The sequence below is a fragment of the Delphinapterus leucas genome, chromosome 4 (assembly GCF_059928025.1).
Source record: "Delphinapterus leucas isolate spDelLeu-1000000601 "Yukka" chromosome 4, BTC_Dleu_Yukka2, whole genome shotgun sequence".
Lineage (NCBI taxonomy): Eukaryota > Metazoa > Chordata > Mammalia > Artiodactyla > Monodontidae > Delphinapterus > Delphinapterus leucas.
In genome coordinates, this window is record NC_143132.1 from 108,580,126 (window position 1) to 109,156,841 (window position 576,716).

General features: G+C 39.6%; 3 protein-coding genes and 1 pseudogene across 4 annotated transcripts; 3 read left to right on the plus strand and 1 right to left on the minus strand.

Moving 5' to 3' along the window:
- The first annotated feature begins 13,299 nt into the window (after positions 1–13,299).
- SLC33A1 (solute carrier family 33 member 1) lies at positions 13,300–53,476 on the plus strand. 2 transcript variants are annotated; one of them, XM_022573819.2, is made up of 7 exons: positions 13,300–14,582; positions 26,749–26,939; positions 30,872–31,056; positions 31,331–31,448; positions 33,953–34,168; positions 34,858–35,053; positions 53,399–53,476. In XM_022573819.2, the coding sequence occupies exons 1-6, from the start codon at positions 13,811–13,813 to the stop codon at positions 35,023–35,025; spliced, it is 1,650 nt and encodes a 549-aa protein (XP_022429527.1). In that variant the 5' UTR covers positions 13,300–13,810; the 3' UTR covers positions 35,026–35,053; positions 53,399–53,476. The 2 variants fall into 2 exon arrangements, with proteins under 2 accessions (XP_022429527.1, XP_022429525.1); XM_022573817.2 differs by lacking the exon at positions 53,399–53,476 and having other exon boundaries at positions 13,301–14,582; positions 34,858–35,899.
- Positions 46,834–65,252, plus strand: MISO1 (mitochondrial inner membrane subdomain organizer 1). The gene is made up of 5 exons (XM_022573839.2): positions 46,834–47,009; positions 48,845–48,904; positions 56,359–56,506; positions 61,586–61,746; positions 64,026–65,252. The coding sequence occupies exons 1-5, from the start codon at positions 46,896–46,898 to the stop codon at positions 64,425–64,427; spliced, it is 885 nt and encodes a 294-aa protein (XP_022429547.1). The 5' UTR covers positions 46,834–46,895; the 3' UTR covers positions 64,428–65,252.
- PLCH1 (phospholipase C eta 1) lies at positions 61,657–330,778 on the plus strand. Its single transcript, XM_089910967.1, has 23 exons — positions 61,657–61,746; positions 103,993–104,111; positions 210,004–210,150; positions 212,141–212,383; positions 220,157–220,287; positions 223,564–223,734; positions 239,540–239,633; positions 241,755–241,958; positions 249,829–249,949; positions 254,180–254,351; positions 259,704–259,811; positions 280,951–281,112; positions 287,031–287,102; positions 290,532–290,623; positions 293,377–293,474; positions 304,384–304,563; positions 304,655–304,762; positions 305,788–305,912; positions 310,204–310,288; positions 312,222–312,368; positions 312,608–312,687; positions 314,692–315,046; positions 317,484–330,778. The coding sequence occupies exons 2-23, from the start codon at positions 104,033–104,035 to the stop codon at positions 319,565–319,567; spliced, it is 5,058 nt and encodes a 1,685-aa protein (XP_089767093.1). The 5' UTR covers positions 61,657–61,746; positions 103,993–104,032; the 3' UTR covers positions 319,568–330,778.
- A 3,216-nt stretch (positions 330,779–333,994) lies between these two features.
- Positions 333,995–335,167, minus strand: LOC111174776 (tropomyosin-2-like; annotated as a pseudogene).
- Positions 335,168–576,716: the final 241,549 nt, after the last annotated feature.

Here is a 576,716-nt window from a genome sequence, read left to right on the forward strand (position 1 = left end):
AACATTATTCATTTTACTACAATTTGGACAGGTTCAGCAGGAGCAGCTCTTCTTTGCCCTAATGTGTCAGCTAATACAGTGCAGAGCACAGCTCCACTAGACGTCAGCTAGAGTGGCTCGAAGGCTGGGAGCTAGAATCATGTGAAGGCTTTCCCACTCACATCTCTTAACACCTGAACAGGGAGACTCAACAACTGAGAGCTGGAACAGCTGCAGCCCACCTGGCATCTCTGTCTCTATGTGGTCTCTCCATTACCACAGCTTCACAGTAACTGGATTTCCTATGGGTCAGCTCAGGACTCCCAGGGAGTGTGAGTGTGTGAGAGAGACACACACACAAGAGCAAGACAGAGAAAGAACTAGTGAGAACCAGGTAGAAGCTGTGCAGCCTTTTCTATCTAGCCTTGAAGTCACCGTTTACTTCTCTACATTCTATTCATGGAATAAGTCACAAGGCCTGTCCAGATTCAAGGAGAGGGTTCTGGAAGAGCATGTGGAACTGCAAATGTGGTGCAATGCTTGGAAAATACAATCAGCTACAGTAATCTTAAAAAAATGAAGGTCAGTATATGGAACTGTTCTAGATTGAAGCTGAGAGAAATACATGCACCTAGATTGAAATTTTTGCTATAAAGGGAACTATTGGGTCAGTTGGCAAACCTTGAATGCTCTAAGAGAAGGGTTTATGGGAGCTCTTTATTGCAACTTCGTTATAAGTTTGAAATAATAAATAAAAATAAGACACACCATAAAAGCTTATTGTTTAAAAATCATATGATTAATCCTTTCATAAAGCAACAGATGATTGTGTAATGAAATAACCACCCAGATATGATCCAATCATATTTTTGAATGTCACATTTTATTAAAGCAGATCATTGAATGTTATTATCATAATTATATTTTTATTGATTACCTCTGCTATGCCCTCTGTCTCAACTGTTCTTTCAAATTTTGGTCACCTTCTCTTAGAGCCAAACTGACATCCTCCTGGTGAGAACTGATTCAGCCAAATCCTGTCCCTTCATCATCTCTAGGAAAGGGAGGAATGCAATTTTTGGTGTCTTGCCTTTGACAAATTTCTAAAACTGGTGATGAAGAAAACCCTTAACAGTAGTAGTAGTAGTAAATCTTACATAGCACTTTATATGCCAAGGCCCTATTCTAAATTCCTTACATATGTCAACTCATTTAATCCTCATAACAGTCCTATGAGATGGGTACATTATCTTCTCATTGCCCTTTTATGATTGAGAAGACAGAGAGAGAGACTAACTTAAGGTTATATAGACAGTAAACCACAGAACTGAGATTCAAACCAGGCCAACTGGCTCTAGCCTTTTATTGTTTATTAAATATTCAAAATATACATTGCCAAACAATCTTTAAAGCCACATGTATTACTGGGCACATTTTAAAGCAGAGTAATGGCCCTGTTAACCACTGTTTCTTTCATCTGTTTGCAGTGCCATGATTTTGATGAATTTTTTTGAATTGGTTATCCTTAACAAAATTCATGGCACAAATTCACTGGGTGTTTATATATTTAATTGTGGTAAAAAAATACACAACATAAAATTTACCATCTTAACCACTTGTAAGTGTACAGTTCAATAGTGCTAAGTATATTAACATTGTTGTGCAACAAACCTCCATAACTTTTTCATTCTGCAAAAAACACATCCCATTTCCTCCTCCACTCAGCCTCTGATAACCACCATTCCATTTTCTGTTTCTATGAATGTCACTACTTTAAATACCTCAAATCATACAGTATTTGTCTTTTTGTGACTGGTTTATTTCACTTAGCATAATGTCCTCAAGTTTCAACCAGGTTGTAGCATGTGAAAGGATTGCCTTCCTTTTTAATACTGAATAAAATTCTATTTTATATAAAATATATATACATACGTTTATCCGTTTAACTGTCTATGGGCATTTGGATTGCTTCCACATCTTGGCTATTGTGAATAATGCTGCTATTGGCATGTTCATATATTAAAAACTGAAAATATAAGCATGAAACATGGTAACTCATAAAATAGCTCACAGTGAGGGTGAAGAAAATGAAGCTCTTCAGGTTTTGAAATGTAGTATGTTTTCTGTTCTTGTATAAGTAATTATAACACTTTACATGGAATTTTAAAATATTTATTTATTTATTTTGGCTGCGCTGGGTCTTAGTTGCAGCACGCAGGATCTTTGTTGCAGCATGCAGACTTCTTAGTTGTGGTGTGCGGACTCCTTAGTTGTGGCATGAGGACTTTTAGTTGTGGCATGCATGCGGGATCTAGTTCCCTGACCAGGGATTGAATCTGTACCCCCTGCATTGGGAGCACAGAGTCCTACCCACTGGACAACCAGGGAAGTCCCTACATGGAATTTTTAAATTTAGGACTTTAAGCTGTTTTCATATGTCAAAATCACTTTTTACATAATGTCCATGAATTTAGTATTCTGGCAATAGGAATCATAATACTTATACAAGTACATATGTTACTGAACTGAACTTGGGTCCACTCACCTGCCGCACAGTAAGGGCAATTTACTGACACCAGGTTGTAGTGAAGGAAAGTACAGTGTTTATTGTAGGTGCCATGTGAGGAAAACGGGCAACTCATGCTCAAAAACCCTGAACTTCCCTATGGCTTTCAGGATAGGGTTATTAAAGGCAACATTTGGGATGAGGACTGCAGGGTACCTGCCTTTCCTCTGATTGGTTGGTGGTGAAGTAACAGGGTGGTGTTTCAGGAATCTCAGTCACCAACCTTCTGGTTCCAACCAGTCTGGGGCCTAGTGCTTGTGCTCAGAAGGTAACCACCATCCTTCGCCTGGGTGGTGGTCTTAGTTCCTGCAGAACAACTCAAAATATATGTCAGGGCTTCCCTGGTGGCGCAGTGGTTGAGAGTCCGCCTGCCGATGCAGGGGACACGGGTTCGTGCCCCGGTCCGGGAAGATCCCACATGCCACGGAGCGGCTGGGCCCGTGAGCCATGGCCGCTGAGCCTGCGTGTCCAGAGCCTGTGCTCCGCAACGGAAGAGGCCACAGCAGTGAGAGGCCCGCAATGTGTCAGATTGTTATGTATAGCCCTTGAGAAGGAACTGGGACTCTGTTTTATCACTAAACTATTGTTTCTTAACTGCTTTTCCTTTGTTTCCTTCACTTCCTTAATTAATTGCTTGAGTCTGCTCTTTGGAACTCAGGGAAGGCCTAGGAGGCCAAAGCCTTTTCTTTTTTTCAACAAAAAAGAACTGGGGACAGGAGGGGCCTTTGTACTTGCGAGGGCCCTGCATGGTCCTGCTCAGTTTCAATCCCCCCTTTTCTTTGATACTTCTCAATCCTGAGAGGGACAGGAGTGGGACAAGAAAGGGAATCAAGTTTTGGGTAGAGAGGTTAATCATAAATTTGGCAGGGGAGCTCAGTTTTAAGGGGACTCAGTTTCGCATATATTTTGGGCTCAATTTGTAACCAATAGCTTGATGTGTTTAAACTTCTGCATCTTCCTGGTAATAAGCTCTACATTCAGAGCCTCAATTCAACCAAGACACCACAAACCTGAGGCTTAAAAAAAAGCGGCGTGGCCCAAATTTACTTAGGGACTGTTTCAAGAGTAGATGCTTTTCCTGAAAGGAGAAACCTCACAAAGTCTGCCTTTTCAAACCTACCCGCATTTTACCTAAGATTTCTTTCCCTAGTGGCGGTGTTAGTTGCCCAAAGTAAAATTCCTTCTCTGGGAAAAACTTGTTGGAAAAGATAGGTAAGCAGCATTTCAAAAGACTATTTAAAAATGTGAAAGTATATTGTAAAGATACCCAAGGGAATGTTTACCCAAAACTCTTTGAATGGCCTTCCTTTCTCCACTTGCCAGCCTCCCACTCACACATTTGTTACCTCATTCTCCAACTTTCTTCATTCCTTAGCCAATTCAACACATCATTTTGACATTTCTCTGTACCCTTTAATTGTCCACAATATATACATGAAAAGAATGTTTGGTTGTGGGTGATTGTGAAATCGTACAACTCAAACGGGACTCGAACCCAGCCAAAACCCAGATTGGGACTTGAACCCACTGTCTTTTAATTGAGATCGCACACCTGGTCTCTCAGGACTTCATGAAGCTCAGGTTCTTTATGTCTCAGCACAGAAGGAATTCGGCGAGAGACAAAGTAATGAGTAAGAAGGGATTTATTTAGAGAGATACGCATTCCATAGACAGAATGCTCTCATCTCAAAAAGCAACAGCGGCCCTGGAAGTAAAACACTCCAGAGACAGAATGTGGGCCACCTCAGAAGGCAAGAGGCCCTGAAACATGGGGTGGTTAGTTTTTACCCGAAATACGGGTTGGTTAGTTTTTATGGGCTGGGTAATTTCATAGGCTAATGAGTGGCAGGATTATTACAACTATTTTGGAGTAGGGGCAGGGGTTTCCTGGATTTGGGCCACCGCCTGCCTTTTAGCCTTTTATGGTCAGCCTCAGAACTGTCATGGCGCTGGTGGGTGTGTCATTTAGCATGTGCTAATGCATTACAATGAGCATATAATGAGGCTCAAGGTCCACTGGAAGGCGAATCTTCTGCCATCTTGGACCTAGTTGGTTCTAACCAATTTATATTGTATCCTCAATGGCTATGTCATTCTTTTAAATGTTGTACCCTGCCCCCTTCCCTCCTGTTTCAATTGTGTTTCTTCTCTTTTAATTTTCTTATATAGCATTAAATAATATATATGAAAGCACTCTGTAAATGATAAAACACTGTACAAAATGTTAGTTATTTTCAGACTATATTCCACTGCCTAGCACATTGTGGGTACCCAATGATTTAGTAAAGCATTATATACTCTGTCCTAATTTTTAAAACCATGTACATTGGAACATGACAAGAGATAGGGAAACTTTAACAGCAGAAGAACAGGTATGTTAATCTCTAAAGTATATGTAGCACATTATAATAAATAAAAACAAAAATTACCAAGACCCCAATTGAGAAAGGTAGAGACAAAATTCACAAATTAGGCAGTACAAATAGTTAATAAACATGATATGCTATTTTAAATATTTTGGTATCATTTTCCCAGCCTTCTGAAATCCCATAAAATGAGAGAAGAAAAAAATTTTAAGTAAAATGTGGCAATATTGGAAAAACAGGTAGAAGGTCATAAGCAGAGAAAAATGTTTCTGTCAGGAGTGCAAAATGGCAGAACTACTTTAGAAAATACTTTGGCAGTTTCTTATAAAGTTAAATATACACATACCATACAACTCAGCAATCCTATCCTAGGTAAGCGCGCAAGAGAAATGAAACTTATTTACACAAAAACCTATATGCAAGTGTTTATAGTGACTTTATTCATAATCTCCAAAAACTGAAAATAGTCCAAATGTTCTTGAACTGGTGAATGGATAAACACACGTTGGTACATCCATACAATGAAAGGCTACTCAGCCAAAAACAATGGGGGGTAGGGGGGTACTCAGGGAGGAACTATCAATACAGGCGGCAACATGGATGAATCCCAATGCATTATGTGGACTGAAGGAGGCCAGACTCAAAGGCTACATATTGTACGATTCCATTTATTTGACATTTTGGAAAAGATAAAACTATAGGGAGAAAAAACGTATCAGGGGTTTCCAGGGGCTGTGGGCTGGATGGAGAGGCTGGCTTCAAATGAGCACAGAAGAATTTTTTGCAGTGATGAAACTATTCCATATCTTGATTGTGGTGGTGGTTACACAACTATGTGTGAAAATGGTTTATATTTATCCAAACTCATAGAACTGTACACTAAAGTTTTACTGTACATAAATTATACCTCAGTAAACCTGATCCCCTTTACCCCCCAAGAAAAAAGCAATTTAAAAATTCTGAGGAATATATAGAAGATTCCAGTCCACTAGCATATGAATGATAGTGAACTGGAAAAGCAGTCAAGAAATCTGCAACTACACACAGGTTTAGGAAGAGGCCACTAGATGGTGGTATTAATTTTTGTAATAGAGCCCAGGAAACGCTGGAAGCTCAGAGATCACAGGCCTGGAGCAGTTTTTTTCAAAATTTTCCTATAAATCCATAGCTATAACTCCTGCTGTCAAGCCTTAAGCTGCATTGGTTTCTGTGTTTTTGCTAAGCTAGGTCTCCCAGCCTTCCACTGATTCTGGGAAGCCATCAATATCCTTCCGGTTAAATTCTCTCTCTCTCTCTGCTTTTGTTTTTGTTTTCTGAAACAGACCAAATAGCAGAACTACTAAGGCTGTTAACCAACTTTTGTTTTGTTTTGTTTTTCTTCTTACTTTTCATTACATAGAATTTTGAACATGTATGAAATAAACAGAATGGTATAATGAACTCCAATATCACCAAACGTCAATAGTTGTTGATAATCTGCCATTCTTAATTCATCAAACCTTCATCACTTCCAACCCTCATGCAAATAGTTTTTTACAGTCATTTTTCTCATGAGATAAATTTACATTATTTTGAAATGCACAGGTTTTTAAAAAAATAGGCTTATTTTATCTCAGCAAAATTGAGCAGAACGTACAGAGATTTCCCATATGCCCCTTGTCCCCACACATGCACAGCCTCCCCCATCATCAACATCACAGAGTGGTACATTTGTGATACCTGATGAACTTACACTGACACATCATTATCACCCAAAGTTCATAGTTTACATTGATGTCATACATTCTGTGGGTTTGGACAAATACATAATGACATATAACTATCACTACGGTGTCATACAGAGTATTTTCACTTCGCTAAACATTATCTGTGCTCCCCTTACTCATTCCTCCCTCTCCCTAACCCCTGGCAAAATGCACAAATTTTAACTATACAATTCCAATTTGTTTTGGACAGACCTAGTTTGGAAGTTTATAATAACATAAAGCAAAACAGAAAAGGGAAAGTTGTAAGAGAAGACTAAAGAGATAAGTCCAGTAAACAAACTAAAAGTTTACTAGGATTTCCAGGAGGAGTTAATGAAGAGGAAAGAAAAAAAGGAAAAATCAAATATATTATAAAAGAAAATTTCCCTTAATTCATGAAAGGTTTGGAACTTTCTTCAAAAAGGCCTAATAAATGTTGAATAAGATTAACAGAAAAACATACATGCACATACCTTCACACATTCTGGTGAAAATTCTGAACTCTGAAAAAAAAAGAAAACTCCACAAGCTTCCAAATGGAAATACAGGATACCAGCAAAGGAACAAAAATGGATTGATGGTGTCAACTGAAAGGGAAAAAAAAAGCACAATGTGAGAGCTCTGAGTTCAGTTATATTTGGGGAGTTACTGAAGACTATAGACTATAGCCCGGGAGACAGCCCTTCAGAGAGTTCTGAGGAAGCACTCAGAAGAGTTAAGGTGGGGAGGTCAGTACATGTGTGATTTTGGCAAAGAGGTATATGCAATCAAGCACACATCTCAGTAGAAGATTGCTGCTAGTCACAAGGAGCAGATGTCTCCGTTAATGATTTTAGTGCTTTTTTAGGTAAGAGAAGGTGCAAGAAATTTGGTTCATAAAATTTTCTCCTGAAAATATTTCACTATGAGAAGGCCTGTTCTGCCAGTTTTCCCAGAGCATAGAGTGCCTCATTTCTGATCTTCACCCTGAATTCCTTTCAGGGTGTGTTAAAGGTTAGTGACTACAGTGGCTAGTGAACTTCATTCTTGTAGAACCAGATGGTGAGTGACATTTTTTTTGTTGGCAATAGTGAACAACAGTCATATAATAATATGTTATAAGTAACTTTTTTTGGTGTAATTCATATCTTGTTTTTGAGAGCTTCAGCCTCAAGTCACAGGAAAGAAGAACTAAAATTTTTAAAAATTGATATCATAAACATGCACATATGCTTTTATCATTAATAGATTACAATTAAAATAACATCACATTTTTGTGCTTTCATACTGGTGTAGACTGACAAGTTTGAAATACGAAGGGTAGATGAGGGGCAAGCAAATCCAATTAATCATAGCTAAACAGTATATATTAGTACAAAACTTTTTGGAGGACTATTTGGTAATATATTACATTTTAAATATATATTTCGACCCAGAAATTTCACTTCTAAAATATATATGTGTTTTATTTTTATACACATTTATAATATTGATATAAATTTTACATTTTATGTATGTATTTGGGAGAGTATTGGGAAAACAAACCATCAATCCAGAAAGAACCTAAATGGTCATCAGTATCATAAGTATGGGCATGGAACTCAGTTCTAAGAGTGATTATCTCAAGAGACAGGAAGTGAAAACTACCAGTTTCTTAAGACTTGAGCCTGGAAATTATTCCAGCATCACCTAAGCTGTATTCTATTGGCCACAGAGCCTAGATTCAAGGAAAGGGACATAGACTCTACCTCTCAAAGGGAGAAGTGGCAAAGAATTTGGAAGCTATGTTTTTAAAACTGCCGTATCAAGTTCAGGGAAGAAAATATGTTTTTAGGGTTAGGGTTGGATCCTCTAAGAAACCTCAAGAGTTTAGATACTCAATGTGAAGTATACATTATGTATGACCAGCTGGCTTACTATGTGTAGTATCTGGCATTGTATTACATTGCTACCTACACCTTAATTACACCAAGATTGCCCCATATCCTACATCAGAATTTCTTGACTATCCTCACCTTCAAAGTGCTTTTGGTCAAAATTCTGCTTTTAAATGAGAGGAATTGACCAAGAGGGGTTTGGCTCTTTTTGATGCAGCATTATTAGTTGAATGTCAGCTCTGGATAGCCACGTAGTAACATTTAAACCTCTGGCAGATTGTGGAGAATGGCATAATGAGGACAATTATAAATATCATGAGACATTTGGAAACTATTTTGTATTTAATTTTTTAGGTAGCCTGTACCTAATCAGGAGACTAAATATCAAGGATCAGTTTGATCAACCTTAGTTAACCAAACAGCCTTTTAAAAAAATGACTAATCATTTCATCTCTTTTTTTTTTTTTTGATGGGTACAAAATATATTAGCTATTGTATGGCTCTCTTGGCTAGCCTGAAAATAGTCAAGGGCAATTGTATTATTCTGGATGATTTTAGACATCAGGTTTATATTAGTAGTTGAATTTCTTGTTTTTTTGGGTTTTTTTGGTATCATGGTCAGTATGGTCACTTCTTTTAGATTAGAAACTTGTAGTCAGTGTAGACACCTATGTCCTGAACTCCTCCTGATAAGTTAACTGGGCTTTAAAAAACAATGTTACTAAGAGGTTTGTTTTGAATACTTGGAAATGCAGGATTACCTGTCCAAACTACAGGTCACAGTTGATAGAGTAAGTACATGAAGACCATCTGAATACACAAGAATAGTCCTGAGGGTTTACACTAAGGAGATACAATTTTTTTTTATTTATAGTAATCCACAAGTACCAATTACTATATAAATTTACTTGGTCTGATGGACTTCAACATATTTTGTTGTAGCATCTGAATATCTAAGAAAATAATTGGACTATAGCATATTTCAGTAGTCTATATGTTTGTTTTTTTTTTTATCCTTGACATCCCTGGAGTTTCTTTGAGGCTCTAGGAAACATCAGTAACAGTAGTAATATCAGTATCAGAGATACAGAGTAGGTGTGTTGGGGTTAGTAATATTAACAATAATAATATAACTATAGTTATAAATTGATATATAACTATATTTATAACTATAGCTAGTATTAACTCTAATAGTAACCTATGGATTTAGGGGTTAGATGACAAATACAATAGCAGATTGTAATTCAAATGATTTATAATATAGCAAAGTCCTTCCATTGGCACCTACATCTGAGTTAAGCCAAAATTGCACCTTTCCTTCCTGAAAATGTCTCAATTTTAAAAACCCTTAAAAATCTACAAGTAAATTATTACATGTAATTTTTTTTAATAATAGAAGAAAACTTTGCTGAACTGGAAGAAGATTTTTATCTTCAGATTGAAATGATTCACTGATACCCAGTGTGATAGTATTAAACTATGTTTACAAATCCTTTGATGCTCCTCCCTTCAAGAGGTGGAGCTTTATTCTCCTTCCCTTGAGTGTAGGCTGGACTTAGTGACTTGCTTCTGATGAAAGGAATATGGTGGAGATTTTTAAGAAATAAATAAAGTGACAGTATGTGACTTTTGAGACTGTGTCATAAAAGCATTGTAACTTCTTCCTTGCTCTTTCTCTTAGATCACCTGCTCTGGAGGAAGCCAACTGCCATGTTGGAAAACTACCTAATCAGCTCTACAGGGAGACTCACATGGCAAGGAACTGAGGCCTCCTTCCAACAGCCATGTGAGTGTGCCATCTTGGAAGTGGATTCTCCGGCCCCAGTCAAGCGTTCAGATGACTGAAGCCTCAGCTGATATCTCACTGCAACCTCATGAGAGATACCAAGGCAGAACCACTCAGCTAAGCCATTTCTGAATTCTAACCAACAACTGTAAGATAAAATGTTTGCTCTTTTAAAGTGCTAAGTTTTGAAGTAATATGTTACTCAGCAATACATAATGAATATAACCAGGAAGGATTAAGATTTATTTTTTAAAAGACACATATAGAAATTAAGAAAAAAATCTTAAAGCATCAGACAGAAAGAACAAGCTATTTACAAAAGAAACAAAATAAGATGAATATTTCTTTCTTATCAGTAATAGAAGTTGGAAGTCAACAACTACAATTTTTGAACAAGCAAAGATTCAATTTACCTATACACCCTATCTTAAAAAATAATTGAAGAAATTCTCTAACCATATAAAAATTGAATAGAATTTAATCATGACTATACCAAGATCTTACAGGCAAGATAAAAAAGCACACACACACAAAAGGCTATTTTGCAATATTTAAATCTAAATGGATGCTGACAATATGAATGGGAATTAGTAATATGTTATAAAATTAGTCTTGAAATACAAATAATTTTCACTTACATAGCTTAGTATTAAACTTTCTATTACATAATTCATCATTCAGCAAGTATTTACTTGTCACTTACTATGCATATGTATTTAAAAAAATTCTCAGCAAGTGAACAGACCTTTGATGCCCACAAATGGAACTTAAGAACTACCATCCCTGCAAAAACTTTCCTGAAACATTGCATAATGTTAGTTTTCAGAAATGTGCTATTTGTATAGTTTGGTTTCCTGTGTAAGCTCTAGGTTACATTTAATAAGTGTGTAATTTTTTGTATTCAAATTTTTTTTCCAAGTTCCATAATCTAATATAATTCATTATCATTTCTCCAGCACTTCATTTTTGTTTTAAATGACTCTTTGTTAATCATTCGACATCTCTTTGCTGAAGATAAATAATACAGCACATTCCCAATTGATAGACATGGAAACTGAAAATAAACATGAAGTAATTTATACTTGGTCATACTGCCAATTTCTGAAAGGGCCATATTATTAATTCAGCCTCTGATACCTTATGACACAATTCACTTGACAAATATTTACTGGATACCTACCATGTGTCAGCACTGTATTGGCCACTATAAAATCAAACATGAAGACAACATAGGCCCTGACATAAATGAGTTTAGAGAAAGAAGTCAGGAAAAAAAATTATAAATGCAAGCTTTAAAGCAAAGTGATAACAAAGAGTTCAGAATAACCACATTTTCCTAGAGATTAGGAATAGCCAGGAAACTCTTCATAAAATGGGTCATGAGGATATATTTCAAGAAGTTTGACAGGTGACCAATTAATTGGCTATGGGAGTTCAAGAAAATAGAAGCCTAAAATGATCTTGCTTTCCCTTCCTACTTCTTTTCTTTCTTTCTTATTGAACTAACAATGTAGGTGGTATCCTTAACCAGTATGGGTAATTCATGACTGAATGTGAGGCTTGATGGCACTTTCATGTATAAAATGCAAGAACTCTCTATTCAAGTTCTGGAGTTATTGATCAAGATACAATATTGTATTCAAATTTTAAGGTCCATCTTCAGGAAGCTAATCTTTTTTTCTGAATAATTTTGAGATGAACAGTTATTTCAACATTTGCATTTATATTTGTAAGAGGCCAGCTATAACATGTTTTACCTTTTAAATGGTGTGACGTTTAACTTTAATTACAGTTTTTGTTTGGGGGGGTTTTTTTTTGGCCGCACTGCGGGGGTTGAACCTGGGCCACCGCAGTGAAAGGGCCCTACCCTAACCACTGGACCGCCAGGGAACGCCCTAACTTTAATTATAGTTGGTTTTTTGGTGTTTTTTTTTTTTGTGTGGTACGCGGGCCTCTCACTGCTGTGGTCTCTCCCATTGCGGAGCACGGGCTCCAGACGCACAGGCTCAGCGGCCATGGCTCACGGGCCCAGCCGCTCCGCGGCATGTGGGATCTTCCCAGACCGGGGCACGAACCCACCTCCCCTGCATTAGCAGGCAGACTCTCAATCACTGCGACACCAGGGAAGCCCTAATTATAGTTTTTAAGTTTTTGTTTTTAGTATTTAATTACCCAATGGAAAGCACCATATATACAGATATATGTATATATGTAACTTGTATAGGTAACGTATTTTCTATACATTACAAACTACGATACTAGTTACTCAAGGTTAAGTTCTCTGTAGGATCATTTCAATAACTCACACCTGTTAACATGAAACAAAATTTTAATATTTGGCTCTTACAAGATCTTTTACAATAGCTCAAAGATAGAGGGATGTAACGAGTCTTATCATTCCAATCTACCCAATGTAACTAGCTTGTTACCCAGACACCAGTTCCCCTACACTTTTTCCACCACTTTGGAAAAACGGACTACAACGAAACCTAGCGCCTCTTGAGCAGTTTCATTCATTCCATGAATAAGTAGGCACTGTAAGGGACGCGCTTCACCTTTTAGCCAGGCCTTTTTTACCCTTTTGGGGGCACAAAGCGCCCCTGCCGGCTGATAAGGAAATTCCGTAAACTTCAATCCCCCTCCTCTCTGTTTCTGCCCGGCCCACGAAAGCAGGAGCATCACAAAATTCCCAGCCTGGAGCTTGGGTATTACCCACCCAAGCCTAGTGACGAGCCCTCACAGAATCGCCCGGGCTTCAAAGGTTGAACCGTGTTAACCTTAGGCGGTGGGGTCCGACCTAGCTGAATCCATCACGTGGCCGCAGGAGCCCAATAACCGAGACCCACGCTTTCCAGGCCGCCGCAAGTGCTCACAGAGCCGGAGCTTGCGCGAAGCCCCGCCCCGGCCGCACGGTGCGCCCGCGTTAATCCTCCCATGAGGTCCCAGCCGCTGGGGCTGCGCGTTCCTACCGAGCATTGTTTCCGAACTTGGCCAGGAGAGCGTTTCCAGATTGGCTTGCTCTGGAGGCGGGCTGAGGACTCATTTGAGACTTGGACCACTTCCTGAAGCGCGAGACAGGAAGTTATCTGGTATCTCTGTAGTCCCGTGGGGAAAGTAACGGCTTCCGCTTTGGTGACGGCTAGAGCGGGCGGTGGGTCGGCGGACTGGCTGTTTGGTCTCGCCGCAGCTAGGGGCCCGTTTCCATCGCAGCACCACGGCCCTCTCCTCCAGCCCAGACCCCGGTGAGGCTGCCCGGGGGGCTCCTTCAGGCTCCTTGACGCCGCTCCAAGGGGCATCTACCTGGGCATCGCCTGGCCTCCCGCCGGGAGACTGACTCCCGGCTTCAGCACTCAGGGCCACAATAAGAGGTGCCCTTATCAACCCGCGCCCTGCTCCCCCTCCCTGAGCCATCGAGACCCTGGTCCAGAGGGACAGCCTAGGACCTGGGACTAGACGGATCCAAGACGCTAAGCCCTGGCCTCCTACAGACGGGGCTCTGCATCGTCTCTGATATGTCACCCACCATCTCCCACAAGGATAGTCGGCAACGACGGCCAGGGACTTTTAACCACTCTCTAGATATGAAGAGCGGTCCTCTGCCGCCGGGCGCCTGGGATGATAATTATCCGGAGTTGGTTGACGGGGAAGGGGACCAAGAAGCTTTTTTGCGGGATATCGGCGCTAGTGACTTCTCAAAACCCCCACGGAGCTGCCGGGCGGAATTAAGCAGCATTTTGCTGTTGCTCTTTCTTTACGTGCTTCAGGGCATTCCACTGGGCCTGGCGGGAAGCGTCCCACTCATTTTACAAAGCAAAAACGTTAGCTATACAGATCAGGCTTTCTTCAGTTTTGTCTTTTGGCCCTTCAGTCTCAAATTGCTCTGGGCCCCGTTGGTTGATGCGGTTTACTTTAGGAACTTCGGTCGTCGCAAATCTTGGCTTGTCCCTACACAGTATATACTGGGACTCTTCATGATATATCTCTCCACTCAAGTGGACCATTTGCTCGGAAATACAGATGGCAGAACCCCCGATGTGGTTGCTCTCACTGTGACATTCTTTTTGTTTGAATTCCTGGCAGCTACTCAGGACATCGCTGTGGATGGTTGGGCGTTAACCATGTTATCCCGGGAAAACGTGGGTTATGCTTCTACTTGCAATTCAGTGGGCCAAACAGCCGGTTACTTTTTGGGCAATGTTTTGTTTTTGGCCCTTGAATCTGCCGACTTTTGTAACAAGTATTTGCGGTTTCAACCTCAACCCAGGGGAATCGTTACTCTTTCAGGTAGTGTATTTAATTTATTATGCTGTTAGGTTTATTGTACGTTTATGAATCCTTTCGACAGTGTGTGTGGTGTTAGAAGGAACCATTATTTAATGTACTGGAAATCATTTTATGGGAGATAATCCGAGGTAGGTTTTCTGTTCTACTAAAATGAGCTTCAGCCAGAATGATTACATTAGAGCAATCATAATTGATCAGTATTCTGAACTGAGCAGGGGAAGGCAACCCAGTAAACATTGTTGTGTCATAGCAAACAAAACTCTGAGTCTAGGGATACCTTGGCACTTGCCTAATAATACTCAGATGCACATTTTTTAGAAGACTGGCTAGTGTGAAGACATGAGCCCGGCCTTATTTCAGAATTTTCCTTTCGTCTTTTGTTAGACTGAGGTTTCTAGCTCCATGTTTTCTGGTCCATTTCTACCCCTACCCTTATACCAAGAGCCGTCGTCTAGCCTTCTGGTGAATAGAACAGGGTTAATTCATTTAAACATTAATGAGCAGGCTAAGTGACTGGGTTCAAAGGGCCTCCTATGATTAAAGCCAAGTCCCGCCCACAAGAAGAACTTGCCAGTCAGGCTTGGCATTTGCTGTTGTTGAATTACAAGATTTCATGAAATGGGTAAGTAGAGTTCCAGAATGCACAAAACACCAGGTGAAAATGCACTGAAGCAGCAAAGTACAGAAAGATACAAGACAGTACATGCAGTGTTCAAAGTGCCTGAAGCAGTCATTGTGGGGCCTGATTTTGGACAATGATGCTGAAAGAAAGGTTGTGACCAAATTAAAGGTTGTTGACCAAATTCTTTAGTTGCTGTAAGAGTTTAAAGTTTATCCCGTAGGAAATTGGGTGTAAATTCTACAGATTTCCCCCTCTTTCTGCATGAGCACAATACAAGCCCCGGTAAGGTTTTTTGTTTTGTTTTGTTTTGTTTTTTAACTTTCCTAACAACTGAGAAACAGTAAAATTACCAGTATCAGGAATGACCAACACTGGGAATATAGTAGAATTCTTCATTCTGGTAGTGATGATCAATTTAGGTGACTGTCTCTTGAAGTTTAAACAGCTAAACTTTCTCTCATTTTCCTAGTACTAGGGGATTCCCAATAGGGTAAATGTCAGGGCAAGGTGTGTGGTGAGGGAAGTTTAAGGGCTATATCATAATATTCAGGGAAGGGAGGAAGGGATTCTCAACTGTATTACTGAAATCGTATACAGCCCCTCCACACCCCTACACCCTATAAGTGATCCCCTTTCTACCTCCTCAAACTGCCAGTGAGCCACTACTACTGATGAAATAATAGTTATACTTTTCCTCAGTTGGTTTACGGCCAAAAATGGTTGAGAGATATTGCTGTGCACCTAGACAGGTTTGTCTCTGAGTGTTCTGGGGTCCCATTCCTGCTATATGGATAATTCTCTGCTTACAAATACTTCATGAATGCATCGTTGCTTTTTTATGTGTCTTGCTTTTCCTTTTTTACTGGGACTATTCATATCACCAAAAAGGGCTAATAGGATGATGTGTTACTTAACATGGGAAACTCTCAATAAATAAATCAAGATTGAAGAGACTATGGAAACTAAATTACTAAGTAAATTAGAGCTTTCTCACAAGTGTGATAAAAGAGTGATTAATAAAATATCATTCCAGAGAATGCCATTAACTGTTCCCCTATGGGAAGATCAGAATTGTGCCACTGGATTTTTATTTACACTGATTTATTATTTTGAATAGCTCTTTGTTCTGGAATTTGAACTTTGTTCTCCAGGAAATTGTAAAAATAGTTTACTTTTTAATAAGTTAAAGTTGAAGAGTCCTGTTTTCATTTTCCTTTGTATGACTGTACATATCACATTTATAGGTTTTTTTTGGAACTTAGTATAACTAAGAGTAACCAGTGGCTTTGAGGAATTTAGAGAGCACAGAAAGAATCATGAAGGAAATACAGTTGCTTAGGTAATAAAAGAAGAGGCAAACACTGAGGCAGATGTTTACAAAATGAGGAAATTAAAAAGAGGCATAATTATTTTTTAAAATTCTGAAATACGTTCTGTTATTAGCACTTGGTTTTGAGTTACAGATACACAGAGATAGAATATATTGAGAAAGAACAGTTTTTGCCATCTAGAAAGCAGTAATCTAAATAGTAAATTTAGAACAGGAAGGAGAGGATGAAAACACAGTCCCTTAGAAAGAAAACCTTGATTATGCTGAGATTGGCTTTTTGGTACCTTCAGGGATACAGAACAGTCCTTAACTCAGAGGTAGCCTTTTTTTGCTCCTGCCCCCTTGGTTTTCAAGGATCTTTAGTAGCAAAAAGAGATAACCTTTTAAGCTTCAAGCAATGTGAGAGTAACCCAGTAGGACACAGAGATTAGAACATAAAGTTTTATGCCTTGAAAAGATCATATATTTCAGTTCCTCATTTTTACTGATGAGGAAACTGATCAGGAAATTCTAACTGGCTAGTTAGAGGTAGAGATAGATATACCTACAGCTTAGGTTTCCTGACTCCTTATTTGGTGTTTTTCCTCCATTTGGTAGGAAACTAGGAAAAACTTCAAAAAAAAAAAAGCCTCAAAACCTGAATATAATATGTGCTGATTGGGCTTTTCTATAAGAGAAATCAGCACTCTGACTGCTGATGTCCAAAACACATCAGCATGCTCCCAGAATGCCAGATGCCCAGAAGTGACAGACTAAGGGTTTCTTGTTGTTGTGTTGTTATTTTGATTTTAAAGTGACCCGTGTCATTCATTTACTCAGCATTGAATGCCTGTTTGGTACTGGTCATGTGATAGATGTACAATTTGATGAATAAAACCTGGACATTCTCTGCTTGCAAGGAATTTATAGTCTATAGTGCAGGTTTGCAAACCAAAATGATGAGCTGGTGCAGGACTGTAGGTATTGGAGGGGATAGTGATGACCTGAAAAACTCATTCCCTTTTAAAGGCGGGTAGCTTCAACTCCAATAAATTGTTCTCTTGTGGCAGTAGGATCCCAGGATTGCTAGATATTATGAGTATTCAGGAGAAGCTGGAAATTCCCTTTTTATTTCCTCATTTTAAAAACATTTGCTAGAATCATAAAATATGTCCTTAGGCCAGATCCAGCCTGAGAACTGGTAGTCGAGGCCTGCTCCTCTAGAAGTAGTGGTAGGGACTTCCCTGGTGGTTCAGGGGTTAAGACTCAGTGCTTCCACTGCAGGAGCGCAGGTTCGATCCCTGGTCAGGGAACTAAGATCCCATATAACACGCATGGCATGGCCAAAAAACGGGGAAAAAAAATTAGAAGCAGTGGTAACAATAATGAATAGAAGTGATTGGCATGGGAGCAGTATATTTGGGTTTTGAGACAGGGAGCAGGATAGTCTGATAGTGGAGAAAAGGGCCAAACATATTAGAGCTATGAATCTGTTTATCTCTAGATAGGCCTGCACATATAGGAGTAAATCAGAGAAAAATGAAATGATGCTTTGAAAAAACAGATGCTCTAAGTATGAAGGTAATCAAACTGATGATAATAATAATAAAAACATTATTTTTAAGACATTTATGCTTTGAGAGAGAGAGTGCTGAATTCTGACCACTAGACCACCAGGGAGACTCATGCTATTCATGCTTTCAGTTAGGAAGAAAGCAGGACCATTAATTCTGACTTAGTGACAAATTTCTTTGTCTTGCTTTCTGAAGCAGTACTCATTAATATATTTTACGTGACTAGAAATGCTATTTAGAATTTGGGCAGAACTAACTGACCCATTTCTAGATCAGTTATTCTTATATAGGCTGTAATACATTCTTTAGCATCTAAATCTAGGCTTGAAACATTCCCTTACATTCTCAAAAGATAAAACTATAGAGATAGAAAACAGATCAGTAGTTGCTAGGGGTTGTGGATGAGAAGGTTACTATAAATAAATAGCATGAAGGAGTTTTGGGGGTGTTGAAACTGTTCTGTAATGATTTGAATTTATGCATGTGTTAAAATTCATAGAACTGTACACCAAAAAATTGTTTTACTGTATAATTACTTTAAATTTCTAAAAATTTTTTAAAGGAATCCATTACCTTACAAGTTAATCCCTGGGTAAATATCATACACAGTATGATATACAGTCCTTGAGTTTCACTCTATTTTTGCCTTGAATGGAACAAATTCATAAATCTGGTGGATCTCACATCTCAGTATAGACAAAGGAAGAAGTGAACTTCTTTTCAAATGTTAGGGCCCTAGTAGTAAAGTGAGATAGCTGGGAATACTGGGGCTACTAGATTCAGGAGAGATTACATATTAAAAACTGGAGACCATACCCCAGAAAGAAGGTTTAAAGCCTTTTTCCTTTTTAAAACAAAGCAGAGGAGAAATGGTACTGTATGCTTTCCTTGTCCAGTAAAGAACTGTAGAATAGCTTTTGTGGATGGGGTGCATAAAAGCCAATTTACAAAATACACTGTAAACCAAAAAAGTATTTGATTTTATTTGGCATATGTCTTACTCTGAATTTCACTTCTAACTTTATTGAAATTTATTTGGAGGCCAATTGAACTAGCCTTTACTATGTAAATTTATCAACAAAACAGTCAGAACCTCACTAATTACAAGCAGTCTCCTACTTTCATTTATAGTGTTCCTGAAAACTATAATTTAATTGGAGAAAGCAAAATAGACTTACCTAATACAAGATGTTTTCCTAGGAAATTAAAAATGAAATATAAGGACTTTACTGGTGGCACAGCAGTTAAGAATCCGCCAGCCAACGCAAGGACACGGGGTCAAGCCCTGGTCCGGGAAGATCCCGCACGCCGCGGAGCAATTAAGCCCATGCGCCACAACTACTGAGCCGCGCACCTAGAGTCCATGCTCCGAAACAAGAGAAGCCACCGCAATGAGAAGCCCGTGCACCGCAACGAAGAGTAGCCCCCACTCACCGCAATTAGAGAAAGCCCTCACGCAGCAACGAAGATGCAACGCAGACAAAAATAAATAAATAAATTTATTTTTTTTAAAAATGAAAAATATAAAACCCCTGATTCCACCTGTTCTTTTAAATACAATTTTGGATAAATGTTGCATTTTATACATGTCCTTTTCATTCTTTTTATTTCATATTTTTTAATGTGGGGTTTTTATCTTACTATATATATATAATCTTAGTATAGGAGGTCACAAATACATATTTTTGTTTTTAATTTTTATTGGGGTATAGTCGATTTACAATGTTGTGTTAGTTTTAGGTGTACAGCAAAGTGAATCTGTTATACATATACATATATCCACTCTTTTTTAGATTCTTTTCCCACATAGGCCATGACAGTATTGAGTAGAATTCCCTGTGCTATACAGTAGGTTCTTATTAGTTATCTATTTTATATATAGAATTGTGTATGTGTCAATACAAGTATGTATTTTATATGTGAGTATGCATGCTGAAACATTTATTAAGGATGGGGTGCATATTCAAAAAGCAAGATGTTTGTTCCGTTACAGAATTTCTATTTCTTGGTTTGGTGTTATCTAAGAAAAATATTTTTAATTTAATTTCTTCCCTTTACTTTTATTTATTTATTTATTTATGGCTGCATTGGGTCTTCATTGCTGCATGTGGGGGCTACTCGTTGCGGTGTGCGGGCTTCTCATTGCGATGGCTTCTCTTGTTGCGGAGCACGGGCTCTAGGCACGCTGGCTTCAGCAGTCGTGGCATGTGGGCTCAGTAGTTGTGGCTCGCGGTCTCTAGAGCGCAGCTTTAGTAGTTGTGGTACACGGGCTTAGTTGCTCCGCGGCATGTGGGAATCTTCCCAGACCAGGGATTGAACCCGTGTCCCCTGCATTGGCAGGCTGATTCTTAACCACTGTGCCACCAGAGAAGTCCCTTCCCTTTACTTTTGAACACGTGATAGCTGAAGTCCAATCATCATCAGTTAAGGCTACAGAATACATGATTTAAAACACCTACAGATTTCTTTCTTTTTAGATATTTTATATTGTCTTGTATTTGAGACCTACATTTCTTATTCCTAGTACAGTCGTAGAACTTTTGCATTCTTAAATTTCCCATTAGTTTTTAAAAACTTTATTTAAAAGTAATTATGGATTCACGGGATGTTGCAGAGAAATGTTTAGAGAAGTCCATGCACCCTTCCCCTAGCATCCATTGTTAAAATCTTATTACATAACCATAGTACAATATCAAATCCAAGAAATTGACATTGGTACAATCCATAGAGCTTATTTAGATTTCACTAGTTATACATATATTCATTTATGTGTGCGCGTGTGTAGCTCTATGTAATTTTATCACATGTGTAGCTTTATATAACCTCCACCACTACTATCAAAATACTCAACTGTACCATCACCACAAAACTCTTGTGTTGCCTCTTTACAGCTATACCCATTTCCTCTTCTCCATCCCTAATCCCTGGCAGCCACTCATCTGTTTTCCATCTTTATAATTATATTATTTCAGAGATGTTACATAAATGAAATCATGCAGTATGTATCCTTTGGAGGTTGACTCTTTTCACTCTGAATAATTTCTTTGAGGTTCATCCAAGTTGTTGCATGGATCAGTGATTTGTTCAGTCTTATTGCTGAGAAATATTCCATTTGTTAGAAATACCACAGTATATTTTACCACTCATCCATTGAAGGCAATTTGAGTAGTTTCCAGTTTTTGGCTATTGCTATGTGAAAATAAGTCTTCATTTCTTTCAGATAAATGCCCAAGAGTACAAATGCTTGTTCACGTTAAGTGCATTTTTACCTTTGAAAGCGACTGCCCAATTTTTTTCTGGAGTGGCTATGTCATTTTATCTTCCCACCAGCAATACGTGAGTGATCCAGTTTCTCTGCATCCTTACCAGCATTTCATGTTACCATTATTTTTCATTTTAGCTATTCTGATGAACCCCGCCTCTTCGTGTGATAGTTTGGAATGCTCACTGTCAGCTGTTTTATAAAAGTCTGAATTCAGCTTTCAGCTTACAAAAAGTGATTTAGGGGTGTCAGGATGTAGGTTGTACAAAAGCTGAATGCAAGAACCTCCTATCATAGCATCAGAGTAGAGATAATGTCATACATGTTTAATTAAAATGGATTTTGTGCTTGGCTTGAACATATTTTTAAAAATGAAAAGAGTGATTCATTTCCATCTATTCAGTGATACAAGCCCCAGATTTAGCATGAGGTGGGAGCATTGAATCTATTGGCCTCTCAGCTTCAGTCTTGCGTCCTGGGCTGAGTTTAAGTCTAGTGTTTTGGGACAACAGGGATCTTGCTAGTCAGACAGCTGCTTAATCTAGTGCTTGATTGAAGAAACCATTTCTTCTACCCCAGAGGAGAGCCTGGCATTGTTGGAGTTAATGAAAAAGTATGTGATTTAAAGATGGCACCTTCCTAAGGGGTTAGGAAAACCAAACTCTTAGGAAGCTTTCAAAATTAGCTTTGTATTTAGTTAATTTTTGCATTGCATGTTGTGTTTCAAAAATCTAATCCCCAAATAAGACATGACTATATTGTATTATAATCAAAACAGAATTTTCTGGGAGTGTTCCTCAGTATAGATATTTCGAGCAAATGTTTAAAAGGGAGAGATTTGTGACATAGAAGAAAATTCTGTTTCTTGCTAAGACTTACCTGGAGACCCAGGGCCAGATACATGGTATATCTATTTCAGTTTCTTCCATTGTGAAAGAGCAGTGGACTGATGATAGGTGTCTAAATTCCCTTCATGCTCTAACTTGTGAAGTAGAGAAAGCTGTACTGAAAGCAAGATGAAAGGAAGGCATGAGGGTTATTTAGAACAGAAACTGAAAGTTTGTTTTCCTGCGACTTCTGAAGGACTAAAGTTCATTTCCATAGTGTGAGAGTTAGAGAGAGAACCTGTCCTGAGCTAAGGATGGTTGTATCAGACAGTGCTTCTTAATTTTTCTACCTCTTCTGATGGTGGAAGAGAATGAACCTGTACCACGAAGGGTCTGGGGGCTTGGTCCAAAGCCTTGAAAGCTTGAAATTTTTTTGAAATCTTGTTTTATCTTTAAAATTCATGGAAATTTTGCCTTCTCTATAATATATGTTTCTCATGAAAATGTTTCTTTCTAAGTTATTGAGTAAATGAACTGTTTAGGAAGATGGACCATGTTTGATTTGCATACCCTATGGCATACCACCGTATGGGGAGATGGAGGTGGGGAGGGGGGAATACAAGTAACCAGTTCAAAGAAGTATTCTTAAGTGTCTGTGTTCCAGACTTCTTGATTGGAGCTACAATAAGTACCTTTTTTCTCAGGTGTATCTGTTTAGTAGGAAGACAGCCTACTTGCAGTAGGTGTTTCTGAGCATCTGGGTAGTATAATGAAGAACATTCTTGTTTTAGAGTCAGATCTGAGTTTGAATCCCACCTCTGGCACTTCCTGGTTTGTGATTCTCTTTCACTGAGTATAAAACAGGAATAATAATGCTTGTCTTGGAGAGTGAGTTTGAAGGTTATTGCCCTGTCCTGTGTCTTGCTTTGGCGTAATAGGAGCTCAGGTGCTGGCTATTATATCCTTTTTATTACTGGTGCATTGTTACATGCTCTTAATTTTTGCACTCATTGGAGCATTAGGTAAGATCTAGTAGCCACTTCAGAATATTTAACTTGTCTTACAGGTCTTTGCACAAAATTGTGTATAAGAAACTTGAACATCAGCTCTGACATCTTGATCATACATATATATGTCACAATGCTTTTGCAGATAAAATACATAAATCAGAATCAACCAGAATGTTAATAATGAAATATTTAGATTATTCTTGCTAATAATATCTTTTTAGTGGTTGGTATATCAGACTATGGTTGTTCTGTAGGATCCAAGCAGTATTAATAAACAATAGCCAATAGTTTAATAATAGTATTTATGGTAATGGCATTCATAAATCTTAATACATTTTCTGGCAGTGGTTAAGCCTCTCTTTCTGAGCCATTACTTCATTCTTCAGTCTCTGTGAGCAATGGAAAGCCTTTGAATGAGGGCTGTGAATGACCTATTGTCACTACTTTCTTCTTTCTTTCATACTGTTATCTTACCCTCAAAGCACAAAGAAATTAGAAATAATCTTATCTGCAAACAATACTGAAACCTGTTTAACTTGTTCATAATCTTTTTTCCCTTGGTACTGGTATCACGGAGTTTAAATTCAGATGAAGATTTTGTTCATTAAAATGGGGAGAATAGGGGATTCCCTGGTGGCGCAGTGGCAGTGGTTGAGGGTCCGCCTGCCGATGCAGGGGACACGGATTCGTACCCTGGTCCGGGAGGATCCCACATGCCGCGGAGCGGCTGGGCCCGTGAGCCATGGCCGCTGAGCCTGCGCGTCCGGAGCCTGTGCTCCGCGACGGGAGAGGCCGCAGCAGTGAGAGGCCCGCGTACCGCAAAAAAAAAAAAAAAAAAGGGAGAATAGGGAATTCCCTGGCGGTCCAGTGGTTAGGACTCCGTGCTTCCACTGCAGGGGGCATGGGGTTTAATCTCTGGTCGGGGAGCTAAGATCCTGCAAGCCTTGTGGCAGAGCCAAAAAAAAAAAAAAATGGGAGTGTATACTAAGCAAATTAAAAAATTTCTTTGCTGAAAGTAGTATATAACTGAAAACTTTTAAGTTTCACTTAACGTTTTTTAAAAACTTATTATTCTTATTTATTTATTTATTTTTGGCTCAGTAGTTGTGGCATGTGGGCTTAGTTGCTCCACAGCACGTGGGATCTTCCTGGACCAGGGCTCAAACCCATGTCCCCTGCGTTAGCAGGCGGAGTCTTAACCACTGCGCCATCAGGGAAGCCTCTTGTGCTGGTGCTGCCAGCATCATGACAGAGGATCATACTGAGTATCGCTAGCCTGGGAAAAGATCAAAATTCAAAGCACAGTTTCTACTGAATGCATATCGCTTTCACACCATCATAAAGTTGAAAAATCTCAAGTGAGACCTTCATAAGTTGGGGACCATCTGTATAAATTTCACATTATGGAGAAAAGAATTCACCTCAGAATACAAATTTCTGTATGTGTTTGAAGCAGTTTAGCTTCTTTAATTTGCAAAATTTGAGTAGCAGAGCCTTGTTTTTGGTTAGGCTTGTGGAGACTACATAATTAGCCAATTCTAATAGATTCTTAATTCAACATTAATTTTAAAAAGTCTTTATATAGGCACTGTGAAATAATGGAAGGAGTATGAATCTCAGATTCAGAAGATTTGGGTTCAAGTTCTGCCTGTTAATAATTTGACCTTTGGCAAAGGTTTAAATATTCTGAGCTTTTCCTTGTCTCTGCATAGTATAATAATGCCTACTTTGCCTGTCTCATGTGTTTACTACAAAAATCAAATGAAATAACTTATAAGAAAGGAACATTTAAATACTAAGGTGAATTTGGTCTATGCATGAGGGAAGTTGATCTAAATGAATGATGCTGTCTGCCTCCATCGTAAGTGAGAGTTAAGCTGTAGTGACCCAGCACAGCAGCCGAGCAAGACTGAATACAGAGGAAACCCTGACTCAAGAATGGTAGACCTTTTTTTGGAAAAAGGTGACTAGGCTTCATGAACAGTCAGTTATGCTGCATGAGCAATAAAATAAAAAGCAAACACATTTAAAACTGAATATGATTTTAGAATGTTAGAGCTAGAAAACATCTGGGATTTTCTAGGGAACTCCTCTTATTTTACAGATGAAGAAACTGAGGGTTATCCACTAAGTTTTGTTTTTTTTAAAAATAAATTTTATTAGAATAATGAAAAATAATACATGCGGATAACCATAGGATACACACATAGGAATTTAAAGGTAAATTTTATACTTTTCAATATGAAACAAAGTACATATCTCATGGAGATATATTTCTAGAGATGCCATGAAACAATAGAGTAATCTTGAAAATGAAAAGTATCAGAACATAATATAGGAATTACTAAATAATAAAAAGGTTCAACTCCATTACATGTAGCATAAAATACAGGTATTGGGGCTTCCCTGGTGGCTCAGTGGTTGAGAGTCCGCCTGCCGATGCAGGGGACGCGGGTTCGTGTCCCGGTCCGGGAAGATCCCACATGCTGCAGAGCGGCTGGGCCCGTGAGCCATGGCCGCTGAGCCTGCACGTCCGGAGCCTGTGCTCCGCAACGGGAGAGGCCACAACAGTGAGAGGCCCGCGTATCGCAAAAAAAAAAAACACAAAAAAAACAGGTATTGGAGAAAGTTTTATAGAGACAAAATAAGATGCATTTCTTAGGGTGGTTAAGGAGACACAAGTTTTTGAAATCAGTTGTATGAGGCACTGACTTAAAATATAATATCAGGCAATGTAACCTCTCAGCCTGTTTCTTCATCTGAAGATTGGGGCTAGTAATAACTTCCCCTGTTGTACTATTGTAGTAAAGGAAATGATATGTGTAAGATGCTTAGCACATTTATGGCACATGGTATGCACTCAAGAAATGGTGCCTTTATTATTACTATTATTTTTAGCTGTTATGCAGAATCTTCCAGGACATTATTCACTCCCTCCGCTTAATTTGTTTGCAATATGGGCTAACGGCCCAGGCATCTTTCACTGAAACAACCCAAATAGTACTCTTCATGTGTCTTTTTTGTGCATCTACAAGGACAAGAAAATTACTTATGTATCATAGTATTGAAAGAGAAGGTTATTCTTAAACAGATTAAAAACGAAGTTTAAAAACAAAAGGCAGAAAATCTAATGTAAATGATCATCTGTTTGTTGTTTAAGTTGTCAAAATTTAATAAAGAACTGAAATGGTTTAAGTGCTTAAGAAGTATGACTTAAGATGGATCTTATGGGATATGAAAATCATCTTCTGCCCTTAAGCAGTTTCCTTGAATAAAGTGACACAGCAGGGTCACAGTTTGGTAACTTTTATTTCATTCAATCCACTAAACCCTTTCCTTGTTAAGTATCACTGTCTATGTAATGTATGTTTAACAGAGACAGGACTGTCTTATTCATCTGCTGTGCCTCATCTGGTGCCTTGAACATGACAAGCCCTATGTGTTCATTTTTTTTTTTTAACAGATTTTAGTTGAGGAAAAGTTGTGTACAGAATTATTTAGTATCAATGAAGACATGTTATTTCAAAGGTTAATTATAGATTTAAAACATTTTTAATTTCAGACTTCCTTTTCTTCTGGGGAACTGTATTTTTGATAACAACAACTTTAGTTGCCCTTCTGAAAAAAGAAAACAAAGAAGTATCCGTAGGAAAAGAAGAAACCCAAGGGATCACAGATACCTACAAGCTGCTTTTTGCAATTATAAAAATGCCTGCAGTTCTGACATTTTGCCTTCTGATTCTAACTGCAAAGGTAAGAGATTTATAAAGCAAATTCCCCATTCTGTTACAATTAACAATATCATGGAATACTTCTGTTGCCTTTTCGTAAGTCCCTTTCCAGTAATATTAGAATTTAACAATAAAAACTAATATACTTTGTTTACTAAATGTGTTTTAAAAGGTGTGATGATATCAAATCGAACATAACTTCAAAGTAAGCTAAATGTCTTAAGATCTTGAAAAAAATTATGCCAATTTGAAGTACTTCTAATAAATGTGAGTTTTTAAATGAATGATATTAATGCTTGGAATGGAAATGAATACCTTAAAAAAATAATAGCTCTCTACTGTTAGAATGAGTATATACCTAATGTCAAAGGTATTAAAATTATTTACTTAGGATGTAATTTACAAAGATATGGAAATGTATGATTATTAGAAGTCCATTTAAAAATCAGTTGGATTATTTTAAAATGTTAGAAGGAAATATACTATCAAATAAAGGGGGGTTTTGGTGACTTTTTAAGAATTCTGTATGTTTTCTGTATTAAGATGTCTTAATTTTATAGTTCTAAAACATTTTAAAGAGATTATGTTAGAAGAAAGGTAAGTATATTTTGTTATAGTGAACTATTGCTAGTATTGGAATTAATATCCTAAAATATAAAATCAGTTATAGGATTTTCATATTATATTTAAACCTATCAACATAAACACTTTCACAGCTATCTTTTGATACCCCTAAAGTAAAAATTACAGCCTCATTGTTTTGAAGTACTGAGTTTTTCCTCCTCTCTAAGGATAAGGAGGGTTACAATTTTAGGAAATGTTAGGAAGGTTTAAACTTAAGGTTCAACTTTAGAAATGCTAAAAGTTTCAAGGAAGAATAGTATTATCTAATTATATCATTTAGAGATAACCATTGATAACATTTTTGGTATATTTCCCTCCAGCCTCCTTTTTTCCCCTATGTATGTATGTGTGTGCATGCACATGTGTGTACATAAACTTGACATATATAATTAATACATTAATTATAATTAAGAATTAATATTAATATATTTATATACACACAAATACTTTAAAAGTGGAATTGGATCATACTGTGTATAATTTTTTATTTTGTTATTGTCTTATTCCATATTCCTGTATCATTAAATAATATTTTATAATATACTTTTTAATAGCTATAAATTGTCACAGTATATAAATTTGCCATAATGTGCTCATTTTTCTGTTGTTGTATATTTAATTTGCCATGTGTTTTAATTATAAAAATGCACTAGTGAATATTTTTGTGTGTAACTCTTTGGTGTTCTGAATATTTCCTTCCAATAGATTCTTAAGTGAGCAATTAACGGATCAGTGAATATGATTGTTAAATTGCTTTTTAAAAGATTTTAATAATAAATTATACTGTCACCAGCAATGTATAAGGAGTTGCTTCAAATACAGGTCTAGAATCCCATGTTCCCCCTGTAGAGTAAACCTCACCAAAAGTAACATCTCTCCTAACTTTTAACACCATAGATTAGTTTTCCCTGCTTTTGAGTTTTATATAAATGGAATATCCAGTATGTATTCTTATGTCTAGCTGTTGTGCTCTTTCACTCAACATCATATTTGTATAATTTATCCATATTGTTATTTATAGCAATAGTTTGTTCATCTCATTGCTTATAATATTCCATTGTATGAATATGCCACAATTTATCCATTCTATCAACAAATGTTTAGGTTATTTCTACTTTTGGACTATTATTAATAGTGCTTCTATGAACTTTCATGTAAATTACTTTTGGGGAACATAGGTGAACATTTCTGATGGGTAAATACCTGGGAGTAGAATTGCTGGTCATTAAGAAAAGCATAGTATATACTGCCAAACAGTTTTCCAAAGTCATTGTTCCAATTTTCTCTACCACCAGCACTGTAAGGGAGTTCTAATCACTACGCAGCCTTGAAACCACATGTATTGTCTTTTCAATTTTAGCCTTTCTGGTGGGTGTGTAGTAGCATCTCATTATAGTTATAATTTGCATTTCCCTGATGACTAAAGAAGTTGAGCATCTTCTCGTATGATTATTGGCCATTTGAATATCCAGAGTTACCCTTCTCTTTAAATTTGTAGAAGTTTTATTTTTTATATATCCTGGATATGAGTTTTTTTATTAGATATGCGTATTACAAATATCTCCTGTACCACTTTTAAGACAGAGTAAATGTTGAAGTCGGTTTGTATATCTAATGTTTACAAAGAGAATGTGTTAAGTATAAGTGAAATTCTTTTCTGGACTTAAATGAAATATCTCTGACCTTTAATTTTTTATGTGAAATTTGCTTTTTGGCTCCATTCCGAGAAGTTAAAGTATTTAAAAGTATTTAAAGTAATATTTATCATTAAAAAATTTTTTTTATTTGTATATTTTCACACTTACTGAAAATTTACTTGTATAGTTGAAAGAATGTCCATATATGTTTATCAAAATTCTGTGATTTTTAACATTTAGCTCCCCTTTCTTTATTCTGTAAATTGTGCTATTTTACATATTTCTTATGAAGTATTTGAGAGTAGTTTGTACATATCATGTCCCTTTATCTGTAAATACCTTAAGTATGTATCTCCTAAAAACAAGTACTTTCTCTTACAAAGCCACAACTTAATAAAAAATTAGGAAATTTCAATTGATATAGTACAATTTCCTAATCACAGTGCATATCCAGATTTCACCAGTTGTCCCCAGAGCAGCCTTTATAACTTTATTTGTCCCTGGTCAGGGATCCAGTTCAGAATCACACATTGCATTTAGTTAGTATGAGCCTTTCTTTGTCCTTCACGACCTGGACACTTTTTTTAAAAAATTTTATTATTTTATTTTATTGGCATATAGTTGATTTACAATGTTTTGTTTCAGGTGTACAGCAGAGTGATTCAGTTATACATATACAATATATTTATTCTTTTTTAGATTCTTTTCTCATATAGGTTATCACAGAATATTGAGTAGAGTTCCCTGTGCTATATAATAGGTCCTTGTTGGTTATCTACCTTATACATAGTAGTATGTGGTGACCTGGACACTTTTAAAGAAGACAGACCAGTTATTCTGTAGAATGGCCTTCCATTTATGTTTGTCTAATGTTTCTTCATGTTTAGGTTCGTGCTGTGTATTTTTGTCAGAAATATCATAGAAATAATACTGTGACATCTTCAGGGAATTATATCAGGAGCCATATCATGTCCCTTTATCCATTAAATATTGTTGTTAACCTTGATTACCTTGTTAATCCATTGCAAAGTTACTATTTTTCCTTTTGTAATTAAAAACTAATTCGTGGGGAAATACTTTGAGACTATCTAAATATCTTATTTCACCTCAAACTTTTACCCACTACTTTTAGCATCCTTATTTGTTTTTGTTGTTTTTAAGAATTAATTTAACTATACCTTTTCTTACCCCTCATTTAACTCAACCTCTTAGATATAATGTTTTCTCAGAATTATTTTTGAAAAGCTAGGTGACTTTTTGGAAATTTTGTTGTCAGTCAGAAATCATCAAAAATGTGTATGCTTTGTGGCAATGATGCTTCATTTTAACCAGATTTATTTGGAGTCAAAGGCTTTTCTTTTAAACTTAAAATATACAAATCAGTAGGTTTGGACTTGGACTCTGTTTATTGTAAGATATAGAACTTTTTGAAATGGAAATTTAGTTGTAATTAAAATTACAGTTCCTAAGAGTGCTGAATTTTCACTTGTTTTTACTTCATATTGTTAGTAGACCATAAGGGCAAAGTGTGCCTCCGTAACTTGATTGCTGTACCAGATATAATAATATGATACTTACTTGTAACTGGCATGGGTCAATAATGAGACTGAGGTTCTTAAATTACTTACATATGCTTGGAGGAAAATATTTCATAAGTCACAAATTAAAATATTTTTTTGTTTTTATATTGCAGATTGGTTTTTCAGCAGCAGATGCAGTAACAGGACTGAAATTGGTAGAAGAGGGAGTACCCAAAGAACATTTAGCCTTATTGGCAGTTCCAATGGTTCCTTTGCAAATAATATTGCCTCTGATTATCAGCAAATATACTGCAGGTCCCCAGCCACTAAACATATTTTACAAAGCCATGCCCTACAGGTAAAAATGAAATGAAACCTTACTAAATAAGAGAGGTTAAATAAGGAGCGGTTATCAGTATCACTAATATCTGTGTATAGAGTGTATATGGAAAAAGGCTTGAAAAACATCTTTAACTTCAGTATCATTTATATGCACTTTTATCTCTTTTTAACTTCCTAACAGGTTTTAGATACAGGCTTCTTTCATATGGTAGGCACACAGATTTCTGTTTTTGTTATTGTTTTTTAACCTAAAATGGAGGTCAGCTCCACCTTTCTTTCTTTTTCTATAGATTATTGCTTGGATTAGAATATGCTCTACTGGTCTGGTGGACTCCTAAAGTAGAACATCAAGGGGGATTCCCTATATATTACTATATTATAGTGCTGCTCAGTTATGCGTTACATCAGGTAAGCTTGCCATGGTTTTTCCCAGGAAGTAAACTCTCCTATGTAAAGTAAAGAAGAAGTTCTTCTACAATTGCCTTAAAATGATGATAATAAATTTTAAGATTTAAGCACGCATCTGTTTCTGAAGAAATTATTTGACAGTGAACTTTAAACCTTGTGGATTTTATTTTTTATATTTTTATTTTTTGGATTTTATTTTAATGAGTTTTATTCATAGGAAGAGAGTTTCTTCTTCATTCACTTCATTTTTTTTTCTTTTGTTCATTCAACAAATATTTGTTACATTTCAGAATTTATCCCAAAGTTAATTAAGAATTCTACCCTTGCTAAGTATCCCTCAGTTCATCCCTAGATTTGGGATTCTTTCCTTCTTCTAGTCCCGATATTTTCTTTTTTCTGAAAGTATTGAGAAATAATGACAGCTTCTAGATTATACGTCCCAGGTTTTTGGTTTAGATTCTGTATTAAATTTTTCTTTCTTTCTTTCCTTTCTTTCTTCCTTTCTTTCTTCCTTTCTTTCTTCTTTCCTTCCTTTCTTTCTTTCTTTCTCTCTCTTTCTTTCTTTCTTCCTTTTTCTTTTTTCTTTCTTCCTTTCTTTCTTCCTTCCTTCCTTCCTTTCTTTCTTTTTCTTCTCTCTCTTTCTTTTTCTTTCTCTCTTTCTTTCTCTTTCTTTCTTTCTCTCTCTTTCTTTCTTTCTTCCTTTTTCTTTTTTCCTTTCTTCCTTCCTTCCTTCCTTCCTTTCTTTTTCTCTCTCTCTGTCTCTCTCTTTCTTTCTTTCTCTTTCTCTCTTTCTTTCCTTCCTTTCCTTTCCTTTCTTTCTTCCCTCCCTGACCTGGGATTGAACCCAGGCCCTTGGCAGGAAAGCATGGAGTCTTAACCACTGGACCACCAGGGAATTCCCTGTATTAAAAATTATGACTTACTCTTTGTGGTTTTGGAAGCTGGGAGTTAATCTGCTTTTTTTTCTTTATTAAATGTTTGTAATCCCCAAAAGAACTGATCTCCACTTTTCCATAGTCTCACCCAAGCTGCTGTTGCAGAATGGGTTTTTCTTTCCCTGGGAATAAATGGTTCAAATAAATGGCAGATGCCCAGTAGTAACCTTTGGGACTCAGTTGCAGTTATTGCTAATGTGTGTTTCAGATTCACTTTGGATCTATAGTACCTAGTTTAAACTCTTTGAAAATTATATTTACCAACTCCTCACTGTTTTTAACTGAAACCTAAAAATATGACTACCAGTTAACCTCAGTAATTTTTTGCATACATTTATATCATTTAGGAGAATTCTGTAGTGGATCATGTCTGACTAGCTGTATGTAAAAACATTGAGGCTAAGGTGTCAAATATAATTTTTTTTCTGTTTTGCACATAGTTAATGCTAGGTGCCAAATTGAAGCTAAGAGAAGTAGTTTAGCTTAGTAATGCTTCACTTCTTGAGTAAGTAAAGAAAAATATGATGTAGTTGTCCAAAAATCATTTGTTTGGCTTTGGATTTCATTAGAGAATTTTCCAAAGTGTAGTCATCGAAACTCAGAAAACCAGATGCTTTGTGGTAAAAATATTACAAGGCCAAGTAAATTTGAGAAATGATACATGACATAACCCCTCTTTATGTAGCATCTTAATCATTCCTTCAGCAAATATTAAGTGAATACACCTATTCCATGCCAGGAACCATTGTAAGTACTAAAATAAAACAGTGAATAAATCATGCCAGAATCCCTGCCCTTAAGTTTATATTCTAAAGGCTTTCAGGAGGCCTACAGTCTAATTTTGTGTAACTTAGTGTTTCTCAGTCTTATTTGACTTTGGAACTCCTTTTTCTATGAACATCCCATGGAACAGTATTCAAAAGAATTCTATTTTAGAAACATGGGTTGTTTTCATGTTCCTAAATGAAGGGTTAATTCTTGCCCCTCAAGGAGATTTTTCTCTTTAGTTTGTCACATAAATTTTGAATTATATATAAGAAAATTATATACATATAATTATATATTCATATTCCCTTTGAATATTTGAGTGCTTATATGTATAATATATACTATACACACATATGATATATTTAGGTATAGTGTAAATATAGTGTTTTGCTTATTACTATATGGATCTTTCAATACTACCTCATCTGTCATTCTCAGTTGAGCCTTCCTTGACTACTTGTGATAAAATTAATCTCCCATATATTTAGGCTCTGATAGCACAATGTGTGTACTTCTTTTTTCAATACTTACCACATTTCATCATAATTATTTATTCCCTATTTTCCCAGCTTAGAATAAATTCTTCAAGGGCACAGAGGGACTGTGTCTTATTCATCTTTGTATTGCCATGACCAGACGTTAAAGCCTGGCTTGTAGTAGGTGCTCAATAAATGTTTGTTGATTGAGTTTAATAAGAGTCATGAAAATTAATTTTCTGGTTTATGCTTTCAATGTTATTAATTTAGACCATAGCTTTTTAAAGTCTAATTGTACTGAAGATGTTTTACATTTTCCCTGTAGGTTACATTGTATAGCATGTATGTTTCCATAATGGCTTTCAATGCGAAGGTTAGTGATCCACTTATTGGCGGAACATATATGACCCTTTTAAATACTGTGTCCAACCTGGGAGGAAACTGGCCTTCTACGGTAGCTCTTTGGCTGGTAGATCCCCTCACAGTGAAAGAGTGTGTAGGAGCATCAAACCAGAATTGCCGAACACATGATGCTGTTGAGGTAAGTATGTTGCAATTTTAGATAATGTTAAGGTAATATTAAGATATTAATTTCCTCGTTTTTGCCTCTAGCAGTACTACATCTTTTTAAAATCATATCTGCCCATAGTTTCTAATAGCTTTTTCTTTCCCATCATAACTGAGGGTATAAACACACTCACATCAGTAAGTGAAGCTCACTTGAAGTTGCTTCTCAGCAAGGGAGGAGCAGTCTCTCTCTCCTTCACCTTGTGTACCATTGTCCTTATACACTAGGCATTTAATAAATGCATGATTAATAGCTAAGGTATATAATGATATAAGAAGGAGGGTTCCATTGGCTATTCATATAACAAATGGTGGTAAAACTGAATGGTTAGTAGTTTGTTGATAAATTATTTCAAAGTAACAATAACCCACTTCTAGAGTAAATTCCTTGGAAATTTCCTCACATTTCCAAATATGAAAAGCTATATCTTGAAAATGAATATTGTTTACAGCAAGAGCTGAAAATTCTTTTTAATACTGTTAGTAGCATTAGAGAGATTAAGATACATTAACTTGTTTTGTCACTTGGAGTGAATGAAATGTTTTAACAAAAGTATATTTTGATTAATCCTTTAAATAACAAAGTAGAAACATGTAAATTGCTGAATACTTCCATTTTGAAATTCTGGAGTATTTATTGATATTATAATTTTATTTTTACAGCTTTGCAAAAAACTCGGTGGCTCATGTGTTACAGCACTGGATGGTTATTATGTGGAGTCCATTATTTGTGTTTTTATTGGATTTGGTTGGTGGTTCTGTCTTGGTCCAAAACTTAAAAAGTTACAGGATGAAGGACCATCTTCATGGAAGTGCAAAAGAATCAAGTAATGCATTCACTACTGGACATTCTAGAAAGGTAACTCTAGTTTAGTTTTAACTCAGAGAGTTATGATAATCAGTGTACAGGAGTATAAAATATTATTTTAAACAGGAAATTACTAATATAAAATGTCAAATGGTTAAAAATATAGAGACCTCTCTGTATATTTAAATATACTTTTCCTTGCCTTGTCAATGTATTTAAAGTTTACTTAAGGTCAGGAAATTCGTATTAAAACAACTTTTCTGATCTTGTTATTTGATTTATGTCTTTTTAATTTACTGACCAAAGCATGTTTTAACCTGCAATGCAGTAGTCATGGGTGGTAACCATGCAGTCAAGTATTGTTATCAGTACCTATCATTGAGCTATATTAAAATGTTTGGTAAAATATATTAAATGGAACAGAGCTTGATATTCAGGTACTAACTACAACTAGTTTGGCCTTGTTGGCAGTTAAATCTTATTTTGAATTGTAAATTGGTTAAATTTGTTGTGGAATTTGTTGAGAAGAGAATATAAACTACTGAAAAACCATTTTAGTTTTAATTTTTCTGACCATAACCACATTATGCTAATGAATCTGTGTTAAAAAGACTATTTTAAATGTATTTCCTGCTTTTGTAAGCATTAAAGACTTATAGGAAGATTATTCAAACTATTTTTTATAAAATGAAAGCTATGACTTTTATTGGTTCCCCTCCCCCTTCCCCCTTTTGGAAGATATTTTGATTCCTTGTTAATTTTACCGTAAAGCTTACATATGGTTTTTTGTCATAAGTGCTTCATGGCACATGGACAGCTCACAAGTGGTTCAAATTTAATGTTGTATGTATGTTCATGGCAAAGTTTTGAAAATAAAAATTAAACATTTTTCTTAAAGTAGTCTTCTTTTTATTATTGAGAGAAAAACAGTAAAACTTACTGATTAAGAAAAATTTAAATGAATAATAGTGTAATTTTAGAAACTGTTTTGAAGACAGAGACAAAGACATTTTGTGCCTTTGACAAATAATGTGTTGGAAAAAGATTTCTTAATTAAGCACTGTACTAATGAGAAAAGCTCTCACAATTATACCGAATCAGGTACTATGTTTCCTCTTATTAAAACACAACCTTCTGTTTGTAAACTATAGTTTCTAGTGGGGAATTGCTATCCCAGGAGAATTAAGCTTTTGAGTACTTTAGCAATTTCCAACATATTATGTGTACCTGGTAATAAGGTTCTTTGCATATTTTGTGTTGTATGGTACTCGGACTCTTTAGAGATTACATAAAGCCTTCACAAGTTAGAGAAAAAGAGATATTAAGTTGACTCTTATTTTTTTTTTAACATCTTTATTGGAGTATAATTGCTTTACAATGGTGTATTAGTTTCTGCTTTATAACAAAAGTGAATCAGTTATACAGATGTCCCCATATCAGTTGACTCTTATTTAATAATTATTATCTTTGTGGGAAAATACATACTAATGTTTGATTTTGTTAATTTTATAACATAGGTTGAATTTTAGAGTGGGGTTTTTATAAGTAATGGAGGATAAAATGGGTGGGAGAAAATGGCACTCAGCATCTGAAGAAAGATAGAGGCAGTGGCTTCTAGAACTCATGCATTGCCATTGGAAAGCCTGTGTTGGGCATCACTGTCAGATCCTGAAGAATCACCTGGAAAATCGTCCTAGAGACATCCCAAACCATAGACTACAGTACTTTGTCACGTGTGTTGTCCTTTGTCATGTATTATAATCAAAATGTTTACATGAATAAAGAAAACCTACTAACTCTCATATGTGAAATGTATTTTAATTAATTAATTAATTAATTTTTTTGCGGTACGTGAGCCTCTCATCGCTGCGGCCTCTCCCGTTGCGGAGCACAGGCTCCGGACGTGCAGGCTCATGGGCCCAGCCGCTCCGCGGCACGTGGGATCTTCCCGGACCGGGGCACGAACCCGTCTCCCCTGTATCGGCAGGCGGACTCTCAACCACTGCGCCAGCAGGGCAGCCCTGTATTTTGATTTTTTACTTTTGGATTAAGAAGCTCACATTGCCATAATTACCTTTATCTTTTCCCCATATTATTACAAATTATACATACTTTCAAACGTACTTTAAGTTTCTAAATCATTGATGACTTGAAGTTTTAAAATGTATTTTAAGCCTTAACGGTAAGGTGAAAGCCATTCCATTAATTACACTTGCTCTAGAAATGAACACTTGCTTTGAATTGTAGTCATTTGGTTATTTGGATACATGCTTGTAAGGTTTGCCAAAAAAATGACTTGTTAATATCAATGTTGCATACACTGGTCACTGATGGCATCTTATAAATGATCTACCTGAATGTGAGGATCTGTTTGTTGTAAATCTGCTAGAAAACACTGCCTATTTTTGTGTGTGTTTTTCCTTACTAACAGATCCTGATAAACTCTACCCTCAGGTATGAACATTAACTCCTCCAGTTAATGAATTATATATTTACTGGCTAATATTGAATATAAATACATATATACGTTTATAAATACATATATATATATACATCTCTTTATAGCAGTATTTCCATTTGCACATTGGTTGCAACCCGTTTAAATCAAAAGATGAGTTTGAAAAGCTCTTATAAGATTAGCTAAGATTAGCTGAGACTAAAACTAAAAACTCCCTCCTTGGACTTCCCTGGTGGCCTAGTGGTTAGGATTCTGGGCTTTCACAGTGGTCGCCTGGGTTCAATCTCTGGTCGGGGAAGATCCCGCAAGCTGCGTGGTACTCCTTTGTAATTATTTTAATTTTGCCTGATCAATCATAAAAAATTTGTTCAACACCTGGAATAGATTTCTCTATTTTTTATTTTTATTAAAAAAAATTTTTTTTAATTTATTTTTTTGGCCATGCAGCACAGCATGTGGGATCTTAGTTACCTGACCAGGGACAGTGGGAACTATAGTGGGAGCTGTAGGGAGCTCCCCTACAGTGGGAGCTCAAAGTCTTAACCACTGGACCGGCAGGGAAGTCCCTAATTCTCTATTTTTAAAAATATTAAACCTTTGAGAGAATTCCCTGGTGGTCCAGTGGTTAGGAGTCTGCGCTTTCACTGCGGAGGGCCTGGGTTCAATCCCTGGTTGGGGAACTAGTATCCTGTAAGCCCCAAAGCACGGCCCCCCCCCAAAAAAAATTAAACCTTTGAAATCTAAACCTATTGTTTGATTTCATCCTTTTATGACAAGGGTTTTTATACTAAACGGTTGTCAGTGGAGCCTTGAAACCCCTGTACTACTTGCAGAACTCTGGATATGTAATTTTTAATTTTTCTGGAGAGAGTTCTTATTAAAATATTAAATGGTCTTTGATCCAAAAAGATGTAAAAGCTATGGCCTTATTGAATATGGGCTGTACTGTGAATTTTAAACATATATTTGAGATAATAGTTGTAAAACTAATTGTTTAAAGCATTCTGAAAACAATGTTAAAAGAAAAATCTATGCTGAAAACTAGAAAATCTCTGCATTTGTAGTACTGAACTTGGTCTTGAAGGGATTAGAGCAGATAAGACATTACTGGTGAAAGAGGGACATAAGGGTGAATGGTATTCCACAAAAGACATATCTTAGTCATTAAATCCTTTTCCTCCTTATAAACAACTTGTATTTTGCCTTGTTAACATACACCCCCAAAAAGTATGTTGTTTTATATTAAATGGTTGAAATCATTATTTAATATAACACAAGACCAGATTTGTTTTTGTATTTTGGGGGATGATGTCTTTTCATGTATTTGAAATAATGAGTAAAACTATATAACTCAGACCCTGCAAAAAATAAAGAACCAACCTGTTGGGAACATTCCATGCAGATTTCCAAAATGTATTTTACTTTAATATTAAAGAAAGAAAATAAATTTAAAAAATAATTTCATAATAAATAGGATTAATATATTTGACAGCCATTTTAGTTACAGAAGGGAAGGTAATATAGGCGCCTTGTAACTATGTTTTTTTTTTAACCAATGTCTTTGGTAGGTAGTAAGGCATAATTATTTGATTCTCTCTTAGAAGATTTAAAGTATCTATAATAGGTACTTTTCCACTTCAGTTTAATCTCTGCCTGATTTGACAGTGCCAATTTTTTTTTTTTTTTTTTTTTTTTTTGCGGTACGCGGGCCTCTCACTGTTGTGGCCTCTCCCTTAGCAGAGCACAGGCTCCAGACGTGCAGGCTCAGCGGCCATGGCTCACGGGCCCAGCCGCTCCACGGCATGTGGGATCTTCCCAGACCGGGGCACGAACCCGTGTCCCCTGCATCGGCAGGTGGACTCTCAACCACTGCGCCACCAGGGAAGCCCTGACAGTGCCAATTTTTTAATGTATCACTATCTAGTTTGGGATGGAGCGCCTTTACATTTCCTACCTATCAAAACTACTATTAGAGTCTTCATTTTAGTCCTCTAAATTGTTAGCAAGGTAAAATGGCCATAGAGAGCTAATATTACTTCCTGGAATTCTGTTTTGGTAGAAGCAAGTCCTGTATCAGGGCAGAATAGTTAATGTACAGGACTCATGTCCTCTCCCTTAAGCTAAGAGAAACTTTGACTGTTGGATTATAAAGACTGCTTTTAAGGAGGTCTGTTTGTTTCTTTGTTGTTTTGTTTTTTTACCTTGGGGGGGCAGACATTTTGTTGGAGAAAATAGTTTTATATAGCAGGATGAAAATTGTATGATTAATCACTTCCTTTTTTTAAAAAATGTTGCAGGGTATAGTTTAAAAGATCATCTTAACATATCAGCAATATTAATTTGCATAGTTTATAAGAAGTCTTGAAGCATAGAGAAAAATGTTGCTACATTTTAATAGTTTTTTGTCAATATACACATAACTTTTTATAACAATTTTGTGTTCAGAATAATGAGTAAATAGTGTGATTGAAATGAACAAGGTTTTGGTATAATTCTTAGGGAGTTATCCTAAGTATTTAAAATTTAGCACCTTAGTTACAATTAAATCAGTCAATATTATAAAATATGAGTATTAAAGACTCTTCTTATTTTCATCAAAATGACTTTATCTTTTTTTTTTTTTTTTTTTTTGGCCGTGCTGTGTGGCATGCAGTAATTCTTAATTCCATGACCAGGGATCAAACCCGTAACCCCCTGCATTGGGAGTGTGGAGTCTTAACCAATGGACTGCCAGGGAGGTCCCCAAAATGACTTTAAATGTTGGGAAAAGTTTACTTTTTATAGCCTTATAGTTAATGAAATTGAAATTTTTTTATCACATGCAACTATACAATTAGGAAAATATAAAATTGGGAAATTTGATTAATTTAAAAAGTTAGTTTGGCATATCTGATAAATTGATAGATTACCACTGTCAAGTTTTATTGGTGAGTCTATATCTATTGTTGTCCTCAGATAGAGCCTTTGCAAGGATTAGTGTAAAACTGAAAAAAATACTCAATGTTGAAAGCTGTCATTGTTGAGGTTTTTATGTAATCATTGTACCTGTGTCCAGTTTTGAATTAAAAATGCACAGTCCAAAATCATTTCTGTTATCATTTTTGGAAGATCTAGCATTAGCTTTGATAGTTTAGCATTAGTATATGTGAAATGTTTACTTGGCTAATTTATTAAAAGATGTGTGTTAAAGCTTGATATTTATGCAGTATTTAAATATATAGAGTATATTTGAAATAAATTCTCCAGATTTTTATATAAAGGATTATTTAAATGCTCAAAATGATTACTTAACTATTAATCTCTAAAAAAATAAAACATTAATGAAATATTCTTATTTTCATTTTTATTACATAATAACCAAGTTTACCTTCAAATCATTCATATCAAAATTATACTAGCTTGGCATTATATAATTAAAAAGAAATACAGTAATTTCAAGAGATGTACGCTTTCCACCAAATCTTTTGTCTGTTTTTATGAATTATTGAATTATTGGTTGTACTATTAGTAACCTGGGCAAAATGGAGAATAGGTGGAGGCACGACATTTCTCCTTCAAGAGGAAATGATGTATGGATAGTTTGGGATTATAAAGAATTTCCCTTGAAACATTTGTGTTTGGATATGGCTTCTTCAGTAGTTACAGTTTTGAAAATTTCTTTAAAGGACAATTTGGGACTGTAGATAAAATATTTTGTTTCTGCAGAGTTAGAGCTTTCTGAGCAAATTTTACTCAGACTTGGAACCTGGGCTCAAAGAGAAGCCTTCAAAGTTAAATTGTGACTGAATAGATAGTGAAAAACCATCCTGAGTATATATTAGTTTGCTAGGGCTGCCATAACAAAATACTACAGACTACAGGCTTAAACAACGGAAATGATTTTCTCACAGTTATGGAGGCTGGAAGTCCAAGATCAAGGTGGCAGTGGGTTTGGTTTCTCTTGAGGTCTCTCCTTGTTTTGGAAACTGCCACCTTCTTGCTGTCTTCACATGACCTTTCCTCTGTGCGTGCACATCCGAGGTGTCTCTTCCTCTTATAAGGACACCAGTTCTATTGAATAAGGCACCCACCCTTATGACTTCACTTAACCTTATTTACCTCTGTAAAGGTCCTATCTCTAAATGCAGTCATATTGGAAGTTAGGGCTTCAACATAAGAATTTTGGAAAGACACAATTCAGTGCATAACACAGATGTTCACATCTCTGTTATGCACAATTCAAGAGGGTATGAGACTGGAGACCATGGAGACATCTCTGGGCTGTAAATCTGGAGACACAAGTCTTGTCTTGCCCCTAAAGACATATGTTTACATTCCAAAGGGTAAGAGTACAGGATCCTTTCCAAAGAGAATTTATTTAAATTAAGGAGGTAAGGTTTATCTTTCCTTCTCTGGAAGAGAGGAGGGCTTCCATATAGGACTGATAACAGCTGTCCTATATAGGGCCCCAGATTCATATTTTGAGGTTCCTCATCGATAGTACTAAACCTAGTATATGTAGGCTGTTATCAGTCTGATAAGCTGTTACCAGTCTGGCTCTTATTAGTCACTGCACAGGTAAGAATTGAGAATTAGAGTATGGGAAACCAGTGTGGTTATTAAAAGTAATAATTAAATCTGTCGCTGCTCCAGAAACTGTGTGTACTTTCAGTACAATGTGGATAAATATAACTTAACAGACATGTATTAGCTGATGTTTCTTGAAACTGAATTCTGTTTAGTTCACATTTTTTGGTTATATTATGGTCAGAGGCCTGGGGTTATGAAAACCTGTGTCTTAGAAGCCAGAGTTCAGTCTCAAGTGGTTAGATGTTTCCTTTTATATTTTCTCCTAGCCTAAATGGGGCAAATTATCTAAGTAATTCAACTTAAGGTGATAATAAAAAAGTCCACTCCTGTGGGTAGAGGAAATTGTAAATATAGTAGTTCAGTAGTGAGGTATGAGCTGAGGCAAAAATTGGAAGTTATATGTGAAGAAACCAGACCCTGTAAGTCAGGAAATGAAAATTATTACAAAAGCAGAAACAACTAACTCTGGGTTAAAAAGAAAAAAAAATGGTGGAGCCATTTCAAAATTGAACTTTTACAGTTTTTTGAACTTTTTTGTTTGCTAGGTTAATAACTTCTGATAAAAGAAAAAGTAGAGTTTTTAAAAGTTTTTATTTTATGTTGGCGTATAGTTGATTTACAATGTTGTGTTAGTTTCAGGTGTACAGTAAAGTGATTTAGTTATACATATATCTATTATTTTTCAGATTCTTTTCCCATATAGGTTATTACAGAGTATTGAGTAGAGTTCCGTGTGCTATATAGTAGGTCCTTGTTGATTATCTATTTTGTGTATAGTAGTGTGTATATGTTAATCCCAACCTCCTAATTTATCCCTCCCTCCAAGCCACCTTTCCCCTTTGGTAACCATAAGTTTATTTTCTAAGTCTGTGAGTCTGTTTCTGTTTTGTAACTAAGTTCATTTGTATAACTTTTTTAGATTCCACATATAAGTGATATGTGATATTTGTCTTTCTCTGTCTGACTTCCTTCACTTAGTATGATTATTTCTAGGTCCATCCATGTTACTACAAGTGACATTATTTCATTCTTTTTTATGGCTGAGTAGTATTCCATTGTATATATATGAACCACAACTTCTTTATCCATTCATCTGTCGATGGACATTTAGGTTGTTTCCATGCCTTCGCTATTGTAAATAGTGCTGCAGTGAACATTGGGGTGCATGTATCTTTTCCAAGTGTGGTTTTCTCTGGATATATGCCCAGGAGTGGGATTGCTTGATCGTATGGTAGCTCTATTTTTAGTTTTTTAAGGAACCTGCATACTGTTCGCCATAGTGGCTGCACCAATTTGCATTCCTACCAACAGTGTAGGAGGGTCCCCTTTTCTCCTCACCAAAAGTAGAGTGTTTTTTAAAAATTCATTTCTTTTCAGTCCTCAAATTTTTTTTAAATTGCTAATCAGATACTGTCCACACTGAGATTGATGTATATATACATGGACCATAAGGTATATATATAGTCGGAGAATGCAAAAGCTAAGACTTTGCAGGCTATAAGCATTGGTTTATTCGTGATGTTTTTCTTTTTTGCCAATTTCTAATAAAATGAAATTGGAGGGGAGATCAGTTAAAGGCCTTCAGAATAGACAGAGACCAAACTAAAATAGTAATATTAAAGAGGAAATGGATTCCAGTGATTGTGAAGGTGAATTGCAAGGACAGTTGGATACTATAGGAAGCAAGGACATGAACTTTTGAGTGTAGATGATGTAGGAAATGTGGATGGGGGAGCAACTTTGAAAGAGAAGACAGTTTTAATCAAAAGATGGTAGTATGAGTGTAAATAGGGACTTGTTTCGAACATTTTTTTCCAAAGGAATTGAGACTTGAGCATTCTCTTGAGTTCAGTGAGTGAGCCAGGGAAATGAACCCATTAAGGATGCAAAGGAGAAAGGGGGAAATTTGCAGGACAAAGTTCTGGAGAAGGCAGGATGAAGATCATAGTTTTCTTTTTAAAAATTAACATTTATTACTGTAAAAATATCTAATGGTACACCCTCTTCATTATTCCAGTCCTGATAAAAATAAGAAAAAAAATTATGAGTTGGAATTTTGTTATCAAAACTTATACTCCTCATGGTGAATATCATAGTATTTTTTGAGGTGCTTATCAGTCTAGGATTGTGCAATAGCCTTCTGATGGTTCTTTTTACTCTCAGTTCTACTATGTGTATATTCCTCACTACAGATATTATAGTGTTCTTCCAAAGTGCAATCAGAAATTATGAACTCTTCTTTAGAGTAAATTGCTTCCCCTAAGTGATAAAATCCGTATTATCTTCATGATCTTGTCACATTTTCCAACAGTCTTTGTTCACTGCATAATCTACATACCAACCGCAGTAAGAGAATTCCTGATTTCTTTTATTTGAGGTAGACAAAGTAAATCTCTGTTCTTGGCCAACAAAAGAGCTCAATAAAATAAAAATGGTTCTACCGCAAAGACTAAAATTAGGAATATATATTAATATATTAAAGATTTTGTCTGTATATAATTTGCAATGATCTGCCAGAAATTCCTTACATAGACTTAATTGCCAGATTAATGCCCTGAAGTGAAAGTAAACAGTGCATGTACATATAATAAGAGCTAAGGACTGTAGTGATAACCCCAGGAGGCAAACATTTCAGAGTTTTACTACCTCATTTCCTGATTTCAGAAGCCAAGGATAGAAACTGGGGGGTTTTTGTAAGTGGTCCCACTCAGTTTTTTTCCCCTTTTTCTTTGGATTCTAGGAACATTCACTTTAATATCTAGTTGATTTTTTAAAAATCTAATTCTACCTGGTTAATATCAAACTTTCCTCAATAAGTCATTATAGACACAGTCTTTGTGTCCATGGTATTGTGGGCAATTAAGGGATGGGCAGAGAATCTAAGTGTGCCTTTTTCTGCCTACCTCTCTACTCGCCTAAGCAACATATCCAGTGAGTTCTCAGAGGTCACCAGCAGTAAAAGGAGCAGGGTTCCTTGGTGGAGCTACCCCAGGAGAATGTTAAATTGCTGGTTAATCTGCAGAAATCCTGGGGCAGGCACTGTACTTCTCACATCAATGGTTAGTGGGATGATGCTGAAATATTATTGAGAAGGACCTTTTGAGAAGTCTTAGAGACACCCAGGTGGCTGATATCTGGGGTACAGAAAAAAAGACTGGATGGAAAGTAGGGAGAACAGACTAGTTATCTTCAACTAGGACAGTGAGAGTGGGAGCAGAAAGGAGTTAAGAGATACAGGACATTGGAAAAGCAAAGGAAGCAGAATTAGGCACATAATTGCCCATAATCTTATTTTTTCATTTATTAACTAAAGCTATTCAAAATCTATTAATATACAGAACTTTTGTTTTTACTTGAAATAGTGATTAAAGATTTTGGTTGTAGTGTATCTTTTTTATGGATTTTCCCCAATATCATTTGGGTTGTACCATCACTGGAAATTTATAAGGATTTATGTGATTTAGCTGATTGCCTTTGTGGGAGTCCGTGTTGTTAAGTGCACAGACTGAGCCAATTGGCTGAGTTGAATCCCAGCACTACGTCCCAGCTCACCACTTTTTGGCTGGGTGACCTTGGCTACTGGCTTAATCACTCTGTAAATACTTCCTCTTTAAAACTGAGATTAATAATAGTGTCTACTTCATAAAGTTGCTATGAGGATCAAAGGTGTTAATATATGAAAAGTATTTAGGACAGCGCCTGGCACATAGTAAGAAAGATCTAAGTGTTAGCTATTGTATTTACTTTGCATTGACTATAGTACTCAGACAACACATTCCTTGAAGCAATCCTTATAATATGTGTTATTAGGAATACAGCATACTCTATTTTGACTTTTAAAGGGAATATATGCTTACGGTAAAACAGAACTGTCCAATATGGTAGCCACTAGCCAGTTGTGATGATGTAAATTAATCAAAATTAATAAAATTAAAAATTCAATTCCTTAGTTGCACTAGCTACATCTCAAGCACACAATAGCCACATGTGGCTATTACCTATGAAACTGGACAGTGCAGATACAGAACATTTCTGTCTTTGCAAAATGTTCTGTTAGAGCCGGCAGATAGTGAAACCTCCCTCCCATTCCTACCCCCAGATCCTTCCTCCCAGGGGTAATCCCTGTTACAGGTTTCTTGCACAGCTTTTCATGGTTCAGACACACAATTGTTTTTACATAAATATTATATAATTTGCACTGTACTGTGACTTATTTTTGTTTGTTTTAAAATACACTAACTGTATTGATTTTTTATTGATATATAATTGACATAACACTTCCTAGTTTTAGGTGTACACCATAATGATTTGATATAAGCATATACTGCAAAATGATTACCGCAATAAGTTAATATCCATGTATTGATTTTTGGAATATGTCAGCTCCCTACATTTAATCAATTAACAGTTCAAAGATTTAGAGCATATTTGGCTTAGGAAGCAACAATTCAACTATAAGAAATACGCATCTTGTTATATTTGGGAGCAGGTGTAAGGAATGATCTACTTCAGTCTTCTTTCTTGTGTGGCACATGCTACCCACAGATGTGAGTTAAGCAAGTTGAAAGTGATCATCTCCCATCAGCATGGCCAGGAATTCTGCAGCTCCTGTTCCCATATCACAGAGAGCTCCTGCGCTGTGGGAAAACCCTGCATAAATGCTGGGGTCACTGTGAAGATATCTCATTATGGGTTGGGAGGCCTGCCCCCGGCCACTCCTAGGCTGCGGAGAAGGGGACCCGGCGGTCCGCTTGGACGGCTTCCCCTCCAGCCGGAGGAACGCGAACACGTCCGCCCTCTTGCGGAGAGAGGCGCCCCCTGTCGCCCGGTCAAAGAGGCGGCGCGGGCTCGCGGGAGGCTGGGAACATGGCGGGGAGGCCCGCGGCCGCCGGCACCCCGCCGCGGGACCGGGACCGAGCGGCGCCCAATGTGGTGGCGTGGATCTCGCAATGGGCAGACGACCACCTGCGTCTCGTCCGGGTACCGCAGACCCGCCGGCCGGGCAGGTGGTGGGCGCGGGCGGCGCGGCGCGAGCCTGAGGGAGACGCGTCCTGGGGAGGCCCGGGCAGCGGACCCGCCGGGCCGGGGAGGCATGGAAGGCCGCGGGGGAGCAGCTCGAGGGCCGCCCGGTCAGGGCAGCGTGTGCGGGGCCGCGGGGGCGGTTGGGAAGGGCCGGGCAGACACCAAAGCTGGGCACGTAACTCCATAGGCCTGCGGAGAATGGAGGAGTTCGTTTCTTTAATGCAGTGAGAGGCCATTGGAGTTCCAACAAAGGGCAGGGGCGGGGGGGGAGGGAGGCTGCATTTTCGGCGACTAGACAAGAGAGGATTGTGGTGATTCCTTTCTTTCTAACAAAGAGGAATAAAGGGGGCTGCCTGCTTCGTGAATGGTGTTGGAAATTGCTGATATAGAGGAGTTGGGATAAATGAATTGTTAGGGAAATCTAGGGAGCTTTTTGCACGTGTGAACTTGAGGATGCCTATGAGACCTCTAGATGGAGATGAGTGAACTTGAAGATGGTCATTAGACTTCTAAACGTAGCTGTAGATGTTCTAGGCAACTGGAGACAGGAGTCATGTATTGAAGGGAAATCAGAACTGGGCATATAACTTTGGGAATGGGCTGCATAAACCTTGAGTAGTATTTAAAGCTTGGATGACGTCTTGGAGCCAGTCAGAAAAGCTCCTGAAGAAGCCCTAGAACTGAGACCTGGGGGCCTCTCTAACATTTAGAATTTGGGGCCTGAAAAGGAGGTCAGCAAAGACTAGGAAGGAACAGACAGGGAGGAGGAGGAATATCAGGAAAACCAGGTGTCCTGGAAGCCAAGTGAAGAGTATGCGTTCAGATGGAGTGATTAACTTTGTTGAATTCTGCTGGGAAATTGAGTAGGATCATCAGCTTTGCAAATACTTTGCAGCCAAGCAGCACAAGAGCCAGGACCATGTCTGTTTTCACTCACCAGTGCAGCTCAGTCCTTAGAGTAGTAAATACCACTTAGTAAGTGCTAGATAAATATTTGTAGCATTAATGCAATATATATATGTGAATATGCACACACATATATGTTAATTGACAAGGCCTTGGTTCTTCCAGTTAAGCAGGAAGAGATGCATTGGTTATTACAAATTAAAAAATAACCTCATCAGCACTGGGGAGGAAACAGTGTTAAGTTAGCAAGCACATGGATAGTTCATTCCAAATAATCCAATCACAGAATACCCTTGTGTATATTTTCAACTTCATCTCTTATATGCTTAGTTGTATTTATTGAAGGAAAGCATGTTAGATTACCACTGTTGAGGGAATTACAGTATCCTTATTAAATTAATTAAACTCCTTTAGGTCTGTTTCAGTTTAAACGAAGCACTTCAAAGGTATCGCTAAGTTTTTCCCAACTGTTTGCAACATGTATTTCCCAAGTGCTATATTTTAAGGTTTTGGTGATAAAGTTTTCTACCAGATACTTAAATTCTGCCTGCAGACTCAGGGTTATGGAGTTCCTGTGGGTCTTGCAGAAGAAGTAAGTATTAGACTAGTTCATGCATTCAGGGAACTCATGGTTAAAGCAATACAGTCAATAGAGAGCAGTACCATATTACGTATATAATTACTGTGTGTGCCAGTTTGGTTGGAGAAAAAGGGGAAGATTAATGGGCGGGTGGGCAGTTAGTTTTTTTGGAAGAAGTGGACCTTTAGTTGAAGGATATGCCTTATTTGGGCAGTTAGGTACAGAGAGGATTTTTTTCTGCCTTCTAATTAGTACTTTCACTATTGTGAGTAATAATTAGGATTAATCATTAAATCTCTTTTTGAAGAACATCAGCACCGTAATGGCCATAGCTGGAGTAATGTTACTTCTAAGAAGTGTTCGACTGGTAAGTTAAAAAAATGAAGAAGACATTATGATAAGCACCAGACAGTTAATTTTTCTCACTTCAAACGAGAAAGATGATATCTCAAGCGGTGTATCATTTTGTTATTCATATTAGAAGCTTTTAAATAGTATTTTAGAACAATGAACATATTTTAAGATGTTGGTTTAAAAGTAACACATCCACAGGATTTTATGGAAAGTAATTGCACAGCCTGTATTTCCATAATCATTTTTCTTCCTGCTTAAAAAGGAATCTGAAAAGGATTTAATTTGCTAGAATGGTGTAACCACTAAATTTGCATTTCAGATGTTGAAAACAGTCAAAAGTGTTTCCTATGGTGGTATTAAATTTAAATCGCCGTTGAATTATGTCCCTTAGAACTAAATAATTTATGCTTTCATTTAGTGTATTTTTTTGCCTTTTCAATAATGTATTAATAATAGACATTGTGGAAATCCATTTGATAATTCAAGATTTACAAGTATTTTTTAATACACTTTATTGTTATCATAGGATGTAATTTCAGTGTCACGTTCAGTGTCAGTGTCATGTGTCATCCAACTGCGATGGATATATTGCTTCTATATATATTTATTTCCTACACTTATCTCTATATTGTTTTGTATTATCATTGACTACACCCCATTACTTTATCATACTATATCTTTTCCAACTGTTGCCTTTTCACCCAGACACCAATTTCAAAACTTTTGTCTCTCTTTTCCCTTCTTTTTGTTTTAGTGCCTTGCACTCATCTTTTTAAACTGAGAGGTAATTGACATACAGTGAAAGTATAAGTTTAAGATGTACAGCATAATGATTTGACTTACATACCTCATGAAATGATCACCACAGTAAATTTAGTGAACATCCATCATCTCATATAGATATGAAATTAAATAAATAGAAAAAAAATTTTTTTCCTTGTGATGAGAAGTCTTAGAATTTCCTCTCTCAACCACTTTCATAGATAACTTACAGCAGTGTTCATTATATTAATCATGTTGAACATTACATCCCTAGTACTTGTTTATCTTATAACTAGAAGTTTGTACCTTCCAAGTTCCCCCTTCCCCTACCCCCACCTCTCCTAACCACAAATCTGATCTTTTTCTATGAGTTTGTTTTTGAAGTAAAATTGACCTACAACACTGTGTTACTTCCTGTTACACAACGTAGTGATTTGATATTTCAATACATTTCAAAATGATCACCACGAGTCTAGTTACCATGTCACTATACAAAGATATTGCATAATTACTGACTAAATTCCCCATGCTGTACACGTCATACCCGTGACTCATTTATTTTGTAACTAGAAGTTTATCTCCTAGTCCTATCTCCCTTACCTATTTCTTTCCTTCCCTCACTCCCCTCCCCTCTGGCAACCAACTGTTTGTTCTCTGTATGTATGACTGTGTTTCTGTTTTGTTGCATTTGTTCATTTATGTTTCAGAGTCCACGTATAAGTGAAATCATACAGTATTTGTCTTTCTCTGTCTGACTTATTCATTTAGCATAATACCCTCTAGGTCCATCCATGTTGTTGCAAGTGGCAAGATTCCATTCTTTTTTATGGCTGAGTAATATTCCATTGTATATATACATACCACATCTTCTTTATCCATTCATCTATCGATAGGCATTTAGGTTGCTTCCATATCTTGGCCACTGTAAATGATGCTGCAGTGAACATGTGAGTACATATATCTTTTCAAATTAGTGTTTTCGTTGTCTTTGGACAAATACCCAGGAGTGGAATTGCTCAATTATATGGTAGTTGTATTTTTAATTTTTTGAGGAACCTCCATACTGTTATGCATAGTGGCAAAACCAATTTATATTCCCACCAACAGTTCACAAGGGTTCCCTTTTCTCCACATCCTCACCAACACTTGTTATTTGTTGTCTTTATGATAATAGCCATTCGGACAAGTGTGAGGTGATATCTCATTGTGGTTTTGATTTGCATTTCCCTGATGATTAGTGATGTCGAGCATCTTTTCGTGTGCCTGTTGACCATCTGTATACCTTCTTTGGAAAAATATATCTTTAGGTCTTCTGCCCATATTTTAATTGGGTTGTTTGTTTTTTTGATGCTGAATTGTATAACTTCTGTGTATATTTTGGAAATTAAGCTCTTATTCGGTATATCACTTGTAAATAAATATCTTCTCGAATTCAGTAGGCTGCCTATTTGTTTTGTTGACAGTTTCCTTCACTGTGCAAAAGCTTTTAAGTTTGATGTCCCATTTGTTTATTTTCACTTTTGTTTCCTTTGCCTGAGGAGGCATATCCAAAAAAGTACTGATAAGACTGATGGCAAAGAGCATACTGCCTGTGTTTTATTCTAGAAGGTTTATGGTTTCAGGCCTTACGTTTAAGTCTTTAATCCATTTTGAATTTATTTTTGTGCATGGAGTGTAGTCCAGTTTCACTCTTTGACATGTAGCTGTCCGGTTTTCCCAGCACTATTTATTGAAGTGGCTGTCTTTTTTGGGGTGGGGGGGCTTGAACTCATTTTTAACCTTATATTTAATAGGCTCTTTCTTATAACAGCTCCATGGTTTTGTAAGTCATTCATTTTTAGCCTATGTATATTCTTCTAGAATGGAGCTTTTGAAACTTTAGTTCTTTTCATTCTACTTTTTTCATTTTCTTATATCTCTACATTCCATGACATATCTGTATTTTGAAGTTTCCAAAATTGCCAAAATATTAAATTATCTGATTAAGAGTTAAGGGGAAAATAGTGCTGAGGGATCATTTCTCTTATTAGCCCTTAAAAAAACACATGAATCAATTAGAGATCATTGTAAGTTTTTCGTTATTTTTAGTATATAGTTCAGACTTCACTTTGGTAATATTAAAAGCAGCGTGTGACGGACTTCCCTGGTGGCGCAGTGGTTGAGAGTCCGCCTGCGGATGCAGGGGACATGGGTTCGTGCCCCGGTCCGGGAAGATCCCACATGCCGCGGAGCGGCTAGGCCCGTGAGCCGTGGACCCTGAGCCTGCGCGTCCGGAGCCTGTGCTTCGCAACGGGAGAGGCCACAACAGTGAGAGGCCCGCGTACCGCAAAAAAAAAAAAATCAGAGTGTGTTACTGTTTATTATGTTCACTTTTATTCTCACTGACTTTAATTCTTCTTTTTTTTTCTCATTGACTTTCATGTCCTAATCCTGCTTATGTTAGGTACGTCATTGACTTATGCAAATTATTCAATGATATATATATATATATATATATATATATATAGTTATGACGTTATTTATTTTAGACCTAAGTTTGGTGTCTTTTTCTTAGATTTTATGGTTTTTGATAATAGTGATGAGAAGAGCAGACTAAGGAAGAGAAAAAGAACATTGGAACACTAGGGGATAAAAAACTCTGTTATAGAACAGTTGGAGATGTTTAGCTAGAAATAAGAGAAACCCCAATCAACAGTGGCTTAACCAATTAAAAAGTTGATTTTTCTCATGTCACAAGAAGTTTGGAGGTTAGAGGCTGCTAGCATTGCTTCCCCGACTCAGTAACATAGAATTTAGGTCTGTCTGATTTTCCTTGCCTTTCCTCATGGCACAGATGGCTGCTATAGCAGGCTGCTCAAGGCAGGAGGAGAGGAAAAAGGAAGGAAGGTGCCAGCCGCATCTTTTCCTTTTATGCAAAAAGCAAAAATGTTCCCGGAAGCCCTCTGTAGACCTTTGCTCACATCCTTTTGTCACATGGCCACCTCTAGCTGGGGAAAGTAGGCTGGGCAAGTGGCCGTTCGGCTTTTCCACCCCATACAGAGCATGTTGGCAAGGGAGAATGGGTTTGGGAATGGATGTTGCATTGATATCTTGCCACAAGGAGCCTTGATAATTCCTCTCCAGCTTTCTTTTTGGATTGCTGGTTTTCTCTCCTTCTTCTTCCCTTTGAGAGTTTATCAGTTTCTCATATTCTTTCAGTTACAGATTGACAATTCCAAATTTCGTATTTAAAAAATAAAAAAGATTATTAAGTTTGGTACTGTGCTGAGCCCTTTATATATATAATTTCATTTAATAGGTAAAATAATTCTGTGATAGAGGTATTCTTATGCCTAACTTTTATAGATGAGGAGCTGGATGGTCAGAGAAATAACTCTGACAAGATCATCCAGCTAGTACATGGCAGAACTGGATTTCATATGACATCTTCCTGAATTTAAAACCCTTATTATTTTCTCTTCACTGCGATGCTTCCAGCTTTTGTCTGTTTGCCTTTAGGACATGCCCTTCACCCTCTGAAGCTTGGGCATAGCACCCTTGTTAGTGGGATCATCTTTCTGCCTGCTCCGGAGAGCAGGCTGTGTTTATCACAAACTCAGGATTTTTTTGTTGAAAGATGTCTTCCTCAGGTGTTCCTATCCTTTCCATTTTGACCCTTTAGCACTTACACTTTATATTAAACCTATTCATGTGTTGCTCTATAGTTGTATTCTGGTTTTATGCATATTGTCTTTTCCTCTTCCAGATGATGCCTTCTGTGTCACAGAAATGCTGCACTGAACTTTTGGCTGTTGAGGGATTATTGGATTCCTCCCATCATGAGGTAGATGCAGTGGGATCTGCCTTTAGAGGTTCTTCACATAGACTGTGAGCTTCGTGAAAGTAGAACATTGGGTTCTACGTTTTTCCATTTCCTCCCCTAGCTCCTTAATAACTTCCAAAACTCCAAACATCAAGGCACACTTTTGCCCTTTTATGTGTATCCTTTAATGAAAACACCTCAGAATTTAAAGGACGGACCTGTAGTAGTTGAAGACATCTTTAATGTCTCTCTCTACTCCTTCTAAGTCTTGCTTCCCTGGGCAAAATACTCTTGGTTTTCTCAGGTGATGTAGTTTCCAGGCTCTTTACCATCTTTTTTCTCCTCTTCTGGCTTTGTTCCAGTTCAATGAAGCCTTTTATGAAATATGACACCCAGAACAGCCAGATAGATTCCACTTAGAGCCTGATTTAGAGTATTCTCTCCCTCACCTCTCTTGTTCTGGATCCTGCTTCTAATAATGTTGCTTTGGGTGGAACTTTGCAGAGGGGAGTTGTGGGGGGGGGGTGCTGGGCAAAGAGGAGAGGGAGTTTGCACTTTTTGTTTTTGGCAGCCTTGTCACATTTTCACTCATTTTGAGTTCACAATTAACTAAAACCTGTAAATCTTTTCCATATATACTGCTTTATTCTCTTCTATCCTTTAGTTTGGGAGGATACAGGGGCAGACTTTTATGTTGTAGCTATTCATTCTAATTGTCAGGATCTTTTTTTTTTTTTGCGGTACGCGGGCCTCTCACTGTTGTGGCCTCTCCTGTTGCGGAGCACAGGCTCCAGATGCACAGGCTCAGCGGCCACGGCTCACGGGCCCAGCCGCTCTGCAGCATGCGGGATCTTCCCGGACCAGGGCACGAACCCATGTCCCCTGCATCAGCAGGCGGACTCTCAACCACTGCGCCACCAGGGAAGCCCTGTCAGGATCTTTTAAAATACTAACTCCGACTTAGTATTCATACCCTTCCAAGCATCAGACCTGCTGATGTTCGATCCTTATGCTCTCATTCAAGTCACTGGAGAGGATCCAGGTCAGAGCCCTGTGGCTTACTCCTAGAGCGCCCCTCCCATTGACATTAACTCATCAGTGCTACCCTAGGGATGCCACAGAACCATATTGGGAGCCATCTATGTGGATGTTTAGCCCACATTTCTGTGTCTTTCCCATAAACTTTTCATAGACAACTTCTGTCAGGTGACTCACTCAAACTTTTCTTGTGTGTTTGATTTAGGATTTCTCTTCCCTTTTGTTTATGTTCTGCATATTCCACATTCTTGAATGAATGCTGACAATACATATCTTCAGAATCTTTTTCCTCACAGTGTTTTCTCTAGAAAAAGCAGTCACCTCCTTTTTATCTAGATTCACCAGTTGTTAACATTTTGCCATGGTTGTGCTTTCTCTCTCCCTCAGTGAAACCATTTGAAAGCAAGTTGCAGACATGATGGAACTTGTCCCATAAGGACTTCATAGTGTACTTCCTAAGAGCAGGGATATTTTCCTACATAGTCACATTAATATCACAGCTAATAAATTTAATATTTTTACAGTAATATCTAAAATCCAGTTCATATTCATATTTATCTTCTGAAAATATCCTTTGTAGCTGTTTTTTCCCCAGTCGAAGGTTCAGCCCAGGATCACACACTGTATTTAGTTGTCATGTCTCTTTAGTCTCCTTTAACCTAGACTTTTATCCCACTTTATGTTTAATTTTTGTCTGTCATGACACTGCCATTTTTGAAGAGCCCAAGCCACTTGTCTTAGAGAATGTCCCACAGTCTAGATTTGTGTTTCCTTGGTAGATTTAGTGTGAACAAGAAGGTGACGGTGTATACTGCTTCCTGTTGTGCCGCATCAGGAGACTCACAGTGTCCGTCTGTCCTAGAACATTATCACATCTAAGATAATTAATAACCCCTTAGCATCATCTAATACCCAGACCATATTAAGAGTTCCTTGATTGTCTCAGTGGTGTCTTTTTTCAATAGATGATCTGTTCGAATCAGGATTCAAATGGTTCATATATTGCGTTTGTTTGTTATATCTCTTATGACTCATTTATTTTATAACAGTCTAGAACCCCACCCCCATTTTTTCCCCTTTACTCCATTGATTTGTTAGAGTAACCAAATCATTTATCCCATTTTTAACATTCCACATTCTGGATTTGTCTGCTACAATATTTTTCTTGTTTGAAAAAAATTTTTTTAATGTTTAGACCAACTTTACTATCTTAGGAAGTTGGGTACTCATTTATCCTTCTGCCTGTATGAGGTTCTCACCCAGCCATGATTATGAATTAAGGTTATCTCTATAGTACTGTTAATATGGAAGACACAGGTATAAAATGTTGACTAACTCCAAGGTGTTAGGTATTTAAATAAATTCCTAATGTTGGCCTTTTGGGAGGGGCCTTTTTCTCCTATAAGATAAAAAATAAGGGAAAAAACCTTGTTGATTAGTAGTCAAATTTAACTTGCCTCAGTTTTGGTTAGGTTCTCCCAGCAGTACCTGCATGAATAGATGGTACATCTATAGTATAGGATAGTGACTATTTAGCCAGATTTGTGTGGTGCCATGTTTAGACTCACTGCTTTTTGATGGATTGTGTCATATTTCGAGGATGTAGGCTTTTAGAAATTAGGAGTCTGTTTAATGTTCTCTATATAGTAGCTTGAAATAGTAAAATAATGACTAAATATTTCTAAATAATGTTCCCATAAACACTTTGTGTTAAATCTTATTAAAATTTTAATATAAAATTAAGAACCAAATAAAAAATTTCCAGTGGTTATATCTTCTTTAAAATGTTTAGAGAATTTGACATGCTTAATTTTAATATGAAAATGGTAATAAAATGTTATATTTTTCTCCTTGTAAATCAACAGACATCAAAATTCACAAGTCCTTCAGATATTCCAGTAGAATTTATAAGAAGGAATGTTAAACTACGAGGACGACTACGCCGAATAACCGAGAATGGTTTAGAGATTGAACATATTCCCATTACTTTACCTATTATATCTTCATGGAGAAGTAAGTAAGGTGCAAAAATAATAACACTAAATAACTATTTTAATGTTCCTTTATTAGAAGTTATTTTAAAAATAGCAAAAAAAAGTCATTTTAATTTTTAGTAACTTTCCATTGTCTATGAGGGAAAGTCCAAATTCTTGACTTACATACAAGAACTATTTAATTTGGCTCTAGATTTCTTTTCTTCCTTCCCTCCTTTTCTTATTCAACCACTCAGTCGTTCATTCAGGCATTCAAGCATTTATTCCACAAATATTGAGCACATGTTATGTTCTAGGTCCTATGCTAGCCATACGTGCGGAGTGAAATAAACAAGACCACTCTACCCCTTGGAGCTTATAGTACAGGTGGAAGATGGGCAACAGACAAATGAAAAATTGTCCTAAGAGCTATGAAGAAGAGGGTCAGGGTATAGGATGAGAATTATTGGAGGTTGTATGAAGGGCGAACCTACATATATAGTAGTCAGAGAAGGCCTCACTGAGGAGTTGCTATTTAATCAGATACCCGAAGAATGGGAGGGGGCTGGCTAGGAAGAATATGTGTGGGGATGAGTTGGCTCTTTTGGTAAGCACGTGAAGGCTCGTCTGGCCAGGGCATAGGGAAAAAGGGGACAAGAGACACCAAAGGAGGCTGGAGAGCTGGGCAGAGTCCATAGCTTTGCTGCTGCAATTCCCATTTCTCCCTGCTTCATGGCAAAGCCCCCAGCCACACAGACATGCCTGCTGCTTCCATGTGTTCTCATGCCCTGGGCATAGTTCTTTGCCCAGAGTGACTTGGCTCCTGTGGATTCTTTAGGATCTAGCTCAAATGTCAGCTCTTCTGTGAAGCTCTCCTTAACTCCCAAGCAGAATTAGCCTCTTTCTTTCCTGTCCCCCAAGCAATTTATACACACTGCAATTAAAGTACTGAAACACATTTTCCTGTAATTATATATCTAGGTTTATATCCTTCTATTAAACTGTGAGCCCCTGGTGGGCAGGGAACTTTTCTTATCTATCTCATTATTCACAGTCCCTAGAAAAATAATTGTTAGCTAGCAGAGACTTGGCAAAATTTGTCAAATGAATTAACTGAGTTACATTTAAAGATCTTCTTAATATTATTTTACTGTTTTGAAGAAAGGGATTCTTATTTCTTTAGCCTCAGATGAATGAATATCACTCTGTTCAATTAGATAGGGCTGCAAAGGAATAAGATTAATTTTTTTTCCCCAGACATACCTGAAATGATTGACTTCTTTAACAAATCAAACAGTATTTTTCCCTAAAGAAAGATACCTGAGATGTTTATTTGGCCATTTAATGGCCATTTCAGCTCTAAGCATGGTTTATACTTCATAAGTCCTCTACCTTCTTAGTTGTTGTAATAATGCTACAATAATTTAAATCTCTCCTGTCTGAAATAGTGATGATTCTTTAGTGCTTAGACAGCAAGGTCATCACTTGTGATTGTCCAGGCTGTACATCGCACAACTTCAGGGATGGTATTCAGTGGGAATCTGCCCCAGAAGTCGAGCAATGCCACAGCACTCTAATTGCCATAAACACATATTGTTATTAATGGGTTTCACATCAAATAAAAATGTTTATCAAGTTGGTACGAACAATCAAAATTTTAGAGCTGAAAGGAAACTTACTTTTCTCCCCCACTTATTTAAATATTTTCTATAGAAGTTAAAGGCCATGTATGAAGCCATCTACCTAACAGTTGATGAAATCAAAGGTAGAAAACAGATTTTCTGCTACCCAGTCCACAACTTTATGTATACAGATGCAAAAGTTAAAGAAACAGACATGTCTTATTCGTCCCAACAGATGATAACCAGTACAAATGTAACGGTAGTGTTAATACTTTTTGTAACTGACATAAATTGTTGATGTTAAAGAGATCATTTTGCATTTTCATTTGTTAAACCTGTTTACTTATAAAATGGTTATAGAACTAGAAGGTTGCTTTCCAAGCACTATTTTGACTGATATAATAAGATGTTACAGCATAATCTTTTTCATTTAAAAATAGCTGTTAATTGAAAGCTCCTTATGTTCCTTTCACTATTTTTACTACCTGGCCTGTAAGATAGAGATGGACTTTTATTTTTTTTTATTTTTTATTTTTTAAATTAATTTATTTTTTTGGCTGCGTTGGTCTTTGTTGCTGCACACAGGCTTTCTTTAGTTGTGGTGAGCAGGGGCTACTCTTCATTGCGGTACGCGGGCTTCTCATTGCGGTGGCTTCTCTTGTTGCGGAGCACAGGCTCGAGGTGCGCAGGCTCAGAAGTTGTGGCACGTTGGCCCTAGAGCATGTGGGCTTCAGTAGCTGTGGTGCGTGGGCTCAATAGTTGCAGCACGTGGGCTCTGGGGAGTGCGGACTTCAGTAGTTGTGGCGCGCAGGCTCAGTAGTTGTGGCGCATGGGCTTAGTTGCTCTGCGGCATGTGGGATCTTCCTGGGCCAGGGATCGAACCCGTGTCCCCTGCATTGGCAGGAGGATTCTTAACCACTGCGCCACCAGGGAAGTCCCAGGGATGGACTTTTGATTTTATTGTAAGGAAGGCTAGGATTCAGGCTCCCCAAGTTAAGGCCATTCTAACCAAAAAGATTTAGCTCAGAAAACTACATCAGAGTAGAGTCTGTGTGGTGTAGTAGAATGTGTATTGGCGTGGAGAGCTTGTGTTCTATTTCTAGTTTTGGCTTATGGTTTCCACCACCATCAAAGAAGAGAATTATAATATTTCCAAGACTCCTTCCCCATGACTATTCTGTGATATCCCTTCCTTCCATGCTCTTATCTTTGGTGTGTATGATGAGGAGGCAAACACACACAGAGCTGAAAATTTTTATGAAGCGGAACTCTTAGGACACTTCATTTCTTCAATAAATGTTTACTGAATGCCTGCTGTTTTGTCACAGTCTCAGTATATAGTGGCAAACAATGGATGTGATCCTACAGTAGTCACAAAACCTGCAATCTAGTGAGGATATTACTCAAAGCTTCTTCTATCCGGGGATGGTAAAAAATAATCTTTTTGACGTATGTGATACTCCTGTCTCGTGAAATTGTCCATTGTCATGAATTCACTTATAATGTTTTCTAAATTGAGGGTATAAATCAGTTGTTTTTCTATCATGTACTATCTTTATAAAAACCTTAAGAATATTTAGTTATGAAGTTTCCGACCCATCTGATGGAACAGAAATATAGCAAACTCCTTAGTGGTGATTTGCTTCCATATTCATCTTATGTCTGCCGTTTTTTCCAGGTGCCCATGGTCTTTCCCTTACTTGACATACTCACTGCCTCTTCCTCCTCCTGCCTCTCTGTTCATTCTGCAAAACCCAAGTCCTGCGCTTGGGCTCTTCCACTGGAGCCCATGTTGCTGTCCCCTTATAACCTTTGGCATCATCTGTGTCATCCAATACAGTATGAATTAGGCTTTTTTAAAATATGTGCATAAAAGATTTGTTGAAGAGCTGGTAAGATAGAGGGATTCACACAAAGCTAAAATTAGACATCATAAGCATTAAAAGTTGCATCTCCTTTTTCAAAAAAACCTCAACTGTTTGGGCAAAAATATATGATGTATATAACTAACCTTATTCAGTAGATTAGTTCTTGGAAGATTTATTTTTAAATTTTTATTGGCCGCATCATATTTTAAATGCTTAATGGGGAATTGCTAATTTTAAAGGAATCCCAATGACCTTTTGTGAAGTGAAGAATTAGGACATTAATACTTCAGGTTGATAGTGTTGACTTAAATTCATGTTTTTGATCCCAAAAATTTTGGTCTTAAAGACTAGAGGATGTTTTATTGGAAGACAGCTGGTGTTGATGGCAGCATTAAAGGATTGAAGAGAGACCTCAGAATCTTCAAGCTTCCCTTAACTCATTATGTACCAATGATTTAAATTCATCTAGTCTTTATTATATGTTCTGCCTTAATCTAATTTGTGTATTTACTGTGTCACAGATTTTTCTAAGGAAATAATCCTACTTACACCTTTTGATACTTATCGAACTGAAACTCTAGGACAGGTTTCAAGAACCCATGCCCTAAAGAAAATGTTTTTCTATCATCAAATAATATTGTGGCAAGCTTCTAGGATATCTTCCTGAACTCAAGTATTACTTTTTCCCTAGTAATTAAATGAACTTAACTTTATACTTTCAGCTACTTGTATAAGAGTTTAACATATGTTAAATGTATAATTTCTTTCAAAAAAAGTCATTAAGATTTTTTTTTGTCAGCCATTATCCTTTATGGAAAGTTATAAACTTTTTCTGCAATAAAATCCTGTTATTAAAGTTTAATTGGTTAAAATTTTATCAAGAGTTTGCCCAGACTTTCTTATCACTATGTTACTTGGGTAATAAATTGATAAAATCCTGTCTGGAAGTCAGTTTTGTAAGATGTATATTAAAAAAATAATATTGATATTAATCAATATTTATTGAGATGGGAAAATATCCTTAGTATATTAAGTGAAAATGCAGTTTATACAGTCCTATTGGTCGTAGGAGCTTATATTATTGAACGACATATCTTGTAGCATTACGTGTATGTGTGCAGAGAAATAAATCTGGCAGTTTTTTTTTTTTTTTTTTTTGCGGTACGCGGGCCTCTCACTGCTGTGGCCTCTCCCGCCGCGGAGCACAGGCTCCGGACGCGCAGGCCCAGCGGCCACGTCCCACGGGCCCAGCCGCTCCGCGGCACGTGGGATCTTCCCAGACCGGGGCACAAGCCCGCGTCCCCTGCGTCGGCAGGCGGACTCCCAACCACTGCGCCACCAGGGAAGCCCAAATCTGGCAGGTTTTTTTTAAAAAGGTAAATTGGTTAAACCCTACATCCTGTTCTGGATCTTACTGAAATGAGTTTTTGAAATTTCCATCTGTTACATACTTGTATTGTTTTAAAAGACAGGTTGACTATAGAAATGAATGGATCTATATCTAGATAGTCTGGGTATTTATAAATAAACGTAATATATCCAGTTGTTTTTTGGAGCCCAAATGACTTTGGAATTTGCTTTTGCAACGTGGTATTAAAGCTAAAACTCTCTTCTCCCTAACCCTTTTAGAAGAGCCGTGTGGTGCTTTGCTGGTTAAGTTGGCTGGAGTAGAACTCACTGAAACTGGGAAGGTGTGGTTACAAAAAGAGCTAAAACCTTCCCAAGTAGTATGGTTCCAACTTCTTGGAAAGGAGAATTCAGCACTCTTTTGCTACCTTTTAGTGAATAAGGTAAGTAGTGTGAAGAAATAACTAGCAATATTTTATTCTTATTATTTAATACATAAACTCGTCATTAATCAGAGCCTTGAATATATAATGAGACTGAATTTTTTGTCTTTTTAAAGTATGACTCACAGTGATTATGTATAGAGAACTAGATGTTTCATATATAAATTTTGCTATAAAATTTGTTTATTATAGAAAAAATTATGTTTATATGTTTATTATAGAAAAAATAGAAAAGTTAAAAACCTTCGAATTATTATTGACTCTGGACATTGCCAGTTTAAGGAGTATCTTATACATTTATTTATGGACATTATATCACACTTGTTATTATAAACCACTTGTTGAGTGCGACTTGTCAACTGAAAATTGCAAAGAGCAAGGGTGTTTTCTGAAGGTAAATATTGCTCATTCTGTTCCAATACCTTGTAGATAGGTATGCCTTAACATATAAGTCTTTGAACTCTAAAAACATTGAGCATATTTAATACTACTGGGCATATTTAAATTGAGCCTATTTAAATACTATTCATGATCAGTAGTCAGTCATCTGAAGACATTGCCTCAGAGTTTCCTTACCTTTATGACTGGCCATTAGCCATTCTGTAACTGCGGATGCCTGAGAGCTTCATTACTGTTGCCCTGTCACTGTCTTGAGTCCTTTGATGTGCCTTCTTCCAAATTTCTTTTGGTGGACGATTACTGAAAAAAGAACATGGAAAAATAAAATAGTTGAAATGTTATTATAACAGGATTAAGGGTAATTTTTCTTATTTTTAAAGTTCCTTATTATGTAACAAACAAGAATAATCTGAAGAGAAAAATAACCTCACATTAAAGTGATTAGAATTGTAACTATTTTAATTATTAAAGCTTTGTGAATTATTAATAGAACACCTAGTGAAATCCATTAATTTTTGCATGTCCAGATCACATTCAGTTCTTTCAAAATAAGAATTATCCAATACTGATTGGTTGAAGCATCTTACACTTGACTAAGTTGATAATACAAAAGTATATAAAAGATCCCAAAGGCCTTACAAAAATATTAACTTCTCTTTTCAGTTGAGGAGTATATATTATTTATCCTCAAAACCCCCCTATGGAATCATTTTATTCCCATTTACAGGGGCGACTCTGGGTAACCAAGTAGAAGAACCGGTATTCAAGCCCAGCTCTTCCTGGCTTCTGAGCCCACACTTTACATTATCTGTCTTTACCTTATACTCTTTCCTAGAAGGTGACCAAATTATGCTTTATGCAATTTCGGTAATTTACTTCTGTTGAATTTTACTGTAGTGTGAGGTTGAATTTTAATTATTTTTATTTTGGTTCAGCTCATTAAATTTAAAACATTGAGACAAATATGATAATCCCTTTAAAACTGTATTTCTTAGCCGCTTATCATCATGTACCAAAAGTTACTGCATTTAAAGGAACAAAATGTTACTTTATTCCTTTATATAGTCTTAGAAAATGTTTCCTACTTTAAATTTTTAGTTTTCACATTAAAAAAATTTAACTGTGAATTACTTGTCTAATGAAGCTATAAAATTACTAATACTTTGTTAAAATTAACCTTGTTAAGTTAAAATCCCACAAGGACTATGGAAATAGCTAAGCAGGATCTCCTTTACACTGTAAATTAGCGAGAAAAAAAAAAAATCCCATTTATCTGGTTTCATTAGGCAGTGAGGTATGAATGAAATTTCCTGAAGGGTGAAGATTCAAGGGCCAGGACTATTTTTATGTTCGTTATTTTATGGGACATCTTTTAAAAATGTATTTACATGCCAGTGCCTTCCTTAAACACTGGACTTTTGAACCTAAATTAACAGTTCAGTGATGATTCATTTCATTTTGCATTTGTCTACGTTTTAGTTTCGTTACTTTTCTTTGGTTTCTTTTTTGCTATGGCCTCCTGTCATTTTACCTATCTGGTGTGTGCTCCATTTCCCCTCCAAACGACAACAATAAAACCAAAAAACCCTTTTCGTGCTTTATTGCTTCTGCACATTTTTGGGTAGGAGACCAGTGAGCCTGTGGAGAACTATATGTTATAAAAGAGTGAATTGTCTTTGAGCAATGGTCTCTTCTAGTAATGAAATTCTTGGATCTAGCATTAACTGTTTTAAGCTCTTAAGGACCCTTTTGCATTTATATTTTTGACTTTTATTTGGAGGACTCAAGTTGCAGAATGACTGATTTTAAAGTAAATAAAGTGTTACAGGTATGCTAGTAACTTTATTAAATAATTGGCTTGTGTTATTTTTTTATTCAAGGGTAGATATTTTAGTGTGAGTCTGAATGAAGAAATTTTGAGAAGAGGCCTTGGCAAAACTGTTCTCGTTAAAGGGCTAAATTATGATTCTAAAATCTATTGGAGAATTCACAGAAACTTACTTAAAGCTGAATTAATAGCCTTAAAAAAAGGAGAAGGAATATGGAAGGAAGAATCTGAAAAAGAAAGTTATTTGGAAAAATTCAAAGGCTCCTGGAGAGAAATATGGAAAAAAGACAGTTATTTAAAAAAAATTGGATCAGATTTCAACTTGAAAAAAGAAAGCTATTATGACAAATTTAGAAGGACTTATGAAACATGGAAAGAAAACATGAATAACTACTCCTTAATACTGAAGTTCAGAGAACTTCTGAGTCGCATACACTTTCGTAGAAAAGGATGAAATATTCCAAGAGACCTGGAGGTGACCTACTCCAAAAAGAATAAAATATAATGGATAAATATAATGAATATTTTTCATTGAGTTGAAATGGGAAATTTCCCCAAATGATCAAAGTTGCATTCTAATGTATTTAAATATTTAAGAGATGATTCTTATAAATGTAATATCAGAATAATTTAAATAAATTGTGATTAATGTAATATCCTTTTAGGAAAATGAAACGCTCTATAAAAAGTTATCAGGTTGAGGGCGATATACATGTAGTGATAATATATGAAGAGAGAGTTTAACTATTGGCCATTGTATTATTTTAGTCATTTTGGGCAGCCATATTTAACTTTTGTTTAAAGAGAGTATTTGTTTACTTTTGATTACTTATAATAAAGGGACTCTTTATGCATCATGTCTGAGGCTGCTCTTTTCTCTCCACTACTTTATAACTGCTTGTGAATTTGAGGCAGAGCTACAAGAGAAGGTCACTTAGACCATTTTCTACTAGTAAAGAGTGGCATGGGCTTCCCTGGTGGCTCAGTGGTTGAGAGTCTGCCTGCCGATGCAGGGGACATGGGTTCGTGCCCCGGTCCGGGAGGATCCCACATGCCGCGGAGCGGCTAGGCCCGTGAGCCATGGCCGCTGAGCCTGCGCGTTCGGAGCCTGTGCTCCGCAACGGGAGAGGCTACAGCAGTGAGAGGCCCGCGTACGGCAAAAAAAAAAAAAAAAAAGAGTGGCTTATTTCTACCTGTTGTTAAATGAGGGGGATAATCCTGAGGACAAAATCATGAACGAGACGAGGATGGCAGCACACAGGATAAAAAGAATAGGGATGCCTTCTGACATTGTCGAGCTCCTAAGGGCTTGAACTCTCTTGCTTCCCAATTTCTTATTACGCAAGATAGTAAATTTCTTTATTTTTAAAGCCAGTTTTAGTTGGTTTGAGGATGTGATATACACACATACTTGCTGCTAAAATCCTCCTGACAGTATAAGCTTTTTTCACAACACCAGCAATAATCCACCCACAATGTCTCCAGAAGTTTTTCTTTTTTTATAATTATTTTATTTATTTATTTATTTATGGCTGCGTCGGGTCTTGGTTGCAGCACACGGGCTCTTTCTTGCAGTGTGCAGGCTTCTCTCTAGTTGAGGTGCGTGGGGTCAGTAGTTGTGGTGTGTGAGCTTAGTTCCCCTGCAGCATTTGGGATCTTAGTTTCCTGACCAGGGATCGAACCTGTGTCCCCTGCATTGGAAGGCAGATTCTTTACCACTGGACCATCAGGGAAGACCCTCCAGAAGTTTTTCTTAATGATTTGTGATACTGACCAAAGTCAGAGGTATCATCTGGTCTAAATAGTTGACTCCTGTCAGAATCAGTAATATAGAATGAAAAGTTTACTGCTGCTACCTGATTAAAACAGGAAACTGCTGCTTTCCTGTTTAAAACATTGCAAAGTAGATTTCTCAACATTTTCTAATTAAGCAACATTAATTTTTAGTGAGGTCTCAAATCTTCCAAAGATACTTTTTGTGTGTGTGACTTTATTTCATCAACTTTGGGGTAGGATAGGAAGTTATGTGGTAGTTTTTATTCCCTGGGTCTAGTGCCTCAATAGCTTTTTGTTTCAAGAGAATGTTTTATTTTTATTTAGAGATTTTAACAAGAGTTTTATTTAAGGATGTTAAACTAGTTTTGTGGCAAGCTCTTGAGCCTTTTTTTTTTTTCTCAGTTTGCCTCCCAATGATGTCAGATCTCATCACAGTTATCACTGATGGCCTCTACCAGCTCAGCCAGTGCATTTTTGTCTTTCCAGTTAAGCTGTGTGAATGTGGGGCTGGTGCAGGTCTTTCTGGGGACTAGGTGACCTGGTCTAATCTTTCCCTTGAAGATATAGTAGGGAACCCTGATTAGACCAGCTTGTTTGATGGTCCAAGGGCAAGGTGAACTAGATAATTGCAGAGAGGCTAGATCTTTGTCACGGGAGCTGGTTATAAGAGGGCCATCTGAAAAAAGTGGAAAAGTCCTTTTAGGCTGAATTTTTGACTAAAGCCCAGGTTCTTTACCTTTTTCAAATAGAGGATTTACTACTTCTTAGTCTCTTATCTTCAAAGCAACAGGGTCTATGACCACCGTTTTCTCCTTGACCTTTTTTCCTTTTGGTATCTTGGGTATTTAGAACCCTTTACTTTTTAAATATATTTCTATCAAATGAGTTTAGTTCTTACTGTATTTCTAAAAGGTTGAATTTTTATGGCCCTTTCAAATCTATTTTGTCTTAGAGCCACATTTCCTTTTTGGGGTTTTATTTGTTTTTCATTTTTCAATCATGCTTCTTATATATGCCATGTTGACAGCAATACCAGCTTTATCATAATTAATGGTGAACAAAACTTGGGAGAAGAGTGAAAACTATGCCCATACGTATATCATTCAGCACTGTCATTACTGGCAGCTAAAAGCATATTCCAGCAACATCCAAAGGAAGAAAACAGACAACTAAGGGCTCCTTACATGTTGCTTTCTGTTTGTTGTGTTGGTGTTTCTGTTAGTTCCATCCATGAGACAGATGGACAAATACTGGCTCTTCTCTAGCACATGGGACAATTACTGTTCAGTGAGGGCTCCATAGGCTCGCTATCATACTCCTCAGGCTTGGGAGATTCTTAACTCTTCTTTCCCCACCTGCTTGACTCCCAAGGCAGTCTAGTCCACAGCCCTTGACTGCTGGATTCTCACCATCTGGGATGGGAAGGACACTTGAGTTTGCTTGTGGTAGGTGACTGGGCTTAGTTACTCCACTCACTGTGTATGTTGGGGAGTGTACTAGCAAGCCTGATCATTCCTGCCACTTTCTATGATGTCAGCCCGACTTATAGGAAACTCCTGTAGTCACAAACTGACCACCAGGCATTTCCTCTTTTGCTTCCCTCTTTTTATCATGCTTCTTTCTCCTTAGGAAAATGAGGTCCAGTGGCTTAGTAAATGTCAGGAAAGAGATAATCACTATTTCCAAACTTAGTGGAAACAGGATACTTGGCACCTTCAGTCTTGTAGAAAGGAGAGTGCAGTGCTAATGTCAAGTCTTTCTCCCCTATGTAAATAGGAGAGGGCAGGGATGGTTGCTGCCTAACAAACTAACTGCCCAACTCCTCCTTGCTCCAAGACCTCTTATATCTCCTGGTCATGGAACCTTCTAAATTGGCTTGACCTTTCCCACCTCTGGGAAAGCCTGGGGAATCTGCTGCCTGAAATGCCATCTTTTAAAAACTGGAGTCAAAGAAAAATTAGGGCCACTGATCGCAACAGTTTTGCTGTCTGTCATATCTGGCAACTCCGAGCATGGTAAAGATCCCAGTCAGTACCTCATACCAAGCTGGTACACTTGCAAAACCTGCTTTAGGAGAGTGAACTGCGTCTGAAGCAGGCAGGCAGTGGTGTGCCAAGAGCTGTATCCTCTTCTGGATTTCTTTAGCATCATTTGTATGTTTTTTTTTCTTCTTCAGATTCTACATATAAGTGATACCATATGATATTTGTCTTTCTCTGTCTGACTTACTTCATTTAGTGTGATAATCTCTAGGTCCACCCATGTTGCTGCATGTGGCATTATTTCATTCTTTTTTATGGCTGAGTAGTATTCCATTGTATTTATATGTACCACATCTTATTTATCCATTCATCTGTTGATGGACATTTAGGTTGTTTCCATGTCTTGGCTTTTGCAAATAGTGCTGCAGTGAACATTGGGGTGCATGTATCTTTTCGATTTGTAATAGTTTTGTCTGGGTATATGCCATGGAGTGGGATTGCAGTATCATATGGTAGTTCTATTTTTAGCTTTTTAGGAGCCTCCATACTGTTCTCCATAGTGGCTGTACCAATTTACATTCCCTCTAACAGTGTGGAAGGGTCTCCAGCATCATTTGATTCCTCACCAAGGTGAAGTTTACATCTTTGAGATATGAGTCTCTCCCTGGAGAAATGTAATTCCATGTACTGTCAAGGGGCATGTTGTTGACCGTCTGTCCTAAAATTCAGTGGTTGCATATGGCATTGGTTTGAAGACAGTGACTTTTCATAAAGAGACAGCATATTTCTAAAAGCCAAGAAACAGCAGCATTTCAGAAGTTCAAGGCACCGATAGAGTCATTATTGCTTAAGTCACCATTAAAAGAGATGGCAGACATACTAAGGAGAAGCAACTGCTGCTGGGTAGCTGGGGTGGAGATGATTTTCTGGCTCTTTTTTGTGGTGTGAGGAGGGAAAAGTTTTCCTTGACCTTCTGAGGGTCCCTGGCTGGGTTTGAAAATTAAAGTGACAAAGATTAACAGGAGAAAAGCACACATATTTATTTAATACAAGTTTTATATGACACAAGAGCCTTCATAAGGAAATAAAGACCCAAAGAAATAGTTAGACCTCAGTACTTTATGGTAGGCTTGATGAGCAGAACACAGTCATGGAGGAATATGATAGGGAAAGGAGTCTGAGGTAATTGTAAACTGGGGGAAATTTAGCAAGCCCTGTTTGTTAGGATTCCTCTCAGCATCCCTTTGTCTTTGGAGATAAGGATGCTCCTTTCCTCCAGCACTTCTCATGTGAGGATTTTATGGCCTGTTTCAGGGAAGAAGGGTGAGGGAAGGGGGAGGTCAGAGTGAACTTCCTCCTTCTGCTGTTTTCTCAGACTCCTTCAGCTTAAAATATTCAGTATACTAAAGTGCCATATTTGGGGGTAGCATGTTCCAAACCCCACCATTGGTTTGGAACTTTTCTAATGCCATTACCAAAGTAGCGATTTCATTGAAGGCAAATCGCAGGAAGAAAGTAATGCAAATTTATGAAAAGAGTGAAGAAAATAAAGAAACCCAGGATTAAAAATTAAAATGTTAACAGAAATTTAAAACTAAAATAGTAAAAAAAAGCTTAAAAATGAACTGTATTTCTATTTCAAGATGGCTGTTGAGCTCACTCATTTCACTTCTATTCAAATTATGTCAAAATATCAAACAAATATTAGAATGGAAAAAAATGGTATCAGAGTTGGAAAACAGTGTATCAATAATGCCATTAATTAGCTAGATATTTTGAAGTTTTGCAAACTGTGATGAAAAGAATTTGATTAAGATACTGATGATTCTAGGGTTCAGTATTCCTCAGGAAAGAAGGTGAGTTCATTTAGGAAGTAAGTCCATACCCTAGTTTGGAATCTCTGAGTGGTACGAATTCCTTTTGCTTAGGTCCCAAGGTAGTTCCTCATGATCTGGAAGCCTAAGGCCAAATGTCAGTGCATCCAATCTACAACGTGGAGGGAAAATAGAATGTCAGTAGTTTATAGCATATGTCTCACCCTGCTGGACAGTGATAAAGATGACTCCCAGTCCTGGCAGTGTGTGAATTTCTCAGTCATTCTGGGTGCCCAGTTCTGCTATCCGGAAGATTGCCCTTATCTTCCATAGCCTCTTCATAAGTAGGCATTGGGGAGGACCCACCCTTTGAGGGCTGGACAACTTTAGAAGCCCCTTTCTGTTGATGTGGGTTCATGACCAAAGGGTTGAGCAATCACATGCCTTTTTTTTTTTCTCCCAGAGATTTAATTCTGTATGGCTTTGATATCTATCAGTGTACTGAACACTACTGCTTTGCCTCCTTTTCACTTTTAAAGGACATGTTGGAACCGTGTTTTTCAGCTGTAGGCCATGAACTATAATTAGTGAGATGGGGAATCAATTTATTGGGTTGCCACTAGCAATTGAAAAAGATAAAAGAACAGAAGATAATATATAAGAGTGCATTGCACATAGCAAAGATAAGTGTTGGTTTGTTACATTTTTTTGTTACAAATATATTTGAATGTGTGTACTGGCTTGGGATGCAAAAATATTTGGGTTACTGAAAGTCACGACAGAAGCTCTCATTCTCCACACACTCTTTTGAAGAAGCCTAATCAACAGATTTATGTAACTGAAGTTAGGACCACAGTTAATTCAGACAGAAATGAGGTTTTACAAAAATTGAGTTCACTGGGGTCGTTTGTTTTGGTTATCAAAACACATCTTGTAGAGACTTTAACCATCGATGAAATTGAGTAATTAGCGCCCTCTTCTGTTCTTCAACAACACTACACATATCTATTTTAGCCCTTGACACATTATGTGCAGATCTGCCTGTCTTCTTTCACATCCAAGGTATAGTGGGTCCTGTTACTCAAACGATACCTTATAAATTTTGGATCATTTCCGCTCCCTCCACAGCATTTAGCTCAGTTTCTTGCTCACTGGGGAACTCTATAAATATTTGTTAAATAAAGGAATCAAATAAGGAATGAAGTGGACCATTACAGCATTGCCTTCTCATTTTGACCAAAACCTATTTTCCCAGTCTAATTTTCCCCTATACATCTCATGATCCTACACCAAGAAGATTAATTTGCCTTAAATAGTCTGAAATAACATTTTTTAAACTTGTCAAATTTGAACATGATATTTATTTTGGACAAATCAAGCCCCCTAAGTATATATTTAGTTTAAATATGCAAATAAAACAAAAACTAACATATGGTTTTTAAAATGCAGTTTTCCCTTTCACTGTGTTTGTATGGGAAAACCTAACCACTTGTTGTCTGGTTTAAATAAACAAGTGTTAGTGATAGAGAGTGCGTGCCTCATTAGGGTTCCAAATAGAATGTTCCTCATGGTGTAAATTGCCTCGTCCAGCCCCCAGCTTTCAAAGTTTTAGAATTTATATTGTCTTACCAGTTTCTTTCTACATTTTCTCTCTGCAATACAGTTTGCTCATTTGTCTAAACTTTTGTTCAATGTCTATAAAAATGATTGCTGTATTAGATGACTGTACTGCAATTAGTTTAAGAAGATTCATTTTTCTTTTGATTATATTATGGGATTCTGCAGGAATTTCTAATGGTATGGTACAGGAGGGAGAAACCCAGTATATTCCGTAATGGAAACATGTAATCTCAAAGTTTTAATATTATTTCCTGTGCTGTAGGAAGCTGTAGGAAACTTCAGTTATATGCCTGTCCTGACCCTCAGGCTCTGGCCATCTTGAAAGTTGTAGATATTGGCTCTGTGGGAGGTCTTCTTGGAAACAAAACACACAGAGCTGAGTTGTGAAGCTTTCAGGAGGAAGGAAAAGGGGCTCTGTCCTTCTCTGACACTATTGTTTCCTATAAAATACTTCATTCCCTCCCCCAACCCCCAAGAGAAAAAATCAACGAAATAAGTTGGGGAAAAACAACGAAATGAGTTGGGACAAAATAGAAAATGGGAAAAGTTCACTTTAATTAGCATACTTTCTGCCTTTTAAAGTATTCATTCTATGCTGGGAACTGAAACTCTCTTGAGATGTATAACTGGTGTATAAGAAAATCTTAGCTGAATTGAAGAACTTAGGCAGCCACAACTCTGCTATTTTACCTTCATCCAGCATTCACAGGATGAATTTCTTTCCCAAGGTATTAAAGTGGGGAACCTAGAGTTTAGAATTTGGATATCTATTCCAAACTCATTCCTGATCTCGACAAACAATTTAACCTATATTTTCTCCTTATTTGTAAGGTGAAAATTGCATTTGCTTGTAGTATTTTTGACATTTCCATATAAAAGGGTAAAGACTTTAGAAAAAAGCATATGAATAGCCTATTTAAAAATGGATCATTTAAAAATGTTATTTATTGTCTATTGGTAAAGAGCTTAGCCTTAAAATTTTTTTTCTTTTGTAGGCCAAGTACATTTCAATGTATAGACTTTGTTAGCATTTAAAAGCTTGAAACAGGTTGCCAATAATAGCAGTAAAGGTAACTGACATTTGTGAGAGCTCATTTTGTACCAGACACTTTGCTAAGAAGCTTCACATGTACTGGTCTTATTCAGTTTAGTTATTTTGGAGGCATGCATTTCTTCCATTATGAATTTAAGTATTCCAGTGGATTTCCCACATTCCTGAATAGATAAAAGATTGGCAAAGTATTTATAATTGTTGAAACTGAGTAATACATAGAGCTTCATTATACTATTCTACTTTTGTGTATGTGTGAAAATTTCCATGATAAAAAGTAAAAATCATAAACCCAAGCAACTCTTCCCAAGATCATCCATTTTGCTTATGTTCCTTTCTCTCCATTTCCATCTCAGCATGACGGTTGGCCACATGTGTGGACACATGACTCTCCAGCGGGGGAGGGAAAGATTGGTGGCACTTACACTGGTCTACTCCCCTACCCCCCCATCCTTCCTGATGGACTCAGGGAGTTTCTCTCCTCATTTTTCTCTCTGTCATACACATATGAATCTGTACAAAAGGTGTTCCTGTCTTTCTTTAGTGGCACATTCAGGAGAGGGCACTGCAGGGAACACCTGCTTTTTTCATCTGCCAGATTCCCTTCCTATCCTTTGGGAAGAGCAACCCCCTTACTATGGTGAGCAAATCCTCCCTGACTCCACCAAGTTCTGGTGGGGCTGCTACTCATAGTATCCCACCTTCCTGCCTATAGGGGTGGGTGTATAATCAGGAACTGGTCACATACATACTCTATTTGTTGCTGACCACATTAATTGACCTAGGGATGGACACGTGACTTGAACCAGGTCAATTAGAATCCCTTTCAATCTTTTTTCTTTTATAAATTTATTTATTTATCTATTTATTTTTGGCTGCATTGGGTCTTCGATGCAGCATGCAGGCTTTTCTCTAGTTGTGAGCAGGGGCTACTCTTTGTTGTAGTGCTCGGGCTTCTCATTGCAGTGGATTCTTTTGTTGGGAGCACGGGCTCTAGGCGGGCAGGCTTCAGTAGTCGTGGCACACGGGCTCAGTAGTTGTGGCACACAGGCTCGGTAGTTGTGGTGCACGGGCTTAGTTGCTCGGCGTCATGTGGGATCTTCCCGGACCAGGGCTCAAACCTGTGTCTCCTGCGTTGGCAGGTGGATTCTTAACCATTGCGCCACCAGGGAAGCCCCCCTTTCAATCTTATTTACAGATGGTAAAAGCAAGAAGGCCTCTCTTCCCCTGTGCTCATTAGCTGAGACCATTGAAGTCTGGAGCTGTCCCTGGTCATGCTCCATCCCCACCAGCCTGTAGAGGACGCTAGTGTGTAGTAAGAGAGAATACGATCAAAATACTGAAAAAAGGCAGAGAGAAAAAGAGTAGGAGCAAAAGTGAGAATGAGTGTGATGATGACTCTGAACGCCTGGATCCAGTCATTACTGAAGCCCTTATCCTTTCTCTTGTCTTAAGGTAGGAGTCAGCACGTTGCCTTTTTCCCTCAAGCTAGTTTGATTTGGGATTTTTATCTAAATAAGCCACAAGGACAGCTACTGCTCTGTATTTCAGGAGTACTATCTATATTCCAGCTAAGACTTAAGCAGTGCCTGGTACATGGCAAGTGCTTAAGACATATGTGTTGAAAGAGCAGTAACTCCTCCTTGACAGTTGTTAAGCTCTTTGGTCATTCTCTTGATTTCTTGGTGCATTGATTAAAACAGGGATAACATTCATCTCCTTCACTCTCGTTTCACGCATATTACTGCTGGCTAAATTTGAGTGTCTCAAATATAGCTATTTTTGCAACTGAAAGCATGATTTTTGTACAGCTAGAAAAAGCTATTTCCAACACAGATTTCTAGTGCAGTTTTCTAAGAACTCCTTACGACATGCAGCACAGCGGGCCCACCACGAGGCACATCAGTCATCTGCCGTGTATCAGGCACCTTTTACAGGATTTTCTGTGATCTTGGTGTCAGTGCACGTTCTGTATCAAGGCAGAGGTGATATGTAGGAATCTGGCAGCTATTTAGAAGGGAGGCCAGGCAGTGCTGTGCCAGTATAATTAATGAGAGTCATCGCTCTGGAAGCAAGAGGAGAGGGGGGTTGGGAAGGATGTCTTTCACCAGTCAATGGCATTTAAGAAAAATTGGTGCTTTCATAGCCCTTTTACTGCTGGGAGGAGGTTAAGTCAAAGGAGTGCTATAAAGGGCTTTCTGTAACTCACTGCATGGATGGAGGTCCCTGTGTATGGGGAAGCTGAGAGAATTAAACCCCAGATTTTTCAGCAGGGCTGATTTCAACCTTGAATTGAGCTAGCAGCAGGAGTTCCTTACACTTGGAAATCCTTACTAAAAGATTATAGCTTACGTGACCAAGAGACCAGTCAAAAAAGTACTTTATTACCATATAGGGCTTTTGTTTTACCTGCCTAAAGAAGTGTTAACCTAGGTCCCATTTTCTCCAATTCCCTTGTAACCAGTGAATGCAGAAGGGGGTATTATTTGTTTTGTTTTCCTATTGACTGTTCAGTAACCATGGAAGGGTTTGTGTAACCTAGAGAGGCTGTTTACTATCCACTGTCCTACCCAGTGTCTAATCCCTTTGTTATTGTTCCCTCTGATTGTCACAAGCAGGGAAAAACGGGTCTGTCCTGCTTCTAAAAACTTAGCAATGAAACAACAACATTTTCTTGGTTTTAGTTAGTAATTTTTCTGTGATTAATGGTGAAAAAAGGACTCAGAGGGAAAAGGTACATTAAAAGATTTATGGAAATATATGTTAGGACCATGATGAAGTATGATTCACACCAACTTCAGAATGGTTGCCTTTGAGGAGAAAGGGAGGGAGAAGGGCCAAGGAGATGGGGTTTTACCTGTATCTGTAACACTTTATTTAAAAAAGAAGGGGTGGGGGAGGGAGAGTATGATATGCATGTTTGCCTTGTTTTTGGTAGGTTTGAAATATTGCATAATTTAAAAAAAATTTAAGTTCTCAAAATTATGGAAATCGATTAAAACTATCAAAATAAAGAATGCACAGCAAACAAGTGCTCTTGTTATGAACTTTGTATGAGTTTATTTCACCATTTGCATCTACAGTTTTTGATATGAGAAAGACAAACACAGGAGGTTGGGGGGTGGATAACTTCCGTGGTTGTGTGAGGGGGTGTCTTGGTATCTTTCTCTTTTTTTTTTTTTGGCGGGGGTGGGGGGACTTCCTACTCACCATGGAGATTACCAGTCAAACAAATCTCCAAAAAGCAATCTAGGGGTAGAAGGGATATCTGTTTAATTTCTTATAAACTGGGAATTTGCAGCTGGGCAAGAAAATTTGGGAAGGTTTCTTTCTTTGGAGCCAAAGGACCTTATACATCTTTTCCCAGACTCATTTCTTCCTGGTACCCTGGCAGGAAGAAATCCAAGTGACTATTCTGGTGGCTTTTTCCTTTTTTCTGAAAGTCCAGGATTGCTTTCGGGATAAAGTTTCTTCTTGCCCATGGTGCTTTGCTGTGACATTGTAATTGCCTCTGTTGAATTGAATAATACAAATGGGTTGTTTCTATGGTATCGGCTAAGTGGGATGAAAAGGTGAAACCTTAGATCTTGCGCTGAGAGGTCACGGTGCTACCACCCCTCACACTAACTGTCCGTCAAAGCTGACGGGCAGCCAAGCTCTCCGGGCTCCGGCACTCATTTGTAACTTCCTGGGCAAATTCACGCTTGAAAAAGAAAATGACTTTAGTTTATGTTGTCACTAAGCCCAGAAAATCCCTGCCAACCCCAAGCTGCCAGCTTTTCTAGGACCTTCTTATTGGTGGAGAATTTTAAACTGAAGGTGAGTGAGGAGCAGCGTCTCCCAGTCCCTCCCAGCCAGGCTTTGAACTAACAATAGGGCAGGTTGAATGAAGGCTGATAAATGCAAATCCTGGAATCCCGAAGCCGGATCACACTGCTGCTGCCTGGGCCAGCGGTGGTCAGCGTTCCAACAGCTGCAGCCACCTGGTCACTCACCACGTCAGGATGCTCACTAGACTTCATCGTTTCAGCACCATTTGAGTGCCTACTGTGTGCAAGCTTTCCTCCGCCAGGGCCGTGCTCTTATTCACTGCTTGAGTCCACCTGCCATCAATTTGATCTGATTGAATAATTGGCCTGTTAGCGCTTAGGAGAACCACCTGGAAGAAGAGATGGGGCCGGAGGGGTGGGGGCGGGAGGGAATAAAAGCAGTGTTAACTACCCTCTCTCTCTCCCTCAGTCTTGGCTGGACTTGACTCACAAGAGATCTCGTTGGTTATATAGTAGCATAATAGATGCTATTTTTCTTAGAATGGTACAAAACGCGAGGGGAGAGAAAATGGGCAGTTCGGAATTTAAGATGTGCTTCTGACACTTTTTACTTTGGTACAACCTGCACACAGTCCCTGCGCCCTTCCTCTCCAACTTCATTTCGCCAAACTCCTGTACTTTCCCACCACCGCTCTCCGCAGCACAGCCCCAAAATGAGTATCAAGGGGGTTGTTCTGGGTTTGGGAACCTTTGAAACTTGAGGAAGAAGAAGAAAAAGACTTCATTCCCAGTGCTTCTGGCCCTTGCCTGCCGGCGAGACCCGCAAGGAGGTGTAGCCCCAGGGGTCCAGGTCCGGCGCTCGGCCCTCTCCACCCAGCCGGCTGGGCCCAGTGGTGGCGGCGGGAGCTCCAGTCCGCTCTCCCGAGCTCCAGTTCCTGATTTCCGCGGGAGCTGCGGGGCTGGGAGGGTGGGGGCGCCGGAGTGAGCGTGAGCATTTGAATGAGAAAGCAGGTTGTGGCAGCGGCGCCCCACTCTGCCCAGCCCGTCTCGGGGGTTCTGCAGGCCGGTGTGGAGAAGGGCCCTTCTTGGGGGCTCTTCTGCTCCTCGACAGGGTTTTGAAGTTGGAGTCACAGGGGCCAGTAACTCATCACGCCAGCACTTTGGAGGCTGCTGCTCGGCGACTCCGAGAAGTCCTTCATCTCCCGAACAGTCAGAAGTTGAGCAGGTCAGTGCTTTGGGGGGGAATGGGGGGGGGACAAGAAAGAAAAAGAGGACTGTTACAGCAGTCCCCGTGTGCAAGTGAGTAGGTGGCTCGAGTTCCTCTCGTGGCAGTTCCAGCCGGGACACGCTTTTTAGGACAGTGTGAGTGGTGGTGTGAGTGGGGATCCCCCAAACCCTGTGCAGAGAACTGGACCTCGGCTGGTCTTGGGGTTCCGTAATTCGGCAGAATGGGTGTGTGAGCCCGCGCCAGAATTTTATTCTCGGGTCTCTTGTGGTGAGTGGGGTTTACGCCCCGTGGACGGTAAAGCATCGCTCGTTGCAGGATGCTTCACCCCTACGCGGGACCCCCGGGACCTGTCTCTGACCGCCAGACGCCGCAAAGAGAGCAGGTCCGCTTTCCCAGCAAGGGGAGTGCGGTGTCCATTACACTTGGAGTCTCACGGTTCTTCCTGCGCCCGGTGACCCCACTCAGGGCGTTTTCGGAGAAGACCTGGTGCTCTCAGCGCGAGGAGGATTTACTCCATTGCCCCTTCCTGGAATAAACCAGGGGCACCGGAGCGGCGCAGCGCTGAGCGGTAGAGGCAAGTCCGGGCCACACAGCAGCGCGCTCTGCGCCTGCGCGGGGTTCCTATGGCGACCGCGCCGCGAGTCCGAGACGCCAGCCCGCGTGCCCCCAAGCCCTGTTCCCTGTTGGGCGTCTGCGGCGCCCTCTTTCGCGCTCCCTCAGACTTATTCTTTGTTGTTTGTAACTCGGAATAAGTTTATGATCTCATTTTGACGGTAGGAGTTCAGCATTCAAACAATAACCAGTTAAAATTTAAAAGAGGACTCCCACCTCCCACGGCAATACCACTTTGATGTTAGACTGAAGAGGTGAGGAATTGCTTATTAGGGCAGTATTTGAGATCCCCCCCCCCCTCCTTCTAGCCCATGAAAGTGGAGACCAATAAAATATTTTTACTTGTTAAGCAGTTTAAAAAAAAAAATTGGTCAGGTGTTTGCTCTTGAGCATTAAGGGGACAGACCTGTGCCGGCTTTCCGCAGGTGGAGAGCCGGGCGCGTACAAACTGGCAGCACCTGTGTCTTCCTTTTGGCTTGTTGACGAGAACGAGATGCGTTCCAAAATGGACCAAAGTAAAATGCCAAAGAAAAGAAACAAGGGCTTTCCCAGAAGAAGTGATTGTTTTTCCAGTTGCTCCGGCGTTTTGGTCACTTCTGGGTTTAATCTTCAGGGAATGTTCAAGAAGCCTTAATAGGAACCAGTCAGATTCCTCAAGCTTTCTGCTAAGAGATTGAGAGTCATTTTCCTTAAAATTGTAAGTCTTGACAGCTCCATCCGCTTTTAAAAGTTTCATTTGTTTACACACAGGTTAGCATTTGGCAAGGGTACACATCTTAAGGGGCATGTAGAATGAGCTGTAGCTTCCTGTGGCTCACTGTTTCTTAGGTTGCATCAATATTTGGCAGCGTGTTTGGTATACCTAGTTGTTGTTAACTAAACATTGGTTAGAATTAACTGTTAATAAAAGTTTTAAAATGAAGTTACTCTTCCTGGGATAAAGTGTGGCATAAAACTACCTTAGATGAAGTAACACATGAGTACTGTCTTGCAGTATCCTATTTTTAAATAATCTGCCTTCAAGAATAGCAAATGTTTATTAGTGGTAGAAGTTTTCAGACAATGTCCTTCCACCATCAGCAAATGAAGTCAACGGTAATATTTTTCAGATGATTAGCAAATAACGTGCTGTTAAAATTCTCCCATCGCAGTCATTATAAATGCCGAGACATTATGCAGTCCATCTAGCTCAAATGTTTAAAAATGTCCAATTAAATTTTTCTTTTTTTTTCATAATTAAAAAAATAGAAAACCTCTTAATTTCCAGGTTCAGATACTTTGTGACCCTATTTGGTGGCTCGTAACTGCCTCCAGTTCCCTAATTCTCAGTGACATGTGTGTCTGCTGGTTCCAGGAGGTATAAACTGCAGTTTAGCAGATCATGGGATAATGAGATTGGGAGTGCTTGGGGGAAGGCTGGGGGGTGGCGATGGGATGAGACAAAGGGAGGGAAGGTTGATGGGCAGAGCCAGGATTTATCGCTGCACCAGATTCTTCATAAAAGCTGTTACAGTCATTGCTTCTGTTTGATAACATTTTCCCACATCAACATCAGTTAAACTTATTTTTAGAATCAGTCTTCTAAATATAAGGATAGAATTATAGAAATAGAATATGATAAAGGTGCTTTATGTTAGGGTGCTTTGATGTAATATACTAGGAAAACTGTTACATGCTTTCTACTTAATTTATTCATTTAGTCAACAGATATTTATTGAAAGCTAGTTATATATGATATAGACAAATAAACCTAGATTTCTGTCCTCAATGAACTGAGACTCGTGACTTCTGCAATAATTCTAATCCTGTTTCAGGTTTTCAGGGTACAGATACTATCTGGTATTCTTAAGGGGGGAGCACTTAATTAAGTGCCAAGTAATCAGATGTCTAGATTCAGAAACAAATGCTTAAATTCTGATTAAAAAAAACCCTGAACATTGTTTTTGAGCATTTTAAATAAGAATCTTATATATATGGTAAGCATGGTGTGCACCTATCTTTTTACATTTTTGTAATGTAGTCTCGGCCCTAAAACCTTCTTTCTTGGCAAGTGCAGCTCTGAGTTTGGGAGCAACAGAGGAATCCTGTAATTCTCAGGTTTCTTAGATGAAGATAAGGTGAGTGATTCAGTAGTCCTTTGTTCTGGCTCCGTGTTTCACGACATAATAAACCTCCTGCAGCTCCCTTCTAAGAATAGTGTTGGCCTGCATGCTTGAAGGATCATGACTATCATTTCTCTGAGCAGAAAAAAAAAAAAAGGATACAAAATTATGGTAGACGGATAAAAGGAATACAGTAGGGCATTTGAACGTTTTAACTTTTGAACTGGAATAATTTCTAGGCATTCTTCATGAGTTCAGACTCTATTGAAATCCATTACAGCAGTGACAAACCTCTGGCATAATATTGACCAAGGTTGACCAACATTTCCTATTGTCACTCCTAGGACACAGAAGATTAGGGAGACTGTAGCCTCCTTTCCTTCACCACCTCATGAGTCTTTTATTATCAGCTCAGAGAAGCTTGCTGAAGATCATCCCCATTTGGTTATTGCTCTCTGTCTTGGAAAATCAGACTCAGCTGTGAATTGTGGCCCAAGTGGTGCAGAACTCATTACTTTGAACAATGCCTCCTCGGCCTGGGAAGCATGTTCTCTTACTGGTAGGGGCTTATTCCAGGCCAGCTTTGCTCACAAGGAAAATCATTTAGACACAGTTCAGTGGACACTCACTCACATCTCTTTGACACCCGTGACGATTTTTGTTTAAGGAGAAATCCAGGACTGCTGTGGTAGGGTGTGCCAAATTAGAAGTGCATTTTAAGAAGCCCATGAAGAAGTTTACACAGCTTTGTGTTATTATCCTCAGTGTCTCTGTCTTCCATGCTTCAAAGTAAAAGAGGACAGGATGAACACAGAGGGACAACTAAGAAAACTTTTATAGCAAAGTTAAAAAAAATTCTCATCAAGTCTGCATTTTAGATGCACTAAACTAAATGCTTGTACCTCATGATCATCATGAAATTACAGAGCAGAAAAATACGTCTACTATTATGTGAATCAGGACACCAGGGCCTAAGGTTGCCACAGGATTTTCTTAAAGTCATACAGCTAATAAATGAAAGAACCCAGGTGAAAATGTTCTGATTTCTAATGATCCTGCTGTTTCTAGGAAATCTAGGGAGGACAGATATGAAATCCTTGCTCTAGACTTTAGGTATTTGTAACCGTATGAACTTGCTATAGTTGTAGTTATAAAATGTTCAAACACCAGCAATGTTTTATGACTTAATCTAATTTCGCTGAGTGGAATTGACAGTGGGCACCTTCTGATATTTGGTTATAACCACGTGTATGTCATGAGAATGTATATGGTTCACATGCATAAACGCAAAAGATATTTTTCAGTATGTATTTTGGCCTGAGGAATTCTGCCATGATTAGGATTTAATACATGGTAGAGCAGCTTTTCTCGTTATTGTCCAGTAAATATCTTAAACGAGGGACTCTGGAAGTAAAGGAGGAAATAAACATTGATTTATTCCAACCATGTGCCTGGGCATTTATTTTAGGTCACTTTAAAATTCATAAAAAGACGCAGGAATTATTATCCCATGTTACTAGTGAGACCTGGAGATTTGTTTCTTGCCCAAGATCTAAGTGAGTATGGAATAGTCTTGGAATTTGAACCCAGGTCTGTCTGCCTACGTGCTCTATTACATCATGTTGCCACTCAGAAAGGCAAGGCTTAATTTATGAAAAATATTGAGTTTTCATTTCAAACTCACCATGCCAATCAAAATAGACATTTAGAGGTTTTTCTGTTCAGCTTTTTGGTGAGTGGAGAAGCTGCATTCCCTCTATGGAGTTTAGGAGGTTATAAATTCAGGCCTGGTTCCAGAAACACATTCAAGACTTTGTTTATAAACTGTGTTGGCTATTTGTTTAGAAGTGAGTGGTGTTTAGATTCTCTTCTGCAGATGCTTTTTCACATCAAAGTGGCCCACTTATCGCTTTGAGATTGTGTTGTCAAATTGTGCTGGGTCTAAGAGGACCCCTCATGATTTTAATGTGTATTTTCTGGCATCCCAAGACTTAGATGTTGATTTTTATCTTGCATAAACTTTACTGCTGGATAGAATCAGATGGTGTCTTTCTGTAATGCTTTTCAAATTGGAGACCTGAATCAACTTGCACAGTTGCTGAAAATTTCTAAATTTAGGCTAGAATCTGGAGTTTTGGTGCTTCTAAAACCACGCTGGCTGTGGTGTTGAGACTGTACTAAGCTGGTTTCAGATCTGCAGTATTTTTGAGTGGGTTTACCCATGAATAAACTGGGGCTCAGGAATGTCCACACTCACAGAGCTGAAATGGGACTTGAACCTTGACATTGCCAGCAGACACCTGGTCTACTGACCTTATTAGTACACCACACCTTAAAAGCACACCTCTATCCTGGGCCGCCTTTTCTCCCTATGTCTGACTGCAGGGGAGAAGAAAAGGTGGAGGGTTTCAGAAGACTGGATGCCAGCCTCGCTTGAGGCAACGCATAGGGCCCTGGAGCGCTCTGAGTTTCCTTCTTCATGAGTTTTTCTGTGTCTTATCCTACTAGCAGCCTCTTTTCTCTGTGGCTCGGTCTTCTGAATTTAGCAAGGGACTTAAGAACCTGTCCAACCATTCAGGTGCCCATGCCTTAGCTTTAAATTGCCACGGAAGGCAGAAAGATCTAGTTTGGTGCTATCGCATGTGAGTTACTGATTAACTGATCTAAGGCAATCATGGTTTCTCTTAGATCTGCCTTCACTTCCTTGTTGCTAGTCCGCCAGAACCAAACATTTGAATTCAGCTTCCCACTTCCTCTTCTCTCCCTCTTCAATTTAACTGAAGGAGCCTCTGGATCTTGGAACAGGTCTCCGTGGAGTGCTAGCGGAACCTCGGGTGGGAACTTTGAAGACCTGTATGTTTTTTTTCAGGGGTCAGAATCCTGGACCAGAAGTTAAGTGAGTTGATTTGCTGTGTAATTGTATGTTATTTAGTTCTCTAGACCTCCTATTTCTTTTTGCCAAGCAACCGTTTCTTGACTTTGAGTGATATGGGATTGAAAAGAAATTTTTTTTAAAAAAGATTTCTTTATAGAAAAAGGAGTTAGTATTATGAAAAGATCCTTTGATTTTTATTTCAATGTAAAGACTGTTGGTTCCATACAACCATTTGTGTAAAACAGAAAGGGAGGGTTGAGAAAAGAAGGGAGGATTTTCTTCCATGCATATAGAATATTTCTTGAAGGGTACACTAGAAACTAATGTTAGTTGTGAGACAGATACCAGAGGTAAACTCTTCATTGTATACCTTTATTATGCCTTTAGATTTTGAAACTTAATAAGTAAAATTAAAGTAAGAAAGACAATACTTGGGTTTCAATAATAAAGAAATAAGTAACCACCTCCTGGGTCCTAAGTGGTAGAAGTAGGAAACTGGGAAGTGATTTCAAAGAAGAGAAATTCTCTTTTTCACTATCTTAAGTCTCAGATTTCACGTTTAGTAATTTTTTTTTTTAGTCATTTTTAAATGTTTTTTTAACACTGGATTTCAATAACAGGGCTTGGGGAGGTCTGTTTTGAATTTTCATGGTTTTCTTCCCTCTCATAGAGCATCAGGTATTGGCTGCCCCCAGACTCAGTGGGCCAATGGGAATCAGACCTGTCCCACTCCTGAGTCACTAAACCTGTCTTATGCTGGCAGTGTGTTTATGGAGTGAAGCCCAGAAAGCCCCCCACACCCCGCCCCATTTTTTTTACCCATAGAGAAATCCCTATAATGTGATGATTTTATTTTGCTGAGCAATGTCTGAATGTGAATGTCGGAGGAATCTTTTCTTCTCAAATTGAACAAGGAAAAAAAAAACTTGTGTACAAATGTTTTATTGTGAACCACAGCTTTTCTTGTTTGAAATAGGTTGTGAATTGGAAGTAGTGTTCTGTTTACTGGGTAAATCATTAAAATACAGTCTTGGAAGAGAGTGAACACAAACTGTGTACCAACTTTTTTACTTGTCAAAAGAGAAATGTGAAATCTATTTAGTGTCCAGTTTCAATCAAAAGCAAAAACTCAAGTCAGGGTCAGCTCTCAGCAGTTTCTTGAAAAATTTCTCATCTCAAATTTGGTGAAGTAAATAAAACATTCTTTCCTCACAAAATTCTTCTTATTACTCTGTAACTTTTTCTAGAAAAGAATAACTGAATAGATCATACATTCTCATGTGTAAATTTTTTTTTAAAGCTAAAAGGGCATTTAGTGAAAATTCTCTTACCTCTGTTCTTCAGCCATCCAGTTCTTTAATAGACCAATAGTGTTATTAGTTTCTTATGTATTTTTTCAAAAAGATATATATATATACAAGCAAATACATATGGATGCTTTCTTCCTTTTAAGAATCAAATGGTAATGCACCATCCATATGATTCTGCATTTTTTCTTGTAACAATATATTTTTATATCATTCCATATTAGCACATAGAGCTTCTTAATTCTTTTTTCTTTTTACTTTATTTGAAAAAAGCAGTTGTAGGTACACAGCAAAATTGAAGGGAAGGTGCAGACTTTCCCATGTGCTCCCTGCCCCACCTGTTCATAGACACCCCATTACCAACAACCCCCAGCAGAATGGTGCATTTGTTACAATTGATGACCCACTTTGACACACGATAATCACCTAGATTACATGGTTTACATTACAGTTAACTCTTGGTGTTGTGCATTCTGTGGGTTTGGACAAATGTGTAATGACCTGTATCCATCATTGTGATATCATACACTGTGTTTTCACTGCCCTAAACATCCTGTGTTCTGCCTTCACCTACTGCAGGATATCTCGATTACTTCCAAGTTTTGGCCATTATGAATCAAGTTGCTATAAACATTCATGTGGAGGTTTCTGTGTGGTCATATGTTGTCAACTCCTTTGTGTAAATACCAAGGAGCGCAACTGCCGGATCCTGTGGTAAGAATATGTTTAGTTTTGTAAGAAACTGCCAAACTGTCTTCCAAAGAGGCTGTGCCATTTTACATCCCCACCAGCACGGAAGGAGCACTCCTGTTGCTCTACACCCTCACCGACATTTTGTGGTGTGAGTGTTCTGGATTTTGGCTATTCTAATAGGTGTGTAATCGTATCTCGTTTTAATTTGCATTTCCTGATGATTTATCACGTAGAGCATCTTTTCGTATGCTTCTTTGCCGTCTCTGTATCTTTGGTGAGGTGTCTGTTAAGGTTTCTGGCCCATTTTTAAATCAGGTGGTTTTTTTGTGTTTTAAGAATTCTGTGTGTACTTTGAATAATAGTCTTTTATCAGATGTGTCTTTTGCAAATATTCTGTGCCAGTCTGTGGCTTGTCTTTTCATTCTCTTGACATTGTTTTTCCACAGAGCAGAAGGTTTAAGGTGTAATGAAGTTTAGCTTACCAATTCTTTGTTTCATGGATCATCCCTTTGGTGTTGTATCTAAAAAGTCACCACCATGCCCAAGGTCATCTAGATATTTTTCCTATGTTATCTTCTAGGAGTTTTATAGTTTCGTGTTTTAAATTTAGGTTTGTGATTCATTTTGAGTTAATTTTTGTGAAGGGTATAAGGACTATGTTTAGATTCGTTTCTTTGCATGTGGATGTCCAGTTGTTCCAGCACCATTTTTTGGAAAAGAACTGTCTTTGTTCCATAGTATTGCCTTTGCTTGTTTGTAAAATATCAGTGATTCCATTTATGTGGGTCTATTTCTGGGCTATGTATTCTGTTCCATTGACCTATTTATCTACTCTTTCTTCAATACCACACTGTCTTGATTACTGTAGCTTTAGAGTAAGTCTTGAGTAGGATAGTTTCAGTCTCCCAACTTTGTTCAATATTATGTTGGCTATTCTGGATTTCTTTTTAAGGGCCACCTATTTTCCAATGTATGGATATACTAAAATTTAATCAGATTAATGGACAATTAGGTAGCTTCTGATCTTTTGAAAAAATGGTACAGTAAATAACTCTATATATACACTGTTTGCATGTTCAAGTATGGCTATAGAATATATTTTTGGAAGTGGGATTGCTAAGTCAAAGCTATGTACGTTTGTAATTTTGATAAATATCGTCAAATTGACTTCAGTAGAATTTGTACAATTTTTACCCTTATCGGAAATGTATTACATGACGATTTCTCCACACCCTCACCAACACAGTTTGTCATTAAACTTCTTGATTTTTGCTAACCTGATGGGTAAAAAATTACCATCTTGATACAGATAAAACTTGCTTTTCTCATATTGACTTACGGGTAACTTTACAAATTTCCATTTTGAGCAGAGCCTCAGAGTAGAAGGTGTCACTTCATTCTTTCTATTATAGATTAAAAAATCAGTTTTGAAGAGACAAATGAATAGGTTTCAGGTCACTGCCTGATAGAGGATCAGAGTCAGCACACTTACTTTTCTTATATGGTAAGCATTTAGTTGCTTTTCACACTTTCTTTCAAGTCTCAAATATTTCACTCATCTCCCCACGTCTGGGAGAGTTGGTGTCTTTGGAATCCAAAAGTATCTCCAGTCCTGGCAGGATGGTGTCAACACTGGGCTTGGCTGTAGCACTGCTTGGTTCCACTGCCTGGGATAGAAGCTAACTTGAATTCCTTATTGTCTCTTGTGGCTGCATAGGTTCTTGTGTCCTAGCATTACTGAAGGAAAGAAGAAATGTTGAGCGTTCAGACTTAGGTGGGTTCTGATTCTGTTTGTTTGGACACTCAGGAGAACCCTGCTCTTCCTTGAATGTGGACGAGATTCTTTTGGAATAATGGAGGATTCTGAGGGTGGCCATGAACCAAGACCTGGCCACTAGAATAGTGTCTCAGTCTGGTTCTCATGATTTTAGTAGGAACATATTAGATATTCAATGGAAGGAAACTATGCAAGAGAATATAATAGAAAACATATAGGCCAGTGACAAATAACCAGGAGTTAGTTTCTGTGTCTATAATCTATTTTGTTCTAGTTTAAGAAGAAAACATCAAATTCATACTATAAATTTCATTTGAGGAATTTGTAATACTGCTTGGGTTTTATTTCCCTATTTTTTCTCATTAATGCTTTCTATGACACCTTTCGTCAGATGGCAACTTCAAACAGGCTGTTTATTACCTAGACTTAAAGAATCAAGAACTTATAAGCTTGAAAAGAGTAAGTTAACATGAAATGTGTTTGATGCATTTAACTTGGGCTACCTCTATCAGCTTCGGATTTTTTTCCCCAGAGCTTCTTAAAAATTAAGGATACGGCACGTGAAAAACAAAGCTGAGTTTCCACAATTCAAAATATTTGACTAGATTTTTTTGCTGTTCTTTTGAACTTAAGAATTTATATGAGCAAATTAGGTTTAATATTCCATCTCCTTCTGTATTGCTTTTAGGACCTTTTACTTTTCCTTTTTATAATTTCTGATATTCTTATATTTGCATTGATATAAGTTCTCTGTTGAACAGTTAGCAAGTTAACATCTCTGCTGGTTTAGAGAAACTAAACTTTAATTCTTAATTTTACCACCATTGTCTTAGGCTGAAATGTTTGCAAAATTGTCTTTGATCCCTACCATCCTTTTAAAGAGAGGCCTATTGCGGGATTTATATTCTGAATAAGTTATGTTTAGGCATTCTTGGTGAAATGTTATTTTTGCCAATTTCCTTATATATACTTTGTTATATCACAATGTATTTTTTTATTTTTTTGGCTGTACCATGCAGCTTGTGGGATCTTAGTTCTCTGGCCAGGGAATCGAACCTGTGCTCTCAGCAGTGAAAGGGGAGAGTCTTAACCACTGGACAGCCAGGGAATTCCCTATCACAATGTATTTAAACATCATATTAACAATGTAAATTAGTAATTTTTACCTTGATAACTGAGCAGTATTTTGATCATTCACAGTGCCTTCCTACTAAACTGCCTTTCCTGTTCCCCTGCATCTCATCTTCCCTCTTTTAAACCTACTGATCTTTTGAGATCTAGCTCTATGCTCCCACCGTCCAGGAACTCTTTCCTGACAGCCTTGGTTTCTTTTCTTTGAACCTTTACAGTATGCTTCATTTGCCACCAATCATACATTCTGCCTTTTCCTGTGCAAGTTTTATATAAATCTTTTGTTTCTATCTATGCACTATTCTCCCATCTAGATCGTTGGCTTCTTGATGACTGGGACAGTGTTTAGGCATCTCTCCATCCCCTCAGTATGTATAGTAGAGCCCAGAGCATACTTGTGGGTTATTTGATTCATAAATTGATTTGATTATAGCTTTTTGCACATTAAGGGGTCCTGAGATCCTATTTTTGAACACAAAAAGGGGGACACTTCCCCTACTCACCCTGCTGTGGTTGGGAAGGAGAGAAGGTATTGCCTGGAGGTTTAGTTGCCCAGCTCAAGGCAGATCTCCTGTTGGAGCCGCGCATATTGCTTGGTGGAAGGGTTAGGGAAAGCAGGCAAAGTTGGGAATCCAACACATTCCTTGTGATAAGCTCCCTTCTCTCACTGGTGGGTAGGCAAGTGGACAGGAGAGAGGGTAAGATGAACTTGGGAAAGCTGGGGGATCTGCCCTTCTCTGGGGGTTGCCATTTCTGAGACTGAATTTTGGGCATCCTTATGTATGAGGGAATTGTGGGTGGAGCTATTCTGAAGTCCATTTCTAATATTCAAAAAGTATGGAAGTCACTGGTTTAGAGACAACTAGTATAAATCAAGGATTTTTTGGATGTCAGTGTGTCATCAGGAATAGTCTTCATATATGATCAAAGGTATTAATATTGGGCTGGATTTCAAGACTGATGGCCACTGAGAGTTGAAATCTAATTACCAAACAGTCATTCCTTTGAGTGTTTTTTTCTCAATGTAGTTTTAATTTCCAGTCTGCACTTCATGCCCACTTTTAAAGTGAAGGAATATATTTTTAGAAAGATGAAAAATATCTCAACCCTTACATGAACATAGGGAATTGGAAAAGATTGTACATTGAAAAGTCTGGATCTCATTACTGAGTTTGCCATACCTAGGAGTGCGTTCGCTCCCTTTCTCTTTCTTTTATTGTCTTTTTTCTCTTTCCCTGTCTTATATTCATTATTTATTAGGGAGCAAAATTACATAGATCTTAAGAGTGTAATCACTGAAGTTAATTTTTATTTAGTTCAAGTACCAGTGCTGTCACTTGATAGCTGTGGACCTTAGGTAATTAGTTAACCTCTCTGTGCTTAAGTTTCTCTATCTGTAAAATGGGAATAATAATTATACCTAGCCCTTAGGATCACTGTAAAGATGAAAAAAATATTGTTTCATAAAATATTTACCACAATACTTGGCACATAGGAAGTGCTAAAAAGTATCAGCCGTTATTACAAATTAGCAGGCACTGAGCCTAATAAGCTTTTGGGTTAGATCAGGTCCTGATTTGACTGTCAGATTGCAAGGTTCTGTGGCTTTGAATGTGAATTCCCAGGCTTGAATTCTGTTTGTAGCAATATAGTTCACTGATACTCCCGATGAAACAATTTGAATAAGTTGCGTACAGAAGAAAGATTATTTTCTTAAGTGCAGTAACCTGTAAGAAAGTAATGAATATTCAGGCTTTAAATGCTAAGTGAAGAGGGGTCTACTGAGCAATGAAGCTGGCTTTCTGCCTTGAGGACATTTGCCAAACCAGGTTAACTTGAACTTCTGCTTTCATGGCCTGAGGGCACAAGGGACAAGAGATAAAGTTAAAACATCTGAGAAGGGACCATTTGGTCATAAAGCTAGGACTTCAAAGGGCTTCTCCCTCATTGTAAGGGTGAATTAGAATAAAAACAAAAATAAAAATAATTATCTACCTTCTTTCTAACCCTATAATATTGTAAGGAAAATCACCTTTCAAAAATCTTGGTTCTGAGCAGACCCTGATTATTTGGTCCTGAGAATTTGTGATCCTGAGCCAGCTTTAATACAGATTTGCATCTGGAATCATAATAACTAGGTGGTCAGAAAAACCTCAAGATGAAAATTTGATTTAATGAGTTCCCACATTGCAAGTGTCCCTGGTACTGAGCGAACACCAATTTTCCCCCTTCTTTTGGAAGAATCTATTTTTATCCTAGACTTCAAAGAATCCCCACCAATGAAATTACTGGGTGGGCCAAAATGTGCCTTCTGTTTTTTAAGTAAAAATAAGACACATTTTTCATTTTCACCAAGAACTTTATTAAACAGTGTATTCACCCTTTTGTTCCACTACCTTCTACCATTTTTCATGAAACTTCATAATTCCTTCTTCCCAAAACTTTTAATCTTTTTGATCAAAGAACTATTCCAGGTGCCTTTTACAGTCTTCCAGGGAACTGAAATTTTTTCCATGAAGAGAATTTTTAAAGACCGAAATAAATTGAAATCTGAAGGTGCAACGTCTGGTGAATATGGCAGATGAATCAGAACTTCCCAGCCAAGCTGTAACGGTTTTTGCCTGGTCATCAAAGAAACATGCGGTCTTGCATTATCCTGATGGAAGATTATGCGTTTTCTGTTGACTAATTCTGGGCGATTTTCATTGAGTGCTGCTTTCAGTCGGTCTAACTGGGAGCAGTACTTGTTGGAATTAATCGCTTGGTTTTCCAGAAGGAGCTCATAATAGAGGACTCCCTTCCAATCCCACCATATACACAACATTACCTTCTTTGTATGAAGACTGGCCCTTGTTGTGGTTGGTGGTGGTTCATTTCACTTGCCCCATGATCTCTTCCATTCCACATTGTTGTATAGTATCCACTTTTCATCGCCCATCAATTTGTTTTAAAAGTGGAACGTTTTCATTACGTTTCAGTAGAGAATCGCATGAGGAAATACGGTCAAGAAGGTTTTTTTCGCTTAACTTATGTGGAACCCAAACATCAAAGCGATGAACATAACCAAGCTGGTGCAAATGATTTTCAGTTCTTGATTTGGATAGTTTGAGTATGTTGGTTATCTCCCTCGTGGTATAACGTTGATTGTTCTCAATTAATGTCTCAATTTGATCGCTATCAACTTCAACTGGTCTACCCGACCATGGAGCATCGTTCAGCGAGAAATCTCCAGCACGAAACTTCACAAACCACTTTTGACATATTTGATCAGTCACAGCACCTTTTCCATACACTGCACAAATCTTTTTGTGCGTTTCAGTTGCATTTTTACCTTTCTTGAAATAATAAAGCATAATATATGGAAAATGTTGCTTTTTTCTGCCATCTTCAATATTAAAATGGCTATAAAAATTCACCAATTTTGATGCCTTTTAAATTTTTTATTTTTTAATAGATCTTTATTGGAGTATAATTGCTTCACAATATTGCGTTAGTTTCTGTCGTACACCAGAGTGAATCAGCCATATGCATACATATGTCCCCATATCCCCTCCTTGAGCCTCCATCCCGCCCTTCCTATCCCACCCCTCTAGGTCATCGCAAAGCACCGAGCTGACCTCCCTGTGCTATGCTGCTGCTTCCCACTAGCTAACTATTTTACATTCAGTAGTGTTTATATGTCGATGCTAAGCTCACTTTGCCCCAGCTTCCCCCTCCCACCCCATGTCCTCAAGTCCATTCTCTGTCTACATCTTTATTCCTACCCTGCAACTAGGTTCATTAGTACCATTTTTTTTTTAGGTTCCATATATATGTGTTAGCATACGGTATTTGTTTTTCTCCTTTTGACTTACTTCACTCTGTGTGACAGACTAGGTCCATCCACCTCACTACAAATAACTCAATTTCATTTCTTTTTATGGCTGTGTAATATTCCATTGTATATATGTGCCACATCTTCTTTATCCAGTCATCTGTTGATGGACATTTAGGTTGGTTCTGTGTCCTGGCTATTGTAAATAATGCTGCAATGAACATTGTGGTACATGTCTCTTTTTGAATTATGGTTTTCTCAGGGTATATGCCCAGTAGTGGGATTGCTGGTTCATATGGTAGTTCTATTTTTAGTTTTTTAAGGAACCTCCATACTGTTTTCCATAGTGGTTGTATCAATTTACATTCCCACATATGGTGCAGGAGGGTTCCCTTTTCACCACACCCTTTCCAGCATTTATTGTTTCTAGACTTTTTGATGATGGCCATTCTGACTGGTGTGAGTTGATACCTCATTGTAGTTTTGATTTGCATTTCTCTCTTTTTTGACCCACCTCCTAGAGTAATGGAAATAAAAACAAAAATAAACAAATGAGACTTAATTAAACTTAAAAGCTTTTGCACAGCAAAGGAAACCATAAACAAGATGAAAAGACAGCCCTCAGAATGGGAGAAAATATTTGCAAATGAAACAACAGACAAAGGATTTATCACCAAAATATACACCCAGCTCATGGAGCTCAATATCAAAAAAACAATCCAATTAAAAAATGGGCAGGGGCTTCCCTGGTGGCACAGTGGTTGAGAGTCTGCCTGCCGATGCAGGGGACACGGGTTCGTGCCCCAGTCTGGGAAAATCCCACATGCCGCAGAGCGGCTGGGCCCGTGAGCCATGGCCGTTGAGCCTGCGTGTCCAGAGCCTGTGCTCCGCAACGGGAGAGGCCACGACAGTGAGAGGCCTGCATACGGCAAAAAAAAAATAATAAATGGGCAGAAGACCTAAATAGACATTTCACCAAGGAAGACATACAGATGGCCAAGAGGCACATGAAAAGATGCTCAACATCACTAATTATTAGATAAGTCTTTTTTTAAATGCACACTGATATGACAGCTATCGCATACAATTTAACAAAATTGTTTCAAATGAAGTTAAAGGCATCTAAGTGCTACTAGAGCCATCTTACGGAAAAAAACTGAATGAACCTTTTGTCCTACCCAATAGAAGGAAAATTAGCATCTCATAGTTTGAAAAAAATCACTAAACACAAGATTTAAGCTGAGAACCAGAAACTCTGAAGACTAACCAAGCTGATTTGAGAAAGAACCAAATATTATAGAACTTGGGGGGAAAAAAAAGAACTCAGTGAACAGATTAACCCAAGCTGAACAGGGAAATTGTCAATTGAATGATAGATCTGAAGAAAATTTTCAGATAGCAACAGAGAGGCAAGACAATGAAAACCCCAAAATAAAGGTTAATCAATGTGGAAGACAGAGAATTCAGACTCAATATAAGTTTAATTATAATTTCAGAAGAAGAGAGAAAATGGGAAGAGGCAACATTTAAAGAGATAATGACTGACAGTTCTCGAGGACTGATAAAAAGTATCACTTTCCATATTCATGAAGTCATCTGAATTCCATTCGGGATAAGGAAAAATCCACACAGACAAAATATAATTAAATTGCAGAACACAAAATATAAAGAGAAGATCTTAAGGTCAGAGAGAAGAGGCAGCTTATTTTCAAAGACATGACAAATTATCCTGACGGTGTGACAATAGAAGCCAGAAGACAGTAGAATATTAAATTTCATGCCCTGATAGAAATTAACTATCAGCTTAGGATTCAGTTTTCATGAAGAATATCTTTAAAAAGTAAAGACAAAGACTCTCAGACTTAAAACCAACCAACCAACAAACAAAAAAACCGCAACAAACCCTAGAATTCTAGCAGATCCTCACAAAAAGGATACATTTCAGGCAGAAGAAAATTATTACCAGATGGAATGTCTCAGAAACAAGAAATGAACAAAGGAAAATTTGTAAGTAAAACACACATTGACTGTATAAAGTAGTAATCATGTCTTCAGTGGGAACTAGGTAAAATAAGTGACCATAAATAAATTGGAGAAGCAGAAGGAGTCAATATCTTCTAAAGTTCCTGTATAGTTTGGGAGGAAGTTAAAGATACAGATTAAATTTATACTTTGATAAGTAAAGTGTACCTGTTAAAATTTCTAGGGCAACCACTAAAATTTAGTAAAAGAATGAATGAATAACTTTCCAACGGGGAAAATTGAAATGAGAAAACTATTAAATCTGAAGTCAAGAAAGTTGAGAAAAGAAATATAGAATAGGCGACTAGTAGCAAACACAAAATAAGATGTAGAAATAAAATCCAATGTATTACCAACTATAAAGAAACCAAAGATTGTTAGCCTAGATGAAAAATGAAAATTCGGCTGTTTGCTGTTTATAAAAGACATGTCTAAAACACAAGGGTACAGAAAGGTGAAGGTAAAATAATAGAAAAAGATAAATGAGTGATTACAAACTAAAAGCTGTCACTATTAACATCAAAAACTAAAAGCTGGCGATATTGATATCAGATGAAATAGACTTTAAATGTCAAAAGCATTTTTAGAGATAAAAGAAGGTCATATTGGTTCAAAAGTTTGAACTCATCAGAGAAAAACCTTCTGTGGTTTGTAAACATGGTCTCAATATAACGCAAAACGTGGTCTCTAATACGTGGTCTCAACATATATTACACAAAAATTGAGAGAACTACAATGGGAAACATATAGTCCCAGTGATTTTTTTTTTTTTTCCATGCTGCGTGGCTTGTGGGATCTTAGTTCCCCAACCAGGGATTGAACCTAGGCCCTCGGCAGTGACAGCATGGAATCCTAATCACTGGATCACCAGGGAATTCCCTTCCTAGTGATATTTTAATATACTTCATCAGTACTTGATAAAGAGGGGAAAAGGTCAGCTACCACACACAAGATTTGAGCAATACAGTTAGTAAGTTTGAGCTGATAGACATGTGAAGGTCATTGCATCTCAAAACTGCAGAATACACATTATTTTCAAACACACATAGAACATTACAAAAAGTGACCTCAAACTATGTCATCATAGTTGTCTTAACAGCAAACAATGATTGGTATCAGCCAGACCAGATCTGTGATCACAGTGCAGTTAAGCTAGAAACTGATAACAAAAGATGACTATGAATAATTATAGAAATATATTTCAAAATGACCCTTGGATCAAAGAAGTTGCAGTGGAAATCAGAACATATTTTTAACTGAATGATAACAAAAATATTTTGGGTCAAGACTTGGGGTGGGGATAAGCAGCTAAAGCATGTATAAATGCTTATATTAGAAAAGAAGAAAGCCTGAAAATTAGCTAGATGTTGAAGTTGAAGAGTTAGAAAAAGATGCAAAGTAGACCCAGAGAAAATAGATGGAAGGAAATAATAATAATTCCATATTATTCAATGGAGAGGATCAAAAATGATACAGTTTGGCTCTTGGTAAAAGCTAGTAATGTTGATGAACACCTGGTGAGGCCGATTTCAAAAGAAGAGAGAGGCACAATATTCCTAAACAATATTAGGAGTGGAAAGCAGATGTAGATAGTAAAAAAGTTATGAAATACATTATGCTAAAACATTTGAAAGCTTAGAGGAAGTGAATACCTTTCTAGACAAGTATAACTTATTAAAACTCAATTAGAAAAAATAGGCTGAATAATTCTATAATTTTTAAATTAAATAAACTAGTAGTCAAATATTTCTCCATAAAGGAAGGTCTAGGTTTAGATGGGTTTATGAGCAAGTTCTACCAAGCACTCAAGGAAAAAATAATTTCAAACTTGCATAAATCATTCTAGGGGATAGAAATACATTTTTTGAAGCTGTGATAACCTCAGTATAAAAACTTGTCAAGAACAATATGAGAAATGGAAATTATAGGCCAGACTTACTTAGAAATATACATGTAACAATCGTAAAACCTGAGAAGGCCAAATCTAGCAATGTGTCAAAAAGATAAATCCAATTTGTTCACAATGTATTATCTTGGGATTGCAGGGTTGATTTAAAAAATTCATATTAACAGATTAATGGAGACATATCTTATGATCTAAGTAGATGCGGAGAAAATGTCTTATAATGTTTAATATCAAATTATGCAAAAAGCTGTTCAGAAAATCAGAATAGAGCCAGTTTTCTTAACATAAAGAATATTTACAAATAACCTATGGCAAACATTACACTTAGTGGTAAAATATTAAAAGCACTTTGTTTCTTAAGATGAAGATCCATTATTCTGTGCAATACTGCTTTTGATGGTTGATACATACTGTATCCGGTTTTTTCACATAGCATCATATCATGAGCATTTTCCATGTTCACTTACAAAGTTTTTACAGAACACAATTGTTAATATCTAGCCTACAGTCAGTGCTACCCCAGTAGCTATTTAGTGCTCTAATTCTTCTGCATCATAAAAAATGATGCAGTGAATATTTTTTGTGTATACATTTTCGTATCTTTAAAGATTTCTTTTTGATATATTTCCGGCAGCTGAATTACTGAACCAAAAGGTATGAACTCTTTCAAGCACTGGATACCTATTATTATATACTTGAAACCAGCCCTTTCAAATGAAGCATCCATGTGTCTTTGGAGGGTGATTGTATCTCACTGCTCAACTTAGCTCAGAACATTTTCAGCTCCTGATGGCTTAAAGAAAACACACCGGGAACTTGGGGTTTAGTGGTGTCCCCTGTGAGCCTTAAAAAATGAACAAAGTACCCTTTTATTTCTTTCCCTGTGTGTACATAGCTGGGAGGGGGCTAGCTATGGAATTAAGCTGTTTGCAGAGCCCTTTAACAACCAGTTTGGCAGTGCTTGGAAACCTGTGGGAAGTGGGGGAGGGAGTTTATGAAGGGGGAGGGGAGGATAGTGACCTGCCATCTGCGGAGTGGAGTGGGGCCCCTCTGACCAGGGCCTTCTGACCCAGGTGTCTGAGCTGCTTTAGAACCTGTTAGTCTAGGCCTGGTCCAGGGACAGGAGCCATGGGCCCTCCCATCCCATCCCTGCGCTGTGTAAGTCTCTTGATTTGTTTGTCTTAAAATTAGTGGAGAAATGAGAGGAGAGCAGCTGTCTTTGAAATCTTAGCTTTTAACTGGACTGAGTTTGAATTCTCAACCATTAGAGAGAACTTGGTGCAGAAATTCCCAAACGTGTTGTGTCAGAGGCTGTGAGGTGCAGGACACAGTTTGCGGACTTTTCCCCTCTGCCTTCCTCTTTCTAAGCACTTCCTGTTGTATGAATATTGCTGTCAGAGCATATTAGTTATGTCTTTTGTCTCTCAGCGAGGCTTAAGGAGAAGGAAATCACTTCTCCATATGAGTTAAAGGGTATACTAATGGGAATTAACTCTGTGGTTTCTCAGGGCTATTTTAATTTATAATTACAGCTGAATGATGGGGATATTAGTCGGGGGTACGGGTTGCCCATAGTCCTTATTAATGTAGAATATTAAGTTTGGAAGCTCTGAGAGAGCATCTCATTCACCACCACTCGTCTTTTGTTCCAAAGATGAGGCAGCCCGAGCAAAGGGGAGTGAAGAGATTTACCTGACACTGTTTAGTCAGAGGGCGGACTGGGCTGCAACTCTGGCCTCTTGACATCCAGTCAGACATTTTCCCATTGTCCTTTGATGCCTTACTGCATCCCATGAAGCAGTTACTCCTTTTCCAACAGCAGGGTGAGTTTATGCATTGTTTTAATTTCTGGCTATAGCCTTCCTCCCTGTTGTTAGCAATTTGGAAAGCACATGAACCCCTCAGATAGTTTTCACAATGATTTCTGGCTCGAAAATTTGGCCTTGGTGTTTCTGAGCTTGGTCCAAATAGCTCACTCAAATTTCATTGCAAAGAAACCTCCCACCATTTGATTCTCAAAGAACTGACACTTTGCTTGGATCCCCTCCAGTCTGTATACTCCAAAGTCTCCTGGCTGGAGGGACAAGGTAGGTATATTTTGAATAAGTAATGTTTCATTTAGTCATCTCTTCTCCTTCTTCTGACTCTTCCCCTTCATTGACCCATAGTGGAGTTGGATTGAGTGGTGGATATGAGAAGAATTATACCTTGTATATTATGAGTAATACAACTCTAGGTTCTTTCCATAGGGAAGGAGTGTCAGGGAGGAAACACGGCTGGACAGAGTGTAGCCCTGGGACTGGGATAGTGGATTTGGAGTCAGAAGACATGAATTTGCAACCTACTATTTCCTATTAGCCTCTTTGAACTCATGCTTAATGATGCATGACTTACAGGGCTATTGTAAGGATCATTTTTTAAAAAATACAAGATAGAAATGGAAATATTGTATGAAACATAAAATGATTTACAAATAATAATATATTATTATTTTTTTTTTTTTGCGGTACGCGGGCCTCTCACTGTTGTGGCCTCTCCCATTGGGGAACACAGGCTCCGGACGCGCAGGCTCAGTGGCCATGGCTCACGGGCCCAGCCGCTCCGTGGCATGTGGGATCCTCCCGGACCGGGGCACGAACCCGTGTCCCCTGCATCGGCAGGCGGACTCTCAACCACTGCGCCACCAGGGAAGCCCAAATAATATATTATTTTTAAGAAAGAAAGAATATAAAAGAGTGGGAGTGGGAGTGTTGGTTTTTATGGAAGAGGGGTGCCAGAGAAGAATTGGCTGTGGTAGTAGCAGTCACAGTAGGTGAAGAGGTGGAGATAGCATGTAGTAACAAATCCCTGTACTTAAAAAAAAAAAGTGTGTTTGTGTGTGTATATACACATACATACACATATATGAATATATTCCCCCTTCCCCAAAGTTGTCTTTTAAGATTCTCCTATTCTTCCTTTTCCTTTGTTAGAACTCTGATTTCCATATATGAACTTGAATAGTTTGTCTTTTATTAAGCCATTCAAGTGGCTTGAGCAGATTTGTAGTGTTCCATAAAACTCATGTTAAAGCAGTGATATAGATTTGCCTCACATGTAAAAACAATTAAGAGAATTCTAAAGAAGAAAAGATTTCAGGGTTTGCTCTGCTTAAATACACCTTCAAGGGGTGTGAGGGAATCCTTTACTACCAAAACAAAGGACTTGAATGCGGCATATCCCTAGGGAAAGCCCAAGTAAATATGGAGTCATATTTTGAAACTCAGAGGACCAGCTAAAAAACCTGGCCCAAGGTCCCCCAGTGAGTCAACTGTTAGAGATGAAACCAAAAAAGAGAGCTCATGACTGCCCTGTGGGCTCTCTTTACTCTGATTTGCTGACACATTTCATCAGTCAGAACTCTTTGATTGCAAGTGACAGTAAACCCAACTCAATATGGGTTAAACAAAACTAAACAAAGCAAGGAAGGGAATGTACTGGCTCATTTAACTAAAAAGTACAGGCAGAGATCTGGCTTCAGGTGTGCCTTTAAATGATATCAGTAGGACCAAGTTTATCTTCATTCCTCTGGGTTGAATCCAGTCTCACATAGATTTTTTCTTCTCTTGTAGTAACAAGATGGCTGCCAGGAGTTCTAGGTTTCTAGGCTTCACAACTTCACAGCCTCACAACCTTGAGTCCAACAGAAAAGAAAGTTTCTTTTCTCCAACAGTTCAGACAGACATCCACGCCTGACTCTCAGTGGTCCGAATTAGGTGGGCTATGTGCACCATCTGTACTAGTATGGCCTGGGGGAGGCAGTGCTCAGCTTTATCAGACCTAAACCACATCCTCACCTGAATAGGGATGGAGCTGACACCAGCTAAGTCTCATGGAAAGAAATTGGGAGAAGATGTTTCCTAGAGGAAAACCAGAGGAAGCAGGGGGACAACCAGTAGGTGGCTGCCATTGTGTGTTTTTTCTTAGGGGGCTTTAGTTAAAATGAGTGGGTGTTGCTGTGAAGGGTTTCTCTTTCCTTTGTGGAGTTTTAAACGCATTGACAAATGCTTATTAATCAAAATTGTTCCTGCTTTTCTTCGTGAAAAGTGTCCTCGAATTTCTAATATTTTCTTTCTTCATGGTGTCCTGCCGCCACAGGTTTATGTCTGGTCTGTGGTTTGACACTGGCAACTTTGGTCATGTATCTCTAGAAAAAAATGGCAAAAATAAAGAAATGTGGAATGTTATAAAAGTTACTAATCGCTTATAAAATGGGCTTAGGGGGGCTTCCCTGGTGGCGCAGTGGTTGGGAGTTCGCCTGCCAATGCAGGGGACAAGGGTTCAGGCCCTGGTCCAGGAAGATCCCACGTGCTGTGGAGCGGCTAGGCCCGTGCACCACAGCTGCTGAGCCTGTGCTCTGGAGCCTGGGAGCCGCAGTTGCTGAGCCCGCGTGCCACGGCTGCTGGGGCCCACGCGCCTGGAGCCCGTGCTCCATGGTGGGAGAGGCCACCATAGTGAGCAACCCGGGCACCGCGGCAAGGAGTGGACCCTGCTCTCCGCAAGTAGGAGAAAGCCCATGCGCAGCAATGAGGACCCAACACAGTCAAAAATAAATAAATAAAATTTTTAAAAAATGGGCTTAGGAACATTTCAACTTTTTAGATATTTTTAGTTCATCTGATGAATCCTCTGCATACTTGCTTGTCTTCTTTTATTTCTTGTTGCTGCTTTAGAGTTTTTGGAGTTTGGAGGTTTTGAGTAGAGCTTATTACACTTTTTCAAATCACATATGTATTCTGTAGAAGTATGTTTATTGATATGGCTAGAATGTCACAATATATTAGTTGTGTGAAAAGAAAAAAGGCTTCAAATTAATAGGATCTAGTTTGTTTAAAAAAAAGACCACAGTATCCATGGTAGTTGTCTTTGGGTGGTGATATCACTATATAAGTTTGTTTTTTTTTTTAGCTTTTCTGCATGTTTCAAGTTCTAAAAATGGATAAAAAGAAATTGTTAAAGATAAGTAAAATACATACATATAACATTTCCTATAACTTTACCATCCACGAAAAAAGTTCATATTAACCTTGTTCTGAAGGCAGAATTTGAAACTAGTCTTAATAATGAGTTGTTTCTCTGCCCGATGTTCCTTAGTCACTGTCAGTTATTAATTTACAAGGATTGGGGATCTGTATGTTCTATAAAGAGTTCCAAATGTAACATATATTAAATAGCAAATATTAAATCAATGAAAGTATATTTTAGTGGTATTTTCACCCATTATGTTCACACAAATGGGATCATGAAACGCTCAAAAGATCCCTGCTTTGGTACTGCTGAGCCTGGGGTTCCTGCCAGCTTTCTCGAACAGCTACCGAGCAGTGCTATCTTGCAAGTTACACCTACTTTCTGGGCCTCAGTTTCCTTCTGGCTACACCATGTGGGGTTTGTCTGAGCTCGTTTCTAAGGTCCCTTTAAGTTGCTTCCCCTTAGTGAGTGCTGGGCCGCTGGTTCATCTAAATCTGGTTGTGGCTGAGATTGACTTTATTGCACAGCTGTCTCTTCCCCTGCCTCAGCCCTACTGACTCCATTCATTACCTCCACCTCCAGTATCTCTCAATTTTGAAATCATTTGCTGTGATTCTGGAGGCCAGAGTGGGTACTTCCTTCCTTCAGTCTCATACTGGAGGGAATCCAGGAAATGCGGCATAGAAGGAGGACATCACTGACGTCTACCGAGGGCCTGTAGTGTGTGCACAGCTCAGGTCTGGCACTCGGGTGGCTTACTGTCTGCCCTTCAGCAGCAAACAGATGCCAGGGGAAGTAAGACATGCCCGTGATTAACCAAAATAGGGGGCACACAGCCTGCAGACCATAGGGTTCAATTACTTATACCTTTGTGTTCTAGTTCAACCATTTAAACTGAGTCCCCTCTTCTTAAAAACACCTACCCAGAAGAGTTTGTAGTCCAAAGGTACGATTTCAAGTCCCACTGCTGCTTTTTCCTAGCAGCATGGGTGAGTCACAGACTCTAACATCCTCTTCTCTCCGTTCATCTGGTTAAAAGGAAGGGCCAAATGAGAGTCAGGTATGTGCTTGTGTTTTGTTGACTATACACAAAAGCACCTTATTCTTTCATCTTCTGATTCCGCTAACCTTCCTTGTATTGAGAATGAACAGAGAGGGCAAAATAAAGAATGACACATGAGAAGCAACCTAAGTGCCCATCGACAGATGAATGGATAAAGAAGATGTGGCACATATATACAATGGAATATTACTCAGCCATAAAAAGAAACGAAATTGAGTTATTTGTAGTAAGGTGGATGGACCTAGAGTCTGTCATACAGAGTGAAGTAAGTCAGAAAGAGGAAAACAAATACCATATGCTAACATATATATATATATATATATATATATATATATGTATGGAATCTTAAAAAAAAATGGTTCTGATGAACCTAGGGGCAGGACAGGAATAAAGACGCAGACGTAGAGAATGGACTTGAGGACACAGGGAGGGGGAAGGGTAAGCTGGGACAAAGTGAGAGAGTAACAATGACATATACACTACCAAATGTAAAATAGCTAGTGGGAAGCACCTGCATAGCACAGGGAGATCAGCTGGTGCTTTGTGACCACCTAGAGGGGTGAGATAGGGAGGCTGGGAGGGAGACACAAGAGGGAGGGGATATGGGGATATATGTATACATATAGCTGATTCACTTTGTTGTACAGCAGAAACTAACCTAACATTGTAAAACAATTATACTCCAATAAAGATGTTAAAAAAAAGAAGAATGACACATGAAACCATAAGATCAAGTTACTAAGGAAAAGTTAGCATGAATACAGACAGTTCTCCTTAATTCTGTGTAACCTAAAATATTTCTTTTTTTGTAAAATATTTCTAATATAAATCATGAATATACTTTTGTAGGAAATAGTTACTACTGATATTACTGAAAATTATTTCCAATTCTTGAAAAAAGGTATTCTTATTAAAAACATGTCTTCAAAATCGAATACATGAATATATGTATAAATAAATGCATAAAAAAGACTGGAATGATTCACACGAAGCAGAAGTGGTCATTCCAGGAGAGAGACATGAAATGAGGGAAGAGGGGATTTTCAAGGAAAAAATTTTTTTCGAGTTTCAATATTGAGTTTTTTTAAAACTGAGCATATCTAACTGTATACCTAAAATACTTTTTGAGAGAAATCCTTGTAGTATGGAATACTGGGTGGGGAGGGGGCAGGGAGGGTTGTCTCCATAATCACCTGTTTTCTATCTTATTTTACAGTTGGTTCTGTGAGTGATTGTATCTTGGCGTGATGGGACTCACCCTCAGCCCCAGGGAGTGGGAGAAGCAGCCAGATTTAGCCAGGTGGGGGTGGGGTAAGAAGAAGGGGGGGGTCAGGTCTCCTGGGGCCTGAGAAAAGGTAGGATAGGTTACAGGTAGGGGAGGGTGGAAGAATGAGGCTTAGGGAGCCAAGGAGAAGCTCTGGCAGAAGCTTTAGGAACCTACACCAATTGTGGTTCCATTAATGAATAGGCACAGCTCTGATCATTTGTTTTTTTCAGTACTGACTCCATCCTGGAGTGCCTTTACAAAAGTCTAGATTGCTTTAATAGGACAGATGACAAATTGTTTCCCACCTGTGGATTTTCCTTCATGCCAGCCTTGCTTGGTTTTGCCTGGCTTTATTCTGTGACCAGAGAAGAAGATGGAATTCTGAAAAGTTGCTTTAGCCAGATCCTGTGAACAAAGGGAGCCTTGTTTGGGGTTATGCACACCAGCTTTTGGAGGAGTCTAATTCATCAGCTGGCATCTCTGCTTTTCAAGTCCTTGCTCTGGTTAGCACTGTGTTTCTCTGTCCGTGGAGGAGCAAACCTTCTGGAGGAGCAGGCCCACTGCTTGTTCACCTGGCTCTGGTTACAGGGGGCAGAGGCAGGCCCTAGGGGCTCTAAATGGGCACCCATAGTGAGTCCAAGAGAGGGAGGCAGCCTTTGTTACTGTGTTTGCCTGGCCCATGGCTACATGGATGCCATTATAATTTCCAAGATTTCCCTGGATTGGTCAGGTATGCAGTCCACCAGACTGGTGCTGACACAAAAGTCGGAAACTGGGAATGTCAGTCACCCTCCTGTTAGTCCCCTCCCCGCCTGCAACTGAGATTTCCTGAAAAGCTACCAGCATTGACTGGTTTGAGTCCTGGCGGAGTGCGGGCGAAGCCTGGAGCACATAAACCAGTTCTGAAACTTGTTCTCCATTGGTGGATTGATTTTTTTCCCCCCCAGGACAACGGTAACTTTGAGCCCCTTCAGGTGCTATTAGAAAAAGCTCCTGTTGTGGTATGTTAAGTGACCTTCTATCTAGTAGGAAGACTTGTGGGGAATTTCTTGGGGCCTGGGGCATTCCAGCTCCCCACGTGGGGAAGGTGTGAGGCCTGCGTGCTCCCCGCTAAGGCCCGGGGACTAACGGCGTTAGGCGGCCAGCGTGAGCGTGTGGCTTCCGCCTTCTTCATTTTTGTCTCCTTCCTTTTCCCTTGACAGAGCAATTTTGTTTTGATGCTGTGCCAGAAATCTTCTGACAATGAGTTACTGGAACTTGGAGAAAAGGAACTGTGTGCAGTACCGCAGGCATTTTCTGGTGGACAACAGTCTGTTTCACGGTGAGTTGCCTTTTCTACTCCTGTAGGCGGATCTTTTGTTTCTGAGAGCACTTTTATTCCAGCACTCTGGATGCAAATGTGGTATGATTGTTGGGTTGAACCAAGAGCCTGAGTTAACTTGTTGATGAAAAATTACCCAAGAATCCCCACTGGACTCATTCCGCAGAGTAGCAAGCTGTGTGCCGCCCCTCAGCAACCATAACAGCATCGTTACTTTCTACCTCTCAGGTTAGTTTATGTCAGTGCCTTTCCTCTTCTACTACACTGTCAACTCCAGTAATATCCCTTTCCGATGGTTGAAATTGGGGGAGCTAGACCCATAGGTAGTGCTCGGTTAATATCGGTGGATCATCAATCAGGGCTTATAACCAGCATGGTGTGTGCCTTCTATCAGGCTCCATATAAAAACAGAGCAGATGAGGGCACTTAACCATAACTATCAGGGTGGATGACTGCAGCTGTAAATCAGAGAATAATCAACATTAGTCATTTTCATGGCAAACTAAGATGAATTGCCTTTACCCTGCTGACATATTTGTTTTGTTTTATACAGCCAGGGATAAGCTCTGTCAATCCTGATATCAGGGTGCCCTTGAGTGAAATTTACTTAAGAGTCAGAGATGCATGTGTTGGCAGAATTTTTGGAGCAATCCCCATTAAGAGCTGGTGGAATTGTAGAGGGAAGAGAGAGATTTCATGAGAAGTGGAGCGCTGCTGAACAGAATCCTTCATCTAAGCTGCCTTCAACTTTCTAAGTTTGGTTTTTCTTCCCCAATTTAGTGCAGACTTACTGTTTTTTAATTGCTTTAGATTAAGTTTAAGATAACAAACTTAACCCTACTTACTTTGTTAAAGCACATCTTACAATGTTTTTTCTCGTTCATTATGCCACCTCACTATCGGACTTTACTCCGTAGAGGATGCCTTCATTTACAGGTCAAGAAAGGGAAGCAGAGATGAAATGACCAGCCCAAGTTGGCATAGCCAGTTATTAGCAAGGTCAGATCTAAAATTCTAGCCTCTACACTTCCAGGCTGGCTCTCTTGGCATTGCAGCGGCGACAGCCTCTTAGCAAAGGAGACTAAGACATGGTGACTTCACACGCTGGCACTGAGTTCTGCTTTGTTTTCCTGTGAACCTCATCTAAGGACCCTGTTCGTTGCTTCATCTCTCACACAGTGTTTGCTGTGTGGTGCTTTCTGTTACAAATTTACTTGTATTAAAAAAAAAAAAAGAATAAATATGATAAAGAAACACAGGAGTTAGAAAAATTAGCTTTATTTTTTCCAAGTTTTGTGCCAATTTTGAAAAAGTTCAGATTTTATTTATTCATTATTTTAGAATACCTTTGTCCAGAGATCTCAAAGACTATAACAACTTAAAAACAATTTCCTATGTATTGTTACAGCTGTGTTACCACTTAGTGAATTACTGTATTGCTGATAGTTTTCCTGAGGGCTTGAGGAACATGATCCTATTGAATCCTTTCAGCACCTTTGCGATAGTTATTATTCATCCCATTTTATGGATGGGGAAACAGAGGTTTGGGGAGGTTGTTGAAGTGGTGATCTAAAATCAAACTCGTGTCTGCTTAACTCCAAAACCCCACTATTTTTTTTCCAGGCTGCACCTCCATTTTAATAGAAAAATTAACACTCTGAGAGGTTTAAGTTCTTTTCAACAGTATTCGCTCTGCTATTAACTAGCCATGTCTGATCTTGACTACGTTATATAATCCTTCAGGATCTCAGTTTTCTCGTCTGTGAAATGAGTGTGCTGGTCTCGATGATTTTTTAGGTTCTTCCTAGTTCTAGTCTCTGAGATTCCATTGAAGTATTTCTGAGAATTACAGTTGCTGTATGTATTTTGTGAGCTATCTTGTCTCTGAACATGAGATTCACAAGAGGGCAGTAGAATACTTAAAATATGACTTGGTTACTTACGTTGAAGAATTACTCATTTGAGAAGATTTAGAGATATCAAATCTTCCCAAGATTAAAAGGACTAAAGCCAGTTAGAATTATGATTCTGTTCATTTATAATAAAGCAGTAGCTTTAAGTATTTCTGATAGTTAAAATATCATTTTGGATCTCTATGCCAAAGGATATGTAATTCAGGAAAGAACGATGCCTCTGCTCTTCCACTGTATTTACTTCTGCAGAAAAGTAATGTCTGTGAAGACAGGAATTTATTTAACTTTATGGAGGATTGTGAGGAGTCTTGGTATATTTTAAGCCAAGGGAGCACTAGTGATAACATCTTTGTAGATGATTTCTAAACATTTATGAGAAAAGACAGGACATGTTGAGTTAGAAAGGTCAGATTTCTTTTAGAGGGGATTCTCCTGGTCTGCTGGTAACTCTCCTTACATAACCAAATCAAGCCAAACAAAAAGAAACAAAACCCCTCCATTATAAACAGAAAAGAACCATTTCCTCTGCAAGATAATAGACTTTTAGAATATGCAGACTCAGATGTGCAAATTGTGCTAGCCAGACTTAAGCAGTATTCCCAGGAGAAAGGAACCACCTTAAAAAGAGGACTAGGTGGGCAGTAGGGGGTCAATAAAAGTAAAAATAAAAATGTAGTATTTGTATACTGTTTCACAGTTCATAAAGCACATTCATAGCCTCCCTTTCTGAGTATAGAGGAGGTAGGTTCTCATTGGAAACAATGTAGAAAATTACCCACAATCTCCCAACCCAAATTGGAGTAACAGAATAACACTAATTGTCTGTTTCTACCCGGTCTTTTATCTCCTCTCATCTTCGCAACAGTCCTGCTGTAGGAATGGAATACCTGGAAAAGGTAGGAAACGGTGGGTACTAGGCAACAGAAATGAGCTGATTGAATTGACAATTCTGTGTCAGTCAGGAGAGGACCCCTGGTAGGCATTATGATGAGCTGTTTTTGTATTTCCCACTTGTGCTGGCCTTTGCCCTGATTTTTAGGGAATCTTGAATCCAAAGGGATTTTGAGCCTATCAAAGAAGCCAATTGCCAGAGGTTTTCTCTAGTTGGCTTTTGTTTTAACATGTTTGATATAGAGAAAAAACTTGGGCAAAGAATAATTTGTGTAGTATGAACCTTGCTTTAATGGCTTATATTTTCATGAATTATTTTTATTTGAAAATTACCTGTACCCTCAGCTCTTTCTCTTGGCTGTCGTGAATTGCAGCATTTTTTTCTGACCTGGGATACATATTCTTAAACCTGTTATCAGTGTATTTACAGTTTATATATATCCAATTTCTAATGCACATAAGCTTTTTTCAAACATTTGAGTTCCTACTTGGAGGTGACTTAATTTTTGTTTTCATGCATTGCTAGTTATAACTGTGATGTTGAAAAAATTGTGATGTTGCTTTCCTGTAAGTTATATGGTATCACCCCTACTTACTATATTGAAATTTATTTCTGTTGCTCTCATGTTGTTATATGAATGTTTCTGAATGATCAAGGCAAATCTAGACTAGAAACGTTTTGAATTGAATTACGAGTGTCTCTTACTATCTAGGGATAAAATTAAGGATAGTTCTGGTATTAAATATTTATGTAGTATGTCTTTTTAAAAAGTGCTTTATATGTACTTTGACTTTGCCTCACAAAAAACTTCTAATCAAACTAATTAGCTTATTAACTAATTAGTTTTTAGCCAGCCTCCCCTTCCTGGCCAGAGGCCTAATTGGTGATGTAGGACAGAAACTGGACTGCCAGTTTGTAAAGGAAAGTAGGTTTGAATTGGATCCCAGAGACTAGTTCTAGCTCCATTTTTATGACTCACTTGTGTAGCCTTTGTCACCTAGGTGACCCTCAGTTTCCCTCTTTCTAAAATGAGGGTTTTCCAGATTCCAAAGTTCCCTTCTAGCAGCAACGTTGTGGTCTCTGTGTAGTCAAACAGGATGTGCAGTGAACAGGAGTGTCCTACAGGCCAGAACATGGGAAGAGAGGGCTGACAAGATGGCAATGAAGAGGAGGAAGATTCTTGTTTGATTGTAAACTTTGTAGTTACCTTGGCACTGGCAAAAAGCTGCATTTCCCTTTAGGGGTGTGTGTGTGCGTGTGTGTGTGTGTGTATGTGTGTATGTGTAGGGTTGTTCTTGAGTCCCTCGTGTGTGTGTGTGTATGTGTGTGTGTGTAGGGTTGTTCTTGAGTCCCTCATGTGTGTGTGTGTGTGTGTGTGTGTGTGTAGGGTTGTTCTTGAGTCCCTCGTGTGTGTGTGTGTGTGTGTGTGTGTAGGTTGTTGAGTCCCGTGTGTGTGTGTGTGTGTGTGTGTGTGTGTGTGTGTGTAGGGTTGTTCTTGAGTCCCTCCCAAACATGGAGAGACCAGTAGCTAGGACTGACAAGCTTTCAGGACAAACGTCATTATACTCAAAGAAGAGTGGAGAAGTTCTCACTGGAATTCCATCCTCGTTGTAAAAAAGAAGAATGCCAGATCCGGCCTGGTAAATATGAAAGGAGAATGAAATTATGCAGGCATGAATTTCGGTTCTCATTCATTTAGGCCAGTTTATTAGCAAGGTATGACTTTGGCAGCCTGTCTGCTTTAGCGGTTTGGGGCATTACTGGATTTTTTTATCAGAGTGTCATTTCTTAACTGAGTCAAACCCTAGCTTTTCCAGCCAATGACTGTATATACATCCTCTTCTAGGTCCAGAAAAACACCAGCACACAGAGAATTCCTGCTAATGCAATGATAGTCAAGATATTGTGAACATCATTAAGATCAAAAGTATTATCTCTTAGAGGAGCACTGCATGGAAAAAATTTCAAAGACAGTTGAGAGAAAGTATAAAAAAAAAAAAAGATAGGCCTTAAAGGGAGAGAATATACTTGAGTCATTTAAATGATGTAATAGAACTAATTCTGGAAGCAGCCTTGCCCAGAAGATTCCTCTTTAGCCCCACACTCAAGTCTCCCCCTCCCCCTTCCATGGCCACCAGGCAGAAAGCACGAAGGGCAGGTATACTTTCAGGTCTGTGATGTTCAGGGGCATCTCGTGAACATGCCAGAGGCAGTGAAGGCTCAGCAAATGGAGCAAGGCCTGTCCCAGGTGTGGCATCTTGCAGGGGCCACCCTCCCTCTGGGCTGCTTTGGATGAGTTGTTCCTTTGGGACTAAGTTTCCATGTCAGCAAAATGCTTCAATTTAGGACAAATGACCTCTAAACTTCTTCCTAAGTGGTAAAATTTCGAGAAATGCTTGTTTCTCCACTTCCCCACCTCAGGCCACTTTTAAACAGAGGCCAGCTGGGGAATTTGCAGTGAATTAACTGACCATATTGATTTATGTACTTCTCCCCTTGCCTGAGACAAATTAGAGCCAGCCATTCAGGCCTTGCAGAAGTAGATACTTATATCTAGTTAGAACACAAACTTTAACGTGAGCTAGTATGAAACAATATTATTCTATAACTTTTTGGTAACGTGTGTTCTTCCTTCATCCCTTGGAGACAGAAAATTGTCAAGGAAAGTCTCAGTGAAATGCTATTTATATCAAAATCCAAAGTTCATTTCCTTTTTTTTTTCTTTTTTTGGTCTTTCTCCATGATGACCAAACTGGTTTATTGAACATTCTCAACTTAGTGTAGCATATAAACAAAATTGTTTTATCTTTCACCAATTACTACTTTAAAAAATACTCTTTGCAACATCTTGGGCAGATTCTATTACTTTCTGGCTACTTTTGGTTACTGAGGGTCTAATCCAGTTTAAAAGGTTAATCTCAAACTCATCTAAATCCCACCTTCTCCCTTACCTGCAGCGTGGGCCTGACCTGTCTGTCAGGGGTTGAGGGGGGGCGTTGATTTGGCTCTGCTATAGTTCTCCTTGAAGAGGAATTCAAGGCCTAGATCCTCAGATTTTGGTACAAGGAAGAGAGATGGGGGAAAGCAAAGGTCTTTGAGCTGCACCCCGGCCAGTTTGTATGTTAGTGGCAGTGAGATGACCAAGACTCTCTCTCCTGTTCTCTCTTCTGTGGATGTTTGGTTTCACCCTGACCCCTCTGTCATCAAGGACTCTGCAGAGAGGACCCGCTGTCTCCCTTCAGCCCCACCCACTGTCCATTTCTTATTCCCTCTGGCTGAAGCCTGGCTGCCCTTGCCCTTAGAGCTCTTGGGCAGCTGCCTGGTCCCTGCCTTTTCTCTTATCTCCATGTTTCTGCACGTGGAGTTTTGCAGGCTGCCGCAGGCTGTGGAGGATGGGCTGGTTATGAAGTTGTTCCTGTCCTCCTCCCAGACCTACTGATCTCAATCTCTCTGTTTCTTCTCACGCTGTTATGGGGGCTACTCCCCCAAGCCTTAGGAAGCCTCTGAATTATTCTTTTGTAGTCCTTCCCCTGCTTGTCTCTGGGAATGAGGGGTGCTCCGATTTTAATCCTCAGAGTACTGTTTGTGCCACTCCAGGTGCCTAGGCTGTGCACATAACAGGGGCTCAGGTCATGTGATTTTGAATGGATGGAATCCCACCCTCTTCACCCCTGACAGTTCTCCTTGGACCTCTCTAGAGGCACTCCAGGCTGGTCCTTGTCCATGAACATTTTGGATTAGAGAGACTTCCTTTCCCCAAAGGTACCAGTGTTCTTTGTTGTGCTTGCTTCTTGCAAGGTTGTGTAGCTGGATCGATCAGAGCCAAGCAACGATCTAGATTTATAAAAATCCATGGTGAGATGTCTCGGCCTCTTTTCCCCATCGGGAATCTAATTTGATGGGATTTTGTTGACAAAAGAGAACCCACTGTGTTCTCTTTTTGTCATGCTTTCCGTGTTGAGGTCATTCACATTCTGTAACGATGGAGGGCATAAAAAGATCCCGGTGGAATGCGTAGCAAAATGGCAAATTGAAGATCTGGATACCTGGGAAGCCCAGATGGATGAGAAGTTAACAGTGGTCAGTCTCTGAAGCTTTAGCTTTAGTCGTTGTTTGAAACAAGCCTGTTGTGTTAAGTGATAATCTTGGCTGGCCTTTCCAGATAGACTCTCAAATTCTCTCAAACCTGTGGCCATTGGGAGTCCAGTCAAGCAGAAGGGCCCTTGATTATTTTATTCCTTATGCTTGGGAATACCAATTTTCTGGTTACTAAGTTAGAAGAAATATATCCAATAAAGAGTCAACTTTTCCTTCAGATTTGCAGACTTCTCACGTTTTAAGTGGTTACATAAGAGCATTATGTCCCCTTAGACCTGTGTTACAAATTTAAGCCTTTGTTCTTTAAGCTGCATTTCCATAATTATAATTAATTTTCCTCTGCTCTCTCATTTTCCCAGTTGTCTTTTCTACTCTGTGCCTAATATATGCACAGAGATTGATGCGAGGATGAAATGTCTTTCCATGGGTAGATTCAGGGTTCTTCCAGAGCAGCATAATTATTTAATTTAGTTATACAAAAGATCCAGATTTTTTTCTTGGACCACAGTAATAATTATTAGTGATTGTATTTGTGATCACAAAACCCTCTTGTCTCCCATCTATCAAAACAAAGATTAAAAATTCCAGTTTGGTCCTTTACACTGTGTACATGAAAAGTCATCCCAGTGGACCTGTGATAGTTTATATATTTTTAGGGCTCATTCCTTTCAGCAGGTATGTTTGGGCTTGTTACAGATGCAAATTGTTGGTTTCAAAGGGATAGTCAGATTTTTAAAAAATTTAAAGCCCATAGCCTAGTGTGTTTTTCACCCATTCCAGCAGCTTCAACTCCCATCTATGTGCCGATAGCTCCCAACAGTGTATTCCTGGCTTAGCACCATACCCAGATGTCCATCCTCCTACCTGACAGCTCCACTGATGCCTGCAGGTCCTCAGACTCAGCATGTCTGGAGCAGAATTCCCTCTTCTGCACCGGTAGCCGGCTGCCTTGCCAGTCTTATCTCTTGCTTCCCCTCCCTCTTTGCACCACAGCTACACTGACCTTCCCGTTCCTTGCCCACAAAACTTACCCCTTCTTTGCTTAGCTGGCTGCTACCCCATCCTTCGGACACCAGAATAAGGGTCTCCTCTGCAGAGAAGCTTATACTGACTTCCCAGACTGGGTCAGTTCCCTTTTTATGCTCTCCTATCACCGTGCATTGCTGCCTCATTGTATTGTCACTGTTGTAATAAAACAATTAATTTTGTGACAACCAGTTTAATTTTTGTCCTCCTCGCACTTCTGGGCTCCACGGGAGTAGAGACTGTTCTCAGTCGTATCTCCAGTACATAGTAGAGTGCATTGCATATACTCAGTTACAGTGGAGATAAGAGCCACCTACTGTTTCATTATTTTTGCACTCTCAAGTTTGGCCTTCAATCTTTTTTTTTTAATTAATTTTTATTGGAGTGTAGTTGATTTACAATGTTGTGTTAGTTTCTGCTGTACAGCAAAGTGAATCAGTTATACATATACATATATCCACTCTTTTTCAGATTCTTTTCCTATATAGGTCATTACACAATATTGAGTAGAGTTCCCTGTGCTATACAGTAGGTCCTTGTTGATTTTCTATTTAATATATAGTAGTGTGTATATGTCAATCCCAATCTCCCAATTTATCCCTCCCCCTAACCTTGGTAACCATAAGTTTGTTTTCTACATCTGTGACTCTATTTCTGTTTTGTAAGTAGGTTCATTTGTACCAAGTTTTTAGATTCCACATATAAACTATATCATGATATTTGTCTTTCTCCGTCTGAATTCCTTCACTTAGTATGATAATCTCTAGGTCCATCCATTGCTGCAAATGACATTATTTCATTCTTTTTTATGGCTGAGTAATATTCCATTCTCTCTATATACCACATCTTCTTTATCCATTCCTCTATTGATAGACATTTAGGTTGCTTCCATGCCCTGGCTATTGTAAATAGTGCTGCAATGAATATTGGGGTGCGTGTATCTTTTCAAATTATGCTTTTCTCTGGATATTTGCCCAGGAGTGGGGTGGCTGGATCATATGGTAGCTCTATTTTTAGTTTTTTAAGGGACCTCCATACTGTTCTCCATAGTGGCTGTACCGATTTACATTCCCACCAACAGTGCAAGAGGTTTCCCTTTTCTCCACACCCTCTCCAGCATTTATTGTTTGTAGGTTTTTTGACTTTGGCCATTCTGACTGGTGTGAGGTGACACCTCATATTATTGCATTTCTCTGATAATCAGTGATGTTGAGCGTCTTTTCATGTGCCTCTTGGCCTTTCATCTTTGTGCTGTGGAATACATCAGTTCCTTGGCTGCAGACCCTCTTCTTCCCTTCACTCATGCTTTTGCCTTGGAGAACAAAAGAATGCACCTAAACCATTCCTTCCTGAGATTGAGAAGGGAAAGCCCACTTTGCCGAGAATCCTAGTGTGCTTTAGAAAAGATGATTACAAATGTATAATGCCTCAAAGTGGAAAAGGACAAACCCATTTCTTTAAAAGAATTTCTTAGACTTTTTGAATTCATTTAATAATACTTTCCAGAATTTCCATGTTCGTTATATATGGGTTTATTTTATTCAACTCTGAAAATGGAGGTTTTGCCTGTTAAAATAACCCTCTTAATAAAAGATGTTTAGTTGCAGTATTTTGCATACTATTAGAATTCTCTGCTGCTTGAGTCTGAAAATCTTCAGGCACAGAAGTGAGTTGTCATCTGTAGGGTAATTCTTACCCCAGAGAGCAGAATAGACCTGCACCAAAACAAAAGCACCAGCTTTCTCAGTAAGAGAGGTGGAAAGGAGGCCTAGGGGTGCATGAAGAGAATAATCAAACAGCTTCTTAAAAGTTAAGAAGATGCACTTTTATTTCAGATTTACAAACAAGAAAAATGGTGAGCACCTAGGCCTTTCATCTAAGAATCTCAAGCAATAGGAGAGTACATTTCTGACTTCTAGGTAGCAAAGTTACCCCAAGAATAATACCTACTTGGGTAGAATAAATGTAGAATCTGTGAAAACATTTTTTGTCCAATTTTGTCTTGTCAATATTCCTTTCTTGGTCAGCATATGTGACTGACATACAATAGTGATCTCAGAACTTCTTGTATTTAAATGTAGAAGGTGGTGACTTATTCCCAATTTAAAGGGAGAACAGTTCACACATTTATTGTTTAGTGTCCTATTTTATTCCTTGGCAACTTGAAATTGAATATCAATACGTATCCACAAATGACCATTTTTTGAAATTATATCAGTGTCAGAATTTTAATACCTTTCAGCAGAGGCTTATCTCTAGAGGCTTGTATTAATTAACTCTTTTAGCCAACGGTTCCCAGCCTTGGTTGCATGTTGGAATCACCTGGGGGTATTAAAAAAAACTGTTGTGCGTGTCCCAGCCCAGAGGGTCTGATTAATTGGTCTGGGTTATGGCTAGGGCCTGGGGGAATTTTTAGAACTCTGCAGGTAATTCCAGTGGGCAACCAATTAGATTCTGGTGTGTTGAATACTCCAGACTTAAGGTGGCAAATACATATTCTCTCAATGGAACAATAGAATTCATGAATTTGATAATGGTTATTTTTCTGTGATGATAGCCTATTTTATACTGAATCTTAAAGGTTTATGCTTGGCATTTTGTGGATGCTGGTTTCCTATAAAATTTTTTTTCACTTAATTTTTTTCTGATAGCAGTACAAGTTCACCATTGAAAAGTTGGAGAGTATAGAAAAGACTAAAGAAATAATCTATAATCTCAGTATGTGTTTTAAGTCTGTACTTTCTTAAAGTGATTTAAAAACCAAAGACTGGGCTTCCCTGGTGGCGCAGTGGTTGAGAGTCCGCCTGCCGATGCCGGGGACACGGGTTCATGCCCCGGTCCGGGAAGATCGCACATGCCGCTCCGCGGCTGGGCCCGTGAGCCATGGCCGCTGAGCCTGCGCGACCGGAGCCTGTGCTCCGCAACAGGAGAGGCCACAACAGTGAGAGGCCCGCGTACCACACACACACAAAAACAAACAAGAAACCAAACACTAAGTAGTGATCCTTTTTTTAAAAATAATTAATTTATTTAGGCTGCGTTGGGTCTTCATTGCTGCGCGTGGGTTTTCTTTAGTTGCTGTGAGCGGGGGCTACTCTTCATTGCGGTGCGCAGGCTTCTCATTGCGGTGACTTCTCTTGTTGCGGAGCTCGGGCTCTAGGCATGCCCGCTTCAGTAGTTGTGTCGCCCGGGCTCAGTAGTTGTGGTACACGGGTTTAGTTGCTCCGCGGCACGTGGGATCTTCCCAGACCAGGGATCGGACCCGTGTTCCCCGCACTGGCAGGAGGATTCTTAACCACTGCTCCACTAGGGAAGTCCTAAGTAGTGATTCTTAACTCTAGTTATACATTAGAATCTGCTGGGGTGCTTAAAAAATACTGGTGGTTGGGTTCTACCCGATCCTACTTAAATCATCTCTAGGCGGGTGGGAGTGGGTGGCCTGTGTGTTCATCCTTTTATTCCTTATATCTGTATCTTACTGTTTAACTTCAGGTGATTTTGATGCACTGTGAGGGGTGAGAATTACTGGGCTAAAATTGTTGACTTACTAAAATATTGATCTAATCAGTAAACTAAATCGAATTAATTTACTGATTTAGAACAGTATGTAATTATTTGCTAGTTTGAGCAAAATTGATGTATGAAACTTGATTTTATGCAGAGGAGTGGGAGGGGCAAGTGATATGCTCACCTTCATATGGTCATTTTCTTCCAACAGATTTATTTCATATTCCTTTTAATATCATGCTTTCTTAGTGCCCTTTAAGTATGACTTGTCTTAACATTACAGCTGATATATTTGTTGCATGATACAAATATATAACTTTTAGCCTTAACTGACCTCACAGGGTTATCCATAGCCTCCTGATGGTAAACAGAACTACTTTGGGAAGATTCTTAACAACAGGAAGCAGAATGTATTAAGTGTTTTATTTTTTGTTTTTTTGTTTTTTTTTTTGAGGTACGCGGGCCTCTCACTGTTGTGGTCTCTCCTGTTGCGGAGCACAGGCTCCAGACGCGCAGGCTCAGCGGCCATGGCTCACGGGCATGTGGGATCTTCCCGGACCGGGGCACAAACCCATGTTCCCTGCATCTGCAGGCGGACTCTCAACCACTGTGCCACCAGGGAAGCCCAAGTGTTTTGTTTTGATTAATCCATAATGAGGACTATACAGTTCACAACAGGATAAATTAAAGGATGGATGCAGAAATAAATATGAAACACAGGAAATGGGAGAACAGTACCATCATATGGAGTACATCAGTTTAATCTTGAGTATTATTAGAATTGTGTTTGTCTGTCTACCCTGGAAAACTATGGCAAACTTTGTCAGCCCCTGTAGACATATGTTCTGCCTTCATCACTTCACATGTGAGAAGACCGATTCTCAGTGTCCCTATGTTATTCCTAGAAGTTCACAGTTGTGAAGGAAAAATCTTGTCTTCTCAGATCGCTCTTGTTTTGCATGATAGTTCCTTCTTTGCACATTGGAGTCATATGGGGAACACAAAGAGGAATTTGGGGTCAATGTTAAGATAACTAAGTTTAGACCTTGTCAGGAGGCATCGGTGGATTCTGTATTCCAGTATTCTTGGGGCACCATCAGGAAATGTTAGGGCTGACGCTGAATCAAGGTTATCATTAGGACTGGAGATGCTGGTTGCTTTACTAACATTATCTCTTTTAAAAAAAATTTTATTGAAGATTTTAAATGTGTTAATTTCTGCTGTACAGCAAAGTGACTCAGTTATAAATATGTATATTCTTTTTCATATTCTTTTCCATTATGGTTTATCACAGGATATTGAATATAGTTCCCTGTGCTATACAATAGGACCTTGTTGTTTATCCATTCTATATATAATACTTTGCATCCAGCATTATCTCTTTTAAGTCTTTCATCAGGACAGTTTTAGGGATGAAACTCAGAGAGGTAAACATTTTGCCAAAAACCACATTGTTAGGTTATGGTGTTCAAACCCAGGTTTGTCATACTCTAAAATCCAGAGTTTTTCCACTATTGTGACACAATGATGTATTACACGAAGTTTTTTCTTTTAAAGCAGTTCAGGTTTGGGGATGGGTAGGATGGATTCGAATGTTTTAAAAGAACTTCAGACCTTTTAGAGGTCACTAGAGAACTCCACAGAAACACCATGGTGAGCTGCCCTCAGGCTGAGAAGGGAGCTTAGGGAACTGGGGTAGGGGCTGAGAGCTGGTATCTACTGGAGTGGTCCCTGGGAGCTTGTTAGAAATGCAGACTCACAGCCCCACCTGGGACCTGCTGAATTGGAATCTGCATTTTCCCCAGATCTCCAGGTGATTGAGTGTACAGTAAAGTGTGGGCAGTGCTGCTCTGAGAGACCCACTGGGCTTGGGTGTGAGTCCTCATGAGTGAGGGATTAGTCCTTATTCTTCAAGGAACTGGTGGAAGAGGAATGGGGTTAGAGGGAAGAGAATAACTCCCACAAACCAACACATTTAGAGGATGGAAACTTGTGTATATAGTTAAGGATGTAAGCAACACCCTGGTCTGCAGTGTGCATGGCATAGCAGAACTAGAAAGAACTTGAGAAGCCATCTGATTGGGGAATTCTGAACAGAACCTCTAGCTAGGCTTCAGGAAGCTGTGTAATCTCTGAAAATATCATTCCAAACACTCTGTGTATATATGCATATACATTTGTTCACCCCCCTCCTATGAACAAAGTCCTTAGCTTTCATCATATTTCAAAGCAATCTGTTACTTGCCCCTTTGGAACATTATAAACCTTTGACTAAAACCACTCTCCTTTTATAGATGAGAAAGCATATTCATATTCAACCAGCTAGCTGCAGGGTTAATTCTAAAAGCCAACATTCTGCCATTCCACCTCAGCTGGCCTTTATGATCTGAGCTAAATATTATGAAATGGTAAGTGGATTTCTGTGGGATCAATCTCACAAATCTCTGCATTTTCTGATTATTGGAAATGGTTACATCTTTATAGCATTGGACTATTGTGACATAAAAGCAATTTTACATGAAAGCATTTTAAAGCCTCTGTGTGTTGGCCAAGTGAGTGTGAAGTATTCATTGCAGAGCTGCTGGAGGAGGGGGCATACTGAGCATCGCCCTGGTTTCTCCATCGCTGAGGGCAGCAGGGCTCTGTGAGACAGGGCTCTCCTCACCTGGTGGCATCCAACTGACTTTTTTTGTCTTCATGGCTAATAAATGATTATTAACTCTCTGTGGGGAACCAGGTGCTGAACTTTACAAATAAAGTCATATAATCCATGTAGCATTTAGATCAAGTAATGATTTCACTATCTGGTAATTTACTATCTGGTAAAGTGTTGACTCCATGAATCCAAAGGACATTTAGAACATTTTTCATTTCTAGTAATAAAACATTGAAAGCTGCTGCTGTGCAAAACCACAGATGAGTAGCCTTTAGTTGTGGAAGTTAACTCTTTACTGGTCCCTCTTTGCATCTACCAAGAAATAGTAAGAGTGTCCAGATCTTTGTGAATTATGTTCGTGTCAGGAGAATGGTTGTTTTTCAAGGACAAATACCCAGTTTCAGTTGTCTCAACTTGCAGCCTGTGATTGCAACCATCTTTCATAGATGTGTACTCCTATTTTAGCTCCTGAGAACCCATCTGGGAAATAATATTCTCATATGCCTCTTATTGTGATCTCTTTAAATCTCATAATTATATTTTTTGACCCCCTACCCTTACCATTTCTCCTAAATTGTATAAAGCAGTGCAGATGTTTGAGATCTGGCAAGCGTAGGTACCATGTTTTCTGATACTGGTAATATAAAAATTTTTCTTGGCTAGATAACAAGTTCTGCATAAATCATAGTACTAAATTATTTCTAAATTAGATTCATTTATATAAAGTGATAAAATGTTATTGGTTTCCTATTTTATCATCTTTAATATTCATGAAGGAGCAATTCTTTCCTCTTTTCTCCAAAGTCTTTAACACAATTAGCCTTTGTAACCATTTTTGTGCTAGTTGACTGAATGAGGAGGACTGATGAAGCAGAAAATTAAAATACTTTCGATGCTGTAATTTTAATACTAATCATTAATCTACACTACAAAGTTGTTTTTCTCATTGATAAATTTATTGCTTTTAAAGATGTATTTCTATCTTTATAATGTTTTTCCTATCTACAGAGCTCTGTTAGATTTTTGAAATTCTTGCTATTTATATAACTTGTCAAGGAACGAGAATTTTGGCAACTAAAATCAACTTGATCATTTGCAGAAGGCTTAATTATATATGCTCTTAGGCATTTCCCTGCCTGTGTATACAGACTTCTTTTAAGTTATGAACATAGGGCATCTGAGTATATTTTCACCTTTGAGTATGCATTTATTATGAGTACTTTAGAGAGTGGTTAAACTATAATATTCATTCTCATTTTTGAAGTAAAAAGCCCCAGAATTTTTGCATAGAATTTTCAGGGTTGGAAGAGACATCAAGAAATTATTTAATGCAGTCAGTTGTGAGATCCCTTCTAGAATGAAAGCTCTAGAGATCAGGGAACATGACTTGAGGGCCTGGCCTATGGGAGACATCCGGTAAGTACTTGGTGAATGAGTTAGTAACCTTCCACATTTCATCAGTGAGGACCCTGAAGCCTGGGAAGGTTAAATGGTGGGCCCAAGCCGGGTCTAACCGAACTCTTAGTAAGCAGTGAGAACCAAGGCCCTGGTAGTGCAGTGTGCGGTATACACCATGTCACACCATGTGCCTCTGGTTGAGATTCCTTGGTCTCATTCTAAACAGAGGCAGTTCCTGATTTCCAAGTGCTGGTGTAACCATCAATCATTTGTCCTTGCCCTGAGCCCTTATTCCCCATGGGATATTGCCCTTTTCTCCTTCCTGCCTTAAATATTTATTGACCTGGGTTCTGTGCTGCGGATTTAGCAGTTAACAAAGAAGAAACGGCCCCTATCTAAACAGAGCTTTCAGTCTTGCCTCTCTTTGCTGTTACCCTTTTCTTCCCTCTTCTCCCCCAGAGCTCACACGGGACCTTTATGTTACATTAGCTTTTTCTTTGGAAACAATTTTATCTTCATAGAAAAGTTGCAAGAATATGCAACGAAGAACCCCCATATATCCTTTACCCAGATTTATTTACTGTTGAATTTTACCCCATTTGCTTTATCACTGTATGCTTGCACATCTTCTCTTTCCACACACACACACACACACACACACACTTATTTTTTCTGAATAATTTGAGAATAAGTTGCCTACCTCATAGCTCTTTGCTCCAAATACCTCATTGTGAATTTCCTAACAATAGGGATATTCTCTTACATAAGCAGGGTACAGTTATTAACCTAAGTAAATTCAACATCGATAAGTCTGTTTAATTTCTTTTTAAGGTCCTTTATTTATTTTTTTTGCGGTACGCCGGCCTCTCACTGTTGTGGCCTCTCCTGTTGCGGAGCACAGGCTCCAGCCACGCAGGCTCAGCAGCCATGGCTCATGGGCCCAGCCGCTCCGCGGCATGTGGGATCTTCCCGGACCGGGGCACGAACCCGTGTCCCCTGCATTGGCAGGCGGACTTTCAACCACTGTGCCACCAGGGAAGCCCTAAGGTCCTTTATTTTTGAAAGAACTTTTTTTCAACCGATATCTATCGGGAAACAGAGAAGGGAGAAGGAGAGTAACAGACATGGAGAAAATGTTACAGCATCACAAAACCTACCAAGTTCTTAGGGTGAAGGCAAACTTCACTTGTGTGTGATCTGTGCCTTAGAAGGACCCTGTGCTTAGTTTAATGCTCTGTTGTTGCTGTCTTAAAATTCTTTATTTTTTTGGGAAAGTCCCATATTTCCATTTCACACTGGACTTGCAGATTATGTAGCTGGTCCTGATTAGAGTCTTTCTGTACTGGGCTAGGAGCTTTTGCATGTGTTATCGTAGGTACTGTTGGAGATGAGGAAACTGAGGCTTCGAGGGACTTAAAATAACTTGGCTCAGATTGCTGAGCTACCTGGTGGAACCCAGATTTGACCTCAGGTCTTTTTGACCCCATATCCAATGGCTGTCACATTGCTTCCAATTATTATTCCATGCCTGCAACTCTCCCTGCACTGTGTTTAACTATTTCCGGATTTGGACTTGACCTGTCCTTTCTGTTTTTCTCCTTAGGAATTCTACCTTCTTTTCGGTATCACAGGCTGGCTCTCTTTCGTCCTAAATTCCTGGGGTAAAGTGTTAACTAGAAAGCCATTTGGGAAACTTTAATGAATCAGTAATTTTTGTCTCAAAGGAACTGCCTGTGAGTAGTTTCTATATTAATCTTCTCCTGTATTTGTAGAAAAAGGCTGCCTGTGGTCACTCCCTCTTTCGCCCTTACTGTATATCACAATTCCAGCAACTGGTTTCCTTCATGCTCCTAGCTTTTGGAGTCCCTCTGTCAGCAGTTGGGGTCCAGGTCCTGCTTTATTCCCAGTGTCTGTCTGAGAATTGGAGAACTGTTTGGAATCTGAGTTCCTGTGTTCGGTTGGGTCTTCCTGCTCAGACCTTCTTGGTGTCACTAAGGCCTGATCCATTCTAGGCCCAGGGATACATCAGTGAACAAGGTAGTCACCATTCCTGCTGTCATGGAGCTTACATTATGGTGCTCTGTTTGCTGTGTCCCATCTACCTGTTGGGATGGCTATTAGGCATAAAAAGAATAAATCAAGATCATTGTTGAGGAAAATAAGATAAGGAGAAAGGCTGAAGAAGTGAAGTTGTTTGACTTGGGGAAGAGAGACCACAAAATATTAATACATGTGAAAAATGCGCTGCTGAAGTTGGGAGAACATTCACTTTCTATTTCATCAAGAAGGAGACAAAGGAGTCGATTTTTCATTTCTGTAGAGTAATCTACATTAGGAATTTAGACTGTTGTGATAGTTCTGTGTGCTGTGACATATGAAAATTGTTATCAGAGGAGTCAGTACCATCTCTTACTTTGGTTTTCTTCCAGAAAGAGGGGTGATGTCTCTCTGCCGAGGTCATTTAAGGTCATCCCTTCCTTAAAGATCATGTTGTGTTATGAAAATGTCCTCCTCAGCCATTACAGGATTCGATTTTCAGAGGAGTGCATCTCTTTTTCTGTCCTTCAGGGGGGTTAATGTCCACCCAGCTCTCCTTCAGACCAGCTTCCTATTTTCTGGAGAGTCTCTGGTCAGCTGCGCAAAGGTCAACAGCCCTGAAGCCAGATTGCTATGTTGAAGGAGCCTTGGGGTCTGGCCCCTCCTTAGCCAGGCCTTGGCTTGGGCTGGCCTGTGAGAGACTTTACAGAAGTGTGGCTTCTGTCTCTTGAGCCTGAACTTTTGTGGCTACTGACTCTGTATTCTGGGCACCTGAGTTGTTCTCAACTGTTTGTACTCAGAAGAGCTTTGTATAGAAGGAGGTTGTTTCTTAATCTAGAATCTCCTTTTCCTCACTCCTCTATCCTCATAGTTATCTTTATGTTTGCATTCCTCATGGGATCAGTCTGTATATATAGTGTTCAGGGGTTCAGTATCACCAGATAAGGGGGTTGCGTTATGATGAGCGCATGTGCCTCCCATTTGAATGCACATATTGTAATCCTTCTTTAACTGGCTGTAAGCCAAGCAAGGCCTGGCACATAATATCATTTACCTTTTATTAGACCCAGGGATGTCAGGTTAAAGCATGGAAAAATCTCCTCTATTAAAATATCAGATATGGGGACTTCCCTGGTGGCGCAGTGGCTAAGAATCTTCCTGCCAATGCAGGCGACACAGGTTCCAGCCCTGGTCCGGGAAGATCCCACATGCCGCGGAGCAACTAAGCCCGTGCACCACAACTACTGAGCCTATGCTCTAGAGCCCGCAAGCCACAACTACTGAGCCCAAGTGCCACAACTACTGAAGCCCGCATGCCTAGAGCCCGTGCTCTGCAACAAGAGAAGCCACCGCCATGAAAAGCCCGCGTGCCGCAACAAATAACAGCCCCTGCTTGCCACAACTAGAGAAAGTCTGTGCACAGCAATGAAGACCCAACACAGCCAAAAATAAATAAGTAAAATAAATGTATTAAAAAAAATATCAGATACGCACAAGCATGGTTATTGTATAAGAAAACAGTCCTCCTTTAGCTGGAGAGTACAAGCACTTAGGGTTTCTTCCGGACTTTTACACTCAAGCTGTCCAGCTCCTCCTCCCAGGCGAGAAGTTTAAGGGGCTTCTCTGTTCAAGGTACAAGTGCCTCCTGAGTGCTATGGGGGAGGTTGAATATGTCACTACTTCAATCTTGAGAATTTAATTAAAGCGTTAGCCCTCAGGGTAGATACTTGTTTTAATATATGTCACTGTCAACAACCATTAGCGATTCCCATGTGCCTACCTATCTCTAGTTAATTCCCCTCTATTAATGTTATAATTAACACTGATCAGAACTGATGGTAGATAGCCAAACAGTTGATGCTGATTTATAAAGTCTGGCTACCTTTATTTATATCTGGGTATGAGTTCATGAAACCCAAGTGTCAATTGAATTTTCACATTTCTCAAGTCTCTACCAAAACCAGTTCAAGTGCTGTGTATGATCACTGGCTGTAAGCTCTTGGGTTTCTTTCAGGGCCTGTGAATAAGATCCTGCCCTTGGGGTCTCAGTTGTTTTCGTGGATAGCTGAAGCTGAAATCAAGCTCTGAGCCTACTAGGGATTTTATTTTGAATTATACTGACATCATCATCAAACTGATAGTGATGTGCGTATAAATTTTTATGCTAACCCATAATTTTTTTTTTTTTTTGCGGTACGCGGGCCTCTCACTGTTGTGGCCTCTCCCGTTGTGGAGCACAGGCTCCGTTCGCGCAGGCTCAGCGGCCATGGCTCACGGGCCCAGCCGCTCCGCGGCACGTGGGATCTTCCCGGACCAGGGCACAAACCCGTGTCCCCTGCATCGGCAGGTGGACTCTCAACCACTGCGCCACCAGGGAAGCCCTAACCCATAAAATTTAAAGTGACATGACCAACAAATAGTCAAGTCTTTCAAAAAAAATGAGAATTTTATTTTAAAGCCAAGAGTCTTGAAGGGGAGATCAATAAATCATCAAGGAGGCATCATTTCAAAGAACTGTCAGCCTAAAGTGTGGCTCCTCTCTGTCCCGTGGAACATAGCAAAATTAAATATGGGTAATACTCAGTTTGTCTTGGAATTCAGATGCTTAAAAATGTGTAGCAATTGCGGCCTACTGATGTGTGTCAGGTTTCTAACATAGGGGAAGTCCAAATTGGTTTACTTGACAAGCATGTGTGATCTATAGGACATGTTTTGTATCATTAGAATGTATAGTTATTCTCTCCGATGTTGAATAAACAGCCATGTCAATCCTGCTGTCTAAAAAAAACCCTTGTTTCTGCCATTCTCAATATTAGTTTAACAGGTGCTGGATGGAAACCTACAGTTCTACCTCTGCTCTCAGCTGAAATTTTTGTTGTATACTGGACTTGCAATTTAAGTTTTTTTTAATTTATTTATTAAAAAATTTTCTTTTGCGGTATGCGGGCATCTCACTGTTGTGGCCTCTCCCATTGCGGAGCACAGGCTCCGGACGCACAGGCTCAGCGGCCATGGCTCACGGGCCCAGCCGCTCCGCGGCATGTGGGATCTTCCCAGACTGGGGCACGAACCCATGTCCCTGTATCGTCAGGCGGACTCCCAACCACTGCGCCACCAGGGAAGCCCGCAATTTAAGTTTTTGGTTATACTCTGTTGTCTAGCAATTGCTGATTGCTGGCAATAATCTATTAAGCACATATGCATGGTATGCAGGAAGATCATGAGGTTATCATTATCATTGCTACTGAATATATTGGTACTTCGTGTACACCTGTGTCTCTGGAGCACCTTAACTCTTCCTTTGAAAATGAACTCATGGTAGCATTTCATTTTGTTCCATGGGACTGGATGGAAAAGTTCTAGCAGTTTTTCAGCATATTCCTGACAGGGCTTTCTGAGCTTTACGTAATGGCGATTCCCTCAAATGCACTGGTGATGAATAGGCCACAGGCATGCACTGTGCTGGTTTGTTTGAATTGATATATCATCTCTACTCTTTTTAATCCATTTAATTCCAAATTTGCAGTGACTGCCCAGCTTTAATCTAGTGAGTTGAGTCCATTGTAAATATAAACTGAGAGCAGATTTTCAGTGCCAACCCATAGATTAATAGACACTCACAGGCTAAAGTCTCTACCCTTCAGTTAGCTGCTTTTTTTTTTTTTGCAGTACGCGGGCCTCTCACTGTTGTGGCCTCTCCCGTTGTGGAGCACAGGCTCCGGACGCGCAGGCTCAGCGGCCATGGCTCACGGGCCCAGCCGCTCCGCGGCATGTGGGATCTTCCGGACCGGGGCACAAACCCGTGTCCCCTGCATCGGCAGGTGGACTCTCAACCACTGCGCCACCAGGGAAGCCCTAACCCATAAAATTTAAAGTGACATGACCAACAAATAGTCAAGTCTTTCAAAAAAAATGAGAATTTTATTTTAAAGCCAAGAGTCTTGAAGGGGAGATCAATAAATCATCAAGGAGGCATCATTTCAAAGAACTGTCAGCCTAAAGTGTGGCTCCTCTCTGTCCCATGGAACATAGCAAAATTAAATATGGGTAATACTCAGTTTGTTTTGGAATTCAGATGCTTAAAAATGTGTAGCAATTGCGGCCTACTGATGTGTGTCAGGTTTCTAACATAAGGGAAGTCCAAATTGGTTTACTTGACAAGCATGTGTGATCTATAGGACATGTTTTGTATCATTAGAATGTATAGTTATTCTCTCCGATGTTGAATAAACAGCCATGTCAATCCTGCTGTCTAAATAAAACCCTTGTTTCTGCCATTCTCAGTATTAGTTTAACAGGCGCTGGATGGAAACCTACAGTTCTACCTCTGCTCTCAGCTGAAATTTTTGTTGTATACTGGGCTTGAAAATTAAGTTGTTTTTTTTAAGTTATTTTTTATTTATTTATTTTTTTACGGTACGCTGGCCTCTCACTGTTGTGGCCTCTCCCGTTGCGGAGCACAGGCTCTGGACGCGCAGGCTCAGCAGCCATGGCTCACGGGCCCAGCCGCTCCGCGGCATGTGGAATTTTCCCGGACCGGGACATGAACCCGTGTCCCCTGCATCAACAGGCGGACTCTCAACCCCTGCGCCACCAGGGAAGCCCTGCTTTTTTTTTTTTTTTTTTTTTTTAAATTTCTGTGATTCACATAGGCCAAGTAACGGGATGGTGGTGCCTCTACTTAAAAGCCAGATATTGCTCAGGACAGCTAGTTGAGTACAGAAGGCCCTGAGTAGTCAGGGGATTTTGATGAAGGACTGGTGCCCAGAGTCCTCAGAATGACCTGGAACAGCTTGGGGCTAAGCAGGGGGGCTCACACAGGACAGTGCTGCAGTGGTAGGTACCCTCTGTTTTCTGGAAGCAAATGTGTTTGCTCATCCTGGGAATACCTCCCTGAAGCATCTATGTGGGTATTTCCCCACATCTAGCTCTTTTGGTTTGTATCTGTGTGTAGGATTCTTGTTTTGGGGTTTCATGTGTTTGTGTAGTTACACTGGTGATTTTGCTATATGACTTATTTTGAGGACTTTGGGTTTCCTGTGTAGTTGAGTGCAGTTAAATTTTCTGAAAGGATTTAAGCTCTAGTAGCTCTTTTTATTGTTCCACGGGGCTTTCAGATGAATAAAACAGTTAGCAGGATATATATGACATGCTCAAGATCTCCGTGTTACCTTATCTGGTGAAGAGTACTGGCCCTGGAGACAGACTGTGGGCATTCAAAGCCTATGTCTATCACTCATTTGCTGTGCCAGCTCAGGGAAGTTACTTATCTCTGCTTCAGTTTCCACATCTGAAGCTGAAGAAAGGATTATACCGAATTCACTCACAGGGACACTGTAAGGATTAAATAAGGTGTGTGCCATGCTAGGAGCAGTGTCTGAAACATAGTAAAGTGCTTCAGACATGTTAGTAATCCTCAAAATTCTCCATTGTTTCAACACAGCAGTGGGAAAGGATTATTTCCTCCCTAGTTGAGTGTTACTAAACTGGCTACACTGTAAAAAAAAATATATTTTTCTCCTGAATAAAAGAAAGAAATGCTGGTTCTAAAAAATTACAATATAGTTAAATTTCAGAAGAAAATAACACTTGGAGGTTCCGTTGTTAATCTTTTTCACCTGTTTTTTCTAGTCCTTTATTCTGTGTTTCTATACACATGTATTTTACATAATTAAACTCGTATATTTAGTTTGGATCCTTTTTTCACATAGCTTGTCAAACATTCTCTAGGTAGTTGCAGTGTCTTAAAAACATTGTTAATGGCTAGATAGTATTCCAAAGCATGAATATATATTTTATTTAATCATTCCCTTGTTGATAGGCATTTAGCTTTAGTTATTTACTATTATAACTAATACTAAGGAAATATCTTTGTACATAGATTTTTATATTGCTGGTGATTGCTTTATGATAGCTTTCTAGCTATAATGATTATTGACTAAAATAAGTACAAACATTTTTACGAAACTTGCTGCATCTTGCCTGATGACTGACTTCTTATTAAATTTGTTACGATTCATGATCTCAGTTTATAATACATTAGCAGTGTGTGAAAGTTCCTGTGAAATCCACCCCTCACCAAGTTACCTATGTGCTTTGAATGAAAGGCCAGAGGACAGGGTCTGTGGAAGGTCCAGGCTGGGCACCACCTGGAGGCTCTTACACTGTGAAGCTACTGCTGCTCTCCACTTACTTTTGTGCTACTTTGCATGTTGTAAACAAAATTGTGAATATACTTTAAAAAATTGAATGGGTAATTTGGGATTATTTTGGGTTTTACAGGCTACTTTTCTTCTTAAGCTCCTATGCCAGAGGCCCTAACAGCTCTGGCATTGTGTGGGAATATTCTCTAACTGGGAAAAGCAAGGAATTCTGAAATCAGGCCTGAAATCTTGCAGATGGTTCCCATGACCTGAAACGTGGAGCTGGTGGGAAGGGCCCGGATCTAGAGTTGGCCTGAGTTTGAATTTTTGTTCTAGCACATCTTGTCCACTTGAATATTTTTCTTGGATCTTAATATATCTCCCTGCAGAAGTTTCATGAAGATTTAGAGAAGGGCATGTTTGTGTAGTGGTCTTTGGTAAATGGTAGCTTTTATAATCATTGACTCATTAAGTGACGTGGCTGCCATGTTTGTGTCATCCAGTGCCCCTGCTGACTTCAGAATTGGTGTTTGTTTTATGATATTTTTTGAATGGGCTGCACAGAAGGTTATTTACTGCTGCTGAGACATTGGGTATTTAGTAAGAGGTAGATATTTCTGGGCTCTCAAAAAATCCATGAGTGTTCCTTGGTGGTTAAATGCATACTCATGGGCCATGCCTGCTTTTTAAGAGTCATCTACCTGCCCTGTGGAGCCACTGAGTGCTCACACTGGGTATCTGGCTTGGCCCTTGAGGGTGCCTCAGAGCCATTCAGGATAAACGCAAGGCACTGCCCATTGCTGTGGTGTTGGGCTCCATATCTAACATGTACACAAGCTTTTCCAGGGAGGAGCCTAGGGCGAGAGGGCTGGAGGACTTTTTGGGGAGGAAAAGACTCCCCTGTGTATGAGGAGGGTGAGGAACAGTTTGTTCCCTCCCCTCACACCCCCTTCTCTTGACATCACAAGATTGTGGTGGGGGATGTTTGTAAGGAAAAAAGAAGAGAGGTTTTCCAAGCCTTCCTTGGGGCCACTTTGGTTTCCATCTCTTTTCCGGATTGAGTGGGAAATTGACCCAAAGATGTCTTTTGCTTTTCAGGTAGCTTTGGTTCTGGGAAGCTAAAGGAACTAGAAATACATCACTTGACACCAATTTTGTGTTTCGGAAACCACTGTCTTTTTGTAAAAGATTATCTAGGAGTATTAATTATTTGAATTATTTAACAGGAGTATTTCTGAGATATCTCAAATTTTGGGGTGCTACTGTGTGTTCAAAGTCCTGGTTAGTTCAGATTAAACAATAAAATGCACTTCTTTTCTGGGCTTATGTAAAGGATTTCAAGACTAATAATAATAGCATAACAATGATAATATAAAATAATTGTGAGTCTAAGCACTTTATATGTATTAAAATTTTGCAGTAACACTTTGAAGTAGGAACTATTAATATGCCTATTGTACAAATAAGGAAACCAAGGAGCAAAGAATTTAAGTAACTTGCCCAAGGTCACACAGCTAGTTGGTGGCAGAGTCAGTATTTGAACCCAGGCAAACCTGGGGTCTTAAACTCCTTTTTTTTAAAAAAAAAAAAAAAAAAATTATTTATTTATTTGGTTGCGTTTGGTCTTAGTTGCAGCTGGGGGGCTCCTTAGTTGTGGCATGCAAACTCTTAGTTGAGGCATGCATGTGGGATCTAGTTCCTGGATCAGGGATCGAACCCAGGTGCCCTGCATTGGGAGCGTGAAGTCTTAACCACTGTGCCACGAGGGAAGTCCCCATAGGCTCTTAAACTCTTAACTGCTGTTTTGTATAGTTGTATATATATGTATGTCAGATAAAATCTGGCCAGAAGGATGTTTTAATTGTTTGTACCCACACACACACCTTTGAAATTCAAATTTCTCAGGAGTATTTAAGAGTAAATAGTGGGGTTTGCAAATTGGCTGAGAGGTAGGCCAATTGGGAAACAGGTGAATGGGAATCGGGGTAGAGCTATGCATCTTAGAGGAGAGGGGGGCGGTTAGGAGTCTGGACTGGGTGGTCCTGATGGGAACGGAGTAAAGGGGTTGACACTGGCATGGGAGGTGCTGGGAGTCTCAGGGGCCACGTCTGAAGCCGGGAAGAAGAAAATGTTAAGAGGGGTTGATACTAGATACAGAATTCTGGGAGTAAGGGAGTTAATGCTCAAGTTGAAGAGACCTAGTTACAACGCTTAAATACAAGACTATAGTAAATTGTTTTTGAAATATCTACCTGTCTGTCTACCTGTCTCTATGAAGAAGCGGATTAAAACATGCAAATAATGCTTTTGTATACTTGAGGGAAAATTGTCCTCTGGTAACATGCTGGTTCATTCACTAAAAACTGGCTGTTTCAGACCCATTCATGCTACTTACATTGCCCACAGGGATATGCTTTTTACCTGAGAAGTAACCCTCACTGCCTAAGTGTTTTGTTACTGTAACCTCATTCATTCTAAGTTGGAAACATGCCAGTCTTTTCTGTGATCGTTGCTATGTTTGTGTGTGGAATCAGAACAAAAATCAAGGAAAAGCTTCAACACTGTCCGTACATACGTGCTTAACCTGACTGGCACAAACGCAGTGTGCAGTATAGAGGACCACACGTAGCTTATTTTCAGTGGATTGTTTTTGCCTCAAATGGAGTGATGTTTGCTTCCGAGAGTGTGTGCGCGTCTGTGTGTGCTTCTGTGTGTCTCTGTGTGTGCATTCATTTTCTGCATTCAGCCTGCGTCACTACCATGGTAATCAGTGTTTCTCAATGGCCTCTGTAGGTGAGGAGGTTTCTTTGATGGTTAAAGACGTACACTTCCCAGACATTAAATGTGCATAATGCCTTGAGGGCTTTCAGCGCTGCACTAAGCATGCATGTCTCATACCCAAAGTAGCCACGGTGCCTGCATTCCCACAATAGCGGCAGCCCTGAGCAGATGCTTCTAGTGTTCTTATCTGGCTGTGCTTTTCACTTTGGGACAAAGTTCTGTAATCATATCTCATGGATTTATTTTTTCCACACTGTAAAGCCTGAATTGTGAAGACCTCATCATGCCATAAAGGGCAACATGAGTCAAGTTGTTGGGGCTGCTAAGGATTTCTTTGCCTTTTTTTTTTCGTTTTCCCTTTTGGAGATGTGTATCAGGAAAAGGCTTTGCCTTTAGAGAGAAATTTTACTGCTCTTGCCAATAATGTTTAACAATATTAAATTTAATGGCAGACCTTGAAGTGTATAAAAACTTAAGTCCAGAAAAAGGTAAGAGTCATACTACCAATTTTAAGGTAAGTGTAATAGTCCTAGTAAAAGATGCTATACATGTCATTTTATTTCATGTTGAGTTAAGTTAAAGATTTATTTGAACTCTTGACAACATATTTGAGGTATTGTATTTCAATATGAGATGAAAAGGTAACAAAGTATTTTTGATTAGTCTTTCTCCTTGCCAATGTGTGCTTTTATAATGGTAGAATTTGCATGCTGACAAATTGGAAGAGTATCATTATGGTAAAGTGGTCAGTGACAAAACCATTTGTATTCTTAGGATATAAGTCAAGGATACAGACGTGCTTAAAAATCTCATTTGTCTGATACTTATAAACAGTGCGTTTTAATTTAAACATTGTCTAGTCTTTCTCAGTTTGAATAATAATGGATAAAACTCTATTTTAACTTCCTACTTTGTCCAGTAATCTGGACAAAATCATTCCCAATTTGTATCAATTAAAGAAAGTCATGAAGAGTGAAAATAAGTAGCTTTTGAAAATGAAATGGCATAAGTATTCAGCATGGATAAAATGGAGGCAGAATCCACGTACCATGTTCTCAGAGCCTATCTGTCAGCTCCCCTGCATGAAAGAAACATTTTAAAGTATGAGTTAGGAGATCGGAAATTTGAAATATATGGAGATTGTTTTTGAATTATAAGAAATGTTCCTGCCTGGTCAGACAGAATAAATGATATGTCAAGAAATGTCTTCTGAACTTATCTTCAAACTGAAATTTGTCAGCCATTTATTTATGTGCGTCTACTCAAATGTAACTTTATCATGTGAATGCTCCCTCTGAGAGACTGTCTCGAGGTTGTTGCTAGTTGATATCAACTTCAATGTGCCATGTTTGCAGTACCAGCAGGGATGTTTGCTTTTTATTCAAAATATAAATTAAACCATGGTTGAGGTTTTTTTCTAAGACTTAGGAAGGAGCTTTTATACAGAAATGGGGTAGGATTTGGTTTACTCAGTATGCAGTTTGTCAGAAGGGTTTTCCATTAGAGTTTTATCTTTTAATATGTTTGGAAACTGTTTTGTATGCTGAATGTGGGAGTCAATTGAATGGCATAGCATAGCATCAGAATTGTCTTGCTTTACACATCATGGAAGTAATGATGAAAATGACTTCTATTGCTTTTACCACATAAAGTTATCTTTAGGATTAAAGTTAAAATTAAGCTTTGATTCTTAAACCTAATGGAAATTTGAATGAATTTTTCTAGTCAGATAAGCTCTTAAAGTTGACAAATGTAAGGTGTCTTGTTTGAAGGTAGATGTAGTCACAAAGAGATGGTCTTACTAGAGACTTTTTAAATGGGCATATACTTCATATTTTACTTAATAGATTTTCATTTATTCATTTTAATGATTTATTTTGCTGAGTGAAAAATTTTCTTTATGGACTGTCCATCTTGGTATTAAAATCATCTTAGTGGGTAGCAAGACTTTTTAAGAATAAATCTTTCTTCTGAATTCCAAATCACTGTTGAGTGGAACCTTTTAAATTATACAGATCAACTCCATTTCCAAGTGTGTGAAATTAATAGATTCTGAATTCTCTTGAAATCTGAGTTGCATTATTTACCAGTAATGTCAGTGGAAGTGATTTCAATATATGGGAGTACGAAGTTCAAAAATGTTCATTCAGAGGCAGGAAGACCAGAAAGAAGAAACCTGAGTTTTGATGGTATATCCTTAGTCTTAAAACATCTATTAAGTGTAAAACTCATGTTTGCTCCTACATTTTGTATTTGTGCATATCCTTAGGGAATTATTCTTATTGTCATCATTTGCCTTATAATTTAATGCAATATACTATAAACCTCCAAATTAGAAGGCATCTTTATTGATTCTTAAAACAACACTGAATATGTAAGGGACTTGATTTGCAGCATAAAAACAGAAGTCAGAGCAAGCTTGGGGCCTGTAAGGCAAGTGTTTTATAATCTCATCATGTCTAGGAACCCCAGTTTCCTTTTTAGTAACAAGAGAGAACACTGCTTTCTTGCTTTACTTCACAAGGTTGTTATAAGAATTACTGGTATAATGTCTCTGAAAGCATTTGGAAGATGGAAAAGGATGACAGAAATGGAAAATGATACAGTCATGAAAATAAGGATAATGCATATTCTGTCTACTTTAGTTGAAAAGAATTTGCATTTGTTCTGGAGTGCAAATCAAAAGCACTTTGACCTAGAACCTCGGTACCATCTGCTACTAATTTTCCCCTTGGCTTAGTATAACCTACGTGCCAGCAGTGTGCGTGCTGTGTATGAATGCCTTATGGAAGGGCTGATGTCAATGTAGGAGTGAGTCCTAGATTCCTGGAGCAGGAAGAAACCACATTAATCCTTCTCTTTTTCAAGGAGAAAAAAACATAGGCTGTGCAATTTTCTCTTAAGACATGGAGCAGATCTGTGACTGGAATGAGGCCCTCTAATTCCCAGGTCATGATGGCTGGACCCACTCCCTTCAAATACAGATTTTTGCTTTTAGCAGATGCTAAACATTTAGATATTTGTGATCTCTCTCATCTTGTGTCATTTGAATTCCTTGTTCAAGGCCATTTTTAAGGACGAGAAAACAGAGTTTCTTGTGGAATTCTTAACTGCTGAAAACGAATAACCAAATATATCCAATATATACTTTATTTACAAGGTGCCAATTGGGGGTATGAAAGTGAATAAAAGTATTAACCTCTTTTCCAGTAACTCATGACCTAGTGCAAAGACATGCTCATATCATTGTAACTATGGTAGCACTGTAGCAGAGGAGAATTCCAGTGGTAGCTTGAGCATGGAGAAGTCAACAAAGGATTTCTGGAGGTGACATTTGAACTGAGCCTTGAAGGATAAGAATGATTATATCAGGTGGATAGGCAAAGATTGAAGATGAAGTAGGCAAGGGCCAATGAAAGGCCTCATAATCCAGGTTAATAAATGTAGGCATTATCCAAGAAAAAAAAGCAGATGGTTTTAAACTGGGGAGAGAGTGACCTGATTTGAATTTCAGATCTCTCTGACAACAGCTTAGGGAATGATGGGAGGGATGAGGCTTGAGCAAGGGAGACCAGAAGTCTGTTGAAGTAAACAGGTGAGAATACAGTGGCCTCAACTTGGGTTTCTTAGCTTAGATGTTCTTTCAGGAGAAAACACTAGGCTCTCAAGTCCACATTGGTGTCCTTTGCCCTGGTCACAGCTGCCCTAGAACTCACACTGCTTCTTCCTCTGCATACGCTTTGTATCCAGTCACTGTCTTGTAGTTGAACTAAATTAACTACAAGTAGGTATTTGCCTTATATGAAATTTAACATTTCTGTTCTTACTAAGTTTGCAACCTCTTGCCCATTAGACAGAATTGTGCCTAATAATGAGTATCTCTGCTCTTCTTTTACAGAGGACAGAAACCTATTTCCCCAAGAAGCTCAGAGAACCCCAACTCCACCTTTTGTAGGTTGTAGGACATTGGTTTCAGTGTTGTCATGTTGCTTGCATAATCACTCCAACTAAAACGTTAGAGTTGGGAGGTCGGTGGCCATTTCTTGGTACTTAATTTTGTTTTTGTTGAAAATGGCTATTTCCTTATTTAATGAAGATGATGATGCTCATGATGCTGTGTACTTTATTCTGATCCACAGATCTGTCAGTCAGTTTTTTTTTTTTTTAGTTTTTATATTTTTTATTAGCAGTTATGCATATCTTGTCATACTTGCCTCTCTCCTTCAGGATAAACTCCAAGAAATGGAACTGCAGCGTCAACTGGGGCAAACATTTTTTTTTTAACTTTTTATTTTATATTGGAGTATAGCCAATTAACAATGTTGTGATAGTTTCAGGTGCACAGCAAAGCAACTCAGCCGTACATATACATGTATCCATTCTCCTCCAAACTCCCCTCCCATCCCGGCTGCCACATAACATTGAGCAGAGGTCCCTGTGCTATACAGTAGGTCCTTGTTGGTTATCCATTTAAAATATAACAGTGTGTACATGTTGATCCCAAACTCCCTGACTATCCCTTCCCCGCATCCTTCCACCCTGGTAACCACAAGTTCATTCTCTGAGTCTGTTTCTTGAACTATCTGTTAGGGCAAGTTCTCCAACATTGTCCTTATTCAAAAAATTTTGGCTCTTTTCATGTATTTTCTATTCCAGATGAATTTTAGAAATAGCCTCTCTAGTCCCAAGAGTAATTTTGTTGGGACTTTTTATTGGAATTGCATTACATTTATAAATTAACTGCGGAGAACCATCAACATTAAGATATTGAGTCCTCCTTTTCAGGAACACAGTAGAAGGCACCATATTTAGGTCTTCTTTTATGTCAGTGAAGATTTAGAGTTTTCTTCTCATGCAGGTTGTCTACGTTTCTTTTTAGGTTTATTCTTGTGGTTTTAGTTGGTATTGTGAATAGATTTTTTTCAGTTACATTTTCTTATTTTTGAAAATAGTTAAAATTTAAACATAGTAGTATAGAAGAATTGGCACAAAAAGTATAGTTCCCTCTCTTAGCCCTCTTCACCTCTTTCCTAAATAAACTACTTTTACTATCCTTTTTTGTAGAGTTTTAGTGTTACTTTCATATCTCTAAATGATGTACTATACTATTTACTGATTTTCAATTTTTGATATTGTCTATTGATTTTATTCTATGGTAGATGAGGAATTAACTCACTTATAACCCATGTCTCTCAGTTACCCCATTGCTTACCTTTCTGACTTTAACAATTCTTTTATACTTTCGTGTTCCCTGCTCTGCCAAATAGAAATACTCTATTCAGGGGGCTTCCCTGGTGGCACAGTGGTTAAGAATCTACCTGCCAATGCAGGGGACACGGGTTCGAGCCCTGGTCTGGGAAGATCCCACATGCTGCAGAGCAACTAAGCCCGTGTGCCACAACTACTGAGCCCACGTGCCACAGCTACTGAAGCCCATGCGCCTAGGGCCTGTGCTCCACAACAAGAGAAGCCACTGTAATGAGAAGCCCGTGCACTGCAATGAAGAGTAGCCCCTGTTCGCGCAACTAGAGAAAGCCCGCACGCAGCAACAAAGACCCAAAGCAGCCATAGATAAATAAATAAGTAAATTTAAAAAAAAAAAGAAAGAAATACTCTATTCAGTGATCATAGCACTCCCTTTTACCAATCCTTTCTCTCGGTTATCCCTCCTAACTTTTCTCACGTATAATAATTTTTCCATTCTTTTTCTGTATTTATAAATACTCATTCCATGTTTCAATAATAGGTTGATTTTAAAAGTTTATTATTTTTGTTGGCTGCATTGGGTCTTCGTTGCTGCACGTGGGCTTTCTCTAGTTGTGGCGAGTGGGGGCTACTCTTCGTTGTGGTAGATTCTCTTGTTGCAGAGCACAGGCTTTTGGCGTGTGGGCTCAGTAGTTGTGGATCGCGGGCTCTAGAGCGCAGGCTCAGTAGTTGTGGCGCATGGGCTGAGTTGCTCTGCGGCATGTGGGATCTTCCCAGACCAGGGATCGAACCCATGTCCCCTGGATCGGCAGGTGGATTCTTAACCGCTGCGCCACCAGGGAAGTCCTAAAAAGTTTATTATCAGTAAGCAAAGTTTATATATACTCTGATTACATATGTTTACACAATTTTGACTATATGAATGCTCACCAGAGCAAGGTAATTGCCTAAGTTAACTTTATTTAAGGGTACTACTTCAGAAGTTGGTATATGAGGAAAAGGACAGATTGTGGAGATTTCTTTATCACATGACGGTATCAAATTCATTAGAGAAAATTGAGAACCTGATAGTTTGACAACTAGCAGTCTTGATCATAGCTCAATGAGGCAAGTATAGGTATCTCCATTATTGGGGTGAGGAATTTGAGGTGCAGAGAGAGAAAAATATTGTAACTTGCCCTAGGTCATAGTGTAACGGGTACAGCTGACATTTGAATCCTGTTGGCTGACTTTGGAGCTCGACTTGCAGTCGTGTTCCCTCTCTTAGTGATGATATTATTGTCCTGTAGGTGGTAAGATATGTAGGCAGGAAGCAATCGATTGCCTTCCCTGTACAGGGTTCTCTACTGTATCTCTACAGATATCTTGGTTTAACTTCTGCTTTCTGCAGATGTCTTTCCCCAGCCATCAGCCTGGCCTGACATTACCTTGAGTAAAGGGGCCTGCAAATGAGTACCTCCTGAGTAAGAAACAGAAAGAATAATGTGTGATAGATTACATGGGGGTTGGTATAGGGAAGCAGTGGGATAATAATGGTTAGCGTGGGACCAGATCACACAAGGGTTTTTATACGCCCATGAGGAGTTTGGGCTGGATCTAACAAAGAAGGGGAGAGGATGGTAAGCTTTGGAGTGAATGGATGATATAAAAGTGGTATTTTACAGAAAAAAATGGTATTTTAGGAAAAAATAGGATATTTAAGGAGAAAAGAAGTGCTGTGAAGGATTGATTCAACAGCCAAAGATAAAGAGTCCTTCAGTCTACTTGAGAAATTGGTTCAGGTATTTCAAGGCCATGAACACTTGTCACTGAGGTTTTGACGAATGATCTGTTACTGTCTCTAATTACTTGTCAGCAAAACAGAAGCTACCATGAGTGAGCTAGAGTTACTTCAGCTGTCTCTTTGAAGAAAGGTGAATGATTGTTTCTACTGATCTGTTTAAAGAATAAGCCACAGTGGTAGATGTGTGTAACATAAGGTTTCCGTCTAATCCAGTGACCTGTTGCTTCTCACTTTTCTTTAAAATTGATGTCAGTATTGTCTGTCTTTCCCGCCAGGGAGGGTACGAAAAAATAAAATTTGAGAAAATATACAAGCAGGGGTCTGAGGCACCCCCCCATTCAAATGTACAAAATCAGGAGAAGAGATAAGAAGGAATGATGTAAAAGCTGTGAAGAACAATTTTGTTACTTTCCCTTTCTCTTTGCACATTTTCCCCTCATGTCTAAGTTCTTCATTTGCCCTTTTCTTTTCTTTTTTTTTTTTTTTTTTTTTGCTGTACGCGGGCCTCTCACCGCTGTGGCTTCTCCCGTTGCGGAGCACAAGCTCCGGACACACAGGCTCAGCGGCCATGGCTCACGGGCCCAGCCGCTCTGCGGCATGTGGGATCTTCCCGGAGTGGGGCACGAACCCACGTCCCCTGCATCGGCAGGCGGACTCCCAACCACCGCGCCACCAGGGAAGCCCTGCACTTTTCTTTATTGTTTATTTTGAATGTCCAAAGTTATGTCCAAAGACTGTTTAAAAAAACAAGCAATATTGATTTTATATTAAGTGCTAAGTGAAATTTCCCCTTGCTTTTCTCAGTCCTCAGATATAATTGTGCTTGGTATTTTGGCCTGTGGGTTTGCATCCTTCCAGGAGTGTGTGTTATGTGTGTGCACACATATACAGAAAGGAGTTACATCAGTAGGGAAGGCTTCCTGGGGAATTAAATTTTTATGTAATCAGCAAGGAGGATGAAAAATATAAATTGTGTGGACCGTTCGTAACTTACCTTCCCATCTCTACTTGTTGAGCCCCAGTATGAACGTGAGGTAGGATCTCAGCTATTATTTAGCTAGAATTACTTAGTTACTAAGCTAGATTTAGTAACTAAATTCCTCTCATACAATGAGCATTCTCCTGATACTGGGGTTTTAAGGTTAATTTATATTATTTCATCCTTATTCTCTCATTTTTGTACTTTTTATTTACTCATTTCTTTTCTCGGGTTCTCACTGATATTTCGAAAAATGAAGCTCAGAAAATCAAGTAGGGGACTTCCCTGGTGGTGCAGTGGTTGAGAGTCCGCCTGCCGATGCAGGGGACACAGGTTCATGCCCCGGTCCGGGAAGATACCACATGCTGCGGAGCGGCTGGGCCCGTGAGCCATGGCCGCTGAGCCTGCGCATCCGGAGCCTGTGCTCCGCAACGGGAGAGGCCACAACAGTGAGAGGCCTGCGTACCGCAAAAAAAAAAGAAAAGAAAAGAAAAGAAAATCTAGTAGGAAAATGAAAGAAAGCAGGCATGGGGAGCGTAATAAATAGGAATATACAAATTTTGGTGGTGCAGTGGGGGGAAGGGGGGAATCATGTTTCATATTATTTACCACTTTATTTTCATCTTATTTAAAAAGTTTGGTTGACCAATGTTATTTAATCATGGTGTGTAGTCATTCTGAACTTTAGTTCATATTCTTTCACTATTTACTTTTTTTTTCTGTCTCAAATTTATGCCTATTTTCCCCTGAAGATGTGGCAGATGGAAGCAAGATAGGCAGAAAGGAACAAAGGAAGAATAAAATGAAGAATGAAGCCACCCCATTCTTCTTAGGCTTGCATTTCTTTCTTTTTCTACTCTGAGCACTCACTCTTGTTGCTTGTGACCTCTCTTCCACAAAGTCTTCGTTTTTGTTTTTAAACGTCCCTGCCCTAGTTTTCTAATTTCCTTTTCTTTTTTTTTCATAGAAATAAAATTTCAAATGTATTTGATTTATAAAGCCACATGCAAGTCCATGAAGATCAGAATCAGTGGTTGGTATTATTCTGGTTCAGACATGGTTAGCTGTAAGATCTTGGAGCAGTTACCTACCCGTTGTGTTGAGTTAGGGGATCTTTCTAAGATGCTTTCTGTGACTTTTCTCATTCTGAGCTCAGAAGTGTTGTTAAGAACAAAAACAAAGCAACAAAAACATTGGCAGGCTTGGCAGAAGCCATAAGGATCTTGGAGAGCAACAAACTGATGAAAGTTCTAAAGTTATCGGCCATTAGTACAAATAGTGTCAGCAGGCCATGGCTAATGTTCTCTTGGGATTTACTGGGTGGATGTGGCCCTTATTTGAAGAGCGAGTTCAATTTTGGTCACTGCATTTAAAAAGGGTGGAAATTGGTGTATGGTAATGGATAGTAACAGAATGGAAAATGGGTTCCTTTAGGAACAGGTCAAGATTAAGGGGCTGAACATACTGTTTCTTGGTTGAACAATTCAATTTTGTAATCCTGCGGTTACTAGCTATTTATTTACCTTTTTATACTTCTTAACTTCTTCATTTGACTAATGTGTGTTTTCTTCTATCTGTAATCTTATTTTATTAAATTTAAGTTTAATTTTTATTTTATATTGGAGTATAGTTGATTTAAAATGTGTTAGTTTCAGGTGTACAGCAAAGTGATTCAGTTATACATATACAATATATTTATTCTTTTTCAGATTCTTTTCCCATATAGGTCATCACAGAATATTGAGTAGAGTTCCCTGTGCTATACAGTAGGTCCTTGTTGATTATTTTATATATAGTAGTGTGCATATGTTAATGTGGGTTTTTTTATGTCATTGTTTTGTGCTACTCCTTTATTCTTCTGGACACAGTTCCACGTTTACACTCCTTTCTTCAATTTCTTTATTTTCTCATTTATTCAATGCATAATTTATTTTCCTTGTTCTTTTATTCGTATTGCTGGGACCTTCCACCATTCTCACATTTTTAACTTTACCATTTCTTTGTTTCTTTGTATGCTTTAATGAGACACAAGGGAAACTGGTGGCAGGGAGAGCACAGGATTTCTCCAGTGCAGTGGTACACTGGGGGAGAATGTGGGATCTGGAATAAAATAGTAGCAAAATGGGCTTCCCTGGTGGCGCAGTGGTTGAGAGTCCGCCTGCCGATGCAGGGGACACGGGTTCGTGCCCCGGTCCGGGAAGATCCCACATGCTGCAGAGCGGCTGGGCCCGTGAGCCATGGCCGCTGAACCTGCGCGTCCGGAGCCTGTGCTCCGCAACGGGAGAGGCCACAGCAATGAGAGGCCCGCGTACCACAAAAAAAAAGTAGCAAAAAACAACCAAAAGTTCTAATAACAGCTTAGCCTTTTAGGTAATCACCTGGGTCAATTTCTCTGGCACTTTTTTCCTCATTTAAGAAATACGGATTCCATGCATTTCAAAGAGTTGTGAGGATTAAATGAGAAGATGTGTGCAACTAGTCTTGCCCAGTGCTTGGTACCTAGGGCTTCAGTGAATGTTGCATCCCTCCCCTAATAATACACGCCTGCTCATTTCAGTACCTGTGTTCTACACACCCCTCATCTGTGTCCCCTCCTTCCTTTCTCTCAGTGTTGACAACCTTTATCAGTTTCTATTTGTATTTTTCCACTCATTCTTGGGTACTTACCCTTTTAGGTACCTACTATATAACCGAAACCAAAAATAAGTCAAGCATTGATAAAAGTATGAAAGAAAAAACCTAAGGAAGCAATAAGTTAAATAAAGTTGATTGTAATTAGCAAAACAGCTTTTTAATTTAGAAACAGATTACCCACTCAATTCTGATAGTCATAGCTCACCTACAGTATGCAGTATCACTTGGGAAGTATCCCCTGAGAAGAATTAATATTTGATTGTTCGTGCTGATTTCTTCATGTTAAGTCTTTCAAATCCAGAGGTTGCTCTGCTTCTAGCCACTAAGACCAATTGTATAAATTAAGCATACTGTCACCTTAAAGATAACTTCTAAATGTTATGCATTTAGGATCTTCCACAGATGAAACAGGATGTTTTTTAAAAAATACAAGGAAGAGAACTAAAAAATTGTTTAACTGTGTTTTCAAAAATTAAATGAGAGGTTTGCTTTTTGTTTTTGCCTAACCTGACTGGCGAAGGATAAAAAAAAAAAGATATCCAGTGTCAGTAGAGGTGTGGAAAAATGGACATTTTTATACATAGCTAGTGGGAATCTGAATTAGTATTTCTGGAGGGCAGTTTGACCCTTGGTAAAGAGTCTTTTTTTTTTTTAACTTTGTAAAAGTACTTGCACATTTTCACAGATATATCTATCAATAGGAATGTATTACAGTAATTTTTTTGTAATAGCAAGAAAAGGGGAACAACCTAAATGTGCACTAGGAAATAACTGATTTTTGAAAAATAACACATCTATATCGTGGGGCAGTGCAGCTACTCACAATGATGTGAAGATCTTTTGATGTGAGGAGATTTCCCATGGTTATATTCATTGGAAAATATTATATTCCTATTTTTCTTAATGCCTACATATATGTGCATAAAAAAGGCAAAATAAGTTCAGAAGTTTATGCCTCAAAGTTACAATACTAGTTACCTTTGACTATGGGATTATGTATGTTTTATTTTCTTCTCAGTTCTTCATACATTTATAATTAGCACATATTACATTTATAATCAGAAAAAAACCCTAAAAATCAAGTTATGAAAAGAACAATCTTCTGCTGGCTCACAGCTCTGCTCTGATTATGCCAGGACTATCCTGAGACTCTTGAGTTGGTCTCACTGCCTCGAGCCTATTCTTCCTCTGGTTGGGTGTACTAATGGCACGTCTCTTATTTTGGGCTGTCTCTTTTTCTCTCCAAGTCCTTCTTTAGGGTTGTAGACAAGTCCCGTCCCAGTGCTTATCTTTTTTTTTTTTTTTTTTGCGGTACGCGGGCCTCTCACTGTTGTGGCCCCTCCCGTTGCGGCGCACAGGCTCCGGACGTGCAGGCTCAGCGGCCATGGCTCACGGGCCTAGCCGCTCCGCGGCATGTGGGATCTTCCCGGACCGGGGCACGAACCCGCGTCCCCTGCATCGGCAGGCGGACTCTCAACCACTGCGCCACCAGGGAAGCCCCTCCAGTGCTTATCTTTGCTGGCTCTCCTTCCACTGCTTTGCTAATTTGCTATCTAACCATTTAGAACAATTTGTACTTTCTTAAAGGCACCCCTTGCTTATTCTGATATATCTCCTGTCTGAAATATGATCTCTTCTGCTTCATCAGCCTGATAAACACAGCATTTACATCTCTTCTATAGCTGAGTGCAAACAGCACTGGACCTGGGCACAGGCTGCGTTTGTTAAGGGAGTTCCTGTAACAGATAAAGCTCTGTATCTCAGTGGCTTAATGCAAATTTCCTGCAGCCTTCATAGTCTAATAATGCAGATGTTTCTGGTTGGGTGGCTCTCTTCCAGGTGGTGGTTCATGGACTCAGGCTCTTTCAATTTTGTGGTTCTGCTTTTGTCAACATGTGACTTACAAGGTTGCCTTAGGGGTGTCTCCTTCTCAGACAACTGAAAAGTGTAAAGGAAGTAGAGAATCGTGTACAGGAGATTTTTATGAGGAAGTTTTAAGGGGCAAGGTGGAAACTCTACTGGCCAGAACCCAAGCACATGGACATACCTAACTGCAGAGGAGCCTGGGAAATGTAATCTGGTGTGTGCCCTGGTGGAAGAGGAAATTACTTTTGGTGAACACATAGTAATCTCTGCCTATTATGCAGAAGCTCAGATCCTACCTCCACTCCTTGTTGTGGGATGACTTAAAGTTCTTTATTTGAGCTTCAGTTTTCTCACTTATAAAATGAGGATAATAAGACCTACCCACTGCAAAGAGTTGGTATGAGGATTAAACTTTGAGTCATTATATATGAAATAGCTTCATTATTTCTGAAATGTTACACAGATACAAGGGGGAAGCTTTCACCAACACAGATATCTCTGTTTTGCATTAAAGAATGTACCCGACCTGTGGATTAGACCACAAATTAGCAAATTACATCCTGTGGGCCAATCTGACCTGCTGCCTGTTTTTGTAAATAAAGCTTTATTGGAACACAGCCATGTTCAATAGTGTACATATTTTCCAAGGATGCATTTGTACTACAAGCAAAGTTGAGTGATTGCCACAGAGACTGTATGGCCCACAAAGCCTAAAACATTTACTATACGGCTCTTTACAGAAAATGTCTGCTGACCTTTGGACTAGACTGTGAGTGTCTGAGGTCTCACTCATTTGATATTCAGTGTGGTGTCTGAGATGTAGCAGATGCTCAGGGAATCTTTACCAAGCGTCTGAAATCTCTTTTTAGAGCCCTGCAGCTCAGAGATTATGCAGCCGGAAGGCAACTTTAGGAGGAAAGATGCCTGTCTGTCAGAGTGGATGAGCACTGTAGGTTCCTTTGCACTCTTTGAATAGCCAAAGAGCAAAAACAATCAGGCACCCTGAGTGCAGACCCAGCTGAATCCCCTCTACTATGCTGCCTTTGCCAGGCTCTTTTCTGCACAGAAGCAAATGCTCTTTCTCATCATTATAATTGCTCCAATCATCAAACTGTTTATGGTGCATCACTATTCAACTCATTATCGCTGGCAAACATTAAGTGAGTGATTATTGCAGGGAGTAAAAGGCAGAATAAGGGAGTTGACTGAGGAATGCTTTTATTTTACAAGTGCACTGTCTCATGAATGTTTGCTTTTGCTTGTTATGAAGCCTGACTTTTGCAAGTTTGAAGACATGACAGCCTGAACAATGGTAGTGCAAAGTTGATAATAACTCTTTTCTTCTAATGATTGGCAAATTAACAGTATATATAAGGGACTTCCCTGGTGGTCCAGTGGTTAAGACTGCACTCCTAATGCAGGGGGCCCGGCTTCAATCCCTGGTCAGGGAACTAGATCCCTCATGCCACAACTAAAAAGATCCCGCATGCCGCAACTAAGACCTGGAGCAGCCAAATAAATATTTTTATATATATATATATATCAGTCAGTCAGTACAAATTCAGCATTTAGCACATAGAGATATTATGCTAGGTAATGGAGAGGAAGTTCACTGAACTAACATTTATTAACTGCCGAGTAGCTGTTATGCACCATGCATTGGACTAGGTGCCAAGAATAGTAGGATAAATAAGCCAGAGTCTCTGCTTGAGGCACATACAGCTTAGTGGGTGAAGATACACAAAGAATTGGCAGATCTCCTTACCTTTGAGAGATAGGGAGAATTTTCCTGGGAGGTGATATTTTTATAGACATCAATATCTGGAGCAGCAGTCTGTGCAACTGGAATAATCAGGAGGTGGAAAACTTTGGCTAGGTTATGGAAAGTGGAGTAAAGGGGCAGAAGAGGAAAGAGAAAAAAAAGTATAAGATTTAATCAGTTAGTTAGTGATAGAACTGGGTCAAGATTTACTTCTCCATGCATATTCTTAGTTACCCAAACCTAACCAAAGGCACTTGTCTAACTTGATTAAATCACACGTTACAAAAGGGATGTTTTTACAGCTATGTATAGTACATATGTATTTGTAGCTTTTTCTCAGTTTTGTTTTGTGCAGTTGTATTTTATAGTATAATCTTTGTAAAACTTGGCCATTGAAAACACGAGGATAGGAGATTGGTTCAAGATGGCGGAGTAGAAGGACGTGCACTCACTCCCTCTTGCAAGAGGACCGGAATCACAACTAACTGCTGAACAATCATCGACAGTTCTGGAACTCACCAGACAATCATCGACACTGGAACTCACCAGAAAACATACCCCACATCCAAAGACTAAGGAGAAGCCACAGTGAGATGGTAGGAGGGGCACAATCACAATAAAAACAACCCCCCAAACTGGAGAACACTTATACCACAGAAGTCCACCCACTGGTGTGAAGGTTCTGAGCCCCACGTCAGGCTTCACAACCTGGCGGTCCGGCAATGGGAGGAGGAATTCGTAGAGAATCAGACTTTGAAGGCCAGCAGGATTTGATTGCAGGACTTCGACAGGGAAGGAGCACTGACCCCATAGGAGACTGAACCAGACCTACCTACTAGTGTTGGCGGGTCTCCTGCAGAGGTGGGGTGTGGCTGTATCTCACCATGAGGACAAGGACACTGGCAGCAGAAGTTCTGGGAAGTATTCCTTAGCGTGAGCACTCCTAGAGTCCACCATTAGCCCCACCAAAGAGCCCGGGTAGTCTCCAGTATTGGGTGGCCTCAGGCCAAGCAACAAACAGGGAGGGAACCCAGCCCCGCCCATCAGCAGGCAAGCAGATTAAAGTTTTACTGAGCTCTGCCCACCAGAGCAACAGCCAGCTCTACCCACCACCAGCTCCTCCCATCAGGAAACTTGAACAAGCCTCTTAGATAGCCTCATCCTCCAGAGGGCAGACAGCAGAAGCAAGAAAAACTACAATCCTGAAGCCTGTGGAACAAAAACCACACTCATAGAAAGATAGACAAGATAAAAAGGCAGAGAGCTATGTACCAGATGAAGGAACAAGACAAAACCCCAGAAAAACAATTAAATGAAGTGGAGATAGGCAACATTCCAGAAAAAGAATTCAGAATAATGATAGTGAAGATGATCCAGGACCTCTGAAAAAGAATACAGGCAAAGCTTGAGAAGATGAAAGAAATGTTTAACAAAGATCTAGAAGAATTAAAGAACAAACAAACAGAGATGAACAATACAATAGCTGAAATGAAAAATACACTAGGAGGAATCAATAGCAGAATAACTGAGGCAGAAGAACGGATAAGTGACCTGGAAGACAGAATGGTGGAATTCACTGCAGCGGAACAGAATAAAAAAAAAAGAATGAAAAGAAATGAAGACAGCCTGAGACCTCTGGGACAACATTAAATGTAACAATATTTGCATTATACAGGTCCCAGAAGGAGAAGAGAGAGATAAAGGACCTGAAAAAATATTTGAAGAGATTATAGTCGAAAATTTTCCTACCATAGGAAAGGAAATAGCCACCCAAGTCCAGGAAGCACAGAGGGTCCCAGGCAGCATAAACCCAAAGAGAAACACGACAAGACGCATAGTAATCGAATTGGTAAAAATTAAAGAAAAATTATTGAAAGCAGCAAGGGAAAAATGACAAAAAACATACAAGGGAACTCCCATAAGGTTAACAGCTGATTTCTCAGCAGAAACTCTACAAGCCAGAAGGGGAGTGGCATGACATATTTAAAGTGATGAAAGGGAAGTAACTACAACCAAGATTACTCTCCCCAGCAAGGATCTCATTCAGATTCGATGGAGAAATCAAAAGCTTTATAGACAAGCAAAAACTAAGAGAATTCAGCACCACCAAACCAGCTCTACAACAAATGCTAAAGGAAATTCTCTAAGTGGGAAACACAAGAGAAGAAAAGGACCTACAAAAACAAACCCAAAACAATTAAGAAAATGTTCACAGGAACATACATATCGATATTTACCTTAAACGTGACTGGATTAAATGCTCCAACCAAAAGACACAGGCTTGCTGAATGGATACAAAAGCAAGACCCATATATATGCTATCTACAACAGACCCACTTCAGACCTAGGGACACATACAGACTGAAAGTGAGGGAATGGAAAAAGATATTCCATGCAAATGGAAATCAAAAGAAAGCTGGCGTAGCAATACTCATATCAGATAAAATACACTTTAAAATAAAGAATGTTACAAGAGACAAGGAAGGGCACTACACAATGAACAAGGGACCAATCCAAGAAAAAGATATAACAATTATAAATATATATGCACCCAACATAGGATCACCTCAATACATAAGGCAACTACCAACAGCTATAAGAGAGGAAATTGACAGTGACACAATAAGAGTGGGGGACTTTAACAACTCACTTACACCAACGGGCAGATCATCCAAACCAAATTAATAAGGAAACACAAGCTTTAAATGACACAATAGACCAGATAGATTTAATTGATATTTCTAGGACATTCCATCCCAAAACAGCAGATTACACTTTCTTCTCAAGTGCGCACGGAACATTCTCCAGGATAGATCACATCTTGGGTCACAAATCAAGCCTCAGTAAATTTAAGAAAATTGAAATCATATCAAGCATCTTTTCTGACCATAATCCTATGAGATTAGAAATCAATTACAAGGAAAAAAACCATAAAAAACACAAACACATGGAGGCTAAACAATACATTACTAAATAACCAAGACATCACTGAAGAAATCAAAGAGGAAATCAGAAAATACCTAGAGACAAATGACAATGAAAACACGATGATCCAAAACCTATGGGATGCAGCAAACACAGTTCTAAGAGAGAAGTTTATAGCTATACAAGCCTACCTCAAGAAACAACAAACATCTCAAAAAAACAATCTAACCTTACACCTAAAGGAACTACAGAACGAAGAACAAGCAAAAACCACAGTTAGTGGAAGGAAAGAAATCATAAAGATCAGAGCAGAAATAAATGAAATAGAAAAAAAGAAAACAAAAGCAAAGATCAATAAAACTAAAAGCTGGTTCTTTGAGAAGATAAACAAAATTGATAAACCATTAGCCAGACTCATCAAGAAAAAGAGGAAGAGGACTCAAATCAATAAAATTAGAAATGAAAATGGAGAAGTTACAGCAGACACCACAGATATACAAAGCATCCAACAAGACTACTACAAGCAACTCTATGCCAATAAAATGGACAACCTGGAAGACATGGACAAGTTCTTAGAAAGGTATAACCATCCAAGACAGAAGCAGGAAGAAATAGAAAATGTGAACAAACCAATCACAAGTAACGAAATTGAAACTGTGATTAAAAATCTTCCAACAAACAAAAGTCCAGGTCCAGATGGCTTCACAGGTGAATTCTATCAAACATTTAGAGAAGAGCTAACACCCATCCTTCTCAAACTCTTCCAAAAATTTGCAGAGGAAGGAACACTCCCAAACACATTCTATGAGGCTACCATCACCCTGATACCAAAACCAGACAAAGATACTACAAAAAAAGAAAATTACAGACCAGTATCCCTGATGAATATAGATGCAAAAATCCTCAACAAAATACTAGCAAACAGAATTCAACAACATATTAAAAGGGTCATACACCATGATCAAGTGGGATTTATCCCTGGGATGCCAGAATTCTTCAATATATGTAAATCAGTCAATGTGATACCCCATATTAACAAATTGAAGAATAAAAACCATATGATCATCTCAATAGATGCAGAAAAAGCTTTTGACAAAATTCAACACTCATGACAAAAACTCTTCAGAAAGTGGGCATAGAGGGAACCTACCTCAACATAATAAAGGCCATATACGACAAACCCACAGCAAACATCATTCTTAATGGTGAAAAACTGAAAGCATTTCCTCTAAGATTAGAAAAAAGACAAGTATGTCTATTCTCACCACTGTTATTCAACATAGTGTTGGAAGTCCTAGCCATGGCAGTCAGAGAAGAAAAAGAAATAAAAGGAATACAGATTAGAAAAGAAGTAAAACTGTCACTGTTTGCAGATGACATGATACTATACATAGGGAATCCTAAAGATGCCACCAGAAAACTACTAGAGCTAATCAATGAATTTGGTAAAGTAGCAGGATACAAACTTAATGCACAGAAATCTCTTACATTCCTATACACTAATGATGAAAAATCTGAAAGAGAAATTAAGGAAACACTCCCATTTACCACTGCAACAAAAAGCATAAGATACCTAGGAATAAACCTGCCTAGGGAGACAAAAGACCTGTATGCAGAAAACGATAAGACACTGATGAAAGAAATTAGAGATGATACCAACAGATGGAGAGATATACCATGTTCTTGGATTGGAAGAATCAATATTGTGAAAATGACTATACTACCCAAAGCAATCTACAGATTCATTGCAATCCCTATCAAACTACCAATGGTGTTTTTCACAGAACTAGAACAAAAAAATCTTAAAATTTGTATGGAGACACAAAGGACCCGGCATAGCCAAAGCAGAGCTGTAGGAGTCAGTTTCCCTGACTTCAGACTATACTACAAAGCTACAGTAATCAAGACAATATGGTACTGGCACAAAAACAGAAATATAGATCAATGGAAACGGATAGAAAGCCCAGAGGCAAACACACGCACCTGTGGTTAACTAATCTATGACAAAGGAGGCAAGGATATACAGTGGAGAAAACACAGTCTCTTCAATAAGTGGTGCTGGGAAAAACTGGACAGCTAATGTAAAAGAATGAAATTAGACCACTCCTTAACATCGTACACAAAAATAAACTCAAAATGGATTAGAGATCTAAATGTAAGACTGGACACTATAAAACTCTTAGAGGAAAACATAGGAAGAACACCCTTTGACATAAATCACGGCAAGATCTTTTTTGATCCACCTCCTAGAGTAATGGAAGTAAAAACAAAAATAAACAAATGGGACCTAATGAGACTTCAAAGCTTTTGCACAGCAAAGGAAACTACAAACAAGACGAAAAGACAACCCTCAGAGCGGGAGAAAATATTTGCAAACGAAGCAACTGACAAAGGATTAATCTCCAAAATATATAAACAGCTCATGCAGCTCAATATTAAAAAAAAAAACCCAATCCAGAAATGGGCAGAAGACCTAAATAGACATTTCTCCAAAGAAGACATGCAGATGGCCAAGAAGCACATGAAAAGCTGCTCAACATCACTAAGTATTAGAGAAATGCAAATCACAACTACAATGAGGTATCACCTCGCGCCAGTTAGAATGGGCATCATCAGAAAATTTACAAACAACAAATGCTGGAGAGGGTGTGGAGAAAAGGGAACAGTCTTGCACTGTTGGTGGGAATGTAAATTGATACAGCCACTATGGAGAACAGTATGGAAGCTTCTTAAGGAACTAAAAATAGAATTACTATATGATCCAGCAATCCCACTACTGGGCATATACCCAGAGAAAACCATAATTCAAAAAGACAGATGCACCCCAATGTTCATTGCAGCACTATTTATAATAGCCAGGTCATGGAAGCAACCTAAATGCTCATCGACGAATGGATAAAGAAGATATGGTTATATATACAAAGGTACATTACTCACACATAAAAAGAAATGGAATTGGGTCATTTGTAGAGACGTGGATGGACCTAGAGACTGTCATACAGAGTGAAGTAAGTCAGAAAGAGAAAAACAAATATTGTGTATTAATGCATATATGTTGAACCTAGAAAAATGGTAGAGATGAACTGGTTTGCTGGGCAGAAATTGAGACACAGATGTAGAGAAGAAATGTATGGATACCAAGGGGGGAAAGCAGGGTGAGGCGGTGGTGGTGGGATGAAGTGGGAGATTGGGATTGACATATATACACTAATTTGTATAAAATAGATAACTACTAACCTGCTGTACAAAAACATAAATAAAATTCAAAAATTCAAAAAATAAAATGGGAAAAAAAAAGGAAACTACTCAGATATATTACTCCTAAGAAACTAGCAGAAAAAGGATAGAGTCTTATTTCACTTGGCCCCCTAGAATCTACAACAGTGGGAGTTGGTCCTTAATAATTGTTTACTGTTAAAATATTGGGAATTTTAATTTAATAATCCTTTTAATTATTGAAAAAGGAAATACATAGACACAGGAGGCAAAGATCAATCACTGAACAATTCAGAGTTCTCATTGGGACTGGGGATATTTGGTTGTAATGCATTCTCCGCTCTCTCTGGTCTCTTATTTTCTAGTCTCAGGCTTATGGTAAAAAATACATATATTGCTTTTAGATCATGGTAGTTCTTCTATATATTTATGAATGTCCCCATGATAAGCTTGTACAAAGTTGTACCTTCAAGGCCTTTTATTGAACTATGTGGGTGATGGGCCCCCAGCCAGGATATGGAGATGATAGCTCCATCTTGGGTCAGTTTTTGGGCTTTCTGTATTGATTCTGCTGACCTATCAAGGGGACAGTACTCCCCTGTTCCTCAATATGCCAGTTTTCCATGTGACATTATGTTTGAAAGCCTCAGGCAGGTGAGGATTTGGGCTATATGGAATGTTCTGCAGAGCCCAGCAGACCTTTGTTATTTGGTAAATTTCATATGAAATTCAATTACCTATGAAGTCACTCTAGGGGAGCTGCTCATCCTAAGGTACATAGGAAAAGGAAAATTGTCAATTCATTTTCCAACAAGGGATTTCTTTTTTTCTTTCTTACTTTTTTTTTTTTTAAAAACATCTTTATTGGAGTATAATTGCTTTACAATGGTGTGCTAGTTTCTGCTGTATAACAAAGTGGATCAGCTATACATATACATATATCCCCATATCCCCTCCGTCTTGCATCTCCGTCCCACCCTCCCTATCCCACTCCTCTAGGTGGTCACAAAGCACCGAGCTGATCTCCCTGTGCTATGTGGCTGCTTCCCATTAGCTATGTATTTTACATTTGGTAGTGTATATATGTCCATGCCACTCTCTCACGTCGTCCCAGCTTACCCTTCCCCCTCCCTGTGTCCTCAAGTCCATTCTCTATGTCTGTGTCTTTATTCCTGTCCTGCCCCTAGGTTCTTCAGAACCATTTTTTTTAAAGGGATTTCTTTTTAAAAGGAGCATGTTGATTTTCTTTTAATAATGTAAAATCCAAATGCACAAAAGATGAAGCAAAACTCATGAGACTGATATGGGTAAATGGGTAGGAGAATTATTTTATGTCCCCTTCTCCACCTTCCCATTCCTGCAGTAGTTGAAATAATTTAACGAAAGTTCAGGTGTAGCTGTAGTTAGATCACTTCTAATATTAAGATATTAGGAGGAGTATATGTTTCTAAGGGATGCTGTTTTCCTTGTAAATCCCTATGCTTTTTAGTATAGTGCTGTGCACATAGCAGGTTTTTAAGGGCTATTAACTGTTGAAACATCCTTATTGTGTATGACCTACTGTAGCTGGCTGGAAATAGCCTTGGAGTTGGTCTGCTGCTGCAATCTCAATTTCACATGCCTTCAGCTTCTGTAGCATTCTTAAGAATTTCAGAATTTGCTCTGAGAGCTAGCTTAGAGAGAGAAGAGGCTGGTAAAAGTGGCTGTTGACTTGTGCAAAGAATACAGTTCTCCTAAAGATGATGTGCACAGGTGGCCATGGGTTCTGCACTATTAGGAAAAGTGTTTAATTGTGTTCAGCCTGTTAGGCACTGAAGACTGCCACACAGAGGGGGCAGTGCCTTTATAATTCAGGTGTGGATGCCGTTTCAAAAGATCCTTCCATTCTAGAAGACATCTGGCTCCCCCTTTCATGGGTGTAGGTAATGAATTTAGAGATAGAAATGCTTTCCATGTTAAATAAGAGAAATCACATAGTTGGCACTTGATATACCAATGTCAAATGAAGCAGAAGGCCTCGTTCTCTCATGATCGACTGATGTTGGAAGAAGATTAAGGGTGAGTGAACATCTCACTGCTGTCAGGTTGTCAGGAACAATAAAGAAGTATTTTGCAATTTTGAGTTAGGGAAGTCTCCTTGGTTGTTGAGACATATCTCTTATCCTGATGACTAGGAACTTAACTGACCTGTGCCTAATGTCCTTCACCATCTTCAGCTCCATTGCTTCTTCATGCTTCAAAAAAGCTGAGGAGGCTTGGTTTCCAGTGACTGATGCATTGTAATGGGCTCTATCCAGCTCCAAACAGTGGTGATGGGATAGCTAGGGAGACAATTTGGGTTTGTCTTTGTGAGTGTGGTACTACTGCTTTGACAAGTAGATAGGTTAGTTCTATGGGCTGCTGGGTAATTATGTTTTCTAAGTAAGATTAACTTCTTAATTACTTCTGAAGGAGAAGCTGTAATATCAAACTGTGATTGTTTTTGGCAGGCAGCCAAGGGAAAAAGAATGCAGCTAAATGTGTGACTACTTCTTTCCAAGTATGAAAGGCATACTTCTCAGTAGGATTATTTAACCATTAGATAAAAACAGACTTAAGTTTGCATCAAAGATGAATAGAGATAAACTATGGAAACATACTTCTTTAAAAGCAAGTTTTATTTTTTAAGAAATATTCTTCACTAAATGACATTTAATACTCTAGTAATAAAGCTTAAGGAGTAAAAAATGGGAAATGATGGGGAATATCTTAGCTTTTTCTCAAAAGTATAGTTTCAGATTTGATAATTCAATAAATATTTTTGAAATAATATAGGTGAGGAAAAATTATATTTCCTACAACCCTCCTAGGTTCTCTGGCAGAGGGCCCTGTAAATTGGACTGCCAAAAATAGCATACAAATTAATAAAAGTTTTATATGACACAGGAGCCTTCATAAGGAAATGAAGACCTGAAGTACTGGTTTAGCCAGAGCGTTTTTATAGTAGGTTTGATGAAGAGTGGAAAAATGTGATAGGAAAAAAGGGTATGAGCTAAGGGTAGTAAACTGGGGAAATATAGCAAGGCCGTGTATTTGGATTCCTCTTGGCATCCCTCTGTCTAGCAATCCCCTTGTAACCACCACTCCACTCTGTTTCTGTGAGTTCAGCTTTTTTTTTTTTTTCTGACTTGAGCATCTTTTATTCTGCACTTTGGGACCTCCTTGCCCCCATGCTACTGGTGGTGGCCTTTGTCCAGAGTGGTTGATCGCTGTCCTGGCCACTGATATCTACGCCCATCTTTGCCTTGAGGACCTGGAGTTCAGCTTTTATAGATTCCACATATAAATGATATCATACTGTATTCGTTTTTCCTGGTTGATTTACTTCCCTTAGCATAACGCCTTCAAGGTTCATCCATGTTGTTGCAAATGGCAGAATTTCCTTCTTTCTCATGTCTGAATAATGTTCCATTGGATATGTATGCCATATCTTCTTTATCCATTCTTCCACTGATGCACACTTAGGTCGTTTCCATGTCTTGGCTATTGTGAATAATGCTGAAGTGAACATGGGAGTGCACATACTTCGAGATCCTATTTTCATTTCCTTTGGGTATATACCCAGAGGTGGGATCGATGGATCATATGGTAGTTCTGTTTTTAATTTCTTTTTTATTTTATTATTATTATTATTATTTTTCTGCATTGGGTCTTCGTTGCTGCGTGCAGGCTTTCTCTAGTTGCAGCCAGGGGGGGCTACTGTTCGTTGCGGTGGTTTCTCTTGTTGCAGAGCATGGGCTCTAGGCTCGCGGGCTTCAGTAGTTGTGGCATGCTGGCTCAGTAGCTGTGGCTCACGGGCTCTAGAGTGCAGGCTCAGTAGTTGTGGTGCACGGGCTTAGTTGCTCCTCAGCATGTGGGATCTTCCCGGACCAGGGCTCGAACCCGTGTCCCCTGCATTGGCAGGTGGATTCTTAACCACTGTGCCACCAGGGAAGCCCTATTTTTAATTTCTTATAGAAACTTCATACTGTTTTCCCTGGTGGCTGCACCAATTTCCATTCCCACCAATAGTACATAGGATCCTTTTTTCCCCCTACATTCTAGCCAATACTTGCTGTCTCTTGACTTTTTGATGATAGCATTTTAAATAGGTGTGAGGCAATATCTCACTGTGATTTTGATTTGCATTTCCCTGATGATTTCATGTACCTGTTGGTCATTTGTATGTGTTCCTTTGCCCTTTTTTTTTTTTTTTTTTTTTGCGGTACGTGGGCCTGTCACTGCCGTGGCCTCTCCTGTTGCGGAGCACAGGCTCCGGACGCGCAGGCTCAGCAGCCATGGCTCACGGGCCCAGCTGCTCCACGGCATGTGGGATCTTCCCGGACCGGGGCACGAACCCGTGTCCCCTGCATCGGCAGGCAGACTCTCAACCATTGTGCCACCAGGGAAGCCCCCTTTGCCCATTTTTTAATCAGAGTTTTTTGGTGGCTATTATGTTAAATGAGTTCTTTATATATTTTGGAGATTAACCCTGTATCAGATATATGATCTGAAAATATTTTATCCCCTTCCATGGTTTACCTTTTCATTGATATATATATTCTTTTCCTTTGGCTGTATTTTCTAGTCTGGTATAGTTCCACTTACTAATACTTGCTTTTGTTGCTTATTCTTTGGTGTTAAATTCAAAAAATCATTGCTTTTCCCCTTTGTTTTATCCTAGGAGTTTTACATTTTCAGTTATTATGTTTAAGTTTTTAATCCATTTTGAGTTAATTTTTGTGAGGGGGTATAAGATAGGGGTCCAATTTCTTTCTTCTGCATATGGTTATCCAGTTTTCCCGGTACCATTTATTGAAGAGGATACTTTCCCTGTTTAGTATTCTTTGCTCCCTGGTCAAATATTAGTTGATCATATATGTGAGGATTTATTTCTGGGCCCTCAATTATGTTCCATTGGTTTATATGTCTAGTTTTATGCCAGTACCATACTGTTTTGGTTACTATAGCTTTGTAATATATTTTGAAATCATGAAATGTGATGCCTCTAGCTTTGTTGTTGTTTCTCAAGATTGCTTTTGCTACTTTGGATCCTTTGTGGTTCTATACACATTTTAAGATTGTTTTTCTTATGTCTGTGAGAAAAAGTCATTGGACTTTTGTTAGAGATTGAATTGAATCTGTAGACTTTTTTGGGAAGCATGGGTATTTTAATAATACTAATTCTATCCATGAATATGGGATATCTTTCCATTTGTTTGTGTATTTTTCATCAATGTAATGTAGTTTTCAGTGTACAGATTTTTCGCTTCCTTGATTAAGTTATTCCTAAGTATTTTTATTGTTTTTGATGCTATGGCAAATGGAATTGGGTTTTTTTTTTGTTTTAATTTCTTTTCCAATTTTTTTTTTTTGTTGGTGTATAGAAACACGACTAATTTCTTCTTCTTTTCTTAAAGATCTTTTTTTGGATGTGGACCATTTTTAAAGTCTTCATTGAATTTATTACAGTATTGCTTCTGTTTTATGTTTCAGTTTTTTGGGCCATGAGTCATGTGGGATCTTAGCTCCCCGACTAGGGATCAAGCCAGTGCCCCCTGCACTGGAAGGGGGAGTCTTAACCACTGGGCTGCCAGCGAAGTCCCTAGAAACAACTAATTTCTCTATGTTGAATTTTTATCCTGAAACTTTACTAAATTCTTTGATTAGTGCTAGCCACTTTTTGGTGGCATCTTTAGGATTAAAAATATATATATTTCTTAAAAAAATTTTTTTTAATTAATTATTTTTGTCTGCGTTGGGTCTTTGTTGCTGTGTGTGGGCTTTCTCTAGTTGTGGTGAGTGGTGGCTACTCTTCGTGGTGGTGCACAGACTTCTCATTGTAGTGGCTTCTCTTGTTGTGGAGCATGGGCTCTAGGTGCATGGGCTTCAGTAGTTGTAGCACGCAAGCTCAGTAGTTGTGGCACATGGGCTTGGTTGCTCTGCAGCATATGGGATCTTCCTGGACCAGGGCTCGAACCCATGTCCCCTGCATTGGCAGGCGGATTCTTAACCACTGCGCCACCAGGAAAGTCCCTAGGATTTTTTATGTGTAAGATCATATCATCTGCAAACAGATAGTTTTACTTTTTCCTTTCTGATTTGGATGCCTTTTATTTCTTGTCTGATTGCTCTGGCTAGGACTTAACAATACTGTTTTAAATAGGAGTAGTGAGAGTGGGCACCCTCGTCTTGTTCCTGGTCTTAGAAGAAAAGCTTTCAGCATTTTGCCATTGAGTTATGATGTTGGCTGCAGATTTATCATATATGGATTTTATTGTGTTGAGGTTTGTTCCTTGTATACCCAATTTGTTGAGGATTTTTTTATCATGAACGGATCTTGTATTTTGTCAATTGCTTTTTCTCCATCTATTGAAGTGACCATATGATTTTTTTGTCTTTCATTGTATTAATGTGGTGTATCACATTTATTTGTGTATGTTGAACTAGCTGCATCCCAGGGATAAATCCCTCTTGATTGTGGTGTGTGATCCTTTTAATGTGCTGTTGAATTCGGTTTCCTAATATTTTGTTGAGAGTTTTTGCATCTATATTTATCAGGGATATTGGTCTATAGTTTTCTTTGCTTATAGTGTCCTTATCTAGTTTTAATATCAGGGTAATGCTAGTCTTTTAAAATGAGTTTGGGAGTGTTTTGTAAGAAGGACTTTCTGACCTTCCCCTGAAACAAGTCATGAAGTTTTTATGTAAGAGGTGCCCATATAACCAGAGGAAGAGTTTATCTCTGAAGACAAAGGGGTACAGAGAGGAATCTGAACAAACAGGCCTTGCTAGGTTTCCCCCCATTAAATGAACTTACTTCTTACTCTTTGTCCTATCATATTGCTGCATAACTTTCCACTCTTCACGAAACCTAGCATTAGAAACAATCAGTTTTAACTGATTTAATTTCTTTGGGTCTTCATTTCCTTATGAAGCCTCCTGTGTCATGTAAAACTTATATTAAATAAATTTGTATGTTTCTCTCTTGCTAATCTGCCTTTTGTTGAGTTCCCAGTTGAGAATTTACAAGGGTAGAGGAAAAATACCCTTGTAAATTCTCCCCTATACTGAAGTCTTGAAAGTTATTTTTTCATATATTTTGTTCAGTTTTTTTTTTTTTTTATGGTGGGTTACTCTGTCTTGGTCAGAAGCAGAAACCCCTTTTCTGAGCTTCTGCTTGTTTATTTTTCTTTGTACTAAGAATCAACTTCTTTACCTGCAGAAACACCAAAAAAAAAAAAAAAAAAGGTTTTTTGTTTCTGCTTATGGTGTTTTCTTTCCCATTATATCTTCGAACTGGTTACTGCATAATTATGTGACTGTATGACATATGACTATATGTATGTTAAGTTTATAACTCTCTGCTTTACTAAATTATTTAAAATTGTATCTTTAATTATCTTGGTATACTATTGCATAATCTACAAATAGAAAGGAAATGCAATTATATCTAATTTTCATGTCTTTAGTTGCTTTTTTCTTGTCTGATTACATTGGGTAATGCCTCTTCTAATACAATATTATATAATGATAACGAGCATCCTTGCCTTGTTTCAGACGTTAGTCAAGTGACTCTAGTGTTTCCCCATTAAATAAGATGCTGGCTTTAGGACTGAAGGACACACTTCCATTAATTTTTGAGTGGTTTTTTTTTTTCTTTTTTGACATCAGGAATGGTATTGAATTCTTTCAGAGGCCCTTTTAGTATTTCTAGAGAAAATCATATGGTTTTTCTCCTTAAATCAATTAAGATGGTAAATTACATTAATGAATGTGTAATGTCTAAAAGTGAATCATTCTTGCATTCCTGGAAAAAAATTGCACTTGTTAATGCAATATTTGTATTTTTTGTTACTCACTTTTTATATATGGTTTTACATCAGTATTCATAAGTGAGATTTGTAGGTTTTTTTTGGCAGTCTTTTTAAAAGTTAAGTTTAGGTATCAGTATTATATCTGCTTCATAAAATGAATTTGGCAATTTATGCTTCTTTTTGTTTTCTCTGGAGCAGTTTTATTACCATAGGGATTATCAATTCCTTGAAGGTTTGGTAGAATTTCCCCCATAAAACTACATGGGTCTGTGGTGCTTTATGGCAGTAGTTTATATGAGGGAATAATTTTCTCTATTTCTTCTATGAAAATTGATGTTTAAGTTTGTGTTGGAAATGCAGAAAATGCATTGTTTTAAGGAAAGTGTCCCTTTTATCTAGGTTTTCAGATTTATTTGCTTAGAGTTGGTGAAAGATTGTTTTTTGGTATTTTAAACATAACCTCTGTATCAATATTTTTTCCCTTTTGAAGTTTTTTATTTTGTTTTTATTTGAAGTTTTTTATTTTGCTTTCTTTTTTTTTTGTTGAGTAGGTTTGTTATTGGTTTTTGGTTGTTTTTTGGTCTGTTTTGTTGGTGTTTTCTACCAAGGAATCTACATTTTAAAATTTATTTAGTAATCTTACTCAAAAATTTTCTTCTTTCCTTTCTGTTTTCTTAGGGTTTACTAGCCTTTCAGATGGTTCCTTTTCTTTCTGAGAGAGATTTTTGTCTGTTTTCCACCATCTCCAGGTCCCTACTACTATCCTCTTCTCTTTTTCATGCAATAGCTATCTGATTCTGGGACTTGCTATGTTTGGTTATGCCATGTATTTGATTGCTTTTATGTAAATCAAACTCTGTAGTGTACTCTGACTCCTAGCTGTGCTCTGGGAATGGGTTATAGATGGTATCAATATCACTTGCTCTTCTTTTGTGGATGTATGGATAGATCTGGATTCAGGCAGTTTCTTTTATCTGCAAAGATTCTGAAAGTACAAGATCTATCCAAGTACCAGAGAGAAATAGCTACGAAACAGGAATATTTTAGATAGACGGTTCCAAGAAGACCTTTATAAGAGGTGACATTTGAGCAGAATCCCGAATAATGTGAGAAAGTGACCGTCGAGCTAAAAGAATATTAGGACATGGAGTCAGAGAAGTAGCCACAGGTCTGACCATGGTATGTATGTATGTATGTATTTTTTTTTTTTACTTTTTAAAAATATATTTATTGGCATATAATTGCTTTACAATGTTTTGTTAGTTTCTGTTGTACAACGAAGTGAATCAGCTATACATATACATATATCCCCATATTCCCTTCCTCTTGAGCCTCCCTCTCACCCTCCCTATTCCACCCCTCTAGGTGGTCACAAAGCCCCGAGCTGATCTCCCTGTGCCATACCGCTGCTTCCCACTAGATATCTATTTTACATTTGGTAGTGTATATATGTCAGTGCTACTCTCTCACTTCATCCCAGCTTCCCCTCCCTTCCCCCACCACCCCCATGTCCTCAAGTCCATTCTCTATGTCTTCGTCTTTATTCCTGCCCTGCCACTAGGTTCATCAGTACCGTTTTTTTTTTTTAGATTCCATATACATGCGTTAGCATACAGTAATTGTTTTTCTCTTTCTGAATTCACTCTGTATGACAGACTCTAGGTTCATCCACCTCATTACAAATAACTCAATTTCGTTCCTTTTTATGGCTGAGTAATATTCTATTGTATATATGTGCCACACCTTCTTTATCCATTCATCTGTTGATGGACATTTAGGTTGTTTCCATGTCCTGGCAATTGTAAATAGTGCTGCAATGAACACTGTGGTACATGTATCTTTTTGAGTTGTGGTTTTCTGAAGGTATATGCCCAGTAGTGGGATTGCTGGGTCATATGGTAGTTCTATTTTTAGTCTTTTAAGGAAGCTCCATACTGTTCTCCATAGTGGCTGTATCAATTTGCATTCCCACCAACAGTGCAGGAGGGTTCCCTTTTCTCCACACCCTCTCCAGCATTTATTGTTTGTAGATTTTTTGCTGATGGCCATTCTGACTGGTGTGCAGTCACACCTCATTGTGGTTTTGATTTGCATTTCTCTAATTATTAGTGATGTTGAGCATCTTTTCATGTGTTTGTTGGCATTCTGTGTGTCTTCTTTGGAGAAATGTCCATTTAGGTCTTCTGCCCATCTTTGGATTGGTTTGTTGTTTTGATATTGAGTTGCATGAGCTGCTTGTATATTTTTGATCCTTTGTCAGTGGCTTCATTTGCAAATATTTTCTCCTATTCTGAGGGTTGTCTTTTCATCTTGTTTGTAGTTTCCTTTGCTGTGCAAAAGCTTTTAAGTTTCATTAGGTCCCATTTGTTTATTTTTGTTTTTTATTTCCATTACTCTAGTAGGTGGGTCAAAAAAGATCTGCTGTGATTTATGTCAAAGAGTGTTCTGCCTGTGTTTTCCTCTAAGAGTTTTATAGTGTCTGGCCTTACATTTAGGTCTTTAATCCATTTTGAATTTTTTTGTGTGTATCCAACCATGGTATTTAGATTTTTTCCTAAGGGTAACTGGAAGCCATTGGAGGATGTTAAGGGGGAAGTGACAGAATTCTCTTTAGAGGGACCTCTTGGGCTGCACCACAGAAGATGGACTTGATGAGTTGAGAGAAACTGGGAGACTAATTACAATGTAATTGTATGAGATGATGATGTCTAAACTGGAGTGATAACTGGGCATATTATAAGAAGTGATCAGTCTCAAAATATGTTTGAAGGGTTTACTGGATGGGACTTCCTGATTGGCTGGATATGGGATGTGCCAGAGAACCATCCAGAATAAATGGGGTGATGGTGATGCCTTTTTCTGAGATGGAAAGGTTTGACTGAAGAGCAGGTCGTGGTGGTGGTGGTGGGTGTCCAGAATTTTTCTCTGGACGTGTTAGGATTGAGATGTTTATTAGACCTCTAGGTGGAGATGTTGATAGGTGAGAGAGTGTAGCTTTGTAGATATACTTTTTTGAAATTGTCAGCATATTTAAAGTCACAGTAACTTGCTTAGCTCTGTAAGGAATGAGTGAAAGAAGATGGATTTCTCCAGATTTGGAGCTCAAGGAAAGAAGGAACCAAACAAAAGAAACCAAGGAGGACTGGCCAGTATGATATGAGAAACATTAGGGGAATATGGTGTTGCAGGAACCATTGCGGGGCAGCCTTTCAAGGAGAAGGTGTGGTCATCTGGGTCAAATGCCACTGTGGAGTTGATTACAATGAATACTAAGAAATGGCCATTGGATTTGGTATCATGGAGGTTATGGGCATGCTTAATTAGCATGGTTTCAGTGGAGAGGTAGAGAGAAAGGGCTGGTTGGAATGGGTTAAAGAGAAAATGGGAGGGAAAGAAGTGGAGAGAGACAGATAACGATTTTTGAGGAGTTTTTTCACTAAAGATATATAGAGACATGGGGTGGTCACCAGAGAGGAGTGTGGCATCAAGGTGTGGAATATTTAAGGGACTTTCTATGGCACATTTGAAAACTATTATGTATCATCTAGTAGAGAGAAAACAAATTGATGATGCAGGAGAGAGAGGAAACAGTGCATGTGGACAGTAGATAAAGATGGCAGGTGGAACGGGTAATTTCTCTACCTATTTCTCATATTGGTGAAATGTTATACAGAAGTCATTTTGGAGTGTGAGGGAATGAACTGAGAAGGGAAATGAGGGCCCGTTTGAAAACCGACAGTATAACTTTAAAAATGAGACTTGTTCCTATGTTTTGTTCTTGCCAACCGAGTGCAGGCACGGAAGAAGTGGAGACAGGCGCTGACGTGGGTGAGGGAGAGTAGGGTGAAGGAATTTTGTGTGCGTGCAAGGCTGTCCAACTAACGCTGGGTGAAGAGGGCCATGAGGAAGGCGTATGGACAGTTTAAAAGCAAAAGCCAAAAACTAATGATGGGGTCAAGTAATTGGGATAACAGAGGAAGGGAGAAAACAAAACAAAACAGAACTGGTGGTGATAGTCTAGTGGAAAGTTTGAAGTGGAGATTTTAGGAATGAAACAATTAGTGGTAATTCTATAATTAGAGGTCTAGGGTGACACCACTGAAGTGGGGGGGGGCTAAGGTGTTTTGATGACAAGATTTTTGGAAGTGAGGAGATCCAGGAACAAAAATGTCAGAGCCTTGGGTGTGTCTTCCAGCTCTAAGTCAGTGTCAACAGGAATGAGGACAGGAGTAGAAGTGGAGCTGGGTGCAGAAACTGTCAGTGAATAGGGGGAGTGCCTGTGTCCGCAGCAAGGCGAGGGAGCGGGTGTCATAAGCGGAGGTATGTGCTTCAGTTTTAGGCGTGAGAGGGAGCGTGGTCTGAAAGCTGCAGTGAGGAGAAGTGAATGAGATCAAGCGCTTAAAGATCTTCCTGCGTGTAATAAGCAATCTGTGAAACGCAGATGGTATCTAGTCCTAAATGTTCGGTGAATGAATGATCTTGAAAATGTTGTACTGTGTTCAGAGTGCGCTCAGGAAATGTGAATGTGTTCAACAGAGTCCCAAACAAAAAACAAAACAGAACCCTCTCCCTTTGCTAACCTGAAGGGAAATTCTGGCCTCCCAGAACTGAGTGTGGATTTGTCCTACTGACTCTGCAGAGCTCTGGTGGATAATAGTCTGAGTCTAGCCATCTAGGCCATGCTGGCTTCTTTGTGTGCATTAGATAAATGATGCTGTGCAAATGTAGATTATTAGCAAGTTGTAAAGTGATCACGTGTAAGAAGTTTAATGTGGTTCTTTTTAAACGTTCTAGCCGTTTGAGGGATAGAGCAGCATGAGTGATTAAAGCTAACTGGCTCTCGTGGCCTAAATACTCCTGGAATGCTTGGAAAAGTGAGACCTAGGGTTAGATGTAAAGTCAAATAAACGCTAACATCCCACTTGGACTTTGCTCTGTCTTCCTGCTCATTTAGGATGATTTGATCATTATGTTCGCCAAGAAAGTCAAATTAATCAGCTTGTTCTGCATGGTTAACTGCATGGGTCTAAAGGCTCTGAGGCATAACTTACATATTTTTAGAGATTCCTGGAGGGAGGAAAGCCTAGGAAGTTGAGACTTGAAAGATGGAGGCCAAGAGGTAGATACTCAGGTTTCCTTTCAGTTTATCTTAGCTAAGAATTGATCATTTCCGAGGACTGATTTAGAAAGAGCGGCACTTCAGAGAAGATAATTGGAACATCTAATCTGCCTAACGATAAAAGTGGAAGAAGAAAACAGCTATTTCTTGTTTCATGTGAGATTGGCTGGTAAGTAATTTCATACTGAAACAAAGTGATCCAGAAGTAAAGGGAATAAGAAGAGAGTATCTTACTCAGTATTTTAGTTCACTTACTGAAGAACATTAAACTCCAGAGATTTTTTTTCATATTAAGATATTCTTATTAGTTTAAAAATTATTAATATATGCTTATCACTGGAAATTTTAATGATACAGAAGTATAGGAAATAAAATGTAAAAGTCCTTTTTTGAGCTATACTTCTCTGTTCCTCACGGGCTATTCCAACCTTTGTAGGTATTCACAATTGACAATTTTGTGTATCTTTCCCAATTTTACCTGTGCACATGCAAACATACATTATCTTAACAATAAAAATGTATGACCTTATACATTCTGTTTAATTGGTTTTGTTTTACTTCCTTCTCTAGACACACCCACACACACACACCCCCACACACACTCATGTCATTAAATACACATCGACCTCATTCTTTTCAACAACTGTATTGTTTTCAATAATGACGGCTGTACCATATTTTAAGAAACTAGTTTTCTATTGATGGTTGTTTAAGTTTTTTGTACTTACTAATAATGCTATGACAAACATTCACTTACATTTGCCTTTGTACCCTTGTGCAGTATGTAAACTCCAAGCTTTGAAGTTGCAGGTTTAAAGAATAGGACAATTTTTAGATGTGGCTAAATTTCCTCAGTCTATGGGAGTGCCTGCTTACCCACACTCTAGCCAACACTGGATGATACCAGCCAACAGTAGAATATTTTTGTTTTAATCTGCATTTCTGGAATCATTAGCATTGTTGAGCATCTTTCCATGTGTACTGGTAATTTCCTCTTCTATATATTGTCTGTCCTGTAACCATTTTTGTATTGGTTTATCTTTTTCTTATTGACTTGTAATAACTCATTGAGTGAGGCAAATGGAATATCTGTCGTATATATTGAAAACATATTTACCCATTTTCTTTTAAGTTCTGACTTTGGTGTGTTTTACCATTTCTTCTTTAGTTTAAAAGAAACGTTCTAGGGACTTCCCCGGTGGCGCAGTGCTTAAGAATCTGCCTGCCAATGCAGGGGACACGGTTTCTAGCCCTGGTCCAGGAAGATCCCACATGCCGCGGAGCAACTAAGCCCGTGCGCCACAACTACTGGGCCTGTGCTCTAGAGCCCGCGAGCCACAACGACTGAGCCCACGTGCCACAACTACTGAAGCTTGCATGCCTAGAGCCCGTGCTGCACAACAAGAGAAGCCACTGCAATAAGCCCAAGCACTGCAACAAAGAGTAGCCCCCGCTCGCCGCAACTAGAGAAAGCTCGCGCAGCAACAAATACCCAATGCAGCCAAAATTAAATTAAATTAAATTAATTAAAGAAAAAAAAAAAAGAAGAAATATTCCAGTTTGGTGACTTGAGGCTAATTCCAGGCTCCCAAGTAACATTAGACTGTGAAGCCTCCAGCCCCCTGGCCAGAGCAGTCCCCACCGAAGGCCTGCCAGCTTATCTCCTGTGGCAGCCTCTCCAAGATAACAGAAGCCCACCGAGTGCTTGTCTGTGGCACTGTTAGATTATTGTATCCCTTACAGGCAATGTGTTTTAGTAGCAAGAGTGTGTATTTGGATTCAGAAGTTCTTGGTTTGGGTTTTTTTTTCCTGCTGTACCTAATTGTGTGGTCTTCTGTGAGCTTCACTTTTGAAACAAGGATTATGCCTGTCACGTATCGCAGGACTGTTGTGGTAGTCACATGATATACCCAAAATAAATTAGTATAAGTTATAAAGGGCTCTATACAAGTTTTTATTAGTCATGTGACAGGTTTTTTTGGGGGGGGGACTAGTAAGGAACCGTTTGAGGAAGACCCCAGGAAGTTGTAAAAGTGTGACTCTTCCCTCTTCCATGCCTCCCTATGTCACACACTCACTGAGTCTTATTAATTCTACTTCTTTTGTAAAAATTATTTATTTATTTAGGCTGCACCAGGTCTTAGTTGTGGCACGGGAGATCTTCAGTTGTGGCACAGAGACTCTTAGTTGTGGCGTATGGACTTCGTAGTTGTGGCATGCGGACTCTTGGTTGCGGCATGCGTGTGGGATCTAATTCCCCGACCAGGGATCAAACCCAGGTCCCCTGCATGGGGAGCGCCCAGTCTTACCCACTGGACCACCAGGGAAGTCCCTAATTCTACTTTTATTTTTTTGCGGTACGCGGGCCTGTCACTGCTGTGGCCTCTCCTGTTGCGGAGCACAGTCTCCGGATGCGCAGGCTCAGCGGCCATGGCTCACGGGCCCAGCCGCTCCGCGGCATGTGGAATCTTCCCAGACCAGGGCACGAACCCGTGTCCCCTGCGTCGGCAGGCGGACTCTCAACCGCTGCGCCACCAGGGAAGCCCTCTAATTCTACTTCTTAATAGACTTTGGAATTGTTCTCTTTCCCTCCATTCCCGCTACAATCATCTGAGTCCAAATCAAAGCTGGATTAGAGATGGGTCAGCTGGGTAGCTCTGGGATAAGGGAGTGATGTAATCACTAGAAAGTTGAGATGGAGAAAACGGGCTGGAACTTGTTACAGGGTAGGAGGTGAGACCCCTGCCCCTCCACCCCCCCAGAGCAGGTTTGTTCTGTACTGTTGCATAGGATGTGTACTGTACTACTTGTGGTCTACACAGCCATCCCACCACATGTGCCGGCCCTGCCTGAAGGGTATGTGTTCATCAGATGGCCCCTGACCTCCCTGCAAGGAGGACAAGGCCTGCTGAGTGGTAGCGTTTGTTCTGTTAATCAAGGTATTATTTGGGGGCTCCAGAGGAGAGGCTTCTTTGCCTTACTTTCTTCGGGCAGTTGCAGACATGTCTTTAAATCAGTGATGAAGACCTCAAATTATGAGCCCACATAGCTCAGCTCTGCCCTGGTCTAAGTCACCCCTTATGTAGCTGTATTTCTCCGATTGTCCTCTCACCCTCACTGTTGTCCTCCCAGACTGTCCTGATCTTTAGAAAAGATGAACCTCATCATGTCACTTCCCTGCTTAAAAGCCTCCAGTGGATTTCTGTTGCTCTTATTATGAAAGCCGAGATCCTTAGTGTGGCCTAGGAGACCCTACAAGATCTGTCCTGCTTCCCCTCCCGCCACATCCTAGCGCCCCGCCCGTGTCCATCCCTGTAATGGGCTGCTCCCTCCTACCTGTTCCCTGTTAGCTGATGCTCAGTCTGAGCTCAGATGAAAAGCCACCTCCGCAGAGAAGCCTTCCCTTCCCTGGAAGCCCAGGCTCTGTCAGGTCCTCTGTCATTTGCTTTCTCTTTATATCCTGCTCTTTTCATAGCACTTATGACAAATATTATGAAATAGTTTGTTGTCTAATTTGTTGTGTGCTGTCAATCACGCTTGCTTAATTCTGTGTGTCATGTTCATTATTATATCCTTAGCACCTCGAAATACATCTTGTACACAGTAGACACTATTTATTTGTTGAAAGATAGAATGAATGACTACATAAATAATTTGGCACTTAGGGAAATTTAAATGTGACCAGGCCTTTCTCCCTGTTGGAAGCTGACATTTGCCAGAGAAGGAGGGGCCTTTGCAAAGGAGGATCCTCCTTTTTCGGGGCAGGATACCAAGACCAGAGACCTGTAACCGTACCTAGGCTATAAATGGTCCCACCTGCTCTTAAGCTGCCTTTTAGTGACTTCTTTTCCCTTTCGAGGCTATCAACATCTTATGGTGATGGTTCCTCTGCCTCTTTTTGTTTGTTTCTTGGTTTTTAATCTGACTTGATGAATGTAAGAGGGTTGAGGTTAGATATCAGGAAATCTCCAACAGCACCACCGTTGCCCCCTGGGGTTGAGGAAGAATTTAAATTCCTGAGCTGTGACCCTCTGGATACAATCTCCTGAGCCAGTATAGTACAGCTATACTCCTAAGGCTGGGGGATTTTTATATGACTATATCACTGATTGTTATGCTTTTTCTCTCATTTGATCCAAGAGTCAAATTTTCAAGCTTTCTGTTTGAAAACATGTACAAATTCCTCTTTTGCTGCCTGTGGGTAAACTTGGCAGATTGAAGGCACAAATTGCTCCTTCCAAAAACCCTGCCAGAATTCCTCTACTACATATAGTGAGGGCAGTCAATACTAAGGAGACGGAAGAGAACAGGTTACGTACCCAGGATTTAAGACAGTACCTCTGATTTAGGCTTAGAAATTCTTAGTACTGGATTAGATATTCCATAGATGCTTAAAACTACTTGTTGAGTGCATAAGAGAATTAATGTTTACTCTTCAGACAATCATCTCTTTTTCTCTTATCTCAGGAGTTTTAAATGTTAAATTTTTTCTTTATTTTTTAAAGGCGTTGGAAGTTCTCGTTAAATTTTAGAGGGCAGGCATGGGATTAATTTAAGTGTTTGCTAGTCATCAGTTAAAACCTTTTCCGTGTCAAAAATTGTGTGGGCATTGTTTTACCAGGAGCCTCTGGATTCTGTATTTTTTCCTAAAGCTCTGTGTACAACTTTTTTTCTCTCTGATCTCCTAAACTGGCTGCTTTGTTGATCTGCAAAGAAAATGCAATTTCCTGTTAATTGTGTCCTTTGATCTATCTAAAAGATTCTGCAAGTTTGAGAGAAAACGGTTTAGGAAATGTGCCTTGGCTGTTAGTGCTGTCCCAGGAACGTTGTTAGAGTACTTTTGAATGAAGCCTTCAAGCATCTTTCATCCTGGGACTGTTAAAGTGTGTGCAGGGAGTTATTTAAATTGTTAGGAGCCCAAATGCTTCTTGTTATGCTGGATAGGAGAGCACATTCATTTTCCTTATTGACTCTCAGGTTAAGAATACATGCATTAGCTAAGCTTTCGTATCTTCAGCCTACTGAATAGGAAAAGCAAATGGGTTTTGCCCTGCATTTATATAAAATTGTCTCACTCTCTGGGGAGAGCTGGAAATCAAGAATGAAGGTGGTGGTTAATTTTGCACAGCTGCAAGAAGTCTTGAGTCTATATTGGTATTTGTTCTGGTGTTGCGTTCTGATTGTCAGATGAGTCACTAAGGTGAAGCCATATCCAAGAGTTGGGGAATTGGACTTGATCTCTCACTGACAGGAGTGACAAAGAATTTGTGGAAATGTCTTAAATCACCACAGTTATGTATTGTAATGTCTACACTCTATTGCTTCACTGAACTCTTTTATCAAGAGCCAGCCCAGGGCTTCCCTGGTGGCGCAGTGGTTGAGAGTCCGCCTGCCGATGCAGGGGACACGGGTTCGTGCCCCGGTCTGGGAAGATCCCACATGCCGCGGAGCGGCTGGGCCCGTGAGCCATGGCCGCTGAGCCTGCGCGTCCGGAGCCTGTGCTCCGCCACGGGAGAGGCCACAACAGTGAGAGGCCCGCGTACTGCAAAAAAAAGAGAGCCCAGCAAAATCAGGTCAAAGACTATGAGAGGCATGATGTGTTCAGGGTTTACATTTTCAGAGTTAGTGGCGAGTCAAGGGCGTGAACTTGGGGCAGGAGGCAGGCTGTGTGGGAAATGAGGCTGGCTGGTTAGGAGGCTGCTCCAGAAAGACCTTGATTTAGGTTCTCTGCTTAGTCCTGTGTTCCCCAAATTGTGGTGACCTCACTCTCTGGGTCATTTAGGGGAGTGTCAGGACAAAAGGGCTAGTTTTACTCAAGGATTTTGGGGGATTCTTATTAAGGAGTTGAGGATACAATTTCACGTACTTTTTATAAAGATAAAAGTCTTCAAAGGATTTGAGTATGGGAGTTAAGTGATTAGAGCTGCACATTGAAAGGTCACTATTGTCAGTACTGAGGAGGGGGGTGGGTGAGCTAGGACATGACACTGGCTAGCTTTTCCAGGATAGCATTCCAAAGTTGTGGTGCGATAGCCAAGGTCAGAGATGAAGGACTGAGCAGGGTGGGGTCTGAGGGGAGATATCCAGGAGACAGAAGGGAAGATGTGTGGTGTAGGAGAGTGGAAGAGTCAGTAGTAACAAGGTGTCTGGCTTGGGCCCGTGGGAGGTTGGTGATGCCACCCATTCATGAGACTGAAACCGGATGGGGAACGATGTGTAGGTAGGTGTATTAACCGTTTCTTTTTTTATTTTCTGTACTCTGATGCTTCACATCTGGGATCTTACTGACCCTGGGCGACTGACCCTCCCGGGGTTAGCTAATTCCTGGAGCTAAAAACTCACCTGTGAGCATACTTTTTATATATTCAAACCAAGCAATCCAGAGTTGTCACCCCAACTGCCTCATTTATCAGTCTCTTATACCCAGGTCACTATTCACCTGCCCTAATCACCCAACACCCGGGTACCAGCTAACTAGAGATAGCCCCTAAGTCCCACAGCCTGCTAAAATTATTTAAACTAGTGAATCCTCAGCTCATTCACCTGGCCTCACCTGGTCCTTCCTGTGGAAGCCACAGGAAAGGCTCTTGCCCTCATTTCACCCTCGCCCCACCCCAACCCCACCTCTGCCTTGACTGACCCTGGTCTTCCCTCTGTGCCCCCTGCCCCGCACTGCAGTGCCTCCTGTTTGTAGGGAGCTGAGAGTGTACAAAACTTGTTCCTACATGACAGTCATTTCTGTATCTATGTGTCCTACCAAACATACTGGAATTTTAAAACAAACTCCAGATACCCTTAAAACAGTGGGGTAGATGGAGAGTTTGGTTTTATACTTGTTGAGTTTGAAGTGGTCTGGGGTACTGGGATATCTGGATGGAGAGGTCTAGGAGCATTTGGACATATGGGTTTTGGGCTTTAGGGAAGAAATCTCAATATTTGCTTCTCATTATGCCTCATAGTGTTGCTGTGGAAAATAGGTAAGATAATGTAGGAGGAGGCCTTTGAAAATTATGAAGTGCTATGTCAATAAAAAAATTCTTATTTTATCACTTTCCTTTAGAGTCTAGGGCTACATACTGTTGACATAGATGTACCTTGCTGAGAATAAGTGAAAAGGGAATTTTTGCCTTATCAAATTTGACAAAAATTATTTTGTCAATCTCTATTTAGACAGAAACTTTTATAGGAGTTCCCTGGCAGGATGTTGCTACCACTATACTGGCTTGGGTTTGATATTTAAAAGAGCAACCTGGGCTTCCCTGGTGGCGCAGTGGTTAAGAATCTGCCTGCCAGTACAGGGGACACGGGTTTGAGCCTTGGTCTGGGAAGATCCCACATGCCACGGAGGAACTAAGCTCACGTGCCACAACTACTGAGCCTGTGCTCTAGAGCCCGCGAGCCACAACTACTGAGCCTGTGTGCCTAGAGCCCGTGCTCCTCAACAAGAGAAGCCACCGCAATGAGAAGCCCATGCATTGCAATGAAGAGTAGCCCCCGCTTGCTGCAACAAGAGAAAGCCCACGTGCAGCAACGAAGACCCAATGCAGCCACAAATAAATAAATTAAATAAATTAATTAAAAATAAATAAATAAAAGAGTAACCTGTCCTAACAGCAGAAGAGGGGAGTATTAGGAAGTGAATACAGTTGACCCTTGAACAATATGGGTTTGAACTGTATGAGTTGACTTATATGCATATTTTTTTCAATAAATACTACAGTACTACATGTAGTTGGTTGATTGGTTGGTTGTTTCTGTGGATACAGAACCACGAATACAGAGAGCTGGCCAACTATGGGACTTGAGCAACTGCAGATTTTGGTATCCACTGAGAGATGACTGTATTTTCCTTTGTTCTGATCTAGAGATAGTAATTGGAGGACTAAAATAAGAATAAAAAAATATGATTTAGCATAAAATCAAGATTTGAATTTCCTTTCTTGGGAATTGTTTTCTTTCTCCTTCAAAAAATTATTTCTTTTATGGTATACTTTTTGGAGTTAGTTATACTTTTTGGAGTTATACTTTTTGGAGTAGTTTTAGACTTGTTGAATTCAACTCAAGTGCTTCTTAAATTGGGGATTAAATAGCTCTGGGTCCCAGAGATCACAGAGAGTGACTAGGGCTGTGACTCTGGAGAGTGGGACCATGTAACCCCACCCTTCACATCCCTTCATCTTCCCATAGCTTTGTGTTTGTCACCTTCTCTGCTACAAGGTGCTACCTCTGTGATTATACCTGTCTGTTAACATCACTGACCCTTCATCCCAGTCGCTCTGTTTTTTATTTGGAATTCAAAACAAAATGGAATGGAAACCAATTCAGGATGTGATCTCAAGTTAATTTTCTTTTCTGGGCCTGATAACAATCAAGGACTGGGCAGGCTCTTTCATGTATTGTACAACATGCCACTGGTCAGGCAGGACTAGCCAACAAAGAGAGAAGAAAATAAAAATCACACAACTAAATAACTTTATTACCTGACTGCCACTATTCCTTCATTCTTCAGCCATACATTTATTTGTTCATTTATTCAACAAATGCTTACTGAACATACCAAGTTCTGTTGCATATATTGGGGAAATAAAATGATGAGCAAAACCAGACATGATCCTTAATCTCATAGAGCTTATGTGCTACAGGGCATCATGTTGGCAGGTCTAATAAAATGATAATGCAGAATACACTCGGACCTCTGTACCAATGGAGTTTGATTCAGGGTTGGTTGAATCTGCATATGTGGAACCTGCAGGTGTGGAGAGCTGACTGTGCTACACCATTTTACATAAGGGACTTAAGCATCCATGGATTTGGTATCCACCAGGGGTCCTGCAACCAATCCCCTGTGAATACTGAGTATAACTAATGAAATAATTTTGAGCAGTTCAAGGTTAATTTCATGGGTGCTACATTATAATACCAGGGCGCTCTGGAGGATTAATGCCAACAGACACACATTTTATTATCCATCGCCAATAACAGATTACCCCCAAATGAATAATCACTTATTACCTTTCATAGTTTCTTTTAGTCTGGAATTCAGGAATGTCTGGTTCTGGCTTGGGGTGTCTTATGAGAATACAGTCAGATATCGGATGAGACTGCAGTCATCTGAAGGTTTGACTGGGGAGGGAGGATCCTCTTTCAAGATGGCTTCCTCGTGTGCTTCTCAAGTGGTTGCTGGTGGGAGACCTCAGTTTCTCTTCACGTGGGCATCTCCACAGGGCTGCTTGAATTTCCTTATGATTTGTGACATTAACCCCAGAGTGGAATGATCCATGAAACCAGCTTGGAAGCTGCAAGGCCCTTTATGACCTAGCTTTGGAAATCACAGGTCCCTTTTGCCATATGCTATAGGCTGCCTGATTCAATGTGGGAGGAGACTCTACAAAGATATTGGGTATAGTCAGATACCTTGACTCTCTGGCAGGGTGAGCTCTCTTGGAGGCTGGCTCCCACAGGTATTGTTTTGGGATTAAAGCCAGGTATATAACATGAAATCTAAATAACAGTGCCTTAAACAAGAATTCATTTTTCTACATGTAAAAATCTTGAGGATAGGCAGTGCAGGACTGTTGTGGCAACTCTGTGCCCGTCCAGGTTTCAGGTTTCTTCTGTCTTCCCTACATTGTTAGGACTTTTGTAATTATTATGCTGTGTGATACAAGGGAGAAGAAGGGGGAGAGAGAAGGGAAAAGGGAAAGCTCTTGGTTCCTTGTTCAAGGAAGCCTTGTAATTACAAGATGATTGCTGCAGTACCAGCCATCATAATCTACATTCAGATAGCAGGAAGGATCAATAACAAAAGGGCACCTGTTAACTGAATTAGTCCCCTTTTAGAATACTTTTCATAGAAATCCACTCATGAACTTGCACTTACATCACATTGGCCAGAAATTAGTAACATGACTTGGTATCCCATATGTGCAAAGGAGGCTGGGAAATATTTTTAAGCTAGGCACAAGGCCAAAGCATGCCTGAATAAGTAATGGGCAGCATCTGCCCGAGGTTAAATAAAAAAAAACAACTCATGCTCTTTTGCTTCTTGTGTACATTGATTGTGGACCATTAAACCCACTTGTTTTCAGTAACAAACAATTTGCAAATGTGTGTTTTTGATCACAAGGGTTATTATTTTTAGGAAAATACCTAACAAAATAAAGCTAAAATGTTTATTTTTATGAATGAGATGATTTCTAGGGCCCCAATGTTTGAGAACCATTTTACCAGGAGAATTTGTTTTCCTAATATGCCCACAGAAATTCAAATACTGTAGATAAAGTTCCTGTATATGAGCAGCTTTTCAGGCGAATTTTCTGCCGTTGTTCATTCAAGTGCTTGACGTCATCCAGAATGGACAGAGGGTACTTGTGTATTCTGTTCTATATTTGGTAATTGGGTTAGCTAATTATCATGGCTTTTTTCTTTTTTTTTTTTTTTGCTTGTTTGCCTAAAGCCTTATCTCCCTGAACCAGAAAATAGGAATGTTTGGTCTTAGTTCTACATTTAGTTCTAATTCCCTGCTTATTTAAAAAGCCCAAACATAAATTTAATGTCTAGAAGAGATGAGGGAAAAGGCAAAATTTTCTACTAGTTAGCATGGCAGACAGTTATTTAGAATAAATAGATTAATCACAAAGGATAAGAAGGGCTTTGGATCAGTGATTCTTAAACCATAGTCCCATAAAACAAAATTTGGTGAGCTAAATTCAACTTAGTTAGTTAAAATTTGGTCAGTGCAGGTTCCCCCAATCTCCACAAACTATAGAAAAATCTTAAGTTAGTGGAAGGGTATTCTCATGCATTAAAAAAAAATTTTTTTTTGGTATCTGTTTCCATGTGAATATAGACCATTGATAAAGGAACACTTGTTATTCTAAAGGGAACAATAATACTAATGGGGAAAATCCAAATAGCTGATCATACTTGGTTGATTTCTTTGACATTTTGGCTGTTTGCTGTGTGATTGTCACTGGTATGCATGATAGAGTTAAGTGTATGGGTACTCCTTGAAGAGCCTCGGTCATGTCCCCAAAAGAACTGTGACCTTCTATTGACCTCCTGGCTTTGGGAAGATCCTTACTTGGGAAATGCACTTCACCTCTGGGTGCCATAGGACTGTTCTACTAAATGTAATTTTAATATATAAAGTCTTGAGGATGCCACTTGTTTATACATTTGTCTTTTTAAAATTGGTTATTTAAAATTGGCTATAGAAACTACTGCAGAGTGGAGTCCCTTAGGCTTCTTTCAATGAAAGTGATGGTAGAAGCATCGTGGAAGAGTCTGCAATTTACCCTGAATATTTTTTCTTTCTGCTTTCATTATACTAAAGAATGCAGTGATTTTTTTTTTTTAACCCAAGGTAATATGTGGGTCTTGGAAAGTAGTTCAGTGTGGATGCTCGAATCCTATTCTACCACTTCTTGGTTGCGTGACCTTGGGGAAATTACTTAGTTTATTTATGCCCCGGTATCCTCTGCTGTAATATAGGGATAATGACAGTACTACTCATAGGGTTATTTTGATTATTAAATGATCGGAAACATGCCAAGCACTGTGAATAGTGCATTGTGGGTACATATTAAGTGCTTGATAAAGTTTAGCTCTTCTTTTTTATTATTGTATCAATGTTTTCACTATTCTTAGAACTGGAAAAAATTACACTTGACCCATTTTTTAATATGCCACCCTTCAGTAGCTGGTGAGTCTTTGAATTAGTGGTTTTATAATGATTTTTGGCTGATAGTGTTTCATAACGTCTCTGCCAGAATAAAACAGGTTTCTTTGGAAGGTTTAGTTAAATTTTCTACTAGCAGGATTCAGGTGCCCTAAACTTGAGTTTTGATGCCCCAAATTTTGACCGCAAAATGGATCAAGCATAGTTAGGGAAAATTTGGGCTTATTATACAGATAGAAATACAAGTCAGTATAACGTTCCTGACCATTTAACTCTTAAAAAAAAAAAAGAATCTATAAAGACAGCTTATAGAAAATATTGACTTAAATTCTCAACATTTTTAATTTAAAAAAAGATAAATGTCAGTGCCAGTGAAATAATCTTAAAAAGTATTTGTTTTTGTGGTTTATTTTTTAGAATGAAAATCAGTTTTTAAAATGTGTTCCAAGAGCTGCATCTGCTGTAGATCTTGAGTAGTTGTAGAATGTGAAGTTGGTCCCCATTTCAATACCCAACTTGTGCTCTCCCTCTCTTTAGCCAACTTAAAAATCAATTATGTTTAGAAAAGCACCCAATCTTAAGGGATTTAGAAAGATTCTGTGAAATTAGCAAAAGTATCTGCTACCAGTAATAATGTATGAATTCATGTGTTGAAATTTACTTTGAGAGGCTTAGGAAAGAAAGGAATGACAACATTGAGGAAAAAATGTTAGAGACCATATGCTAAAAGCAGTAGAGTGATATTCTCCCTGGGCAATTCCAAACTACAGTGTTATTAAATAATGGAAACTCTCTAGTGACTTAATCTCTAATGCTAATGATTTAATTACATACTCATGAAGGTTTAGACTAACAATCTAATAATTCATTGTGCTGGGGTGACAAAGAATGAGTTTTGTGTAATGTTTAGAGATCTTACATAAAACATGCTCCTTTGAAGAGAAATAGACCATCTGTTTAAATTATGCCAGCAGGCAGCATTAAACATTAGCAACAGATACTTCCCTGGGACCATAGGCTGTTAAATTACCACGAAACCTCCTCACTACAGTCTTGCTCCATTTGAGCCCATTCTCAGTCAGGGTGGTACTTGTAAAGATGATTCCCAAATATGGGTCACTCTGTTTAAAGCCCTTCAGTGGCTCCCAGAGCCCTCAAAGGAAGCCCAGACTATCATTGCATCCTTTCTCTTATTCTACCCCACCATTTTACTCTGCAGACATCTTGGATATCGAGTCAACTCAAGGAACCACACTGATGACCAGGCTTCACAGGAGACTGGAACTAGGAGCATAGGCAGTCCTGGATGCCCAACTCTGACCTCCATGGCTCTCCCTACTACCTGCCTCATTCTCTTTTTTTGTAGACTGCTTTTCTCTGCTTTGGCATGCTAGGAAATGGCCATCTCACAACTCCTGGTTTAGATCTTTCCTGCAAGTGATCAGCAGAAATGGAAACTAATTTCTCAGGCCCTACTACAAGTTCTTGGGGAAGTGAATCTAATGGATGAGAGTAAGATGGGCTCATTGGTGCACTGAGCCTGGGAGATGTTCACATGGATAGTAGTGGTTGTGAAAACAGGCTGCCATTTGCTGGGTGGGACTGTTCAAAAGGCTCCCAGGTGAAAACACACGGAACTCTTTTAGATATTCCACCTTTGAGTCCCCTCCCCCAGTTATCCTCAGACATCTTCAAATACACTTGGGCTTTTGTCTTTGGTATCAAGGACTGTGATTGCCTTATGTGTGGTTTATTTATGGGGGAGCCTAATGCCACCAAAAAGTTGCCTTTTCAACCAGGTGGTATATCTTGTGGTTTTTAAGATTTTAATAAATATTTATTCATTACCTAGATTATTTAAAGTGCTGTAATACAGAGATGCATGGAATATAAGCATGTCTAAAGTCTATTTTTTGAAGAAACTAATGGTATATATTTAAGCTGCATTTACTTGCATGTCCAAGTTTGTAATCCTTTATTCAGTAATATTTTCTCCCAGATCTTGTTCCAATATTGTGGCAGGCAGTCAAACTCTTTAATCATTTGCCTGTACAGATGCCTCTGATTTATTCAGAAATTTTACTCATTCTAGTTATGTGTAAGAGAATAGACATGTTGGAAAAACAGAAATTTTCCAATAGCAATGTTACAGGACATTATGAGTTTGAGATTAATTAAGTAACAAGAGATTTTGTATAATCTGGGAAGCTGGAGCCTTTATGATTATGAACATAGCAATTTGCACAAATCATTTCTAGATTTGCAGGTAGCTCAAAGTTCAAGACTTCACAAATAAACATTTACATGCAAAGAGAAAAATTATAGCCTAAAGCCCAAAATGAAGTCACAGCTGGCTACTTGGAGAAAAGCAGGATGGGCTTTGACGGCAAAGTCAGCTATTCATGTCCAAAGTGTAGGTCCCAGAGTCTAAGAGGAGTGGAGTTTTGTCTCTCCTATCAGGCTTAAATTTAGCTCTTTGTGGGAACTGGTACTTGTGGGAGGACTTGTGTGTGGTTGAAGGTATGGCATTGTAATTTTAAGGTTTAATATGGGAACTGTTGAAGGGATTATTTCATGGGAATATTTCTTAGAATGATAGTGGATGAAAAGTAGGGAACCCTTACAAAAAGACTGTTGGTAAACCTATTTGTTGAATATTTGAAATTACCTTCTCCTGCAGTAAGGGAGGGAGTGTACTTGAACTTGCATTCTTAAAATTGAATACCTTAAAAAAATCACTTGGAGAGCTGTGCCAGGGTAACCAATGGGAAATAAGTAAGGAGAAGAAAGTGTAACCCACTAATAAATGCTATCAGTAGATGTGCTAAAGCTCAGGATGATCCTTGCTCTCAAGTTTCTGTCTGAGAATCAGTGTAGAATTCTTAACTGTTGAGCACCTTGCTTCCTTTATGCCCTGGTTAGTGCTCTCAGGGATGTCAGAGAGCTTTTCATAAGAAGATGGTATGTTAATAATTTCGTAAAAGCACCATACAAGAGCCCAATTTGAATACATTTTGAAATGGAATGTTTTCTCTGCAGTTGGTGATTTGAACGTTTACTTTAAATCTACTGAATAAACATACTCAAGTAGGTGGAAAGGTTCTTTGGTTATGAAAATGTGCTCTTGATGTACACTAATTATGGCAAAGGTAATCTCCTAATCTTCAGTATTAACTACAGGTCTGTCCTGTCCTTTATGGAGAGGTGCAAGAATTAATTAATATGATTTCTGTCTGAGAAAATAAATATGATAAGATGTGGGACTGTTTACAAAACACATTTTCCATAGCAGACAAGCTCAAGTGCTAATTGAATGTAGGTGATTTTCTCATTTGAAGGAAAAAGGGATGTGAAATTTGAAACCAGTCCTTACCAACAATGGCATTTTGCTTATCCTAAGGACTTTTCTCATCTTGTGTTAGGAGGGAACCTAACAGGTTTTTCTAGTATTAGTGGCCTGCTCAAATGCATACACAGCTCTCTTCTACTCCCTTTTTACTTGATGTGTCCAGGGGCTGGCCAAAGTTAAAGGTCTAGTTTCTTCTGGAACTGACTAGCCAACCGAGTAATGGACCTCTGACCTAGAGCTCAATAGTCCTAGCCAGTTTTATTTTTTAATACAATTTTTACATTCAAATATATTTTACAGTGTTCAGACCACAAATTTAGGTCTCAAAGTCCTAGACCTTAATCAGGTTGGGAGGAAAAAGCTGAGATTTTTTTATGACAATTAAAGGTAAAATTTAAGTTGTTCTATGTATAGCATTTAAACTAAAGTTAGATGCATTGCATGGGGTAATCGATCTCTGTTGAATGACTATTTTGTTTTTTTGTGTTTTTTTTCACACACACAGACTGTATTTTATTTTTACAAGAGATAAATAAACTGACACCAACCATTGTAAATGGATGACCACAACAAATGCAGCAATGATTGCAATTACCAAACACGAAACACACTCATACTATGTCATAATATTGACATGGAGTCCAGGAATCCTCCACTGTAACAGCTCCTTTACTTTGCAGTGAAAATTGATTTGTATATTTTCTGCCTCTGAGTCCTTGTGGGATTTTTCTTTTTTTTAATTCAAACAGAAAGTCCCCAAAATTATAATCATCCTCATCAGTTCACTCAGTCCCATGTAATTAATTTTTTTTCATCTTGATCTTTTGTTAGCACTTTTATGAATTCATCAGTTTTCCATTAGAGTTCTGAAAATGCTTATTCATTCAGTTCAGCAGTATGGTCAGTTACCAGAAACCTGTACTTGTCAGAGTCTTTTCCACGAATTCCTTGAAGATGAAACCCTTTTTTTTTGCCGTATGCGGGCCTCTCACTGCTGTGACCTCTCCCGTTGCGGAGCACAGGCTCCGGACGCACAGCCTCAGCGGCCATGGCTCACGGGCCCAGCCGCTCCGCGGCATGTGGGATCTTCCCGGACCGGGGCACGAACCCGTGTCCCCTGAATCGGCAGGTGGACTCCCAATCGCTGAGCCACCAGGGAAGCCCAATGAAACCCTTTTATAGGAACGTATTTGCAAAAGCATCAGAGTACACCCAGAACTATCTGTAAATGACAAAAGACTTAACAATGACCACGGTTAAAGATCTGATGAAAGTTCATAATAATGCAATTGACAAGGAAATTTAGTTATTTCTGAGATATAAATTTTAAAGTAATAACTAGAATTATGACTTATAACATTATACCAGAACATATAAGATTTTTAGAAATTTCATGTAATATCTGAAATATTTATATTAACATATTTCCATACAAATAACCCAAAGAAAGTTTAGTATTAGTTGTTTTTGTTTGTTTTTTTATAGTGCAGGTTCTTATTAGTCATCAATTTTATACACATCAATGTATACATGTCAATCCCAATCACTCAATTCAGCACACCACCATCCCCACCCCACCGCAGTTTTCTCCCCTTGCTGTCCATACGTTTGTTCTCTACATCTGGTTCTCAACTTCTGCCCTACAAAGAGTTCATCTGTACCATTTTTCTAGGTTCCACATACATGCATTAATATACAATATTTGTTTTTCTCTTTCTGACTTACTCTGTATGACAGTCTCTACATCCATCCACGTCTCAACAAATGACTCAATTTCGTTCCTTTTTATGTCTGAGTAATATTCCATTGTATATATGTACCACAACCTATTTATGCATTCATCTGTCGATGGGCATTTAGGTTGCTTCCATGACCTGGCTATTGTAAATAGTGCTGCAATGAACATTGGGGTGCATATGTCTTTTTGAATTATGGTTTTCTCTGGGTATATGCCCAGTAGTGGGATTGCTGGATCATATGGTAATTCTATTTTTAGTTTTTTAAGGACCCTCCATACTGTTCTCCATAGTGGTATCAATTTACATTCCCACCAACAGTGCAAGAGGGTTCCCTTTTCTCCACACCCTCTCCAGCATTTGTTGTTTGTAGATTTTCTGGTGATGCCCATTCTAACTGGTGTGAGGTGATACCTCATTGTAGTTTTGATTTGCATTTCTCTAATAATTAGTGACGTTGAGCAGCTTTTCATGTGCTTCTTGGCCATCTGTATGTCTTCTTTGGAGAAATGTCCATTTAGGTCTTCTGCCCATTTTTGGATTGGGTTGTTTCTTTAATATTGAGCTGCATGAGCTGTTTATATATTTTGGAGATTAATCCTTTGTCCATTGATTCGTTTGCAAATATTTTCTCCCATTCTGAGGATTGTCTTTTCATATTGTTTATGGTTTCCTTTGCTGCGCAAAAGCTTTTAAGTTTCATTCAGTTCCATTTGTTTATTTTTGTTTTTATTTCCATTACTCTAGGAGGTGGATCAAAAAAGATCTTGCGGGCTTCCATGGTGGTGCAGTGGTTGAGAGTCTGCCTGCCAATGCAGGGGACACGGGTTCGTGCCCCGGTCTGGGTAGATCCCACATGCCGCGGAGCGGCTAGGCCTGTGAGCCACGGCCGTTGAGCCTGCGCGTCCGGAGCCTGTGCTCCACAACGGGAGAGGCCACACAGTGACAGGCCCACTTACTGCAAAAAAAAAAAAAGATGTTGCTTTTGTCTTTGCTTTTTTGTGATTTACGTCAAAGAGTGTTCTTTCTCTATTTTCCTCTAAGAGTTTTATAGTGTCTGGTCTTACATTTAGGTCTCTAATCCATTTTGAGTTTATTTTTGTGTATGGTGTTAGGGAGTGTTCTAATTTCATTCTTTTACATGTAGCTGTCCAGTTTTCCCAGCACCACTTATTGAAGAGGCTGTCTTTTCTCCATTGTATACCTTTGCCTCCTTTGTCATAGATTAGTTGACCATAGGTGCGTGGGTTTATCTCTGGGCTTTGTATCTTGTTCCATTGATCTATGTTTCTGTTTTTGTGCCAGTACCATATTGCCTTGATTACTGTAGCTTTGTAGTGTAGTCTGAAGTCAGGGAGCCTGATTCCTCCAGCTCCATTTTTTTCCCTCTAGACTGCTTTGGCTATTCGGGGTCTTTTGTGTCTCCATACAAATTTTACAATAATTTGTTCTAGTTCTGTAAAAAATGCCATTGGTAATTTGATAGGGATTGCAATGAACCTGTAGATTGCTTTGGGTAGTATAGTCACTTTCACAGTATTGATTCTTCCAATCCAAGAACATGGTGTATCTCTCCATCTGTTGGTATCATCTTTAATTTCTTTCATCAGTGTGTTATAGTTTTCTGCATACAGGTCTTTTGTTTCCCTAGGTAGGTTTATTCCTAGGTATTTTATTCTTTTTTTTTTTCTTTTTGGTATTTTATTCTTTTTGTTACAGTCATAAGTGGGAGTGTTTCCTTAATTTCTCCTTCAGATTTTTCATCATTAGTCTATAGGAATGCAAGAGATTTCTGTGCATTAATTTTGTATCCTGCAACTTTACCACATTCATTGTTTAGCTCTAGTAGTTTTCTGTTAGCATTTTTAGGATTCTCTATGTATAATATCATGTTATCTGCAAACAGTGACAGTTTTACTTCTTCTTTTCCGAATTTGTATTCCTTTTATTTCTTTTTCTTTTCTGATTGCCGTGGCTAGGACTTCCAAAACTATGTTGAATGATACTGGTGAGAGTGGACATCCTTGTCTCATTCCTGATCTTAGGGGAAATGGTTTCAGTTTTTCACCATTGAGAATGATGTTGGCTGTGGGTTTGTCATATGTGGCCTTTATTATGTTGAGGTAGGTTCTCTCTATGCCCACTTTCTATAGAGTTTTTATCATAAATGGGTGTTGCATTTTGTCAAAAGCATTTTCTGCATCTATTGAGATGATCATATGGTTTTTATTCTTCAATTTGTTAAGATGGTGTATCACATTGATTGATCTGCTTATATTGAAGAATCCTTGCATCCCTGCAATAAATCCCACTTCATCATGGTGTATCATCCTTTTAACGTGTTGTTGGATTCTGTTTGCTAGTATTTTGTTGAGGATTTTTGCATCTATATTCATGAGCGATATTCGTTTGTAATTTTCTTTTTTTGTAGTATCTTTGTCTGGTTTCGGTATCAGGGTGATGGTGGCCTCCTAGAATGAGTTTGGGAATGTTCCTTCCTCTGCAATTTTTTTGGAAGAGTTTGAGAAGGATGAGTGTTAGCTCTTCTCTAAATGTTTGATAGAATTCACCTGTGAAGCCATCTGGCCCTGGACTTTTGTTTGTTGGAATATTTTTAATCACAGTTTCAATTTCATAACTTGTGATTGGTTTGTTCATATTTTCTATTTCTTCCTGGTTCAGGCTTGGAAGGTTATACCTTTCTAAGAATTTGTCTATATCTTCCAGGTTGTCCATTTTATTGGCATAGAGTTGCTTTTAGTAGTCTCTTAGGATGCTTTATATTTCTGAGGTGTCTCTTGTAACTTCTCCTTTTCATTTCTTATTTTATTTAGTTGAGTCCTCTCCCTTGTTTCTTGATGAGTCTGGCTAATGGTTTATCAATTTTGTTTATCTTCTTAAAGAAGCAGCTTTTAGTTTTATTGATCTGTGCTTTTGTTTTCTTTGTTTCTATTTCATTTATTTCTGCTGTGATCTTTATGATTTCTTTCCTTCGGCTAACTTGGGATTTTGTTTGTTCCTCTTTCTCTATTCCTTTAGGTGTAAGGTTAGATTGTTTACTTGAGATTTTTCTTCTTTCTTGAGGTATAGCTATAAACTTCCCTCTTAGAACTGCTTTTGCTGCATCCCATAGGTTTTGGACCATCATGTTTTCATTGTCATTTGTCTGTAGGTATTTTTTGATTTCCTCTTTGATTTCTTAAGTGATCTCTTGGTTATTTAGTAACTTAGTGTTTAGCCTCCATGTGTTTCTGTTTTTTATGTTTTTTTTCCTGTTATTCATTTTTAATCTCATAGTGTTGTGGTCAGAAAAGATGCTTGATATGATTTCAATTTTGTTAAATTTACTGAGGCTTGATTTGTGACCCAAGATGTGATCTCTCCTGGAGAATGTTCCATGTGCACTTGAGAAGAAAGTGTAATCTGCTGGTTTTGGATGGAATGTCCTATAAATATCAATTAAATCTATCTGGTATATTGTGTCATTTAAAGCTTGTGTTTCCTTATTTATTTATTTTTGTGATACAGAGGCCTCACTGTTGTGACCTCTCCCTTTGTGGAGCACAGGCTCCAGATGCGCAGGCTCAGTGACCATGGCTCACGGGCCCAGCCGCTCCATGGCATGTGGGATCTTCCTGGACCGGGGCACGAACCCGTGTCCCCTGCATTGGCAGGTGGACTCTCAACCACTGCGCCACCAGGGAAGCCCTGTGCTTCTTTAATTTTCTGTTTGGATGCTCTGTCCATTGGTGTAAGTGAGGTGTTAAAGTCCCCCACTATTATTGTGTTCCTGTTGATTTCCTCTTTTATAACTGTTAGCAGTTGCCCTATGTATTGAGGTGCTCCTATGTTGGGTGCATATATATTTATAATTGTTATATCTTCTTCTTGGATTGATCCTTTGATCATTATGTAGTGTCCTTCCTTGTCTCTTGTAACATTCTTTATTTTAAAGTCTATTTTATCTCATATGAGTATAGCTACTCCAGCTTTCTTTTGATTTCCATTTGCATGGAATATCTTTTTCCTACCCTCACTTTCAGTCTGTATGTGTCGCTAGGTGTGAAGTGGGTCTCTTGTAGACAGCATATAGATGGGTCTTGTTTTTGTGTCCATTCAGCAAGCCTGTGTCTTTTGGTTGGAGCATTTAATCCATTCACGTTTAAGGTAATTATCGATATGTATGTTCCTATGACCATTTTCTTAATTGTTTTGGGTTTATTTTTGCTGGTCCTTTTCTTTCTTGTGTTTCCCACTTAGAGAAGTCCCTTTAGCATTTGTTGTAGAGCTGGTTTGGTGGTGCTGAATTCTCTTAGCTTTTCCTTGTCTGTAAAGTTTTTGATTTCTCCATCGAATCTGAATGAGATCCTTGCTGGGGAGAGTAATCTTGGTTGTGGGCTCTTCCCTTTCATCACTTTAAGTATATCATGCCACTCCCTTCTGGCTTGTAGAGTTTCTGCTGAGAAATCAGCTGTTAACCTTATGGGAGTTCCCTTGTATGTTTTTTGTCATTTTTCCCTTGCTGCTTTCAATAATTTTTCTTTAATTTTTGCCAATTTGATTACTATGCGTCTTCGCATGTTTCTCTTTGGGTTTATCCTGTATGGGACTCTCTGTGCTTCCTGGACTTGGGTGGCTATTTCCTTTCCCATGTTAGGGAAATTTTCGACTATAATCTCTTCATATATTTTCTCTGGTCCTTTATCTCTCTCTCCTCCTTCTGGGAACCCTATAATGCGAATGTTGTTGCATTTAATGTTGTCCCAGAGGTCTCTTAGGCTGTCTTTATTGCTTTTCATCTTTTTTCTTTATTCTGTTCTGCAACAGTGAATTCCACAGTTCTGTCTTCCAAGTCACTTATCCATTCTTCTGCCTCAGTTATTCTGCTATTGATTCCTTCTATTGTAGTTTTCATTTCAGTTATTGTGTTGTTCATCTCTGTTTCTTTAATTCTTCTAGGTCTTTGTTAAACATTTCTTACATCTTTTCAATCTTTGCCTCCATTCTTTTTCTGATGTCCTGGATCATCTTCACTATCATTATTCTGAATTCTTTTTCTGGAAGGTTGCCTTTCTCCACTTCATTTAGTTGTTTTTCTGTGGTTTTATCTTGTTCCTTCCTCTGGCACATAGCCCTCTGCCTTTTCATCTTGTCTGTCTTTCTGTGCATGTGGTTTTTGTTCCACAGGCTGCAGGATTGTAGTTCTTCTTGCTTCTGCTGTCTGCCCTCTGGTGGATGAGGCTATCTTTGAGGCTTCAATTTTTTTTTTTTTTTCAATTTTCAGGCCATCATGGATTGATAATTTTGTGGAATACTATAAAAATAAATTACCAAAAATAAAAACCAAGATATAAAAAAGACAAGCTCCAAATTTTTATTAGATTTAACATATAAAATTAATCTGTTCAGTGTTATAAAAGTACTATATTCTTTCAGTTTCTGCACTTACCTCATTTTGGACCCATCACATCCAGCATGGGTCCTGGGGTTAGTTTTGAGACATTGAATGTAATTATATAGCTGAAGTTGAAAAAGTTACATCATGCCTAGATGTTCCTATTTAAGAAATTTCTGAGAATTGTATCTTGACTTAAATTTGTTATATTAATATTGTTGCCTAAAACAGCTTCCTTTTTTCTGACAGAAGCTCAGTCAGGTTAATCAGTCCTATTCAAGGGAAATCTGAGCATCTGCCCAGTCTGGGTGAATGTTGATCAGATTGGTTATTCCAGTTTCCTCTGAATAATTGGTTGTAGGCAGGGACACATGACACAATTCCAGCCAATTAGATGTGAAGAAAATCAGGGCACTTTGGAGAAAGTTTTCTTTCCTATTAAAAATGACATAGTGTTATGGTAGGAAGACATGATGCCTGGAGATGCTATTATACATTTGGTGTAACCTATCAGTTTAGGAAGAAACTTGGATTTTATAATGAATTACTGACCTGCTAAATGAACTAACCATGTTATTACCTTTCAAACTTACTATGTGGGATTAAAAAAATCCTCTTTATTATTTAAGCAATTTGTAATAGTTGGTCTTTCTGTTGCTTGCAGCCCAAAGTATCTACACAGAGTAATTTAGGAGTAGTTGACTGCATATATATTTCTTTTCTATAAATTTTTTTGATCCTTTTATTTTTGAAATTAAGTACTAAATGCAATGTTAGCTGACATTTTTAAAACAACACTATGAGAAATTCCCATCCTTGCAAAAAAAAAGTAAGATTTTCACAAGGAGAATCCCAACTTCAATGAGTATATTTTAATAATGAGTTAACTTTTAAGGAAAAGCAAAAATTGATTGATGTTTAAAAATCAGTTTTCCAAGTAGTGCTCTACCCCTCGGCCTGTTTTTTCATCACGTGGAAGCTCCTAGAGTTGCAGGCAAAAAGCCTCCAACAGCTAAATAGATCTCTGTAGGATTTGCTCTGCAAGCCATACGTTTCAGCACTAGTATATGTCATAAAAACAAGATGCATCACAGCTGATGTTTTTGTTTTCAGATACAAGGCATTTCTAATCTTTGGAGTGGGATAGGTTAGAATCAAGTCTTCATCTTTTGTTCGGAGTGTGAAGGAAAGTGCACAGTGTACATGGTACTCTCAGAGCAGGCTATAGGATTTGGATTATCAACAACTGCTGGAAGCTCTGACTGAAGGGTTGCACATTCTCTCCCGGCACCGGGCACTCTGCTCTTATCCTTTAAAGTTTACTGAAATGCTCAGATGGAGGAATATAGAAGCTGCACAGCTTGAGAAACACCTTGTGGTGTAAAAAGCACCATTACCAGGCATTTTGGGAGTTGGAGTGTTTGAGGAGTGGCAATAGAGCCGGGAGATTTTAATTTTTAAAATTATGAAATAAATGGCATGTAAGAGTCTGACATTATGTGGCAGGTATTATTCTAGGCACTTATTCATTTAATCCTCACAACAAATCCGCAGAACAGATACCATTATCATGCGCTATTACAATGAACGAAGTGGTTCCAGGCAAGTTAGGTAATTTGCCCAAGGCCCACACATTCCACAGTCCGTGCTCTTTACCATTGAACTACACTCTCTCCACGTGGAATATTTCAGCTGCATGGACAAGTACACAGAAGAGTTTAAGACTCACCCGGATATCCAGTGCTCCACTCTGTCATTTAGAGAGATTCAATGTTACCGACATAGTTGGTCCTTGAGCACCTCTCCCTGCTCCTACCCCTCCCTCTCTTTTTTAAAAAATTTTATTTTAAAAAAAATATTTATTTATTTAGGCTGTGCTGGGTCTTAGTTGTGGCACACGGGATCTTTTCTTAGTTGCGGCATGTAGACTTCTTAGCTGTGGCATGCAGACTCTTAGTTGTGGCATGCACACTGGATCTTGTTCCCCAACCAGGGATCAAACCTGGGCCCCCTGCATTGGGAGCTCAGAGTCTTACCCATTGGACCACTAGGGAAGTCCCCCCCTCCCTCTCTTTCTGTGATCTTTCTTTCTCTGGCATGAAGTTTGGGTCAGTTTTTGCTAGAGGAGCTGGGTCTACTTTCTCATACCTCCTGGGCCCTTAATTAAGCAGCAGTTCTGAAGGCTACTGGAAGTCATTTTCTTGAGCCTTCTTTCTGTAGCCTAGAGCCACACCTCAGCTCTGCATCCTAGACAATGAGCCTAGCTCTGGACCACATAGGGTGGATCCTTTTAGCCTTCATTTAGTCCTCATTTCCTTGCCAGTGCTCAGTAACACCCCACTGCCCACTGTTCGTCCTGGTGACCAGCTGCCCCAACATTTCAGCCCCTCTCACCACTGCGAGCCTTATGGGAAAACAGAAAGGGCCTCGTGGTTTGGGAGAAAAGCTATCTTTTTCATTGCTACCCTGGACAGTGCTTATTCCTATTCGCCAGTCATCAGTAGGTGGTGCAAATGAGCACTGTTTTTCCTCTGCTTACAGCACAGTTGCACCATCCTAGCACAACACAGTGCGTGTTTTTTCGATGGAGGGGAGATGGCCAGCCTCCTTGCATCCCTCTTCTGGTCATGAATGTCCTGTTTCCTCTGAGCTGTTTTGATTCCAAGAAATTAGTTTGATCATTTCGGAAGGATTTGTGAGATTAGTTTAACAGTTAATTTTATATTGAAATGAAACTTTTCTTGCCATCCCAGGGTGATAAGCAGCAGAGTGTTATAGGTCTGCTTAAGGCTTAATTACTGACATGGTTAGACAACTCACAGGAATTTGGAGAAGTCACGGATTTCAGCCCATAACCCCCTAAATGTATGTTTACCTTAAGTTAAAAAATGGTTGAGTCAGGAATGCATCAGCATGGAGACTTTGCTATAATTTATCCTTTGATTTACTCATTAATTAGTTACAGAGTGTTTACTGACAGGTATGGGGTGGGGGATAAAGCACTAATAAAATAGATAAAAATTCTTTTTTTTTGACTTTTCATGTTTCTTTTTTAAAATTTTTATTGGAGTATAGTTGCTTTACAGTGTTGTGTTAGTTTCTGCTATGCAGCAAAGTGGATCAGCTATATGTATACATATATCCCCTCCTTTTTGGATTTCCTTCCCATTTAGGTCACCACAGAGCACTGAGTAGAGTTCCCTGTGGTCTACGGTAGGTTCTCATTAGTTATCTGTTTTATACATAGTAGTGTACATATGTCAATCCCAATGTCCCAATTCATCCCACACACCCCTTCCCCCCTTGGTATCCATATGTTTGTTCTCTACATCTGTGTCTGTATTTCTGCTTTGCATTTAAATTCATCTGTATCATTTTTCTAGATTCCACATATAAGTGATATTATATGATGTTTGTTTTTCTCTTTCTGACTTCACTCTGTATGGCAGTCTCTAGGTCTGTCCACATCTCTGCAAATGGCACAATTTCATTCCTTTTCATGGCCGAGTAATATTCCATTGCATATATGTACCACATCTTCTTTATCCATTCCTCTCCTGATGGACATTTAGGTTGCTTCTGTGTCCTGGCTATTGTAAATAGTGCTGCAGTGAACATCGGGGTGCATGTATGGTTTTGAATTATGGCTTTCTCCGAGTATATGCCCAGGAGTGGCAGTATATGCCCAGTTTTAGCTTTTAAAGGAACCTCCATACTGTTCTCCATAGTGGCTGTATCAATTTACATCCCTACCAACAGTGTAACAGGGTTCCCTTTTCTCCACTCCCTCTCCAGCATTTATTGTTTGTAGATTTTTTGATGATGACCATTCTGACCAGTGTGAAGTGATACCTCATTGTAGTTTTGATTTGCATTTCCAGATAAAAATTCTTAACCTCATGGAACTTATTTCTAGTGGGAGAGGCAGACATTATAAGTAAAACAGGAAGATTATAACATTTAAAATATGTAGCCTCTTAGGACATTTACATTTTTGGACTATGACACATTTGAGAAGGTGGGCATCTTGACAGTAGGAAACTCTTGATACCTCCACCAGGGGAGCTATAGACCCCTCTCAACTCTCAAGAGTGGCGTTCTTCACGTTCTACCACATCTTCTGCCCTTTCTCTCTTCTGGCCCTGTCAGTAAAACTGACCATCGTAAAAAGGGAGATATTGTACTTAGGAGTTCTTCACACTTAAGGGAGGGGAAACAGAGTCATAAAAAATATTTTATGGTAGCTTGTTGTCGTCATTGGCAATGTTAGCAGTAGAAGTGAAAGTGACTTTTTTTTTCCAGGAAAGAATTTTGATGTGTCGTCTAAGAGGGATAGGGCAAGGAGGTCAGCCTAGGAATCTGGCAAGTTAGAAACAAGTTTTTTATTAAGATCACAAACTCAAATCGGGGTTACTTCCCTAATGTGAATGCCATGAGCATTCATAATATTACTATTACAGGTCATGTGCAGGCTGTCCTCTTTCGTTTACTAGTAAGATTCCCATAAATCAGATGAAACTTTAAGAAATTCTTCCTTTCCCTCCTTGCTTCCTCTCTCTCTCTTTCTCCCTTTCTCCTTCCCTGTCTTTCTCATTTTAAATTAACTGCACCAGGGAATTTTTTTTTCCCCTTTTGTAAGATCTTCCTTTAAGCAGAGCCCTTAACAATTTTCTGTGATCAAGCATTTTAAAGTGCTTACGTGGGCATGGCTATATAGAGACAGTTAAATTGACTTAGGCCCAGTCATCTCAGAATACAGATGAGGAAGGCAGAAAATTGTATTATAAAAACTGCAGCTTGGGGCTTCCCTTGTGGCACAGTGGTTGAGAATCTGCCTGCTAATGCAGGGGACACGGGTTCAAGCCCTGGTCTAGGAAGATCCCACATGCTGCGGAGCAACTATGCCCGTGAGCCACAACTGCTGAGCCTGCACATCTGGAGACTGTGCTCCGCAGCAAGAGAGGCGGCGATAGTGAGAGGCCCGCGCGCCGCGATGAAGAGTGGCCCCCGCTTGCCACAACTAGAGAAAGCCCTCGCACAGAAACGAAGACCCAACACAACCCAAAATAAATAATTTAATTAATAAACTCCTACCCCCAACAACAACAACAACAAAAAACTGCAGCTTGGACTGGGATATATTTTGTCTCTAGTGATACACTGCTTTATAGCTGGTTTGTTCATGGATATGATGATGGCTCTGGAAGGTAATAGATACTTGATTCAGTTGTCCTGAATAATTCTAAATTCTGGACTAGAGCATGGTAATTGATTTAAAGGAGATCTGACTTTTTGGTTTTGATAGAGATACAGGGAGTAGTGAGTGCTTGCAATGCGTTGGAATAGGATACTTTATAACAACAAATCAGCTGGTTTTGTAGGGTTTCCACTTGTAGCTTTTTGGTAGCTGGGATACTTATGCCACTGAGAATAGCTCTTTTAACACAGTAATTATCATTTGCTGGTATGACCCTCTGAAGCCACATCCACCCTCTGACAGAGCTGATGGTCACTGTGAAACTACTGAAAGCTGCTTTAGATGAGTCAAGCTGGCTTGAACGGCTTAAACCTTGGATCCCCACATTTCAAGAACAGAAGGAAGGGTACATTGGTTGGAAATATGATTCCAGTTAAATGAACCTTGTTGATTATTTTTATGTTCCTGAATTGAATACTTAAAAACAAAGAAGAGTCCTTCCGGTTATTCGTTCACCTAGAATGGACTTGTTCAAATGGCCAGTAGTGGTGATTGTTTCCTAAATACTGACAGATGCTTTTGCATTATTCATCAAAAGTGTTTTCTATCATTAGAATCACACTGCTTTCACAGCGCTGCAAATGTTTTCTGAGATTTAAAGAAGATGTAGGCCTAGTTGGTGCTTTTTTCGCTTTCAGATCTGGATTGTGAGGATAAACTCCGATGTTTGAATTGCTCTTGTTCTGCTAGAGGAAAAGAATTTCTGATTACAGCACTTAATAGCAATTGTAGTGCTGAGTCAGTTGCAAAAATTTAAAAGAGCATGCAGACTGGGACGTAATTGTCCTGTGAATAGATCTTTAGGGACGCAGCCTAATGGGATGAGGGTCTATGGCTTGTTGAATCCCCTATGAATGTTGTGACCCAGGGCAGGGTGAGCAGACATCCTGGGAAGGCTTGTGCATCTCCTGGGTGTTGACTTATGCTGCTGCCTCACTGGTTTTTTTTGAACTGAAGTCCTATTGCTCCTGGTACATGCATTATGTTTAAACATAGCATAGCTTGAATTTGGCAATGATCCTAGCATTATACTGAGGCTTATACAATCACTTATGCGCAAGTACACCATCAAATTTTTTTTTTTTTTTTCGGTACGTGGGCCTCTCACTGTTGTGGCCTCTCCCGTTGCGGAACACAGGCTCCGGACGCTCAGGCTCAGCGGCCATGGCTCACGGGCCCAGCCGCTCTGCGGCATGTGGGATCTTCCCGGACCGGGGCACCAACCCGTGTCCCCTGCATCGCCAGGCGGACTCTCAACCACTGCGCCACCAGGGAAGCCTCATCCCATTTTTAAGGCTTGTGATTTGTTTGTTGGATCTACTACTATGCTTTTCTGAATTTACCAAAATTACCAGAATTGTTTTCTGTCTTATGCTTTGCTATGGCTCTAAGTCAGGCAAATGTGACTTAAATATGGATCAGTAAAATTTTTAATAATAAATTTGGATCAAATTTTAGGGTTAAGAGAAATGACTTTTAGGAATAAGGCAGATATTTTTCTCTTCAAAATTAAAGATTAGAAGTAGTTTTTGTGGTAACTGAAAAAGAATATTTTAAGTTCTAAAAACTTCCTCCATCATATTAAGGCATTTTAGTATTTGTCTTTTAATTTTCAAATCTTTTTCAGTTCTTATTCTATATGGGCAAATAGCATATTAGATATTTAAACAAAAACGTTATTTTTAAAATATTGCTTGTTAACTGTAAACAGTGGAAAACACAGAAGAAAATGAAGAAAATTATAAATCATCCATAACCCTGTAATCCAGAAATGACTACAGTTGGCATTTTGGTATAAAGTCTTCTAGTCCTTTTTCCTTTTCTTGTCATGTACAGTATACAGACGTAATGTTGGAGCCTTACTTTTGTGTGATTCACTAAAGTGCAGGAGTCAGAAAAAAGCAAATATAGATGGTAGATACCAAATGAGCGGATGAGTCACCAGAATAACTGAAAGGGCTTATAATAATGCTGCCTCATCTATAATACAGTGAAATCACATGGATAGCTCACGAACAGCTTTAGGAAGTTTACTTATACTTAACTTGGAGTTCTGGGAGAATAAAATATTTTGATTAGATGAGACCTGCGGCCAGCTAGGTGACTCCACTATACTCTGAAAGGTCTAATAAAAACACTGTCAGTCATATTATTCATTATTAGCAGAAATGACGATACATTGATTGCCACTAAGCTGATAATTACCATTTCTCATCATCCATATTGACTCTTACTCTAACCTTAGTTTTAAATGCTAAAGAAATCACTGTTCCTGGGATAAATACAAATCAATCCCCAGCTTTTATTCATAAATACATTTTTTTTATGGCGACAGATAACAGTCGGGGATCTCTTTTAGATCTGTTCATCAGGAACCACAAAATCTTTAATCCAATAAACAAAAACGTGTGGCATCACCACTGTGTGCCAGGCACCGTTCTAGGCACAGGGAATCATGAGTGAATAAAACATTTCTATTTTCGTGGAGCTAACATTTTAGTGGGAAATGACAGAAAATAAAGTAAATGGCTGTTAATAATAGACAACCAGGAGGCCTCTCCAGTTTGGGTGATCAGGACCTATTCCTCTGTGTTACTTAATTCTAACCTGAATTGCAAGAAGGAGTCAGTCTTGCAAAAATATGGAGGGAAAGCATTCGAGAGAGAAGGGACAGTGAGTCACAGTGAACTGGAGAACCATGTGGAGCCCAGTGATCATAGGAAGAGGAGTAAAAGAGACAGGCTGGAGGGAGATTGTGTAGGCCTGTAGTGAGGAGTTTGGGATTGATTATACTTATTGTGAGAGGCTGTTGGAGTTTTCTGAAAAGTCTACTTGACCTTTAAAAAATATCACATTAATAACAACAACAACAACAAAATAACCCAACCCAATCACAAAACGGGCAGAAGACCTAAATAGAGAAATGCAAATCAAAACTACGAGGTATCACCTCACATTGGTCAGAATGGCCATCATTAAAAAGCCTACAAATAATAAATGCTAGAGAGAGAGTGGAGAAAAGGGAACCCTCCTACACTGTTGGTGGGAATGTAAATTGGTGCAGACACTATGGAGAATGATATGGAGGTTCCTTAAAAAGCTAAAAATAGAAATATATGATCCTGCAGTCCCTCCCCTGGGCCTATATCTGGAGAAAACTCTAATTTGAAAAGATACATGCACCTCAATGTTCACAGCAGCACTATTCACAGTAGCCAAGACATGGAAGCAACCTAAATGTGTATCGACAGAGGAATGGATAAAGAAGGTGTGGTACATATATACAATGGAATACTACTCAGCCATAAAAAAGAATGAAATAATGCCACTTGCAGCAACGTGGATGGACATAGAGATTATCATACTAAGTGAAGAAAGTCAGACAAAGACAAATACCATATGATATCACTTATTTGTGGAATCTAAAATATGATACAGGGATTTCCCTGGTAGTGCAGTGGTTAAGAATCCGCCTGACAGTGCATGGGACACGGGTTCGATCCCTGGTCCAGGAAGATCCCACATGCCATGGAGCAACTAAGCCCGTGCGCCACAGCTACTGAGCCTGTGCTCTAGAGCCCGTGAGCCACAACTACTGAGCTGGCGTGCCACAGCTACTGAAGCCCGCGCGCCTAGAGCCCATGCTCTGCAACAAGAGAAGCCCCTGCAGTGAGAAGCCCGCGCACCTCAACAAAGAGTAGCCCCCGCTCGCCACAACTAGAGAAAGCCCTCACGCAGCAACAAAGACCCAATGCAGCTGAAAAGAAAAAAACATATACAAATGAACTTATGTAAAAAACAGAAACACACTCACAGACATAGAAAACAAACTTATGGTTACCAAAGGGAAAAGGGATTAGGGGAGGGATAAATTAGGAGTTTGTGATTAGCAGATACACACTACTGTACATAAAATGGATAAACAACAAGGACCTACAGAAAAAAAAAACAAGAAAAAGAAAAAAAATACCACAATAGTTATGACATGGAGAACTTTTATGAGGAGAGGACTTTGGAGAACTTTTGGCAGAGAGGTCATGACATGGAGAACTTTTAGCAGAGAGGTCAGCTGGAATGCTTAGACATCTAGGAGAGAGATGATGGTGGGGTCTGAATCACCAGGTTGCCATACTGACAGAGAGAAATGGTGAATTTGGGTTGTGCTTTCGATGAAGAGTCAAGACTTTGTGAAGGATGGAGAAAGGAAACAATGATGACTTCTTGGTTTGGGGCTTAAACAATTTAGGGGTTGGTGAAGCCATTTTCTGAGATGGGGAGGCTGGGGCAGGAGCAGGTTTAGGATTGATATGATGTTTAAGATACTTAGATATCCCAGCGCTGTCATCCGGCAGTTGTACGTAGACGCCTGAAACTGAAGGTGGAGACTGGTGCTGGAGATCTACACTTGGAGTCATCTGTGTGTGGACTGGAATCAATACCCCAGGATTAGGCCACATTGCATAGGGTGGTATAGAAACCAAATGTTCCTTCAGTATTTGGAAGCAGTTGTATTGTCCTGCCATAGAGTTTTCAGTGATTCAGTCTGCTGACAATACCCTGAGCTGCTAGTTTCTCTGAGCTCTGATGTCATTTAGGAAGGAGAGAAACTAGTGTTTGTTGAAGGTGCAATGTGTGCTGAGAATTGAGCATGACACTTATTATACTTCATCTCATTGAATCTTTACCATGATTATTGTGTTTAACATGTGAGGTGACTGGCTCAGAGTCAGCTAGGTAGGCCAGGTGACAATGTGACTGAGAAATGAACCCAGGATTTGAATGCAGGTCTTTGGACTTTTTTTTTTTTTTGCTTCATCATGTTTGCAGTTGGCAGAATTGCAAAGGAGTGGCAATATTTTATTTTGCTTGCTCTTGCAAACTACATGCAATTTTAAAGTAAATATAACACTTCCCATACGTTAAAAACATATTTTTTCAAAGCAGTACTGGCTTACGGCAAAGACAAGAAAATCCTGTAGCAGTACAGAAGGCTTTAAGGTAGGAATTGAAGTACCCTTTTCTCTTCCTCTTTAAGTACCATTCCTCTTCCACAAATTCCAGAAATTTTCCAAGACTATATAACATATATTTATGTATGTTACAAAACTCAAATAGAATTGTCATGCTCTAAATATTGCTTTGTAACTTTTTATTCACTTAATACTGTATCTTGGACAGCTTTCTCTTTTGGCAAATTTAGACCTATTGTATTATTTTAAATGACATCATAATATTTTATGATTAACTCATAATTTATTTAATCAGGCCTCATCGACATTTAGGTGGTTTCTAGTTTGTTTTTAGACAATTACGAACAAGGTGGTAGTGATCAGCCATATTACCTCTATTCCTTGCTTTATTATGCCAGTATTTGTACAGGATAAAGCCCTGGTACTATGATTGCAAGGTCAAAATGCATGTTTATTTTAAATGTAGGTAAATATTGCTAAATTGATTCAAATAATGTTACCTAATTTATAATCTTATTATTAGCCCTGCAACTTCATCCACAATAGCTTTCTTCACATTAAAATTTGTGCTTATCAAGTGAAATATCATTTCACCTTTTACTTTAAGCTTTTAACCATGAGTAAGGTTAAGCATTTTCTTCTATCTATTTATTGGTCATTTCTTCTGTGAATTGTCTCTTCTTATCCTTTTGCCTGTTGACTTGCAGGAACCCTTTAGATCATGGATATTAATCCTTTTTTCTGTTATGTCTCTTTGCAAATGTTTTCTCCTAATCTTTTGCTAATTTTGAATTATGTTTATGGTTTATATAGATATTTTTACATGTAGTTAAGCTTATCATCCTTTTCCATTAGGACTTCTATCGTTTGCCTATGTTATAGAAAGTGTAGAATCCTTACTCTGGAAAAGCTTCTATGAGGACAGACTGAGTCATATGGCGTTGCTTACGTGCTTAAAATTGTGTAGACGATAGTGGCTGAAATAGGTCCTGCATTCCATTGACTACTGATGTCATATATGACTCTCCCAGTGTCCTATGTTTCTGACATTAAGACAGCTGTCAGGTGTTCATCAACTTTCTGCCTACCTCCTACATTTTTCCTGGGCCACAGCTCTTTCTTATCTTTTGGTTCTTTCTCACTGACTCTCTTCTTCACCATTGAAAGTTTTGCTTCCAGTTGCTTCTTCTTGTCCCTGCCACCATTGTGTTTAATATTTCCTATTCTTTCTTGATCCATCCCTGACATTCTCCCGACCCTCTCTGATATTTTTTCTGTCCCTTGTCAATTCCTGTATGCTTCCCAAGATTTACCCCACCAGTCATAGGGTGATCATGGACACTTCTCAGCCCTGTTTGTTCTTGCTTGGTGGACATCCTTATACTGCTGAAGAAGTGTGAGAATGTTTGTGTTCACATGCACACGCATGTGTTAGTGTGTGTAATTATTTCTGAATGCAGAGAGACTCAAGGAGTCTTGTAACCAGTTAGTTTTGGTTTTAATGCTGGCCTTTTTGTGGGGCAGGGGGGACTGACTATTTAGAAAACTTTATAGCACATCTGCTCTGATTATACATGCAAATTTTGCTTAAAAAAGGTTTTCGGGTTTTTTCATCATTCTCCCATTTTTAGATTTTCCTACTTAAAAAAATGATTTTAAGATCTGTAGTCAGTGATTTGGGATAACGACTCTAATCAAAATGCCACAAATGAGCTATGGTGAATGCTCAGTTACTTAGTGATGTTTACGTGGTATTAAAAAAACAAAAAAGGAAAAGCTTATGATATTAGGACCAGGGTTGGGGTGAGGGGCAAACGATTTTTGAAAAATAAACCTGAAGGGATATGCTGAAGCATTTTCCTTACCACAGGGAGATCTTTTTTTTTTTTTTTATCATGGATTTCTTTTTTCTCCCCCCCAGCACAAAACCACCTGCCGCAGAAATAAGGTCCCTGCTTTAAATGCTGTACAACTTGGTTTCCGACTGGCTGTGGCTGGAAGGTGCCAGGCCTGCTTCAGCTCAGCAGGTGGTCTCTGACTCCTTCAGCCCTTGGGAGACCATTGGCCTGAAAGCAAAAAGACTTGGGGGTAGGGAAGCTCTTTGTTTTCTAGAGAAAATGTGATCTCTTTCTCCATTCTCTGTTCTTTGACTCACAGACAGAAAGCCTTACAGGCACACAGAAGTAGGACTCCTGTGGACAACATTAGGACAGTTTGCATGAAATCAGTTAAACTTTCTTGACTTTGTTGTTGTTGTTGTTGCTGTTTTTGGCAAAAAAGGATTGACTCCGCAAACCAGTGGTTGCTGAGGGATATAGAGGCTTAAGTGTAAGAACTGGGAACTGCTGGGGGTTTATGAATTTGTTAAGAGTACAAAATAGACATTCTTTTAAAATGCAATTAAAATAAAACAGGAGGTAAGTGGAAAGTGTGTATAGTGACTTTAAGAAATAAATGAGGGCTTCCCTGGTGGCGCAGTAGTTGAGAGTCCGCCTGCCGATGCAGGGGACACGCGTTCGTGCCCCAGTCCGGGAGGATCCCACATGCCGCGGAGCGGCTGGGCCCGTGAGCCATGGCCGCTGAGCCTGCGCGTCCGGGGCCTGTGCTCTGCAACGGGAGAGGCCACAACGGTGAGAGGCCCAAGTACTGCAAAAAAAAAAAAAAAAAAGAAAGAAAAGAAATAAATGAGACACTAAGTGTCAACAGACACTAAGTGTCAACAGACACTTATTCTGTGTTAGTGTGTGTAGCCCACTGTGTAAGTTTCCTGTCGAGGTATCTTGCTCTTCAAAGAAGTGTCTCTGGTTGGGGTGTAGGTGAGATCAGATAAAATGCGGACTGGTCATAAGGCTCCGAACTAAGAAAGCACCTCTGCCCTACTTAGCAGCTAATTACAAGTTAGAGTAGATCTGAAATTGTGAGGTGCTGAGCAGCTCCCAAGGGGACAAGAAGTTATAGAGACATAATCAATAACGATTATTTGAAAATCAGAATTTTCATATCTTTTAACACTTGCTTTAACTGGGATATTTCATATTTTTTCAGTAGGGGATGAGACTTTGTGCTAACATCCTAATATACAACCGAGCTAGTAAGCCTTTGCTTCTTTCATTTAAGTGACTCTGAATTAAGTGCTGTACCTGGGAAGCTGATTGGCTCCCAATAACCACATGCTAAACAGGTATGGTGAGCAGTAATGGTGCCTGGAACTGTTTTCCAAACTTAAATGGGCCTCAGAATTACCTGCAAGAGCTTTTAAAATACAGATTCTCAAGGAACAAGGATTTCTGGAGACATGGTCTGGGAGTCTGTTATCTCAAAGAAAGCCAAGCTTGGGGACCAGTTGCTGCCTTAAGAGAAGTTGGATTTGTCCAAGGATCACAGTTGACTTCCGTCTCCTAACAGCTGTGTACCCTTCCATTTTGACCTAACCATCAGTCAAACAACAAGCTAGCATTTTGAAATTAATACATGGTATAGTAAACTTTTTATTCTTCTTAATATGCGCAGTAGAGATGCTTTTGTGCTTTGACATGGCAGTTTTAGTAGAACGAAGGGAAAATATTTTACTGGTTTTAGGGAAGGTTAAGCCTCACTAAGTCCCCTTGTCCAGTGTCACCAAGGAAACAACTAAGTTGAGGAGTAAGCAATAAATGAAACTGGCTTTCTAGTTACTAAAAAGAAATGTCAAGGTCTAATTTTTACTGTGGTAAACAGAGTATTTATCATTCATTTAAAGTAATCACAGCTACTGTTTGCATACTCTAAGTGGGAAGAAAAAATGTGCACAGACCTAGAACAAGAACAAAGTAAAAAATGCACCAAGTGCTCTTATTATTTTCATCAGGGGTCAGGCTCAAACTCTGTCTTCTCTGGAGTTCACCTGATCCATGCCACATTCCCCACCCCCATTCCTTATTGTCCCTATTTTTTTTGCATCCCACTCCTATTTTATTGTTATTTTTACATACTACTTACTAGAGCTGTCATTCCCACGAAGTTGTAGTATCACTGTGATAAAGTTTACAAAAGCTAGACCTGGTATATTATAGATTTTTAGTATTTGCTAGAAAGGGTCTAAGGAACCAGCAAACAGATCCCTTGTTTTTATAGATGAGAAAATTGGAGGCAAAGCTGTTGGAAAGACTTATCAATGATGAGCCAGTTAGCAGCCTAGACAGGACTTGAAGGTAGGCAGTCCACATCATGGAAAAGAATGAGAGTTGCTCCAGGGCTCAGGGCACCTGATTTCAAACCTGGCTCTGCCATTTCCTAGCTTTATGACCTCAGACAGGTTCTTCATTTCTCTGACTCTATAATGAGAGGCAATTAATTATCTCTACCTACTACACAGAGATATTAAGAGGAATAAGTCACATAATATATGTCAGTAGTCTTCACTCTGGATATCAAGTAGAATCCCTGGGAGGACTAAACAAATCAGCAAACAAAATAGATGCCCAGTCCATTTGTACCCTGAGAGATGCTGATTTAATTGGTATGTGGTGGGTCTTTGTGATCAACACTTTTTTTTTTTTTTTTTTTTTGTGATCAACACTTTTAAGGAAGTGCCCAAGTGATTTTAATGTGCAGCCAGGGTGAAGAATCATGAAAGAGCCTTGCTGGATGGCAATGGTCTTTATAAATACAGTTCGGTATTTACTGTGGCTTGGGAATTTTGCTCCCAAGTATTCAGTACAATGTCATATCATTAAATAAATGACAGAACAGGATCTATAGTCTATGTATGTATATATATACCTACATACATATACATATATATATACAAACCATATTGTTGAATGGTGACAACATTGTCATTTCTTATGTTGACTTAGAAAACTCTTTACATAGTAGATGGAACTAAATTTAGAATTTTAAAATTAATTCATATAGCCCTTCCCCATGGGATAACATTAAAATAAAACCAACAAAATGATCTTGTTATGAATTCTTGTTTGTATTTCAATTGTTCCCCAGGGCTAACAATTATGGACCAGAAACAATTGTTGAATATAAAACAGGTCTTGTTAAAAAAGAAAGTATCATGTGAAAGGCTGTAATAAAATAGAAAAAAGGTTCTGACATTAAAAAAATTACTGATTAATTCATTTCACCCTTTCTTTGACCTAAATCCTCCCATATGTATTTATCAACTTTGCAAACATAGTGATTATGTGTATACAGAGTTTGCAAACAAGTTCTAGAATGTTACTGCTAATCAATTAATTTCTAAAAGCCTTTCAAATAATCTTATCTTCTACACAGGAGTGATTTAGGCAATGAAAAAAAAAATCAATGAACTTCACATTGTTTGCTCTTCACTGGGAAGAATCATGACTTAATAAGAGTGGAGCTCTCCACGGCTGTTTGTAAGCACACTTATAAGCTGATATTATTTGACTTGAAGGCCTTATTACTGGCATGAAAGAGCATTTCAAGTGGAAGCCATTCCCTGTGAGAGCAGTTATATTTTATATAAAGATCATTCTGAAAATTCATGTCTGTAGTAAGAGATCCAGACGTTAATCAGCTTTTTTTTTTCCTTTAAAGTTATTCTAATAGGCTTTTGGATTGAACTAGGCTTTCAGCTTGTTGAAAGGTAAAATAATATTTGTGAAAGCCAGATCAGCCGGATCACAGAACTTAGAGAAAAATATATTTTTAGGTTGAGGGAAGTAGGATAATCAGCAATACTCAGTGACCTTCTGAAGTCCACACAGCTAGTGACGGAACCCAAACCAGAGCTCTTTTTGCTACCCCTCCTTCTGTCCCTAAATCTGGACTGACTCTGTCATCCAGCCCATCAACAAGGTGTCTCAGGATTCACTATGTACCAGGTACCAAAATATGTTTTTGGTCTATGCTGAGACTTGAGCATACCCTTTACTTCTGCTCTGATGATTTTAGGAAATCTCCCTTTCCTTCCTTTGACAGAAACATTACCTGCATTGTTTGGTACCGTTTCCATATAGAAATGAAATTGTTTTCAGAAACTAATCCCTTTCAGCCACACAGATTTACTCTGATCTGTGGAAGCTGGCAAGAAATCAATTCACATTTTTCATGTACCTTTTGGCTGAAAAGATTCTCTTGCAGAGGATCTGGACTTTTTTTTTTGCCCGCTCCGCACAGTTTTTGTTGATCAGTGCCCCAGAATAGATGTGTTTACAAGAGAGTGCAAGTGATATTTTTGTATGGTCTCGGCACAGGCACGGCCATGAGGCTGTATGTGAGAAACTGTCTCAAGGTGACCTTTAGAGCAGAGAATGAGCAGGGCACCAGGTGTGCTCATTACTATTAGAGGGGATTTTGCTTCTTGGCCTTTTAGAGAAGAGATCTAGGAAATAGAAGATCTGTATGCTTGTGTATATGTACACACAAGCCTACAAATACATACACAAATACTCGTGTCTATGTGTATATGAATTTGTTTACTTTTTGTGTTTGTTTCCACTCCTCTCGTTCTCACTGATTCAATTTTAACTTTGAATATGTAAGATCCTACGGGCGGTATCAGTCCCTTCCTTACCCTCTTCACTCAATTCTCTCCCACCCTTATAGGTAACCAGCTTCACTGTTTTCTGGGCTATCCTTCTTATATTTCTTTTTGTAATGATAAACAATATTTGTATATTAAAAAATTCCCATCCTTTTTTATTACACAAGAAGTAGCATACTATAAATGTATATATGCTTACTTAACGCTTTGCATTTTTCACTTACTATTATCTCCTGGAAACCCTGTATCAGTTCATAGAGCTCTTATTATTTTTTATAGTTGCATAGTACTGCCTTGTGTTATGTGTATATTATTTTATTCAGCCAGTCTCCCATTCTGCATCATTTTTACCCTAAGTGACAGTGGAAGTGTTTCGTGTGATGTCAGGGAAGAAGGCAAAAGAGAAGACAAAGCAAATGAACACAATCATCATAGGAACTTCAGAAACATTATGCTGAGTGAAAGAAGCCAGACACAAAAGGCTGCATATTGTATGATTTTCATTTATATGAAATATCTGCAAAAGACCCATCTGTAGAGACAGAAAGTAGGTTGGTGGTTGTCTAGGACTGTGAGTGAAAATGGGAAGTGACTGCAAACGGGCATGAGGTTTCTTCTTGGGGTGATGGAAATTTTCTAAAATTAGATCATCAGGGACTTCCCTGGTGGCGCAGTGGTTAAGAATCTGCTTGCCAATTCAGGGGACATGAGTTCGATCCCTGGTCCGGGAAGATCCCACATTGCTGTGGAGCAACTAAGCCCGTGCGTCACAACTACTGAGCCTGTGCTCTAAAGCCACGAGCCACAACTACTGAGCACACATGCCGCAACTACTGAAGCCCATGTGTTCTAGGGCACCACGTGCTACTAAGCCCATGTGTTGCAACTACTGAAGCCTGCACGCCTAGAGCCCGTGCTCAGCAACAATAGAAGCTACCACAATGAGAAGCCTGCGCACCACAACCAGAGAAAGCCCACGTGCAGCAACAAAGACCCAACGCGCCCAAAAAAAATTTTTTTTAAAAAAGTAAAATAAAATTAGATCATCACACAACTCTAAATATGCCAAAGCCATGGAACTGTACATTTAAAACATTTGAATTTTAATGTATGTAAGTTATATCTCAAAGCTGTCATCAGGTGGCATGTATGGCATTCCTAACAGAATGTGATTTTCTCTGATTCGACCTTGGCTTAAAGACTTGAACCCACTTGGATGCCATATAGACTTAGTGGCAATGTTAGGCATCTCTCCCCCCAAATGATACTTTCTACTACAATGCTTCAAATAGGAAATGTATTTTTTAACAGCATTTTCTGCTTGAGGGACTTAGTGAACTGATAAACCCTAAGGAAATTTACTTATTTTAAACTAACTGTGGCAGAAATGATTGATTTAATCCCTTTAAAGAGATGAATTCTAAAGGACCTTATAGACCACTTGTTATGCCTTTTATTTTACAGATGAGACTCTGAGAGTTTTAAAACTAATTATGTAGTAAAGTTAGAAATGTAGTCCTCTACTCATCTGTTCTGCTCTTTAAATATTTATACTATTCTGTTATGCGACGATTAAAATAATAATTATTAAGAGTCTGTAAAAACATGGAAAGCTGTTTACAATACAAATGAAGAAAAAGCAGGGTGCCAAATGGCTGAAATATCATGATTGCAACAAATACGTCAGCTATGTATTCATATTGAGGCCTGGAGCACAAGAGACAAAAACAGTATGTGTGTTATGTAATGGGCTCATGGGTGTTTCTCCCTTAATATTCTTGAACATTGCTGCATTGTATCCAAATAAACTTCTTTTCTAAAAATATTAAGGCTACCACAGGGAGAATGTGATATCAGAGACATAGTTTGTAGCTGCCTGAATCTGTAACCTGCATTTGCAGACTTTCCCCAGATACCTTGCAGCAATGGAAATGTGTGTGATGAGGTTACATCACCCTAAGCCTCTGGCACTCTTCCTTTGTTTTCCTGCCCCTGGAATTTTGCCTTTTTCTCCTTGTTTCTCACCCTATTTTATGGAATCTACTGATCTGGCATGGCTGGTGAATGACTTTTATAGTGGGTACTGTTACCTATCTCAACTGAAGGTAGAACATGAAGAGATTATGCTGGCCCTTAAGTAGTTTAGCTGACACTGGAAGAATATTTTGTCTCTAACATGGGTGATTATTACCCAGTGGGAATGAGTTAGAAAGAAGGAGGTTTCTCCTTCTCTGGTTAGCTGTACAGCTCCAATGGACTGTCTCGTTTGAGGAAGGGAGAAATGGGTTTAGATGACTTTCAGGACTTCACTAGACTTGATTTTTTCAAGGTGACTGACTATGTAGCTTTTTTTGTGTGATAGGGAACATCATGGAGAAAGCATAAAGCGACTACATAAACACTTTAAGCAGCACATTGTTTCATACCCTAGCTCTGCCAAGTATATTTTGATCATATGTACTTGTTCATGGCAACGGATAATGCTGGAGTTTTAGCCCATGGATGAGTTGGTGGGATAAATGTGAAGCTAGCGAATATTTAATATATTATTCAAACACACTCCCTCTCTAAGGGGTTGGATTCCACTTTCTAAAATGTTTGGGTTTCTTTGGACGATGCTAAGTGATAGGCGATATTTATTAGCTCAAGTAAGTGATTAAACTTTTATATCACTGTGCTTTTCCTGTTAAAATGCTGAGAATATTGTAGCCATAGCAGTTCCATTTCAGGGAAAAGAAATGGGACTGTGAAAAGTAAAGGGAAAGAAGGGGCAGTGTGAATAAAGTAGAGGGCACCATGCCAGATATATAGAGGGTCCTTTCCATAGGTCTGTAGTCTTTGCTTTAGATCTCTGATGGTACAGTTAATTCAATTTTCTGTTCTGGTATAAACAGTTCATTTTATTCTCTCTTCCCAAACAGACATCTTCCTGAATTATGTTTTTTTATCCCACGACTCCTTTGCTCAGAAATACCGAGTGAGTCTCTCTCTTATTGCTCTTGGATTTCAATCTTAGGCCAGCATTCCTAACCCCTGACACCTAGTCTTATCCGGCCCAAAGAATCAAATATCCTGTTGATCCCCTTTTAGGTCACTGTAGACAGAGGACCATCTTTTCCTATCCTCTGATCATACCCCTGCTCTTTCCTGTCCCCAAGCCTCCATTGACACTGTTTTATTACTACACTCAACCCCATCCCAGCACACTGTATTCTCTTTTTACTATGGACCCTCATGTATTTTTGTCTTGGCATTTATTTTTTAAAATATCAGTAATAAAACTGTAATAATAGCTACCATTTATAGTGTTTATATTGTTCCAGGCACCATTTTCAGTACTTTACATGAATTAACTCATTCAGTCTTCAACAACATTTCAAGGGGTAACATTATTGCCATTTTATACACAAAGACATAGAGACACAGAGGGATTAAATAATGTGCCTAACCTCCTACAGCTAATAAGTGGCAGATATGGAGTTCTATCCCAGGCTGTCTAAATCCAAACACTGTTCTGAATCATAGCTCTAAACTACCATTTATAAGTTATCTTTTTAAAGGTTTCATGCTCTTGAAATTTTTTTTTAACATCTTTATTGGAGTATAATTGCTTTACAATGGTATGTTAGTTTCTGCTTTATAACAAAGTGAATCAGTTATACATATACATATGTTCCCATATCTCTTCCCTCTTGCGTCTCCCTCCCTCCCACCCTCCCTATCCCAACCCTCCAGGTGGTCACAAAGCACCGAGCTGATCTCCCTGTGCTATGCAGCTGCTTCCCACTAGCTATCTACCTTACGTTTGGTAGTGTATATATGTCCATGCCTCTCTCTCGCTTTGTCACAGCTCACCCTTCCCCCTCGCCATATCCTCAAGTCCATTCTCTAGTAGGTCTGTGTCTTTATTCCTGTCTTACCCCTAGGTTCTTCATGACATGTTTTTTCTTAAATTCCATATACATGTGTTAGCATACGGCATTTGTCTTTCTCTTTCTGACTTACTTCACTCTGTATGACAGACTCTAGGTCTATCCACCTCATTACAAATAGCACAATTTCGTTCTTTTATGGCTGAGTAATATTCCATTGTATATATGCGCCACATCTTCTTTATCCATTCATCCGAAGATGGGCACTTAGGTTGTTTCCATCTCCGGGCTATTGTAAATAGAGCTGCAATGAACATTTTGGTACATGACTCTTCTTGAATTATGGTTTTCTGAGGGTATATGCCCAATAGTGGGATTACTGGGTCATATGGTAGTTCTATTTGTAGTTTTTTAAGGAACCTCCATACTGTTCTCCATAGTGGCTGTATCAATATACATTCCCACCAACAGTGCAAGAGGGTTCCCTTTTCTCCACACCCTCTCCAGCATTTATTGTTTCTAGATTTTTTGATGATGGCCATTCTGACCGGTGTGAGATGATATCTCATTGTAGTTTTGATTTGCATTTCTCTAATGATTAATGATGTTGAGCATTCTTTCATGTGTTTGTTGGCAGTCTGTATATCTTCTTTGGAGAAATGTCTATTTAGGTCTTCTGCCCATTTTTGGATTGGGTTGTTTGTTTTTTTGTTATTGAGCTGCATGAGCTGCTTGTAAATTTTGGAGATTAATCCTTTGTCAGTTGCTTCATTTGCAAATATTTTCTCCCATTCTGAGGGTTGTCTTTTGGTCTTGTTTATGGTTTCCTTTGCTGTGCAAAGGCTTTGAAGTTTCATTAGGTCCCATTTGTTTATTTTTGTTTTTATTTCCCTTTCTCTAGGAGGTGGGTCAAAAAGGATCTTGCTGTGATTTATGTCACAGAGTGTTCTGCCTATGTTTTCCTCTACGAGTTTGATGGTTTCTGGCCTTACATTTAGGTCTTTAATCCATTTTGAGCTTATTTTTGTGTATGGTGTTAGGGAGTGATCTAATCTCATACTTTTACATGTAGCTGTCCAGTTTTCCCAGCACCACTTATTGAAGGGGCTGTCCTTTCTCTTTTGTACATTCCTGCCTCCTTTATCAAAGATAAGGTGACCATATGTGCGTGGGTTTATCTCTGGGCTTTCTATCCTGTTCCATTGATCTATCTTTCTGTTTTTGTCATGCTCTTGAAATTTAACCTCTTTAAGTCAAAGTCTCCTTGTTCTCTGCTTCACCTCATTATATAGCCATGTGCATGGTGCAGGGGGTGACTGTGAATATCTGCTTACTGATGTGACCTAAGGTCAGTGGCCAAAGAAGTTCTAATAGATTTTTCTGGGAGTTTTGGTTTGCGTGGTTAGACTTGATGGTTTTATCTTGATACACTGGCTGTCTTCTGGTCTCCCTCTAATTACTGGTGTGAGATGGTCAGGGTGACTGTCAAGAATTCAAATCTGTGGCTTTCATTACCTAAATGAATGGTGCTCAGTGGTAGGTAAATTTACGAATGTGCATGAAACCAAATCTCAAATTTTGCTCGGGTCTTCAAAGTAAACATTTTAAGTTTGCGTGTTTTTTTTCTTAAGCAGTATTTTATTACTTGTATATTTGGTATGTCATATGAAATGGGTAAGAGCAACCTACACTTCACCTTTCTTGCAGAATCAAATCCCAAAACCATGCTTGATTTTATGCAGTTCTTCCTTGATTTCTTTGGGAGAAGGAAAGGCTCTGCATGGAGGAAATAGTGGAAGTTGGTTATGTTGAAGTTATCTTGAGTACTCTGTGCATACAATGTTAAGCTTTGGGATCAGGTTTTTTCCTAGTAAAAACAAGTTAGCCAAAGAAGCCGAAGGCTAACATTGTTGGAGTTGACTTGCTGCGTTTCTTTTATCTAACGGTAGGCTGCTTGATCAGGTAGGTACTCAGAGCCAGTTGTTCCTAGTGCTTTAGTGGTTGCATCTGTGCCTATGTATATTAGTCGGTGAAACAGAAGCTGTTTCTGGCTGATGCAATGAGAAAAGGGCGTTTGGAAGAGTGTTGTATAACTTGGAGAACCAAGGGGAAAATGGAATAATTTGCCAGCTTCAGGAAGAGCAACTGTGACAACTGTAACATCTTGGGGAGGCCAACCAGGAGTGTCTCTTAAATCTTGTACTTTGAAATGACTCAGTTCTGTTTTCATTCAGTGCTCTACTCAGGGTGTATGTTCCTTGAAAGGGAGTCAGATTTGCTCTCAGCTTAAGTCAGGTGGCCATTTCTTGCTTGGGGTGATTGACAGGCCACCAAAGGCACATGGAATGGGAAAGAAGTATTTCCAAAGGAAAAGTGGGTGCAATTAACAAAGAAAGGGAAACAGACAACACCAATAGATACAAATGCTCACTTCCATCAGGGTTCATCTCAAAGAGGAGAATTTAAATGATAGCATTAACTTGGATAATAAGTGATTTGGATTTTATCTGAGTTCAATCACCAAGTTATTTCTCTACTTAGAAAATCCTAGCAGCTAAATTCATTAACAAATATTTTATGTTTAATTGTGAAAACTTGATTTTTTTCCTCATCACTTTTTTTTTTTTTTTTTGCGGTACACGGGCCTCTCACTGTTGTGGCCTCTCCCGTTGCGGAGCACAGGCTCCGGACGCGCAGGCTCAGCGGCCATGGCTCACGGGCCTAGCCACTCCGCGGCATGTGGGATCTTCCCAGACCGGGGCACGAACCCGTGTCCCCTGCATCGGCAGGCGGACTCTCAACCACTGCACCACCAGCGAGGCCCCTCATCACATTTTAAAACATTTATTTAGCTGTTTTCAAGCATACATAAAATTATAATGTGAACCCATATACAACTTCAACAATTGTTAAAACATTTTGCCAGTCGTGTTTTTGCTAATTGCATTTTGAAGCATTATCATAAGATGTTTTTACTGCTGGTTATATAAAAATTCACAAGTTTTCACATGAAGTCTGAGAACTTGCTTTATGAACATAAATTCAAGCACCAAATTATCATCGATCTTATACCAAAAGGCATGTTGCCAGATAGAGCAAAAGATGCTTTGTTCAACAGTAATGCATTGTTTATCTAGAAGTAGCATTTTATTTCTATCAGTAAGGCTTTTGAGTGGTTTAAGCCCGATGAATCAATTCTTTAACAGCTGTCTCTTCAGATTACCTCTTCTAAATTTGTCTTCTGGATCTTGAGCCTTTAGGGTGTGATCAGAAGTTTTATTTGACAATAAAGTTTCTGAACACCAGGACTCACCTGCATTGTGTGAGAGCTGAATGTACTCTAATCTTGTTTGCAGTTGAAAGATGCATGAGTGTCATGCAGTCCGGGACACAGATGATCAAACTGAAGCGTGGGACCAAAGGGCTCGTCCGGCTCTTTTACCTGGATGAGCACCGGACCCGCCTCCGATGGAGACCCTCTAGGAAGAGCGAGAAGGCAAAAAGTAAGACTAACTTTTGAATTCTCTGTTTGGCTTGACAGAGTAACACATGGGGTTCTATTGGGTGGGCTCTGAAACTTCAGATCTGTAGACTTTTCATAGTTCTGCAAGTTTTAGGGTCAGTTGTTAGAGAATGTGAAGAGACAGAATAAGTGATGACCATTTTTACTTTTGTTAATTCTTTGGAGGAATTTAAATCCATAGAAAGTTTTCTTATCCACGATGCTGTAAACGGTAATATTTCCCCTGTGTTGGAGACATATTTTTGTAGTTGGGATATGAGGTTTTATAACTTGACATCTTTTATTTTCCTATGAAAAGTAAAGGACATCATAAATCCAGTGGGATTTAAAGTGTTTTGACATATCCTGAGCACAGTTAACTGATGAATGAATTAACAAAATTGTTTCAGTGATATCAAGTAAAATAGCATTGATCTGTCTCCTCTGTAAAGCCTCTCTCCCACACCTTCTACACTCAGCACCCAGTCCTGGCTGAGTCCCCTGTAGTGTCTCTCTCATCTGCTCCCTCCCTCCTGTTTTCACAGGGGTCTTCTTTGTCTAGGGTCTCTTCACCTTTCCGGTGGCCTATTACAAAGTCTCCTAACCAAGCTCCATTTTGCTAGTTTCTTCTGCCCCTATCAGATAAGATGCTTTCCTCTTCAGCTCATAGACAACCTCGACTAATTAGGCTTTCGTGATACACAAATTTATTCTCTCACATAACAAGAAACTCAGATTGGCCGGCCTCAGGCATGGGACATTCAGTCTCTAGTTCTGTTTTCCCTGAGTGCCCTTGGCTCTGTCCCTTGCGTGTTGACATCCTGGCTTCACAACTGATAGGATGGTGAAGATGCAGAAAGGAACCTTCTCTTCAGTGCTTCCTTTTCAAGAGCGAAGAACCCCTTTCCACACCCTTCTCTCAAAGCAGGGTGCCCATGTCTCCTTGGTTAGAACTGGGTTATGTTCCCAAACCTAAAGCAATCATAGGACATAGAAGTGGGGCCACCCCATTGGCTTGGACCCACTAGAAATTGCCCGGGGGCTGGGCATAGGCTCATTTCCCTGTGAGTCATGTGGAGAACGAGTTAGAAAGACAAATTGGGAACGTGCCATTAAGGCAGAGCAGAGGCGTGGACGGTGTATATGGGCAATCGGTAAGATTGCAACCCTTCTCATTCATGCCCCCAAACAAGCAAGCAAAAAAACAAAAAATGCTGTCTTAGTCTAAAGTAATCCGCTCTGCAAGTGCTTCTGTGACACACACTGGCAGCATTGCTCCACTACCTAAATAATGCTAATCTCTGGTCTGTTACTTCAGCTCCTCATGATCTAGCCTCCAGCTCGATTTATCTCTTTCCAGCTTTATCTCCCATTACTCTCCTTCTTGAGCTTTTCAGTCCAGTGTAAATGGCCTGTTCAGCATCTGTGGAGCGGGCCTCATGTTTCTGAATCTTTGTGTCTCTTTCCCTTGGCTGCCACTGTGTTTTCCCCTCCGCCTCTCTAAGCCCCGCTCTGCCTTTACCCTCATAGCTTTCTCTCTATAAATCCCAATCACATTTAGCTATGCTATTTGGTTACCACCAAATTTTTTTTCCCTTCAATTTCTAATGGCTGTTTTATGCATATTGTAAAATGTCAAAGTTGGCTCTAGGTCTTTGTATGTTTTCCTGGCATAAACGTATAAACTATACATTTGACATATTCATAGCCCCCTTTTCTACCAACCTTCTTGTCCTGCTGGGCATATCTGTCTTCCTATCATAAATTTCAATACCCTGATGCAACACCCAGGACGGTGTTGTCTGGCTGTCCAGGAGAGTAAAGTGGTACATGGAGAAGGTTACTAGCAGGAAATGACAGAGCTTGTATTTCACATTCGGGCTTAATATCACCATTAACAGACAATGAATTTTATTTTTAAATTTTAAGATGATTTTGCTTTGCCTACATATCTTCACCTGCCACATAACTGTGGATCTCTTTCCTCACAGTACTTATTGACTCCATTTACAAAGTCACCGAGGGTCGGCAGTCTGAAATATTCCACAGACAGGCTGAGGGGAACTTTGATCCCAGCTGCTGCTTCACCATCTACCATGGCAACCACATGGAGTCCCTGGACCTCATCACCTCCAACCCTGAGGAGGCCCGCACCTGGATCACAGGCCTCAAGTACCTGATGGCCGGCATCAGTGATGAAGATTCCCTTGCCAAAAGGCAGAGGACCCACGACCAATATCCTCCCTAGAACTTTAATTCTAAACTGTGTGTGTGTGTGTGTGTGGATTAGACTATATTTTTTTCCCATAATTTTGAGGCTTAAATCCTTTCCTTGCTGTTTTTTAAATTTAATTTAATTTTTATTTATTTATTTTTGGTTGTGTTGTGTCTTTGTTGCTGCGTGCGGGCTTTCTCTAGTTGCAGCAAGTGGGGGCTATTCTTGGTTGTGGTGTGCGGGCTTCTCATTGCGGTGGCTTCTCTTGTTGCAGAGCACGGACTCTAGGCGTGTGGGCTTCAGTAGTTGTGGATCACAGGCTCTAGAGCGCAGGCTCAGTAGTTGTGACGCACAGGCTCAGTTGCTCCGCGGCATGTGGGATCTTCCTGGACCAGGGCTCAAACCCGTGTCCCCTGCATTGGCAGGCGTATTCTTAACCACTGTGCCACCAGGGAAGCCCCCCATTGCTGTTTTTTTTCTTTACCCTTAGTACCTTTCTGTCCCCTCCTCACTCCCACCCCAAGTAAATGAATGCATAGAACATGTAGAAACTTAAGCTTGCGTGAACTGAGGTGCAGACTTCTTCTGAGGGGACTGGATTTACTTTCACAATCTGTGACATGTATGACCTTTCTGAGCTCAGTTTCCTTATCTGTAAAGTGAGAGTGTTAGGTTCGTTGACCGTTTTGGTTCCCTTTCTCACATTTTGAATGGTCTTAAGAATACATGTTCCCCCTCTCCATGTAGGAAATAGTACCACTTCCTTCCTTGGGTGTCATTGGAATGTGCACCCTAATTTTTTCCCGGAGTGGTGGTAAATTTGTGCTGCTCTAGCTATAATCCCTCACCAAGGGCATTGTTGGAGCAGACTGGAAATATTCAGCCCCTGAAAGGATGTTGACAGTGTAAAGGTCTAAGCTGATGAGCCATGATGTTTTCATCCGTATTCACAGCATGCAGATAAATGCAACTGGGATTCATAAATGAACAAAACATAAACATAGGAATTAACTTTCTGTGCTTTTTCCTGCTAGTTTTGTTCCTAACTCCTTTACATTTGATAAAAAACAAATACTGAATCATTGAGGATGCTTTCCGGTGCAAGCCACAGAACCATACTAACAGTGCCTCAAACAATAAAGAATATTCATTTTCTCATGAACAAGAGATCTGAGATAGAGTGGTTTCAGGGTTAGTTAATTCAGTGGCTCATTAGAGACCTAGGTAATGTCATTAGAGACCTAGGCTCTGCCATTCTCAGCATGTTGGCTTGGTCCTTTAGCTAGCTGGCTACCCTTTGGTCAAAGAGAAGTGCAGCAGTTCTAAACACAGAGAAGTCCTGCCCAGAGGGAACAAAGTTTCTTCTCATAAACGTCCCCCCATTTTTTTTTAAGAGCAAAGAAAAACTTCCCAGGAGCTCCACAAAAGACTACCACTCATCAATGGCCAGAAATGCTATTACAGGCCCATTCCTAAACCAACCTCTGACAAGAGAAATTAACATAATTGGACTTTGATCTCAGGACCCTTTTTGCATTTTTAAAAACTGAAGACCCCAAAGAGTTTTTATGTGGGCTCAATCTATTGATATTTGTCATATAAGACATTAAATCTGAGAATTTCAAAAATATTTCACTAAAAATTATAATAAACTATTACATGTTAATGTATTTTTATGAAAAATAACTTTCTCAAAGTAAAAGAAATTAGTGAGAAGTGTGGTATTGCTCTACTCTTCTGCAAGTTTTTAAGGTTTTCTATGTGTAAGATCATATTATCTGCAAACAGATAATTATACTTCTTCCTTTCAGATTTGGATGCCTTTTATTTCTTTTTCTTGCCTAGTTGCTCTGGCTAGAACTTCTAGTACTATGCTGAGAAGAAGTGATGAAGGCAGGCATCCTTGTCTTGTTCCTGATCTTAGAGGAAAAGCTTTCAGTCTCTAACTATTGAATATAATATTTGCTGTGGTTTTTTCATATATTGCTTTTATTATATTGAGGTAGTTTTCTTCTATTTCTATTTTGTTGAGTGTTTTTATCGTGAAAGGGTGTTGAATTTTGTCAGATGCTTTTTCTGCATCAATTGAGATGATTGTGGTTTTTCTCTTCATTATGTTGATGCAGCATATTACTTTGATCAATTCTTATATGTTGAACCATCCTTGTATTCCAGGACTAAGTCTCACTTGGTCATGGTGTATAATCCTTTTAATATGCTGCTGAATTGTATTGCTAGTACAGCTGACCCTTGAACAATGCAGGAGTTGGGGTGCAGACCTCCTGAGCAGTTGAAAATCTGAGTATAACTTTATAGTTGGCCCTCTGTATCTGAGGTTCTGCATCTGTGGATTCAACCAGCTGCAGATTGTGTAGTACTGTAGTACTTATTTATTGAAAAAAATTCCCATATAAGTGGACCCACACAATTCAAACCCCTGGTGTTCAAGGATCAACTATATATTGTTGAGGATTTTTGCATCAGTGTAAATAAGAGATAATGGTCTGTAGTTATCTTGTAGTGTCTTTGTCTGCCTTTGGTGACCTCATAGAATGAGTTAGGAAGTGTTCCCTCCACTTTAATTTTTTTTGGAAAAATTTGAGGATTTTGGTATTTTTTCTTTAAATATTTGATAGAATTCACCAGTGAAACCATCAAGTCCAGGGATTTTCTTTGTTGAGAGATTTTTGATTACTGATTCAATCTTCTTATTAGTTATAGATCTATTCATATTTTCTATTTGTGATATAGTCTTGGTAGGTTTTATATTTCTAGGAATTTGTCCATTTCATCTAGGTTATTCAATTTTTTGGCGTATAATTTTTTATAGTAGTATCTTATAGTCCTTTATGTTTCTGTAGAATCAGTAGTAATGTCCCCACTTTCACTTCTGATTTTAGTACTTTGAGTCTTTTTTTCTCTTCGTCCATCTAACAAAAGTTTTGTCAGTTTTACTGATCTTTTTGATAAAACTACTTTTGGTTTCATTGACTTTTCTCCGTTGTTTTTCTACTTCATATCTGTTCTCATCTTTCTTATTTCCTTCTTTCTGCTATCTATCTTTTTAAATCTATTGAGACTTAATTGCTGCCCTCAAATGTGGTCTATTCTGAAAATGTCCCATGTGCACTTGAGAAGACTGTATATGCTGTTATTGTTGGGTAGAGTGTCTGTTAGATCTAGTTGGTTTATTGTGTTGTTTAAATTCTTTGTTTCCTTAGTTCTGTCTAGTTGTTCTATCCACTATTGTTAGTGAGGTACTGAAGTCTCCAAGTATTATTGTAGAATTATTTCTCTCTTCAGTTTTCACCATTTTTGCCTTATATATTTTGATGATCTGTCATTAGATGCATAAATGTCTATAACTGTTATATCTTCCTGCTGTATTGAGACTTCTATTAATACATAATATCCTTCTTTGTCTCTTACAGCCTTTTTTGATTTAAAGTCTATTGTTTGATGTTAATATAGCCACCCCAGCTCTCTTTTTGTTATGATTTGCATGGAATATCTTTTTCCATCCTTTCATTTTCAACCTGTTTGTGTTTTTGGATCTCAAGTGAGTCTCTTGTAGACAGCATATAGTAGGGTCATGAGTTTTTATCTATTCTGTCAATCTGTCTTTTGATTGGAGAGTTTAATTCATTTACATTAAAATAATTATTGATAAGGATTAATATCCATTATTGTGCTATTTGTTTTCTTTATGCCTTATAGCTTTCTTGGTCTCTTATTTCTTGCATTATGTCTTCTTTTTTTTGTATTAAAATATTTAAATCCCATTTATATAAATTCTATAGCTGTTTTCTTTGTGGTTACCTTGGGGATTACATTTAATGTCCTAAAGTTACAATACTCTAGTTGAATTTTTACCAGCTTAGGTGAATAGTTTTTTTAACATGATTTGTTTGTCCATGTTTACTGGCAGTAGAAAGTTTTCATATTTGAATTAATCAGATTGACAGTTGAGGATTTTCATATTCTGAAAATATGCTATCTGGAAACCGAGTGTACCCCAGAACCACACAGAGGAACAATTTTATAAGAAATATTAAAGAGTTGATGTTTATGTCAGTGAGGAAAGAAAAGGAAACAGGAAATTAATGAATAATGAAGAGGAAGCTGATGTCAAAAATAGGGAATGTTATTTTGAGTCAGAGAACCATTCTCATACAGATTTTTCAGAATTGGATAGGGGTTTAGATAATGTCTTAATATCAGAATGACATCCTTGATTGGATGTAAATTTAATAACATTAATTGAGGAGAACAGAGCTGATATGTTCATTATCATTACATTTCAATTAGGCCTGAAAATTTCAACTGTGAATGAATAATGAGAATAATGAATCTTAAATAGTTGTATGAAAAAAATCCATCCAGTGTAAAGTGAAATTCAAGTTATTTCTGCAGTGTGGCCATGTTGAATGGAGGTAGATGAAGTACTCGTGTCTATCAGAAGCAATACAGTATTGTGGTTAAGGAGCAAGACAGTGCTGCCCTGTCTGGGTCCAGCCCCAGCTCTGCCGTGTACTATGTAACTTTGGGGGACTTACTTAAACTCTTTTGCTTCAGATTCTTTATCTGTAACATGGTGATGATGATAATGATGGTGTCTGCCCTATGTCATTGTGTGACCATCAAATGAATTGATTATACACAAAGTGCTTTGAACACTGTCCAGCTCATATTAAGCATTTTATAAACAGTAGCTGCTGTTGTTATTGCTAAAGAGAGATAAGGATTGGCAAATCTTTTGCTTTTCCTGTTCAGATAGATTGATGTCTGAAAACTCAATGGTCCCAGCATGCAAAGATGATGATGCTGGCATATTCCTCCGTCAGATCATTCTCCTCCTTGGTGCCCCCACCTTACCTCTTAATGCCACTTGGGAAATTATTACCTGTAGAAGACTTTATGGGTGTTGTAAACTGAAGCCTTACACCTTCCCTATAAATCAGGGGTCCTGCAAACTGTAGCCTGTAGGTAAATCTGACCCACCACATTTTTATATGGGCTCCTAAGCTAACAATGGGTTTTCAATGGTTGAAAAAATCAAAAGAAGTATAAAGTTTTGTGACATGAAATTTTATGCCAATTAATTTATGTATTGTCTATGGTAGCTTCTGTGTAACAATGGCATAGTAGAATAGTTGCAATTGAGACCAAATGGCCTGTAAAACCTAATATATTTATTATCAGGCCCTCTTCAGAAAAAATTTGCCCACCCCTGCGCTAAATAATACCGTTCAATGCTTTACATTCTCCTAAAGTGTTTTTTTTTTTTTTTTTTTTTTTTGCGGTACATGGGCCTCTCACTGTTGTGGCCTCTCCCGTTGCGGAGCACAGGCTCCGGACGCGCAGGCTCAGCGGCCATGGCTCACGGGCCCAGCCACTCCACGGCACGTGGGATCTTCCTGGACCGGGGCACGAACCCGCGTCTCCTGCATCGGCAGGCGGACTCTCAACCACTGCGCCACCAGGGAAGCCCTCTTCTAAAGTTTTTTGATTAGACAATACTAGGCCGTAACTTTTCATTCAGTTTTTACTCTCCTAGTTTTTCTTTGCAGAAATACTATTTCTTTTCTTAAATTTATCATGTATTGGCTATGAATCATTAATTCAGGGTTTTCTTGGGCACTCATGTCTCAATTATGAACAACAACTTTGAGGTATCAGAATACTTTTGTCTGCAATTATATCTTATACCATGTGTACTGTTACTGAGAGAGAATGGTATTTCCTTTCATAGAATCTTACAGTTGGAAGGGGCTTCAGGGTCATCTAGTTGTGCTCACTGACATTGTACATGAAGAAATGGAAGCCCCAAGAGGTAATGTAAGTGACCCACTGTCACAGGGCCAGGTCAGCATGGAATCAGAAGTAGTGTATATTTCTTGGTCTGAGTCGGCCTCTGTTTCTGTCTTACCAATCCCAGATCCCCTAAACCAATTGTCAAGGCCAGCTTGTGTGTTGACACTGAAGGCCTTGCAGACACAGGCTCACCCAAAAGGGTTTGTTTCTGCAGAATATTCATGCTTAGTGTCTGCTTGTATCTGCTTCTTCTCTGGAGAAGTCTTTGAGATGCTTTGATAAAGAAGTATAAAATAAAAGGATGAAAATGCTGCCATCCTTGGACTCATTTATTCATTTCTTTGAACTCTGGCCAAATATTTTGTGGGACACAGAGCAGTGTTCACAGTCAAAAGAAATAGCGCTCATGCAATGGGTGCTGTATTCCCAGAAAACAAAAAAATGAGATTCAGGTACTTACTAGTAATTGGCCCAAATGTTTCACTCTTTTGATTCTTCAGTTATTTTTCCCCTGGTCCTGGGTCACCCTTTAATTCCCAGGTATCATATATAATGAGGTCCTTCCTGAACTCTATGAGGAACAATTGAATTTGAAAGAACTGGGCTGGTTATATTCAAATGTTATAAAGGGAACAAAATGTGAAACAGATATTTATGATTGAAAAATCACTTCTATTTAACTTTAGGAGAAATAAGATTAATTTTCCAGTTTTTACTTTCTAAGGTATAATCTCCTATAATCATAGTTTGAATCACCTAAGAAGTATAAGTGTTCTGAGTTACTACTGGGAGGTTAGTTAATATTTCGTCTTAAATGAAAATTTTTCAGTTTGATGTCACCTGTTTGATAAGCAAATGTTATTCTTTGACACTTTCCTTTGACCTACTCCCATTCTCCCATTTCTTAGATTTAAACCTAAGTCTTTCCCTTACTTTGATTCTGTTTTTCTCCCATCATCTTCATTATTTTCTTCTTCATTACCCTTTGAGTTTTGAAGCTCAATTTGTTTTTCTAAATGTACATACCATTCCTACTTTCTGTTATCTACCCCCTAACAACCGTGAATCATACATTTTAAAAAAGCCCTCTGCTAAAACTTAACTGGGAATTTTAAGCTCATCCATTTGTTACCAGTTATTCTGCTTCCTCACTATGTAAAACGACCCAAGACTCATCCTCCTGGGGGCCTGTTAAAATCTCAGTTCACATGATGTAAATCCTTTGTATCTAAACTCATATCCTCAGGCACCTAGTATCATACCTGAGCTTTGAAGCAACCTCTATCATATCAGGCTTGCAGTTCCTATTAATGCCCTTGATTTAGAAGTTGAGAATATTAGGTAAGAATTGTCAAAGCTAGTGATAGGAAGAGGAGCAGTGTAGAGACAGGCCTTCTGTGCAGGAGAAAACAGTGCTAGACCAAGTTGAAGGAGACCTGTGGTTGAGACCTGGTTCTCTTACTAATTCTTACCAAATTTCTCCCTCTCTTCTAGTTTTATATCCTCATCTGAACAATGAGGAGATTGAATGAGATGGTCTAAGCTTCTAACTGTAAGAGGGGGACTGAGAAAAGGGAATTGAAAAGATCATGTTGTGTAGGGGTATTGTGAAGGTAAAAAAAAAAAATACTGGATGAAAGGTCATAGATGGAGAAGATAAGGCCTAAATTTGGTATACATGGGGTCTCATCACATCATAGAGATGCTTTAACAGTTTGGATAAAATGTTAAAGAAGCTCCCAGAGTAATATGGTTTGACTCCATTTCCCAGTGAAGGGAAGCACCTATATGTGCTCTCCTTCCCCTAGTTCCTTTTGTTGTCACTGTTAGTAGCTCACTAAGAGCCTGTGGATTGCAGGTCCTCCTCAAAAGAATTTCTTCTCAAGTTTGGTGTTAATGATAAATGTTCTTGTGAGTATTCTGTGAAAGCAGATTTTATTTTGATGAAAACGCAAGTGTTTTTCTTGACCTTTCTGCAAGTGGGTGAAGCAGACCTTTGAGGAAGCTGATAAGAATGGTGATGGCTTATTGAACATTGAAGAGATACACCAATTGATGCACAAACTAAATGTCAATCTGCCCCGAAGAAAAGTCAGACAAATGTTTCAGGTATATTTTCACAATTGGATTGGCCTTATGTAAAATACACGTTGGAGGTTATCGATATACTGAGGTATTTCAAAAGGCTATTTTGCCTCGTTGGAAGCTAATATTACTACTCTGTATTGTTTTGTTTTTCTTTGAAGACAGAGGCATTTTATTTCATCAAGGAAAACTTCCTAAACTTAACATGCATCCACAGTTTCGCTTCCTAAAGTGCTTTGTTGTTGTTGTTGCCATTTTCAGAGAGTAATTCTAAGCATTTAACCTGATACTTAAATAATGGGGTAAATGGGATCAAGTCACTTGGAGAGGATGATAAGATCTCATCTACCAACCTCATGGTCTGTTGTGAGGATCAGAATAAAGACCGAGTAACATGACAAAATAGCACGTGTCGAAATCCTCAAGAGCCCTCTATTTTGTTACAGAGGAGTTTAAGATTTAGAATCCTTAAGGCTTAGAAGTGCTGTATCACTTCTACCATTTAGGGAGCCCTCCGGAAGTTCACTCCAACTGCTTGTTGGTGTTAGATGAGATGCTCTTTCCCTGTTGGTAAGTTCTGGAGGAAAATCCATGGGCCCAAACTTATTCTGTGGCCCCCAGCTGGGATTGTACTCAGTCTTCCACCTAAGGTGCAAAAGTGAGTTCTGTTAAGTTAAAGTTGGTGCAAAGACATGTTAGATTATTAGTAATTAGTAGACTACTAATTCAGGAAATGCTCTTATTTGGAGATAAGTCATATGTATAATCCATGTTTTGCAGTGATTTTCTAAGTGACTAGGTAGGTGATATTTTTAATATGTAAAAAAGTGTTATATTTTATGATGTTTAATGTTTTGTGCTTCCTTTGTTTTCTAACCTCGTGTTATCAGAGATGGTAAGGGCAGAAACAGCATGAGGGGTGAGTTGCAACAATGAATGGAAGATGGAGGATGGCTTCGATCTGTGACCTCTTACGGTCACAGGTCCTGTGGTCTTGTCCTTGGAAGCTGGAGATGGTTTGCACTGGGGGAACTGGGTCCCATTGCACTGAAGAGAATGGAAAGAAGAGGAAGGAATGAGATAGTCTATAAAAGGAACCAGAGATGGAATGAGGGACTTTGTAGGGGAAATGAGTTGTCACAGAGTGAATTGTTTTTAAGCTATATGGAAAGGTTTGCCATGTTCTTGGCATTCCCTGTGACACCTTACTTTTGTTCTATTTTGAGTCCCACCTCCCCATGCATTCCTTTCCATAGGAGATATTCATAGTACTGGAGAGATAGTTCTGATTAAATCAGAGAGGCCACGCTTAAATAGGAGGGCAAAATCTATACCTACAAAAATAATGATTTGGGGGGTAATTTTTGGAAATAAGATAGAGAAGTAACATAAGATATTAAACTATTTTTACTTCTATGTTTTTTCCTCCTTCAGACACATTTTATCTCTAATACACTGAGTATTTTAGAGGGTAAACCGGGAAATATTTATGTCAAAAGTCTTGTAAGTTCAAAGTTAATACTTTAGAGAAGTTTTAAGAAAACAGTAAGGTCTCTTTTTATGACCTTGGATTTAAAGACTGAAAGACTTCTCAAGCCGGCAGTGACTAGAGAAGCAGCTGGGCTTCTATTGTATGTAGAATATTTCTATCATAGGTCTTGCATGTAGCAGAGTTCTGTGAGTGCTCAGGGTGGAGTGATGGAAACAAAGATCTTAGTATTATTTTAAGGAACTTTTTTTTTTTACTGAATTGCTGGTAAAGACATTAAAGCCTTCCTGGAATTTTCTTTGCCTTTTTGTTACAGTGCAAGATTCAGCTGGTTTTTTTAAAAAATAGTCTTTTAAGGTATGGATAGCTTCTTTTGAAGTCTTTGATGCTATTGCTTAAACCTTACAGTTTTACTGTTCTTAATGGTTTAGGCATTTCCAAGGAAGTTTTGAAAAATGTATCATCGCTCTATCCAGGTCTAGATATTTTGAAACAAAGTTATGGCAGAAATATGAACATTAGACCTACTTTCTTTGGATGCAAAGACTCTACAACCAAGAGCCTCAAACACCAAAAATGTTGGTATTCTGTAGACCAATCTGTCTCTGCCTTTAAAATGACAGAAAGCAACAGCATCACAGAGAAACAGTGTATGATTTAAATATTGGTCTAAGTGTTTGCTCATAATTGACCGAAAGTTAGCAAAGTTTAAAAAAGTATATTTTTATACACATTTTGACTTTCAAAACTGTATTTAAAACCACATACCAGCTGACTATATGTCACAACATCTATGAATTTCAAAATGCCATTCAGTCCCTGTCAGTTTTTGCTCAGCTACAACTGTGTTCACTTAAAATAAAGGAGACCATGTAAATGGATGGGTTTTTCATTATATATCCCCAACAGTTTTATGGTTTTATGACAAATTCAGCCAATCCGAAGGCAGGTACGTGACGAAAGATCCTTCCTCAATAATTACTAGGAACAAATAATTTCAACTAGTGATCAGTCCAGATGGATTTTTCAGGCTTTTATGGAGGAAAAGGTACCAATGATGCTGATGGCTGTAAGAGCAATAAGCTACCTATGCAGAATTAAGAGAGATTCTATTATAGGTAAAAATTACATTTGATTGAATCGCAGTTCAGAAGCTGATGAGAGACTAGAATTTTCATCATGTATTAAATGTATTTTCTCTCTTTTGTTCTTGATTAGTCTTATCCAAAATTTCTTTTATTAGTTTTGTCAAAAGACCAGCTTTGGGTTTAATTGCTCACCTTTGATGTTATATCTACTTGTTTTCTATTTCATTGCTTTCTGCTTTTGCTTATAATTTATTTCCTTCTATTTTCTTTAGCTTAACTTTTTTCTAGCTTTTGGAGTTGAATTATTAGCTCCTCTGATTTTAATCTACATTGCTTATACATTGAAAACTTCAAGTTTCCTTCTAACTACTGCATCACACAAGTTGTAACACGTGGTACATGCATTTACTTCTGTACATTTCATTTCTTATTTAGAAATGTGTTTTTTCCATACACAGTTTTTTTTAAGCTTTGTTTGTTGCTTTATAAATTTACTGTGATCAGAGAAATTAGTTCTTATAAGGTTGATTCTTTATAATTTGAAACTTTTTTGTGGCCTAATATATAGTCAGTTTTTAAATTGATCCATGTGTGCTTGAAAAGAACTTATTTACCATTTGTGAAATGTGTATTAGCCTTTTTTATAGTAAATATTATTTCCGGCTACTGAATTTCCTATTTCAAACTCTCACACTGCCTTGTTATTTTCTATGCCTCTTTCAGGAAGCTGATACAGATGAGAATCAGGGAACTTTGACATTTGAAGAGTTCTGTGTTTTTTACAAAATGATGTCATTGAGACGGGACCTTTATTTGTTGCTTTTGAGCTACAGTGACAAGAAAGATCACCTAACTGTGGAAGAACTGGCTCAGTTTTTGAAGGTGGAGCAAAAGGTATCATTAGACTGTTTAACTGAATGTTTACTTAAAAATACTTGTGAAAGATATATGAGTTTTTCTTGAGGTTGGGTGTAGGTATACTTTAAATTTAGAATAGAGGGGTAAATATCACAGTTCCACAAAAATCTTATCTATGAGTTATTTAAAATGTGTTTCCAGCATCTTTAAAGAGGGTGTGACAAATTGAACACTTATACAATTTTTAACCTTAAATATGCATATTTTTCCACAGAGTAGTGACAGTTAACTCATGTGTTTCCTTTCAGATACCATGGTAATGTTTTCTTTATAGTAATAACATAGCTAGACATTTATTAACTATGACATAATTCTTAACTAGCAGTATAGTAATTCATTGGTAAATATCTTCCTTCATACCTTGCCCTGTGCATCTCTTCCATTTTGGCTGAGCTGTATACTTTATAATTAATGAGTAATAGTAAGTAAAGCACTTTTCTGAATTCTGTGAGTCATTCTAGCGAATCTTGGAAACTGAGTTGCGGGAATTGACAAAGACTTTCTCCTCAATGAAACAAACTCTAAGCAGGCTCTTTTGAGCCAGTTTTTCGAAGGTTCCATCCTTTGGCCTTGTCCTTAAGAGTCCAGCTATAGCAAGAATCCTAAGTCAGTTTAACCAGAATCTCCATCCTCGATAACTAATCGCCCTCAATATCTGATAAAATTCCTCGCCTATCACTATTCCCTGGGTGATATTTGATCAGCCTGGCCTGCATTTCAGGAAGAATCCTGTTAGGTTGGGTTAGCCAGAATCCCCTCTTATGCCTCCACTGACCCCTACCTTGCTCCTGGGCTATAAATCCCCACTTGTATTAGCAAATAAGCCAGTTCTATACTGAGCTCTCTTTTTCCGTTTTGCAACAGTTACTGATTAAAATCTATTTTTACTGTTTTAAGTAATGTCCAGAACTCCGAAATTTGTAGTAGGCCAGGCAGAAGTGGGGGTAGCCTGAGACCTCATCTGCGGCATCTGAAGCAGGGTTAGCCTGTGGGACTGAGCCCTGCAGGGTCTAATGCTGACTCCAGATGGTAAGCGTCATGACTGAATTGCATTGCTGGATACCCAGCTAGTGTCGGAGAGTCAGAGTTGGTGGTGTCAGAGAAAAGACACTAGACCTGGTAATATTTTACTTTATCCCGTTACCACAATCACATACATTTTAGGAATTACAGATCCAGATTTTATACATTTTGTTGTTGCTTTAAGGATTAAGCCAGATAGTGTTAGCAAAATGTTTTATCAAAATCAGTTATTTTAGTTTGATAATTTGGCAAAGGCAGAGATTCTCCACTAACAAAGTTAGCTGTTAAGGCAGGCAGAAAATGGGAATGGGGTAATAGAAGAATTATCTTCCCCAGAGAACATGCCCTTTCCAAATCATTATTCCCTGTTTCCTGCAATTATAACTACTCCTGCATTGTCATCAGAAGAACTCTTCACAGTATAGTGGAAAGAACCTTAGACCAGGAGTACAGAAAATCTGCATTTCATATCCTGCAAGCTTTATCAGTTGGAGAATCTTGGGCAGGCCAATCAGTATTGTTTCTGAGCCTTGGTTTCCTGATCTGTACAAAGGGGAGCTGATACCTACCTTTCTTATCTCACAATGTCAGATTGAAAATTGATTGGGATGATGAATGTGAAAGCCCTTTGACAGAGATATTCAGAAGCACAGCAGTGTGAGAAATTAAAATGTTCAAAGAAAGCGACTTCAAATTCATTTGTGCTAGTGGAATTTACCCAATCCATTTGAATAGCAATAGCGGATGTCATTTGCTAAGGGGCATATGTTTCTTCCCTCCTTTTGTTATATTGACATTCAACCAGTAAAGTTTAGTTGGGGAAAACAGAAGCCAGTGTTCTGTGACACCTGCTCCTGGCAAATGATTACGCGTTTCCAGTTTAATTTTCTAAACTAGCTTGAAGCTACATATGGGTATAACATGAAAGAAATTTTTTAAAATTATCATATATCAAGAGGCATAAACCAGAAAGGAAAATATTAATGTCCTGAAACTTTGTATGTGGTCCAATATATCAAACATCATAAAATGAATGTCAAGTGCAAACTTGGAAAATATTTATAATATACAAAAGAGAGAAATAGTGAATTTCCTTAATATGGAAAGTACTTCCACAGACAATTGAGGGAAAAGATGACTACCCAATAGGAGAATGTGTAAAACATTTGAAACATATAAAAAAAATTGCACAATGTCAATGATCTATTAAAAATGTTCATCCTTCACTAGTAATTTAAACATGTGAAATAAAACCAAGACTTCTTGAATTTTACTTTTTATTTTAATATGCTTCTGCATTATTTCCATTAAAAAATTTTTTTTAATTGGAGTATAGTTGATTTACAATGTTAAGAGACCATTTATCACCCATCAAATTAGTAAAGATTAAAAAAATATACTACCAAACATGGTGTCCATTTCTTATATTTCTGGTGAAGCTGTGGAATGGTACAATCTTTCTATGGGCAGTTTTATCATTAAATTGTATATAATATATAAAATTTTTACCAATCCATTTTGTATCTAGTAGTTCATCCTAAGGAAATAATTGTGTATAGAAAAAAAAGTTATAAAGTTGTGCATTTCAGCATTCTTTAAAACAGCGAAAAATTGGACATGATCTAAAAGTGCAGCAGGAGAGTCATTAGTCAAGAGTTTTGTGGGGTTTTGAGTTTCAAAATGGGATTTTCACAGTGGAACGAATCTGAGGCAATTTGATGATCCATATGGCAGTAATTCATTCGTTTCTGATGGTGTAAGATTGGTGTAGACATCAGAGTATTCAGATTTTACAGATTTACTGAGTTGTGAAATGAAATATCACTGCCGGCCACATATGCTGTCCGGGATTATGGGAGTTCAAATATTGGCCTGTGAGTCAGATTTTTATTCCACTGAAGCTCTTTGCAAAATGAATTTATGCCTTTGACAGGTCCAATTGCTGTTTGATTAGGACTTCCATCTTTAAAATATGATGTGCTAAGGTAAATTCTTACTGTCTTTTATATCTGTGAAGAAGTGCCAGTTAAGGAAGAAGCCAGTTGGCTGAGGTTTCTCTTCCGTTGCTTCCTTGCATCCACAGATCAAGATCACAGATGTCCACTAGTCTGTGATTCCAGAGTACGTGGGTTGGTTGAGGCTCTTTGTTTCATTTTTTTCCCCTGTTTGCCAAAAAGCAACCTTCATCTCTTCCAGAGTTCCTATCCATTTTTTGGCACTGGCGCTGAATGTGTTTTGAGTTCAATTCTTTTCAGAGTTTTGGTTCAGGAGTGAGAAATTGATTTCATTCCCCCCACTCTCCTTGACAACCTTTCTTAGAAAGCCTCTACCTCCTTTTTATCTTTTTGTTTCTCATGGATTGAAGAGTGAGGAAGAGAAGGCAGGAATATTGAAGAGCCCTTATAGTTTTCAAACCCTTCTAGCTGTTAACCAAGAGCAAAAGCTACTTCCATAGATAAGTCAAAAGCAGATTTCTATTTATGTAGTGTTTTTATCTGAAATATGCATGTGGATGGTTAATTCCAGGGCAGTTATCAGAACTTTTCTGATCCCATGCTAGAGCGCCCTCTTCTTGCTGAACTTTATGACATAGACCTATACATTATCCCTTTGTGGTGGTTCTAACAGTTGCTCATTTTGCTTTTTTATTCTTCCTGCTGAAATATTCCCTTGATTCTTCTGATCCAATTATAGGTGTCATTTGTTCCCTCTCCCTTCACTACCCTTTACTGAATCCAGACTGGTTTGGTGAGAGTCGTGGTCATTCTAATCTTACCTCTCTTGTGAGAAATAATTATAAATTCTTCTTTGCTATAACTACCCCTTTCTGGTGCTAGTGTACCTTTATCTTTTTTTGTTTTTTAAAGCATTCTCCTCATCATAAAAGCAGTTCTTTAAGACGCTTTCCTGAATTTGTTTCATTTTTCTTAATTATTCACAGTTAAAGCAGTGAGAGACTGTTCAGAGTAATTATGTCATGTAATATTTTTTCTCCCTTGAATATAGTTCACAAATGACATTTTTCTGTGAAATAGTCATGTACTTAAATGCTTTGAAATTTGTGGATTAATTTTTGGATGAGTGAGAGTAGCCATTTTGGGGAGATAAATAACTATCATGGTTGTCTTATTCAGCTGGAAACTGAATGACTATTCATTTAGAGATGTTTCTTTACTCCCTGCTGAAATTACCCAAAAATACAGTAAAAAGACCTCTCCCCCCTGTAAATCCACAAGGACAAAGAGAATGGGAGAGGAAACAGAAACAACAAAATCTTAAAACTTGTCTGATCCAAAGGAGACCCCAGAGCACTGAAACTCAAGCCCACGGAGCAGGAAACCACGAAGCATGTTCATTTGCACGGAAGAACCCAAGAAAGATCAAAAATGAAATTTACACGATACTCTGAAAACAGAAGAGCAGGGGTTGAAAACACAAGCACTGGTTGGAAGTCTGATCCAGATGTAGTTAGGGCTCCAGATTCTCTCCCCTACCTCTTGCAGCAGGACAGCTGTCCCTTCTCCACCCTGGCATAAAACTGAAAATAAGAGCTGGAGGGGGATGGACCAGAAGAATCTGGACTGAGGCATACCAGGCACACCTGAGTGTGGGCACTGAAATATGGGGAGCGTGGCAGATGGTTTATAAAGATGGCTACAGTAGCTCCCACATCCCTGTATGTGTGTGGCTTTGCAGCGTGACATTGCCTCTCCTCCCATCAAGAAGTTGAGTCTGTTTTTCTGTCCCTTGAATCTGGGCTGGCTTTGTGACCTGGTTTGACTAATGGATTGTAGCAGACTAGATGTACAAGGAACGTAGGCTTCAGGGAGCCTTGGCAGTTCCACTCTTGCCCTGTTGGGGCTGTGAGACTATCATGTGAGGAAGCCAGGTAGTTTCTCTGAGGAGGAGAGATGATGTGAAGAGGCCCAGCCAGCAGCCAGCACCAGCCACAGTCATGTTGGTGAGGCCATTTTGGACCATCTGACTGTAGTCACCTGACTAGATGCCTGCAGTCACATGAGTAACCCCTAGGTGAAAACACAATAACCATATGGCTGGACTCAGTCCCACTTACCATCCTACGCAATTGTGAACAAGTATTGATAAGTGCTGGTGGTTTTAAGTTTCTAAGTTTTGGGAGGTTTGTTTCACAAAAATAGATATGAATACAAAGATTAAGTGAACATTTATGCATTGAAGTGTGAGAGCCATAACCCTCTTCCAAGGTTCAGATCCCAGGTTTATCCCTTACAAGTAGGACATTGGAAAATTTTCCTTGGAGGCATATTACAGACTATAGTGGGTTGAATAGTAGCCTGAAAAGATATGTCCAAGTCCTAACTCCCAGTATCCGTAAATGTGACCTTATTTGGAAGCAGGGTCTTTGTAGATGTACTTAAGGATGTTAAGATGAAATTATCCTACATTTTGTGTGGACCCTAAATCCAATGATGCGTGTTCTTATAAGCAACAGAAAAGAGGACATAGACACACAGAGGGAAGGTGGCTGTGTGAAGATGGAAGCAGAGATTGTAGTTATGAAGCTCCAAGCCAAGGAATGCCAAGATTTGCCAGCAGCCATCAGAAGCAAGGGGAGAGGTATGGAATAGATTCTCCGTCCAAGTCTCCAGAGGGAATCATCCCTTTTAACAGCTTGATTTTGGACTTCTGTCCTCCAGGACTGAGAGAGAATAAGTTTCTGTTGTTTTCAGCCCTGAGTTTGTGGTACTTTATTATAGCAGCCCTAGGAAACTAACACACCAACCCAAGGAAGAAAAATCCCTAAAGATATTTACATCAGAAATTTCCTGAGTCCAGCCAGAGAATTCTACAGTGAAGCCCACTAGTCAGTAAGCTCTGCTCATGAATACAGAGCTTCCAGCCAATTTTTTCTTGCCTTAGTTTGAAATAGGTTTTTAAATAGTCAATTTAAAAAATGGGTTTTAAATAACCAAGGCTTACCACGTTTGAGGAAATTCTTTGCTATAAAAAAGAGACAAAGGCAAACAAATAGAATCAAGAAACTTGGAGGAAATAGAGGCAATGCAGGGATAAGGAAACTTTAAAAACTGACATTAATACAGCAGAGCGATTAAAAAAATTTCAGCCATGAAGCAAGAGAAAGATGCTATGAGAAAAGAAGATTCAGAGGAAGAAGAGAGCAGAGAACTAAATTCATTAGTTGGCTTAGAAGATAAAGTTGAGAAAATTGTCCCCAAAGGAGAACAAACAGGAAGGAAATGGAAAAAACATAATGACATTAGTAGATCGATCCTGAAGGTCCGCTATCTGAATAACAGGAGTTACAGAAAAAGATAAGAAAAAATAGAAGGGAGGATATTATCAAATAAGTAATACAAAAAATGATTAGAGCCCAAAGGAGGAATGTCTAAATTGGTAGGGTCCACTGAGTGCCAAACACAGTGAATGTAGAAAAGATCCACGCAGAGACAAATCAAAGTGAGATTTTGCAATGCCAAGGATAAAATGAAACCCTAAAGACTTGCAGAAAGGGGGGGGGGAAAGCCTTATCAAATTAATGAACAAAGATAGGTCCTGTAAAAAGGATTGGAATCAGAATGGCATCAGACTTCTCAACAGCAACTCTGGAAGCCAAAAAGCATGAAGCAATGATTTCCGACCTAGAACTTTCTACCTGGTCAATTTGTCAACCAAATGTGGGCACAGAATAAAAAACACACACAAAAATATGTGCAAGAAATAAATAATTTACCTCTCAAGTGCTCTTTGATAAGAGTGACAGAATGAAATTGGGACAAAAAACTGAGTGAAATTTTAGAACTTAACCAGCCTGGAAAAAGGAGGATTTTTATAGTGGAAGAAATGGAATTCATGGATTCCCTCTTGCCTTTGATGTGGAAAATTATACCAAGAGACCATTAGAGTCATTGGGAAGAATTTGTGATAGGGACATTACAAATTAAATGAATGGATGGGAATTCCAGCAGTTAAATCAGAAGAAAATTCTATAAGAATAGAAACACAATCAGATTATACAATAGACCTAATGTTAACATTTGCGTATTCAGGACAATTTACACACTGAATTGTAGTTTAATAAAAGTTAAGATATAACTGTATTGGGAGGATTGATAGAGGGCGAAAGTTAGTTTTGCTGGCCCAGAAGAGTTGTCTTTATTTAAAAACAATAAAAAGTTAAGAGATAATATTTAAAGTGTATGAAATATAAAATAACATCATTAACATAATAATTAGGAGTATAAAGACTCATTCCACAAGAAATATCTAGAGATGTTGGCATTATTACCTCTGGACAGTGGCTCTGCGTATAAAGGGGGAATTCTGCTTTTAGTCATAAGCGTCTCTGTTTTGACTGACTTAATTATGGATATGTTACTTCAGTAAAAATAAATGGAAAAGAGTTTAGGAACCTTAAAATTCTTTGCAAATTATATTATGATTTTGTGTTTCGTGTGTTTTGGGAGTCATTCCAATCTGGAATCATCAAAGAGGTCAAATTATGATAACTGATTTGAAAGTTGCAAAAATTTCAAAAGTTAAGATCCAGGAGTTTCAGCTATACTGAAAAAAAAAATCACTTTTAAAAGTAAGTATTTCAATTTCTTAGTAGAAATAAAGAAAACACCCAGACAGTAGATACAAGGTAAAAGAAAAAGCTTTGGAGTTGAATTGAGAAGGTTGAAATTTGAACTTTGGTGCTGCCTTTTAATGATTTTATGACTTTGGTTGTGATAACCACTCTCAGTGTCAGTTTTCCTACCTACAGGATGGGGATAAAGATACTAAGTTTACAAGAACTGTTTAAGATTATGGATGTAAAAACTTTTTATAAACTGCATAACATTGACTACATTATATAAACGTAATCAAGTTTTCCTCAAGTTCTTCTTTTAGCACAAATTGCTCTGTATAGAAAAAACAATCACTAGTATTAAGAGACAGTTAGTGGCTCAGATATTGATAGCAAACAAGACTTTCAAGTAAACTCCATGGGAAACAGGGAGAAAATGTTTCTATTTCATCTTATCAGCCATGTCAAATAGAAAGCAAAACAAGGGGAAAAAGAACAATAAAGAGCTAAACTAAACTATGTTAAACCTTCATTCATGCAGTAAAATCCCAATGTAACTTTCAAGGTGAGGTCCGAAAAAGTCAATTGTGTAAAATGCAAGATTTTGCTCTTGGGAAGTTAATTAAATGAAAGCAGGGATGGAGGAAGGATGAGAGCAGATTGACTTACATTTCAATTCTCATTGTTATGAGGTTTTAACGTATTTCACTGAGTTAATCCTTAATACTTGAATTTTGGATTAGCTCCCATTAATTCTTACATGGTGCCCAGGAAATTTTGGGCTTCCTAGAATGCCTACTGATATTTTCATCAATTTAATGAATACTTTTCAAATATGATGATTTTTGTTAACACATTCTGCTTTGTATTTTGAGCTAGTAACATGTTCTCATCGGCAATTAGCTCCATCCCAGGATGCCGGGGGTTTTTCTTGTTTGTTTGCTTGAATTTTTTTAGATCTCATTGTCTCCTGGTAGACTACCTGAGTCTAGTGCAAGTCCCCAACATCTCTGAACAAATGACCTCGTAAACCAAATAATTGCAATGTGAATTCAGTCTTCCAATGGCACATACAATTTTTATCAATTTGTTTCTATTTTGTGAGAAATTATTTATCTTTTAGACTGCACGTGATAAGCCTCTCTAGCTTATAGCAGACAAATTAATGAGCTGCTTAAAGCCAGACTTGGTCAGTTGACTTCCTCGCAGGTAGCATCGTTTCATTTATTTATGGTATTTTCGGGTGGTGTCTGGTAATGTAGGCCTCTGCATGGAGTAAAGGTTATAAAATTTACTCAAAGAATGTGTTAGCCATTATGCAGCTAGTTTTAGGGGGAAAAAAGCATTCTGTGCTCTTTCAAACATGCAAAAAATGGTTGCATAACAGAGCTTTTTTTCCCCCTGCAATAAGTTAAATGCTATTAAATAGACAGTTTGAATTAGATTTCACTAAAGCATAGGTATTGAACCTAAGAGATAATGGAATTTTTGAGAATATCATTGAAATATAAAACACTGGCTCCCAAGTTAGCTTCCTCTATCATTATTCATTAGTATATTTATTTATTGATTGACTGATCTTTTTTTATTAAAATTTTTTTTTAATACAGCAGGTTCTTACTGTCTATTTTATACACATCAGTGTGTACATGTCAATCCCAATCTCCCAATTCATCCCACCACCCCACTCCCACCCCCACTTTCCCCCCTTGGTGTCCATACATTTTTTCTACATCTGTGTCTCTATTTCTGCCTTTTCATCTGTACAATTTTTCTAGGTTCCACATATATGCATTAATATACGATATTTGTTTTTCTCTTTCTGACTTACTTCACTCTGTATGACAGTCTCTAGGTCCATCCACATCTCGACAAATGACCCAGTTTCATTCCTTTTTATGGCTGAGTAACATTCCATTGTACATATGTACCACATCTTCTTTATCCATCCGTCTGTCGATGGGCATTTAAGTTGCTTCCATGACCTGGCTATTGTAAATAGTGCTGCAATGAACATTTTGGTACATGACTCTTTTTGAATTATGGTTTTCTCAGGGTATATGCCCAGTAGTGGGATTGCTGGGTCATATGGTAGTTCTATTTTTAGTTTTTTAAGGAACCTCCATACTGTTCTCCACAGTGTCTGTATCAATTTACATTTCCACCAACAGTGCAAGAGTGTTCCCTTTTCTCCACACCCACTCCACACTTGTTGTTTGTAGATTTTCTGATGATGCCAATTCTATTGTTTTAAATTAATTTATTTAATTTTTATTTATTTATTATTTTTGGCTGGGTTGGGTCTTCGTTGCTGCATGCGGGCTTTCTCTAGTTGCAGGGAGCAGGGGCTACTCTTCGTTGCGATGTGTGGGCTTCTCATTGCAGTGGCTTCTCTTGTTGCAGAGCACGGGCTCTAGGTGCGTGGGCTTCAGTAGTTGTGGCTCGTGGGCTTCAGGAGTTGTGGCTTGTGGGCTCTAGAGCACAGGCTCAGTAGTTGTGGTGCACGGGCTTAGTTACTCCACGGCATGTGGGGTCTTCCCGGACCAGGGCTCAAACCCGTGTCCTCTGCATTGGCAGGCAGATTCTTAACCACTGCGCCACCAGGGAAGCCCGATGATGCCCATTCTGACTGGTGTGAGGTGATACCTCATTGTAGTTTTGATTTGCATTTCTCTAATAATTAGTGATGTTGAGCAGCTTTTCATGTGCCTCTTGGCCATCTATATGTCTTTGGAGAAATGTCTATTTAGGTCTTCTGCCCATTTTTGGATTGGATTGTTTGTTTTTTTAATATTGAACTGCATGAGCTGTTTATATATTTTGGAGATTAATCCTTTGTCCATTGATTAGTTTGCAAATGTTTTCTCCCATTCTGAGGGTTGTCTTTTCATCTTGTTTATAGTTTCCTTTGCTGTGCAAAAGCTTTTAAGTTTCACTCAGTCTCATTTGTTTATTTTTGTTTTTATTTCCATTTCTCTAGGAGGTGGATCAAAAAAATGTTGCTGTGATTTATGTCAAAGAGTGTTCTTCCTATGTTTTACTGTAAAAGTTTTATAGTGTCCAGTCTTACATTTAGGTCTTTAATCCATTTTGAGTTTATTTTTGTGTATGGTGTTAGGGTGTGTTGTAATTTCATACTTGTACATGTAGCTGTCCAGTTTTCCCAGCACCACTTATTGAAGAGACTGTCTTTTCTCCATTGTATATCCTTGCCTCCTTTGTCATAGATTAGTTGTCCATATGTGTGTGGGTTTATCTCTGGGCTTTCTATCCTGTTCCACTGATATATATTTCTGTTTTTGTGCCAGTACCACATTGTCTTGATTACTGTAGCTTTGTACCATATTGTAGTATAGTCTGAAGTCAGGGAGTCTCATTCCTCTAGCTCCGTTTTTTTCCCACAAGATTGCTTTGGCTATTTGGGGTCCTTTGTATCTTCATACAAATTTTAAGATTTTTTGTTCCAGTTCTGTAAAAAATGCCATTAGTAATTTGATAGGGATTGCATTGAATCTGTAGATTGCTTTGGGTAGTATAGTCATTTTCACAATATTGATTCTTCCAATCCAAGAACGTGGTATATCTCTCCATCTGTTTGTGTCATCTTTAATTTCTTTCATCAGTGTCTTATAGTTTTCTGCATATAGGTCTTTTACCTCCTTAGGTAGGTTTATTCCTAGGTATTTTATTCTTTTTGTTGCAGTGGTGAATGGGATTGTTTCCTTAATTTCTCTTTCTGATCTTTCGTTGTTAGTGTATAGGAATGCAAGAGACTTCTGTGCATTGATTTTGTATCCTGCAACTTACCAAATTCATTGATTAGCTCTAGTAGTTTTCTGCTGGCATCTTCAGGATTTTCTATGTATAGTATCATGTCATCTGCAAACAGTGACAATTTTACTTCTTCTTTTCCAATTTGTATTCCTTTTATTTCTTTTTCTTCTCTGACTGCTGTGGCTAGGACTTCCAAAACTATGTTGAATAAAAGTGGTAAGAGTGGACATCCTTGTCTTGTTCCTGATCTTAGAGGAAATGCTTTCATTTTTTCACCATTGAGATTGGTGTTTGCTGTGGGTTTGTTGGATATGGCCTTTATTATGTTGAGGTAGGTTCCCTCTCTGCCCACTTTCTGGAGAGTTTTTATCAGAAATCGGTGTTGAATATTGTCAGAAGATTTTCCTGTGTCTATTGAGATGATCATATGGTTTTTATTCTTCAACTTATTAATATAGTGTATCGCATTGGTTGATTTGCATATACTGAAGAATCCTTGCATTGCTGGGATAAATCCCACTTGATCATGGTATATGATCCTTTTAACATGTTGTTGGGCTCTGTTTGCTAGTATTTTGTTGAAGATTTTTGCATCTATTCATCAGTGATATTGGTTTATAATTTTCTTTATTTGTGGTATCTTTGTCTGGTTTTGGTATCTTTGTCTGGTTTTAGTGATGGTGGCCTCATAGAATGAGTTTGGGAGTGTTCCTTCCTCTGCAATTTTTTGGAAGAGTTTGAGAAGGATGGGTGTTAGCTCTTCTCTAAATGTTTGATAGAATTCCCCTGTGAAGCCGTCTGGTCCTGGGCCTTTGTTTGTTGGAAGATTTTTTTTTTTTTTTTTTTGCGGTATGTGGGCCTCTCAGTGTTGTGGCCTCTCCCGTTGTGGAGCATAGGCTCCGGATACGCTGGCTCAGCGGCCATGGCTCACGGGCCCAGCCACTCCGTGGCATGTGGGATCTTCCCGGACCGGAGCACAAACCCGTGGCCCCAGCATCAATAGGTGACTCTCAACCACTGCGCCACCAGGGAAGCCTTGTTGGAAGATTTTTAATCACAGTTCCAATTTCATTACTTGTGACTGGATTGTTCATATTTTCTGTTTCTTCCTGGTTCAGTCTTGGAAGGTTATATACCTTTCTAAGAATTTGTGCATTTCTTCCAGGTTGTCCATTTTATTGGCATAGAGCTGCTTGTAGTAGTCTCTTATGATGCTTTGTGTTTCTCTGGTGTCCACTGTAACTTCTCCTTTTCATTTCTAATTTTATTGATTTGAGTCCTCTCCCTCATTTTTTTGATGAGTCTGGCTAAAGGTTTATCAATTTTGTTTATCTTCTGAAAGAACCAGCTTTTAGTTTTATTGATCTTTGCAATGTTTTTCTTTTTTCTATTTCATTTATTTCTGCAATGATATTTATGATTTCTTCTACTAACTTTCGGTTTTGTTTGTTGTTTCTCTGGTTTCTTTAGGTGTAAGTTTAGATTGTTTATTTGAGATTTTTCTTGTTTCTTGAGGTAGGAATGTATTGCTATAAACTTCCCTCTTAGCACTGCTTTTTCTGCATCCCATAGGTTTTAGATCGTCATGTTCTCATTGTAATTTGTCTCTAGGTACTTTTTGATTTCCTCTGATTTCTTCAGTGATCTCTTGGTCATTTAGTAATGTATTGTTTATCCTCCATGTGTTTGTATTTTTTCCTTTTTATTTTTTTTCCTTGTAATTGATTTCTAATCTCATAGTGTTGTCGTCAAAAAGGATGCTTGGTGTGATTTCAGTTTTCTTAAATTTACTGAGGCTTGATTTATGATCCAAGATGTGATATATCCTGAAGAATGTTCCATGTGCACTTGAGAAGAAAGTGTAATCTGCTGTTTTCAGATGGAATGTGCTATAAATATCAATTAAATCTATCTGGTCTCTTGTGTCATTTAAAGCTTGTGTTTCCTTATTAATTTTCTGTCTGGATGATCTGTCCATTGGTGTAGGTGAGGTGTTAAAGCCCCCCACTATTATTCTGTTACTGTCGATTTCCTCTTTTATAGCTGTTAGCATTTGCATTATGTATTGAGGTGCTCCTATGTTGGGTGCATATATATTTATAATTGTTATACCTTCTTCTTGGACTGATCCCTTGATCATTATGTAGTGTCCTTCCTGTCTCTTGCAGCATTTTTTATTTTCAAGTCTATTTTATCTGTTATGAGTATTGCTACTCCAGCTTCCTTTTGATTTCCATTTGCATGGAATATCTTTTTCCATCCCCTCACTTTCAGTCTGTGTGTGTCCCTAGGTCTGAAGTGGGTCTCTTGTAGACAGCATATATATGGGTCTTGCTTTTGTATCCATTCAGCGAGCCTGTGTCTTTTGGTTGGAGCATTTAATCCATTCACATTTCAGGTAATTATTGATATGTATGTTCCTATTACCATTTTCTTAATTGTTTTGGGTTTCTTTTTGTAGGTTCTTTTCTTCTCTTGTGTTTCCCACTTAGAGAAGTTCCTTTAGCATTTGTTGTAGAGCTGGTTTGGTGGTGCTGAATTCTCTTAGCTTTTGCTTGTCTGTAAAACTTTTGATTTCTCCATCAAATCTGAATGAGATCCTTGCCGGGTAGAGTAATCTTGGTTGTAGTTTCTTCCTTTTCATCACTGTAAATATATTGTGCCACTCCCTTCTGGCTTGTAGTTTCTGCTGAGAAATCAGCTCTTAACCTTATGGGAGTTCCCTTTTATGTTATTTGTTGTTTTTTCCTTGTTGCTTTTAATAATTTTTCTTTGTCTTTAATTTTTGTCAGTTTGATTACTATGTGTCTCAGTGTGTTTCTCCTTGGGTTTATCCTGCCTGGGACTCTCTGTGCTTCCTGGACTTGGGTGGCTATTTCCTTTCCCATGCTAGGGAAGTTTTCAAGTATAATCATTTCAAATATTTTCTCTAGGTTCTTTCTCTCTCTCTTCTCCTTCTCAGACCCCTATAATATAAATGTTGGTGCATTTAATGTTGTCCCAGAGGCCTCTTAGGCTGTCTTCATTTCCTTTCGTTCATTTTTCTGTATTGTTTTCCGCGGCAGTGAATTCTTCCATTCTGTCTTCCAGGTCACTTATCCATTTTCTGCCTCAGTTATTCTGCTATTGATTCCTTCTAGAATAAAAAAAAAAAAGTAGAAATACCTTCTATTTTTCATTTCAGTTATTGTATTGTTCATCTCTGTTTGTTCTTTACTTCTTTTAGGTGTTCTTTAATTCTTCTAGGTCTTTGTTAAACATGTCTTGCATCTTTTCGATCTTTGCCTCCATTCTTTTTCCAGTATCCTGGATCATCTTCACTATCATTATTCTGAATTCTTTTTCTGGAAGATTACCTTTCTCCATTTCATTTAGTTGTTTTTCTGGGGTTTTATCTTGTTCCTTCATCTGGTACATAGTCCTCTGCCTTTTCATTTTGTCTGTCTTTTTGTGAATGTGGTTTTCGTTCCACAAGCTGCAAGATTTTAGTTCTTCTTGCTTCTGCTGTCTGCTCTCTGGTGCTTATTAGTATATTTAAATATCATTGTGAGATTTTGGGGCTGAATGAATTTTTGATAAAAATATTGTATCCTTTATTAGTATTAAAGAAATTATTCTCAAAGAGTTTGCTTTTCCCAGTGATACTAAGCAGGAAATGTACATGCAGCAAACTTGAGACTAACTCAGTAATGTTAGCATATACTGCTTTTTTGGTACCATACATTTTTCTTACAAATATTAATCCATTTAATCCCCACAACTACGTTATAAGGTAGCCACAGAGAAGGTGAGTGACTTATTTAAGACCACACTGTTAATAGTATGAGCCAGCTGATTTGAATACAAGAATTCTCACTCCAGAATTCTCACCTACCTTTTTATTTTCTTTTGCTAACCTTTGCGTTCTTGAGTCACCGTGGCCGACTGCTCTCATGAATCGGTTGAAGGATCTGTAGCTATAAACACACAGGTGGATTTACCTAGCATACGCTTCTTTGGTAGAGAGTCATTTTCTTTTTGCATACAATTTATGACTAGCAAACCTCAGTGTTTGTGTAGAAAGCATTACTTTTGCAGATAACTACTAGCTTAAAGTGAATGGATGCTTGGCAATGCATTTGCAGTGATTATTGACTTGGTTTTATTAATCTTGTTGCTTCATAGAAAATATTTGTCTAGTAGTTGAAGAACTGTTTTCACTGATTAAATCTGAAAGATACAAGGAATACTGAGATCATGATCATTTTCCAAAGGTTAAGTAGTTATGACACTAGTAACCTCAAATATGGCTCATTTAACCATTTTGCACTGTATCACGAATGCTTAAAAAAAAATCAGTATGCCCTTTTAGCATAGAGGAACATATCTCATGAAATTGCAGGTACTGTACTATTGTTCTGTTTTGTTTAGATGACGAATGTGACAACAGACTATTGTATTGACGTCATAAGAAAATTTGAAGTTTCTGAAGAAAATAAGGCAAAAAATGTCCTTGGCATAGAAGGTAAAATAACCAATATCCTTAATTTCTCATTTCTCAGTTTAGTTTGCTAAGTTACATTTTAGCAAAATTTTTGGGAAAAGAAATAGGGAGATAACCTTGGAATTACAGATGATTCAAATAAAACCCACGACACACATATTTTCCTACAAAACAGATGCCATGATTTTGCTGTTTCTTTTACTTTTGCAAGGACAGTAGCATTTTCCACTCAAGCAAGTCAACTTGATGCCACTGTGTATGATAGATGCCAAGAAATATTTTGACTTTTCTCAAATGGTTAATTTTTGGAAATAGTTTCAAGCAGATAATCTCATGATGGGAAATTTGGCCCTAAAATAAGTAAACATGTTTTTTTGTTTTCTTTTTTTAAATGTTGGCAACTAATTTGTTTTCCCTAGTTGCTAGCGGTAGAGAGGTTGTAGGGACCACAAATTTTGTTAATATGACTATCTCATTTTATAATTGAAGAAAGTGAGGCTTAAAGAAATTGAGTAATTTGGGACTTCCCTGCTGGTGCAGTGGTTGAGAGTCCGGCTGCCAATGCAGGGGTCATGGGTTGGAGCCCTGGTCTGGGGGATCCCACATGCACTGGAGTGGCTAGGCCCTTGCACCACGGCTACTGAGCCTGTGTGCCACAACTGCTGGGGCCCGTGCGCCTGGAGCCCGTGCTTCACAATGGGAGAGGCTGCCCGCGCACCACAATGAGGAGTGGCCCCCGCTCTCTGCAACTAGAGAGGGCCCGCACCCAGCGATGAGGACCCAATGCAGCCAAAAATAAATGAATGAATGAATAAATTTTTAAAAAAAAGAAAAAAGAAATAAGTAACTTGCCCACAGTTATATATATTAGATTCTGAATATATATTTAGAATCTAGCTCCTATGGTATTATGTATAAATCATATGACATGAATATAGCTACATGTATCTATAAGTCATATGTATTTAAAATATGTAGGGAAAGAAATTTGTAGGCTGCTCTCCAAAAGAGAACAGGTCCCAGGCAGAATAGATAATCTTAATAAAAAAACTACTGGGGCATCCCACTTCCTGCAAGAGCATATGATACCATGGCTTATCTTACCAATTTTGATTGTTGGCCTCCTATTCTCCCAAACAGGCTTAGTGTGGACAAGGGGGTATGATATTGTATGTTTACTTCCAGGGATAGAGGCTAATTAAAACGAAGAGAAATTATTTAATATTTATATAATTAAAAGCTATTTTAAAAACAACCAAAGAAGATAAACTAATTTGGACCTTTCTTTACCAATAAATGAATCTTTTCTTTGGTGGGGCCTTAAAAGATGGAGTTAAACCTGATTTCTAAGTTATGGCCATAAAGATGAGCATGAAGAAATTCTCCAGAGTTTCAGAGGATATTTACCAGTAGTTTTACCACAGGATTCTTGAAGACTTGAAATAATTTACCCTAATAGTCATTCCATGTAGGTACTTGTAGGACATTCACATATCTGTTAATATGTTAATGAATGCCTTTCCTACCCAGGCACTATGTTTTTGAAAAACTGATAGGGTTTTCTACATAATCTTGAAATACTTTTTCACATTTCTCAAATGTGCTAGCCATTAGTAGCATCTTGCCAAACCAGTTTCATAGTCAAATAATCATACCCTGATTTTAAGCTATGCCTAACTTCTGACCTGCTACCTCAGCTATGGCACTGACAATACTATTTTTCAAATCAACTTAATAACCTATCAGGTTGCTGTTGATCAGTATATCACTTAGGATAAATATGGCTTGAACACTGCATGAGCCACCCATTAGGTCACACTGAATAATCATAGCTTGAGTTCAGCAGTTACTGAAGAGCTTTGCAATACGCCCCCTCCCTCCCTCAATCAAAACTCTTAAAAAGTCTGTTTTTCTGTAGGTTATATTTAAACTGCTACTCCCCAAAGCCATATTTCAGTTTTTGACACTGTCTATTTGATCTGAAGCACATCTCTCATTGCCCCGGTATTCCCTGCAAAGGCTGTCCTGAAGGTAAATGAGGTAATCAGTATGAACAAACTTTGATCTCTTTTGCCCTTGTTAGAGTTGGTTAAGTATATATGCTTCAAAGCTATAGTACTTCACTCTCTCTCATTTCCAAAGGCTTCACGAACTTCATGCGTAGTCCTGCTTGTGACATATTTAACCCACTGCACCATGAAGTGTACCAGGACATGGACCAGCCCCTGTGCCACTACTACATCGCTTCCTCCCACAATACATACCTGACCGGGGACCAGCTCCTGTCTCAGTCCAAAGTGGACATGTATGCACGGGTGCTGCAGGAGGGCTGTCGCTGCGTGGAAGGTGCGTGCTTTGAGCGCGAGTGTGTGTGGGCGCACACGTGCTTTAGTCAGGCGCGTCTAGTGTAAATAATGGAGACCTAACAAAATGCACTCATGCTAATCAGAACTATTTTCCCACTCACTGTAAAGTTATTCTTAACTCATAATCCTCTCCGGTTCCTCCTGACACTTCAAACAGGGAGAGAGATGTGTACTAGCATTTGGGAGGCACACCTTCAGGTGCTGAAAAATTGTGATGAATGTGAAAGTTTTTCCTAGAAAGATTTTTTTTTTTTGATTAAACAGTGGTAAAGATGGTTCAGGATAAATATTTATTTTTAAGGTACTTCGTGGTCTATCAATCAGCCAACACTTATTAAATTCCTAGGAGGTTCCTGGGGGTTAGGACACAGATGTAAGACGTGGCTTCTGTCTTTCAGGCGCTCACAGTCATTGGAAGGGGTGGACGGTAAAAATCATAGTATGGTGTGAGAATTCCACCAGTTGAATCAAACGTGGTTGAGAGGTGATACAGAAAGTGAGGGGCGACGTAAAATATGATGAGAAATCAGCCTGGAAGGTAGACTTGGGTCAGCGATAAAGGGTTCTGAGTGCTGCGATAAGGAATTTCAGCTTTAGCTTCGGTAACGAGGGTCCGGTGGATTGTTTTAATACCTAGGGTGATACGGTCAGACTTGTAGTTTAGAGAGATTGCTTGGGCAGCAGTGTAGGAAGATAATTTTTCTTTAAGATGTATGTTTGTGGTGGGGGAAGGGAGGTGAAACTAGAGCAAGGAGAATGGTGGGAAGGCTATTGAAATGATTGAAAGGAAGGATCATAAAAACAGACTAGGTGAGAGAGATGCTTATACAGATATTAAAGAAGTAAACTTACAGGACCTGGTGAGCAAAGTAAAGGATGTAAGGCTTGAGGGGGAGAGCTGGAATGAATGATGCAGCCATCATCTACTGTGGGGACTGAGCATTAATGAGTTCAGCTTTCCATCGGTTGAGTTTATAGTGACTTTGTAATATATACGTGGACATTTTTATTAGTCAATTAAATAACAATATGTGAACTCAACAGAAGGATCCAGAAAAGATAAAGATTCCACAATTCCGAGTTTTCTGTGTGTTAGCGTACAAGATCACTTACAGAGACCTTCGTGTGTAAATGTACATCACAGTGGACAAGATCACTTAGAGGAGTGGCAAAGAGAACAAGGCCTGAGGACTTATGCATTCCAACCTTTCGAAGCAGAAAGAACAAGGGGAACTGACGAAGACAACTAACACAAAGCAGTCACTTGGACCTAAGGGATGAAATGGTCAAAAATGTCCCATGCAATAGAAAAGTAAAATACAGACTAAGTGTCCAGTCTGGTTGCATTTGACAGCTGGGAGGTTATTAGTGTCTTTTGCTATATAGTTTTGGTGGCCTTTCAGTGGGAAGGTCAGGTAGATAATCTGCTGTGAGCTAGTCACTTGGCATTTTTCTGCATTAGGGGAAGACTTGATACAGGGTTGGGGAGGTTTTGAGACTTGGAAGAGGGGGAAATGAGGATTCATTCATTTTGCTTTTAGATGGGGTAGGGGACAAAAAATTTTAAAATGGTTCATGCCTGTTACCCTCTCTTTTCTCAGGATAGTAGGAGAGAACACCATCCACTAAGTGTAGAGTGGGTGGAGGTTGGCTGGGGGATGGGAGGCTTAAAAAGATCAGCAAATAATGAGTAAGGAGTTGACAAGATAAATTGGGGAAGGCCTAGCTAATTTCAAAAACAGTCTTTAACAGAACAGTCTTTTTGTTATACAAAATCTGCATGCTCAGACTGCTCCCCACCCCATTCCCAACAGACTAGGTATAGGAGCAGTGAAGACAGATTCTAGAATTGATCCAAGCCTCTGGATTTCCAGGTCGTATAAAATATCTTCAAGATGTTGGTGAGAGCTCTTTTAAGTGAGTGACAGTAGGTCCATGAACTAGGAAAGGAAATGAAGGGGCCACAAAATGAGGTTAAGAAACTAGAAGACTCAAAGAAACAGGAATACTGAGAATGTCGGCATCACGCATACCGTAAACAAGAACAGAGAATTATTATCACAAGGTGGGATTTTGGATATAGTTGAGGTAATGACTATATGCAGGGCGTGTGGTGGGTGAGCATGATTAGAGTGAAGCAAGGAGCTGTTGTCATTGAGGTCAAGGTTAAGTGATTGGGTAGATTGCCCACATGGACTTTTAAGTCAAAGGATGCTGACAGGGAGATTCAAGGCTAAAAAATTAAAAGATCAAAAATTGGATATTAAAAACTGTAAACCACATACTTAGGTAGAAGAAGAATGCTACGGAAAAGGCACTTGGAAGATGCCAGGAAGGCAGAGATGGATAAAGTGAGGTTTAAAAGTGGAGGGATTTTTAAAAAATGAATGTAGAACAACAGTTGTTTAAAAGTAGCATCCTCATTTTGTGATTTATACAAAAAAAGCATCTGTGGAGAAAGGAAGTAGTATCCTCCCAGGTAAACTGGTTGTTAACCAAGATAAGGAGGTTGAGGAAGAATTCCAGAGAGTCTAATGATGAAATGGGGCTTGTTTACACTGGAATGGAGATTCCACGGAGCAAAGGGGAATTGCTTTTTGGTGGGAGCATACGGGAGTCAGCAGTAGGTAGCAAGTTGTTCTTGGGGTGGTGGAATAGTGTAGGGAGATGAATAAAGCAGTAGGGCAGTGAGATAATACTGGTGAGTAGAGGAACGCTTCTTTGTCAGAGAGTTTCTGGCTTGAAGGATTTCCTGCTACAAAAGTAGCAGACGCAATGTTACAGTCATAGTAGTAGTAATGTTATAAAGGCAAACTGACATATTTTGAAAATGGACAGGTATTAAAAACTGTCTGCATACAGAACCATTAGGACCACTACCAATTTAGCACTCTGGAAGTGCATGATTTAAGACATGGCATTTTTGCAGTAGACGCAGAGCACACCTACTGACAGTAGTGACTGAGAATTGAGCAGCTTAAGCAACTGGATAATGAAGATGCTTATAAAATATAAGCATAAAGGAAAACCTTTCGAGCAACAGAAGGTCTTGAGGTGACATTCTGTTCTCAGCCATTATTCAGCCATTTGCTCACTCAGCACTCAAGCAGTTTTACAAGTCTGTCATGCATAGAGATGCCAGGGCCCACACCCTTATTGGCTTCAGAGTGATGGTTGCCTATCATTTTAAATGGTGACATTTTCTTGGAGGCCAAATATGGAAAATGACTTCTGGTGACTCCATGAAGTGAAAGTCAACTCCAGGCAGTTCTGCAATTTTGTTACTTCTGTGTCCTGTACTGTTTCCTTTGCTTCTCAGGTCTTTCAGGTGCCCAATCATTTCTTTTTTGATTTCTCTGTCCAAAATCAGTGTCTTACCCAAGCTTAACCATGTTCTAATGATCAACTCCTTACTCAATCAGATCTCTAATTCTCTGGCATTCCTTGGGCTATTAAGAAGGAAAGTTATCTGATTAAGATAATTTATAGTAAGACACAAATAATTTTTAGTTTTAGCTTTTTCAGGGATCTTTTAATTTTAAAAGTAGCTTTTAGAAATTGTGTGCAGCAGATGGCATTGAACATGGGCCTTCCCTTGTACCTTCTTCCTTCCTCTTTGCCAGTCACCAAAGTGATAGAAGCTATTGATCTTTGCCCTCCTTGTGTAAAAGGTGTTGCTTGCTCCAGACATTCACACAAACTGAGAAGACGCACAGCTTGTATATAATTTCAAAGGACGTGCAATCTCTCAAATATCTCCCTCGCCAAGCCTGCATCGGCAAACTTCTCCTCTGTTGTTTGGCTTGAAGTTTTGCTATTGGAATAATCTGTGACTGGACAGTGAAAGCCAAGCTGCTATTTCTGGAAGGTTTTGTTGAGAAGAAGCATTATACTGTGTTTATCTAGGAGACTTGGTCAACTTTGTACTTGCTCTGTTTCCTGTCTGAAACTATGGTTGTCACCTTGGCTTTGAATATACTGGGAAGGAACAGGGAAACCACCATGATTTCATCCCCTTTTGTGGGCTAGGTTCTGGTTAAGTGCTTTCCATACATCCTTCTTTAATTCTTACAACACTAAGGAAGATGGAATAATCTCCTTAAGAAGGCACCCCAATTTGGGGTAGGGTTGGTGGCTCAAGGTCCCATAGCTAGGAAGCTTGGAAGCTGGTATTTGAACGCAAGTTGTCTGACTCCCCCACTTTGCTTCTCCAGGAAGCCTTTGGGGTTTTTGGAAGAACACGCATTGAATGACATGACCAACCCAAGCGAGGGATCAAATAAGGGCCATCTGGTCACATAAGGAAGACTAGGAAGAACAGTGCACAGCACAGAGAGGAGGTTGGCTTTAACAGGAGGCATTTGCTTGACTTGTGATTAGGCTTGGCATCTAAATATCTAGATGTTCCTGAAGACTTTAGAACTCGATAACGTGATTTTTCGTGCTCTCCTGACAATTTCTGTCAGCCCTGTAATTTGAAGATCTTAGTTTACACTTCAAGCTTGGACCTGGAGGCACCAATCTATATACACCCAGTGGTGCTTTATCTACCTTGCTTCTGGATGAAGTTGTTTTTATTCTTAAACAGCTGCAGCTAGGAGTTAAAGAACCTGATTTATAGAATGTAGCAGGTCATGGATTAAAAATTTCAGGTCCCACAGATAATTTTCTGAAGCAGCTTTTGCCAAGTATAGTTCTTAGAGATGGAGAGTAATGATTCTGGACAGTTCTTTCATGGTATTGTGACCTGAAAAATCTCTCCACTTTCAAGCTTCTATTTTGATAATACTGTGTTTTCCATCTCCATTAGTTCAGCTGCAACAATGTCCTCGGTCAGGATATATATGGTGTCTTGGGGAAGACGAGTAAGTCTTTTGTTGGTGAAGTGGGTTTGCCAGCAAATCAGATTGATGACATTTTTTACACGGCCTTTCCTTTCCCTTGATTATCAGCCCTAGTTGCTTTATAAATATGGATGTTCTGTCCAGGGGATTTTCACTTTCATTATGGAACTGACGTTGTATTGCTGTTGTAATCGGTTTACAACTTTTCCTGTTATCTCTGGGAGCACTATCAGGGTGAAACATTTTGAGTTCCACTATGAAAAGCTGTCATGTTAGTCTCTCAGCTGGCCTTCAGATCTGACCAGCTGTTTGTCAGGGTGCTTTTGGGGGCTTCTAACATGTGGTCTGATTGAAAAAATGGGCCTGGCTATTTTGTGGCTAGGAAATTGGTTAGAGGATTTCTACTTTGCCAACATTCTCATCATAGCACTAGCTCTTACAGGAGCTCTTCATGGCCATTTGAACTTGACTATGGATGCCACGCGCTCAGATGGCAGCACCATTTGGGGATGTTGCTATCCTCATTTAACAGACAAGTGATAAAATAGACCTAAAAAGTGAACATTAGGAGAACCATCCTCAACTATGCATATTCTGCCTGTGTTATAAATGTTAGCAAAAGGGCTCCTTCTTTCATTACCAAAGTAGTTTCTTATGAAGAGATATTTTTATGTGTACATGATCATCAAGTCAGCTGTGGCATTGCCTCGTCTACTTTGCATTCTTTTTGAAAATATATTAGCTCATTTATGAGAAACCCTCCTAAGCCCTTTTTCCTCCAAAATGGGGTATAAATTGGGGTATATTGTTTAAGTTACATACTTTTGAAACATCTGTTTATTCTTTTCACGCTTATATCCAAAGACAAATTAAAGAATGTCAAACACATGTCAAAAGAGGGATGGAGCCTCTTTCCCGAGAAGATGCCTTTATATGTTTGACCTCATTTACAGGCCCAAAGGAACAGTATAACACTGTATGATAGCATCCCAAAATATTTGTTCTTAAACTTTGTTTCCAGTATTCCTATGGTTTTAACCTTGAAAGTACTTTCTCCTTTTCCTTTTTCCATTCACCCCCCAAGGATATTTTAATAGGCAGTATTTAATTGATATATGTAACTGTATTAGTTAGGGAACAGAAACCCTCCCCCCCAACTCTCATCTATCTAGAGAGAGAGACAGAAAGAGAGAGGAAAGAGACCTTTGACTTTTCTCAGATCTGGTAACTGGGTCCTTATTCCTACTTTGGAATGATTGACTGACAGTGAGAAATAGTTACCTCATTTAGACACACATTTCCTGTTGGGCTGCTACATTTATTTATGTGACCTGCTAGGTTCTTGTTGGTATTTGAATTTGTGACACCCTGTCATAAGGAAGGGCAATGTCATGAGAGCTGGCAAAATTCTATGGGGGATCCTGGTTTAGGATCTAAATCCTTAATCAAGGATTTGACCCTTGGTTGAGATTGAGATAAGCAAAGTGAAAGAGGGCATTTCAGTTGACCTTAAATGAAAGAAGCAAAGGCATGGAAGTAGGATCTTATGTGAGGAAACTTGCCTAACTGGAAGAATAAGTCTGTGAGGTTGCAAGTAGGAGAAAATAAGTTTGACTTGTCAAACAGGAACTAAGGTATTAATTAACTAGTTTCTTTAACAGTTAAACCTAAATCTCTGTGCCCTAAAACAACTGAAGTTTATTTCTTATGTGAAGTCTGAAATAGCTGTTCTTAACGGGTGACTCTTTCAAGTAGTGATTTAGGGGTACAGGCTCTTTCCTTCTGTGTCTGTGCCATCTTCAGCACATGACTTCCAAACTCACAGCAGAAGAGAGGGCATGGATAACTGTGAGGGCAGGGTTTCATAAAGCAGACCTGGAAGTGGTGCACATCATTTCTGCCCACATTTCAATGGCCATGTCCTGCTGAAAGGGAAGGCTGGGAACTGTAGTCTAGCTGTGAGCTAGGGCGAGAGAGAAAACAGGCTTAGTTGAATGGCTAGCCAGTCTCTAGTGCCAGAGATAGGGACCCTGGGGTTAAGCAGGCAGGAGCTGCTGTAAGTTGTTTGTTAATAAATTTAACATAGACCTATTGAGTACATACTATGTGTTGGATGCTATGTTATGCACTGAGTAGGCTTTTGAGCAAAGTAGTGACATGGAGAAAGCAGTGTTTTGAGAAATTAGTCGGGTGGCAAAGTGTAAAACAAGGGAAGGCAAACTCTAAGTTGGGGAGGATGGTGAGGAAGCTGTTGTCTTTCTCCAGCTGGGGGTCAGTGAGGTTGTCCATACACATAACAGTATCAATAGTATTAATAACAATAATGATTACTGTGTGCCATGCAGGTTTATAATCAACTTTTCATGTACTTATAAATCACTCAGACTTATGATTCAGGTCCTGTTCTTAGTGTTCCTTTTATGGATGGGGAAGCAACACTTTAAATTATTAAATCATTTGCCCGTATGCACATAAATCTTAGCAGGGCCTGAAGATTCGAAGTTAAGAAGTCAATGCTATTTTAGAACTACTGTCGAATTAATCAAATGGAAATAAATCTAATGGAAACATAATGAGTTTAGGAGGACAATGATGAAAAACCCTGTTACTGATTTGAGAGGGTCATTGAAACATTGAAAGACTATAGTAAACTGAATAAGAAGAAGTAAAATAGAGAAACAACCTGTTAAGAAATATCACTATGCTCAGGCATACTCGGTTGGATTTAGAGCAGTTTCTAATGAGAGTTCTTGGTAAAGGCTAAGCTGCTTGTGTATATGACCTCATTGTTAACTATAAGCAGATTTACTTGCAGTAAATCATTTATAATCTCTAATTCCTTATCCTGATAAATATGCCAGAACACTCATTTCAGTCTGTCATCTTTGTCATGATCATAATACGTATAAACTCAAACAATAAACTTAATACTTGTCTGCTATTTCCAGAACTATCAGGACACACCAGAAACTTTGGGTTGTTGATGTGACATTCTGTTTTTGGCAGTTGACTGTTGGGATGGCCCCGACGGAGAGCCGGTCGTACACCACGGTTACACGCTCACTTCAAAGATCCTCTTCAGAGATGTTGTGGAGACCATCAACAAGCATGCCTTTGTGAAGAACGAGTAAGTAGAGCAGCAGCTGGGAGCCAGGCTCAGCTGGCACATGCAGCACTGCCTGACGTAACACGGCCACCAATCCACACACTTCCCTGGAGTCTACATCTCGCTTTCTCCTGCCCTGGTTCTCTCCTTCCTTCCCAACAAAACACTGAACAAACAAGGGCCGCATGTACATACTTTCTTGTGCTCTCTTTATTCCTTACCCCATTCTCTCTCAAGATGTTGCCTCCTTGAAGCACGTTCTTACAAAGAGTGACCTCAAAATTCCTAAAGCCAGGGTGTACAGAGTGTCTATAAAGTTTAGAAACACAGGTTACTATACATAATAAATAGCTTCTTGGGATTATATTGCAATACAATAAAATAATAATATCTTGGTTTCCAGACTTGCTGGATGTCCTATGTACACTGAAGTGCCTGGGGTCCTTATGTTACTTGACCCCTCCTTGGCATTTGATAATGGTGATAATTTTCTCCTTAATACTTGCTTTTGGGGGGCCTCTATCATAGCATTCTCTCCTCTATTGCTGCCATTGCTTCTCGACCTCTTTTTTTAGCCTACGGTCTTCTAGTCCATTTCCTCATTCCTTTAATAGTCACTATTTCCTAAGTTGTTGTCCTTGGTCTACTTTTTGGTTATTTGCCCATTATATATCCAGAATGTTTTCCCTAAGTTTCAGAGGTATATTGAAAGATTCTTACTACAAATTCATCTGAGTATCCCATAGGTACCTGAAAATTAACAAATTTCATTATTTATTCAGACATTTACTTAGATATTTAAAGTTGCCCACTCTAAGCCAGGCATACTATAATAGGTTTGGGGAGCCTCAACACTGAGCGAGGATAAGACTCCTACCAGCACGGGGCCTCCACCCCAAACTGAACTCAGCATTTCATTCTGCCAAGCTTCCTCTTACTCCATTTCCTTCTAGTTAGGAGGGTAGCACTGTTTACCAATGGCTTTACCTAGAAACTGGGAGTCCACTCTCGATTCAGCCAATCTTTTCAATTCTAGTTGCTAAAGTATCTTTTGACTCCACTGCCTTCTCTTCATTTTCATTTCTCTTTGGTTTATCCTCCACGCTGGTGTAGTATGTTTCTTTCTGAAAATATAAGCTGATGTTGTAATTCTTTTTTTTTTTTTTCTTTGCGGTACACGGGCCGCTCACTGTTGTGGCCTCTCCCGTTGCGGAGCACAGGCTCCAGACGCGCAGGCTCAGCGGCCATGGCTCACGGGCGTAGCCGCTCCGCGGCACGTGGGATCTTCCCAGACCGGGGCACGAACCCGTGTCCCCCTGCATCGGCAGGCGGACTGTCAACCACTGCGCCACCAGGGAAGCCCTGATGTTGTAATTCTTAAAGTCCTTCAAAGACTCCCTGTTGTTCATGGTCATGCATTCCGTGCCCTTCAAGGCCTGGCCTCTTCCTGCTCTTCCAGTGTTGTCTTCCACTGTTGCTCCACAGAGACTTGGGCTTCTGCCGTCACTGACTGTCTTCCGGAGTCCCTGGGGATCTCAGTGCTTTCACAGACCCTACCCTCACTTGTGCCGTTCTCTCTGTTCGAAACACTCATCTCCATTTTTCCACCTGCCCAATTCTTGCTCATCCTAGAAGACTGCTTAGGCATTGTCCCTCTGGCAAACTTACCAATACTACAACTGATTTAAATGCTTCTTTTCGCTGTTCTTAGCACTCAACATATTTCTATCATATCATACAGCACCTTCTTGCAATTGTTGGTGACTTGCCTCCTTTTAAGTAGTTAGGACCATGAACTCCTTGAAAATATGTGGCTATGTCTTATTCATTCATTTTTAAAAGAAATTAAAAATAAAACTTCATTCCCCCCCCGCCTTTTTTTTTTGGCTGCTATGTGTGTCTTACAGGATCTCAGTTCCCCAGCCAGGCACTGAACCTGGGCCCCAGCAGTGAAAGCCCAGGATCCTAACCATGAGGCCACCAGAGAACTCCTCCTTATTCATTCTTTATTGCCTAGCCAGTGCCTGCAATATACCAGACATTCAAGAAATGATTTTTGCATTAAAAAAGGAAAATTAAAATTACAATTGCATAAAATTAATTTTATAGACATTAGTAACCTTTAAAATTTCTAACATTTCGTCTTCTTATTAATTAAATATGAAGTTAAAATGCTGTTCTGATAAGAGACACTTGCTGCATAGCAGGTTTGGTTTGTGGTGACTTCCACATGGAAGAATCCGAGTACTAAATTCTGATGGGTCTTTTTACCCTGATTGCTACTAATCTTAGCCAAGTTGATGAAGTGATTTGCCGTTATTTTCCAACATGTGAAGTAGGGCATTGAGAAGACCTGCTGTCTATGTACTTCGGAGGACCCTCTGGTGACTTGACTATGCTTACTTAAAGTCTGGGGATCCTTAGGAGAAAAGCACTTCAAATTAAAACAATTAATAAGTTTGTTTAGCACATTTTAAAAGTGCAGCTTTAAGTTCTAGTTGCATCTTTTTTTTTTTTTTTCTGGCCGTGCCACCCAGCATGTGGTATCTTAGTTCCCCAACCAGGGATTGAACTCTCAACCCCCTACAGTGGACGTGCAGAGTCTTAACCACTGGACTGCCGGGGAAGTCCCAAACTGAAAATGTTTTTTTTGTTTCATGTGTGGGTTTTTTTTGGCTTCAACACACCACACATGGAACTTCCCTGACCAGGGATCGAACCCACGACCCGTGAGTGGAAGGGCAGCGTCTTAACCACTGGACCACCAGGAAAGTCCTTAGTTGCATATTTACACCAGGGTTTCTCAACCTTGGCACTATTGACATTTTGGATCAGATAATTCTTTGTTATGGGGAACTGTCTTGTGCATTGCAGGATGGTGAGCAAATTCGTGACTTCTACTCACTAAACACCAGTAGCAGCCCCCATCCCCAGCATTGTGACCACCAAAAATGTCTTCAGACGTTGACAAACGTCCCTTTGGAAGGAGCGCCACACAGTCGCCCTAGCCCCTGTTGAGAAGCACTGCTTCATACACCAAGCATCATTAGACACTGATAGCCTTTTTATAAACAGATTGATAATTTAAAAATCCATTGCTAGAACTCCCTGATGTGACTGTGCAGACAACTCAGGGCTGCTAGTCTGCTGTTTTTCTTTCTTTCTAACACTCTGGGGTAAAAACCATGTGAGGACCCAGGAGCAAACAGATTATAGTCCGGTAACCAAACCGACCTCAGTCACAAAGGTTCATCTCTCGTATTACCTCTGGCATCAGGTTTACTAATGAGGATAGAATGTAATTTCAGGAGGTCACAGCCTGTATTGTGGAGTTTGTGCTTCTCATACAAGCGCATAAATAAAATTTTTTCTCCGTATAGACATATTAGGCAAGTTAAATATTGGTGTGTCTATTTCAGAAAAAAATATATTGCCTAGTACTTCAGAAGATATGTGATGGAAACTAGAAAAAAAATGAAAATAAGCCTTAATTTGTTTTTCTGAGGAAAAAACAAAGTCAGAAGAGGAGTAAGGTCACGGAATTGTTGCTGGTTCCTAAGGCTGTCTGTACTAATCGCTCCACTGGGGTCTCACATTCTCTGCACAGAGCCCTGAGTGCTGGAGGAGAGTGAATGCTTGACTTTTTTTTTTTCCTTTCTGAAAGTAAAGACTAGTATATAATTCTATACAAATGATTTTGAAATACCTGACATAGGACGCTATAAAACACAAAATTCCATTGTGTTATTTTATCCTCAATAGTAATTTTCAAGCTGTGTGCTGAATATATATTTTTAGAGTAAATATCTTCATTTAATGATAGTGGTCTCCTAGATGTTTCTAGACTTTTGAATAAACAAGACAAAATTACCTTATGAGTTTTCTTTCTTTAGGTTTCTTATCTCTCAAAATTTTCTCTTTTATTTTTTCTTGTAAAAGAGACAAAATATATGTACTGTGTGTGTGCATGTGTGTGTGAGGGAGAGAGAGAGCTACAAAATATGAGACTAAGTCATCTCATATGGATTGGTATTTTGTTCACCCCTTATGCCTGGTAAAATATATTTGGCCAGAGGAATTTTCTTTTTAATTCACCTCTCATCTTTTTCATTTTAGAAGCATTTTAATTATCACCTCTCTCACAAATACTGTCACTAGGCTTGTAAGAACATAATGAATACAGAATAATTTGCAAAAGTCCCTGTGAGTTGCTGTGCTCAACGCCTTTACAATGTACCGCTGTTCTCTCAGGTTCCCGGTCATACTGTCTATTGAGAATCACTGCAGTGTCCAGCAGCAAAGGAAAATTGCTCAGTACCTGAAAGGAATATTCCGAGACAAACTCGACCTGTCATCTGTAGACACAGGAGAGACCAAGCAGCTTCCAAGCCCTCAAAGTTTGAAAGGCAAGATCCTAGTGAAGGTAATTACCTCAGGAATGCAATAAAAGGCACTAATGACCTGCTAAGCCCTCCCTCCCTTAAGGACTGAAAACTGGTTTATCAAGAGAATAATAGTCAATATATGAAGGGTTGTCTAGATTTGTGCATGCACCTTGTTCCAACTTATTTATAGTCATACCTTCAGAAAAAGCTTGTTACTGACTGGCCACATATTCTGGGATTTGTTTTTATGAAGTGAGAACCTCAGTACTGTAAATCAAATACTGAATATTTTAGTCTGTAGTAGTTGACGCTGGAGAGGGGTCTGTGTATGGGAGGCCTGGATTACATGTGTCCGTATCCAAAATCATTTCTTTCAGATTCTCCTCTGCCATTTCAAGCTCCAATAACTGTCTGTCAAAAAAAGTCTTCATGGTTGGTCAGCCTTGGTTATGTAAGTGAGAAGAGCTCACTTCAAAGTGGAGCACACGTTCAGACACTGTGCCCCATAGGATTCGTGTGTAGGCAGAGGAGCAGTAGGTGAATAGAATGGCATTTCATAAACAGATCTTCTGAGGGAGAAAACTTACTACCTGAAATGAATATTATTAATGCAAGGAATAGCCAGAAAGACAGCTCATTGTGTTCTCAGATCGCTGATGTGATTTTATTTAATTCCAGTTAATTTTGTGTATTTGGACTAAAAGCATCTTGGATAGTTGTATTGTTTTGAGACTAAAAACCTAAGGAAAAGCAGTAGAGTATTAATGATCAAACGGGGTTATATTTTACTTAAAAAGGGTGTGTACAAAAACCAAATATCACAGAGGAGGCACAGGAAAGTCAGATTGTGTAATTTCATAGCAAGACTTTAACTGGGGCTTTAAGAGAGGACAGCACATGGGAAAGATGTAAAGTATTCATCTTTAGAATGGGTCAAAACCTGTTTTTCTATCAGTTAAATGAGAGTTATAGGCTGAATCCATCAAAGGGGTGTCATTGGGCATTTGTACGTGTGAAAGCATTTTGAATAAAAGCTCCAATTATATAATGTGAGAAATAATGTTAAGGTCAATTCTCCTGAAGTCTTGCTAACGCAGTCTCTTGTGGTGAAAACTGATTGCTAGGTTAGAAAGCTCAGTGTCAGCTTTATAGCCTTGTAAATGTTTCCATGTTCCCAAATGGTCTTTAGCCAAGCGTCAGAAGGTTAAATGCAGAATGAGTCCATCTGATTGAAATACTTCTCATTTGGACAGTGGAACTTAAGGAATATTTGATATGAACTCATTGAATCCCTTGTGCATAACTGGGCTTTGGATCATTGGGCATAGAATGCCCTAGGGCTAATGGGCACCAGGATGAATTGAAGCCAGAAGACCTGAGCCACTCGTTGGAAGGAGTGGCAGCAATGTGGGCTGTGGGTGTTTCAAAGCAGCTGCAGTCCATTTGCTGGTAGTAACCTTCTCCAAACTTTAAGGAGATTTCTTAGATCTCTGGACCCACACACTCCCATTTGAAACAACAAAAAGGGAACTGATTTTCCGAAGTTCCTTTAGCATCAGAGCAATCTGTGATCCAAAAGGCAGCATTTGAATGGCTACTTACCACTTTGGAGATGGGCAAGTTGTTTATTATTATAACTGTAACACACAAACCTTCCAACCTTGTGTGTATACACACACACACACACACACACACACACACACACACACAGAGAGATATATATACTAGTCCCTCAGTACCCACAGGATTGGTTCCAAATCCACAATGCTCAAGCCCCTCATATGAAATGGCCTAGTACAGTTGGCTCTTCACATCTGCGGATTCAACCAACCCTTGGGTAAGGAGGGCCAACTGTGTGTGTATGTATCTCCTAAAAATTAAACAAAAATTTGCTTTTGAACAAAAATAATAACGAACTTAGTAATTTTCCATAGGCTCATTACCGAAAGAAAACTTATCTGGTCCAAGCATTTTACTTTTACAGATGTGTCATAGAGCAGTTACTGCTGTCCATGCAGCTAAAAGCTAAGAGATGGCTATGGTTCCAGTCTCTAGAAATATTTCCATGTACCATGGAGAAATTAATCTCATTCTTGAGTGTGACTCCCACATGAAATAGTATGTAGATCAGAAGGGGACTCCTAGGTCATTCTTTGTTTACACTGGACCACTGTTAAGTTCATAAAATTCTACCTAAGTTTATTCTATAATTTTCCTCAGGCGTAACACTCTTCATAAGAGGCGTTAAGAAACAGTGCTCTGTGGTGTTGCTTTTCTTCCTATCTGCCTGTATAAGGTATCTTTCAAAGACCATGAATGTGGAAAAAGCTGGCAGAAGATATGGCCCTGATATCTTTTTTTTTTTTTTTTTTTTTTTGCGGTACGCGGGCCTCTCACTGTTGTGGCCTCTCCCGTTGCGGAGCACAGGCTCCGGACGCGCAGGCTCAGCGGCCATGGCTCACGGGCCTAGCCACCCCGCGGCATGTGGGATCTTCCCGGACCGGGGCACGAACCCATGTCCCCTGCATCGGCAGGCGGACTCTCAACCACTGAGCCACCAGGGAAGCCACCTGATATCTTTTAATGGGATTTTGAAAGGACTGAAAATGAGGGCGCCTTGTGAATACTCTAGATGGCAACTTTCTCTCCTTGCTTCCCCACCTACTGCCACATTTAAGTAAAGGGGATTTGAAGCTTAGTGCCATATTTATATATCTATAGCTACATATATTCCTGTGGAAAAGAATGTAGTTTTCACTTTGCAGATAGCACATACAAATAAGAAGTATATTACATAGGGGTATGAAGGCAAATTAAATACCACCTTTTTAAACCTATAACAATCCTTTTGTAAGTTGAAGAAAATATTTAAGTATTCAAATTCTAAGAGTTTGGATTCTTAATATAGATTTTGTTTTCATTACATAAATGATTTAACCAGCTTTAAATTTATCTCTTTGCCAAGCCCTTTAGGTCAAGAGCTTTGGGTATCAGGGAAGATACAGGAAACTGGGAGGGAGAGTCCTCTGAAAATCTGACTGTGCTGGTGGCCCTGTGGAGGGAGGAGAAGTGGATGAGGGGAAGATCCAGAGTGCTGAAGGTGGGCCAGTCATGGTGTGAAGAGCAGGAATATATAACAGAAGTCACTGGAGCTCTGGTTTAGAGAAGATCAGCCTGGGTAGTAGTCTGGGATGATATTTAGAAATTTATCATTATATTTGGCTGCCAAGCACATGAACATCCTTCCACGTTTAAAGAATTTCCCCCATCTTTATGCTTTTGCTGTATTCCATTCATTCAATGGGGTCACTAGGTCCAGCCCACACTCACGGGGAAGGGATTATAGAAGTACATGAATACCAAGAGGTAGGAACCGTTGTGGGTATTTTAGAGGCTGTCTACCACAATGACCTTGGTCCCTTAGCCACAGAGTCTGGTTCTGCCCTCTCTGCTCCCCAAGATTCTGGGAGTGATTCAATTTCCTATTAATATTCCTTTCTGCTTACAAGTAAGATGCTTTTACTGATACAGACGATTAGCCGTCCTGGAAGCCCTTATCAGGATCCTGGGCCATGCCTCCTTCTTCTGCTTTTTATTTACTTTTACTTTTTCTGAATATAAATTGGGAAATGTAGAAAAGGAGAAAATAACTATCACCCATAATGCTGTTACCCAGAGATTCATACTCCTAATAATTGACCATATTTCTTGCCAGATTTTTTTCCCTGAATTTTTATATATCATTGAGATCATAATGTGCATATAATTCTATAACTTGGGTTTTCTACCATTTTGTTATAAGAATTCCCCCTTGTTGTCCAAAAGCCCCTGATTCCTAAAGTGTGTTGGTGAGTGGTTGTGAGGGGCATGTTCTGGCTGGGCAGGAGCGTCATTGCATTGTCCATAAAAGCAGGTCTGGTCAGTGCAGAGGACACAACCAGCAGGAGAGAAGGGCGCGTTTAACCTGCGCAGGAGAACAAGCTTCTCTAAGGACATGGGATGGGGTGATGCCTGTTTATGACGAGTCATATATTCTCGAACAGAAGCCTGGTCTGATTTTTACTTGCAAATATAGTATCCCTAATTAATTGTATTTAATTGGAAGTCATAAAACTGCCTTTTCTTGAAAGTCTCTTCTCCCTTTGCTTTGCTCCTAATTCAAGCGATCTGCCTTCAAGTCAGTCTGAAGTAATGATTGGCAAGGAGATAACAAATTTTATTTTCATTTTTCTTTTTTAAAAAAAAAACCTTTTTACTTTATACTGGAGAATAGTTGATTAACAATGTTGTGATAGTTTCAGGTGTACAGCAGAGTGATTCATTTATACATACACATGTATCTATTCTTTTTCAAATTCTTTTCCCATTTAGGTTGTTACATAATATGAGCAGAGTTCCCTGTGCTATACAGTAGGTCCTTGTTGCTTATCCATTTTAAGTGTATTAGTGTGTACACGTCAATCCCACACTCCCTAACTGTCTCTTCCCCTGCTCCCCGATCCCCATAACCATAAGTTTGTTCTCTAAGTCTATGAGATGTTTCTGTTTTATATAAGTTCATTTGTATCGTTTCTTTTTAGATTCCGCATTGATATCATACAGTATTTCTCTTTCTCTGTCTGACTTACTTCACTCAGTATGACAGTCTATTTTCATTTTTCAATTTTTAAAAATTATTTTTAATTGTGGTAAAATACAACATACATAAAACTTACCTACCATCTTAACCATTTTTAAGTGTACAGTTCAGCTGTGTCAAGTACATTCACATTGCCATGTACAGAACTCTTTTCTTGCAAAACCAAAACTCCATACTCATTAAACAGCTCCCATCTTCCCCACCAGCCGCTTCCTCCAGCCCCTGGATACCACTGTTTTACTTCCTGTCTCTATGAATTTGGCTACTCTGAGTACCTTGTGTAAGTGGAATCATACAAGAGTTGTTGTTTGTGACGGGCTTATTTCCTTTAGCCTAATGTCCTCAAGGTTCATCCATGTTGTAACATGAGTCAGAATTTCCTTACTTTTAAAAGCTGAATAACATTTTAGTGTATGTGTATACCACATTTTGTTTATCCATTCACCTGTTGGTAGACACTGGGTTATTTCCACCTTTTGGCTATTGTGAATTTTCATTTTTCATTTCCTATTTTATTTTTTAACTGAAGTATAGTTGACTAATATTAGTTTCAGGTGTATAACATAGTGATTCAATATTTTTGTAGATTAGACTCAATTTAAAGTTATTATAAAATAATTGCTGTATTTCCCTGTGCTGTACAATATATCCTTGTAGCTTACTTTATACATAGTAGTTTGTACCTCTTAATTCCCATACCCCTATCTTGCTGAATTTTCATCTTTAAATTGACTGTTTTGTTTCATTTCAGGGCAAGAAGTTACCTTATCACCTTGGAGATGATGCAGAGGAAGGGGAAGTTTCCGATGAAGACAGTGCAGATGAAATCGAAGATGAGTGCAAGTTCAAGTTCCATTATGTAAGTTACAGGCTTGGCCATCATTTTTACCCTCTGTGTGCTACAGTAAAAATTGCTGCTGTGTTGGAATCTTCACAGATATGGTGGCTGTAGTGTAAAAAAGATATTTATTGAAAATTACTTTGTGTGCTGGCACAAAGACTCCCAAACGTTTATTTTGTTTTTGTTATTTTTTAATTTTTTTTTGCGATACGCGGGCCTCTCACTGTTGTGGCCTCTCCCGTTGCGGAGCACAGGCCCCGGACGCGCAGGCTCAGCGGCCATGGCTCACGGGCCCAGCCGCTCCGCGGCATGTGGGATCCTCCCGGACCGGGGCACGAACCCGTGTCCCCTGCATCGGCAGGCGGACTCTCAGCCAGTGCACCACCAGGGAAGCCCCCCCAAATGTTTATTGAGTGAGTGAGGCAAAGATTCTTGTGTCCTAGAGTTGGAAGGAATGTTAGTGATTAACCCATCTGACCCTCTCTCCAGGGACAAATTCCCTCCTATTACAGCTTGGTCAAAACTCAAATTGCGGTTGGAAATGTCGCTGTCTGATGACATAAATGGGCTTTAAGCCCCGCCATGCTGCCTGTCAAGGCTGGCTCGCAGAACCCAGCTGCAAGTGTGTATGCTTCTCTAGAATGCTCATCCCCTCCCTAAGAGAATGTACCTTGGACCAGAAGATTTCCAAGCTCTTCCAGACATGGATCTCTTGGCTAAATCTTAAATTTGCCACATTTCAGATAAAATGGCATAGAATAGTTTGCCACCTGCATGGTGCTTCAGACCTCTGTCCTAGATCAAGGAGTTGCCTTTGCAGAAAAGCACCATTTAGCCAGGTAATCCAATGGAAATGCAAACCTGGGAGAAATGTAAGGCTTAAAGACCTCCCCCACCCCCCATCACTATGGGGGACTAGGACTTCTTGACTTCCCCCACCTTCTATAACTCACATGATTTCCAGGAACATATGACAATCTGAGAGTAGCACCTGCTCATGTTAATTTGTTATAAGGTTTACAATTTCATTTCTACAGAAAAGTAGTATTCCTCTAGATGTCTGGACAATTATTCTACCCTCTGAAAAAAGAGAAATATTGTATAAAATCTGCTAATTTACATTATTGCCCTGAATTCAATTACTACATCATTAAAAAAAGTCTACTCTCTTTGAAATAATAGTAACTGTGATGGCTTCCTATAGGTATTAAAGAGAGCTGGTATTATTTTCAAAGAGGGCAAGGGCTTAATGACAGCTGAAGTCTCAGTAGATAGTTCTTTCTTGGCTTTGATGCATTTTAGAAGGGACGAAGTGGAGAAGACTCAGCCTTGAAGTGAAAAGGAAAAATTACCATCTGTATTAATCCATTGCCTTTTAATAGTTTTTATTAGTTCAATTAAATACCACTAATAGGGCTATGGTTACAGAAAATTAATCTCAAGAGATTTACATAAGTGAAAATACAGTTAATATTTTTGTTTCTTTTTTGCTCTTCCAGCTAATTGCTATTTTTATAATTAATTACTTGCTATTATAGGTAATTTCGTTCTTTCTTTAAGCTTTATTTTATAAGCCAGATTTTTGTCTCTGAATTTCAATATCTTTGCCTCTTGTTTCCCAAAACTCTTGGTTGCCAACCTCAGAGTAGTCTATCATTTAGAAGCAAGGAGCAGAGAGTCTTGACTAAATTATGTGTTTAGCGAATGTAGTTTTTAGTGAAAATGAGTGGTGGAAATTTAGCTATTGATACTATCACAATAGTCATTTGTTGCTCTGAGTAAAACCCAAGTTATTCTAGTTTCTAAATCCACCCAGTAATATAAAATTTCTTCTGATATCAGTGAGCCTCCTAACTTTCTAAGTTAAATATCTACAATTATAAAAGAGAATTAGGTATAGTTTTATGGAAACAAACCAAGAAATTCACCTGTGAAAATATCCAACTGGGTTCCTCTCAGTCTTCAAAGTCTCTTGGTTGATGTCTAGGAACCCATATAGGTCGAGAGTTTAGAATGTGATTCCATAAAGATAGCCATGATCTTTCATTTGGATTCTTTGATTTGGGCCTAAGTGAAAGTGGAGAGCACCTTACCTGTAACATTTTACAGGTGTCTCTTTGTTAGACTTTAGGAGAGAAAATATATAAAGAAATCAACATTCTAGTGGAAATATATAAGGTTTTTACTCATCTTTTTCAAATCTTTTTTGTCTATTTTTGAGCTCTTCTGAGAAAAGGCAGTGCTGTATTTAGAAGGCCAAAGTGTTATATCCCCTAATCAGTCAATTTCTAGTTCTGTTGTCAGCAGAGGGCTCAGATGCCTTATCTGAGTGTTGAATGTAAATTGTCTGATCTAGATCGAGTGTCTGATCATATTTCTGCAAAGGCGGATGTACTGTACATAGTTTGTATGAAACCAATAATTACCTTAGAGGAAGTTCTTAACCTCAGTTTTAAGTTAACAGAATGTGGTTAGATTTATAAGTTATAGATATTGCAATAATTATTGCAATAAATAAAGATTTTCAGCTTAGCATTCGCGAACACTGGAATGCTAGCTGTCATGGGGCTTATGCAAGATTCATTGGCACATTCAAAAGATTTTTATGGAGGAACTCCTGTTGGAGATGCACCAACATGCTGTAGGTGTTGGGGCATATATCAGTAAACAAAACAGACAGAAATCTTTGCCTTCGTGGAGTCTCTACATTGGTGGGAGAAGGGAGGATAGACAATAAGTAACGTGTAGTGTACTAGGCAGTGGTAAGCGCTAAAGGGAAAAAGGGAGGGAAGAAGTGTAGAAAGTGTGTGTGTAAAGGGTCTGTTGACGTTTTAGATGGGATGGCCAGGAAAGGTCTCACAGAGAAGGTAACACCTGAGCAAAGACCGGAAAGAGGCGAGGTTAGCCATGCTCATATCTGGGGTGGGGTGGGGGGTTGTTCCAGGCAGAAGGAAGAGCAGATGCAGAGGTCAGAAGCAGGATCTGTGGCTCGCCCAGCTTTACCCAGACGTTAGAACAGAGAGGGAGGCAAGACCCTCACGCTGGCCTTCTTACTCCTCCTAGTCTACCATCAAGCTAAGGGATTCAAACCACACTGAAACCTTTTGCTCTTTTAAGAAATGCTTTCTTTTGAATTAATTGAATCCTTTACGCTTCTACCTCATTAATCGGAGGCTTCAGCCATAGAGAAAATCTGGCTCATACTGTAATATGCCATAGGTAAAGCCGGTGTGTTCAATGACCCAAGAGTCACACAGCTCAAAGACTCCGGGGACAGCTTCCTTTCAACCACAGCACAGTAATCTAACAGATTTGATTCAGTGGGGCCAGCTCATCATTATTCATTTTTATGGGGTCCTCTAATGTCAGTGTGCCTTACAGACTTTCCACCCCCCTGGTTCAACCTCACTGATTTTTTGCCTCTTCTGCTGAGCTATTCAGTATCTTTTTCCTTGCACTCTCTGAATCTGGGTTCAGCCAGCTTCTTAGGCACAAATATCAAGCTGTCTGTCTCCTACATGAAGCTCATCCCGTGAACACCAAGCCTTCCAACAAGTTTAAACAAGCCCTAGTAGAGTAACATGTAACCACTTTTTGTGTTATGTTAGTACCCTAAAACCATTATTCACTCTGCATGTCTCATACTAAATACTTTAATAGTTTCCTCCCTCCCTGTTACCTTAGATTAACCTTCTTTCCTAAGTTATTCATTTTATGATTTGAGCCATTTTAAGGACGATTATGAATCTTGTTGGTTTAAGACTTGTCAGCACTCATGGAAAGGATGAGTTACCTCATGATGTTGTGAGGTCCTGTTCCTCGGTAAACACCCACGTGCCGGGCATGCTGTTGCATCCTGGTGACAAGGCGTGAGGAGTGGAAGGTGAGCTGAAGATTCCAGTTGCTTTCTAGTATGTGATACAATTTCTTCCTCCCTGCCCTGCCAGAGAGTTAAGGTAATGAACATTTAAGGTCTAATGTACTGTATGTATTAGTGATATGTGTATGTACATATTTCCCTTATATTTCAAAGTTATTATCTTCTGAGAATTATTGCCGAGAACTCAACTATCCCTGTTGTTTTTTTAAATTAATTTTTATTGGAGTGTAGTTGATTTACAGTGTTGTATCAGTTTCTGCTGTACAGCAAGGTGAATCAGCTATACATATACATATATCCACTCTTTTTTAGATTCTTTTCCCATATAGGTCATCACACAGTATTGAGTAGAGTTCCCTGTGCTATACAGTAGGTTCTTACTAGTTATCTGTTTTGTATATAGTAGTGTGTCTATATCAATCCCAGTCTCCCAATTTATCCCTCCCTCTTTCCCCCTTGGTAACCGTAAGTTTGTTTTCTACAACTATTTCTTGTTGGTAATATGTCTTTCCTTTCTATTCTAGCTGTTCTGTGACTTCACTATTAAATGACTAGAAGTAGGTTTATTTTTCTTAGCACTCCATATTCACTTCCTACTGGAGAACTCATGTTTTCTTTCATTCTAGAAAACTCTCAACAGTTTTGTTCTTTAAATATGTTTTTATGCCATTTCATCAGTCTTCTTTTTCTGGAAGTACTATTAGATTTAGGTTAGAATCTTAGTTTATTTTCTATATCTCTTAATTCTTTAATGTTTTCTTTTTTTTCGGTATGCGGGCCTCTCACTGGTGTGGCCTCTCCCATTGTGGAGCACAGGCTCCGGACGCACAGGCTTAGCGGCCATGGCTCACAGGCCCAGCCGCTCTGCAGCATGTGGGATCTTCCCGGACCGGGGCAAGAACCCGTGTCCCCTGCATCGGCAGGTGGACTCTCAACCACTGCGCCACCAGGGAAGCCCTAATGTTTTCTTTATGTCTCTGCTGATTCTGGGTACTATATGTTTACAGTATTAATTTCCAATTCATTAATTATCTCTTTGACTACATCTGGTCTAGAGTTTATCCCAGCTATTCTTTTAATTTCAATGACTATATACTTGATTTACAAAATTTTTATTGTTTTTTTTTTCGTAGACACCTGTTCTTATTTTACTGTTTGGCTTCTTAGTTTCTTGTTCTTTTTATGGAGCTATTTCTTTATATCTTTGAGCATCTAAACATACTTATTTCAAAGTGAAAGAGTGAGTTTCCTTTCCATGTGTTGATGTTTTTAGCACTCCATCTTAGCATTAGTTTTTCCACATGGGTTTTAGAATTTTGGGTTGAATATTCAGTTTTGAGTGGAATGGTTTTTCCCCTTCCATTCTCCTTCTTTCTGTATTTAACCTTCTTATCTAGTGGTTTTGGGATTGCTTCTACTTGAACACTAAGCACCCCCACCCCCATGGCACCCACACATATACACACAGCCCACCTGTGCCCCAGGTTCCTAACCAGACCTTACATTGATTGAGAGTTCTCTGCCACTAGAGATGTTGAAGATATTACCCGTTCAGTCACCAAGCAAACCAGCACTTTGTTTGTCTTCTTATTCTTACCTCTTTTGATATTAAATTTTGAATCTTCCTCACAATAGTTTTTTTTTTTTTAATGTTTCCTATTATAAGCAAGGATCCCATTCCAGCTTTCTTCACCACCTTGGTTTCATGTTGAGAGACCAGCTCTAATCTCCCACAGCATGTGGAGAACTTTTAGTTTCTATTGTACTAAAAGATATAAATTCTTGGCCACCTTTGCCCACTGTGAATGTGGAGCTCAACTACATTTATGATCTGCAGTGATTTTTATTTTATTTCGACCAAGATTATGATTTTTCTCTTTGTTAGTTCTTCTGTCGTTGTAGCAGTGGGGGACTTTAAAGCATGAATGTACATTGTCATATATAAACCCACATGTATGTACAGATGCACAAACCCAGACTTACATTCATTTTGGACAGTATTTTTTTTGTTTTTTCTTAATGTATATGAAGAATGGTTGCTCTAATAACATTTAAAAGTGTATGCTTGGGCTTCCCTGGTGGCGCAGTGGTTGAGAGTCTGCCTGCTGATGCAGGGGACACAGGTTTGTGCCCCGATCCAGGAAGATCCCACATGCCGCAGAGCGGCTGGGCCCGTGAGCCATGGCTGCTGGGCCTGCGCGTCTGGAACCTGTGCTCCACAACGGGAGAGGCCACAACAGTGAGAGGCCTGCGTACCGCAAAAAAAAAAAAAAAAAAAAAAAAAAGTGTGTGCTTAACAGCTCTGAAGAAACATTACCTTTTGCTATTTTTCTGACATTGTACTATTATTTTTTTATACCTGAGCTAAAATCAGCTTTTAAATATGAAACACTTGTTGAACCCTTACCAGCACCAGCACTATGCTAAGGACTTTATACTTATAGAATTTCATTTTATTCCTATAGCCATGGGGATGGGGTTGAAACTATCATTTCTAATGTTTTACAGATTAGGAAAATGGGGTTGTGCTAGATAAAGTAATTAATCTAGTGATTAATTTAGAGGAGGAAAATTATATGGGCCATCCTTGCTCTCAAGCATGGTATTTTATATGACCTCTCAGATTTATGTCTTTTGGGGAGTTCATCTAGCTGGAGAGACACACTTATCACACTGGCAACAAATAATAACAAACTTGACAAATTGTTATGTCATGTGGAATTGACTTAAGAAAATGTGAATTCAGAGGAAAGAGAGCTGAGGGTAGCCTGGAATACCCAGAGTAGGTCAGATGACATACTGGGTAGCAGTCATCAAACACACAGGCTTTGGAGCCTAGGTCAAAGCCTGGCTCTGCCACTCTAGACCTGTTTCTTTATCCTCATCTTCTAAATAGACATCAAAATAATATGTCAAAATCTTTTTCTGGCTCTCTGACCTGCCTACCACCTTCATAAGTTGCGTTCACACTCCTGGGAAGGGGTTGTCCCAGTTGGCTCTGAACTGTTGTAGGAGTGTCCTTTCCTGGCTGACATTGACCTCTGACCTGGAGAAGGAGCAGGTCTACAAACCTAGGGGACTCTCATGACCTTTCACAAATACATTGTGTGACTGGCCATAATATCTTGAGAATCTTGAAGTCATCCATTTTATCTCCTTATCTTCCTGGGGATCTCTACTCTTTAAAAAAGCTATTACTACATGAAAAAATCTTGAGACAAACAGAAAGAATAAGGGTTCTAAATTCTGATTCTTACTGACAGCAACTAAATTAATAGGCTCTATATTATAAGAATAAGCAATTTATTTTTAATTTTTATTTTATCTTGGAGTACAGTTGATTCACAATGTTGTGTTAGTTTCAGGTGTACTGCAAAGTGATTCATTTCACAGAATTAGAACAAAAATGTTTACAACTTGTATGGAAATGCAAAAGACCCTGAATAGCCAAAGCAATTTTGAGAAAGAAAAATGGAGCTGGAGAAATCGGGCTCCCTGACTTCAGACTATACTACAAAGCTACAGTAATCAAAACAATATGGTATTGGAACAGAAATATAGATCAGTGGAACAGGATAGGAGAACAGGATATATATATATATATATATATATATATATATACACTCTTTTTCATATTTTCCATTATGGTTTATCAGAGGATATTGAATATAGTTCCCTGTGCTATACAGTAAGACATTTAGATCTTCTGCCCAATCTTCTGCCCAATTTTTGATTGGGTTGTTTTTCTGATATTGAGCTGCATGAGCTTCTCGTATATTTTGGAGATTGATCCCTTGTCGGTCGATTCATTTGCAAATATTTTCTCCCATTCTGTGCCTTTTTTCATTTTGTTTATGGTTTCCTTTGCTGTGCAAAAGCTTTTAAGTTTAATTAGGTCCCATTTGTTTATTTTTGCTTTTATTTTCATTACTCTAGGAGGTGGATCAAAAAATAGCTTAAGGCAATTTATGTCAGAGAATGTTCTGCCTATGTTTTCCTCTTAAGAGTTTTATAGTATCCCAGGCTTATGTTTAGATCTTTAATCCATTTTGAGTTTATTTTTGTGTATGGTGTTAGGGAGTGTTCTAATTTCATTCTTTTACATGTAGCTGTCCAGTTTTCCCAGTACTACTTATTGAAGAGACTGTTTTTCCTCCATTGTATATTCTGCCTCCTTTGTCATAGATTAGGTGACCATAGGTGCATAGGTTTATCTCTGGATAAAATAGCATGGAGGTTCCTTAAAGAAACTAAAAATAGAGCTACCATATGATCCAGCAATCCCACTCCTGGACATATATCCAGAGAAAACTATAATTTGAAAAGATACATGCACCTCAGTGTTCATAGCAGCACTATTTACAATAGCCAAGACATGGAAGCAACCTAAATGTCCATCAACAGAGGAATGGATAAAGAAGATGTGGTATATATATAATAAAATATTACTCAGCCATAAAAAAGAACAAAATAATGCCATCTGCAGCAACATGGGTGGACCTAGAGATTATCATACTAAGTGAAGTCAGAGAAAGACAAATATCTTATATAACTTATGTGTGGACTCTAAAAAAATGACACAAATGAACTTATTGACAAAACAGAAACAGACTCACAGACATAGAAAATAAACTTATGGTTACAAAAGGGCAAAGGTGGGGGGAGGGATAAATTAGGAGGTTGAGATTAACACACATGCACTACTATATATAAAATAGATAATCTACAAGGACCTACTGTATAGCATAGAGAACTCTACTCAATACTCTGTAATAACCTATAAGGGAAAAGAATCTGAAAAAGAATAGATATATGTATATGTATAACTGAATCATATGGTAGCTCTATTTTTAGTTCTTTAAGGAACCTCCATACTGTTCTCCATAATGATTGTACCAATTTACATTTTCAGCAACAGTGTAGGAGGGTTTTCTTTTCTCCACACCCTCTCCAGCATTTATTGTCTGTAGATTTTTTTGATGATGGCCATTCTGACTGGTGTGAGGTGATACCTCATTGTAGTTTTGATTTGCATTTCTCTAATAATTAGTGATGTTGAACATCTTTTAATGTGCTTTTTGGCCATCTGTATGTCTTCTTTGGAGAAATGTCTGTTTAGATCTTCTGCCCATTTTTTTAAAATATATTTTTTATTGATTTATAGTTGAATTACAGTGTTGTGTTAATTACTGCTGTACAGCAAAGTGACTCAGATATATATATATATACACTTTTTTTCATATTTTCCATTATGGTTTATCAGAGGATATTGAATATAGTTCCCTGTGCTATACAGTAAAGCATTTTTGTTTATTCTGTATATTCCAGTTTGCATCTGCTAATCCCAAACTCCCAGTCCAACCCTCTCCCACCCCATCCCCCTTGGCAACCACCAGTCTGTTCTCTGTGTTCCTGATTCTGTTTCTGTTTCATAGATAGTTTCATATGTGTCATATTTTATGAGTGATATCATATGGTATTTGTCTTTCTGACTTTCTTCACTTAGTATGATAATCTCTAGTTGCATCCATGTTGCTGCAAATGGCATTATTTCATTCTTTTTTATGCCTGATTTGTATTTCACTGTATATATGTACCACATCTTCTTTATCCATTCATCTGTCAATGGACATTTAGGTTGTTTCCATGTCTTGGCTATTGTGAATAGTGCTTCTATGAACATAAGGGTCCATGTATCTTTTTGAATTATAGTTTTGTCTGGAGTGGGATTGCTGGATCACGTGGTGATTGTATTTTTAGTTTTCAGAGGAACCTCCATACCGTTTTCCACAGTGCTTCTGTCCCGTTTTTGATTGAGGTGTTTGTTTTTTTGATACTGAGCTGCATGAGCTGTTTGTATATTTTGGAGATTAATCTCTTGTCAGTTGCATCGTTTGCAAATATTTTCTCCCATTCTGAAACTAATATAATATAATATTTTAAATCAACTATACTTCAGTTTTACAAAAAGGAATAGTGACTTCTCCTGGCTGGAAATATAAGCCATTCTCATCCTCTGCCATAGTTGTATAAATTTGACTTATTATGTAGTAAAGGAATGAAATCATTATTTAACTGAAGAAAACAAAGGAAAATGATTATCATAAGGGTTAAGTTAAGTTCATACTCTGTAAAGAACTCAGAACAATGCCTGGCACATAATTTGTACTCAGTAAATGTTAGATACGATCTATAAGAAGAATAGCAGCTGCAGCATGATTATCGCTAATGTAAGTCCTGAGCTGGTCCTTGAGCAGAAGAAGGTGTTTTAAGGGAGCTAAAAGAGCAGGCAGGAGACAGGAGAGGACAGGAGTAAACGCACAGCCTCGGATGGCTGAGAAGCAGCTGCTCTTCAGCCCAAGACACTCAGGTGGCCAGCTTGGAGAGCTCTAAGGCACTCACAAAGGGCAGCTAATATATTATCCTTCCTGTCTGCAACTCTAACCCAGAGGGGGAAAAAAGACATTTTGGGACAGTGAGATATTCCAGTGTTTTGTTTTTCATTTTTAAAGCAAAGGCCCCAACTGTGGCTGCACATTGGAATGACAGGGGAGCTTTCAAAAATCCCAATGCCCTGGTCCTCACCCAGAGATCCCATGTAATTGGTCTGGGGTGGGGCCTGGAATTTTGCCACATGCCCCTGGTGATTCCAGTGTGCAGCCCAGGTAGAGCACCACTCTGCATGGTGGTAGAGAGAGTCCCTCATTAAGGGGCAGCCCCTCCAACCCACTCCCTCCCCTTTCCTGCTGCTTCCCAGCCTGGAAGTGGTCAGCCCTCTCTGTTTCCAGTGATCTTTTCATTTCACGCTGGAGACAAAACAAGAATGTGTTTTGTGTTTGACCTATTTATTTGTGGTTGATATTCCTAGATCATATTTGCGTCTCAGAAATGGGAATTAGGAAGCCTGATTGTGGCTCAGGTGGAAACTACTCCAGACCATATTGAAGGGCTGCTGTCCCCTCCCCCCAACTCCAGCTGCAATATCCTCCCTCTCCCACCGCTCAGGGAACAAAAGAGCAAGATGCTTATGGCTTTCAACTGTGGTCCCTGCTGCAGCTGCACGGTGGCTGACTCTTGCCAGGTTAAGTGTGTCTCAGCTTTTTTTCAGTAGTGCTATTGGGTTCCAAGGCCGAACGATAATATATTAATGAAACCTCAGCCACACATTTATTTATTCTTGTGCTGTAAATCACAAGGAAGAAAAAGATTAACAGGCAGAAATATCGTTCCTTCAGCAACTCCGAGGGTTGAGAGGATGTAAGGTGAATAATTATAGCCTTTGCGTTAAGCATTCATTATTTCACCAGCACCAGTCGGTCCGGCTTTGTATCTTTAGCCTTGTTTTGCTGACGCTGTAAGTGTTTGGGCATAACTGCCACGGTTCATTTCCTCACTGTCTCTGACTCCTCATGTGGCCCTGAGCCAGGCAAGGAAACTTATGCTTACTTATTTGGGGCATTTGTGCGACACCAGGCATGCTAGGTGCTCTTACACACTTTCTCTTTTGGATCTTTCAACACACGTGCTCCCTGCCAGGCTCTGGGTCACTTGAAACGTGTTGGGAGTTTGAGACCTGGACTTCCTTTCTCGGATTCACTTCTTTTTTAAAGAATTTTATTTATTTATTTATTTATTTTTGGCTGCATGGCACGTGGGATCTTAGTTCCCCGACCAGGGATCAAACCCTCGCCCCCAGCATTGGAAGCGTAGAGTCTTACCCACTGGACCGCCAGGGAAGTCCCTCTTGGATTCACTTCTGACCTTAAGTGAAACCTACTATTGTATATTTTTCTACAGAGGGATTGTGATGCTTTATTTCCCAGATGTCCTGTAGGAATAAAGATTATTTAAAATATGATTAATTTGACTTAGGAATTTATCTTTTTCTGTAACAGTAGAAAAGGGATGACTGCAGCACTGTATGGTGAAGTAGACACAGAATTTTGAATTGGAAGTCTTAGGTCCCACCTCAGCCACTTCATAGGCATGTGTGTTTGGACAAGGTGTTGAATCTTTCTGCCTCTGCATCATTATGAGTGAAATTTGGCTAGTCTTTTTTTTTTTTAACTTTCTATTTTATATTGGAGTATAGGTGATTAACAATGTTGTATTAGTTTCAGGTGTACAGTAAAGTGATTCAGTTATACATATACATGTAGCTATTCTTTTTCAAATTCTTTTCCCATTTAAGTTGTTACATAACATTGAGCAGAGTTCCCTGTGCTATACAGTAGGTCCTTGTTGGTTATCCATTTTATTTTATTTTTTCAATTTTCTCTATAGTTTATTAATAAGTAAAAAGAAATTTTTTTTTTTTAAAAAAGGGAAGCATCATAATTTGGCTAGTCCTACTGCCTTAAAGGGTCTTGGGTGGTTCAAAGTGTTGTTACATGACAGTGCTTTGTAAGCCTTAGCACAGCATATAAAGTCTTAGTTGCTTTTTCTGTGTTTCCTGGTGCTCTTTTCTCCATGTTCATATAGGTTACTCACTCTCATAGATACTGCTCTGCTCAAGTGTTGCTCATGTTGGAATGCTTTTACCCCACTTTTTGCCAGATTATCAACTCTTATTCATACAGCCCATTGTAGAAGGTTGATTTGTGGCCAGCGAAAGATATGTCCAGGGCCTACCATCTGGTACCTATGAGTTTGACCTTATTTGGAAAAAGACTCTTTGTAGATGTAATTAGTTTAAGAATCTTGAGATGAGATCATTCTGGATTAACCGGGTGAGCCTTAAAAATCCAATGACAAGCGCTCTTATTTTGTGGGAGCAGCTCATCCTTTATTAATGTTAGGAGTGGGGACAACAGGAGAAGGCCATGCAAGGACAGGCAGAGACAAGAGTTATGTTGCCACAAGCCAAGGAGTGCTTGGTGCCACCATAAACTGGAAGAAGCAAGGAAAGGTTTTTCCCTGAGAGCCTTGGGGAGGCTGAATGTAGCACTGACAACAGCTTGACTTTATACTTCTGGCCTCTAGAACTGTGAAAAAATAAATAACTCTTCATTTTAAGCTACCAGGTTTGTGGTAACTTATTGTAGCAGCCACAGGAACCTAATACACACCTCTTTTAAGGCTCGGCTCAAGCGTCCTCTGATCCTGGAAGTCTCTCCTGCATTCCCAAGGCTGGGCAAGGTGCCCCTCCTCTGTGTGCCCATCTGTCACCCTACATGCACCTGTTGTGTAATTATGCACTGATGTGTCTGTCTCCTCTGTGACACTGAAAGTTCTATGACAGTGGGGTTGTACCTTAACAATGTTTTCACCTTGCATATAACAGCTCAATATATATTTGTTTTATGCAGAATGCTCTCAAACTCTCTCTCACCTGTATTAACTCTCCCACCAGCACTTTGGTCTTAGTGCTCCTAGTGGGAACCAATGCATCTGGCTTTTCTTTTTTTTCTTCGAATTTTTGAATTTTATTTTATTTATTTTTTTATATAGCAAGTTCTCATTAGTTTTCCATTTTATACATATTAGTGTATATATGTCAATCCCAATCTCCCAATTCATCACACGCACACACCCCAGCCACTTTCCCCCCTTGGTGTCCTTACGTTTGTTCTCTATATCAGTGTCTCAGTTTCTGCCCTGCAAACTGGTTCATCTGTACCATTTTTCTAGGTTCCACATGTATGCGTTAATACACAATATTTGTTTTTCTCTTTCTGACTTACTTCACTCTGTATGACAGTCTCTAGATCCATCGACGGCTCTACAAATGACCCAATTTCGTTCCTTTTTATGGCTGAGTAATATTCCATTGTATATATGTACCACATCTTCTTTATCCAGTCGTCTGTCAATAGGCATTTAGGTTGCTTCCATGACCTGGCTATTGTAAATAGTGCTGCAGTGAACATTGGGGTGCATGTGTCTTTCTGAATTATGGTTTTCTCTGGGTATATGCCCAGTAGTGGGATTGCTGGGTCACATGGTAATTCTATTTTTAGTTTTTTAAGGAACCTCCATAGTGTTCTCCATAGTGGCTGTATCAATTTACATTCTCACCAACAGTGCAAGAGTGTTCCCTTTTCTCCACACTCTCTCCAGCATTTGTTGTTTTAGATGTTCTGATGATGCCCATTCTAATTGGTGTGAGGTGATACCTCATTGTAGTTTTGATTTGCATTTCTCTAATAATTAGTGATGTTGAGCAGCTTTTCATGTGCTTCTTGGCCATTTGTATGTCTTCTTTGGAGAAATGTCTATTTAGGTCTTCTGCCCATTTTTGGATTGGGTTGTTTGTTTTTTACTATTGAGCTGCTTGAAGTGTTTATATATTTTGGAGATTAATCCTTTGTTGATTTGTTAGCAAATATTTTCTCCCATTCTGAGGGTTGTCCTTTCATCTTGCTTGTAGTTTCCTTTGCTTTGCAAAAGCTTTGAAGTTTCATTAGGTCCCATTTGTTTAGTTTTGTTTTTATTTCCACTACTCTAGGAGGTGGATCAAAAAAGATCTTGCTGTGATTTATGTCAAAGAGTAGTCTTCCTATGTCTTCCTTTAAGAGTTTTATAGTGTCTTGTCTTACATTTAGGCCTCTAATCCATTTTGAGTTTATTTTTGTGTATGGTGTTAGGGAGTGTTCTAATTTCATTCTTTTACATGTAGCTGTCCAGTTTTCCCCGCACCACTTATACAGTGGAGAAAAGACAGTCTCTTAAATATCTTTGCCTCCTTTGTCATAGATTAGTTGACCATAGGTGTGTGGGTTTATCTCTGGGCTTTCTATCCTGTTCCATTGATCTATATTTCTGTTTTTGTGCCAGTACCATATTGTCTTGATTACTGTAGCTTTGTAGTAGAGTCTGAAGTCAGGGAGTCTGATTCCTCCAGCTACGTTTTTTTCCCTCAAGACTGCTTTGGGTATTCGGGGTCTTTTGTGTCTCCATACAAATTTTAAGATTTTTTGTTCTAGTTCTGTAAAAAATGCCATTGGTAATTTGATAGGGATTGCACTGAACCTGTAGATTGCTTTGGGTAGTATAGTTGTTTTCACAATGTTGATTCTTCCAATCCAAGAACATGGTATATCTCTCCATCTGTTTTTATCATCTTTAATTTCTTTCATCAGTGTCTTATAGTTTTCTGCATACAGGTCTTTTGTCTCCCCAGGGAGGTTTATTCCTAGGTATTTTATTCTTTTTGTTGCAGTGGTAAATGGGAGTGTTTCCTTAATTTCTCTTTCAGATTTTTCATCATTAGTGTATAGGAATGCAAGAGATTTCTGTGCATTAATTTTTTATCCTGCTACTTTACCAGATTCATTGATTAGCTCTAGTAGTTTTCTGGTGGCATCTTTAGGATTCTCTATGTATAGTATCATGGCATCTGCAAAAACTGACACTTTTACTGCTTCTTTTCCAATTTGCATTCCTTTTATTTCTTTTTCTTCTCTGATTGCCGTGGCTAGGACTTCCAAAACTATGTTGAATAATAGTGGTGAGAGTGGGTATCCTTGTCTTCTTCCTGATCTTAGAGGAAATGCTTTCAGTTTTTCACTGTTAAGAATGATGTTTGCTGTGGGTTTGTCATATATGGCCTTTACTGTGTTCAGGTAAGTTTGCTCTATGCCCACTTTCTGGATAGTTTTTATCATAAATAGGTGTTGAATTTTGTCAAAAGCTTTTTCTGCACCTACTGAGATGATCATATGGTTTTTATTCTTCAATTTGTTAATATGGTGTATCACTTTGATTGATTTGCTTATATTGAAGAATCCTTGCATCCCTGGGATAAATCCCACTTGATCATGGTGTATGATCCTTTTAACATGTTGTTGGGTTCTGTTTGCTAGTATTTTTGTGGAGGAGTTTTGCATCTATATTAATCAGCGATATTGATCTGTAATTTTCTTTTTTTGTAGTATCTTTGTCTGGTTTTGGTATCAGGTGATGGTGGCCTCATAGAATGAGTTTGGGAGTGTTCCTTCCTCTGCAATTTTTTGGAAGAGTTTGAGAAGGATGGATGTTAGCTCTTCTCTAAATGTTTGATAGTATTCCCCTGTGAAGCCATCTGGACCTGGACTTTTGTTTGTTGGAAGATTTTTAATCACAGTTTCAATTTCATTACTTGTGATTGGTGTGTTTATATTTTCTCTTTCTTCCTGGTTCAGCCTTGGAATGTTATACCTTTCCAAGAATTTGTCCATTTCTTCGAGGTTGTCCATTTTTTTCCCATAGAGGTGCTTGTAGTAGTCTCCTAGGATGCTTTGTATTTCTGCCGTGTCTGTTGTAACTTCTCCTTTTTCATTTCTAATTTTATTGATTTGAGTCCACTCCCTCTTTTTTTGATGAGTCTAGCTAATGGTTTTTGTTGTTTTTGTTTTTGTTTTTGTTTTTTGGCGGTACGTGGGCCTCTCACTGTTGTGGCCTCTCCCGTTGCAGAGCACAGGCTCTGGACACTCAGGCTCAGTGGCCATGGCTCATGGGCCCAGCCGCTCTGCGGCATGTGGGATCTTCCCAGACCGCAACACGAACCTGTGTCCCCTTCATCGGCAGGCAGACTCTCAGCCACTGCACCACCAGGGAAGCCCCTAGCTAATGGTTTATCAATTTTGTTTATCTTCTCAAAAAACCAACTTTTAGTTTTATTGATCTTTGCTATTGTTTTCTTTGTTTCTATTTCATTTATTTCTGCTCTGATCTTTATGATTTTTTTCCTTTGGGTAACTTGGGGTTTGGTTTGTTCTTCTTTCTCTAATTCCTTTAGGTGTAAGGTTAGATTGTTTATTTGAGGTTTTTCTTGTTTCTTGAGGTAGGCTTGTATTGCTATAAACTTCCCTCTTAGAACTGCATTTGCTGCATCCCATAGGTTTTGGATCATCATGTTTTCATTGTCATTTGTCTCTAGGTATTTTTTTATTTCCTCTTTGGTTTCTTCAGTGATCTCTTGGTTATTTAGTAATGTATTGTTTAGCCTCCATGGGTTAGTGTTTTTTACGTTTTTTCCCTGTAATTGATGTCTAGTCTCATAGTGTTGTGGTCAGAAAAGATGCTTGATAAGATTTCAGTTTTCTTAAATTTACTGAGGCTTGATTTGTGACCCAAGATGTGATCTATCCTGGAGAATGTTCCATGCGCACTTGAGAAGAAAATGTAATCTGCTGTTTTTGGATGGAATGTCTTAGAAATATCAATTAAATCTATCTGGTCTGTTGTGTCATTTAAAGCTTGTGTTTCCTTATTAATTTTGTTTGGATGATCTGTCCATTGGTGTAAGTGAGGTGTTAAAGTCCCCCACTCTTATTGTGTTACTGTCGATTTCCTCTCTTATAGCTGTTAGTAGTTGCCTTATGTATTGAGGTGCTCCTATGTTGGGTGCATATATATTTATAATTGTTATATCTTCTTCTTGGATTGATCCCTTGATCATTATGTAGTGTCCTTCCTTGTCTCTTGTAACATTCTTTATTTTAAAGTCTATTTTTTCTGATATGAGTATTGCTACTCCAACTTTCTTTTGATTTCCATTTGCATGGAATATCTTTTTTCATCCCATCACTTTCAGTCTGTGTGTGTCCCTAGGTCTGAAGTGGGTCTCTTGTAGACAGCATATATATGGGTCTTGTTTTTGTATCCATTCAACAAGCCTGTGTCTTTTGGTTGGAGCATTTAGTCCATTCACGTTTAAGGTAATTATTGATATGTATTTTCCTGTTACCATTTTCTTAATTGTTTTGGGTTTGTTTTTGTAGATCCTTTTCTTCTCTTGTGTTTCCCACTTAGAGAAGTTCCTTTAGCATTTGTTGTAGAGCTGGTTTGGTGGTGCTGAATTCTCTTAGCTTTTGCTTGTTGTAAAGCTTTTAATTTCTCTATCGAATCTGAATGACATACTTGCCAACTAGAGTAATCCTGGTGGTAGGTTCTTCCCTTTCATCACTTTAAATATGTCATACCACTCCCTTCTGGCTTGTAGACTTTCTGCTCAGAAATCAGCTGTCAACCTTATGGGAGTTCCCTTCTATGTTATTGATTGTTTTTCCCTTGTTGCTTTCAACAGTTTTTCTTTGTCTTTAAGTTTTGCCAGTTTGATTACTCTGTGTCTCGGCGTGTTTCTCCTTGGGTTTATCCTGTATGGGTCTCTCTGGACTTCCTGGACTTGGGTGTCTGTCTATTTCCTTTCCCATGTTGGGAAGTTTTCAGCTATAATCTTTTCACATATTTTCTCAGGCCCTTTCTCTCTCTCTTCTCCTCCTGGGACCCCTATAATACAAATGTTGTTGCGTTTAATGTTGTCCCAGAGGTCTCTTAGGCTGTCTTCATTTCTTTTCATTCTTTTTTCTTTATTCTTTTCCACAGCAGTGAATTCCACCATTTTGTCTTCCACGTCACTTATCCAGTCTTCTGCCTCAGTTATTCTGCTATTGGTTCCTTCTAGTGTATTTTTCATTTCAGTTATTATATTGCTCATCTGTTTGTTTTTTCTTTAATTCTTCTAGGTGTTTGTTAAACATTTCTTTCATCTTCTCGATCTTTGCCTCCATTCTTTTTCTGAGGTCCTGAATTATCTTCACTGTCATTATTCTGAATTCTTTTTCTAGAAGTTTGCCTATCTCCACTTCATTTAGTTGTTTTTCTGGGGTTTTATCTTGTTCCTTCATCTGATACATAGCCCTCTGTCTTTTCATCTTTTCTGTCTTTCTGTGAATGTGGTTTTTGTTCCACAGGCTGCAGGGTTGTAGTTCTTGCTTCTGCTCTCTGCCCTCTGGTGGATGAGGCTATCTAAGAGGCTTGTGAAAGTTTCCTGATGTGAGGGACTGGTGGTGGGTAGAGCTGACTGTTGCTCTGGTGGGCAGAGCTCAGTAAAACTTTAATCCACTTGTCTGCTGAGGCTGGGGGCTGGGTTCCCTCCCTGTTGGTTGTTTGGCCTGAGGCCACCCAACACTGGAGCCTATGTGGGCTCTTCGGTGGTGCTAATGGTGGACTCTGGGAGGGCTCACACCAAGGAGCATTTCCCAGAACTTCTGCTGCCAGTGTCCTTGTCCCCACGGTGAGACACAGCCACCCCCTGCCTCTGTAGGAGACCCTCCAACACTAGCAGTTAGGTCTGGTTCAGTCTCCTATGGGGTCACTGCTCCTTCCGCTGGGTCCTGATATGCATACTACTTTGTGTGTGCCCTCCAAGAGTGGAGTCTCTGTTTCCCCCAGTCCTGTCGAAGTCCTGCAATCAAATCCTGCTAGCCTTCAAAGTCTGATTCTCTAAGAATTCCTCCTCCTGTTGCCGGACCGCCGGGTTATGAAGCCTTACGTGGGGCTCAGAACCTTCACTCCAGTGGTAGGATTTCTGTGGTGTAAGTGTTCTCCAGTTTGTGAGTCACCCACCCAGCAGTTATAGGAGTTGATTTTATTGTGATTGAGCCCCTCCTGCCATCTCATTGTGCCTTCTCCTTTGTCTTTGGATATGGGGTATCTTTTTTGGTGAGTTGCAGTGTCTTCCTGTCGATGATTTTTCAGCAGTTAGTTGTCTTTCCGGTGTTCTCTGCTCTCGCAAGAGGGAGTGAGAGCACGTCCTTCTACTCTGCCATCTTGAACTAATCCTCACATCTGGCTTTTCATTTGTAAGGTATCTTTTCTCTGTCTGTATATGCTGCCTGGTTACTGTTATTTCTAAAATGCAACTCAGGCACTTGTCTACCCAGAGACTCTCAGCGACTCCACACCTCTTGACTTCTTGCTTTCAGGCACCTCCACAACCTGTTCCCAAAGTACTTTTCCAACTTTATCTGCCACCACCCCCCTTCATGAACTTCTGCTCCAGGAAAACGAATCTGTTCCTATGTTTATAAAACACGCTTTGCTAATGTAAAAACCTTTGCTAGAGTGATGGATGACATCTCTTCATCACTGTTGAAGTTTTAGTTACCATACAGAGTCCCCCCTGTTCTTTGAGGTCTTCCTGGTCACTCAGGCAGGAATGCGGTGTTCCTTCTCAGAATCACTGTTGTGCTGGTCATTTGTGCTTTTGCAGGCAGCTGTGTGGACCTGGGTAGGATATTTGGGGACATGCCTTTGTTAGCCTAATGGGATCTTTGCTCCTGATGTCAAAGGCCAGCTCTTTTCCACCTTTGTGTCTCCTGCAGGACCTGAGGGCCTCCAGTGAAGCGGAGTGCCTCATTCACTGGGTATATTAAAGATATTCATGCATGTGATATTAATACAGGGAAATTCAATAACCTGCTCTGATGTAGCTTTTTTTTTCCAGTTTCCCTTTGTATCTATATTGCTTTGCTCTTATAAGATTTTGTGAAAATGAATGCATTACTGAAAAACTGCCCATTCTCTTATTTAAATATAATGACCTCTTAGTAACAAATTTGCAAGTGGAAAAATGGATCTTAAACTTTTGGTGAGGACTAGGGGCATTGTTCTGGTGGAGGAGCACCCCTTCCTTGCCTTTGGGTGGGTTGGCCTTTGGCAAGTGGCTGAAGAGTTTATGGAAGGGTGTTGGACATAGCGGGAGGGGGAGGGAGTTGAGAAGGGGAGGAGCAGTGAACAGAGCCTGGGCCGTTAGTTTCAGGTAGAACAAGCGGGCCAAAAACCTGCACTAAGCAGACTTCTAGGAAATCTGGGTCCCTTGATCACTTAAACATTGTGTAAATTATCTCCTGGACACAGGCAGAGCTTTGTTATCCAAAACACTTGAAATTAGTTGTGATCTTAAGGTAATTACAGTGCTGAGTCAAGGCACAAGTCAGTAGTGAATTCCCTCCAATTACATAGTGGGGCAGAGATAGGAAAGACATTTTATCTCAGAATAATCCTCCTTTCCAACGATTTCCATAGCACTTTTTTCCCTTCAGTGAAGGAAGTGATTTGTTTTAAATAGTATAGTCTTGTTCAAATTTCCCTATGTAGGTACAGAAAACTTATTCTCCCAGAACTTTCCTTGGCCTTCCCTCTAGTGAAAGTGTAAAGTAGTGTGGGGAGAAGGACTTAGGAGCCCTGAGTTGGAATCCTGCCTCAGTTCTTTGCTAGCTTTGTAACCTTGATCAACTTATTTCTCTAAACATCAGATTCTGTGTCTCTGAAATGGGAATGATAATAAGACTATAGGGTTGTTAAAGGTTGAATGCAGTCATAGTCATCATTATTTTATGGGATTGGTGGAGGGCTGGTGGGAGAAGGACAAAAAATGGTACAATAAGCTTAACTTCTTACAGGTAATTGAGAGAGAAATTATAGCAGCAAGGTTGGCTTGAGTGAAGGCTGTGTTCTAAGTGATTCTGTGTTCCTTAAGGGAAATTATTTCCACTGTTTAATTCTTCGCAGAATAACGGGACCACTGAGCATCAGGTGGAATCTTTCATAAGGAAAAAACTGGAGTCGCTGTTAAAAGAATCTCAAATTCGAGACAAGGAAGATCCTGATAGTTTCACAGTGAGGGCACTACTGAAGGCCACGCATGAAGGCTTAAATGCACACCTGAAGCAGGTATACATTTCCCTCTTGTACTTGTCCTTCAACAGGAAAAAGAAAGCACCTCATGCTTTGTTTCTGATCATTTGTCATTTGTGGAAGGCTTCTCCAGTTTCTTCCATTTCTATCCTCATATTGCTGGAAAAATGAGAATCTCCTCCTGAAAAATGGAGAGAAATAGTGAATAATAGATTAAAGTGCATGGGTGGGTGTAGAAATGATTCATATACTCCTTCACTGGCACCCTCAGGACAAAGCCCAGTGCCCCTGCATTCATCTTCCCCACTTGTGCTCAGGTAAGGGTGGGGACTCATTCAGGCGACCTCCATGCCCTGTTGATCACACCTTCTGAATGTGTATGTCTGTCCGCTTCTTCTCCACGGCTGTGTCCTAATTCAGGCCAATGTCAACTCTCACTTAGACTTCTCTTGCCCTCTTTAAATCTAACCTTCACTCTGAAATCAGCATGATGTTTTAAAAATGCAAATCTGATCGTGTCACTCCACTGTTCAAAATTTTTCAGTGGCTTCCTATTATGCTTGGGATAAATTACAAACTAACTGGTCTTTCAAGGACCTGCATAATTCCATCCTTGCCTACCTCTCCTGTCTCAGATCTCCCCATTTTCCCTGTCACACCACCACCCACGACGTCACACCAGCCACAACCATCTAAATGCCATGGTCTTCCTCACATTCCATTTTCTCTGCCTGGAACACTCCATTTCCACATCTACTCTAGCTAACTCCTACTTAGGCTTTTAAATTCCAGCATCCATGTGGTATTCTAAATGAGTCCTGCCTTGACCCGTAGGTTAGGTTAGCTATCCCTTTTATATTGTTGATGGTAGCCTGTTATATCTTCTTTTTTCAAGAAGTTTTTTTTTTTCCCTACACATTTGCATTTATTTGTTCAATATCTGTCTTCTCAACTAGACTATAGATTCTCTGAAGGCAGGAACCATGTCAGTCTTGATAACCATTGTTTTCCTGACTTGTATAGTGCCTGGGCCTTAGTATGACCTTCATATATAGTTGCTGAGTGAATGAATGGTTTGGGCTCTGGCTGAGGTTTTTATTCTGCTTTCTAATAAAAATATCATAAATGGGCAAGGAAGAGGGATAGTGGGTTTGCTGATGTTATCATGGCAGGACATTGAGGGCATTTATTCTGGACCAGAGGAGATCCATGTGGTCCCTGGCTTAGCTGATAGCAGCCTCCCCTGCTACTGCCGCCTATCCTCCAGGGCTCAGAGCTCCCCAGGCAGAGGGAAGATCATCATTTTTGGATCTGAGCAACCACTCAGCTTTGGTGGTTACTTTCTAGACTCTACAGAAGTCCAGCCATTCAAACGCCTGGCTGTTTCTCAGGTCTGTTTAGTTTCCAAACATAGAAAACCTAATTCAAAATGGCTTAAATAATGAAGAAAGGCGTTGGGTTAGGTAAGTGGCAAGTTCATTTGCAGAGTGGCCTTCAAGGTGGTCTTAATTCAGAGGCTCAGCAGGGTCATCAAAGACCTGTCTTTCTGCTCTACCTACCACGTGATTAGCATCATCCCATGTTGGTTCCCCCTCTCCTGGTGGTTGCAGGGTGACTGCCAACAGGCCCCTGAGCTATGTGTTTCTTGGTCCAAGTACAGAGAGAGTGAGACAGTGTATGTGCCTCATCCAACAAACCAGAGTTTGTGCTGAGCTCAGGTTGGGCATCTTAGCTCATGTGCCCACCCCTGAGTTGATCCCTGTGGTGGCCTTGCATATGTGCCCTTCTTGGAACAGTAATTTGGCAAGGGCGTAGGATACCATTGGCTTGCTGATGCCACTGAGAACTGGCACCAAGGTCTGCCCCTCTGAAAATGCATTCTGCCCCTGCATGCTGGAGGGGCAGAATGGAATGTTGGGAGACAACCAAAATGTCATTTACAGCATTACTGCCCTTACAGTTTATCATAGAATTTTGAATTTTCTTGAACATTTCTATAAATACCAGTTAGCCTCTCCCTTTCCTCCCTGACCCTCCAGCCTCTTAGTTTAAATCACACAAATGTCTGTAAAATCACATTCAGTTAACCCGGCTTGATTTCTGCTTCTTGCCCTGGTGAATTCTCTTTGGCTAATCTGGGCCAGTCACTTCCCCTTATGCTTTTGGAGAAGTCTTTGCTTGCTCCATCCTAGATCATTCCAACTGGAAAGACAACAGCAGGTCTTGGGGATTTTTGAAGAAACAAATCAAGACCATCTTTCTTTTTCTGGAAGAGATCCTAATGGTAATTTCCCTATCAGGTAAGATGGTAAGGGACTTCAAATTTCAGAGATGTAGTAGGACAAAACTCCTCCTCCTTTTTCTTATTTTTTACTCTCCCTTAAACCTGGGTGACTGCAAGAATGTATCAGACTTGCAGAAAGTAAATGGAGCCTGCAACTTTAATAAACTGGACTATGAAGTGTTAAGGTTTTTAACCCTGCTGTTGTGTTAGTTTTTAAAGTATGGTTTTGGTTCAGTGGCAAACAAAGACAAGTTACTGTTGAGACAAGTCCATCTGTGTCAGATACATAGGCACATGTAGAGCCAAGGCTGAGAATGTGCTGTGGGGTTCAGGACAGCTCATCACTTCCGCTCCTTTCCCTCCTGGATCGTCACTCAGCAGTTCAGTACTGTGTGCTACTGGTGCCAGCTTTTTCCTGGAGATCTCCAAAGTAAAATAAAAATGAAATTCTCATCCTTCACACTGGAAGAACTTAGTAGAAGGATGCCTGCCTTCTTTAGAGTTCTGAATTCACTTCTTTGTTTACATCCCAGCTACAGCCATTTGGGTAGACTTAATTATTCCTAACATGAACTTTTGCACCTCTCCTGCTGTCCCGCTCCCTCCAGTCTCTCATTTATACCACTACCATAGCGATATTTCAGAAACATGCATCTGATCACATCATTCTCCTATTTTAAACCATTCAAATGCTCTTCATAGTTTGGAGGATAAAGCTCAAATTGAAAGCTATAGCCCAAAAGATCCTTTCTCCATCATCTGACCCCAGCTCTGATTTGTCCATTAATGTGCGTGTGTACAGTACAAATACACAACCCAACCCCTGCCTTTCTTTGTTTCCTGGAAAGTGCCATGTTCCTGACACTTGGCCTTTGTGTTTGCTTTTTCCTCGCACACTTCCTCTTCCTCACTTCACGTAGATAATGTCTACCTGTCTTCTGGCTTCAGCTTTTGTAACATGTCCCCTTAGAAGTCCTCCTCGATCCTCAAGTCTAGGTAGATGGCCTTCCCGTGCCCTCAGGCAGTACCCTGAACTTTCCCCATCATAGTCTTATTATAGTGTGTTATGATCATTTGTCTCCATCATAAGAGTGCAAGCCCAGGGAGGACAAAGTCTACATCTCTCTTGCTTGCTGTCTCCCTTGTATTCATGTTGAGTTCCTAGCACAGTGTTTGATCCATGGATTCAATGAAAGATGCAGTGCTGATGCTCAAGGAGAGGTCAAGTTGGGGAGAGATATCTGTGTGTATTCCTCTGGGACATAAAGAAGGAGTGTAGAGTGGGGGAGGGAGAGAAAGCCAGAGAGGAGACAGAACTACACAGGATCCCTGTTTTATCACCAACTAGCTTTGTAACTTTGGGCATATTATCTAACTTTGGGCATATTATCTAACTTCACTATACTTCTGTTTTTCTTATCTGCAAAACTAGGATTTTAATTATACTTATCTCCAGGGATGGTTGTATATATTAAGTGAGAATATATGTAATACACTTAGCATAATCCTTGGGGCATAGCAGGTGCCTATTAAAATGGATGACCTTATACCTCAACTTGCTTGGGGCAACCTCGCTTTATACCTATTGCCCCAGCGTAATTATTAAAGGTGCTGATTTCACTCTTTTTTTAAAAAAAAAATAGATTTATTTATTTTATGTATTTATTTTTGGCTGCGTTGGGTCTTCGTTGCTGCTAGCGGGCTTTCTCTAGTTGTGGTGAGCGGGGGCTACTCTTCGTTGCAGTGCGCAGGCTTCTCATTGCGGTGACTTCTCTTGTTGTGGAGCGTGGGCTCTAGGCGCTCGGGCTTCAGTAGTTGTGGCACGCGGGTTCAGTAGTTGTGGCTCACGGGCTCTAGAGCACAGGCTCAGTAGTTGTGGTGCATGGGCTTAGTTGCTCCATGGCATGTGGGATCTTCCCAGACCAGGGCTCGAACCCGTGTCCCCTGCATTGGCAGGCGGATTCTTAACCACTGAGCCACCAAGGAAGTCCCCATTTCACTCTTAAGAGTCCTGTTTTGGACAATAGATGACATGGTCTCCCTACTAATAGATGAGCTACTAGAACTGGAGAGGAACTCAGAGGCTAATTGGTCCATTCCTCCCCCATGTCACAGATAAGAGGACTGAGGTCAAGAGGTGGGTGTTTACCCCAGAGGAGCAAGTCTTTAGCACAGAGTGTGTGCTGGAATCTCCTATGTTTTGCTTCACCTATTAATCCCTCTCTTTCCATCTGATTCTGAGTCCCAGGGTATTTCTTATGTGTTCAGCTTCTGTTTCCCATCAATGTATTGATGTATATAATTTCCTGCTTAGACTTAAATCCATCAGAGAGGCTCTCATTCACCTTAAAACACCGTTTCAATTCTTTGTTCTTCAGACTGAATAAGCCTAGTTCTGTAAAACTTTTCTAATAGGTTAAAAATGATCTTTTAAATCACCTTAAAAATAAAAAAAAAAAAGAGATAGGGGACCTGAGGCTACATGGTGGCAGAACTGGGTCTCCTAACTTGAAGAGCAGTGTTACTTCTATTACCATATCTTACTACTTTCTTAATTCTAGGGTTTTTGAATAGTTAATGATCAGCTTTAATTGATCTTCAAAGGCAGTCAAGGTATATAAACCAGTCAACTAAAATTACCCTGTAAACCTGCCACCCACCCTCCTCCACTATTTTCTGAACTGCCTTTTCCCCAACCCAGTTCTCACTGTTCCCCCTCCCCATCCCGCATTGTATCTTTGATTAGTTTCTATGGATATATGTAGATGCTCTTCCTGACCTTTTGATTTCGGGTGGTTTTGCTCACCTACATTTATTCCATTTATGAGATTATCTCTGTTCAGCTGAAAGTTCTGGGAGGGCGGGGCCTATTGGTCTCCTCTTACATCATGTAATTAGCAGTGAATCACCTAATACATGTTTTTAGGGATGACAATTGGAAAAAGAGTCTAAACCCTTTTAGCAGAGTGGTCTTTTTTTTTTTTTTTCTGTCCCCTAGAATAAAGAGATCTCTAGCCTGGAAAATTAATTCACATGAGGAGGAATTCAGAATCTACAATACATCTTTCCTGTGCTCACCACAGAGGGAATGATTTTAATGAACAGATAAGCTCTGCTGCAGTTTACTTAAAGAAAAACAATCTTATTGCCTCATAGATATACTTGGATTTTATTTGTTTTTAATGTTTCCAAATTCTAAATAGTAATTAAGTGATCAGTCTGATTAGTTTTTTTTAGTCAACTGAATTGGCTGTTAATGACTTGTGGCCATTTTTCAAAATTAAATCTACTTTTAACTGAAGATGATTTATTCCCCCTCAGGGCATTGAAAAGAATACATCCTGTGCTGTAGAGAGCCTTGTGAACAGGCACTAGAGATGCCTGCACACCTGGGCATTACTGAGAGGTCCTTGACCCCAGCTTTGGGGAGCTGTTGGCAGCTACCATCTCCTGATGGTGCCCAGGTCTCTCTGTGCAGCATCCCCCCTCTCTCAAGGCAGACACAGCCACCTTCAGGGAAGTGGAGGGTAGAGCAGGAGGAAATGAGCAGGACCTGCCGGCTGCCCACCTAGAGATGGAAGGAGAGAGGGACTCCATGCCCTTCCATCAGAACTAAGGAGAAAACAAAAGCAAAGAAGAAAAATAGTCATATTATGCTTTATTTACTCAGCATCCAGATGTGAAGGAAAGTGGAAAGAAAACACACGGACGATCCCTCATGACCAACTTCGGAAAACATAAGGTACGAATTAAGGAAGATAAGTGTGCATAATTCAGGTAATTTAAAGAGTCTAGAGGGTGACAGGAGACTATCATCATGACCTTGGAATAACTGCAGATTTCTCAAAGAGGACCCCAGAAAAGGAAAAAGTTGATAATTAAACTATTTTATAATTTAAGAACTCCTGTTCATCAGAAGTATCAAAGAGCAAATAGCATACTGGGAAAGAATATTTTCAATATTCTGTACAAGTCCACAAAGGATTTCTTTCCTGAATATATAAAGAATTCCTATAAATCAATAAAGAAGGCACACTAATTTTTTTTTTTTTTTTGCGGTATGTGGGCCTCTCACTGTTGTGGCCTCTCCCGTTGTGGAGCACAGGCTCCGGACGCGCAGGCTCAGCGGCCATGGCTCACGGGCCCAGCCGCTCCGCGGCATGTGGGATCTTCCCAGACCGGGGCACGAACCCGTGTCCCCTGCATCGGCAGGCGGACTCTCAACCACTGCGCCACCAGGGAAGCCCAGCACACTAATTTTTAAAAAAACAAGCAAAAGGCTTAAATGAATTTCACAGCAGAAGATATCCAAGTGGCTAATATGGAAAAGGTTCTCCCCCTTATCCGTCCTCTGGGAAATGCAAACTAAAATGATGCTGAGATTCCGTGTACACCCACCACAACAGCAAACATAAAGAGATTGACAACAGCCTGTGTTAGTGAGGATGCTGGGCAGCTTGAACTCTCATCAGCCGCTAATGGGAGCCTGCCTTTGTGCAGCTACTTCCGCACACCGTTTCCCGGTACCAACTAACGCCACTCTATGAGCCATGTCTTATCAGTTCCATCGCTAGGCGTGTGTCACGAGACAAACAACGATATTTACAGGGGCATTAGTTGCAATACTACAAACGGGAGGCAGTTCAAACGTCCATCAGCATTAGAAAGAATAAAAATTGTGGCGTATTCACATAAGGGAATATTTATCAGCAATGAGAATGACAAAATTACAACTACATGCAATAGTGTGATCTTTGTAAACATGACATTGAGCAAAAGAAGCCAGACCCAAGAGAGTACATACAGTTTGAGTCCGTTTATATGAAGCTCAAAAACAGGCAAAAAAAAAAATCTATGGGATAAAAGTCAGGATAGTAGTTACCTTTGGGGAGAAGGTGATGACCAAACAGGAGAATCTGAAGGCTTTGGGGCAGATAATATTCCATTTCCTCATTTGGGTGGTTTCACTTTGTGGAAAGCCATAATGCTGTACACTTATGATTCCTGTGCTTTTCTAAGTGTATGCTTTACCTTCAATAAAAAGGTAAAACATGTTAAACAAGAAGTCAGTTATTGGGTGATGAACTTTATGCATGAGGTTTCTCCAAGGCCATTTCTTGTACTTTAATTAATGTTGTATCTGGAATTTCCTGCCCCATCAATAAGATAATTTATTGAAAGGTTGGACAAAATAGCCATAATAAACTGAAAACAACCAAAATGTTCTCCCATAAAGACTGCTTAAGTAAATCATGATTCATTCACACAATGGCCAATTATGCAGCCATTAAAAGATGATCACTCTGGGCTTCCCTGGTGGCACAGTGGTTGAGAGTCCGCCTGCCGATGCATGGGACACGGGTTCGTGCCCCGGTCCGGGAAGATCCCACATGCCGCGGAGCAGCTGGGCCTGTGAGCCATGGCCGCTGAGCCTGCGCGTCCGGAGCCTGTGCTCCGCAGCGGGAGAGGCCACAACAGTGAAAGGCCCGCATACCACAAAAAAAAAAAAAAAAAAAAAAAGATGATCACTCTGACGAGCTCAACACGCAAAACATTAAATAAAAAAGTAAGATGAAAAACTGATTATGTCGTATGTTAACTGTGATAAGATGTGTCAAAACTGTATGTAAAGAAAATATATCATCATTTCTCCACATATCTATCATTGGCGATTCATTACTTATTTCTACTTTCTGCATTTTATATTTTAAAATGAACCTGGGAAAGACAGATTTATTATTGTGACACCTCAAATTACTAACTATATGCGGAATTGGAGAATATTTCTTTTCTTGATTACAACCACTCATTTAAATTAAAATTATTTTCCAAAGTAAAGCTTTTAGGGAGTACCTTTGCTAGTATAGAATTAGAATTTATTATGTCTCAAGTCATAAGAGTGAATGTTTACAAGACTATTTGCAGGTTATTTAAATAAGTATTAATAGTATTTTAAATTGAAAGTTAATATTATGTGGTTTACAGAATGACTTTCCATGTCATCTCATTTAATCATCACAAAAATAATAATCCTTTAGGACAGATGTTTTTGTCCTACCCTTTAAAAAAGCACAATAGGAAGCTTGAGAGATTAGCCAATTTATCAGCTTGGTGAGAGGCCAGTCTGGAACATGAGATCATCAGATGCCTGGGTCCACGCCATGTGCACTGAAGTTCTCAAGGCATAAATAAGATGTAAAAATGTTCTAGACTAAATTGGCACCTTGCCGTCAGTGCAGTAGAGTTGAATGTGTTTATGCCAACAGGGTAGTTTGAATTTTTTTATTTGTTGAGAATGAGAAAATCTAGAAGTTGATTTGGTCCCATGGTAATGTGGGGTTGGAGTCCCTTTCCTTTTCTAAGCCATGTTCCCAAAATGTCCAGGGTACTCTGTCTAAAAGTCTTACCTTTGTTTGTAGAAGCTGTAATTTTGGTGGCAAGTTTTTCTGCAGTTACTAGGGCCCCTCCCTATCATTTGTATTGTTGAGGTGTGTGTTGCCAAATATTGGGGTTATCTCCAATGTGGTGGGGCTGAAAGTGTATCATTCCTAAGAGGTTTTATGTCTAACAGCTAATCTGTCCAAAGACACAAGGTTAGTCCTACAGTCTTTCAGCCTGACTCCTGTAGGTAACAATTTTCATTCTGCTCTAGAAATTAAGATGGGTCAAAGTCTCAAATGAACAGTTTGATTTAGATGGGTTTTTGAATGCACACTGAACAAAAGCAGGAGTGGTAGTTATTCATTTAAAAATTACTACTTGTCTTTTTTATCAAATCTGCCTTTTATAAGTAAGTCAAAAGGAATAGTGAGCTTCCTATATAAGAGGACACTTTATCCCTTATAATCATTTAAATAGATATTACAACTTTAACCCTACCCCTCACAGAGACCTTCAATGCATGACTAATAGTCTAAGACCTACATTTTATGTGGCGTAGAAGTCAATGTTAGAGCATGAAACCCTCAGTTTTGCCTTGATATTTTAAGATAATTTTGGCCACAGACATGCTTATTATTGATGGTGAGGCAAGCTGCAATATTTGGTCAGTTGTTTTTCTCCAATTAATTGTCCTTGTGTGTGTGTCTATTTTAAAGCTCATTCCTCTGTATGTTGTAGATGTACCTGATGCACTGAGTTTGTGTTAAGTGAACTCTGATTTTTCCGGCAGAAAACCACAAAATCACAGTTCAAATCTTATAGTGCTGATGAAGAGGAGGACGCACAGCAGAATCCTGGCAAGGAGACCGGCCAGCTGTACAGGTAAGAAAGCTCTCCATGTTTCTTGCTCCGGCTCCTGGGGCCTCTCCATCCACATCAGCTTGGCTGTTTTAGTTGTACATGTCTAGGAAATCAGATTGCAAGGTAGAGAGCTCTGCAGTGGGACATGTGAAGATCAACAGGATGTGAGATTATAATACATGTAGGGGACTTGTGCTGCCTGGCACACAGTGAGCTCTTAATAAATGCTGGCTGTAGCAGTTGTCAGGTAAAAGATATCTTCAGAGAAGAGAGAGGGACCACATGAACTAGTACAGAGGGGCTCTCACAGGAGACTGAAGGAGAAGATAGATGACAAGAACATGTGAAGAGTCAGGGATCTGAAATCAGCCAGACTTCAAACTCTTGTTCCTCCAACTTTAAGATGGGGGCAAGTTAGGCTCCTCATTTGTATCTATTTCTTAGGGTCATTGTAAGGATTAAAGGAATTAAACTATTTGGCTTGATGAGCCCTACTCCAATTCACTAAGTGCTCAAAAATATTAGCTGCTGTTGTCTTTATTGTTGCCAGTAGAATTTGGGATGAGTAAAATGGCCAAAATTGTAGAACCCAAATTGTGACACATGATTTGATACAGGATTTTCTGGCAAATTATGTATACAGTAAGTCTCGCAAAGGAAAGTAAATTATATCCTTCATAGATAGATAAATATACAAACACGTGCACATGTACACACACACCCCTCTGTGACTTTATCATAAGACTGAAACTAAACGAAATTGGAGGCATAGAGGTCCTATAGGAATGAATCACATTTAGTGTTCACTTAAATTTTATATTTGAGCTTCACTCCAACAGAATGTCCATACATAAAATAGTAACTAATTAGTGAGGGCAAAGGAGATGTGTATGGTTCCTACCCTTAGAGTACAGAAAATTCAATATGTAGTTACAGTAAAGGATATAAGAGAAATAGAATTACCTTCCAGGAGACCTCTGCTGTGAATGTTCTCAAATATAAGTTTGAGAAAGGCTTGACTCTGAATCATATAGCCAGGGAAGCTATCACATGAAATCACGTTGCATGCTGCTCTTAAGTCAATTAGAGATTTGCCCGTAATAGCTATCGAGGCTCAAGCATTGATGACGGTGTCCTTTTGGGACTTCAGTAAACTAATTCAATTTTAAGATAAGGATTAAAAAGGGCTAAATTTATACAGAAGTTCTCTGTGTCATGGAGTGTCCTGGGAGTTTTACTTGTCATTTCTAGGCATTACCTCCCTCACATTGATTTATAATCATTTGCTTTCACAAAACCAGATTTTTACCAATGGCTAGAGAATTTCCTAATTACGTGGTAAAGGAGGAACATGGATTCTTCTTCCCATTGGTTTTTATACCTGTCTATGTGCATGTCTTCTTTCTTGGCAAAATGAGTTGTTGACACATTTTGGCCTTAATTCTTTTGTTGAATGTATATAAGTATCATTACAGTAAGAATTTTTGTCTGATTTGTTCACTATTTTATCTCCAATAGGTGCTCAATAAATATTCACTGAGTGAATAAATCTATATCATCACTATCTAATTCCAGAACATTTTCATCACACCAAAAAGAAACTCTACCATTAGCAGCGACTTTCCATCTCTCTCTCCCCCAGTCTCTGGTACCAACTAATCTACTTTTTGTCTCTATAGATTTGCCTTTTCTGGACATTACATATAAATGGAATCCTACAATATTTGACCTTTTTTGTCTGGCTCCTTTCACTTAGTATAATATTTCCAAAATTCATCCATGTTGTAGAATGTATCAGTACTTCATTCCTTTTTATTGTTGAATAATATTCCATTGTACGAATATAGTGCATTTCATTTATGTATTCATTAGCTGAAGGATATTTAGGTTGTTTTCACTTTCTGGCTATTATGAATAATACTATATGAGCATTCCAGTTTCTCCTCATCCTTGCCAACACTCATTATTGCCTACCTTTTTGCTTATAGCCAACCTAGTAGATATGCAGTGGTATCTCACTGTAGTTTGGTTTGCATTTCCTTAATGACTAATGTTGAGCTTCTTTTCATGTTCTTATTGGCCATTTGTGTATCTCCTTGGTGGGGATTGAAGTTTTTAATGATCATATGTTTTCCTAGAGGAGAAAAGTGTGTCTGTGAGGAGAATGTGATAATCTATGGAGAATTTTACTGTGGCAAAGAGTAAGTAGCAGAATTTGTAAAGTTGTACAGCAGATCCTAGGAGTGGTTTATGGGATACAGAAGATATAGACGTACAGAGAGAGTAAGTAATGGATGTTTGTCTTAAGAAGTTGAAGAATATAGAAAAAGCATAAAGAAGAAATCAAAATTCACTGTACTTATACCTCTAGAAGATAATGACTATGGAAAGTTTGGTGTATTTATCTTTAGATATAGGATTCTTGTGACTGACAGTACAGTATCCCTACTGCTTTTTAGTCCAGGTTCTCCTTCTGACAAAGCAGAGTGGTTCCCTGATAAATTCTGGTTTACTCCACAGTTGGGTAATGGTGGGAATCAAGCCCTTCACAATAGAACTCACAAATTCAGGAGAAGAGACTGTGAATAAAGTCTGGCTGAGCGGTGAAAAAAGCCACATGAGTATGGTGTTGTGGTGGAGAGAATGCTGAACTAAAAATCACACTTGATTTCTAATCCTGGCTCCATCAGGAGCAGGTAGGGAAGGTGGAGTAACCAGAAGCCCAAACCTCTTCCAGCTCTAAAATGTCATGAGTCCTGGTGTGTATTTTACAGGTTGGGCCGCCGAAGGAAAACCATGAAGCTCTGTCGAGAGCTCTCTGATTTGGTTGTGTACACAAACTCCGTGGCAGCCCAGGATATTGTGGATGATGGTAAGGCCTGAGGGTTTTTTCTTCTGGATACACACTCCTGACCTTTCTTTGTCAATTGTTAATTAAACTTTTGTTAATCGGATCATCAGCACACATTTCTGGAACTGTGGAGAATCCAGCTTGAGTGTCAGGAAACTGATGGCTGGTACAATGCTTAGCTCACAGGGAGGGCTCTATTGATTACTTTGCCTAATTGGCTAGAGGTCAGAGGAAGACTTTATTATTATTAAAAAGACAAATGTATCAGAGCAAGGTCTTCCCAGTCTTCAAACTATGGAGACTTGACTTAGTTTGATGGCCAGATCACAGATGGCTGTTCCAAGTGTGAATGACTAGAAGAAAGAGGAAATTTATTGACAAATATAACATCTTGAAACGCCCTGTATTTTCTCATTGAAAATTTTGACCTTGATGAAAATAATCCACAGATTGCAATTTTAACAAGAGCAGAAATTTCAGAAGCATTGACTCTTTCACAGTTTCTTACCCATCAGTTGCCGTATGTGGAGTTGAGAAATTCTAGTTATAACTGTTCTTACCCTGAGTTTCCTGCTAGCTGCTCTTTCTCTTTATCCTCTTCCTTTCTCACTTGTATTTTGTTCAGTTAATAGGTGCTTATGAAAATAAACTGCGGTCATATGGGTTTTCAATCTAATTGTAATTTTAGTGGAAGAGAAATGTACGTCAGAATCTCCCATTTTCTCATGTCTCAGTGAAGGGAAAACAACATTGTGCTGAGTCTGGTTTTTTTTGCTTTTTGTTTTTTTTAATCTTTATTGGAGTATAATTGCTTTACAATGGTGTGTTAGTTTCTGCTTTATAACAAAGTGAATCAGTTATACATATGATCCCATATCTCTTCCCTCTTGTGTCTCTCTCCCTCCCACCCTCCCTATCCCAGCCCCCTAGGTGGTCACAAAGCACTGAGCTGATCTCCCTGTGCTATGCGGCTGCTTCCCCCAGCTATCTATTTTACATATGTCCATGCCACTCTCTAACTTTGTCACAGCTTACCCTTCCCCCTTGCCATATCCTCAAGTCCATTCTCTAGTAGGTCTGTGTCTTTATTCCTGTCTTACCCCTAGGTTCTTCATGACATTCTGTTTTTCTTAAATTCCATATATATGTGTTAGCATACAGTATTTGTCTTTCTCTTTCTGACTTACTTCACTCTGTATGACAGACTCTATGTCCATCCACCTCACTACAAATAGCTCAATTTCGTTTCTTTTTATGGCTGAGTAATATTCCATTGTATATATGTGCCACATCTTCTTTATCCATTCATCCGATGATGGGCACTTAGGTTGTTTCCATCTCCTGGCTATTGTAAATAGAGCTGCAATGAACATTTTGGTACATGACTCTTTTTGAATTATGGTTCTCTCAGGGTATATGCCCAGTAGTGGGATTGCTGGGTCATATGGTAGTTCTATTTGTAGTTTTTGTTTGTTTGTTTGTTTGTTTTGCGGTACGCGGGCCTCTCACTGTTGTGGCCTCTCCCGTTGCGGAGCACAGGCTCCAGATGCGCAGGCCCAGCAGCCATGGCTCACGGGCCCAGCCACTCCGCGGCATGTGGGATCTTCCCGGACCGGGGCACGAACCCGTGTCCCCTGCATCGGCAGGCAGACTCTCAACCACTGCGCCACCAAGGAAGCCCTATTTGTAGTTTTTTAAGGAACCCCCATACTGTTCTCCATCGTGGCTGTACCAATTCACATTCCAACCAGCAGTGCAAGAGTGTTCCCTTTTCTCCACACTCTCTCCAGCATTTATTGTTTCTAGATTTTTTGATGATGGCCATTCTGACCGGTGTGAGATGATATCTCATTGTAGTTTTGATTTGCATTTCTCTAATGATTAATGATGTCGAGCATTCTTTCATGTGTCTGTTGGCAGTCTGTATATCTTCTTTGGAGAAATGTCTGTTTAGGTCTTCTGCCCATTTTTGGATTGGGTTGTTTGTTTTTTTGTTATTGAGCTGCATTAGCTGCTTGTAAATTTTGGAGATTAATCCTTTGTCAGTTGCTTCATTTGCAAATATTTTCTCCCATTTTGAGGGTTGTCTTTTGGTCTTGTTTATGGTTTCCTTTGCTGTGCAAAAGCTTTGAAGTTTCATTAGGTCCCATTTGTGTATTTTTGTTTTTATTTCCATTTCTCTAGGATTTGGGTCAAAAAGGATCTTGCTGTGATTTATGTCACAGAGTGTTCTGCCTATGTTGTCCTCTAAGAGTTTGATAGTTTCTGGACTTACATTTAGGTCTTGAATCCATTTTTAGCCTATTTTTGTGTATGGTGTTAGGGAGTGATCAAATCTCATACTTTGACATGTACCTGTCCAGTTTTCCCAGCACCACTTATTGAAGAGGCTGTCTTTTCTCCACTGTACATTCCTGCCTCCTTTACCAAAGATAAGGTGGCCATATGTGTGTGGGTTTATCTCTGGGCTTTCTATCCTGTTTCATTGATCTATCTTTCTGTTTTTGTGCCAGTACCATACTGTCTTGATTACTGTAGCTTTGTAGTATAGTCTGAAGTCAGGGAGCCTGATTCCTCCAGCTCCGTTTTTCGTTCTCAAGGTTGCTTTGGCTATTCGGGGTCTTTTGTGTTTCCATACAAATTGTGAAATTTTTTTGTTCTAGTTCTGTGAAAAATGCCAGTGGTAGTTTGATAGGGATTGCATTGAATCTGTAGATTGCTTTGGGTAGTAGAGTCATTTTCACAATATTGATTCTTCCAATCCAAGAACATGGTATATCTCTCCATCTATTTGTATCATCTTTAATTTCTTTCATCCGTGTCATAATTTTCTGCATACAGGTCTTTTGTCTCCTTAGGTAGGTTTATTCCTAGATATTTTATTCTTTTTGTTGCAATGGTAAATGGGAGTGTTTTCTTGATTTCACTTTCGGATTTTACATCATTAGTCTATAGGAATGCCAGAGATTTCTATGTATTAATTTTGTATCCCGCTACTTTACCAAATTCATTGACTAGCTCTAATAGTTTTCTGATAGCATCTTTAGGATTCTCCATGTATATTATCATGTCATCTGCAAACAGTGACAGCTTTACTTCTTCTTTTCTGATTTGGATTCCTTTTATTTCCTTTTCTTCTCTGACTGCTGTGGCTAAAACTCCAAAACTATGTTGAATAAGAGTGGTAAGAGTGGGCAACCTTGTCTTGTTCCTGATCGTAGTGGAAATACTTTCAGTTTTTCACCGTTGAGGACGATGTTGGCTGTGGGTTTGTCATATATGGCCTTTATTATGTTGAGGAAAGTTCCCTCTATGTTTACTTTCTGGAGGGTTTTTATCATGAATGGGTGTTGAATTTTGTCGAAAGCTTTCTCTGCATCTATTGAGATGATCATGTGGTTTTTCTCCTTCAGTTTGTTAATATGGTGTATCACGTTGATTTATTTGCATATATTGAAGAATCCTTGCATTGCTGGAATAAACCCCACTTGATCATGGTGTATGACCCTTTTAATGTGCTGTTGGATTTTGTTTGCTAGTATTTTGTTGAGGATTTTTGCCTCTATGTTCATCAGTGATATTGGCCTGTAGTTTTCTTTCTTTGTGACATCCTTGTCTGGCTTTGGTATCAGGGTGATGTTGGCCTCGTAGAATGAGTTTGGGAGTGTTCCTCCCTCTGCTATATATTGGAAGAGTTTGAGAAGGATAGGTGTTAGCTCTTCTCTAAATGTTTGATAGAATTCGCCTGTGAAGCCATCTGGTCCTGGGCTTTTGTTTGTTGGAAGATTTTTAATCACAGTTTCAATTTCAGTGCTTGTGATTGGTCTGTTCATATTTTCTATTTCTTCCTGATTCAGTCTTGGCAGGTTGTGCATTCCTAAGAATTTGTCCATTTCTTCCAGGTTGTCCATTTTATTGGCATAGAGTTGCTTGTAGTAATCTCTCATGATCTTTTGTATTTCTGCAGTGTATGCTGACAGTTTGATTAATATGTGTCTTTTTCATTTCTAATTCTATTGATTTGAGTCTTCTCCCTCTTTTTCTTGATGAGTCTGGCTAATGGTTTATCTATTTCGTTTATCTTTTTAAAGAACCACCTTTTAGTTTTATTTATCTTTGTTATAATTTCCTTCATTTCTTTTTCATTTATTTCTGATCTGATCTTTATGATGTCTTTCCGTCTGCTAACTTTGGGTTTTTTTTGTTCTTCTTTCTCTAATTGCTTTAGGTGCAAGTTTAGGTTGTTTATTCGAGATGTTTCCTGTTTCTTAAGGTAGGATTGTATTGCTATAAACTTCCCTCTTAGAACTGCTTTTGCTGCATCCCATAGGTTTTGGGTCGTCGTGTCTACATTGTCATTTGTTTCTAGGTATTTTTTTATTTCCTCTTTGATTTCTTCAGTGATCACTTCGTTATTAAGTCGTGTATTTTCTAGACTCCATGTGTTTGTATTTTTTACAGATCTTTTCCAGTAATTCATATGTAGTCTCATAGCGTTGTGCTCGGAAAAGAAAAAGATACTTGATACAATTTCAATTCTCTTAAATTTACCAAGGCTTGATTTGTGACCCAAGATATGATCTATCCTGGAGAATGTTCCATGAGCACTTGAGAAAAATGTGTATTCTGTTGTTTTTGGATGGAGTGTCCTATAAGTATCAGTTAAGTCCATCTTGTTTAATGTATCGTTTAAAGCTTGTGTTTCCTTATTTATTTTCATTTTGGATGAACGGCCCATTGGTGAAAGTGGGGTGTTAAAGTCCCCTACTATGAATGTGTTACTGTCGATTTCCCCTTTTATGGCTGTTAGTATTTGCCTTATGTATTGAGGTGTCCTATGTTGGGTGCATAAATATTTACAATTGTTATATCTTCTTCTTGGATCGATACCTTGATCATTATGTAGTGTCCTTCTTTGTCTCTTCTAATAGTCTTTATTTTAAAGTCTATTTTGTCTGATATGAGAATTGCTACTCCAGCTTTCTTTTGGTTTCCATTTGCATGGAATATCTTTTTCCATCCCCTTACTTTCAGTTTGTATGTGTCTCTAGGTCTGAAGTGAGTCTCTTGTAGACAGCATATATATGGGTCTTGTTTTTGTATCCATTCAGCCAGTCTGTGTCTTTTGGTGGGAGCATTTAATCCATTTATATTTAAGGTAATTATTGATATGTATGTTCCTATTCCCATTTTCTTAATTGTTTTTCGTTTGTTATTGTAGGTTTTTTCCTTCTCTTGTGTTTCTTGCCTAGAAAATATCCTTTAGCATTTGTTGTAAAGCTGGTTTGGTGGTGCTGAACTCTCAGCTTTTGCTTGTCTTTAAAGGTTTTAATTTCTCCATCAACTATGAATGAGATCCTTGCTGGGTAGAGTAATCTTGGTTGTAGGTTTTTCTCCTTCATCACTTTAAATATGTCCTGCCAGTCCCTTCTGGCTTGCAGAGTTTTTGCTGAAAAATCAGCTGTTAACCTCATGGGGATTCCCTTGTGTGTTATTTGTTGTTTTTCCCTCGCTGCTTTTAATATGTTTTCTTTGTATTTAATTTTTGACAGTTTGATTAATATGTGTCTTGGCGTGTTTCTCCTTGGATTTATCCTGCATGGGATTCTCTGTGCTTCCTGGACTTGATTAACTATTTCCTTTCCCATATTAGGGAAGTTTTCAACTATAATCTCTTGAAATATTTTCTCAGTCCCTTTCTTTTTCTCTTCTTCTTCTGGAACCCCTATAATTCGAATGTTGGTGCGTTTAATGTTGTCCCAGTGGTCTCTGAGACTGTCCTCAGTTCTTTTCATTCTTTTCTCTTTATTCTGCTCTGCAGTAGTTATTTCCACTATTTTATCTTCCAGGTCACTTATCCGTTCTTCTACGTCAGTTATTCTGCTATTGATCCCATCTAGAGTATTTTTAATTTCAGTTATTGTGTTGTTCATCGTTGCTTGTTTCATCTTTAGTTCTTCTAGGTCCTTGTTAAATGTTTTTTGCATTTTCTCTATTCTATTTCCAAGATTTTGGATCATATTTACTATAATTATTCTGAATTCTTTTTCAGGTAGACTGCCTATTTCCTCTTCATTTGTTAGATATGGTGGGTTTTTATCTTGCTCCTTCATCTGCTGTGTGTTTTTCTGTCTTCTCATTTTGCTTATCTTACTGTGTTTGGGGTCTCCTTTTTGCAGGCGGTAGGTTCGTAGTTTCCGTTATTTTTGGTGTCTGTCCCCTGTGGCTAAAGTTGGTTCAGTGGGTTGTGTAGGCTTCCTGGTGGAGGGGACTCGTGTCTGTGTTCTGGTGGATGAGGCTGGATCTTGTGTTTCTGGTGGGCAGGTCCACGTCTGGTGGTGTGTTTTGGGGTGTCTGTGGACCTATTATGATTTTAGGCAGTCTCTCTGCTAATGCCTGGGGTTGTGTTCCTGTCTTGCTAGTTGTTTGGCATAGGGTGTCCAACACTGTAGCCTGCTGGTCGTTGAGTGAAGCTGGGTGTTGGTGTTGAGATTGAGATCTCTGGGAGATTTTCACCGTTTGTTATTACGTGGAGCTGGGAGGTCTCTTGTGGACCAGTGTCCTGAAGTTGGCTCTCCCGTGTCAGAGGCACAGCATTGACTCCTGGCAGCAGCACCCAGAGCCTTTCATCCACACAGCTCAGAATAAAAGGGAGAAGAAGTAGAAAGAAAGAAAGAGGATAAAAGAAAATAAAATAAAGTAAGGTAAAATAAAATAAAGTTATTAAAATAAAAAGTAATTAAGGAAAAAAAATTTTTCAAGTATAAAAACAAACAAAAAAATGGACGGATGGATCCCTAGGACAAGTGATGAAAGCAAAGCTATACAGACAAAATCTCACACAGAAGCATACACATACACACTCACAAAAAGAGGAAAAGGGGAAAAAAATAATAAATCTTGCTCTCAAAGTCCACCTTCTCAATTTGGGATGATTCGTTGTCTATTCAGGTATTCCACAGATGCAGGGTACATCAAGTTGTTTGTGGAGATTTAATCCGCTGCTCCTGAGGCTGCTGGGAGAGATTTCCCTTTCTCTTCTTTGTTCGCACAGCTCCCGGGTTTCAGTTTTGGATTTGGCCCCGCCTCTGCGTGTGGGTCCCCGGAGGGCATCTGTTCTTCGCTCAGACAGGACGGGGTTAAAGGAGCCGCTGATTCGGAGGCTCCGGCTCACTCAGGCCGGGCGGGAGGGAGGGGCGCGGAGTGCGGGGCGGGCCTGCAGCGGCAGAGGCCGGCGTGACGTTGCACCAGCCTGAGGTGCGCCGTGCGTTCTCCCGGGGAAGTTGTTCCTGGATCCTGGGACCCTGGCAGTGGCGGGCTGCACAGCCTCCCCGGAAGGGAGGTGTGGAGAGTGACCTGTGCTCGCACACAGGCTTCTTGGTGGCGGTAGCAGCAGCCTTAGCGTCTCATGCCTGTCTCTGGGGTCCGCGCTTTTAGCCGCGGCTCACGCCCGTCTCTGGAGCTCCTTTAAGCAGCGCTCTTAATCCCCTCTCCTCGCGCACCAGGAAACAAAGAGGGAAGAAAAAGTCTCTTGCCTCTTTGGCAGCTCCAGACTTTTTCCCGGACTCATTCCCAGCTAGCTGTGGTGCCCTAACCCCTTCAGGCTGTGTTCACGCCACCAACCCCAGTTCTCTCCCTGCGCTCCGACAGCCCGAAGCCCGAGCCTCAGCTCCCAGCCCCGCCTGCTCTGGCGGGTGAGCAGACAAGCTTCTCAGGCTGGTGAGTCCTGGTCGGCACGGATCCTCTGTGCGGAAATCTCTCCGCTTTGCCCTCTGCACCCCTGTTGCTGTGCTCTCCTCCGTGGCTCTGAAGCTTCCCCCCTCCGCTGCCCACAGTCTCCGCCCACGAAGGGGCTTCTGCTGTGTGGAAACCTTTCCTCCTTCACAGCTCCCTCCCATTGGTGCAGGTCCTGTCCCTATCCTTTTGTCTCTGTTTATTCTTTTTTTCTTTTGCCCTACCCAGGTACGTGGGGAGTTTCTTGGCTTTTGGGAGGTCTGAGGTCTTCTGCCAGCGTTCTGTAGGTGCTCTGTAGTAGTTGTTCCACGTGTAGATGTATTTCTGATGTATCTGTGGGGAGGAAGGTGATCTCCGTGTCTTACTCTTCCGCCGTCTTCCCCCTCTCAATCTTTGTTTTTGTTGACTGCCTGTGCTGAGTCTTATGTCCTCACAACCTCCAGGATTCTTTCCTCAGATCTTTATTCCACCCCCCCCCCCGCCATTCCACAAGTGTATCTTTTTCTATCTGCAGATTTTCTTCCCTTTGGTGTTGATTCCTTCTTTAGATGGTGACAATTATTTTTAAAAATTAATTTCACATGTGAGAACATAAGAACCTGTAGGATTCTCAGCAAGTGAACATCACATTCTTTTTTTTTCCAGAGTCTTTTCCATTATAAGTTATTACAAGGTATTGAATTTAGTTCCCTGTGCTACACAGTAAGACCTTGTTCTTTATTTTATATATAGTAGTGTGTATATATTAATCCCAAACTCCTAATTTATCCCTCCCCTTTCCTCTTTTGTAACCATAGGCTGGTTTTCTATGTCTGTGAGTCTATTTCTGTTTTGTAAATAAGTTCATTTGTGTCATATTTTAGATCCCATATGTAAGTGATATCATATGATATTTGTCTTTCTCTGTCTGACTTTGCTAGTATGATAATCTCCAGGTCCATCCATGTTGCTGCAAATGGCATTATTTCGTTCTTTTTTATGGTTGAGTAATATTCCATTGTATATATGTATCACATCTTCTTTATCCATTCCTCTGTTAATGGGCATTTAGGTTGCTTCCATGTTTTGGCTATTGTAAATAGTGCTGCAGTGAACATTGGGGGGGTGTGTATCTTTTCGAATTAGAGCTTTCATCTTTTCTGGATATGTGCCCAGGAGTGGGATTGCAGGATCATATAGTAGCTCTATTTTTAGTTTTTTAAGGAACCTCCATACTGTTCTCCATAGTAGCTGCACCAATTTACATTCCCACCAACCTTGTAGGAGGGTTTCCTTTTCTCCATACCCTCTCCAGCATTTATTATTTGTAGACTTTTTGAGATGACTGTCTGACCAGTGTGAGGTGGTACCTGAACATCACATTCTTATAATATCTGCCCACAGCTAGAAAATAAACTCAGGAAGTATTTTAATGGAGTTAAAGGTATATTTGGTTCATAGAAATATTTTTACTACATGCCTTAGGTAATCATAATCCTATTAGCTTAATGGAAAATAATATTGAGGACTGTGTAGTTCTTGAACTTTATCTGTTTTTGTCTTTTGTGTGTGTGTGTGTGTGTGTTAGCCACAAAATAAGCAATAGATAATGAATGCGTGGCTCATCCTAATGCAAAGCAACTCAGCTCTATTAATATACTAATTGACATGTACCTAATTAGCAAGGTCATCTTATTGATAATGTGGTGTGCGTAATTTATGTAGAGAGACAGAGAAAATAGTGGTACTAATTTTAGTGCCACTCTACCTGAATGTGGTTTGTCAAAAAGAGTATATTTTCTTTTACCCTGTTCAAAGTATTCCTCATCAAAATCTACAAATATGGTCATTTTTAGTATGCTTGAGATATGTAAACTATGCGAAGTTATGTCAGTAAGATATCGATATATGTGATAAGGAAAGAGTCTATTTGAGGGAAATCATCAGATTAAGCACTGTAATTCTCTAATTTCTTTGCCTTCCCCTTGTGTTTATGACTGTTCCGTGTTGTAGAGTGTAGTTGCTAGTCATTTGGCCAGTGTTTAATAACTAAGGCTGTACAACCCTAAGGACACCAAGGGCCCTGGGAGACTGTGTGCATGAATAAACATGCAGAGTCTGGATACCATTCAGGCTCAGTAAGATTATAATTCACCTCCTTTGTTTCATGGGCCATGTCCCGCAGGCTGGGTTCAGAGCACACATTGGAATGAGAATGAGACTCTGGGCACTTTTGGATCTTTATCTGGGCTGGTCTATTCCAACAGGTACCAGGTGACATGGGGTGGTCATTTGAGGGGTGGGGTATGGATGTTGGGTGAAGGGGTGGGAGTAGTGGGAGCATTTTAGATGTGGTACAAAAGATAGTACTGGGAGAAAAGGGTAAGACATTAAGTAATTGGAGGTTTACTCCATCATGACCCCCTAACTTGTAGCTTCGTTGGTCCTGGATTAACCCTTTCTGATGATGCTCCAAGCAGAAACTTTAATATAGGCTTCCTGTTTTTTACCTCCCTTTACTTTTCCATTATTTATAAATCTGGCTAGGTGGATGGCTGTTCTTGTTTCTGAAACTTTTATTTCTTTATGATGTTCTTTTGAATTCTTTTCCCATTATGATTCCTTTCTCCCAAATAGGTTTTGACTGGTTTCATAATTCTATTCAAAGTAACTTTAAAACCCAATTTTCCTGCTTTGGAATTGGTCTTTTCCCTTTATTTTCTTCGACTCTGAATGCTGTCACTTAATGTGTTTCATATGTATGCTTTCTAGATGAATGCCTTCAACGAATGTCTCCCTTTTATCAGGAATGAGTTACAAAGATAGTTTTATTTATCCATAGGTGTCTTGAGCTCTGGCAAAGCTATTCTGCTTGAATCATGCGCCTAGAAAATAATTTTCCTGTCTGTCCTCTTCATACTAGTCAGATAGACATGAAGTAGTGAGATGATTGAATTCTTGGGAGAATATGGGATCCAGAAATAGGCAGTTATCTGAGCAAGATGCACAGCTCTGATCTGAAATGGCAAAAGAGTCCCGAGAGTGGAACTTTATTAGACCTGTCTTACTCAGGAGCTGTGCCTGCTCTGGTTGAATTCACTCTTTTGCTCTGCCTTTTATTATGGGTGTAATCGGACATCATTATAAGATCTTTTATGAGTGGTGTTTTCTTTGCAGCAGTTCTCACATTTCTGTTTTCTTTGTTAAAAACTTGTAGGAACCACAGGAAATGTGTTATCATTCAGTGAAACAAGAGCACATCAGGTGGTTCAGCAGAAATCTGAGCAGTTCATGACTTATAATCAGAAGCAGCTCACGAGGATTTATCCCTCTGCCTACCGCATCGATTCCAGTAACTTCAACCCTCTGCCCTACTGGAACGCAGGTTGCCAGCTAGGTGTGTATGCCTCGGGGAGGAGCGGTTCTCCGTGTGTCTTGACTCTATGCTGCTGTCTTGCCTAATTCTCTTAAACTTTGAACTTGCACAGTGGCATTGAACTACCAGTCTGAAGGGCGAATGATGCAGTTAAATCGAGCCAAATTCAAGACAAATGGCAATTGCGGCTATGTCCTCAAACCCCAGCAGATGTGCAAAGGTGTGTGTTAATTTCATAGTCATAGCTCTGAACGCAGGAGGCCTCTATTGAAGGAGCTCTGTGGAAAGTGTGATGCCTCTGTTTTGCAACATGATTTTTAAAAAAGAGATAAATTCGGTATTGAAATGTAAATAAAGAACTCTTGTCACAACCGTTTAATATTTGGATAGCGTGATGTTCACAATGTTCCTTGTGATGTTATGCACTTAAAGAGGGACATGGATAATAGCAGTGGATTGTCACCTGAAATCCAGTCGTCCAGCATTATATTCACTAGGCATTATTTGTAAACTGAATGCTTTCAGAAACTCTCTAAGGAAGTGAGTCTGAGACCTGCTGGCAAAATTGTAATAACACCTGAAACAATTTTATGGAGCCCTTTTTAGTCAGTTTATTCCAATTACAAAACTGTGCTAACAACAACAAAAAAAGATAATGCAATGTTATATCAAAAACACTTCCTTTTGGTTCTGCTCATTAAAATTCTTTTTAAGATTTCCAAGTTGGATTTTTAACAGTTCAGGTAAAAAACTGTTGACAGATGTGTCTTCAGAATTTTGTGCTTTGCGTGTTTTCTTGCTATACTGTTTACTTAATTTCAGGTCTTCTTTCTGTTTATTATATTCACTCTATACCTGCAATAGTTTAGGATAGAAAATTATGTGAATCTGACAACTGCTCCCCTTCTCTATACTATGGACAGTCAAATAAAATGTTCCTCTTACCTCCTGCCTTGGTTGATAATTGCATCGCAGACGCTTGTTTTAAATTGGTCCATTCTTCTGGACTTTGGGAGCATAGGTTCTAACAAAAAAACACAGCTATGGAAATGCCAGCTGGCATTGCCTTCAGGCAAAAGCCACGCTGATAGTCAGGTGATAATTTCTTTGCTTTAAGAAACACTATAGTAAGCCAGCATTTATTGTTTCTTTGTTCTACAAGCTTAAGGTATGTGGGGGTATGTGTGTGTTTATTTTTCCATGCTACCAAACCTAGATTTTTAACCTCTGCTTTACTTGGCTTAGGTACTTTCAACCCTTTCTCTGGTGATCCACTTCCTGCCAACCCTAAGAAGCAGTTCATCCTGAAAGTAATTAGTGGACAACAGCTCCCCAAACCTCCAGATTCCATGTTTGGAGACCGAGGCGAGGTAAGCTGTATACGACCAAGTGGTTAATTATGTGATTTATTTTATTGTGTTTACATTTCATCTGAAATGTCTTAAGGGCTGTGTGTGTGTGTGTGTGTGTGTGTGTGTGTAAATGAGCACTGACCTCAGCTCATCAGATATTAACTGACTTATTGGCAAAGCACACGCAATTCTTTCTGGAGTGCAGTGCATCATCTATTTTGGAGGCATGAGTGCAATACAGTTCAATTCACGATTCAAGACTGACACGGGCAATGCTAAACTGAGATGCAAGGAGCAGTTTTGTTATTAATAGACACATTGCCTAGGAGAACATCTTAACCTTCCATCCGCCTTTCTCATCCACTGTGACCCTCATCTCTGCTGCACATCAGCCACCTGCTCCCTGGCCACAGGCTGGCTCTTGCCTTGATGCATTTCTGTTGCATGATTTTAAAATGTCTCCCTCTGTGACCACAACCTCCGCTCTTTCCAGAGCTTTCATTCCGTTATTCCCATTCCACCTGCTGTTGGCCTCCTTGGCCTCCATTTTCTCCCTACCTGTCAGCCCCTCCTCTGTTCATGTCCTTCCTCTCAGGAGTGGTCCATCACTTCAGGCTCTTTGCCACTCCCACCTGTTAAACTATCCTCTCTGGATCTTGAATGTCGATGGTGAAACCATGCAGCTCTGCAGTGGTCCCACCATCAACTCTGTCTCAGATCTCCACTGACCCACACGTAGTGCTGCACTGCCATCCCAACTCCACCTGATCAGTCCTCTATCCTATTCTCCACAGTGGCTATTTTCAACCTCGTCTCTCCTCAAACATTTGTTCTCATCACTTTCTCCAGTAGATGGCGCCATGTCCTCCTTCTCAGAAAGTAGGAGCTTCAGATGGGACCATGTCTTTCATCTGCATTGTCTTCAGCCTAATCCAAGCCACCATCTCTTGGCAGTTCTGCTGCAGTAGCCTCCCAGCTCACTGGCCTCCCTGCTTCCAGTTCTGTTCTCTCAGCAGCAAGAATAGTTATTTTGGTAGTATCAGAAAGTTTATCCTTACTTCCTCTTCTTTCCATTTTTCTTTATTGTCTGCAAAAAGGAAGACTCACTTCCTATATTTTCCCCCAAGCTTTTTATTTTGAAATATTTCAAACCTCAGGAAAGTTGCAATAAGAATAAAATGAACACAGTATCTCCAGCACCTAGATTCACCAATTAACTCATTAAATTGTGTTACTTTTGCTTTATCTTCCTTTCATGTGTAAATGTGTGCATAAATATACATATACACATACATATATACTTATCCACATGAAAGGGAGAAATAAAGCAAATATAACAAAATTTAATTATATATATGTGTGTATATATATGCATTTTCTTTTCTTTGGAGAGTCATTTGAGAGTAAGTTAACATCATGACCGCAATCCCTAAATACTTCAGCATTTGTCTCTTAAGAACAACAAGTTTATCCTGTATAGCCACAATACAGTCGTTACACCCATGACATTTAATATCGGTACAATAATATATTTTTTTCTATTTTATTTTATTTTCTTAGACCATCAGAACTTTATTCATTTTTTAAAATTTTATTTAAAAAAATTTTATACAATTTTTACAGGTTACTTTCCATTTACAGTTATTACAAAATATTGGCTGTATTTCCCACGTTGTACAATACATCCTTGAGCCTATCTTATACCCAATAGTTTGTTGGTACAAGAATGTTACCTAATATAAAATTTATATTCAATTTTCCCCCATTGTCCCCAAATTGTTCTTACATCTTCTTTTTTTCTTTTTAGATTCAGAATCCAATTAAGAATCACACATTGCTTATAGTTGTCATTTCTCTTTGGTCTTTTAAAATATAAAACAGTTCTCCAGCTTTTGTTTTCATTATATTGATATTTTTAAAAATGTCCAAGCCAGCTGTGTCCAGAGTGTCCTTTGGTTTGGATTACCTGATTGTTTGTTCATGATTAGAATCAGACTAAACATATTTGGCAGGAATACTACATGGGCAATGTGTATCCTTCTCAATGTATCATATCTGGGGCCATATTATGTCAGTTTATCCCAGGATTGATAATGTTACTTGGATAAGGAGGTTTCTTCCAGGTGTTTTTCACTGCATCGGTATTTCTTTATCTTTGTAATACATAATCTTTGGGGTTAGAGTAATCATTTAAATGCATGAGGATTACCTTCTTTTATAATTAAAATAAAATCCAACCTACTTATTGTGGTTTATGAGGTTCTCTGTCAGGAGATTTTAACTCTTTTTTGAGCCATAGAACCCACTGGCATCTGATGAGGCCTTTGGACCCCTTCTCAGAATAATGTGTTTGCGTAAAATAAAATAGATAAAGGTACACAGGACAAATTATATTGAAATTCACTTATCAGTATATTAAAAACAAACTGTGACATACAAATATGTATGCAATAAATAGCAGGTTCTAGAGGGGGGTTGAATAACTATTAGAATTTTGAAGTCGTGATAAGTATGGGTGATACACGGAGATTTCTGCAGCAACTATAATGTGACTTGAAAACATCTGTGATTTCTGCCAGGCACAGAATTACAGTACTAATACTTTACTATTTGTGCTTTAGTCAGAGGCTAATGAAAATATAGTGTCTCGCCCCTCTAGTCCCCCTGAATTCTCAACCTGTGATCTCTCACACTGTTCATATCTCTGAGAATGAAATAATAATTTTTCTTGCTCCTAATCAAAAAATTGATTGTCATCTTTAATTTTCACCTTTTCTTTGCTCTCCACATCTACTCAATTAGCATCTCTTGGACATTCTACCTCCCAAATCTCTCCCTAATCTTGCTACCACTATCCAGTTCCATTCTCCCAGCATGTCACCTAGATTACAGCATGATGAAGCGGACACTGTTATCTTAGGTTTACAGATGAGGAAACTGAAGCACAGACAGTTACACAACTTGCCGAAGTCCAGCACAGGAACCAAGTGTTGAAGCAAGAAGTTGTTCTTCAAGCCTGTGGCTTCTTAAATTCCTTAATTTAGACTTAAATTAATCCTCTTAAATTCCTTAAAACTAAGGAATTTAATTTTATTTTCCTTAGTCATATTTATTAGCTGTCCCCAAATCCAAGACTCCCAATGGTACAGTTTTACCACAGTGTTCTATTCTAAGGAAAAACTTTTAGCATCAAAGAATTAATGGAAAACTAGTAAACTTTAGCTGTGATTTATTTAGTGAACAAAAAGCGTGTCTATCCACCTAACATCTCAAAATGTTTTTCTATCATACCTCTAGCTCATACTCCGTGAAGCTCCCTCCAAAACTGTATTCTCCTTAGTCTCCAAGCTCCTAAAAATATGTTTTCCCAGACTTCATAATTCTCTCCTTTCTGGGTTCCTTAGGATTTTATTCCTTCATTGCTACTTATCCAGTACTGGCACTACAAAGGAGAGCTTACAGATGACAAACAAAGGAGGATCCCTCTCCCAGAGGGCAGGGGATATGGGGGAGGTAAAGGTGAGGAAGAGGGGAACTAAACACTCATATTTTTCTTTTGATTACCTTTTCATCTTTTTATTTTTAAATACTTTTAAATTTACATCATAGTACACAATTGATTTAACTACATTAAAGTGCACCAATCAAATGTGGACAACTTGATTAATTATTGTGTAAGCAGATCAAGGTAGAACATATCCAGAACCCCCAGAAGGCTTCCGTCCACCCTCCCAGTCAGTATCTGCTCCCAGCCCTCCCTTCCCCCCATCAAATACCAGCCCCTGTCAAAACAGATTAATTTAGTCTGTGCTCAAACTTTATGTAAATGGACTCTGATGGTATACACTCTTTCGTGTCTGGCTTGTTCCACATTATGGCTATGTAGCACAACTTTGTTATTTTTTCATTGCTGTGTAGTATTCATTAGATGAATATTCTGCAGTTTATCCATCTTACTCATAATGGACATTGAGGTTGCTTCCAATGTGTGACTATTATGAATTCACCTGCTCTGAGCATTTCTGCATAGATAGACACTCTCATTTCTGTTGGGTATATACCTTCAACTGGAGTTGAAGGTTCATTGGGTTAAGTTTTTGTAGCATTAGTAGATATTGGCAAATAACAATGTAATCTTTTTTTTATTCCTGCTTCATAGTTGACTCTGTTGAATCTGGTACGATTTCTCTTTCTTAGTAAGCACCTAAATAAATGGGTTGCTGTTGATATGTGATATTTTGGCCAATATTCTTAAATTAACATGTGTAGAAATTTATCAGTTGTAGTAATACTTTCTTTATCTATATAGATCATTGATCCTTTTGTAGAAGTTGAAATTATCGGATTGCCAGTAGATTGTTGTAAAGACCAGACTCGTGTGGTAGATGACAATGGTAAGATTATAATAATCTCTGTTCACTTTTAATAAGGATGCTGTAGAAATAGAGTTTGCACTGAAAAAGAGAATTTGTCTACATGGAAGAGAAACAAATTTCTAAAATCTGTAACTGCCATCTGAGTTTTGTTAAGATTTTTCAACACATAAAACTAAGTAAATATGGTATTGATGCATGGTATATTTTGATGGATGCTGTAATCTAGGCTCCCAAGACTTCTGCTTTTGAAGCAAATGGTTTTTTCTAGTGAAATGAATGATATTTTAAAGATCTGGGTTAAAACTTCATGTAGGAAAATGACTCGTTATATTTTTATATTGTTTTCATGACATGAGTTGCTTCAAAGTCTCATTTGTGAAGCCCACGTCCTAATGAATTCTCATTTTTTTCTGGAGCATGTACAACTGTAAAGGCAAGCGCAGCATGCTCTGGCAAGTTTACTTCTTGAATATGTACTTGTGGTGCATGGGCAGCGTTCTTCTTCTGTTTTGGCCATAATGTAAAGAAAACTTTCTTTACTCAAGCCTCATGTCTTTTTCTTAGTAATCTTCTAAGGTTGTATTTATTCATACATATGACAAACATTATTGCATGCCTGTTTTTCTCAATCTCTAGTCCTTAATACTGTAAAAAATCTAAACCCCAATCCTCAAAATGCTTGGGAAGTTAGAGGTTCCTAGAGAGACCTTAAGAGGAGTTTAAGGAAAGGAATTAGAGGGTTCAAGAGCAGCACAAACCTGTTACTTAGGAAATAACATGCTTAAAATAAGCAAACTTCCCATACTGCATTTTCCTACCAATGCTCAATATATTTTTTTTGGTCTCAGAAATAATTGAGATGTCATCACTAAGTCAACAAAAAGTATCCCTTCTCTTGTTCAGGAGGGACATCTCAATGATTTTCAGTCCATAACTATTTCATTAGCTAAGGCATTAGGGTTAAGTGGCTGATGCCTTCTGAATGCATACATTTAATAACATGAATTTTCATTTTTAGAAAAGAAAAACCAACTTACAGAGTGCTTGAATTTTTATCAGTTTAATTATTTTATCAGAGAATTTTACCGAGAAATAAACGTGGTTTTGCCTTTTAGAATTTGAGTTGAATTATATGCCTTTCCTATTTATTTTCAGTAGCTATGAAAATATGTCATCTTTCATGTATTAAGGTCTTGCTTCATGAGAAGCCACTGGAAATCAGCAGTGCCTCGTCTCCTTTGGCTCTGTCACTAGTTGCATGATGTTAGGCATGTTATTTTCTCTGAACATCAGTTTTCTCAACTATAAAATGAGCATTATATTTCCTGTGTTGAAAAGTGAGCATGGGTTACTTGTGTAATTTTTAAGTGTTATATATTTTTGAAAGTCAGTAATATATGTTTTTTCTTAATTAGAAAAAAACCTCTGCCCTTCCACCCTTAGAGGATTACCATAAGAATTAAATAGGATGGTCTATGTACCATAGCATTGAAACCTTACAAAATGCTTGCTGGTGATGCTCACAGCAGCAGAATCTTTGGTGGGTGAGAAGCATCATTCTACTGGGGTGGGATGGGGGTGGGGGAGAGGAGTCATTCTTTATTGCTTTTGCTAAAACATTATTCTTAGATCGCTACTGTAGATACTTTTTGAGCTTATTGAAACATTCTAGATATTGTCTAAAAGAGCTTTCTCTACAATGCGATGTGGCATCAAAGATTATTAGAATTGATGTAATAATTTACAGGCAATTTCTTACCAATTATTTTCTAGCAATGGGGTAAATTCCAAGGCTTTATCTCATTAAGGCATCCCGGGGTGGCTCAGTTGTCTTCACGAGTTTAATAACCATTGCAAGCAATTTTCACTGTCTGCTTTGCAGATGTTGCTGCTAAATCATTTTTAGCCAACCCCTTTGCTTTTCTAATTTGTCTTTTCCTGTTTCTCTGAGGATTTAACCCTGTGTGGGAAGAAACCCTCACATTTACAGTACACATGCCAGAAATAGCTTTGGTTCGGTTCCTTGTCTGGGATCACGATCCGATTGGACGAGATTTTGTTGGGCAAAGAACTGTGACCTTTAGCAGCTTAGTGCCTGGTAAGTCTGGCTGGCCTTTTCTCTCTAGACTGACCATTCCTTTTCTTTGGAAGATTTAATATATGATATGTGATATACATGATACATGGCATATATGATATATAAAATATGTGTTATATGATAATGTGAGTGTTAACATAAAGAACTATAGTAAAGTCAGGTATTTAATTCTGTTGCACCCATGGGAAAGCCAAACACAAGTTCAACTAAAAGGAAACTACTTTCTCTACTTTTATCAGGCTACCGGCATGTCTATTTGGAAGGACTGACGGAAGCATCCATTTTTGTCCACATAACAATCAATGAAATCTATGGAAAGGTAAGAAAGATCACAGGGCTTAAAGCCACATGCAACAATAATATGGTCCTTAATAAAGTTTTCTAATTCATTTCATAAAAGGGAACGTGTATCTTGACAAGCTGTTTTTTTAACAGAAAACTCTAGTGAAGCCCAGCCCACACTGTGCTCAGTGTGCTCTCCTGCCCACAGGTCTCCATCCGTGTGTGCTCCTTCCTCTTTTTAGGGGTGTGTACTCATTCCCTCCACCTAGGGGCCCTCTCTGGGCTTAAAAGAATTGAGAAAACTATTACTCTCTAGGGCAATCATTTGTTTGACTAAAACAGGACAGATAGACTTACATATTTGAATTTTATTATAATCCTTAAAAAGACCCAGCTGACTGCAGTGGGAAATGTAGTCTCAGATGTTTGAATTACCTGTACTAACTGGACTATGATCCCAGCCAGTTCTAGGCAGGATGCATTCATTCAGTGCCATTGTATTCAACTGGAAACCTAAAAATCATGAATGAATTAAAAGCCACCCACAGGACTTAAAAGGAAGAGACCATAGAAGTGTATTCTAGCTCTTTGCTGATGCCAGTTTCTTCATTGCAGAGCTCACTTGAGATTTACAAATCAATAGGCTGTCCTCTGGTAATGCCAAGTAATTGGGGACTTGGCCACTGGAATCAATTTTCAGGACTAGATGTGATTTGGAGGGGCTGTAGCATTGACCAGGGCCCGGGAATGTCCAGTGCTCTTTATCAGAAGGTCTGCATTGCCTGGAGCTCCTCCTCCAGAGGTATATACATTCTCTGTGCTTCCGTTTCCTTATTTGTACATGTGGGGTAAAAATCGTACCTACTTCATAAACAAATACTTTACTTTTAAAAAGCTGCCTGGCACATAGTAAATGCTCAAAAATGTTGGCTAATATTAATATTATTAGAGACTATAATCCAACTGGCAGGTAGTGGACCAATTTGGCCTGAAATAGGAGGTATGTGTTTATTCTCACATCCATCAGTTGGGAGGGGTGAGGTGCTAAGGATCCTAATTTCTAAGAGTGATAAAGTTTTATGACTTTCTGTGTTTAGTCCTGGGTTTCTATTTGTGCTTGTTGGGCTCTCTCCTCTGGCCTAAACATACACAAATGTAAATGATCGAAAAATGATTCTTGAATTTCTAGGAATCCCAGGTGAACAAAGCAGCATCTCTAGCACTTAACATGCTTGAGAGAAATAATAAAAATCAGTTTGTTAAAAACTTGAGCCAAGAAGGTGTTCTGTAGGACTTGTGTTCTCCTTCCTAAATAGATGTCCATGTGTAAGTCATTAATTACTTTCAAGGGGTGTTTGGGTCGATATGCATAAACCACAGCATGATAGTGGTGAACTGAGCAATGAATGAACTTGTGACTAAAAATCCAAAGTGGGAGAAAGGGTTTAGAGAGCATATGTGTTCTATCTCCTTCTGTTTTTACTTGTGCAGCCTTCTTGAATGAGCCCAAAATGTGTTTTGTTGTGCTTTTTTCCCCCTTGCAGTGGAGCCCTTTAATACTCAACCCCAGTTACACTATATTGCACTTTCTAGGAGCTACAAAGGTAGTTTCTCAGCATGGTGCTTGGTTCTTGCTGGCGCGTTTCTCTCTCAGTGGTCATGGCGGCATGCTCTCTCACATCGCTCCATCTTCCTGCTTACCACTTTAAAACATGCATCCGTTGCTTTAAGGTGGCTCAAGTTCATTACAGTCTTTTCACTGTGGAAACTCTTCCTACCACCTTGTCATCTTCGGGCAGGAAACTTGTGGGAAAGCTTGGTTGTGAAAATGGGAGGCTGCCTTCCTCCCGAAGTCAGGTTGATAAAATGTGCATGACGTTGTGCAAACATGCTGTGAGCTGCTGTTTTCTTGGTTTGAATATTCTTCAGTGGCTGTGAGATTTCGTTTTGTATCCATTTTTCATGGAGCTGTCATTTAAAAGGCAAGCAGTTGACACAGTGGTATTTGCTTAACTTGTGCTTGGTCCTTTTGTGTCTTCAGAACAGACAGCTCCAAGGTCTGAAAGGGCTGTTCAATAAGAATCCCAGGCACAGCTCTTCAGAAAACAGTTCCCATTATGTTCGGAAGCGATCGATTGGAGATAGGATTCTGCGACGCACAGCCAGTGCTCCAGCCAAAGGCAGAAAAAAGAGCAAAATGGGCTTCCAAGAAATGGTAGAGGTAAAGGATTCTGTGTCTGAGGCTGCAAGAGATCAAGATGGGGTCCTGAGAAGGACCGCACGGAGTTTGCAAGCACGCCCTGTCTCTATGCCTGTTGACAGAAGTCTTCTGGGGGCTCTGTCGCTGCCTATATCCGAAACTGCAAAAGACACAGAAGGAAAAGAAAGCTCTCTGGGTAAGATGCTTTAAGTTTCTCTAAGAATACACCCCTTTAAGGCCCATTTTGGTCCCTAATTACCACTGTTACATGACTGACATTTTGTAGTCAAAGTAAAATATACTGGAAAATAAAACATTACAGTACATTACAGTGTTACCTTTTAGACCGTATTTTAAACTTTGGAGAGTGGGTGGTAAAAGAGCTATCTCCTAGTCACCTAAAGCCTCAAAATAACATTGACATCTGAAATTGACAGTGAGGGATCAGGTGTGATGGCATGGAGCCTACGGGTCTATGAGGCACAACAGAGGGAGGTGAAACCTGCAAAATATTAGCAGAGATCATGGTTTTCTAAGTGGGTACAATATTTACTGATTTTCTGAGGAGGAATAGAATTAAATGGACTTTTCCGAGGTTGAATTTAGTTATATTTCTTTCCCACCATATAACATGTTTTCTACAATTGGAAATGTTTATGGAGAAAGAGGAAAAGCCAGATGTTAAAAGTAATCCACCTTCTTCACTTGAGAAATCTTTGCTTCCACAAGAGGTAGCTTATTAGCTGTTTTCCTGTGGCCTCGTTTCCCTAACCCCTGGATGTTGGCAGGGAAGGAAGCATGTCTGCAGCTCCTGTCCATTCATAGATTCCTCAGGCATAGGAAGCAGGCATTACCCACCTTTTCCCCTAATTTGAGCATAATGCTTCACTCATATCAAGAACGTGATAAAGAGTGATATCTGCTTTACAGTGTACCAAAGAGCTCTTGCCTTGTGTCTGTGACTCTTCCCCCACCCTATTTTAGATAATTTAAGCACCCAAACTGTGCCCATGTGAGGTCTCTGCAACAAATGTTTTAATTAAATCAAAATCACTTCAGACAGGAGAATGTGATACCTGTTTCTTTTAGCAAAAGTCTTTCATCATGCAATCTAATTTCAATGATCTATTTTCTCACAAACACCACTTTGCTTGTATTGATTTTTATTGTAAGATATTGTAGGGAGACAAACCAATTTTTGAATGGTTTATTTGAAGGAGAAAAAGGCAGTTAACAAGTTTGAAATTTTGCTAAGAGCAGTATCAGAGAAGAGATGAAATATATGCTTTAAAATTTATTTCAAAACTCCATTTTGGGGGAAAGTAAACTACATGTAAATATAAATAACTCCATTTGGGGGGGAAAATAAAGCAAAAGAAATTAGTAATAATTAATCCTGTAATGCCACAATTCAGATGTTACTACCATTAAGGTGAGTTAGAAAGTAACAGTTATGTTTCTTTCCTCCCTTTAAAAAACAGGAAATTTATATAAGTTATTCATATATATATAGCATAATATAATAATACTTAAGTATAAAACTTATAAATATGGAGCAGTACATAACCATGCAATGATTCAAGTTATCATGTAGAAGAAAAATTAAGTGGAAAAAATTCAGAATAAAAAATTGTATGCATAATTCTATCCCTCTACAAAAGCTTACAGTGGCTATCTGAGTGGTAACATCATATAATCTTTATTTTTTTTCCTTATAATTTTTGGGTTTATCAAATTTTTATGATGAATTTTTTTAGTTAGGAAAATATTTAATAAAAAGTTAAACATATTTTCTTGATTCTCATAACTGAAAGCATAAAATCCGTTAAAATAATGTGATTAAGAACACTTGAACACCTAATATCAATATTGTCTTAGCACTATACTAAACAGGATGGGGTACCCCAAATTACTTTGAATTGTGTATTTTTATAGTTTTCCTTACTGTGCCTGATATCTTACTGCCTCTTTTAGGGGAGAATGCAATATGAAATTTATGTATTAAAACCAAAAAATAGGATCAATGGAAAATTAGATATTAGCAATGGTATAAAATTGGTGACCAAGTCTTTATTTTTACATTTTAAAGTCAACAGATACTGATATTTTAATGCATCTATTGCACCCTCCAATTTGTTTTAGAAATTAATTGGTTAAAATCAGTATTTTGACAAAATGTTTTTCAAAATGATTTGTGTGGGTTTTTTTTTTTTCTAACACATGTATAACTTTGAAAGCTTACAGTATCTTGCTTACAGGTACCACAATACTTTGTTTAACAGAGCTGTCTTGTTCTGTTTCTATTGCCATGCTTCTGTGTAGTACAAATCTGAATAGGAAACAACTTAAGGTAATCTTCACTGTAAAAGTATGGTAACTCATTGACATTTTCTTTTACAATGAATATTACATCCTTAGCTGATGTAATAGCTATTCAAAGGGAAGTTTCAGTGAAATTTTACCATTTATCCATCACACAGACACTTTGTTGCAAATCTATGCAATCCATAATTATATTGTCACGATGTAACAGATTTACATTTTCCATTTGTCTGTCTGAAGACAAACATGAGTGTCTGCAGGTCCTACGTAAAGTGATACATGTCACTTAAAATATTGTTTGTTTCATTCAGCAGAAGATACGGATGACAGAAGAGATGGGAAGGCAAGTATAAAAGACCAACATTTTCCAAATTTCAACAAAAAGTTATCCGCTTCCTCCAGTGCTCTCCTCCACAGAGACATCAGCCACGGGGACTCTGCTGTTTCTACCGCCAACTTGTCAATCACAGCACAGTTGCTACCAGGTCCAAAGGGTGGGAGAACCAAATCAAATGTGTTAAGTGATCGCCAGGAACACCAGTGTACCAACAAATCCCTCTCCCCAAGGCAGCATTTGGCTCGTGACCCTGCAGTTAGCCTAACACAAGATCTATGTGGTGTGAAAACCAAGGAAAATGGGAATGCTGGGGGCTTCGTGGTAGGGAAAAGCGCATTGTCAGGAAGCATCCTTTCTCAAAGCAATCTGGAGATTAAGAAGCTGGAAGGTAATTGGGATAAGGGCAGAGCTGCAACATCCTTTTCTTTGTCAGACGTCTCTACGCTCTGTTCTGACATACCTGACTTACATTCCACTGCAATTCTCCAGGAGAGTGAAATTTCCCATCTTATTGATAATGTCACTTTGACAAATGAGAATGAGCCTGGCAGTTCCATCTCAGCACTGATTGGCCAGTTTGATGAGACCAGCGACCAGGCTAACCCCACAGTTTTGTCTCATCTTCAGAGCCCCAGTGTGATAGCAGGCCATCCTCCCTTGCCTACCATGGACCTAAAAATGCCCTTCATGCATGGCTTTTCCAGTGGAAAACCCAAGTCATCCTTCCTGTGCTCATCTCCTGAGCAGACTGCATTCCTGGGGCACGAGATCTCTGAGTGCTCAACACATGCAGCTGTTTGTGAGTCTGTCTGCACTCCTGTCTCTAAAACTAAAGCAGATGACCTTTCTGGGAAGACCAAGACAGGGGCCATGGAAAACAATCTGCCTCTGTCCTCTAATAATCCTCACTGCTGGTTACTAAAAAGTCCCACCCACAGAAAAGACTGGGAAATACTGAAGAACCACAGCCCTGCCACTTCCACTGACTTGACACTGAAAGATGTAATGGTGGATCCCACTCTCTGTTTAAATTCTGGGGAGAGCAGTCTCGTGGAAATGGATGGAGACTCACAAAGTCTGCCTTTAACAACCTATGGATATAGGAGAGAGGGCACAAGTCACCTCGCTTCTCCTTTAAAACTGAAATACAGTCAGGATGTGGTGGAACATTTTCAAAGAGGCTTGAGAAATGGCTACTGTAAAGAGACTCTCCACTCTTCTGTCTCTGAAATATTCAACAGTAGTATTCAAGATGTCAAAAATCAAAATATTTCTCGTCTAGCCTATCAGGGAGCTGGTTTTATGCATAACCATTTCTCAAATTCAGATGCAAAAAAGAACCAGACCCCTGGGCCCCTGTCTAGCGTTCAAGACATGCATGACCCTGCCCCCGAGCAGTCCACACACCCTCCTCTGCCTGCTCTGAAGCTGCCCAGTCCTTGCAAATCCAAAAGTCTGGGAGACTTAACATCAGAGGACATCGCCTGTAATTTTGAAAGCAAGTACCAGTGTATTAGTAAGAGCTTTGTTACAACGGGCATCAGAGACAAGAAGAGCGTAACTGTGAAAACAAAGTCGTTAGAGCCTATAGATGCCCTGACCGAACAGCTGCGGAAGCTTGTGTCCTTTGACCAGGAAGACGGCTGCCAAGTGCTGTATTCCAAGCAAGATGTCAATCAGTTCCCCAGGGCACTGGTCAGAAAGTTGTCATCCAGAAGTCAGAGCAGAGTGCGCAACATTGCCAGTCGCGCCAAGGAAAAGCAGGAAGCCAACAAGCAGAAAAGTGTGAACCCCAGCCCTATGGGAGGAGTGGTTCTTCGAAGCAAACCCTGCGCACCGGCACCCGCGGGGAACCGGCACTCCACCGGCTCGTACATCGCGGGCTACTTGCGGAGCGCCAAGGCCGCCTGCGGCGTGGAGGGCCGCGGCATCCCCGAGGGCGCGTGCGCAGCCCTGCGCTCTGGGCATGCCGACCAGTTCTGTTCACATCATTCCGTTTTGCAGACCGAGCCGAGCAGTGATGATAAACCAGAAATTTATTTTCTTTTGAGACTGTGAATTACATAAAGCTGCATTTTTTTTTTTTTTTACATTTTAAATAAGCTGCATTTTCACTGTTTACAAGATATTCTGTAGAATGTCTGAGTTTTCAGTAAATACGGTCCTTGGCTTTGAGATGATTTTAAAATGTATTTTTCTTAAACTTGTATTACCATCTCCCTTTGACTCCATGTGTTCTTCTTGTTCATGCGTTTGTATATAGCTTCGGGTGGCATTTCCCATGTACCTTTCTGATCTTTCTCCCCTGAGGTATAAACTCTATTGGTATGATGTATGTGCATGCCCTAGATGTGAAACTTCTCAGCAGCTTGGTTTCTACCGTCCGTATGTTTCACCAAGATGCTCTTTACTCTTTGTCCTCAGATCACAGTCACAAATGTAGTCATTTTTACTGTCAAGAGATTTTACAAAGGACAAAGGGAGAAATTCTTTATTTTAAAGCCACTATCATTTTTCCTAGTTTTTGTTCTTTATTAAGAAGCCCAGATGCATTTTTGTAACTCATTTAAAAGAAGGTTAAAATAGTTAACTTACCTTTTAAGATTTCTCTACCCCACCCAGAAGGAGAGTTCAAAGGAGATTGGTACCGGCTCCCTCCACACCCTCTCTTTTTTTTTTTTTTTTTTTTTTTTGCCACACCCTCTCATTTTTGAGTAGGCTGTGAGGGTATGAGGAATAAAGCAAACTTCTGTATATAAGGACAAAATTGTTTGTTTCACATAAATTTTGTTACATATTTTTGCTAATGGCTTTGTATGTAACAACACAGTTGCCAAGCTATTTGTTGTACTTTTGAATTTTCTGATTAAATTATAGACTGCAAATAATGGCTTTCAGAATGAGGGACTTCCAGCAGATGCTAACAATAACAGTAGCACAAGTTGAAAACTTCCCAAAGCTTTCCAGAAAAAAAAATATTTTCTCATGATAAAACCCAAGTGAATAGATATTTAGAAGAAAGCTTTTCCCTTCAGGGAGCCAAGTAACTATATTTTAGTACCAACATACATTATTTTCACTGTGAATCCATTTTTTATTGCATGTTCAGATGTCCCTCTTTGCTTTTTTGTAACATTAACTGCAATGATGATGTTCTTGGAGTTCATGAAAATATAATTAAAGGAGATTTTTAAACACTTCGTGAATTTTTTTTTTTTGCAATTGAAGCTCACGTGATGACTGTTGAGTAGGGAACCTGAACCACTCAGAAATATTTGCCTTTTCATCTCTTTGCAGCAGAAGAGATCACTTCTACAGGGGCAGTTTTAAGCAGCATTTCATGTCTTTGAGTGTTCTCACTGTGCTTTAAAGACCATATTTGTAAGGCGACTTGAGAAGAAATTCAATGTGATGAGTTTATTTGCATTTGGTGATGATGTTGCTAGTTTAAAAATCCTTCCCAAATCCTGCGTGTGACGGGGGGTGGGCGGGGCGGGGTGGAGGATATGCAGGCAATGCAGGCAAAAGGCTGTATTTGGCAAATTAGGCCACCTGAATCTTTGTTGTGTGTGGGGGGAGTGGGGAGGAAAGCAGTTAGACTCCGCTTTCTCTCAGTTCCCAACCCTGAACTTCTCCCCAGTGCTGAGGGTCTTCCTCTCTTTGGACAAGCACTGGGACGCTGGTTGGGGTAGGGGTGTAATAATGAAAGGAGAGGGACCCATTTTCCATCCCTTAGTGAACCTGAGATATTTCATCATCTTGGGGGTTCTGAACCCACAAAGTTCCATCCTTAGACCTTGGTTTGTTTTTAAAGTATCTTTGTCTTAAAGAGATTAACATGGTATAAAGTTGTTGAAATTCATTTGCAAAAAGGTATAGAATTTATCTGCCTTTTATAATTTGATGGAATATGTATTCTTTTTTTTTAATGGATATAGAGGCATTCTGATTATTTATTTATTTGGTTGTGCCAGGTCTTAGTTGCAGCTCAGAGGCTCCTTAGTTGCAGCTCACGGGCTCCTTAGTTGCAGCTCACCCACTCCTTAATTGCAGCACGTGGGCTCCTTAGTTGCAACATGCGGGCTCCAGTTGTGGCATGTGAACTCTTAGTTGTGGCATGTGTGTGGGATCTAGTTCCCTGACCAGAGATCAAACCCAGGCCCCCTGCATTTGGGAGCGTGGAGTCTTAACCACTGCGCCACCAGGGAAGTCCCAGAAATCTGTATTCTCAAAAAAATCCAGGAGGTTACATATGGATGTCAACCCTATCTCAAGGTGATTTAGTAGTAACATAAATGGTTGGTGCCAAGTGATGGGTTATGAGACAAATCCCCCAGGTACCCTGTGTGTCTGTCACCCATACATGAAGTATTCTTCTACTGATAGACTTAGGAAGAGGAGGGAAAGCGAATTCATGATTACTATTTGGGGGTTGCCTAATAAGGAAGAGGAAGAAATAAAGCTTAAATTTTACTGCAAGCTTTCAGTGCTCGGGTTAGACTCCTGACCAGGGTTTCATTTGTTTGGAAGATGGATCAGGGACTCACTCAGTCACGAGGAAATCACACAGCCAGTGAGATCTCAAGCAAGATATTAACAGGCTTTCTAATTTTTTTCTTTTGAGAGCTAGAGAGTCCAGGAAGCCCCCATTCTCTGCCAAGCCTGACTAGAGCAAGCCCTGTGAGGTTTCATAGTTCTCTCATTTGACTCCTTTCTTAGAGGCTGAATGGAATATTCCAAGCCTGGGCAGCGACAGGTGCCTGGGAGAGTTGCCTGCAGCAGTGGCAGTATCCACAGAGGACAGAGTAAAGCTTCTTTTTTTTTCCTTTTTTTAGTGACTCAGATATATATATATATATATATCCCCATATCCCCTCCCTCTTGTAAAGCTTCTTAACATAAATCTGATCAAGCCATCTTTCCCACTTAAAACCCTTTAGTGGATCCCCATCTCTTATGGAATAAGGTTCCATAGCCTTTGCATATAAGGTCTGCTATTCGGTACCTTTGTTTCTATAGCCTGGTCTCCTCTGCCTTAGACTGCCCTTTCCTCCTTTACCCACTACATTTTCCAAGATGTATCCTGGAGGGTCCTTTCCTCTAGAGAGCCTTCTCTGATTGTCATCTCCTCTTCCCTGGTTGTACCCAACCCATCAAGAATCCCTCAGCTCCATTTGGGAGCCTTTGACTGCCCTCGATTGTATCAGTCTGTTCACTTGTATGCCTCCTCCACTAGACGCAGACCTCTCTGAGGGCACTGATTAGGCCTCGTGCCCTTTCCTAGCTCAAGGCCTGGTACTTATTTGTATTCAGTAAATGTTTGATACATTGATGAATGAGAACTTAGGGAAAATGTGAGAGAAAACCTGTGTCTGCTGTCACAGTTTTTTGTGTGCAGGGAAGGAGGAAGAAGCACAGAATCTTGTTTCAAGTGTGGTGATGACTGAATTTATCTTTGTTTCCCTTTAATTTTTTCATTTCCCTTTTTCCATCCAGCCCATCTTTTTCTCTCCTTTTTAATTTAGTATCTATTTCATTCCCCGTGAGTAAGAGTAGCTGATTTTTGTAAAGGATTCTGCAATTTAAAAATAGTTTTATATGTGGCGCATCTCGCTTGGTCCTTACAACAATTTTGTGAAGAGATGAGGTTATCATCATTTCATAGCTTCCGAAAATTAATGTCAGTGAACGTGTGATTTGCCCAAGGTCATGGGGCCTAGGAAATCACCAAGAAAGGTTAATCCAACTCCTACTTTTGTTCTCTTTCCTCTATACACCATTGCCTTTCCTGAAGACTTTAGTGCATATTTGGTTAGCATCCTTTCCGGGCTAGAGACTCAGCTGGCTGCTGGGATTATGAGAATAGGGACTTGTCTTTAGGGAGCCACCAGCTGGTAGAGATGCTGAGACATAATGTATTGGTTTTGTTCCAAATGTCCAAACATTTAGAAACAATATTACGTGTGGTAGTTGAAAATATAAGGAAAAAGAATTAGAAAGTTATGTTGCCATGCCTATGACGTCCATGAATAACCCAGTTTTTGAAAGTTAATAAACTTTATTTTTTAGAGCAGTTTTAGGTTCATAGCAAAACTGAGCAGGAAGGACAGAGATTTCCACTATGCCCTCTGTTCCCGCCCATATGGCCCCATCCACAACTTCCTCCACTATTGACATCATCCGCTACAGTGGCTGTATTTACTACAGTTGATGAACCTACAATGACACATTGTTATCTCCCAAAGTCCATTGTTAACATTAGGGTTCACTCTTGGTGTATTGCACATTCTGTGGGTTTTGATGAATGTATAATGATATATATCCACCGTTGTGATATCATACAGAATAGTTTCACTGCCCTAAAAATCCTTTATGCTCTGCCTATTCATCTCTCCACCGTCCACCCCCAAACCTTGGAGACCATTGATCTTTTTACTGTCTCCATAGTTTTTCCTTTTTCATAATGTCATATACTTGGATCCATACAGCCTTTTCATATTGGCTTCTTTCACTTAGAAATACTCATTTAAATGTCCTCCAGGTCTTTTCATGTGTGATAGCTCACCTCTTTTTAGTGTGAATAGTATTCCATTGTCTGAATGTACTACAGTTTATCCATTTACCTACCGAAGGACATCTTGGTTGCTTCTAAATTTTGGCAATTAGGAATAAAGGTGCAATAAATATCAATGTGTAGGTTTTTGCATAGACATAAATTTTCAACTCATTTAAGTAAGTACCAAGGAGCATGATTACTGGATCATATGGTAAGAGTATGTTTAGTTTCATAAGAAGCTGCCAAACTGTCTTCCAAAGTAGCTGTACCATTATGCCTTCCCACCAGCAATGAATGAGAGTTCCTATTGTTCCACGTCCTCGCTAGTACTGTTCTTCTCCTTCAATATTGAATTGGTTGCTCTGGGTCTTTTAATCTTCATATAAACTTTAGAATTAGTCTGTTGATGTACACAAAATGCTGGGACTTTGATTGGAATTGTGCTGAATCTATAGATCAAGTTGGGAAGAACTGACATCTTGACAATATTGAGTCTTTCTATCCATGAACATGCAATCTCTCCATTTATTTTATTCTCCTTAGATATATTGATATTTTATTGGAGTTTTGAGGTTTGCTTCATAGAGATCTTGTACACATTTCGTTAGGCTTATACCTAAGTATTTCATTTTGGGGGGGTGCTAATGTATAAGGTAGTGTGTTTTTAATTTCAAATTCCACGTGTTCATTCCTGGTATAAGGAAAGCAGTTGATTTCTGCATATTAACCTTGTATCCTACAACCTTGCTATAGTCATGTATTAGTTCCGGGAGGTTTTTTAAAATTTTTTGTCAATTCTTCTAGATTTTCTACATAAAGAATTATGTCATCTGTGAACAAAGACAATTTTATTTCTTTTTCAATCTGAATACATTTTATTCCTTTTATTGTTTCCTTTTCTTGTCATGTTGTATTAGCTAGGACTCCCAGTACAATATTCAAAAACAGAGATAAAAGTGGACATTCTTGCCTTATTCCTGATATTAGCAGGAAAGCTTCGAATTTCTCACCATTAAGTGTGATGTTAGCTGTTGGTATTTTGTAGATGTTCATTATCAAGTTGAAGATGTTCCCTTGTATTCCTGGTTTGCTGAGAGTTTTTATCATAAATGCATGCCGGCTTTTGTCAAATGCTTCTTTTGCACCTATTAATATGACCATGTGATTTTTCTTCTTTAGCCTGTTGATATGATGGGTTACATTAATTGATTTTTGAATGTTGAAACAACCTTGCATACCTGGGATAAAGCCCACTTGGTCATAGTGTATAATTCTTCTTACACATTGTTGGACTTTATTTGCTAATATTTTGTTGAGGATTTTTACGTCAATGTTCATGAGAGATATTAGGCTGTAGTTTTTAAATAATGTCTTTGTCTGGTTCTGGTATTAGGGTAATACTGGTCTCATAGAATGAGTTAGGAAGTATTCCCCCTGTTTCTATCTTCTGGAAGAGATTGTAGAGAATTGGTATAATTTCTTCCTTAAATGTTTGGTAGAATTCACTAGGGAACCCAATCTGGGCCTGGTGCTTTCTGTTTTGGAAGGTTATTAATTCAATTTCTTTAATGAATGTAGATTTCTTCTTTGATTCATAGGTTATTTAGAAGCATGGTGTTTAATCTCCAAGTATTTGGGGATCTTCCAGTTGGCTTTCTATTATTGATTTCTAGTTTAATTACATTGTGGTTTGAAAGCAGGCATTGTATGATATATATTCTTTAAATTTATTAAGGTATGTTCTGTGGCCCAGAAAGTGGTCTATCTTGAATGTTACATGTGAGCTCGAGCAGGATGTGTAATCTGCTACTGGATGAAGTAATCAATAAATGTCTATTATGTCCAGTTGACTCATGATGTTATTGAGTCCAACTCTGTCTTTACTGAATTTCTGCCTGCTGGATCCGTCCATTACTGACAGAGAAGTATTAAACTCTCCAACTCTATTAGTGTATTCCATCTATTGTAGTTTTTTGCCTTATATATTTTGACACTCTGTTGTTAGATACATACACATTAGGGATTCACCCCTTTATCATTATGTTAATGTGCATCTTTATTCCTATAACTTTCCTTGCTCTGAGTCTGCTGTCTGAAATTAATGTAACTATTCTCACTCTTTTTGATTAGTGTTAGCATGGTATATCTTTATCTCTTTACTTTTGATCTCTATGTGTTTTTATATTTAAAGTGGGTTTCTTATAGACAACATATAATTGGGCCTTGGTTTTTGATCCACTCTGACAATCTGTCTTTTAATAGGTTTATTTAGATCATTGATATTTAAAATGATTATTGATATGGTTGGATTAATATCTACCATATTTGTTACTATTTTCTATTCATTGCCCTTGTTCTTTGTTCCTGTTTTTGTCTTTCACACTTCTTTTGCCTTTTGTGGTTTTAATTGATAATTTTATGATTCCATTTTTAGTGGTTGCCCTAGAGTTTGCAATATACATTTACACCTAATCCAAGCCCACTTGCAGATAATACTACAGACATACCCTGGAGATTTTGAGGGTTCAGTTCTAGACCTCCACAATAAAGTGAATATCACAATAAAGTGAGTCACATGAATTTTTTCATTTCCCAGTGAATATAAGTTTATGTTTACACTATTAAGTGCGCAATAGCATTATCTCTGAAAAAATGTACATACCTTAATAAAAAAATACTTTCGGGCTTCCCTGGTGGCGCAGTGGTTGAGAATCTGTCTGCTAACGCAGGGGACACGGGTTCGAGCCCTGGGCTGGGAGGATACCACATGCTGCGGAGCGACTAGGCCCGTGAGCCACAACTACTGAGCCTGCACGTCTGGAGCCTGTGCTCCACAATGAGAGAGGCCGCGATAGAGGCCCGTGCACCGCGATGAAGAGTGGCCCCCACTCGCCACAACTAGAGAAAGTCCTCGCACAGAAACGAAGACCCAACACAGCAAAAATAAATTAATTAATTAATAAACTCCTACCCCCAACATCTTAAAAAAAAAAAAAAGAAAACCACAGCTTTAAAGAAAAAAAAAAACTTTCTTGCTAAAAAATGGTAACCATCACCTGAGCCTTCACCAAGTTGTAATGTTTTTGCTGGCGGAAGGTCTTGCCTCAGTGTTGATGGCTGTTGACTGATCAGGGTGGTGTTTGCTGAAAGTTGAGGTAGCTGTGGCGGTTTCTTAAAATCAGACAACAGTGAAGTTCACCACATTGATTAACTCTTCCTTTCATGAATGAGTTCTCTGTAGTGTACAATGATGTTTGATAGCATTTTACCCACAGTAGAACTGCTTTCAAGATTGGAGTCAGTCCTCTCAAACCCTGCCACTGCTTTATCAACTAAGTTTATGTAATAGTCTAAATCCTTTGTTGTCAATTCAACAGTCTTCACAGCATCTTCACCAGGAGCAGTTTCCATCTCAGGAAACCACTTTCTTTATCATCCATAAGAAGCAACTCATTCATTAGACTTTATCATGAGATTTCAGCAATTCACTCACACCTTCAGGCTCTACTTCTGGTCTCCTGCTATTTCTACCACTTCCTCTACTGAATCACTTCCTCTACTGAAGTCTTGAACCCCTCAAAATCATCTATGAGGGTTGGAATCGACTTCTAAACTCCTGTTAGTGTTTATATTTTGACCTCTTCCCGTGAATCACAAATGTTCTTAATGGCATCTAGAATGGTGAATCCTTTCCAGAAGGTTTTCAATTTACTTTGCCCAGGTCCATCAGAAGAATTGCTTTCTATGACAGCTATGGCCTTATGAAATGTATTTCTTAACGAATAAGACTGGAAAGTCAAAATTACTCATTGACCCATGAGCTGCAGAATGGATGTTGTGTCAGTAGGCATGAAAACAACATTAATCTCATTGTACATCTCCATCAGAACTCTTGGGTGACCAGGTGCATTGTCAGTGAGCCATAATATTTCAAAAAGAATCTTTTTTCTGAGGAGCAGTTCTCAACAGTGGGCTTAAAATATTCAGTAAATCATGTTGGAAACAGACGTGCTGTCATCCAGGCTTTGTTGTTCCATTTACAGAGCACAGGCAGAGTAGATTTAGCATAATTCTTAAGGGCTCTAGGATTTTCAGAATGGTGAATGAGCAGTAGCTTCAACTTAAAGTCACCAGCTGCATTAGCTTTTAACAAGACTCAGCCTGTCCTTTGAAGTTTTGGAGCCAGGCATTGACTTCTCTCTAGCTATGAAAGTAATAGGTGGCATTTTCTTCCAATATAAAGCTGTTTCATCTACATCGAAAACCTGTTATTTAGTGTAGCCACTTTCACTAATTATCTTAGCTAGATCTTCTGAATAACTTGCTGGAGCTTCTACCTCAGTACCTGCTTCTTCATCTTGTACTTCTGTGTTATGGAGAAAGCATTTTTCTTTAAACCTCATGAGCCAACCTCTGCTGGCTTCAAATTTTTCTTCCACAGCTTCCTCACCTTTCTCAGACATCAGAGAATTGAAGAGAATTAGCGCCTTGCTCTGAATTAGACTTTGGTTTAAGGGAATGTTATGGCTGATTTTGATCTTCTCTGGAGGCTAATAAAACTTGCTCCATATCAGCAATGAGGCTGTTTTGCTTTCTGATCATTCATGTGCTTGCTGGAGTAGCACTTTTAATTTCCTTCAAGAACTTTTCCTTTGCATTCACAGTTTGGCTGTTTGGCACAAGAGGCCTAGCTTTCAGCCTATCTCAGCGTTGACATGCCTTCCTCACTAAGCTTTAAAGTGGGAGATGTGCAACTCTTTTTTTCACTTGAACACCTAGAGGCCATTGTAGGGCTATTAACTGCCCTAATTTCAATATTGTTGTGTCTCAGGGAATAAGGAGGCCTGAGGAGAGAGGGAGAAACAGGAAATGGCTGGTAGGTGGGGCAGTCAGAACACACACATTTATTAAATTTGCTGTCTTATATGGTTGCAGTTCATGGTACCCCAAAACAATTACAGCAGTAATATTAAAGATCACAGATCATCATAACAAATATAATAATGAAAAAATTTGAAATATTACAAGAATTACCAAAATGTGACATAGAGACATGAGGTAAGCAAATGCTTTTGGAAAAATGATGCCAGTAGACTTGCTTCACCCAGCGTTGCCACAAACCTTCAATTTGTAAAAAGTACAATAAAGCAAAGCACAATAAAACAAGGTATGCCTATGTACCACTCCACAGGTAGTGTGAATACATTATAATAGCAAAATAATCCTAATTCCTCCCTTCCCTTGTTTCATTGCTGTCATTCATTTCACTTGTATATGTGCATATATGAGCACATATACATATATACACACATATGTACGTTTTATATGTACACACATAAGCATACATAATCAAAAACGTTATTGTAATTATTTTGAATAAATTGCTAGCTGTTAGAAGAATTATGAAAAATCAGTTTTTATTTGGTCTTCACTTATTCATTCTCTGATATTCTTCTTTATGTAGATATGTGTTTGACCTATATCATTTCCCTTCTCTCTGAAGAATTTAACATTTCTTGCAAGGTAGGTCTACTGGCAAGAAAGTCCCACAATTTTTGTTTGTCTGAGAGTGTTTTTATTTCTCCTTCACTTCTGAAGTATATTTCAAAGGGTACAGAGTTCTAGGATAATAGGGTTTGGTTGTTGGTTTTTTTTTTTTTCTCAACACTTTATTTCATTCCATTCTCTTTTTGCTTCTGTGATTTCTGGGGACAAGTTGGTTGTGACTCTTACCTTTGTTGCTCTATAGATAAGGGTTTTTTCCTTCCAGCTTCTTGCAAGATTTTTGATTTTCTGAAGTTTCAGTACCAATCTGTAGTGGTTTTGCTGGCATTTATCCTGCTTGGTGTTCTCTGAGCTTCCTGGATCTGTGGTTTGGTGTCTGACATTTAATCTGGGGAAATTCTCAGTCATTGTTGTTACACATAGTTTTTCTGTTCCTTTCTCTCTTTTCCTTCTATTTCCATTATGTGTATGTTATACCTTTTATAATTGTCCTACATTTTTTGGATATTCTGTACTATTTTTTGTAATTCGTCGTTCTCTTTGCTTTCCAGTTTTGGAAGTTCCCATTGTCATCAAGTTCAGAGATTATTTCCTCTGCTGTATCTATTCTCCTAATGGGCCCATCAAATGTCTTTATTGATCTCTGGTATTTCTTTATGATACTTTCTTAGAATTTCCATCTCTCTACTTCGTGTTCTTACATGTCCTTTTTTTGCATGTTGTCTACATTTACCATCAAGGCTCTTAGCATATTAATCACAGTGTTTTCAAATTACTGTTGTGATAATTCCAACATTCCTACCATATCTGACTCTGGTTCTAATGATTGTCATGCCTCTTCAAACAGTATTTTTTGCCTTTTAGTATGCCTTGTAATTTTTGGTTGAAAGGTGGATGTGATGTACCAGGAATTGAAGTATGTAGGTCTTTAGTGTTGTGGTGGTAACATGTGGAGGAGGAGAGGGCAGCATTTGAAAATTCTGTGATTAGGTCTCCCTTTTTTCATGAGTCTGTGTGCCTGGACTGTGAAGTTCACCGGTACTTCTCAGTATTCCCCACCACCACCCCTTAGGTGGTACAGTATGGTTAGATGGGGCTGGAGTTGGGTGTTTCCCTTCCCTCAAGTTGGTCAGGCTCTGATAAAACCTCAGCAGGTTAAGTTTTGATAAAATAGTTTCTCCTGGGGGTGGGGGGTGGGAGTGGTTGTTGAGAAGACAGAATCCTCTAGCATATTTCAAAATGGTTTCTTTTCCTTTTTCCCCTGCTGGAAGGTTGAGGGGATTTTCCTCCAGTATTGACTGTGAGGACCTGTGAGGTAAAACTCACAAAAGTGTGAGCAATGCTCCCCCCATCCTGTCCTGCCCCATCACTGGTTCCTCCTGTAGTTTTTAAGTCTCAGACTTGTTCACACTGAGCCTCCATCATCAGTTCATCAATTACAGTTCAGATTTTCCTGCCCTGGAACTGGTTCTCATGGAGATGTCTGTTCATGGATTTCTGCTCTGGTAAGTTGTGGTTTTCTGTGTTCACCTGTGTGTCTCTCCAATTTGGGGGGCAGCAGTTCGCCTTGTGACCTCACATCTCTGACAGATCTTAGAAGAGACTGTTGATTTTTCAGTTTGCTTAGATTTTTCCTTGTTGGGAAGGAATGCTGACTTCTAAGCACTTTACGTGTTGGACTGGAAACAGAGTCCTGAATCACCCACTTTTTTAAAAAATTAAAATAGCTGACATCTTAGCTCAGGGTCACACAAAAAAATCTACATCAAAGTTTGACATGATAACATTTTATTGGGGGTAGTGTGGGGTGGCTGCATTCCCAGGGAAGCAAGAATGAGAGTCAAAGGGAATTGAGGCAGAAAAAGGAGAGAAAATTCAAAGGGATGAGTTACTGAGATGGCCAAAACTTCACAACACCATGAACGAGATGCCTAGATTTGCAAGATGTCTCCAGAGAAGCCATATGGAAAGACTGCATCTCAGAGCAGTCCATTGTAGAGAAGGAAGGGTGCAAATTTTATCTCCTGTTGTCCTTCCTACCTAATTTCTTTCAGTGCTGAAATCCACCCTATGAGGCATTAACTTCCTATGTGTCCAGGTTGTATTATGCAGACCTCCAGGCAGCCACTGGGGCAACAAGAGCCTCTGGCCTGCAATAGGACAGTCTCCACGTGCCAGTTGGGGCTATGTGTGGGGACGGTCAGTGTACGATGACAGTGGCAGTGGCTGGGACTTAACCACTGTAGGGATATTTTGAATAGCTAGAAGACTTGCAGATGGTTGATGCCTGGGTGGAATGAGCGGCAGGGATGAGTGCATCCTGGGTGATACATAAGCTGGGTCTCCTATACTATATCCCTTGAATCAATCAGATTTACTTGCATCCTGTTATAATATCCTAGATCTTGTATGAGAACAAGATATACTTCCTGTACTTCATTAAGAAGGAAGATGCAAGGCCAGTCCTTCCAAGTATCAGTCAGTTTCCATTTCTCAGCAAGACTTAAAGAGGATTAACAAACCAAGCTACAATTGTCACTGCTGCAGCTGGTCCCAGGCTCATAGCTGATATTCATCAGTTACCTCGTTTGTCACCCATTGTAGTTTCTCTCACCTTCAGTCAGCATTTTAGCTGCTGTAGGTTGCTTGCCTGGTAGGTTGACACAGTCCTTCATCCCTGATAGATTTGAACCCTCAGTTGTTTGCCTTTGTCAGGCAATAGTTGCTTTGAGTGTCCATTTACAACTATTCATGGCCAGAGAATCACCAAGAGGTGCCTCAGTGAGTCCTACAATCCAGATGTACTTGTTTTTGCCCCCATTGTGTAGCAACAACCCCACCTTCTCATGACAATCAGGGTCAACTAAACCAGTCAGTAGAGTAGTTCTTTTCTTGCTTATCCACTGGCATGAGGAGTTCAAAGCAGTTCAATTTCCAGTTCAGTGAAACTTAATGTTGTTTCTAGGAAGCAATGCTCCCTTGGGAATCAGGATCTCTAATGCAGCAGGTATAAGCCTGTAGGAACAGATAACATGAATTCTGCAAGTGGGTCCTTAAAAGCGGTAGAAGATAGGCTGATTCTTGGTTCCTAGAGCCCCTGCTTTTGTTTTTTTGTTGTTGTTTTATTAGGGGGGAGGGACTGGTTCTTTATTTCAAAAAGACATTTATCAATTTTCAGTATCAAAACAGTTACACTATTGGTTTTTCTTTCTCCCAACTGACCCCCAAAGAGACCACCAAAGGAGAGTACATTTTAAGCTAATTAAGCTGTAGGATGCACACCTAACAAACCTCACTGAAACCTCACCAAAAAGGGGGGATTGGGTGAGGAAAGAAACTTTAAAAGATCAGCACACTGCCAGCCCACAGACTAGAGAGCTCTCACAGCCAGGTGAGGTGACCAGTGTGCCCCAACCCCAAAGAAGCAAAGTTTCAAAATAGTATAAATCTTAAAAACAGCTTTGTACACAAGCTACTTAAGATTTCTCCAGCGCTAACTGATACAAAGCACAATGAGATGGCACTGTTAGAGACAGCAGCTTCAGACCCAGGAAAGGGTGCTGAGATGAGTTTCAGATGGCAATCAGTGGCAAAACATAATTTTCTTTCTTTCAAGGAAGCAGGAGAGCAAATAGGTGGTCACCTCAACATAAAGGGCACATGATCCATTCTGTGAGCGGTTGGGAATGGGGTAGAGCTAGGACAAGGATTTGGTCTCAGAAGTCTTGCCATTTTTAAAATTAATTAATGTATGCATGTATGTATGTATGGCTGCGTTGGGTCTTCGTTGCTGCACGCGGGCTTTCTCTAGTTGCGGCGAGCGAGGGTTACTCTTCATTGCGGTGCGCGGGCTTCTCATTGCGGTGGCTTCTCTTGTTGCGGAGCATGGGCTCTAGGCGCACGGGCTTCAGTAGTTGTAGCTCGTGGGCTCTGGAGCACAGGCTCAGTAGTCATGGCGCACTGGCTTAGTTGCTCCATGGCGTGTGTGATCTTCCTGGACCAGGGCTCGAACCCGTGTCCCCTGCATTGGCAGGCGGATTCTTAACCACTGCGCCATCAGGGAAGTCCTTGCCATCTTAATTTTGTTTGGTCACTTCTGATGAAAAAAAAAAAAATTTGCCCAAAGATACCATTTTCAGCTGAAAACCTGAACAGTACTTTTTTTTTTGCTGACTCCTCCTGGAATCACCTCTCTGGTTTGGTGGGTACTTTTTACAGAGCAACGAGGTTTCCCAAAATGGAGCCTTTCTCTGGGCTGTTTGGTTCTCAGGAAGGCAGGCCCATACCTTTTCCCCTCCTCTGTGGAGAAGGCAATATGCATTAAGCTGAAAAGTTACCTTCCAAAAGTGAGGCAGGGATTAGACTGCTGCTTCAGAACTATGGAATTATCTGGAATGTTTTACAAATGGCTGCTACATCAACAACAAAAAAGGTAATTATAAAATATGTACATCACAGCATGCTTTTAAAGACACTTTGCTCACATTCCCTTAAACAGTTGTTCCCAAAAGTGCTCAGCCTCTAGTCCAACTGGAATCTCTGGAGAGATTCAGATTCAGAGACAGTTTGGTGAAAAGGACACAGGGAGGGGGTGGGAGACGTGATGAAAGGAGAAAGCAGCCTTCCAGTTAGAGATCAGCCATCAGTTTCAAGGTCAGCTTCGGGCAGGCTGGCCTCAGCGGAGTCGGGGTCAGAGGGAGGGGCAGCGCAGGGCGGGACTGGGGCGCTCTGCATCTCCTCCAGGTCAAGCAGAGTCTGGTGCAGCATCCTTTGTGTACAGAGGTGCTCCTCTTTGGTGCATTTCAGTTTATCTTCCAAATCTTCAACTGTCTTTTCCAGATTGGCTGCGATCTCTCAGCAAACTCAGCACGGGTCTCTGCCTCCTTGAGTTCGTCAGTAAGAATCTGTCTCTTCCTCACATTTGTCGTCTTTTTGAGAGTCCTTTTTCTCAGCAGCACTCAGACACTTCAGCTTCTGGCCCACCAGTCTGATCTGCTCATCCGTCTCTCGGCAACGGGACTCTGCCAGCTCAGCTCGCTCCTCTGTGCCTTCCAAGTCTCCCTCAATAATCACCAACCTGAGAGCCACCTCTTCATACTTCCTACCTGCCTCTTCTGCAATGTGCTTAGCTTCTTCGAGTTGGATTTCCTGGAGCTCCCTTTTTTCCTCCTCTTTTAAGGCTCGGTTTTCAGCGACCTTCATGGCTCTCTCGCTGTGATCAGCAGCTTTCTCGGCTTCCTCCAGCTTTTGCAGGGCAGTGGCCAGGCGCTGTTGAGCGCGGTCCCGCTCCTCTTCGACCAGCTGGATCCTACGGTTCAAGGAGGCCGCCTCAGCCTGTTCCCAGGCCGCCTTTCTCCCTCCACTTCCGCGGGAGGCGGTCGGCCCTTTCCTCCGCGTCACCGGCCTGCTGCTGCAGAACATGGGTCTCGCGCTTCACCGCCTCGATGGTGACCCCCGCCGTGGTGCCCACCCGACCCCTGCTCGCCTTCGGGTTCCTGCCTCCTCTGCCCGGAGTTGCAGCCGCTTCTCACCCCTACTTCCCCTGGAGCCCCTGCTATTGGATTCGTGTACAGGATCTGAACATGCCACCATGGCCACTTTGTTCATTAGCCCCTTGTGCAAGCAGTGAACTGAGCAAGGAGAGAAGCTGACTGACACCCAGAAAATAGGTCATTCTATCTACCTGGTTATTAGGAGTCTCTTTGTGGCATAATGTGGCAGTGATTCATTTCTATAGGACCCAATATAGCATACTACAAAACTGTCTTTGACTTGAGTTCAAGGTCCTTCTTTCTCCCTCAGTTGGAATAGGTGTGGACTGAGAGAGTTGCATCAATGCAGCAGAGGCAGGCGATATGGAGGTCTAGGCCAACAAGTCATATTTTTTTTGCATCTTCTGGAGTACTTGAGTCTCCCTAAATCTACCATTTCTTTCATGAAATAGTTTGCTCCTTTGCCTCTCAACCTTCTTCTGGGAGTTTCTGTTAACACTAAGCTCATGACGGGCAGCTCCAATTGCACAGTTACTTGGTGTACCATTGTCAGGCTCTCAGGTTTTACTTCAGAGTGTATGGCCCTTCATGTTCCAGACCACTGGACCCCTAAAAATTTCACTGATGTTGCAGACCCCTTGCTCATCAAGGACTTACTGCCTACCCTCTGACACATATGTGTTTTAATAGGGCATTTGAATTACTTGACCTGTTCTCCTTATTAGGTCCAATTAGTAAAATGTCAATCAGTGTAGAAGGCTAGCATGATGCACGGTGGAACAGCAAGATGATGGAGATCGCTATAGAATAGACCATGACAGACAGCAGAAAATTAACACAGACCTAGAGCAAGATAGTGAAGACTTCCTGCTGTCCTTGAAACGTGAAGATGAGCTGCTTTTGATCCTCTCTATTGATGAGAATCAGGAATAAAGCATTTAGCAAAACAGTAGTCACAAATGAAGTGCCAGAGATTGAGTTGATCTGCTCCCATAAAATTCATATCTAGCACAGAAACTATAATTGGGGATACTATTTTAAGTTTATAGTAGTCCCCTGGCACCCACCATGATCCACATGATTTTTTTGCAGAGGCCAGGTAGGTGAAATAACTAGGTATATTATGGGAATCACCATCCCTGAATCTTTTAAGCCTTTTTTGGTACTAATTTCTGCAATTTGTCTGGCAGGTGATATTGCTTCTGATGTACTGCCCTGGCTTGGAGGGAAGGTGCCCTGCAACTTTTTTAATCATAATGTTCCTTAATTCATAGGTCAGGAAACCAAGGGCAAACTTCTAAGTATATCTATCCCATTAGGCATTCAGAGACTAGAGATACAGAAACAGAGTGGGTCCTTGGATCTATTGGATCCATTGTGAGATGCACTTGAACCCAAACACCATTTACAATCTGGTATCTATAAGGCTCCCTCTTAACTGCAGGACCATGGTGGTGTTTGGGGTTCTCTAATATTGTTGTCAGCTGTGATCTCATTTTAACTATCCTCAAGATGTCTGGGAACTTCCCTGGCGGTCCAGTGGTTAAGACTCTGCACTTCCACTGCAGAGGGCACAGGTTTGATCCCTGGTTGAGGAACTAAGATCCCACATGCCTCGTGGTGCAGCAAAAAAAAAAAAATCTGGGTATTCCCTTTTCTTCAGCACACAATTACTCTGGCTTTGAGGAGAGGTTAGAGAGATACTTGCCATGCTGTGGTGGCATTGTGGGGACCCAATATTCCCTTTAATCAATGGGCTCTGACTCTGTGAACTGGCTTGGATCTAGTAACTGGAAATTTCAGTTTTCCATCAGTGTCTGACATCAGCTTTATGATCATCAGTTTTGAATTCCTTTTGGTTGTACAAATCAAACAAAAGCCTAGTCAATGGTCTTTAAACTTTAGTTAAAAGATAGATTGTTGGGCCACATCCCCAGAATTTTTATATTAGTAGGTCTGGAGTGGGGTTTGAGAATTTTCGTTTCAAAGAAGTTCCTAGGTGATGCTAAAGCTGTTGATCTTAGGACAACACTTTGACAACCAATGCTCTTAGACGGTGGTTTGTCTATGTTACCTTTGGGAAAACCATCATCAATTTGAGGTAATAATCACTTTGGGCCAAGGCACTTTGATTGCCATTCTGACCATACTACTCAGTTTAGTAATTATATCTCCCCTGGCTTCTGCCTTTCCAGAATCCCAATATCTCCATTGATATAAAGTCCAGTGCTATGCCAGGATCTTCCACTGCCAACCCTGGCCTGAAGAAGACAACCAACAGTGAGTTTCTCAGTGATGTTGGGTCTCCCATCATGGGTACATTTCTTAGCGAGGGGAGTGTCCCCTCCTGGAGAATACACTCAGGTAGTGGGTTTGCATGTCTTCATTCTAATATTCTCTTTTTCCTGAGCCTTCTCACCCCTTTCTCATTACTCTGCCAATTAAGTTCCAACAAATCCACCTCAACCAACTGAGCCATTGTGAATCCAGGCTTTATGGAGTCATCCCAGCTAACTATTAGGACTGGTAAACACTGAATTTTATTAGGACAGTATTAAGACTTGCTAGACACTAAATTCCAACTTATGGATGAGTTGCCCATTTCAACAAATTTCTCCTGCTTAGTTTAAAATTCCATTTCCACTTGAGGGTCCAACACCCTCAAGATCTACCCCCACAGATGTTCCTCTGGCTCTTGCTTGATGTGTTCATGATCTGGACTTACTACCTGCCTTAAAGCCATCTATGGCTTTCACAGAATGCCTTAAAATGATAGTTTGCTGCCCCGAACCTATCAAGGGTTTCAGTGCCATCGTAAGTAGCTGACCGCTGCAAAAGTACTATAATTATCATTACCCCCATTGAATCAGTTGCAGTGGTGAATTGATATCCCTAAGCTTACCCTAAGTAGGGTAAGAAACTACAAGGAGGAGTATTGGCAAGCAGGCTATGACTTCAGAATAAATATGGCTGGTTGCCCAGCCTTGTGGGACATTTCCAGAGAGGCCAAATAAAATGACTGCATTTCAGAACAATCCATTAGGGGAAGGAAAGACAGGTAAATATCTGCTGACTCCTTTCTATCTCGTGCCTTTCATTGTTGAATTCTGCCTCCTTACGATGTTAACTTTCTCACTTTCCAGCTATGTTATGCAGCCTTTCCCAGCTCCCCAGAGGAAGCCAGAGCCTCTGTGGATCCCATCTGGCAAGTGTTCAGATGTTCAGATGTGATGATCTCTCCTTGTCAGCTGGAGCTGTGCATGGAAACTTCCTAGTCTGTGGTAGTAGCAGTGGCTATAGTAGTGGGGATGTAAAACTGTGGATCAGGTGTGATCCATTGCTGGGGCTGGAACACAAGGAAGACAACCATGGTAGGGGTGTTGGCAGGGCCGAAAAGAGATGGTGTATAAATTGTTTTCTGCTCAGCCAGTTAGTATATTTGTCAGGCCATTTGAACACCTATCAAAGGTCTACTGATAAGCAATTTCAATACTGAGGCCTAGAAAGAAAAAAGGATTTAGCCAAATTCCTTGAACTTATGAAGTTTACAAAATATTTTGTGAAACATACATATAAATAGATAATGTAAGATAATGTGCTAAATGTAGTGCTACATGCAAACATGGGATAAGCAAGGAGCACAGAAAGGGGCAGCTAGTTCAGTTTGGGGGGACCAGTCAGAGAAAATTTCTCTGAGGCAGGACCAGCTTCATGGGCATACAACCAGTATCTCAGGGCCTCACGCTCAGAAGTGCTCATGCTTGGGGTTTAATGCTGTGGTCCCCTTTCGAAATTCTTAATATTGTAGCTTTATCCTTGAAATGTGTGTTTTGTAGGTGCAGTTCAGTGGGACAATGGGCATGTACCCGGGGCTTGGAGCCCCAGCTCAGTGCAGTCCCACCTTCCTCTGCTTCCCGGTCTCCACAGGAGGGGTTCTCAGCAGCCCATCCTCAGCCACTGGAGCCATGGGGCAGTGAACCTTGCCGGGGGAGCCCGCGTACTGCCATCACCCTCCATCCCAGGCAGAGACCAGGCACAGGAGCAAGGAGGGTCAAGGTCAGGCTTGTGCCCCGCAGTGTCTTGGGGTGGGGCAAGGTGGCAGTTGTCCCTACCCTGCGCTGGCAGTTCCACGGGCTCATTGTCTAGGCAACTCATGAGGGCCTCTCTCTCACCCTCAGTTCAGGTGCCAAGAGTGTCCTGTGCAGAGGCTACAATCCCTTGGCTTGGGATGACCAAGCTTGTGACAAGTAGATTGATTTCATCCACATTTTCATTTTGCATGGGGCCCAGAAGATTATGTGATCAGCCCTGCCTGGAGGTGATGATGCTAGAACTGATTCTTGAAGGATAAATAGGAATTTTCCTGGTGAAAGGGATGAGGAAGGGGCTGAAAGAGTCTCCTAAAAAGGGGGAATAACATAAACAAGTATGAGCATAAAATTATACCACACATAAATATTATATAAAGCATGAAATGCTTTTTTTTTTTTTTTTCCTCTGTTTTGAACACCTTGGTGGATGGTGTTCCATTTCCTGAGATGGGGAGGAGAAGGTATGGGTAGGTCAGGGGAGAGTTCCATTTTGGCCATGTTAATTTGAGTTTTCTATTAGACATCTATTTGGAGAAGTCATGGTGACAAGTGTCTGGAGTGCGAGGCAGAGGTCAGGGCTGGATATAAGTTTGGGAATCTCTGGCACAGGTGGCTGAAACCATGGGATCAGGTGAGGTTGCCCAGGTAGAGAATGTAGATAGAGCAGAGAAGTGGACCTGGGACACCCTTATTTTAGATGATGAGCGGAAGAGGAGGACCCCGAAAAGGAGATTAGGAGCATCCAGTACAGAAGGGAGACACTTGGGAGAGTGTCATTGAAGAGGATGGTGAAAGTGTTTTAAGAAGGAGGTCTGCACCTAATTTGAAAGCTTGAGGTAAATATTGGAAGCCAAGATATTTCCTATAAAAATGTTTTCAGGCTTTCTCGAACAATGCGGAGGTCTGACAACACAGGGCCCACATTCTGCTTGGCAAAAACCAGCTGCCAGCCGACAGAGCCTGTACTCATCGGTGCGTGTGTGCTGTCCATCCTCCCATCCTCCCACCCACTGCCTCTTGTCTCCCTCTTAGGGCTTGTCAGTCCACATTTATCATCATGCCTACATTACTGAAAGTCCCACAGGAGAGAACTATTTCTCTGTGCGTCTCTCCATCAAAGCCACGAAAGCAAAAGATAGCCCAAAAGAGCTGTGTGTTTTAAGAGCAACATTGGAGAGGGCATGTTTCTCTGTGGAAGTGATGACTAGTCTATGTGTTTAATAAGGAAACAAAGTCTCTTCAAAAGAAACAGCTCTGCCTGTTTTACTCGATTATAATCCATTACCTCCTTGTCTTCTGTAGGCTTTTGAGTTGACCCTACTCTAAATTCATTCGCAAATTCTGTTTTCAGAACAAATGTTTCTCAAATGTTTTCATCATGTTATTTTTCCTAGTCAGTTAACCGCAGTGAGTCCTGACTGTTGGTGTCCATATTTTCTGAGCACAGGATATATTAACTGATTGAGGATGTGTTTCAAATCTAAATTCACACTTAGGAGCATTTGTCCACTGTCCTCTGCTGACTGTCCTCCCAGCTGCCAATTTGAAGTCAAGTGGTAGGTGTGACAAGGCCTGACATCACCAGTTCAAATTCTACCCAAAAGACAATTTTCTATTCAACAAGGCAGTGTCTGTATGGCAGGAGCAGTTCCCTCTGGTCCCTTTGAGAGCCCTGGCCAGTAGGGAGCTACAACCAGCCTCAGTGCTGGCGCGAGGTGTGTGGGCTCTACATCCTATGGTCTGAGCCTTCTTGTCACCCCTTCCCTACCTTCAACTCTTCACCTTGCCACACATGCCCTAGTCCATCACCTCCTGGTGACAGGAAGATCCTAATCCTGGGTATTGATCATATTAAGGCATAATAGTATTATAAATTAGAAGCTTCATCTCCCAGGAGAAGGGAAAACCAGTCTGTTGAGTCAAGTCTTTTCTTGCAAATTCACGGCAGTGGTTAAACCTTGTGATTAAAAACTTTACTTTTGGGCCAAGCTGCTTGCCCTCAAATCCCATTTTTGCCATTTACATTTTACCATCATCTGTAAAATGGGAAGAATAGTAGACTAACCTCATATGTTGTGAGGATTATGTGAATTGGCATATAAAGTCCTTGATTAATAGTGGCTGGTATATAGTAAATGCTCAGATTTTTGCTGCTCTACTGTAATTTCCTTAAGATAATGATGATGATATACTATTAGATCTTCTTTCCATTTAGTTCCTGTGTAACCATGGGCTGATCAGTTTCTTTCTCCCTGGTGTACAACTCCGTTTTCGTTTTTTTTTTTTGCAGAATTTTCTGACTTATGCACAATTCTTTATATTCACTCTTTCCTAGTTATAGAGATGATGATAAATTTCTATTCATAATTTATAGACACATGCATACTTATTAGAAGAAATAGAATATATTCATCTATAGAGAAATACATATTTATAATTTCTTATCAGAAATAGTAGAGGAGGGAAATCACTTATATATGTCAAAATCCTCATTTGTGTTCAGTCACATTTTTCTTAAACCTTCCAAACCCTTCTTTAATCAGTTCTTTACTCCAAATTCCTTTCAATTCATGGGTTGAATAAGTGGTCATTTTGCATTGTTCTTCAGGCTGTTTGTGATTTTTTTTTACATCTAGTTTCTTATTTCCATTTTGCTTTGCACAGTGTGACCGCGGCATGTTTTGAACACAGTATGATTTCAGGGAGCCTAATCAATATTCCGGATATTTTTTACATTTACTCCCTCAGTATATTCTCCATCTACAGTTGCTGTTTCAGTGCATGTTTGTGTAATTCACTTTAAATAATGCTTTGAACTTACTTTTTTTAACTTTTGAACTTTTCATTTTGAGATAGTTTAAGACACAAAACAGTTGTAAAAATAGCACAAAGAATTCCTGCATACGCTGCACCCATCCCTCCAAAAGGTTAACATCTTACATAACCACAGTACAATGATCAGAAACAGGAAGTTAATATTGATACAGTACTATGAACTCATCTACAGTCTTATGCAACTTTTATCAATTGTCCCACTAATGACCTTTTTTTGGGGACCAGATTCCAATCAGTGATCCCATATTGCATTTAGTTGACATGTCTTCTTGGTCTCCCCCAATCTGTGAAAGTTCCTTAGCCTTTATTTGTCCTGCATGGCCTTGATCTTTTTGAAGAGTACTGGCCAGTTATTTTGTAGAATGTCCCTCTGTTTTGGTCTGTCTGATATTTTCTCATGATTAAATTCAGGTTATGCATTGTTGCAAAAATCCCACATACATGACCCAATGCCACTTCCAGTTGGGAGTGCAGAGGCCTCTTCCACCGGCAAAGAAGGCTCATCAGAATTTAAGGGTTCGGTGTCTCCAGCTTCATCAGATTCTTCCCACATATCCCCATGGTAGCATGCAGGATCCCATTTTTTCCCCAGTCAATGCCCTCACTTTAACGGTAGACACTCTGTGAGACTGGGAGTCTAACCTGTAATTCAGTTAATCACAGGGTGAGATTCTTTTGATTTTCAGCAATCTCGGCCCTGCAGCTACAGGAGGCAAGAGTATTCCAAGGCATGTATAGAAGCTTTCAGCTCATTTATGTGGTGTCTGAGCTGGGGAATTGAATTCACCCATGAATTCAATTTTTTTTTATCACTTTTATTTTTTTTTATCCTTTTTTTTTATCACTTTGTCCAGCAACATTAGGAGCAACCAGCCAACCTCATTATATTGGTATGTTAGATTTCCCAAAATGTTTGAAAGTATCATATACACAGTCACCCAACATCTTGCTTCTTATAAAGGATTGATTAGGAGTATCCAATGCAGATATTTTCTGTATCTCCATTGCCAGATCATGCCATGGACTATAAGTGCTCTCTTTACTATTGGATGCAGAGTCATTCTGCATCTTTAAATCTAATCAGATTCGAGAGTCAATTCCAGAAGGCCAGAATCAATTCAGAAAACTCATACTTAAAATTCTGTTCCTTTAGAACCACTCTCAGTACTAAAATATCTGTATTAGTCAGGTTTCTCAGGAGAAACAGAACCAATAGTGTGTGTATATGTGTATGTGTACACACACACACACACACACACAAATATAAATAGGAATTGGCTCACGTGATTATGGAGGCTGAGAAGTCCAGACCCAAGAGAGTCAATGGTATAGTTTGAGTCCAAGTCTGAGCCCGAAGGCAGAAGTCTGATGTCCCAGCTTGAAGTTAGTAAGATACACAGAGCAAAAAATTCTTTCTTACTCAACCTGTTTATTCTGTTCAGCCCTTCAACACATCAGATGAAGCCCACTCACATTGAGGAGGGCAATCTGCTACACTCATTCTACCAATTCAAATGTGAATTTCATCCAGAAACACTCTCGCAAATACACCCATATATGATGTCTAATCTAATATCTGAGCACCCCATGGCCCAGTCAAGTTGGCACATAAAATTAACCATGACACGTTCTCAGCATATCAAATCGGGAGGCACGTGATGACACTTTGTCTCATTAGTGGTGATATTGGAGCGCTTGAATAGGGCAGAGTCTTCTAAATTTCTCCACTGTAACATTATTGTTTTCCTCTTTGTATTTGGCAAGTATCTTGTGAGGAGATATTTGGGAGTATGTAAATATTCTGTTTCTCATTGTACTTTCTCCTGCTAATTTTAGCATCTATTAATGATTCTTGACTGAGATAATTATTACTATTATGTTGCCAAATGATTATTTTATATTGCCATTATTCCTTCTACGTTTATTAATTGGAATCCTCTCCCATTTATTTGCTCAATTATATCAGTATGGACTCATGAATTATATATTTTATATACTAGGCTATAATCCATTACTCTTACATTTTTTTCTCATCTTGTCCTAGATTTGGGTATTAGGAGACACTTTTTTTTTTTTTAAAGGGAGATGATATTTATTTTTTTTAATTTTTAAATTTTTATTTTTAAATTTTTATAGGAGTATAGGTGATATACAAATTGTATTAGTTTCAGGTGTTCACTAAAGTGAATCAGTTATACGTATACATATATCAACTCTTTTTTAGATTCTTTTCCTATACAGGTCATTACAGAGTATTGAGTAGAGTTCCCTGTTCTATACAGTAGGTCCTTATTAGTTATCTGTTTTATATATAGTAGTGTGTATATGTCCATCCCAATCTCCCAATTTATCTTTCCACTCTCCTTACCCCCGGTAACCGTAAGTTTGTTTTCTACGTCTGTGACTCTATTTCTGTTTTGTAAATAAGTTCATTTGTGCCATCTTTTTCTAGATTCCACATATAAGCAATATCATATGATATTTGTCTTTCTCTGTCTGACTTCACTCAGTGTGAGAATATCTAGGTCCATCCATGTTGCTGCAAATGTCATTATTTTGTTCTTTTTTATGGCTGAGTAATATTCCATTGTACATATGTACCACATCTTCTTTATCTGTTCATCTGTTGATGGACATTTAGGTTGCTTCTATGTCTTAGCTATTGTAAATAGTGCTGCAATGAACATCAGGGTGGATGTATCTTTTCAAATTAGAGTTTTGTTTGGATATATGTCCAGGAGTGGGATTGCTGGATCATATGGTAGTTCTATATTTAGTCTTTTAAGGAACCTGCATACTGTTCTCCATAGTGGCTGTACCAGTTTACATTCCCACCGAGAGTATAAGAGAGTTCCCTTTTCTCCACACCCTTTCCAGCATTTATTGTTTGTAGGTTTTTTGATGTTGGCCATTCTGACTGGTGTGAGGTGATACCTCATTGTAGTTTTGATTTGCATTTCTCTAATAATTTATGATATTGACATCTTTTCATATGCTTTTTGGCCATCTGTGTGTCTTCTTTGGAGAAATGTCTATTTAGATCTTCTGTCCATTTTTTGATTGGGTTGTTTGTTTTTTTTTGATATTGAGCTGCATGAGCTCTTTGTATATTTTGGAGATTAATCCCTTGTCAGTCACTTCATTTGCAAATATTTTCTCCCATTCTGTGGGTTGTCTTTTCATTTTGTTTATGGTTTCCTTTGCTGTGCAAAAGCTTTTAAGTTCAATTAGGTCCCATTTGTTTATTTTTGTTTTTATTTCCATTACTCTAGGAGGTGGATCAAAAAGAACTTGCTTCGATTTATGTCAGAGAGTGTCCTGCCTATGTTTTCCTCTAAGAGTTTTATAGTATCTGGCCTTACATTCAAGTCTTTAATAAATTTTGAGTTTATTTTCGTGTATGGTGTAAGGGAGTGTTCTCATTTCATTCTTTTACATGTAGCTGTCCAGTTTTCCCAGCACCACTTATTGAAGGGGCTGTCTTTTCTCCATTGTACATTCTTGCCTCCTTTGTCATAGATTAGTTGCCCATGGGTGTGTGAGTTTATCTCTGAACTTTGTGTCCTGTTCCATTGATCTATATTTCTGTTTTTGTGCCAGTACCAAACTGTTTTGATTACTGTAGCTTTGTAGTATAGTAGGAAGTCAGGGAGCCTGATTCCTCCAGCTCCATTTCTTTTTCTCAAGATTGCTTTGGCTGTTTGGGGTCTTTTATGTTTCCATACAAATTGTAAATTTTTTTGTTCTAATTCTGTGAAAAAATGCAATTGGTAATTTGATAGGTATTACACTGAATCTGTAGATTGCTTTGGGTAATATAGTCATTTTGACCATATTGATTCTTCCAATCCAAGGACATGGTATATCTCTCCATCTGTTTGTCATCTTTGATTTCTTTCATCAGTACCTTATAGTTTTCTGAGTACAGGTCTTTTGACTCCTCAAGTAGGTTTATTCCTAGGGGTATTTTATGTGTTTTGATGCAGTGGTAAATGGGATTGTTTCCTTAATTTGTCTTTCTGACCTTTTGTTGTTAGTGTATATTTAAATAGTTTTTCTCTGTGACTCTCATGTTCAGGTATGTAAGATTAATGTAAATAAACAAGGTTTCTCTATGATTTTAGCATTATGGATTTCTTTGCATAGAAATCTCTTAAGAACTTTTTATTCTTAAAAATGTTTCAAAAGACTTTACACCAGATAATGGGAACTTAATAGTCACCCAGATAGAAACAAAATAGCAGCAACTGCCATGACCCCTCCCTTCCACCACGAAGTTATTTCACTCTTTCAGATCAATAACTATTTAAGGGAAGTGTGTTGAAATGTTAGAAAGACATTCTCACAAACTAGAGATGCTATTTCAAGTAAAATGTGAAGAAATATGAAAACATTGACATTTTAAAGTGACTTCTATGGATTTGATTTTATGAATAACATACAGCATTTAGTGATCTTAAACTTTTTATAACTCGTTCATTTTTATCATGAAATCTTTATAGCTGAAAGAGGTCTAATACATCATCTATATCCATTGGTTGCTTTGACTACAAATCACAGAAAGCAATTCTAGCTATCTCATCCCAGAATGAATCTACTAAGAGAATATGGGTTAACTCATTGAACCAGGGGAAACAACTAAGGTATCTGGCTCAGAAAAGGCAGGTGTCAGAAGGGCTGCAGGAATCTATAAAGAAGGAACTAATAAGTAGACCTTTTGAAGAGCCTCTGACTTCTTGAAGATAATCATTGTGTGATTCCATTCAAGGTCCACATACAAAAGACAGAGAAAGTAATGTACCTTTATTGATAGTCCTAGAAAGATTGGGTCCACTTGGGGAGGGATAGTGTCTGTTTAGGTTCCGCCAGAGTCTAACTCTGAGACAAGGATTCAGGAGCAAGCGCTTCATTTGGGAGTTGACCCCAGGGAGGTTTACTCAAGAGTGGGGAAGAGAGGCAAGGAAGGGGAAGAAGCCAATAAAAGATGTGTTATCAAAGCAGTTCCCACTCTTGGCAACTGGGGTTTGCTCTCAAAGGGAGACAGTTTAGAATGCACATCAGAGTTATTTTAACTGAGAGATGAAGAAACTAGAATATTTTCTAACCATCTGTCTTTACATGGTTGCTTGAGAGCTTCTGGGACATTAACTCTTGGGTAATTCTGGCTTGTCCTCTGTATGAATTCAGCATGTTATTACAATTAGACAAAAGTTTTCAGGCAAGGAGTCATAAGAGTTTGAAGTGAGCAGCTTTCTGTGGGTAGAAGTAAGTGCTGAGAAGACATGGTCAGGGAATGGATATGTCTGCCAGAGTGGTTTCCTTAAGCAAAATTGGGATGTTGTTACTAGAAGGTGGAAACTAAAGTCTGGGCAGGAGAAAATTGTAAATGTTCATTTCCCCACCAATGCAACCATCTCATTTTTCAGAAACAGTTGTCTGCAGGTCAAATTGCTATATATGTTGTATCAATTAGGTACTTTCAGCTACAAGTAGGAGCATATAAAATACAAGTGGCTAAAAGAACAGAGATTGTATCTGGCATGATAGGCTGCATTATGCTGCAGTAACAGCCTCCAACAGTGGCTTAACACAACAGAAGTTTATTGCTTACTCATGCAAAACCAGCTGAGGGTCCAGGCAACTGTCCACAGCACAGCAGCGGTTTTTTAGGCATTAGCTCATTATTCCAGGCTGCGTGGATCTTTGGAACCTCCACAAATGTACATGCTCCCATGATTACCACTGCAGGGAAGAGCACCAGGGATCAATCACTGAACACAAAATACAATACTCTGGTCACACATCATTTCAAGTCATAGATGTGTGAGCCATACTTTGGTGGCAGAGAAGTGCTGTGCTCCTGTGTGTCCAGAAGTAGAGAAGAACAAGACATTTGCAACCAGAGGTAATAGGTATTCCCAAGGGTTTATTTTTCTCTTCATTAGAAAATCTGGGGGTAGACAGTACCACGGTTGTTGCAGTGGCTTGGCAATTATTGAAGATTTAGGTGCTTCCTGTCTTTCCAATCTGCTGTCCCTGATTTGTCAGGGACATCTTTTTGTCACAAGATGACTAGAGCAGCTCCAACTGTCACATCCTCTCATGTCAGTATCCAAAAGCAGGAAGAGAAGGGTGGGGTCTCCTAGCTTCTTTATCAGATGGAGTGGGGCCTCTCTCTCCCAATTCCCCTCCCCTTCCAATCAGGGAAGAAAACTCTTTCATCACAACAGACTTTCCATTGTACCACACCAGTCAGAACTGGCATGGCACCTCTAGCTGCAGGTGAGCCTGACAAAGTAAGCATCTGACATTTTCAACCTGTCTCATGAGAGGCAGGCTCTGCCAGTGTAGAAAAGAAGGTAGGGCATGGCTCTTGGGTTCAACGTCAACAGGATAAGACACAAGGCAACAACATTCTCAATGTCCAAGAACAGCAGTATCAAATATTTGCCCCAGATCACCACACTGTTGAAACACAACTTCCTGAATTCCCACCATGTGGAGCCTGGAATTACAGTCACTGATGGCAGAGTTCAATTACGTCCTCTTTCTCCTGAGAAAATTGAGTATTTCCTGAGATCCAATATCAAGCAACCTCCTGGGAACAAGTCTATTTGGCTGATCAGATGAGAAATAATGGCTCTTGCTTGATAATTCAGAGCAATGTAAAAGAAGCTTCCTTTATACAGTTTTTTGGAACTCAAAATAGTAGACTACAAATGAGTAGGAAACTAGGGCTTGATTGCAAAAGTTTTCCCTCTGGAAAGACAAACCATAACTTGGCTTATTTTTCAAAGAACCAACTCTCTTACTCTAGGCAATTAAATGAATAGCACTAAGTAACCTGTTACTGTATATTTTAGAATCATACACATCTGGGACTTTAATAACAGTTAAAAAAGGAAAAGATGGTAGCAGAGACTCCTGTTTCAAAGGACAGTTTTCTATCAGCTTCCAGTTAACTTGCTTATGACAGCAAAAGAAAAAAAGGTGCAATGCCATTAAAAGCTATAACTTAAAAATGATTATAATAAGCTGGGAAGAAGTTCACTAAGTCTAAACCAAATGGAGCTGGACTGAGAGAAAAAAAATTTTTATTCAGTCTTTTATCCTGGAAACAAAGAGAGCATAAAAACAGTAGGAAGATGCTTTGTATCCCCTCTGTTGTCATCGGGGAGCCAGTCTACATCAACCAAAAAAGAGACGCTCGCTTCTTTAAGAAGGCCAGAAGAATTCTTCCCCAATCCCTACTTCTCCTAGATAATTTCAGAGGTCTCACCCCTGCCCCCATCCCCTACACTGAGAATATAGCACAGAATTGTGAAAGCTACATTTCCCAGAATGCAACACACCGCTGGGATTTCACAGGCCAAGCACTGTGAGAAAGGGGCTGGGTAGAAAGAACCCAGGTGGCAGTGTGTTGCTGGGACTGTAAAATTCCCCACGGTCCCCTGCCCTGGGTGTCACGAACATGCGGGGTCTAAGACAACACATATATGAGGTCAGTGGGGCTTTTGGGACTCCTCAACATATGGGAGACTCCCCTTTCCTTCCCTCAGTACGTTTTTGGCTGTGCATGTGGGATCTTATTTCCCCAACCAGGGAGCAAACCCCCGTTCCCTGCATTGGAAGTGAAATCTGTCTTTTCAGCCAGGGACCCCAAAACACAGAGAAAATAGGTGAGGAGCCCCTGGTGGAGAGATAGATGGATACTCACCCTGGGTAAAACATTGCAACTGGTAGACCAGGCTCCTGGTCATGCTTACGTTGTCAGTCTACACCCAGTCAATGGCATTACAATCGTAAGCAAACTACCTCAAGAAGAAATCACTTTCCTGGACTGCTTCTAACTCAGAATTTGATAAGGGGCATGTCTACTTGTCATCCGCAAAGAAGTGTAGGAATACTGCTCTGTCTTGTTCTGTTAGCTATATGTTCTCTACCCCTCAGTGCCTGCCATGACTAGAAGGTAGGTGATAGGATTTCTCCCATTCTCCTCTTGTCTCCTTTGTGTTCTTTGGAGGTAAATGGGCACGTGGGGTGGGAGAGAGACAAGTAAACATCCTTTCAGATATGGCTATCTTTATTTTTCTTTTCTGGTCTTAAGTAACTGTTGATAGTAACAACAATAGAAAGATGTAAGCTCATATATTTTAAAACTCTGGAAGGATAGAAATTGGTTGTATAAAACTTCCAGACTTATATAAGGAAAAAATGGAGGAAAGAAAATATAACAAATTACCAAACAAAACAAAAGCATGAAAGAAAAATATCAAGGGAAATTAAGATCGCAGAAGTAAGTCTGAAGTAGTTCAGTATTCATAATAAATGTGAGTGACTGAGGCCAGATTAAAGTCTAAGAGTGGTGTGTACATGAGTCATTTCATCTTAGACTTAGAAAGACTGAAAACTAAAGAATGAAAAATGTATCCCAGGCAAATAGTGGTTAAGGGCATGTTCCCTCTCCCCGTCTCTTGCCGCTGATTGTAGGGGACCCAGCAGAAAACTCCAGAGATACCCTAAGAAATGCCAGAGCCATCAGGGGTTGTAACCTGGGATTTGTGAACTTGGATGGAAAAAAAATTTCATCTTTATTTTCACTAATCTCTAACAGATATTTAATATTACTTTCAATCCTTATAGGCAACAAACCATAGTAACTAGAAATAATTTTGAATCCCTTGTAATTCAGATGTATACCATCACCCCATTCTCCTCAGCCAGAAATCTTCAGGAGTGTAATAGACAGAAAAAGAAAACAAAACAAATAAGCAAGCAAAGAAACAAAAAACCCTTCTTCACAGGAACAACAATCAGATAGCAAATAAAAGGGAAAAAATGATTCCATTCCAAATCACAAATAAAAATATAAAATGCTTATTCAACAAGTCCTCTGTAAGAAAGCTGAAACATTTTACTGAAGGGCATAAAAGACTTGATTAGAAAGAGCTGTTGAAGGGAAGGCTTAATTTTGTGAAACTGTCAATCCCCTTCCTATTATGTAAATTCAGAATATAATGTAATCCCAATCACATAACAGTGAGATTAAAAGAAAATAGAAATGACAAAAATTGCAGAATGACCTTAAGGAAGAATCTGCATACAGGAGTTTTTTTGTTTTTAGTAAAGAAGAGTGACGAAGAGGGTCAAAGCTATGTGGAAAGTATGACTTATTTAGTAAATCATGGAGAAATTGGTCAACTTGCTTTGTGGGGTGGGGCACAGAGGAACATGTAGCTTCCAACTTACATTTTAAATCTAAATAAATTCCTGGTGGATTAAAGGTATAAATATAGAAAACAAAACCATGAAAGTTGCAGAACAAAACATAGGTGAGTATTTATAAAGATTCAAGGTAGAGAGTCAGTGCTCAGACAGACACCAAAGGTAGAGACAGTAAGGTACAATATATAGATTTGATGTCATGAAAATGGAAATCTTCAGGACATTAAAAACACTTTAAAAATATAAAGACAAGTGATAAAGTGAGAGAAAAGGAAACAATTTTAGTAACATTTATGAAAGACAGAGGATTACTATCTTTAATACATACAGAGTCCTTACATGCCAATGAGAACAAGGTGAATACCCCTAAATGAGTAACTTGTAAAGGAAATAGTCATTGAATTGGCCACACATTTTTCAACCTACAGTCAAAGAAATTCAAAACAAAACAATGAGCTACATGCAGCTCAATAACAAAAAAACAAACAACCCAATCCAAAAATGGGCAGAAGACATAAATAGACATTTCTCCACAGAAGATATACAGACTGCCAACAAACACATGAAAGAATGTTCAACATCATTAATCATTAGAGAAATGCAAACCAAAACTACAATGAGATATCATCTCACACCAGTCAGAATGGCCATCATCAAAAAATCTAGAAACAATAAATGCTGGAGAGGGTGTGGAGAAAAGGGAACACTCTTGCACTGTTGGTGGGAATGTAAGTTGATACAGCCACTGTGGAGAACAGCATGGAGGTTCCTTAAAAAACTACAAATAGAACTACCATATGACCCAGCAATCCCACTACTGGGCATATACCCTGAGAAAACCATAATTCAAAAAGAGTCATGTACCAAAATGTTCATTGCAGCTCTATTTACAATAGCCCAGATATGGAAACAACCTAAGTGTCCATCATCAGATGAATGGATAAAGAAGCTGTGGCACATATATAGAATGGAATATTACTCAGCCATAAAAAGAAATGAAATTCAGCTATTTGTAATGAGGTGGATAGACCTAGAGTCTGTCATACAGAGTGAAGTAAGTCAGAAAGAGAAAGACAAATACTGTATGCTAACACATATATATGGAATTTAAGAAAAACAAAATGTCATGAAGAACCTAGGGGTAAGACAGGAATAAAGACAGAGACCTACTAGAGAATGGACTTGAGGATATGGGGAGGGGGAAGGGTGAGCTGTGACAAAGCGAGAGAGAGGCATGGACATGAAGAGATATGGGAACATATGTATATGTATAACTGCTTCACTTTGTTATAAAGCAGAAACTAACACACCATTGTAAAGCAATTATACTCCAATAAAGATAAAAAAATAAATAAAAAAACCAAACAAACAGAAAAAACAATGAGCTATGTTTTCCTTACTATGTTGTCAAAGAAGGTCTTTATTTTTAAGATCATAGCCATTATGGGGGAAAGAAGATTTTCATTTAATGCTGGTAGATATACAAATTAACCTTTGTGGAGAGCAATTTAAAAAATTTGTCCAAAATTATTAATGGTAAGAAAAAATATTCAGATCACTTAGCTAAGTTAAGAAAAAGTCATTTATAAAATTATTTACACAGTAAGAATATTTTTATATTTGAATTCTATATTCACTTACATGTAATTGAATATAGAACCTTTTACAATTAACACAAATTAGTCTTTAATGAGAAAACAATTTAATAGATAGTAATTCTTTCTATAATTATAAACTGCTGTATTTAATTTTGTCTTCTCTCCATGAAAATTTTAAATATCACTGAATTTCCATTAGAGTATTACTGATTTAAATCCTGTACATAAATTTCTTTTATTTGCAGACCATCACATAAAATGTATAAGGGGAGATGATTTACTGCAATCTAATGAATACTCTCTATCCTCATACCATTAAGCATTTACCAAGAGGAAAAAAAAAAAGGAGGAGGAGAAAAGATATATTTCATACTGTATATATTTTTTATAAAATAAATTGTTTAGATAATTTAAGGGTTGTTAAACTAATTGGAACATGTCTCCAAAGTCATGTGCATTATAGTGTGGTATTAAGTTATATGCAATTGTGGAAGAACAATGATCCCTTTTTTTTTGCAGCTTGAAAGAATGCAACTCCCCATTTTGTCTATTCCATTCCATTTCTCTTGTTTTGGTGTTCCCCCTCATGCCTTCGTTAAGAATGAATTCTAGGTCAAGTTAACCTGAATGTATTGGGGATTCTCTGTTCTGTTCTATTATCTTGCCTTACAAGATAAAGGAATGAGAGAAAGCATTAAGTTAGCTTATGTGCAGCACATACCATTTGGAGATAGCAGATTGAATCTGTATGAAGTAGTAACTGTTGACTGCAAATATGTGCGGGTCCCTAGTATTGCTAATTGCTGTTTACTAAGAATTACTAAGCTGATGGGCCAATGAGAAATAACCCTCATTTTTATGACTTAGAAGGAAGCAAGTCAATGGGGAAGTAAGCTGTTTTTCATGTGGCAATCCCAGGGGCTATGGCTTTTGATGGTTAATTTTATGTGTCAGCTTGACTAGGCCACGGGGTGCCCAGATATCTGGTTAAACATAATTTCTGGGTGCATCTATGAGGGCGTTTCTGGAATAGATTCACATTTGAATTGGACTAAGTGAAGCAGATAGCCTTCCCCAGTGTGGGTGTGTATCATCCAGTCGGTTGAGGGCCTGAATAGAACAGAGGTAGAGGAAGGTTGAATTTGCTCTCTGCCTCTCTTCTTGTGCTGGGGCATCAATCTTCTACTGCCCTCAGCACTCCTAGTTCGCACTCAGAGTGGAATCTATACCATCAGCCCTCCAGCTCTCAGGCCTTTAAACTACACCACCAGTTTTCCTGGGTCTCTAGCTTGCAGATGGCAGATCATGGGAATTCTCATGAATTCTTATAATCATGTGAGCCGATTACATTATAATAAACCTTCTTCTATATGTATCTCCTACTGGTTCTGGTCCTCAGGAGAACTCTGACCAGTACATGAATCAATGAGAAACAATCCCCAATTTCCAATAATTGACTTGAGGAAAAACACTGGAAGAGGACAGAACCCAAACTAACCTGCTCATTTAGGAAATGCTCCAAGATCTGAAGTGGAAACCCAGAACAATCTGAGCCATGATCATAAAGGAGGTATCCTATTATTGCTGGCGATTCCATCTGAAACTGGGTCTACCCACCAAGTCACAAATCTAGATAATGAAATTGCTTATACAACTTCTAAATATTGATGTATCATCCATAATTTTCCAGAAGAAACTGACGTGCAAATTAGTTCACAAATTCCAAACTATGGAGATGCTAATAATTGTTCCATTGGGCCAACCCAAGGAATACAGGAGACGCTGGCCAGGGTTGGGGAACCCAGAGGTAGAGATGTAAGAGATAGAAACAAGGGCTACTCTTTTAGGAACCAGGTAAGCTGGACTGTCAGTTTCTCAGGCTTGTACCTGACATGCCTGGCACAGTTGTGCCTGCTGTGAGTTCTAAAGGGTGAACCCCCTTTGTTTAACCCCCTCAAATGTTCAGACTGAATAGTGTTGAGAGTAGATGAATAGGCTGGGAGATCACCTAGGACACATTTTTGAAAATAGATACTAAGTCCAATAAGGTTAGTGTAGAAGGATATTAACTGTACTCCAAAGTGGTATTGGACATTGATAAACTGTCTCAGTTATTCAGTATGACACAGTGTCCTGGATATTCCCCTCTTCCCCCCAACCCCCAAGTTTCACCATAGAATTGGCCTGATTCAAGTACTTGAGGCTCAGATGACCTCACCCTTCCAGGAAACTTTGAGTCGCTAAGTGCTTCAGGGTTTTCACCTAAATATAAAAGAAGAAAATTAAGCTTATGTTTCCCAGTATTGATTCTTCTCATTGTGTTTTTTATTTGATGGAATCTCCAGAATTCTTTTGGGGTTTGTATGGGAATATAAGAGTATTTAAACCTTTATGAAAAGATGGTATCATCCTAAGATGGGACTTTTAGGGGAAAATTGGGATTTACGTTTTATCAACACTTGAAAGCTGATGGGCGTTCCCTGGTGGTCCAGTGGTTGGGATTCAGCGCTTTCACTGCCTAGGCCCGGGTTCAATCCCTGGTCAGGGAAATAAGATCCCAAAAGCCAACTTGAAAGCTGAAAGCAAAATGTGATTTTAATTTCTGAAATAGATTCTGGGCTTAGGGAGCAGGTGTGATTCTGAAATTTCAACTCTGTGTAAAACCAATATGCCTTCTAAAAACCTTATTGCCTGTCTGACTTAATTTGTCTTTTGATGCCATTTGTTCAAAGGACAATGGAAGAAGGTTTTTTTTTATTGTTTTGAAGAGCGCGCTTCTAAAGTAGGTGAAAATTTTCAAATTTCATTGAGCTTAGCTGAAATGGGTAAATATGTGAATGATAATTTCTTGGTCTTGCTTGAGTACAGAAGCAAGTAGGTAACTGCTCAGGCAGCAAAACACAGAAAATTGGCAAGTGGACAACTAATTTTCTATGCGATCTTATTCACTCTGGCAACTTGTTCAGCACATATTGTTAATTCATTAAAGTTAATAAATTTCAAAAGTATTTTCATAATTGTATACAATATTATGAACAAAATTAATTTAAAACACCAAGAGCATTTAAAAAAAACCATTTAAAAGTTGAGCTTTAAGGTGCTAGAAAGGGTTCACGTTAAAGATAGAATCTTGGAATAAAGAAATGTTTATAGTTTCTATGTAATTGGAGAGATCTATGAATCAGTGGGTGGGAATACAGTTTTCTTGCTGTTGATTGAGCAACAAGATAAGAACTTGACAGAGTTCTTTTCTAATTGCCACTAGAGTCTGTCTTGTACCAGAGTGATGCTTTATTCCGAGCATTCTTGAACAGAGTCTATGAATGGGCAGTGTTGTGGGTTGAATTGTGTGACCCCCTTCTCCCCAGAAAGATATCTAGGGCATTTAAAGAGGTCATCAAATTAAAATGAGGTCATGGTGAGTCCTAGTGCATACGACTAGTGTCTTTACAAGAAGGGGAAATTTGCACCCAGAGATAGACATCTACAGGCCAAGGAGCGAGGCCTGGAACACAACCTTCCATCACAGTCCTCAGAAGGAACCAACGCTGTTGACACTTTGATTTTGGATTTCTAGCCTCCAGAGCTCTGAGATGATACATTTCCATTGTTTAAGCCACCCAGTTTGTGGTGCTTGTCACAGCAGCCCTAGCAAACTAATACAGTGGCTGGCATACGAGATTGTATACAAGGTTGTGCATGTTTGTGAGTGGAAGGACATCTCTTTTCCCTTCCTCTTCCTAGCATAGGACATATAAAGTGCTAGGATAATGGAAGGAGACATTCTTTAAGAAAGTATAATATTAAACAAATGGGCAAAAAAGGATCAATATACTGTGCTGCAGATTCTGAATGGCTTAGACTGTCGGGAAAGGGCTGCTGTTTTCAGTTTTATGTTGGAGAAGTGGTTGTATCAGAGACTCCTGACTGAGGAAGACAAGATAAGCCCTCAGAGATGCCCACACTCTGTGGTGAATTTTTATCAGGCCAGACTCCTCACCACTGCTGCTGTGGGAAAGGGGTTGGCAAAATGCTCAGTGAGAAGCCTCAGAGCTATGGGTGGTGGAAGAAGGGGGAAATTGAGCCCAGCAGCAGGGAAGGTTACCCAACTTTTCCAGGACTAGGAAGGCTCTGCTTCAGGAATGGAATGTCATTGAAAGTCTTTGAGTGCCCCATACGTGGGCTGGGGAAGCATTTGCAAATAGTGCCTTCTAGGCCCAGGGTGATGCGTGATGACTTAAGCCACTTGGGGAGGAATGAAGCACCACAGGTGCTTAGGACAGTTCTTCAGCCTCTGATGGTGGAGAATGGGGTGACAAAATGAGACCACTGGGTTTGCTACATTCAAGAAAATATTTTTCCCCAAAGGCAGCCCATCTAGAAATTATTTAATCAGCAAACCCCTAGAATTAATTCGCATTGACTTCTTTTTTGTTTGTTGGAGGGCCAGACATCTGAATCCTTGGCAATATATTGGTGGCAATGGATTGTTTACCCACTTTTTCCCCCAGGCACATACCATACAGGTTCAGAAAAAAATCTTAACAATTTAAAGATTTCTCTCTTGAGTGCATTCTGATCAAGGGAGAAATTTTTATTTTTATTTTTTTGCAGTACGCGGGCCTCTCACTGTTGTGGCCTCTCCCGTTGCGGAGCAAAGGCTCCGGACGTGCAGGCTCAGCGGCCATGGCTCACGGGCCCAGCCGCTCTGCGGCATGTGGGATCTTCCCAGACCAGGGCACAAACCTGTGTCCCCTGCATCGGCAGGCGGACTCTCAACCACTGCGCCACCAGGGAAGCCCCAAGGGAGAAATCTTGAGAGCTGTTTACCACTCAAAGTATTTCAATTGTTTGGGGTTAAAAAGTCTAGGACTGGGACCTCCCTGGCGGTCCAGTGGTTAAGACTTTGCCTTCCAATGCAGGGGGTGCGGGTTGGATTCCTGGTTGGGGAGCTAAGATCCCACATGTCTTGTGGCCAAAAAATCAAAAACATAAAACAGAAGCAATATTGTAACAAATTCAATAAAGATTTTAAAAATGGTCCACATCAAAAACATCTTAAAAAAAAGTCTGGAACTAGTCCACTGTTACCCACAGAGGCATCAACAACCCAGAATACTTAATAGATGGGTACTAAACCATATTTGAACTCACCATTCAATCTAATAAAAGGCCAGCTAGGGTACCATCAAGTTTATGAAGTTTGTTTCAAGGTTGCACCAAACCAGGGCTCAGAATGCTCTCCTATTCAGCTGGGAGCCAGTGGAGAGAGGATCTGCTGCTTTTCAGGACGCTGACCTTGTCTTCCATAAAGAGGTTAGTAGTTTCTACTACAGAGCCAAGAAGGGTCCCCTCTGACCTCCCTAGGGATAGGGAGAGATGTACTGTGGGAGGGTGACACTTGAGTTGTGGGCATAGGGCTCAGAATTTCTCCCCTCAGGTGCGTGGGGAGATTTCTACCATTCCTAAACAGGGAAGAAGTGCACCCCTTGTAAAGAACTTAATCTGAAGCCAGCAGTGTCCAGAAGGGAACTGAAAATGGTTCACTGGAAGCAGAGTGACCTAGGATATGTATGGGGGTGACAGAGGGAGTACCAGTGGTGGAGGGCTGTGCGTAAGCTGTTGGTTCTGGGAGACTAGCTACACGTCTAGAGACCAAATGATGTAGGCAAAGTATGTATGGAGTAACCTCAGTACCTTTTCACCCACAAGTGGGGTTGGGGAGGGATACTGACATTTGTGAGGACTGAGAAATTTCCATAGAGAGGGTACATAGCAGGATAGGTCTATTTTTTCCTTTTCTTGTTCTCGTTGGTGGAAAAACACATTGAAGGTGTCCACAGGATTTCTGAACATTGAAAGTGCTCATCACCAAGAAGCTATAGCATCTTCAATGAAAATAGCTATGCATGCCTCTTTCTCTCTGTCCCTAGTCTCCTCTCCCTCCCAGAATGCCCTACCCAAGAACCATCTAGATGGCATTTGGTGGGGTGAAGGGATGATTACCTGCACATAAAAAGAGACTATTCTAAAGGTGCAAAATTAAAGAGAAATCTTGTTCGTGTCCAAGGAGCCTTGGGGAAGATAAAGATGGAATAGGAGAGGAGTTTTCTCTGCTGTCTCTAAGGTGGTGGCTATGTGGGTGGGTGTCTTAAGGGTTAAGAACTAAGGTCCCACTCCAGTAAAAAGTCAAATAGGAGGAAATAAAATGTTTTATATATTCTTTGGGACTCTGTATGTCTGATGGGCTAACAGAAAGACAATTTAGATCTAGACTTTACTACCCCACTCTTTCCATGTGAAGCCAAAAATACTAAGGTTTCAGGAATATATGTGATTTTTTTTTTCCCTAGACAGAAGGCATAGAGCTTGGAAGACTGGATATAATGTAAGAACTATTACTTGAGTTATGGTGCTTTTATTATTCCTTGGCAGACTGTTATAGCTGGGAGACAGGGAGGATGAAGGTGTGATGACCACCATTGGATGTGAACTTATCCTCACAAAACTCCAGGAGGAAGATATTATTACCTTCATTTTCCAGATGAAGGACTTGAATTTCAACAAGGTTAAATGATCTAACCAAGGTCAAGAGTGGTTTGACCATGGTGAAGAGCTCGGGTTCAAATTTAGTTCTTCCCAACTCTGAAGCCCTGTCTAGGTTCTGTTCATTTTATCACAGTGTCTCTTAGAATGTGTATGAGTGTGTGCCTATAAAGAGTCCTTTTATTGAGTAGAATGGCCCTACTTATATGGCTAAAGACTAGATGTCTTTCTACTTTGGGTCTTCACCTTGGCAGCTTTAGGATAAATAGTTATGGCTGATGCCCACCTTTGCCTTGAGGACTCAAATGAGACTTAAAGCTGGGATTGTCTTGTTGAATTATTTTTTAACCACCTTTATCAAGTGAATCACTTTCAAAATGTGTTATTCCTCTGAATGTATTCATAGGCGGAACACTGAGTGAATTCAGTGGGAGACTAAAGGGATTTGGGGGCCTTTACCAGAAATGTTGATTTATATGCACATATTTTCCCAAGTGAGATTTGTAAATTATAATATTTTATTCAATTCCTTTCTTCTTAGTCATGCAAAATATTTGGAAAACAACTAATTTCATTGCATCAAAGAGCAAAGAAAGAGCTCTGGAGGTGTTAGTACCAGTTCTGTTGCAGTAAGGGTGGGGTGGGGGAGAATGAAATACTCTTTAGTGAAAATTGAAATCCAAATGGCTAAAGATGATGGAGTAGATATTGTGCCATTTGGCTTGTCTTGTTGACTGCACTTTTCAGAATCTCCGTAGTCAACAGCGGTAAACAAAACCTTTGAAAATGTTACTTTGCAGAGGTCTTACAATCACAGGAAAAGAAAAAACAAAACCAAGAGTAGCCATTCTTGCCTTTGATAAGGGGATCAGAGTTTCATTTGCTTGTCCATTTTATCCTGTGCCCATAAACATATTTAACAAGTGGATTCTCAGTAATTTTTCTTCTTTCTTAATGTAAATGCTGACCACTTATAGAGGTGGAGACGTTGGCATTCTTTTGGATTTGTAAGGGTCTCTGAATCAACTGTATCTTGCAAAGTTCTGCTTGGTTGTAACACTGCCGGACATGCACGAGGAAGCTTTCCTCATTTCTCAGTTAATGCTTAACATGCTTTATTCAGTGGCAGAAAGCAGAGTGCAGTAAATGATATCTGAGAGCTGTGCAACCCATAGAATTTTTTCTAAGAATTCTAAAACAAATTCTTTTATTTTAATATATAATCTGAGAAGATGATTAATATTAATATTCAAGGGGCTATGCAGCCCACTATCAAGAAACTCTGAGGGGAAGAGCTAGTGACAAGAGAATTGGACTATATTTACTCACATTTTTCTCTGTGCAACCATTTCTGCCCATTTCCCACCCCCCTGCCAACTCTACCTCTAGTTTTGAGGATAAAATCTATTTTCTCCTCAGAATCTAACGGTTTTTTCTAGGTTGGGTACTGCAGCTGGCAACGGCACCAGATGATGTGCAGGAGCCCTTGTTAGAGCAGTTGAAAGGACCAGAAAGTTTCTGCTCCTGGAATGTTTTCTAAAGGTTGCCAAGCTGTATATTTCCTTAGCATATGGCTTTCTTCTCTGGGGTCCCCAGGCCATTGGTTATGCTTGAAGGCATTTTAACTTGCATGATTTCACCTCACTTCCCCACTGCTGTTATAAAGTGTTTTCCCTGAGGGGGAGTAATTACTGAAATAAACATGGAACACTTCTGTAGCTGCCTCCTCATGTTTATTCACCTGAAATGAACCTAGTTCTATTCAGAATATCTATAACCAAAAAATGCAGGGTTTACATTTTCTCATGTCTCAGGTTTCTAAATGTTCATATATTGTAAATATTCCTCTTCCAGGAGAATTTAAATGATATTTAGGTGTGCCAGTGTTACATTTTTAAAAGCATAGAAGATTCTTGGTTTTTAGTTTCTTATAATAAACACTAAGGAGTGTTCCAAATTGAAGATGTCTGTTAATTCTCATGCAGTGCTCCATTTTTCTTCTTTTAGATCATATTAATCTTTTCTCACTATTACCAGAAAGAAACATGGTGTGATTTTTTTTGTTTGGTCTAAGTGTCCCTATTATAGCTCTAGAGTGTACTGGAAAAGATTTTAGCCCTCTGCCCATCTCCATCCAGATTTTCTGTTGGTTATAACAGAACCCCTGATGCTGATGGTGAATATCTAGTCCTGGTTTAGAAGAAAGCCCACAAGGGATTAAAAAGCATAGAGAACATTGAAGCCAAAATAATGAAGGAAAGAAAAATGTTAATGAATGACAGGTAGGAATAATAACCTATGTAATAAAAAGTAAGTGCCTTAGTCTATTAGAGCTGTTATAACAAAATACCATAGACTGGGTGGCTTATAAACAACAGAAATTTAATTCTTATAGTTCTGGAGACTGGAAAGTCCAAGATTAAGGAACCAGCATATTCATTGTCTGGCGAGGGCTTGTTTCCTAGTTCAGAGATATCTGTTTTCTCGCTGTAACTACAATGGCAGAAGGATGAGGGAGCTCTCCACAGTCTCTTTTATAAGGGCACTAATCCCATTCATTAGGTCATGATTATGACCTAATCACCTCCCAAAGGCCTCTCTTCCAAATACCTTCATGCTGGGGATTAGGTTTACAACATACAAATTTTGGGGAAACAAATATCCAGTTTTTTTCAGTAAGGAATTAAAATGAGGTGTATTTCTTCAGATCTTGAGTGTTGTCAAGATTGAACTTCTGAAAAAGAAGAAAAATTCCCTCACTTTAAAGACTTAATATAATGGGGATCTCTTCAGTATTAAATAAATTATCCCCTGCCAGAGTGAGGAGGCTCCAACACACATGCACACAAATACACACACACACAAACACACACACACACACACACACACACACACCAGGTTGCAAAGCGGTCTATAAAAAGTATCCAAAATGAAGTACATAGAGGAAACAAAATTGAAAATACAGAGACAAATGTTAGAAACATGTGGGACTCAGTGAAAAGGTTTAACATATATTCATTACAGTCTCAAAAGGAGAGGAGGAAGATATTGGGGCAGAAATATTTGAAGATATAATGGCTAAGAGTTTTACAAAATCAAAAATGTCACAAACTACAAATGAAAAAAAAATTTAAATCTCATTGTCACATAATATTGTTGAGATTCAAAGACAAAAAGAACATCTTAAAAACAGAGAACAAAGACACATTCCTTTCAAAGGATCACCAGTAGGACTGACAGCAGATTTTTCAACCCAAACAATAAAAGCCAGGGAACAATTGAATGACAATTTTAAAGTGCTCAACAAAATAATTTTCCCCACCTAAATTTCTATATATAACCAGAGAAGATGAAGATGAAATAAAAATTTTTTTTAGACAAACAAGACTCAGGAAAATTCACTGCCAGGAAACTGAACACCTACTATATGCCAAGAATTATGCTAGGCACTATTTGTAAATTATTTTTCTTAATTCCCATGACAAATCAATGAAGCAGAACTATACTTATTTTATGTATGAGAAAGCTGTGACTTATGCAATTTAAAGTCAAACAGCAATTAAGTTGCAGAGCTAGGTCTCAAGCCCTGACCTCAGAATCCATATTTTTAATTATGTCACTGTAATTGTGTCCAGGATATGATGGATCAGACAGTTGGTATAAACACATTGCTTGGGCCTCTGAGTGCCTTGAATCTCTCAGAACTTTGGGTTTGTCTTAAAGATTTTTGTTTTGACCTAATTAGGTTAAGAGGATGTAGAGCCCTATCACAGATACATCACTAAACCTGATTTCTTTAGTCATTCATTCTTCTACTATATTTTGAAGGCCCATTCTATGCTAGATGGTTTGCTAGACAAAAGTATTATATTTTTATAAGCATAATTGTATAAGCGTAAACATATTTCCTGTCCTTAAGAAGTACTTGGAAGAGACACTGGTGGGGGACAAACATACAAACATAAATTACAACAATACCATAAATATTAGAATAATAACTATGTTGATAGCTGGCATTATTGGGCATTTATCAAAATCAAGGCATTGGTTTTTTTCTCCCCAGCTTTATTAAGGTACAACTGCTATCCAAAAAGAAAAAAACCCTACACATAATTAACGTATAAAATTTGGTGAGTTTGGACATATGTATGCATTTATGTTACAGTCAAGATAATAAATGTGACATCACTTCCAAGAGTTTCCTGTCTCCCCTTTTTCTCAGTGAGAAAAGGTAACATGAAATTCACCCTCTTAACAAAAATTTTGGTACATGATAGCTATTGTTAAATATAGGCACTATGTTGTACAGCAGATCTATGAAATTTACTCATCTTGTAAAACTCTAACTTTATAACCATTGCATAATAACTCCCCATATCTCCCTCCCCTGCATCTCCTGGAAACCACTATTCTGTTCTCTACTTCTATACTTTTGACTATTTTAGATACCTCATATAAGAAGAATCATGTAATATTCATTCTTCTGTGACTAACTTATTTCACTTAGCATAATATCTTCTAGGTCCATCTGTATTGTTGCAAATGGTAGGATTTCTTTCTTTTTAAAGGCTGAATGCTATTCCATTTTATGTATACACCACATTTTCTTTATCAGTTTATCTGTCAGTGAACATTTGGTTTGTTTCTGTATCTTGACTGTTGTGAATAATGCTGCAGTGAACATGGGAGTGCAGATATCTCCTCGAGATCCTGGTTTCAATTCTTTTGGATATATACTCAGAAATGGGATTGCTTGATCATATGGTAGTTATTTATTTAAGTTTTTGAGGAACCTCAGTACTTTTTTCCATAGTACCTGTACCAATTTACATTCTCACCAGTGGTGTACCAGAGTTTCCTATCTTCACAGCCTTGCCAACACTTATCTTTTGTTTTCATCTTTGTTTTTAATAACCATCCTAACAGGTATGAAGAGATATCTCCTGGTTTTTATTTGCGTTTCCCTGATGATTAGTAATGTTGAGTACCTTTTCATGTATCTGTTGGCCTCTTGTATCTCTTTTTTGGAGAAATGTCTACTCAAGTCCTTTGCCCATTTTTAAATTAGTTTTTGTTTGTTTTTTGCTGCTGATTGTCAGAGTTCCTTATATATTTTGGGAGTTGAACCCTTCTCATATATAAAGTTTGCAAATAGTTTCTCCCATTCTTTAGGTTGCCTTTTCATCTTGTTGATGGTTTCCTTTGCTGTGAAGAAGCTTTTTAGTTTGATGTAGTTCTACTTGTCTATTTTTACTTCTGATGCTTGTGCTTTTGGTGTCATATCCAAGAAATCATTGCTGAGACCAATGTCAAGATTTTTCCCTATGTTTTCTTCTAGGGGTTTTACAGTCTCAGATCTTATGTTTAAGTCTTCAACTCATTTTGAGTTAATTCTCATGTATGGTGTAAGATAAGGGTCCAATTTCAGTCTTTTAGATGTGGATATCCAGTTTCTATAAAAACATTTATTCAAGAGACTATCCTTTCCCCCATTGTGTATTCTTGTCACCCTTGTCAAAAATCAGTTGACCATATATGCATTGATTTATTTCTGGGCTCTCTATTCCATTCCATTTGTCTATGTGTCTGTTTTGTGCCAGTGTTTTTGTGCTGTCTTGATTACTGTAGCTTTGTAACATATTTTGAAATCAGGAAGGGTGATGCCTCCAGATTTGTTCTTTTTACTCAAGATTGCTTTGGCTGGTTGGGGTCTTTTGCAGTTACATATGAGTTTTAGGATTTTTTTTTTCTATTTCTAGAAAAAAGACTTTGTGATTTTTTTTTAAAGAATTGTACTGAATCTGTAGATCACCTTTGGATAGTATGGACATTTTAACAATATTAATTCTTCCAAACTATGAACATGAGATATCATTCCATTTATTTGTGTTTGCTTTAATTTCTTTCATCGGGTTTTACAGATAAGAAAACTCAGACTGAGAGAGTCTAATTTCTTTTTCTTTTTTTCTCAAAGTTACAAACGAATAAATGGAAAAACCAGAGTTCAAATCTTGGTCTTCAGATATTTTAGCCACTATGCATACCTTTCCATGAGAGCAGAAAGGAGGAGTACCCATCTCAGAGAAAGAGGGAGAGAAGCTTAGAGGCTATATCTAAAGTAAATATTACGGGGTTATCCAGGAGTAAAAGGAGAGGAACAAAGAAGTATTTGTAAAGTTCTGCATTATCTGTGCAAGGAAGTTGGAAAATCCAATAAATTAGGGGAAATGTTTTGGAGAATCCATGTCTCTTAGGGTAGGCAAATTTACCATTCTCCTACCCAATGTTGGGATTATAATTATTAAGAAAATAAGATTTAGGCTCTGACCATTCCTAGGGAACTGAGTCAAGGTCCTGAGATGTTTAGGGAGATCAAAGAAATATTTGAGGTTTTTCTCACTGGACTTCTTCCATATACAGCGAAATTGAGGCAGACAGTTCCACATCTAAATGCTTGATATTATGAAGAAAAAAGTCTTATTCTGGCAAGGTGGAAAGAGATGTAAACAGGGAGGAGTTGAAAATGCAAAATAGAGAAATGAAAATTTTGACTTTTCACTGTGGTATGCTTGGTTTTTACCTTTGAGTAGTCACATTTCATTTTGAAACCTCATATGACTGCTAGTCTGAAAGGATGAAATGATGTGGGTCACCTCACCTTGGAGGAATAAGATGAATCACTTCAACTTTGCAAAGCACATACTTATTATTTTTTTTCTTTAAAGGTGAATTCTTGACAAAAGCAAGGAAATACCATTAGAATATTTAATTTTTCTCTGACAATGTCAGTCATTAGTATTCTTTGAATGAATTGTCCTTTAGTTTTATTTTGAATGGGATGAGATGATTTATCTAAGAACTTAAATTGAAGAAGGCATGGAAATAGGGAGAGAGGGGGAGAGAGAGAGAAGGGCTTTCTGGAACAAAAATTCACCCTTTCTCCTCTTCAGCTACCTTTTAACATTTCAGAAGAGAAGCTCCTGGGGAAGGACTGTGGTGAGTTCATACGAAGGTAAGCTGTAGTCTTGAAAACTCCTTTGTTGGTCAGTGAGACATACAGTCTCTTCCCATCTCTTGAAAGCCACAGTGTGCCACTTGATAGACATTAGGTAAGTGGAAGGAATTTTTGATTAAGGAATAATTAAAAACATCTTCAGTATGTTCACATCCCAATTCCAGCAATATCTAAGAATGGACTTGTAGTTGAGAATACTTTTGTTAACTAGTGTTTCTAGCTTAGCTCACCAACTCTGCTGCTACTGTTGCTTCTTGTGCTGGAAATTCCTTGAACTAGTCCATGAAATGGTTAGCTGAGTTAACTTGTACTGAATGAGCAGATCTTGGAGATAGCTTGGAATATATTGATACATAATATGGTATAGTATAGTGCACAGAACAGGACACTAGGTGTCTTAAGATCTGAAATCAGGTTTTGGTTAGAGTCCTTACCAAGTGGCTGAGAACTCTTGGAGTCTCTTCTGCATCTGAAAATTGGAATACTAGATCTACTCTTCTTATTTAGCACAGGGAGCTATGGTAATGGTCAGCTGAAAACGTTATGTGTGAAATAGATTTGAAAAGTACAGAGAACCCCACAGTATAACAGAAGGCCATTAGCAAGGAGCAAGTTGTTTCTTTGGAAGGCTGGGTGCCTGTGTCAGCCTGTGGAAAGAGTTAATAGAATAGCTCCTCATCCTGGTGAGGTATGCTATGAAGACTGAGTTTATTGCCAAGTACCATAGAAGTTTGCCTGCAGACTGTGCCAGAAAGGGGTATAACTATAAAGTATAGCTTGTGGGAGGTGACCCGAGGAGAACAAAATCCAGACTAGGTACAGTGCATCTCGACCCTGCCTCAAGAGACAAAGCTGGACCCCAGCGGAAGGTCTGGAAATCATCCAACAAGGGAGCTATCTGAGGTCTGGAGAGGTTTCCAATGAAAAAGACCTGTATCTTTATCCCTGTCAGCTGTACTACAGGTGTCATCAGTGACTCACGATGTGGTGGAGGGGCAGAAGGGAAGAGAGTTTGTCACTTTGACAAACACCACACATGGGGTTGAGGACTACAATCTGCTGCCTTTCATTATTTTTTCAACAAGCATTCATTGAATATCTGCTCCGTCCCAGGAGATCAAAAATTTGGAAGATACAGATATGATTGGGCTATAGTTCCTGCCATTAGGCTGCTTACCAGGTAGGGAGAGAGGCATGAAAAAAAAACCTATCAGTACAGTGGAGTGATGCTGTAGAAGCAACAGCAAGGAAGTGATTTCTTCTGCCCAGGACAGGGGTCAGGAAAGACTTCACAGAGTTCACCGAGCTGGGTCTTGAAGAATTAGTATTGACTATCCAAAATGACAAGAAGGGAAAAGTCTTTCTAGGGGTGAATAAGTATGATGTGATTGTTGGAAGCACAGTGTGTGGTGATGGGAGTGGAGGATAGTGATGAGAGATGATGTTAGAAGTATAGGAAGATGCCAGATCATGAAGAGCCTTTTCTATACCAATATACCAATGAATATACTAATGTATTATATAATATACCAATATATACCAATGAATACACTAAGGATCCCCAACTATAATCTGGGTTCCCAATCTATAATATTCCCCAAGACCCATGAGGATAACTTGCTCTGTCAGTAGAGTTGAACCCAGCAGTCATTCTCAAGGTGAGGGGTAAAGAAAGATTCAGATGTTTTAACCCCCCCCCAGGGCATGTATCAGAAAGAATGAGTCAGCTTGAAAAAATCATCAATTCTCAATGGCCCCTAAGGGAAGTGACAGGACCAGATTTGGGGTGAGGAGAAGAGTGGGTAGGGTTGGAAGCGCAGATCTGTCCATTCATAGTTTGGGCTGCGGCCTCGCTCTGATTCCCAGGGGCAGATACACCTGGGGTGTGGAGACAGCACTCACTGAAGGCTGGGGTAACACTGGCTTGAAGTAGAGCATACTGGGCAGATTATTCTCACTGGAATGATTCTAAGTATATTCCTTAAGATTGCCCTTTAGAGATGCCTAAAGAATTGCAGAAAGCTTTTATAACTTTTCATCTACTGGAGTGAGCCTGCATCCTTTGACTTTCTCCCTAAAGAACTGGAACAGGATGAAGAATGTACACCATTAGCTGGAAATCTAACATATGGCAGGTATCTCATATATTTAACTATCTTCTCCCTTCTTTTACCATTTTAGATGCCATTAATTTCATTACTGCAATTATTAACTTAAAACTACCTAGTATGGGCCTCCCTGGTGGTGCAGTGGTTGAGAGTCCGCCTGCCGATGCAGGGGACACGGGTTCGTGCTCCGGTCCAGGAAGATCCCACATGCCGCGGAGCGGCTAGGCCCGTGATCCATGGGTGTTGAGCCTGAGCGTCCGGAGCCTGTGCTCCGCAATGGGAGAGGCCACAACAATGAGAGGCCCACATACCTCAAAAAAAAAAAAACAAAAAAAAACTACCTACTATACCCCAAACAGCACACCACATTCTCTTCCATATGTATTAATTGTTGCAGTTGTATTATTATTACTTCTAGTACTTAAAGCCATAACTATTATACTGTTAATAGGCCTTCTTTGATCAAGTGGGATGTGAAGACCCAACTTCACATCAATATTTATTATGATTCTTTGAACTTCCTGAAGGATTTATTCTAATTTTATCTGGATTCAGAATAATTTCACTTATTATTTATGCAGGAAGCCAAATGAATCCTTTGGTTATATAGAAATAATATGTGCAAAACCATCAGTTAGATTTTTAGGATACATTGTGAGTACATCATATATTTATCACAGAAATAGTTCTAGACGCAAAGCATATCTCACATCTGCTACAATAATTTTTGCTTGCCCAACAAGAGTAAAAGTCTTCAGTTGGCTAGCTGCTTTACATAGAAGAAATATTAAGTGATGGCCAGATATACTATAAGTTTTAGACTTTATTTTCTTATTCACTATTGGTGGAAGCCATGGTTAGTTTTTTGTGTCAACTTGGATAGGTTGTAGTACCAGTTATTCAATCAAACACTAATCTAGGTGTTGCTGTGAAGGAATTTTGTAGATATGGTTAACATCTACAATCAGTTGACTTTAAGTAAAGGAGATTACCCTTGATAATGTGGCTGGCCTTATCTAATCAGTTGGAAGGCCCTAAGAGCAAAAACTGAGGTTTCCTATAGAAGAAGAAATTTTCTCTCAATATTGCAGAATTAACTCCTGCCTGAGTTTCTAGCCTGTTGGCCTGCCCTACAAATTTCAGTTTTGCCAGTGCTCACAAACAGGTGATCTAGTTCCTTAGTCTCTTTATATGTATATATAAACATATTGATTTTGTTTGTCTGAAGAACCCTGAATATATATGCATGTATAGCATATCTATAATTATATATTATATATTGAATATATATATTCTATTTATAGATATAGAATAGAAAGATAGATGATAGGTGAGTAGATAATCTCCAATCATCTATCTATCTATCTATCTATCTATCTATCTATCTATATACATACATATATATGTAAAGTGGAGGGAGAGAAAGGGAGAGGAATAGAGAAAGAGAGATTGATTATAAGGAATTGGCTTACACAATTGTGAAGACTGACAAGTCCAAAATCTAAAGGCTGACAGTCTGGAGACTGAGGGAAGAATTGATGCTGCAGCCTGAGTCCAAAGGCAGTCAGCTGGAGAAACTCCCTCTTCCTTGAGGAAATCAGTCTTTTTTCTTAAGGTCTTAAGGTCTTCAACTGATTGGATGAGACCCACCCACATTGTGGAGAGCAAGCTGCTTTACTCAAAGTCTGCTGATTTAAATGTTAATCTCATCTGAAAAATAGCTTCACAGCAACATCCAGTTGTGTTTGATCAAACATCTGGGTACTATTGTCTAGCCAAGTTGAGACACAAAATTGACCATCACAAGGATATATATTATGTTTTTGCCCATTTCCACTATGTCCTTCTATATAAAAAGCAGGTGGCTTTGTATACTGATTCCCATTATTTTCAGGGTATAGGCCATGAGCCAAAAGCCCACCTTACAGTGATATTACTAGGTGTTAATTTAACTCTCGCTCTCAAAATATTCTTAGTTTCTCTGGTATACTACAGAAATACTCAGACTATTTAGATTCTACATGTTTATACAGCATAAACACTGTCTCATTCATAGAGTCATTTACTTCGCTAAAAACAGTGATACTAATAATATTTATAACTAGAGAAGCATTTGCTTCAAAAGAAGAAGTATGCCCTCCATCATACCAGACATTTGAAGAACCAACTTATACAAAAGTTAAATACTCTGGGCTTCCCTGGTGGCGCAGTGGTTGAGAGTCTGCCTGCCAAAGCAGGGGACACGGGTTCATGCTCCGGTCCGGGAAGATCCCACATGCTGCAGAGCGGCTGGGCCCGTGAGCCATGGCCGCTGAGCCTGGGTGTCTGGAGCCTGTGCTCCACAACAGGAGAGGCCACAACAGTGAGAGGCCCACATACTATAAAAAAAAAAAAAAAAAAAAAAAAAAAAGTTAAATACTCAAAACACTTGAAACATCAAGCCCCTTGAGAACCAAATTCCTCAAAATTAGTTTCAATCTTGTATAGCTCCTATTACCTATTAAAAATCTCAGGATTGATTTGATAATTCTATTTCAACACATCAACTCCATTAATACTAGGATTATTAACCAATACATTGACAATGTACTGATGACGATGAGACATTGTATAGGAGTATATTTTCCACAGTTGTCACACATCGGTGTATAAAACAACTTTGATGTGGAAAAATACTCTTTATTCTATCAGGAGCATGTTTCTTTGCCGGATTTTTCTGAGTTTTCTATCACTCAAACATAAGACCTATGCTAGAACTTGGCAGTTGCTGACCAACAAGAGGTATTTACCTATTACATCCACTAGAAGTGCCATTATTTAACACTTCAATCCTTCCAACTTCTGGCATTTTTACTATCTCAGTTCACCACTGTCTAATAGAAGGAAATCACAAACAAATATTGCAACCAATGTTCATCACCATTGCTCTAAGAGTTTACATAGTTATAAACTTCACAGTATTATGAAAGAGAGTCACTATTTCTGACAGCATTGTTGAGAGAAATAGGATGTCATGGATCGCATATAATTATTGATACAGAACTCTTAATCATATACTTTTCACATCAACTAAAATTTTACTTCATATCTAATCAGTGCTTTAGGCTTGAAGCTGCTGTCTGATACTGACCCTTGGAAAATGTCATATGACTATTCTTTTATGTATTAATTTGTTGATAAGGAGCCTACTTTTCAAGTACTAATAGTACAACTGACTTCAAATCAGCTACTTTTGACATAAATCCAAGAGAGAAACAAGAGAGAAATAATTTGAAAGGTCACTTATAGTTAATACTACTAGTATTAACTACTAGTAGTTATACCATTCACTTCTGTATTAGTAATTATCACAATCTAATGATCACAATTAAACATATTCACAGAAAAATCAAGCCCAGGGGCTTCCCTGGTGGCGCAGTGGTTGAGAGTCCGCCTGCCGATGCAGGGGACACGGGTTCGTGCTCCGGTCCGGGAAGATCCCACATGCCGCGCAGCGGCTGGGCCCGTGAGTCATGGCCGCTGAGCCTGCGCGTCCGGAGCCTGTGCTCCGCAGCGGGAGAGGCCACAGCAGTGAGAGGCCCGCATACCGCAAACAAACAAACAAAAAAGCCCATACCAATCTGAATTTGACCCGCTAGAATCTGTTTGCCTACTAGTTCCTTTTCTTTTCTTTTTTTTATTCAAACAGAAAGTTACAAAAATTATAATCAGGGCTTCCCTGGTGGCGCAGTGGTTGAGAATCCGCCTGCCGATGCAGGGGACACGGGTTCGTGCCCCGGTCTGGGAAGATCCCACATGCTGCAGAGCGGCTGGGCCCGTGAGCCATGGCCGCTGAGCCTGCACGTCCGGAGCCTGTGCTCCGCAACGGGAGAGGCCGCAACAGTGAGAGGCCCACGTACCGCAAAAAAAAAAAAAATAATCATCCTCATCAATTCACTCAGTCCCATGTAATTAATATTTTTTTCAACTTCATCTTTTGTTAGCACTTTTATGAATTCGTTTTCCATTAGAGTTCTGAATATGGTTATTCATTCAGTTCAGCAGTATAGTCAGTTACCAGAAACCTGTACTTGTCAGAGTGTTTTCCATGAATTCCTTGAAGATGAAACACTTTTATAGGAATATTTTTGCGAAAGCTTCTGAAACATACATTTTAAAGTAATAACTAGAATTATGACTTATAACATTATACCAGAACATATAAGATTTTTAGAAATTTCATGTAATGTCTGAAATATTTATATTAACATATTTCCATACAAATAACCCAAAGAAAGTTTAGTATTACTTGTTTTTTGTTTGTTTGTTTTTTTATACTGCAGGTTCTTATTAGTCATCAATTTTCTTTTCTTTTTTTTTTTTTTTTTTCGGTACACGGGCCTCTCACTGTTGTGGAGCACAGGCTCCGGATGCGCAGGCTCAGCAGCCATGGCTCACAGGCCCAGCTGCTCCACGGCATGTGGGATCTTCCCAGACCGGGACACGAACCCGCGTCCCCTGCATCGGCAGGTGGACCCTCAACCACTGCGTCACCAGGGAAGCCCTAGTCATCAATTTTATACACATCAGTGTATACATGTCAATCCCAATCGCTCAATTCAGCACACCACCATCCCCACCTTACCATGGTTTTCCCACTTTGCTGTTCATACGTTTGTTCTCTACATCTGTGTCTCAGCTTCTGCCCTGAAAACTGGTTCATCTGTACCATTTTTCTAGGTTCCACATACATGCGTTAATATACGATATTTGTTTTTCTCTTTCTGACTTACTTCACTCTGTATGACAGTCTCTAGATCCATTCATGTCTCAACAAATGGCTCAATTTTGTTCTTTTTCATGGCTGAGTAATATTCCATTGTATATATGTACCACAACTTCTTTATCCATTCATCTGTCAATGAGCATTTAGGTTGCTTCCATGACCTGGCTATTGTAAATAGTGTTGCAATGAACATTGAGGTGCATGTGTCTTTTTGAATTATGGTTTTCTCTGGGTATATGCCCAGTAGTGGGATTGCTGGATCATATGGTAATTCTATTTTTAGTTTTTTAAGGACCCTCCATACTGTTCTCCATAGTGGCTGTATCAATTTACATTCCCACCAACAGTGCAAGAGGGTTCCCTTTCCTCCACACCCTCTCCAGCATTTGTTGTTTGTAGATTTTCTGATGATGCCCATTCTAACAGGTGTGAGGTGATACCTCATTGTAGTTTTGATTTGTATTTCTCTAATAATTAGTGATGTTGAGCAGCTTTTCATGTGCTTCTTGGCCATCTGTATATCTTCTTTGGACAAATGTCCATGTAGGTCTTCTGCCCATTTTTGGATTGGGTTGTTTGTTTCTTTAATATTGAGCTGCATGAGCTGTTTATATATTTTGGAGATTAATCCTTTGTCCGTTGATTCATTTGAGAATATTTCTCCTATTCTGTGGGTTGTCTTTTCATCTTGTTTATGGTTTCCTTTGTGCAAAAGCTTTTAGGTTTCATTAGGTCCCAATTGTTTATTTTTGTTCTTATTTCCATTACTCTAGGAGGAGGATCAAAAAAGATCTTGCTGTGATTTATGTCAAAGATTGTCCTTCCAATGTTTTCCTCTAAGAGTTTTGTAGTGTCTGGTCTTACATTTAGGTCTCTAATCCATTTTGAGTTTATTTTTGTGTATGGTGTTAGGGAGTGTTCTAATTTCATTCTTTTACATGTGCTGTCCAGTTTTCCCAGCACCACTTATTGAAGAGACTGTCTTTTCTCCATTGTATATCTTTGCCTCCTTTGTCATAGATTAGTTGACCATAGGTGCGTGGGTTTATCTCTGGGCTTTCTAACTTGTTCCATTGATCTATGTTTCTGTTTTTGTGCCAGTATCATATTGTCTTCGTTACTGTAGCTTTGTAGTATAGTCTGAAGTCAGGGAGTCTGATTCCTCCAGCTTCATTTTTTTCCCTCAAGACTGCTTTGGCTATTCGGGGTCTTTTGTGACTCCATACAAATTTTAAGATGATATGTTCTAGTTCTGTAAAAAAATGCCATTGGTAATTTGATAGGGATTGCATTGAATCTGTAGATTGCTTTGGGTAGTATAGTCATTTTCACAATATTGATTTTTCCAATCCAAGAACATGGTATATCTCTCCATCTATTGGTATCATTTTTAATTTCTTTAATCAGTGTCATATAGTTTTCTGCATACAGGTCTTTTGTTTCCCTAGGTAGGTTTATTCCTAGGTATTTTATTCCTTTTATTGCAATGGTAAATGGCAGTGTTTCCATAATTTCTCTTTCAGATTTTTCATCATTAGTGTATAGGAATGCAAGAGATTTCTGTACATTAATTTTGTATCCTGCATCTTTACCAAATTCATTGATTAGCTCTAGTAGTTTTCTGGTGGTGTTTTTAGGATTCTCTATGTGTAGTATCATGTCATCTGCAAACAGTAACAGTTTTACTTCTTTTCCAATTTGTATTCCTTTTATTTCTTTTTCTTCTCTGATTGCCATGGCTAGGACTTCCAAAACTATGTTGAATAATAGTGGTGAGAGTGGACATCCTTGTCTCATTCCTCATCTTACAGGAAATGCTTTCAGTTTTTCACCATTGAGAATGATGTTTGCTGGAGTTTGTCATATATGGCCTTTATTATGTTGAGGTAAGTTCCCTCTATGCCCACTTTCTGGAGAGTTTTTATCGTAAGTGGGTGTTGAATTATGTCAAAAGCTTTTTCTGCATCTATTGAGTTGATCATATGGTTTTTATTCTTCAATTTTTAAATATGGTGTATCACATTGATTGATTTCCATATATTGAAGAATCCTTGCATCCCTGGGATAAATCCCTCTTGATTATGGTGTATGATCCTTTTAACATGTTGTTGGATTCTGTTTGCTAGTATTTTGTTGGGGATTTTTACATCTATACTCATCAGTGATTTTGGTCTGTAATTTTCTTTTTTTGTAGTATCTTTGTCTGGTTTTGGTATCAGGGTGATGGTGGCCTCCTAGAATGAGTTTGGGAGTGTTCCTTCCTCTGCAATTTTTTGGAAGAGTTTGAGAGGGATGGGTGTTAGCTCTTCTCTAAATGTTTGATAGAATTCGCCTGTGAAGCCATCTGGTCCTGGGCTTTTGTTTGTTGGAAGATTTTTAATCACAGTTTCAATTTCATTACTTGTGATTGGTGTGTTCATATTTTCTGTTCCTTCCTGGTTCAATCTTGGAAGTTTATACCTTTCTAAGACTTTGTCCATTTCTTCCAGGTTGTCCATTTTATTGGCATAGAGTTGCTTGTAGTAGTCTCTTAAGATGCTTTGTATTTCTGTGCTGTCTGTTGTAACTTCTCTGTTTTCATTTCTCATTTTATTGATTTGAGTCCTCTCCCTCTTTTTCTTGATGAGTCTGGCTAATGGTTTATCAATTTTGTTTATCGCCTCAAAGAAGCAGCTTTTAGTTTTATTGATCTTTGCTATTGTGTTCTTTGTTTCTATTTCATTTCTGTTCTGATCTTTATGATTTCTTTCCTTCTACTAACTTTGGGTTTTGTTTGTTCTTCTTTCTCTAGTTCCTTTAGGTGTAAGGTTAGATTGTTTACTTGAGATTTTTCTTGTTTCTTGAGGTAGGCTTGTATTGCTATAAACTTCCCTCTTAGAACTGCTTTTGCTGCATCCCATAGGTTTTGGATCATCGTGTTTTCATTGTCATTTGTCTCTAGGTATTTTTTGATTTCCTCTTTGATTTCTTCAGTGATCTCTTGGTTATTTAGTAATGTACTGTTTAGCCTCCATGTGTTTGTGTTTTTTACGTTTTTTTACCTGTAATTCATTTGTAATCTCATAGTGTTGTGGTTAGAAAAAATGCTTGATATGATTTCAATTTTCTTAAATTTACTGAGGCTTGATTTGTGACCAAAGATGTGATCTATCCTGGAGAATGTTCCATGCGCACTTGAGAAGAAAGTGTAATCTGCTGTTTTTGAATGGAATGTCCTATAAATATCAATTAAATATATCTGGTCTATTGTGTCATTTAAATCTTCTGTTTCCTTATTTATTTTCATTTTGGATGATCTGTCCATTGGTGTAAAGGAGGTGTTAAAGTCTCCCACTCTTATTTTGTTACTGTCGATTTCCTCTTTTATAGCTGTTAGCAGTTGCCTTATGTATTGAGGTACTCCTATGTTGGGTGCATATATATTTATAATGTTATATCTTCTTCTTGGATTGATCCCTTGATCATTATGTAGTGGCCTTCCTTGTCTCTTGTAACATTCTTTATTTTAAACTCTATTTTATCTGATATGAGTATTGCTACTCCAGCTTTCTTTTGGTTTTCATTTGCATGGAATATCTTTTTCCATCCCCTCACTTTCAGTCTGTATGTGTCCCTAGGTCTGAAGTGGGTCTCTTGTAGACAGCATATATATGGGTCTTGTTTTTGTATCCATTCAGCAAGCCTGTGTCTTTCAGTTGGGGCATTTAATCCATTCACGTTTAAGGTAATTATCAATATGGATGTTCCTGTGACCATTTTTTTAATTGTTTTTGGTTTGTTTTTGTAGATCCTTTTCTTATCTTGTGTTTCCCACTTGGAGAAGTTATTTTAGCATTTGTTGTAGAGCTGGTTTGGTGGTGCTGAATTCTCTTAGCTTTCACTTTTCTGTAAAGCTTTTGATTTCTCCATCGAATCTGAATGAGATCTTTGCCAGGTAGAGTAATCTTGGTTGTAGATTCTTCCCTTTCATCACTTTAAGTGTATCATGCCACTTCCTTCTGGCTTGTAGAGTTTCTGCTGAGAAATCAGCTGTTAACCTTACAGGAGTTCCCTTGTATGTTATTTTTTGATTTTCCCTTGCTGCTTTCAATAATTTTTCTTTGTCTTTAATATTTGCCAATTTGATTACTATGTGTCTCGGCGTGTTTCCCCTTGGGTTTATCCTGTTTTGGACTCACTGCACTTCCTGGACTTGGGTGGCTATGTCCTTTCCCATGTTAGGGGAGTTTTCGACTATAATCTCTTCAGATATTTTCTCGGGTCCTTTCTCTCCTTCTTCACCTTCTGGGACCCCTATAATGTGAATGTTGCTGCATTTAATGTTGTCCCAGAGGTCTCTTAGGCTGTCTTCATTTCTTTTCATTCTTTTTTCTTTATTGTGTTCCACAGCAGTAAATTCCACCGTTCTGTCTGCCAGGTCACTTATCCGTTCTTCTGCCTCAGTTATTCTGCTATTGATTCCTTCTCGTGTAGTTTTATTTCAGTTATTGTATCATTCATCTCTGTTTGTTTGTTCTTTAATTCTTCTAGGTCGTTGTTAAACATTTCTTGCATCTTCTCGATCTTTGCCTCCATTCTTTTTCTGAGGCCCTAGATCCTCTTCACTATCATTATTCTGAATTCTTTTTCTGGAAGGTTGCCTATCTCCACTTCATTTAGTTGTTTTTCTGGGGTTTTATCTTGTTCCTTCATCTGGTACATAGCCGTCTGCCTTTTCATCTTTTCTATCTTTCTGTGAATGTGGTTTTTGTTCCACAGGCTGCAGGATTGTAGTTCTTCTTGCTTCTGCTCTCTGCCCTCTGGTGGATGAGGCTATCTAAGAGGCTTGATGGGAGGGATTCTTGCCTACTATTTTCAATAAAAGTATTCATAGAAGGAATTACATTTTATGATGTATATTACTCTGTAATGGGATTTTCTGCATCTCAGAAAATAATTATGCTCTTTTCACCACTACCTTGGAGTTCCTTCATAATCAACCACAAGCTATGCTTATTATAACATGTATTCTTATTCTACTATTAGCCAACCCACAGGTGAATCTAAGAGGTACTTACAGGAGTAGAATGAGCCTATGTAGGAAGACTTGCTTTCATTTTTAAATTCTTTCATCATTGTCTTAACAATTACCATGTCCATACATTATGTTAAAAACTGTTAAACAGTCCCTGACATTGAGAAAGTGCCCTGCAGTAGTGGCCATGCTCCTGCAGTTCCACTCTGGGTAAGACTTGTCTCTGTCCCCACGTATTTTAACTGCTTGGTTTTCTCGCTGAAGAAGTCAGTGAAATCAAGGTGGCCTCAGCCTATTATGTGAACAGAGAAAAAGTGCATAATCAACAGGTGAGTATCCTGCCTGCACTTACTTAGCTCTCTTCCAGAGCTCCTCACTTTACCCCAAGCGTTTTGAATCATCCCCCTCACAGCCCTTCTACCCCAAGCTATTCTATCAGCAGCAAGAACTTATTGCTTTGTATTATGTAACCCTCAGTCCTGCTCAGAGAAGTGGGAACCTAATTCATATTGGCTCTACTGCTTTATTATGCTCAGTACACACAGTTTAGTGATGCCTAGAAACCAGAGCCTTCTTAGAGCTCCAAGTCAAGAGAGCCAATACAAATCTATCCTGTTCCTTTTGTATATAAACAAAAGATACCAGCTATCAAATGTGACTCCCATCCTTTAGGATTCTAAAGTCCTAGAGTGAGATGACTATAGGTAGAACTGTAAGAAAGCTCCAGGATGGGAGATAAATGTAGTTGACTGGCAGGTGGGGCAGCAAGGACCCAGAATCATTCAACCACACCCTGACTCTCAGCTCTCCTTTTATTGTTTCACTTACAACTGGAAGATGTAGAAATAGGCATGTCCTTATGGGGAGAGGCTCTTGTTGAGAAAGCCAGTTGGGGTTAGACAGATGGTGTGGACACAGCTTGTTCCATGCTCTCAGGGCCTCCTCTCTGCCCTCTGGCCTTGTCATTTCAGTTGACTCACTGTCATTGTCCTCCCTCCAATCTCCTCTCAAGGTAGCATCTGGTAGGAGCTGATATCAGTCATTGTGTCTTAGCATGAACTGAAGTCCTTGGTTACCTTTCGATTTCTAAGGACAGGAGGCTTGGTCTCAGCTGGAAAGCTCATAACTTGAAAGTGTGCATCAGAGGACCAGAGTGGTTTTGGCTGGACTCAAGTCTGGCCCAATCTCTCAGACACTTAAAGCAGCAGTTCTCTTGTGTGGGCACTGGATTGGCAGCATCAACATAATCTGGGAACTTCTTAGAAATGCTCACGCCTTGCACACACCAGATTTCCTGACTCAGAAATTCAAGAAGGTGAGGGGGAGAGGGGGCGGTACAGAATCACCCTCAAGTCTGAGAACGCTGCCCTGGGAATCACCACTCTGGATGCATGAGCAAGGCAGGCCCTTTTGCTGCAACAGCATCTATTGTATGAAGTTATTACGTGTGGAAAATTTGTTGTAATCATGTGAACAAAGCACTGGACCAGTCCTAGGGATTAATACGTGTGATTATGGGAGACCCTGGGATTAATTTTTATGATGAATATTACTCTGTAATGGGATTTTCTGCATCTCAGAGAATAAGATTTGCTAACGGAATTAAGAGCACAAACAAGGGAAATACTCTCAGTTTGTGAGCCTGAATTTGCATGCAAACAATGAATAGGCTAATTACAACTCTGATCTGTTCAAGTGCAAGGCTTTCTTATTCACTTTTCAACCAGTGTTGTCTTTTGTCCTTGGGAGTAATGAAACTGTATTTCTTTTAAAATGGTGTCAGACCCTCCAGACAGAAATTTGTCCTCAAACAGGGAAAACTTGCAGGATTTTATAATTTAAAATTTTTTATTACTACTTATTTACAAAACAGAAATAGACTCACAGACATAGAAAACAAAGAATTACCAAAGGGGAAAGAGGGTGGAGGGATAATTTAGGATAAATTAGGAGTTTAGGATTAACATATACACGCTACTACATATAAAATAAACAAGGATCTACCGTATAGCACAAGGAACTATATTCAATATCTTTAATAACCTGTAATGAAAAAAATCTGAAAAAGGATATATACATATATATATACATGTGTATATATATACATATATACATAAAATGGAATCACTTTGCTGTATACCTGAAACATTGTAAATCAACTATACTTCAATATTTAAAATATATCAAAAAAATCCTCGAGGGGACATATGTATACATATAGCTGATTCACTTTGTTATACAGCAGAAACAAACACAACATTGTAAAGCAATTATACTCCAATAAAGGTGTTAAAAAGAAATCCTCGAATCTAGCATCAGAGAACAGAAAACATCAATAATTAGGAAAGGAAGGAAGGAGAAAGAGAGAAGTTCACAATACAAAAGACACACTTTGGGGAAGAAAAATCAAAGTGGAGGGGGTGGAGAGCCAGAGAGAGGTAGGGAAGGAAGCTAAGAAGGGCTAAAAGAGACATTGCAGTGGAGAAAAACACTCCGTGTTTCTATTTCTAACATTTTAAATTGATAGACATTTACATGGCTTCCTCCATGTGTTACATACTAAAATTGAAGTGCTGAACTAAGATGGAGATGTGAAAATGAGAAGAGGAACAGGGAGAGCAGAGGAAGGTGATGGAGGGCAGTGTTGACACCCAAAGTAATAACTTTGTTGCTTCAGTGTTTTCATTTCCAAAGCACTTATTTCTTCCTCCTAATACTATGAAGAAGACAGAGGTTAGCAATATCAACTCTATTTTATGGAGGAGCAGACCGAGGTCCAGAGACGACGAGCAGGTATGTATCAGGTACCCAGCAAAAGATGGAACCCTAATGTGGAGATAAATGCAGACCAACCAAATGAGAGCAAGCGAAGGCTATTTATTCAGGGCTTGCTATAGCAAGGGAATCAGCCACTGTCACTTACGTTTAGGCAGAGGCTCAAAGGCTGGCAGAGGAGTGGGAAAGCTTTGTCGTGGAAAAGAGGGAAGGCTTCAGACTTGCCTGATTGGGGCCTGTTGGTGGGGAAGCTGTAGGTGACATCGATGTGATTGGTTGGGGGTGCGTGGCAGGCTTTCCTTTAATTGGTCCAAAGTTGGAAGCAAGGACAAATATTAGGGAAGATGTCAATTACTAATCAAGTCCTGGCCTTTTTGGCCTGATAGTTACAGGGGTTATTGATTGGATTCCTGGGTTGTACTAGATAGTTGTCTGACTTCCTGTAAGCCTGACTTAGATAGCAGATGGACTTTCTGGCCGGGCTAATGTAGGTAAAGCATTGTTTTCCTGGCCTGGTTGCTGCAGGCTGTGGGTCAGATTTCTATTTTATATATTGTCTGGCCATTGTCTGTTTGAATATTTAGTCTCTCATTACTGAGTCCTTTGTGATTTTAGTTTAGTTTTTTTGTTTTTAAACAAAACAAGACTAGAGTTATGCCTTTCACTTTGCTATTTTGCCCAACGCTGTTCTAGAGAGTTCTGGAGCAGCCTCTCTCTGGGGTCCACAGATCTGAAGAACTCCAGATATTTCCACATTAGCATTTTAGTGGAAGTTAGCATGGGTAAATTCTTTCTGGCCCCTTGAATGCCAAGCCTGTGCCTGTGAGGAGGCTTGGATAACAGCCTCCTTCCACTCCTAGCTCTCCTCTCCTCTCCTGTCTACTGTGGAGAAATTGCTGATGTATCAGGTAACAGGTAACTGAAACCACTAGAATCCTGAAATCTCATATTATGGAAATGCTTCCTTTTTCAATTACTAGGGAATGAAGCCAAACAGATCTTGAAGCCAGGGGCCAGGCTGCTTTGGGCTATTACTAGTCTGCAGTGGGAGGAGAGAGGAAGGGGAGGGAACTCTTTCAGAGGATCTGCTGCTTTGGTCTGAAGCCAGTTCCCCTACCTGTTGGGCGTTGGCAGCTGCCATGTGTGATTTAAGGGAGGCCCCAGGAACCTGACACAGTGCCCCAAACGTCAGAGATTTGAATAGCCATTGACCTGCCCTGACCTGGTGCTTCCTCTACTAATACCTCTGAATTACTCTGGGATGCAAATTTCTACTCTGCTGAAGGTTCAGAGCAGGCGACAGTGTTCTCAAAGCAAGGTGGCTTCCTGCCTGGTGTTTGATGAGCTGATGACTGGGACACTTTTGCAGTGGATGTGATATGACCTGGGAGGATTCAGGACCTGAATGTTCTCTAAAAGTCCCCACGCGTTAGAGCCAATCCAAGCTCTCGGCTTTCCAGTACCACTCTCCTTGCTCACGCTGGTCTCTTTTCTGTCCTCAAAAGTGCCAAGTTCTTCCACACTCAGGGTCTCCCAACGTGCTGTTCCCTTTGCCTCTAGCACTTCTCTTCTTCACTTGACTGAACCCTACTCATCCTTCATGAGCTTAAACATTGCTTCCTTGGGTGCACTCTGCCCTGTCTGGGTATCTTTCCTTTCTTTTTCACTCTTCTGGTACCCTGTATTTTTCCTTTGAAATGCTGAGGTAGGAGAGGAAGAAGTTTCCCTTGACCCCCTTAATGTCCCTGACTGGATCTGAAAATTAAATTGACAAAGACAGATTAACAGAAGAAAAGCATATACGTTTATTTAAGTTTTATGTGACACAGGAGACTTTGTAAGGAAATGAAGACCCAAAGAAACAGACCTGAGTGTTTTATTCTAGTTTTGATGGAGAGTGGAAAGTTGTGGAAAGCTGTAATAGGACAAAGGTGAGCTGAGCGTAGTAAATTCGGGGAAGCCCAGCAAGGCTTGTTAGTTCAGATTTCTCTCTGTCTCTTCATCTTTGGAGATAGATAAGGATGCTCCTTTCAACTCCGGGTATAGGGAGGGCGCCTCTCACATGAGGATGTAATGATCTCCTTCAGGGGAAAGAAAGTCCTTCCTGCCTACACCACTTCTCCAATTTCCTCAGCTTGAGATATTCAATATGCCAAGTTGCTATATTTTGGTTAGCATATCCTGAACCCCAAACCCCATCACTTGTCACAATTCAAATTGCACACTTATTTGTGTGATTATTTGTTAAATGTCTTCTTTACCCACTGGACTATAAGTTTCCTGGTGGCAAGGACCATGCGTGCCTCCACTGCTGAATCCCAGCCCCGGTGCCTGGCATAGAACTGTGCTTGACGATACATTTTTGTTGAACGAATGAAAAGCACAATAACTATTCTGTGGCTGCTCTCTTCTGCTAAATCGGATTACCCATGGACTAATCTAACAGCTGGAATTTCTCTTCCTTGCTCCAACACACTCTGTGTGTGTGCAGGCTCCCCCCAAATTGGCATGCTCTCTGATTGAAAAATCACCTGCCTCTTTCTCTCAGAGAATAAAAAGCTTGTGTGCTCCCAGTTCTGCTCAGTATCTTCCTGGCACTTGCCTCTGTCCCTTGCCTAACCTTCATTCCCTTATTCTGTCCTTTGTCTTTGCTCTCTCTGAGGAGAGGAGGGCTTGAAACACCAGGGCCCCCTTTCCTTTTGTCATTTAAAAACAAGAGCTATGCATCGTATACAAAGACTAAAGGAGCAACTGCTCCTCTTGGGGTGCAATCAGCCTGGGCTCTGAACAGGACAATCATTTCTTTTTTTTTTTTTTTTTACATCTTTATTGGAGTATAATTGCTTTGCAATGGTGTGTTAGTTTCTGTTTTATAACAAAGTGAATCAGTTATACATATGTTCCCATATCTCTTCCCTCTTGCGTCTCCCTCCCTCCCACCCTCCCTATCCCACCCCTCCAGGCGGTCACAAAGCACCGAGCTGATCTCCCTGTGCTAGGCGGCTGCTTCCCACTAGCTATCTACTTTACGTTTGGTAGTGTATATATGTCCATGCCTCTCTCTTGCTTTGTCACAGCTACCCTTCCCCCTCCCCATATCCTCAAGTCCATTCTCTAGTAGGTCTGTGTCTTTATTCCTGTCTTACCTCTAGGTTCTTCATGACATTTTTTTTCTTAAATTCCATATATATGTGTTAGCATACGGTATTTGTCTTTCTCTTTCTGACTTACTTCACTCTGTATGACAGACTCTAGGTCTATGTGTAACCTTCACACACGTGCTCTGGCAGCAGCAGAAAGGACTGGCTCATTGCTGTGAGCACAGACCTTGGGGGACAAGCTCTCAGGCCAATTGGTGTACCATTTGCTGTTTCTTGGAGCAGCTACTGTTAGGACGGCAGCTGCAAAGCTCCAGGGGGCTGCATTTACATATAATATGTGAATGGCTCCTCCTGGAGTTTGTAATGCTTGGGGGGGGATGCTGCTATGCATTCTTATGGATGCATCATTCCAGCCCTAGTTTATGGATAAAAAATAAATGTAAATGTTCTGTGCCTTTTAAGATGAAGTTGTTTGAGTCTGGGCCTTCGAATCAGATAGGCAGGGACTTTATCAAGTGACAAGCGTAAAATGTCCCATAGGAAAGCCTTAATTTTCCAAGTCAATAAATCTGAAAACCAGCAACCATACTGAAATGATTATATTAGAAAGAAAGGAAGAAAGAAAGAAAGAAAGAAAGAGAGAGAGAGAGAGACGGAAAGAAAGAAAGAAAGAAAGAAAGAAAGAAAACCTCTAAGTTTCCATGTAGTCAATTTGTAAGTCTGTAAGGATTTTGTCTTGCTTTTACTCTTGATTTTAGCATGTGTATGTGTGTGTGTGTGTGTGTTTCTTCCTCCAGACAGAGTACATTTCAAGTTCATCTGGGACTGAGATCATTTGGAGAATGTGTATGAAATAACCCTGGGTGAGAGAGGTGGTCTGGGGAAGAGAAAGACAGTAGGTTCTTCTGCTGTATTTTTGTTGAAAATATTCTCCACTTATGCACAGAATAGAAAATCTAAAGAACAGTTCTCTAAATGCTTATGTTTAAATGTATGGATAGTTAGTTAGGTCCTGTGATGGAAAAGGCTTGAGGGCTGAGTGGAAGGGTCAGACAAATCTTTCTGCTAAATGGATACATCCTGGGCAGGGAATATCAGTTAGGAGGCTCTTAGAGTGGTGCTGGAAAAAGATCAAGAGCACAGAGCCAGGGAACTGCCATTGAGCGCAGTTTCCCTGGAGCCTGTGAGGACCTGTGGCAGACAATTTGTGCTTGGCTACTTAATGGCCATTCCAATGCACTTCTATTAACTGCTTCCCATTAGAGCAGTTGAGAAAAGCCAAATCCTCACTTGTCCAGCCTCCCTTGCAGCTTACAGTTGTCCATATAATCTGGTTTTGTCCAGTGAAACTTAAGAAAAAATCCACTGGGAGGGTTCTGGGAAGGATTTTACTCCCTGAGAAAAGAAGAGACCATCACAATAGTTCTTTTCACCTTCATCTTCCTCCTCCTATTATAAAGCTGTCCACTGATCCTGGCTTGGACATGCTCATGCGGACCTGATGCCTGCATCTGCACTGACCATCTTGTGATCATGTGATGAAGGCCTGAGAACTGCAGAGATGCTGACTTGGGGTCCTGACCCTGTATTGCTTTTGAGCCAGTTTTGGAACTACCTATGTTCAGATTTAATTTCTGTATAGTTTAAGATACTCTTAGATTTGTTTTCGGTTTTGTTTTGGGTTTTTATGTTTGTTTGTTTTGTTGTAGTTACTTGCAGTCAAAATCATTACTAATTGATATAGGACATAATACAGTTTCCACTAGTTCAGGAAAGCAATGCAGATTGATGAGGAAAAACATGGGTTTTATTTGGAATCAGACAGACCTGGGTTCTAATCCTGCCTCCATTATTTATTAGCTATGTGATTTGGGAAAGGGAATATACACCTTCGAACATGAATTTCCTCATCTGTTACATGAAGGAATTGGATAAATGGATGCCAAGATCATACCATGAAAATAAAAGGTGTCCTAATGTGCTAAAGGTAAAAAGGGGCAGAATTTACAGTGTAAACTGTAGGGACAAACAAAGGAGGTATATACTCTCAATGTTCCATAGACTGGGTTTGGTTGCCCCAGACATGCCCCAGCATTGTGCATTTCTAATGGGCAAACAAGGGGAATTTATCAATGGCAGCTCTGTTCTTGCCAAGAGCTTACCTCAGGACGTGACACCATATGCAGCATGTCAGAGGGCGTTTTCTTGTTACTTTAATATATAATTAGCAGCTGCATCTTACTGTTGCTGTCAACTCTGAGGACCTGGTCTCTGTGGAGCCTCCACAGCAAATGAAACTTTGGCTGGATGGGTGCCATGGCAACGGCTGCACTTCTAGCACCAGGGATGTGCTTGTTTTTCTAATAGCCAGGCATTGCCCTTCCAATTCTGGGGAAGATAAGCAAGCTTTCTCTTTCCTGAATCCTGCCACAGAGCTCTCTAGTCCCTCTTTTAGCCAGTGGTCAACTAGACTTCCTTCAATTGACTGGCCCAACAAACTCTGTGGTTTTAGACTATGCGGTAAAACTTCCTGGGTGGGGACTTCCCTAGGTAGACACTCATGAAGGTGGAATGCCCTGAATCTAGCAAAGTGCCACTTCTGAAGGGCAGGAAAGGAATTTGATGATACACATCCCCTTCTTAAAATAGCAGGTTTCTTTGAGGCCATTGGCCAAATTCTCATCTATCTTTTCTAGGAGACCAAATCAGCTCTCCCAAGAAGTAAGAACTCTGAGTAAAATGCTAGATTCAGGGAGATTTTTAGCTGTTTGAGGGTGCTTGGAAACTACAAAATATGTATACAACTTTTTTTTTCCAGGAAGGTTTAACCTCTGACCACTACAGTGGCTCATTACGGTCACCTCTGACTTCATCAGCCCCACCTATCACCCCCTCCCTGTGCAGACTAGAAGCAAGGAAACTGATGAAAGCCAATCAGGGCCCACGCCCATGTAGAACCTTGAACAACCAGAGTTCCTTGAGTTTTCTCTCTTCCGGAAAAAGGGGGATCTGGAAGCTGTGCATTTTTTCTTTCTGTGAATTATATAATTATAATAGCATCTTCAGTTTAGGGAAATAACATCTCGACTGCCCCCAAACATCTTAACTCATTCATGCCTCAATTTTAAAGTCTAGGGTTCAAAGACTTATTTAAATATCATGGAAATCAGCTGAGACTTGAGATATGATTCAGCCTGAGGCAAAATTCCTCTACAATGGCAAATCTGTGAAACCAGATAAGCTTCCAAAATACAATGGTGGGACAGGTGGGGTCTACATTTCCATTTCAAAAGGGAGAAATTGGAAGGAAGAAACATATGGTGGGTCCCAAGCAAATCTGGAACCTAGCAGGACAAATTCCATGAGCTTTTAAGACTCAAGAATATCCTCTTTTGGTTTGATGCTCTGCCTTCTAGGTTGACTGGGGTGGCAGTGTCACCCGCATGGCTCAGTGGGGTCGTCACCCCTTTGGCTTCAGAGGGCACCACCCTTACAGCTCTCTGAGAGTGCCCCACCCTTTGAAGCCAAGGAATAAGCAGCCTTGACCTTGGGTCTATGGTATGGGTGGTAGCCTGATGATTTCCGAATTATCTTCAGGGTCATTTTTCTCTGTTCTTGAAGAATAAAACATGTTTGCCGCTGGATAGCTCTATGCCTATTGCCCGGTTCTGTAGAATCCCAGAGGCCTGACCATCTTTCATTCTGTCCCATTTTTTTTCCATTGCCCTTTTAATCCCAGCTGACAGTGTTTCTGCCAGTGTAATCCCACCTCTGTTCCTGATTTCTTCAGAGATGACTGATAAAGTCCACGAACTGCAACATGATCTTTTTATTAAATGATTGTTCAGTGTTCTTTTCAGAACAAGCATCCTCATTTTTTGCAAAATGGATTGGCTGAGGATTTTCAGAATCTCCAAGTTCTGGTTCCTTTTTGCTTAACAGTTCCTTCCTCAATTAATCTCTATCCTCACATTTTACTAAAAACAGTCAGGAGGAACCAAGCCATTCCCTCAACACTCTGCTTAGAAATCTCAGCCAAATATCTAATTTCATCATTCACAAGTTCAGTCTTCCACAAAACACTAGAACACAGTTGAGCCAAATTCTTTGCCACTTTATAAAAAGGATCATCTCTTGTCCACTTCCCAATAATCCTTTCCTCATTTCTGTCTATCACCAGCATGGCCTTTACTGTGCATATTTCTACCAACGTTTTGTTCACAGTAGTTCAACATATGAATTTTGGAGGGACACAAACATTCAATAACATTCAGTCCATAACAATGCTGCTGGTCTGGGGACCACACTGAGAGTCACAGAACTTAGTAGGTCAACTGTTATATTTTATCTTGCAGACTTCCTAGGTGGCACTAAATAGTTTTACGACTCTAAGAATATTATCAGAAAACCATAGGCTGCCTCAAGCCTTCCAACCTGTACTACACTTAGATTTGACCATGTTGAGTCCTGTTCTGTGCTCTGTGCTTTTGTTTTGTGCATTTTGGTCCTTCTCTGTCCTCCCTCCTCCCCATTAGGCAATGAGTCCCTGAGGTCAGGTGATATCACACCCTGGAGTCTGTGTGTCCCTTCTGAACCCATTCCTCTGAATTCCCGAGATGCTGGAATTCCTTGTCCAAAGGCCCTGAGCCCACTTCTTGAGTCTTCTCCCAGGTTGAGGAAGGGGGCGAGACTAGGAAGAGAAAGCAGGTAGGCTGGGACGAGGATAGGCACGGAATTCTGAGGATCCTGAGAACTCCTGAGAATTCTACCTTTGAACCTGATCTTCCACATCATCATGCAAAGTTATCTGTCAAGATAGAGGACAGAATATTTTTAAATCCTTTTTCTTTCATCCTGATTTATAACTGTTAAATATTTATACAAATGGTACATGGGTATCTTTTTGTACTCTTGCCCTGAACTCCACAAATGTTATGTATGACAGGCTTGCCTCAACTAATAATGAAATAGTCAGAAAAAGTTACTTGAGACCTCTTAACTTATAAAACATTAATGTATCTTTATATGTTCTATACCAGTTCGACTCAAATCGTGGTCCCCAAACTGGCAGCATCATCACCTGGTAGATTGTTAGAAATGCAAATCCTCAGGCCCCACCCCAGCCATACAGTCAGAGTCTGGAGGTGCAGTCGAGGCATGTGTACTTCACCAAGCCCTCCAGATGATTCTGATGCTTGCTAAAATTTGAGAATCATTGTGCAATATTGCTGCTATTCAAATTTTAATATGGATTTTAAAATCCCCTGGGGATATGGTTAAAATGTAGTTTCTGATTCAAGGTTGGGACCTGATACTGAAGTTCTAACAGGCTCCCAAGTGATGCCAGTGCTACTGGCTTGTCAGTAGCAAGGTTAGACCACTCCAGCCTATAGCTATAATTAGGGTATGGAAGGATGATAGCCCATTTCTCAGGGTATAAGGCCCATCTTCTGATTTTACCCCAGTGAATGATATTTGTAGTTATAGACAGAAAAGTGTTGATAGTGAAACTGAACTTCCTGTTATACTAGAGAGAGCATCCTCTGTATGCTGTATAAGAGTAGGGTCCCAGGTCTTGCTTTCTGTCAGTGTCAAGGGGAGGTGGTGTGACTCCAGAAAACAAAAACATGTAATGGTGCATCTAGGCCAATGGGACCATTGTAGCCTTATAGAGGTCCCCACCTGAAGGACAAATGTGGACAAAGAATGTCATAACACCCAAGGGCCAGATAGGGCCTTTGCCTCCTCTTCTCTATGCCCTAACTGTGGTTTGATTCTTCCCTGCCGGGGTAGAGCGAATATGGGGGTTCAGATTCTGAAATCCTTGTAAATTGAGCTATTAAAAAATAAAGTACTAATGGTTTTTTGGATTGCAATTAGTTCCCACTACACTTAGAACTAGAACTGCCATAACGAAGTACCATAGACTGGGTGGTTTAAACCAGGGGTCCCCAACCCCCAGGCCGCGGACCAATACCAGTCCACGGCCTGTTAGGAACTGGGCCGCAAGCAGGAGGTGAGTGGCAGGCGAGCCAGCGAAGCTTCCTCTGCTGCTCCCCATCGCTCCCCATTGCTCCCCATCACTTGCATTACTGCCTGAACCATCCCCCACCCCCACTGCCTGCCATAGAAAAATTGTCTTCCACAAAACCGGTCCCTGGTGCCAAAAAGGTTGGGGACTGCTGGTTTAAACAACAGAAATTGATTTCTCACAGTTCTGGAGACTAGAAGTCCAAGATCAAGGTATTAGCAGGTTTGACTTCTCCTGGGGCTTTTCTCCTTGGCTTACAGATGGCTGCGTCCTTGCTGTGTCCTCGAGTGGTCTTTCCTCTGTGTGTGCATCCCTGGTGTCTCCTCTTCTGCTTATAAGGACACCAGTCCTATTGGATTAGAGCTCCATCCTCAAAACGTCATTTAACTGTAATTACTACTTTAAAGGCCAAATCTCCAAATATGGCCACATTCTAAGGTACTGGGGGGGGAGGGTTAGGACTTCAACATGTTAATTTTAGGGCAACACAAGCCCATAATGATTGTCTAGTGTGCAGAAAGGCCCTGAGCTGGGCTGCAGACTGAGTCTGGACTTCTGGAATGACTCAGCTGTTAGTGGAATTTCCTTCTGAAACTTTAAACAGCTTGATGACTATCTTAGACCTTTCTTAAGATTTGTTTGTTTTGTTTTTGTACTAGATGCTCTGGCTACCCAGAGTGGGACCTTGGCAAACCTTTCCCTTCCTTGCCACATCCTGAGCTTCCCACACAGCCCATCACTCCCTCTTGTAGCTCTCCTTTCCCCTGCTCTGCCAAGCAGCCCACTTGCTCCTGAGCCAGGCAGGCTATCTGCAGGTTTGGCTAACATCTCAGGTTTCATTTCAAAGTTTCACTACTCTGTATGTACACAGGATTTACTGCCCCATACCAGCTAGTTTTTCTAAACTGGTTGTATCTGCCTACCTGTTAAAGATCCCCTTTCTAGGACTGGTTACCTAATTTTTGGTGCACTGCTTACTTAAGTGTGTTTGGTTAAGAGACAAGGCAGCTAGAGTCAGAGGAAGAGGAAAAGTCTAAGTTAATAACTTTTCCTCTCTTCATGCCTGTCCTAAACTTTTAGAAGAGGCAAAGCAGTGGCTTGTTTTGCTACTGTTAAAGAGTCAATCTTTTAAGAACCTTTTGCTTTGAAGAGAAAAAGGCTAAATGAAGTTCTAGACAACAGTCTCCTAAGTGACATTTGAGACAAGTGACTGTGTTCAGAGCAGAGCTCTGATTTTAGGGACACACTTTATCCCTTCTCATCATATTTAGGATCTGTTAAAGAAGCACTGGGAGCAACCACATGCACAAAGCCAGTAGAAAAGATTGGTTACTTCTACTAACCAGCTCTGGAATGCTGATTTTATGGTAATTCTGGGAAACCAAGACCTTAAACCATTTCTAGAGGGTGACATTTCAGGTGTGACCATAACAGCATCACCGTTTTAAGTTGCCTCATTGGTATTGGCCCTTTTCAGTAATCTGGTCAGTTGCTCAGAGGATGTTTTATTATCCCTGTTTGCAAATCAAGAAGCAGCCTCAGGAGAGTGAAGTGACTTGCCAAGGTCCCACAGCTAATATGTTGCAGAAGCAGGGCTAGAACCCAGGTGCTAACCACTGTACCCACCGTAGACAGGCAAGAACTCCAGAGCTGCTCCACCGCACTCACTTCCAGTTTTGATAATGAGATCTGAAGACTAAATTCTTACATCCACTTCATTATTTGGGAAGTGTGAAACAACACACGAGAAACCTAAATTGCAGAGATTCCATGCGCCTCTCAGCAGACAGCTTAAATTTCAGCCATATGAAATATGGAATGGGTAAATTAACCTGTTCTGGGCCTCTGATATCTCCCTTGGTCTCTGAATTGATTGTGGTACTTGCTTTGAGAGGTTATGAAATTCTGTCTCTTACTGAAGCCTAACTAAATGTACCAGGCAGAGCCTCACTGACACTGCCAGTGCTCCTGGGTAGTGGAAATGTGGAGACAAATCAGAATCATGGAATAATATAAATTGAGAAAGGGAAGATTTGAAGCATCACACGGTGTTATGCATTGAATTGTGTCCCCCTGAAAAATTCATAGCTTGAAGCTTGAACCCTCAGTATGATGGTGTTTGGGGTATTTGAATGAGGGCATGGGGCAGAGGGGACAGGCATCGCGGCTAAGCCTGGAGGGAATCTGGGGGACGTTCTCCTGATCCTTATCTGCCAGATGAATGGTCACAGTTACCCTAGGATGGGAACCTATGTTCCAAGAAAGGAAAAAAGGGAAAGGATATCCCCCTACTGGCAATAACAGTGGTATCTCAGCCTCTAATCAGGAGCAGGAAAATTGATGTGGGGCAGGCAGCCCTCCAAGGGCAGTAAGAAGCTGGCAGTATAGCAGAAAAAGCTGTGCTTGAGAATTAGACAGTTGTGGGATTCCATCTGGCCTCAGCTGTCAGTTGACTAGATGAGTTAACAGAAGCCACTCATCTGTGCTGATACCAGCACTTCGCTGGCAGGACAGTTCTGAGGGTTGGTGACAAGTCAGAAAAGTTCCTTACTGCCCTCTCTATCTCCATAGGCACCATGTGGGCCAGACCTCCATCATCTGTTGTCTGGACCACCTAACTGCTGTCCCTGCTTTACTCTTTCCCCTCAACAGCACTGCCTCCTCACAAAAGCTAGGATATCTGGAAACATCAATCAGGTCATGTTCCCCCCCCCGCTGAAAACCTTTTAATCCTGGGGCCATGTCATCAAATCCATACTCCCAACTTTGGCTTAGAATCTTCTGCCAGATCCAGGGCATGCCTAGATTTTTGAGCCTTGTCATCTTACTGTGTTCTGCTTTGGTTTCTTCCGAGTTCTTCAAACATGCCAAGCCCTGTTCTGCCTCAGGGCCTTTGTATATACTGTACCCTTTGCCTACAATGTCCTTAACTTCCTTTCTTTACTTAGCTAATTTCCTTCTCATCTTTCAATTCACAGACGGGCCTCCCTGAATTATCTTTCTGCCTCTTTTCTTCACAGTACTCAACACAAGTTGTAATTATTTTGTTTAACTTTTTAAAAAAAAATCCATTTGCCCTGATAGAAGGAATCTACGCTGAGGATGAGGATCGGGTCAGTCTTGTTTACCATTGATGCTCAGTGCCTGGCACAGAAAAGGCACTGTACAAATACTACTTGCATGAATGGATGAAAGAATAAATTTTTCAACACTTAAGTTGCAGATTTAGCTTTAAAAAATAGAAAATGTATCTCATGGGTTTTACAACTTTTCTCCCCCTTGGCATAGAATTGAGAGTGCCATGCCACATGAGCATCCACCTACACATTGCTTTTGGTTTTTCACCTCTAACCAAGAAGGCTAGAAAAAAACATCTTTATAAACAGTTAAATCTTTTTTTTTTTTTGGCTTAAAAACCAAATTTATTTCTCACAGTTTTAGAGGCCAGGAAGTCCGAGATCAAGGTGCTGGACAGTTTGGGTCCTGGTGGGCTCTTTTCCTGGCAAGCTGTGTCCTCACATGGCACGGAGAAGAACTCTAGGGTGTCTTCCTCTTATACGTGCCCCAGTTCTATCGGATTGGGTCCCCACCCTTATGACCTCATTTAACCTTTGTCACCTCACTGGCCTTATCTCCAAATACAGTCACATTGGGGGGTTAGGGTTTCAACACATGAATTTTAGGGGACAAAACCTTCTGTCTGTAACACTGCTTATGCACGGAATCTCATCTCCCCTCATCTGCGTAAGGATGTCACACTTATACCACTTAAATCTAAAAAACCACACACACACAAACACACACCTGTGCGTGTGTGTGTATATTTATATGACTACATCATTATTTAAGGAAGTTGTATATATACACACATATGTATATGTGTATATGTAAATGTAACCTCCTTAAACAATGATGTAGTCTAAATATTAGTACACAAAATAGAGGAAAGACTAGGTTTAAATATAACTAAATAATTCCAACACAGAAAGACTCTCAAACAGCATAGTTTAAAATTATTACTTAAAGGATAGTAAATCTATCATAATTGTTCATAATTATTACATCAAAGGCATGAAAACTATATTTTCTATTATTTATACTATCTAAAAACATTTTACTTTATTCACACACACACACACACACACACACTGTATTTTATTTTTACAAGAGATAAATAAACTGACAACAAGCATTGTAAATAGATGACCACGACAAAAGCAGCAATGATTGCAATTACCAAACACGAAACACACTCATACTATGTCATAATATTGACATTCAGTCCAGGAATCCTCCACTGTAACAGCTCCTTTACTTTGCGGTGAAAATTGATTTGTATATTTTTTGCCTCTGAGTCCTTGTGGGATTTTTTTTTTATTCAAACAGAAAGTCCCCCAAATTATAATCATCCTCATCAGTTCACTCAGTCCCATGTAATTAATTTTTTTTATCTTGATCTTTTGTTAGCACTTTTATGAATTCATCAGTTTTCCATTAGAGTTCTGAAAATGCTTATTCATTCAGTTCAGCAGTATAGTCAGTTACCAGAAACCTGTACTTGTCAGAGTGTTTTCCATGAATTCCTTGAAGATGAAACCCTTTTATAGGAACATATTTGCAAAAGCATCACAGTAAACCCAGAACTGTCTGTAATGACAGAAGACTTAAAAATGACCACGGTTAAAGGTTTGATGAAAGTTCATAATAAAGCAATTGACAAGGAAATTTAGTTACTTCTGAGATACATATTTTAAAGTAATAACTACAATTATGACTTATAACATTATAAAAGTAATATAAGATTTTTGGAAATTTCATGTCATATAAGAAACATTTATATTAACATATTTCCATACAAATAACCCAAAGAAAGTTTAGTATTAGTTGTGGTTTTTTTGTTTGTTCTTTTGTTTTTTTATACTGCAGGTTCTTATTAGTCATCAATTTTATACACATCAGTGTATACATGTCAATCCCAATTGCCCAATTCAGCACACCACCATCCCCACCCCACCGTGGTTTTCCCCCCTTGGTGTCCATACGTTTGGTCTCTACATCTGTGTCTCAACTTCTGCCCTGCAAACCAGTTCATCTGTACCATTTTTCTAGATTCCACATACATGCGTTAATATACAATATTTGTTTTTCTCTTTCTGACTTACTTCACTCTGTATGACAGACTCTAGGTCCATCCACCTCACTACAAATAACTCAATTTCGTTTCTTTTTATGGCTGACTAATATTCCATTGTATATATGTGCCACATCTTCTTTATCCATTCATCTGTTGATAGACACTTAGGTTGCTTCTGTGTCCTGGCTATTGTAAATATAGCTGCAATGAACATTTTGGTACATGACTTTTTTTGAATTATGGTTTTCTCAGGGTATAAGCCCAGAAGTGGGATTGCTGGGTCATATGGTAATTCTATTTTTAGTTTTTTAGGGAAACTCTATCCTGTTCTCCATAGTGGCTGTATCAATTTACATTCCCACCAATAGTGCAAGAGTGTTCCCTTTTCGCCACACCCTCTCCAGCATTTATTGTTTGTAGATTTTTTGATGATGGACATTCTGACCGGTGTGAGCTGATACCTCATGGTAGTTTTGATTTGCATTTCTCTAATACTTAGTGATGTTGAGCAGCTTTTCATGTGCTTCTTGGCCATCTGTATATCTTCTTTGGAGAAATGTCCATTTAGGTCTTCTGCCCATTTTTCGATTGGGTTCCTTGTTTCTTTAATATTGAGCTGCATGAGCTGTTTATATATTTTGGAGATTAATCCTTTGTCTGTTGATTCATTTGCAAATATTTTCTCCCATTCTGAGGGTTGTCTTTTTGTCTTGTTTATGGTTTCCTTTGCTGTGCAAAAGCTTTGAAGTTTCATTAGGTCCCAATTGTTTATTTTTGTTTTTATTTCTATTACTCTAGGAGGTGGATCAAAAAAGATCTTGCTGTGATTTATGTCAAAGATTGTCCTTCCAATGTTTTCCTCTAAGAGTTTTATAGTGTCTGGTCTTACATTTAGGTCTCGAATCCATTTTGAGTTCATTTTTGTGTATGGTGTTAGGGAGTGTTCTAATTTCATTCTTTTACATGTAGCTGTTCAGTTTTCCCAACACCACTTATTGAAGAGACTGTCTTTTCTCCATTGTATATCTTTGCCTCCTTTGTCATAGATTAGTTGACCATAGGTGCATGGGTTTATCTCTGAGCTTTCTATCTTGTTCCATTGATCTGTTTCTGTTTTTGTGCCAGTACCATATTGTCTTGATTACTGTAGCTTTGTAGTAGAGTCTGAAGTCAGGGAGTCTCATTCCTCCAGCTCTGTTTTTTTGCTTCAAGACTGCTTTGGTTATTTGGGGTCATTTGTGTCTCCATACAAATTTTAAGCTGATTTGCACTAGTTCCATAAAAAATGCCATTGGTAATTTGATAAGGATTGCATTGAATCTGTAGATTGCTTTGGGTAGTATAGTCATTTTCACAATATTGTTTTTTCCAATCCAAGAACATGGTATATCTCTCCATCTGTTGGTATCATCTTTAATTTCTTTCATTAATGCCTTACAGTTTTCTGCATACAGGTCTTTTGTCTCCCAAGTAGGTTTATTCCTAGGTATTTTATTCTTTTTGTTGCAATGGTAAATGGGAGTGTTTCCATAATTTCTCTTTCAGATTTTTCATCATCAGTGTATAGGAATGCAAGAAATTTCTGTGCAACTTTACCAAATTCATTGATTAGCTCTAGTAGTTGTATGGTGGCATTTTTAGGATTCTCTATGTATAGTATCATGTCATCTGCAAACAGTAACAGTTTTACTTCTTTTCCAATTTGTATTCCTTTTATTTCCTTTTCTTCTCTGATTGCCGTGGCTAGGACTTCCAAAACTATGTTGAATAATAGTGGTGAAAGTGGACATCCTTGTCTCATTCCTGATCTCAGAGGAAATGCTTTCAGTTTTTCACCATTGAGAATGATGTTTGCTCTGCTTTTGTTGTATATGGTCTTTATTATGTTGAGGTAGGTTCCCTCTATGCCCACTTTCTGGAGTGTTTTTTTTTATCATAAATGGGTGTTGAATTTTGTCAAAAGCCTTTTCTGCATCTACTGCGATGATCATATGGTTTTTATTCTTTAATTTGTTAATATGGTGTATCACATTGATTGATTTCCATATATTGAAGAATTCTTGCATCCCTGGGATAAATCCCACTTGATCATGGTTATGATCCTTTTAACGTGTTGTTGGGTTCTGTTTGCTAGTATTTTGTTGAGGATTTTTGCATCTATACTCATCAGTGATTTTGGTCTGTAACTTTCTTTTTTTGTAGTATCTTTGTCTGGTTTTGGTATCAGGGTGATGGTGGCCTCCTAGAATGAGTTTGGGAGTGTTCCTTCCTCTGCAATTTTTTAGAAGAGTTTGAGAAGGATGGGTGTTAGCTCTTCTCTAAATGTTTGATAGAATTCACCTGTGAAGCCATCTGCTCCTGGGCTTTTGTTTGTTGGAAGATTTTTATTCACAGTTTCAATTTCAGTGCTTGTGATTGGTGTGTTCATATTTTCTGTTTCTTCCTGGTTCAGTCTTGGAAGGTTTTACCTTTCTAAGATTTTGTCCATTTCTTCCAGGTTGTCCATTTTATTGGCGTAGAATTGCTTGTAGTAGTCTCTTAGGATGCTTTGTATTTCTGTGGTGTCTGTTATAACTTCTCCTTTTTCATTTCTAATTTTATTGATTTGAGTCCTCTTCCTCTTTTTCTTGATGAGTCTGGCTAATCGTTTATCAATTTTGTTTATCTTCTCAAAGAACCAACTTTTACTTTTATTGGTCTTTGCTATTGTTTTCTTTGTTTTTATTTCATTTATTTCTGCTCTGATCTTTATGATTACTTTGCTTCTGCCAACTTTGGGTTTTGTTTGTTCTTCTTTCTCTAGTTCCTTTAGGTGTAAGGTTAGATTGTTTACTTGAGATTTTTCTTGTTTCTTGAGGTAGGCTTGTATTGCTATAAACTTCCCTCTTAGAACTGCTTTTGCTGCATCCCATAGGTTTTGGATCATCGTGTTTTCATTTGTCTCTAGGTATTTTTTGATTTCCTCTTTGATTTCTTCAGTGAACTCTTGGTTATTTAGTAATGTACTGTTTAGCCTCCATGTGTTTGTGTTTTTGACTTTTTTTACCTGTGGTTCATTTGTAATCTCATAGTGTTGTGGTTAGAAAAGATGCTTGATATGATTTCAATTTTCTTAAATTTACTGAGGCCTGATTTGTGACCGAAGATGTGATCTATCCTGGAGAATGTTCCATGTGCACTTGAGAAGAAAGTGTAATCAGCTGGTTTTGGATGGAATGTCCTGTAAATATCAATTAAATATATCTGGTCTATTGTGTCATTTAAATCTTCTGTTTCCTTATTTATTTTCAATTTGGATGATCTGTCCATTGGTGTAAGTGAGGTGTTATAGTCCCCCACTCTTATTGTGTTACTGTTGATTTCCTCTTTTATAGCTGTTAGCAATTGCCTTATATATTGAGGTGCTCCTATGTTGGGAGCATGTAATTTATAATTGTTATATCTTCTTTGTGGATTGATCCCTTGATCATTATGTAGTGGCCTTCCTTGTCTCTTGTAACGTTCCTTATTTTAAACTCTAGTTTATCTGATATGAGTATTGCTACTCCAGCTTTCTTTTGATTTCCATTTGCATGGAATATCTTTTTCCACCCCCTCACTTTCAGTCTGTATGTGTCCCTAGGTCTGAAGTGGGTCTCTTGTAGACAGCATATATATGGGTCTTGTTTTTGTATCCATTCAGCAAACCTGTGTCTTTTGGTTGGAGCATTTAGTCCATTCACGTTTAAGATAATTATTGATATGTATGTTCCTGTTACCATTTCCTTAAATGTTTTTGGTTTGTTTTTGTACGTCCTTGTCTTCTCTTGTGTTTCCCACTTGGAGAAATTCCTTTAGCATTTGTTGTAGAGCTGGTTTGGTGGTGCTGAATTCTCTTAGCTTTTGCTTTTCTGTAAAGCTTTTGATTTCTCCAATGAATCTGAATGAGATCCTTGCCGGGTAGAGTAATCTTGGTTGTAGATTCTTCCCTTTCATCACTTTAAGTGTACCATGCCACTTCCTTCTGGCTTGTAGAGTTTCTGCTGAGAAATCAGCTGTTAACCTTATGGGACTTCCCTTGTATGTTATTTTTTGATTTTCCCTTGCTGCTTTCAATAATTTTTCTTTGTCTTTAATATTTGCCAATTTGATTACTATGTGTCTCAGTGTGTTTCTCCTTGGGTTTATCCTGTATGGGACTCACTGCGCTTCCTGGACTTGGGTGGCTATGTCCTTTCCCATGTTAGGGGAGTTTTCGACTATAATCTCTTCAGATATTTTCTCGGGCCCTTTCTCTCCTTCTTCACCTTCTGGGACCCCTATAATGTGAATGTTGCTGAGTTTAATGTTGTCCCAGAAGTCTCTTAGGCTGTCTTCATTTCTTTTCATTCTTTTTTCTTTATTGTGTTCCACAGCAGTAAATTCCACCATTCTGTCTGCCAGGTCACTTATCCATTCTTCTGCCTGTTATTCTGATTCCTTCTATAGTGTTCATTTCAGTTATTGTATTGTTCATCTCTGTTTGTTTGTTCTTTAATTCTTCTAGGTCGTTGTTAAACATTTCTTGCATCTTCTCGATCTTTGCCTCCATTCTTTTTCTGAGGCCCTAGATCCTCTTCACTATCATTATTCTGAATTCCTTTTCTGGAAGGTTGCCTATCTCCACTTCATTTAGTTGTTTTTCTGGGGTTTTATCTTGTTCCTTCATCTGGAACGTAGCCCTCTGCCTTTTCATCTTGTCTATCTTTCTGTGAATGTGGTTTTTTTCCACAGGCTGCAGGATTGTAGTTCTTCTTGCTTCTGCTGTCTGCCCTCTGGTGGATGAGGCTATCTGAGAGGCTTGATGGGAGGGACTGGTTGTGGGTAGAGCTGACTGTTGCTCTGGTGGAAAGAGCTCAGTGAAACTTTAATCCACTTGACTGCTTATGGTGGGGGGCCGGGTTCCCTCCCTGTTGGTTGTTTTGCCTGACACAACCCAACACTGGAGCCTACCTGGGCTCTTTGCTGGGGCTAATGGCAGACTCTGGGAGGGCTCACATCAAGGAGTACTTCCCAGAACTTCTGCTGCCAGTGTCCTTGTCCCCAAGGTGAGCCACTGCCACCCCCCCACCTCTGCAGGAGACCCTCCAACACTGGCAGGTAGGTCTGATTCAGTCTCCCCTGGGGTCATTGCTCCTTCCTCTGGGTCCCGATGCACACACTACTTTGTGTGTGCCCTCCAAGTTTGGAGTCTCTGTTTCCCCCAGTCCTGTTGAAGTCCTGCAATCAATTCCCACTAGGCTTCAACGTCTGATTCTCTGTGATGTATCTCTATGGTGATTCTCTAGGAATTCCTCCTCCCACTGCCGGACCCCCAGGTTGGGAACCATGATGTGGGGCTCAGAACATTCACTCCAGTGGGTGAACTTCTGTGGTATAAGTGTTTGCCAGCCTGTGAGTCACCCACCCACCAGTTATGGGATTTGATTTTACTGTGATTGCACCCCTCCTACCATCTCATCGTGGCTCCCCCTTTGTCTTTGGATGTGGGGTATCTTTTCTGGTGAGTTCCAGTGTCTTCCTGTCGATGATTGTCCAACAGCTAGTTGTGATTCTGGTGTTCTTGCAAGAGGGAGTGAGAGCACATCCTTCTACTCTGCCATCTTGGTTCATCCTCTAAAAACATTATTTTAAATCATATTAAAGGCCTAGTTCAAATGACATAAAGCAGCTATTAATAAAGGTAATTGTGTGGAACAAATATTAATATCTGGAGGCAAATGCTTCCATGATCACATTTTAGGAAAGGACGTTGATGACACAAGTGTTCATTGATGACACAGAGGATAATATTGTAGAATAGCTAACACATAAAACCAAGTCTTAAAAGTTGAAGAGGGTCTTTGCCAGATGGCTGCTGGTGGTGGCAGTGGAAGTGATCCTGGTGGTGGTGGTGGTGACGGTACCAGTGGACATGATACTGGCAGTGGTGGTGGTGACTGTGTTGATGGATTAAAGGTGATGGTAGAGCTTGTAGTGGTGGTGCTAGTAGCACTAGTGCTGGGGGTGGTGATGCTTGTGTTCATTTTATGAACATGTGGACATAACATGTGGACATATGAAATAAAAGAGTGTGACAGAGAACTATAGATTTTTCAACATAACTAGACCATGATTGTTTGGAGAACATGAAGATAAAGAGGAAGGTGGGAACAGTACACTATGCTAAGAAGTTTGCACTTTGTCCTACAAGGATAAAGTGATCTAATGAAAGTTTTATGTAGTAGATGGAAGGATGGGATTTGGGTTAGAAAGGTCATTCTGGCAACAATGGGCTAATAGGATGAAGTTAAAACAATGCTTTAATTAGTCATAGGGCAATTTCATCTCAATTCCGACCTGTCTCAGACCCCAATTCTTTTTCTTTGTTTTTAAAACCATTTTATTGAGGTATGACTGACCTGTAAAAAGCTGTGCATATTTAGTGTTTACAACTAGATGAGTTTGGGGGTAAGTATATGCTCCTGAAATCATCACCACCATCAAAGCCACAGGCATATCTATCACCTTCCAAAGTTTCCTCCCACTTCCTTTATTATTATTATTATCATCATTATTATTATTGTAAGAACACAAGATCTACCCTTTTAGATTATTTTATATATACAGTATTGTTAGCTGTAGGTACTATGCTGTATAGCAAATCTCCAAAACTTAATTTATCTTAAATAACTGAAACTTTGTACTGCTTTACCCTCACCTCCCCATTTCTTCCTTTCCCCTAACCTCTGGCAGCTACTATTATTCTCTCTGCTTCTATAAGTCTGACTATTTTATATTCCATGTATAAGTATTATCATGTAGTACTTGTCCTTCTGTGCCTGGCTTATTTCACTTAGCATAATGTCCTCCAGTTTGCCTGTGTTGTTGCAAATGGCAGAATTTCCTCTTTTTATATATATACATCTTTATTGGAGTATAATTGCTTTAAAATGGTGTGTTAGTTTCTGCTGTACAACAAAGTGAATCAGCTATACATATATCCCCATATCCCCTCCCTCTCGCATCTCCCTCTCACCCTCCCTATCCCACCCCTCTAGGTGGTCACAAAGCACCGAGCTGATCTCCCTGTGATATGTGGTTGTTTCCCACTAGCTATCTATTTTACACTTGGTAGTGTATATATGTCCAAGTCACTTTCTCACTTCATCCCAGCTTACCCTTCCCCCTCCCTGTGTCCTCAAGTCCATTCTCTATGTCTGCATCTTTATTCCTGTCCTGTCCCTAAGTTCTTCATAACCTTTTTTTTTTTTTTTTTAGATTCCATATATATGTGTTAGCATAAGGTATTTGTTTTTCTCTTTCTGACTTACTTCACTCTGTATGACAGACTCTAGGTCCATCCACCTCACTACAAATAACTCAATTTCATTTCTTTTTATGGCTGAGTAATATTCCATTGTATATATGTGCCACATCTTCTTTATCCATTCGTATGTCAATGGACATTTAGGCTGCTTCCATGTCATGGCTCTTGTAAATAGAGCTGCAATGAACATTGTGGTACATGAATCTTTTTGAATTATGGTTTTCTCAGGGTATATGCCCAGTAGTGGGATTGCTGTGTTGTATGGTAGTTCTCTTTTTAGTTTTCTAAGGAACCTCCATACTGTTCTCCACGGTGGCTGTATCAATTTACATTCCCGCCAATAGTGCAGGAGCGTTTCCTTTTCTCCACACCCTCTCCAGCATTTGTTGTTTGTAGATTTTTTGATGATGGCCATTCTGACTGGTGTGAGGTGATACCTCATTGTGGTTTTGAGTTACATTTCTCTAATGATAGAATTTCCTCTTTCTAAGGCTCAATAATATTCCATTGTGTGTATGTACCACATCTTCTTTATCTATTCATCTGTTTCTGGATATTTATGTTGTTTCCATATCTTGGTTATTGTGAATAATGCTGCAATGAACACGAGAGTACAGGTATCACTTCAAGACCCTGATTTCAATTCTTTTGGATACATACCCAGAAATGGGGTTGCTGGATTATATGGTAGTTCAGTTTTTAATTTTTGAGGAACCTTCATTCTGTTTTCCATAGTGGCTGCACCTATTTACACTCCCATCAACAGTGTACAAGAGTTCCCTTTTCTCCACATCTTTGCCAACACTTATCTTTTTTTTTTTTTTCAATAATAGCCATCCTAACAGGTGTGATGAGATAGCTGCTCATGGTTCTGATTTGCATTTCCCTGATGATTAGTGATGTTGAGTGCCTTTTCATGTACCCGTTGGCTATTGGTATGTCTTCTTTGGAGAAATGTCAGTTCAAGTTCTTTGCCCATTTTTTCAGCTGGGTTATTTGTTTTAATGTTGCTGTTGTTATTGAGTTGTCACAGTTCCTTACATATTTTGGAAATTAATGTCTTCTCAGATACATGGTTTGTAAATATTTTCTCCTATTCTTTTAATTTTGTTGATGATTTCCTTTACTAGGCAGAAGCTTTTTAGTTTGATGTAGTCTCACTTGTTTATTTTTGTTTTTGGTGCCTGTGCTTTTGGTGTCAAATCAAAAAATTATTGTCAAGACTAAAAAAATTATTGTCAAGGAGCTTACCCTCTATGTTTTCTTCTAGGAATTTTACAGTTTCAGGTCTTAGGTTTAAGTCTTTAATCCATTTTAGTTAATTTTTGAGAATGATGGACAATTTCATTCTTTTGCATGTGGTCACTGCATTTATTGAAGAGACTGTCCTTTCCCCATTATGTGTTCTTGTCACCCTGTCAAAGATTAATTGACCATATATGTATGGGTTTATTTCTAGCCCCTCTACTCTGTTCCACTGATCTCTGTGCCTGTTTTAATGCCAGTACCATACTGTTTTGATAGCTTTGTAATAATTTGAAATCAGGAACTGTGATGCCTCTAGCTTTGTTCTTTCTCAAGATTGCTTGAGCTATTTGGGTCTTTCATTTTTCCATATGAATTTTAGGACTTTTGGTTCTATTTCTGTGAAAAATGCCATTGAAATTTTGATAAGTATTGCATTGGATCTGTAGGTCACTTTGGGTAGTATGGACATTTTAACAATATTAATTCTTCCAATCTGTGAACACAGGATAACTTTCCATTTAATTGTGTCATCTTCAATTTCTTTTATTAATGTTTTATAGTTTCCAGTGCACAGATCTTTCACTACTTGGTTAAATTTCTTTCTAAGTACTTTATTATTATTTTTTTTTTTCTGTACGTGGACCTCTCACAGTTGTGGCCTCTCCCGTTGCGGAGCACAGGCTTCGGACGCGCAGGCTCAGCGGCCATGGCTCACGGGCCCAGCCGCTCCATGGCATGTGGGATCCTCCCAGACCGGGGCACGAACCCGTGTCCCCTGAATCGGCAGGCGGACTCTCAACCACTGTGCCACCAGGGAAGCCCTATACTTTATTATTTTTGATACTATTTTAAATGGGACTGTTTTCTTAATTTACTTCTCAGATAATTTACTGTTAGTGTACAGGAACACAACTGATTTTTGTATGTTGATTCTGGATCCTACAACACTACTGAATTTGTTTATTAGTCCTAATAGTTTTTTGGTGGAGTCTTCAGGATTCTCTCTCTATATGATCATATCATCTGCAAACAGAGATAATTTGACCTCTTCCTTTCCATCAAGCCCCGATTCTTATCCTAAAAAAGCACTGAGGTAAAACAAAGTAAATTAAAATTGGAGGAGACTAAATATAATTCCCTGCTTGGTCAAATCTTTCTTACCTACTTTTTACTTACTTAGTCCAGGAACACCTGTTTTCTGCCTGTGTGTCAGGGTTCCCATTTTTTTTCACTTTTCTCATCCAAGATGTTCCACACCTGACTGATATGTCTTTCTATATTTTACTAACTCATTATCATGTACCAGTCATGATACTCGCAAACCATGGTTGAGGGTATGATTTTACCCAGAATGATGTAACATCGATCTTGAACCTTCAGTCCACTTGTAGCCGAAACATAATCTTGGATAATGCAGGACTAGTGACTTCTGGGATATCCTCAAATAAATTCAGGATCTCTCCCTTGTTCCCTCAAATCTCATCTAAATTCTCTGTGTGTGGATGGTGAGGTGGCTTATGTGGACCACTATATGGGTGAAAATGGGATGTTGTATCCTTAGCTGGCATCTATTGTTTATGTAAACCATCTTTTTTCTAATCATCATTTATCTTCAGGCATCTGATAAAAGAGCCAAATCTCTCAAATGGCTTCCTGTCAATACTAGTGGCTGTGCTCCTTATATGGATATGAGACTCTTGTGGGCCTCCCTCTTCTGCGTTACAATAAGTGTCCTATGGGGAAAAAAATGGCACCAGATGAGGGCATGGGGAAAGTGTCCATTTGGCCACCCCAGGCCAAAGCCTTTATCCTGCATTCATTGATCCATGAGTGGTGTCATAAAGACCCTGAGTGCTTACTCATATCCTGCCTATTTTTCCTCCAGGTACACAGGAGGATTACACTTAGGCAAATAGGCAGGGGGAAGTAATTAGTTCTGGCCATTTGCTGTGAATGGAAGTGGCATGTTACTTGTGGGTCAAAGCGTTTAACTGCCAAGTGCAAGTCACTCCAGTACTCTTTTTCTGTTGCAGAGACTGAGAAGGTCACATATTTCCAATAGAATAGTCCTGGGAATAGAGAGGCCTCTTTCAGTCTGAGTCTCCCTGCTATGGTGTGCTGCAGAGCCCCTCATTGACCTGCCTTTCTCATGTGACATGAGCAAGAAATAAATGTATGTGGCATTGTGGTTGTTAGTCATTACAGTGTTACCTACCTTCTCCTAACACTGATGGCATGGGAATTTTTGGAGGACTTCGGATAGAAACGGCCATCCTGTCATTTCCACTGTAGCTGCTTGAGGAGTCCTTAAAGAAACATTCCCCATCCTTTGGCTTCAACTAGTGTATAGTTGAAAAGGCAGGATTCTCTTTTCTGGTCTATTTAGAATAGCCCATGGACTGATGCCAGTTCATCAGTACAGAGAAATCTCAATTAACCTGAAGATTCAAGTAATCAGGGAGAAGGCAATGAAAAGAGTTAGGAAGAAGCAATACTACTAATGAAGGACCCGTAATTATATGACACCTAGGCCTCCATTGGAATGAAGAAAACTAAATCATTCTAGCACATAGTGGTTTCAATAAATGACTATTGATGAAGCAAAACAGTTCTGATAATAAGAGTTGGAAAAAAAGACAATAAAGTATAGACAGTAGATTTTTAAAATATACTTGATAGAAAAGCTCTTACTTGAATTAAACATACCATTAATAACTAGAAGAAAGGTTTTATAATGTATCCAAAAATGTGTATCTTTAGATCATTCTAAAATAGAACCAAGTTACCATTTAATTTCAGTTTGAGAGTCAAATGTAGGGAGAATGAGAGAAAGGAATGCGTGCTACTGTTTTGAATAGGGATTTATTTTAACAGATTATTTATATTAATAAACAATAGTCTCATTCCAGCAAACTGATCCTCATAGGATGTTCTCCTTTTGCTTTGATTTTGTTCATGGATTTTGTGGTAAAACAATTTAACAAAATGAATGTTTTTATCCTTAATGCCACTTCAGACTATTGAATTATTGATATAGTATAGAAATCACACTGTTTCCGTGGCACCAACCATTCGGGCAATAAAAAAAAATGAGATGAGCCTGTTATTGCAATTCAATATTTTACTTCTTTGCAATGTGTATACAATTTCTGAACCTATGACTTGGTTCATAGTAATATTTCTTGCCCTATTTGTTAACAGCAGTTTTCCTATTTGGTATGTTCATCCTCAGTGAATAATTTCTGAAGAAGATACAGGAACTTATGGTACTTAATATGAATCCTGTTCAGAAGAAAGTAACTCTTACTTATGAAAATATTCAAGTTAATGAAAGGACCCCAGGAAGTATTAGGAGTGACCTCTTGGTCTTGCCATCTGAGGTGAGAATGGGGATGCCTGTCGCCGTTCATCTTTGAGATACGACCTTTCCCCTTTGTCCCTCTGCCACTGACTCAGTTCATTGCCAATATTTATAGGAACTAATTTTGGGAAAAATGACTCTATCTTAGCTTACAGACTAACCAACTGAAGCCCAAAGCTTTCTGCACATGGAATAAAGTATATTAACTACTCAGTAAGAATGTTACTCTGCATAGGTGACAACGAGTTTCAACATGGGTGTAGCTACTGTTCTCCATAAGTTAGCAAAGAACTAACACTCTGACAGCTAGGGTCAAGGCCGGGCAGACCAAAGGATGCTTTTCAAGGGCATTGGAGTCACATCAGATAAAGCCTCCGCCCCACTGCCTGCCTAATTAGGTTGCCCCTGGACATTTCGTTTAGCATATTGAATCCCTATTAGGAACAAACAGTTGTGTTTGATGTGTGTCTGCATTAGCAGGAGAGGTCAATTAGGGTCAAGGAAAAATCCTTTGAGTTTGTAAATACTTTGGTGTCATCTAGTCTCATACTCTGGATGTGCTGCTGGGAAAGCAGAGGTCCTCAGAGGTTAATTGACCTCGCACAAGGTCACAATGCTGCCAGCAAGGCAAAGCTGGGGCTATCACACAAGCCTCCTGATTTTCAATTCAACTGTTTCCACTCCATCACCTGTCTCCCCAGATGTCTGCTTTTTGCTTTGCACAGTAAGCAGATGGTTGCTCTCAACCTCTCATTTAACTGAATTCGCCATGCTGTATTCTTTGCAAGAATGAACTTGCCTCTCTCCCATCTTCTCCCAAATAGTAAGCATGTTGATATCAAGTTTCAACATGGGTGTAGCTATCAAGAAAGGTTCATGAGAGCATCACGGCTACACTTCACATTGGTCAGTTACAGGCTTTAAGTGTCTCACTTCCCTCCCAGGGCACAGACATAGGGCATAGAACACAGCTGGTTTTCCAGGCACTAAGATGAAGTATGGGAATGGCATGGGCTTGGCTGAGGCCAGGAGAGTAGCAAGCAGGGAGCTAAGAGTAAAAGTGGGCTTTGGAAAATATCTCTTCATCCACCCAAATTTTTCACAGAAAATAGTTCAAAGAATATAAATAGTAATTAACTACTTTATTATTTTTGAATATTCCCTTCAAAACTTATACTTAAGAAGTTCTTCCAAAAGCTCAGCTAAGTGAGAAAGAAAGTATTTCCAAAGTGATGGTTCAATAATGTTTTCAGTTATACCTGTGAGGTTCCAGCTGAAAATGTACTAATAGAATAGATTGTGAGATTTTTATTGTTGATTCACATCAATAAACATCCAAAAGAAACAGATGCAAAGGTACTGCTATACATTCAAAACTCTTAGAATCTAAAGATGTAAATATACATATTATATATAACATTATATTAATATAAAATTATATATGATAAATTAATACAATATGTAACATATAATATATATATTATAGATATATAATCATATTATATATGTAACAATATACATAATATATATGTAATATATATATGTAAAAGAATATGGAGAAAAAGACTAGAATGTGGTGCTTGGTTTACCTGGTCCCAATTCTGTATCAGGAAAAGATATGTATTTTCATCTGTAAAAAAGACTTCAAAGTAGAGGCAAAAATAATGACCCTGACAAACCATGTATTAAATGCAAAACAAACAAACAAAACAAACAAAAACCCCCAAAACAAACCCTGAATGATAAGAGGGTTGTGATTGGTGTGAATTGAGTAAGAAAAAGATTCCATACTGAAAATAATTATATTTATACATTCCAAAGGAAAAAAGCAATTAAAATGTTCACGAGTGTGTGACTTCAAAGTTTGAAACAGGTTGAGCCCAAATAAGAAACACTTGCTTTTGACCCTATCAAAATGGTAAGGCAGATCCTTTCCTTTCTATAATTGAAATCATTTACTAATTTCTAGTGGACTATCCTTCTGATTTATTCATATAGAAGTACAAAGGACAACATGAGAAACCTTTGTTTTTCTATTCTTTTATGTACCAGTTGATAAAGAATGTCAAATGTCCTGGAAAAAGGGAAACAATGGAATATATCCATTAATTTGTAAGGAAACACTAGTGTCCTTTATTTTAGCAAGATGAATATATTTATAATTTTTCATTTTTATTCCTTATTGATTAATCAAACTTAGAAAAAAACATGTATAATGTGTGCTAATTTATTCATTTTAACCTCATTTTTAAAAAACAAGGTAATTCTATAAGGTACGATATCTAACAGAATTGTAGAGTTGTTTGAGAAAACTTATTTCAAAGATTATGCTCTGAAGTTTAGCATATTCTAATTTCAAGACTGCATTTTAATATAATAATGTGTTATCTAAAAATGAAGTGAAGGGTCTGGGACATTGGACATGTGGATCCTGATCAGATGGGTAAACAATGTGATCTCTGCTCAGAGGATGACACGAAGCCCACAGGGGCAATGCCATATCTCAGAACACAAAGATTGTGAGAACGACCTGAGGAGGTGGAAGACGGTTGAGTCTCTTTACGCCAGAGGTAGGTGTGGAAATAACAGAGGTTGGGTGGAAGGGGCAACTTGGAATGGAGGAGATGTAGGTAGTATGAGTAGAGTAGCCTAGGGGAGTTTTTTTATTGTGCCCCACATCTCCCTGAGTGACATTGCCTTTCCCAAAGCCACTGTGAGGAGGGACAATGGCAGGGCCAGCCCCTTAGCTGGAGGCTGCAAGATAGTATCAAGCACTGTGGTCTGAGGATGCACGGATGAAAGCAAGTGCAGCCTTGAACTGGACCCTGAATGTTCCCTGCTTTCCTTGCTCTCCACTTCAAGAACTGGCTTATCACTGACGCAGCTACTGAGAAAGAGCAACGCCTGGAAGTTCCTTTAGAGACAGCATCACTTGATGAGTACATTGGGAGGGGGTGGATGAAGCAGGTAATAACTGAGCCTAGACTGACAAAAAGCAGAGCAAAACTAGAAAAAAAAAGTGAAGACAAAGGAAACTTGTCTAACGACCCTAGAGAAGAAATGTTTTAATAGCAACGCTAGACACAAAGTATTGAAGGGAGGAAATGTCAAAAAATTAAAAGTGAGTATGCAATAAAGATATTCTTTCCAGGTCATTTCATGCGAGGCCTCAAAAGTGTCCACTTTGACAACACAGCTGAAAGAATTATACGTTCTGGAAGAGTAAAAATAAACCCAATACTCCAGGAAATAGATAAATAAGTAAAATATATTGTCTAAAAAAGCAGTGTCATGTACACGTATATCTATTTACATGGAAGAAAAATCTACAGATTCAGAACTGAAGGTGAAGATGATATTGCATTGCATGCATATATGTCACTGCACACACTTACACATATAGGTGATCACAAATGCCCAGTATTCACAACTTTGTGCAGCCCCCTTCTCTACTGAACTTGGGCTGGCCCTGTGTAACCAATAGAATTTTCCGGAAGAGACACTGTGTGACTTTTGAAGCTAGGTGAGAAGAAGCCTTGAAGCTTCTGCTCTGGTCTCTTGGAATGCTTTCTCTGGTGAAAATGAGCAGCCGTGTAAGAAGTTTGAATAACTTGAGAAGGCATGCTGAGACTGTCCAAGCTAGCAACATGGAGAAGCCACGTGGGAGGAAGTCCCCAGCTATTTCAGTCATCTCAGCTGAGGCACCAGACATGGGAGAAAAGGAATCGTCTCGGATGTCTAGCCCAGCTGAGCCTTCAGACCACTCCAGTCCCAGCCATCCATCATCCAACTCCAGTAACTGCATTAGAGACCCCGACTGAGAACTTCTCATATAAATCTGGCCACCATACAGAACCAGAAGAGATAATAATGAATTGTCATTGTAAGCCACGAAATTTTGGGGGTGCTTTGTTATAAACCAATAGATAACTGAAACGAGTGGTAGATTGATTGCAAAACTGATCCTGATTTTCCTTTCCTCCCTGTGTCTGTGCCCTTTGCAATGTGAATTTGTAGCTCATTTAATCAAGAGGTGGAGTCTGTTTCCCCATCCCTTGAGTCTGCATTGGCTTTGTGACTTACTTTGGCCATTAGAATGTAGCAAAAAGTGATACTGTACCAGCTCTGAGCCAAAGCTCCAGGAAGCCTTGTATACTTCTGTGCTCTCTTGGAACTCTGCTACCATCCTGAAGAAGATATATGCTGCATATTAACAAGGGATTAATAGCTAAGACATACAATGAACAAATCAATAAACAAAAAATGGTCAAAAGAAACGAGTAGGAAACCCACAGAAAGAGAAATGTAAATGGGTATCAAGTATGTGAAGAGATGTCCAATTTTAGTAGCAATCAGAGAAATGCATATGGAAACAGTAATAAGACCCACTTTACAACCATCAGATTGGTAAAAGTTAGAAAGTTGGATAAAACCAAGTGTGGGCAAACAAATTCTCATGCATCTCTCCTGGGAATGTAAAGGAGCAATCTCTGCAGAGCAGTATGACTGTACTTAGTAATAAGCAGTGGATGCAAATAGTGGAATACTCCATAGCAGTCAGAGGTAACAACACTGTACCTATGTAGATGCAGAGGAGGAAACCGAATGACATGTAATTCAATACTATTCATATAAATTGAAATCACAGTCACATATCTTTCCAAGACCCATATAGATCCAAGGATATATATTAAACACATTAGAATTAATGCCTATGGGGCAGGGGGAAGAAAAGTGTGTGGATAGGTTATGATGGGGAAAAATACAGAAATAATAAAACATAGAAATAAAACAAGAGAAGGACTTTGCATGGATTGATGATGATAGAAGACCCTGAAACTGAAGAATATCATACTAAACACTCTGCATCCAAAATCCAAAAGGAGAGCGATAACAAAGTAAGGAGTGTGCAACACGGGTGAGTCCATGAGACCGAGTGAGAGGTCTGAGTGCAGAGAAGGTGTCATCTGGAGACACCCACTGAGCCGCTTATACCCTGCAGCCTGTGCCCCTTCAGGGCCCTGTGGCAGGGCGGGCAGTCGAGAGGGAGCTCAGTGGGGCCGAGCCTCCCCCACCTGACATCAATATATACCGAGCTCAGACCTGATCTTCGAGTTTCTTTCTGCAAGTCCTGCACCCTAGTGAAGTGTTTATGAAATGGGAATAATTTGATACTGAAAATATTAGAGTCGCTAGGTTAGTGCTCACTGCCAGGGCATGGTGTCTTAGTTCCAGCTGCTATGGCAGAGTACCATAGACTGGGTGGCTTATAAACTACAGAAATTTATTTCTCACAGTTCAGGAGGCTGGAAGTCCAAGATCAGGGACCAGCATGTCAGGCTCTGGTGAGTCCCTCTTTCAGGTTGATTGCAGACTGCTGTCTTCTTGTTATAGCCTTACACAAGCAGAGGGAGGGGCAAGCTTTCTCCTGACTCTATAATGGCACTAATCCCATTCATGAGGGCTGCGCTCTCACGGCCTCACCTAATTCTAGTGACCCCCCCTCCAAAGACTCCACTTCCTAATACCAACCCATTGTGAGGTAGGGTTTCAAGACCTGAATTTTTTTGGGGGGGCATCAACATTCAGTCCATAACACATGTTATATCGTCTCTTGGGCAGTACGTCACAGGGCAATTTGTAGAGAGCATACCGAGGCTCTTTCCAGAAAAGAGCTCTCTGAGGAGCAAAAAGCGCAAAATGCACACCTCTCTCCAGGACCCTCGCAGTATTTCATGTGGCCATCCTCTTATTAGTCCTACCATTTTTGAGTGGATCTTCTTCATATCAGAGCACCATACCCAGAGACTGTGCATGCAGGGGGGAAGGAGGGCATCAGCCTTGGCCCACAGTGTTGCACAGGACTTGGGATTCAATCATAAATTAGTCCCTAAAGGGCATGAGAACATCCCAGTAATTTGTTCTGACAAAAGCTGGATTAAACATTTCCAGGTCATTTGGTGCTCAGTGTAGCTCAGTTGGACACACCCGAACCCACAGGCATCTGGCTTGTTGTATTTTTGGAGAGCAAACCAGTACGAGACAGATAGTCACCAAGGCAACTTCATGTGACTGGGAGACAGGAAGCCATAAACACCCCTCAGCCTGACTTTGGGATAGACGCCATTTATGTACGATTTGCTGCAGTCAGCTTGTTAGCTTCTCTTAATGGGCATATGCATTCCAAAAGAACATGGATTTGCTTATTTTCTCTTTAATATAAACTTTAAAGTGCCATTATTAGTACAAGCACTTCTACCAAAGATGTCAGATCTCAGTTTTTAAGATTTCAAATCTCAAAGTTTTGTTGTCTCTGTTGTTTTATGTTCAGAAGCATTGTGTGATCCATCACACAGTGTGTGTTATTGGGCTCCTTAGGATTTCATATATTCCAGCAACTTCTAATGGTTTGTGTAAACATCATACCTGGCTTGCATTAAATGAAAGAGTTTAGTCATTTTAAATGCAGAGTAGTCCCCACTGCATTTCTATCTTTTAAAATTGATATTGCTTTTCATCTAGTGGCTTCATTATTTTTCTTTTAGAACTCAACTTATTTAGAGTTTAGGACCATTTTTCCCTGTGACATTAGTTTCAAACTAGCTTTTGTCTTCTATTATTTTCCTGAAGAATTTTTGGCCATAATGGGGATGGCTGAGAAAAGCTAATAAGCTAGATATATTTTCCCCTTTTGACTTCATTTGAGCAGCTTGGTGTCTGCTTAATATTCCATAGTATAAAACAACTGACGTATTTTACAAATTGTTTTCAGGTTTGAATTACCTATCAAAGTTCTATATGTATTTTTAAAGGGGAGTCAGAACTACCAACAACAGTGGCAGCTCTTAAACATCGTTAGGATTCTTGCTGAAAAGTTAACAAGTGGACTAAATCTGTCCAGTGTCTGCACATCAGATGAGAAAGATCAGCTTTTCCTTTGTGGGAATGTTAAAGGTATTCTCATTGTATCTCCTTTCCCTTCCTTTGAACATTTGCATGAGATATTATTTCAGTGCTATATAAGGAGCCAGCTACATCATAAGCACTTGTGTAATGCTCTGGAGTTGCAAGGAAGCTTAGAAGTTATTTGCCCAGTCGACCACTGAATAAAGTATCATAGAACATTCCCCAAATTAGAGGATGTCTCTTGAAGCCAGGGTTAGAAATTATTGATATTGTTTTCCTTGCAATGAGATGGACAATTTAGGACTCAAGTCAAAGCATTTTGTTGACCCTATCTTTTCTATCAAATACAATGCTAAGAAATAATCTTATTTTGTCTACCTTGCTTCCAGTTTTCCAACAAAACTGAGATTTAAAGATCTGAATAACCCTGGAACTCAAGGTTGCAGAGCTTGTTTGGTAATGGGATATAGTAAAAAGGTTTTACTCTTAGTTCTCACATCTTGGGCAGAAATGCAGTGGCTGTTTCAGGAGAGAACAGTAGTAATGGGAAGGTGGTCTGATTCTTTTCTTTAGACTTTATTCAGAGCAGAAATCTTGGGTCCATTGTGTCTGTCAACAATAATTCTCTTAATTCATTCAGGACAATGGGAGATGAGATTCTTTTTCTCCTCTAGAAGAACCATAGGAAGTAAGTCAGCACATCATCTAACAAAGAGCTTTGAGCAAGGTTTGTGGCAGGAGTTGTATTTTCTCCTCCCTCAGTGTATTTATCTTCTGGAAAGGAGGCACATAGATCTTCTTGTAAATAGCTTACAAACAATGGTTATGCTCTATTAACTTCCTTTTGTTCCCCAAGGAAGAGAAAAATAATTCCATAGTCACACTAGATTGTCCTAGGATTTTTCAGGGTCTCTTCTAATATTCTACCCTTTGATTTTATCAATTGGTAAGCAATGTCTGAGACATTATTCTTTGATGCATAAAATATCCTCTTATTTGATCGCTTAAGCTAAAAAAATATGTATAGTTAATGATTATCTGCCTTGATGACAATGTAAGAATGCTAAAACAATAATCCGAAATCCAATAAATGCTTAGGATTTCTATGCAGGAGTATTTCCATTCCAGCAGTCTGGAAATTACCATTTAGGTACTTCCAACTGATCACAAGTTTGTGTATATTTGACTTACTGTGTTGCTTTCACTTAGTTTGTAAGTTTAGGATTCTTTTTCTTGTATTTTCTTTTCTATTACAACAAATAAGTTTCTTCCAGTTGAGTCCGATCTAAATTGGAGTCTAAAAACTGAGGCAAGTTTTAATTTACCTCAGCATACTGGATTTGAGGCTGATGTTATGGCCCTAGTAAGTGTTACCCTATACAGTGTATATGATTCTTGAGCAACACCATTTTCCTTCCAGGTATTACATTAATTACAGTCTCTTGTTTCTTGCATTTGCAAGGTACTGGCTGTAACATTACTCAGCTTTATCTATCTATCTATCTATACTTATTTTATTAAAGTATAATTGATATACAATATTATAAATTTACAGGTGTACAACACAGTGATTCACAATTATTATTATTATTTTTTTTTTTGTGGTACGCGGGCCTCTCACTGTTGTGACCTCTCCCGTTGCGGAGCACAGGCTCCGGACGCACAGGCCCAGCGGCCATGGCTCACGGGCCCAGCCGCTCCGCGGCATGTGGGATCCTCCCGGACTGGGACACGAACCCGTGTCCCCTGCATCGGCAGGCGCACTCTCAACCACTGCGCCACCAGGGAAGCCTGTGATTCACAATTTTTAAAGGTTATTCTCCATTTATATTATTTTCAAATATTGGCTATAGTCCCTATGTTGTACAATACATCCTCAGAGCTTATTTATTTCATACACAATAGTTTGTACCTCTTAATCCCCTACCCCTATTGCTCAACTTATTTAAATTGACACATGTTTTCCTAATCCTGCTAACGTTTTTCAGTGTTTATCACTTTAATTATTTTGTCATTATCTAGTGCTTGATTTAGAACCTTGGTCATTTAAATATGGAAAACTTACTGGAAGGTCAGGTCCCTGCAGCTACTAGAATCAAGCATTTAAATCACAGTTGCAATATGTCCGTGAATTCCGTATCCCTGCACCTTCTAGGGCAACATGACTTTCTCGAAAGGTCAGGGTAGGCCTGTGTTGTATCCCTGACAGATGATCATCCTTCCTTTTCCTGAATCCACAGAGACAAGAAGCTCACTACCTCCCAGGGCAGGCATTAGGGACTGGATGCTGTAAATATGCGAAAAGTGGGTATACGGATTGACAGAATGAGTGTACTCTAAGAAAAGAAAATCATACTTAAAGACTGGAATTTTAGAGTTTAAGTTTGAGCAGTTGAATTATTGGGGATAGTCACAGGATTTGGGTCACACCTGTATGGGTGATTGATGTGTATAGAGCCTAATAAGGTAACTGAAGTTAAGGAAGTTGTGGAGACAGGAGCGTTTTTCTTTCTTTTTTTTTAAAGATTATTCATTTATTTATTTATGGCTGTGTCAGGTCTTAGCTGCGGCACGTGGGATCTTTGTTGAGGCATATGGGATCTTTTCCTTGCAGCACACAGGCTTCTCTCTCTAGTTGTGGTGTGCGGGTTTTTTTTCTCTTCCCTACTTGTGGTGCACAGACTCCAGGGCACATGGGCTCTGTAGTTGTGGTGCATAGACTCTGTAGTTTGCAGCACGCAGGCTTTCTAGTTGAGGCGCACAAGCTCAGTAGTTGTGGCGCACGGGCTTAGTTGCCCCGTGGCATGGGAGATCTTAGTTTCCCAACCAGGGATCAAACCCGTGTCCCCTGCATTGGAAGGCAGATTCTTTACCACTGGACCACAAGGGAAGTGCCCAGGAGCCTTTCTATTGGATAAGTGGATTCCTGTTGTCCAAGACGATGGCAGAGATAGCTGTGTAGAAAGGTGTCGAAGAGTCAGTGCATATTGGAAAGAAACCTGGAGGTCACTAATTACCATTAAAAAAAAGAGGAAAAAAATCTGCAAAGTTACCACTCCAGGTGCTATTAGGATGATTTCATATTTCTCAGTCACATATCTTTCCTAAATCAGATTTATTACTGTGAGTCTCTTTCCTGAATGTCATTCTCCTACATGTACACTAAGAACTGAAGACTTCCAAGAACAACCACTACTACATAAAAGTCATGATGTAAATTTCCACATAGACCCGGCAGCAAAACTGTTGCACGGTGTGGGTTGATCCACTTGGAAGTTTTATACACATAGCTCCAAGAAAAAGAAAACTAAAAAACAAAAACAAAACAAAATAAAACAAACAAACAAAAAAAACACAGAGAGATAAGAGAGGTATTTCTCTCCTACAGAGAGATAGACTTATCTTAGTTTCACAAAAATAAAAATAAAAATTTTTTGAAGACTACACCATTTCAAAAAAAAATCATGGAACAATAGAAAGGCTCTATGTTTTGTTGTGGATATAATTTGAAAAAAAGGTTTGTTAATTACCTGATCTATGCCCAATGGTGGGCTTATGTGCATGGTGTCCAGTCTATGGTGTATGATATTCTCCAAATCTTAGACCAAGTCTGACAAGAACAGTGCTGGTTTTGCTGCCATCTTTAAAGTTCCATCTTTTGCAAAACTGGGGCTCAGTTTGCTTTCTGTAACACTTTATTCAAGTACCAGGGTGTAACATTATGAGGAAAACTTACATGTGTTTTAAACATAGACAAGTGGGACTTCCCTGGTGGCGCAGTGGTTGGGAGTCTGCCTGCCAATGCAGGGGACATGGGTTTGAGCCCTGGTCTGGGAAGATCCCACATGCCACAGAGCAACTAAGCGCGTGCGCCACAACTACTGAACCTGCGCTCTAGAGCTCGCAAGCCACAACTACTGAGCCTGAGTGCCACAGCTACTGTAGCCCACGCACCTAGAGCCTGTTCTCCACAATAAGAGAAGCCACCACTATGAGAAGCCCGTGCACCACAACGAAGAAGAGCCCCCACTTGCCACAACTAGAGAAAGCATGCATGCAGCAACGAAGACCGAATGTGGCCAAAAATAAATAAATATATTAATTAATTTAAAAAAATAAACATACACAAGTAGAAATTCTCAAACTGTGGACTATTGAGGCTGGGATACCTGCACCTGCCTGGAGTTGAATTTCCAAGACATCTGAATATCCCTGGCCTGAGTTTGATTTTGGTGAGAATTGCATATACCAAAAGAGGCAGTAATACTCCCTCAATATTTCATGTGCTCCCCTACTTTTCTGAGCCTCATTGCAGGGAGGTCAAAACCATGTATCTGGTTTTGACTAACAGATTTTGAATAGAAAAGATATGTGTTTCTTTTAATCAGAGGCAATTAAGAGGAGGTGTGAGCTCTTTTCACTTTCTCTTGCTTTGCTACACACATCCTAAAATCATGATGGAGGGAGCCTGTATCTCTAAGTCACCATGTGGAGGATAAGTTACCTTGGGGAATTGCTTGTCTGCAATGGACTTTAAATGACCGAAGCAATAAATTGCTGTCATGTTAAGCCACTGAGATTTGGAGGTTTGTAATACTTTGTTAGAATAGTCCAGCTTAACCTGATTAATAAACTGCTCAGCTAGACGACTCTTACATGGGAGCTGATAGCGCAGGAGGAGTATGCCTCTTTATGTCTCTTTTAATCTCTGGTTTCCTTTTAGTCTAGCCCATCAGAAGATATGCTGGCTACTAAAGATTTGCTGAGGAAATTGGATATTTTTTACTAAAATGAAAATTTTGGCTTATATATTAGTTTCAGTTATCGATGTGATCTTATTACTCTGAAGCAGAATGGACTATGAGAAAAGTGAGAAATTTAATATTTGAGGTGGTTGCAGAGAAATGGAATATATAATTAAATGGAGGCTGCATGACTAAAACATTGCAGAGACTTCTTTTGTCTGTAAAAATGGCCAATCTTTCTATTTTTGGTAAAAAACCTGAGATGTTTAACAAAGATTCTTACCTATCCTCAATTCTCTTCCTCTTTGTGGTAACAAGGATTTGCATTAGTCATTTACTTTTTCCCCCAGGGGAATAAAGACCCTGTCTTTTCCTGAAGATTCAGGCCACAGGCAAGCATTCACCCTCACTTCACTGTCCGCTCTAACACCCATCACAGCACTCTGTTTATTCCCTGCCTTCATCTGTTATCTTTTTTTCACTTTTTAAAAATTGAAGTGTAATTGACTTACAATATTATGTTAGTTTCAGGTGTACAACATAGAGATTGGGTATTTTTATACATTACAAAATGGTCACCACGATGAGTCTAGCTACCACCTGTCACTTACAAAGTCTTTACAATATTATTGATTATATTTCCTATGCTGTATATTATATCCCTATGACATTCATTTTGTAACTTCTTAATCTCCCTTCAGCTATTTCACTGAACCACCCACCCCTTTTCCAATGGCAACCGCCAGGTCGTTCTCTGCAATCTGTTTGTTTCTGTTTTGTTGGTTCAGTTGTTTTGTTTTTTAGATTCTACATACAAGTGAAACCATATGGTATTTGTCCTTCTCTGTCTGATTTATTTTACTTAGTATGTTACCCTTTAGGCCCATCCATGTTGTCACAAATGGCAAGATTTCATAACTTTTTATGGTTAGTAACATTCCATTGCATATATATATGTATGTGTGTATATATATATATATATGTATGTGTATATATATGTATGTGTGTGTGTATATATATATAGTACATACCACATTTTCTTTATCCATTCATTTATTGATAGACATTTATGTTGCTTCCGTATATTGGCTATTGTATATAATGTTACAATGAACACTGGGGTGCTTATATCTTATCAAATTAGTGTTTCTGTTTTTTTGCTGAAAATATACCCAGAAGTGGAACTGCTGGATTGTGTGATAATTTTATTTTTAATTTTTTGGGGGGAATCTCCATACTGTTTTCCATAGTGGCTGCACTAATTTACAATCCCACCAACAATCCACGAGGGTTCCCTTTTCTCCACATCCTCGCCAACAATTGTTATTTGTTGTCTTTTTTGATAACAGTCATTCTTACAGATATGAGGTGATATCCCACTGTAGTTTTGATTTGCATTTCCCTGATGATTAGTGATGTTGATCATCTTTTCATGTGCCTTTTGGCCACCTGTATGGAAAAATGTTTATTCAGGTCCTCTGCCCATTTTTTTAATCAGGTTGTTTGTTTTTTTGTTGTTGAGTTGTATAAGTTCTTTGTATATTTTGGATATTAACCCCTTATCAGATATGTCATTTGCAAATATCTTCTCCCATTCAGTAGGCTGCCTTTTCATTTTGTTGACAGTTTCCTTCACTATACAAAAGCTTTTTAGTCTGAAGTAGTCCCATTTGTTTATTTTTGCTTTGGTTTTCCTTGCCTGAGGAGATATATAAAAAAATTGCTAAGACTGATGTCAAAGACCTATGTTTCTTCTAAAAGTCTTATGGTTTCAGGGCTTACATTTAATTTTTAATCCATTTTGAGTTTATATTTGTATATGGTGTGAGAAAGCAATCCAGTTTGCTTCTTTTGCATGTATCTGTCCAGTTTTCCCAACATCACTTATTGAAGAGACTTTTTCCCCATTGTATAGTCTTACTTCCTTTGTCATAGATTAATTGCATATATACACATGAGTTTATTTCTGGATTCATTATTCTGTTCCATTGATCTATGTGTCTGTTTTTGTGCCAGAACCATACTGTTTTGATGATTGTAGCTTTGTAGTATAGTTTGAAATTAGGGAGTGTGATACCTCCAGTTTTATTCTTCTTTCTCAAGATTGTTTTGAATATTCAGAGTCTTTTGTGTTCCCATGCCAATTTTAGAATTATTGGTTCTAGTTCTGTTAAAAATGCCACTGGTATTTTGATAGGGGTTGCATTGAATATGTAGATTGCCTTGGGGAGTGTGATTATTTTAACAATATTAATTATTCCAATTCATGAGCATGGTATATCTTTCCATTTGTTTGTGTCATCTTCAATTACCTGTATCAGTGTCTTATAGTTTTCTGAGTGCAGGATTTTTACCTCCTTACATTTATTCCTAGGTATTTTATTCTTTTTGATGCAATTGTAAATGAAAATTTTTTTCTTAATTTCTTTTTCTTAGTTTGTTGTTAGTGTATAGAATTGCAACAGATTTCTGTATATTAATTTCATATCCTGAAACTTTACTGAATCTGTTTATTAGTTCTAATAGATTTTTGGTGGTGTCTTTAGGATTTTATATATGCAGTGTCATCTGCAAACAGTGACAGTTTTACTTTTTTCTTTCCATTTTGGATTCTTTTTATTTCCTTTTATTATCTGATTGCTGTGGCTTGGACTTCCAATACTATGTTGAATAAAAGTGGTGAGAGTGGGCATCCTTGTCTTATTCTTGATTTTAAAAGGAATGCTTTCACCTTTTTCACCATTGAGTATAATGTTAGCTGTAGGTTTGTCATATATGGCCTTTATTATGTTGAATTGTATTTCCTCTATATCCACTTTGTTGAGCGTTTTTATCATAAATGGATCTTGAATTTGGTCAAAAGCTTTTTCTGCATCTATGAGAAGATAATATAATTTTTATTCTTCAGTTTGTTAATGTGGTGTATCATATTGCTTGATTTGTGGATATTGTGGAACCATTCTTGCATTCCTGGGTTAAATCTCATTTGATCATGATGTATGATTCTTTTAATGTGTTGTTGAATTCAGCTTGCTAACATTTTGTTGAGGATTTTTGCATCTATGTTCATCAATGATATTGACCTGTAATTTTCTTCTTTTTTGGGGGGTGGGCATTTTTGTCTGCTTTTAGTACCAGGTTGATGCTGGCCTTGTAGAATGAGTTTGGAAGCAAGCCTTCCTCTTCAATTGTTTGGAATGGTTTGAGACAGATAGGTATTAACGCTTCTTTAAACGTTTGGTAGAATTTACCTGTGAAGCCATCTGGTACTGGACTTTTGTTTGCTGGGAGAATTTTCATTACTGATTCAAATTCCTTACTGGTAATTAGTCTGTTCATATTTTCTATTTCTTCCTGATTCGGTCTTGGGAGATTTCACATTTCTAGGAATGTATCCATTTCTTCTAGGTTGTCCATTTTATTGCTGTATAATTGTTTGTAGAAATCTCTTGCGATGTTTTGTATTTCTGTGGTGTTGGTTGTAACTTCTCTACTTCATTTCTGATTTTACTTATTTGGGTCTGTTCTCTTTTTTGCTTGTTGAGCTTGGTTAAAGGTTTATCAGTTTTGTTTACCTTTTCACGGAACCAGCTCTTAGTTCATTGCTTTTTTTTAAAAAAAACTTAGTCTCTATTTCATTTATTGCTGCTCTGATTTTTATTTCCTTCCTTTTACTAATTTTGGGTTTTATTTCTTCTTTTTCTAGTTCATTTAGGTATAAGGTTAGATTGTTTATTTGAGATTTTTCTTGCTTCCTGATGTAGTCTTGTTTCACTATAAGCTTCCCTCTTAGAATTGCTTTTGCTGTATCACATAGATTTTGGATTGTTGTGTTTATTTTCATTGGTCTCCTGGTATTTTTTGATTTTCTCTTTGACTTCTTCAGCAATCCATTGATTGTTTAGTAGCATATTGTTTAGCCTCCACATGTTTGTGCTTTTTTGCAGTTTTTATCTTATGGTTGATTTCCAGTCTTACACTGTTGCAGTCAGAAAAGTTGTTTGTTATGACTTCTCCTTAACTTTATTGAGACTTGTTTTGTAGCCTAGTATGTTATCTAGGTGGAGAATATTCCATGTACATGTGGAAAGAATGTGTATTCTTCTGCTTTGTGGATGGAGTATTCTATATCTATTAAGTCCATCTGGTCTAATGTGTGTTTCAAGGCCAGTGTTTTCTTTTTGATTTTCTGTCTGGGTGTTAAAGTTCCCTACTATTATTGTGTTACTATCAATTTCTCCCTTTATGTTTGTTAATATTTGCTTTATGTATTTAGGTGCTCCTATGTTGAGTGTATATGTATTTACAATTGTTATATCTTCTTGTTGGATTGATCCCTTTATCATTATGTAATGTCCTTCTTTGTCTCTTACTATGGTGTTTTTATGTTTTTTTTTGTTTTTTTTTGTTGTATGTGGGCCTCTCACTCTTGTGGCCTCTCCTGTTGCAGAGCACAGGCTCCAGACGCGCAGGCTTAGCAGCCATGGCTCGCGGGCCCAGCCGCTCCGTGGCATGTGGGATCTTCCTGGACTGGGACACGAACCTGTGTCCCCCGCCACGGCAGGCAGACTCTCAACAACTGCGCCACCAGGGAAGCCCTGGTGTTTGTTTTAAAGTCATTTTGACTGATATAAGTATTACTCCTCTGGCTTTCTTTTCATTCCCATTTACATAGAATACCTTTTTCTGTCCCCTTACTTTCCAGTCTGTGTGTGTCTTTAGATCTGAAATGAGTCTCTTGTAGGCAGCATATATGGGGGTCTTGGTTTTTTAATCTATTCAATCACTCTGTGTCTTTTGATTGGGCCATTTAGTTCATTTACATTTAAAGTAATTCTTTTTTTTTTCTTTTGCGGTATGGGCCTCTCACTGTTGTGGCCTCTCCCGTTGCGGAGCACAGGCTCCAGACGCGCAGGCTCAGCGGCCATGGCTCATGCACCTAGCCACTCTGCGGCATGTGGGATCTTCCCGGACTGGGGCACGAACCCGTGTCCCCTGCATCAGCAGGTGGACTCTCAACCACTGCACCACCAGGGAAGCCCCTAAAGTAATTCTTGATAAGTATGTACTTGTTGCCATTTTGTTAATTGTTTTGGGGTTGTTTTCATAGTTTTCTTTGTTGTTGTTCCTTTCTTCATTTTTTGCTCTCTTGTGATTTGATGAATATCTTTAGTGTTATGTTTGGATTACTTCCTCTTTTTTGTGTATATTTGTTATAGATTTTTGATTTGTGGTTACCATGAGGTTTATATATAGCAATCTATATATCTATCTCTCTCTATATGTGCATATATATATATATGATTATTTTAAGTTGCTGATCTCTTAAGTTCGAATGCTTTCTAACAACATGCCATTTTACTCCCCACCTATGTTTAATGTTTTTCACATCATATTTTACATATTTTTGTGTGTGTGTATATCCCTTAACTACTGATTGTGAATATAGATGATTTTACTACTTCTGTTTTTTAACCTTCCTAGTAGCTTTATAAGTGGTTGACCTACTACCTTTACTGTGTATTTGCCTTGACCAATGAGATTTTTCCTTTTGTAATTTTCACATTTCTAGTTGTGGTCTTTTCTTTTCTGCTTAGAGAAGTCCCTTTAACGTTTCTTGTAAAACTGGTTTAGTGGTGCTGAAACCTTTTAGCTTTTGCTTATCTGTAAAGCTCTACCTCTCCTTCAAATATGAATGATAATCTTGCTGGGTAGAGTATTTCTAGTTGTAAGATTATTTTCTTTCATCACTTTGAATATAATGTACCACTCCCTTCTGGCCTGCAAAGTTTCTTCTGAGAAGTCAGCTGATAGTCTAACCCTGATAGTCTAATCAGGGTTCCTTTGTACATAACTAGTTGTTTTTACCTTGCTGCTTTTAGGTTCTCTCTTTATTTTCAATTTTTGCCTTTTTTTTTTTTTTTTTTTTTTTTGCGGTACACGGGCCTCTCACTGTTGTGGCCTCTCCCGCTGAGGAGCACAGGCTCCAGACGCGCAGGCTCAGCGGCCATGGCCCACGGGCCCAGCTGCTCCACGGCATGTGGGATCCTCCCAGACTGGGGCACGAACCCATGTCCCCTGCATCGGCAGGCAGACCCTCAACCACTGCACCACCAGGGAAGCCCCAATTTTTGCCATTTTAATTATAATTACATGGTGTGGATTTCTTTGGTTTCATCTTGTTTGAACGTTCTGTGCTTCCTAGACCTAGATGTCTGTTTCTTTTCCCAGGTTATGGAAGTTTTCAGCTATTATCTCTTCAAATAAGTTTTCTGCCTCTTTCTCTCTTTCTTCTCCTTTTGGGACCCCTATAATGCAAACATTAGTATACTTGATGTTGTCCCAGAGGCCTCCTAAGGTGTCCTCATTTTTAAAAATTCTTTTTTCTTTTCTATGTTTAGCTTGAATGATTACCACTACTCTGTCTTCTAGTTTGCTAAGCCATTCTTTTTTGTCATCTAATCTACTGTCAATTCCATCTAGTGTATTTTTCATTTTAGCTATTGTGTTCTTCAGCTCTGTTTGGTTCTTCTTTTTATTTTCTAACTGTTTGTTAACCTTCTCACTATGTTTATCCATTCTTCTGCCAAGTTTGTTGAGCATCTTTATGATCATTACCTTGAACTCTTTATCAGATAGATTGCTTATCTTCACTTTGCTTAGTTCTTCTTCTGGAGTTTTGCCTTGTTCCTTTGTTTAGAACATATTCCTCTGTCTCCTCACTCTGCCTAATTTTCTGTGTTCATTTCTATGTATTAGGTAATTCAGTTATGATTCTGATCTTGGAGAAGTGGCCTTATGTAGGAGATGTCCTATGGGGCCCAGTAGCACACTCCCCTCTGGTCACCAGAGCTGTATGCTCTAGGGGTACCCCCTATATGGACTGAGTAGGCCCTCCTGTTGCAGTGGGACTGACTACTGTGTGCACACTGGCAGGCGGGACTGGCTCCCAGCCCAGTTGGCTGCCATGTCCTGCCCCTAATGGTGGTTTCTGGCCACTTGTGGGGAAAGCTGGGTCTTGATGCAGCTGGCTGTGGAGTCTGGGGAGAACTGGGCTGGGGATGACCTGCTGGTATGAGGGGCTGAGTCTCAGGGCAGCTGGCTACACCTGTGAGTTGCCTACCTGGGAGTGTGGGTCTTGACTATATCATATCTCTGTCTATCCTACCCATCTCATTGTGGTTCCTTCTTATATCTTTAGTTGTGGAAAATCTTTTCTGCTACTCTTCAGGTCTTTCTCATAAATAGTTGCTCTGCAAACAGTTGTAATTTTGGTGTGCCTGTGGAAGGAGGTGAGCTCAGGGTGTTTCCACTCTGCCATCTTGGCCACCTGTTTGTTTTCATCTTGATGGTTTATTTCCCTGACTTGAGTAAGTTCCTTTGGAGCAAGTTATTTCTTTGGTTGTGTTAGTTTTGTGTAGTTCAGTACCAGGAACATGGAAGGTACCTCCCAAATATTTACTGAACCAGTGGTGGAATTCAATTACAGCCCCTGGGCCTGCCTTTTTTTGTTCTTTTAAAAGTCATACATGGCTTTATAATTAAGGAGAAGGGAATATCCCAAAACCTAAGGTCATTTTCAGCATTAATTTACTAATTTAATGACACTTAATAAAGCAGTTCTAATATTTATTTCCTTCAATGATGAGCAGATATTCCCTTCACAGTTATAATTAGTTTAACTATGAGCACTTTGAAGAAGTCCTGGGGACCAAATCTCAACAACAACCAATCTATATATCTAGTGCTTCTTAGGTGCCAGACATTGTTCTAAACTCTTTATTTGAATGATCTCATTTAATCTTCACAACATCTCTATGACATAGGTACTAGTATTTTCTCAATTTCTAGATTGGGAAATTTGCTTAGAGGAGCCAAGTAACTTGCTTAGGGTCATCCAAGATACAAGCCTGAGTAGTAAGGCTCCAGAATTTGTGCTCCCTACGTAGGAAATGTCATGGATAGAAGGAGTCTTTCTCTCAAACAGTTTCAGAATTGAGATGATTCTTAAATTTTCTCTTTCTTTGAACATTTTCAATGACAAAAACTCACTACCTTTTAAAGCAGACCACCCCCTCTTCTGAAAAATTCAGATTTTTGAAAAGCTTTTCTAATTATTAGAATGAAACCTTTACTCTCCCTGTTCCTATTTCTTTCCCTTTGGCACATGAAAAAAATTTCAATCCTTCCTCCACCTGATAGTCCTCTGACACAGGGCACCATCTATCATGAGCCTCCTGAGTCTTCTCTTCTTCTGGTGGTACATCCCTAGCTTCCTGATTGCTGCCCACTTAAGACATGGTTTTACATGTATTTATCCTGGCCTCCATCTTCCTGAAGGTATTCTATGTTCTGTAATGTTGTCTCTCAACTCAAAGCTCTTCTTGAATTAAGCCTCTCAATTGAGACACACAAATCATAGTATCCTGTCCACTCCCTTTATTGTTTCTTACCTTTGGCTTTGATTATAGTATCTGCATATATTTCTTTTATTTGCTAATATGATGCCTTAGTTAGGTTCTTTTAGGTTTCAAGAAGCAAAGACAAACCTCAAGCTCAGGAGGTAAGTATTTGCAATAAGGCTACATGAGGAAAGAGGGAACCTTAGGCTGCACTGAGGCCAGAGAGCAGCTCTGAGCGCTGCAGGAATTTCAGAGGTTTCCTCCAGAAAGGGGCGCCTGCATCCTCTCTCTGCTGCCCGGTCACTATGGTGACTCAGCAAGTCTCTGATTTGCGCCTCTTGCTCCTGCCTTCTGGCCACTTGATATTTTCTTCTCTCCTACTCCTGACTCCTACTGCTTCAGGGCTTCGTCCTGCTGCTTCTCCTTGTAGTTTTTCAGGTTCACATTAAGACATTTAGACCAGAAAATGTGTAGACTGCTCTCCACTCCCGATCCTGAATTTCAAAGTAAATGCCGTGCAGAGTTTTAAGATAGATATAAATAAATCTAGAAAAAGTTCTGATTTTTTCCTCTGTGATGATTAATTTTTTATAAAATAAAACAGGTATCAGTTATTTCCAAAATAAGTTTTTTTGGTACTGGTGATTAGATATGAACTTTGTCTGCATATTTGGTAAGCAGAATGTTTTTATTCCCTCTACCAACGGCTAATTCTTTTTTTTTTTTTTTCCGTAATGCTGGCTCTCACAAGGTCTAAGCAATGAGATCTGATCAGCTTAATTAGGTCACAGTTGTGCCTGTTGGGCAGGGTCCCTGAGCCAGTTTGCTCTTCAGTCACGCATACCTCCGTGGTCCAGCCAGCTGTAACCAGGGTTGCAGGACTATATGGTACCAAATAGCTAACTGGGTGGGTGTGGCTGGAATCCCAGAATGAGGGATGGGTCTGACAGACAGATTGCATGGCTGTTCATACATATACTATACAAACCACTGGAGGACTTGCTTACTGCCATATGCTATCCCACGATTAATTCCTTCACTGTGAAATGTGATACATTCAGCAAAGTCCAAACTAACCCATGTTGCCAACTTTTCCAGGGACACTGGTCTTCACAGACTAGGACTCCAGGGAGCCATGTGGCCCTGGCCAGACCACTTTAGCATCTGTAGGTGGCAAGGGAGCAGGAGAAGCCAGCATGCTCTCCACCTCCAGGAGAGCTGCATCCTCCTCTCATCTCAACCTGAGCGTGAGGAGTATACTAGCTGGGAAGATTTGGAGGGTGCTAGGATTGCTATGACTTTATGTTGATTGAAGAGTTCAATTATATTGGTTTAGATGCATCTCTTTTTGCTCTAATCTTGCCATTGTTTTCCCAAGGAGGTGAGATTTGTGTGTAGAAATAGCCCATGAATTCTCCATGTGAAAACAGACATTGAAACACAAGCAGACCCTGGAGAGCCATCTGCTGGACCCTAACCTACCCTGATGCTCTCTGATGCTTATCTGGAGAGTCCCTTTGGTGGGCACACTTGAGCTCTCCTGATGGCTTCTGCTTGGCCCCGCAGGCTTCCCTTCTCCTTGCACTATGCCTGTGACAGCTGATGTTTGTTGCAGGGCAGCCTGTCAAGTTTCCAGTGGCAGAGAGCTTGTTTCCTGAGATGCAAAGAGGCCGTAGGTTGGGAAGAAAATGTGGATTGTTTTTATTTTCCTGCCCAGGAATAATTACACAGAAAGGCTATGCCCTGGGCATTTTCCCACCAGCAGCAGATGTCCCTGCTCATGGGGAAGAAGTGCAGCCTCTCCTCCCCTCCCCACTTCCCTTTTCCCCGTAAGCCCAAGGCAATAAAATTAAATCAAGCATTACTCTTTTTGTACATCAAAAATGCTCTTGAGTTTGAATTATGGATTTAAATAGCTCTTAAACAGAGTCCCCAAGGGGCTTCAAATGCTGCCAGATGGCAGGGGAGCCATGCAGGGGAGCCTGTACCGGCTGCCTCTTGCAGAGATAACACCGTGGGAGGGAACTTCCTCCTTCCTATACAGCAGGGAACCAGCCACACACATCTCCAACTCAAGGTTTTTCTCACCTTTCTGAAATTGTGTTTGGTCAGATTCCCTGCCCAGGGTTGATTCAGAGATCCTTTTGGACAGCTGGACCCATTTATGGGACACATACCAGGCCCCTGGTATTCAGCCAGGTTATCCCCTTGGGCTTTGGAAGCACCTGATCTGGGGTTTAGGGAAGACTAGAGAAGCTTCTGGTCTATAAAAGCCTTTGAGGAAGTGGGGAGATGGGGAAGAAATGCACAAAGGGAGAAGAGAGAATCTACCAGAAATTAAATTCAATTTGCTCCCCAGAGTAGCCAAGGCTTTCTGGAGCTGGAAATGGGGCTCAATTCTGTCACCTATTTCCAGAGGCTCTGAACTAACTTGAGAGTCTCTTTCAGGATCCTCTCAGTTTTGTAGTGGTTCAGAACATCTCACTGTCCTTTGTTATCCACCAAACATCTTTCTGTCTACTCACCCATGCTCCCACCAAAGATGAATCTTCTACTACACACTGATGCTATGCCACCTGCTGCATGAGAGAGCATACAGGATCAGGGCTGTGCTTGTCTGATGGGGAACGTCCTGAAGTACTCTTTTCACAAAGGCTTCTCCTTGGTCGTGTTTTTTTCCTCCTGACACACCCTGTCTTGTAAATTGTACATCATGGCAGTGGGGGCTGTGATTTTGGAGCTATTCCTTTACAGTATTCTAGCAATATGATTGTGGAGTGAGCTGTCTGTGCTTGAGTCCTCTATCCCCCATCTTTAAAATTCCCATCCTGCCTTGCAATGTTTAGAATAACAAATACATTGAATGGATAAACACTTTAGGGGAAAAAAAAAAAAAAACCCACAGGAGCTATTATCTAGGAAGAGGCTCCCACACATGGTTGAGCTCCAGAATCCTCTCAGATTTTAGAGATTCAGCATCGCTGGTTCCACCCCAGACCTACTGAGTCTGAATCTCCAGGTGAAGGCCTGGGAATTTCTGTTTCAAAAATTCCCCAGATGATTTGGATGTTCACTTGGGTTTGGGAATCTCTTGGGGGGAGGTGGTCACAGTCAGGAAGTGACAAATAAGCTCATAGATAAATTACAAGTGCTAGCTGAACCCCTGAACGAAGTTCTCTGAAAGCTCACTCCATGCGGGAGGAGTGAGGAAAGGTAAGGAGAGGAAAGTGACATGGAGTAAGTTCTTGAGGGATGAGTAGTTTTCCAAGAAAGCTATTGGTGCAAGGAGATTTCAGCCACCAGAAATGCCACTCACAAAAATGTGGAGTGTTTTGGTGTTGAGGGAGGATAGGGTGCCATTGGGGGCACAAACAGTGAGTCTGGTATTGGGGCACACAAGAGGTAGTGCATATTTCAGAGGAAAGTCAATGGCTTGAGTTGGACATTTCTATAAGATGCCCTCAGGGTGATGTTCAAGAGAAAATGTGAAATGCTTTGAGATCCAGGAAAACTGTCTGACTGGAGGCATAATTTTGGGAACCAAAGCATACAGTTAAGATGCCAGGCATCTGGGCAGCAACCACTGGGTGCTGCTGTGAGAGCTGCTGGGTGGGCCTACACTCCAGCTTGGACTCCAGAAGTAGCTCTGGGGACCTCAGGCCTCTAAAGTTTCTGGAGGGGACCCCAGAACCTTCTTTGAACATAGCTTTTAGAGGACTCTTATGTCCAGACAGAGTCCTCTTGAGGTTGGCTCTCTTGTGGGTGCAGGTTGTAGGGTGAGATGCCTCTTCCTATCTTCAGCTGGCCAGGACCATGAATGTGGTGAGGTTATTGACTGAGCACCTCTCTCTACCAGCCCTTCTTCCAACAAAGAGCTGGTGCCAGGGCACAGATTCTGCTCACTCATGGGTTTATTTGGCAAACACTTATTGAGCATCTGCTCTGAGCCAGGCCTCGGGCTTGGTTTAGTGAACATGAGGTTAAGTAAGACACACACCCAGATGTCTGTCTACTTCTGCCACGGATGTTATTTTTAAAGCTCTGTGTCCCCTCCTGTATTTTTTCTCTCTGAGCAGAGCAGGGTGAATACCCTGCCATTTCTTACTGAAAAATGTGCTATGAGTTGAATAAACTCAAATGAGCAAAGAAAATCTGAAAAATCCATTTTTACTTACTTTATTCTTCAGCAAAGCGTTTTAGTATTGTATTTAGGGTATAGGTCATTTTCCAGGAGAGCTCCACTTGAGAATGATTGTTTGAATACAGTTTCTAGTTCTGAATTATCCTTTTGGATAACAAAAACTTTTGGTGAATAATGATAATAACAACATGAAGAAAAAGATGCACTGGAAGATGCCATGCGTTAAAAGAGGGAACAAAAATCTGACATTTTTAAATGCTATGTCAGTTCTCTATACAAAAACCTGTCAGCTTCATGCTGTTTTTAGTCAGTTTCACAGTGGAGAACAGAGAAAGGCCGATAGCTTAAGAGAAAGAAGTTCAAAGTAGGCAACACACTTGCTGAAGACATTTCCTCCAAAGGAAAGCTTTTTAGGTGTAGCTAAACATATGGAAATTAAAAGCAAATGGAAGTGTAGGTGCATGTATGGGGGTTGCCAGGTGATGGCTGTAGGAAGTACAGCCTCCAGGGAGGGTTGAAAAAAACAGAGAACTTTAGGCAACCAAATTGACTGTAAGTGTGCAGAGTGCAAATGTTGGTATCCTTCTAGTTTGAGAAGAGGGCATTGCCCGGAGTAAGAACCTACCTGGGGCGCCTAGGAGTAAGGACTCAATCTGTTGAGAATGGACCTGGATCCTTGCCCCAGCTCTGTTACTACTCAGTACCCATGGTGGGTCTCAATGAATATATATTGAATGAATAATTTGCTTGCATTTTATTAATATTAACAAATACTCTAAGGCAGTGATGGTCCTGGCAGTATGATCATTCTCCCAGAGTTCAGGGTATTAGCATAAATCCCAAGAGAAACTTAATTGAATTATTCTTCTTCATTTCTGTGTCAGATGTTTTTAAAGGGAAGGGGGCTATTTAAGTTAGTAGGAACCAACACTCGACCCTCATGACCATTAGGTATGCCCTGGACTTTGCCAAAGGAGCTGCACTAAAGGAAGGGTACGGAGGGAACGTGCCTGCACACAGTTTGTTCTGAATACTGAGGCAAAGGCAGCTGTTTGGATTTGACAAAGGGCCACATTAAATCTGAATTGTACTGCGGCTGGTGAATGGCAAAGGAGCCACAAAGTGGCAGTGGAAGAGGACAAGATGTCTGTCAGGGTGTCATTTTTCCTGAAAGAGAAGGAGGCAAGAGGTATTAAAACTGTTGACAAATGAAAACTAGACTCTTTCCTGGCCACTGAACATCCTGAAAGTCCCTGCTGCTGGGAGTCCCTTTCTTTTTTTTAAAATTTATTTTGTTGAAGTACAGTTGACTTACAATGTTGTGTTAATTTCTGCTGTACAGCAAAGTGATTCAGTTTTATATATACATACAACTTTTTCATGTTCTTTTCCATTATGGTTTACCACAGGATATTGAATATAGTTCCCTGTGCTATACAGTAAGACCTTGTTGTTTATCCAGTCTATATATAATAGTTTGCATCTACTAACCCCAAACTCCCAATCCTTCCCTCCCCCAGCCCCCCTTCCCCTTGATAACCACAAATCTGTTCTCTATGTCTAGGAGTCTGTTTCTGTTTTGTAGATACGTTCATTTGTGTCATGTTTTAGATTCCACATATAAGTGACGTCATATGGTATTTGTCTTTCTCTTTCTCACTTACTTAGTATTATAATCTCTAGGTCCATCCATGTTGCTGAAAATGGCATTATTTCATTCTTTTTACGGCTGAGTAGTTTTCCATTGTATATATGTACCACATCTTTATCCATTCATCTGTCAATGGACGTTTAGGTTGTTTCTGTGTCCTGGCTATTGTGAATGGTGCTGCTATGAACATAGGGGTGCATGTATCTTTTTGAATTATAGTTTTTTTTTCTGGATATGTGCCCACAAGTGGGATTTCTGGATCGCATGGCAACTCTATTTTTAGTTTTTTTAAGGAAACTCCATACTTTTCTCCATAGTGGCTGCACTAATTTACATTCCCAACAACATTGTAGGAGGGTTCCCTTTCCTCCACATCTGGGAGTCCCTTTCTGATCCATATAATAAATAAGATGCATGGTGTTTCCTTCAATCAGCATGTGCCACTCTTTAAAAGTCTATTGAAATACATGTTTGAAATATTTCCTGTTCAATGATATCAATAAAAATTCTAAAGGGAAATGAGTCAGTAATCTTAGTACAGTAACAAACCAGTTGTTTTTATTTACTGTGTTCCTTTCCAGCTTTTTTCCATATATGTGCATCCAAGGACAGCTCCTGATTGGCCCAGCTGGTCATTTGGATCACATGTGGCACATCTGGCATTGCACTGTCACCACGCACCTTCCGTCACCATTTATTACATGCTTGACATTCCCAGGGCTCTTCCCAGAGGCCAAATGCTTGTGGCTGCCATGTGGTCCCCTCTTTCCTTATCTTGTGGGAGACTGGCAACCTACCAGCTCCAGCCTTTTCCGGGCCCTGCTTTCACCTGACAAGGCTGTTCACTCACATACCAAAGGTAACGTTTTTTTCTGGGTGAGTGAGGTGTGGGGTGTAGTGACTCCTTTTTCCTAGCACATGAGTGGGAAATTCTATCACATCTTCCTATAATTTGATTTATTTTAAGGCAATTTCCATTCTATTGATTTATATGGCTCCAGAAATCAGTCTATAACAGACTAAAGTGCAAATATCTTGCTTTGTTTAACCATTTTCCTGTTGGGGATTGTTGTACCGCCCCCAATAATGCCGAAATAAACATTTGTAATCTACTGTTCTTTCTTTTGGATTATTTTCCTTAACCTTAATTCTTAAGGTTAAATCCCAGGAGTCAGGTCATGAATCAAGGAACTTAAATATTTTGGCTTTTACCAAGGTGCATGTCACTTGGAAGTATCTGTATCTTACTGAACTGGGACAGACTGTCATTGTGGGTCTCTTAATATATTTCCATTTTGTGGGGTAGGGAGCGCTGTTTCCCATGTTGAGGGGTGTGTGTGTGAAGCCAGAGAGGTGACCACTCCTGATGTGGGTCTTCTTTGTGCAGCTTTTCATTGAGATTCTGTGAAAACAGAGGTGAGCATGGAACGTACGGTGTGACTGAAAAATAAGGCAGCCTGTGATTTATTTTAGCACCTTTGAGTCTTTATGTGTGACATTTACTATAGTTTCTGTGGATTGGCTGGACTACATTTCTGCCTGCGCTGTTGTTGTTTTAAAGAAATTTGGGAGAACATATCTACTTTCCCTCTAGACATAGTACTGAGTGAAGTCATTTGCTTGAATATCATGTCCAATTAACTGGGCAAAGCCTGGGTAGAAAAAGTTTGTTGATTCCCTGGGTGGCCACACTGTGAGCTCAGCTTGTGACGCCAGGTCCTGCGAGTCGTGGAAGGTGGTGGGAGCAGCCGGAGCTCCTTAGATGAGAACAGAAGTGCGGAGAAAGCTCAGAGGAGAAGTGTCAGCAGAGCTGGGAAGCCACTGCCGGGAAGCTACACACCTCTGTAACAGAGCCACAGCTAACCCTGGCGACAATGTGGCCGCAGACTCAGACACTCCCTTTTGTTCCACCTGGAGGGAGGTGGGTCATCAGACAGCCCCAAGTAAAAGGCAGCCTCATTTTGGAGGTGCTCTACACACAAAGGATTCACCTTCGTCCTCTCCCCCCACTTCCCCCCACCCCAGCATTTCCCTCATCCTCTGACTTTTAGAAATAAAATGAGTACAATGAAAGCTAAAGCCATGGTAAAGCTGGTTCACAGATTATATTTACGATAAGTATTCAAATAAAACATTATAGGTAAACTGGTTCAGAGGTAAGAAATTTGAATTTAAAAATGTTTTCTTTACACGAGGAATTAAAAACAAACAAACAAATGAGACTTCACACCTTGTTAGTTTATCTTGTTAATCACAAATTGCAAATTCTCTCCCTATGTATCTGTCAAATTCATGGCAGTGAAAGCCTCCTGTATTAGTCTGCTAGGGCTGCCACAACAAAGTACCGCAGCCTGGTTGGGCTCAACAGCAGAAATTCATTTTCTCACAGTCCTGGAGGCTGGAAGTTAAAGATCAAAATGTCAACAAGGTTGTTGTCTTCTGAGGGCTCTCTTCTCAGCTTGTAGATGGTCGTCTTCACTCAGTGTCTTCACATGGTGTTTCGTGTGTGTGTGTGTGTGTGTGTGTGTGTGTGTGTGTGTGTGTATGTGTGTATCTGTGTCCTAATCTCCTCTGATAAGGACATCAGTCAGATTGGATTAGGACCCACCTCAAAGACCTTATTTAACTTTAATTACCTCTTTAAAGACCCTATCTCCAAATACAGTCACATTTTGAGGTATTAGGGTTAGTATGATTTTTGTTAGTATGAATTTTCAGGGGATGGAATTCAGCCCACCTCATTTCTTCATAAGAGTTTGGGGGAACATTCTAAAACTGTGCAGATTTTACTGGAGATACTGGAGAGGAAAATTATTGTATTTCAGGGGAAAAAATCTAGTTTGTGCTAAAAGCACCAAACCAGTAATCAGAATTAGTACTGATAACTGCTTCTTGGGTAAAGGCAACTCAGGTTTTGTCACTAGGAAGGGCAGATCTGTAAAACTTTTCTTAGACCCTGGAAACTACAAAGATGGCATTTTAATGTGAGTACAAGAAAAGTCTGCTGACACCCTAACGCCCGTTATCAGCTTTGCTTGTGCTCACTGCAGGCTCTGGTTTGTGTTCCTCTTCATATTCTGCATGTTCTCATACAAAGCCTAGTGCGAATGGCCTTTTTAATTGATTCCTAAATTCACTTGTTAGGTGTTCCATCTGGGAGTTCTCACACAAGGAAAAATAATCATTTTTACTTAAATCCGACACACTACTTCTTTATATAAATTTTAGGTATGCAGGTAACATTCAATTTCACTAAGAGAGATTAATGTATATAATACTAAGTACAAGAATTTTCTGGTAGTGGGTATTGTACTCTTTCTTCTATAGAAAGAGGAGATAAGGACGATGTAAGTAACAAGCAGAGGAGATTGAGGAAGGCAATGGAGACTCAAACTTTCCTCCCACTTTACTGGAGAGACAAGAAACACCATATCCTAGACTTTTTGTTCTAATTAAGCCATGAAAAGATGTAGACATAGGTATGGAATTGGTAGAACTTGAGAAAGAAGGGAGGGGTGGGTGAGGGGAGACAGAATATTATCTGTATTCTTGCTAAAAATCTACCTCTTCCACAAAATCTGCCTTGAAAATTGCAACCGATATTCATTTTTGCAAATTGTTATAAACTATCCTTTTGACTTTCACATTTTTTTTAAGGTTATCTCTGTCTTCCCATTCATTTTAACCTCCCTTTGAAAAGTACTTCAGCTTCTCCCATTGAGTCCCATATTGGATCTTGCAAAGTTCTGGGCACATACTTGGTAGGAAGTTAAAAAATTTTTTAATACACTCTTTAGCCATAGAAATTATTTGTACCAACCAGACCACTAGCACAAATGGAAAAAAGAATGAATGGACATAACTTCTGAATGCTATAACTGAAGAGTTCTGGAAAAAACAAAACACCCCTGGGCCTCAGACACTCTGCTAAAATGACTGAAATCCTTTCATTCAGCAAATATCTGTTGAGCACCTACTATGGGCTGGGCATTATACTAGGTGATATGGTTAGAAAGATGAAAAACACAAGACTGTACACTCAGGAAGGTCACATTTTGGTGGAAGAGTTGCTCAAACATCTTAATATTACACAGTGTGGATGGTATTGTAATAGAGATACACAGAGTAATGTAGAAACCCAGAATAGAAAGTAACTAACCCAGAGGAGTTAGTTATAGAACAGGTTAGCAGGCAGAACTGGTGACACTTGAGCTGGGACTTGAAGGGTATGTGGGAGTTTACCAGGCAGAGAGCAGAGGGAAAGATCTGACAGGCAGGTGACAACATAATGACAGCAGAGAAGCATATAGTGTGCCTGATCAGTACATGTTATCATAGTGAAAAACGGAAGCAACTTATATGCTCGACACCACAGGGGAAGGCCTAAGTGCATTGCTAAATAGTCCCACCATGGACTAGTACGTAAACCTTTTACATGATGTTTACAGAGAGATTTTAACATTGTGGGGAGGTGCTTAGGCTATAGAGTTAAGAGAAAAAGAAGGGAATATAATTGTCTATGTGGAATGAGCTCATCTTTTTTTATATATAAAAGTCTAGAAGAAAAATATACATATTGCTTTTTGCTACATTATATTTTTTGAACTCAGCTTTTTATGAGTTTATATTGTTTTAATAGAAAAATATGAAGTCAGAAAATTAAAGAAAGTGTAGGGTAGGTTCCAGAATGAAGACTGAGGGAGAGAATGAAATAATGCCACTTGTAGCAACATGGATGGTTGTCATAGTGAAGTAGGTCAGACAGAGAAAAACAAATATTCAATATCATATGATATCACTTATATGTGGAATCTAAGAAAATGGTACAAATGAACTTATTCACAAAACACAGTAGAGTCATAGATGTAGAAAACTAACTTATGGTCACTAGGTGGGCAGTGGGGGAGGGATAAACTGGGAGATTGGGATTGACATATATACACTACTATGTGTAAAATAGATAACTAATGAGAACCTCCTGCATAGCACAGGGAACTCTACTCAATGCTCTGTAATGGCCTATACTCCAATAAAAGTTATTAAAAAAAAAAGAAAGACTGTGGGAGGGAGACGAGGCAGGTGGGCCATGCTGCTGTGGTCACTTACTTGTCCTGTAGGTAACAGGAAATTACAGTAACTTCCATTTGGCACTGAATACCAACGAGCCCTGTTAAGAGAGAAAAATGACTCATAAGGGGTAAAATATTAAGCTTTTATTACATGTTTTATTTCTTTGCCTTGAGTTATAGTGGAGCTGCACAGTGCTAAGGTCTATAAAGACTGTGGGCCTGGTTTTCTGTGGATTCTGTTGCCTCTTGTTAAGGCCCAGACAGCAGTTCTTTCCTCCAGAGTTGGAATAAATGACTGCTGCTTCTATTGAACACTAGGAGAGGTACTTGGCTCGTGTTTATATAAATATATATCTTTCTATTTTGTCTCCCTACCTGTGTATAATTCAATTTGCACAAGTTAAATAGGCATACATCATGCTCTAATGGCTTTTCTGGCAAAGAGTTGTGTATTAGTGAATAGGGACTTAGGACTTCTAGGTTTTGAAGGGAACAGAAGGGCAAAGGGCTTGAGATGCTTCTTGCTGTTATGGAGGCTTTCATGGAATATCCTGGGAATCTGAGGTTCAGTGGCGAGACCTTCAGTGTTGGGGTTAAAAGCCCACGAAGTAAAGTTGGAGGGACCCTAAGCTCACACACAGGTAACCTACTTCTTGGGTTTTTCTAGGGCTGGAATGAAAACTGTAATAGAGTCATATTGTTATGTACTGACATCAGTATGTCTAACTTGCTAAGATTATTTTCAAGCCAGTGCCAAAAAAAAAAAAAAAGAAAAGAAAAGAAAATCAAGGATGACAAATTCTGACATAGATAAGGGTGTGTCTTCTTTGTTTACACAAATCCTTTTATGACCTGAGGCCGGGCTGCATGCAGTGGGTCTCGGAGGAGAGATGCTGCTACAGCGCTTTCTCACTTCCACCCCATGGAGAGCAGCACTGTGGAGATGACCCACCACATTTCCTCACTTCCACCCTCTGTCCTCAGCCTGTGGGCGTGAGCAAAGTCTTGTGGCATAGCAGAGAGAGGGGTCTGAATTTGTGCTGAGGGTTTAAGGAGCATGTCAGGGGCTTCAGACACCCCAGCAATGAGTTTCCCGGGGATGAGTGTTTAGCTACACAGAGCACATTATTGCCAGGACTCAGACTCTGGTTAAGGTCAGACTCTGCAAAGAAAATTACCTACCTCACTATTACCCAATTAAATTTGCAAAAATTTGGAAAAAAAAAAACTTCGGTTATCAGAATTGAACGAATAAAGACTGGACTCAAAAAGCTCAAGGGACTTAACCAAAGTCTCCTTGCTGGTCAGGGGCAGACCTGGGGCTAAAACTCAGTTCCCCAAGTCTCTCTAGGCTGTACTTGAGACGCTGCCACAGCTTACTTCACTGTTGTTCCATTATTTCTATTAGTAACATGATATTATCCTCATCCTTTTCTCTTTTAAGATAGTGGCATAAATATGTTTGAAATTTTTTTCCAGTTTGGATTCCAAGAAAGCTGCTGATGCCCTTTGTTTTAGAGATGCTAGCTGTTGCAAACTGATTGAGCAGGCTAAAGCTGAAATGAGAAAAATGCCTTTCCCCAGACAGTTAGAATACATAATGAAGATGGAAATTTCCAAGATCTGAATCCCCAAACCTAGACTGATCTCCCCTCTCTCCTTGAAATATAAAAGTAAACCAGCAAGATATTAAAAACTGGACCTAAATAAATATTCATCATTTTGCTTCTTCCATTTTGGGTCCTACGGAGTAATATCAATACATGGTTCTCTTTGCATTGGCCCTTGCATATTTAAGTGTGTAACTGAGAAAGTGTGTGTGTGTGACAGCATATGTGAGTGCATGAGTGTGCGTGTGAATGTTTTTTGTGTGTGTGATTATGAGTGTGTTTGTGAGTGTATGTAAGTACATGTGAGTGAATGGATATGTGTGTGAGTGTGTGAGTGTATGTATGCGTATGTATGCATTTAGGTGCAAATAGGAACTGAGATATTTATTTCTTTTGAAAACAAGTCAAACTTCTGTAGATCTATGACACATCTATTTTTTGTGCTCTTTAGATGGGAAATTGTATCCATGTTGACAGCACGGTTTTCAGAAGAGTGGTTTTGATAGGTTGAAGACACATCATCAGAGATGACGTGGCAATGTCAGGATGCTAGGCAATTTCAGGAAATATTTGCCTTCATTTCTTCACTGCTCCCAGTTTTGATATAAGCACGAAGGCACATATTAAAGGCCAAGGTTTTACTTTCAAATACAGCCAAGTCTTTATTTATAGGAAAGATACCCATTCCAGTCTTGCCTTGCTGCATTTCAAATTTCACACTGTAGCCAAAATGACTTCAAATCTATGATTGGTGGTGTCTCTCCCTACTTAAATATCTTTAATTGCCTCTGCAGAGAATGAATATGGGTTGCCTACCCAATTCACTCCCTGCTTCCAAATAATTTTCATTCAGTTGGATACCCCTACCCTCAAAGCTCAAATCCTGCTCCAGAGATGGACGCTGACCAGCTTAAGCCCATCACCACCTTACCCTCTCAACAGCTCTCCTGTCCACAGTCATTGGCTCAAGCCTGGAGTGTACCCTTAGCTGGGGCAACAGGAGTACATCTCAGGACTCTTTCTTGAAATGCTGGAACCTTGACACACTTTCCTTCAGGATGGAACTGAGGCAGATGCAACCCTAGGAAATGACATCTTGAAACCAGAATGCTAGGCACCTTGGGGGGGGGCCTTGATTTTTCAGAAAGTGTCGTTAAGGGGAAAGAATCCAAGTCCTTAGTGACTAACAAGACATCAGATTATAAAAGTCTTGAAATTTTCCAACTTCAGGACTCCCTGAGACACTCAAGCATCCTTGGGGAGGGTGCAGGTGACCCCACTGCTACCCCCTCTGCTCAGCCTCCTTTGACTCTTGCCTGAAAGCATCTCTAGGTGAGAGGTGAGCCCCAGTCACTGCTCATGCGTGTCCCCAACTTAAGAGGATGCATGGCACGTTCCCCTACGTGCTCCTTCCCTGTGCTCCTCCTTGGAAAGGTGAGCCTATGAGATTCTGCTGCTTGGCTTCATCCAGATGAGGAGATTGCTGTCAGGATCCCCTCCCTGCAGGCACTTCTAACCTCTCAAGAGATGCTCTTTGAACTCCCCCTTCCTTGGTTCCAGAGTGAGGAGAACCAAAGCTCTCTCCCCAGGGCTCTTTACTTTGATGCCTTCCCTCTGGATGGCTATTCTTTTCCTTACATAGGACATGTAGGTGAATGAAGGCCTGGGGGATGACCTTCTATATCTTTCAGTGATTCTCACGAAATATGTCCAGCAGCTTCTCTTTAGGATTTGAGGACATTATCACTAATTACCCTCAGCATTGGGACTTAAAAGTTCTGAGGCAAGAAGAAAAATACTATTCAATGTCCTATTATATGTCTCAAGACTAAATGTACACGTTAAAGCCTCTCGTAAAAATATTTTAAACTGACAAATTATAGATGCACAATGTTTCATAAACTACTAACAAGCACACATGGATTTCTGATTAACAATAAAAAGGACACTTTCAGAACTATTCTGTTGAGTGAAAAGCAGAAGCTGCAAATTCAAATGGTTCAGGCAGATAATACGAGTTGTAATGGGTTGTGTGTAAGGCAGTAGAAAGCAGTGGGACCGTGCCCTGTCTACTAAAAAGGTCAGCTACCACTCAACTCCAGAGATTTTGTTTCATGAAAAAACATGGACCTAAACTTAGGAGATTTGTTATTTCTTAAGAGAAGGTGGAAATCCATTTCTTAAATGTACAGCATCCCAAATTTTAAATGATGACAACTGATTTAATCAAAAAACAGTGTACTGAATGGGCCCAATAAAAGCCTGGCAACTAGCCAAACTTGGTATTTGGACCGATAATTTACCATCTCTGAGAAAGTGCTACGTAAAGGAGGTGATGAATGCTCTATCAACATTTTGTAAACAATGCTCTAAAATAGTAACTGTGCATTTCAGTAATCTTAAAAAAATGGCAATCTCATCCCATTCTCCTGAAGCTCAACTAACCTCTCCAAGGTGGCCTTTGCAGGAAGGCAGACTCTGCAAGGATTAGGCAGTGACATTTAATTCCTAGAGCAGTGGCCTGTGGAGCAACAAGCCAGCATGCCCTTCTTCAGAGGGTGGAGGAGCTGGGTGGTTCTCCTCACTTGCATATCACTGTCCTTCAACTGAGGAGGTGGGATGGGTTCGGGAAAAGGATGGGAGATAAATAACCTGGTTGCAAATAGAATCTTACCTAACGAATGACTAGGGTAGAACAGTCATGGTTATACTCAAATCCATTTATTTTTATCAAATGATTTTAAAATTCAGTCTGATTCATTCATTTTCAGTTCAGTGAACCACATACAATAGAAATGATTTTTGTAAACATCTTAGGCCAAGAGGCTTTTGTTCAGGCTTCATGAAGAATCAGCAGTGAAACGCTCTGAGAAGTTTTGCCCTCCAAATCAATTTATGTGACAACATTAGAAAAATTGCTTATGTGATATGCAGAGAAAGACACGTGAGGCAGTGGTTCCAGATGAGAGCTTTTTGTAAAATGCAAGATTCAGAATGTCCACCAGTGGCTTCTAGTAGTTCTACCTGCTGAGGCCCTTCCTCATCATCCTGGAATCTGTCCCACTGGCGGTGGAAGCAACGTTTTCCTGAATGTGTATGCTTTTATATCAGCTTCTTTAAGTGGCAAAGAGGTAGGAGACTGCTTCCTGGAGTTTTCTCCTCCCCTTCCCAGTCTTACTTGTCTATCACCTGCTTCTGTCTCTTCCCTCTATAACTCATGCTTGTGTGTGCATGCAGGCACACACACACACACGCGCGCATACACACACACACGCATACACAAACTCAGGTTCTCACTTCAACTCCAGACTGGTACTGGGAGAGGGTCTTCTTGGACAATGCTAGCAATGGCATGTGGAAGAGGGGAAAAAAAGAAAGGATAAATAACATCTTAACAAAAATGACAATTCTCATCAGGTTTAAAGTTAATCTTTTAGAATCATTCTGTTTTACTTAAAAATAACTTTTCACAAGGAGGAATGCCTTTGGCAATATTTCTAGCTCTAGAAGAGTCTATACTGGCTTTTAAAAAAATACTGGTTGTCTTGTTCACTCATTCATTTAATATTTCTTGAAACTCTTCTATGTGTCAGGCACAGTTCAAGTCAGTGGGAACAGAACAGGAAAATACCCCATACACCCACCTTTTTGGTGGATGTAAGTGAATTAGAATAAAAGCAGTGAGGTTGTCATCAGAGGGCACATTATCAGTAGGTGGGTGGTAAGGTCAAACACTCATGACTAACATGATTTGCATTTTAAATGCACAAACACTGTTTTCCATAATGAAGCATAGTTTCTTTTTTTTTTTTTAACATCTTTATTGGAGTAGAATTGCTTTACAATATCGTGTTTGTTTCTGCTGTATAACAAAGTGAATCAGCTATACATATACATATATCCCCATATCTCCTCCCTCTTGCATCTCCCTCCCACCCTCCATATCCCACCTCTCTAGGTGGTCACAAAGCACCAAGCTGATCTCCCTGTGCTATGCGGCTGCTTCCCACTAGTTATCTGTTTTACATTTGGTAGTGTATATATGTCCATGCCACTCTCTCACTTCGTCCCAGCTTACCCTTCCCCCTCCCCATGTCCTCAAGTCCATTCCCTATGTCTGTGTCTTTATTCCTGTCCTGCCCCAAGTCCGTCAGAACCATTTTTTTTTTTTTTAGATTCCATATATATGTGTTGGCATACGGTATTTGTTTTCCTCTTTCTGACTCACTTCACTCTGTATGACAGACTCTAGGTCCACCCACCTCACTACAAATAACTCAATTTCGTTTCTTTTTATGGCTGAATAATATTCCATTGTATATATGTGCCACATCTTCTTTATCCATTCATCTGTTGATGGACACTTAGGTTGCTTCCATGTCCTGGCTCTTGTAAATAGAGCTGCAATGAACACTGTGGTACGTGACTCTTTTTGAATTATGGTTTTCTCGGGGTATATGCCCAGTAGTGGGATTGCTGGGTCGTATGGTACTTCTATTTTTAGTTTTTTAAGGAACCTCCATACTGTTCTCCATAGTGGCTGTATCAATTTACATTCCAGCCAACAGTGCAAGAGGGTTCCTGAACCATAGTTTCTTATTTAAAAAAAAACACCACAATCTTAAAGAATGGGAAGAACAAAGATGGGGGCCGCAGAGAACGAGAACAAATCCTCAAGCCTACTAATACTAGTATTAAAAGATAAACTGAGTCATATTAAACATTTTAAGAGTTTATTTGGCAAAAATCAACTTGAATCAGGCAGCATCCAATCCAGCAGATATAAAGGAGCTCTGAAAAGCTGTATAAAATTAAAGGCTTTTAACAGGAACAGGAAGCAGGAACAAGGAACTCACAAAAAGAGTAATTGTTGCAAGTTTTCTTTCCCTTAGGGGACAGTAGGGTCTATCAGGCAGATTGCCTAACTAGTACTGATCAGGTGATTCCTGATTGCCTGGTTTAAGCTTCCATTTCTGGGAGACCCTGAAGGAAGCCATAATTACGGCTTGGTTTGGTGATGTGGGGCTTAGCATAAACTGAAATTGAGTGGGACACTGTCGGGCCTTCCTGGGGACAGACCCCCACCCCCACCCCATGTCCCTCACCTGCCTGTTGTTTGTAGAAAAACTTTAGTCTTCTAGACCTTTCCTGAGTCCCAAAGAACAAATTTAATCAGAGAAGTGAGAAAATGCAGAAGCAAAGGGAAACAGTCAAGCAAGACAAAGTAATAATAGTTTAGCCATAAAACAAAGTCAAAGGCTTTTAGTTCCTCCTCAAGGGTTATAGAAAATACCCTGAGTCATGGCCTTGAGTTGTTTTGCAGATAATAAGACCCCCACCAGGTAGAAGAAGTCAACTGCATGCTGATCAAAGTACTTAGACACCAAATAGTGGGAACCACAAAGCTGATGATATTCATTCCTGATTACCTCACCACTGACCAATCAGAAGAGTGTTCACGAGCTGATCCGGCACCCTGCCACCCTCTCCTCACCTTGCCCTCGAAAACGTTTCCCTGAAAGCCATTGGAGAGTTCAGGTCTTTTGAGTACGAGCTGCCCTGCTCGTTCTCCTTGCTCAGTCCCACATCAGGCTCCTTGTAGTAAATGCTGTGCTTTCCTTCACCACAACCTGGTGTCAGTAGATTGGCTTTACTGTGCGCTAGGGGACCCAAGTTTGGTTCAGTAACAAAATGACTCAATTTTTTAGCCTGTTGTCTTGTTTTTAACACTAGCCTTGTCACCTTGGGAAGGTCCCTTCCCCCCCGCCCCCAGTACCCTTGTTTGTAAAATTGTGTTGGTCCCTAATCACAAGATAGAACTGTGGTGGAATTTAGACAATGTGCTCTCAGGCAAAAGCATTTTGTCCACTGTAAAGTGCTACAGAGAATATTATTACTATTATGTTCAGGAGGAGTTGAGAGAGTTGGAAAGGGAGGGGAGACATGGCAGGTATGGGGAGACAAAGACTGAAGCGGAGACAAACATAAGAAGTGAGATGACCCAGGGATGGGCAGCGGCCATGGAAATGGCAGCTCTTTTTTTTTTTTTTTTTTTTTTGCGATACACGGGCCTGTCACTGTTGTGGCCTCTCCCGTTGCGGAGCACAGGCTCCAGACGCGCAGGCTCAGCGGCCATGGCTCACAGGCCCAGCCGCTCCGCGGCACGTGGGATCTTCCCGGACCGGGGCACGAACCGTGTCCGCTGCATCGGCAGGCGGACTCTCAAGCGCTGCGCCACCAGGGAAGCCGGAAATGGCAGCTCTTGATCTCTTAGCGATTGGATGAGATTGTGGCAGAAGGAGCCTCTCTGGGGAGGCACTGTCCTCACTGCTCTGTGTACCATGTGAGTGAATCTGATTAACTTTCAGCTCTGGACAGGCACTAGGAGAACCAGTCTGTTGTCCAAGTTCATTAACTAGCCACGCAACACTGGTAAGTCACTGCATTTCTCTGGGGCTCCAAGTTCCAAACAATTGGCCAGGAAACAACTTTTGGAGCTCTGGCAATTGGCAAGTTGGAAGCGAGAGGTAGAAGGGCACCATCTGTCTGGAGTAGGAAGCCGGCTGCCTTCCTCTCTAGACCCTGGAAGCCTTCCACCCAGGAGTCCACCTTGCCTTCTTTCCAGAGTTGAAAGTTTCAGTGTGGTGCACTTTGACATGCCTTTTTAAAAAGGATGTGAGAAATTGAGAATGTGCTTTAATAAAAATGTATATATAAGATTATAAAATCAGAGAGTGACAAGGGAGACTACAGACCACCTAATCCAAGTTCCACACTTTGTAGGTAGAGACGCAGGTTGGCAATGATCCTCCATCTGAGCTACCCTATGGGCAGTTGACATGATTTCACCGTTTCTCCACACCCACTCTGACTGCCTAAATAGTCTATAATTAGGGTGTATTTTATCCATAAAGTTTAATTTATATCTTTTTATCAAACAGGATTATGAGTTTTCTCATAATATTTAAGGTTTGTTGTACTAGTTCCATGAATTCTTGATTTATGTGTGTGTGCACGTGTGTGTGCGTGTGTGTGCGCGTTTTGTTTTCCCTGCTGTGTTGAGTGATCTGGTTCACTGCAAATCCCAGTTTAGGGGAAAGGGAGCTGACACTCTCTAAAAGGACAGTAGAAGACTAGTAACTGAGTACAACCGTGAGGGTAACCATTAAGTTTATAGTCACTTTGATTTATCCCAATCTTATTTTAGTATTTGACTAAGTTTCATTCTTTTGGGGTTATTTTTGGCCATGCCGCGCGGCATGCGGGATCCTAGTTCCCTGACTAGGGATCGAACCTGTGTCCCCTGCTGTGGAAGCCCAGAGTCCTAACCATTGGACTGCCAGGGAAGTCCATCATTCATTTTTTTTTTTTTCTTTTTTTTTGCAGTATGCGGGCCTCTCACTGTTGTGGCCTCTCCCGTTGTGGAGCACAGGCTCCGGACATGCAGGCTCAACGGCCGTGGCTCACAGGCCCAGCCGCTCTGCGGCATGTGGGATCTTCCCGGACCGGGGCACGAACCCGTGTCCCCTGCATCGGCAGGCGGACTCTCAACCACTGCGCCACCAGGGAAGCCCCCTCATTCATTTTTAAATTTCAAGTTCAAACTCCTTTTGAAGCTCTCTTCCTGCCCCTGGAGGTCACAACTGTCTATGGTTTTCATGGCCGTGTGTGTGTGTGTGTGTGTGTGTGTGTGTGTGTGTGTGTGTGTGTGTGGTGGTGGTGGGGCTGTACAGGGAGGAGCACAATCTGTTCTTTATAAGCTCCCCCTGCCCCCAGCCAAGCCCTCCAGTCATTGGAACAGAGGGAGGGAGAGGCAAAGAGCAGAGGTGTCTCTCCCTCCCTGGGCAGGCTGTGGTGTCCCTTCTTGTTGCTCATTCTCTGGCTCATCCAGGCTGCCCTTTCTGGCAGAGTCCCTGGGGGGCTGGGGCCCAGTGCCCCCTCCTGTGGGCACTGCTGCCACAGGCTTTCCCATGCTGAGCTCCCTGCCCTGCCTGGGACAGCCGGCTCCTGCTGGGCCTCTTTCACCTCACCCTTCAGCCCATCCCCGGCCCCTGTGCTGGGTTCTCTCCCCAGCTGGTGCACGTTAGGGTGAGGATTGGTGAGGCAGTACGAGCTCAGCTACTGTCTCAGGTGACCACCCCATCCCTGGGGAAACCCGGCACCCTTCCCGCGGCCATCAGAGGGGTTTGAGCCGCTCTACTGTTGCCCCCTCCCCAGCCCTGACCTCACCTCTCTTTGTCCTCTGCTGGTGGCAGATCAGCAAGTCAGGGACTGAGCAGACATGGTCGAGGGAATGGACTGCCCTCCTCTCTTTCTTGCAGGCACCCCATCTTAACAAGAGAGTTTCTTGGGGGCTCCTTCCTGCACTGGACTTTGGGGAGAGTAAGCCCTGTCTCTCTCTGCATAAGGAAGGCTTTGTCTCTCTCCATGGACGCTGTAGTCCCCCAAGTGACAGACTCCCTCCTCTCGTCTAGTCTGAGCAACAGGTAGGATGCTCTTGGAGCTCAGGTTGGTTTTAGGAACCCTCAGCCAGCCTTGCAGGCCCTGCAACCGGCTCCAGCTGCAGGCAGGTGTTGGCAGCTCTGTGAGCTAAGAAGGGGCCTTTAGTGCCTTTGTTCCTGGTTTTGGACCTTTGCTCAACCTACCAGGAAAAAAGTCCCTCTTGACCTTGTTTCACAGCCAGCTCGCTTTTTCTGCTAAAGAGTGCAAATCATGACCCCTGGTGGTTCAAGGAGAGAAGTGCAGTCAGAATCCCACTGCCATGCCATCACGTAGTTCAGAGGCGTAGGTTTTAGTTTCAACTAGCAAACATGTCCAGTTTTTCTGTAAGCCTACTATCACTGCATAAGGAGCTAAACTTTTCTTTATTAAGAAAGAAAATATTTTTGTGTTTTTAATACTGAAGAAAAATTTCCAGAAAATAAGATTTTCAGCATGTTGAACTAGCTTGTTTTAAACAGTAAACTGGTAACTCAACATTTGTTTGATTATTTTAATTTTAATTAACTATTATTTATTAATTATTTGTTCAAAAACTCTGTAGATAGGCTCCTGACGCAGGGGGCTTTGTGTCACACTAGGGTTCATGGATCCTCTATTGTATATCCTAAAGCCTGCACAAATCATTCTGATCCCCAACCCCCTAATTTTGTGGTCTAACTGCATGGTAAGTGTACCCCAAACTGTGCTTGAGAGTAATAGACCTCCTTGTTACATGTAAAGCACTGGATGACATTCTTTAAAGTTCATGTAATGGTAGGTTCATTATTTTGGTGCAAGGGTCCACCTGGAACACAGAAGCCAGTTGTCAAGATACCCTTTTAGCAATGATGCAAAAGTCCTGCCATGATGCAGGAATATAGAAATGATTGATCTGGTGGATTTCAACAGAAAACAAACTTGCTTTTAGTAGTAGTTAAAAACCAAAGCACCATCCCTACTCACAGACAGAGGGGAGGATGTTTCACATCTTCTAAACACATGGGGTTTAACTACAGGATCACTTTATATGTTCCAGTGTTGGGAAACCTGTTGGGCCAGACAGCAACTTGTATATTTCATGACCAAAGGGTTTTCAAAAATGTCTTTTTATCTGGCTTCATTCAATTTTTGCAGACATATAAATAAATTCTCTTTGGATTACAGGGGAAGTAGTCAAAAAAGATTGATTGGAGGAAGCAACTTTCTTAATTGCATCTTCATGGAGTATTAGCAATAATTTTGTTAAAGGACTTTTTCTGCAAAAATAAAAAGATAGATGTCTGGTTTCACGGTGGTTCTAATTTCCCAAATCTCCAAAGTGAAGCATAAATGGAATCAGGAAGCTTCATGGTCATGGAGATAAGACTGTTGATCTTGAAGTAGAAGCAGCCCAGTGAAGGTCAGCCAGCAGGTGAGTGAGGAACAAGTAAGAACCTAGACAGACACTTGGAAGCCAATCATTTAGGGACAGTGTGACTGACCATTTTGATGTCTGTGAGTCCCCAAACTGCACGAGTCACTGCTTTAATGCCCTGCTTTGTGGGGTCCATAAATAACTTCTTTGGAGAGAGATCTGGCCTCATGGACAGCTTGCATAGCCTTACTTTCAGGATATCTTCCTTTGCCTTGTTCGGTTGATATTCAGTACTCCACGGTTATAGATACATTCTTTTATCTGTGTGTGTGTGTGTGTGTGTGTGTGTGTGTGTGTTTGCCAGGGGCTGTCTTCTGCAGCCACCACAGTGTGTGGCTTCTATAGGAAGACTAGAGTGCTTCTTATACCAGGGCAGGGCCTGATCCTTCCAGAGAGACCTGTCTTAGTGGCTAGGGCTGCCATAACAAAAGACCACAGACTTGGTAGCTTAAACAACAGACATTTATTTTCTTACGGTTCTGGAGGCTAGAAGTCTGCAGTTGACTGAATGTTTGGGTCACCTCCAAAATTCGTAGGATGAAACCCTAATTGCAATATGATGGTATTTGGAGATGGAGCCTTCTGGAGGTAATTAGGTCATGAGAGTGGAGTTCCTTTGTAAGAAGAGGCCAGAGAGCTAACTAGCTCTCTCTCCACCCTGTGAGGTTACAGTGAGAAGTCTGAAACCAACCCGGAAAAGGGCCCTCACCTGACCATCCTGATCTCGGCCTTCCAGTCTCCAGAGATAACTTTCTGTTGTTTATAGGCCATCCCATCTATGGTACTTTGTTAAAACAGCCCAAACTGACTAAAGTCCGAGATCAGGGTGCCAGCAAATTTGGTTCCTGGTGACAGATCTTCTTCTGGCTTGCAGACAAGACACCTTCTTACTGTGTCTCACGAGGCCCATCCTCTGTGTGCACAAGGAGAGGGAGAGGGAGAGAATGCTCTGGTGTCTCTTCCTCTTCTTGTCAGGGCACTAGTCTTATCGGATTAGGGCTCCACCCTTATGGCCTTATTTAGCCTTAATTACCTCCCTACGGTCCCGTCTCCAAATACCATCACACTGGGAGTTAGGGCTTCAACATATGAATTTTGGGGGTAAAGAGTTCAGTTTGAAGAAGACCCAGGGAGAGGAGCACCCATGTGAACTGATGTCTGACCCTGCCTTGTAGGCTCCAGTACTGATGTCTTTGTATCTCACCTGACAATCCATCCTGGGATTCACCTCCAAGACTTTCACAACTGACTCCATCCACAGATCAACATTAGCCCCTCACCTATCTCCTACTTGCACACATTGCTTCCTCTTTGGCCTCAGTTCTCCCTCCAAGTTCCTGCCCTTTGTGTCAGAGGTGTCTGCCAAGGGCTTCTTGCTGCAGAAGCCAGTGCATTCATCCAGGTCACACTCATTTCTGCTCCTTCCATATACAAGGCAGATTGGAAGACCCAACCTTGGAAGAAAACTCAAACTCGAACTCCCCAGGGCTGAGAATTTAGATCTTGCCATTCAACATATATCACTGTGTGAGGTACCATGCTAGGACTGAGAAAGATGCAATCTCTACTCTCATAACAGATAGGGTCTTTTTTTTTTTTTTTTTTTTTGGATAGGGTCCTTTTAAATCCACAACGGATTCAATCTTATCAATCTAATAAGAGAACCCCAGAATGTTTGTTTTATTAAAAGGTAGAATTTGACAGAAAACTATTTGGAAGCTCTAAACCTCCTCCTGTTTGTAGTGATGCATTTATTCATTCCTGTATTCATTCAGCAATAATCTTGTCACAGTTTGTCTTGGAGGGAGGTTAGGGTACCGATGGAGGACCAAGCAGGTGAGGCTTGAAAAGGTAGACAAGAGCTCAGATTCTACAGACCTTGTGTTCATGCTGAAGACTTTGTTCTTTAGGTACTGGGGAGGGGCAGGGAGAGAAGGGATGGAGTCATGTGACTTTGGAGTTGTAGAACCCACAGGATATGGACCATGAGGGAAAGGGAGGGTTCCAGAATGATGCCTGCTTCTGGCTGGTGATTCTGAAGGACCTTCTCTGAGAAAGGGAATGTGGAAGCCAGAGCAGGCCTCTGGTAGGGGTGATGGTCTGCTTAGAGCATGAAAGTTGAGGGGCCCAGGGAACTAGGTAAGGGTTTCAGAGTCCACTGATCCTGGCTACCTTGGAAAGAGACATTTCCTCCTCACCTTCTGCTTCTTTGGTACCACCTTCTGTCTGAAAGCCTTTCTCCTTCCGACTGGCAGGTATTCAGGCTGTCCCTAAACTCCTTCCCTTCTGAGTGCCCTGGGGGGCTCCTCCCCTAGAGCATCACTTTTACCCACCAGATCCACTGCTGGCTTTGGGCCCCAAGTGTGATTATTTTGTTACAACCTCTGCAGTACCGCCCAGACCCAGCCTGGCCCTCCCTTTCTGTGTGCTCAGGTGCAACTCTGTTCGCCTGTCCTGAACTGTTTCTGCTTGAGGTTGGACAATCACTACGTCTTGTCACTCCGTATTACCCCTTTACTCAAATGCTGCGAAGTCCTCCACTCTTCTAGGTCTGGACCATTCCTGGGCACATTTAGAACCTGTGGAAGCAGGAAGAGAACACAAGGACATTGTCGTCACAAATCCTTTTTGGAAAGTAGACTCAGTAAGATTAATAAATACATGATAAAAAAAATCAAGACACAGGTGGACCCTTTCCCGCAGGGGAGAAGTACAGAAACAAGTCTGGGTCTTTTAAGAGATGCATTTTGCCCTCTTCATCATTTTGTCAAACTCAGACCACAGAAACCTTTATGTCAGGCTCTGGAGGAAACATAAGGTGGGAGGACACGTTTTTGAATTCCAGTAGCAACAATAACATCAGTAGCAGCTAATATTTCTTGAGTACTTACTATGTGCTAGTCATTAAGTACATTGTGTGTATGACCTCATTTAACCCTCACAACAACACTATGAGGCACATATGTTAATATTCTTTTTTCACAAGATGAAGACATTGTTCTTAGGCAGGTTACATGGCTTGTCCTTGCGTCTCACAGCTCAGCTCCAAACCTGACTGCCCAGTTTGGGTGTTGCTGTGTGTACTGGGCTGAAGAGTGTCCCCCGCAATCCATGTCCACCTGGAGCCTCAGACTATAACTTATTTGCAAATAGGGTCTTTGCAGATGTAATTCGCTAAGATGAGGTCATTCTGGATTAGGGTGGGCCCTAAATCCAATGACTGGTGTCCTTGTAGAAGGCCACGGGATGACACAGGGACACACAGAGAAGGCATGTGAAGACTGAGACAGAGATGGGAGGGATGCATCTCCAAGCCAAGGAATGCCAGGGATTGCTGACAACCACCGGAAGCTAGGAGGGGATCTTGGAACAGATTCTCCCTCAGAGTCTCAAGGAAGAACCAACGCTGACGACACCTTGGTTTCTGACACCTAGCCTCCACAACTGTGAGGTCATACTTTTTTTTTTTTTTTTTTTTTGCGGTGCGCGGGCCTCTCACTGTTGTGGCCTCTCCCATTGCGGAGCACAGGCTCTGGACGCGCAGGCTCAGCGGCCATCGCTCACGGGACCAGCCGCTCCGCGGCATGTGGGATCTTCCCAGACCGGGACATGAACCCGTGTCCCCTGCATCAGCAGGCGGACTCTCAACCACGGCGCCACCAGGGAAGCCTCATTTTTGTTGTTTTAAGCCACCTGGTTTGCGGTACTTTGTTACAACATCCCTAGGAAAATAACACAATGGCTGAATGGTTAATTTCCCATGTCATTTCCTAATTGTCGAAAAGATAAATGGTTTTCCAGGCACTCTCATCTTCCTCCATTTCAAATGTCACGATATGTTGGTTTGAGGAGGCTTATTTTAACCCAGATTCATTTCCTCCCTTATACAAATTCCTTGGTTTATTTCAGAGGTGTGTCATCTAGTGTCAAGAAGTGAGAAATGCACGTTAGTTTTGGAAATGGCTGAAGGTATGATTTGAGTAGTCTCTGCTCCCTGAAGAGTATCACACAGAAAATTCTGCAGTAGAATCTTCCCTAAATATCTTTTGTAGTGACATGGATCATTCAAATCATTTCCCAAAATAATATGTAGGTTTTAAAAGACAAGTAAAGTTAAAATATTAATCTTAAGTCAGACAAGGCAGAATTGGGCTTTTTTTTTTTGCATTATCTGTATAATTCAGAGAATATGAGGCAGCTTGCATTAAAAATGCATGAATCTTGTGGGAATATTTTATAGTTTTGTTGAGGGTTAACGTCTACACAGTTTTCTTTTTCTTTTCTTATATAATCGTAGCAAAGCTGTAAGATGGACATTTCCCCCCCATTTGTGGAGATGAAGAAATTGAACCAGATTAACCTGACCCCAGGTGACACAGTAAAAGAATAACATCACCAAAGCTCAACCCAAGGCTGTCTAACTCTTTTTTGGCCATCTGTCTTGTCACATGAATCTGCTAATTTAAAAGGCTACAGAGTAACTCAACTGCCACACTATTTGGTTACAAATGCCCAGTCCCTGGAGGAGCCTATATTTCCACTAAAACACTTTTCCTATGGGAAAAAGTCAAATGAGTTTTATATTTATTGGCAGAAAAATACTCTCATGAAAAGCAAAGATCATGCGGTTTTATTTTCCTGGTAAAAAACCCCTAAAAGTGATTCTAAAGCTCCAATAGTAAAGCCTACTTCCTAAATACATTCCTAGAATAAGAATTTAGAGCAAAAGAATAGAAATAATGAACAGAACCTTTTACGTTTGTGGTTTTGATTGAGTGAGTGACAAACTTCTCCTATTCTTACTGGTTTATGAGTACATTGATTAGCTGTGTCTTTTGGGGAACTATATCTTTTTTTTTTTTTTTGCGGTACGCGGGCCTCTCACTGCTGTGGCCTCTCCCGTTGCGGAGCACAGGCTTCGGACGCGCAGGCTCAGCGGCCATGGCTCACGGGCCCAGCCGCTCTGCGGCATGTGGGATCCTCCCGGACCGGGGTACGAACCCGTGTCCCCTGCATCGGCAGGCGGACTCTCAACCACTGCGCCACCAGAGAAGCCCCGGGGAAACATATCTTGAAAAGGGAGGTGGGAGACTACATCTGAATTCCAAGGTGTCATCGAGGTATTTTAGAATTTAGTATTCCCAGAAATTTCTGAAGAAAATGAGTTGGGGAAAATTATTTTAGTGTTTAGAGCTCTTCCTTTTTTTAGAGCTCTTCCTTTTAGGACAAGTTAACATTTTACCCAACGATGATAAATATACATACAAAATTGACATAAATCAGTCAGAAGCCAAGAAAACAGTAATTTTCTAACACTATCAGCTTCCTCAAAACTTAGTGTTCTCTCCTTGGAATGTAAGTTCCTCCAATTTCAAAATACAATAAGCTTCAGAGGTTCTCTGAGACCCTTCTCTGCCCGTCAGCGAGGCGAATGAGCGTTTTAAAATGATGCATCTGCTCTATCTGTACCAGATTTGTGGAAGATCGGAATTAGGACATTGGAGGAAGTTATGGATATCTACTCATTAAAGTAGTAGAAATGATTCCCATTGACTTTTTTTTTGCGGTACGTGGGCCTCTCACTGTTGTGGGCTCTCCCGTTGCGGAGCACAGGCTCCGGACGCGCAGGCTCAGTGGCCATGGCTCACGGGCCCAGCCGCTCCGCGGCATGTAGGATCCTCCCGGACCGGGGCACGAACCCGTGTCCCCTGCATTGGCAGGCGGACTCCCAACCACTGTGCCACCAGGAAAGCCCTGCAGCATTATTCTTAATAGGCAAAAGATGGAAAGAGTCCAAATGTCCATCAACTGATGAATGGATTTTAAAAAATGTGGTACATACCTGCATACAGTGAAATATTATCCAGCCATAAAAAGGAATGAAGCACAAATACATGCTACAACATGTTTGCATGTTGAAAACATTATAAGTGAAAAAGCCCCTCTTTAAGACACAACATATTATATGACTCCATTCATATGAAATATCCAGAAGAGAGACAGAAAGGAGATTAGTGGTTGCCCAGGGCTGGGAGTGACCTGGAAAGGTAGGGGGTGATAGCTAAAGGATTTCTTTTACAGGTGATAAAAGTGTTCTAAAATTGATGGTGGTGATGGTTGCATGTACCTGTAAATATACTAAAAAACATTCAGTTCTACAGTTTAAATGGCTGAGTTGTATGCTATGTGAACTATTATCTCAAAGCTGCTTTAAAAACATACACTGACATTAGTAATCTTAGGAATTGAATCAGTTCTTCCTCTCTATGTACATTTGTATATATACATGCATGCATATATACATACACATATATGAATGTATGTTTTATAAGATTTGATGTTATTACAAGGAGAATATTTGATAAAGAGTATTAACAGATTACATTTAACCTACATAAATAGGATAATTTTGCCATACAAAAATAGAATGAAAGCGGATTATGCTACTTTCAACACTGCCTCTTTGTATTGATAAACGAAGTATTTCTCAAAATACCCCTGGGCTAGTCTTCCTGGCAGTTCCCGTCACCTCACCCCTCTGTGACAATTCTCACTGTGCTCTCCTCCACCTCATATATCGCTGTGCGATTCATCTTACAAGATGCTGCTTTCTTTCCCCTGATGTGCCAGTGTATTTTTTCCTGTTACCTTTCCAAGCTTTCTCCTCTAGAGCTCCACTTGGAGCCCAAATAAGACCTTTAGAGGCCCCAGAACTAAGGAGATGATGGTGCCAGAGCTCCTGCCACACCCATCTCTCATCTGACATATTCAAAATAAAGCATCACTCATCTATAAAAGGTACAAGTCACACCTATGTTGAAATGAAAATAGCCCCTTTTTTACAATTTTGGCTTGCAAAATTCCAGATCAGCTTGGCAAAATTTAATATTTCTCCTTTCTTGGGACCTCTGCTGTGTTCGTGCCCTAAGCCAGTGCTTAATTTGCTCCTTGGATCATGCGCCTTAGTTTGCCAAGCTGATTTTTCTCATTCGACCCCTCCCTCTTCACTCTCCTCCTCCACCCTCGACCTCACTCTCACCCTGACAAGTGCTCCTTCTGGTCTCTGTGACAAACTCGTGTTTGGCTCTCACCTGGAAACACATGAAGCATGAGCTGAATGCCAGCAATTTTCTAAGGCCCAGCCAAATCATTTCTCCTCCAAGGACAGAAAGATTCTTTTAACCCCACCTTGGCCCTGCCGGAATCAATACGGGTTTTATTTTTGTTCATCAATAACTGAAAATTTGGAAAAACCAGGTGACTGACTTTCTAAAACACAATTCAAGATCTCTTTTTAAATAGTTAATTTTAGAGAACTTATGATCTGAAGGTCATAAATGTTGGAAATATTATTTGGCAAAACCCAATAAAAAACCAAGAAAGATTTTCTAGTACAGTTCTCCCTGAATGATGCATGGCTTGATAGAGCAATATGTTTTAGACGGATAGTGTTTGGCAGAGCTTTCTGTAGGGAATATTGTTGACTCATGTTCAATGAATAATTTTTACATTGAAATTCACATCTAAATTATCTGATGTTTCTATTTGCTCAGACATGTTAGCAAACATAAAAATGAAAAATATTGGCATACAATGAAAAGAATATTTTTAATCTAGTACTTTTACTAGAAACACATTACTCCTTTTTCAAACAGAAAAGTCAATTATTCTACACTCACAACAGAATCATTCAAGTCACAAAGGATAAAAGAAAGCATTTAAAAAGAATAAAAATGATTGACATATAGGACTCTGATTGCATTCTACTATATGTTCTAGGTTATGAATTTTCTGATTTTGCAGAAAGCCCATTTTTCTCCCATCACTTCTTTCCACTTCTTTTTCACTTCAGACATAAGAAATTTTTGGTGGAGAGCAGGCAGTTACCCACACTTAAGACATTTTGATGTGACATTCCTGTCTTCCAATTCTTTGTGACTGGATTTTCAGTTTCTGCCACAGCCATGTTATATGATACCAGGAATTGATCAACAGTTGTGGCTGTGAAAAAAAAAAAAGGAAAATAAAACCTACTCTGTCTTGCTGCTTGTTATAGTGAAAATAGTAGGCATTGAACTATTTGTCAATGGAGGCACCAGTTAACTCATTGCCATGTGCTATAAGATCTCTAATCTACTTTAATATACTCCCTGTAGATAATGTGAAATTAAGTATGTGCTAGTTAACACAAGTTTTAAATCTAGGGGCAGAGATTTGCCCCATGGAGAATCTATACAAAAGGGGTAATCAGCTTCTAGACTATAGCAGTCTCATACTAGACGTGGCTACCATAAGGATTATTGGTATCTTGAGCAAACCAAGGGTATGGTAATTAGATATTCCATTAGAATTGAATGTCAGAACTGTGTTATTGATAAAAGTGGGGACCTGTTGACTATACAATGTATGTTAGAAATGGGCTCTCCTTTGTGAAATTTGAGGTGGTCAAGATAAGAGGATTGGCTATACCTCTTGCATGAATAATGTATAAAAACCAGGGAAAGCCTGTAGTCTATGTCCTTAGGGAAGGCACACCAGGCTCATTCCCTAAATGATCCTCTGTCCATTGGTTTCAGAGGATTCTTGTTGCTTGATGACGTCTAAAAGGCTAACAGAATCTTGCCTCTGAAATGTTGTGTCTGCCTTGAGAGAACTTTTCAGGTAACATTAAAGGGATCCAGGGAGCTGGAACCTCTCTGAACTTACACAGTTTAGGAAAGATGTTTTGTGCTGCTTGCTAATGACTGTTTGCTCAACCCATACCTGCATGCATGTCAGCTTTGCTTTGGTTATAACCTAAATAGCAAGAGTGTGGCAGCGATTCACCCTCATCTACCTCAAACTGCTCTATGGATAACTGTTATCTACCAAAAAGGAGAGTTGTGTATGATCATGTTGGCTAAGGTAGTTAGCAACAGTATGGAAACCGGTCCTCACCAGATGTATTAGCTGAGGGCATATGTATCATTTTATCAGCCAAGGCTGCTGGTTTGCTAGACTGGGTTGCATTTTGGCATAACCCTATTATATAGCAGGCTAGATGATGAAATTATGGCAAAAGGAAAAGGTAGACCAGGGTAAGGAGAACCAGGCAGGGTAGTTGTTGGTCCTATGGGATCTTATAGGCTATTGTAAGAACTTTGTCTTTTCCTCTGAGAGAAATAGGGAGCCATCACTGGGTTTTGAGCAGGGGAGTGACATAATCTGATTTATATTAAGGCCATTTTGATTGTTGGATTGAAAATAGTCTTGGAAGGCTGGATTTGAGGCAGGTTCACTAGTTAGGAGGCTCTTGCAGGAATCCATGGAGAGAGGACAGTTATTTACTCAGACAGTGGGGGTATTAAGGCATGGTTGCATCTTGATCTATTACAGTTAGAACTTACCAGTTTTGCTGGGTTGGATTGGATAGGAGGTGTGTGAGAGGAGAGGAGCCAGCAATGACTGGGAGGTTTGGCGTGAACGTCTGGAAAATGGAATTTCCATCAGCTGAGAAATAGAAGACGATGTATAGAGTAGGTTTGAAAAAATAAATAAATGTGGGAATGTCTTATAATTTATGAATTGCTATAAAAATATGGCGTTTGGCATGTTTATGAACTCTCTGTAATTTAGCATGTGTTTAGTATAGAGTGTTGCTTTTTGCCCAACTTACTTTTACATAAATTTCCTGGTTTCTAATGATCACACCACACACCACACAAGACATCTGCTTTCACTTGTCATCTCAGTGCTTTCTGTCTCCTCCAGCCCTGCCTGGTCCCACATGGTGTCAAGGTAAGACTGTTTCAAAGATGGCAATCGCAGAGTTTGCACTTGCTGACTAGTGAGGAAGTTTGCCATCTGCTTGGCTCATGAAATCACTTGAAAAGCAAAATGCGATTTCTGTTACCAGTTTGCCTCTAACAGTCATAAGTAACTCAAGATGTTTATTGAGATTGGGGGTCCTTGGGTCTGATCTTCCGGGCTCTGATTCACTTTTTAGATTTCTCTTTCTCGGAGACTTCACAGGAAACCTATTGGTGCCAAAAAAGATACATGATATGTTTCACATTCATGTGCAGTAGTGACTTGAGATGTGCCCTCCAGCTACTAAGAAGGGGGGAAAAGAAAGAAACTTCAAAACACCATATCCTTGTTTACTTAAAAAAATAAATAACATACTTTCCTTCAAGCCATGATGTTGTAATAGGGACTGGATTCAATCTTCAACATCAAAAAAAAGGAAAATCAAATAAAATACGTGAAACAAAGCTTTCCATGAATTGACTAAGGCAGCGCAGGACTGTGATCTTTGAGAAAAGGGCAGTCAAATCAATAAGATGAGCTCTGCAATTGACTCAACTTACTGCCCAAAGGCAGTTTCCAGGTTGTGGAGCCCAGAGGTCTGGCTGAGTTGAAGAGACAGAAATCAGAATTTTGAGAGAATAGATGCCTAGAATTTGTGGGAGAGAACACCAGAGAAGAGAGTGCTACGCGGAGAATTCCTGAGATGGGCAGATGGGTCCTCTCCAGTCTTTGGCTGAGTCCTGATCTGCACCAGCCTGAGAAGAAACTCCCCGAGGCTGGGGAAAGACCCACAGACAGCAATAGGACAAACATTTCCAGGAGCTCACACTGGGCTAGAAATAGTTCTTAGTCCCATCAACCACAGTGGGGAGGCCTTGTAAAACGTGGGCATTGAGTATAGTTTGAAGAAGGGTGTTAGCATTAGACTAATGGTTTCTCCTGAGCCATCCTAATGAACTTTAAAAGCAAGTTCTGGGAATTCCCTGGTGGTCCAGGGGTTAGGACTCTGCACTTCCACTGCCGGGTTCGATCCCTGGTTGGGGAACTAAGATCCCGCAAGCCACATGGTGTGGCCAAAAAAATAATAATAACAAATAAAATAAAGTTTAAAAAAATGCAAGTTTAACAAAGATGAAACTGTTCCTAAGTAACTTAATTGCATGCTGGAACCAAGCCCAATACTCCTTAAAGTGATACAACAAAATCCAGTACCCAAACATGCAAAATTCACAATATCCAGCATCCAATATAAATTGGCAAGTTTATTAGTTTCCTAGGGCTGCCGTAACAAAGGAACACAAACTAGGTAGCTTACGGCAACAGAAATGGATTCTCTCACAGCTCTAGAGGCTAGATGGATGATATCAATGTGTCTGCAGGGCTGTCCTCCCTCTACGACTCTGGGTAGAGTCCTTTCTTGCTGCTTCTTAGCTTCTGGTGGCGGCTGTCAATCCGTGGTGCTCCTTGCCTTTCAGCTGCATAACTCCAGCCTCTGCCTCTGTCACTTGGTGCTCTTATCATGAGTTTCTGCCCTCTCCTCTTATAAGGACACCAGTCATATTGGATTAAGGGCCCATCCTCATCCAGGTCTCAACTAATTACATCTGCAACAACCCTATTTCTAAGTAAGATCACATTCCAAGGTACCAGGGGGTAGGACTTAACATACCTTATTGGGGGACAAAAGTTAACCCATAATACCAGGCATACAAAGAAGCAGAAAAATAAGGCCTATAACCAGAAGAAAAATCAATCAGTAGATACAGAGTAGAAGCTGTTGAGAGGATGGAGTTAGCAGACACAGATGCTACCACAACTCTAGTAAAAATGCTTCATATGTTCTATTTTGGATAGTTTTATTGCTATGTGTTTTTTTGGATTATTTTTTATATAATTCCATTAATCCCTGTAGTAGCATAAGGCACAGAGATAAATACTATAAATCATAAAGTACCTCCTAAAAGATCTCTGTGAGTGCGAGTCAAGGACATTTTCAGAACTGTTTCTTCATCTCTAAAATGGGAATAATACCTCCCAGGTAAAGTGCAACAATCAAATGAAATTTTTTTTTTTTTTAAGAAGATGTTGGGGGTAGGAGTTTATTAATTAATTTATTTATTTTTGGCTGTGTTGGGTCGTCGTTTCTGTGCGAGGGCTTTCTCTAGTTGTGGCAAGCGGGGGCCACTCTTCATCGTGGTGCGCGGGCCTCTCACTGTCGCGGCCTCTCTTATTGCGGAGCACAGGCTCCAGACGCGCAGGCTCAGTAGTTGTGGCTCATGGGCCTAGTTGCTCCGCGGCATGTGGGATACTCCCAGACCAGGGCTCGAACCCGTGTCCCCTGCATTAGCAGGCAGATTCTCAATCACTGCGCCACCAGGGAAGCCCCCAAATGAAATTTTTATAACTTACTTGGTACATAATCAACTCATAATAAATAGCAGCAATCATTGTTACTAAAGCCTGAAGCAGTTACAAAAGCAATTATAGGTCAAATGATTAGAGACCTATGATGGATGAGACTGAACACAATCAGTGTAATTATAATGGCTTTGATTTATTGCTCTTGGTAAGAACTTTACTAATTCGGACAAGTTGGGATAGGGAAAAAGTCACATCTAACTGATGAGCCGTCTTAATTACAGAATAATTTTGAAGAAATGGTTTTTGATTACTTTTAACTACATGCGGTAATTAGGGCCAGGCTACAAAGTTTTACCTAGTATATATATCCTTAAGGGACTGGCTTTGATGATTACATAAAATGATCTTTCATTAGCATAACAAGGCTTTCAGCTGTTACAAAAGAGTTTGTTTCCATAAACAGTTTGTTTTCTTCAGCGGTAGAATAAGTCCTAGCGGAATGATTTGACCAGCAACAATCACGTGGCAATTCCTTCATGGATTCAGGTATCAGCCACGAGGCACCAGCTGACGGCTGTAGCCTTGGCTGTTGGAGCACCTACATCCTGGGGAGCATTCCTGTGGCCGCAGAGCCTCTGTGACCCCACTTCTTTCCTGTTGTTCCCCCACCTGTGGTGATGTCTGCTTCCTGCAATTACTAACCTCTGGGTTATTTCTGCGCGCTATTTTGCGCTCTTTTAGTGTTCCAACAACCATATAACCAAGTCCCTGAGTTAAATCCCCATGGTTTTAAATAACTGGCATAACTACCCTCTGGACTGGACCCCAGCTGACACCATACACCAAGAGGAACAGCTGGAACCAACCAGAGAGAGGCCAAAGATGGAGCAGAGGGTCCGTAGCCAGAGAAGAGGTCTGGGGCTGTATGGGAGGCAGTCACTGCGGGTGGATTGCTAAGGCAATCCCGCTAATTCAGCTGTTGCCTTCTCTTTGGCAGGGTGCGTTGTCATGACCCCAGGCCTGCTAACATTCCCTGCTCTCTAGCTGAGTGGCCTGGTGGAAGTCTGATCCATTATTTAGGACATGGATTTTCAATTTGCAAAACGTGAGTATTAGTCTAGATGAATTCCACATTTCCTTTCAGCTGTGAAGCTCCTCTTGAACTAATTGACGTGTTTGCTCAGGGTCGGTTGGGAAAAGCTATCCTGTCTCTTCCCATATGCTAAGTGAAGACGGGATTAAGAAAGCAGAACGATTTGGCTCCATGGTGTGCCCTGCCTCCTGGACAGGAAACAGAAAGGTTTTGTACAGTCCCTGCCGGGTTCAGGTAAGACAACTTTGCCAGGGGAAGCAGCACATGTCAGGCTCTGCAAAAACCACTGCCCCATAGCAGGGGGCATGTCACAGGGCAGCATGTTACATGTTAATATGATTGTGTTTGAAAGATGGTCATTCCAAAATTGTGGCAGCAAAATAAAATGATAACCAGAGAAAGCTAATTGAGTTGCTGCGGTGGTAAAGAAGTAGGTGCTGGGCTGGATTCCTGAGTGTGGTGTAATTAAAATGACTGTGTATTTGTCTTCCTGTGTGTAAAATGATATGCCTTTTCTGAATAATTTTCCCAAGAAGGAATAAAGTCATTTGTTTATCACTTTTCAAAGAACCAGCCTTCCTTTCATTTTAACTCTGTTGTTTTAAGGGGCAGCCAGCTTTCCACTGATCTTAATGTAATTAACATGGGCAGATGCTTTGCATTTGTTCCTGTGAATCGCTGGGTACGTGTCTGCATCCTAGGCTGCTGTAGGCTTCTGGCAAAACCTGTTTTGTATTGTGACGTGAGGTGACCCGGTATCAAAGCCTTACCCCCCTCAGCAGGTAAAGAAGATGATACTAGAAACTGAAGGGATCTGGGACTCTGAATAACATCGTTTGCAGTTAGCTTGAGGGTAGCTCAGCTGCCTGGCTTTCAGGTTGTCAGTTAATGTGAAAAAGTTAGCATCTGCTTGATAATGAACACTGGTGACAATAATAGTATCCTGGGTATCAGGCAACTGAAAAATAAATCATTTCAGCGCTGGTCAGATGTTGCTGGTCTTTAATTTCCTTGGGCCAGATTATTTTCTGGTCCTGATATAAGCATCCTGAGGCGTTGAAACTGTTCTTTCAAGTGAGGGTGAAACAGCTGCCATCCATTTCTAGTTTGCACCACCTGCTGAGCCAACCCATCCTTAAAGTGTGGTGGTCAGCTGATCAGACGTGATTCTCCAAATGGCTGTGGGCTTGAGCTGAGGGAATGGCAAAGTGGTTGACAAAGTGGTTGGTAAGGGGGTCTACCCTGTGGCAAAGCACTCCATCCCTCCCAGAGCTCAGGAGGAAATGAGGCGTTGTCTTTCAAAAGGTGTCTAATTCTTTCCTGCCTACGGCATGGCCTTGCTCCAGATTCCTAGGACTTGTAGGACTTCATCCTCCACTGCGGCTTACATACACTCGATACAGCATCTTTTCCAACCATGGATCTCTCTACCACCATAGGTTCTGCTGGCTCAGAAGGCTAAGGAGACAGGGCTGTTGTATCACCACAGCATGGACCTGCTGAAGAGCCCTTTCTTTCCTGGGGCCCCACTCAAGGCTGGCAGTATTTTGCATCACCTGGTACAGAGACTGGAGCAGCGTTCCAGGTATCAAGTATGCTGCCGTCAGAGTCTGAATGCACTGAGCTTCCTACTTCAGGGTAGAAGGTAAGCTGCAATAATTCTTGTTTTACTTTGGAGAGGATTTACTGGCATGCCTAGTACCACTGGACTCCAAAATTTTTCCTGATGTAGCCCCTTGAATCTTTATAAGGTTTGTCTACCACCTTCTGGAGTGCATGGGTCTTACCAAGACCTCCAGCATGCTAGCTTTCTCATTTATCTTGCCCAGTAGCATAATGTTATATGTCTAATCAGTCAATGTGATTCTCTGTTGGATATCCAGATAATACAGATATTTTGGAATATACTATGACCAGAGGAAGGAGATTTAACATAGTTCTCTGGCAAATTGTAAATGTACGGTGCTGCCTGTTCCGTGTGAATGCAAACTATTTCTCATCCTCTCTTCTGATTAGAATAGAAAAAAACATATACACCAAATCAATGGCCACATAGCATGTACCTGAGGTTGTGTTAATCTCCTCTAGAAGAATACCGTATCTGGCACAGTGGCTGCAATTGGGGCTATTACCTGGTGGAGTTTTCAAAGGTCCACTCTAGAACCCATCTGCTTTTTCTATTTTTTTTTTTCTAAACAACTTTTTATTGAAGTATAGTTGATTTACATTGTTCTATTAGTTCCAGGTGTACAGCAAAGGGATTCAGTTATATATATATATATTTATAGATATATTATTTTCAGATTCTTTTCCACTATAGGTTATTACAAGATATTGAATATAGTTCCTTGTGCCATACAGTAGATTCCTTGTTGTTTATCTATTTTATATATAGCAGTGTGTATCTGTTAATCCCCAACTCCTAATTTATCTCTCTCCCTCTTCCCCTTTGGCAATTTTAAGTTTGTTTTCGAAGTCTGTGAGTCTGTTTCTATTTTGTAAATAAGTTCATTTGTATTAATTTTTTTTTTTTTAGATTCCACATATAAGTGAATTCTATTGTATTTGTCTTTTTCTTTCTTACTTCACTTAGTGTGATAATTTCTAGGTCCATCCATGTTACTGCAAATGGCATTATTTCATTCTTTTTTATGCTTTTATTTATGTATACATGTACCACATCTTCTTTATCCATTCATCTGTTGATGGACATTTAGATTGTTTCCATGTCTTGGCTGTTGTAAGTAGTGCTGCTGTGAACATTGGGGTACGTGTATCTTTTTGAATTAGAGTTTTTGTCTTTTCTGGATATAGGCCCAGGAGTGGGACTGCTGGATCATATGGTAACCATATTTTTAGTTTTCTGAGGAACCGCCATACTATTTTCCATAGTGGCTGTATCAATTTACATTCCCACCACAGCGTAGGAGGGTTCCCTTTAGAACCCATCTGTTTTTTTTCCCATGGGCCAGGCTAGAGAATCAAATGAAGATATGATGGGGACCACCACCACTGCATCCTTTAGATCCTTAAAGCTGGCACTGATTCCTGCCATCCCCTACCCATTGGATGTGATAAGTTTTTAAATTTGGGGGTGGGCAGTTTCAGAGATTTCAGTTTGACCTTCCCCACCATGAGATCCCTTATTTCACAGACTGAGGATCCAATGTGGGCATTACACCCACTGACTAAGCCCTCTTTTCCCAACTATAAATTCAGGAACCAGGTAATCGCTCACTTGGTGGGTTTACAGACCCAGTGGACTCCATCGATCACACCAAAACCCCATCCCCCAAGGAGGAGGGCCAGGGTGACACTTCAGATATCTGGGCACCAGTGTCAACTCGGACAGTCTAACAGTTCCTTCTTTCTAACCTGGACAGAGGACACAGCCTGCAAACAGTTGTCTACCAGGAAACACTTCACACAAAACAAAACAGAAACACCTAAGCTGCAACAAATTAGTAATATATAGAAAATATCCAAAGAATGGCTCTGACAGTGGTGGTGCAGGAACCTGAAGGAGAACATTGGAGCTGAAGACCTTATCATAAGGTCTCTATCAAAACAGCGTATTTCTCGAGTGGATTCTTTAGGGATTCATATGTAAACATAAATCTGCCAATAATCAGTAGGGGTACATCATTATTTCTACTTCAGAAATAACATCCAAAAAGAATCTCAGATATTTCCATCAAAACAAAACAAATTCCATATATATGTGTTAGCATACGGTATTTGTTTTTCTCTTTCTGACTTACTTCACTCTGTATGACAGACTCTAGGTCCATCCACCTCACTACAAATAACTCAATTTCATTTCTTTTTATGGCTGAGTAATATTCCATTGTATATATGTGCCACATCTTCTTTATCCATTCATCTGTCGATGGACACTTAGGTTGCTTCCATGTCCTGGCTATGGTAAAGAGTGCTGCAATGAACATTGTGGTACATGACTCTTTTTGAATTATGGTTTTCTCAGGGTGTATGCCCAGTAGGAGCAGGACAGGAATAAAGATGCAGACGTAGAGAATGGACTTGAGGACACAGAGAGGGGGAAGGGTAAGCTGGGATGAAGTGAGAGAGTGGCATGGACATATATACGCTATCAAATGTAATAGATAGCTAGTGGGAAGCAGCCGCATAGCACAGGGAGATCAGCTCCGTGCTTTGTGTCCACCTAATGGGTTGGGATAGGGAGGGTGGGAGGGAGATGCAAGAGGGACGAGATGTGGGGATATATGTATACATACAGCTGATTCACTTTGTTATACAGCAGAAACTAACACAACACTGTAAAGCAATTATACTCCAATAAAGATGTTAAAAAAACAAAACAAAACAAATGACTCATTTGGAACTTAATAATTTTGAACTTCCAAGCACACATCCAAGGGAAATATGGATGTGAGCTAATGGAAAGAAGGTGCCAGCTACAGTTTACTTTCATCCTTAAGTATGTATTGGCCTTGACAGTTTTAATAACTCTTTCTGTCTAAGTTACAGAGCTTTGTGCTATTTGGCTCTCAGTTAAACTTGTTCCCTGAAAAGGGAATATAAGCCAATTCTCAGTGTTCTAATTGCTTTCAAGTAAAGCAGATTAGCAATATTATGCATCCCATTGCTTTCTGTTTGGTAATTATATATGTTGATATGTTTCTTCAAAAGTGTATTCACCACATACGGTGCCTTCTAAAAGGCTGAAATAGTGGCTCTTTTAGGGAAATGGCATTAATAGCATTTTCTAGCCCTCATATTGATAACCACCTTTGGTTGATATACATATTACCAGTGTTTGCATACATATGTGTGTACAACTCATGTTTTAAGGTCCATATGCAGAACAAAAAATCCACCCCTGGGCTTCCCTGGTGGCGCAGCGGTTGAGAGTCCGCTTGCCGATGCAGGGGACACGGGTTCGTGCCCCGGTCCGGGAAGATCCCACATGCCGCGGAGCGGCTGGGCCCGTGTTGTAATCACTTAAGAGCATACATTGGGTTCCTCACCCATATGTGGGAATTATAAAGTTCTTCATTGCCATCTGCTGGAATCGGTGTTGTACTAAATCCAAACAGGCATAATTTACCAAAGCTTCTCCCTTAAAATAGCTTATATGGCTAATGATGTTGGAACATGCATTCACCTTAGACCCTAGACTAAAAGCCAGATGCCAGCATGAGGCCGTATAGGCACGGGGTGGCGGGGGAGGAGGAGGCCTCGATTCCAGCTGGGTCTGCCCCTCTCTGGACTGTGATTCACGCTCAGCTGCATGACCTTTCTGGCCTTCACTTACGAGTGTAAAATGGAAGCTTCCGTAGTAAATGATTCTGATCCTTAAACTCAGAGAGAATGCTCTCCCAGTTGTCTGGCGGGAGAGCAAAGTTGGGAGGGAAGCAAGTTCAGTATTGCATGATGGGAGGTGCGTGCATGTTTGCATTTGCATGTTTATGGAAGTCCTTATGTGATGGTGGAGATACAAGGAGACCTGAGATGCTCAAAGACTAATACGTCCCATCTTTATGACAGACTTTTTGGAACCATCTATTTCTGTTTATCCTCAACATTGTGTACAATCACTAACTGACTTTACTCAGAGTTGCCTTTATATGTAGAGAAAGTGTCAAGCTGCTTTACTTTCTTACTTAATATCTTTTTGGGGGACCTTGAGGGGATTGTCTTCCTTATCTACATTCTCTTCCTCCATGTCTGAATTCCTGCCATTATAGCATCACCTTTAGCTTAAGATTTTGTCTCCAAGTAAAATGGAAATATCCCTTGGTACAGAGTAAGTAAATCGTTAGCAATATCACATTTGCATAGATCTTTACAGTTTATAAATCGCTTTCACACATACTAATGCTTAACTTCTGTAATAGCATAAATGACAGCAAATCCAAGGTGATAGCAGCAAGGGGGCTAAAGAACTGTTGTGTGCTAGACAACATTGTCTAAATGTGTGCAGATTGCCTCACCTAAAATCATTTATATATATATATATATAAATCATGCACATAAAATTTACGTACATAAAATCATTTAACTTATAAACATCATCTCATGTGATCCTCCCATTTCTGTAAAGTAGTCATTATTATTTCCATTCTACAGGTAAGGCAATGAGGAACTGTGATTAAATGAGAAATTGAGATTAAATGACTCTTGGATATTTATCAGAGGAATCAAGTCCAAGTCTTTATGGAGGGCAGAGTTTGAAAGCTTGGAGGGTCAGGGTGACACAGATGTAGGTTAGAGGCAGGGGACCAGGGAAGAGAAAGGGGTGTCAATAAGAGAACAGAAGGGGCTGCTGGCTTGTTCCCTGCCTGGTTTGGTCCTTTTGCGTTTCTGCTGTCATTTGTGTAAGGATGTAACGTGGGGCTGTGTCCTTGAAGGATTGCTTCCTTAGGTCTACTCCACGCTATCTCGTGCTTACAACAGATATTTTTAAAATTAATTTTTATTGGAGTATAGTTACTTTACAATGTTTTGTGTCTGCTGTACAGCAAAGTGAATCAGTTATATGTATACATATATCCCCCGTTTTTTGGATTCCCTTCCCATTTAGGTCACCACAGAGTACTGAGTAGAGCTCCCTGTGCTATACAATAGATTCTCATTAGTTATCTATTTTATACATAGTATCAATAGTGTATATGTGTCAATCCCAATCTCCCAATTCATCCCCCCTTCCACCTCCTTGGTATCCATATGTTTGTTCTCTACATCTGTGTCTCTATTTCTGCTTTGCAGATAAGTTTATCTGTACCATTTTTCTAGATTCCACATATAAGCGATATTATACGATATTTGTTTTTCTCTTTCTGACTTCAGTCTGTATGACAGTCTCTAGGTCCATCCACATCTCTGCAAATGGCACTATTTTGTTTCTTTTTATGGCTGAGTAATATTTCATTGTATATATGTACCACATCTTCTTTATCCATTTCTCTACAACAGGAGATTATTAGGGACACTGAAGAAAAAGTCCATCCTACTCCTACTTTAGAAGAATGGGTCTTTTCCTGCTTTCTCAACATACATGAAACATGATGATCCAAACCAAGTGAGCCTGAGTGCAAAGATTTGAATTTGCCATTCAAATTCTGGGAGCGCTGCCTCCTCACTGGGCTAGGTGACCTTGGCCATCGCGGGAGTGGAAGAAATGCTTCTTCCCTGCACGGCAGCTGTGGCTGGGCTGAAAGAAGGGCCATACTTACCTGGAGCCCTAAGCACTTACATTTCTTGGCGTAGGTATGTTTTACCTACATGGTACCCTTGTGCCTGGGCCTGCACCAAGCTACATGTTGAAAGGGGTACCTGCAGCAGGTTTTTGCTGCCCCTGCCTGAGTCCTGCAGTGTGAGCACTTTGCCTGTCTCCCTGGGACACATTTTGTCTTTCTCTTCGATCTCCTGGCCTTTTATACTTTCTTTTTCTTTTCCCAGGTCCACCTCCCCCTTAGTATCTGACCAACCCCTATCTATGACTTAGTTCTGACAGGTGATAGGCAAGAAAAAAAAAAAAGGAAACGTTTGGAAGAGGAGAGGTTGGTGCAGAGGAGACTGGGGTAGCAATGGGCAGAGGAAGGGTTTTGAGCTGGGTGGTTCTTTAAGACCTAGTGCCGCCTTCTCCCTAAGGTCACCTGTGATGATGACACCATGGCTTCCTCACAACCCCGCTTCATTTGCACCTTTCACAGAGGCCTCTTGTCACGCTCTGCCTCACTCTATAGTTACTTACATATAGATGTGAGTTTCTTTTCTAGATGATCAGCTGTCCTGGGGGAATTTTCCATTTTCAAAAAAAAAAAGTTAAATCATCTTTATATTCCACACATCACAGTGACTTATGTCTAATGGGATCATAGTAAATGCTTGTTGAACCAACAAAAGTAGGAAATGTGAGATGGTTTTCAGCCCGAGGCTTGCATGTCACAAAGAGCCCTCCTCCAAGTGTAAAGGGAAACAAGAGACTGTGTGTGGGACCTTCCTGGAGGAAGAGGGGGTGATCCTGTAGATGTGCCAACAGCAACTCCTTCAGGAGTAATTCAGCCTCAGGAAGCAATGGATAATAAATCTAGGAAATGAGTTATAATTACAAATGAGTACATATATTTGATGTTCATTTATTTATTTTTAAATTTTTTAAAAGATTTTTTTGATGTGGACCATTTTTTAAAGTCTTTATTGAATTTGTCACAATACTGCTTCTGTTTTTATGTTTTGGTTTTCTGGCCACGAGGCATGTGGCATCTTAGCTCCCCAACCAGAGATCAAAACCACACCCCTTAAGTTGGAAGGTGAAGCCTCAATCACTGGACCGCCAGGGAAGTCCCTAGATGTTCATTTATTTATTTGATGCATCAAATTAAAATTTTCACAATAAATCTAAACCCACAGGAGAAGTTCAACCGAAGGCTAAATTGAAATTCTATAAAAGACTGACATTGATAAAATTTCTGAATAAGTACAAACCAACAGTGAAAGCCATGTTTGGTATTAGCCTCCAGCGTTGTTGTGTAGCATTTAATGATCCCTCCAGCCCGCCTGTACTATATCACATATTTGGTTCTTCCTGTCAATTCTGTGGGTATTATCCCTATGACATGTGCCCTAGGTAACAGAGGTGGGTTGCACTGAAGTTAGAAATGTGGTGGACGATCCAGCTAACCCTGATGTTCTTAACATTGTGATACCATTTTCTACTCTGAGTCTTTGCAATTCAAATTGAATTGAAGGTAAGGGATGGACCCATTAATAAAAGAAATGTTGGACTCATTTGGCCTGGAGATAAATAAAAACAACTCATTGAGGAATGAGCTTGCAATATTCTGCAATTAAAAACTATTAGGAACAATGCTAGCGTCCAATGTACGGCTGGTCTGTTTTCAAGTGTAATTCCAAGAGTGAGCTGAGGGTTTGCAATCTGCTCGCTAGAGGGGGTTAGATACTAAAAAGCTGCTTTCTCAAGGAGCGTTGAGCTGAATCTAATGAAGCAAATCTGACCAAGATTTCAGGAGGCTAGATGACAGATTTCCTGTGTCAGAGCCATCTTTTCATAAATTAAAAAAAAAATATTAGTATAGTCAATAAGTCAGAGTATGTTTTAAATTGTTTTTCTAATTTAAACATAAACGCTCACTGTAGAAAAATAGAAAAGTAATAGAAATATCCTAAAATGTGAAGAGCATTTCAATTTACCTATAACGTTCACATCTAGAACCAAACACAATTAATAACACGTTTAGCCATATGAACTTGGTGGGAGTTGAACATTCTTGAGCAAAAAAAACACAATTTCCTATGGCTTAATGCAATATTTTGGTATCTATCCTTATTTTTTCTATACATATAGTGATAATAATTTGCTTTTTCACTTAATATTGTATACTGTGTATTAACATTCATGTATGAATGTATTACTTACTAGTTTATGTTTAGGCTTTGCATTTTATGTGGATTAAAAGTTATTGTCAATGTTTTGGAGAGAATTTTTAAGGAAATGAATTCTCAGTCGAAATTTTATCTGAAATCACTCAGTCTTCCTTCTTAACTAATTTTTTTTTTTTTTTAGCTGCTTAAGGGCAATTAAAGTGCAACAGTTGGTATCAATAGAGTGATCACTCTTGTGTTAAGCACTGTGTGGGACAGAGAATAAAGAGCAATGGTTCTTGGTTTCAAAGAGTTTGTAATCTAGTTGGGGAAATGAGACCCTCTTGTGGTGAAGAACAAGTGAAAATGAAGCAAGAGATACCAGTGGAAGGTGCTCTAATATCTAGTTACAGACTCTAAGTGCTATAGGAGCTCAAAGAAGAGAGGAATCAGGATTAGTTGAAATTTTCCAACGGGCTTCCTGGAAGAAGCAGAATTTAGAATCCAGAGATTGTACCTAACTTTCTCGTTAACATGTCTGTCCCCAGGGTCCAGGGAAAGGCCCTGAATGTAGTTGGTTTTTTAAAAAATGTCAGTGCCTCTGCTTTTTGTATGTGGAGATAGTGCTACCAGTCCCTTGACAAAGGACATATCATTGAAGATATTTTCCAGTAGTTCCAGGAGACCATTCACTCCTGTATGGGGTTTTCCTAACATCTTTTATTGGAGGGTAGTTAGGTTCTGGAACACTGTCTAGGGCCACAGGTCAGAGTGAAGGTCATTGACTCTTGCTGCAATTGAACTTTTAACCTTGGCTTCATAAGCATGGAATGAGCCAAAGTGCCATTGATAATATATAAAATATGCTCAGCAAAAGTGTATCATGTCTGGAAATGAGGAGGAAAATATGTGAAATATGAGAATATATATATATATATATATATATATATATATATATTCTTTTCCTTTTTTTCCTTGTAAGAACCATAATAAAAGCAAAAGCAAAAAGAAGTAAAAGAACTTTTAGAGGTTGGGAGGATGTATGGTTATGGATTTTCTTCCTCTCTGTATCTTCTTTAAAACTCTTAACACAAAATCCCATTCTGAATACAGTGGGAAAGCTAGAATGGAAATTATAGCGCAGGGTTAGCCAGACATTTAAAATGCCTTACAGATTTTGAAACTATATTCTGGTTTTAATTTTTCATGCTGTAAGATTGGTGCTGGCTTTGGGCCATTCATCCTCTTAAGCTGGAAACCTCTTGCCAGACAGAACATTGCTGGAGGTTATTAGAGCCACTGGTTCCATTAGCACGTGGGTCTCATGGACTCAGTTCTTTTGTACCGGGCCTGGAACCTAGGTAAAGAACTAACATTAGATGCATTTAAAATTTTGTGACTTGGTAACCACATCACCCAGCTTTAAGAGCCATACAAAACATATAACCAGGTTTATCTAAGAAACAAAATCTGCCTAGTTTCCTGCATTGTTCACAAAATACCAAAGTAGCTTAAACATTTAGACATTAGCCGCCACATTAGGAACCACAGTCTCCTACTAGATTAAATGTTAATTGCAATGACATAGAAAACAAGAACACATTGAAACTTCCCGAAATGTTAACAGAGCTATTGTTGCAGGAAGAACACTGCTTTTAGAGTTGGGTTTTTGTGTGGCAGTGGCTACTAATTAGCCCCATGTTCTTTGATGAGTGGTTTCCCATTTCTAGCCTCACTTTCCTTACCTGTAAAATGGGTTGAACTAGGTGATCTAAGATCCTTTCTTGCTCTGAATCTGTACTCTTCACGTGTAATAGCTTGTTCAATGTATTTTAGATATATAAGTGATTCTGAAACTAGTCTTGAAAAAAGGGTAGGTTTCTGATTGAGGAAAAATGCACGATATGTATTTCATCAACACCTCCACCCCAAAATTGTGCCACTGAAAATTGATCGAATTTCTAGTATTTTGTTCCTTTTACTTAAAAATAATTAATGATTTCCTGCTTTTCAGGTTGATTTTAGTGACTGCAACTGAGAGCATCATGTACCTATCTTGTCTGTTTTATATCTTGTTAATTTGAAAAAAATCTCTGAGTGAATTTGGTAGGGAGGTTGGTGTGAGCCATTTTAGATTTGAGATGCAGTGAAGACAGAGAAGTAGGAAATAGGGAGATTACATTTTACATTTTATTTGGGTTAGATGTTTGGAAACAGGACTTTCTCAGCAGCCAAAATACTAGGGGGAAATAGGGGGAAATAAAATGCTATTGCTAAGCCAAGGTGGCTGTGCATTGGTATTACCTACCCACAAGTGTGTGGTTTTAGTTTTGGCCTGAGTTATGTAATAGCATGCAGATATCTGTTCAACAGAGTGATGGCACATTTCTCTGACCAGGAGTTACTGCTTAGACTAAATTTTCATGACTTAAGGATCATGGTGTGTATGGTATGTGCATGTGCCTTGGGGAGAAAATCTAAATAAATACTTAACATCAGACTTCAGCAGATGTCAATTATCCCAGAGTTACATTACATCTATTTCTGTTCTTCCCAAACTTCTACTCTAGCATGTATTTATTTATTTGTTTGTTTGTTTATTTATTTATTTTTGTTCTGCTGATTTTTCTTATTTGAACTTTACCTGAGTAGACAAGCATGAAATGAATTTCTCATTGCATTTCACTAATGTCAGGAATTCTTGCAGCTCAATGTCACTGATTAGTAACAGTCCCCACTCTTGGGACCAGTAGTCCCCGAGATGCTTCCTGCACTGCCCAGGAACCCTACATTCCACCAGTTGCTGGTTCACAGCTGAGTCCTTCCCCAGGCATTGCTCTTGGCCAAAGCGGGTGATCTTGCCCCAGGTTCCATCTCCTCCCTAGGGCAGTCCATATTCAGTATGGAGATACAAGGAACTGGCTCTCTTGCCTCAAGTTTGCATAGCTCTGAAAGGGCCATCCCAGCTCCACAGCTTCCTACAGGATTCACTGGAGCTGACTGAGACTTTGATCACAGCCACATCACAGTTCAACTTTCCCCTCTGCCCAGTCCCACATCCCTTTCTACCTCCCCGTGTTCTGCCCCCTGCTTCAGCCCCCTAACAAGCCTCCTGCACGCTAATCCCAGACTCAGAGTCTATTTCCCTGGAACTGACCAAAGACGGCAACTTTTTCTGTTTAATGGTGTGAATTTCCCCAGTGTCCACACTGAATCCTAGTAAGATGAAGTCTTCTGGAGAAGTTATTATTGGCTGTCTGGAATTTTAACACATTAAATTCAGTGTTTGTAGTTTTCACTCTAGTGTCCAGTAGTTTTTTTAAAAAACAATGATGCGATTTTATGATTCTGGAGTAAAAATGATTCCTTTTGCTTATTGCAAGTATCCTTAAAACCTCATTCCCTCTTTTGATACATTGAAGCAGTCTTCAAAAAATTGCAAGATACTGCTTAGTGTGATAAGCACTCCTTCTTCTTATAGTGTCTCTATATGATTTATTCACCAGCCGTTTTCATCTTCATTAGAAGGAAAATTTAAAATGTCTGATATTGGTTTCATAAGAAGTAATATAGCTGAACCACATATAAAACCAGATTTTTTTTTCTTATGACTAATTATCTTTTCATTGTTGTGACTCAAATCAGAGGCATAAAAAACAATGAAAATTTCAAAGAGACAGCCTAAACTGGTGCTAATTATACCAGTCCATATGCGTATACCCTGTGCTTTGTATGAAAAGTCAATTGTTTGAAATATTTAGGGATTTTGGGGGGGGGGATCATAATTGAACTTAGTAACTTCTGTCCACCTTTTAACCAAGCCAAAAGAGATATTCAGCTGAGACTCTTGGTATCTGCCTCTTAGAGAAAATATTGGGTTTTTAGTATTATGATCTCTTGCTAGATTTAGAAATTAGCAAACAAAACAGAGTGGACTTTATATAAAAGCAATGCCTAGAAATTTTGATTGATATACATTTAAAATATATATATGACATATAGAAATTTTATTTCTCTAATAAATAGAGGAATTCATAATTTTATAATATCTTTTATGAAACAAAATTATGACTCTTCAGTACTGAAATCAATGTACCTTTAAAAGGTATTTTAGGCTGAATTTCCCAAAATTTATGTAGCACTTTTCTAAGTTGTTTGATCACAAAATCTTTTTTGTGGGTACACCATTCATTAATATGTATTAGAAAGAGGGATTTGTGGATCAGTTTTGGAAATGCTGACCTATAGTTTTGTTTTTGATTATAGTTTTTTGAAAGCTTTTCTAGCTCTGTAGAATGAATTGGAAACTTTAGATTTTTTTTTCCTCCAATGCTTTGAAAGTCACTATAATAATGCAAATAATTTGTACCTCTTTCAGTTTCTTCTCTGGTAAGATGGGCCAGTCAACAAAAGTCATTCCACATTTAAGGATCAATGAGAATTATTTATTGAGCAACACAACTTTCTTTTCTTCTTTTTCTTTCTTTCTTTCTTTTTTTTTTAAAAAAACAACTATCTTAAACAACATAATTTTTTTTTGTTTGATTTCCTGACTGGCAAACAAACAATTCAGAGGATAATAAAGAGAATTATTATTATTCTCTTTATTCTTCAAGGGGAATAAAAATTCATGATGGTGTGAGTGCACTGGGCTTTCTGGCACCACCTTTGTTCCCCACGGAGGGATGCTGCCCTCTTATGGCCTCAGCTGTCCCCATGGAGGCAGGGGTCTGTTAGGTTGGACCCCAGGCAGCTGACTGACTGCCTGATATCACCTCCTGTGTTGGGGAAATGTAGGTGGGTTCTCCAGAGTTTATACTAAAAATTGTATTTCTATTTTATTTAAACTATGTTACTTAGGCCCATTTTCTGGGTTCCAGATTTAAATTTTTTTGAGTACCACTTGGTACCACTGAAGTACCTAATATTTACCAAGTGCTTTTTATATAACCTAGTTTTTAATTTCTTACTGTGCTATTGTACCTACTTAAGATTTTGATGAAACAGGCCTGGCCATGGTTTACTACACTGTGATTATTGATCTATATTTGTGCTTTTTTACTTATTTGGGGGTCACTTTTGAAAATTTATGCTGTTGAAATAAATTTCTACGTCCAAGACGGATCAGCTCCTGCCCACAGTACTATGCCAGCAAACTGCACTTTTGTGCTCCTGTAAATGCTTTGCTTGACCAGAAACACAGTATATCCAGTCAGCCAATCCCCAAATGCCAAGCTAACTCTGGGCTTTATAGTTATTTCCTTGTTCCTTGATCTTTCTAGATAAGGTCAGATATGCAACCTCAGCCAATTAGCCCTGTTTCCTCATTGCTGCTTCTAATGCCCTATAAAACTCACTCTCACCCAAAATCCCCGGAAAGAGTGAGCCACTTGCCTGGGAGGTACTGTGCTCCCCCAATCCATGGACTGTTTTCCCGTGAATAAAGGACATCAAACTTGTTACTAAACTGTTTTAGTTTTGCCATTTGACAATGCTTTTGCATAAAATCATTTACTTCATGGTCTTTTAAAAATCCTACTTCTCGACAGACTGAGCAACAGAAGTCCTGTCTTTTCTATCTCTCCATCCACGTCACCAGCAAAATGCCTTGCACACTGTAGATATTTTTAAAATGTGGTGAAACTGTGCCTATAGGTCAGTGTTGTCATTTTTTTTTTAACATCATCCAGCACACAGTATAGTGACATTGTGACAATAAGAAATGTGTATGTGGTCTTATCTGGTTCCCAGCATGGTGGAGGTCCTAAAGCCCTTAGAATTTCCTGACTGGGGAGAGGGGAACATCTTTTGTTATTCATAACTAGACTCTTTCAACTAATACCTGAGTTTATGCTAATGAGGTGATTCTTGGAGCATGGGGCCTTGTTGCCAGAGAAACCAACCATGTGATTAGAGGGTTGGAATTTTCAGCTCCACCCCCAGGTGTCCAGGGAGGGGAGAGGGGCTGAAGATTGAGTTAATCTTTCAATCATCTTTAATCAATCATGCCTATGTAAATGAAGTAATGAAACCTTTATAAAAATCCTAAACAATGGAGTCCAAAGAACTTCTGGGCTGGTGAATACATCATATGCTGAGAGGATGGGGCACCCAAGAGAAGGCATGGAAACTCCATACTGCCTGCCATACTTTGCCCTTGCATCGTTTTTTTTTTTGTTTTTTTTTTTTTTGCGGTACGCGGGCCTCTCACTGCTGTGGCCTCTCTCGCCGCGGAGCACAGGCTCCGGACGCGCAGGCTCAGCGGCCGTGGCTCACGGGCCCAGCCGCTCCGCGGCAGGTGGGATCTTCCCGGACCGGGGCACGAACCCGTGTCCCCTGCATCGGCAGGCAGATTCTCAACCACTGCGCCACCAGGGAAGCCCTTGCATCTTTTCCATTTATCTGTTCCTGAATTATAAGATTTATGATAAACCAGTAATAGTAAGTAAACCGTTTTCCTGAGTTCTGAAAAATTAGCAAACCTGAGGGTCATGGGAACCCTTGATTTACAGCCGGTGAATCAGGAGTACAGAAAGCCCAGACTTGCGATTGGTATCTGAAGCGGGGGTGGGGGTGGGGCAATCTTGTGGAACCGAGCCCTCAACCTGTGGGGTCCGCACTAACTCCAGGTAGTGAGTGTCAGAATTGAATTGTAAGGCACAGGATTTGGAGAATTTGTCGTGGCGGGAAAAACCCCCACACATTTGGTGTCAAAGGTGTTCTGGGAGCAGAAACAGATCACGGTATTAGTAATAGCTATCATTTATGAAGGGCCAGATATTTTGCCAATGCTCACCATATATTGTTTCCAATTCCAATAATTTTTAAAGGTCATTTTCTTGGCACCATTTTACAGATGAAAAAAACCAAGACTTAGTTACTCAGCAAAGGCTATATTTCTAATAAACTGGATTTTCAGTTCTCTCAGACTCACAATCCCTGCCTTCCCTCCTCTTCTCACCCGTACTAGGCTACTACATGCCTCTATAACTATATGAAATCTACTATGGCCAATTTATTCAATAAATATAACTGAGTGCTTCCTGTGGCGCCATTGTTCTGCAGGATGCTGTGTGTGAGAACATACAAAAGGAGAATAATGGGCTTCCCTGGTGGCGCAGTGGTTGAGAGTCCGCCTGCCGATGCGGGGGACACGGGTTCGTGCCCCGGTCCGGGAGGACCCCACATGCCGCAGAGCGGCTGGGCCCGTGGGCCATGGCCGCTGGGCCTGCGCGTCCGGAGCCTTTGCTCCGCAACGGGAGAGGCCACAACAGTGAGAGGCCCGCGTACCGCAAAAAAAAAAAAAAAAAAAAAAAAAGAAAAAAAAGGAGAATAATAATAATAGGAGCAAATACTTAATTGATCCTCACAAAATAGATATTTTTATCATCCTCCCTTCACAGAGCAGGACAGTGAGGCACAAGATTGCTTTGTAACTTGTCCAAGGCCACATAGCTAATAAGCGGCAGAGCCATTGTTTAAACCCAGGACATCTGACTCCAAAGCTGAACTGCCTCTTGTGAATATGTGATCCTTTATATCAATGTGTTTTTCATTCAAATTTGGAAACAAAACAAACACATATGATACAAAGAACTATGATTTCACAGTGCCCATACAAATTTGAAAGAATCATTTATAAACTTCATATGCAAGGGATTCAAGATAGAAAAATATCTTCATGGATTTCACATGCTATTTTCAGGAGCTGCAATATGATTCAGTTGCTAATAAAGATCCGTTCAGTTACTACTTGGCTTAACTACCCATTCTTGTTCAGTGAATTTTTTATGTCATCTTTTGATTGAAATTCTCTAAATAAAAGAAACTCCTATCATGACTATTCCTGCTTTTACTAATCTCAAAAAGACCAAAAGGACCAAGAAAATCACATATGAGCCTCTGAATGGAATATAATATCTTCGGTGAAACGCAGTTGGCTCATTTAGACATAGTTCTGCCCAAAATAGCCTGGATGGACTGGGTGGAATTTATTGCATTACTAATGTTCTAAAGGCAGATTTCCCAGTAATAACTTACCCATAAACTCTACTTTAACAAAAGGCTACTTGATAGCATAGAATAAACGGGAATGCGTTTTTATAGCCAGAGATTTCCAAACCATAAATACTTCCATCCCTGTAAGCAAATGGGTCAAAAATATTTATGAGTCCCCCTGCATTTTGATCACTTCCGCAATGGAATACAGCAATTTTATTACGACCACATTCTATCTCTACCTTTACTCTAGGCTGGCAATGGACTCCTTAGCATACCATAAGCAATCCATTAGTGAGAGGAACTTTGGCGTTCAGAAAGGAATGAAGAGAAAAATATCATATAGAAGTTGTTGAAACTGGTTATTTTTGAGCAATATACTATTCATGGCTAAACTAAATCCAGTAGTTAATTTCAGAACAGTGTCAATATAGGCAGCTGAGAAGATGATTGCTGGCTAATTTAGTTTACCTGCTGATGGTACTAAAATTTATTTTTCTCCCTTATAGAAATAAACATGGAACTGGGCTTGGAAAATTCCAGATCACTGATATTTGGGGTATGGTGCAAGACTCATAATTTTTAAGTTAGTCTTTTCTTTTCCTTTTAAAGGAAGCATATGGAAGTATGCTTAAAAATATCTCTTCAAAGACGTCAAAAGGTCAAATTAAAACATTATGCTGTCAATCATTGTTGCTGTTTTGTCTCTCTTCCTTGTAAGAATGGTAGATAGAGAAAGCCAATATTTGATTTTACATTAATTTTAAAAGAATGATAATTTTGCTTTTTATGTAAATGTTGCATGTTTTTATTTTAAAATTCAAGCAATTAAAAAATTCACAAAGAAGGAATCTTAAAAAATGAATTAGAAAAGAAACATAGATTACATTAGCTAATATAGATAAGAGTATGGTAAGTCTAAGATATGAAATAAATATTGAGTAATACATACAATTTTGTTTTAGAAACAGTGCTTAAAAATCTGGTCAAGCATCAAATCTTGTTATAGTGTGACATAACATTGTTTAGAATAAAATTTGTAGATGCCCTTGTATTAACTGTTAGTTTCAGATTCTTCTAGTTCCTATTTTTTAAAAGGAAATATCACTTTGTATTAATACAAGTTTCTTTGTATTAATTAATATTATTAATTTATTGTTAATAAGCACCCATGAGCAGAATACTTTGTTAGTCACAAAGATAACCAGACATGATGGCAGAGATGAGTAGGCACTCATCAGACTTATTTCCACTTTTTAAACACACAGCTAGGTTACATTTCCTGGCCTCCCTTGGCATTAGATACAGACATGTGGTGGAGTTCTAGCCAGTGGAATGTGGGTAGATTGACATACATCACTTTTAGGGAGAGCCCAGGAGTTCTCCCATGTACTTCTGTAAAGGCTCTTTTCCTGTCTTTGCCTCCCGTAAAGATCTATGGAAGATTTTGAAGGCTTAGGGGTAAGTGGCTGTAATTACAGGGGTAATGCCTGTAAGGAGAAGAGCCCCCCACTGCCAATCCACATTGGATTATGACAGAGGCAATAAATCTTTGGTATTGTCACAGAGATAGCAGATCTTTTGTTTGCTTGGTTGGTTTTTTTACAGCTTTTTTCTTACCCTAAGCCAAAGGTTTCTCTACCGTGTGCTATTAACTTATTGGACTAGATAAATCTTTGTTGCGGGAGCTATGCATTATAGCATCCCCGGTTTCTACTCACTAGGTGCGCATCGCGACCCCCCTCTTCCAGCCATGATAATCGGAAGTGTCTCCAGACATTCTAAGTGTCCCCTTGAGGGTAAAATTGCCCCTAATTGAGGACTGCTGGTCTAATGTAGTCATGTTTCTGTTCTTAAGGTTTTACACAGAGAGTTCTCTACTTTTTTATATAATGAGTTTCTGAAAAATCTGTTTGAAGTCAAAAGTCTGAAAGGTGAACAATATATTTATGTGTTATAAAGAGTTTTGTTATAGAAGACAAATAAAAGGAAGATAAACATTTTTAACTTACCATTGCATTCAGTAGCACATTATGAAGCTGTTGTTGCAGCAATTTTTACATGTTTTTAAACTTTGCATTTTTCCTTCACAGTTGAACCCATACTTGATCACCTTATATCCAGTGAACCGTAGTTTGAAGCTAAAGAGTTATCACTTAAGACACAGGAAAGGACTTTCATCTGTGTCATAATTTTTTTTTTTTTTTCGGTATGTGGGCCTCTCAATGTTGTGGCGTCTCCCGTTGTGGAGCACAGGCTCCGGAGGCGCAGGCTCAGCGGCCATGGCTCACGGGCCCAGCCACTCCACGGCATGTGGGATCCTCCCGGACCGAGGCACGAACCCGTGTCCCCTGCATCAGCAGGCAGACTCTCAACTACTGCGCCACCAGGGAAGCCCCTGTGTCACAATTTTATAAGACCTGAGCTTTTTGTTTCTTTAATAAGGTACATTGCAATTTTCCATTTTCCACTCATTTTTATGAAATGGAAATAAATATTAAAATAATTGAATAAATATCTCTGTATAACAAAGATGGCCACATAGCCAGAATGGAATTGGTGACAGTTATTTTTCTTTTACAAATTAAATTTTTATTTTATTAGAGTATAGTTGATTTACAATGTTGCGTTAGTTTCAGGTATACAGCAAAGTGATTCAGTTATACATATACATATATCCATTTTTTTCATTCTTTTCCCATATAGGTTATTACAGATTACTGAGTAGAGTTCCCTGTGCTATACAGTAGGTTCTTTTTGATTATGTGTTTTATATATAGTAGTGTGTATATGTTAATCCCAACTCCTAATTTATCCCTCCCCACTTTTCCATTTTGGTAACCATAAGTTTGTTTTCGAAGTCTGTGAGTCTGTTTCTGTTTTGTAAATAAGTTAATTTGTATCATTTTTTCAGATTCCACATATGAGTGATATCATATAATATTTGTTTTTCTCTGTTTGACTTAACATCACTTGGTATGATAATCTCTAGGTCCATCCACATTGCTGTAAATGGCATTATTTCATTCTCTTTTAATGGCTGAGTAGTATTCCATTGTATATATGTACCACATCTTTATCCATTCCTCTGTCGATGGGCATTTAGGTTGTTTCCATGTCCTGGCTACTGTAAATAGTGCTGCTATGAACATTGGGGTGCATGTATCTTTTTGAATTATGGTTTTATCCAGATGGATGCCCAGGAGTGGGACTGCTGGGTCATATAATATTTTTCTTTTTAGTTTTTTAAGGAACCTCCCTACTGTTCTCCATAGTGGTTATACCAATTTACATTCCCACCAACAGTGTAGGAGGGTTCCCTTTTCTCCACACCCTCTCCAGCATTTATTGTTCCTAGACTTTTTGATGATGGGCATTCTGACTGGTGTGAGGTGATACCTCATTGTAGTTTTAATTTGCATTTCTCTATTACATAGCGATGTTGAGCATCTTTTCATGTGCTTTTTGGCCATCTGTATGTCTTCTTTGGAGAAATGTCTATTTAGATATTCTGCCTATTTTTTGACTGAGTTGTTTGTTTTTTGATATTGAGCCGCATGAGCTCTTTGTATATTTTGGAGATTAATCCCTTGTCAGTTGCTTCATTTGCAAATATTTCTCCCATTCTGTGGGTTGTCTTTTTTTTAATTAAATTTTTATTGGAGTATAGTTGATTTACAATGTTGTGGGTTGTCTTTTTGTTTTGTTATGGTTTCCTTTGCTGTGCAAAAGCTTTTAAGTTTAATTAGGTCCCATTTGTTTATTATTGTATTTCTTTTCATTACTCTAGGAGGTGGATCCAAAATGATATGTGATTTATGTCAAAGAATATTCAGCCTATGTTTTCCTCTAGGATTTTTATAGTATGTGGTCTTACATTTATTTAGGTCCTTAATCCATTTTGAGTTTATTTTTTCATATGGTATTAGAGAATGTTCTAGTTTCATTCTTTTACATGTAGCTGTTCAGTTTTCCCAACACCACTTAATGAAGAGACTGTCTTTTCTCCATTGTATATTCTTGCCTTATTTGTCATAGATTAATTGAGCATAGGTGTATGCATTTATTTCTAGGCATTTAATCTTGTTCCATTGATCTAGATTTCTGTTTTTGTGCAAGTACCATTACTGTTTTGATTACTGTAGCTTTGTAGTATAGCCTGAAGTCAGGGAACCTGATTCCTCCAGCTCCATTTTTCTTTCTCAGGATTGCTTTGTTTATTCTGGGTCCTTCGTGTTTCCTTACAAATTTTAATTTTTTTTGTTCTAGTTCTGTGAAAAATGCCATTGGTAATTTAATAGGGATTGCACTGAATCTGTAGATTGCCTTGGGTAGTATAGTCATTTTGACAATATTGGTTCTTCCAATCCAAGAACATGGTATATCCTTCCATCTGTTTGTGTCATCTTTGATTTCTTTCATCAGCATCTTATAGTTTTCAGAGTACAGGTATTTTGCCTCCTTAGGTAGGTTAATACCTAGGTATTTTATTCTTTTTGATGTGATGGCAAATGGGATTGTTTCTTTAATTTCTTTTTGATCTTTCATTGTTAGTGTATAGAAATGAAAGAGATTTCTGTGTATTAAATTTGTATCCTGCAACCTTACCTAATTCATTGATGAGCTCTACAGGTTTTCTGGTAGCATCTTTAGGTTTTTTGATGTATACTATCATGTCATCTGCAAACAGTGACAGTTTTACTTTTTGTTTTCCAATTTGGATTTCTCTTATTTCTTTTCCTTCTCTGAACATTATGGCTAGGACTTCCAAAACTATGTTGAATAAAAGTGGCAAGAGTGGACATCCTTGTCTTATTCCTGATCTTAGAGGAAATGCTTTCAGCTTTTCACCATTGAGTATGATGTTAGCTGTGGGTTTGTCATATATGCCTTTATTGTTGTTGAGGTAGGTTCCTTCTATGCCCACTTTCTGAAGAATTTTTTTTTTTTTATCGTAAATGGGTGTTGAATTTTGTCAAAAGCTTTATCTGCATCTATTGAGATGATCTTATGGTTTTTATTCTTCAATTTGTTAATGTGGTGTATCACACTGATTGATTTGCTGATACTGAAAAATCCTTGCATCTCAGGGATAAATCCCATTTGATCATGGTGTATGATCCTTTTAATGTATTGTTGGATTTGGTTTGCTAGTATTTTGTTGAGGATTTTTGTGTCCATGTTCATCACTGATACTGGCCTGAAATTTTCTTTCTTTGTGATATCTTTGTCTGGTTTTGGTATCAGGGTGATGGCAGCCTCATAGAATGAGTTTGGAAATGTTCCTTCCTCTGCAATATTTTGGAATACTTTTAGAAGGATAGGTGTTAACTCTTCTCTAAATGTTTGATAGAATTCGGCTGCGAAGCCATCTGGTCCTGGACTTTTGTTTGTTGGAAGTTTTTTTTTCTTTTCTTTTTGTGGTACACGGGCCTCTCACTGTTGTGGCCTCTCCCGTTGCGGAGCACAGGCTCCGGACGCGCAGGTTCAGCGGCCATGGCTCACGGCTTCAGCCGCTCTGCGGCATGTGGCATCTTCCAGGACCAGGGCATGAACCCGTGCCCCCTGCATCGGCAGGCGGACTCTCAACGACTGCGCCACCAGGGAAGCCCGGTTACAGCTGATTTTCAATGCTCTGTTTCTTGCTGCTGTACTTCCGCTTGATTGACGTACAGAGAGACATCAATAAATTCTTTTTCAGATTCTTACCAGTCATATATATTCTTATTCGGTGACCTGAGTGTGCTAAGCACAGTTCTTTGAGGTACCGTGTAGGCCTTTTTGATTATCAATTTGGTATTTGGCACGGTACCTTTGCTAATTTCAACCTCCTGGATAATGCCTCACCCCTCCCCACCTTTCTCCTTTAGCAGCCTTATGTGTGTTTTCTACATATTTCACTATGTTTCTGTTTTGTAATTTATTTCATGTGTAGCCATTTTTGATTCCACCTTTAAGTGCTATCTTATGTGTCTTTTTTTTTCTGACTTATTTCACTTAGAATGATCGTACGCAACTCCTCCCGAGTTGTTGCAACTGGTTTTATTTCATTGATTTCCTGACTGAGATAATATTCCACTCTACATAAGTACCACATCTCTTTTATCCATTTTTTCCTTCCAGGGACATTTAGGTTGTATCCAAGTCGAGGCTCTTTTAAACAGAGAGGCCGTAAATGTTGGGGTGCCTGTGTCCTGTCGATTTTTGTTTTTCCCGAGATATACGCCCATGAGTGCAAGTGCCCTGTGCTCTGTAGCTCATTTTTTAGATGCTTTAGTAAACACAATACACTTCTCCAGAGTGGCCGTTGGCAATTTACATTTCCACTATCAGCCTCACAGGGCTCCCTTTTCTCCTCGCCCTGTCCTGCATTTCTGGTGTTTACACTTTATGAGGACGGCTCTTCTGACTGATGCGAAGTGATACCCTTTGTAGTATTGATTTGCAATGCCCACCTGTTTGGTTGGCTGAAAAGGGTGTATGCCCTTTTTTTGAATATATTCAGAAAAAACGCATACGCCCTTTTTGGCCAACTGCATCGTTGGCGATGTTCAGCCCCTTTTCTTGTGGCAAGTCCTTTCTACCTCTTCAAATCCCTTTCCTGCCATTCTCCCTTGCTTACAAGTCCTTTTCGGTGACTTACCTCAAGACATTTTTCGACGATAGATATTTTCAACTCTGCAGTTTCGTGAATTTTAGTGCCCCTGAGTTCCATTTTTCAACTTGTATTTTTGGGAGCTGGCCACAAAACAGCGGGATTTCCTCAAGCCCTATTCTGTTTCCGGGGGTAATCTTAGCCTTTGGTCAATACGTCTTCCTGATTGGAAATTAGAGTGACATGTGCCTGTCCAGACACCTAGGACTTGTCTCTCATTGTTTCTCATCCTTCCACTTCATCCTCTGGACAAATTCCAAACTGTGCGCAACAGGGTGTTGAAGGTGCTGACATCCCCAAGTGGGGAGATTGTTAGGAAAGACGCTGGCGGGGTGAACCCGACTACCTGGAGATGAGGAGATGACGTGTCTTTTCCAAACTCTTCCCGATCAAACGGTGTACCATCTTCTGGGTATCACAGGCATGTTTTAGCTGTAGGAAGGGTCCCGTCCATGTAAGGAGAGCACCAGGGATTTTTCCGAATCCGTGTCTCCCCGAACCCCAAACTGGGGAATTTTTAAGCTACGGCTACACGTATGTTCATTAAGGGCCTTGGGCAGTAGGCAGAGTCCGAACTTTAGATGATTGAAGTCTTCAGGGTCAGAAGCGCTCACCATCGGCCTCCCTTAGGTTACATTTTATCTGTCGTTGATAGATGATGTCGATAAAAATATCTATTCTATTTCAGATTATTTCCCCTTATAGGTTATTACAAAATATTGAGTGTAGTTCCCTGTGCTATACAGTAGTTCCTTGTTGATGATCTATTTTATACATAGCAGTCTGTATGTGTTAATCCCAAACTGTTAATTTATCCCTCCTCCCACCTTTCCCCTTTGGTAATAATAAGTTATAAGATTTTATACTTCTCAGAAATGGCGGAGCTGAAAGAGAGGTATCATTTTCAATGGAAAAGCATTCAAAACAAGACTGAAGCTTCAGCCAAGATTATTAGATGTACATCCTTGGAAAGAAATCACTTCATTTCTCTCATGTTGACCTGACAAATAAGACAAACCTCTTCACTGAAAGTGATGGAAATATCCAATGGAAGTTTTAGAAACATCTTATTTTACCCGAGCCTTATACACTGCTCTATGTTAATTACAGTTTGGCTCACACATCTGTTCATTGAAGTTACAATGTTTTCAATTTCTGTTACTGATCCTACAGAGTGGGCCCCAACAAGGGTTCCCCTGCCCAGTGTCATTGGAGTCAACAGATCAAGACTGAGTTTTGTTCAGAAGCAAAGGAAAATTTATATTTTGATCAGAGAATGGAGAGGTGAGAGCGTGTGCTCCCCTGCGGGCTGTGGGCCGGGCTATTGTGTAGGGATCCCGGCAGCGTCAGCGGGAGGGAGGGGGCGGAGCTCTCGAGGGCCGGGTTGGCTGCAGCTCAGGCTCTATGTCGCGGAGTCTGCACGGGGACCCGCGAGCTGAGGTGTCGGCCCAGCCATTTTGCACTAGGAAATCGGGTCTGAAGTACCGGGTGTGGGACCTCTGCATGCGGAACCCTAGGAGCACGTGAAATTAGACAAAGCACAAAGGAAAAAAAGGTTAGACTCTATTTTATTGCCCAGATTCTATTTTTATCTCCCAGGATTTTTTAATGGGCTTTGCCTGGGACAAACCCCTCTTCTGCCTTTTGTCCCGTTCCTCATTGTTGGGGTGCTGAGGGTGCAGACCCCTCTTCTGTAACTGTTTCGTGCTGAGTTGGGAGTCCTCATACCGGGGGGGAGGGGCAGAACTTCTCACCAGCAGCCTCCAGGTGAGGTTGATTGTCCCCAGGTCTCCTGACTGACTGCTCCTCTGCCTGAGCACCAGCATCGGAAGTGTTACAGATTCCAGTGACCTTTAAGGGTCCAGGAAAGAGATGCGCAGAGACGCTGGCGGGGGGCCGGTTTTACCCTGCCCAACATTTTTTTGGCCACCTTAGGCTGACGGTTTCTGACAGCCTAGATGCTCTGACCAGTAGTCTGCGCTTTCTTCAATTAGGCCCCTGAATTAACGTACAAACAGCACCAGGTGTCAGAGCCCTGCCTGCTCAGCTCCCAGACAGTCCAGGGCCAGTGGTGATCCAGGACCATGACGGCCACTGAGTCAACGGCCTTTTGAAGTAGCCAGGAGTCCAGCCGGTCTTATTGGCCGCCGTCACCGAGGTGTCTGTAGGCATTTCTATGGTGACAGCGTGATATACGTTTCCCATACCAAGCTTATTAGCTCCCCTCTGGGTGCAGTAAGTCCTGCAAGCAGTAGTCTGCTCTTTCGGGGCACACTCTTGTTGTTTTCTGAGAGAAACTCCAGGTCAAGTGATGGTCACACGAGTCGGCATGGGGACCCGTTGCCGCCGGTTGTCTCTCTGGAGGCTGGAGTTGGAGGGCCTCCTCACCCGAGGTCAGTGCCCACTTCAGGGCATGGTGGGTGGTTAGGATCACCACGTGGGGTCCTTTTCCCTTGGGAGGGAGCTGGCCTTGTGGGCTGCTGATTTCCAGGTGTTTAGATACCCCCAGTATCCTGTCCAGATGGGGCTGTGGGCCAAGCCCTTGGTGACCATAGTTTATCCTACCTGGAGGGCGTTCTTGCGTTGTTCCCTTTCAAGTGGTCCCAGTTTTTGCACTAATCCTCCAAGGACGATTCACCTTCGACCGGGAATAAAAAGGTCAAAGGGTTTAGCTAAATTAAGGATTTCCAGGGCAAGGGTTTGAATTGACTACTCTTTGCATTCTTGAAAGGCTGCTTCTGGATTCTATTCAAAAGGATCATCATCTTTTCCTTTCAGTGTTTCATATAGAGGCCCAGCTAGTAGACTGTAGTTAGGGATCCAGGTGCAGCAAACCCCAGCCTCCCCAGGAACCCGTAAGCTGTCTTCTAGTTTTAGAAGGGGTAAGGCTTCAAATGGCTTCTTCCCTTTCCAGGGATGGGCTTCTCCGCCCTTCTGTGAGAGTGAAGCCCAGGCAGGTCACCTTAGTCTCTGATATCTGAGCCTTTTTCTTGGACACCTTCTATCCTTTATTGGCTACATAGTTCAGAGGATTCCTTAGTAGGGCTGGCGATCAGAATGTCATCTGCATATTGAAGAAAGGTTCCCTTTTCCAGAGGTAGAACTTTTAGATCTTTAGCTAACGTTTCCCCAATGATGTTGTGGGAATTTTTGAACCGTTGGGGCAGGACGGCCCAGCAGTATTGTTTTTGTTGTATGTTGAGTCCTGCCACTCACAAGCCAAAATTTCTTGTGACTCTGGGACTAATGGAATACAGAAGAAGGCATCATTGAAGTCTAATACAGAATACCATGTCCTGGTGGATGGTAGAATGACCAGCAGGGTGTAGGAATTAGGAACTACTGGGTGTATATCCTCAGTGGCTTCACTGACTGTCCTGACATCCTTTACCAGGTCCCCAGCAGCCCACGGGGCTCTCGTGGTCAGGCCCCTCCCAGGGTATAGAGCTCAACTGTGCAGCTGCCCAGCAGCCCATGGGGCTCTCGTGGTCAGGCCCCTCCCAGGATACGGAGCTCCCCTGGGCAGGTACCCCGGCATGGCTGGGCACACAGGAACCGTGCACATAGCCCTCATTGCAGAGCACCCCCAGCCCACCTGTCGGTCAGAGAGCATCTCAGAGCAGGACTTGAACTAACAAACAGCAGCTCCGACAGGTCTGTGACCCTGGGCATCACTCTGTGCGGCCTCCCTCCGCCTGGTCTTCCAGAGAGTTCCACTGAAGCCGGGGCACCAGGCCTCTGTCTCCACCCACCACCCACCCCTCCTCTCCCTGACTCCTGGGTTCCTCTCATTAAGAGAGGGTCTTCTTGAAATTGTCTCCCACTCATGGGCCAGATAAAATGATTAGAAAACAAGCCAGGGCTGCAGCCCCTTGTCTATCCTGACCCTCAGGATGCCACACCAGTTCCTTGGACTTGGCCGGTTCAGCAAGGTCCATTTTCTGCAACTGTGAGCCCCTGAGGGGCGAGGATTGGCTGACCTGGGCTGCCTGACCCTGCCGGCCAGCCCTCCCCAGGTGTGCCTGGGTTGAGGTCAATATAAACACCCCTCCAGGCAGCAAGAGCCCCTGCAGCTGTGCCTGACGCCATATTCTCTACCCCATCAGCAGTCTCGGGGCTGGGCTGGTGGGAGGGAGTGAGGGGCCACGGCTCTGTGGGTGGCCCGGTGTGAGTGGGGCTCTGCTGGACTTTCTGCAGGAGTTGCCAGGCTGCCACCTGCTAAACAAGAGGATGTGTCACCCATACCTGCCGCTGGAATTTCTCCCCAGGCAGAGGTGAGGAAGGTAAAAAGCACTGGGGGCCGGGACAGGAGGGGGAAGGGAAATGGAAAGCTTCCAGAAGTGCGCCCGTGGCCGGGACCATCCTGGTTGGCCTGCAGGCACCAAGTCGGCCTGCGTGCTGTCGCTGGTGTGGCTCCACGGCCCTTCCTCTAGGCTTTCAAGTCCTTGCACACATTCAGGTTTTACCTGGGAAGGGTGGGAAAAGTTCAGCAGCAGCTGGCCTGGGGCTCAGCTCACGTTTACTCAGAGACGCCTCGGCACGGTCCCCCAGCTTTGCAATGAGGACGCTCCTTGCGGGGTTGCTGCTGGGTGCATGGGAGACGATTCCCCACCTCTGACCAACTTCAGCATTGTTTACCACTGGAGCAAGTGCCCTGATAGGGTTTTCCTCTGTATAACTGGTGGGTTCTGTTTTTTTTTTTTTCTTTTTTGGTTCAAGGTATATTTTATTCCTCTTTTTTGTATTTATAGATATAAGCATGGAAATAATTCATTCATATAAATACATATATGCGAAGGGAATAACTTTTTTTTCTATTTTATTTTTTTTAATTTATTTAAAAAAATTTTAAATTTAATTTTATTTATTTTTTTTATACAGCAGGTTCTTATTGGTTATCTATTTTATACATATAAGTGTATACATGTCAATTCCAATCTCTCATTTCCTCCCACCACCACCACCCCAAGGCTTTCCCCCCTTGGTGTTCCATACGTTTGTTCTCTACATCTGTGTCTCTATTTCTGCCCTGCAAACCAGTTCATCTGTGCCATTTTTCTAGGTTCCACATATACGCATTAATATACAATATTTGTTTTTCTCTTTCTGACTTACTTCACTCTGTATGGCAGTCTCTAGATCCATCGACGTCTCTACAAATGACCCAATTTCATTCCTTTTTATGGCTGAGTAATATTCCATTTTATATGTGTACCACATCTTTATCCATTCGTCTTTCTGTGGGCATTTAGGTTGCTTCCATTACCTGGCTATTGTAAATAGTGCTGCAATGAATATTGTGGTGAATGTGTCTTTTTGATTTATGGTTTTCTCTGGGTATATGCCCAGTAGTGGTGTTGCTGGCTCGTATGGTAGTTCTATTTTTAGTTTTTTAAGGTACCTCCATACTGATCTCCATAGTGACTGTATCAATTTACATTGCCACCAATAGTGGAAGAGGGTTCCTTTTCTCCACACCCTCTCCAGCATTTGTTTTTTGTAGATTTTCTGATGGTGCCCATTCTAACAGGTGTGAGGTGACACCTCATTGTAGTTTTGATTTGCATTTCTCTAATAATTAGTGATGTTGAGCAGCTTTTCATGTGCTTCTTGCCCATCTCTATGTCTTCCTGGAAGAAATGTCTATTTAGATCTTCTGCCCATTTTTGTATTGGGTTTTTGTTTTATTTTTAATATTGAGCTTCATGAGCTGTTTATATATATTGGAGATTAATCCTTTGTCCATTGATTGGTTTGCAAATATTTTCTCCCATTCTGAGGGTTGTCTTTTCGTCTTGTTTGTAGTTTCCTTTGCTTTGCAAAGCTTGTACGTTTCATTAGGTCCCATTTATTTTTCTTTTTCATTGCATTACTCTAGGAGGTGGATCAAAAAAGATCTTGCTGTGATTTATGTCAGAGTATTCTTCCTATGTTTTCCTCTAAGAGGTTTACACTATCCCATCTTACATTAACGTCTCTAATCCATTTTGAATTTATTTTTGTGTATGGTGTTAGGGAGTGTTCTAGTTTCATTCTTTTACATGTAGCTGTCCATTTTTCCCAGCACCACTGATTGAAGATAGTGTCTTTTCTCCATTGTATAGTCTTGCCTCATTTGTCATAGATTAGTTGACCACAGGTATGTAGGTTTATCTCTGGGCTTTTTTTTTTTTTTCCTTTTACACCTTTATTGGAGTGCAATTGCTTTACAATGGAGTGTTAGTTTCTGCTGTATCACAAAGTGAATCAGCTATACATATACGTATATCACCATATCCCCTCCCTCTTGCATCTCCCTCCCACGCTCCGTATCCCACCCCTTTAGGTGGTCACAAAGCACCGAGCTGATCTCCCTGTGCTATTTGGCTGCTTCCCAGTAGCTATCGATGTTACACTTGGTAATGTATATATGTCCATGCCACTCTCTCACTTCGTTCCAGCTTATCCTTCCCCTTCCCCGTGTCCACAAGTCCTTTCTCTACATCTGTGTCCTTAATCCTGTCCTGCCCCTAGGTTCTTCATAAACTTTCTTTTTTCTTTAGATTCCATATATCTGTGTTAGCATACAGTATTTGTTTTTCTCTTTCTGACTTACTTCACTGTGTAGGACAGATTCTAAGTCCATCCACCTGACTACAAATAACTCAGTTTTGTTTCTTTTTATGGCTGAGGAATATTTCATTGTATATATGTGCCAGATCTTCTTTATCCATTCATCTGTTGATGGACACTTAGGTTGCTTCCATGTCCTGGCTGTTGTAAATAGAGCTGCAATGAACACTGTTGTACATAACTATTCTTTTTTAACATCTTTCTTGGGGTATAATTGCTTTACAATGGTGTGTTAGTTTCTGCTTTACAACAAAGTGAATCAGTTATACATATACATATGTTCCCATATCTCTTCCCTCTTGCATCTCCCTCCCTCCCACCCTCCCTATCCCACCCCTCCAGGCGGTCACAAAGCACCGAGCCGATATCCCTGTGCTATGCGGCTGCTTCCCACTAGCTATCTACCTTACGTTTGGTAGTGTATATATGTCCATGCCTCTCTCTCGCTTTGTCACAGCTCACCCTTCCCCCTCCCCATATCCACAAGTCCATTTTCTAGTAGGTTTGTGTCTTTATTCCTGTCTTACACCTAGGTTCTTCATGACATTTTGTTTTTCTTAAATTCCATATATATGTGTTAGCATACGGTATTTGTCTTTCTCTTTCTGACTTACTTGACTCTGTATGACAGGTTGTAGGTCTATCCACCTCATTACAAATAGCTCAGTTTCGTTTCTTTTTATGGCTGAGTAATATTCCATTGTATATATGTGCCACATCTTCTTTATCCATTCATCCAATGATGGGCACTTAGGCTGTTTCCATGTCTGGGCTATTGTAAATAGAGCTGAAATGAACATTTTGGTACATGATTCTTTTTGAATTATGGTTTTCTTGGGGTATATGCCCAGTAGTGGGATTGCTGGGTCATATGGTAGTTCTATTTGTAGGTTTTTAAGGAACCTCCATACTATTCTCCATAGTGGCTGTAACAATTCACATTCCCACCAGCAGTGCAAGAGTGTTCCCTTTTCTCCACACCCTCTCCAGCATTTATTGTTTCTAGACTTTTGATGATGGCCATTCTTACTGGTGTGAGATGATATCTCATTGTAGTTTTGATTTGCATTTCTCTAATGATTAATTATGCTGAGCATTCTTTCATGTGTTTGTTGGCAGTCTGTATATCTTCTTTGGAGAAATGTCTATTTACGTCTTCTGCCCATTTTTGGATTGGGTTGTTTGTTTGTTATTGAGCTGCATGAGCTGCTTGTAAATTTTGGAAATTAATCCTTTGTCAGTAGTTTCATTTGCAAATATTTTCTCCCATTCTAAGGGTTGTCTTTTGGTCTTGTTTATGGTTTCCTTTGCTGTGCAAAACCTTTGAAGTTTCATAAGGTCCCATTTGCTTATTTTTGTTTTTATTTCCATTTCTTTAAGAGGTGGGTCAAAAAGGATCTTGCTGTGATTTATGTCATAGAGTGTTCTGCCTATGTTTTCCTCTAAGAGTTTGATAGTTTCTGGACTTACATTTAGGTCTTTAATCCATTTTGAACTTATTTTTGTGTATGGTGTTAGGGAGTGATCTAATCTCATACTTTTACATGTACCTGTCCAGTTTTCCCAGCACCAATTATTGAAGAGGCTGGCCTTTCTCCACTGTACATTCCTGCCTCCTTTGTCAAGGATAAGGTGACCATATGTGCATGGGTTTATCTCTGGGCTTTCTATCCTGTTCCATTGATCTATCTTTCTGTTTTTGTACCAGTACAATACTGTCTTGATTACTGTACCTTTGTAGTATAATCTAAAGTCAGGGAGCCTGATTCCTCCAGCTCCGTTTTTCATTCTCAATATTGCTTTGGCTATTCGGGGTCTTTTGTGTTTCCATACAAATTGTGAAATTTTTTGTTCTAGTTCTGTAAAAAATGCCAGTGGTAGTTTGATAGGGATTGCATTGAATCTGTAGATTGCTTCGGGTAGTAGAGGCATTTTCACAATGTTGATTCTTCCAATTGAAGAACATGGTATATCTCTCCATCGATTTGTATCATCTTTAATTTCTTTCATCAGTGTCTTATAATTTTCTGCATACAGGTCTTTTGTCTCCTTAGGTAGGTTTATTCCTAGATATTTTCTTTTTGTTGCAATGGTAAATGGGAGTGTTTTCTTGATTTCACTTTCAGAATTTTCATCATTAGTGTGTAGGAATGCAAGATATTTCTGTGCATTAACTTTGTATCCTGCAACTTTACCAAATTCATTGATTAGCTCTAGTAGTTTTCTGGTAGCATCTTTAGGATTCTCTATGTATAGTATCATGTTATCTGCAAACAGTGACAGCTTTACTTCTTCTTTTCCGATTTGGATTCCTTTTATTTCCTTTTCTTCTCTGATTGCTGTGGCTAAAACTTCCAAAACTATGTTGAATAAGAGTGGTAAGAGTGGGCAACCTTGTCTTGTTCCTGATCGTAGTAGAAATACTTTCAGTTTTTCACCATTGAGGACGATGTTGGCTGTGGGTTTGTCATATATGGCCTTTATTATGTTGAGGAAAGTTCCCTCTATGCCTACTTTCTGCAGGGCTTTTATCATAAATGGGTGTTGATTTTTGTCAAAGGCTTTCTCTGCAACTATTGAGGAAAGTTCCCTCTATGCCTACTTTCTGCAGGGCTTTTATCATAAATGGGTGTTGATTTTTGTCAAAAGCTTTCTCTGCATCTATTGAGGTGATTATATGGTTTTTCTCCTTCAATTTGTTAATATGGTTTATCACATTGATTGATTTGCGTATATTGAAGAATCCCTGCATTGCTGGAATAAACCCCACTTGATCATGGTGTATAATCCTTTTAATGTGCTGTTGGATTCTGTTTGCTAGTATTTTGTTGAGGATTTTTGCATCTATATTCATCAGTAATTTTGGCCTGTAGTTTTCTTTCTTTGTGACATCCTTATCTGGTTTTGGTATCAAGGTGATGGTGGCCTCGTAGAATGAATTTGGGAGTGTCGTCTGTGAAGCCATCTGGTCCTGGGCTTTTGTTTGTTGGAAGATTTTTAATCACAGTCTCAATTTCAGTGCTTGTGATTGGTCTGTTCATATTTTCTATTTCTTCCTGATTCAGTCTTGGCAGGCTGTGCTAAGCATTTGTCCATTTCTTCCAGGTTGTCCATTTTATTGGTATAGAGTTGCTTGCAGTAATCTCTCATGATCTTTTGTATTTCTGCAGTGTCAGTTGTTACTTCTCCTTTTTCATTTCTAATTCTATTGATTTGAGTCTTCTCCCTTTTTTTCTCATGAGTCTGGCTAATGGTTTATCTATTTTGTTTATCTTCTCAAAGAACCAGCTTTTAGTTTTATTGATCTTTGTTATCGCTTCCTTCATTTCTTTTTCACTTATTTCTGATCTGATGTTTATGATTTGTTTCCTTCTGCTAACTTAGGGGTTTGTTTGTTCTTCTTTCTCTAATTGCTTTAGGTGCAAGGTTAGGTTGTTTATTCGAGATGTTTACTGTTTCTTAAGGTGGGCTTGTATTGCTATAAACTTCCCTCTTAGAACTGCTTTTGCTGCATCCCATAGGTTTTGGGTCATCGTGTCTCCATTGTCATTTGTTTCTAGGTATTTTTTTATTTCCTCTTTGATTTCTTCAGTGATCACTTCGTTATTAAGTAGTGTATTGTTTAGCCTCAATGTGTTTGCATTTTTTACAGATCTTTTCCTGTAATTGATATCTAGTCTTATAGCGTTGTGGTGGGAAAAGATACTTGATACAATTTCAATTTTCTTAAATTTACCAAGGCTTGATTTGTGACCCAAGATATGATCTATCCTGGAGAATGTTCCATGAGCACTTGAGAAAAATGTGTATTCTGTTGTTTTTGGATGGAGTGTCCTATAAATATCAATTAAGTCCATCTTGTTTAATGTATCATTTAAAGCTTGTGTTTCCTTATTTATTTTCATTTTGGATGATCTGTCCATTGGTGAAAGTGGGGTGTTAAAGTCCCCTACAATGAATGTGTTACTGTCGATTTCCCCTTTTATGGCTGTTAGTATTTGCCTTATGTATGGACGTGCTCCCATGTTGGGTGCATAAATATTTACAATTGTTATATCTTCTTCTTGGATCGATCCCTTGATCATTATGTAGTGTCCTTCTTTGTCTCTTCTAATATTCTTTAAAGTCTATATTGTCTGATATGAGAATTGCTACTCCAGCTTTCTTTTGGTTTCCATTTGCATGGAATATCTTTTTCCATCCCCTTACTTTCAGTCTGTATGTGTCTCTAGGTCTGAAGTGGGTCTCTTGTAGACAGCATATATATGGGTCTTGTTTTTGTATCCTTTCAGCCAATCTGTGTCTTTTGGCGGGAGCATTTAGTCCATTTACATTTAAGGTAATTATCGATATGTATGTTCCCATTCCCATTTTCTAAATTGTTTTGGGTTTGTTATTATAGGTCTTTTCCTTCTCTTGTGTTTCTTGCCTAGAGAAGTTCCTTTAGCATTTGTTGTAAAGCTGGTTTGGTGGTGCTGAACTCTCTCAGCTTTTGCTTGTCTGTAAAGGTTTTAATTTCTCCAGCAAATCTGAATGAGATCCTTGCTGGGTAGAGTAATCTTGGTTGTAGGTTTTTCTCCTTCATCACTTTAAATATGTCCTGCCACTCCCTTCTGGCTTGCAGAGTTTCTGCTGAAAGATCGGCTGTTTACCTTATGGGGATTCCCTTGTGTGTTATTTGTTGTTTTTCCCTTGATGCTTTTAATATGCTATCTTTGTATTTAATTTTTGACAGTTTGATTAATATGTGTCTTGGCATGTTTCCCCTTGGATTTATCCTGTATGGGACTCTCTGTGCTTCCTGGACTTGATTAACTTTTTCCTTTCCCATATTAGGGAAGTTTTCAACTATAATCTCTTCAAATATATTCTCAGTCCCTTACTTTTTCTCTTCTTCTTCTGGAACACCTATAATTCGAATGTTGGTGCGTTTAATGTTGTCCCAGAGGTCTCTGAGACTGTCCTCAGTTCTTTTCATTCTTTTTTCTTTATTCTGCTCTGCAGTAGTTATTTCCACTATTTTATCTTCCAGGTCACTTATCCGTTCTTCTGCCTCAGTTATTCTGCTATTGATCCCATCTAGAGTCTTTTTCATTTCATTTATTGTGTTGTTCATCGTTGTTTGTTTCATCTTTAGTTCTTCTATGTTCTTGTTAAATGTTTCTTGAATTTTGTCCATTCTATTTCCAAGATTTTGGATCATCTTTACTATCATTATTCTGAATTCTTTTTCAGGTAGACTGCCTATTTCCTCTTCATTTGTTAGGTATGGTGGGTTTTTATCTTGCTCCTTCATCTGCTGTGTGTTTTTCTGTCTTCTCATTTTGCTTATCTTACTGTGTTTGGGGTCTCCTTTTTGCAGGCTGCAGGTTCGTAGTTCCCGTTGTTTTTGGTGTCTGTTCCCAGTGGCTCAGATTGGTTCAGTGGGTTGTGTAGGCTTCCTGGTGGAGGGGACTAGTGCCTCTTTTCTGGTGGGTAAGGCTGGACCTTGTCTCTCTGGTGGGCAGGTCCACGTCTGGTGGTGTGTTTTGAGGTGTCTGTGGACTTATGATTTTAGACAGCCTCTCTGCTAATGGGTGGCATTGTGTTCCTGTTTTGCTAGTTATTTGGCATAGGGTGTCCAGCACTGTAGCTTGCTGGTTGTTGAGTGAAGTTGGGTGCTGGGATTGAGATGGAGATCTCTGGGAGATTTTTGCCATTTGACATTATGTGGAGCTGGGAGGTCTCTTGTTGACCAGTGTCCTGAAGTTGGCTCTCCCACCTCAGAGGCACAGCACTGACTCCTGGCTGCAGCACCAAGAGCCTTTCATCCACATGGCTCAGAATAAAAGGGAGAAAAAGTAGAGAGAAAGAATTAGTAGAAGTAGGAAGAAAGAAAGGAAGGAAGGAAGGAAGAAAGAAAGAAGAAAAGAAGGAAAGAAAATGAAAGGAAGGAGGGAGGGAAGGAGGGACAGTGGGAGGAAGGAAGGAAGGAGGGAAGGAAGGAAAAAAGAAAGAAAGAAGATAAAGTAAAATAAAACAGAGTAAAATATACTAAAGCTATTAAATTAAAAAATAATTATTAAGAAAAAAAATTAAAAAGAAAAATAACAGACGGATAGGACCTTAGGACAAATGGTGGAAGCAAAGCTATACAGACAAAATCTCATACAGGAGCATATACATACACACTCACAAAAAGAGGAAAAGGGGAAAAAATCATTAATCTTGCTCTCGAAGTCCACCTCCTCAATTTGGGATGATTTGTTGTCTAAAGGAGGGAGGGAGGGAGGGAGGGGGAGGAGGAAGGAAGGAAGGAAGGAAGGAAGGAAGGAAGGAAGGAAGGAAGGAAGGAAGGAAGGAAGGAAGGAAGGAAGGAAAGAAAGAAGATAAAGTGAAATAAAATAGAGTAATTAAAATTAGAATTAAGAAAGAAAAAAAAATTCAAAAAAACGTACAGATAGAAACCTAGGCCAAATTGTGGAAGCAAAGCTATACAGACAAAATCTCACACAGAAGCATACACATACACACTCACAAAAAGAGGAAAAGGGGAAAAAAGTCATAAATCTTGCTCTCAAAGTCCACCTCCTCAATTTGGAATGATTCGTTGTCTATTCATGTATTCCACAGATGCAGGTACATCAAGTTGATTGTGGAGCTTTTATCTGCTGCTTCTGAGGCTGCTGGGAGAGATTTCCCTTTCTCTTCTTTGTTCTCACAGCTCCCAGGGGCTCAGCTTTGGATTTGGCCCCACCTCTGCATTGAGGTCGCTGGAGGGCGTCTGTTTTTCGCTCAGACAGGACGGGGTTAAAGGAGCCGCTGATTCGGGGGGTCTGGCTCACTCAGGCCGGGGGTAGGGAGGGGCATGGAGTGCGGGGCGAGCCTGTGGCGGCAGAGGCCAGCGTGATGTTGCACCAGCCTGAGGCTCGCCGTGCATTCTCCTGGGGAAGTTGTCCCTGTATCCCGGGAACCCGGCAGTGGCGGGCTGCACAGTCTCCCCGGAAAGGAGGTGTGGATAGTGATGCGTGCTCGCACAGAGGCTTCTTGGCAGCAGCAGCAGCAGCCTTAGCATCTCCTGCCCATCTCTGGGGTCCGCACTTTTAGCTGCGGCTCGCGTCCGTCTCTGGAGCTCCTTTAAGCAGCGCTCTTAATCCCCTCTCCTCGCGCACCAGGTAACAAAGAGGGAAGAAAAAGTCTCTTGCCTCTGCGGCAGCTCCAGACCTTTGCCTGGACTCCCTCCCGGCTAGCCGTGGTGCACTAAACCTCCTAAGGTGTGTTCACACCGCCAATCCCAGTCCTCTCCCTGCGCTCCGACCAAAGCCCGAGCCTCAGCTCGCAGCCCCGCCTGCCCCGGCAGGTGAGCAGACAAGCCTCTCGGGCTGGTGAGTGCCGGTCTGCACCGATCCTCTGTGTGGGAATCTCCCCGCTTTGCCCTCTGCACCCGTTGCTGTGCTCTCCTCCATGGTTCCGAAGCTCCCCCCTTCCGCCACCCACAGTCTCCGCCTGTGAAGGGGCTTCCTAGTGTGTGGAAACCTTTCCTCCTTCACAGCTCACTCCCACTGGTGCAGGTTCCGTCCCTATTCTTTTGTCTCTGTTTTTTCTTTTGCCCTACCCAGGTACGTGGGGAATTTCTTGCCTTTTGGGAGGTCTGAAGTCTTCTGCCAGCGTTCAGTAGGTGTTCTGTAGCAGTTGTTCCACGTGCAGATGTATTTCTGGTGTATCTGTGGGGAGGAAGGCGATCTCCGTGTCTTACTCTTCTGCCATCTTCCCCCTGCTGCCATAACTATTTTTGAATTATGGTTTCCTCAGGGTAAATGCCCAGTAGTTGGATTGCTGGTTCGTATGGTACTATTATTTTTAGTTTTTTTAAGGAACCTCCATACTGTCTTCCCTAGTGGCATATCAATTTACATTCCCACCAACAGCGCAAGAGGGTTCCCTATTCTCCAATAAATGCCTCTCCAGCATTTATTGTTTGTAGATTTTTTGATGGTTGCCATTCTGACTGCTGTGAGGTGATACCTCACTGTAGTTTTGATTTGCATTTCTCTAATGATTAGTGATGTTCAGCATACTTTCATGTGTTTGTTGGCAATCTGTATATCTTCTTTGGAGAAATGTCTATTTAGTTCTTCTGCCCATTTTTGGATTGGGTTGTTTGTTTTTGTGATATTGAGCTATATGTGATGCTTGTAAATTTTGGAGATTGATCCTTTGTCATTTGTTTCATTTGAAAATATTTTCTCCCATTCTGAGGGCTGGCTTTTTTCTTGTTTATGTTTTCCTTTGCTGTGCAAAAGTTTTTAAGTTTCATTAGGTCCCATTTGTTTGTTTTTATTTCCATTTCTCTAGGAGGTGGGTCAAAAAGAATCTTGCTGTGATTTATGTCATAGAGTGTTCTGCCTATATTTTCCCCTAAGAGTTTTATAGTGCCTGGTCTTACATTTAGATCTCTAATCGAGTTTGAGTTTATTTTTGTGTATGGTGTTATGGAATGTTCTAATTTCATTCTTTTACATGTAGCTGTCTTGTTTTCCCAGCACCACTTACTGGAGAGACTGTCTTTTCTCCATTGTATATCCTTGCTTCCTTTGTCATAGGTGAGTTAGCCATAGGTACGTAGGTTTCTCTCTTGGCTTTCTATCCTGTTCCATTGATCTATATTACTGTTTTTGTGCCAGTACCATATAGTCTTGATTACTGTAGCTTTGTAGTATAGTCTGAAGTCAGGAAGTCTGATTTCTCCAGCTCTTTTAATTTCCCTCAAGACTGCTTTGGCTATTCGGGGTCTTTTGTGTTTCCATACAAATTTTAAGATTTTTTTCTTCTGGTTCTGTAGAAAATGCCACTGGTAATTTGATAGGGATTGCATTGAATCTGTAGATTGCTTTGGGTAGTATAGTCATTTTCACAATATTGGTTCTTCTAATCCAAGAACATGGTTTATACCTCCATCTGTTTATATCATCTTTGATTTCTTTCAGGAGTGTCTTATAGTTTTCTGAGTACAGGTCTTTTACCTCCTTAGGTAGGTTCATTCCTATGTATTTTAATCTTTTTGTTGCAATGGTGAATGGGATTGTTTCCTTAATTTCTCTTTCTGATCTTTCATTGTTAATCTATAGGAATGCAAGAGATTTCTGGGCATTAATTTGGTATCCTGCAACTTTACTAAATTTATTGATTAGCTCTAGTATTTTTCTGGTGAAATCTTTAGGATTCACTATGTATAGTATCATGTCATTTGCAAACAGTGACAATTTTACTTCTTTTCCAATTTATATTCCTTTTATTTCTTTTTCTTCTCTGATTGTTGTGTCTAGGACTTCCAAACTATGTTGAATAATAGTGGTGAGAGTGGACATCCTTGTCTTGTTCCTGATCTTGGAGGAAATGCTTTTAGTTTTTCACCATTGAGAATGAGGTTTGCTGTGGGTTTGTCATATACGGCCTTTATTATGTTGAGGTAGATTCCCTCTATCTCCACTTTTTGGAGACTTTTTATCATAAATGGGTGTTGAATTTTGTTAAAAGCTTATCCTGCATTTATTGGGATGATCATATTTTTATTCTACAATTTGTTAACATGGTGTATCAGATTGATTGATTTGTGTATATTGAGGAATCCTTGCATCCCTGGGATAAACCCCACCTGATGATGGTGTATGATCCTTTTAATGTGTTGTTCAATTCTGTTCCCTAGTATTTAGTTGAGGATTTTTACATCTATATTCTTCAGTGACATTGCTCTCTAATTTTCTTTTTCTGTAGTATCTTTGTCTGGTTTTGGTATCAGGGTGATGGTGGTCTCATAGAATGAGTTTGGGAGTGTTCCTTCCCCTGCAAATTTCTGAAGAGTTTGAGAAGGTTGGGTGTTAGCTCTTGTCTAAATATTTGATAAAATTCACCTCTGATGCAATCTGGTTCTGGACTTTTGTTTGTTGAAGATTTTTAATCACAGTTTCAATTTCATTACTTGTGATTGGTCTGTTCATATTTTCTGTTTCTTTCTGGTTCAGTCTTGGAAGGTTATACCTTTCTAAGAATTTGTCTATTTCTTCCAGGTTGTCCATTTTATTGGCATAGAGTTGCTTATAGTAGTCTCTTAGGATGCTTTGTACTTCTGTGGTGTCCGTTGCAACTTCTCCTTTTTCATTTCTAATTTTATTGATTTGAGTTCTCTCCCCCCTTTTTCTTTTTCTTTTTTTTTTGTGGGATGCGGGCCTCTCACTGTTGTGGCCTTTCCCATTGTGGAGCACAGGCTCCGGATGCACAGGCTCAGCAGCCACGGCTCACAGACCCAGCAGCTCCACAGCATGTGGGATCTTCTGAGACCAAGGCACGAACCAGTGTCCCCTACATCAGCAGGTGGACTCTCAACCACTGCGCCACCAGGGAAGCCCTCTCCCTCTTTTTCTTGAGTCTGGCTAAAGGTTTATCGTTTTTATCTTCTCAAAGAACCAGCTTTTAGTTTTATTGATCTTTGCTATTGTTTTCTTTGTGTCTATTTCATTTATTTCTTCTCTGATATTTATTATTTCTTTCCTTCTACTAACTTTGAGTTTTGTTCTTCTTTCTCTAGTTCCTTTGGGTGTAAGGTTAGATTGATTATTTGAGATTTTTCTTGTTTCTTGAGGTAGGCTTTTATTGCTATGGACTTCCCTCTTAGAATTGCTTTTGCTGCATCCCATAGGTTTTGGATCATCGTGTTTTTGTTGTCATTTGTCTCAAGGTAGTTTTTGATTTCTGCTTTTATTTCTTCAGTGATCTCTTGGTTATTTAGTAACGTATTGTTTAGCCTCCATGTGTTTGTGTTTTTTACGTTTTTTTCCCTGTAATTGATTTCTAATATCTTAGCATTGTGGTCGGAACAGCTGCTTGATATGATTTCAGTTTTATTAAATTTACTGAGGCTTGATTTGTGACCCAAGATGTGATCTGTCCTGGAGAATGTTCCGTGTGCAGTTGAGAAGAACGTGTAATCTGCTGTTTTTGGATGGAATGTCCTATAAATATCAATTAAATCTATCTAGTCTATTGTGTCATTTAAAGCTTGTGTTTCCTTATTAATTTTCTGTCTGGATGAGCTCCATTGGTGTAAGTGAGGTGTTAAAGTCCCCTGCTATTATTGTGTTACTGTCGATTTCCTCTTTTTTTTTTTTTTGCGGTATGCGGGCCTTACTTTTGTGGCCTCTCCCGTTGCGGAGCACAGGCTACAGATGCGCAGGCTCAGTGGCCATGGATCACAGGGCCAGCCACTCCATGGCATGTCGGATCTTCCCAGACCAGGGCACGAACCCATGACCCTGCATCAGCAGGCAGACTCTCAACCACTGCACCACCAGGGAAGCCCTTGATTTCCTCTTTTATAGCTGTTAGCAGTTGCCTTATATATTGAGGTGCCTCTATGTTGGGTACATATATATTTATAATTGTTATATCTTCTGGATTGATTCCTTGATCATTATGTAGTGTCCTTCCTTGTCTCTTGTAACATTCTTTAAGTTAAAATATATTTTATCTGATATGAGTATTCCTACTCCAGCTTTATTTTGATTTTCATTTGCATGGAATATATTTTTCCATTCCCTCACTTTCAGTCTGTATGTGTCCCTAGGTCTGAAATGGGTCTCTTGTAGACAGCATATATATGGGTCTTGTTTTTGTATCCATTCAGCAAGCCTGTGTCTTTTGGTTGGAGCACTTAATCCATTCACGTTTAAGGTAATTATCAATATGTATCTTCCTATTGCTATTTTCTTAATTGCTATGGGTTTGTCTTGGTGGGTCCTTTTCTTTTGTGTTTCCCACTTAGAGAAGTTCCTTTATCATTTGTTGTAGAGCTGGTTTCATGGTGCTGAATTCTCTTAGCTTTTGCTTGTCTGTAAAGGTTTTGATTTCTCTGTCAAATCTGAATGAGATCCTTGCTGTGTGGAGTACTCTTGGTTGTAGGTTCTTCCCTTTCATCACTTTAAATTTATCATGCCACTCCCTTCTGGCTTGTAGATTTTCTGCTGAGAAATCAGCTGTTAACCTTATGGGAGTTCTGTTGTATGTTATTTGTCATTTTTCCCTTGTTGCTTTCAATAATTTTTCTTTGTCTTTAATTTTTGTCAATTTGATTACTATGTGTCTCGGCATTTTTCTCCTTTGGTTTATCCTGCCTGGGACTCTCTGCACTTCATGGACTTTGGTGGCTATTTCTTTTCCCATGCTAGGGAAGTTTTCGACTATAATCTCTTCAAATATTTTCTTGGGTCCTTTCTCTCTTCTCCATCTGGGACCCCTATAATGCGAATGTTGTTGTGTTTAATGTTGTCCCAGAGGTCTCTTAGCGTGTCTTCATTTATTTTCATTCTTTTTCTTTGTTTTGTTTCATGGCAGTGATTTCCACCTTTCTGTCTTCAAGGTCACTTATCCGTTCTTCTGCCACAGTTATTCTGCTGCTGATTCCCTTTAGTGTATTTTTCATTTCAGTTATTGTATTGTTCATCTCTGTTTGTTTGTTCTTTAATTCTTCTAGGTGCTTGTTCCTTAATTTTTCTAGGTGTTTGTTAAACATTTCTTGCATCTTCTCAATCTTTGCCTCCATTCTTTTCCCATGGTCTTGGGTCATCTTCACTATCATTATTCCGAATTCTTTTTCTGGAAGGTTGCCTATCCCTACCTCATTTAGTTGTTTTTCTGGGGTTTTATCTTGTTCCTTCATCTGGTACAAAGTCCTCTGCCTTTTCATTTTTGTCTATCTTTCTGTGAATGTGGTTTTCCTTCCATAGGCTGCAGAATTGTAGTTCTTCTTGCTTCTGCTGTCTGCTCTCCGGTGGATGAATCTATCTTAGAGGCTTGTGCAAGCTTCCTTATGGGAGGGACTGGTGGTGGGTAGAGCTGGGTGTTGCTCTGCTGGGCAGAGCTTTAATCTGCTTGTCTGTGGATTAAATAAAACTTTAATAAAATGTTTAATCCGCTTGTCTGCTGATGCATGGGGCTGGGTTCCCTCCCTGTTGGTTGTTTGGCCTCAGGCAACCCAGCACTGGAGGCTACCTTGCTCTTGGTGGGGCTAATGGCAGACTCTGGGAGGGCTCACGCCAAGGAGTATTTCCCAGAGCTTCTGCTGCCAGTGTCGTTGTCCCCATGGTGAGCCACAGCCACACCGTGCATCTGCAGGAGACCCTCTAAAACTAGCAGGTAGGTCTGTCATTCGCCTACGGGGTGACAGCTCCTTCCCCTGGGCCCTGCTTTGCACACTACTTTGTGTGTGCCCTGCAAGAGTGGAGTCTCTGTTGAGACTGAGTCTCTGAGTGCAGTTCAGACTCTGAGACTTGGAGTGGAGTCGCACAGACTCTGGGTCCTGTGAAGCTTCGATGCTTTGTGGTTCTAGATATCCTATAGGAGACAGTCCACAGCAGGTGAAGCTAATGCTGTCAGTAGAGGTGGTGAACCCAAAGATCTGCAGTTCTGACGAGAGGTGCTGATGTACATACAGGACAAAATATCTCGTGTGAATGTAGTTCAGGCACTTTTAAGATGAATGCAGTCATGTTAATGCCTAACATCTTCTATCTTGTGCCTGTCTTCAGGGACCACCTCCTCAGTTCCTGAGGCTCCTGTAAGTCATGTACAGGGGAATGGAGAGTGGGCTCTGTCCAGTCTGAGCCCTGAGTTACCCTGTGTGTATCTTAGGATACTTTGTATTTCTGTGGTGGCTGTTGTAACATCATCTCTTTCATTTCTGATTTATTTGGACCCTCTCTATTTAAAAAAACATACTACTGTTGTTTTTTATTCTTTACAGAAGTTTAATAAGTGTTTGATCTACTACCCTTACTTTATGTATACTTTTTGCAGTGAGATTTTTACTTTTGTTTGTTTTCTTGTTACTATCAATAATTAGTGAGACGTCTTTTAAGTTACCTTCAACATTGCTTATAAAGCTGCTTTATTAGTGATGACAGAGCTTTAATGGAAGTCGTGTTCTGGCTGTAAATTAGAATACAGTGTGCCAGCAAAAAGTCCCTTAAGTGTATGTCTCATTACTTCTTGTTCTTTTTTTAATTTAATTTTCATTTTTTACCAGAGCAAATTTGATTAAAATGTTTTGTTTGTTCTAGGTGTGCAAGATGTGGTTCTTTTACACATATACATGTATCTATACTTCTTCAGATCGTTTTCTCATGTAGGTTATGACACAATGTTGAGTAGTCTTCTCGGTATTCCGTAGGTCCTTGGTGATTATATATTTCACATGTGTTTCTATATCTATGTTAACCCCAATATCCTAATGTATCCAACCCTCACACCTTTCCATTGGTGAACCATAAGTTTGTTTAATGAATCTGATTGCCTTTCTCTGTGGAAATATCTTCATTGGTATCAATTTTTAGCTAACACCTATAAGTGATATTATAGGATATGCGTCTTTTGCTGTCTGACTTAGTACAATTTGCCTGATTACCTCTAGAATCATCTACGGTGCTGCAAATGGCCTTGTTTCATTTTTTTCCCTGGCTAATATTCCATCTGTACATGTACCAGTTCTTCTTTTTTCACTCACCTCTTGATGGACTTTTTGGTTGCCTCCATGTCTTGGCTATTTTAATACTGCTGCAATGCACATTTGCCTGCCTGTGTCTTTCCAATTCTGTCTTCTTCTGTTATAGGCCCAGGAGTGGGCCTCCTGTATCATACGGTTTCTCAGCGTTTACCTTTTAAAGGCACCACGATTCTGTTCCCATTAGTGGCTCTTTCCAGGTTACATCCCACTTAAAGTTGAGGGTATGCATTTCTCTACAACACCTTCAGCATTTATTGTTTGTAGTTTTCTTGCTGATGGATATTCTGACTGCTGTGAGGTGATACCTCTTTGTGGTTAAATTTGCATGTGACTCATAATCCACTGTAATTGAGCTTTAAGGCATGTCCTTTTTATTTTTCAGACTGTGATTACAGCTTAGTTCTTCAAAGTGTTTTCTTAAAGTATGTATCACATTTTGAAATTTATTGGCCATTACCTCCCTCAAGACATTTTGAGGGCAGGTTTCATTTACAGCCCTGCAGTACTTGTTCACATGAAGTGACCATTAGCACAGGCTTTAAAGCTGCTTTTGCAGGTAACGGCCAGAATGTGGCAGCCTTTCTTCATTCTCCATGCTGGTACTAGGGAAACAGACCTTCGGCCAGTGGTCTTCCTTGGTTATAAATTAGAGTGGAATTTGCCTGGATAAACCCCCAAAAGCTGATGTCTACTTATTTTTGTTTGTTTTTTAAATTTAATTTTTTAAATGTTCTTTTTAAAAATTTTTTTGTGGTACGTGGGCCTCTCACTGTTGTAGCCCCTCCTGTTGCGGAGCACAGGCTCTGGACGCGCAGGCTCAGCGGCCATGGCTCACGGGCCAAGCCGCTCCGCATCATGTGGGATCCTCCCAGACCGGGGCACAAACCTGTGTCCCCTGCATCAGCAGGCAGACTCTCAACCACTGCGCCACCAGGGAAGCCCTAACTTACATTTTTATTGGAGTAATATTCCATTGTGTATATGGACCACTTATTGGTGCATTCCTCTGTTGATGGACGTTTTCGTTGCTTCCAATTGTTGGCTATATTAAATATTGCTGGAGTGCAAGATTGCCAGCCTGTGACTTTTTGATTCTCATTTTCTCAGGTGATAGGCCCAGCAGTGGGTGTGACTGATTGACTAGTGGCTCAATGTTTACCTTTTCAAAGCACCTCCATTGTGTTTTCATTAGCGGCTCTTACCACGTCCCCCTTAGAACCGAGGGTACGCATTTCTCCACAAGCACTTCAGCATTTATTGTTTGCAGCATTTTTGCTAATGGCCATTCTGACTGCTGTGACCTGATAGGTTTTTGTAATTTGGGTTTGCATGTCTTTAAAAATTCCTAATATTCAGCATTTTCCCACGCCTTTTTCTTTTCTGTTAAAAAAAAAGTGTGAGTACAATATATCTCTTGAAATTGCCTTCTTGGATGGTTGCCCTCTTTTGAATTTTGTGGTCGATTTTCGACGCCGGGATTTTTTTTTGAGAGCAGGTGCCATTTACATGCCTGCAATGATTGTGAATATTTAGTGACCATTAGCACTGGGTTTAAAGCTGGTGTTGTGGGAAACGGCCACAAGGCGGCAGCATTTTTCCATTCCCAAATCTGGCTACTAGGGCCGCAGAGCCTTTCTGGAAGTCCTGTTCCTAGGTTGTAAATTCGAATGGAATGTGCCAGGAAAAAGCCCCTGAAGTTTATGTCTCATTACTTCTTGTTCTTTGTTTTAATTGTTTTAATCGGGGTAATGATTAGAATACAGTTTGTCCTAGGTGGACATAATCTGGTTCATTTGTACATCATATGTACGTATTCATGTACAGATCCTTTTCCCATGTAAAGGATTACAGCGTGTTCTGTAGCCCTCCCTTGCTATGTGCTCGGGCTTTTTGATATATGTACTTAATCTGTATTTGCATAGGAATGGTAAACCTAATCTTAATTTATCCATTGCCACCACCTTTCCTTTTAGATACGCATAGTTTGTTTTTTAAGTCTGTGTGTGTCTTTCTCTGTGGAAATATGTCCATTTTTGTCAGTTGTTAGGTAACACCTACAAGTGATATCATAGGATATATGTCTTTTGTTTCCAACTTACCTCATGTGCTGTGATTTTGTCTAGGCTCATCTATGGTACCTCAGAAAGCAGTGTTTCATTGTTTTCCATGGCTAATATTCCATTGTGTACATGGACCACTTCTTCTTTATCCATTCATCTGTTGATGGACATTTAGGTTGCTTCCATGTCTTGGCTATTGTGAATAAGGCTGCAGTGCAGCTTTTGCAGCCTGTGTATTCTGGATGCTGGTCTTCTCAGGTGAGAGGCTCAGTGGTCTGCCTGCTGCATCGAATGGTAGCTCAATTTTTACTTTTAAATGCAGCTCCCTTCTGTTCTCATGACTGGCTGTTACCACTTTATATCTCACCAGCAGCTAGAGGGTACACAGTTCTCAAAAACCACTTCAGCATTTATTATTTGTAGACTTTTTGCTGATGGTCAGTTGACCTGTGTGAGTTGAAACCTTTGTGTAGATTAGATTTGCATGAATGTAATAATTCCTGAGGTTGAGCTTTTATCCATTTTCCGTTTTTTAAAAGACAGTAAAACTTACGTCTTCATACTATCTTCTTGAAAATTTTGCCTGTTTTGAATTTTTTTGGTCATTCCCTACCTCAGCACAATTTTTTAGGGCAGGTGTCCTTTACAGCCCTGAGTCCATGTGAACGTTAAGTGACCATTAGCTGCGGGTTTAAATCCGCTCTTGCGGGATACGGCCACAAGGCGGCAGCATTTCTACATTTCCAACTCTGGGTTTTTGGGCAACAGAGCCTTCCTGAAAATCGTGTTAGTAGGCTGCAAATTAGAGTGGAATAGGCCAGGACACACCCCCAAGAGCTTATATCTCCTTACCTCTTGTTTTTTTAATTTAATTTTTATTATCAGAGCAAATTTGATAAAAATGTTGTATTTGTTCTAGGTGTACAAAATCTGGTTCATTATATCTATGTATCTATCTATTCATCTTTGGTCCCTTTCCCATGTAGGTTATTACAGAGTGATTAGCTCAATTTTTTAATTTAAATGCACCGCCATTCTCTTCTCACTACTGGCTGTTGCCAGTTTACGTCCCACCAGCAGCTAGAGGGTAAACAGTTCTCTAAAACCCTTTCAGCATTCATGTTTTGTAGACTTTTGCTGATGATCACTCCGACTGTGGTAAGGTGAACGTTTTTGTAGATTGGATTTGCATGGCTTTATTAGTTCCTGATATTGAGCATTATTCCATGTAATTTTTAAACAAAAAGAAAGAAAAGACAAAATGTGCATAAAATATGCCTCTTGATATTGTCTTTTTGAAATGTTGACGTCTTTTGAATTTTCTGGTCGACTTACGACCCCAAGAATTTTTTGAGGCCCAGTGTCCTTTAGAGTCCTGCACATATTTTGAATATTAAGTGACCATTAGTGCTTTGTTTAAAGCTGCTGTTGTGTGAAACAGCCACAAGGCGGCAGCATTTCTCCTTTACCAAATATGCTTACCAGGGCAACAGAGCCTTAATGGAAGTCGTGTTCTAGGTTGTAAATTAGAATGGAATGTGCCAGGAAAAATTCCTTTATGTCTCATTATTTCTTGTTCATATTTTTAATTTTTATTTTTTATCGCAGCAAATTTGATGATTACAATGTTTTTTTTTGTTCTATGTGTGCAAGATGTGGTTCTTTCACACGTATACATATATCTATTCTTCTTTGGAACCTTTACCCAGGTAGGTTATGACACAATGTTGAGTAGTCTTCTCTTGGTATTCCATAGGTCTTTGGTGATTATATATTTCACATGTGTTTGTATATCTCTGTTAACCCCAATATCGTAATGTATCCAATCCTCACACCTTTCGATTTGGGGCAACCATAAGTTTGTTTAATGAATCTGTGATTGCCTTTCTCTGTGGAAATATCTTCATTGTTAACAATTTTTAGGTAACACCTATAAGTGATATCATATGATAGGTGTCTTTCGCTTTCTGACTTACTACAAGTTGTGTGATTACCTCTAGACTCATCTATGGTGCTGCAAATGGCATTGTGTCATTTTTTCCTTGGCTAATATTCCATCTGTACATGTACCAGTTCATCTTTGTCCACTCATCTGTTGATGGACTTTTTGGTTGCTTCCATGTCTTGGCTCTTGTAATACTGCTGCAATGCACATTTGCCTGCCTGTGTCTTTCCAATTGTGTCTTCTTAGGTTATAGGCCCAGGAGTGGGCCTGCTGGATCATACAGTAGCAAAATGTTTACCTTGTAAAGGCACCTCCTTTCTGTTCTCATTAGTGGCTCTTACCATGTTACGTCCCACTTAAAGTTGAGGGTATGCACTTCTCCACAACCTCTTCAGCATTGATTGTTTGTAGGTTCTTTGCTGATGGTTATTCTGAGTGGTGCGAGCTGATACCTCTGTGTGGTTCGATTTGCATGTGTCTCATAATCCCTTGAAATTGAGCTTTTAGGCATGTCCTTTTATTTTTCAAACTGTTATTACAGCTTACTTCTTCAAATGGTTTTCTTGAAAAATGTGCCAATGGTTAGTATGGTGTAGGGTACGGGTACGGGTTAGGGTACAGTTTAGGGTACAGCTACAGGTTAGGTTTAGGGTACGGGTGTTACGATATGGGTTAGTGTTAGAGTACGGGTTAGGGTTGGGTTAGTTTAGGGTACAGGTTAGGGTACAGCTATGATTTAGGGTTAGGGTATGGAGTAGGGTACAGGTTAGGGTACAGCTATGATTTAGGGTTAGGGTATGGAGTAGGGTACAGGTTAGGGTATGGGTTAGGGTACGGGTTACGGTTAGGGTACAGTTTAGTGTTAAGGTACATGTTAGGGTTAGGGTACGGTTTAAGGTTAGGGTACAGTTTAGGGTACGGCTACAGGTTAGGTTTAGAGTATGGGTTAGGGTATGGGTTAGTGTTAGGGTACAGGTTAGGATTAAGGTACAGGTTAGGGTATGGGTTAGGGTATGGCTATGGGTTAGGTTTAGGGTATGGTTTAGGGTTAGGGTATGCTTTAGGGATAGGGTTAGGGTATGGGTTAGTGTTTGGGTACGGGTTGCGGTTAGGGTTAGGGTACGCATGAGGGTTAGCATATTTATTAAGCCTTTCCCACTCTCTAGATATCACTTAGAACGTAAAGGAATATTATTTGGGGTCCAACCATGGAGAAGACTTTACACACTAGGATAAGACAAAAAACACACACATTAGGATTTTGTTTTTAACCTGTACATTAAAACACTAGTGCTTAGGAAATCTAATGGAGCAGAAACAGTAAAGGGTAGTTTTATGGTAATAACATCACAGATTTTCTGTAGAATACACAGATTTTGACTGGTTAGAAAGTCAAAGAGGAATGCTTTTGTTCTGAAGATATAAACCCTCTTCTAAATTGAGCTGTTTTTGGAAGTTAGAAAATTTTTGTTGCTGTTGTATTGCTTTGTGAATTCTTGATTATTCTGCTTGCATCTCCCTTGTTAAACCTGTGAATTGTGTAAGAGTGCCATTACTGGAAATCAGTTTAGAGAATTATTCTCAAAAACAGAAGGAAATGGTTCTCACCTAAATATTAGGAAAAAATCTCTATACTGGTGTACAAACAGAATTATGATTCAGGGATAATAAGTCTATGAAATACAATTAAACACACTATATATATATTTTTAATTTCCATTGTTACTTTTTAAAAGTACAATTATAATTCAAGTATTTTGTACAAGGGAAATTTTAAAAGATTAAAGGAAAAGAATATTTTACCACTTGCCAACCTTTCCCACTCCCTGTAACGACCAGCATAATGGGTAGTTTTCTCATTTTATCCAGGTGTTCCTTACATCTGGAACATCCTGTTTCTCACTGTAGAAAAACAGATTTAGCTCTCACACTTTTTATAGGCTACATAACAGTCCATAGAACGGAAGTACCAAATATTTCAGACTTAGCGTTTTGAGGGACACTCAGGTTACTTTCTATTTTATTTTGTTCTTCTGCTAATTTGTTTTAACCCCCCCCAAAAAAATTTTTAAAGTACAAAAAAAAATTAAGTTAGGGTTAAGGATTAAGATTTAGGGTATGCGTTAGTGTACGGGTTATGGTTAGGGTCCAGGTTAGGAATAGGGTACGGGTTAGGGTTCGGGTTAGGATTAGGGTATGGTTTAGGGTACAGGTTAGGGTATGGCTACTGGTTAGGGTATGGGTTAGGGTTAGGATGAGGGTACGGGTTAGCTTATGGGTTAGGTTTAAGGTTAGGATTAGGGTAGAGCTTAGGTTTAGGGTTAGGGTATGGGTTAGTGTACAGGTTAGGGTATGGCTACGGGTTAGGTTTAGGATATGCGTACGTGTACGGGTTAGGGTTAGAGTACAGGTAAGGGTTAGCGTACAGTTTAGGGTACAGCTATGGGTTAGGTTTAGGGTACGGGTAAGGATTAGGGTAAGGGTTAGGGTATGGGTTAGCGTTAGGGTTATGGTTAGAGTACGCTTTAGGTTTAGGGTATGGGTAAGGGTTAGGGTACAGGTTAGGGTATGTCTACGGGTTAGGGTTAGGGTATGCATTAGGGTTAGGGTATTTATTAAGCCTCTCCCACTCTCTAGATATCACTTAGAACGTAAAGGAATATTATTTGGGGTCCAGCCATGGAGAAGACTTTACACACTAGGATAAGACAAAAAACACACACATTATAAATAAATCACATTAGGATTTTGTTTTTAACCTGTACATTAAAACACTAGTGCTTAGGAAAACCAATGGCAGCAGGAACAGTAAAGGGTAGTTTTATGGGAATAAAATCACAGATTTTCTGTAGAATACACAGATTTTGACAGGTTAGAAAGTCAAGGAGGAATGCTTTTGTTCTGAAGATATAAACCCTCTTCTAAATTGAGCTGTTATTGGAAGTTAGAAATTTTTGTTGCTATTGTATTGCTTTGGGTTTTCATGATTATTCTGCTTGCATCTCCCTTGTTAAACCTTTGATTTGGGGATGAGTGCCATTACTGGAAATGAGTTTAGAGAATTATTCTCAAAAACAGAAGGAAATGGTTCTCACCTAAATATTAAGAAATAGGGCTTCCCTGGTGGCGCAGTGGTTGAGTCCGCCTACGGATGCAGGGGACACGGGTTCGTGCCCCGGTCCAGGAAGATCCCACATGCCGCGGAGCGGCTGGGCCCGTGAGTCATGGCCGCTGAGCCTGCGCGTTCGGAGCCTGTGCTCCGCAACGGGAGAGGCCACAACAGTGAGAAGCCCGTGTACCGCAAAAAAAATAATAATAATAATAATTTTAAATATTAAGAAATAATGCTTATACTGGTGTACTAACAGAATTATGATTCAGGGATCATAACTCTATGAAATGTAATTAAACAAACAATATATTTTTTTTCTAAATTTCCATTGTTACTTTTTTAAAGTACAATTATAATTCAAGTTCTTGGTAACAAGTGAAATTTAAACAGATTAAAGGAAAAGATAATATTTTACCACTTTCCCACCTCCCTGAAACGACCAGCATAATCTGTAGCTTTCTTATTTTATCCAGGTGTTACTTACATCTGGAACATCATGTTTCTCACTGTAGAAAAACAGATTTAGCTCTGACACTTTTTGTAGACTACATAACAATCCATAGAACAGAAGTACCAAGTATTTCAGACTTAGATTTTTGAGGGACACTCAGGTTACTTTCTGTTTTATTTTGTTGTTCTGCTAATTTGTTTTAACCACAGAAAACTATTTTTTAAAATCCAAAAAAAAAAAAATTAAGTTAGGCATAAGGATTAGGGTTTCAATTTGAAAAACAAATATAAGTAAGGAGACATCAGCTTTTGGGGGTTTATCCGGCCATATTCCACTCTAATGTGTTCTCCTCGAGGAACACCACTGGCAGGAAGATCTGTTGCCCTAGTTATCAGAGGGAGGAAAGCAGATATGCTGCCGCCCTCTGGCCGTTACCTGCAACAGCAGCTTTAAAACCTGTACTAATGGTCACTTCATATGCACAAGTACTGGAGGGCTGTAAATGAAACCTGCCCTTAAAATGTCTTGAGGGGGGTAATGGCCAAAATACTTCCAAATGTGGCACATACTTCAAGGAAACAATTTGAAGAGGTAAACTGTACTCACAGTTTGAAGAAAAACAGGACATGCCTGAAAGCTCAATTTCAAGGGATTATGAGACGCATGCAAATCCAACCAGAAAGAGGTATCAGCTCACACCAGTGAGAATAAACATCAGCAAAAGAACTACAAACAATAAATGCTGAAGAGGTTGTGGAGAAGTGCATACCCTCAACTTTAAGTGGGACTTAACGTGGTAAGAGCCACTAATGAGAACAGAATGGAGGTGCCGTTACAAGGTAAACATTGAGCTATGATATGATCCAGGAGCCCCACTCCTGGGCCTATAACCTAAGAAGACACAATTGGAAAGACACAGGCAGGCAAATCTGCATTGCAGCAGTATTAAAATAGCCAAGACATGGAAGGAACTAAAAAGTCCATCAACGGATGGGTGGACAAAGAAGAACTGGTACATGTACAGATGGAACATTAGCCAAGGAAAAAAATAGCACAATGCCATTTGCAGCACCGTACATGAGTCTAGAGGTAATCACGCAACTTGTAGTAAGTCAGAAAGCGAAATACACATATCCTATGATATCACTTATAGGTGTTACCTAAAAATTGGTAACAATGGAGATATTTTCACAGAGAAAGGCAATCACAGATTCATTAAACAAACTTATGGTTCACCAATGGAAAGGTGTGAAGATTGTATACATTAGGATATTGGGTTTAGAAGAGATATACAAACACAGCTGAAATATATAATCACCAAAGACCTAAGGAATACAAATAGAAGACTATTAAACATTGTGCCATAACCTACATGGGAAAAGGATCCAAAGAAGAAGAGATATAGGTATATGTGTAAAAGAACCACATCTCGCACACGTAGAACAAGCAAAACATTGAAATCAAAGTTGCTGTGATTAAAAATTAAATTAAAAAAACGAACAAAAAGTAGTGAGACATAAACTTAAGGGGCTTTTTCCTGGCACATTCCATTCTAATTTACAACCAAGAACACGACTTTCAATGAGGCTCTGTTGCCCTCGTAACCATATTTGGTAAAGGAGAACTGCTGAGGCCTTGTGGCCGTTTCTCAAAACAGCAGATTTAAAAATAGCGCTAAAACGGGGCTTCCCTGGTGGCGCAGTGGTTGGGGGGCCGCCTGCCAATGCGGGTTCGTGCCCCGGTCCAGGAGGATCCCACATGACACGGAGCGGCTTGGCCCGTGAGCCATGGCCGCTGAGCATGCGTGTCCAGAGCCTGTGCTCTGCAACGGGAGAGGCCCACATACCGCAAAAAAACCCCCAAAACAACAACAACAACAACAAAAAAAACAGGGCTAATGGTCACTTGATATTCAAAATAATTGCAGGCCTGTAAATGACACCTGCCCTCAAAACAAATCCTTGGGTCGTAAATTGAGCAAAAAAACTCAAAAGACGTGCACATTTTCAAACAATTTCAAGAGGCATATTTTTCGCACCTTTTGTCTTCTCTTTTTCTTTCTTTGTTTTTGTTAAAAAAAGGGGCAAGGGAAAATACTCAACATCAGGAATGAATAAAGCCATGCAAATCCAGTCTACAAAAATGTTCACCTCAGAGCTGTCAGAATGATCATCAGCAAAAACGTCTACAAACAATAACCGCTGGAGGGGTTTTAGAGAACTGCGCCCCCTCTAGCTGCTGCTGGGATGTAACCCGGTAACAGCCAGTAGTGAGAGCACAATGGAGGCGCGTTTAAAGGTAAAAATTGAGCTACCACGTGATCTGGCAGGCCCACTGATGGGCCTATCACCTGAGTAGACCAGAATCAAAAAGACACAGGCTGGCTATCCTTCACTGCAGCAACATGTACCACAGCCAAGACTTGGAAGAAACCAAAATGTCCATCAACAGAAAAATGCACCAAAAAGAAGTGGTCCATGTACACATGGAATATTAGCCATGGAGAAGCATGGAACAATGCTGTTGGCACCACCATAGAAGGATCTAGGGATAATCACCTAACATGAAGAAAGAAACCGAAACACATATATCCTATGACATTACTTATAGGTGTTACCTAAAAATTGATACCCATGAAATAATTTCGAAGAGAAGGACACGCATAGAGTCAGAAAACCAAATTATGTTGAACCAAATGTAAAGGTGTAAGGAATGTATGAATTAGGATATGGGGGTTAACAGACATGTAGTAATACATATGAAATATAAAATCACAAAATACCTATGGAATACCAAGAGAGGTCTACGCAACACTCTGTAATAACCTACATGGGAAAGGATCCAAAGATGAATAGATCAATACATTGATATAATGAACCAGATTCTGTACACCTAGAACAAACACAGTATTTTTATCAAAATTGCTGTCATAATAAATAAAAATTAAATTTAAAAAACAAACAAGAAGGAAGGAGATGTAAGCCCTTGGGGTTTTTCCCTAGCACATTCCACTCTAGTTTGCAGCCTGCTAACAGGATTTCCAGGAAGGCTCTTTTGCCCAAAAACCCAGAGTTGGAAATGTAGAAATGCTGCCGCCTTGTGGCCGTTTCCCGCAAGAGCGTCTTTAAACCCACAGCTAACGCTCACTTAACATTCACAAAGACTCAGGGCTGTAAAGGACACCTGTCCTCAAAAAATGTCCTGAGCTAGGCAATGGCCAAAAAAATTCAAAACAGGCAAATGTTTCAAGTACATAGTATGAAGAGATAAGTTTTACTCACTCTTCTTCAAAAGAAAGGAAAATGGATAAAAGCTCAATATCAGGAATTATTAGCCTCATGCAAATCTAATCTATAAAAAGGTTTCAACTCACACAAGTCAACTACCATCAGCAAAAGGTCTACAAACAATACATGCTGAAGGGGTTTTAGAGAACTGTGTACCCTCTAGCTGCTGGTGAGATGTAAAGTGGTAACAGCCAATAATGAGAACAGAAAGGGGCTGCGTTTAAAAGTAAAAACTGGGGCTTCCCTGGTTGCACAGTGATTGTGAGTCCGCCTGCCAATGCAGGGGACATGGGTTCGTGCCCCGGTCCAGGAAGATCCCACATGCTGCAGAGCGGCTAGGCCCGTGAGCCATGGCCGCTGAGCCTGCACATCCGGAGCCTGTGCTCCACAACAGGAGAGGCCGCAACAGTGAGAGGCCTGCGTACCTCAAAAAAAAAAGAAAAGAAAAGAAAAACCGAGCCACCATTCCATCCAGCATGCCCAACGCTGAGCCTCTCAACTGAGAAGACCAGAATCCGGAAGACAGAGGCTGCAACAGCTGCACTGCAGCCATTTTCACAATAGCTAAGATATGGAAGCAACCAAAATGTCCATCAGCAGATGAATGGATAAAGAAGAAGTCCTCCAGGTACACAATGGAATATTAACCATGGAAGACAATGAAACACTGCTCTTTGAGAGGCACCATAGATGAGCCTAGGGATAATCACAGAACATGAGGTAAATCGGAAAGCAAAGACATATATACTATGATATCACTTATAGGCGTTATCTAACAACTGACACAAATGAACATATTTCCACAGAGAAAGACACTCAGAGAGTTAGAAAACAAACTATGCTTATCTCAAAGGAAAGGTGGTGGGAATGGATAAATTAAGATCAGGGTTACCATACGTGTACAAATACATATTAAATACATATATCAATAAGGCCGACCATATAGCGAAAGAGGTCTACGAAACACTCTTCAATAATTTACATGGGAAGAGAATCTATCTATCTATCTCTATATAATGTACAAATGAACCAGATTGTGTACACCTAGGACAAACAATATTCTAATCATTATCCCAATTAAAAAAATTAAAACAACGTACAAGAAGTAATGTGACATAAACTTATAGGTTTTTTTCCTGGCACATTGCCTTCTAATTTACAACCTGGGAACATGACTTCCAGAAAGGCTCTGCTGCCCTAGTAACCAGATTTGGGAATGGAGAAATGCTGCCGCCTTGTGGCCGTTTCCCACAACACCAGCTTTAAAACCAGTGCTAATGGTCACTAAATATTCACACTCATTGCAGGCTTGTAAATGACACCTGCCCTCAAAAAAATAATCCTTGGATCGAAAATCGACCAAAAAATTCAAAAGAGGGCAACCTTCCAAGAAGACAATTTCAAGAGGTTTATTGTACTCACAGTTTTTTTTCTTTTTTGTTTAACAGAAATCAAAAAATGCGTGGAAAAATGCTGAACATTAGGAATTATTAAAGACATGCAAATCCAAATTACAAAATACTATCACCTCACACCAATCAAAATGGCCATCAGCAAAGATTCTGCAAACAAAAAATGCTGAAGGGGTTGTGGAGAAATGCGTACCTTCGGTTCTAAGTGGGACGTGTAACAGCCAGTAATGAAAACACAATGGAGGTGCCTTGAAAAGGTAAATATTGAGCTACCATTCAATGAAGCATACCCACTGCTGGGCCTATCGCCTGAGAGGATGAGAATCAAAAAGACACAGGCTGGCAATCCTGCACTCCAGCAATATTTACCATAACCAACACTTGGAAGCAATGAAAATGTCCATCAACAGAGGAATGCAGAAAGAAGAAGTGGTCCATGTACACAATGGAATGTTACTCCAATAAAGAATATAAATTCAATTTAAAAGAAAAACGTTAGTAAGGAGACATCAGCTTTTGAGGGTTCATCTGGGCACACTCCACTCTAATTTATAACCGAGAAACACCACTGACAGGAAGGTCGGTTTCCCAAGTTACCAGAGTGCAGAAAGCCGAAATGCTGCCGCCCTCTGGCCGTTACCTGCAACAGCAGCTTTAAAATCTGTGCTAAGTGTCACTTCATATGCACAAGTACTGGAGGGCTGTAAATGAAACCTGTCCTCAAAATGTCTTGAGGGAGTTAATGGCCAAAATATTTCAAAATGTGGCACATACTTCAAGAAAACAATTTGAAGAGGTAAGCTGTACTCACAGCTTGAAGAAAAAAAGGACATGCCTGAAAACTCAATTTCAGGGGATTATGAGACGCATGCAAATCCAACCACAAAGAGGTATCAGCTCACACCAGTCAGAAGAAACATTAGCAAAAAAACTACAAACAATAAATGCTGAAGTGGTTGTGGAGAAGTGCATACCCTCAACTTTAACTGGGACTTAACGTGGTAAGAGCCACTAATGAGAACAGAATGGAGGTGCCTTTACAAGGTAAACATTTTGCTACCATATGACAGAGCAGGACCACTCCTGGGCCTATAATCTAAAGACAGAATTGGAAAGACACAGGCAGGAAAATCTGCATTGCAGCACTATTACAATAGCCAAGACATGGAAGCAACCAAAAAGTCCATCAACAGATGAGTGGACAAAGAACTGGTACACGTACAGGTGGAATATTAGCCAAGGAAAAAATTTACACAATGCCATTTGCAGCACCGTAGATGAGGCTAGAGGTAATCACGCAACATGTAGTAAGTCGGAAAGCAAAAGACACATTTCCTATGATATCATTTATAGGTATGACCTAAAAATTGATGCCAGTGAAGATATTTCCACAGAGAAAGGCAATCACAGATTCATTAAACAAACTTATGGTTCACCAATGGAAAGGTGTGAGGATTGGATACATAGGGATATTGGGGTTAACAGAGATATACAAACACATGTGAAATATATAATCACCGAAGACCTACGGAATACCAAGACTCCTCAACATTGTGTCATAACCTACATGGGAAAAGAATCTGAAGAAGAATAGATATATTTATATGTGTAAAAGAACCACATCTCGCACACCTAGAACAAGCAAAACATAGTAATCAAAGTTGCTGTGATAAAAAATAAAAATTAAATTAAAAAAACCGAAGAAGTAGTAGTGAGACATAAACTTAAGGGGCTTTTTCCTGGCACACTGCATTCTAATTGACAACCTAGAACACGACTTCCCTTAAGGCTCTGTTGACCTAGTAACCAAATTTGTTAAGGAGAACTGCTGCCGCCTTGTGCCCGTTTCACACAACAGCAGCTCTAAACCCAGCGCTAATGTTTAGTTAATATTCTAAATAATTCCTGGCCTGTAAATGACACCTGCCCTCTAAACAAACTTTTGGGTCATAAATCGACCAAAAAACACAAAAAACGTGCACATTTCAAAACGACGATTTCAAGAGGCATATTTTACGCACATTCTGTCTTCTCTTTTTCTTTCATTTTTTTCTGTTAAAAAAAGGGCATGGAAAAATGCTAAACATCAGAATTAATAAAGCCATGCAAATCCAGTCTACAAAAGCTTTCACCTCACAGACGTCAGGATGATCATCAGCAAAAAAGTCTGCAAAGAATAACCGCTGGAGGGGTTTTAGAGAACTGCGCCCCCTCTAGCTGCTGCGGGGATGTAACCCGGTAACAGCCAGTAGTGAGAGCACAATGGAGGCGCGTTTAAAGGTAAAAATTGAGCTACCACGTGATCTGGCAGGCCCACTGATGGGCCTATCACCTGAGTAGACCAGAATCAAAAAGACACAGGCTGGCTATCCTTCACTGCAGCAACATGTACCACAGCCAAGACTTGGAAGAAACCAAAATGTCCCTCAACAGAAAAATGCAACAAGAAGAAGTGGTCCATGTACACAATGGAATATTAGCCATGGAAAACTATGAAACAGTGCCATTGGCAGCACCATACTAGGATCTAGACATAATCACCCAACTTGAAGTAAGAAAGAAACCAAAAGACAGATATCCTATGACATCACTTATAGGTGTTACCTAATAATTGATACCCATGAAATTATTGCAAAGGGAAGGACACGCATGGATTCAGGAAACAAAATTATGTTTAACCAAATGGAAAGGTTTAAGGAATATATGAATTAGGATATGGGGGTTAACCGACATGTACTAATACATATGAAATATAAAATCACAAAATACCTATGGAATACCAAGAGAGGTCTAATCAACACTCTGTAATAACCTCCACAGTAAAGCATCCAAAGATGAATAGATCGATACATAGATATAATGAACCAGATTCTGTACACCTAGAACAAACACAATATTTTTATCAAATTTATTGTGATAATAAATAAAAATTTAATTTAAAAAACAAACAAGAAGTAAGGAGAGATAAGCTCTTGGGGGTTTGCCCTGACACATTCCACTCTAATTTGCAGCCTGCTAACACGACTTCCAGGAAGGCTCTGTTGCCCAAAAACCCAGAGTTGGAAATGTAGAAATGCTGCCGCCTCGTAGCCGTTTCCCGCAAAAGTGGCTTTAAACCCACAGCTAACGCTCACTTAACATTCACAAGGACTCAGGGCTGTAAAGTACACCTGCCCTCAAAAAATGTCCTGAGGTAGGAAATGGCCAAAAAAATTCAAAACAGGCAAATGTTTCAAGGAGATAGTATGAAGTAGTAAGTTTTACTCACTCTTTTTCATAAAAAAAGAAAATGGATAAAAGCTCAACATCAGGAATTATTACATTCATGCAAATCTAATCTACAAAAAGGTTTCAACTCACACAAGTCAACTACCATCAGCAAAAGGTAAACAAACAATAAATGCTGAAGGAATTTTTAGAGAAGTGTGTACCCTCTAGCTGCTAGTGAGATGTAAAGTGGTAACAGCCAATAATGAGAACAGAAAGGAGCTGCGTTTAAACGTAAAAATTGAGCCACCATTCCATCTAGCAGGCCCACCAGTGAGCCTCTCACCTGAGAAGACGAGAATCGAGAAGACACCGGCTGCAACAGCAGCACTGCAGCCATTTTCACAACAGCCAAGACACAGAAGCAACCAAAATGTCCGTCAACAGATGAATGGATAAAGAAGAAGTGGTCCATGTACACAATGGAATATTAGCCATGGAAAACAATGAAACACTGCTCTTTGAGGTACCATAGATGAGCCTAGAGATAATCACAGAACATGAGGTAAATCGGAAAGCAAAGACATATATACTATGATATCACTTATAGGCGTTATCTAACAACTGACACAAATGAACATATTTCCACAGAGAAAGACACTCAGAGAGTTAGAAAACAAACTATGCTTACCTAAAAGGAAAGGTGGGGGGAATGGATAAATTAAGATCAGGATTACCATATCTGTACAAATGCGTATTAAATACATATGTCAAAAAGACCAACCATATAGAAAGGGAGGTCTACGGGACACTCTTCAATAATTTACATGGGAGGAGGATCTGTACATCTATATCTGTATCTATATATACATATATATAAATATAATGTACAAATGAAACAGATTGTGTATACCTAGGACAAACAATATTCTAATCATTACCCTGATTAAAAAAAGTAAAACAACGAACAAGATGTGACATAAACTTATGGGGGGTTTTCCTGGCACATTCCATTCTAATTTACAACCTGGGAACACGACTTCCAGAAAGGCTCTGCTGCCCTAGTAACCAGATTTGGGAATGGTGAAATGTTGCCGCCTTGTGGCCGTTTCCCACAACAGCTAAAACCAGTGCTAATGGTCACTAAATATTCACACTCATTGCAGGCCTGTAAATGACGCCTGCTCTCAAAAAAAATCCTGGGGTCGAAAATCGACCAAAAAATTCAAAAGAGGGCAACTTTCCAAGGAGACAATTTCCAGAAGTTTATTGTACTCACAGTTTTTTTCTTTAACAGAAATAAAAAATGGCATGGAAAAATGCTGAACATTAGGAATAATTAAAGACATGCAAATCTAAATTACAAAATACTATCACCGCACACCAATCAAAATGGCCATCAGCAAAAATTCTGCAAACAATAAAGGTTGAAGGGGTTGTGGAGAAATGCGTACCCTCGGTTCTAAGTGGTACGTGGTAACAGCCAGTAATGAAAACACAATGGAGGTGCCTTAAAAAAGTAAACATTGAGCTACCATTCAATCAAGCATACCCACTGCTGGTCCTATCGCCTGAGAGGATAAGAATCAAAAAGACACAGGCTGGCAATCCTGCACTCCAGCCATATTTACTATAGCCAACACTTGAAAGCAATGAAAATGTCCATCAACAGAGGAATGCAGAAAGAAGTGGTCCATGTACACAATGGAATATTACTCCAATAAAAAATATAAATTCAATTAAAAAAACATAAGTAAGGAGACCTTAGCTTTTGGGGGTTTATCTGGGCACATTCCACTCTAATTTATAACTGAGGGACACCACTGGCAGGAAGGTCTGTTTCCATAGTTACCAGAGTGCAGAAAGCAGAAATGCTGCCGACCTCTTGCCATTACCTGCAACAGCAGCTTTAAAACCTGTGCTAATCGTCACTTCATATGCACAAGAACTGGAGGGCTGTAAATGTAACCTGCCCTCAAAATGTCTTGAGGGAGGTAATGGCCAAAATACTTCCAAATGTGGCACAGACTTCAAAAAACAATTTGGAGAGGTAAGCTGTACTCACCGTTTGAAAACAAAGGACATGCCTGAAAGCTCAATTTGAAGGGATTATGAGACACATGCAAATGCCACCACAAAGAGGTATCAGCTCACACCAGTCAGAATAACCATCAGCAAAAAAACTAAAAACAGTAAATGCTGAAGGGGTTGTGGAGAAATGCATACCCTCAACTTTAAGCGGGACTTAACCTGGCAAGAGCCACTAATGAGAACAGAATGGAGGTGCCCTTACAAGGTAAGCATTGAGCTACGATATGATCCAGGAGGCCCACTCCTGGGCCTATAACCTAAGAAGGCAGAGTTGGAAAGACACAGGCAGGCAAGTCTGCATTGCAGCAGTATTACAATAGCCAAGACATGGAAGCAACAAAAAAGTCCATCAACAGATGAGTGGACAAAGAAGAATTGGTACATGTACAGATGGAATATTTGCCAAGGAAAAAAATAGCACAATGCCATTTGCAGCACCGTACATGAGTCTAGAGGTAATCACGCAACTTGTAGTAAGTGAGAAAATGAAAGTCACATATCCTATCATATCACTTATAGGTGTTACCTAAAAATTGATACCAATGAAGATATTTCCACAGAGAAAGGCAATCGCAGATTCATTAAACAAACTTATGGTTCACCAATGGAAAAGTGTGAGGATTGGATACATTAGGATATTGGGTTTAACAGAGATATGCAAACACAGGTGAAATATATAATCACCAAAGATCTACGGAATATGAAGAGAAGACTACTCAACATTGTATCATAACCTACATGGGAAAAGGATCTGAGGAAGAATAGATATATGTATATGTGTAAAAGAACCACATCTTGCACAGGTGGAAAAAAGAAATCATTGTAATCAAACATGTTGTGATAAAAATAAAAATTAAATTAATAAAACGAAAAAGAAGTAGTGAGACATAAACTTAAGGGCCTTTTTCCTGGTACATTCCATTCTTTTTTACAACCTAGAACAGGACTTCCCTTAAGGCTCTGTTGCCCTAGTAACCAAATTTGTTAGGGAGAAATGCTGCTGCCTTGTGGCCGTTTCACACACCAGCAGCTTTAAACCCAGCACTAATGGTGACTTAATATTCAAATCAATTGTAGGCCTGTAAATGACACCTGCCCTCAAAACAAATCTGGGGTTGTAATAAGACCAGGTATTTCAAAAGACCTCCACATTTCAAGAACACAATTTCAAGAGGCACATTTTATGCACAGTTTGTCTTTTCTTTCTTCTTTTAATTTTTTTTTAAAAAAGGGTATGAAAAAATGCTAAGCATCAGGAATTAATAAAGCCATGCAAATCCAATCTACAGAAACGTTCACCTCGCAGCCGTCAGAATGATCATCAGCAAAAAATCTACAAAGAATAACTGCTGAAGGGGTTTTAGAGAACTGTGTACCCTCTAGCTGCTGGAGGGATGTAAACTGGTAACAGCCAGTAGTGAGAGCATAATGGAGGTGCAATTAAATAGTAAAAATTGAGCTGCCATGTGATCTGGTAGGCCCTTTGATGCGCCTATCACCTGAGCAGACCAGAATCAAAAAGACACAGGGCTTGCAATCCTGCTCTGTAGCAACATTTAACATAGCCAAGACTTGGAAGAAACCAAAATGTCCATCAACAGTAAAATGCACAACGAATAACTGGTCCATGCACACATGGAATATTAGCCATGGAAAAGAATGAAACAGTGCCGTGTGCATCACGATAGAAGGACCTACAGATAAACACCCAATTTGAAGTAAGAAAGAAACCAAAAAACAGATATCCTATGATATCGCTTATAGATGTTATGTAAAAATTGATACCCATGAAATTATTTCCAAGAGAAGGACACGCATGGATTAAGAAAACAAAATTATGTTTAACCACATGGAAAAGTGTAAGGAATGGGTGAATTAGGATATGGGGGTTAACAGACATGTACTAATATATATGAAATATATATCACAAAATACGTATGGAATACCAAGAGAGGTCTACTCAACACTGTAATAACCTACACGGGAAAGGACCCGAAGATGAATAGACAGATACATAAATATAATGAATCAGATTCTGTACACCTAAAACAAACAACATTTTTATCAAATTTGCTGTGATAATAAAAATTAAATTTAAAATACAAACAAGAAGTAAGGAGATATAAGCTCTTGCGTGTTTGCCTTGGCACATTCCACTCTAACTTGCAGCCTACTAATACGATTTCCAGGAAGGCTTTGTTACCCAAAAACCCAGAGTTGGAAATGTAGAAATGCTGCCGCCTTGTGGCCATTTCCCGCAAGAGTGGCTTTAAACCCACAGCTAATGGTCACGTAACATTCACAAGGGCTGTAAAGCACACCTGCCCTCAAAAAATGTCCTGAGGTAGGGAATGGCCAAAAAAATTCAAAACTGGCAAAATTTTCAAAAATATAGTATGAAGAGGTAAGTTTTACACCCTCTTTTTTTTCAAAAAAGGAAAATGGGTAAAAGCTCAACATTAGGAATTATTAGACCCATGCAAATCTAATCTACGAAAATTTTTCGAGTCACATCAGTCGAATGACCATCAGCAAAATGTCTACAAACAATAAATCCTGAAGGGGTTTTAGAGAACTGTGTACCCTCTAGCTGCTGGTGAGATGTTAAGTGGTAAGAGCCAGTAATGAGAACAGAAAGGAGGTGAATTTAAAAGTAAAAATTGAGATGCCATTCGATACAGCACGCCCACCACTGGGCCTGTCACCTAAGAGCAGAATCGAGAAGACACAGGCTGACAAAGCTGTACTGCAGCAATATTCAAAATAGGCAAGACATGGAAGCAGCCAAAATGTCAATCAACAGATGAATGGACAAAGAATAAGTGGTACATGTACCTAATGGAAGATTAGCTTTTGAAAAAAATGAACAATGCCGTTTTCATGACTACAGGTGAGTTTAGAAATAATCATATTACGTTAAGTCAAAAGTGTATGATATATACATTCATATATATGATATATACATAACTGAACAAGATTCTGTATGCCTACCACAAACAGAATATTTTAAATCAACTTCACTTCAATAAAAAAGAAAAATTAAATTAAAACAAAAAAAAAGAAGTAACAAAACAGAAGATTTTTGGTGTTTGTTCTGCCACAGCCCACACTAATTTACAATCCAGGAGCCCGTCTTCCACAGTGGGTCTGGTTACCCAAGTAACCAGAGAGGGGCATGAAGGAAATCCTACCGCCTGTGCCCATTTCCACAACAGCAACTTTAAAACATGTGCTTATGGACACTTAATATTCACAAGGACTGCCAGGGTGTAAATGACACCTTCCCTTTAACAAATGTCCTGTGGTAGTTATCGAACAAAAATTCAAAATAGTCAGACTTTCAAAAAGCCAATGTCAACTGTAACTTTTTCTCACAGTGTTTAAAAAAAAAACACATGCAAAGATGCTCAACATCTCGAATTATTAGACACATGCAAATCAAAACCACAACAAGGTATCACCTTGCACAGTCAGAATGGCCATCATCAAAAAGTTTACAAACCATAAATGCTGGAGAGGACATGGAGAAAAGGGAACCCTCCTATGCTGTTGGTGAGCTGTAAGCTGGTAACAGCCACTATAAAGCACAGTATGGAGATGCCTTTAAAAAGTAAAAATAGAGTTACCATATCATCCAGCAGTCCTACTTCTGGGCGTACATCTGTAGAAAGCCAGAATTCAAAAAGACAAATGCACCCAAACCCAAACATGCACTGCAGCACTATTTACAATAGCCAAGACATGGAGGCAACCAAAATGTCCATCAACAGATGAATGGATAATGAAAAAGTGGTACACGTACACAATCAAATATTACTCAGAAATGAAAAAGCATGATCATCTCTAGGTCCATTCCTGTTGCTGCAAATGACATTATTTTATTCTAAGTGAAGTAAGTCAGATAGAAAAAGACAAATATCATATGATATCACTTATAGTGGAGTCTAAAAAGTGATAGAAATTAACAAATTTATAAAACAGAAACAAACCAACAGACTTCAGATATCCTTCAGGGAGAAAAAATTTTAAATCTGTTACCAATCATTAAATGTCAACCTGAAAAATGTAAGCAATAAATAACATTGTAAAGGTATTAATTCTCCCCAAATTAACCTATACCAGGCATTAGCAAACTAAACCTGGAGATCACACCCAGCCTATCACTTTCTTTTGTAAATTAAATTTAATGAATGATCCACAAGAAAGCCCATAATGAGACGTCAGGTCACACTTCTCAACGTGGCTATTATTCCAAAGTCTACAAATATGAAATGTTGTTCATGACATGGAGAAGGGAGCCCTAGTACACTCTTGGTGGGATTGTAAATTGGTACACCCACTATGAAAAGAATATGGAGGTCCTGAGAAAAGCTAAAAGTAGAATTATCATATTAGCCAACAATTCCACTGCTTGGTATATGTCCAAAGAAAATAAAGGCACCAATTTGACAAGATACATGCATCCCAATGTTCACAGCAGCATTATTTACAATTGCCAACATACGGAAGCAAACTAAATGTCCATCAACAGATGAGTGGATAAAGAAGATGTGGTATGTATACACAATAGACTATTGCTCAGCCATTAAAAAGGATCAAATTCTGCCACTTGCAACAACGTGGATAGGCCTAGAATATTTATACCTACTTAAATAAGTTAGAGAAAGACAAATATTCTATGTTCTCACTTCTCTGTAGAATCTAAAAATGCAAGAAAGGAATGTATATAACAAAATAGAAATAGACTCACAGAGAACAAATTAGTGGTTACTGGTGAGGCGAGTGAAGCGGGGAGGGAAATACAGTAGTTTGTTTCTCTAAATCCAATACCCCTATGTATGAAATAAACAAACAAGGATATATAGTACAACACAGGGAAATATAGCCATTATTTTGTAATCACTTTAGTGGTGCATGATCTATAAAAATATTCAATCCATATGTCGTACCCCTGAGACTAATGTAATATTATAAATCGACTATACTTTAATTTAAATAATACATAGGGTGGCTGAATGGATTAAAGAAAGTTCAATTATGCTGTGTACAAGAGATTCATGTTAACTTCTAATCCATATATAGCATAAAATTGAATGATTGGAAAAAAATACTCCATGAAATGATACTTGCCTGACTAGTCTATTATCAGGTAAAAAAGACTTGAAGTCAAACCTCTCAAAGGAAAGAAGGTTATCATATAATGATAAATGGATTAATTCATCAAGAAATCATGACAATTATAAATGTGTATGTATCCAGCTTTGGAGCCTCTCAACATATAAAGAATATATTAACCCACGTGAAGGGGAAAATGTGCAGAAATAAAATAATGGTAAGAAACATCGATACCCAACTTTCCACACTGTATAGTTCATCCGGACAGAATATCAATCAGGAAACACTGAACTTGAACACACACTTGATATCAAATGAACCTAACATACATCTACAGTATATTCCACTCAACAGCAGCAAACTTTCTATTGTTCTTAAGTACACACAGAACATTGCCTAGGGTAGATCCTATGTTAAGCCACAAAACAAGTCTTCAAAAATCCAAGAATACTGAAATCATATCAAGGATCATTTCCAACCACAATGGTATGAAACTGAAATTCAATATTAAAAAGAATAATTGAAAATTCAAGAACACTTAGAAATTGAACAATAAGCTCCTGAATAGCCAATGCATACAGGAATAAATCAAAAGGGAAATTTAAAAGAAATCTTAAAGCAAACAAAATTGGAAACACAAAGTACCTAAATTTATGGAATACAGGAACAAGCCTGCAATTCAAAGAGTTATGTTTACAGTAATAAATGCATATATTTTCAAAGAATTCTTGAGAGGGGATCAAGAAGATAGAGTAGGAAGATACTGATCTCCCCTCCTGCCACGGACACACCCAAATTACAACAACTTACACGGAAATTATCTCTGAAGACTAGCAGTGTACGTTTTCCACAACTAAAGATATAAGGAAGGAGAAACCACAAGGCAGGTAGGAGGACTGGAAACACAGTCTAACTGCAGCCCACACATGGAGCACAGTGACCCACAGCTGAAAGATATCACAATTGCAGAGGGCCTCCACATGGAGGGAAGGGTCTGAGCCTGGCATCAGACTGCTCAGCCCAGGAAGAAAAGAACACAGCAGGTCTGGCTTTGAAAACCTGCAGGGCTTATTTTCAGGAAAGCTGGAGGCTAAAGAAAACTGAGACTTTGCTCTCCTAGGGCACACACAAATCTCACATGTTCTCAGTCCCTGTGCAGAGCCAATAGTGTGAAAGACACGTGTGTCAAACCCACTTGCTAATCTCGGAGAGCTTCTTGGAAAAGCAAGAGGCAGCTGGGACTCCCGCTAGGGACTGAGACATTGGCAAGCAACATTTTAGAGTCTTCCCTGGAACTGATTAGAATCAGGGGCCTGCCCCATTTACCACCATGCCCATAGCACTCCTGTAACCCAAGGCCTCACAACCAGACACACTGGCGGCCTACCCTGTCTGCCTGTGCACCTGGAGCACCACACAGCCACCCATAACAGAGGGCTGCCTTGGCTATCAGCACACCCACGGCAATCACATACAGGGGCTCACAGCCATTTAGGCCAGGGTCCAACAACGCCTACCAGCTTGTCTACAGCAGTTGGCCCTGCCATAAGAGAAAGGTGTGTGCAGCCTACACAGGGGACACCCCTGGAGCATGTGGCTCTGCTGGCCAGAGGACAATGTCCTGCTGGGCCCTATCAGTCATCTCCTATATCAGGCCACTTCTCTGAGACCCGGGAATGTAACAACCTGAACCTAATGAATAGAAATGCACAGAGAATTAGGAAACATAAGGAAATAGAGGAATATGTTACAAATGAAGTAACAAGACATGACATCAGAAAAAGAACTGAATAAAACAGGGATAAGCATTCTACCCAATAAAAAAAGTGTTCACAGTAATGATTATAAAGATGCTCACCCAAGTCAGGAGAAGAATAGATGGACATAGTGAGAATTTCAACGAGTAATAACATGTCAAAAAGAACCAAACAGTGAACAATACAATAAAAGAGCTTAAAACACACACACACACACACACACACACACACACACACACACACGAGAGAAGCCACATTATATTATATGATCAGTGAAATGGAAAACAGAGTAGTGAAAATCATCCAAACTGAATAGCACAAAGAAAAAACAATTAAGACTATAGGTAAAGGGACCTCTGAGACAACATCAAAAATATTAACATGAGCATTACAGGGGTCCCAGAACGAGGAGAAAAGCGAAACGGGCACAGAACTTATTAGAGGATATAGTAACTGATAACTTTCCTAACCTGGGGAAGGAAACACACATCCAGGTCCAGGAAACACAGAGTCCCAAACAAGATGAAGACAAACAGGTCCACACCAAGACATATTATAAAGCGCCAAAAATTTAAAAATTTGAGAGGGATCATAGAAGCAGTGAAATAAAAGGGTCTAGTTATGTTCAAGTTATTCCCATAAGACTGTCAGATGACTTCTCAGCAGAATTTGCAGACTAGGAAGGAATGATAGGATATATTCAATGGGCTAAAAAGAAAAAGTCTACAACAGGAATATCCTACCAGCAAGATTATGATTCAGAATTGAAGGAGAGGGCTCCCTGATGGCACAGTCATTGAGAATCTGCCTGCCAATGCAGGGGACACGGGTTCGAGCCCTGATTCAGGAAGATCCCACATGCCACAGAGCAACTAAGCCTGTGTGCCACAACTACTGACCCTGTGCCCTAGAGCCCATGAGCCACAACTACTGAGCCCGTGAGCCACAACTACTGAAGCCTGAGCCCCTAGAGCCCATGTTCCACAACAAGAAGAGCCACTGCAATGAGAAGCCCAAGCACAACAACGAAGAGTAGCCTCCACTTGCCACAACTAGAGAAAAGCGCACACACCGCAATGAAGACCTAACACAGCCATAAATAAATAAATAAATAAATAAATAAATAAATAAATAAATAAATAAATTTATGGGGAAAAAAAAAGAATTGAAGGAGAGATCAAGAGTTTCCCAGACTAGCAAAAGCTAAAAGAATTCATCACTAATAAACCAGCCTTATACGCAATGTTGAAGAAATTTACTTAAGCTTAAAAGAATTCTCACTAATTATTGATAGTAACAAGAAAACAAACAAAAGTAAAAATCTTATTGCAAAAAGTATACATAGAGTAAGGGTAGTAGATCAAACATTTATTAAGCTTCTGTAAAGAATAAAAGACAATAGTAGTATGTTTTTTTAAAAAGAGAGGACCCAAATAAATCAGAAATGAAAGTGATGATGTTACAACAGACACCACAGAAATACAAAGTATCCTAAGATACACACAGGGTAACTCAGGGCTCAGATTGGACAGAGCCCACTCTCCATTCCCCTGTACATGAGTTACTGAGGAGGAGGTCCCTGAGGGGAGGCACAAGATAGAAGATGTTAGGCATTAACATGACTGTATTTATGTTAAACGTGCTTGAACTACATTCACATGAGATGGTTTTGTCCTGAATGTACATCAGCACCTTTGGTCTGAACTGCAGATCTTTGGCTTCACCACCTCCACTGACAGCATTAGCTTCACCTGCTGTGGACCATCTCCTATAGGATTTCCACAACCACAAAGCGTCGAAGCTTCACAGGACCCAGAGTCTGTGAGACTCCACTCAGAGTCCCAGAGTCTCAACTCCACTCAGAGACGTAGAGTCACAATAGAGACTCCACTCGTGGAGGGCACACAACAGTAGTGTGCACATCAGGACCCAAGGGAAGGAGCAGTGACCCCATAGGAGACTAAGCAGACCTACCTGCTAGTTATAGAGGGTCTCCTGCAGAGGTGGGGGGTGGCTGTGGCTCACCGTGGGGACAAGGACACTGGCAGCAGAAGTTCTGAGAAGTCCTCCTTGGCATGAGCCCTCCCAGAGTCCGCCATTAGCCTCACCAAAGAGCCAGGTAGGATCCAGTGCTCGGTTGCCTCAGGCCAAACAACCAACAGAGAGGATACTCAGCCCCATGCACCAGCAGACAAGCAGATTAAAGTTTTATTGAGCTCTGCCCACCAGAGAAACACCCAGCTCTACCCACCACCAGTCCCTCACATCAGGAAGGTTGCACAAGCCTCTAAGATAGACTCATCCACCAGAGAGCAGACAGCAGAAGAACTACAATTCTGCAGCCTGTGGAAAGAAAACCACATTCACAGAAAGATAGACAAAATGAAAAGGCAGAGGACTTTGTACCAGATGAAGGAACAAGATAAAACCCCAGAAAAAGAACTAAATGAGGTGGAGATAGGCAACCTTCCAGAAAAAGAATTCAGAATAATGATAGTGAAGATGATCCAAGACCTTGGAAAAAGAACGGAGGTAAAGATCAAGAAGATGCAAGAAATGCTTAACAAAGACCTAGAAGAATTAAAGAACAAACAAACAGAGATGAACAATACAATAACTGAAATGAAAAATACACTAGAGGGCTTCCCTGGTGGCACAGTGGTTGAGAGTCTGGCTGCCACTGCAGGGACACTGGTTCGTGCCCCGGTTCGGGAAGATCCCACATGTCGCAGAGTGGCTGGGCCCATGAGCCATGGCTGCTGAGCCTGCGTGTCCGGAGCCTGTGCTCTGCAATAGGAGAGGCCACAACAGTGAGAGCCCGGCGTACTGCAAACAAACAAACAAAAATACAATAGCAGAATCAATAGCAGAAGAGCTGAGGCAGAAGAACAGATAAGTGATCTGGAAGACAGAAAGGTGGAATTCACTGCTGTGGAACAGAATAAAGAAAAAAGAATGAAAAGAAATGAAGACAGCCTAAGAGACCTCTGGGATAACATTAAAGGCAATAACAATCGCATTATAGGGGTCCCAGAAGGAGAAGAGAGAGAGAAAGGACCCAAGAAAATATCTGAAGAGATTATAATCGAAAACTTCCTGAGCATGGAAAAGGAAAGAGCCACCCAAGTCCAGGAAGCGCAGAGTCCCAGGCAGGATAAACCCAAAGAGAAAAATGCCGAGACACAGGGCAATCAAATTAATAAAAATTAAAGACAAAGAAAAATTCTTGAAAGCAACAAGGGAAAAGTGGCAAATAACATACAAGGGAACTCCCATAAAGTTAACAGCTGATTTCTCAGCAGAAACTCTAAAAACCAGAAGGGAGTGGCATGATAAATTTAAAGTGATGAAAGGGAAGAACCTACAACCAAGAGAACTCTACCCAGCAAGGATCTCATTCAGATTTGATGGAGAAATCAAAAGCTTACAGACAAGCAAAAGCTAAGAGAACTCAGCACCACCAAACCAGCTCTACAACAAATGCTAAGGGAACCTCTCTAAGTGGGAAACACAAAAGAAGAAAAGGATATACAAAAACAAACCCATAGCAATTAAGAAAATAGTAATAGGAACATACATATCGATATTTACCTTAAATATGAATGGATTAAATGCTCCAACCAAAAGACACAGGCTTGCTGAATGGATACAAAAACAAGATCCATATATATGCTGTCTATAAGAGGCCCATTTCAGACCTAGGGGCACATACACACTGAAAGTGAGGAGATGGAAAAGGATATTCCATGCAAATGAAAATCCAAAGAAAGCTGGAGTAGCAATACTCATATCAGATAAAATAGACTTTAAAATAAAGAATGTTACAAGAAACAAGGAAGGACACTACATAATGATCAAGGGATCAATCCAAGAAGAAGATACAACAATTATAAATATATATGTACCCAACACAGGAGCACCTCAATACATAAGGCAACTGCTAACAGCTGTAAGAGAGGAAATCGACAGTGACACAATAATAGCAGGGGACTTTAACACTTTACTTACACCAATGGATATCATCCAGTCACAAGCTTTAAATGACACAATAGACTAGATAGATTTAATTGATATTTATAGGACATTCCATCCAAAAACAGCAGATTACACGTTCTTCTCAACTGCACACAGAAAATTCTCCAGGATAGATCACATCTTGGGTCACAAATAAAGCCTCAGTAAATTTAAGAAAACTGAAATCATATCAAGCATCTGTTCCAACAACAAGGCTATGAGATTAGAAATCAATTACAGGGGAAAAAAACGTAAAAAACACAAACACATGGAGGCTAAACAATACATTACTAAATAACCAAGAGATCCCTGAAGAAATAAAAGAGGAAATTAAAAACTACCTAGAGACAAATGACAACAAAAACATGATGATCCAAAACCTATGGGATGCAGCAAAAGCAGTTCTAAGAGGGAAGTTTATAGCAATACAAGCCTACCTCAAGAAACAAGAAAAATCTCAAATAAACAATCTAAACTTACACCTAAAGGAACTAGAGAAAGAAGAACAAAACCCAAAGTTAGTAGAAGGAAAGAAATAATAAAGATCAGAGCAGAAATAAATGAAATAGAAACAAAGAAAACAATAGCAAAGATCAATAAAACTAAAAGCTGGTTCTTTGAGAAGATAAACAAAAATGATAAACCTTTAGCAAGACTCAAGGAAAAGAGGGAGAGGGCTTCCCTGGTGGCGCAGTGGTTGAGAGTCCGCCTGCCAATGCAGGGGACACTGGTTCGTGCCCTGGTCTGGGAAGATCCCACATGTGGTGGAGCGGCTGGGCCTATGAGCCATGGCCACTGAGCCTGCGCATCTGGAGCCTGTGCTCCGCAACGGGAGAGGCCACAACAGTGAGAAGCCCGCGTCCCACAAAAAAAAGAAAAAAAAAGAAAAAGGGGGAGAGAAATCCAATCAATAAAATTAGAAATGAAAAAGGAGAAGTTGCAACAGACACCACAGAAATACAAAGCATCCTAAGAGACTACTACAAGCAACTCTATGCCAATAAAATGGACAACCTGGAAGAAGTGGACAAATTCTTAGAAAGGCATAAACTTCCAAGACTGAACCAGGAAGAAATAGAAAATATGAACAGTCCAATCACAAGTAATGAAAATGAAACTGTGATTAAAAATCTTCCAACAAACAAAAGTCCAGAACCAGATGGCATCAGAGGTGAATTCTATCAGATATTTAGACAAGAGCTAACACTCAAACTCTTCAGAAATTTGTAGGAAAAGGAACACTCCCAAACTCATTCTATGAGGCCACCATCACCCTGATACCAAAACCAGACAAAGATACTATAGAAAAAGAAAATTAAAGACCAATATCACTGATTAATAGAGATGTAAAAATCCTCAAGAAATTCTAGGAAACAGAATTGAACAACACATTAAAAGGATCATACACCATGATCAGGTGGGTTTTATCCCAGGGATGCAAGGATTCTTCAATATACACAAATCAATCAATCTGATACACTATATTAACAAATTGTAGAATAAAAGTATGATCATCCCAATAGATATAGGAAAAGCTTTTGACAAAATTCAACACCCACTTATGATAAAAAGTCTCCAAAATGTGGGCATAGAGGGAATGTACTTCAACATAATAAAGGCCGTATATGACAAACTCACAGCAAACATCATTCTCAATGGTGAAAAACTAAAAGCATTTCCTCTAAGATCAGGAACAAGACAAGGATGTCCACTCTCACCACTATTATTCAACATAGTTTTGGAAGTCCTAGACACAGCAATCAGAGAAGAAAAAGAAATAAAAGGAGTATAAATTGGAAAAGAACAAGTAAAATTGTCACTGTTTGCAAATGACATGATACTATACATAATGAATCCTAAAGATGTCACCAGAAAACTACTATAGCAAATCAATGAATTTGGTAAAGTTGTAGGATACAAAATTAATGCCCAGAAATCTCTTGCATTCCTCTACACTAACAATGAAAGATCGGAAAGAGAAATTAAGGAAACAATCCCATTCACCATTACAACGAAAAGAATAAAATATGTAGGAATGAACCTACCTAAGGAGGTAAAAGACCTGTACTCAGAAAACTATAAGACACTGCTGAAAGAAATCAAAGATGATATAAACAGATGGAGGTATAAACCATGTTCTTGGATTAGAAGAATCAATATTGTGAAAACGACTGTGCTACTCAAAGCAGTCTACAGATTCAATGCAATTCCTATCAAATTACCAGTGGCATTTTCTACAGAACTAGAAAAAAAGAATTTTAAAATTTGTATAGAGACACAAAAGACCCCGAATAGCCAAAGCAGTCCTGAGGGAAATTAAATGAGATGGAGGAATCAGACTTCCTGACTTCAGACTATACTACAAAGCTACAGTAATCACGATAATACAGTACTGGTACAAAAACAGAAATATAGATCAATGGAACAGAATAGTGCGCCAGAGAGAAACCTACGTACCTATGGCTAACTCATCTATGACAAAGGAGGCAAGGATGTACAATGGAGAAAAGACAGTCTCTTCAGTAAGTGGTGCTGGGAAAACTGGACAGCTACACGTAAAAGAATGAAATTAGAACACTCCATAACACCATACACAAAAATAAACTCAAAATGGATTAGAGACCTAAACGTAAGACCAGACACTATAAAACTCTTAGAGGAAACCATAGGCAGAACACCCTATGACATAAATCACAGCAAGATCCTTTTTGACCCACCTCCTAGAGAAATGGAAATAAAAACAAAAATAAAGAAATGGGACCTAATGAAACTTAAAAGCTTTTGCACAGCAAAGGAAAACATAAACAAGACGAAAAGCCAACCCTCAGAATGGGAGAAAATATTTTCAAATGAAGCAAATGACAAAGGATCAATCTCCAAAATTTACAAGCAGCTCATGTAGCTCAATATCACAAAAACAAACAACCCAATCCAAAAATGGGCAGAAGACCTAAACAGACATTTCTCCAAAGAAGATATACAGATTGCCAATAAACACATAAAAGGATGCTGAACATCACTAGTCATTAGAGAAATGCAAATCAAAACTACAGTGCGGTATCACCTCACAGCAGTCAGAATGGCAACCATCAAAAAATCTACAAACAATAAATGCTGGAGAGACATTTATTGGAGAAAAGGGAACCCTCTTGCACTGTTGGTGAGAATGTAAATTGATATAGCCACTCGGGAGGACAGTATGGAGGTTCCTTAAAAAACTAAAAATAATAATACCATACAACTCAGCAATCCAACTACAGAGCATTTACCCTGAGAAAACCATAATTCAAAACTAGTTATGTACAACAATGTTTATTGCAGCTCTATTTACAATAGCCAGGACATGGAAGCAACCTAAGTGTCCATCGACAGACGAATCGATAAAGAAGATCTGGCACATATATACAATGGAATATTACTCAGCCATAAAAGGAAACAAAACTGAGTTATTTGTAGTGAGGTGGATGGACTTAGAGTCTGTCCTACACAGTGAAGTAAGTCAGTAAGAGAAAAACAAATACTGTATGCTAACACAGATATATGGAATCTAAAGAAAAAAGAAAGTTTATGAAGAACCTAGGGGCAGGACAGGATTAAGGACACAGATGTAGAGAAAGGACTTGTGGACACGGGGAAGGGGAAGGATAAGCTGGAACGAAGTGAGAGAGTGGCATGGACATATATACATTACCAAATGTAACATCAATAGCTACCGGGAAGCAGCCACATAGCACAGGGAGATCAGCTCAGTGCTTTGTGACCACCTAAAGGGGTGGGATACGGAGGGTGGGAGGGAGATGCAAGAGGGAGGGGATATGGTGATATATGTATATGTATAGCTGATTCACTTTGTGATACAGCAGAAACTAACACTCCATTGTAAAGCAATTGCACTCCAATAAAGGTGTAAAAGGGAAAAAAAAAGAAAGCCCAGAGATAAACCTACACACCTATGGTCAACTAATCTATGACAAAGGAGGCAAGACTATACAATGGAGAAAAGACAGTATCTTCAATCAGTGGTGCTGGGAAAAATGGACAGCTACATGTAAAAGAATGAAATTAGAACACTCCCTAACACCATACAAAAAATAAATTCAAAATGGATTAGAGACGTTAATGTAAGACAGGACAGTATAAAACTCTTAGAGGAAAACATAGGAAGAATACTCTGACATAAATCACAGCAAGATCTTTTTTGATCCACCTTCTAGAGTAATGCAATGAAAAAGAAAAATAAACAAATGGGACCTAATGAAATGTAAAAGCTTTGCAAAGCAAAGGAAACTACAAACAAGACGAAAAGACAACCCTCAGAATGGGAGAAAATATTTGCAAATGAATCAATGGACAAAGGATTTGTCTCCAATATATATAAACAGCTCATGCAGCTCAATATTAAAAAAAACAAAAACCCAATACAAAAATGGGCAGAAGATCTAAATAGACATTTCTTCCAGGAAGACATAGAGTTGGGCAAGAAGCACATGAAAAGCTGCTCAACATCACTAATTATTAGAGAATTGCAAATCAAAACGACAATGAGGTGTCACCTCACACCTGGTAAAATGGGCACCATCAGAAAATCTACAAACAACAAATGCTGGAGAGGGTGTGGAGAAAAGGAACCCTCTTCCACTATTGGTGGGAATGTAAATTGATACAGTCACTATGGAGATCAGTATGGAGGTTCCTTAAAAAACTAAAAATAGAATTACCATATGATCCAGCAATCCCACTACTGGGCATATACCCAGAGAAAACCATAAATCAAAAAGACACATTCACCACAATATTCATTGCAGCACTATTTACAATAGCCAGGTAATGGAAGCAACCTAAATGCCCACAGAAAGACGAATGGATAAAGATGTGGTACACATATAAAATGGAATATTACTCAGCCATAAAAAGGAATGAAATTGGGTCATTTGTAGAGACGTCGATGGATCTAGAGACAGTCATGCAGAGTGAAGTAAGTCAGAAAGAGAAAAATGAATATTGTGTATTAATGCATATATGTGGAACCTAGAAAAATGGCAGAGATGAACTGGTTTGCAGGGCAGAAATAGAGACACAGATGTAGAGAACAAATGTATGGAACACCAAGGGGGGAAAGCCTTGGGGTGGTGGTTGTGGGAGAAATTGGGAGATTGGCATTGACATGTATACATGTCAATGTATATATATATGTGTAAAAATAGATAACCAATGTATATACGTATAAAATAGATAACCAATAAGAACCTGCTGTATAAAAAAAATGCCAATGTATATATGTATAAAATAGATAACCAATAAGAACCTGCTGTATAAAAAATAACCAACGTATATATGCATAAAATAGATAATCAATAAGAACCTGCTGTATAAAAAAAATAAAATTAAAAATTTTAAAAATAAAATTTTAAAAACACAGAAAAAAGTTCTTCCCTTTGCATAGATGTATTTATATGAATGAATTATTTCCATGCTTATATCTATAAATACAAAAAAGAGGAATAAAATATACCTTGAACCAAAAAAGAAAAAAAAAAAACAGAACCCACCAGTTATACAGAGGAAAACCCTATCAGGGCACTTGCTCCAGTGGTAAGCAATTCTGAAGTTGGTCAGAGGTGGGGAATCATCTCCCATGCAGCCAGCAGCCCCCCTGCAAGGAGCGTCCTCATTGCAAAGCTGGGGGACTGTGCCGAGGCGTCTCTGAGTAAACGTGAGCTGAGCCCCAGGCCAGCTGCTGCTGAACTTTTCCCACCCTTCCCAGGTAAAACACCTGAATGTGTGCAAGGACTTGAAAGCCTAGAGGAAGGGCCGTGGAGCCACACCAGCGACAGCACGCAGGCCGACTTGGTGCCTGCAGGCCAACCAGGATGGTCCCGGCCCCGGGCGCACTTCTGGAAGCTTTCCATTTCCCTTCCCCCTCCTGTCCCGGCCCCCAGTGCTTTTTACCTTCCTCAGCTCTGCCCGGGGAGAAATTCCAGTGGCAGGTATGGGTGACACATCCTCTTGTTTAGCAGGTGGCGGCCTGGCAACTCCTGCAGAAAGTCCAGCAGAGCCCCACTCACACCGGGCCACCCACAGAGCCGTGGCCCCTCACTCCTTCCCACCAGCCCAGCCCCGAGACTGCTGACGGGGTAGAGAATATGGCGTCAGGCACAGCTGCAGGGGCTCTTGCTGCCTGGAGGGGTGTTTATATTGACCTCAACCCAGGCACACCTGGGGAGGGCTGGTAGGCAGGGTCAGGCAGACCAGGTCAGCCAATCCTCACCCCTCAGGGGCTCACAGTTGCAGAAAATGGACCTTGCTGAACCGGCCAAGTCCAAGGAACAGGTGTGGCGTCCTGAGGGTCAGGATAAACAAGAGGCTGCAGCCCTGACTTGTTTTCCAATCATTTTATCTGGCCCATGAGTGGGAGACAATTTCAAGAAGACCCTCTCCTAATGAGAGGAACCCAGGAGTCAGGGAGAGGAGGGGTGGGTGGTGGGTGGAGACAGAGGCCTGGTGCCCCGGCTTCAGTGGAACTCTCTGGAAGACCAGGCGGAGGGAGGCCGCACAGAGTGATGCCCAGGGTCACAGACCTGTCGGAGCTGCTGTTTGTTAGTTCAAGTCCTGCTCTGAGATGCTCTCTGACCGACAGGTGGGCTGGGGGTGCTCTGCAATGAGGGCTATGTGCACGGTTCCTGTGTGCTCAGCCATGCCGGGGTACCTGCCCAGGGAAGCTCCGTATCCTGGGAGGGGCATGACCACGAGAGTCCCATGGGCTGCTGGGTAGCTGCACAGGTGAGCTCCATACCCTGGGACGGGCCTGACCACGAGAGCCCCGTGGGATGCTGGGGACCTGCACAGGTGAGCTCCATATCCTGGGAGGTGCGTGACCACAAGAGCCCCGTTGGCTTCTGGGGACCTGCCCAGCAGAGCTCCATATCTTGGGAGGGGCCTGACCACGAGAGCCCCGTGGGCTGCTGGGAAGCTGGTAATGGATGTCAGAACAGTCAGTGAAGCCACCGAGGATATACATCCAGTAGTTCCTAATTCCTACACCCTCTTGGTCATTCTACCATCCACCAGGACATGGTATTCTGTATTAGACTTCAATGATGCCTTCTTCTGTATTCCATTAGTCCCAGAGTCACAAGAAATTTTGGCTTGTGAGTGGCAGGACTCAACATACAACAAAAACAATACTGCTGGGCCGTCCTGCCCCAAGGGTTCAAAAATTCCCACAACATCTTTGGGGAAACGTTAGCTAAAGACCTAAAAGTTCTACCTCTGGAAAAGGGAACCTTTCTTCAATATGCAGATGACATTCTGATCGCCAGCCCTACTAAGGAATCCTCTGAACTATGTAGCCAGTAAAGGATAGAAGGTGTCCAAGAAAAAGGCTCAGATATCAGAGACTAAGGTGACCTGCCTGGGCTTCATTCTCACAGAAGGTCGGAGAAGCCCATCTCAGGAAAGGGAAGAAGCCATTTGAAGCCTTACCCCTTCTAAAACTAGAAGACAGCTTACGCGTTCCTGGGGAGGCTGGGGTTTGCTGCACCTGGATCCCTAACTACAGTCTAATAGCTGGGCCTCTATATGAAACATTGAAAGGAAAAGATGATGATCCCTTTGAATAGAATCCAGAAGCAGCCTTTCAAGAATGCAAAGAGTAGTCAGTTCAGACCCTTGCCCTGGAACTCCCTAATTTAGCTAAACCCTTTGACCTTTATATTCCCGGTCGAAGGTGAATTGCCCTTGGAGGATTAGTGCAAAAACTGGGACCACGTGAAATGGAACAACGCAAGAATGCCCTCCAGGTAGGATAAACTACGGTCACCAAGGGCTTGGCCCACAGCCCCATCTGGACAGGATACTGGGGGTATCTAAACACCTGGAAATCAGCAGCCCACAAGGCCAGCTCGCTCCCAAGGGAAAAGGACCCCATGTGGTGATCCTAACCACCCACCATGCCCTGAAGTGGCAGGGGTGGCTCCGTGGGCACACTGACCTCGAGTGAGGAGGCCCTCTAACTCCAACCTCCAGAGAAACAACCGGGGCAACGGGCCCCCATGACGACTCGTGTGACCATCACTTGACCTGGAGTTTCTCTCAGAAAACAAGAGTGTGCCCCGAAAGAGCAGACTACTGCTTGCAGGACTTACTGCACCCAGAGGGGAGCTAATAAGCTGGGTATGGGAAACGTGTATCACGCTGTCACCATAGAAAAGCCTACAGACACCTCGGTGACGGCGGCCAATAAGACGGGCTGGACTCCTGGCTACTTCAAAAGGCCGTTGACTCAGTGGCCGTCATGGTCCTGGATCACCACCGGCCCTGGACTGTCTGGGAGTTGAGCAGGCAGGGCTCTGACACCTGGTGCTGTTTGTACGTTAATTCAGGGGCCTAATTGAAGAAAGCGCAGACTACTGGTCAGAGCATCTAGGCTGGCAGAAACCGTCAGCCTAAGGTGGCCGAACAAATGTTGGGCAGGGTAAAACCGGCCCCCCGCCAGCGTCTCTGCGCATCTCTTTCCTGGACCCTTAAAGGTCATTGGAATCTGTAACACTTCCGATGCTGGTGCTCAGGCAGAGGAGCAGTCAGTCAGGAGACCTGGGGACAATCAACCTCACCTGGAGGCTGCTGGGGAGAAGTTCTGCCCCTTCCTCCGGGTATGAGGACGCCCAACTCAGCACGAAGCAGTTATAGAAGAGGGGTCTGCACCCGCAGCACCCCAACAATGAGGAACGGGACAAAAGGCAGAGGAGGGGTTTGTCCCAGGCAAAGCCCATTAAAAATTCCTGGGAGATAAAAATAGAATCTGGGTAATAAAATAGAGTCTAACCTTTTTTTCCTTTGTGCTTTGTCTAATTTCACATGCTCTTAGGGTTCCGCATGCAGAGGTCCCACACCCAGTACTTCAGACCCGATTTCCTAGTGCAAAATGGCTGGGCCGACACCTCAGCTCGCGGGTCCCCGTGCAGACTCCGCGACATAGAGCCTGAGCTGCAGCCAACCCGGCCCTCGAGAGCTCCGCCCCCTCCCTCCCGCTGACGCTGACGGGATCCCTACACAGCAGCCCGGCCCGCAGCCCGCGGAGGAGCGCACGCTCTCACCTCTCCATTCTCTGATCAAAATATAAATTTTCCTTTGCTTCTGAACAAAACTCAGTCTTGATCTGTTGACTCCAATGACACTGGGCAGGGGGACCCTTGTTGGGGCCCACTCTGTAGGATCAGTAACAGAAATTGAGAACATTGTAACTTCAATGAACAGATGTGTGAGCCAAACTGTAATTAACATAGAGCAGTGTATAAGGCTCGGGTAAAGTAAGATGTTTCTAACACTTCCATTGGATATTTCCATCACTTTATTATAAGCAAGTTCAGTGAAGAGGTTTGTCTTATTTGTCAGGTCAACATTAGAGAAATGAAGTGATTTCTTTCCAAGGATGTACATCTAATAATCTTGGCTGAAGCTTCAGTCTTGTTTTGAATGCTTTTCCATTGAAAATGATACCTCTCTTTCAGCTCCCCCAATTCTGAGAAGTATAAAATCTTATAATTTATTATTACCAAAGGGGAAAGGTGGGAGGAGGGATAAATTAACAGTTTGGGATTAACACATACACACTGCTATGTATAAAATAGATCATCAACAAGGAACTACTGTATAGCACAGGGAACTACACTCAATATTTTGTAATAACCTATAAGGGGAAATAATCTGAAATAGAATAGATATTTTTATCAACATCATCTATCAACGACAGATAAAATGTAACCTAAGGGAGGCCGATGGTGAGCACTTCTGACCCTGAAGACTTCAATCATCTAAAGTTCGGACTCTGCCTACTGCCCAAGGCCCTTAATGAACATACGTGTAGCCGTAGCTTAAAAATTCCCCAGTTTGGGGTTCGGGGAGACACGGATTCGGAAAAATCCCTGGTGCTCTCCTTACATGGACGGGACCCTTCCTACAGCTAAAACATGCCTGTGATACCCAGAAGATGGTACGCCGTTTGATCGGGAAGAGTTTGGAAAAGACACGTCACCTCCTCATCTCCAGGTAGTCGGGTTCACCCCGCCAGCGTCTTTCCTAACAATCTCCCCACTTGGGGATGTCAGCACCTTCAACATCCTGTTGCGCACTGTTTGGAATTTGTCCAGAGGATGAAGTGGAAGGATGAGAAACAATGAGAGACAAGTCCTAGGTGTCTGGACAGGCACATGTCACTCTAATTTCCAATCAGGAAGACGTATTGACCAAAGGCTAAGATTACCCCCGGAAACAGAATAGGGCTTGAGGAAATCCCGCTGTTTTGTGGCCAGCTCCCAAAAATACAAGTTGAAAAATGGAACTCAGGGGCACTAAAATTCACGAAACTGCAGAGTTGAAAATATCTATTGTCGAAAAATGTCTTGAGGTAAGTCACCGAAAAGGACTTGTAAGCAAGGGAGGATGGCAGGAAAGGGATTTGAAGAGGTAGAAAGGACTCGCCACAAGAAAAGGGGCTGAACATTGCCAACGATGCAGTTGGCCAAAAAGGGCGTATGCGTTTTTTCTGAATATATTCAAGAAAAGGGCATACACCCTTTTCAGTCAACCAAACAGGTGGGCGCTGGAAATCAATACTACAAAGGGTATCACTTCGCATCAGTCAGAAGAGCCGTCCTCATAAAGTGTAAACACCAGAAATGCAGGACAGGGCGAGGAGAAAAGGGAGCCCTGTGAGGCTTATAGTGGAAATGTATATTGCCAACGGCCACTCTGGAGAAGTGTATTGTGTTTACTAAAAAATCTTAAAAAATGAGCTACAGAGCATAGGGCACTTGCACTCATGGGCGTATATCTCGGGAAAAACAAAAATCGACAGGACACAGGCACCCCAACATTTACGGCCTCTCTGTTTAAAAGAGCCTCGACTTGGATACAACCTAAATGTCCCTGGAAGGAAAAAATGGATAAAAGAGATGTGGTACTTATGTAGAGTGGAATATTATCTCAGTCAGGAAATTAATGAAATAAAACCAGTTGCAACAACTCGGGAGGAGTTGCGTATGATCATTCTAAGTGACATGAGTCAGAAAAAAAAAGACACATAAGATAGCACTTAAAGGTGGAATCAAAAATGGCTACACATGAAATAAATTACAAAACAGAAACATAGTGAAATATGTAGAAAACACACATAAGGCTGCTAAAGGGGAAAGGTGGGGAGGGGTGAGGCATTATCCAGGAGGTTGAAATTAGCAAAGGTACCGTTCCAAATACCAAATTGATAATCGAAAAGGCCTACACGGTACCTCAAAGAACTGTGCTTAGCACACTCAGGTCACCGAATAAGAATATATATGACTGGTAAGAATCTGAAAAAGAATTTATTGATGTCTCTCTGTACGTCAATCAAGCGGAAGTACAGCAGCAAGAAACAGAGCATTGAAAATCAGCTGTAACCGGGCTTCCCTGGTGGCGCAGTGGTTGAGATTCCGCCTGCCGATGCAGGGGACACGGGTTCGTGCCCCGCTCCGGGAAGATCCCACATGTCGCGGAGCGGCTGAACCCGTGAGCCATGGCCACTGAGCCTGCACGTCCGGAGCCTGTGCTCCTCAATGGGAGAGGTCGCAAGAGTGAGAGGCCTGCGTACTGCAAAAAAAAAAAAAAAAAAATCAGCTGTAAGCAATATAATAATAAATTTAAAAAAATAGACAGTGAGAGAGAAAAGATTCTTACAACTTGCTCAGGGGCTGTGATGCAACATGGATTGAAGACATCTAGACCCAGAGCAGTATGACACATAAGGCTGGAAACTGTTCGGGCTAAGAGGATTAGTGAGGTTGGGTGAGCAAATGGAGACCCTTTAAAGTAATACTGCCTGGTAACCATTCCATGGGTCCCAAATCTTCAGGTTCAAGGGAATCTTAATACAACTAAAACATGCATGGGAAATCCAGACGACTGTACACAGTGTGAGCGGAAAAGTTTTCTAAAATGCACCTCATTTTTCATCTGCTGGTGCTCCGGTTCGCCATTCCAGCCGCTTTACTAACAATCTCCCCACTTGGAGAAGCAGTACCTTTAAATTCCTGTTTCGTACAGTTTGCAAATTCTCCGGACAATAAACGGGAAGAGAGGGAACTAATGAGAGACTACATCTAGGTGTTTGGACAGGCATATGTCACTCTAATTTCCAATCAGGAAACAGAATTAACCAGACTCAGCCTGCCTTCCGGAACCAGAATAGGGCATGAAGCAATCCTGCGATTTGGCGGCCAACTCCCAAAAAACCGAGTTGAAAAATGGAGCTCAGGGGCACTGCAATTCACAAACCTACAGGGTTAAAAGTGATAACTATCGTCCAAAAATATATTGAGGTAAGGCAACGAAGACGATTTGAAAGCAAGGCAGAATGGCAGGAAACAGTTTTCAGGAGGTAGATGGGAGTCGCCTTTAAAGGACATGAAAAGCTGCAGAACTTCCACAATGATGCAGTTGGCCAAAAAGGGCATATGCGTTTTTTCCAAAATATATTCAGGAAAAAACGCATACAGCCCTTTTTGGCAAACCAACAAGCTGGCAATGCAAATCAGCAGTAGAAAGAAATCTCACTTCGCATCGGTCAAAAGGGCCATCCAGAAAAAGTGTAAAAACCAGAAATGCAGGACAGGCCATGGAGAAAAGGGAGCCTTGTTACGCTGATGGGCGGCATGTAACTTGCCAACAGCCACTCTGGAGAAGTGTTTGGTGTTTCCTAACACATCTAAAAAATAGAGCTACAGAGCATAGGGCACTTCCACTCATGGGCGTATACCTTGGGAAAACCAAAAATCGACAGGACACAGGCACCCCAAAGTCTAGGACTGCTCTGTTTACAAGAACTTCGACTCAGGTACAAGTTAAATATCCCACGAAAGAGAAAAATGGATAAACAAGTTGTGGTACTTATTTACAATTGAATATCCCTCAGCCAGGAAATCAATGTCATAAGGCTAGTAGCAGCATAATGAGTGATTTAGGAATGATGATTCTAAGAGAACTAATTAACAGAGATAAAGAAACTTATCATAATGTATCACTTATAGAGGGAACGTAAACATAGCTAAACATGAACTGAATTACAAAGCAGAACAGAGTCACACATTTAGAAATCACACTTATGCCGGCTTAAAGGGAAAGGTGAGTTGGGGTGATGCATAAAACAAGAGTTTGAAATTAGCACAGATACCGTGCCATCAACCAAATATGTAATAGACAAGACGTACTCATTGCTCAATGAACTGGACTCAACACACCCTATTCACCGCAGAACAATATATATGCATAGTAAGATTCTTAAAAATTATTAATTGATATCTCTCTGTAAGTGAGTCAAGTGGCTGTGAAGCAGCATAGACACAGCATCGAAAATCAGCTAAACCCCTTTATAAATATAAATCACACACACAAAAAAACATAGTGAAAGAGAGAGAAACTCCTACAAAATTCGTTCAGGGGTGGTGATGCAACCTGGAATGACCACATCTACATCCACAGCTGGAAGAAACATAAGGCTGGAAACTCTTGAGTCTGAGAGTATTGGTGAGGTTGGGTGAGAAAATGCCGACCCTTTAAAGTAATACTGCGTGATACCCATTCCATGGGTCCCAACTCTCCAGGATCAAGGGAATCTTTCTACAGCTAAAACATGCATTGGAAAAACAAAGGATGGTACATTGTGTGATCCAGAAAGGCTTCTAAAACGCACCTCATTTTTCACCTCCTGGTGCTCGGGTTCGCCAGTCCAGCCGCTTTACTAACAATCTCCCCACTTGGAGAATCAGCATTTTTAACCTCCTGTTTCGCACAGTTTGCAATCTGTACGGAGGATGAATGGGAACAGGGGGAACCAATGAGAGACTAGCTGTAGGTGTTTGGACAGGCACATGACACGCTAATTTCTCATCAGGAAATAGAATTAACCAAAGGCTCAGCCTGCCGCCCCGGAACCAAGGTAGGGCCTGAAGCAATCCTGGGGTTTTGCGGCCAGCTCACAAAAAAAGCGAGTTGAAAAATGGAGCTCAGGGGCACTGCAATTCACAAACCTGCAGAGTTATAAAGGACAACTATTGTCCAAAACTATATTGAGGTAAGACAACGAAGAGGATTTGAAAGCAAGGCAGAATTGCAGGAAACAGGTTTCAAGATGTAGATTGGACTTGCCTTTAAAGCACATGTAGATTGGACTTGCCTTTAAAGCAGCAGAACTTTGACAATGATGCAGTTGGCCAAAAAGAGCATATGCGTTTTTTCCTGAATATATTCAGGAAAAAACGCATATGCTCTTTTTGGCCAACCAAGCAAGCGGACCATGCAAATCCGCACTACAATGAAGTCTCACTTCCCACCGGTCAAAAGGGAGAGAAACCAAGCAAGCGGACCATGCAAATCCGCACTACAATGAAGTCTCACTTCCCACCGGTCAAAAGGGCCATCCGAAAAAAGTGTAAAAACCAGAGAGGCAGGCCAGGCCATGGAGAACAGGGAGCCTTGTTATGCTGATGGGCGGCAAGTAAGTTGCCAACAGCCACTCTGGAGAAGTGTTTGGTGATTCCTAACACATCTAAAAAACAGAGCTACAGAGCATAGGGCACTTCCACTCATGGGCGTATATCTTGGGAAAACTAAAAATCAACAAGACAAAGCCACACAAAAGTATAGGGCTGCTCTGTTTACAAGAACCTCGATTTCGGTACAACTTAAATATCCCAGGAAAGAGAAAAATGGATAAACAATTTGTGGTACTTATGTACAACAGAATATCACTCAGCCATGAAATCAACGTCATAAGGCCAGTAGCAACATAATGAGTGGATTTAGGTACGATGATTCTAAGTGAAATGAGTCACACAGAAAAAGAAACTTATCATAAGATATCACTTATAGAGGGAATGTAAACTTGGCTACACATGAACTGAATTACAAAACAGAACAGAGTCACACATTTAGAAAACACACTTATGCCTGCTTAAGGGGAAAGGTGAGGTGGGGTGATGCATAAAACCAGAGTTTGAAATTAGCACAGATACCGTTCCATAAACCAATCATGTAATAGACAAGACGTACTCCTTGCTCAATGAACTGGACTCAACACCATCTATTCAGGCAGAAGAATACATGTGAGTAGTAAGAATCTTAAAACATATGTATGGCTATCTCTCTGTAAGTGAATCAAGTGTGTGTAGAGTGGCATAAACACAGCAGTGAAAATCAGGTAAAACCCGTTATAAAGATAAATTTCAAAAACAAAACGCAAAGAGAGTGAAAGAGAGAGAAATTCTTACAAAATTCGTTCAGGGGCTGTGATGCAACCTGCACTGACAACATCTACACCCACAGCTGGATGAGACATGAGGCCGGACACTTGGGGCTGAGAGGATTGGTGAGGTTGTGTGTGAGCAAATGCAGATGGTTTAAAGCAATATTGCGTGCTACCCACTCCATACGTCCCAACTCTCCAGGTTTAAGGGAATCTTCCTACAACTAACACATGCATGGGAAACCCAGAAGATGCTATACCGTGTGATCGGGAAACGTTTCTAAAACGCACCTAATTTTTCAACTCCTGGTGCTTGGGTTCGCCATTCCAGACGCTTTACTAACAATCTCCCCACTTGGAGAGTCAGCGACTTTAACCCCCTGTTTCGCACAGTTTGCAATTTCTTCTGGGGGATGAACGGGAAGGGGGGGAACCAATGAGAGACTAGCTGTAGGTGTTTGGACGGGCACATGTCACTCTAATTTCCCATCAGGAAGAAGATTTAACCAAAGGCTGAACCTGCCGCCCCGGAACCAGAATAGGGCCTGAAGCAATCATGCGGTTTTGCGGCCAGCTCACAAAAAAGCGAGTTGAAAAATGGAGCTCAGGGGCAATGCAATTCACAAAGTTGCAGAGTTATAAAGGACAACTATCGTCCAGAAATATATTGAGGTAAGGCAACGAAGAGGATTTGAAAGCAAGGCAGAATTGCAGGAAACAGATTTCAAGAGGTAGATTGGAGTCACCTTTAAAGTACATGAAAAGCCTCAGAACTTCAACAATGGTGCAGACAGACAAAGGGGACATATGCGTTTTTTCCTGAATATATTCAGGAAAAAACGCATACGCCCTTTTTGGCCAACCAAGCAAACGGGCAATGCAAATACACACTACAAAGAAATCTCACTTCCGACCGGTCAAAAGGGCCATCCGAAAAAAAGTGTTAAAACCAGAGAGGCAGGACAGGCCATGGAGAACAGGGAGCCATGTTACGCTGATGGGTGGGATGTATATTGCCAACAGCCACTCTGGAGAAGTGTATGGTGTTTCCTAAAACATCTAAAAAACAGAGCTACAGAGCATAGGGCACTTCCACTCATGGGCATATATCTTGGGAAAACTAAAAATCAACAAGACACAGGCACCCCAAAGTTTAGGGCTGCTCTGTTTACAAGAACCTCGATTTCGGTACAACTTAAATATCCCAGGAAAGAGAAAAATGGAAAAAAGTGGTGGTACTTATGTACAATTGAATATCACTCAGCCATGAAATCAATGTCTTAAGGCCAGTAGCAGCATAATGAGTGGATTTAGGTACAATGATTCTAAGTGAAATAAGTCACACAGAAAAATAAACTTATCATAAGATATCACGTATAGAGGGAATGTAAACTTGGCTACACATGAACTGAATTACAAAACAGAACAGAGTCACACATTTAGAAAACACACTATTCCTGCTTAAGGGGAAAGGTGAGGTGGGGTGATGCATAAAACCAGAGTTTGAAATTAGCACAGATCCGTTCCATAATCCAAATATGTAATAGAGAAGTCCTACTCCTTGCTCAGTGAACTGGACTGAACACCCCCTATTCACCACAGAAGAATATATCTCACTAAAAAGAATCTTAAAACCTATCTATTGATATGTCTCTGTAAGTGAACCAAGTGTGTGTAGAGCAGCATAAACACAGCAGTCAAAATCAGCTAAACCCCATTATAAAAATAAATTTCAAAAACAAAACACAAAGACAGCGAAAGAGAGAGAAATTCTTACAAAATTCTTTCAATGGCTGTGATGCAACCTGGTTTGACCACATATACACCCACAGCTGGATGAGACATAAGGCTGGACACTTGGGGCTGAGAGGATTCGTGAGGTTGGGTGAGCAAATGCAGACCCTTTAAAGCAATACTGCATGCTACCCATTCCATGGGTCGCAACTCTCCAGGTTTAAGGGAATCTTCCTATAGTTAAAAGAGGCATGGGAAACCCAGAGGATGGTATACCATGTGATCGGGAAAAGTTTCTAATACACACCTCATTTCTCATCTCCTGGTGCTCGGGTTCACCATACCAGCTACTTTACAAACAATCTCCCTACCAGGAGAGTCAGCACTTTTAACCTCCTGTTTTGCACAGTTTGCAATTTGTGCGGAGGATGAACAGAAAGAGGGGGAACCAATGAGAGAATAGCTGTAGTTGTTTCGACGGGCACATGTCACTCTAATTTCCCATCAGGAAGAAGAATTAACCAAAGGCTCAGCCTGCCGCCCCAGAACCAGAATAGGGCCTGAAGCAATCCTGCGGTTTTGTGGCCAGCTCACAAAAAAGCAAGTTGGAAAATGGAGCTCAGGAGCACTGCAATTTACAAACCTGCAGAGTTATAAACGACAACTATCGTCGAAAAATATACTGAGGTAAGGCAAAGAAGAGGATCTGAAACCAAGGCAGAATTGCAGGAAACAGATTTCCAGAGATAGATTGGACTTGCCTTTAAAGCGCATGAAAAGCGGCAGAACTTTGACGATGGTGCAGTTGGCCAAAAAGGGCGTATATATACGTTTTTCTTCCTGAATATATTCAGGAAAAATGCATACGCCCTTTTTGGCCAACCAAGCAAACGGGCAAGGCAAATCCTCACTACACAGGAGTCTCACTTCCCACCAGTCAAAAGGGCCATCCGAAAAATGTGTAAAAACCAGAAAGGCAGGACAGGCCTCGGAGAACAGGGAGCCTTGTTACGCTGATGGGCGGGATATAAATTGCCAACAGCCACTCTGAGGAAATGTATGGTGTTTCCTAAAACACCTAAAAAACAGAGCTACAGAGCATAGGGCACTTCAACTCATGTGTGTACATCTTGGGAAAACTAAAAATCAACAAGACACAGCCACCCCAACGTTTAAGGCCGCTCTGTTTACATGAACCTCAACTTTGGTACAACTTACATATTCCAGGAAAGAGAAAAATGGATAAAGTTGTTGTGGTACTTATGTACAATGGAATATCACTCAGCCATGAAATCAGTGTCATAAAGCTAGTAGCAGCATAATGAGTGGATTTACTTACCATGATTCTAAGTGAAATAAGTCACACAGAAAAAGAAACTTATCATAAGATATCACTTATAGAGGGAATGTAAACATGGCTATACATAAACTGAATTATGAAACAGAACAGAGTCACACATTTAGAAAGCACACTTATGCCTGCTTAAGGGGAAAGATATGGTGGGGTGATGCATAAAAGGAGAGTTTGAAATTAGCACAGATACCGTTTCATAAAGCAAATATGTAATAGTGAAGACCTACTCATTGCTTAATGAAATGGATTCAACACACCCTATTCACCGCAGAAGATTATATCTGAATAGTCAGAATTTTAAAAAGTATTTATTGATATCTCTCTGTAAGTGAATCAAGTGGGTGTAAAGCGGCATAAACACAGCAGCGGAATTCAGCTAAACCCCATTACATAAGTAAATATATTCATGAAAAAACGCATATGCCCTTTTTTGCCATCCAAACAAGCGCAAAATGCGAATCAGTACTACAAAGATTTCTCACTTCGCATTCGTCAAAAGGCCGTCCTGGAAATGTGTAAAACCAGAAATGCAGCACAGGCCATGGAGAAAAGGGAGCCTTGTTACGCTGATGGCGGGGATGTAAATAGCCAACGGCCACTCTTGAGAAATTTATGGTGTTTCCTGAAACATCTAAAAAACAGAGCTACAGAACATATGGCTCTTCCACTCTTGGGCATATATCTTGGGAAAACCAAAAATCGACAGGACACAGGCACCTCTATGTTTAGTGCTGCTCTGTTTAGAAATGTCTCAGCTCGGGTACAACTTACATGTCCTTGGAAGGAAAAAAATGGATAAAGAAGATGTGGTACTTATGTACAATGGAATATTCCTGAGCAATTAAATCAATGAAATAAGGCCAGTTGCAGCAATTCGTGGACTGAGGTACGATCATTCTAAGTGACATAAGTCAGACATAAAAAGAGACTTCTCATATGGTATCACTTATAGATGGTATCTAAAAATGGCTACACATGAACTCAATTACAAAACAGAAACAGAGTCACACTTTTAGAAAACACACTTATGGCTGCTAAAGGTGAAAGGTGGGGTGGGGTGGGGTGATTCATAAACCAGGAGGTTGGAATTAGCATAGATACGGTTCCATAAACAAAATAGGTAATCGACAGGACCTACTGTATAGCTCAAAGAGCTGGACTCAGCACACTGTTGTCACCGGAAAAGGATATATAAGACTGGTAAGGATATGTAAAAGAATTTATTGATGTCTGTCTTTAAGTGAATCAAGTGGATAGATGTAGAGCAGGAAGAAAGACAGTATTGAAAATCAGCTATACCCCATTATAAAATTAAATAACAAGAACAAAAAAAAGACAGTGAGAGAGAGAGAATTTCTTACAAAATTTGTTCAAGGGCTGTGATGCAACCTGGACTGAACACATCTAGACACACAGCTGGATGGGACCTAAGGCTCTACACTCATGGGTCTGAGAGGCTTGGTGAGGATGGGGCAACAAATGCAGCACTTTTAGAGTAATACTACCTGGCCCCCCATTCCATGGGTCCCATATCTCCAGGTGCAGGGGACCCTTCCTACAGCTAAAACATGAATTGGACATCCAGAGGATGGTACACCGTCTGTTCGGGAAGAGTTTGGGAAAGTCACCTCATCTCCACTTCTCCTGGTATTCGGGTTCCCCAGCTCCTTTCCTTAGAGTCTCCCCACTTTGGGAAGGCAGCACACTCAACAGCCGGTTTTGCACAGCTTGGAATTTTCTGTGTGAAGAAGGAGGAATGGAGGATGGAATGAGACACAAGCCCTAGATGTTTGGACAGGCATATGCCACTCTAGTTTCCTAATCTGGAAGAAGAATTTCCCTATCCTTCAGGTGCCCCAGTAACTGGAATGGGTCTGTAGAAATCCTGTCCCTTTGTGGCTTCTTCCCTAAACAACAAGTTGAAAACTGGTGCTCAGGGGCACTGTAATTCACAAACATGCAGGGTTGTAATTGACACCTCTAATGGAGTCATTTCTTGAGCGAAGTATTTGTAAAGGCCTTGTAAGCAAGGCAGAATTGCAGGAAAGGGATTTCAAGAGGTAGTTTGCATTCGCCATTAAAGCACATGCAAATCTGCTAAACATCGCCAATGATGCAGTTTGCCAAAAAGGCCGCATGCGTTATTCCTTAATATATGCAAGAAAAACCCTTACTCCATTTTTGGCCAACAAAACAGGCGGGCAATGTAAATTAATACTACAAAGAGGTTTCACTTTGCACCAGTCAGAATGGCCAAGCTCACAAAGTGTAAAACCTGAAATGCAGGACAGGGTGTGGAGAAAAGGGAACTCTGACAAGCTGATGGTGGGAATGTAAATTGCTAACAGCCACTCTGGAGAAGTGGGTGGTGATTCCTTAAAAATCTAAAAAACAGAGCTTCAGAGCATATGGCGCTTCCACTCCTGGGCCTGTATGTTGTTAAAATCGTAAATTGACAGGACCCAGGCACTCCAAAATTTATGAAGCCCTGTTTACAAGAGCCTCTACTTGGAAGCTACCTAAACATCCTTAGAAGGAAGACTGGATAAAGAAATTATGGTAGATATATACAATGGAATATTACTCAGCCATGAAATGAATGAAATAAGGCCATTTGCAGGCACTCGGAAGGACCTAGAGACATTCATACTAAGTGTCATAAATCAGACAATGATAAATATCATATGATATTACTTATCGGTGGAAGCTAACAAATGATACAAGGTACTATCTTACAACACAGAAACAGAGTCCCAGACCTAGAACACAAACTTATGGTTACCAAACTGGAAAGGTGTGTTGGAGGCATAAATCATGAGGTTGGAGTTAGTATATACATATTTACAGAGAGAAAACTTGTAATCAACATGGACCTGCTGTAGAGCACTTGGAACTCTTCTCAACACCCTTTAGTAACCGCAATGGGAAAATAATTCTAAAAAGAATATATAGTCATCTCTGTATAAATGAATCATGTTGGTGTATACCAAAAACGAACACAACATGGTATATCAACTATACTCCATTATAAATTTAAAATTAAATTATAGAAGAGAAAAATGACCACTAAGTTCGTTTAGTCATGGTGAACGTGCTAGTGTTACATCCCTGGACACAGACACAATTTGGTCCCAAGGCTGGACTGTTGTGGGCCTGAGGACCTCGGGAGGATATGCCAGCTAGTTTGACCCCTTGAACATGTAGTACCTGGTCCCCTCTGCATGGGATCACAATCTCCAGATCTAAGTGTGCCCTCATACTACTAAACCAACCCTCTGACACCCAAAGGATGGTGGACTCTCTGGGCTGGATGACATTTGGAAAATCACCTGGTCTCAATATACCCTGGTGTTTGGGTTCCGACCTCCTGACTCCTTCGTTAGGGTCATCCCACTCTACAAGACAGCGCCCTCAACAGGTGATTTTGCAGGGGTTTATACTTGTTCGAGGGATGAAGGGTAAGGGGGAAGAAGGAATGGGACAGAAGCCCTTACATGTTTGGTCAGGCACATTCCACTCTAATTTAAAACCCAGGAATAGGACTTTCCCTACATCTAAGGTTGTGTCAGTAACCAGAGAGGGACAGTAGAAATCCTGCCGCCTTCTGTTTCCCATAACAACAATTCTAAAACTGGACCTTATAGGCACTTCATGTTCACAATGCCTGGGGAGCTGTAAATGACAACAGCCCTCAAGAAATGTCTTGGGGTAGGTAATCGAAATAGACTTCAAAACACGGCAACCTTTCAATAACCCTTTTTCAAGGGGTAAGTTTTACTCACACTGTTCAAAAAAAAAACCACATATGAAGATGCTCACCTTTGCTTTACATTAGACAAATGCAAATCAGATGTACAAAGAAGTATCACCTGGAACCACTCAGAATAGCCATCCTCACAATTTCTAGAAACAAGAAATTCTTCAGAGGGTGTGGAAAAAAGAGAAACCTACTACTTACTATTATATTTTTTTAATCTGCATTGGGTCTTCGCTGCTGCGTGTGGTTTCTCTATAGTTGCAGCAAGCGGGGGCTACTCATCGTTGTGGTACGCAGCCTTCTATTTGTGGTGGCTTCTCTTGTTGTGGAGCACAGGCTCTAGGCACACAGGCTTCAGTAGTTGTGGCACGTGAGCTCAGTAGTTGTGGCTCGTGGGCTCTAGAGTGCAGAGTCAGTAGTTGTGGCGCACGGGCTTAGTTGCTCTGCAGCATGTGGCATCTTCCTGGGTCAGGACTTGAACCTGTGTCCCCTGCACTGGCAGGTGGATTCTTAACCACTGCGCCACCAATACTACATTACTGGTGGCAATGCCAATTGGTAACAGCCACTATGGAGCACAGAATGGAGGTTACCAGAGTAAGGGGAGGCAGGAGGGATAAACTGGAAATTGGGATTGACATATACACATCACTATATATAAAAGAGATAACAAATAAGGGTCTACTGTATAGCACAGGGAACTCTACTCAATACTCTGTAATGACCTGTATGGGAAAGGAATCCAAAAAGGATTGGATATATGTATAATTGCTTCACTCTGCTGTGCAGCAGAAAGTAACACAACATTGTAAATCAACTATACTCCAAAAAATTTGAAATTGAAATGAAATGAAATAAAATAGAGCTACCAGATGATCCAGCAAGTTCACTCCTGTGCGCATATCTGGAGGAAAGCATAAATTTAAAAGACACATCTTCCCCAATGTTCACTGCAACACTCTTTACAATAGCGAAGACATGGAAGCAACCAAAATGTCCATCAACATATGAATATGGGTAAAGAATATGTGATACATATATATAATGGAATATGACTCAGCCATAAAATAGAAAATAATGCCAATTGCAGTAACATGGATGGACCTAGAGATGATTGTACTAAGTGAAGTAAGTCAGACACAGTAAGACAAATATTGTATGATATCACTTCTAGGTGGAACCTAAAAATTGATACAAATGAACTAACTTACAAAACAGAGGCAGACTCACAGACTTGGAAAACAAACTTATGGTTACCAAAGGGGAAAGGTGGGGGGTAGGGATAAATCAGGAACTTGGGGGAAACATATGAATACTACTATATATAACATAGATAAACAACAAGGACTTACTGTAAAGCACAGGGAACTCTACTCAATATTCTGGGAATACCTTTATCAGAAAAGAATCTGAAAAAGAATGAATATATGCATATGTGTTACTGAATCACTTGCTGTGCAGCTGAAATGAACACAACATTGTGAATCAACTATACTCCAAGAAAATTTAAATTTCAAAATAAAGAAAATCACATATATTTCAAAAGAAAAAAAGAATTCCCACATATTTTTATGGCTTGATAGCTTACTTTTTTAGTGCTCAATATTATCCCATTCACAGAATATATTAATACTATATCATTTCATTCACCTATTGGAGGACACCTTAGTTTCATTCACATTTTGGCAATATTGAATTAGGTGCTATAAATATCCATATGCAGGTTTTCGTCTGGAAGTATGTTTTAAACTACTTTTAGTAAATATCCATGAGAACACTTGCCAGATTGTACAGTAAGGGAATGTTCAATATTATAGCAAGTGTCAATCAGACTACCAAAGTAGTTGTATTATTTTTCATTTCCACCAATAACAAATGACATTTCCTATTGTTCCACATCCCCTACAGAATTTATTCTTGTCATTGCCCACATTTTAGCCATTCTAATGGCTAAAATCGTATGTAATTGTATTGTTAATTTGCTTTTTGATGGCAGCATGTAATCTGAATTATTCTTCTGTATACTTATATGCATAGTGTCTATTTTCTTTGGTGAGGTGTCCGTAAAGTATATTGGTCCACATTTTATTTAGGCTGCTTTCATTTTTTTCTACCCAATCTGTATTTGTTTTATTTATTTTTGTGCCTTATTGCATTAGCAAGGACTTGGAGTAAAATATGGAAAAGGAGTCACGAAAGAGAACATCCTTGCTTTTACCTGAACTTAGTGGAAAAGCTTCATGTTTTTGACCATTAATCATGATGTAGGATAAAAGTTTCCTGTAGATCTTTGTCATCAACTTGAGAAAGCTCCAGTCTATTTCTTTAACAGAGAGTTTTAATGAAGAATGGGTGTTAGAGTTTTTCAAAGGTCTTCTGAATCTATTGATATGCTAATGATTGTCTTTAGGGTGTTGATATGATGGATATAATTATTTGATTTTAGAATGTTGAACCAGCCTTGCATACCTGGGATTATTCCCTCTCATTCATGATATAAAATTCTCTCAAAATATTGTTGGATTCGATTTGTTAATATTTTGTTGAGGATTTTTGCATTGATGTTCCTGAGAGATATTGGTCAGTTTTCCTTACTACTCATATGTTCCTCTAAGTTTGGATTTTGTGGATTTAGTGTCAGACATTCATTTGGGGAGATTCTCAGTCATTTTTTAAAAAAAATTTTCTGTTCTTTGTTATCTTTATTCTCCTCCTGCTATACCCATTATGTATAGGTCACAGCATTTTCATTGTTCCACAATTACTGATTACTCTGTTCTGTTGATTTCTTTCCTGCCCACTTTCTCTTTTCTTTTGAGATTTAAAGGTTTCTCTTGATATGTCTCCAAGCTCACAGATATTTCTCCTCAGCCAGCTCTTTGACTGCTAAAACAAAATACGAGAGACTTGGTATTTTATAAACAACAGAATATTTTTGTTTTCTCATAATTGCTGAGGCTGAAAAGTTCAAGAACAAGTTACCAGGGGCTTCCCTGGTGGTGCAGTGGTTAAGAATCTGCCTACCAATAAAGCGGATACGGGTTCGAGCCCTGGTCCCGAAAGATCCCACATGCCATGGAAGAACTAAACCCGTGCACTACAAATACTGAGCCGGTACTCTAGAGCCCACAGGACACAATTACTGAGCCCGTGTGCCACATCTACTGAAACCCACACGCCTAGAGCCCATGCTCCGCAACAAGAGAAGCCACCCAATGAGAAGCCTGCACACTGCAACAAAGACCCAACACAGCCAAAAAATTAATTAATTAATTAATTAAAAAAAGAACAAGTTGCCAGCTGACTTAGTGTCTGGGGAGGGACAAATATCTGGTTCATAATGTGGGTCTTCTCGCTCAGCAATGAAATCATGTGATCTTCTGTGTGCTACATTTATTAGGTCATTAATCCCATGTTTGAGGTCTCTGGCCTCATGACCTAATCACCTCCCAAAAGCCCCACCTCCTAATACCATCAACATGGGAGCTGGGTTTCAAAATTTTAAAATTAGAGGTACAAAATGTTTATACCATAACAGGGACCACAGAGTTAACTGATTTTTCCTTTCATGTTAAAGGTTTGCACATTTATATTTATTATATACTCCCAAAGCCCTTGTTGTTTTTTTTAAAGATTCTTTTCCCGTATATGCCAGTACACACCGTTGAGTACAGTTCCCTGTGCTATAAAGCAGGACCTTATCAATACTTATCTATTTTATATATACTAGTGTGTATAGTTCAGTCCCAATCTCCCAATTTATCCCTTCCCCACTTATCCCCTGGTAACCATAAGTTTCTTTTCTATATCCATGATTCTATTTCTGTGGTGTAAATTAGTTCATTTGTACCTTTCTTTTCTTTTTTAGATTCCTCATATAAGCAATATCAAATGATATCTGTCTTTCTGTGTCTGACTTGCTTCACTCAGTATAACAATCTCTAGGTCCATCCATGTTGCTACAAAACCCTTAATTGTTAAGAATAACTCTCAATTTTTTCCAGTATCATCAGCAATTCTTTCTGTCAGACTTGTGATAACACTTTTTAAACAGGGATATTGAGACCAAGGCTCCTGACCTGCAAACAAACAAAACATCATTCATATAGTGAAAACGTTGCACATCAAAGGATGAAATCACTTGGTCTAAATCCCTTTGCACCCACTGCTGACAGAGGGCAGAGGAGTTTGACTCACTAATCTTCCTTACGTGCAATTCTTCCTAATGGGGTATTCCACCTGAAACTTATAAGAAGTGAGAATGCATCATGGAACACACCAATCTCTACTACAGATTCTGAAGCAGCAAAAAACAAAAACATGATGAATCCATCCAAAGGGCTCTGTTCATATTGTTACAATAGTTTCCCATGCACTGTGAACCCTTTTCAAACCCTATCACTTGAACCTACTTTTATTTTTTTTCAACAAAAATAATGTTAATCTGCAGTCACACACTCCATTAATATTACACTATCCCTTGTGCAAGTATGTAGGGATTTGAGGAGCTATGGGAGGCTATCATGAGAGGTTGCCTAGAGTAATTAGGACATTTCATTTAATGTTGGCTCTTCTCCGTAAGATGTCTGCTGTCCTCTTCTTTTTGTAGCTACTAGCATTGAGAAAGTGACCAAGATAAGGCACTTCTCTTTTACTGCCCATGAATGCAGCTGTGATTAACCCCACAGACCTTGGTGCTTCCAAAATCCCCTGAACCTACTGACCCTCCACGCATGGCATGACATAGATAAGGATGGTGACATGTATACTTGTATAGAGCATGCTATAAAAGTTTTGAGTCTTCCCTTCCTCATAATTCCAAAGAATAGATTTCTTTGGATTTCTGCTTAATGCTGCTGGAGCTGGTACATAAGTTGAGGGAGGTATCAGGGCACACCAAAAGAGAGGGAAACTGCACAGAAAATACAAGCAGGTACATTTCTGTGTAGTTTCAAGCAGCTTATTTGCTGTATCAACCATGGTGACATGTTGAGCCTTCCTCTTTCTACTAGTAGTACAACAAACATAAAGGATATTTAGGCTGCTTGTTTTATCCCTACCTCTCTCAACTGATCTGCATTCACATATATGACAATGAAGGGCCCTTTCTACAATCTTAGCTAATACTTGAGAACTAGAAAATGTCCAGATTTTTCTGGGGATTATTTTCATATTCCCCAATCAGGCCTATGAAGGAATCTTACCTATTGTGTTTAATGAAGTCATATCTCTGACGGCATCCCGTCATCAACAAAACTGGAAAGAAATTTGAAGGGTCTTAGATTTTACGTTATTTGAAATTCCAATATTTTAACCTGACACGTTTTTGGATTTTAGAAAAATTTAAATGAGACAAAAAATCATTTTTATGACACAAAAAGACAGCAATAGTTTTATATTTTTATCTGTTCCACTTGCACACAAAAATCTTGTGGGGTTATGTAAAGCAGTCCTGTTGGGTGCTGTGCATGGTGCAAGTATGGATTAAATCTTAGGAATCTTAAGCTTCAGTCACCTGAAACTTTTAAATTAGGATGCAAGCAATCCTGTCCAACATTTGAACAGAGCAAGACACTCTCTTTATCTGTCAGGTAATTTTCTGTCCTTTGCCCCAAGGAGAGAAACAACTGGCATCTTCCATCAATGTGTTGTACAAAAATCTTTGAACACAGAATGCAAGCAGAGGCTGATACAAGATGTGAAAAAAAAATGAGAGACCCTTGTGGCATTTTCTTCTAACTTATTGCAATCTCCCATTTAAAATGTGGGAATAATCAATCTTCTGAGGAAAAAGGCCCAAGGAAGGTTTTTGCTTCTGTGGACTAATGGGATTGCTAAAGATTTCAGGACACAAGACGAATTAGTGAGAATGACCATGAGAAATCAGAGAAAAGTCAGACCCATGGATGAAGTGATGTTTACCTCTGTGAATCAATGAGAAGTAGGAGCAAATGAAAAGAAAGCTGAATACAACATTTTCTGAATAAATGTAACGTTTCAGCTCTCATAGAAAAATTAATACTCACTATGATACAACATACTTAGTTTAGAAAGTTAACTTAAATTTAAAGCTTAATAATTAGATTTATTGAAGAAACAAAAAATTATTTGTGGTTTAGAATAAATAATGTGTTCTGCTACACATAAGAAGACTACATAAATAAATAGAAATAAGATTAAATAAATAGGAAAATAACAAATTAGATGTTATTAACATTAAAAACTGACAGTCATCTAAAGAAAGAGAAGGAGAGACAGAAAGAGAGAAGAACTCATAGCAGTCATATATTAAAAACTCCTAAATAAGAAGTCTTCAGATGTTAAAAAAAAAAAGTCTTCAATAAGAAGATAATGCAATAGCAAAAATGGGGAAAATATACCAAAAGATATTTCAAAAAAGAGAGTACAGAATGTTAAGTAAACATATCAAAAGATGCTTGACTCCTTAGTACTCAATTAAATGCAAAAAGGTGATACCTGGAATTATCAGTCACCAACCAGAAAGTTCAAATGAAAATGACAGGTATTATAAACTATGCCTAGTTTATTTCTGAGAATATGCATTATTTCAGATTGATATTTATAGACACAAAGACTTCTCTATAATTCCCTGAGACTTTCAAGAACTCCAATGTCTTTTTTTTTAATACCTAAATTCTGAAGCTCTCCACAAAGCATTACTAAAATTGCATTCACATAAGTATCTACATATTAATCACACATTAATGCATTTACAATTGTATTACGCTTTTTTGCTAATTTTGGAGCATAAATGTAGCTGTCTTATTTACCACCCTCTTGGAAATCAGTTTAATATTTGAACTTAGGACTTGAAAGAGAAAGGACAAATAAAAACCTGAAGAATATGCAAATGCAATTTATATATTTCTCATAAAATTAGGTGATTATCTAACCTTTATCCAGAAAAAAGAAGAGCCCAGATACTCTGCAGGCATGATACTCGAGAATGTGTGGTATTCCAGCAGGAAAACATGCAGTAATCCATGTGGCAGAGTTTACCTGTGACCAGCTGGGGTTAGTGACCTATGCATTCCTTACACGCAACATATCAGGAGTGGAAAAAGGGAATTTGTTAGTTGTGGCAATAAGTATAATGAAGATTTGTAGCAGGTCATGCTCATATACTCAACACAGGTACAATCAAAATTTTGCTCAATTCTGGTAGATCTAAGTCTGTATGTGTTACCTTGTCTTTAACGAGGAAATGTCAGAACTGACTTACAAAAAAAAAAGTGTTTTGTTTGTTTTAATTACAGTCACGGTGAGTAAGACATAGCTCAGAACAGCTAATGTGACTTAGTGATTCTCTCATCAGGAAACACAGGTTCTACTTCCCTGTTTATTCTCCACATCCTGTAGTAAGTTAAGTTTCAATGAAAGATAAATCTACAGGGCGAAAAAGAAAACTTACATGTGTTGATAAGATCATTCTGACAGGTTTTACCACATATGTCAGTGTTTCTGGCGATGGACACAAGCCAGAGCTCCCTACTTTGACATTTTCACTGATGTCACTCCCCTTGATCCTCAATTTGTAAGTGGATAAAAATGTTTTCTATGTCTTCTTCTTTAAGAAATTAAATAAAGAATGCTTTCTAGACATGATCCTCTAATGATTTTCAGTCAGTGGTCATCAAGAGAGGAAAAACACAGAATCTCATCCCCACAGAAGGGTGACATTCAGTCAGGTAAGAAAATTCTCCCCAAAATCAGAGCTTCATCTTTAGCATGCAATCAGAGGCTTTCACAGGTTCTTCGTCACTGTGCACTCAGCCCTATCATATGGGATTGGCTGTGAGAATCTCACATCAGGTGACTGACAAACATGTCATAGTACACTGATCTGGTACCAGATGCTGCCTCTCTTAATGATCTCCCGCAGGGATATTGCAATATTCTACGATAATTCCTGGAGCCCTCTACTCTATTCAGGTACAATTCCAAGTAGAAACAGAAGCTTTGATTCTCACTGGCACCCCTGCTCTGTCCAACCAACCTCTCTAGAAATATGATGTGCTAATCTCTCCTGATTAAAACATTTCAAGGTCTCTCCCTGTGCTAATTTACTAAAGGTAAAAGAGAAACAAGAAAGAGCAAACTATGCAGGGAGCAATATATAAGATTCTTTTACTTAATGTATTTATGTGATATACCCAAATATTGAGAAATACAGATTCATTTCATAATGGTCAAGAAAAGAGGAGGAAGAACCTCCATGTCATCAGTATATATAAAATGGAATCAATATTGCATAAGCTCCAGCTTAAGCTTAGCTACGAGGTACTAACTCTTCTCATAAAGAAGCAATAGTTCTCCATCATTTGAAGCACACTGACTCAGACAGCTGGATACTGAGGGTGTAGTCTCCTCACTCGAATTCTGTACCTGCATCACAGAGCAATGAAATATTCCCAAAGAATTATTAAGGATGAGGTGGGGAACTGAAATAAGAAAGATGAATCCATAGTCTGCCCTACCATCTGTTCTGCGGGATATTACCACCATCGTGGCCCAATATGACCTTCCCACTTTTCTCTGGGCCTCCCTACTTTCCACCTCCATCCTCATTATATCTTACCTACACTTGGAAACGACTCTAGTTTTTCCACTTATCTTTATCAACAAGTAATCCAAAGCGCAACTGTGTATATAACTCCTTAGAAACCTCAGGTCTGACTCAGTAATACATGACCTTCGAAGTCCAAAGTTTTCCTAATTCCCTTTATTATTTTTTTTCTAATTTCCATGTACTTACACTCTCAGGACCTCCACTGTTCTCAGGTTCGTCTTCCCTGCAAACTCTGTCAACCTAGACATAGACTTAAGTACCACCCTCTAATTATCTCCTAGGGAGTCCAGTTTTTAAAAAAGCCTCAGCAAGCCTTATGGACTTTATTAAAGACTCTTTAAGATAACCCATGGGAGATAGCAGTACACCCACAAATATCTATTTAATACACCCTCAGAGTAATTTTTTTTCCTTTTTCATAAAGTCTCTTCTGTCCAATGAAGACTCTCAGCTCTTCTTCTTCAACATATGCAGTGTCTCACCCTTCTGATTACTCTCTGCTCTATCCCAGGGTCACTCCCTTTCCTGATATTACATTCTTTCCCAATTCTGTATGTTAGTAAAATAAAATAACATAAAATATAACATGTTAATTATTATAAAGTGCACCATTCAGTGATATTAAATACGTTCATATTATTGGGCGATGAACATCACCATTTATCTTTCTAACTCTTTTCTATGTTTTAAAACTGTAACTCTATATCCTTTAAACATAACTTTCATTTTTGTTCCACAACCACCTGAAAAGCATCATTACCCTTCCAATTTCTATGGTTTTGACTACACTAAGTACCCCATATAATTGAAATAAGTAGTTGTACTGTTATGACTCAATAAAAGTCACAAAAATGGCATTTTGGTAGCTAAATTTCTTCAAGATTCATCCATGTTGTAGCATATTTCTAGATCTTTTCCTTCTTAACAGTGAACAATATTGTATTATATGGGTATACCACACTTTGTTTATCCAGGCACTAGTGGATGAACACTTAGGTTGCTTTCATATTTTAGCTACTGTGATTATTACTGCTCTAAACACTGGAGTACAAATATTTCTTTAGGACCCTGATTTCAATTCCTTTGGGTATACCTCATAGTAAAATTCCTTGATCATGTAGTAATTCTATTTTTCAATATCTGAAAACTTGCCATACTCATTTGCAAAGCAGCTGTATCATTCTACATTCCCACTGACATAGCACAATGCTTCCAACTCCCTCACATCCTCACCAATATTTGTTTTCTGCTTGTGTATGTGTCTGTGTGCTTGTGTGTGTATGCATGCACACAAATATATAAACATGCATTTAGTGATATGGAGCATCTATTCAAGTGCTTAGTCATTTGTACATCTTTTTGAAGAACCATCTATTCAAGTCTTTTATCCATTTTTTAATCAGGGTGTTTGCTTTTTGTTGAGTTGTAGGAGTTCTCTGTATATTCTGAATAGAAATCTCTTGTCAGATAGATGGCTTTCAAATATTTTCTCCCATCTTGTGGGTTGCCATTTTATTCTGTTTACATTTCTTTGATACACATTTTTTAAAAATTATGTACTGCAAATTGTTTATTTTTTTGTTAGCTGTACATTTTTTGTTCCTTCATTTCATAATGAGGAAAACACTGCCAAATCCAATGTTATGAAGCTCTTGTCCTGCGTCTTCTTCTAAGACTTTTTATTTTATTAAGTCTTATATTTAGTTTCTTGATACGTTTTCATTAATGTTTGCCTATGATGTTAGGTAAGGGTCCATCTTCCTGCTTTTGCACGTTGACAACAAGATTTCTCAGCACCATTTGTTGAAAATATTATCCTTTCCACTTTGAAAAGTCTTGGCAACTTGTCAAAAATCATTTGGCCATATATCAGGGTTTATTTCTGAGTGTTCTATTCTATTCTATTGGTCTTGAGTAAGGGAGAAAATAGTATAACCTATCCAGCTTGATGAAGAACATAAAGAAAGACCAGGACTGAGAATTAGGAGGGCAATATAAAACAGCAGGGAGTAAAAGACAGTATTTGCAAGTTCATGGAAATATGATCATGTTAAACCACTAAATGCCTGACTTTGAACAATATGGTAAATCTGCTAGCAAGAAACATAACACTTACCCATCTCTGGGAAATACAGTATGGGCATAAAGATAAACTACACACAAATATATTAAAAAGGGAAGGGTTTTCATGGTGTGAGAATATTGTGGGATTTGAAATACAATTTACTTCTGTTCTACCATTGTCTCTAAAATTTATCAAATTGTATATACAAGCAATCCCAATTCTGGTAATGTGCTTGACAGGTTTATATATGAACTTCAGCAGACCACTAAATGTACATTCATAGTAGGACTGTTCCCTAATCCAAAAAACAAAACACAAAAACTGGAAAGACTAGAGTTCACTTTGTCAACACACATACAGATGCAGTGATGGTTAACGGTCCAAAAACAGAAGGTGAGCATGGGTGAAAGAGGTTAATCCCCAGGCTGGGGTCGGGTGCAGAGTTTCAGAGTAACACAGGTAGAAAAGCCTTTGTCCTACACTTGATTTTTTTTGGCTTTGTTTTTTGCGGTACGTGGGCCTCTCACTGTTGTGGCCTCTCCCGTTGCGGAGCACAGGCTCCGGACGTGCAGGCTCAGCGGCCATGGCTCATGGGCCCAGCCGCTCTGCGGCATGTGGGATCTTCCCAGACTGGGGCACGAACCCGTGTCCCCTGCATCGGCAGGTGGAGTCTCAACCACTGCACCACCAGGGAAGCCCCTACCCTTGATTTTTGAGGTACGGAAATTCACATGTCACTACCTTCATTTCAAAATGAATGAATGCACTATTTAATTTTTTAAAACAGGAGAAGTAAACATGAGTGATAATAAATTTCAAACTGTCACTAATCAAATAAGATACTAAGAAAAATTAAATAATATGATTTAAGAATGAAGTGGAGGGATTGTCCAAGATGGTAGCATTCAAAGACCCAGAGCTTGATGCCTCTCATGGGCACACCAATGTCACAATTGTTTACAGAACAGCAATTGATGAAAAAGGTCGGGACCTACCATAAAAGGTATTTTAGAGCTAAAGATATAAGGAAGGCACCTCGGCAAGACAGGAAGGAAGGGCAAAATCTCAGTAGAGTCAAGACCCATATCACCAGGTGGGTGGCCCACAAATGGAAGAATAATTACGATTTCTGAGGTGCTCCCAGGTAGCAAGGGGTATGAACCCAACATCAGGCTCCCAAGCCCAGGGATCCTGTGCGGGAAAGAAGAGTTCCTAGAAAGTTGGGCTTTGAAGACCAGTAGTGCTTATTTTCCAGAGAGCCAGAGGGTTGTGGGAAATAGAAATTCCACACTTAAAAGATGCTAACAGGGCTTCCCTGGTGGCGCAGTGGTTGAGAGTCCACCTGCCGATGCAGGGGACATGAGTTTGTGCCCAGGTCCGGGAGGATCCCACATGCCACGGGGTGGCTGGGCCCATGAGCCATGGACGCTGAGCCTGTGAGTCCGGACCCTGTGCTCAGCAACAGGAGAGGCCACAACGGTGCGAGGCCCCCGTACCGCAAAAAAAAAAAAAAAAAAAAAAATGATGCTCACAAAATCCCACATTACCCAAGAATCAGAACAGAAGCAGTCATTTGAAAGGATCCTGGGTCACACCTACCTCCTGATCTTTGAGAGTCTCCCAGAGAGGCAAGAGGCAACTACAGCACAGCCTCAGGGACATATACACTTGCAGCAGCCATTTGGGGGCGCTCCTTCTACCTCGTGGCCACTGGTACCAGCAAGCATAATTTCAGAATCCTCCCTCTATCTTTTTAGCCTCAGGACCTAGCCCAACCCATTTCCACCAGACTATAGACACAAGTACTAGGATGCTGCAGGCCAAGCAACTCACTGAGAAGGGGCAGAGCCCCACCCACCAACAAACAGGCTGCCTTCAGACCCTCTCAATGCACAGCTGCCCCTGGACATGGGACCAGCCACCAAAAGCCTCAGGACTAGCCTCCACACCTCAGTGGACAGGCACCAGCCCCAGAGTCCCTGGCCCCTCTGACAAGTGAACCTGCTCTGGCCTTGGAATCAGCCTCGCCATCAGCAGGTGATTACTGCACAGGGACTGGATGGAGCTTCCACCTACCCAACAGCAAACCTGCTCTAGCAGTGGGATCAGCCTCATACACCAACAGGCACACACCAGCTCCAGGATTACCACAGTCCAGCAGCGTGTGTGACCAGAACACTCACTTGCAGGCCAGAAGCAGCCATGGACTCAGCTGGGTCCTGACCCTGCCCATCAGAATGCCAATAGAAGGTGAGGGATACCCCAGACCCTGCAGATAGCTGTGTCAGGGACAGTGATCCAACACCAACTCTGCAACTCCTGGGTCCGGCAGCCAGAACTCAGGACCTGTGTCTTCCTCCCAGTAGCCAGCATAGCCCCAGGACCAGTGACTGGGCACTAGCCCTGATATCACCTGGACTGCAATTCAACCCATAGTGAACCAGAACTAGATTTGGTGTCCCCAGAGTTGTGCAGCCAGTTGCCTTATGATTTAGCCTCACCAAGCAGCACAGACAGCCTCCATACAAGAAGAATCTGGCAAACAAGCACTCTGGGGGCAGCCAAGCCTACCAGACTACCCACAGTAGTCAGCCCACCACAACAGAACAGCCCAAGCAGTCCACATAGGGGGTACACCTAGAACATATAGTTCTAGTGACCAGGGGACAGTGGGTTGCTGGGACACATAGGACCTCTCCTACAAAAGGCCACTTCTCCACGGTCAGGAAATGTAACGAGCCTACTACATACATAGCAATAAAAACAGCAAGTTAAGAAAAATGAGGTGACACAGAAACACGATCCAAATGAAGGAACAAGATAAGAACTCAGAAGAAGATCTAAGTGAAGTGGAGATAGCCAATCTCCTCAACAAAGAGTTCAAGGTAATGACTATAAAGATGATCAAAGAACTCAGGAGAAGAACGGACGACCAGAGCAAGAAGTTAGAATTTTTTAAAAAACAGTGAGACCATTAAAGAACAACAAAAGAGATGAGGAATACAATAACTGAAATGAAAAATACACTAAAATGAAACTACTGTAGACTAAATGATACAAGGAATGAATCAGAAAACTGGACAGAGTACTGGCAATCACTGAAGATGAATGGTAAAACAATAGATTAAAATGAAATGAGGACAGTTGAACAGACTTGTGAAACAACATCAAGTGTACTAATATTTGCATTATACTGGTCCCAGAAGCAAAAAAGGAAAGAGAAAGCAGTGTAGAACATACGTGAAGACATAAGAGCTGAAAACTTCCATAACCTGGGAAAGAAAACAGACATCCATGTCCAGTAAACACAGTAAGGCCAAAACAGGATCAACCCAAAGAGGACCACACCATGACTCACTGTAATTAAAATGGCAAAAAAATAAAGATAAAAAGACACTATTAAAAGGAGCAAAGGAAAAACAACAAGTTACAAACATGGGAACTTGCATAAAGTTATCAGCTGACTTTTCAGGATAACCTCTGCATGCCAGAAGGGAGTGGCATGGTATATTTAACGTCATGAAAGGGAAAAGCCTATAACCAAAAATACTCTACCCAGCAAGGCTCTCCTTCAGATTTGATGGTGAGATCTAAAGTTTTAGAAAGCAGCAAAACTAAAAGAGCTCAGCAACGCCAAACCAGCTTTATGAGAAAACTTAAAGGGGCTTTTCTCAGTGAAAAAGAAAAGGCCACGACTGAAACATAAAAATTAGGAAAGGAAACTTACTAAAGGAAAAACCTCATTGGATAAGGCAAATATTCAACAAAGGCAGTAAATAAACCATGTACACAGCTAATGGGAAGGATGAAAGAAAACAGTAATAAAATCATCTATATTCACAATAAGAAGTTCAGGGACACACAAAACAAGTAGATGTAAAATATAAGGTCAAATTCAGTAACTGTGGGGGAGCAGAGTAACAATGTAGGGTTGTTAGTGTCCATGTGAAATTAAGAGCTCAGCAACTTAAATAACCACACACACACACACACACACACACACAAAACTGAAAGGAATCCAAACATAATATTAAAGATACTCCTCACATCACAGATGAAGGGAATAAAAGAGGAAGAAAGGAACACTGAAGAAATTAAAGAGGGTTTCTAAAAATACCCAAGACAAATGAAAATGAACACACAATGATCCAATATCTATGCGACACAGCCAACGCAGTTCACAGGGGGAAGTTATAGTGATACAAGCTTATTCTTAGGAAACAAGAAAAATATCAAATAAACAACCTAACATTACACCTGAAGGAATTAGAAAAAGAAGAAAAAACAAAACTCAAAGCTGTCAGAAAGAAAAAAATTAAGAAGACAATACCATATGCAATCACACCAAAAAGAATAAGATACTTAGGAACAAACACCCCTAAGCAGGTAAAAGACATGTGCTCAGAAATCTACCAGCCATTGGTGAAAGAAGTCGAAGACAACAGGAAAAGATGGGAAAATATAGAAGGTGCATGGATTGGAAGAATTAATACTGTTAAAATAACCATACTACCAAAGACAATCTACAGATTCAATGCAATCCCTTTCAGAATACCAAAGCATTTTCACAGAACTTGAAAAAGTAATTTTAAAATTTGTATAGAAACACAAAGACCCCAAATAGCCAAACAATCTTGAGAAAGAACAGAGCTGGAGGCATCACGCACCTTGACTTCAAATTATACTGCAAAGCGACAGTAATCAAAGAGAATCGGACCGGAGCAAAAACAGACACAAAGATCACTGGAATAGAATAGAGATCACAGAAAGAAGCCCACACACTTATATTTAATTGATTTATGACAAAGCAGGCAATATTGAGAAAAAACTGTCTCTTCAATAAGTGGTACTGGGAAAACTGGTCAGCTACATGGAAAAGAATAAAATTAGAGTATTTTAGCACACCATATATAAACTAAATGCAAAACTCAATAAAGACTTAAATATAAGACCATAAAACCCCTAGAGGAAAATACAGAACATTCTTCAACATAAATGATAGCAACAGTTTTGGGTTCAGTCTACTAAGGCAAATGAACAAAAGCAAAAATAAACAAATGGGACTTCACTAAACCTAAAAGATTTTGCACAGCAAAGGAAACAAAAGACAAAATGAAAAGACAACCTGCTGAAGGAGAGACAATATTTGCACATAATAAGAGGTTAACACCAAAAAGATGACCAAGCAAGGGTTCATATCTAAACTACACATACAACTCAATATCACATACAACTCAATATCAGAACAACACCCAAAATCTTTTTTAATAAAATGAGAAGACTTAAATAGACATTTTTCCAAGGAAAAGATACAGATAGACAGCCAGAACTCACAAAGATGCTAAACATAGCTAATCGGCAATAAAATGCAAATAAAAACAATGAGATATATCACCTCAGTCTTGTCAGAATGACTGTCATCAAAAAGGTCACAAATAACAAAGGTTAGCGAGGATGTGGAGAAAGGGAAACTCTTGTACACTCTTGATGTGAATGTGAAGTAGTGCAGCTACTGTGGAAAGCAGAATGGAGGTTCCACAAAAAACTAAAAATAGAACTACCATAATATCCAGCAATTTCACTCTTGGGTATATCAGAAGAAAACAAAAACACTATTTCAAAAAAATAACTGCACACCAATGTTCATAACAGTGTTATTTGCCATAGCCAAGATATAGAGTCAAACTAAGTGTTCATCAATAAGTTAGGGGATAAAAAAGATTTTCTATGATGACTTCAGCAAAAGAGAAAATTTTGCCATTTGCAAGAACATGGATGGACTTGGAGGGTATTATGCTTAGTAAAATAAGCCGCAGAGAAAACAAGCCTGGTAGGTTATCACTTACACGTGGCATCTAAAAAACCGAACACAACAACAACAAAAACAAAACAGACTCACAGATTAAAGAACAGACTAGTGGTTACCAGCAGGGAGAGACCGGGTGGAGGAGCAAAATAGTGGTAGGAGATTCTGAGGAAGAATCCACTATGTATAAAATCAATAATCTACAGTGACGTACTGCATAGCATGGGGAATAGAGCCACTCTTTTATAGTAAGTATAAATGGAGAACAACCTAAACATTTATGAAGCACTATGTTGTACCTCTGAAACTAATATAATAATGTAAATTAACTATAGATCAATAAAACATAAAGTAAGAAACAATAAAGAGGAGATTATTACATAGAAATCTATTAAATAAACACAAGTTTTGGAAATCAAGGAATTAAAAAACAACATGTAAGACACAACACTGGCATTTAAAGTGTATGATCTATTCATTTAAATCATTTAAGTGGTGAAAAATGGTACCCATTCTCACAATTTTGTATATCTAGCATAAATTATTAGCTACAAAAATATGTTACAAATATTCACTCAAAAAGAAAGAAAATTTGGATTAACCCATTTTAGTATACAAATTTAATATCAAAGTCTCTATATAACATTGATTTGAATAAGTTCTGTTTTCCACTTCTAGTTTCTTTGTGACGTAAAATCTTTTAAAGCATAAAAATCAGCCTTTCTACATTATTCCATTAGACATACATAGAAGTTAAAAGAAATGAGAAGACAGAACAATCAACCAGGAAGGTGAATTTACTGAGAAACAGTCGTTCGTTCTCCCTCCTCCTTTTCTTTTCCTCCTTTTCCAGGTCTCTTTCGATTCCAATCAAGAGAAGTCTTGAGAATTCTGAGAATATTTCTTTCAGGGCTTCAAATCACCATACCTACATCCTCTGCCACAACTACACACACGGGAACAAAAATAAACCTCTGCTATCTACTCATGTAGGAGGGATTCATGCAAAATAAACTCCTACATGGAGACCAACAGGTGAGTTTTCTACCTGTTCTTTATAATGTCCTTCCATTATAGTAAATCCTACACATTATGAGGCAGAAGGGGTTATGTGAGCTCTTCCTTAAAGTAAAAAAAACTTGCATTCATTTCAAGTAGCTGGTGATCATAGGGTACAGCCAGGGAAGGTGCCATCTCCCTTGGGGGTGGTGGTGGTGGTGAATGGGCTCCCGCAGCCATGCACCTCCTGATGTACAGATTCTGGAGAAACAAAGGGCAGTCACACCGCAGTCAGCCTGTCAGGCTGTCGGGCCACTGGGCAACCCCACCAGCCTGCAAGTGCCCCATCAGTTGCTGAAAGCAAAACTCTGTCCCCCCTGTGAAGCCAGGTAATTTGGGCCAGAGAGTCAGAGGAGACCGGTAATCAACTCCTCCTCTCTGCTCACCTCCTTGGGGTTACAACAACCCCATCTCCAAACCCAACTCTGATCCTGGAGTGCCAAAGTGGGAGTGCAGGTGGGCTCTGCCGGTGCTTCAGCGCCCTCTGGAGGTTGTCTTCTCTAATGGCAACTCTCAGCCCTTCCTCCTCCTCCTTCCCTAGTCCTGGGGGCTGCCTTGCCC

Excerpts from the sequence above, each read along its gene's own strand:
- PLCH1 (XM_089910967.1), top strand. The coding sequence starts at position 104,033 with ATGAGTTACTGGAACTTGGAGAAAAGGAACTGTGTGCAGTACCGCAGG. Across the intron at positions 310,289-312,221 it reads TCGTGTGGTAGATGACAATG|GATTTAACCCTGTGTGGGAA; the intron begins GTAAGATTATAA and ends TGTTTCTCTGAG. Across the intron at positions 312,369-312,607 it reads CTTTAGCAGCTTAGTGCCTG|GCTACCGGCATGTCTATTTG; the intron begins GTAAGTCTGGCT and ends TACTTTTATCAG.
- SLC33A1 (XM_022573819.2), top strand. The coding sequence starts at position 13,811 with ATGTCACCCACCATCTCCCACAAGGATAGTCGGCAACGACGGCCAGGG. Across the intron at positions 14,583-26,748 it reads GGGAATCGTTACTCTTTCAG|ACTTCCTTTTCTTCTGGGGA; the intron begins GTAGTGTATTTA and ends TTTTAATTTCAG. Across the intron at positions 34,169-34,857 it reads GAACACATGATGCTGTTGAG|CTTTGCAAAAAACTCGGTGG; the intron begins GTAAGTATGTTG and ends TTATTTTTACAG.
- MISO1 (XM_022573839.2), top strand. The coding sequence starts at position 46,896 with ATGGCGGGGAGGCCCGCGGCCGCCGGCACCCCGCCGCGGGACCGGGAC. Across the intron at positions 47,010-48,844 it reads ACCACCTGCGTCTCGTCCGG|AACATCAGCACCGTAATGGC; the intron begins GTACCGCAGACC and ends CTCTTTTTGAAG. Across the intron at positions 48,905-56,358 it reads TTCTAAGAAGTGTTCGACTG|ACATCAAAATTCACAAGTCC; the intron begins GTAAGTTAAAAA and ends GTAAATCAACAG.